Below are 508,286 nucleotides of genomic sequence, written 5' to 3'. Positions count from 1 at the left end.
GATAACTCTAAACTGAAGAATAATGTTAAACGAGAGGGGCTATTGTCTGCTAGTGACCAGAGAATCTTTTTTTTATATTCCTGCCTGATATCTCTGATCACGTACTTGAAATCTGACCATCATGCATGGTTTTGGAGTAAGCAGCCTTTCAGATCAAGTTAGCAGAAAGCAGTGGGCCTGGTTTTCCTACTGGGATCACCTGAAGACAATTCAGATACAGGCTATGTGATCCATATTGTGCCACTGAAGAAGCTTGGGACAGCTTGGTGTGACTTATTCGAGAGACCGTAATGCTTAATTTGATTTAAATTTGCCAGGGTGACTGTTGCAGCAAGTGATGTGATGATCCCTTCTGAAATGTAATGAAAATTGAAGCAAATTTTTAAAATGTCATTTTGAGAAAGGTGATGGAGAGAAAAGCAAACAATGTGGGTGGGTGAATGTGCATGGGAGTGGCTTGTCATTTTTTAATCTGCTCGATTGTTTTAGAGCTACATGTTTGGTACATTGTAAGGGTATGCAGTAATCCACAAGAAGATAAATATCATTGGGGTTTTTGTAGGAGGAAAACAAACAGGGCAGAAAAAGAATGTAACAGTGAGAAAGGAGCAAGTTTGTAAGGCAAAGGCAAAGAAGAAAAAACAGAAGGAATAAAAACAGAAGTTACATAATAAAGGCAAGAGGTATGAGACAGAGCTCGCGGCAGTCTGTTGGAGTCTTCCCACTTGGGTCAGGCTTATTTAAAACAGAAAATAAAATATCCTCCCTCTTGGCAAGAATCACATTTGCCCCCACTCCAAACTGTCCTAATTGACTGCTTGTTGAGACTACAGCTAAACTAAATTTAAATTATACTGCATATCATAAATCATTGAATTAGAAGAATGCCACTGATTAATGAGCCCTGCTCAGAAAATAAATGCATATTTTTACTGTGCATTTTGTTTCCATAAATACCTTTGCATTAATGCAGTCACAGCTGTTTCACTGGCCTGATTCATTCAATAGCACAGTGACTCTGCTATTTGACAGAAAGAAACATGTCCAAGGTGATGAGCAGAAGCAGCAATGAAACAATTACACAAGAAGAGGATTCAGTCTCTAGTCTTCTAATTTCTAAAAGAACTGTAAATATATGACCTGTCTGTAGCAGGGAGAAGAGGTGCTGAGTAAAAGAGGTATTATTAATATGAAAGAATGAGTAACACTTACTTAAAGCAACCATTCATATAGCCCTATATTTTTCACTTCCTATATCATAGCTGAATAAGCCATTTTAAATCCCCCTTCACCTGTGCCAAATTCAGTGCTATGGTTTTCTGAGTTTAAACTCTGCGTTCTATTGACAAATTTATTTCCATTCACAGTTTTTATCTGAATTTGTCATAAAGTCATCTGTTACACTGCTAATAGGCCACGACATTTCTTGTGTGACAAAAGTATACAGAATAATTGAAGGCTCGGAGGGCTTAACCTTATTCTGTTGGTGTTCCTGAGCTACATTATTCATATGTTGATCATTCTAACTGAATTACAGCTGTCCATTAGATTATGTACATTTCTCATAAATAAGTGAGTTTCAATTGATCATTAAGGGAAAGCCCATTCTCCAACTAGAGGGGAAAAGTATTTTTATGATGTAATACATTGCAATGAAAAGAGGTAGGAAATTCTCAGGATGTCTTAAAAAATAATATGTTAAAAACTCTCTGAGATAGTCTAAGATTTTCAGTAGAAAACCTTTGCATTTAGAATTTTAAAGTTTTTGATTGTCCAGATGATATTTTTTTCAGGCATGATGAGTGAACTAAGCGCCTTGTTAGCCAGTTCGAAAAGATGTTTTCATCAGCAGGCTCTGTGTTCAAAAATGTGCCTTGGGTGAACTTAGGACAAATAGGGTGATGAACAGGTTTTGCTGTTTGTCTTCTGGAATATCAAGTTGACACTTGAACTGCTGATCAGCTTTCTGGTTTCTAATGGGATTACAGACAGTACAGAGAATCAACATCCAGCCGTTTGCATTTGTCAACCAAAATTCACTAACCACTTACGGAAAACCAGATCAGATGTTTTGGGAAGAGGGGGAGAAAAGAGAAGGTAAAGAGCGCCTCAGTTATCCAAACCTAAACAACTGCATTGACTGTGGTGGTGGTCCACTTACAGCTAGTTGAATCTGCAGCAAGGAAAGGTGTATTTGAGTTGGTTATTCTTAAGGAGGAATTCTCTCATTTATTTATTTATTTTAACAATACTTTTATGGCAGTAGTCACCTGTTACTAGATTTGTGCATTCTTATATAAACTTAGAACATTTTCTAAATAGTAGGTGATAGTGACAAATGGAAAGCAGCCATTTGTTGGAGAGGCATTCAGAAGGATGTAATTATCCGGAACATAAGGGAGACAAAGAACTTGAGTCAGGTGAAGCACGTCTAGTTCAGGCAAAGCTAAAGTTGAAGTGAAGTTTGGTTTAAAATTGCTAAGGTAAAATGTAGGCTATCTGTTATAAAGTCTAGGTCAAAAGCTTGTTCTCCTTGCTCCCAGCTGATTTGTATTGACCTCCCCAGTGAGTAACTCAAATAGCATTTGGCCTTTGGATCAGTACTATAGCCCGGTAGTCTGGGATTTGTTACAGCATTGCTTGGATTCTGCAGGTCTTACTGCAGATTTTGCCAGGTCTGATTCAGCTAAATTGATCCCTGTGAGTGTAATTACAGCTGAGAATGTAGCGAACTTCTCAGAGCAAGATTTTGCATCTGGTGATTAGATTTTGCATAAACTGTGAAGATTATTTGGAATTTAAGTGAGGCCTTTTGTCATGTCAGTATGCACCAGCACAGGAACGTGTGGATTTGTCTCCTACAGCATGAGAGGCTCGGAAGAAAAGAGCAAACATTTCTTTGTACACCTTTAACAGTTACTTGTAATGTATATTCTTGGAAGGACAATCGGAAACTAGCCTTGAAAGATCTTTAAAGTGGAAGTCATACCCTCCAGATGGGTTGAGAGCAACTGATGGAGCTCGAATAGTGCAAAACACAGGTTGGCTACAGATAAAGACTACAACAAACCAGGATCAGTATTATTTCAATTATCTTGGATAAAAATAAAATCCTCATTAGAGTGGCAGCAAGAGAATGAGGCTGTCAGCCGTTGCCAGCACTTGCCATCATATCTGCTACTGAAATCAGCAAGAAAAATAAGGAGGAGAAGGTACTTTCCTGCCAGTGTACTGCCTGCTCTTTTCCAAAGACTTAAATGTTTCAGCAAAAAGGGGAAAGGATCAAAATGGTCTCTAGCCTACAATTGCATTTGGTAAAACTGCTGTACAGGCTGCAGCAAAAGTAGTGATATGAAATGAGCTATCTGAATTGAAAAAATTGCTGATCAGAAGTTCTAAAGTTTCGTTTGTTTAAAAAAGAAAAACCTGTATTGGTCATAAATTAGGATGTTTTTAAGCTTGGAGAATGTGCAGATATGAACAGAAATAGCAGTGCAATGAATAGGTTGTCCTGGTGGATCATACTTTACTGTGAGTGACTTAGCAGCTTTCCAGAATCAGCCTGGAATATTCATACCAAATCGGCCACCATCCATAGCTGTTTACCCCAAATGCCATGTCTGAACTAGCCTTGCTTTACCTTCACACTTTATAATATAATAATTTTGTGAATTTTCCACGTTAGAAAAGAAAACAAATTATCCAAGGAGCAGCAGAATACACAATGGCTAATCTCCTGGAGATTTGTTTCCTTTGTCTCCCAAACCTCTCTCCCACATCAGCTTCAATAGCCTCCCACCGTCCACTGAGTATTGTGATCATCCCCATGGGATGTTCAGATAACGTGTACTGTCTGGTTAGTGCAGGCTGGCATGTTCTGGCATGGCTGGCCAGCACATACTTGCTGATTAGTCATCCTGTTGGCAAATTAAAGAACTGAGTCCTCTCTAATGAACTTTGTATCTTCAGTTATAAATAAATACCGCTCAAGTTTATTTAACATATGAAATGTACTACAGCCTTCAGAGACTTTTACATACTCGGTCATTCCAGAAATAAAATAGAGAAGCTTCACTTAGCTGTATTTAAAATAATTTAAAAACTGAAAGTACCTGCAGGAAATAGGTAAACAATAGCTAGTATTGTTAAAAAAAACTATTAAGTGCTAGAGCTTTCCCTGTAGGAGGCCTTTTCAGTACAGAGCACTTGCTTAGGGATCCCTTGCAGCTAGTTTCAGTCTGGCTGTAGTATAGGGGCAAGGCAGCAAATAAGATGAATAGTATTCCTTCAAAATTACAAATTTCGGTAAACCAGACCTGATCACGTGCCAGAACTCTCTCATGCTCGTGTCTTTGCAAGTCATTCTGGGAGCATATCCTGCAACATGAGCTCACGCACCTCCTGAGACTTTTTCCCAGCCTCTGGAGACTGCTTCTGCCAATGATAAACGCACACGCACACGCGCGCGCAAGATGTGACTTCTTAGTATAGAGACAAATTCTTGGATATATCAGCTAATGCTAGCATTTCCAGGACCCTCACCTGCTCCTTCATTTTACAAGGTTGAAAGAATGTAACTTGAGGTTGCTGTTTTTTCATGAAGTAAACTTTATTTCTATTTCTCTCTAAGCCTCTTTCACTTTTCAGTGGTACATGTAGCAGTTGAAGAAATGTAACTTAATCATAGGAACTTAGAATCATAGAATCATTAAGGTTGGAAAAGACCTCTAAGATCATCGAGTCCAGCCATCAACCCAACACCACCATGCCCACTAAACCAGGTCCCTAAGCGCTGCATCTACACGTCATTTAAATACTTCCAGGGATGGTGACTCAACCACTTCCCTGGGCAGCCTCTTCCAATGTCTAACCACTCTTTCAGTAAAGAAATTTTTCCTCACGTCCAATCTAAACCTCCCCTGGCGCAACTTGAGGCCATTTCCTCTCGTCCTATCGCTTGTTACTTGGGAGAAGAGACTGACACCCACCTCGCTACAACCTCCTTTCAGGGAGTTGTAGAGAGCGATAAGGTCTCCCCTCAGCCTCCTTTTCTCCAGGCTAAACAGTCCCAGTTCCCTCAGCCGCTCCTCATAAGACTTGTTCTCCAGACCCTTCACCAGCTTCGTTGCCCTTCTCTGGACACGCTCCAGCACCTCAATGTCTTTCTTGTAGTGAGGGGCCCAAAACTGAACACAGTATTGGAGGTGCGGCCTCACCAGTGCTGAGTACAGGGGCATGATCGCTTCCCTACTCCTGCTGGCCACACTATTTCTGATACAGGCCAGGATGCCATTGGCCTTCTTGGCTGCCTGGGCACACTGCCGGCTCATGTTCAGCCGGCTGTCGACCAGCACCCCCAGGTCCTTTTCTGCCGGGCAGCTTTCCAGCCACTCTTCCCCAAGCCTGTAGCGCTGCATGGGGTTGTTGTGGCCAAAGTGCAGGACCCGGTACTTGGCCTTGTTGAACCTCATACAGTTGGCCTCGGCCCATCGATCCAGCCTGTCCAGGTCCCTCTGCAGAGCCTTCCTACCCTCCAGCAGATCAACACTCCCGCCCAACTTGGTGTCGTCTGCAAACTTACTGAGGGTGCACTCAATCCCCTCGTCCAGATCATTGATAAAGATATTGAACAAGACCGGCCCCAGTACTGAGCCCTGGGGAACACCGCTCGTGACCGGCCGCCAACTGGATTGAACTCCATTCACCACAACTCTCTGGGCCCGGCTGCTCAGCCAGTTTTTGACCCAGCGCAGAGTCCACCTGTCTAAGCCGTGAGCTGCCAGCTTCTCTAGGAGAATGCTGTGGGAGACGGTGTCAAAGGCCTTACTGAAGTCCAGGTAGACCACATCCACAGCCTTTCCCTCATCCACTAGGCGGGTCACCTGGTCATAGAAGGAGATCAGGTTGGTCAAGCAGGACCTGCCTCTCATGAACCCGTGCTGACTGGGCCTGATGCCCTGGTTGTCCCGCTCATGCCTTGCGAGCACCCTCAAGGTGAACCACTCCATAATCTTCCCCGGCACCGAGGTCAGGCTGACAGGCCTGTAGTTCCCCGGATCCTCCTTCTGGCCCTTCTTGTAGATGGGCGTCACATTGACAAGCCTCCAGTCGTCCGGGACCTCCCCCATTAACCAGGACTGCTGATAAATGATGGGGAGTGGCTTGGCGAGCTCCTCCGCCAGCTCCCTCAGCATTCTCAGGTGGATCCCATCCGGCCCCATAGACTTGTGAGCATCCAGGTGGCGTAGCAGGTCGTTGACTGCTTCCTCTTGGATTGTGGGGGGTCCATCCTGCTCGCTGTCCCTGTCTTCCAGCTTAGGGGGCTGAATAACCTGAGAACTTGGCACACTCTCTACCCAATATTCATTAGGCAAGTGAATTTCAGAGTTAACATGTTCTGTGTTTTATTCGTTAATCTTTGGAGCTGATGATATGAGTAGGACATGGACAGATCTTAGTGGAGTTGGCCTAAAACTCACTGTATTTCATGACTCCTTTGAGATAGATAATGAGCATTCTCCTGCATGTTTTCTGTCTGGTTAGATTTTTGTGCATGACTGTAAATAGTGTATTTGAATACTTCTTTTTTAAGTTGTGGATTTTTAAAGTGTTCTGCAATAAGCATTTTCTGCCAGCTGTATGCTTCCATTAGCTCTGCTTCAATTTCCTACAGGTATGTGTTTCCCTCCTACTGGAGCAGAACACTTTCAAGAGTGGTTCATTTTACCATTTGTTTGAATAACCCTTAGTTTCTTGTTGTTTGTTTGTTTGTTTAATTCTTCTGTGTATTTCACTGTAATAGTTGCAGAAATTTCTATTAAAAAATTATACTGGACTGATAAGATTTGTACCTGGTTGCACTTACTGACAAGTAAAACCTAATTTCTTACCAAACTTTTCAAATTGAAAGAGAAATTTCTTCATTTATTTGAAGTAGTTAAGCATGCTAACTCTTGTTTAGGTGCAGCCTAACTTAAGAACTTAACACTTGGCTGTACTGAACATTCAGTGCAGCAATATATACACTTACTGTATTAATCTTGTCCCGCCCGCAGTGAGGGGATGGGGATACATATTTGGTAATCAGAAGAATAAAGTCTGTCACATAGAAATGTGTGATTTCTTTTGCTTGATGTGACACAGCAAAAGCAGGTGGAGCAGGCACCTCTCTCCCAGAGAAAAGGTGCTCTATTTATCTGTTATTCTCTGTAATAGTATTTCCAGAGATGACATTTATTGCCCCTGTTGAAATCTGCAAACAAACTGGATGCAATGTCTTTGACTAAATGCATGTAATTAATATTTGCTGTGCTGAAATATGTAAATATAAAAAATATTATGGGCGTGTGTATTAAGCAGTCGGAACCGGGCAGGAACAAAGGCTAAGTCCAAAAGCCAACCGAGGTGGGGAGCGGGAGCCAGAGTTGTTTGATATGAATGGAATGGGAACAGGAAGCCAGAGCATGCGTGTTTGTTAAGAGCCTATTTGCAGAAGGTCTTTGTGGGGCATTGAGTTGCCAGCTATAAGTTCCATCTGGAAGGTATAAGCAAGCGCCTTCCTCTGGGGAGCGGGTAGTAATAATTCACCTTACAATCTGAATATCTGGTAGGTGTGGTAGTCATGATAGCGTATCCTGTAGATTATGAGGAGAGGCTTTCTTTGCAGTGAAAGTGCACCATCATGATGATGGAGTTTTCTGTTTTGTGGATATAGAAAATCAGTTGTATTGAAGGGTAGTCATTCACTAGTAATAATTCATATGACTGTGAACTTCAAGACTGCTCCTTTTTTCATCTGATTAGTCAAACTGGTCAAGTTTAAGACTAAATCCAGGAAGACTGACATTTAAAATAGCAAGTTAAAAAAAAAAAATTAAAAAGGACTTCAGGCAGAATCTACCAGCATTACACATGCTAAAGTTACTTCATTTTTGAGGGCCTTCAGCTTCCCTTCCCTCGCTTTGTGTGGAATGGAGGCAGGGTGCCAAGTTCTGTGTATTACACAGTCAAGAATAGAAGACTGGCATTCAGAGCATGAGCGGGTCCCATCTTCACAAGCTGACAGATGCCTGTCATTTGTCTCACATCTGACTTCCCATATCAGGATTAAAGTTATTGTTTCTCATCAGTTAAGATGCTGACTTCGTTTGCCCATATGTTAAATTTTATAATAAGCACTGGTGTACTTTCTTCCATGGTCTCCTTTCTTCTTCACATTCCACCTTAAAACTCTTTTGCCCACAAAAAAACCTAACCCATGGTGAGGACTGGTGCACTGTAATTAATAGGATGGTACTGTTCCCTAGTACTCCTTGACCGTCTGTATGTGGTCCTCTAGGCTGCCTTACAGTATAAGTTCCTTTTGGGGGGGGAGCCCATCTTTTATTGTGATTGTGTAGTTCCTGTTGTTCTTAGCTGCTACAGCAATACGAGTGAGAAATAACTGAATATGTAGTAATGCCAGCGACAGACTCTGGCCTGTGTTGTTGCTTCTCTGTTTCCTATATGAAATTCATAAGCATGGTCCCTGTAATGGCTCCAAGATAGTATCAAGTGGCACATAGAGCTGGATCATACCAACTGTAACTTTCTTGGTTTCAGTAAAACCTTACTGATTTACCTCTGTAAAGTCTCTGGCCATAGGTTTGTAGCCTTCAAATTATGTTAGCTGTTTTGGAATGTACTCTCCTGTGGAGTCTAAGAGAAAACTACCATTAAATCTTCCCTTAGGGTAAAGACTTACAATTCTGATGCTTTTTCCTCAAAGTTCTTACTGTGTGTTTCTCTAATGCAAACTCAGACTAACTCATTTGTTAGTGGTAAAATTGCCACTGACTTCCATTTGCGAAGTCATTCTTTATATTTCTGATTTTATCAGGCCATTACTTTCTTTGTAATAAGCTGTTTTACAAATTGCACCATTATCTGTTGCCAGTAGGTGGAAAGTGATGTTGGGAAGGTCCAATTACACTGCACTGTGAGACTTAAATGCAGATGTACAGGAAGATGGTAATATGAACCTACAACGCCTATCACAACACATTAACTGAACTAGTCAAGTGTTAAGCCTAACGTTGAAAAGAAGATATCTTATTTCAAGAACCTGTTTGCTTTACTCATGACTGGGTACTAAAATGGCATGAATGTTAATTTAGAAAAACAGCTTGTGAACCTTTTGCATGCTGGTACATTTGGAACAAAATATTTTATTAATGGAAAGGTATTTGGACTTCGGGATGGAGCGGAGAAGGATGGGGATGCAGGGAACGAATAGGCAAGGAAAGGCGGTAAGAGTAGAGTTACGGACTTGTATGTGCTTAGGCAGGTGAACATGAGCCAAACAAAATTTTATTGGCTCAAACCTATATTAAACCCAAATAATGTACATTACTGAATGGATTTAATTGTTCTTAATTACATTTTTACAAAATCTAAGGGTAAGTTGGATTGTGTGCATGATGTGGAAGTTACCAGAAGAACAGAAGGTAGCAGAGAGTTCCTAACTCCCAAGAACTGTTTCTGCATGGGGAGGACAGGTGGTAAGGACTAAGAAAAGAAGTAGAATATACCCACGCCCAAGATTAATGTGATCCTAGCAAACACGGTGTGTCCAACAGGAACTTGAGGGAGAGCTGGTTATCGTTTGAAAGGGGAAAATACTGAGACATTAAAGGAGTGTGGGAGCCAAAGAAGTAGCATCTGACAAGTTCACATGCAGTGAAGCTGAGGAGAAACTTTGATGGCACTGTGCTTAGTTAATCGAAACAAAAGTATTAATGAGCATTTAATGTTCCATTAGACAAATAGACCCATGAGGCCCACCAGTGACCTGGCTGGAGGGTATAGCTATGACAAAAAGGTAAGACAGGTATTTGCCTACTCCAAAAGTCCATGGTGTTTCTCATCATAATTTCATCCCACAAATTAGAGCAGCCTAGAGGTGGTGGGTTAGCCTCACAAGCAGAGCTGAGCCCATGTTCTGAATCCCTATTTATCTAGGTCCTCCACTTGCAGTAGCCAAGTACAGACCAGCTAAGGCTGTTTCTCTTCTTCATAGTAGGCTGCCATTTCCACTTGGATTAATGAAGAACAGAAGAAGAGGATAGAGCAGCATGACAGTAATGCAGTGACAGAAATGGGCTGAGGGATCCCGTCAGGGAAGGTGTAGGATCTCAGTCTCTGTGAAAGCAGGCAAGGCTCTAAAGTTTTATTTCTGCGAGAGGGGAAATGGTGTTTGCATCTCCACCTGGAAGACCATTCCATTCTTGCCCCATGGGGAAAAACTGCACAGAGGTCAAGTCAAAACAAAAAACTCCTTTGCATGCTTGGAGTGTCTTTTTTCAGATGGGTCTGCCCACTTTTAGCTTCGCTTCATCCCAGGATCCTGTGGTGAAGGAGGGGTATCTTAAAACATAGCAAACTTTGCCTTCAGTGATCAAATGCTTGATGATTCCAAGCATTTTGAAAGCAAGTCTCTCAGCTGCCACTTTCACATCTTCTTTCAATGCAGCCCACTCCAGGCTCTCACTTCAGTTCTCCCCTGCCCTCTTGCCTGAGTTTTAGCAATATTTTCTGTTATTACAGAATGCAGTTACTTTTCTGCTAAATAAGCAGGTGAAAGCTGGCTGATACAGTTTAAGTGAATCAGCCTATTTGACAGTTAACCTGCCTAGCTGACACAAGTTAATTGTCAAAAAAGCTGACAAACTGTATCAACCACCTTCTATTTGCCTGTTCAGTGGATGAGAGCTTCCCTTTGTAGAACTACTGTTACTGATAAGGAATGCTGCATTTCCAGTAGTTTTTAGTCCTGTTATATGAGCAGCGCTATACCTGTTGGGAGGAATCTGGGAGTGTGCCTCTTCAATTCTGCTCCTTCCTATTTTGTTTCCTTGGTTGTAAGAATCATCTTCTTTCACTACCAAAATTGATTCACCTGTTAGTTGTGGTCACTTTCTCTTTCCAAAACAGGGCTTGTTTTTGTTTATTTCAGGTCCTCTTTGTAATTTGATTTAAATGCCCTGTTGAGGAAAAAGGAAAAGGAGGAAAAACTTGTCACTGATATGTCCGCTTTGTTGTCAGTAGAGCACAACATTGTTCAGAGCATAGTCATAAAAATTATTCTCCTTCCTTTCTCTAGCTATCCGTAGCTATTTTGTTCACATCATTTGAAAGGCAGTGTATAAATACTATCTTTGAGTTTGTACAGTATATAATAGCTCAGGCTCAAACATAGTTTGTATGTAATCCTAATGTATGAGATTATATGTGGTGGTTTTGTGTGTATGTATGTGTGTATACATATATTTGTATATTAAAGTCTTTCTATAAACAGACTATTGAGAAACATTTTCTCATAGATCTTCACAAATTTTTAAACTGATGGTAAAGTATTCATTTTGACCTACAGATAAATACATATCCCAAGGTGTGTCTGGGAATGTTTCCCATCCCATGCTAGCATACGCTGCCAAGGGAGGAACTTTACTTAAGGCATTATTGGGACAAGAAGAGAAAGTGGCAGCTGAAGTATTTTCCATCTTTTTTTCCATACCAAGACCTGCAAAATATCGGAGCATCCTGGACTGATTGTAAAGCTGCCCTTCTGCTCAGCCCTGTGACTGTGAGAAGCTGGATTTTTAGTGGGGGTTGCCAGTGGCAATATGGAAGCTACGGGGAGTAGGAGGATCTGTTTACTTTATGTAGTTACTGAATTATCTGATTTGGTCTGAGGAGGACTTACTATCTTGTTTGTATATTATGGGTAGCTTTTAAAAGATTATCAATGCCTACAGCATTGAAGGGTGGCTTTTAAATCATCTTATTTATTAAGTAAGTTCCAATTAAATTATGTAAGAAATATATACACACAAGTTAGAGTCAAGAAAGCCTTTCATCTTTTCTATATATTTGAATAACTTTATGATGCTAAGCTTATTTGCCTGAGTGTAAAGCTATGCATTTTTATTTTGTATAACATGCTCATTTACAGTGTCTGGTGGACCGTGAAAATAAATTGGAAGCAAAACATTTAATGTAAATGAAATGACCTTGGAAGGCGTCTGCATATTGAAGTATATAATAGGACTGTTTTCTCTTTCACCAAAGAAGCATATAATAGTAAAAAGATAAGAGAATAGGATTTGGTATCCAGAGTCATTTCTGTTGTGTACCTAATCTAGAAATGCTGATAAACTTCTACTCAAGGAAAAGGTTAAAAAACAAGCATCAAGATCTGTGATACACAGAGCCGGCTGCTCAGGACTGCACAGGTGAGGAACATTCCTTTCTAATCTTTGTAGGTGATCAGGTTATGCCCTGACATGGGACCCTGGAGAGCTCATGTTACGTTAAGCTGGCTCAGCAGTGACTGTTCTTGAGTTGCCAACTGATCATCCAGCCCCTTAAAAAATCTTGCAATCCATATGTGCTATATTCATGTTGTAGGGAATGTAATGTTACTCTTATAAATCCCTCTTGTGTGAAATCAGATGTCCTTTATTTTGAAAGGTGATTCATTACTTCCAATTCCACAAAACAGAAGTCTGTTTTCATTAGGAACTTCATAATTTTCCGGAAACGTAACTTTTTTTTCCCCAGAGAGATTCTACTGTTCGTTATTTTTTGCTATCAGAAAATCGTGGGATTCCACTGGCTTTATTTTTGGTCTTTGCTCCTGTCAAGCATTTACTTATTTTAAACTGAAGTAACCAAAAGAACTCCAAATGTTTTCAGTAGGCTTGTATATCAATATGTTTAATCCTTCTGGACAGAAACATCAGAGCTGGGAGGGAAGATTAGCTGCTTGGCACCAAAGGCAAAGGGGAACAACCTAGTGTGTCTAACATAATTTACATAAATTATTGTGTTATTTATTCCTAGTTCCACACAGTACTGTTTTCTTGCTGCTTTAGATGTTCTGGCTACGTTAGTATTTTGTACTAATGAGAGGACAGATACAAATTTTGTGCTTTGTTTCAGGGTTAGAGTCATCCTGACTTAACAGGCAGGGAATTGTGAATTGAGAATGGTATTTAAGTTTGACAGGGTGACCTCCAAAGTTCCCTTCCAGCCAAAATTTTGCTGTCATTTTGAGGGAAGGGTATGGAGTTCTGTCCAAGAAACCACGAAAGCCTTTCTGAATAAGCAAGAACAACCCAATGGTAGCAGTCTAGCAGTCCTCTTGTTCCGAATCCTTCATCTGGAGGACACAAGTTGTGGTTCGTGGGTCTGGAGGATCTGGTTTGGTCCAAGGGATCCTGCGGGCTTGGACTGGCGTGGGGCCAGGGTGAACTAGCGGCAGTTACTGCAGCAAAAAAGGGACTTTTATTGTCAGGCTCAGGAAGACGAGTTGTAGTTGTCTGATGGTAATACTGAGCTGATTTGCAGGAAGGGTAGTCTGAAGTGTGGTTGTGCTGCAGTGCAGAGTGTTAATGCTTTCCCTTACCCAAAGAGGCAGCACAAACCTGAACACCACAAACCAGGCAGCAATGGCAGAGTCCATGTCACAGAAATGAGTCATGTCAGAGCACACTGGAGCAGAACTGTGTGATACATATGTTGCTGGACTGAAACAGGTGTGGAAAAAAAGAGCCAACTTGAGATAACGACTCAGTGGACCCATGGGCGCTATTCTTTTGTGGCTGAATTGTAGCTCAGTAAACCAGATAGCATTAGGAATGCTGTTATGACCATAGTTCTGTTACACAGTAGCTTTTGCTGCTTTTATTGAGTGTATGGCTCATAAATGTGCACATTTAATAGAAATATGATTGTGTGCCTTCTTTCCTCGCTCCTCTTTTCCTTAAGTACTACCAGCTCTCAATTTTCCAGGGGCTGGATAAGGCAGGAATGTGGTAAATGTAATTAATAGACAAGCTAAGCTAGTGAACTGTAACGCAAGTTATGACTGGGAAAAGGAGAAAACTTCATTGGCCATGGAGTACAGAGATCCTCCAGCTGAGCCAAACTGGTAGGTGTGGATAGTGAAGGTGTGGCTGTACTGCTTTTAGACCAAAGCTGGCCTGCTCAAGACACTTCGGATGACTCTGCATCCAACAATGTGGTTGACCCACAACCTAGATAAAGTCACCAGAGACATTCTGAACAGCTGGCTGTCAAGCAAATGTGTGAGTCCATGCTCCCAAGGATTCTCAGGATTTGTGAGTAAAGAAAAAGTGAACAGGGAGATGGTTTAGCTTCTCAAATCCAGAAGCACAATTCTGAGCGGGGACTCCAGTCTTTTTTCTTTTAGAGGAGAACCTCTAGTAGATTGCACCTCATCTATATTGTTCTAGCACTTGTATGAATATTTATATGCTGTATCTTTTGTTCACCCAAGTATCTTGTTTGTGTTTTTAATTGCTGTTGCGTGACTGGGATAGATGAAGAAATTGCTGGGAAAAGGTTTTATAATCTGTCCTGCGTAGGGATTAGAGTACCATCATGATCACAGTTGTGATCATGGTGGGCACAGACTTTCACTGAGCTTCTGGTATATCCTGTGTTTCATCCCCTTGAAGGTACAAAGCAGATCATTGTGTAAGATGTGACACAGAAGTGTTATAGAGAACATGCAATCCTGATAGGATAGACTTTCTTAAGTGTTCTGGGACCATAGCACCTGTATAAACAAAGAATAGCTCCGGGAAGACAGTTATTGCAGCAACATGGACATTTGGGCCTGCTCAGATCTGTAAAAGCAGCCTGTAGGCAGTACGCAGAAGGCTGTCGTAAATGAGAACAGTTCCTAGCTGACTGTCAGTGTAACTAAGCACCAAAGAGTAATCTCTGGTTTTGTGCCAAAATAAAGCAGATACGGATTCAGATCACGCAAGGGAATGTGAAAAACCTATAAAGGCACTCATCACAGAAGATTTGTACAGTAATACCTGCACATATCCTTGCACACTCAGCCATTGTATTTAAAATGTCTCATCTTTTTTGAGAGACTGTACTTTAGTCTGATAGTCTTTTTTGAGAGACTACTTCAAGTACCTATACTGTCCAAAAAAAGACCAAAAAAAAGACTACTTGTTGTAGTCACATGTTTTGTATTAGTAGAAAGGTTTTAAATGGGGCTGTTGTATGCATAGGGATAAAAGCTCAGGCTCTTTTTCTGAGGTATAACTACGTATGTGATGCTTAGGTTAGAGAGTCATTTTGCACTTCCTCAGACCTGGACTGAGATCAGAGGGGACATTGCTTACTGAGAAGTGGTGTAAAGTGCAGAGATGCAGCCTGACCTAGTAGGTTCACAAATACAGCTCAGCATTTCACAGACTTAGCAGCTCAGTTTTGAAGACAGCGCGTGTATAAATGAGCTTAGCACAGTTCCTGAGCTAATGAGCTCTGACTTGCTACTGCACAAGTAACTGGGGCACAGAGCTGCACTAATGCAGCTTTGCTGCTCCGTGGCCTGGAGCTGGCTCATTGTTCTTCGATTTCTATGCGGTGTGCTGGCCCCACACCGTGTTCAGCAAAGTCAGAGCCCGTTGAGGTCTGTCTGCACCCATCAGTGCAGTGTGATTTGGGAGGTTGTTTTCAGGGTCCGTTGAATGAGTCCCAGATGAGTCCGGTTGTTCTGCTCTTTAGAGCTCCTCTAGTAACTTTTTGGACAATAAGTGGGGTGTTCTTCAGGCTTGTGATTTACCAGCGTTTGGTAAAGAATAAAATTGCTTTGTTCTAGAGAAAGTTGAGTTGAAGACACCTTACTGGGTTCTGAAACAGTGACAAAAGCTGGTTTAAACTACTGGGGTTAGTTTGGGGGTTGGTTTGGATTTTGGTTTTTTGGTGGGGTTTTTTGGGTTTTTTTTTTTGGTCTTTCAACTCTATTATCAGATGTGTGAATGTGCCATTTTGGCAAGGTGTCATTTTCCAGTTCATTGCTTTGGAATGCCATGTGAGAAATGTGCGTTCGCATTGCAAACCGCTTTAATGGCTAATTGGATAAGTGCAATTTAATGAGAGAAATGAAATTTTTAAAATCAATGTTTATGTAATTCATCTGTCAAGAAATTACCCTTTTGCTATAACGTAACGTTAAGGGAGACAAAATAAAATAATGAGATGAATAAATTATCATGTACCGAACATTTGTGTTAGATACGCTCTTTCTTCTTTCCAGTTGTGGCTGTTGTAACGCTTTTGCAAGAAGAGGAAATCGTGGTGGGGCAAATGAAGGTTTAATAGAGACTTCCATTTTACTTCAGTCCAGATTTTGTCAATGGCTTCTTTGCTAGGAGTGGCCAAGTTGTCTCCTGTCTGGGACTCAGAACCCCAATGCTCAGATGCCCAAGTCCTGGTGTACACAACTTGACCCAGAGCAGAGAGTCCTGAGGACTTCTGTTATTGCTAAAGGTGTTACGCTAATATGTTCAGGTTTCTGCTTAAGAATGATCTCTATGGTTCTCTTAAGAAACATGGAAAATATTCTTGGACTTCCTGGGGATTAGAAAAAGGAGGAGACTTGGATTAATTTTGCCTGACTGGTGATCTGGGCTGCTTACGGTCAAAGATCAGAAAAAGACTCTTGTCAGAAGGCAGAAGGTTTTATCTGAGACGATGATGAGTGGAGCTGCCTGCCCCCATGGACTGGCAATGGGGAGGCCCTGGTAGAGGAAGGTATTCAGTCTGCGTGATCGCTTTTGGCTCTCAAAGTTAGAGGATGTCTTACGTTCCCGTTTGATCCTAAGAATGTTCTGTCACTGCTGTTAATTAAACATTAACTCACCTCTTTTCCTGAAGCAATGTTTCCAGATTTATTTCTGTTTTGTATAATGGCGGTTCTTTTGGCCAGTGTTTTGGGATTTGTACTAGGGACTACTAAATGGAAAAGTGGTAGAAAGCCAGCTTTCCTACCTTAGAAATGGAAACAGCCTTGTATCTGGGGCACAGGCTGAGAGCAGAGCGGGTTTTGCAACAGCCTCTCCGGGGACTGATGTACTACCTCGCTGTGTAGGAGACTGTTGACAGTGCCCGAGTTGCACCTGTAACTCTGTCCTGGGGTGAAACTCTCCTTTATGTGATTACGGGTTGCAGTTCCCAGAACTAAAAACATGAGTAAGTTTGATCTTAGATCTGACATATGTAACTAAAGCTTTAACAGACCGCATGTATTCTTCACGGTGCAGGCACTGAAATCCCTAACTTGCGTTTGCATTCACAGGTGCATTCTCTGTCATTCTGCAATAAAAATCTGTATGTAATATAAAACAGTGTTTAATCTATCGCCTTTTTTTTTCCCCTCCAAGGAATTTTAATATCTCATTTACTCTCAAGCATCTCACTAAGACCTGAGTCACTACCCAGTGAATTAGTCTATCTTTTGACTCTATGGCACCTATTTATTCTAGCTAGGCATGTGTTTACGTTTTAGGACACCTACATAGCACTGCTTACTTTTTTAATAAGAGTAGGGTTGAAATGTTACTTATTTTGGAAAAAGAAAAGTATCTTGCTCAAGACTATTGATCAAGAGCTTTTTTGATATATTAATATGAATGCCTTTAGGATTGCTTAACATAAATATTCACCTTTACTGCTGCCAAAATGTGAAGCTTTGGAAAAATACATAAAAACATTATTTCGCTATTAAACAGTCTCTAAAAACAAAAGGGGAATTAACTGTTTTGTTTTTCACGGTCTATTTAGAAAAATGTCAAAACACTGTAATGCAAGTTATATCTTTCTCCATATGGAGCTGTTATTTGTAGTAAGGGCAGAATTATTTTTTGTTATTTTCAAAAAATACGTTAGACGTTATTATCCTCTTTGTATCCTAAATATTAGATATGTTGCACATATCCAGCACTTCTTTTGTGTTAATTTATCAGTTTATACTAGTTATTTGACTTTGAAGTTTCTGAAAGTAATTATAACCATGCTGGTTTTCTGCTGTGAATATGTTTTTTTGTCTCTAAGGAAGAGAAACAAAGAATTGAAATCTGAAAAGTTGCACATCTGCAATTATAATTCCATAAACCCACTCATTTGTTTTCTATCCAAACTATTCCAGAGTAGGGGTTAGAAAACTTCCTGAAGTTTCTCTGAAGAGATTTCTACCCAACCGTAATACTCAGTTTGAGGTTGAGGAAAGGTGCGATTCCCTTTTTGCCAGTTTTAGCTCCTGCTGAGTGCAGCAAGGTTGCAGATACGGTAGCTCCCGAAGTTGGCTCCAGAAGCATAACCGTGACTCAGTCCCTGTCCAGGTTTAGTGGATGGGTAAGAGCCTCCCACCACCTGGGAGAGGAAGCAAACACTGAATGAAGTGTTGGTGGTGCGTTGCTGTTGAAGCACAGAGACCATAACGCCGTGACCGTAACAGTAGCGTACTGCTGCAGTCGTGTAGTGCAACACTGCAGCATTAATTGGAAAGCATTAATTTCAGTGATAGTTCTGACAAAAATCTCTGTTCAGGTCTTTCTGTCTCTCCTAAACAGGCAGCACCAAGGGAAAAGAGTGCTCCCGGCTCCTGCTGAGTGATTCAGCTTTTTTCAGTGTCTGTCCTCAGTGCTATGTGGGCAGAGAGCTCATTAATATGTGTCTTTTTGCAGTGTTGTTTGTCCTTTTCCCAGTGGTATAAGTAACATGCTGCTGCTTCCATGACTTTTGCCGATCCTCAATCTACGTGTAAGTTTAAAACTGCCTATGGCCTCCTCAGTAGGGGGATATTATTATGCAGTGACAGAGTGAAATTAAAACTCAATAGCACTTCTGGAATAATACCCTGTTAAGACTGCTTACTCCAGAATACAAATACATTCTCCGGTTCAGTGTTTGGTTACTTCAGAAAAGGGCACGCGGAGCTGTTCTGCTCTAGCTGTTGCAAAATGGCTTTTAATGCGACATCTGGTTTTGGTCTGTGGCCGCAGCCCGCTGGGAGGAAGTGCAGCTTTACCCTCATTTCACAGTATTTTCTTTGGAAGTTCATAGCACCCAACTGACCCTGTCATTCGCTTGTGCTGGTATTCCCCGTCCCTTCTTAAAAACAGCTTCTTCTACTAATTATTTACCGGTCTATTTTAGGAAATGTTATGTCCTCCTTTGATTTTTTGATGGCAGTTGAAACTGTTAACACTTTCTCTATTCTTTCTTTTTTTTTTTAGTCCTGTGAATGTCATTATTGTCACAGATGAAGATAGCAATGTAGGAAATACCTTGTAGCAATTTTCAGGTATGCTGTATTCTTCCTGGGGATTGAATTGCCGAATCACTAGAAATAGAAAATTTGTATTAGACTGACTACAAAGGACTAGAGCTGGTGAAATTGTCCTGGCTCCTGGCACCCTGGTTGAAAGGATGTGGGAGTCCTGGAGAAATGCCCACAATTAGACCACATTGTCAGTCACTGGATTTTTGAAGTTGTTTGGGACATGGAAACATTTCTGCTTTATTCTTACCCTTGAATGGAGGTTCTTTCAATATCATGTAAAGATAGTTGCATAGTGCAAAAATATGATAACCTTAATAGACTGTTTGAAGATGGAAGGACTGTAATTGTAAGAGCTGTTAAGCTAGACATTTTTACAAGACTGTCAAATTATACAATAACAACTATGTTATGAACTAGGATGAGGGGTAAACAGTGAAAACATTGATGCAATTGGCATGCATTTAAAATAAATACTAAAACTGAAAATACATTAACCATCTGAAGTCTGTGTAATACTTTGAAAATGTAATCTGGTTTTCAATGTCATGTGCTTGACACAGTATACAGTATTTCTCAGGAGCAAAATTCCTGACCAGTCAAGCACATACCAAGGGAGAGATGTGTGAGACTATTTCAACGGTGTGCTATTTTTGCAATATACTACAAAGCTGCTTCTCACAAACACTCAGGTTTCACTGTATTCACATGAGGTTTGCAAACCTGATTCTAGGAGTGCTCCGGACTTTGAGTGTCATGTCCTATGTTTGCAGATTTGGCTTTAATCTGCTAGTATCTTTGAAATTTTACTAGTTCACAGTCATTAAAAAATACCATCTCCCAGTTGTATTATACGTTCCTCTGGAAAGCAGCTTCTTAGGAAGGATAACACAGGAATCTAACCCAGCAACTCTTGCAAGCATCCCCACTTACTCAGAAAGAATAATAATACTTTCTCTGAAAGAATAAGAAACCTGTATGAGGAAGAACTTGTGTTAATGTCACATTTCTTCTCTGTAAAGGCGTAAGGAATTCAGGCGATATGCTTACTGCTCATTAGAGGTCAGTAGTGAAGCACGACGGAAAGGAAGAGTTGAACAGTCATTTAAAGAACTCAGTTCTGATTGAAAGTTGTTTTACTGTATTTGAGACAGGAAAAAAAAAAATCTGGTTTCCAGATGCAGAATTTAAATATATTCTATTAAAAGAGATTTCAGGTTAAAATGCATGAGGATATAGTTTCTGAACATTGGATTCAATAGAAAAGTCATTAATTCCTTGGTAATATTTCTTTTATGTTATAGTAGATTATTCATCACTTGAATGCAAGCTAGACAGTTTTGCAGGCAAAACCAACAGATTTAAATTACAAATTAAAGGTGTGATTATCTCAGTACGCCTCCAAACAGAGATACACTACATGAGAGAAAGTCACATTATTGCCTTAAGGACCAGGTGCGTGACTGTCGTCTTCAGTTCTGATAAATCGGTGCTACAGAGATATGGTGAGTACAATCTAAAAGTTTTAGATTTTATGACCTCCGTTGCATTTTAATGTGGATGCCAAATGCGCAAACGCATGCAATATAATGCTCACTTGGCCATCAGTGTCCTGAATGCACATCTGATCTTCCAGTTGCAACATGCGTCATTAAGACCTGTCTCCTTTAGCCCCATTATGGCCCCAATCCAAATCTTACCGTCGTTAGGACTCCACTGCCTCCTACCGACTTTTTGTTAGGACCCTAAAATAGTAGTCCCCAAGAGACTAAGAGTTCGTATCAGGGGAAATGGTGAAATGGTTTAACAGTTTAAAAACAGTGCTTTTTAACATTCTTGAATAATTTACATAATCTGAAAAAATGAATTCCTCTGCAGACATCTAATTCCAGAGTGAAGAATCGCTGCAGTTTTCATTTCTGTCTTAGGGACAGAATTATTAACGCACTAAATCAAGTAAATTAGATATCATGCAAAGCTGAGTTATTTTTCAGAATTTAATAATGCAAAATCAATAGAAGCATTTACTACATTCTGGTGCTTTCTGGGCATGGTCTGAGGCAGTTTTTCAAAAAACAGTTTTTCAGCACTCGGGCTACTGTGAACTGCTGCCGCGGCGGTTCCTCGTAAGCATGAAGTGCTCCCAGAGGCCTCTGCAGTTTAACATTCTCCCCTCCCCAGGTTTTGCCCAAGGCTCCAACTGAATATTTCAGCCTTTATATATAAGAATAAAAATCACAGTCAGTCAGCACAAACATGTGCCTCTCTCTCTTAAGAAAGTTCAGGACCTCGTTTTATTTTTTGAGAAGTTTCTATGAGCTTTGAGGTAAAGAAAGCGTGCCCTTAAGAATCCAAAAATCCAGTCCTTGTCTTCTCCACCCCGTTCTCTCAGTTGGCAAGGGGCTGGGCTCCTTCCTATTGAAATCAAACAAATCCTTCTTGATGGCTTTTTCTGGAAGTTAGAATTACCTCTAAAAAGGGAATACTCCTTCAATCAGTATCAGGGGTGTATACCCATCTCCATCCACTGTCCTTTTCAAGCTATCTGTCTGCCATCACATTAATCTCAAGAGTAAAATGAATGGAATACCTTATTGTCATTTTTGTTTTTGAGAAAAGTATGGCTTGTGTTAAACATGGTACATAAAATACCTAAAGAGATTAGGCACTCAGAACTGAATCTTGCTCTGATGGGCAGGACAGAGTTAACTGTTTATATTGAAGTACCAGGAAATCCATTAGCATATTCTGTTTACCATTCTCATAGGAGATAGTTTTGTTTACCAGTCCCAGGGACATCAACATCGAGGTGGGAATCTCAGGGATGCTGGAGTTGGTCCTGTTCAGTGGAAGACAGCTCAAGATGGAGGTTTAATTGTGGAAGCATCCCAGCAGGGAGCTAGTTACGTAAAACAGAAAAGTGTTTGAGACTTGGCCCAATACATGGGCCTCAAAGGTGGGAAGTAACTGTATATGTTTCTAGGGAAGTAGAAACTCCCCCTCCCCAGGAAAAATAGCTAGAATAAAAGTCTTTACTTTTCTACTGTATGTAATGCAATCATAACATGTATTCTGAGGCAGCGAGAAGAGAAAGCCTTTCAGTTATCATGCCAGTCTGTCTTTCCTCCTCTCCTTCTCTCTTCCTTTCAGGTGGGTAATGGCGTAGTTGTGAGGCTTTGGTAGACTTTGCCTAGCTGGTCACTCCTGAACTGCATGACTATGTGAAGGGCACTTAGATACTGGAAGAGCTTAATCTGTGCTCTTCTAATCAGCCTCTCGGTACATTTGGGCATAGTGTTGTATAGGTATCTAAATACTTGATTGTCCCCAGCATGTCTTCAATTTTGTGGGCAGAACCTCTATGCAGTGCATGGGGGGAATGATGGGGCATCATGTTCTGATTCCAGGCTGCTTTGGCTGTGCAGTCTAACTGTTTCTAGGTTAATTCAGCAAATACAAGGCCAGGTTTTCTGCTCCACTAGATGTGACCTGCATAGCCAGCTAGATTTAAATTGGTTTGAATTGGGATTTGGATTCCCCCTGTCCAGGGCTGCTGTGAGGAAGAGAAAGGAGACCAGCAGGTATAGCAGGGGAGGTGTTTCATTCTGCTCATCAGTCTTCTTGAATGAGTCTTTTTTTTCTTTCTTTTTTTTTTCTTCTTATTAGTACTTAGAAAAAGGAGCAGAAAGGCACAAAGATAGTTAATGTCATTGTCCAGTCATGCTTCTATTGCACATGCAAGAGAAGTGACTACAGTGTAGTGTAGAGATTTCTGATAATTGCTTTAATCTAGCTAACAAGGGCAGTCGTAGCACTTGGCTGTGGCAGCATGGAGCTACATTCATTTAAATTGTGGAGGATGTATATTCTGCATCTACCCTTATTTCCTAGTTTGAAGCATGGGGAAAAAATTCTTCTACACTAGATTTCAACTTTCAGCACTTCCAATATAGTTTGATCTTTTATCCTTATTTCTCTTTCAGTGAAGCAGCAGGGGAAACATGCCGATCTGCCAGAGAATTTTAACTCAGGTACTGCTGCAGGTCACAGTAAAAACCAGTCTGGCTTCCCAAGCAGTCTGTGTTTGGCTCAGTGCAATTGTGTTGCTGTTCTTGCCGGGAAATGTTCCAGAGCAATGATCTAACATAGCAAGTGTGTTGTGGACCTAACTCGTCCTTGCCTTGTATTTTACTGGCACTTTCATCTATGTAAAATGATGTAAAATGCGCCAATGTCTTGAAAATCCTGATCTGAAAACCCTCTGCACCAATGACAGGTTAGTTTTTCTGAAGTGATTTCACAATGTATGACCCGACCCAGAGGCAAAACAAACCTCCTGCAGAACAGGAACAGAAGGAAACCAGAAAGTCTGTTTTCGTATGTTCCTATTTGCATTATCATAGAATCATAGAATCATTAAGGTTGGAAGAGACCTCTAAGATCATCGAGTCCAACCATCAACCCAACACCACCATGCCCACTAAACCATGTCCCTAAGCGCCTCATCTACACGTCTTTTAAATACCTCCAGGGATGGGGACTCCACCACTTCCCTGGGCAGCCTGTTCCATCATGTCACTATCTATGGCAAGATAAGATGTCTGAATAAAAGACCATTGCACGTTTCTTTCCATTCTACATTCTTACATGAATATTTTTGTATTTTCAGCACCACACCCTGCCTAACTATGGGAAAACTGGAAACCTAACACTTTAGGTTGTGTAAGACACTATAGGTTTATCAAATATTGTTTCTGTCTCTAGTTGTATTTCTAAAAACCTGTCCAGATCTGTCCTAATTCCATTGCCACTTTTTCATCTGTTTTCAGGAAGGAAGGTACTTGGGATATAATACAAATGAATACTTCTGGATAGATGATAAAATGGTCATTACATGAACTCTTTCCTTTCAAAACCACTCTACTGAACATGAAGGTAGCGTTTCCCTTGTGCATGTAATCAGACTATACTCAGGCTTATTCTCAGTAAGAGCACATTGGGGAATAAGATGCTTTTGCCAAACTATTGTGGAATTTGTTCCACTAATTATTTCAGTAATTTTTTAAAAAATCAGTATTTTTATTTCAAAAGATACTGACTTCACACCATTACTTGTCAGTCATATATACTGTGGCCCTGAAAAGTTTTGTTTAGACATCTGTTATGTTATCTGTGAAGCAGAGTATTTATCTTGCAGTATAGTGATTACTGAATGATTATACCTTAGACTTAGAGCAAATTTCATTGTTCCCTAAATCTCTGAAAAGAAGTTCTGTTCCTGGAGTCTTTCCTCGGGGATTTGGGGACAAAGGCTTTTTGAAAATGAAACTTCGGGATGTTGAGAACCCACACACTGGCCAGAAATATGGGGCAGTTTTGGTTCAAAATCCTGTGTTAGAAAATGATAAGGAGCGTACTAGAAATATATAACGGCACTGTCATTTAATAGTCTTGCAGGTTTTATTTGTAACATTTACATTGCCAATAACTGCGAAGGGGTTTGGGGCATAGTTATTTTTAGTTGGCGTGTTCATGATACAACTTGTATGTTACAGCGGCCGTTTGCTGAATGAGGATTGCCGTATCAGGCCTTTGTTTCAAGTGAATGCAATGTTAAGCATAAGTCTTGAGAAGTTGGTGATTATTTGAATTCTAAACAGCCAAGGTGATTGTAAGTGTACTTTCATGCCTAACACAGACATAGTAATACCCCCCACCTTGTTTCAGAACTGCTCATAATTTTCATTTGTTATTTCATTCAACAGAGATTAATTGTAGAAAGACCAGAAAAGCGATTCTCAGCCATCTGACTGGTTGCTGCAAAGCCAAAGCAGCTGGAGCGCTATTACCACATAACTCATCCAGAGGGCCCATTACCATTAGTCACACTAATGTCCGATCGCACCATTAGCTTAAGCGAATTCTCGATCAACATCCATTTAATTTTTCTTTCATGAATAATTGTTTCTGTGAAGGACAGGTGGCTGGCTCTAGCCTTGACACAAGTCTGAGGGGGATGCTCCTTCCCCATTTAAGTTTCTGGTGTAGGATTAAAGACGTTTTGCATATTCTGGCCTGTGGTAGAGACGGGTTGTACAAAAGTGGGGCAAAATTAGCTTGAAAACCCCAAGTAATCAATAGTAAGTTATTGTGGGCTAAACTGTGGCTAGTCCTTTCAGAGATCCATAACATGTAGAGAGTCTCTCTTCTATGGCTGTTGCATGACCTTCTCTGAAAGCTCCAAAATTACTTGTTCATCCTTGCCTCAAAGAAAGAAGCTGTAGAAAAGATGGAATGGACAAAGTGTGGCGAAGCATTCATTGACAAGCCACGCAGCAAAGGTTGGATGGCATTTTGGTGAGCAGAGCAAAGACTACTGCCTATAGAATGATGCAGATGCATCAGGCACGCTACCCTGGGACTAATACTGGAGCAGGACAGTTCTGACTGAATCCTTGCCCAGATCAAAAATTGGCATCTACATCTAAGTGGATTTTTTAAAGTAGCTTGTTCCCGCATGTACAACCACAGTGTTAACCAGCAAGGCAGATGGGCAGTTTCTGATCTGTCCTGGGGGAATGTAATTGTTGGGTGATTTCATAGTTTCAACAGTGCAAAAAGAAACAGCATTCGACTCATCAAGCAGGGAAAGACTAAAATCATATTACTACCAAACTATGATGATGTCAACTCAGATGTACTGGAACATCCAACAACAAGGACCCATATATGAAATGCAACAGTTGGAAGTCCTTTGAAGTTTTCCTCTTGAGCTATTGCTCAGTTATGTGTGGGATAGTGGTAGACAATATAACTCCATGTGTTTTGAGAAAGCAAGAAATTAAGGAATGCTAATATTCTTTCCCATTTCAATTTAAGCTGTTCCTTCTAGTCTTGGGGCTTCACAGAGTTTCTAGAAAAGGATTTTTCTGGGACTGAGGAAGAAGGAAGTGGTGCTAACAGAGGAACATTTCACAAATGCAAAATTCCACCCTTCAGAGGGAAAGTATGTTGGATTGTGGATGATGACAGTGTCCCAGGATCATAAGTAGGAAGTATGAACGCATCATAGCAGTACTAAAGTAACTTAATACTATCAAATCAACAAGATCTTTTTATTAAGAAACATATACGTGAGCTTGTGAGGTTCAGTCACCCTTATGCCAAGTTTCCTGCAGTGATCCGGACAAAGTTTTAGTTCTTAGCTCTTCTTTATAGGTTTCTGCTCCTGACAGTTGTGCTTTAAACTTTTTTGAAAGCAACCTCTTTATTTTGAAAAGTCAAGCTGGTGCCAGTTTAGAACACCAGTAGAACTGGATAACTGTTTTCATCTAAAAATAAATTAACTGAAAAATGCAGTTTGGGAAGGGACAAAATCGTTCATGATGAGCGTCAGGTTTGGGGAAGAGGAATATCTGGAAAGAATGATGAAAATATTTGAAAAAGTTGAAAAGTTTTATTTTGAAAAGTGCAGAAGTTTAAGACTGTCATTTCTCAAAACGGTGTTTTTGCATAAACATTTCTCTTAAATTCCTATATGAAAAAGTAAAATATATATTCCATTCTTCCTGACAATATTTATGTCAGGAAGAAGGTCAGGAATATTTATTTATATTTCAGTCACTGAGCTGAACTCTCTACCCACACTGTGGGTTCTAAAGAACACTTAATGAGATTTAAACATACTCTTACAGCTAAGCATATGTTTTAGGGACCTGACACAGCATCTTTATTCAGTTAAAGTTTTGACATTGATTTTAATGAGTGAGTCTAAAAAATTAAGAAAGTATTTCAGCCTGTGTTAGACTGAGTTCATGAATAAAGGCTTCGATGTGTGTCATCATATATACTACACGGTGTAAGTGGTTACTCACTACCAGTGCTTGTATGCTTTCTAAATAACTTCTTCCTTCACATCGCTGACACACGGTATTTCTGTGACTGAACCCTTTCTTTTGGGAATCTCCTTATTTTCCCCAAGAAGAAGCCATCTTAAAAGAAATATTCTGTGTTAAAATACTATCTATCTATTGTGAAGTAGATTTTGAAGTGAAATTTGAGCTGTTTCTTTGTTTGAGCTCTAGGTTTGCATCCAAGCATTCACAAGCTGCATCGTCTGTGCTTTCTGTTTGAAGACACCTATGGGAATAGTTAAGAGAGAGAAAACTTTCAAGTCAGAATTCATTTACCTTTCACAATCTTCATAACAAACTTATAAAGAAAATACAAACCCTTTTGCGATCTTATTTTTCTGCTCTGTGATTTCATTATTAGCCATAGAAATCTTTCAAATTCATGAAGGTAACAGATGACTGATTACTCAATGATGCAGCAGAATAAATCTGTTGTAACCATAATTAAAGAGCAAATGTGTTCCACACTGCCCATGCAGTGGGCATTAAATGTGTTACACAGAGGAAGCAGACACCTTATTGATTACCAGCAGTTCCCTAATAAATTGAGATAATTAATTTCTGCTGAGCATCTCGCATACAGATGTAAGTTTAAACCTAGTAAAAATATTTTTAGACTTCCTCAGAAATTGCTAGCTTCTGTTGTTAATATTTTCAAAGTACTTTTTGGCTATGGTCTTATTCTGTCTTTTTCAGAGTCACTTCCAATTAAAATAGCCTTGAAAAAATCCATTTCCACAACTGAATACGTGTTTCTCTCTTAGAGCTAAATAAAAGGTTTTACTGGAATCACAGCCTCCTGAAGTAAGACCTATTGGGAGCAACCAGTAAAAAATAAATCTCTTTATGCCCCCGCTTTACAGGTTTCCTGACCTGTTTAACACTGAAGTGATGAGGACACTGAAGGAGGCAAAAGTTCTCACACCCACGCATTGACATAGTGATGGAAAGCTCTGTCAATATTGGGGGATCAGCATTATTTGTGATAATAATGTGTGATCAGCACGCCTCCCAGCAGTTGGTGTTCTCTCCAGCCCTTGGAAATAAGACTCCTGGGACATGCTACCAGCACAGCTTGCCTAACCCATGCGGTTCCTGCAGAGGGATAGCACAATTTCATGCTGTGGTATGCTGAAAAGCCATAGATTCTGGGGCTGTTTTATTATTTTGGTGGACTCCTCACAGGCTGGCAGCAGTAGATGGTGTGGATGTTTTTCGTCCTGATTTTGGTTTGCTCTTCTTAGCTGTAGGAAACCCGATCCATGAGGAGGATGCGTGTGTTGTGCGGTAAAGGACCCTGGCGAGAAGAGCACCATGACCACATGTGGTATCTGTTTACCTTAGTGCCAGAGAGATGAGCTCCATGCAATTCCAGGGCATGACATTTTCTTTTGCTCTCACCATTTTTAATATTGTCACCATCAAATATTGGGCAGATAGTTTTTATGTCCACAGGCTCCTTTGCACTGGGACATTTTAATAACAGCCTTGACTTTCATGTCTAGAACAGCTTCCTTGAACTTATTCCTCCAGGCCTTTTTAAATCATGATCCCTACAAGAACTTAGCCAGCTAATCAGGAAGTAATGACCTGACAATGAGGCAGCTAAAAATAAAATATCCACTTTCATATATATATGTATGTAACTTACAAATTTGACAGTATATTTTGCTTCTTTCCATTTATATAATGCTTGTAGCAATATTGTAGGGGGTTGCTGCTTTTGCTGCATTTTAACTACATTTGTTCATAAAATGAAATAGATCAATATAATCACAGCAATGTGCTTGTGTACAGGTACCTTTGTCAATAGAACTTTTATTAATGGGATTAAGTTTGCTGCCATAAGAGCTTTCTATACAGTTGTTCAGCAATTAAGCTGATACGTGTAAGTAGACAGGGACTTTTCATTGCAGTCGTCTTTTTGGGGAAAGTTTATTCTATAAAAATGAAAACTTTGTTTGGGAAAATTCCTATTTTGGAAGGAAGTTTTGGTTCTGTTAAGAGAACTGGCATCAGATCACTGGTTCCCCTGTGGTTTTAACTCTCTGCCAAGTCATTGACAGTGCTCTGAGTACCTCCAGTGTGAGTGCCTCAGAGGCGTTTCCAGGAGATGGCAGTGAATGTCACTGTGCCTGCTCAAAACATAATGCCTCTCAGCAGAAACAGCTAGAAGTTTGCTCCTTAGAATAAAAGTTTGCAGTTTGCTAAGTCAAGAAATCCGGCCATCAGTCAGCTTCCAGAAGCCTGACTTCCAGAGTAGCCTTCGGTTTGCAAAAATTTGGCACACAACTTATACTTCCCTTTGTATTTAACCTGCACTTGCCAAAAATTGGTCATAAGACACCAGCAGTGATGAAGTTCACCTTCAGTGTTATCCTCTGAATTTGAACATCAGTAAAGCTGTGGAACTTAAAGACAAAGCAGAGAGAATAAGATAAAACTGTAACCTGTCAGCATAATTATGGTAACAAATCATATTTATAGTATATCTAGGTCTAAAGGTGCCAGACCTTGATTAGTAATCAGTTGTAATTACTGTTTAGAATTAATGGTTTTCCTGAATTGCTGACTTGAAAAATGATCCAGAGACGTTTTCCCACACCTTTCTTGAGGTGCTACTAACTTGATTTTGAAGAGAATTTAACATTTTGAACATCATCTCATAATCCTTGTATTAGCTTTACTTCCTTTTTGAATTTGTTCATGAGGACCTAAAAATATACGAACGCAGCAATAGCTCAAGTCAGTGTGTTGACCTCTAAAGTCTGCTTCACTGTAGCTTCTTTTGTGCCCTTTCAAGCCAGCAGGAAGGGGTTTGCATCCCACAATGGCACCTGAAATACTCCATAAAACTGGACTGTCTTGTGGTACGTGCTGTATAAGCGGAGTCGAGAAAACTAGATACATTGAGGTGACCAGAGAAATAATCAGGTCAGAGTTGGGTTTGAGTAGAGAGGATGACCAGTATGTATTTTAATGGATTTATTTATAGAAACAAACTCCCTCCCCCCCCCCCCCCCCCCGAATTTTCTGTATTTTAGATATTAGTTCATATTTAAAATGTTTTGTTGTAATTTTTGTCACTTGAGTTTTCAGTACAGTTGACTTAGTTGTTTCCTTGGTCTGTTGTGTTTGATGGGTCTGTAAGGTATTTGTTGCTGACACTAGGTGTCACACTAAGAATGTTTCTTTTTCTGGAAAGAAACAAAAACCTTTGCCAGTAAACGGGAATACGCTCTTCCCAGAATGTCCTTCTCTTAGTCCCGAATGCTCGAAGTCAGTAGGAGCTTTTGCACTGATTTTGGTGCAGCTGAGTTTGTGCCCTTGATGCCTACCTTGATTCACTCCTTGTAGAATTGCAAGACATGGACACAAACTGCCAATTTGGCAGCCGCTTGGATTTGGTGTCCCCATTCAGTGTCCGAGGAGCTAACTAAGGAAAATGACATTTGCCTCCAAATGTTGCCCAGACTTTTCCAAGATTTGGATATGGAGTTGATTAGGTTTTCCAATACAGTAGTCTAGCTCCATAAGTAAAAGTACAAATGAGCATTTCTCAAAACAGCATTCAGCGGGACAGATTCTGTCCAGATTTGCATGCTCTAAAACCCAAAGTCGATGAACTGGTTCCTGAACTTTGGCTGGAGAATATGCATTATTCCATGCTTCATGCCGAGCCCTCAACCCCCCTGTGAACCTACAGTCACTGCCTCTTTCCTTTGCGATGAGTTTCATGGGGACACTTTTATGGCACATACATGCATAGGAGGGCAGTGAGAGAGGTGGAAGGACTAGCCCAGTGGTAGCAGAAAGGATTACCGTGCAATAATTGTGCAAAGTTCAGAGTCAAAGCTTCCAAATATTTTGCTGGGAGCTTCTCTGTATTTAGTCCTATTTATATAAGGTCTAACCTACAGCTTGTTGAAGTACAGAAGCCTGTGCATTGATGGCGGTGTACTTTGGGTTAGGCACTTAGTGTGGACGTGAAAAGACAGGTCTGTGCCTGAAGTGTTTGCGGTTATGAACAGAGGATGTAGATGGAAAGATGGACGCAACAGAGAACTTTAAAACTCTGTATTTATTTTTCATTTGAGCTTTTCTCATTTGAGTGAGCAATTTGTTCACCAGGTGTCTTATGCCAGCTCATACTGATAAATGCAAGAACTTTGTTTTAGAAGTTTCTGAAAGCTTTTAGAGATAAAGCCTTTATTCGTTCTTCCAGCCTGATGTTCTGAGAAAAGGGTTTAAATCCTAAATGCTTGCAATTCTCCAGCAACATGCAATAGACTCAAGTTGAAAGCACTATAAAACTTGTTTACAAGGACTCGGAGAGTGAAAAATTGTTTCATTTAAAATGCTGCAGAGGAAGTAGGATCTGACAGCTCCAGGGTCTGATTTTTTTTCCTGTCTCACAGCAGAGATAATGCACCAGCGTGGACATTCCTGTCACCGCAGAAAGCCCTTACACCAGCTGTGCACCTGTAGGCCAGATAACAAGGCAATGGTCAATACTATTTCCATTCCATTCACCTGCTTCTTCCTGAGTTTTGTCGTTTTAAACATCACAAAGGAAGGTCTGCTCTAGTTTTTCTCCCATTACTGTCTATCTATCTCGATGGTAAGAACAATGGTGGGACAGACAGAGCTATATCCCATATTCCTCCTCCTAAGGTAAGACAGGTAGCAAAGAGAGGGAGATGGATCTCATAGGTCTATTAATATTGTGGGGCTCTGATACCTATTTGCTTTGTCCTGTACCGCTCTGATACATGGAAAAACTGAAAGAGCTGTTGATGGTGAAAAATGTTGAATGTCAGGTTAAAGACATCTGAAATTCTTGATGCTTGTTTCGCCCTACTGTCGGTTGGCGTGAATTTGGTCTGTGAATTGTGTTTGCACTAGCACAGATTAGATAAACAGACAGGTTCTATGGAGCGAAGCCTTCCCGGTAACAAGTACAACATGGTGGCAGGTCTCACGTTCTGGGATCAAGGCTCGCTGTTATGCCCATTAGACCAAACTTTGGTTGTATGTATAATAAAAAGATAATGTTGTGCAGAAATGGTCAGGTTAGTGTTCTGGACCCTGGCTCTGCCCGCATCTGTTAGTTATTCTGCCACTTGCTTACACCGAATCAGACCTAGACAGAACATTGGTTTGCAGTGCTCTGCATCCCAAACATCGAAAGATAATGCTTAAGAGTGAGAGTCAGTGTCTCATAAATATTAAAGCAAAAAGAAAATTTTCACTGTCCAGTGTTGTCCTTCTCCATGCAAGACACACAATAAATGTATACAACAGGCTTATTTGCATGCTTGCAGGCAATGCGGATATCGTAAACTGTAGCATGTTCAACATATGCTGCTTCAGATCGTGTAGGAGAAATGCAGGAAGCTGCATAAAGCCTAACTGCAGCCTGAAATGAGGGAGGAGAAGATGATCCTAGGAGAGCACGAGGGCAGCATTAGTACTGACGCTGCTGCTTTTACTGGTTGTTGGTGTCACCATACAGACTTCTCAGTGCCTTTGGGTTGGGGATGGGGGTTGCTTTTTTTTTTCCCCCAGTGCAGACCCATCAGCCATGAGATGGGAAACAGGAGAAATCATGTTTTTTCTCCTCAGCAGATCACACTACCCCTGGTAGGTGAGGACGGCAATTCTGCAGGCCCTCTTGTATGTTTGAGACCATGGTTCACCTGGAGGAAATTGTGACAGAGTCACCAGGGCAGGATATGAGGTGGGATATCTGACACCTGCTAGTTCTCGTGCCTTATGCTATTTTCTCGTCTGAATGAAGAACAAAAAAATAAATGCACACAATAGTATTGTGCATCTGAGACCGTATCAGTTTTAGCTCTGCAGTTTCAGTAACTGTACAATTACTCATACCATCCCAAATTTTGAATCCATTGAAGCCCTACTGTGACGGAGTGGAGGATCATTATTATACACCTACTTATATGCCTTTGGGAAAAGAAGAGCCTCATTAAAGGAAACAATGTTTTGTGTACGTCCAAGATCTTGCTTCCTTGTTCAGTCTGTTTCTTTCACATGTATGAGCATTGTTTACCCCCAGCCAGCTGCACAAAATTCATCAGAGACCCATTTCTTCTTGATGATTTGGTTTCCTTCTAGTAGCCATCTAGGGGCAAATGCTTCTCAAACCACTGAGTCTGATCAAAAACCCTACAACATTTGGAGCAATTTGGATTCAAAATGTTTGGCTTGGATCCATTTCTGTATTTCACTCTAGAGCCCTTCTTCTTCATTAGTAGTGCATTAGCTGTAATATTTCCCTTGTGCTGCTTCTGGTACCTACTCTCGCCTGTACAAAAGCTCTAAGAAATTGCTTGATGCTCTGAGCATCTTTACTGCAACCAGGGCAGAGCTGAAACCCAAGCAGGGCTGGTCAGCTTCTTTCTGCTGATCCATTCTGACCGCTTTTAGACTCTTTTCTGAGGTGTTAAATTCTCCTTATTTTAGAAAGGAGGCAACAAAATTAAATGTTATCTAAGGAGCAGTGCCTGGGAGCAGCTCTGAGTTCTGAAAACAATGTTTGCCAACAGTTTAAGTCAGCAGTGCAGCAGGTAATGAAAGCTAAGCATGGTATGCTCTGATGTGGCTCTCGGCAGAGCTGACTCTCAACTCAGTTTCTCTGTGTGTTGCTTAATCTACTAGCACAGTTCCAGTGTCAGTTACGGTTTTGGTGGCTGACGCTGCAGGTCCTTACTACTTGTTTCACTTTGCTCATTTTGGAAGTCAACATTTGCATTATAAAACCATTCAAACTTGTGAATTAAAGCGTCTCCGCAGAACGCTCAGGAGCAATGCAAATCTGCTACAAGAGATTGAGTCAATCAGGCTTCTGCCTTCTATCACACTTCCAGGCTATTTCCATCATATGAAGAAAAGAGAGTAATCTGATAATAAATACAATTCTACAATGTCTGTTTCCTTGGGTAGCTGCACAGGACAGACCAATAAATATTATCTCACATATTGCTGTATTATTTCACTACAGGCTGATCTGCGCTGCCGAGTGCGGGACTGTTAGGCAAAGTTAGCACATCCGCATTGTTCCACCTGTTTCATATTCTCTAATGTGTCTGCAAAGTCCTGAAGAGTGTGTGGTGGCTTTGCATGCTGATGCCGAGATTCCAGGAAGGGGAGGACTCCGAAAGGACATCTGTATGTACAGGGCACTGGATATTGCTATGGGACCATAACTTACAGCTTTGTAATGGAAATGAAAGCTAGAGAAAGGACAGGTAAGGGAACCTTCTCAGAACATGTTAAATTTTAATTCACTGCTAACTATGAAACCGACTCTTGTCTCCCTAAGAAAAGATTTGGGTGAGATTCCCCTCAGTGCAGAGCATAGTAAGCAGTATGTGAAAGACAGACCAGGCACAGTATTCCAAATACCTGAAAATTTGACAGTTAGCAGGTTTACAACCCTGGATTAAAATTAAACATTCAAATTAATTTGGGGCTCAATTTTCTAATTAGAATGCAGGGGCAAAAGGCAGAGCAAATCATTCTTACATAAACATATTTTCCCAAAGATCATTTCATTCCATCTGCAGATACCTTGCAATGCCTTGAGTTTAAAACAACAACAAAAATTATCTCTTGCAGTTTGCTACTTAATCCTCCCTAACTCTTTCTTCCCCCCCCCCTTTTTTTTAGCTGCATAGCTCTATTTCTTACTATGATTCTTCTCTTTTAGCAGGATTCCCTTTCTGCTGCTTGTAGTACCAGAATTTCCCTACCTAATATTTCCTTCTGCTCTCTGCCCCCCGGAGAACCCTTTTTGCTTCTCATTTAGCTGCAAGGTCAATGCTTCAGTTTCATCAACCAGTTTTGTAGTCCCTGACCTACTGCCTGTTATATTGTAAGCAGCATCTTAGAAATGCATTTCTGTTTTGATCACCTGAGAAATGTTCAGAACTACGTATGCTCAGTCTTCAGAAACACTTTGATGTGTGGGTACATGAATACTTTCCCTTCTGGCTTGAAATGTTTCCAGGCTGCCAACTTTTAAAGTACTCAACAAACCAGTTGGAAGAAACAGATGATCTTTTTTGCCATTAACTTTCTCCTGTGATTTGGCAGAGTTGCCATCAATGAAAAGGAAATGTAGAAACAAGAGGACAGATTGCATCCATTTTAGAGTCCCAGGACTGTGGCTTAAGAAGACATCAACTGCAATCCCCTTTTCTTTTTTTATTATTTCTCCTTCCCTACTTAAATGTGCCTAGAAGAGTGTTCCCATTTTGGTGTCTTTCACAATCTATTTTCATAAGGCACGTAAGTGCCCGTAAAAAGCCTGTAGAAAACCCAAAGCACAGAGCAGCACTTTCATGTAACCCTACTGCCAGATGACAAGCTGCCACCTCCTGCCCCCACTCATCTCCTCTGACTGATCATTTTGGCACTGCCTTACTTTGACATGAGACTTATTTACTTAAAAGACAACAATTCGCTTTTTGGAGTTAATTTTTCTCTGCTTACAATTTTTCCACAGATGCTTCCGTTAACTTTGCTTAGGATGCTTAGGATGTATGCTGATCATGTCTGTACCTGTTACTTATTGGTTGGCTTAATGTTATTTCTTTGCTGGCACTGTATATTGTGTGTAGTTCTGTTGCTTTGACCTTGAAGTCTGGCATTTCAGAGGCTTCCAGATGCCACTTCTCCACATACTCAGTAGGAATCTGTGGATGCCTCACTACATTTTTGTGTCCAGTTCTGCTGTGGCAAGACTTACGCAAACCCATCCTATTGCACAGGTGACAGGAACACCGGCATTTCAAAGAAAGACACGGCTTGGAATTACGTGTTATTGTAATCTTATACTAATGATATTTCTGAAAGAAAAGAGGAGAAAGGTTTTGAAGGTGGCAGCACTCTAGAATATTTCTTTCAGACATAAGATCATGAATAGCTACACCTGCACTGCCCTGTAAGCACACCTACTTTGCTGTCTTGAGGCCACCTTTTCTGACCTTTCTACATATTGATGTATCTGGAACGCCAGAAGAAAAACAGAGGACAACGTGGTCTTCACAGAAGCCTCTGCTGTGCCCTTTCAGGCCCTCTGGATGACCATTCTTTGGGAGTACCCAGAACCTCCCCGGAAGGAAGCATGGCTAAGCCAGCACCAGTGCACCTCTTCTTCCATGATACGAGTTAGAGTGCATAGCTTCCTTCAGCGTTAGGCTGACTGCACAGCCACACACAAACAGCGTGCCGGGAAGGAGAATTCTTCTCTGTCCCACGCAACAATCCTACCTGAAACTCTTGCTAAAAAGCCCGTTTCATCCCCTTCATAGGCCAGCACTGAACCAATGCTTCTCCAGACTCTTGGCTTTCTAAAACAATATAAGCCCTTTTCTCTGCCCGTTCCTGTATCTACATCTTTGTTCTCATCTACACTTTAAAAGTCATTCAGAGATACTCCACTTCTGAGCTGGAGCATACGCTTGTATGAGTTTAGTTATTGGCAGACATGAAGATTGAAATTCCGTGTCTATTCGGCTAATGGGTGGGACGTAAACATGTATTCTTACAGTGGTTGAAATGTTCTACAGCTGGAAGGACCATCTCTAGACTTGATAGGGTAGTTTACTCACAGGGTCCTTGCAATTGCCTGCTAACGGATTGGCACAATGCAGTTTTCTTTTTTCAGGTGCTTGATTAGGTATAGTTCTGTGTCTAGTACAGGAGCAATGGATGGTGTCACAGGTGAAGCAAAACTGAATGCACATCCAGCTCTTAGGCAGTTGTCTGAGTACGTACGTTTATGTGCAATACACCAACGTCAGCCTTATTTGTTTTTACTTTGAATGGTCCTGGATGCTTAAGTTTCCAATGAAAGCAGTTCTTCCCCCTTACATTGAAATTGTGGACCTGTTTTTTCTAATCCAGTTAGAGAATGACTGTGACTCTAATTCCAGTTTTCATACTTTTGAATACCTACATATTCTCCAGTGACTTTGGCTTCCATTAGTTGTATTGATTCAAGTTTATAATTTTGCACTAACAGAGAACTGTGTTAGAAGCAACTTCAAAACTAAGATAGCCTTATTGAAATTACATTAGTTTCAATGTGGATTTCAACAAGTAGATTCCTATGCTATCAGTTTATATGCATGGGTGAATACAGTAAATTTATATATGGCTTGAGCTAATAGTAAATGAATTTTGTATTTTTTTTTTTAATCTTCCAGCTTATGAATCTGATGAACGTTGTATTGATTGGTTTTACATCGGTAACTGGTAATGCATTTGTTGCGGATGTGATCTCCCAGCCTCCAAAATGGATCATGGGGATTTTCTCACTCAGAGGTGTATCTTTGTGTTTCATGTACTTGTCTTCCACAAACTAGTCTAATCTTTTTGAGACCATGGAAACTTTTGGTATCCACGATGTCCTACGACAAGAATTTCCGCTACACATAATGTCCAAAAGCCTCTCCCCTGGGGTCAGGGTTTGCACCTTCGCTATACCTCTTACGATTTTATAGAACCCTGTCATAGTCCCCTCGGTTACCTTCTTTCCAGTTTGCGGAATCCAGGCTGGCTTAATTGTTCCTTGCCTGACAGCCATTGCCTAATTTTCATCATCACTGTTGCCAGTGATGCCGCTTTTCCAGTTCCATTATGCTCTCTTTGGGTCTGGGATTACTGCCTACCATATTAGCGCATCATACATCTTTTTGTTTTCTTTCCAATTTATTTCCAGAATATTGGTCATTTTTGCTTGTTTTTGTTTTTACCACTGTGAGGCACTGAGTTGACATTTTTATAGAACTATTTACTATAACTCTGAGATTCCATTCCTGAGTGGTAATAGCTAGCTGAGAGCTTCTCATTCACTTTATAAAGTTAGAATTGTTCAGGTTTTTCCTGGCATTACTTCACATTTGTCTTTATTGAATTTCATTTGGCATTTTATTGTACAGTATTGTGAAGCCCTTCTGCCGCTCCTCTTAGTCAGCCTTCAGTTTTACTTCTGTGAATGATTTAAACTTTGTCACTTTGATATTCATGATCATTTATGAATATGCCAAATCATGTAGGCTTGTGTATATGTCTCCTATGGGGACTCCATCGGTGACCCCTCTCTTTTGTGAAAATTAACCATTTGCTCTTCCTTTTAGTCAGTCAGTTAGCTATATGAAGACCTTTCCTCTTATCCCAAGGCAGCTTTTTTCTTTAGGAGCTCTTCAAAGGGGTCTTTATGAATGTCTTCTGGACATCTATAGTCCATCTCTATCCACAAGATTCACATACCTCTCCTTGACTCCATCGCAGATCTGGCAGAGATATGTGAAACATTACTTCCCTTCATGAAAGTCATATCAGCTCTTCTCAAATATGTTGTAGTATTGACTCCCAACCATATGCAGTGGACCAGGTCCTGAGTACCAAAGCACTCCAATGAAAATGTGCTGAAAATAATGTAATGATAATATCATGATACTATATAAATGATTTAATGTTTTTAAACTTAGCAGAAGGGAAGAAATCGTAATATTAAATTTTTAACGTTTTAAAATTTTAAGAAACGCTAACATGTGGTGAGTGCTAAATATTATTCAAGAATCAGAGGTAAGTTGCAAAGAAATGTGGCTGTCACATCTATGGATAGGCACCTCAGCATGAGTCAGGGCCAGAGGAACACTGCCTGCGGCATCTCATCACCAGCGTAAGACTACTTCAACACAAATAAGGCAAGCAGATGCAATGTCTCGTAGTTAGCACCTTTTCTTGCCAATGTGTGTCTCCTTTGATTCTTCTTCCCCTGGCATTTCTGGTTTTGCCTGTGTATGTTAATTAACTTATAAGCCATAATACAAGCATTCAGAAATCCAACTGAAAGGTCTACAGAAGTCTATCTGTCTGTCTTACTGAATTTCCTTTAGCAGTCTTTGTGTACTTTGCCTGCTTGTTGTTTGGGCTAGAAGCAGCCTGCTCTGTGCTTTTGCAGTACTTGGCATAATGGGGTCATGGTCTTCGAGCAGAGTTCCTAGGTACAACTGAAATTTTTTCAGAGTTTATCCAGATGCCCACTAATTCTATTCACTGTTACAGCATTTTGCGCAGTACAGTATTATTCCTCTCATGTTCCCTGGATACCTCCTGGAAGCTCATCATGTTTGCTGACGCTGAGGCAATTTCAAGTGAGAGGTTACACCCTGCAACGCTTATTTCAGCTGTTTCATAATTGAGTTCCTTTAGCGTTGGTCCTGGAGTTTTGTTACTATCCATTATGTCACTCTGACCAAAAACTTCTTGTACTCACGCTTCAATTTAAGACAATACCATAGTGCATCTGCTATTGTGTTTCAGTGTGGGACTCTGCCTGAGCTCCTGCATATTGAAGAGTCCTGCATGCCAAAGATGGATGCGAAATCTTCATCTAACTTTTCTGCTGTGGCCTTATCTTGTGTGCTCCGTTATGCCTTCATCACCTATTAGCCTTACAGACTATCTGGTGAGCCTCCTCTTCCTTCTGTATTTGAACAAGATTTATTATTAGTTTTAAAGCTTTTTGAGAATTGTTCCTCAGACTTTTATTGTCCTGCCTTATAGAATTTTTACATACTTCATACTTACTGCTTTAAGAATGCAGAATTGGTTTTGTGGCTTCATTAAGCAACGTTTTGAATACAGATTCTTATCAAAAAGGAAAAAAATAATACTGGACTTTCTGAGCATGTATTATGGTTTTAGTCCTCATCCCCATGAGTGAATATTATGTAAATAGTGCCATTTAAAGTTTTCCGTTTAGGATCCAATGGACTAGAAGACAACAGCCTAGAAAATCCCCAGGACTTCTTCTGGATATGAAAGGAAAAGACAAACAGACCCTTTCAGACAGCCAGTGCAATGTCTTGTTTTCACTGTAGTAGCTCTGTCCTCTAGTGTTGTGACAATCTGCCAAGCAGCACCAGGTGTCTGAGCTGCTTCTTCAGTTTCCCAGTGAAGACAGAATCCATGATGCAAATGTGCAGTTGTTTATGTGCCTACTTTACACCTGAAAGCTGGCCAAATGAGATGAAAGCCAATTCCTCTTTCTAGATGCCGCTCAAAATTTGTATCTGGTTTGCAGGAAACAACTTGGCAACAAGCATTTGCTATTTTACCTCAGGTGCGAACACACTGGGAGAGGGATTTACTTTTACTGTGTGTGTGTGTACAGCAACTAGCATAGTAGGGTCCTGATTTATGGCTGATATTGTTAGGTACTGTTGTAGGCTAAATAATGATATAAATAATTTATTGTAGCAGGAACTATGGCAGGGGGCATTCGCAACTGCTTGTATAATTTCCCCCACTTGTAACCACATATAACTAAAAAGAACAGTAAGACTGAAGTCTCATTTACAAGTTAAGGATAGTAAGTGAGAGTACTCTATACTCTCTCATCACAGCTGTTTTGCCACTGACTGTAACGTTTCTCTCCCTCTTCTCTTCACTCATCTTCCAATTCACCTTGAAAGGCACCAAGGATTATGTATGGCAAATTCTACTAGCTCTCTAAATTGGCAGTGGTGATACTGATAAACTAGCACTGTTACAGCTCAGTGCTGCTACCAGCAGCAAAAATCCATGTTCTGGTCTCCTGATCTCTTCTACGTTCCCACAGCACTACTGCACACCAAAGTATAGCCTGATTTGATTTTTCTTCTCTGCACCTGCTTATTTTCCTGATAGGTAGCAGGGGATAGGAGTGAGAAATGATCCTCCTTACTATTTGAGAACAGAGTCCCCCGTCAACAGAATTTTTTGCTAGTTAAATACTGGTACGTTTACCTAAATGGGAAGACTTTTCCCATCAGTTGCCAGTTTCAGAGCCCATGCATACTGAAATTCTACCATCAAACGTGGAACAATAACGATCATACAGTTACTGCAGCTTGTCATGATTTTCATTGCTCCCATAATCTATAGAAGGATTTTGTTACCTGCCCAAGAGAAAACGGTGAGTCATTACTCAAGATGCTGCATGTGCAAAAGGGAAAGGAAATTGAATAAGTAAATAACTGGCTTTTAGGGAAGCTGTTGAAAACAGGAAAATAAAGAATCGAGAATGTGGTATGGAAAAATCATTTTCCTGAAGCTAAAACTGGTTCGCAGTGGGGAGAAGATAAGAAACTAATTATGCAAAGATTAAACTTGTTAATCTGCTAATAAACTATATAAACATGATTTTTCAAGGATCATGCAAAAGTTTTTTGAATTTTTAAATTCATGTGACTTAGATCACTGCATTAACTTAATAGATATAGACTTGTTTTCCTATTTCATGTTGAGGAACCACTTATTTTTATCAGGAAATATTTTTTGGTTCTCAGTTGCTCCCTCATACTGACTCAGTTTCTATCGGAATGTGGCTTGGCAAATTTGAACAGCTGTGAGTGTAAGAATTCCCCCTTGTTTGTCCATACAAGTCTTGACACATTTTAATTAAATGTGTTTGTGTATCAGCTCTGGTAACGGACCTCTGATACATGATTGGGGCCCCTTGGTACTACCTTAGTAAACTCAGGAATATTTGACAGCGTTTTAATGATTTCAGGAGATACAATGTAACAATTGCTAGAGCACACCATGGCCTGTCCCCTGCCAAAGATGAAGGTATGTAAAAACAGATAAGGTGAATTCATGTAATCATTAAAAACACAAACATATTATTAGAAATTATAGTCTAGGTGCAATTTACAGCCCTTCTTTGCTGCTGCTTGTCTGTTTTGCGTTACCATTCACTATATTATTATGCAACTACATCGTGTTTCTGGTTATGACTTTTTTTGTCTTAAGGAGAGAAGCAGAGAGATGGAGTAGCTATAGAGCTAATGTATTGCCCTTTGAAATCAGATTGTGTATGTGGGGTTTTCTGGAATATCCCCCTTTCTCAGATGATATTTTACTGCATTGAGAAGTAGTTTTAAGAGACATAAACCACCTATTAGGTTTGGGGTTGTTTTTTTTTTTTCATTTCAGAATGCACTCCCAGAAAATGCTTGTACCTATGCTACAACAGTAAGGTAGCCATTGTCTCTTTTTAGCTAGACAATGTTCAGGTCTAAAGCTTGGTGTAATTTATCATCCTCACACTGAAACAAATTAATAACCCAGTAGAGTCGCTACAATTCCTTCCCCAGACCCTTCACTCTTCCCTGTGTGCCTTCTGTTGTATATTGCTTTGTTTTAAAATCAGTCTCCTATTTCTTGTTGCAGCATTATCTTTTGCCTCTTTCACATATACTTCTTCCTTCCGTCAAACCTATTTCTTCTATGAATTATTCCTGCCTTGCTCTTCTCGACCATCACCTTTTTTCATCCGTCTGCACCAGATCCAGTCTGTGTCTTGCGCAGGGACTTACGCATCTTAGATTTTGAGCCATTTAGGGATAGAAAGATCTCACTTAGTTTAAAGTTAGTTAAGCTTCCTCAGTTAAGGTCCCTCTCACAAAAGCAATTCTATATAAACGAGTCGTAATACATCATTATTAACCATATAGTAAACCCACAAACACAGTACAGAGATAAACTTGATGACCAATAGATATTTTCTATCTCTAACTTTTATTAATGAGCCCTAAAAAATGCACTGCTCATTAGGTCTTAATGCTTAATCATGCTAGTGTCACTAAACAGAAAATGTATATGCTCCATCTGGATTATTACAGAATGCGAGAGAAAGGCTAAACAAATTCTACATTTAATTCACTCTTTTCTTTAGCACAATAAAGTAAATTAAAATCAATGATTGATTGTTTTTGGGAACATTACCATCAGGGCTGAATACATAAACAATGCACCAAATGAAAAGCTATTTAATCACATTCTTTCCTCTGCGTGTCTCAGTCAGTATATCACGAGCCAATAAATGCCATTTATTTATTCAAAAGAGGAAAAGAAATGCATTTATTCAGCTTGACTGTTTCTCCCACTTCAGAAACGCTTGATTTTCTTTGAAGTTTCTTTATTTAAGAAAATGGATAAAAATATTTTAAAATGTTTAAAAACATCTGGCATTGTATACAACTTTCAGCAGTATCTTAACTAGGCTTAGTGCAGTGCAGGGCATCTGTCTTCATACAATGAAACATACAGAGTCCCAGGGAGTTTGAAACGCTCTTCCTCAATGCCCAAGAGTGTACAACTAGTTAGTCCTTCCACCAGATGCTTGGGCCTGTTTTGTGGGTTTTTTTGGTTGGAATAGGAGTTTCTTTTGACTGTTATTTTAAAATGGTATTTGTCTTTTTTTAACGCTGTATGTTAGTGCCTTTACAGTAGCTACGTTGAGGCCCTCTGGTCATGTGTCTCATGCTATTCTTCAATAGACTGTCCTCGGCTTGCATAGTTTTACATGCCTGTACAAGGCTGCTGGTAATGCAGAACTGAAATGTGGGGAGGAATTACTGGTGTGAAATGCTATTCCATGGGTGGTTTTTAGGAAATTTGATATATTGATTTTTGCATGTGCATTTCATACAGTGATTCAAATAAAAATGATATCTGCATTACAAAAATGCACAGAAGGGACATGATTTATTGTCCTGAAATAAATTTCACAGAGGTAAACTTGGTTGTGTGGATTTTAACTTGTTGATTTAGGAAGAGCACTTACTTAACCAAGCAGGCGTTTACGGGTATGCAGGTCAGAGGTTTGAGCTTTTCTCCTCAGCTAACTAGTACTGAATCTGTTACAAAGTTTGATAGTAGGATGCATCCATCAAGGTTCAATTTATTTCTTTTCATATCTAGGAATAGAAAGGTAATTGTATGTCAACCCTGAATAGTATGGGAAGGAGACTCCAAGAGCTTAAATGGGCTTCACAAAGCTGGTAACATCTGATCATTCATCTTTATTGTCCCTCCCAACACAAACAAAGAGGATGTGGAGTCTCTGAAATTTATATTTTGTCCTTTTTGTGCATTTGGAATTTCAGTGGTTATTAACTAACCAAATACCTTTTTCCCCCTTTAATTGCATTGCCTCTTGTCTGTGTGAGGAAGCAGCGGGAGTCTTCTCTGGTTAAAACTCATTAGGCCGTTTTGTTATTCTCTGTTAGAGATACCTTAAGAGTAATTTTTTTTATGATGCCTCCAGAAAGCTGCCGTCCGGTAACAGGTAAGCTAGCTAAGTTTACGGACATCAGCGTGTTTGTGAAATAGAAAATTTTTTGAGGCAAGAAGCTTTTTTAGACATACGTGCGATCGCTACTTAGCACGCTGGGTCTCGAAACTGTCTGGGAGCTTTGTAATATACGACTGTAATGCAAATAAAAAATAAAAACTTTTTTCCCCGACATCTCTTAAACGGGGCACAGCCTGCATGGTCAGGTCAGGTTGTACATCCAGCTGAGGGTTTGCCCCACTGTGGCTGCAGCTGCAGGAAGTCTGGTTTTCAGAAAGAACCTTTTCCCGCCTCCCCCCCCGCCAGGTTTTACCATCAACCACTTTATGTGGTATCCAATTTACTACTTGTGGTTCTTTTCTCCCCATGCTTCTTAGCTGACTATAGTCTCCTACAGAGACCACAAATCCAGCATACTGTCTGTTACAAAAGAGTTCTCTAAGAGTTATTAGTTTGAATAGTAGCCCATCGTGCCATCAGATCAGTAAGGTGAAAAGCTTTGGCAGTTAGAAGGCATGGAGACCAAACTCCTGACATCTCCTGAAGTGCGTATGGCTGAGAATTTCCCCCCTCCCGCCTTGTATAAATATGGACCGTGTGAGAAGACCACTGACTGACGGGTGTCCTGGCACACAGTGACTTGAAAGGACTAGAAACTAAATGTCTTTCAGTACAAAGTGATCCCAGGGAAAAAAAAAAAGTCAGAAAGATCATGGGGAAGAGGGAATACAGATGTTCTAAAATCAAAGCTAAATAGAGTTTACATCTGATGGCATGTTTGGGCCTGTATGTAGTGAACTCTTTTTACTTTTTTTAGTTGCTTGATGCCTTTTTGGCGGTATAAAGGACATGCTCGGATGTGATTTCCGAGGCTGATCTGGACCTGCAGCTGTCATTAGTGAAGCTGGAGGGCCTGTCTGATTCTTTACAGTTGGAATATATTGTGGCAAACGAATATATTGTGAAATAGGTCATAAGTAAGGAAAGAAAGGGTGGAAAAGGGGATGGAGTCAGCCATTTGGACTAGTCGAAGTTTAGCTAATAGCTAATGTTTTAGCTAGGTTTTGACTAACTGTCGTATCTTTGAGATGTGCTGGTTTTGTAGGAATCCAGTATCCTATATCGCAGCTTCTGCTTCAGAATCTCAAAACATTTTCCGCTGTGAAGTTACACGCACACTGTTATCCTCAATAGTCTGGTCATGTAGCGCGCTTCATTTCTTTGCGCTTCCTGGACACTAATGCAGTTGATTTTCCAGCCTCACACAAGCGAGCTCTAAGAAGGGTGAGGACTTAGAAGCCACAGCTCAACTAGGGTTCCCTTGTGCCGCCGCAGTCATTAAAATTCAATGCAAGTGAGAGCAGTCTAAAATGTTCTCATCTGCTCTGCAGTCAAATCTGACTTCGGCTTTCGTAGGCTAGCGGTGGGAAGACAGCAGAGAAGCAGTTGAGAATTGCTCCTCCTTTCCTCTTAACTGTTCATCACGCAGCTGACAATACATTTCCGAGCACGCTGCCTCCTAGTCCTGTGCATATAAAGTTGGGTTCCTGGAATTTCAAACATCCGTAATTATGCACTTAAAATGTATTGTTTCCAGATGGTAATGCAACCAGTTATTTCAAACAATGAAAAAGCCAGTGATTTAATTGTTTGTGACAGATGAGTAGGAAAGCTGAAGGAATAGAAACATGTAAAAAAGAATGCTATATAAGGCCACTGGTAAATTTTAAATATAAAGAATTTTGCCAGAAATGTGGATCCATAGCCTTAAAAAAGCCTTTCCTGCAAATACGGATTTGAGGAAATCCAGAGGTAAAAGTTTGGAATAATTTCAAACACTTCTCACGTGCACAGATATGATTAAAAGTTGTACAAACAAAGGAAACCGCACGTTTTTCTTCTTGAGTGCAGAATTTGGTTCTAAGGCTGGAACAGAGGATGAGCAGGTTTTTTTTCAGTTTCATTGTTCCCTGCAGCATGTTGATTACAGCAGGAGCACCCTGAACTTTCTATGTATTTCATGAACCCAGAATCACCATCGGTGTGAGCAAACACATACAGAACACATCTCTTCATCAGCTCTTGTCAGTAAATTCTTTTGGCCAAATGTGGCGGTTCAATAACGTGATTTTACAAGTGTAAAGAATGCTGCTCAGCTCTATGGATCGGTAACACGCTGCATCCTTATGATCTACAGGTCACAGCGTTTAGCTGCCTCCAAGAAATACCCTCTTAACGTCATGCAATGGTAATTAAGACAATAAGGTCATCCTGCATTATGAATTCTCACTTTTGCCTGGTGCTGGTCGGTCACCCGCAGAAGCAGTGAGAACAGTTCACCAGTCTCGGGCCTTCTCCCCGTTTTCCCCTTTCCTGAAAACACAGCGGTGTGAGCGGGCTACAGGTCAGTGCACAGTCCGGGGAGTCCCACGGTGAACCCTCTTGCAGCCCTGTGACCCTTCCCTCATGTCCCCACAGCAGCGTTACTCTCATCGATGCGGTGGGCTTCCTGCCAGGGCACTGGCTCAGGTGAACACATATCTCATCCCATCGCTGACCAAACAAGGAACCGTCAATCATACGATTCCTGTACTCTTGACTGAAAAGGCATCTGTCACATAATGGGGGTGACTTTTTGACCATGTGAAAGATACTTTATCTTCATGGAAAAAGATGGGGTAATTATGTGCTTTAAATGCCTCCATAACAAGCTATGTGACTTCTCCTGCCCAGAGAGCCCCGGGAAGTGAACTTTCTATGCACTGTAACATTATCAGATAGCTATCAAGTGCTTTGTATATCCCAAATCACAAGTGACTTCTCATTTCCATCAAATACATGTTTTAAGCTATCACTTAGCAAGTGTTCCAGTATACATAAACAATAAAGAGAATAATTTTCTTTTACTGAAAACAATTTACTTTTCTTAGCTTTCTTTGTTAGTGGACATATTTGTGAAACAAGAAGAGTCATGCAGCCAAACAGCGCACAGCTCACTCTGAGCAGAAGCAGCCTGGAGGTGTATGCATTCACTCCTATTCTGTTCTTACGGCAATTTTAAATGAGATATACAGGCTCAGGATTGTACCAACAAATAAGGGCCCCCGGGACAGTTAAGAGAGTCACAGATCAGGGATGATCTGACTACACTCCCTTTCCAGGCAGAGAAATACCATCTGCCAGGAGAGCAATGGCATAAGACACGCTGTGCCAGTTCTCTGCATTAATTGGCTACCCCGGCTTTAGAGCTGCTTTGTGTCAGCAGCACAGCGCTAACCAGCTGCAGCACAAATCTGGATTCGGTCTCCACGTCTCTTCACAAAAGCTGCGCTACTGATGGCACCGCTATTGGCTTTTAAACTGTCTATTTACTACTCGAGACCTCATTACCAGTGAACACTCCAGCCACTGTAACAGGGCGGTTTTTGATTGCCTTGTCCAAGCCTCCCACTCAGTGTAGCTTGATCTGCTTTGGTTCTGTTAGCATAAGTAGAAATAACCTAACACAGTCGGGATGGGATGCTTTAACATTGCAATTCTGCAGGCAGTATAGCATTGCTGCCAAAAAGAACAGCCCTGCCCTTTCCCTGTTCCCAACTGCTTGTTCTTGTCCCTGTGTTGCTCCCTGCCTGCTGCCAGTGTAAGTATCTGCATTGCCAAGCAATGAACTAAATGGGAGAATGGGTCCACTTCAAAGTTAACTTGAAAGAAAAAATAGCGATGATTAATTTTAATCCAGATTAATTCAAACTCTTTTGCTGTTCAGCAATGAGAATGCCTTTGTCAGCCTAAAGAAGAGGACAACTGGGAGGGCAGCAGTTTGTATTTAGAGGCAGATGAAGGGCCAGGCTGCTATTCTTGGCTTACACTTTTCAGAGAGATGTGGTAGAAACGTGATCCTGTTCTCAAATGCCCTTAAAATGACACTATTATGCTGTTCTTATTGCTCCTCATCTCTCAATCCTCACTTGAGGTCTTTTTAAAAGCATTCATTAAGGTGTTTTTCTTGGCCCTTGTCATCTGAAGTTTAACCTGGAGTACCAAGCTCTATTCTTCCTGGTTTGATCGTATCATGTTCAACAGCTGAAACATGTTTGTTGACAATACATAACACAGAAAACATACTTTGCATGGGACTGTCTTTTCAGAGGAGTAAACATAGTGTAAGCTCCTTTTACATATGAACAGAACATCTTTTGCATGTGCAGTGATACTGGTTTCCTGGTAAGTGCCTACTTAACCAAAAAGCAAGGACCGCTCCTTTTTTTTGGCTCCCAGAGGTGCACCTACTCAAAAAGAACATGGTATTGCTGAAATCAGGAAGAATGTGGATGTGCAGACATGAAAAAAAAGCTGGACAATTCTACCACCCACATTTTAGGTACTTGGCTTCAAATCCTATTCCAAAAGAAAGACTGATGAGCGTAGTCCCTCACCCAGAGGAGCAGATACCATCTTTTACACAGCTGCTTCTCTCTTACTACTTCCTTAATAATTCTTCTTTTTCTGCCAGAAAAGAGCTGATCAAACCTGGTAACATGTTTACATAACAGCAAACTTTTCATCTTAAATTACGGATTTATTTCAGATTTCAATATTTACTGTAACATTTGAACCACAGGAGTTCCCTCACAGCCAAAAAACAGTGGAGCTGCATGTGGTGGGTCCCGGCGTGTCCCTGGCCTGGCTTGTATTACCTTTCTGTTCCTTGGGGCTAACAGAACCTTTCACAGGCATGAAGAATGAACCACAGGTAGGTCAAATTCATATCCAGAAGTTCACTGCAGTTTCATTACGATATTGTTAAGTTCCATGTTCCTGCTGAAAAGATGACATTTTCTATTGAATAGTGACATTTGAAAATATAAAACTAACATATTACATTTCTTCTGAAATACTTGATTCAGCAAACAGGTGACGGACGCAGATATTTCTGCGTTCATTGGCTTTTGCAGAAACGTTATACAAATTATTATTTGCTCCCGAGTTATAACCCCTTTTTTTTCCTTTACATAGGCAAGTGGATGAAAAAGCAGAAGTATGAGCTGTTTAAGACAACAGCACAAAAACTTTTCTGAAGTTTAGTTTTTTATGTTTACTACGGAAACATTCTTTGCGACATTATTTAAGAGCCAAACGGGGATTAGTTAGTGGAACACAGTCTCTGCCTTGAAGTTTTATATGAATATATCAAGACATATCAGAAAACTTGCTTGCGGATAAATAGCAGACTGATACTAGACATGCAAATGCAAACGTGGCCCTCATTTCAGATTACCAGTTTTAAAACACGACATGAAAATCCACTGCAGAAGGCAATCTTGGACAAAAGCACTTAAACATTTTAACTTCTATAGCAATCACCGCATCTGTATACAGCTTTGTTAACCATTGCATTAAAAATGAACTGGGACTCCAGTTAACAGTCGCGGCACTGTAAATTTGTTGTGGTGCACTAGAGAATCTGGCCCAGCGCGTGTCACAGTTGTTTAATTCATCTAAGGTTGGCAGGCTTTCTTTTTTACTTAAATGTATTCACACCCATGCAAGCTGTCAAATTGGAATGACACTTTAAGGGCTTAGACCGAGTTGCAGCTGCAGCAGCCATGGGGGCAGGGAGAGGGGGGGCTTGCACCACTCCCTCTCCTGCTGCCCAGGACTGACAAGGATGTCCCCTTAGCAGTTGGCCTGGTCCTGGCTTTTGTCTGGACTTTACATATCATGTAATCTTAAATGACTTAGGGATACCATTTTCATTTAGCAGTGGGTAAAAATCAGGTAGTGAAGAGAATATCCTTGCAGCTTTCAGTGACCAAGATACCATCTATCATCACAGCCTTAGTCTGTCTGCTGCTAGAGAAAACTCTCTTCATTAGAGCTGGGAAAAGTATTTGCGGTAAAGCATTTATTCAGAGAATTTACCCTTCTATTTTTTTGCTTTTTTCCTATTGAAATTTACCTGCAAACAGTCTGATTTTTATGTGCCGGCCTATTATTCAGAGTTATTTAGTGACTTCTTTATGCAGCTGTATTAGAGTTTATGCGCTGCTCCTGAACTGCTCACTCTGGCCATTTTTCTCAAGTATGAGCCAGTCATAATTTGCTATTTGTTCAGGGGAACATTCAAGTAAGTTTCCTAATGTTGCTTTCATTTTCTTCCGAGCATCCTGGAGGACTGCCTAACTTAGGGCAGGATCTGTTGCTTAGAGGCATCCGTGCTGCCCAGAGTCTTTGTAAAAGTATCCCTGGTGACACAATGGCTTTCTGTCTCTGACGCATCTTGTTCCGTTTGCTCCTCATACTGTCTTTGTGTTAGAATTTTTGATGGCTTTCTATAATTCAAAGGGACTTCCTGGTATCCTATAGGGATCTGCTATTGCAAGTGTCTATGTGTCATCCACTTCCCTTCATCAATTTGTCAACTCCATCTCAAAATTAATTGGCTTAATTTGTTTCTCCTAATAGCCTTGGGAAAGGTGTTCTAGAATCTCATTCCTTTTTTTGGCTGGAGTCCTCCTAATGCCCAGCATAAAGTCATCATCAAAATACTGCCTGCTACACTCATCTTTGAATCCTGGGACTGAGGGTTTTTCTTCTTTAAGAGCCCTTTTAAAGCAAGTACAGAGCTTGATGCGGTAGTGAAAATTTCCACAACATATTTAACTTTAACATCGCACTATAACTTTCAGGAATGTCAAATGAATGCAAAACTGTATGGCTACGTTATCTGTATTAAAATAATTAACTAATACCCAACTTCTCAGACAGTATTGGTCATCCAAGCTGAAAACTCATCAGTACTACCTTCTTGATCAGTATATAGTATGCACGATTATGTTTAACAGTCGGAGTGTGTGCTATCAGATTCTGGAACTGATTCAGTGTTACTGTTATCCTTACACACTTAACAGCTCTACTTTGTCATGGAGAAGACTCGATTTATTTTTCTTTACGCAAACTAAGTTTCCTGTGTTATCAGTTGACTCCTGGAGTTGGTCTTATACAACTAACAAATATTTGCAAACATAGTAAAATCATCACGCTTGGTAACATGTATTGCCAGTATGTATGGACGTTGAACAGCGTGCTTACCTACTGGCAATTCAAGGTCTACAACAGAATTAGTAGGTTACAGAATGATATCTACCATGTGTAGGAAGTGGATAGAGAAAACAAAGAAGGAGTGTATTTACCTCACTATGCCGTGGATCGTTATCATGCAAACTCATAAACTCTGAACTGTCTGTGAAGAATTGTTAAAATCGCTAAAAATAATGTCATAGGCTGGTCTCAAACAGCGAGTCTGAAGAAGAGGTTCACTTTGAAGGATAGGGGGATACTTATGTTGTAGACTTTAGGTTATTACAAGCATCAAATTTCAATACAATTTAGAGAATCAAGGTTAGGAGCCTAAGCTCCTCACATGGGAAGCGGTAGAAATCTTGATAGGAAAAAGTCTTTTTAGTTGTTTAATAGACTAGAGCAGAGAGTGCCTCTCACCTTCCGCCTTTCCCCCAGCTCCTAGAGAAAGATCGTTTCAATGTTACCGAGGTTTACTCGCCCCACAGGTAATCCAGTAAGTATAACAAAGGAGACCCTGTCTGTAAATTCCATGTAAGTACATATATAACAGTGGAATACTGTTATTTTATTATTAATTCAGATATTCAGAGGCTAAATTACGTTCCAATGAACTCAGCTATGGAAATTGAAAACTGAAAATGTATTTATTTCAGAGCAACACATAATTATATACTTCTAGTCTGCCCTGTCTATTTTAAATTACTTTATGCAAATCTCATTTTCAAGGATTATGTATAGGGGAAAATTAGATGAGCCCTTAAATAGCTAATATAATATAATTGTGGAATTATTGTGTGTGTGCATAGCGTGCACATAAGATCCAGATGTTAATTAGTAAATCAGGTTGATTTAGCAAACAGAAATTTGTTCTGATGAAAAACTGAAAGGAGAGACAATTACTTCCTGGAAAGTTATTGTTTGTACTATGAGCTCACTGAAAGGAAAAAATCAACATGGCAAAAAATACTTTTATAAAAAAAGAAAACACCAATTAAGTCATATAAGTAGGAATTCATTGCTCCCAGCATCTAGTCTGATGGTTTTGTACAAAAAGACATGAGATGCTTACCGTGCGTATGGATTGTGTAATGGTAAGGCAGCTTTATGTAGTCAAATCTTCCACTTGCGTATATCACTGCATTTCACCTGACAGTAATGGAGTTAGGGTGGTTTGCATCAGATGCAGATCTATAAGGATCCTTAACCCTTCTCTTGAGGGATACAGCTGGCTACAGAGGGTTAAAAATTCAGTCAGCGTACAGTTTGCCTGAACCAAAATTCCCCTAGCGCATCTCCTTGGGCAGCTGCTGTTCATAGGCTTTATCCAAATGGCAACCTTGCACTCGCTGGAAAAAGAAAACTTGAGTTAAAACATTTCAGCTTCGTAGACATAACAAAAGAAGGGGTTTTAAACTACAAATATAATAGCCGTAATTTAGGTAAATTTTGTTATTTGGCATCAAGCGGACAAGTCAGTTTTGCCTATCTTATGAAAAGCTGACATTTAATGCCTGAAAACAGCTGGAAAATGAGTGTGAATTACTCAGAGAAAAATATTGCCTCTGCTAAAGCTGACAACAGAAACTTTAAAACAATTGCGTGGAACAACCTGTCATCTCAGCCTACACGCCCTATTCAGGCCTTAGCAATGTGTTTGTTGCTTCCCAAACTCCCATTGATGTCAGTGGGAGTTCTGAACGTACCCAGAGCAGGAGGTACTGCCCACATTTCCTACTGTGGCAAAACCTGTGCCGTGACCTGTGACGGTTTATCACCGATCCCCAGATCCAAAATCTCATTCACCAGGTCACAAAGGCTGGGCAGAGCATGAGCGCAGCAAGCGTCACAAGAGTATTTCAGACCATCCTAGCATCTAAAACCCTTTGGTTGTGAATAACACAGCTGGTATTGGTGCCGCCTTTTAAAAACCTGACACAAGAGCTTCAGCAAGCAAAGGAAAACAATCCATTCTATACTCCATTTCAGATTATATAAATTCAGCTTTGCATTTTGAAGGACTTTTCTATAAAAACATGTACACGGTGAGAGAGCTGAAACGTTTTTAAACAATGATGAATGAATCATTGAAAATGTTTGTCGTCATACATCTGCAGCTGGACACCTGATAAGCTGTTCATGGTTTCAGTAGAAAAAAAATGCATGTTCTCCTTTGCGTTTATTCTCATCAGGGAAATGTCAGTAAAAATACTCTCAGTGTATCTGCATCCATCTAAAGAAATGCTTCACCAAAAAGTATCTTTTATTACCAAGAAATACTCTGAGAATAGAAAAAACTTGGTTTATTGTGTAAACACCTTTTATCCATCTTTCAATGGTTGTCTAAAACAAGCTTTGTCATAAACTCCTGTCATGGTTTAACCCCAGCCGGCAACTAAGCACCACACAGCCGCTCGCTCACTCCCCCACCCCCGGTGGGATGGGGGAGAGAATCGGAAGACTGAAAGTGAGAAAACCCGTGGGTTGAGATAAAGACAGTTTAATAGGGAAAGCAAAAGCTGCGCACGCAAGCAAAGCAAAACAAGGAATTCATTCACTGCTTCCCACCGGCAGGCAGGTGTTCAGCCATCTCCAGGAAAGCAGGGCTCCATCACGTGTAACCATTACTTGGGAAGACAAACGCCATCACTCCGAACGTCCCCCCCTTCCTTCTTCTTCCCCCAGCTTTACATGCTGAGCGTGACATCATATGGCATGGGATATCCCTTTGGTCAGTTGGGGTCAGCTGTCCCGGCTGTGTCCCCTCCCAGCTTCTTGTGCACCCCCAGCCTCCTCGCTGGTGGGGTGGGGTGAGAAGCAGAAAAGGCCTTGACTCTGTGTAAGCACTGCTCAGCAGTAATGAAAACATCCCTGTATTATCAACACTGTTTTTATCACAAATCCAAAACATAGCCTCACACTAGCTACTGTGAAGAAAATTAACTCTATCCCAGCCAAAATCAGCACAATTCCATTCTTGTAAACTCCACTGTACCTCCACTCAAGTTTTTCCATATTAAAATAGAGGATTGTAGCAATGTTTGTTTACACTGAATGGTTCAAAATGAATCACTTACTGACCTGCAAACAAGAAGAAAGCTTTATTATTTGTCAGCTTTTTGTTCCTGTTGTTAATATGACAGACAGTTGCAAAGATCTTGTGCTTTGTTCTCGTCTGGCTGTTCCTGGCTATAGGGACATGGTAGCATGCAGTATACAAAAAAAAAAAAAAAAAGAAAAAGAGGTAAAGACAGAAAAACCAAACCCAAAGCCGAGCTGGAGTCTACTGCTGACAAACCAGAATGAGTTATAGGGAGTCAGTCTGTGCGCTTAAGGCACTCATGTTTTCAAAACCGCTTCCATATTGTTAGGGCCCCGAGGGCACCACCAGCCCTGCCTGTCCCTGCCCAGCCCCCCAGGGCTCCCCCTACCCTGGCCACAGCCCAGGACCCCACTTCAGCCCCCCAGGGGCCGTCAGTCCCTGTCCCAGCGACGCCGCAGCAGGGCCGGTCTCAAGGTCCCCATGGCCCTGCCCTGCCCGGCTATGAGCCCGAGCCATGGTCTGACGTCCTGTCCTGGCATTGACCCGTTCCTGTCCCCATGGGCCTGCCCGGCCATCGAGGGGCTGTGCCTGACCCTGGTTCCCCACATTGGGCCTGATAATTTACACCACTATTTTTAAAATTAAAAAAATCATTCACAATGAACATATATTTCCATTCCATAAAGTACTTGCATTTTAATGAAGAATAGTTTCCTAGCAGCAGATGTTAACATCGAAATGAAAAATTAGATCATTATATTGTGTATCTGCCTTCAGAAGGATAAATTGAAAATATGATTTACTAAAAACACTGATAATATCTTGAAACCCTCATTTGTCTTTAAAGGTATATTAAATTTCATGGGGTTTCCAGCTTGCTTAAGGTATTTCAAGACTGCTTGGGGAATACGCAGTGGAATGTTTATCTGAGCTATTACAACTATACGTCTGGCTAAAGTGTGACCTGTTGATAGCTATATGGAGGTGTATTTTGATCCCTGCATCCTCTCTCATTCTGGGAAAGCTTAAAAAATAATTACAAAGCTTCTGATTCCCAGTCTTTCTGCATTAAATGCCAAAATTAAAGGTGAAATCTGAGGCCACGGGAATCTGTTCTTAAACTCTGATTCTGCACGCCCTGAGTGTACTTACCTAATCTCTGCACGATGTCCAGGGCTACTCTCAGTGTTTAAAATTAAGTAAATACAAAAACCTTTCCAGGATTAGGGTTATCCTCTGACACTCTTACTCATTTTTATCAGTAATTTCCTCTGAATAATATAATATAATAATATAATATTATTATATATAATATATAATATATAAAATATATAATTAGATATATTATATATAATATATAACATATAATTATAGTATATAATTATATAATTATATAATATTATTATAATATAATATATTATATTTATATAATAAATATAAAATATATAATATAATAGCAAAGTCAGGCTATGAAGGAAGCGTTTCTTCTATCGTCTGATTATTACTGTTATCCAATGGGCATAGTTAACAAAACGCATCTCCTTAAGCCCAGATAAGTTTGATGGAGGTTGAGGAAAACTCCAGCACAGGCAGACAAGTAAATGGCTTATTAGATGAATGGTATACACAGTTAAAGCACTACGAGGACAGTCAAATATTATGAATTTCATTTTGTCCTCTTGATATGAGTTCTTTTACTGATGGTTTTAGTTCTTAAAAACTAAAATTTTCATATCTTTGATTCTGAAGAATATAATCTACTGAGGAATAGACCTATAGGAAATAGAAGTCTCTACTACATAGTTGTAATATCTCATATATTTGTGATGCTATTTTTCTATAAATGTGAACAACCTTGGTTTTCTGCTTTGAATGCAGTGAGATTAAAAGCACAGGCTCTGAAGGCCCACAATTACAGCTTTAGCGTAAGGAATCATACAATTATGTCAGGGTATGGCCATGTCTACATGAACATATCATAAAGCTTTTGAGTACATGCTTTCTTTTCAAGCGCACTAAATTTGCATCCATACAGCACATCGCGTTAGGCATTAAGCGAGTCCACAGGGCTTTTTAGTGCTTACACCATTTTTTTACCTGCTTGGCATGCACAGTGCTGTATTAGGGATGTCTTCATTATGAAGCTGGAAATGAGTTTCTATGGCTATTTGACTATCGGCTTCTCTACCCAATTCATGGGTAGAGAAAATTATAAAATACAGTTCTTCCTCTTTGCTTTGTACATTATATTATTCTTATATTTTATTCTCTGATATGTTCCAGGAATCCTATGCCTTCTCATAACCATACTTCATTTTTAACCTCCTCCTGACCCAGGTTCTCTCTCCTGTATCTTTCCTATGCCCAGCGCTTTCAGCTGTAGGGCAATTACACCCTAATAGCTTACTTCCTTGTGCTCCTGTGGAAGTCATGTTCTACATGACTTCTACATGGAAGCACTCTCTTCCCAATTAACATTTTCTTTTACTGCTTCCCTGACCGGGTAACAGTTCTTTTGTTTGTGGAACCTTATAGTCAGGAATAAATCTGCTTTACACAGCTGTCATTTTCATTTTGGGATCAGTTTTGGCTAGACAGAGGATAGAAATTGCAAAATACTTCAAGAACATGAGAAAGCAAACAGCAAAATGGTAGAGATTTGTAGAGCTCTATGAAACTTCCCTCAGTGAAGATGGGAATTTCCATAATTTATAAGGATAGGCAAGGATGCAAGAGGTTTGGAAAAGGGTTGGGTTTTTTTTGCTTTTTAGATATCACTTCTGAGACTTGCTTTTACATGCTCTGAAAGTTATCGGCTCTGGAATTCAAGTTCAGTAACACAAAAATTAGAAATTGTGAAGATGGGTGGGTTAAACTGTCTATACCGAAATAACCACTATTGGCTTTCTCTTTTTTCTGGTTTTGTTTGTTTGTTTGTTCTGTTTTTTTGTTTGTTTTTTTAAAAGGAATTTTCTGCCTCTTATAGTCTGGAAGACAGCTTTGAACACTGCTTGTCTCTGAAACAGCAATACCCACTTGGTTCTGCAGGTTGCTGAAACAATAGCTTGGACAGGTGAAAAGAGCCTTGTGTGTCTTATCCAGGTCCTCAGACAGTTCTGCCTTGACAAAGAGCATGGGTTAATGTCAGCTACTATCCTAGTACTGGAAGGTATTTGCTTTCTTGCGAGAATGAAAGGTAAGGATTCAGCTACTTCTCAGAAGAGCACTACCCCTGGGGAGAAATAGAGGGGAAAGAGTTACGGACCTCATCCCACTGATGTACAAGCAGGGGCTGAATCTGGTAAGTGCAAATAAAATCTCTTCAGCACTAGCTCTTGTCATTTCGTTTATCTGGTTCCTTACCCACCCTGCAATTCTTATTATTAATCTCTGTATCATTCGGTTTAACTAAAAAGCATCTGGCGGTGTATTAAATACTTCAGTGAAGTCCAGAGAGATGATGCCTGCTCTAAGTCCTCTGTATAGAAAACCAATTATCCATAAAATTTACCACATCAGGCTGGCACAATGTATTTTTGGCAACTATCACCTTTCAATTTACTTCCGTATCTTCATCATTCAAAATATGTGTGTTCTCGGAACATGTAACTTTACTAAAGTTTAGCCCCAGGTAGAATTTTATCTTAAAAGCCATACATAGAAATATGAATTTCAGGCTGTTTTATTGAAGTTTTGTGTATTGTGCAACGTGGGTTATATTTTGCACTCCTCACATACATACCTAGTCAAATACGTGACGTGGATGAGCAGAATCTGGTTCTTACTTGTCTTTCTGTTGTTCCTTCGGTTTGGTATATAAAACTATCTTAATGCTTTCCTACTTAAAAGGGAAGTGGTAGCAAAAAGCAGCTTTCCAAATCTAATCTGACACAATACTATTTTGCAGTAGTTTTGTAATTAGACTTGTCACTACCATTTAATGCATAAATTAAAAGTTGCATATAGTTTGGGGATACAATGCCGTGTATTTCATAGAGACATTAATCAGATATCTTGCTAAAATGCCTTGCAGAAGGCAGTTTTTTTTTCTCAGAGCGAGCTTCAGTGTTCTTTGGCAGAAGTCTGTGTACCATGGAACAGCAGCTGGTAACAGGCTGTAGGAAAGCACTGTCTGGCGAGTGGAACATGCCTTAGTGCCTGTAAAATATAATCTGGTTTATCCATAGTTTGTTGGATAGAGAAAAAAAAAAGGTAGTTGACACTTCACCCATGTGTAAAAATATTTTTAAGAGACAGTGTGCATATTTGTATCTGTTGTTCCTCGCCAAAACGTTACTTGTCTATGACCAAAGTGCATATATAGAGGTAGGAACCGCAGTATCTCCACTGATGCTGTTTCTCTCAGCTGCCCATGGAGAGGCTCCTGGAGAGCAGTAGTTATTCATCCGTCTCCTTGCACGCAGGAATTCTTTGCAACTCTCGGAGTCCATTTACCTTTGCCAAGAGAGATTATTGCCGGGGCCGAGTCCCTCTCCCCGGAGGCCCTACCCAGTTCACGCCCGCGGGGAACAGCAGGAGCCGCCGGGCTCTCCTGGCACAATGGCGTTGCCGGGAGGGAAACCCCCTCCCCCCAGCACCGCCTGTCAGCGGCCGAGGAGGGGATTAAACAACCCGAGCGCCAGCCTCGGACACCCAGGCCCCTCGCCGCGGGCGGTGAAGCCTGCTTGCCCTGCCCGCGCTCCGGCGTCGCGTAGGGGGGAGAGGGAGGGAAACGGGCTCCCCGAGGTACCTCCCGTCACCCGCTTGCACACCCTGCGGGAGCGGGCACCCAGCCTCTGCCTGAGGGACTCCCTGAGGAACAGGGGCCCGGCTGCCTCCCCCGCCGCCTCCCGCCCACCCTGGGACCCCCCTCGGCCCCCGGCACAGCGCAGGCCGCGAACAATGGCCCGCCGCCCGCCCCCGGGCTTCCCCGGCCGCCGCACGGGCGGGCTGCTCCGGCGCCGGCCCCGCCCCGCCACTCGGCGGCCGTCGCTCCCCCGCCCCTCCCCGCCCTCAGCCGCCGAAGTCCCTTGAACTTTCCCCGGGCGCTCGCAACAAGCGGCCCGCGCCGGGCTGCCTCGGCCGCCGCCGCCCGCACAGCCCCCTGCCCCTCCCGCCGAGTCCGCGTCAAGCACCGCCTGCCCTCGGAGCCTCCAAAATCCCTGCAAACCGCCCACCCAGGGACCCTCCGCGCCCCTTCCCCCGGCACGGCGCCCTGAGGAGAGCCCGACGCCGCCCCCGCTCCTCTCCCCTTCACACCTACGACAGCCCCCCCCCCCCCCCGCCCGCCCTCAGCCGCCCCCCGCCCTCCCTAGCACGCCCACCCGCGGTACCCCTCCACCCCACCCGCCAGCCCCCCGCCTCCCCGCACGCGTTCCCTCTGCCCACCCCCGCCCCGGTCCGCACACGCCCACCCCCGTCCCCTGCCCCTTCCCCAGAGCCAGACCCGCGCCGCGCTGGGCAGAGCCCCCCGCTGCCGCCGCCGGCTCTTCTCCCCGGGGCCGCGCTGACCTCCGCGCTCTCCTTCCCGCCGCCGAGGAGAAACCCCCTCAACAAAGGAGGGGGAGCAACGAAAGGCGGGGGACACACACACGCCCGGCCGCTCCGTCCGGATGCGTTGAGCCCCCCGCTTCGCCTCCGGGGCCGCGTCAGCGCGGGAAGGAAGCAGAGGAGAAGCGGCGGCTCTCCGGCGGCGCGTCCAGCTGCCACCATGGGCTGCTGCACGGGGCGCTGCACGCTGATCTTCCTCTGCTCGCTGCAGCTGGTGAGTGGCCGGCCGCCCGCGCCGGGGCACGCTTCGGCTTCGCGGGGGGCGGGAAGGGACGGGCGCTCTCCCCCTCCCCGGGCACGGCCGCCGGGGACACGGAGCGGCGCTGACCCGGCCGCGGAGCTGTCCGCGCCGCGTGCGAGTGCAGGCGGCCGGCCCCGCTCCCGCCGCCCCGACGGCCCGCCCGCGCCCGCTCCTCGCCCCCGACCCCGGGGCCCGTAAGTTTTGCAGTGCGACGCGAGGGGGACGCGGCGTGGGGCGAGAGCGGCCCCGTGGCCGGGGAGGGGGGAGGCGGCGGGCGGGGGCGGGTGCCGCGGTGCCTCAGCCCGGGAGGCTGTCAGCGCTCCCTGCCTGAGGGAGGGAGAATCCCCCGCCCCGGCAGTCTCGCTCCCCGCTGGTGCAGGCAGGGGCTTCCCCCGTCTGCTGAAAGTAGAGGCTGAGGAGAAGAAAGAGGAGGACGGTGCCCCCGCTCGGCCGGCAGCCGGTGCCCGAGGGGCGGCGGCGGGGCCCGCGGGGCGGGCGGCGGCTCGGGGCTGCCGCGGCGGTGCCCGGGCCGGGCGCTGCTGGGCGCTGCCGCCGCGGGCCGCCCACCTCCCGTGTCAGCGCGGCGGGGAGGGGTGCGGGAAAAACACCGTCGTCGCCGCCTCTTTCTTTTTTCTATTTTTCTTAACCTTTGTAAAAGCGGAATCTGCCGGCCCTCTCCTGTGACTTCTCTTGGGATTCCTTTCCTCTGGTTAAATATTCCTCAGTGTGCAATTGAAACAACAGAACGGTGCATCTTCTTCTCTTTGTTTACTGAAGTTGGCATATTTGTTTCAGGGAAAAGAGTTGTCGAGACAAAACACCGCCAAACAATAATAATCCTTCCTCTGGCTCATTAGCCGGATGATAAAATAATGCTCTTCCTTTAACAGTAGTCCCTGGTCCCAAGAGTATTTTAAGAGATTTTTCTCTTTTCCAGTGACTCAGAGTCATCATTTTCCCACGTGATCTTTCTTAAGATGAGTGCTGTTCCTTGTGTGTGTGTCTGTAAAGAAGAAAAGTGGGATGCCTTTACTGTTGGGTTTTTTTTTGCCTAATCTTTTGCTAATCTTTCTGGTTTTCTGTTACAGCACCTTGAAATCGCTTCTGTTTCAGGGGTAATGCACTTAAATGCAATACGTACAATTACTTCATTTGAAGATCCTCATTCATTTTCAAGGCTTTATGCCAGATTCTCAGCCTGTGTAAACTGCTGTACCCCCATTGTTTCCAGTGGGAGTCTGGACCTTATTCAGATGTGCTTTAGTGCGATGGAGCTAAGTGGGGTATAAGTACTTCAATAGCACAACCTTGCCAAAAAGCAGAGAAGACATGCGATTTGTACTTTTAGTGTGAGGAAAGCTTTGTTTATACATTTCTGGCCTTTTTTTTCTTGTTTTGCATCAGTTTTGCGGATACTGTCCTATCGACTGCAGCAGAATCACTTCTGATTTACTTCAGTGCATGTGGGAGGGGGAACAAACCGTTTTTCTTCAAATATATCTCTCCGACAGTTATGAGGGTTATAATAACTGTATTTACTATTCTGTAGAATTACTTGGAGGCTCTAAAAATTGAAGTAAAGTCTGAATAGCCACCATAATCTGCAGAGAAATGCATATAAAGTCTTTCAGAAAAAGATTCATATTTTATAAAAGACCTATCAGATGATATAACAACTTTCCAAAATGACTTTAATGCGTAGTTTTTTCTACTGTACTTACCTGTTTTATAATAATGTTCCACTGTCATATCCACATCTTTCAGGCACTGATAAATGTCTGTATGGCAAAATGCTTTCATTTTAATTTATTTTCATTTAAAAATAAGAGTCGTGTTTTAGATCCAAGAGGTAGTCTGTAGCAGACATGAACTTAAAGCTCGGGTACTTTCCATGATCTCAGTGGTGGTAGTGTTCACTTTATGTCTGTAGAAGTTGTCGCCACAGGCGGTTTTAGATCTTTTTCTAACATCTCAGAGGTCATGAGTATAAAGCATGCACAACAAAACTGCATCCCCGGACATTACTGTCATTAAGCGAGATTTATTTTACCTTTTCATCCGTTCATGGAGGGGTGAAAGAGGTGTTACTGACTGTGGACAACATTTAGATTAAATGTTACAAAGCCCAAAGCACTTGTAGTGCTAATTTGTAGCATTTCAGAAGTACAGATGATTTATACGACCGGAGGAAAAACTTTAGAAACGGAGGCAGATGGGCACGTATTTTATAAAAAGGAAGGTGTTCACCTTAGTCATATTCTGGTCATGTCAGAAAAGGTCCTGGGAACAGTTCAGACTTAACCTTAAGATTAACCTTGAGATATCACCTGAGAAAGAGATGTCTTATAAAACACAGTTGGCAACACCTTTTATAGCATGCATGTAATATGTAGATTCTCTTTGGTATAAGATGATGTGAAGTAAAAAAGCCAAATTCCTGGAAACATGTTCATACCAAAGATTTGGTTCTTGTTCTAAAGAAAGATGCAGTGTTTAGTGGCCTCAAAGCACAGTTTCTTGCTTCCTTAAAACTGTCATCTTCCCTTAACTTTTGCCTAGGCTGCATGTTTGTATGTTGCCGGGAGGAAGAATTACAAGGTGAAGAGAACAACAGTTACTGCATGACAGTCGATAAAATACCCTTTCTCTAATGATAATACATTAAGTGTATTAACTTCAAGGAGATTTGTTTGTAGTTTTCAGTGCTGTTTGTCAGTTGGAGGATTTTGACATAAAAATGACAGTAATACCAGTTTTCAGTTATGTTTTGATCCATGAAAATGTTTATTTATGACCGACAGCTTTTACATTTTATAATAAACACATTTTAATGTTGAAGTCAGTAATCCCAAGGACAGTCTGTAGTTAGTCTTCTATCGTTTAATGATAACCTCATTCTTAAACGTGAACCCATATCATTATGTGTAATACAGGATTCTGGAAATATTCATCCAAACGGGGGGCTAGGTGGCACCAGGTCAGGAAAAACTGGTAGTCACATGGTTTCCACATGAACCTCTGCAGGTGGATTCTGCTTCTGAAAGCCAAGGGAATTTTGCGTAAGGAGAGCAATATCGTGCTCCCTCTCCAACACCCCCCTGCGCCGTGATCTTTCACTGTTTTGCTCTTCCTGACTGAAGCATTGTCACATGCCATTTCCAGAGTTGTCAAGCTAAGAACTCAGAAGTGTACGTGTATCTTTTTGTGCATAAATCTGTCATTAAGACTATTGGGAGCTACGTATACATCAGGAAAATATATCATAAGGATATATGAATCCTTTGGATTACAGCCATAATTCTTACTGGTGCCACTACAAGTCTCAGATGTTGGCCTTGTCTGTACTAGAAAATTAAAGCAGCTGCCAGAGATGGTGCCTGTGCTAGTGTAGCCACCATGGCATAAAATACTGCAACATGAAAATGTTTGGGAAATAAAACAAATGCAAAAAATATTAAATTCTGGAAGGGGTAAATTGACAACGAATTGCAGAGAGATTTCGCTGTGTGAATCCAATTGATGTTAATATGTGTCACACAGTGAAAACCTTCATGCTGCTTTGAAAATGTGTTTCTGAGAAACAGCCATTGCAGGATAATTTTGTTTCAACATTTACAGTAAGTGGAAGTTTTTGGTACCTAGAAGTATACAGATACACAAACAGAAAGAAGTCTAAACAACGGAGATCGTGAATGAGATTTTCAAAGCGGTGAAGGGAAGATTAATGGAAAGCGTGTGGCTAAGTCCCCTTCATTGCTTTGGCAATCTCATTTCATGTGTTTATCCTCGGACTTTCCTGCACTGTGTTCATTGTATAGGTCTTGATTTAGAAGTGTATGTTTTATCCAGTGTAGTTCGTGTCAAATAGGCTGTTCCCTATTTAACCTGTTACTTTCCAAATAACTTAAGTGTCAGCAGACCACACTGGAAAATGATTCCAGTGGAAACACAGCTTCTGCGTATTAATGTTTTGACTAGCGATTGTTTGGGGAGTGTAGTTGGTCATTTCAACAGACTAATTCCTCTCAATATTCAGAAGATTTATGTTTGTGATTGCCATTAACATTAATTATACTGATATATGTAAATTCTTACGCTTGGAGATGAGACTATATCCATTAGACTGAACGATAACGTTTCATCATTTGTTACTGTACATAGTGGAATTTCAGCAGTTATGTGGGGAAGTGATATATGCCATGCATAGATTTTCATCTCATTTTAAAATGCTTTATAAAGCTGGAAACTCTAACTTATGATTTTGGCTCTCGGTGCTTGTATGTTAGAACTGACAGATAACAGTTAACAGCTCAGGGATTCAAGGGATTTGATAAATTTGAGAAAGTAAAATCTTTGAACCGGTAAATTGCTGCATCTTTTTATGTTGGTAAAAGAATCACTGGCCCATTGATCTGGAGATGAAGCATCTGTCTACTGATAAAGGAGGAGGAAGTATGAGAGGGTGCCTATTGTACTAGCAGGGGTGGAGGAGGCTTGGGATTTTAGCCCCGAACAATGTGCTGGTTGCAGGATGTTGCCCCTTTCTGTTAAGGCACCTGGCGCGGGAATGGTGTTTTGCTCCCACAACCCAAACGACATCCCCAAAACATGTAACCGTTGCTGGTGGCTGTGCCTAAGAGGCTGATATGCTTGTTGTACGGGTGTATAATTGCATTTAACATTAAGATTGGGAGTAATACACTGCATCCAGTAGAACTACTTGAGTTAAATCTTTGCAATCCAAAAAATGTATGAGACTATATCATTTTTAGGATCTCTCTCGTCAGGGACAAAAGAGTAACAACTAGCAGTAAGTGTTTTTCACTTTGTGTTTTTCGTTTATTTTACAAAATTGTTGGGAGATACCTCTTAGTAAAACACACATTCCCAGTGCATCAGCACTGTAGTGTTTAACCACTCCATGCACCAGAAATTCAGCCCCAGTAGTGAAATCCCTTCCTGCCAAAGCTGCACGTAGTACTTCTTGCAGTTCAGTGATCCAAAGTTGGGAATTCAAAACTTGAGGAACCCTGAACTTTCAGAGCTCTCTGAAATTTCTGAACTGGGTGAATTTCTTAAAGAAGCCATGCAGCTCTTGCTCAGTTTTAGGCTCCGTTCACCACAGCGGGCTATTTTTCTACAATTCCTTGCTGCTCTATGACTGACGGTCAACTGTCATATAAACATTTAATGAATATTTTTACAGTGATGAACTGAAAGAATTAAGATTTCAATGATAATAATGGCAATTAATTCACTGAAAATTGGCAATTATATAGCTATCCTTCCTGTCTGTAAGATCAGTAAGTTTTGGAAATAATTATTTTAAGAGCATTGGGATATGCTGCTGATCTGCTTCTGTTTCAAGATCTGCTACGTTCTGCCAAGACACAATTCTTGGTACTAGGAAACAAAGATTGCATTTTTGGAAATCATTGACATTCAGAAGGATAGTATTGTTGGATCCAAATGGAATTTGGGTAGGACTTGCAGAACTTGAACACACAATAGGTTTATGTTTAGAGATCACATGGGATCAACTGCACTTTCAGTTGATTAGGTGGTGTTTAAATCTTGCTGATTTTGTGAGGTTTGGATCTGAAATAAAAACTTGTAAGACTAGGTAATCTTAGGTCATGTTTTCAATCTGTATGTATCTTACACGCATCTTATAGGTATAAAGTGGATCCTTTTAGTTTTGGGGCCAATCTGGTAAGTTGACAAATAAGTAATAAAATCACAATGCTTTAATTTTTCAGGTAAAAGTGTTGCATTTTGGCTCCGCTATGATATCCAAATTACTTTTCCGCATAAATAAATGCATTTAATTCATTAGGTGAGCAAAGAGGGAGTCAAAGCAGTCGCACAGATCATTGGTCCCAATATTCCACAAGGAAAGTGAGTGGACGTTTTGTACTTCACTTGAATAGGACTGGAATCCATTCACACATTCAGTACAGATACTGGTAAGATGGTCTGTTCCTGGATGTGCTCAGTGAAAAGAGGAGAGGCAGTGGACCCAGGATGCAACAAGGGGGAAATTCTGATTAAATATTAGGAAAAAAAAATTCATGGTGAGGGCAGTCATGCATTGGATCATGTTTTCCAGTGAAGCTGTGGAAACTCCATCCTTGAATAAATACAAAACCCAGCTGAACACACCTATGAAAAACCTGACCTAACTGAAGTGTATCTGATGTTGAATTTGGCCCTGCTATGAGTAAAGGTTTTACGAGATGACCTCCAGAGATTCCTTTAAACTTAGGTTATCCTGTGATTATACGACCTTGCCAGAGCATAAGGAATAAGGCCCTTCTATTCTTTATTAGGAGGGTATTTAAAATACACAGTAATTTGGGTTGTTTTGAAATAATTAGTTTCTTAATTTGTTGTGGGCATAAGACTGTGGAAATAGGCTTGATACGGCAATAACAATCCTAGTATGCAGTTGTATTGCTTGGTATCAAACTTCGGTGTTAAATTAAATGAGAAGTACCTGTGATGGCCTTGTCATTTATTATTTCACAAATAATAATTCTGTGATACAATGTAGTATGTCAGATCTTTTGAACTCATTAGTATTGAAGCAAAATATATTTTATTCATTCAGTCCTGTCATTAATTGCTAAGCAGTCATTTTGGGGCAAAGAGCCTGTTATTTCTATCTGTACGTGGAAATAAACTGCACATTTTTGGTTCTAGATGAGTAATATAAAGGAGCAGTAATAACTGACTGTGTGGTTCAAGAGACTGATAATATGATACAGAGTTTTTCACCTCTAGGTCACGTTTTGAAATTCACTGCAAGTTAGATGAGGGCAAATGTCATTATGGTTTATATGAAATGTTAGCGGTCTTGATATAGCGTCAATATAAAAATATCATCTCCATATTAGCCCTGATTTCCACCCTTTATGTTATACTGCGAGGGTCAAGGTTGGTGGCCATGGTGCTGTGAAGACCAAAGCGATCTTTTTGCCAATGTTTTCTTTAGGTCATCTTTTCAGGGGTGCTAGCAGGACAGCGTAATGAAGTTTGCACTGCCTTTGCTCATACTGGACATGGTATCTTTTCTAGGGATGACAGCATAGGGAGGCATTTGTAAGCTTTATGAGTCACATTAAATTAAAATGAAAAATATTGTTAATTGCATTGATTTTGTGTAAACGTCATCTTTTTCATTGGTCAGAAAGAAGAATATTTCTTACTTCTTTTTATTTAGTACATTTTGCCTGGAAAATAGAATTGGGGCAATAGCAAATGGAAGATGTCTCACTTTGTATCTTGAAGCAGCTCAGATTTGTCTAAGCTGAAACAGTTTTCTCCTCATCTGTCAAGAGCAGTTAATGCATACCTTCCTAAAGGGTATGCCAGCAGGTTTCAGATCATACACTGCTACACTTAGTGAGACCTGCAATTCCTTGACAGAGCAGTGCCAGCAGCACTATGACAGGTTTTAGTATGTCATGGGCTTTTTTTTTTTTGCCATGTGTGACCAGTGAACTCTTTGTAATCTCGCTACGGGTCTGTGCCTTTGGTAGGTCTGTAAAAGACAGTAGTAAGCTGGATTTAATCACTGTTCTCTGATCTCAGGAACACACAGGGTGCTTAAGACCCTGGTAATGAAAAGGTAGTAAAAGATTTTATTTTAGTCTTTTTACTTTTTGCTATACTTCCTTATCATCTCGTCTTTCTTCAGACACAGCCATACCTTGCATGTAATCTCAGCTCAGATGGGTTTTTTAATGCTGTGGTGATTTGGGACTTGTTCTTACGAGTTGCTGAATGCCCTCCAGCTCTCATTAAAGTTGCTGAAAGTCATTCTTTTACATATAGGCTCTTCATAATGATAGGTTCAAGCAAAAGCGGCAGTGAACCCCTTCCACCTAGTGAATGCCAGCATTACAGTAAAAGGAAAGGAAAAAGTTTTCTACTTAATACAACAACCAGTTTCTGCCAGACAAATATCTGTTACAGAAATTAATATCACGAAGTAGTAAAATTGCAAATTATATGAAATGCAAAAGGAAGATAATTGTAATACAGTTATTTATGTTGAGAGTGACTCTCTTGGATAATCACAGTTGGTTCTTCCACAGATCTCTCCAAAGGGGGTTGAGAGAATGTTTTTTTTATTTCATCAGTACAGAAGTTTTGGCTGAGAGTAAGTATAAATATATATAAAGAGCATATGTTTGACAATGAGCCAAATGGAACTTCCCTAAGGAGGGTTTTGACACACACCAAAGAAGCTACAGATAAAGCAAAGCAAGAATAATAATTAGGAGATGAACCATGAGCAGAAAGATCCTGAAATGCTTTTATAGTGAGGGAGATTATGTTGGAGCATGGAATGAAAAGTGTAGAAAGGCGCATTTAGATGAGTGTAAAGGAAGTGGGACATGGAAGCCCTCTTCAGCAGACAGATGAAAGTTGGCTCTGTGTGTGGGAGGAATTCCTGTCCAAGGTTTCACTGAAAACAAGATCTTAAGAAAAAAATTTTTATCTATCTTTTCTAACATGCCGCTCCTGAGAAGCCTGTTTCTCACTATTCTATTGTAAAGTCACTGTGTTAGTGTCAGACCTTTTGAATAAAAAGGGCCAAGGAAGAAAACCCATATTATGATGATATTTTCTAGGGAGATTGGAATGAATGGCAGTCTTTCTCATCCAACTTGAGTTTTTGCCTTTGGTTGAGCCTTGAATACTCTGTGCTGTTCTGGGAATGCTGCAGCTTCACTGCCCTGTCGGCAGCTCCTGGAACCTCATGTGAGCAAAGTGCTTCTGGAGCTTATGAGTGTGCAGCTGAAGCTCAGCACAAGCCACAGTGGAAATGAGTAGACATGTAAATCCTTATCAGCTTTGTGCATCCCTACAGAAGTGTCGTGGTTTAACCCCAGCCAGCAACTAAGCACCACACAGCCGCTCGCTCACTCCCCCACCCCCGGTTGGATGGGGGAGAGAATTGGAAGGGTTAAAGTGAGAAAACTCGTGGGTTGAGATAAAGACAGTTTAATAGGGAAAGCAAAAGCTGCGCACACAAGCAAAGCAAAACAAGGAATTCATTCACTGCTTCCCATCGGCAGGCAGGTGTTCAGCCATCTCCAGGAAAGCAGGGCTCCATCACGCGTAACGGTTACTTGGGAAGACAAACACCATCACTCTGAACATCCCCCCCTTCCTTCTTCTTCCCCCAGCTTTACATGCCGAGCGTGACATCATATGGCATGGAATATCCCTTTGGTCGGTTGGGGTCAGCTGTCCCGGCTGTGTCCCCTCCCAACTTCTTGTGCACCCCCAGCCTGCTCGCTGGTGGGGTGGGGTGAGGAGCAGAAAAGGCCTTGACTCTGTGTAAGCACTGCTCAGCAATAACGAAAACACCCCTGTGTTATCAATGCTGTTTCCAGCACAAATCCAAAACACAGCCCCGTACTAGCTGCTATGAAGAAAATTAACTCTATCCCAGCCAAAACCAGCACAAAAAGAAAAAACCCAAACAATTAAATGCAGATTTTTAGATGGATTGAAAAGAGCTCATAATATGTCTAAATGCATTTTGGAAACAGGATTCTGTTAAAATGGAGTGCATAAAGAAAAATCCTTTCAGAAGTTCAGTCTCCACAATCAAAGAATAAAAAGCTGAAGAATTCTAAAGCTGGAAACTGTAGTGCGTTATAATGCAGGAATAACATCACAAAATTATATAGTTCTACCTCTGCTTGTGAGCTATTTATTTTTTCCTGCTAAAAGCTTGCTGTATCTTTCTACTGCAGAGTGAGCAGAGTGTTTCATTTCTCTAATATGTATTTTTTTCATGAATTAAGTAGACATCATCAAGGTAAGTGTGTTTAGATTTTAACTGGAACAGAAACCTTGCTGCTTCTGCAGATTGAATAATTTACATCATAGAAACCTCAAAAGCCTCTCTGCCCTCTAATGCAGATGGAGCTACTCAGAAAACTGAAGAGAGATGGTCTCCTCATGGAGATCCCCTGAGCTGCTGCAGATACTTTAATCAGTCTATAGTCAGCCAGCTGTACATTTGTAAGATGCCTGTTTTAGTGTACCCGCTAACATGCATTCAGGAAGCCTTAAAAATGCCCAGATTTGGAAGATATTTTTGCCAGTTCCCACTGTTTCCAGTTAATTCTTACGTTGATGAAAGTCACAGATTGGTGCTCAGCCTCATCCTTCTCCTGATAAACTGTTTCTGCTCTCATCAACAGGAAACTCTTGGCTCCAATGCTTAGCTGTGAAATTATATGCTATTTCCATTCTCCCGTTCCTCTTTTTTCTTGAGCCAGATGATTTGTTCTCAACTCTCCTCCCAACTATCTCAGAACAAGTTCCAAGTTCTGATCTTCATCTGTTTTATCAAAGTAGGATTCAGATCCTGTTGCCCCCAGCCTCAAACCAGTCAAGACTTAAAATTTACTTGTGGCTGTAAATGGGCTCGGTGAACACCGGATTTAAGATTCTCCCCATCCTGAAAATATCTGTCACTTCTGTGGTTGAGTTCTCCCATAACTTGCGGCTAAAAATGCTGCATCATTCTAGAGAACTGGAAGAAATGGCAAATGTGTTTGCAGTTATAAATGACAGATAGAATTCCTCGGTTAAAACAGAGTGAGTAATGCTGTTTAGCAGAGCACTTTCAAAAACAAGGATGAATCTCCAGTCTTAAGGATCTACATGTGTATTTCTCTAACTTCTCTTCCAGCATTATTAAGAAAAAGCAAAGGCATGCAGAAATTTATTTATGGTACTGTGGTCCATTTCTCTTCACTTGTAGGAAAATCAAGTACGTGGTTGTTATCTGATTGCTTTGCATCTATACAGCGTGAGTAAGATTTCTTTTAGTCTAAGCCACAGTTACTTGTGGTTCTTCACATCATGTTGGTTGCACAGCATTATAAAAAGGTCTGGTTAGTTCAGGAAAGAAGGCACTGTGAATGAGTGATACCTGATAAATGAACTAGTAGTGTGACTTCCTGTAATGCTGTTGTCAGAGGACATGCAACAGGAGTGTTGGAATGGAATGGAAAAAGTGCTTCCAAGTCTGAATTTCCAATGACAAATTAGACGAATGAATGACAGTAGCCTAAATCCAAACTTCATTCAAATGTCACAAATGAGTTTAAGTATATTGAAGTATATTAGATGCCGTGAATGGCTTTAAGTTGTATTACTAATGTATATTTAATAATAGTGGTTTGATGAAAGCCAAAGCTGACTGAGTTGTGCCAGAAGTAACCACAAAGTGCCAAAGTTTATTTAAATTGGATTGTGATGAAGCCCTTCATTTCTCTAATATGTATTTTTTCATGAGTTAAGTAGACATCATGAAGTGTGTTTAGATTTTAATTGTAGCCAGTTACATCTGTTAATCTGTACAACTGTAATCAGTTGAATGTACTGATGACTCAAAATGTAGCCTGTGCAGTTGAGATGCGGTGTGCTGCCTTGCACAGCAGTAATGCGGGGTGCCTGAAGCCTTGTCCTTAACTGCAGTGTGGAGCAGCCACACCAGGATGTTGCTAAGTCCCATCACGTAGGTACATGCACCTTGTTGCTTGTTCTGTTGTGGGACAGGTACTAAACCTGTATCTGCCCTGATCTGCTGAAATTTTCTACACACCCTGCATTTTTAAAAGAAGTGTATTGCATGATGGCTGGAGAACAATACTACCTGTAACCTCTTTCAGTCACATTTAACAAGCCTGGATCAATTAGAAAGAGTATGGGAGAAACTGATGTCGAATAGTTTCATTGCGTTTTTGTATCCATGAAAGGTTCCAGGTTTCAGCGTTCAGCCAGTATGTGATAACTTATTTGCACTGAAAGCTGAAGAACTGTTTCTGCAGAGCCTTGTGGTCAAAAGAGTGTCAAGGTTAATCCGAGATCTCACTGAGCAACAGAGATTCTGGCCTTTTCCTTGTACAGGTAATAGTTTAATTATTTGTTATTTAGCATTCTTAGGTTCCCTTGGCCTATCTGACCTATGAAATTCTTGGCCATGTGAATCTCTTAGGTTTCTGTGAGATTTCTAGGCTGTAGTTGGATTTCTAGGCTGAACTGTAGTTAGTGCACATGCCAGACAGGCCGGAGTGCTCCAATACTGCTGGGGTTTCACTGTGCTTATTCATCTGTTGAGAAGCCGAAGTAATTAATGCCCCAAATCTGGTGCTGGGTTTGCACTTTTAAAGATCATTTGAAGCACATTGCAGATGAGGTTGGCTCTGGACTAGGCTGTGTATCTGAGAGACACCTTGCCTCAAGTGCTTACAAACCAAAACAGATAATGGAGTCAAAAAAGGAAGCATGCAAATGTTTTGCTTTAGGCCCTACAGAAAGTCTCTGGAGTCCTAGTTCAGGCTGTTTTTCTACTTGGTGCTTCTTCATGTTTCTGCATACAGTTACCATAATTCCTTTTATATTGGCCACAAGTGACTATGAGCATATTAACATTTTGATAGGCAAGTTCTCTGTATTTGGGTGGGCTCATAATTTGGAGAACACATTTCCTTTTAATTGTGTACTGTTTGCAAAGTGGTTTAGAGGTGCTAAAATTCATTGCAAAGACAAAAATCTCTTACTGTTTGAGAAGGAATGTGGTAACTATGGATTCTCTTTTGGAAAGATTATTTTTCAGGTGTTGACAGATTTGAGTTGATCCTGACACGATTAGCCCTCCTGCAGAATGAGACTTGCAAATATCTACACCTGCACTGACTGCATGCTTAGTTGGGGATTTCCTCTCGTGTTGTGACCTCTGGACACAGGCTCTTGGAGAAGACAGGAGTCAGTCTCTTAAGGGTGTTCTGGACAGCAGTAAAATAAATGTGTCCCCCAAAATGCTGGAACTGACCATCTGCATACAGGGAAGGGACAATTTTGAGTCAGGGAAGAGTTTTGTTTTCTTTCTGCTGATAGATAGAAGCACTGTTTAATTTGCACTAAAAGAACCGTGAGTTCGTGGTTTTCTTGGTATGTTACCTTTGTCAACCCATTTGTTCAATTTTTGGTAACTGGAATTGGCTAAGAAATTACAGCATATTCACTGCAATAGCAAGAAGAAATCCTAATCTCTTGGGAGGCAAACCTTCATTTTTGCACATACCTTTTCCTCTGAATGACAGAAGCACATCTGACAGTGAATCCCAACTATCTAGGCAGAAGAGTAATTTCCACGGCAGCCCATTCACGTTCAGTTCTCTTCCTCTAAAAACAAAGCAATAAATTACGCTGGTGTTTAAGGGGTAATCTCTGTGGCTTTAAAGAGCATAAACTATCAGAGGCATACCAGTCTGACTGTGCTAAGTGTTGAGCACCTCCTCTACGGGAGTGAGTAACCTCATCTCCCACCGAGAACAGCAGGAGTTACGGGTACTCGTGTCCTTCCACTCAGGCATCACTACCCGGAGGGATCGAGCTGTAACCAAGGCAGCTGTGCCACTGACTGGGCTCGGTAGGTGCAGGCACTGTTAGAGGGTGCCATTAGATGAAGTCATTGAACCATTAGGAAGCCTGCAAAAATTAGTACCCTCTTCTAATCTGAAAAGCGTTGTGGTTGAGAATATACTCGTCGGACATCCTCAAGGGAAGATTTCTTTCACACATACTGACTCTGTCAGTGTTACCAGCCAGCATTTCACTAGCACGAGACTTAGCTTTGTAACATTTCACGGATCCCTACATCATGCTGAGTAGTGCTGGTCATCTTTTATTAATATGCTCACATTTTTTGCTAGACTAGAAGTATCTTATTATCCATTTTCTTCTTAAATCTTCCATTACTTTAAGATGCTTTCAAGGTCTTTTCTGCTGTCATTTTATTAGTTGGGAACAAAGGCTTTTCAAATGTCAGAAGTTAATAAATGCTGATTTTTGGATAAGCAAGAAAATGCCTCAGATTTTGAGGCCATTTTATTATATAACAATGTCTTTAAGCCTCATACACAGTTTTCATAAAATACTTCCTTTGTGCTATTTGAATGCATATCTGTACGCAATTACAGTTTTGCATTAGAAATACTGGCTGTTTGGCAAGGAGAGACTTTCTCCTGTTATCATAACCAGTTATTCTTTGGCACGTATGCAGAATTCAAAGAACTCTTAAGTTAGAGAAGTAACGTTGTGTTTGCTTACACAAGTCGATGGAGACAGTTGCATGTTCATTCTGCTTTGAGTGGCCAGAGGCAAGCCAGTTTGCATCCAGGAGCTGTGGAGTTAGCGTGGTGTGGTGTCTTGGTTAATGAGCCTGCGGAGAATATTGTAGCTCAGGCAGTACAGTGTTCACTCATCCACAAGGCTTTTGGACAGATGCTGGACAGTATCTGGACAGGCTTGAGTATAGGCAAAGCAGTCAGACCCACTGGTCTGGAAAAGATACACACCTCAGTAAGATTAATAGTGTTAGATAGATACTTATTCTCTAAAGAGATGTTGTTTTCTGAGTTTCTCAGCTACTGACAATGAGGTATTTCACGTTAATTGTGATCGAGGAATTGCTACCAGAGGTAGCAACACTCAAAGGTGTTGAGATGATGTTGTCACTGAACAACCTTAAACAAAGTTTGGACTCCAGTGATTTCTGTCTGCTAGATCACCTATCAGGATGATTAAACCAACCAAATCAGAGACTGGATACTTATTGATTAGCATACAGATAGAGGGAAGACAAAAAAGAATAAGAGGAAAAAAAAAGAATAAGAAAGAAATTCTAAGCATGTTGAAACTGAATGGTTACATCAGATATATTTCTTTGAACCCGTTGTAAACTTCCTGTGAGCAAAGAAACCTGACTGAGTTTTCTCAGACTAAGTCAAAACTAAAGGCAGATTCTGTAGTGTAGGCTGGGGTCACAGCCACCCATTGACCAGCTCAGAGGTGTAGCTGGTGTACATGCACCCTAGGTTCCTTTTTGGACTGCATGTTTCATTCCTTTCTCATGGGGGAAGGTAACAGGGCCTTTGTGTGTGGATCTGGGGTATAATCAGGATATTCACCTGAACATGGGAGCTGGGTCAGTGACCTGTCAACCAGCCTCATTTAGATTTTTGCATTGATCAAAGTAATAGTTACTTACCCGGTTTGAGGCCAACTGGCTTAAAAAGAGGAGAGTTAGCAAAACGTGAGGACGCACGTTCTTTGACATGCTCAGGATGTGAAGCAGCTATTGCAAAGAGATACATTGGGAGAGCAGACTGAGTCCACCAGTTACTGCTTTGTTGGATTCCAGCTTATTGCTTTGATGAGAACCTGATTTGTTCATCCCAGTCAGGTTTCTCTCTTGTCTTGGTTATTCTTGGGCAGCAGAATGGAATGGGCCATCTTAATCCATAATGCTGTTGTAATGTGGTTTTAGGATTAGGTGAAAGGTAAGAATGGAGAGGAGTATCATGACAGAGAAGTACACCAGCACAATCTCAGGAGTGCTGCATTAATATCCTGCTGCTGATGGTCAGGTTTATCTTGAGTGGTTTTGCCTTTGCCCCCCTGTGGCTGAAGCTCAGCAGAGAGGGGCAGATTCTCGGAACCGGGTCGGAAATTGCATCATGTTTTCCAGAGTTCCCCTGCAAATCTCTTGCTATTTTGATTTCTGGAGTTCTGTTTTCTAAAACTCTACTGAGGAGCTGTTGGTGGAATAAACCTTCCCCTTATTATTTAACTGATGTAGGCCTAATTTTAAGTGCACCACTTTTGCTCTGTTAATGTCTAGTTTCATTCTTACCTTACCAGTCATAAGCCTAACACAGACATTGAATTTTACCAATAACCCTTCCTGCTTAGCTGATCTATTTTTTCTGTCCTCTTTGCAGGTTATTTTTAATCTTTTGAGAACTCTGAACTGTTTCCCACAGCTATGCTCAAAAGTGGATTTGTAGCCTTTTACTGCCATTGCCGCTAGTAGACCTTGCTTGAGACCGCAGGGAAGTTGGGACAAAGACAGGGAAAAAACCCAGACTCGTGACTCCCAGGCTCATGTCTTAAGCCATTTGTCTTTTATAAGCCTTTCTTGTCTGGTGCTTTCAAATTCTCCAAAAAGTTGGCCTTGAGATTGAAGCATTCATGCTTTTTCATAGCACAAAGGTAGATTTTTCCTTGGGAAAGTTTGGTCATGTCACGCTTGTCTGTTTATGAGCAACAAGGTGTGTGGTGATGATACAACTGAGAACATTATCACTTGCTTTTTCTATTATTAGATCATTCAAAACTCACTTTCTCTGGCTCTCTAGCCTCTGTAAATGCATTAACATCAATGGAGTTATGGTCATTTACACTTGCTGAATACCAATTTTAAGAGATATCAGCTGAATACTTGATGGTAAGTGTCCTTCGCATATTTGCAAAAATTGCTTTGACAATGAATGTATATTTTTAAATATCTCTTACCTCTGGATTTTAATAAAATGCTTAATAGGGTTTGAGATTATAATGGTGTCACTGGTTTGAAATACGTATATTTTAGTAGTTTCTCATACCACTATCTTCATTAGGAGGTTTGTCTCTACCCACTCTGCCTCCTTCATCCTTGTCCTATTTTGGAAAGTGTAAAGATCCTAAATGCAGCAGAACCCTCACAGTTTTTAGCAGAAGGCTGTTGTTACTGGGAAGAGTCAGAATAGTTCTATAACTTCTGACCTTTCCGGAACGTGTTTTTATGTCCCTTTGAAGGAGCACGGAGGGATGATGGTAAGGGAGTTGAAGGTGCGGCCAGCAGAAACAGATATGTTCACCATCATTTCCCTTTGTGTGTGTGTGAGAAGCAGCTGTGGTTAATGATTCTGCCTGTGGACAGGTGCATCTGTTGTTGTTCAGACGACCATTGCACACCTTTCAAGGCAAGACCCATTCATGGTGCTTGGTCATTACATAGGATCATAGAGGCATGGGATGGACTTGATACCAGAGTAACTCAGTTACCCAGTATTTTTTAATAGATTTCTCTTTATATACCATTTAGGATTTATGTACCATTGGGAATGAGATGTGTTTGAATATGATTAGCGAAGATTAGGGACAAGCTGCAACACTGATTTTATCAAGAGTAGAAGTCTGTAATTATGGATGCCCCCACTTCGGCCTTTCTATTGTAATTTTTGTCTTTATTACATGGTTTTTATTATGGGAGAAAAGAAGAAAATATCCAGGATGTGACAGTTACAACTTTATAAACATCTAACCTATTGCTGGCATCCACAGAGACATGATTTAGCTATTTATCAGTTCTTTCTGTCATTTCTACCTATTCTCTCTGCACCGTGCAATCCCTCCAGGACATGTCGAAGAGGTCTCAGAGGCCTCAGAGTTTGTAACAGTCCCCCTTGATTCATTTGCAGAGTTTGCACTCTGTGAGTCAGGATTCTGTAGCAAAACCATGGATTCATAATGGGAACCTATGGGGGGGGTGGGAGGGAGAAACTGCCATTTCCTCATATTTCAATGTTTTGCTTTGAGTATTAGTATTGAAGAAAAAAAAAAAAACTGCTTCAAAAAACTAAGGGTGTGACCTAAAACCTATTGGAAATCAGTGGAACGGATCTCACTGATTTCAGGTTTTGGAGTCAGCCCTGCACGTAGTTTTCTGAAGTGCTTTTTGTGTTTTCTTTTTTTAGACACTTAAATGCACTTTATTAGAAATGCTGTGAGAGGCAAAATTTAGGCTACCCTGACTGTGGTTTATTGAAAATCTCAACCATAACATTGCATTAACAGAATTCTTTGCATTTAGCACTCTTACTTGACGGGGTAGAAACTTACTTGTGTCTGGAATTGTCGTCTAAAGACCTTTCCAGAGGTGTCAGGAGAGGCACATTCTTTATGTGTTCTTCACCTTTCAGGAGAAAGGAAGAGCTGTGAGCCAAGCCTGCCGCTCAGGGCTGGAGCCAATGCATTCCACAGCATCATGCTAAAATATTGGTAGAGCATGAGAAACCATAATAAATGGGCACTTTTCTAAAAATGTAAGACAAGATTTTTGAAATATACGTAATTTCAGTTCTTATCACAAGGAGTGGTATGAACTGGGGCAATGGGAATATCAAGAAGAAAGACAAAACCTGAACAGCTTTAACGGTATTTTCAGATACAGGTGCACTTTTCCACTTAGGCAGGTGAAGAAAGCTTTGGCTTGGTTGTCCTCCTTTTTAAAAATAGGAGAATATTCCCACTGAATTTCCTGGAAAAAGGGTTATGATTCTGGTTTGGACAGTGCACGTTTTCCCCTGTTCTGCCTCATTTAGGAATTATTTTTGCTTGCAAAGTATATATATTATATGGGTTAAACACCTCTCCATCTTTACTTTTTCACAAAACCAGTAAATTTCTCAGGGATTAGGGGTTCTGTTACAGGGATGTTTGATCAAGAACAAATCATTTGTGCAGTTGATTCTGTCTTGAGGCAGATGATCTCTTGTGGCTGCTTCTGACCCTGATTTCAGAAATGGCCAAAAAGAAATGTGCACAAGCTGAAGAAAAGCTCATAAGGACTTGCAACATTATATTGGATAGAAAGATCATATAATAAAGACCCTGGAACATGCAGGTATTGTAGTGATATATATTGCTTAGGTTTTGTCTGAATTGTAGACTGCGGTCTTAGCCATACTGACATAGCTTCATTACAAGAGCCTTTTGGTGTAGATGTGACATATGCCAACAGGATTTTCTTTTTTTCTGCAGGCTGTTATACCACCTCTTTAAATGTATAAGCTTAGCTAAGACAGCTCTTATCTACTGATGCAACCATGTCCGTATCAAGGGCTTTGCTGTCCTAGAGCAGTTAGCTGTGGTGCAAACTGGATAGTACCTGCCTATGTAAAAGTGAGCAACGTATTCAGCTGCTATCAATTCTAACATATGAATGTGAAAGCTGTCTGTGCTACTCCTAGTCCATGCAAAGTTATGAGGCAACCCTTTTTCCTTTTAAAATAGTGAATTAATGTAGGTATGTTTTGAAGAGTGAGAATCTCATCGGTGGCAGGCAGAAAACTGTGCACGCCATTTGAACACTGATAATCAGAAAGGCCTTTTGTTAATTATGAATTAGGTCAAATATGTTTTTTTAATGCATGTATTATGTTACTTTAAAAACTAATTATCAAGGGTTCCAATAATGGCAGAAAATAAACAGCCGAAAGGATGGGAGGGAGGGCAATGGGAAGAGAAGAGAATACGGGTCTGCTTTTGCATGTGAGGGGCTTGTTTCTGTTGCCGTATCATTCCAGCCCTACTCTTTTAAAGTATCATCTGCCCTCTGATACACATATTGCTTCCAGGGTCACTCCTTGTTGCTCAGATTCTAAATAAAACAAATTAGTCTGCTGGGGTCAGCTTCTCTGCTTCTATGTCTTTAGTCTGGAGAGCTCACAGTTTCTCACAAACCTGATAAAAGGCCCATTTCTGCTGAATGTCTGGCGGTGACTTAGAAACCTGTTTTCTGTCTTGGATTTTATGGTAGTTTTCTTCCGTATACATGTTGTTCTGTTGCTATTTACTGAATGTACAAGGATGACCATGTCTTAGACTACCCAAAGCCATTCACTGAGTGGATACTTTTTATATTGAATCATATTGAATCATACTTCATATTGAATCATTCCAGTCAGCATGGGTTTATGAAAGGCAAGTCCTGCTTGACTAACCTGATCTTCTTCTATGACAAGGTGACCTGCTTAGTGGATGAGGGAAAGGCTGTGGATGTGGTCTACCTAGACTTTAGTAAAGCCTTTGACACCGTTTCCTACAGCATTCTCCTGGAGAAACTGGCTGCTCATGGCTGGGATGGGCGTACTCTTTGTTGGGTAAAACACTGGCTGGATGGCTGAGCCCAAAGAGTTGTGGTGAATTGAGTTAAATCCAGTTGGTGGCTGGTCACAAGTGGTGTTCCCCAGGGCTCAGTGTTGGGGCCAATTCTGTTTAATATCTTTATCAATGATCTGGACAAGGGGATTGAGTGCACGCTCAGTAAGTTTGCAGACGACACCAAGTTGGGTGGGAGTGTTGATCTGCTCGAGGGTAGGAAGGCTCTGCAGAGGGACCTGGACAGGCTGGATCAATGGGCCGAGGTCAACTGTATGAGATCCAACAAGGCCAAGTGCCGGGTCCTGCACTTGGGTCACAACAACCCCATGCAACGCTACAGGCTTGGGGAAGAGTGGCTGGAAAGCTGCCCAGCAGAAAAGGACCTGGGGGTGTTGGTCAATAGCTGGCTGAACATGAGTCGGCAGTGTGCCCAGGCGGCCAAGAAGGCCAATGGCATCCTGGCCTGTATCAGAACTAGTGTGGCCAGCAGGAGGAGGGAAGTGATCGTGCCCCTGTACTCGGCACTGGTGAGGCCGCATCTTGAATACTGTGTTCAGTTTTGGGCCCCTCACTACAAGAAAGACATTGAGGTGCTGGAGCGTGTCCAGAGAAGGGCAACGAGGCTGGTGAAGGGTCTGGAGAACAAGTGTTATGAGGAGCGGCTGAGGGAACTGGGGTTGTTTAGCCTGGAGAAGAGGAGGCTGAGGGGAGATCTCATCGCTCTCTACAACTCCCTGAAAGGAGGTTGTAGCGAGGTGGGTGTCGGTCTCTTCTCCCAAGTAACCAGCGATAGGACGAGAGGAAATGGCCTCAAGTTGTGCCAGGGGAGGTTTAGATTGGATATTAGGAAAAATTTCTTCACCAAAAGGGTTATCAAGCATTGGAAGAGGCTGCCCAGGGAAGTGGTTGAGTCCCCATCCCTGGAAGTATTTAAAAGACGTGTAGATGTGGCACTTAGGGACATGGTTTAGTGGTGGACTTGGCAGTGCTAGGTTAACGGTTGGACTCGATGATCTTAAAGGTCTTTTCCAATCTAAATGATTCTATGATTCTATAAAAACTCAAGTTAGAGGAACTATCAAGACTCAAGTAAGCCATTACTGAGGCCTCAGGGCAGTATCAGCCTATCTTTGTCTAACCTATTCATAAAAAGTATCTAGTTATGGAAGTCTTGTCATTCTACTGCTTAAGTTTCCTTACAACCGGAAAATGTGTCCCAGTGCCTTGCCCAGACACAGATTTACTTGCAAATGGTAGGGCAAGTATCCCCTTCTCTCATTAGAAGCCTCTGGACACATGGCATGGGTATGCTGCTCATTCACACTGCTGTTAGATCCAGTCCTGGTGTATGTTAAATCTCTTTGCTGCAATTTAAGACAATTATTTCCACTTCTTTTCCCTATTGATGTGCAGCTTTCTTCTCTACAATAGCCCTTGATGGTTTTGGTTATTATAAATATCTCTTTCCACAGTTTTCTTCAGACTGAACAGTTCAAATTCCTCTTTGGTTTATGCTTCGTTGTTCCTGATTGTTCTTGTTGCCCGCCTCTGGATTTTACCAATTGGTCCACATTGTTCTTGAAATATGGTTCCCAGATCTGAAGTGAGGCCTTCAGCTGAGTATAGAGAAAGAGTTACTGTATATATTTCACAATTCTTGTTGGTACATGTCTCTTTTTTTGGGTTTGTTTGAAGTAGTGTGACACTGATGACTCATTTGGTTTATCTACTGTAAACTGCAGTCCTTTTTTCAGAGCAGCTATCTAGCCTGCTGTTCCAATCTGGTATTTATGTGCATAGTGTTTTACACTGTATTCATACCTACTTACCATACTGAATTTCATTCTTCATCTTAGACCGTTTCCTCATTTCATCAAAATAATTTTAAATACTATCTTCCCTTTTAACATGACTGTAATGGTTCCTGCCTTCACGTCATCCATAAACTTAGTAAGTATATGTTTTATTCTAGCAGCCAAGTCATTAATGAATCTGTAAGATAATTTGCTCTGTGGAACCAAGACAAACCTTCAAGCCCAGTTAATCCATCTGTCAGTGACCGTTGGTCAAAACTCTGCTGTTACTAGAGAAATGGCTTTGGCTTTTACAACTTCTTTGAGGAACCGTTCTGCTGATGGATCCTGAGACATGATCTATCTGAGAAAGTGTAGCAAGAACATCTTTGCTAACCTAGCAAGGGAGGCTTCAGATTATGCTCTGAACATGAACCGTCAATGTGTGCTCGCAGCCCAGAAGGCCAACTGTACCCTGGGCTGCATCACAAAAAGCGTGGCCAGCAGGTCGAGGGAGGGGATTCTGCCCCTCTACTCTGCTCTGGTGAGACCCCACCTGGAGTACTGTGCCCAGCTCTGGAGCCCTCAGCATAAGAAAGACACGGACCTGTTGGAGTGGGTCCAGAAGAGGGCCACGAAAATGATCAGGGGGATGGAACACCTCTCCTGTGAAGAAAGGCTGAGAGGGTTGGGGTTGTTCAGCCTAGAGAAGAGAAGGCTTTGGGAAGACCTTATAGCAGCCTATCAGTACTTCAAGGGGGCTTATAAAAAAGATGGGGGCAAACTTTTTAGCAGGGCCTGTTGCGACAGGACAAGGGGTAATGGCTTTAAACTAAAGGGGGGTAGATTTAGACTAGCTATAAGGAAGAAATTTTTCAGGCTGAGGGTGGTGAAACACTGGCACAGGTTTCCCAGAGAGGTGGTGGATGCCCCATCCCTGGAAACATTCCAGGTCAGGTTGGAGGGGGCTCTGAGCAACCTGATCTAGTTGAGGATGTCCCTGCCCATGGCAGGGGGGTTGGACTAGATGACCTTTAAAGGTCCCTTCCAACCCAAACTATTCTATGATTCTATGCTGCCTGGGGCTTGTGATCAAAGTCTGGAGCAAAGTTTAGATGTGGGGGGCAGTAAGGAAGTGCCTGGTGGACAGCAACACTTCCCAGGTGAAAGCAGCAGGACTGGGGGCCCGTTTCAGGTGCCAGTTATGGCACATTATGGCAGCCTTTGAACCAGTGACCATGAGACTGTAGAGTTTAAAATCCTGAGAAGAGTGAACAAGACTTGCAGAATTATAATCCTAGCCTTCACTACAGCGGATTTTGACTTGCTTATGGATCTGCTTGGGAGGATGCCATGGAGATGCGCTGAAGACCAAATGGGGGCTAGGAGAGCTGGTTTATCTTCAAGCACAATGAGAGAGGGGAACAGGCTGTTTAGAGGGACAGTGGTATCTCCATCCTTGCAGATATTCAGAACTGGATATTACAAATAGGTTTTACAGGAAAGAAGTTCTTTAGCAGCTCTGCCTCAGCAGTCCACCAGTAATTTGATATGTAAGGAAGCTGGAAGAGGTTTTAGAAGAACAATGAAGTGGTTAATGCGGATATTGTTAGCGGAAAAGTCCACATATTAAGAAAAAAAAACTACTTGAGTGGCAATTTAGAATTTAATTAATCTTCAGTGTCATGCATTTATTTTCTTTGTCCTCACCTTAGGCTGCTAAATAAATATTTTTGAAACCTCACAATTAATAATGAATGTCCTCTCTTGGTGGCTTTGCAAATATCTGCGAAGTAAATCCTCACAGAGGTATGTTCTAAAGTAATTGTCAGGAGAGGTCTTCCCGTTGGTTGGAATTTAGCCAGGAACATTGCTGTTAAGATACCATTGTAATATGGGGGGCAAACATGATAAGACTTACAGATCTGCTGCAAGTTCCTAGGGGAAAATCTTGGCAGTATTGGACTTAACATTTTCAGAGGTGTGTTTTTCCCTAGTTCCTCATCCTAATTTTTGAGAAGTTGAGTCACACAGTTTATTCAGTTTGAAAACTGTATTGTATCTATCTGCAGCATGGCAATCTTCAGGGGGCTCTAGGATTTTTTTCTGCATATTGAGCATAGCATTTTGATATTGCCTCCTACTGGTTGGGGTTCTTTGAAGGCTCAAGGTCACTGGAGTTTCAAAATATGTTTCTTGTAAGGGCTTATTTTTAATTATCATCATTATTTCTTTATTTTCAGGATGTGCTCTGTTCTTTACAAACAAAAAATGACCATCATCATGTTAATGACTTTAAGGTCAGCATGTCACCCAGCATCCACTGCCTGTGGACCTACAAAACAAACGATGGTGCCATTTCAAGGACCGTCACAAGCACCAGGTTAAATACACTTGGAACTACGGGTTCTTTGGGATCAAAGGTTCATACATGATCCTGTTGCTTTCCTGGCTGGTGAAAAAACAACCATAAAGAGAAGTGGTCAAAGGAATAAATGAGTACATGTGCTCTTTTTTATTGTCCCAGTAATTTTGATCATTCTGTTCCATCAGTGGAGTACAAAGAGCCCAGTTTCAGATAACTGACAATTTACTACTTAAACCTTAATCTCTTAGTTTGTACAACATCTGGCACCATGGGGAGACCACTGAGACACATCCATAATAAAATTCATAATATTTTCTACCTTGTGTAGATTAGAGTTTATGAACTGTATAAACGTATAAGGTATGCAATATAACGGTATGTTCTGTATCAGCAAAGGTAAGGTGTAAAGATCAAAGTTTATACATTAACTTGTGGAGTGTCTCCATTAATACATTGGTTTAAGAAGAAACTACACGAGTGGTCACCTATTTCTAACGGTCAATAAAATGTATTCCCTGTGGGAGAGGTTCCATATTAATGATAGCTCATTGTTCAGCCAGATGTTTCAACAGCTAGAAAAGCAGCAGGATTTTTGGTAACTACTGATAACAGATTTGACAATATTTTTCTTTTTAATCTTCTTTTTAATGCAAACTATAAACCTCTTGATGCTGTTGCCATACAGAGTGAAATATTACATATTCCTCTACTATGTGATGGTATTGTTTTACTTGAAAAAACTAGAACTAGCAAAGAAACAAAAGAAAAGAAAAGCTTTTTAAATAGGCACAAATACCTTCAGTAAGAAATTTTTGGCAGAGAACACTACCTTTATTCAGAAATTCTATTGTGGTGCCTCTCTAAGAGTTGACACTTCTTGATGTACCTTCAGTCATCTCTGTGGATGTCTAGATGACTTCTGTTTTGTGTAAAGTGACATACTTTCCTCTGTTGTCATATGATATGAATCTCTAGTCTTAATGCACCACAAGAGATACAGTACAGGTGAAAAGCACCTAGAAGAAAGAAGACAAAGCTGCACAAAAATTGCCAAGAAGCATTAAAAAGCACTGTCAAATTCAGTTTGTTTGAATTTTATGCAGAATATTTTAAACTGAAAGTCAAACTTTCACCTAATGCGAAAATTGTAATTTAGTCAAAAGTGTGTCTGTGGTCTAACAGTTATTACAGAGAAACTTCAGCCACCTCTGTAAAAAATACGAGCGCATACATATGTGGAACAGGAAAATAGAAGTATTTTAGAAGAATGTCACTAAGGCTAAATAAGTTACTCTGTGTGTGTGTGTGTGTGTGTGTTTGTGTGTCAACACATTTTTTGGTTGCTTTGTGCTGCCTGCTTCCCCATGTGGTTCACTCTTGGGAAGGAATTGCTCCTTGAGGAATTCTTCAGTCAATCCAGAAAAGCAACGGCACAAGGAATTGGGGGGTCTGGGCTTGTAGAAAGCCCACCTGTTTTGTTTCTGATAGGATTTTAAAAATTAGTGGATTTTCATGGAATAGTTTTATTACTGTTGAATAAATATTTTTGGATAAAAAATCTTCCACTGTAAGATTTTTTGATCAGTTTATTATTCATGTGCAACATTTAGACTGCATTACTGCAACTCTCTCCAATAATTCCTTAACAATCAGCATATACTTAAGCACAAGCCTGTGAGCAGCATCTTTGATAATAATGAATGCAAAGTTCAAACGTGAATTTCAGCTGTCAATGGATAGTCTGCTATTAATTCTGGGTAGGTTCAGCAACTGAAATAAATGTAAAGGGAAAAGATTCCCGTACTGAAAAACAAACTAGTATTTATTATTTTGTGTAGACTGACAGGCACAAAATTCAATAGATTCATGTAGCTGAAGTTAAATGGATGCATGAGTGTATCTAAGACTGGGCTTTAAGCTATGAATAATTGTGCCTTACCAATTTTATCGGGGCTTTTTTTTGGTATAAAACTGTATTTTCCCTGAAAGGGATTGATAAGCAAATTGTGGATGTGACGTAAGGGCTAAATAGTGAAACCACTTCATACTTAATGTATCAATCTTATCATAAATTGTCTGGAGACTCTAATGTCTGCAGGAAAATTACCGTAGGCACCAAAAAAGCTGGCAACTGCATTTTCAAATTTATAGATGAAAATAAAAAATAAGTAATTGTTGGAATTCTATGTTGTGTGATAAATGCTTGCCTAGTCTTCCTTTTCTTTCTGCAAAGGGATTAATTTATAAGTATACAACAAAAGACATTTTTTGTGCATTTGAGCTCATAAACAATTTTTCATACACCTCTTATTTCTTAATGTTTTGTTTAGGACTTGCAAATATTTATTTTTAAGAGATTTCATAGATTATTCTCTGCTATATGTGGCTCTCATTCTTTCTGTCTCCTATTAAATGTAATGTAGAAGGTCAGACTCTCGGGTTGCAGCAATAGCAAGGGGATGTATTTCAGTCAGTGGTGGATGTAGTTTCTTTTTGATGCGAATGTGATTTACTAGGGTTCATATATCCCATAAAATAACTCATGACAGCTACGTGCTAAAACAGATAGCTTTTCTTTCTTCCATAGACCTTTGACTTGGCTGTTCTCTTCACTGCCTTTCACTAAATATAAAACTTGTGCTAACTCTTGCCCAATAGATGTTCAGAAAGTATGTTTTAAATGTGGGAGAAAGCTGTGAAATTTTTTTCAGGGATCAGTTGGCTCCAGGTGGTGTTCATGCTGACAGAGATGATTTATCTGAAGTTTTGTTCCTTCTAGGGGCAGAACCAGTAGTTATTTCAGCATGGGTGAAATGTCTGTACTTACTAGTAAGGTGCTAGTTTGAGATATGTGATGACAGTGGCTTCCCCCTTCTCCCCTTAAAATCCACCCTGACCAAACCTTCCCTAGCCTTTTTTCCCATCAACTTGACAGGCAGTCCAATGTTTCCTCACTTTTTTCAAATGAAAGGACTGTATATCCTTTCTGAAGAGGCTGGAAGGTGTAGAGTGTTACCACAGTTCTCATGATTCAAAACCATGCTGAATACCTTTTTCAAAAAAAAAACCAACCAAAAACTTTTCCCTCGTTTTGCTTGTTTGTGTGCTTACGTGTAGAGGATCATGCATATATTATTAAAAAATACATATATTCCTAATTATTTTGTAGGCAATTTTTTGATGCCTTTTGAGCCACCAGCTCTGCAACAACTCTCTGGACTGCTAACATGGTTCTAACAGAGCAAAAATGTTCACACTGGAAATAATGGTGAACTCTATTAACAATAGCAGCGTTATAACAGAGTTTATTTTAGCAATACACTACATTTTAGTGAAGCTTCCAGAGTGGCCAGGTGTGAGAGAAATGCAATATTAGAAGATTATGAACTAGGAACTATGAATAAGGTCAAAACAAAGGCTGGAAACAGTATGCTGAGTACATTTATGAAGCTGAAACTATTCAGAAAATTGCAGGCAAATTGGGTTCCCTTGCTCTATGTGGAGTGGATTCCCAGCATGAATTTTCATTTGTGGAAACCGTGGAAGCCTAAGGAGTACAAATGCACCATATACCCTCTTTAGTGAGAGAAAATTTGAATGAACCGTCCGTGACTTGGTCAAACATAAGGACAAAGTGGAGACAAAAGGTATGGGTTTGCACTACAGACCTGACTTCTTTGTAACTAGTTAGTACTAAAGCAGCCTCCAAAATCCGTTGGTTTATACATTGCTTTCTTCTGGTTTAGTTAAGCATATGCAAACTATTTTTCAGAACTGTTTTTCAGGAACTAATTTTCAGGCAGCATTTATGATAGGTGTAAAACTGCAGATATTTCCAGTAATGATTTTTTTTTGCAGTGAAGCAGGTTTATCCCTGACTACTCTGATAGTTTGGATATTGTTTGTTTAGTACCTTCTTGAAGACAAGCAGACAAGTTACTTGGGCAGTAGTACAAGGAAAGCAGGTGTCACGCGTTGTGCTTCGATAATCAGCTTCACTGTAGTAAAGCCAGAAGGATTCAGAAATATAATAATTAGATCTAACAGGAATAGAGTCACCGTATTGGTTAAACATTGGAACATATGAGAAGAGCTGGAGGCTGTAATCGGGTCTTGTAATGTTTTTCAGTGTGTAAATTCAGACTTCACTAGTGTTACATCCGATCTACAGCTCTGTCAAGGGACCGGCGCTGCATCTGGGTACATGAAGATCCAACCATGGCCAAATTCTCCTCACTTGCAAAAGAATTTAAATAAGTAGTCTTTATGGTGACAAGTGTTATCTTTTCCTACTAATTTCATTAATATGAACCTGCCATTTTGCATATTATTTATTACATTATGTTCCACTGTTGCAGTCAAGTTGTTTAAGACTATTTCTTGGTAATTTGAAGTTACGGTACGGTCCAGGTAGTGCTAAGAAGGAACTCACGTTCTTGCTTTTGCTGTAAGTTTTCTTTGAAAATATTTTAAAAATTGAAAGTCAAAAGCTGATTTTCCATGTTTTCTAATTGTTTGAACTGAAAACAACAGATTTAGCAGTTGGCTATAATTTTAATATTGTACTGGAGTTCTCTTTGGGCAGAAGTACTGTATCTTAATGAAAATGGCATGATGTAATATGAATTACTTCATAAACACATTTTTCATGAGTAATAGCAATTTCAGTTGTATTTCTTACCAAAGTTGATTTTAGTCAAGTGAATAAGATAAATACATTTTTTTCTCTTTAGTTTCTTATTGTTTTCTGCCAAATATATACATACAAATACCCATACACATATATGTGTTTGTATTTATTTACTTTCTGGCTCATACCATTACTTGCTGTCATGTAGGTATTAGCTAGCATGTTCATAATTTCCTGTTCATTTCTTCTTGTTAGTTTGTAGTAGTGCCGAACTGTTTGGGAAGATGTGGACAATATAGAAAGTTAATGTACCCCCTGTAAATGTCACCTTTTTTGACAGGCAGGTATATTTTGAAAGGCTGTTAATATTTGTGTCTGGATCAAGCTCATAGGGCCAGATCCAGAAACAGCTTACAGTAATGCTTATTGTCTTTAAGAACACTAATAATGCTAGTTGGAGAGCTCAGGGGAGTCAGTGTCACACTTGAGAGTAAGTGTTTCAATTAACAGGTGAATGCTGGAGCTTTTGGTTGGGTTTTGGGTTGGATTTTTTGGGGGGTTTGTTTTGTTTTGGATACTGTATGCGTCCCCTGAAACTCTGGCACTGAGATTCTGTGTAATGACTATCAAGCTCAAAGATCCAGGGGCTAAGTGGCAACTCCTTTTAAAAAAAAAAAAAAAAGAAAAAGAAAAAGGAAAAAAAGTGCAAGTGGGTGGTTTGGTGTGGGTTTGGGGTTTTTTTGTTTGTTTTTTTTTGTTTGTTTGTTTTTTATTTACATGATAAATTCCACATTCCCTTGCTTTCTGTCCTGAGACATACCTACATTTTTCTGTGAAATGGTGATGCATCTGCAACATTTAAAATCTTTGGAAAGTAAGACAAGCATTCTGAACTAGTAATAATCGCAACACGATTACTCTCTTGTATGACATGCTTTACTGACTCACTATAGTTTTCACATGCCAAGTATTGGTGGAATATACTTCCTTAAGGGGGTTAACTTTTAACCTCCTTATCATGGAGTGGTGGGTATTTGAAGATTCAAGTGCACCGGGCAGAGATACTCATTAAACCACCATGAATATCACCCCCTGTTATTCTGCACAGATTCCTGTGTGGAAGAATCTCTTCACAGTTGGTCTCATCCTGTTGTACTAATGGAGAACTGGCCACTTCTCTTGAGCTGATCTCTTCCCTAAAACCTGGTAGGATAGATGGGTTTGGATACGGGGATGCAAAGTGAGCATAGGGCATATGCATCCTTCACATTGGTCTGCTGGAAAACTTTTGGAAATTCAATATATTAATGGATTGTAGACTAGCAGGCCAAGCTTTAGGCTCTGGAACAGGTATAAGCATTGCTGGACTCACCGGTTGCTGAAGTTAGAAATGTTTTGTGGTGGATGTTCACCACGTTGACCACATGTTCACCACTCAACCACATTGTTCAATCATTGACTAAAACCACAGAAATACGGATTCTCAGTCAAGAGGATGTCCAAAATATGGAAAAGAAGATGGATAAGAGGAATGTCTCTATGGATGAGAACTGTTATTTTTTAGGCTGGTATATGTTTACATGCCCTGAATCTTCTGTAGTTCTCCAATTACAGCTTTTTATTGCTTCTTAGCAGCTTAGTATGACTTAGGCAGAAAGTAGTTGATGATGCATGAGAGAAAATGGTATCCAGTAGGGTTTTTTTTTTTCCTTTTCATTTTAACACACTGCATATGGGTATCTTTAGTGTCCCATTTTATGTATTTTTATTATCAGTGCAGAGAAGTGGAACAAATATGAGCAAGAACGGATTTCATTTGCTATTCCACTGCCATTATCCTGTTAGTACTTTATTACTTACTGAAAACCTATCTTGAAGTAATGGTATGGTGCTGCTTAAGAGCAAAGTTGTGATTAATGGCAAGGTTTTGATCTTTTTTTCTGTTGTAATGGGGGAATGCTAACTTAAAGCAGAAGTTATGTCATTTACCTTACTCACTGGGAGTTTAACATAAGCAGCGTGGAAGATGCCTGCTGTTTGCAGTAGAGCTGATGACATTACTCATTAGACATACTTTCTTCCAGTGGGTGGAGGCAAATTCTGCACATAGAGATCTCAGTTTTTACGTATCTATGCATTATTCAAGATAAGTGATTAAACAATTTATGTGGATGTATTTCAGGCTCTTGGCTGTTTGGAAACCACTGACAGTGATTGTTCTAGGTATCAGAGCTACATGATCCGTTGCCTAAATCACACGGGATTCCCAATTTCCCAACTGGATGATCAAACCTTACTGGGCATGCAACAGTGACAAAGCAACGTGATAAGGACAACACTGTCCTTTCCTTTTTCTGTCAATCACTGTTTGACCTTTTCAATTTCCTGAGACAGTGGATGGCCACGGCTAGGGCAGCATTGCCAGAAGCTGTTTGGGGAGGTTCTTCTTGCACCTGCTGAAGTGGTCACTTTGCACTGAGCCATTCACTGTGCTGGAGAGATACCAAGAATTGCATGAAAGCACATTATCCTGTCACTTGTGAATGAGGCTGTTAACACTGGAAAGGATTCTGGATGTGTTTTCAGGGCTGCTTATACATTTCAGTAATTGCCCAAAATATAACAATCAGCCTGGAGAAGAGCCTGAACTGCAGGTGGTCTGAAAAGCTCTGAAATATGGATTTATGTTCTTCTCTGTCGCCAGCAAACTGAATGAAACAGATATCCCTGCTTCCCTATCCTCTTCTAATCCTTCTTTTCTTCTCCATTCATAGAAACACTCACTGTCAGAGTCAGACTAGATGACAACCTAGTGTTTAGAGTCATGGGTTTGCTTTTTTGAATGCTGAAGAAGGAATTGAGCTTGTCTCCCATAACCTAGGCAAGTGCGCTCACTGTTCTGGAGAGGAAGCAGGGAACTCCCCAGGATGCTTTTTAAAAAGCTAGTGATGGATGCTGAAAAAGTGACTCTGAAAAGTGTGAAAGCTCCAGTGTGAACATCCAGCTCTGAAGTGCCTAAATTAGGATATTTCAGATCCCCTTAGTTTCTGGCTTCCGATTGATTTAGGCATGAACTAGATGTCAAATAGTTCCTCCTTCTTTAAGAAAACTTGGCCTAAAGCAGAAAATTATATTTTAAAGTGCCAAGGGACATCTAAGGAAACAGCTGACACTGAGATTGGGAATAGTTAATGGCTATGCGGAGTTTATCAGGTTCAGAGTTAGGCATCAAAATCCCCACAGCGCTTTTAGTCTGTAATCTTAGAATTGCTGATCCAGCTGGTTTCGTATTCTCAAGATGTCTCCTTTGAAGGCAGTGGATCTTTAGGAGATCATAGGATCACAAGTCCTATATCATGATTAACACTCAGTTCATGAAATTAGTTTATTGATATCAGTTTTGGCATTAAATATTTCCACAGTGCTCATGGGGAAAAAACTTTATCAACAGCAATGTTGCAGAAGCAATGAAAAGGCAGTGCAAGCCTGACTGAAAGGAAATGTGGTTCAGAATCTGGTGGAAGAACTGCGGGTGGTTTTGCTTCTGTCTGTCCAAACTGATCTTGGGACGCTCCCCAGTACTTTGAACTTCTGCCTCTGATATCTTTGTGCTTTTTCCCCATGCTTCTCCTGTCATTTCTGGAATGCTCTTTCGTAACATCTGACATCCCTGCATCGTCCTGTCAAAAACTCACCTTGGAGTTAAAAAAACCCAATATGAGCCATAACTTATTTCCTACCCACCAGGATGTATATATGCCTGGTGTAAGGAGCTGAGGAATTGTCTTTCCCTTCCTTTCTTAGTCATACTTGTACAACACATCCACTGCTTAGTTCTCGATCTTTAAAATACCATGTAAACTGCTTTACTGAAGTCCATGGTATACTTATTTATGCAATTACTTATATGCTTTATATACAAAAGCAAATTCCATGTCAAGTTGCTTGCATACCAGAATGGTTGCAGAGAGCAAGGCCAACATTTCTTTGCTCATTTCCAGCTGTGTTTCTTGTCATAAGCCTAAAACAATTATGGGTTGGATAAAATAAGACCTAAAAATCAAAGCAGATTTACATCAAAGTGGAATTAAATAGTCCAAGAGCTGCAGCACAAAACTGGGCTATCTTCTTCTTCACTCGTGGCACCTCTGTGGTCCATACATGCCATCAGGTAGGAATGTACATCTGGGCTAGGCATAAGACATTTTCTTCTTCTTTGCTACATGGTTTAGCATGTTTACATGTGGATATCCATATATTTTAGATGATTTAGGAAAGACTGAAAGGAATTAAATATTTTTTCATGCTTTTGAAATAACTAGTGCCTGGACTTGAGCTATCCCAGTGTGTATTATTGTCTGGCTTAATTCCTGTGGCTTATCTGAAGTATACTACTGATGTTTTTCAAGACAAAGGTTTATTGATTATTATGGTGCTCTCAGGGAATCATTACTGTCTTTCTAGCACAGGTGCCTGTAACCTTTTGAGAACTGACTTCTATTTAGATGAATTGTCATCTGTTTGATCTCCGAAGAGCCATGAGAGGATTAGAGGTGACATGGACATCGCACTTCTTTGATAAACAGCTTTTCATTGAGCTGAAATGCATGTTGCCGTGCTTTTAATTATTCAAGATACACTTAAAAAATGCAAAAGCAAAAAGAGAAGAAGGAAATCTGAAGAAGCTATTAATGATCCCAAAGCAAAAACAAAACCAGAGCATATAAAGGAGAAGAAACAGTCTCCTGTTAAATAGTTCTAACAAAGACAGTACAGTTGAACAAGCCCTGTAAATTGTAACTATTATTTTTTTTCTCAGAGAGATACAGGAAGTTACCAAGACAAGAATCTAAAAACTTGATACTGGCTGCTGAAACCTAGTCTGATAGAGTATACTCAAACAATTTAGAAGACAATTTATTTGCCCAAGGACATGGATTACAAAAGTGATGCTATTTAGATTTTAGATTGCATTTTAAATCTTCGCAGCAGTTTATAAACATTAATGAATTAATTCTTGCAGCCTGAGTCAGGTATATGTATTTTTAAGCATAACCTATGCATAGGCTATGCATAGATTTGGTCAAATTCATTTTAATCTGAAATAAAAATAAATATAAAAATTCAAAAATTGAAACATGGCATGTAACACTTCATAAATAAAACACGATAAGATTTCAGTGACTTAAAAACTGTACATCAATGTTAGTGGCCATGAAGACTGCAACATAATGATAAATGATATAGAAGGGACCCTTTTGAAAAGACTGTTTGCGTATGAAAGCTCCATCTCTGGCCAAGTGAACTTCTCTAGGCAAGTTTTCTGCAGCCTCATTTAGTGTCCTAATTATTAAGCTGTAGTACATGAGACGTTATTAATTGATGTCCTCTGTGAATGGTGTCTAAAGCCACTTAATCCAGCCCTGTGTTTCCAAATTGTCTTTGCTTTTATTAACAAAGTTAAAAATGACAGAGGAAACTGTTTTTTTTTCATTCACTAAAAAAACAGAGCAAATTTGTTTTTATATTGATCTGCAATAATAATGCATGTATGTATTTATTGGAACTGTCAGCAAGGCAAAGAAAGATTTTTGCCCATTTGTCATCACAACTCCTTTCTGAAGTATAAATAGAATAATTTCTGCTTTAGAAATAGAGAAAGGGGTGTGGGGAGAAGTAAATTTATTAAGGATGAAGTTTGTATTATAAATTTGAATTTATAAAGTTTGATTAAGAGTCGTTTCTTGTTAATTTTGGTGAGAGCATACATTACTCAAAGCTTTAGTATTATTTACCTCTACATTATGTAGAAGTAACAAACTCAAATAATAGCAGTTGCTTTTTGGTTTTCTGAGGATAAAACACTTCAGAATTATTTGTAAGCATAGTGGATATAAAGACTTCCATTTTAACCCAGGAAATATCTAACAAGTTCTTCTGCAATAAAGGCAATACTGTCTCTTGTTTCAAAGTCCACCACAGTCAGAGGTTAAGTTCCTTCTTGAAGTCTACAGTAAAGAGCTCTTTACTGTAATTACCTTGAAAACATGAAAGATGAGAATATTAACACATTTGCAGCTTTGGGGCACAGCTTAAGAGCTTTGTTTTCCATCTCTGTCTTTTGATGTCTGGATTTGAAATGCATAGAGAGTAAATCTAAGTAGTATTGTAAGAACAATCCCCATCACAAAATGTGTTTATACCCTTGGGAGACAACAATTAGGTTAGAAAGGGTCCAACTGATTTTCTTAGTTTGCCAAAAGTTTACTTCTTCCTGTTACAAGCATAAATTGATTGTTTGGAATATGTAAGAAGCCTGGAAAGAAAAGAGTTTGACTTTTCCCATTTTCATTTTTGCAGTTTTGAAACTATTAAATAAGCTCTTTGCATTTTTTCTAGTTTTGTAGAAAGCCAATAGGCATTTTATGTCCTGAACATTATTTATAAATAGAATTTTTTTCTTAAATTTACAGTAAATAACGTGGCGGGTTTTGAAATACATGAAGAGAATTAGTGCTTCGTGTTGGAAGACTGTATTCTATACATAGTATGTCCATGTAACCTTTAGAAACGACAGTTTTTCAGTTTTCTGAAGTATAAAGAAACTATACTTTTATTCCATTTTGCAAACGCTGGTTGAAATAAATCAGAATTTGAAGGTAAAAGATATACAGAGCAATTATATGTTGTTTTAAGCGCTATGACCAAAAGCATCCCACTTCGGAGGATCATTACAGGTGAAGGCACGTAAGTGTGAGCAAGATCTGATCTCAGTTTGAGTCAGCTGTTGGGTGCTCAACAGTTCTGAAAAAACAGACAGTTTACAGGTAGCTAAGGATCTAGAAACCTGGATCCAGTCACATGTTTGTGAAGACTATCACTGTAATACAGCATCTAAATAATAATGAAGCTATGAATCAATCAAAAAAAGTCAACGAGGCTGAAGCATAATGCCTAAATGCAATTGGATCAAATTAAGATTGCTTATGTGTCCACAAAACTCAGGTTTCCTAATGTTTCAGGGCAGTATTCAACAGCTAAAATTGAATGTACTTGAGCATTACTTTACATTAAATTTTAAACTCTTTTAAGTAGATTAAATTTATTTCTCATTTTATTTCCATTTGGCTTTTAAGAAAAATGTAAAAGCAAGTTCAATATTATCTTTTTTATTATTATTATTGTAAATACTTAATTCAACAAGTAAGTTGGAGAATATTCTACTTAATACGTAACTGAATGGGGAGACTACACATTTGTACTATTAATATGTCGTCAGGTTAATTTAAAATATTGTTTCTACAGACACAGTGGAAATTCTCATTTCAGATGACCACTCAGGGTAATAAAACCTGATCTCACAAATATTTGTAGAAAATGTACACAAGAAGGTTGGAGCATCATTTAAAGAATTGATGTATAAAACTGAGGAAACATTTTCAGGATATTTCTTATTCTTATTACTTCCCTTGCTGTGTATTTTCTTAAATTCAAAGTTACCCTCCCTTAATTTATATGAAACCGAATTAAGCATATCCCTGGTTAATATTTCAAAATATATTATGGAATTTCAGTGGGTCTAGCAATAAATAATTAATCTTTAACATTTACATACATTATATTTTCAAAATATGCTCAAAGTATATTTTGTATTTAATACTTCATAAAATACCATTGCGTATGAATCTTCATGTAACCCCAGGTTGTTTCTTTGCAGTATACAAGAAAAGGCATTTAATGTCTAAGTATAATTAAGCACAAACTGTTTGGAGTTTTGAAGCTGAGAGCCAGGCTTGTTTCTTAAATGATCTAGAAGGGCAATTATCTTTTACAAACAAAAACGTTGGCAGTCGCTGTGGTAAGTGGCAGTTGGGAAGCCCTGTACAAGCACTGTCGCCTTCTCTGGAACATTTTACATTTCTTTATTTGGACCCAGTAGAGAATTGTTAGAAGAAAAAAACACATTTCTGTTCTTAGCAGCCACCTCCCTTAATTGACTGGGTATTTCTGTCAAGCAAGAGGTTTTTAGTGCGATGGGGCGACGAGGCTGAGGAGCTGTCAAACACCGTTTCACAGCAAATGGGCTTGTGACGGATTAGCCGTGAGCCTTGCATCGGAGCGCGACAGGCCCAGATGACAGGAACTGAGGTCCTCTGCCACCATGCAAACAGATCAGCGTCCCAGGGAGACCAATTGGGATGCCATCGACGTACAGTGCTCTTTAAGGCATGAATTCGGATCTGGAAACCTAATCCCCTGGATAATTGTCCTTTCCAATATACTTCAACACAGATGAACTTTATTTTATCATTAGTCTTCACAAATAAGGTTGCCTTGACCTCAAAACTTTGTTTCATCTCTAGACAGATACCAGTATTTCTCTGAACTTGCTTACTGATGGAGAATTTTAATATCCCAGTCATATTGCTGTCTGTCTTCTGATATGTCTGCATCTTTTATTCAGGAGAACTGTTTGATACTGCTAATTTGTGGTACATTAACTGTGGGCTCTTTTATTGTAACGATACTCAGAAGAACAATAACCTCGCAGCATTTTACAGGAACCCAATATCATGCGTTGAAGTGGTTTAATTGCAAAGCTCATGTTTTTTCATATGATTTTGTCTTTGTTTGTATTTGAATATGTATAAAAGGTACAATAGTTTATAAGTGATATATGTTGCCAATCAAGTAACAAAACCACATCATCTTGTGTATGGGATGCTATTCTGTAAAGATGAACACGTTATGACTACTCTGGGCTTGATGTTAGCATATAATATACCTAGAGACTCTTGTTTTCCGTTGTGGTTTTTTTTTGTTGTTGTCTTCTGTGTGGCATCCTCAGTAACGTGTCTCACAGTGAGGTCTTTCAGCCTCTTAACTCAGCCTTTTGAGCTTCATCCTCCCCTATCACCTGTCTCCTTTCTGCATGGAAGGGGAAGCAGCTTTGTTTCTAAGCAGACCCTTCATCAACTTTTCTATTCTCGGGAAAAAAGTATTGGTATTGCTTTCAAAGCTAGACTGTCTACGTACAATTCTCCATAAGTTTCCACTGCTGAAATAGAGGGGAGTCTCCTTTCAGGGCAGCAGTTATTTTATTATTCATGGCTCTGTGCTGACCCCTTCCAAGAACATGCCTACTCCCAGTTGCCAGGTTTCTTGGCATGATGTGAAGGGCTTGCTTTATGTGAATCCACAATGGTCAAACATTTGATTTGTTTTGTTTCTTTCACAAGTTATACATAGAAAAATATCTCCACAGGTTTTGAAACGTGACAGTTAAACTTATCTAACCAAGGTCCAAAGGAAAAGCATCCATGAACACTTGCATGCCAGAGCTAACTGCCCTGCAAGGGGATCTAAGTGAACTGGTTACTTTCTTGGAAGGAAAAACTCACATCAGCAGTGTAAAATCCTGCATTTTAGCTCAGTGGGAAGAAAAGCTTTCCAATGCTACCTGTAAGACCTTGTCTTCTGCTGTACAAAGGAATGAGTTAGACTTATGCCATGGTCCAGATTTTGTGTCCCTTAAAGAAAACCATTTCCTTGCAGGATGCTAGGAGATTCTGACTGCATCTTTATCATGGACATTTTTTCCTTTGCCATGTTTATATTGATATAATATAAATTGATAAGGTCTTTTAAAGTTTTTTTTTTATTTTTTGCCTTCATCTGGGATTATTACAATATGTTATGCTTTAAGTGCCCTTTTTTTTTGTGCAATAGCATTAAAATCAGGAGGAAATAGTTACTAATACCGTTTGGCTAACCTACAAGATTTAGGATGTAAAGAATTGCTGTGTGGCATCTGAAGGACATTTGATACAGCCAAATGGTAACAGGGGGTTCCTTCTTTGGATGAGGTGCTGCTAAAACTTTTGCCGGTAGGTTGGTAGAAGGGAGAGACTAGCAGTCATCAGCACATTTGCAGACAGCAAATGATTTAGGCATCTTAATTCAGGCTTGGGGAAGAATGAATGGAACTCGGTGTCGTGAAAGCCTGAGAGATTCATTATAAATACATGCAAAGCAATGCACGCTGGAAGGAATAATTTGAGATGCCTTGGATCCAAATTCTTTGTGTCCACACAATGAGAAAGTTCTAACAACCTGGCTTGTTCTTTTTTTTTTTTTAAATCTCAAGGAGACTTTGCGTCACTTTACTTTCTAGAACTAGTACTCACGGTACTTAGTAATACTAAGGGTACTAGTACCTTTGCGGTTTCTTACTAATGAGTTAGCTTCTCTAACGCCTTCTCAAAGGAGACACTTAATTGGCAGGATTGTTTGGTAGGTCGAATTGGAGGCATGGCCCTTCAGGAAACATTTTGGAGCCTGCGGTTCTTGCACAGTACACCAAGTGTGCAGTTGGCAGCAGCGGCCAAAGGCAAAGGCACGCTGAGCCAGCTACCAGAAACTTAGGAGCTATCATCAACAGGAGTCATTATCTTAACATTAGTAGCTCAGTTATATATGTAAGTTACTGCTTTACTGAAACAGATGGGACGGCTGCAGTTCAGCACTGTTCAGCTGAATTAGCAGGCAAAATTTAATAGTGAGCTAGTACACAAAAGAAGCAGAGGGTGACAGGGAAAGCATCAGTGGACAAAGGCTGGAAGCAATGTTTATCCAGGGAGATCTAATCGGTACTCAGGTGGTCAGGAACAGGGATGGCCAGTTTTAATTAGTCCTAAGAGACATGAGAAACATGTGGCAAGCTACTTACGGTTCGTTTTGGATAAACAGACAATGCAAAATGCCCAGCACTACACTTGAGGCTGTAATTAAGGGTTACCATTTTTCATGCTGCTGTTTACTCAGTCACTAATTGGCACAGCCATGTGTTTTGATCTAAGCGAGGTTAATTTACCTAGCTGTTATTAAAGTTCTGGTTTTCAGTTTAGACAACAATAAATCAAAACCATTGAAAAAATCGGTCAGTTTACCTTAATCAGTCAGTTTTGTACTACTGGAAAGTAGTTCAGGGCTGATGACTTGAAGCATTCCATTAGGATTAGTTAAAATTCTGTTTACAAAATGGACTTTTACAGCCCCACATTGAGTTGCTTCCTTCCTCCTCTTCACTCCCCTCCATCAAGGGAATCCCAGGAATTCCTTAAAACAAAAAAGCTAAGATTGTGGTGATGGCTTTCTATTTGATATGCCTGTCCAGAACAAACCAGATTTATTCTAACTTCATAACCAGCTCCTATCCAAAATAAAGTTTTGCTATGTAGGGCTTTTTTTTCTGAAAGACCCAGAGACAGTGTACTTGGAACTGAAATCTCATATACTATCTGACACAGCCACCAATTCAGTATCATGCCAGCTAAAAGTAGTTTTTCTCACTGTAGGTTGCCTCTTGTTACCTCAGCATGCTCTAGGCAAGGAGAAAGTTCATCATTCCTGTATGAGTTTATTCATGGGAAAATGATAATTAGAGAAATGGGGAATAATCTATTACAGATTTACTGTAGATTTTATTTTAGAAATCTCTGTATTCCTTCCTCATGAGGCCATATTTAAACTTCAATGCTACTATTGTATCTTTAATACTGTATCATTATAATGTATGTAATAACTAAAGCACAGGCTTGTATGGACTAAATGATATTAATGTTAACAGAAGCACAGCTAGACAAACCACAGGTGTGCTCGGGTATGCTGTCTGAAATAAATGAAGTGGAAATTTACCACTGTGAGCTGTGCAATGTGAGCTACAGTACCGTCTCATTTGATTGCAGCTGATCTTCAGGCATGTCCACTGGGTGCGAAGAAATCTAGACATCTCTTGTTTGTACGTTGCAAAAAAGGGATGTGACTCTTTTTAGTGTATCCTGAGGGAACCGGTACCCTGTTGGTACAGAAAGGAAAGAAGCACGATGTATCCTCTGTGTCAAAGCTGGTGTGGGTTGGTTTTCCCATCTTACACATGGAGTAGGTAAGCCAAGGAGGAATGGCAGCCCTCTGAGGCACAGTTCCTAGTAAGGCACTCTCCCTGTTTGCTATTTCTTTATGAGACTGTACTCAAATTTAGTATGGTACTAAAGTTGGGGATGATGAGGCATTTTCTGGGAAAATATTTCTGCTGAAAAATAAGTTTGCCAGTCCCACCCCCCCAAGCACACTTTTTTGCAGAAAGAGTCTGTTTTAGACAGAATTCCTATACTGGAGAAAAAAAATGAGTTGTGAAAATGTCTTCTTTTAATACTTTGAAAAAATTTCAAATGAACAAGTAGCAGAATAGTGTTTGTGAGCCTCAGGCTGAGAAGTCAGCTCGTCTTGTGCTGTCTGCTGCTGATAAGCCATAGTTTCTCTCTGCTGTGTAGTCCTGAATGAACACAAACACACAGATCACATGTACAGCATTGCATAAAATATCCCTCCTGGGCTTTTATGTAGTAATGAGAGTACATAACAAAGGTGTATATTGTAATTCTCAGTAACTTTTACACTTTCCTACTCAAAGTCTCCAACTTAAGGCTTTTTCTTAATGACTTAGTCTGCCAATGGTGTCTTAAAGCCTTTGTTTCCGTTTTTTCCTTGGGAGAAAGTCCTAAATGGTTCCTTTCCATCCATCCATCCATCCATCCATCCATCCATCCATCCAGTCTGTTGGATCTTCACTCTCCACTGGGGAGTGTTGCTTTCATCAGCTAGTCAACCTTGTAGTCACTTGTTCTTACTCTTAGTTCTCCGCTTCCCAAGCATTGAAGAACATTAGACACAGTTCTGTCTCTCTTGTGTGCCTAGATGGCCCCTAAGTCACTCACAGGAGGAATAACTACTGCAAATGCGGTCTTGATTCCAATATTGGCAAAGATTGTGTGGAAAACCAGAGGCAGATGGTAGTTTCTGAAGTAAAACCAGTCGTTCTAAAAAGCAGAAAAATAAATTACATGATTTTGCAATAGCTCCACAATTAGGGTATTGCTGTATTTACCTTTATATTCCTATTAGATGAAATCTGCGTAAGAAGGTGTGGCAGAGCCTGTGAGGGCAGGAAAGAGGTACGTTTTTGCTAGGTTGGAGGCTCAGAGGAAACATTGTTTAGGAGAAGTTTAACAAGCATGCTGGATGTACAGAGCTTTTGTTCTTTCTGCTGTTTGCTACTTACACTGTGACTGTGTTTACTAGTTACGCTATCACCGTGGCATATTTTTTTCAAAATTAACAGTAATAACAAATTTGTACTCCAGCATTGGTATTTCCCTAAAATGTATGTGCCATTGTAGGTTAAATAAGAAAGTTGATTCTTTTCCTTCGAGATTATGTCAAATCTGCTGGAATTTCTTCACTGTTCGTTGAAGTTCTTTTTCTGTCCCTACAAATGTACCTATTACCAAATGCAATAGTTAAGAAAACGGACAAATTTTCTGATAGAAACTTTGTCTGCTTCTAAAAGTGAGGAAAAATACTGTGGAGTAACTGGGACACTATTTTTTTAGCAAGTTTATTTCAAATTTTCACTTGAATTCTTTTCACAAGGACTAGGAGCTTTTAGAAACTAGGAAAAATAATAAAAAATAATTTTAATGTGGACACGGGGGTCAATTGACAAACTTGAACGGGAGCATCATCCATTTACAGTTTATGCTCACCTCATTATATATTTATTCCCTTTGCTTGCCTAAGTCTGATGTTTTGGAACTCAGCATTGTCCATACAGATACCTGTGTTACTGAGGAGGTTTTGATTGTGCATCTGATTTCTGTATCACAGTTTCAGTTCCAGCTACGTGTCCCACAGTGTGTGCCAGGAGAATGATACAGGAGCACTCATGGCATGACCATAGCATTTCACTGCCACCTTCTGTGCCTGCCCTGTTGCACGAAAGACACCTACCTGCTGGGGTTTGAAAGCTTCCAGTGTTTATGTATGTGTACAAGCACAAATTGAGGAAACGGATTTAGTAATTTGCTCTTTGATAGGAGTTTCCTATGATTTGCTGGTCCTGGGGTGGTGCCATTCAACAAGGAAGCATAGATGAGTTGACTTTACTCTTCGGAGTTTTTTCAAGTTAATGGAGCTTTTCATGTGTACATGAACAAGGTCAGAGATTATGGCAGTATTTATGGACTTGATTCAGAGGGACAGCATACTCAGTGTCTGTCAGGACAGGAACCTGTAAAGTAAAAGGGTGATGGATATGCCAAGCTGCTTTTGTTCTTCCTGTGTGTTTGTTCTGCGTTGTAGTCTTACTTGTAATTGTAGTTTCCACTCTGGTGCCGTGTAGTGCTTCACTCTTTAAGAGTACATTGCAATCTGTCAATCTTACACTGTATTTTATTTTCTCAGAGAACTGTGAGGATATATGAAAAAATTGAAATCAGGTTATTTACAGACGAGCATTATAAAATCTTTTTTAGTCATGTCCCTGCTTGTTCTCTGCTTGTGAGTGCTCACCAGGCTGTTGTATTGGGCCCATGTCTTTTAAGATGATTGAATCTGAGGACTATTCAGAAACTGTCTTATGTCTGGACTATGGGATACTGAGCTTCCCTGTGGTGTGGAGCTCTGAGACTGGCTGCTGTACGACTGAAGATCAATGGTGAGAAGTCAGTTCCTCCATACAGAGGATACGAATACCCCTCCAGAGCTCTGTGCTCATGGACATGCTGCATAACTATTTCACCTTGGAAGGGTCTTATGACAGTGTAAGCCATATACACTCTACCATGCACACGGCACAAGAGACACTGAAAAATGATAGGTGACTACTCACAAAATCTTCCCCATTTGGCTTCCTGACAGCCTGTTTGGGGCTGCTCAGTGCCTTCCACAGGCCCCTCCCCAGCTCTTCGTTGTGGTCAGAGCCTGTTTTTCCATAGCAGTCTCACCCTTTCTTCTTGAACTTTTCCCTCCTCCAATCTTCAGTGAGTTAGAGTCACTAGAAAAGCAATAGCCCTGGGCTGGTGCTCTTGGTTGTGCTACTAGGACAACGTTGTGCTACGAGGACAGGATCAATGAATTGTTGATGGGTCTTTCAGGGACAGATGAAGGGAAAGACATAGCAAGTAACATACAGGAAAACCTTCCAGCAAGGTTGTAAACTGGAAATCAGGACTTCAAGTAGGTTAATTTCTACGTAGTCATAGTTGTGATGCATTTTAAGGATGCCACAGGCTAAAGCTTCATAATAAAAGTGAATTAGTATTTGTTGGGAAAATGTATTCAAATACATTTTTTCTGGTTGTTGATTTAACATTTCCTTACACTTTTCCTTTCCGCTACAGCTGTAGTCTTTGGTGACTAATTCTATGACAATTAAAATGAAATGTGTGAAAGTGTTGAATTATCTCTGTCTCAGCACAATAAAACTGGACATACTTGCTAGTGTGAGTAGATCTTTCCCCTTCTAATTTGCTAATACCACAAGAGTCCTGAAATATAGCCTATTTGTGCAGGTCTAATTTCCAGCCAACTCAACCCCTACTTCATGTTTTTTTAATATGTTTTGTACAAAAAATAGATTAGGTATTTGGAAGGAACTCACTATATTTCAAAATACCCAAGTGAGCCTTTTGCTACAGGGATCACGCTATTTAGTTGCAGATAATATTGCTGCAAAACTGTGGCTCTTTTTCAGGATTTGTTCGACGGGGATGGGTCCATAACTGAGTAAAACCAAATGGATGGCTGCAGGTGACTGACCTTTCGCTCTTATGTGTTACTAATTCTCTCTACTTTGGATGAGAACTAAACAAATGCAATGCTATTTTGCTGTTCCACATATTCCGTATACATGGTAAAGGCAGGTGATTTAAAATCTATGATGTTTTCACTGACTTGTGGCTGTGCTGAACACTTCATTATTTCTTTTCACATCTTCCCTTTTGCACCTGTTTCTTATATATACACATGTTGTACATTGTCTTAGTAAACTTCTTGGAGTAGGTACTATGTCATTGCTGATTGTTTCAGTAACGCCTTCAGCGAGGGAACTTTACGCCTCATAATGATAATAACCTCTATTTACAAGAAAGATGAAAAATAGTGTCTGAAAAGAATGTTGATAGTGCAATTTTAATTGGGTTCTGATTGGAATATTTATTAGTTTGAAAAAAATCATAAAGTATAAACTTTATGTCCAGTTTTCAAGCCTGAATTCTACTTCAGATTATGTGGATATAATCTGCGTACATACATTATGCTGCTTCAGGCTTGGATATTCACAAGATAGATAGAATAAACAAAAATTAATACAAAAGCATATAATGTAGGCTGTGGGTTTGGGTGGGTTTTTTTTGGTGTTACCAGAGGGCTACTCTTTTAAAGAATAAGGAAATCATCCTACAAATAAAAACCCAAAGATTCTGCATAGGAAATGGTTTTTTTTAAAATGTAGATCATTGCGATTAGCCTAAGTACTGTGAGTTTAGTAGGAACTAACGGAAGAGGCGGTGGCAACTTTTTTTGAGTGTGGAATTGTTGATCTAGAGCAAGGATACCAGTCCAGTGCCTTGAAAAGTGGTTTTGGAGCCAGTTTTAGCATTTGCAGTGATGACCTTGCACAAGAAGTAGTGCTTGTGAAATTCGGTGATGGATGAAGCCAGGAGGCATTGTCAAATCAAAGGCAGGGTGACTGAATGGGGAGAAATGGGTTGAAATTCAACAGTGCAAAATGCAAGACCTTGTATTTAGGGACTGGTATTGGGATTTACCGCTCTTAACATAGAGCTACTTTGTTGCAAATAGCTGAGGAAGAGAAAGACATTATTTAACCATTTGCTAAAAAATGTCTATAAGCAGTTAGGAAAAAAGTGCGCTAGCAACAGGCTGGATACGACAACCCATAAAGTCCCTTACAATGTTCCTGTATCAATTGCTGATTTAACAAATGTGCATACTGTTTGAAAGCAGAAGTGAATACAGAAACATTTGTTGAATACCTGATGTCTTTAATATAATGTATATACTTTTACAAGCAGTATTTTTACAAGCAGTATTTTGAATAAACTAGCGTGTAGTGCGTGATGGAATATTGGCACTTACAATTCGTTCTTTATTTCTTCTCGCTTAATTCAGTGTTTCTAAATAGAGAATTATCTGGTGATAACATTCAAATGATTAATTTTTTTTCCCTTCATATACTTGCATGCTAGAAAATGCACATACAACTTTATGGCTGCTTTGGAGAAGACTCCGCATCTTGTAATTGAGACACATCAAGCTTCAGGGAAAGTTACATAAAAAAGAAAAGTATCCAACTTCGGAATAATAGATGGAATGTGATAGGCTACCCTATTGCCTGGAGCTTAGTGTCTATGTTTCTGTATTGATTGAAATACTTCAATTTTGCATTCTGTCTCAGTTACAATTGTGTATCCAATACTGCAATTCTAAGGAAGATAATATTCTAATTAAATGATTTTTTTTTTAAAGGGAAATGTTTAATGATACACATTTGTGTGATTACTTGGAACTCGTAACTTATTTTGGAGCTCCAGCAAATGAAACACAAGATAATTTATATCATACAGTGGTGTTCATACAGAGTATCACAAAATGATTAAGAAGGAAGTGACTTCTAAACAACAGAAACAAAACAAGCCTTTAAGGTGTGATTCAAGGAGATAAATTGCCTTTGTGGCTGAGAAGGGAGGAGGGGATTGAATTACAGACAAAGGAGGTAGAGCTTTCTCTACCATTGCAAAAGCAATGACCTTCCCAACTGGGGAGAGATGCAGGGACACCAAAACGGGTGAGTGGAGCACCATGAGAAGAGGGGGTGGGTAAGCGTGAGATCAGAGCAGTCAGAGGACAAGGTCAGCAAGAAGTTTTACATTACAGGAATATGTTTTTGAAAACAATATAACTTTTCTCCCTTTAGGTTCAGAGATGGACAGACTAAAAATGGGAGATAGATCTTCTTGTCTCACAGAGTAAGATATGTATTTGGCTAAGGTGTTTGTGGTGTTTTTAAAGCTGAGGGTAGAGAGGGGGGAGGAAAATTAAAAAAAAATGCTGGTAAGCTGGGATGTGTTGAAGAAGGCAGTCCTACAAGCCACCGCTTCCTCCCATGTTTAGTCCCTGAAGAAAGATATATCTCATCTTTGACTATTGTATGTAGTTTTCCTTTTTAAATTTCAGGGAGAGAAAGATATAACGCACCTCTGCTGTTTAGCCATTTATCACAATACCTCCCATCCTATTCTTGGCTAAGAGTAAATGGAGTATGAGAAATATTCAAGCACAATTTATTTATCTGTTTTTTCTGGTAAAATATCCTGTGATAATTCACTATAGAATAATCCTTGAAATAATTTTTCTGCCATCACTCGGAGCTGTTGAGGGAAGCTCAATCTGGTAGACTTTGGGAGTTGTTGGATTTTTCCAGTTCAATTCACTAGATCCAGGTTGCTGCGATCCCATGCTCCTTGGTCCCAGCAGTAGAAAGGCTGAGCCTGTATTCCCAATGCATACACACAGCTAGCCACCAGCAAAGTAACATGCACAGGAGGACAATGCCAGGTCTGGCACCTCATGTGTAGACCTCTGCTCATACAACATGAACAATACAAATGTGCTGATCCTGTTCTTCGCATCTGGCTAATCAGACTCCAAGCGTGCTAGTACATCTCACACTCACACATCCATACATAAAGACGCACACACACAGCTGTCTCCAGACCTGTGGTTCCTGAAAATAGCCCACCTTCAGGCTCTCCAGACCATGCTTTTTCTGGTAGCTGGCTCCCAGACCTTTTACCCTACTCGTTGGCTAGTGCAGCATGAAGTTTGCTAACATCTCACACACGCACTCATACACAGAACAGAAAGCACATTTAAGCATAGTTACAGAGAAAACAGTTAGGTGTAGAGTTTAATAAGACAGGGTAGACTGGTGATCAGGTGCTGGGCTTGGCCAGACAACTGTACTGACCAGCAGCTTGCTAATACCTGGCTGGGCCATTTTATCTTGCCTTCTCTCCATTTTCCATGCTTGTTCTCCCCTCCTCCCGCCCCCTTTTATCTCTCTCGGTCTCTGCCCTTGCCTCCTTCCCTAATAAACCACCTGTCCCTAATTATTTTTCCCCTGCTAATCCCAGTTTCACTACATCCACACCCAAATTTGATATCACTGACAGCATTACCTAGGTCTTCTCAGCCATATATGGTATCACTAATATGGCCACCTAGGTACTCTTGGCCTTGCAAGACTCTTCTCCTCAGAGGTGCGCAGTACTCCTCTCCACTTCCGAGGGAAGTTTGGCCATTTCTCACATAGCTTCCCCTTAACTAACCATGCAATCCAACCATCCTTCATGGCACTATCCGTAGCTTCTGTCAGTTTCTCACTCCGGATTTTGTTACTGTCCAGCAATTTCTTGTGTCATCTCCAGAGTTCCTCATGTTCTGGTGGCTGGTATAATTTTGTCTTTAATGTATACCGTATAACCCTTTTTTCTTAATCAGCTATAAAACATTATTTTTCAATGTGGTATAAAAAAAGCAATTATACTTCTGACGAGTTTACCATTCAGTATGTTGCGATATGCTTTGGAAATGAGGTATTTTTATCATTATGAAAGGGTTATTTTGGCATTATACACTTTAAAGGATGCAGTTGTACATCTGTTCACTTTAAATAGTCAGCAGCACATTCTGTAGTATCTGTGAAATTATCTACGCAATGGTCATCTTTGTGTTGTCAGCTTTAAGCAATTTGCAGCTCTTTTGAAGCTGTTGGTATTTAGTAAAGTAGAATCCTCTACTTCTATCTTCGTAACAGTTTTTCTTCACACGTTCTTGTCATGAAAAATCTGGCACATAAGAATATCCTTTCTGCTCTTGTGTAGTAGAACTTGTAATTTGCCTAGGAAATGTACACTGTTTTGCTTTTAATGTACTTTAAATAGCAATCAAGCATATGTAGAAGATAAAATATACATCAAGAAATTCTGCCCTTGGTCCAGCCCACTGAATGGCAATTCAAGTTCTGTTTCACTACTCAGAGAAGCTTATACAACTTTTACTGTTTTAAGAAGATCCCTTGAATTAGATTCACTACATTCTTTGAGAGTGTGGGCTATTCCATCAGAAAATATTGAGGAACCTTTTGCATGACCAAGTGCTAGAACTAATGGTAAAATATCTACTACATGTATTTATTTTGAAATCTAGAGTACCTCAACCCTTCAGTAGAAGCATAAACAAGTATCCTGAGGTCTACCAATGTCTGTATAGGATGTGGATGAGAGATTTTCTTTGTAAAATAAGTCATTAGTCAACTTTTGCTTTCTGAACACAAAGTTTTAGATTGTGTGAGTGATATAGCGACTCTGGATAAGTCACTGTATTGAAGTCACATTGGAGATTTATAAATACAGAATAAATTTTATTTAATACTGAGCTTTACATGCCTCGTGGAGAGTTCAGAAAAAAATTTGTTGTTCATCTATATTGCTATTGAAACACAAATGACACTTCAGTAGTATTGTGGTGGGTTTATTCATAACTGTGTTGTAAGACAAGAGTTTCTTTCTACTTAGGAAAGTAAGTGCCCAAGAGCATGTATATCAGAAATTTCATGAGAATTCTTATTAATTATTAACAGCTCAAGGGTGAAAAATTAGATCTCACCAGTGGGAATCTCATAGATAGGAAAAGCTGTATTCACTATAAAAGGAGATGCTTTCTGCTTATATTCCTTCAAATAAAAAACCAGCAGCTGCTAACAGACTTTCTACAGGGGTACGTGAAATACAGTCTTTTTGTCCAGTCATCTTTGTCAAAAGCTTTGGCCACTGTGAATGTATTTGACTATGTTTTGAGAAAATACAAAATCATTCAGCATCTTCCGACCTGTTAAAAACCTAGGTTTCTAGGTCTTAGCTTTTTAAGATATTGTAGAAAAGCGCACCATGATGGAACCTGAATTTTATATGCTGTTTCTGAATGAAGAATTAAGGCAAGTCTGCTTCGTGTGATTTATGTAAAAAGGCTTCTGATGCATTGTTGGCACTCAGTAATGCAAAAGTGTGCATATCCTAAGATAAATGTAAATGCCTGGCAGAATTCAGCAACAAAGATGAACTTCTGTTTTACAGAGCATGCCCAATGCCTAGTGTTAAACTATGAAACTTTGTAAACATTCCCATTATGCTGAATTAGGCTCGCTCTTACATAATTCCACCTTATTTTATTGTCATTCATTGTTGTCTCTTTGCTCATGCTCTCAGATGCATTTCTAGCGTGACTTTCATGTGGGTTGAGTAGCATCCTGTGCTTTAGCTGGTATTTACAAGCAGGAGACTTGCTTTATCGGTTGTCGATTGATTTTTCCATTGTTCATTTTCATCCTTCTGTTAGAAGAATGGAAAGATGGAGCAACCTGTTAAAGTGCAGGGATGATGCTTCAAGAGAGGGGTAATGGATCACTGTGGGTCATTAAATGGAGAGTATATTCTAGTCAGATAGAGAGGAAATTGCAATCACAATGCTGAATTAATTTACATGAATACTGGTAGCTGCTGCTTTGCCGCTTTCAGTATTTTTTCTTAAGACAGAAGAGACTTTTCAGAAAGGCTCATGGAAGAAGTGGAGCGGAAGCAGGGTTCAAACCTGGTGTCACAGAAGTAGCCAAACCATACCTGGAAGAAATGGGAATCAAGTTTAGCTCTAAGACTAGGCCACTCAGAGCATCTGGTTACATTTTGAAAATCATTAGGAGTTTCATATGCTAACTTTTATGCGAAGGGCTACACAGGCAGTGTAGAAATGAGAAGCTGCACCTGCTGACGTGCTTACATTGGATAATAGGAGTGAAGCCATCCATATGTGCCTGCCATTTCCATGCTGTTTCCATGTTCAACTTTCTCTTCCTGTGTTGGAAAGTATAAAGAGAAACACTCAGAAAAAAGTCTCAATGCAAGTAGTGACTGTGTGGATGTCAGAGAGGGGGCACTTCATTTCCCTCTGCCTCAACTAAAGAAAAAAACAGGGAAGCACTTCTCAGTTGCATGTCATTCTTTTCTTTTGTGCCAAATTTGCACATGTTCCATATCTTTTGTTTAAAAACCTGTGGAAGGTCGTCTATGCTGCACAATTTTGGTAACTCTGAATAGTAAATTCAGATCACAAATCCTCAAAACAGTTAGTAAAATCACTGCAACAGACCTCCCACTGAATCCTGCTGGGGCTCCTGAGAAAAATAATTAATCTCAAACCTACTTATTTCAACAGTGTTCACTCACTGAACAAATGTGTGGAAAAAAGACCTTCCTGAAATAATTACCTAGTTCAGAGATTATGGTTCTGACTGAGAAAAGTACTTAGCCATAATGGAGATGCCAGGCCACTTTTCTTATCGATTTCCAAGCGTAGATTCCCCAAAGGGAAGACTTAAGCACAAAAGCTGATGTCACTGAGAAGATGTATTATTACTATTGGTATTATTTTTATTTTTGTAGTGATATTTAGGAGCTTGTATAAATCAGGTTCTCACTTTGCTAAGCATTTTGTATGCACATATTGAAGAGATTGGCTCTTCCTTTACAGGGTTTACATCATAAATAATAACACGAGGCACCCAGCAAATTAATGAGCAGCTGAGTTCTCTTTGAAAAAAATAAAAAAGGATTAAAATTGTTGTGGTGCTTTGTCTAGATTGTTTTCCCTAATTTTGAAATATGCAAATTTTCCGTTGTTTTTGCAAATTTTTTGGGAAGCAAAGTTCAATTCTCTCTTGCAAATTTACAGCAGAATACAAAAAGTGTGGCTTGTGAGGGGCTAAAGGTATGTGGAAAGGATTTTTCATGGCCTTAATGATTCCTTCACTGACAACGAAGACAGCATGATCAGAAAAAGTAACATGAGCATAGCCCTGTAGCTGGGCAAGTTGTGGGCCAGTTCATGGCCAAGCCTGTCCATCTGCGGGGAAGGAAGCAGAGCAGCCTCTGCAGCGTGGTTGCATTCCCAGTCTGCACAGGTGAACGAGAGCTGCAAAAAAGGTGGGAAACAGGCAGAGCCTTGGCTTTATGGTTGTCACTGTAGGACATAAGAAACCCCTTGTGCAATGATTTTCAGAATACATAACTTGTCCCATTGTGGGAGACGTAACACCAACACCTTGCATGAGCCGTAGAAAGAAGGCACTGCTGCCCAATCAGGCGTTCCTCTCCAATCGAAGCCAAAGGACTTGGTACTTGGGTACTGTTGTTCACTTCAAGTTCCTTATCATTCTCATCTCTCTTCTTGATGTACCATCTTTTGGAAATAAAGTAGAAATAAATGGACTGGGTTCTCAGCATGTCCGTGTGCCCGTTTGATATCTACCTTTAGTGGGGTGCGTGGTTTGATTTTTGAGTAAGAGCATCTTTCTCAAGAGCAGTGTCTCTGCGGTCAAGAGCTCTGTGCCCTGTTCTGATGGAGCCAGCTGTATGTTTTATTTGACTTTCATTAACTTCTCTAAGGTTTGATTTTGCCCTCATCTAGAGAATGGCGGGTAATTCTTACTGTGCCAGGGAAGTCTGTAAGGAGGCTTAAAATCCCAGACTAGGCGACAGCGTAGCAGAGCAGGTTTAAAACCATCGTGCAGTGCCTGTTCACTCAGTGGCAGAAGCTTTGAAGATGAACAGTGTGATATGTGACGGTACCCCGTTGGCGAAGGTGTCGTGCCACACGCTGTTGCTGGCTGTACCGACCGGCAAAGGAGCTCCGGCGGCTGCGGCCGTAGGTGCGTTGGCCGGTGTTTGTGTTCTGAGTTTGCCTACAGGCCCCGTAATGGAAGGTAGTTCTTCTTTTAACAGGCTTAGCTCTTCTGAAAACAAATTGGACTACACCACGGTAAACATTTAATTTGGAAATATTTATTTGTAGGCAAGTGAGCTGTGAAAATATAAATCTCTTGATAAACTCTCCCTGCTGTATCAACATTGATGGTACACAAGGCAATTTCTTGCTGTGCTCTGTTCTTTCATGGGAACTAGAAAACCCCAGGAAACATTCAGTTTGTCTTTAAAGCACAGCACTAATGATCAAACACAAACACAGGAGCTACTTCATCTGTGTTTGCAAATGTTTTCTTCCTCTTGCTAAATAAGTTCTAGCAGTAACTCATTTGAAATTTAACAGGAGACTTGTAGCAGCATACAATAAATTAACTATTAATTCAGAGGATCATTTTTTGAATGTTTGAATTTCAAAACAATTAGCTTAATAATGATTTTTCATATTGGTTCCATCCTCAACACATTAACTGCTCGTTACATCTTTGTATTGTCTATTGATCCATCTATTATACCAGTTTATTCCGTTCTCCTGCTTACCAGTTACACCCATGAGCCTGAATTTGTTGGAACAGTTAAATGACGTTTAATGCACTGTAGCTGGGAAACAGAGCCAGTAGACAAACCTATTATTATACTAATGGAGTTTTTTGGATTACATCTCACTAAGCTCAATGTTATCTTCCACGGTGTTCTCAAACCCAGTGACAGGTGGGATAGTTTAATATCTTCTGAGCTGTGTACAGTTCTGGTCTGTTTGCTTAATGAACCTGCAGTTTCAGACATTGTTTTCCTTTATTTCTGAAGAAGCTTAAATGTTTAAAACAGTCATAAACAAAACAAGCAAGCAGCAAAATTGTTCTGGAATCGAGGTAGTTTTCCTTTCAGAAATCTGAGGAAGCAGCAATGCAGTGCTCCTATTTCTCAATCAGAATAAAATTAGTTGGAAAAATCCCTCTAGAAACATAAAACAATACTGGTATAAATCACCTAATTTCTGTGGAATTATGCGGTTAAAAAATTGAATTCTGTCTGCGGATTGAAATTTAGTTATTTTGGAGAGGTAGGAAAAATGCCACCCTGGAGGGGTCTTCTCATGTCTTTGCTGCAAAGCAAAACCAAGTGCTTTAATGTCGAAGTAGAATAAATAGAAATATTTGATGTCAGATATTCCTGACTTAAATTGCTGATGATTACCTTTGGCTAGGACTTTGTGTAAGTTTGAAGAAGGTTAAACAAACCCCAGTCCACAAAATCTTTTCCAATTCAGATCATTCCTCTTTTCTTAGGAAATTCAGCTGGCAGTCACATTTGAGAACTCTTTGCCTCCTGGAGGGTGCAAGGCAATATTCAAGCCTTGGCACTTCTTCTCCTGTAGATAAACAAATGCAGAACGACCAAGCTTGTTTTGTCCAGTGAATAAGCAAGCAAAAGCTGCCAGTCGGCAGGAGATGAGGAATACTAGTTCCTCTGCAGTTGAGTAACTCTTCATGTTCGCTGGGCACGTGAGCAATGAAACAGTTAGTTATGTTTTGGTTTTTAGCTATAGGAAGAGATGATGGCTCACCTTATTCTTGGTACCATCAACAAGAAAACAAATCTCTTTGGGGATATTAGGAATTTTACTTGTAAATATAGTAAATACAATATTAGCTTAGTTCTTGCTGGTCTGACAGAGGCAGCCACACAGTCAGGCTCTGCTGCTGAGTGCCGACATACTATGCAGTTAGTGAAATCCATTTCAGAGGTGACAAAACCTCTCCTGGGTGCAAGCTATCCATGCAATCCTGACGCTTTTCGTTTGTAACGGAGCTTTTTATTCTCTCGCACTCCGCATTCATGGAATCCCTTCTCTCTCGCACAGGAGCAGGCTCACAGCTCCTCGCTGGTGTTGGAGCAGGGAGGCTGTTGGACAAAGGAACTCCCAGAGCTGTTCGTAGCACTGGCACTGCCTGTCTACATCCTTTGTCACAGAGCCTGAAAATAATGTATTACCAGAGTCAACAGTTCTCTGGGGCTGTCAGTCAGTCCTACGGCAGCCTGTTTGAAGAGAGTTGAGGCTGGAGAGTCACCTTCCCCCCTCCCCCCAGCGTTATTCACGAGGAGTGTTCTGTAGAGGTGTCAGGAGAAGCCACAAGTGATGTTAGAAAACGGACGTGAGACCTCGCTTACGATTCAGCAATGAGCTGAGTGAGGCGAGAGAGCTTGATCTGAGCCTTTCTGAAAATCAAATAAACGTACCCCATGGATGATGTGTCCTTGTGAAATAGGATACACCTGTCCAAGAGTATTTCATCTTTTCAAAAATCTCTGTTATTTTTAGTTCTGCAATTGTTTCCTTTCCTGTCACACACTTTTTACTGAAATATCACATCTACTCTCCCAGTAATAATTCCCATGAAGGCATTCAACAAGCCCTTTAATATCTGAGGTCTTAGCATGAACTCTCCTGGGCCTTTTAAGGAATTTACTCCTATGGGACTTAGAAATGACCAAAGGAGATTTACAATAGTTCTTTACAAGTATAGAGAAAGACAGTCTTTGAGTAACCTACCTCAAATTAGCATTATTGGCAGCTTGGTAATTACCTTTCCCACAATCACCTATGCTAATTTGATGTATAAAGCTATTTTTTCCCCCCTAAAAGAGACCTAAATGTCATCTATGTGGATACGTTTTGGGTTTGCACTCCAGATTCATTTGCTGTTACTTTTAGTTGAAATATCAACAAATGAGGTTGTAAGAGCACATATCTTTTCTGTGGTCTGTCAAGAGCAGTGTCGCTTAATGTTAGGAGTATTTAGATGTGGTTGTCTCGGAATCATTCTGATTTTTATGTAAGAAAATCCCTCTGGAATTTGTACAGAATTTCAGTGCAGTCCGGTACTGGAGGACATCCAAGATCAGTGAAGACATTAAATAGCTATCTCAGCCTAGTAAAATGACGGAACAGATTTTAAAAGGATGAGGATCCTCTTAGTGGCTTTTTGTTTTCCACTTTGAATTCTTGCAACTCTTGGTCTCCGGTATTTTTTCCAACTTTAATTTCTGTACTGTTAATGCCACTGGGAACTATTGGTGAGTCAAGAAAATCAGAATGGCTTATCTGTGACATTTAAAAAAGGGTGACAAAATGTCTAGCAATCACTGTAAATCTATGTTAACTGAATTAGAAAATAGTTTTCAATACCAGGAACTTGGCAGGAGTTTGACCCAAATTATTTCAGTGCAACCTTGGTGATAGGAATCAAAAATATATTAACCTAGGAGAGGGCTGAATTATTTGTTATGGGCAGTTTTATGTAAAGTTTTTCTTTATAATGAACAGTTCACCAGCAGATCAAGCACAGCTTATAGAATCATAGAATCATAGAATCATTAAGGTTGGAAAAGACCTCTAAGATCATCGAGTCCAACCGTCAAACCAACACCACCATGCCCACTAAACCATGTCCCTAAGCACCTCATCTACATGTCTTTTAAATACTTCCAGGGATGGGGACTCAACCACTTCCCTGGGCAGCCTCTTCCAATGTTTCACCACTCTTTCAGTAAAGACATTTTTCCTCATGTCCAATCGAAACCTCCCCTGGCACAACTTGAGGCCATTTCCTCTCGTCCTATCGCTGGTTACTTGGGAGAAGAGACCGACACCCACCTCGCTACAACCTCCTTTCAGGGAGTTGTAGAGAGCGATGAGGTCTCCCCTCAGCCTCCTTTTCTCCAGGCTAAACAGTCCCAGTTCCCTCAGCCTCTCCTCATAAGACTTGTGCTCTAGACCCTTCACCAGCTTCGTTGCTCTTATTTGGACACGCTCCAGCACCTTGATGTCCTTCTTGTAGTGAGGGGCCCAAAGCTGAACACAGTATTGGAGGTGCGGCCTCACCAGTGCCGAGTACAGGGGCACGATCACTTCCCTACTCCTGCTGGCCACACTATTTCTGATACAGGCCAGGATGCCATTGGCCTCCTTGGCCGCCTGGGCACACTGCCGGCTCATGTTCAGCCGGCTGTCGACCAGCACCCCCAGGTCCTTTTCTGCCGGGCAGCTTTCCAGCCACTCTTCCCCAAGCCTGTAGCGCTGCATGGGGTTGTTGTGGCCGAAGTGCAGGACCCGGCACTTGTCCTTGTTGAACCTCATGCAGTTGGCCTCGGCCCATCGATCCAGCCTGTCCAGGTCCCTCTGCAGAGCCTTCCTACCCTCCAGCAGATCAACACTCCCGCCCAACTTGGTGTCGTCTGCAAACTTACTGAGGGGAAGTTTTTTTTTCCAAAAAAAGTAAATATAATATAAATATAAACTATACACTTCTTATATAAACATAAAAGTATAGACTTCTGCCTTTGATGACAGTACATTTCTTCCATTTGCTGTAGAGCACCTGGTGTGGTTTCCCTGCCCAGTTTTTAAGAAAAATAAGAAGAAATCATCAGTCCTCCATTTCCTTAGAGTAATAACTGAAGAACAGACCTGGGGTGTTGATGATCTTTTTTGCAGAAGATAGCATTTATCCTACAGTTTGTGGGTGTCATCTCAGGTGTGCTGAGGAGGCTCAATTTTTACTGACTTCATTATCAACAGTCATTGGTTTTTGGTGAAATCAGCTAATGTTCAAGAAGCTCAGCACAAGGAGATGCTTGATACCTTTCAGGACTGAGCTATTCCTATAACCCTAGATTTAAAATGCCTCCTTGGCCATGAGGGAGAATGAGATATACGACACTTACTGGCTGTTGGGTAGGTGCTATAGTCAGCATTCTTCTCTCACACGAGCACAAAGTATTTGTGTTTGTATTTGCATATATAGTGCCATTTGTGAATGGTGAGTATGGTAATTTCTCTTTGTCTCTGTTGTTTGGTTAATTGCCTGAGCACCAGGGCTTTTCCCAGGACTTTTCAGGTAACTCTTGTGTATTCCCTGATTGACACATCTGATAAATTCAGTAATTAAACTGTATAGTGCTGTCCATGCAATCACTTATTTTTATCTGTCCCATTTGCTTATCTGTGTCTCCCCCAAAGCTCTGAGTGTGGACGAGAGAACAGCTGAGTGTTCAGTAAGGTGATATTTATGTGTCTACCTATGAAGTTTACTAATTTTCCATCCTTTCACTGCCACCCTTACTCACTCACCCCAATCACGAACCAGTCCATCGCATTTGGGAAGCAGCAAGTGTAATTCACACTCCCAAATGAGACTCTTTCTGCTATAAATATATCCCTTTCTGCAGTTTACCTTGTTTTCCTTTCTGCCCTCATGTTGAAATGGTATTTAGATGTTTTATTTGAGAAAGCTAGTGATTTTGTCAACTCTTCCTAGCTTTTTATCACCATTACTTCCAAACACAGATGGGTCAGTCAGTTTAGGATAGACACAGTTTACCTGAATTGCAAATATAAGAAAAGCTGTGTGATTAATTTTTCATCTTTATTCTGCAGTGCTACCCTCCCAAAGCCAAGGACAGCCTTAGAGGTTATCCTAAAATAATAGGAGATATCTTCGTGTAAGCTGCATTAGTTGATTTGTTAGAGAGGGATATTCCGTTCCAGCCTTATGGCCAGTACAAAATTCACATAATTTGTCAGAAAAAGGTACCGTTTTATTTTTTATCGCTCATTCACAACTGAAAGTGGTCATAGGAATATTTTTTATAAGGACTTGCCTGAGAAATAACTACTTAAAAGCAAGGCAGGTTAAGTTGCCAAGTAACTAGGGAAGAGAACTGAAAGGTGCAGGGCAGTTGAACATGAATCTTTTATTTACATTTTCTTCTTTTATTTACAGTTTTGTTTTACATTTTTGGAAACAAATGCTTGAATTTGGAAGAAATTGTTCTGTAAGGTAGATGTAGGTACATCCCCATTTCAAAACTGCTGTCTTGCTTTTGGTGATATTAGCATTTCTTTTATTGACTGCTGTTCTTCAGGTCTGGGCTCATCTGGTTTCACATCTTCTGTATGGTACCCTTTTTGTGATTCTAGCTTGTGCAAAATCCATGTGCATGATATCATCGCATACCAGTTGCAAAATAGCCATTGTTTTAGCTTTTCTTACGCTGAAGTCTAGGACTTTCTTGCTGTCTTCTGTTCCAGCTGTAGAGAGTCAATGGGATGCCAAAATAGGTGAACAGTTATCACATCAAATGAGGTTACCTCTTTCATACTTTTTGCATGGCCCTAGTCTACAAGAAAGTGAAGGAATTTGAGGAGAGTTGTTGTGGTGGGTTGACCCTGGCTGCCCACCAAAGCTGCTCTATCACTCACCCTCCTCAACTGGACAGGGGAGAGAAAATATAACGAAAGGCTCATGGGTCGAGATAAGGTGTCCTGGTTGCCAACTGAGGTTAAACCACGACAGTGTCCAGAGAAGGGCAACGAGGCTGGTGAGGGGTCTGGAGAACAAGTCTTATGAGGAGCGGCTGAGGGAACTGGGACTGTTCAGCCTGGAGAAAAGGAGGCTGAGGGGAGACCTCATCGCTCTCTACAACTACCTGAAAGGAGGTTGTAGCGAGGTGGGTGTTGGTCTTTTCTCCGAAGTAACAAGCGATAGGACGAGAGGAAATGGCCTCAAGTTGCGGCAGGGGAGGTTTAGATTGGATGTAAGGAAAAATTTCTTTACTGAAAGAGTGGTGAAACATTGGAACAGGCTGCCCAGGGAAGTGGTGGAGTCCCCATCCCTGGAGGTTTTTAAAAGACGTGTAGATGAGGCGCTTAGGGACATGGTTTAGTGGGCATGGTGGTGTTGGGTTGACGGTTGGACTCGATGATCTTAGAGGTCTTTTCCAACCTCAATGATTCTATGATTCTATGATTCTATAAGGGCAGGGAGAGATCACTCACCAATTACTGTCACGGGCAAAACAAGACTTGACTTGGGGAAATTAGTTTAATTTATTGCCAGTTAAATCAGAGTAGGGTAATGAGAAATAAAAACTGAATCTTAAAACACCTTCCCCCCCACCCCTCCCTTCTTCCCGGGCTTAACTTTACTTCTGAATTCTCTACCTCCTCCCCCCCCCCCAGCAGCACAGGGGGACGGGGAACGGGGGTTGTGGTCAGTTCATCACACGTTGTCTCTGCCGCTCCTTCCTCCTCAGGGGGAGGACTCCTCACACTCTTCCCCTGCTCCAGCGTGGGGTCCCTCCCACAGGAGACAGTTCTCCACGAACTTCTCCAACGTGAGTCCTTCCACAGGCTGCAGTTCTTCACGAACTGCTCCAGCATGAGTCCCTTCCACGGGGTGCAGTCCTTCAGGAACAGACTGCTCCAGCGTGGGTCCCTCACAGGGTCACAAGTCCTGCCAGCAAACCTGCTCCAGCGTGGGCTCCTCTCTCCACGGGGCCACAGGTCCTGCCAGGAGCCTGCTCCAACACGGGCTTCCCACGGGGTCACAGCCTCCTTCGGGCATCCACCTGCTCCGGCGTGGGGTCCTCCACGGGCTGCAGGTGGATATCTGCTCCACCATTAACCTCCACGGGCTGCAGGGGAACGGCCTGCCTCACCATGGTCTTCACCACGGGCTGCAGGGGAATCTCTGCTCTGGCGCCTGGAGCACCTCCTCCCCCTCCTTCTTCACTGCCCTTGGTGGCTGCAGGGTTGTTTCTCTCACATATTCTCACTCCTCTCTTCTGACTGCTGCTGGTGTTGTGCAGGGTTTTTTTCCCCCTTCTTAAATATTTTATCACAGAGGCGCTACCACCGTTGCTGATTGGCTCGGCCTTGGCCAGTGGCGGGTCCATCTCAGAGCCGGCTGGCATTGGCTCTAGGGGAAGCTTCTAGCAGCTTCTCACAGAAGCCACCCCTGTAGTCCTCCGCTACCAAAACCTTGCCACGCAAACCCAATACAATTGTGAAAATGCTGGGGACAGCAGTGGAATCGCCGTCACAGGCTGCAGCGTTCCCCCTGTGGTCCCTACATGGCACTGCTAGTGCTGCCTTGCAAAGCACCGAAAGCCACCAGGCTCTGTCACTGCTGAGTTGTGTTACTTGCATTAAAGTCCATCAGGAATAGGGCATTCTGTGCTTAGACCATACTGCTCAACAGCAGTTTACAAATGATGGTGATGCTCAGTTCTTATGTGTAAAGGCATAACAGGAGAGCGGTTATGGGAATCTGATCCAAATTCCAAAGGCTGAGGGAAGATACACCAAAAACTGCCACAATAATAATAGAAACTCCATAATCTGCAGTTGTTGTGCTGAGGTTTGCTGTTAGCCTCTCTGCTAAAACAGATTATATTTACTTTGGAAAATTAGAAATTTGTGTGGGTGCAACAGAAGAGAAATGCATGAAGCAGCTACAGCAGAACCGTGTGGATGCATGATTTGTAGAATAGCCATTCCTGATTAGTCTAAATGGAAGATTGTAGTGCAAAATAACTTTCAAGCTTAGACAAACCATAACACATACTCTAATGTTAATATCATGCTGAACTTATAAAGCATATTGTTGGAACTAATTAATATGCTGCTTTTTTTAAGACTCCAAAGACCTGAAGTTAGTAGTTTGATAATTACACTGTTTCGTATTTAGACACAAATTGGAGATGATTAGAAATGCTGAGGCACCATGCAGGTCAAGTGTGCACCATTATTTGAGCTATTTAATGCATTTTAATGGTAGCTGATAAGGTGCAAAGTGCTTTGTAAGCTGGACGGAGAGGTTCTTTTCCCTTTTACATTAAATCTGTAGGCATAAATAGATACACATTTTTCTACTTCAGTTAAAAGAAACTGAAACCCTTCATATGATGCTACAATAAGTAATCGACTACTGCTGACAGCGACATCTCCTCATGACTATGTACGTTAGGCTTTTCAGGAATGAATTGTCATTTTATACTTTGTGCTAGGGTGAAAAAGGTGATTTTTAACAATGCTACACCATGTCAAATAGCTTGCAGAAAGCCCAGTTTCTTAATTTTCATGGGCTTAAGTTGACCTGCCTTTATCTTCTGCTGCCTACTTTCTGTTCCATCTTCATCTGCTGCCAAAAGGTGTTCAGCTCTGCCTGAGGTGCATGTCAAGAAGAGCTTTGATACAATCTTCTGGTAATTCTAAGCTATAGGGTGGACATTCTCTGCAGTAATAATGGCAACAAAATTACAGAAATTTTAAAATATAGCAACAAAATTTCAGAACAATTTGTGGGCCGTCTGTTCCAGACTTGAGTTTTTGAAGTTTTGGACACTCATCGCCTGCCAATCAAACCTTTTCAGTATCTGAAGTAAGGAAAACTTCAGAAATGAAAGCGGTAAGTATAACCTGGCATTTTGGAAAATGTCGAGAAAAGATTTTTCTGCCAGCACCTCCAACTACTCCACCTGCCAACTCTTTCTAGTGAATTTTCCTTGGTATTAGCATGTCTCCAGTGCTTAGAACGTACGTATTTTTCTGAAGGGCTATGTTGCAAGTCACTAGGGGAAGGGGAAAGGATAAGAAACTCTCATTTGTTGCAGTGTTGTTTTTGCCATTTTCGAGGAGGAGTGAAAACTGATGCTGACCTGTTCTGAAAACAGCAGCTTGCTGAGGAGAGAGACACCTCCAGCCCTAGGGATATCATGATACAGAGGAAAAGAAGAATTGTTTCCCATGTCAAATTGTTCAGTGTTTAGAAGCAGGTCCCCTTTGGGTAGGTTTTTAATTTAAATATTGCTACATGGGAACCTCCGCTCGCTAGGGAAATAGGTCATGCATAGACCGTCATTGAGCAGAATACATTCCTCCTGGGGCCTTTTTGGTGCATGTAACGAGGAGAAGCTCTCACAGGCTAGTGACAAGTATGAGACAAAGGCAATGAAAAAATTCTGGTCCTGGTTTGAGTACCTTTTACCCTTGTAGAGGGTACTTAACAGAAAAGTTAAGTGTTATTTGGACCTACAGTATAAGACTTGTGTGATTTGTATATTCAGGGTCAAGTTTCTAGACTGTGCTTTTATCCTCCTACAGGTGTGTATTGGTTGGCATCATGCTTTAAGGATGCTGAGAAGATTAACAGTTAAATTCCTTAACCAGGTTTATTTAACTGTGAGTGCAGTAAAAAAAATCTCACTTGTATCATTGAGAGCTTCATGCAAGAAACAAGTTGTTCCCCTCTTTCTCTGCATAGGGCAAATGAGAACGTATGGTCCCAGAATGACTATGAAAATAGAAACAAGTGGAGTTTAAATAGTGTTTTCTACTCCTTTACATGATGGCATTCTTTGCACTAGTACATTGTGATTAGGGCTACATATGCATTGTGGTTGAATAAAGAAAAGATTTGTAATGGGGAAACAGTTGACAGATATGTCTTGGGGGGAAGTCAGTGAATTGCAGCTAATACCAAGCCTTCTTTCACCAAGCCCGATTGGTTTTTGATACTAACCTTTTTGATGTTATGCAGCTGAGATCAAGCTATCAGTGGAAATGTGGTGGTCAGTAACTATTGAGGTAGTGGGGGAAAATGACTGGAGGTATCCAAAAATGTTGATGGTGGAACAGAGTGTGGGATCCGTGTGGTTATCCATATCTGGGGGAAAGAGGAAAACTCTATGCTCTGGAAAAATGGGAGCAGAAAGGGCTCATCTTCAGGAGCTGCAAGTTAGTATGGTTTGAGAGGTTGGTGTCTTATGTAAAACCAACAAGGAGTGCCAGGTCAATGCCATACAAGCACAGATTCCAAATTTCAGTTCTGCTGTCTTACACCTATCACAACACCTTCTATTAAAGACAAGAAAAATTTGGAAGGGCATTTACAAGTAAATTGTTTTCTCTTGAAATGGAAGACTTCTGTTGGCTTTTTTTTTTTTAATTAAAAAATGCTTAAAAGCTTTTGTCTTTATCCCCATTTGTAGCTGCAGTGAAAGGGAAGACCACAGAGCTGTTCTGGATGTTGTAACTTTTTTCCTTCTTTTCTTTTTCCCCCTTCATGTTTTCCTGAGGTTTCTTAGCTTTTTAAATTTCATTCATTTATATATTTATTTATTTACCATTTTTTGGTGAAGCAAAATTTTTTGGTTGACTTACTGGTCATCCTAGACCATCATGCTTATGTATGTATTGAGTAATTTACAATCCATGGGAAGAAAAAAAATCCTTATCTGTGATTTTTAAAAAATATTTTCATTAAGGTATTTGATGTTGTAATTATTTGCTAAATAACATTTAGGAGCAGCTGAAGGTCACTGGCTAGTGTAGAAATAGCTTGTGTAAACATTGCAGAAACTTGGCAGTGCTTATAAATTTATATCTATACATAGTCACATATCTATGTCTATATCTGTCAATGAGTATTTCCATTTTGACTGCAAAATTTAAAATCAAAAGTACCAGTTCTATTTGTTATAGGTCAATAAGGGATGATACAGTATTTGGCATCTCCAGTTATGCTGGTAATAAGTCTTGTGTACAGAGAGCCCAACAGAAGTTGGCAGTACCCACAAGTCTTTTGAATTTTGGCCAGTCTATTCAATGTATCTGTTTTAAAATAACTATGGGAACTTTGTGTTAGTTGTCTGATTTAAAGGTTTTAATATCATAGTCATGCAATGATCTTTGCATAAAGATCACCAGGGAGATCACTGTATTGTAATCCTAATGTTGGATTAATGGAAAAAAAATGATAGGAATATTCTAGTACTGTTGGTACTATTGTTTGCAAAGCTTGTAATTGTCATAAGATATCTACACATGTTTAAATCTGCAGCTTTAGAAAAAAAATAATAAATCTCATTCAGTTTTTTTATCTCTATAGCTTATCTCAGTCCTTCCACAGTATTTTTGTGTCCTCAGTGATGTACACAATTCTCTCAAAATCTAGTATCACGAAGTGTGTAACTGTTGGTACAGCAATAAGAGTCAGATCAGGTCATGAAAAGATGTTAGCTCTTTTTTCTAAGACAGAGATGGAAAGTTGACCTATGCAGTTCATTAGACCTTCTGCAGGAGAGCAGCGAGTGACAGAAAAGTAACAGTTTCCCAATGGTAGCTCTGGGAATATGAGAGCCACCACCAAGAATGCAAACAGCTGTGAGTTCCATTTATGCTGTTCAATTTCCAGTCATTAATATGCTTTAGTGTACACGAATAGGACATATAAGGACAAATATTCTTGTTATTATGGTGTTTATAGGGGAATATTACATATAAAGGTCCGAGCCGATGTTTTTTGAAAATGCATACAAAAAAGTTCCAAGTCTCTGAGTTTTTGCAGGGAACTTTGAATATTCATGATGTGGCTGCTTTAGTGCTTTTTTATTCTTAACTTATGGTTTAATGAACTATAATGGAGCCAAGCATGGTGTCAGATCCCTACAAAAGCAGAAGAAATGTGTCGGGGAGAGAATACCCCCTGCTTTGGTGCCGTGTGGATTTTGCGGATGACTTGGGGCCACAGAGGGAGTCACTGTGCAGCACGGGGATGCCGCTCTGATGGTTTCTTTTCCACTACTCCTGATTCTTTACTACTCGTACACACAAACTAAAGATGATTCCCCTGTCTAAATAGAAAGAAACACATTCATTGAATCTGTCATCCCTGGTATATTCAGTCATGTGTTTAATCAGGTTCTTACTTCTATCTTGCTGTTTTTCAGCCCGACTGAAGCAGCAGAAAGCATTCAGCGATGTACGTAACAATGTGGAATTGATGCCTGCTGGATTGGTGTCTCGTCTTCATTCTTCTCAGTTTGACAGTTTATTGTGTTGCTTTTCTCATTCTCTCCTGCACATTTATTCCTTCTATATTTCTCTCTCATGTATACACACCCTTCTTACCTAAAACCAGATGACAAGCATGTATACTGAATATGTAAATGAGTTAATAATTTCTATATATGCTGCATTTTGTTCCCATTAAGTGAGGGCATTAAAACAAATTAGAACATTACTTAATGTGGTGTAAAATGATTACCATATGAGCAGTCAATTAGCAAGATAAAATTTGCAATAATGCCTTAAAGGTGAAATGTGAGAGCTTTTAATAAAAAAGAAAATGAAAAAAAAAAGAAAGTCCTTCCTGGTCCTCAAATCGTTATCAGAGCATACAGACAAACAACCATGACAAGTACATTTTACTACAGATGCCTTAAAGATCTCTTCCTTCATTACTGCTTTATCAAAGCCTAATTGGGTGCCCATCCTCATTAGGGCTGATAAAGCTTATGCAGGGCAGATGGCTCTAGGAGGGTAGACTCAGAGGAGTGCATTGTCACTGGGTGCAAAACTTACCTCTCATCTTTGGGTGCTAGAAATGACCTCCTTTTCCTTATCTTGTGCTAAGGACGAAGACATTTCTGACTGTAGAATGAGACTGAGGGCTCCAAATCCAGAGATGCAGGCAGCGCGGGCGATAAGTTCTCCCAGGAACCGTGACAGTCAGCCTCTTGCCTTCAGTGTCTGTGACAGGGAGGGAAATGCAGGCGGTCGCCATCACTCACTGCTGAGTGTCTGTAAGGTGCCGAAGGCCTGGCAATCCACCTAGCAAGCCTGAAGTCATGCCATCAGCAGTGCCTTCCTTATTTATGTGTTGGCGGTTTTATTTTAAATACAACTCATACCATAGTTCCATAGAAAAATGGTATGGGAGCTGCCTGGGAGCTTGAATTAAATCTAATCTGAACAATCTGGCGGTTTATGTCTAAACAACGTATACAACATGTCAAGCATGCACACAGAATACACTGATATGATTTTAACTGTCTTTTGGATGGGTATAAAGTCTGTTTTCTGAAATACCAAGGTGGCTTAATACCTTCTAAAATGTGACCTTAAAATTTACTATCTTACATTCTTAACTCTGTGTGTGAGCACTGTTGCCTTTCAAAGAGGGAGGCGACCCGTTGCTTGGGTGTATTTACAAAGATGGTCCAAGGTGCAGGCTCAGGTCCTGCGCATGGTGTGTGGTCATCCCTCGCCACAGCTGGACATCTGTGACTCAGCCTGACTTATCAGAGTATTTACCTAGGAAAAAGACTAGGTAGAGAATTCATTATTTTCATTTTATCTTGACTCCTGTGGTATTTAATATGATCTCAGTAGAGATCTGTTCCTGAGAGTCACTGTTCCTGAGTCAGTAGCGTGTTTTTCAACAGAGTTGACTATTTGTTTTCCCAAAGACTCAGAGTTTTTAATGCTGTTGTGATGTCCGAGCCACAAAATGTCCTGCATACAGAAGCCACGGGATTTCCGTGATTCAATTCCTTTTTCTAAGTCCAGTAGGTTTTTCTAAATCACAGCATGTTTCTTAAAATGCATTTGAGGGTCTGTAAAGAAAAGGGTTTTGTTCTGTGGTGCTTTGTTCTTGTACACGTATAAAGTCCTTTGTTCCTATAGATGTTCTTTATACCAGTGTGCATGCAAGTTTTTATTCAAACTTCTGCGTTGTTGCTGTTCTAATGCAGGCTTCTGGTGTTCAGTGAAGATTTTGTTCTTTACAAATAAATTCAAGTCCTAAAGACAGCCTGCCTGATTAAGAGTGCACTTAACTTAAAAACAGTAACTTATTTCCTTTGTACAGAATAATTTTAGCAAATATTTACTGTGTAATGGATGCACAGAGAAATGAATCAGCCAAAACATTTGCTAATATCTTGTCTGTTCAGCATTACTGTTTATTACAAGCACAACTCCAAAATGTGCTGGAAGTTGTACAGAAAGATAAAGAAACAGTCTCTGCTTGAAGAAGCTTAAAACCTAAATAGATCATGTACAAATGATGAGACATAGAGCCCAACAAGTCGAAAGTAAATCAACAGTAAACCTTAATTTGTGTCTTATTGGACTTAAAAATGAGAGGCACTTACTGACACTGCTTCTGTCCAAGCTTCAGTGAACGGAGAAAGCTAAGGTATAGTGGTAGCAAATGTGTGTGCGTGGTTAAAGGGATAACTGCAAAGTCTGTTACAAAACTGGTAGATTTCTTATGATACTGATAATAATTTTTATAATATCTGGCATGTTGCCTTTCTTTTGTAAATGAGGTTGCAAATTAAAAATGTATTACCTAGATTGACAAGCAAAGTGCTTCCTGATCATAAGACTTGCAGCCAGTAACGTATGGTTGCTATACCTCTTCGACCTGTACAGGAAATCAACAGAATCTGCCTGAATAGGAGAAAGATTTGGACTGCAAGGCACTAGCTGTGCATATTTATTTATTTAATATCTGGCATTTTTTAACATCTCCCCCACTGTGGCAGCATCAGGCTGTAGAGGTGCACACTTGTAAACCTATTTGCAGATGTTATTGTACGTGGTTTGTGGAATGCACAATTTGATGTAGTATGCTTCTCTTCGCAGATGTCTTTGTCTGAAGGATTTGATTGAATGAGTTGTCATATCAGGAAACCCAGTAAGTCAATTTGTTATACTGATATTCCTGTAAAATACATGAGGACCGAGCCAAGAGCTGCTGTCTTCCAAGAGATGTTTCAACAGTCCTGTCTGATAAATCAGACTGAATTGCATTCAGTAAGTGCTGTAGCTTGAATTTCCTTCCACTCTGACTTTAGCTAAACTATGAAGGCAGGGTTATACAAAATCCCATCACAAACTTCATGGCCTGAAGTACGAGAAAATGGAAAGGAGAGAGCCAGAGGAAGAGGAAGATTTGTTTGATAGTTATCAGCTATGCAGCCTTTGGTCCTGTATATCTGTGCAGAGTGTATATGGCTGAAGTCTTAAGAAAACTGCTCCGTGAACAGTAGGAGTAATTAAAATGTCACCTGTACAAAATTATGAATGGGAACAGCAGTGCCTGTTGAAATACGCTTAATTATTGCCAGGCACCTGGCAATTTCATTCATTTCCGCTGTAAAAACCACAATATCTGAACTGACTACGAGTAGAAGCAGCAGGTAGCTGTACCAGGTTAGCTCATATGAAAAAGGTCAAACTGTATCTGGTAAGGATATCGCTAATGGACTTTGTATGTTATTGCATTATCAGTACGTACTGTGAGGGACTGGAGCGCAGAACAGTACCAAAAGTTGTGTAATTCCTTTATTGCCTCTGAATCAGAATCTGATGGATAAAATATGCCCATTTGCAAAGTCCTGAGCAATGGGTCATTTTAAGGCTTGCTGACCCTAGAGGAAGCCTGTGTGTCTTGGCCTAGAAGTGGGAAGAGAAACAATTCACAAACCATCTGAGGAGCATTAAACTGCTTTCTGTGTCTGCAGTTGACCTTCCTGATCCTTACTTGCTCTTTGACATTGGCATCTGAAATACAATTTTGCAAAGCAGATCTAGGCCTGGGTAACCCAGAATTAACTTTTTGCATTCCACAGTGCATGGACTTGCTTTAGAACTGAAGTGTAGCACAGGAGTGCTTCAGCTTATTCAGTGTTTTATGTACTATAGGTAATTTTGATGATGGGTTTTTAAGATCAACAAGTACTTGAATAGAAGAACATATTTCTGGCTTCTGCTATTAATCACTTTATGGCCTTAGATCTAAAATTATTATTTATCATTAGGAGGAATTCTACTCATAATGCATGAAATCTTTGCTGCCTTAGTCGTTGTTTAGGCCAGGGTCACTCTCTGCCTGGAAGAATCCACGCTCATTTGGGCCTAATCCAAAAGACCTTATGTCATGGTTTAACACGGCAGGCAGCTAAACACCACACAGACGGTCGCTCACTCCCCCTCAGTGGGATGAGGGAGAGAATCAGAAAAAAAAGGTAAAACTCGTGGGTTGAGATAAAGACAATTTGATAGGACAGAAAAGGAAGGGAAAATAATGATAAAAGAATATACAAAACAAGTGATGCACAATGCAATTGCTCACCACCCGCTGACCGATGCCCAGCCAGTTTCCGAGCAGCGGCCCCACCCCCCAGCCAACCTCCCCAGTATTTTGTTCAGTATGATGTCATATGGTATGGAATATCCCTTTGGCCAGTTTTGGGTCAGCTGTCCTGGCTGTGCCCCCTCCCAGCTTCTTGTGCACCTCCAGCCTCCTCACTGGCAGGGCAGTATGAGAAGCTGGAAAGTCCTTGACTAGTGTAAGCACTGCTCAGCAGTAACCAAAACTTCAGTGTGTTATCAACATTATTCTCATCCTAAATCCAAAACACAGCACTGTACCAGCTACTATGAAGAAAATTAACTCTATCCCAGCCAAAACCAGGGCACCTTAATACAGTTTTTATGCAGCTTTTCTTTAATTTTTGTTACTTTGGGTAAATAATTAGAGCTGGTTAGGAATTTCACAATATGGATATTTTGGAATGAGAAGATTGCATTGCTGAAACTATGGTTTTTCAGCAAACACAAGCTGCAGTTTCTCTTGTAAGTGAAAGGCTCATTTGACTGTACACGCAGAATTAATCAGGCAATAAGATGCTCACTTGGGATGTGGGAGATCTGTCAAAGCCCTGACTGGAATTAATCAGAATGGAAGGTTGTACTTTGGTCTTCTCCATCTTGGGCAAGTGCCCTGAACACAGAACTATTTATTGTCCTCACGGAAGGATGAAAAAGTGGTAGCTGGAATAAATCTTCCTCCCCCCCCCCCCCTTCCCCCCAGTTTCATGGATATTTTTGAAAAGTCTTTTTCTTCGCCTTAAATAGATGCAATTTTTGGTCAGATTTTAATGGGGTAAGACTTTGCATTTAACTCCATCTTTTCACCAGTTTCCCACACATATGTATCATACCCTACTGCTCTCTAGAGCTGTTATTTATGTTCTTCCAGTCTCCTCCCATTGTGGTCTTAATCCTGTTTATAACCATATGCTACTGAAGAAGCTGTACATGTAATCAGCAATAATGATGTGGGCAGGCTTTAGCCCATCAGGCAGACCTTCCTTTTGTTTTTATTTCTGAATGGCTTTCAGAAGAATGCTGTTTTCTTAAGTAAGAAAGATAAAGTTGAATGTATCTTAAGTGTATTGAAAGTATCTTATCTGAATGAGAAAAAAACAAAGATGTTCTCAGAGGGTGTTGATAAAATGTAGACAGCTAGCTAATGGAAGCGGGCAAAAGCCTTTTCCTTGAAGGGCAACAAGGCTGGTGAAGGGTCTGGAGAACAAGTCTTATGAGGAGCGGCTGAGGGAACTGGGGTTGTTTAGCCTGGAGAAGAGGAGGCTCAGGGGAGACCTCATCGCTCTCTACAACTCCCTGAAAGGAGGTTGTAGCGAGGTGGGTGTTGGTCTCTTTTCCCAAGTAACCAGCGATAGGACGAGAGGAAATGGCCTCAAGTTGTGCCAGGGGAGGTTTCGATTGGACGTGAGGAAAAATTTCTTTACTGAAAGAGTGGTGAAACATTGGAAGAGGCTGCCCAGGGAAGTGGTTGAGTCACCATCCCTGGAAGTATTTAAAAGACGTGTAGATGAGGCTCTTAGGGACGTGGTTTAGTGGGCATGGTGGTGTTGGGTTGACGGTTGGACTTGATGATCTTAGAGGTCTTTTCCAACCTCAATGATTCTATGATTCTATGATTCTATGAGTCGAGCTAAGCCAGTTTATGCCAGCTGAACTTCTGGTGTAAACATATTTTTTTCCGTTTATACAGTTTTCCTGATCGTAAAAGGAATCGGAATAATGAAGCCTGAATTTTTGATGCTACATAAGAGGATCTGCACAGTTTTTCTCAGTGCTTTCCCTGCACTCCTTACTTCCCAGTGCTAATTGCAGAAAGATCATCTTTACAAGGGAAAATACAGTGTTGACCTTCTACATCCATTTAATTTCTGCCCTCTCCAGTGGGATTTCCAGCAGGGCTGCCAGGTGTAAGTTAGATTTTTTTTCATTATCAAGAATAAAGCAAACACCGTTACAACAGTATCAAATCATCAAACAGCTACCATGTTAGAAGGTACACTGGGCTTTTACTGTCTTGTGTCACTGCGCTCTAGTGACCTGAAAGCTAAATGGTTTGTTTTGCTATAAAGTCACTCAGCGTCTCCTCTTTGCTTTTCAGCTCCGGTGAATGAAATCATGGGCCACGTTTAGAGCTCATCTCTATTGACCAGGTCATTGCCCCCAGGCAGCCGTTGTTTGTAAAACTGCAGTGCGATAAATGGGACCTGAGCTTTAAAGCTGCAGCCCAGGCGTGCTGTGTGAGAGGGGAGGTCTGTTGGTAGCCTGTGCTGCTGCCTGGGTAGGGAGGCTGGCAGGAGCGTGCAGGGTAATTGCCCTGGTCCCTTGGCCTGGCTACCAAGGCGCCCGAAATGAAGGAGTCTTCCTTAAGGGTTCTCCCCTAGAAGGGAAGGTCTTCAGAAAACGTTTGCATGGCAGAATGGTTGTTAGAGAGGCAGGAATGCAGCAAGGCGTGGGAGTGGGCCCAGAACAGCAAAGTCACAGATGTCTCTCCAGTGGTTCATGTGAATCTTGTCTAAGTCGTGGGAGCAGTGGAGCTTTTGATTAAGCCTTCCCTGTGGAATTGCTTTTGATTGAAGCTTAAGGCAGGTGCCTGAGCACAGCTAATACCTCATTTTCAATTTCTTCTGGTAACATAGCATCTGGAGGAGATCAAAGTGTAGCTTCTTATACCATTGGTTATCATTGGCATCCCTCTCCTACAGAGACACAATATATTGCACTCCTCCAGCCTCTGACCCTAGTGCAAACCTTTACTGTTTCTCTTCTCTTTTCTACTGATTTTCTTTCTGATTTCTGCTGGGGTTACATAGATGGTGCTTCTAAGGACTGTCAGGTACCCACTAAAGTACTATGAATGACGAGGCTTTGTTGGTGATCATTGCATTACTTGCAATGGGCTTTGGAAAGATATGTGCTATTTCTCTCACACTAATTTGTCCTTTCTTCACTCTTTTAGCTGGACCTCCTTATGAATTTTCTTATCTATCCTTTCTTCACTCTTCCCTGTTTCTTTAGTACTTTGCAGAATTTTTTCCTCCTTCTCCTCCCCGCCCTCATCCACAGCCTCCTCCAACAGAGCCCTATGACCAAGAAAGAGTTTTAGAAAGAATAAAGGGAGTTATTTGCCCTTTTTACATTTAGTTTTCTCCTTTTAAACTTTTTTCCTCATTTGTTGGATTAGAATTAATTATTTTTCACTATCATTTTACTTTCTCTTTACTCACTGGAATGATTTATTAGAAAACAGAGAGAATTTAGAAAAGCAGATATTGGTAATTGTTGCAAGAGTCAGATAGTTCCCTGTGTCTTACTCTGCCACATGATAGGTTTGGCTTGGGAAATCCTGAGTTGGGGCTGGAGATGTCCGGTCATCAAGAGCAGATGGTAGCAGGATTGGATGCTTCTATTACTCCTGCATCTCCTCTAGAAGTTTGCAATGCTACAAACATAGGGGAAAGAGAAACCTTTGTAGCAGAAACATTTGTTTACTCCTGGCTGTTAGGGTTTGAAGAACGAATATATTCTACTTTCTTTTAGCCTTTTTGAACTGGAGCATCCTCTCTCTTCCTTAGTCCGCCCAGCCACTTGGCTTGTCCTAAAGAGACCTTTAAGCTATCTACATATTGAAGATTGTTTCCCTTGTTCTTGACACTGCCTCTAAAATTTTGTTTTCTTTATAAGATGGCCTCTTATTTTCTGTCCTGTTGATCTCTGCTCCAAAATACTAGGAGGGTGTTGAGTTTGTCCTCTCTGCTCCTCGAAGACATTGAGAGGAGATTTTTCTTCCCTTATTGATCTTCTGAATAACACTTTCTCTGCAGTCCATGCAGCTTAGCTGATCAATGATGTGGCACAACAGCTATAATGTGTGAGTTTGTAAGAAAACCACATGCTAGAAATGGTTTGTCTGGCCTACTTGCCAGACTATTATGTATAACCTCTCCTTAAATAATCCACAAAACACCAACATAGTATTCATGGGAGAAAATCCAATTGACTCCATTTCTTCTGCATCATTAACAGACTAAGCATGCACAGGTATTTATTTAGATCACGTAGCATGTTTTGTAACAAAGTGAAACAGTGATGTCCTCTAAGTAACAATGACAACAGTGTTGCAGAACATACAGATTCCCCCATACTCAAATCAGTCACCGTGCTCTCCTCCTCGGTATCATGAAGGGTTTGCCTACAAAGTATATTTTCAGTGCAGTGCTAAGGTATGCATTGTCAATATAGCCCTGAAGGCTGAATCCCTTCTTTAAATTTTGGAAATATAGCCTTTGTTTAACCGTGTATTGGTTAACAGCTTTTGAAGAAGTTATCCTGTAAGATGAACCCTTTTAAGGCAAATATCATCCCTGAAAATCGCCTCTAATAGTTTTATATACAAGGTGAGCGCCTTCCAAAAGACTGAAGCAAATTAATTAGCTCTAGCTATGTAGCACTGCTCCCATCTCACTGAACTGACAGCTGAAGTGAAAGGCACACTCAGACTCCACAGCGCTGTTACATTATTCTGCACCTCTGGAGGAGTCTCAAGGGTCAAAACCAATCTGCTGTCAAAGGAAAAAATGGGCAGAACTTGCTGCTTTCTGAAAGTTCCTAATGTCATTTTGCACTTTGACCCATAAAATGAGAGTTATTGGCAAGTTGTAAAGGGATACAGGCTTAGATATATTCTGCTGCAGATTTAACATTATTGCTGCCCTTATGCAGCTAATAGGCAAAGTTGTGGTAATTAGGACACAGTTGCAGCCAGAATCTTGCTAAGTGGCTTCTAAAAGGTGCTTCTATCAGCTTAAATAAATAGCTCCTGCCTACCCACTGTAGTTTAATTGGTGTGTGCTGCCTTCAGAGCTGGCCTAGTGCTGACTATATGGGAAGAAATTTCACCTGCAAATACTAAGTATGCAGTTGGTGCACCTGCTAATACCAAGTTGCAGGTTAAAATGCTTTCTCAGCCAGGGCTCTGAATATGGGTTGGAACAGGCAAGAACTGATGCAGAAATTATTGGAAGTTCCTAGAAGAATGAGGGGACAGCCTGTGTGATGTTGTGGTGTTGTGGGTTTTAGAAGAGGATGTCATTAGAGTGACAGGAAGGTCTTTAAACATTTTAAAACATATGGGAAAGAAAATTCCCTTCAGATTGAAGGGAAATAGTTAAGAGTGAAGGATTCCGACCTTCAGTAGTTAATGTTTTGTAGAATCAGGGCATCAATTTCAAATAAATTTGCCTGTTTTAATGCTCCAAATAAATATATTTAGATACATAGAGATATTACAGGTGTATTGCTCTGTATGTATATGCATAGAGATTATAAAAGTTATAATTTCAAAATTGCTTCATTTCAGGCAGGCTGTGATTTTTTCAGGTTCTTTTTTAAAGAAAAACACCTCAAACCCTAAGCCCAACCTAGATTAGAAAAGCCTTTTCAGGATCCTGCATTGTGTTCCTCTTGATGATGGTGGCACCTGTTAACCCCTGGCAGTATCTGCACAACACATGACAATATTCACTATCGCTGATTGTGTTTATAGTCCACATAGTAGAATTGTGTCTTTTTTCAAAGGCTCTTGATTCTTAGCTCAAAGATTAGTGACCTCTTAAAAGTACTGTGAAAAGAAAAAGTGAGGTGTAAGTCACTTAAGGTGCAAACAGCCCTGCAATGCCAGCAAGAAGGAACGAGAGAATGATGCAAAATTACAAGCTGAAGAATGACTTACAGTGAACTTTTGAAAGATATGCACACATTCTTCACTGTGTTGTGCATGTGTATATATATGCATACCTGAATACCAATGCATTCAGAGTTCCTGTGGTATGATTGATCTTAGCCATCACACAAGCCCTAAAGGACAAATAAAGTTTTTCTTTGACAGTCACTTTTGTACTCAGATCTGGCAGAGAATTCATTTTTAAAAACATTTTTCATTTTCTGCACTTCTTGAGTGGTTACAACCCAGAAAAGAAAAAAGGCAGAAGAAAAAATGAACTAGAAAATGTCTAGAGTCATGTAACAATCTCATTTGGGAAGGTGCTATGTAGTTCTGAGGGAACCTATTTTGGAGGTCGTTATGTGGTTGAAGGCTTTTCAATAGTGAAAAAAATACCTGAGATTTTTGTCACCTTTTTTTATAAATGAGAATAGAATAGCTCTAGAAGAATCTAATGCCCTAAATATTTAAAGTAGCTTCATAAAGTACAAAAGCCAAACAATAAACAGACCTGCACTGTAAGTACAGTAGAGGATGGATCATGAGCAGAGGAGTAAAAACACAGAGATGATACAGGGCCATTTCCTTTGGCCGGAACAGTTTCTGTAGTGCAGGCGGAGAGAGACTTTTTACCAAGGCCTGTAGTGACAGGACAAGGGGCAATGGTTTTAAACTGAAAGAGGCTGGGTTTAGATTGGACGTAAGGAAGAAATTTTGTACTATGAGGGTGGTGAGACACTGGAACAGGTTGCCCAGAGGAGTTGTGGATGCCCCATCATTGGAAGTGTTCAAGGTCAGGTTGGATGGGGCTCTGAGCAACCTGATCTAGTTGAGGATGTCCCTGCCCATGGCAGTGTGGTCAGACTAGGTGACCTTCAAAGGTCCCTTCTGACCCAAACCAGTCTGTGATTCTATGATTCTGTGAATACCAGTCCTTGATTTCATCAGGGGGGCTAAAGGAATAGGGGGAGAGACCTAGAGGAAAGGACATGGTGCTGGGGCAATATATTGAAAAACTCTCTCACAGCACCTCAATATTGAGGGATATTCTTAATCAAAATATTAAGCTATGAATCTCAGCTATACAGCAGAACTCTTAATAAGATTTTCCTCCCTCTTTGCATGAACAAAACTGTGGAATTATTGGACTACTTGGATAGGAACTGAGCATTTAAGTGATTAATTTTTTAAGTTAAAAGGAAGGGATAGTTAATGGCAGACTAAAGTTGATAGTGCTTCTTAAAATTTATTCCAGTGGGAATTGTTTTTGAATAGAACTTAGGAACTAGTTATGATTTTTTTTTTTTTTCTCAAATATTGCATCAGAATAAGGCCAGGCTAAAAAACCAAGAAATTATGCCATGTTCACATTCACTGGGCCTTCACAGATCGTTCTGGAGTAGGGAGTAGCAGCCCTCTAGTAGATTGCTAATTGCGATCTTGCTTTTGGAGTCAGTTAAATCATAGAATCATAGAATCATAGAATAGTTTGGGTTGGAAGGGACCTCTAAAGGTCACCTAGTCCAACCCCCCTGCCGTGGGCAGGAACATCCTCAACTAGATCAGGTTGCTCAGAGCCCCCTCCAACCTGACCTTGAATGTTTCCAGGGATGGGGCATCCACCACCTCTCTGGGAAACCTGTGCCAGTGTTTCACCACCCTCAGCGTAAAAAGTTTCTTCCTTCTATCTAGTCTAAATCTACCCCCCTTTAGTTTAAAGCCATTCCCCCTTGTCCTGTCGCAACAGGCCCTGCTAAAAAGTTTTTCCCCATCTTTCTTATAAGCCCCCTTTAATTATTGAAAGGCTGCAGTAAGATCTCCCTGGAGCCTTCTCTTCTCTTGGCTGAACAACCCCAACTCTCTCAACCTCATACAGGAGGTGCTCCAGCCCCCTGACCATCTTCGTGGCCCTCCTCTCGACAACACTCAAGCAGGTCCGTGTCTTTCCTGTGCTGAGGACTCCAGAGCTGGGCACAGTACTCCAGGTGGGGTCTCACCAGAGCGGAGTAGAGGGGCAGAATCCCCTCCCTCGACCTGCTGGCCACGCTTCTTTTGATGCAGCCCATCCCTTACTGGCAGACATCTTAAGCCCAATTTGCCAGGAAACCTGTAAAATACCTTCAAAAGAGAAGTCTAAAATTCATGGACTTAGAAATGTTGGTTTTGGCACATGCGATTTTCCCCATGTCCTCCCAGCTGAAGCAGTCCTGTGTTGCAGTCGGTAATTGCCTCTCACTTTTCTCCCTATCCCACAGGGACAAACAAGCTTTTCATCTGTCTCCTTGCTAGATTTGCTCTGCTTCACAGATGCCAGCCATACTCTTCTCGCAATCAGTTATCAAAATGATTAACATAATTAAGTTAATCTCAGTGCAATTGTTCCCAAATTGTATTTAGTCTGAAGGTTGTTTTGGCTTGGAAGTAGAGCTGGTATTTTCACACACACACACACACCCTTTTTTTTTTCAGTTTAGGTACAATTATATCAGTTGCTTTCCTTTTATTTCTTTTTTTCTTTATAGATGAGAACTCTAGATCACTATAACTCATTTCATGGACCTGTAAAAACTCAAGATCAGAGGTAGTCACTTGCCTAAAAGCACAAAGTCCTTTTCCTCTGAGCACTGCATGGACTTATTGATGAGATTGTTAAGAGTTTATAATAACTAATCAGCAGTAGAGCAACTCAGCCAGTGCAAACAATTGCTGCTGTGGTCTTTAGAGCTAGCAAACGTATTTTGTGAGTGAGGTTTTGTATTTCTTTATGGGCAGAGAACAGGGAGAACAGTTTTTAAATGTCTATGTTTGAATAAAATTGTGGCTTCTCCTAGCTGCACTACCTGCTTAGATCAAGAACAGCAAACAACATGAGTTTCAGAACAGTCACATCAGTAATTACCCCCCCTTTTTATCTCTTCTATTGACACAGATTAAGATTAGTCTACTTGTCCCTATTTTTCATAATTACTTGTCTTTCAAATATGTTTCTGTTCCAGAAGTACCACAGCGCTTCAGTAAGTCATAGTCCTGTTGTATTAAAAGCTGAACAGAGCTGTACTGAGACAATCCATGATCTGATGTTCTGGTGATTGAATGGAAACTCCATCAAACTCTGGTGATTGTACTAGTGTAACATAAACTGACATGTAAGCAATTTGTGCAAAGCCCTATATAGAACGTTATTTGTTAGTGTAGCCATTTCAATTAGAGGCAGATGTAGTGAACTCCATCTACTCCATAGCTTCGTTTATGTATGCTTAAGCTGTGTATGTAGATGACTCTTTGCACTGATGGAGCAAAGTATCTTAAATTGCAAAATTAATTAGAAAACCAGAGTGTTGCATTTAATCTCATCCTGTAACATTTCTGAGAACGAGCAACCGCAAGGGAGAATGTGGAAGAGGAGGGAAAAAGAGGCACTGGAGAAAAAAATGTAGTGGCTATTTGAACTTGCTTTCTACTAGTTAGTCACTACTTCCAAATCAGGTTTTTTGTTTTTTTTTTTTTTTTAACATGTGAGTGATGCTGCTAATTATGCTGTCTGCCTGCTCAGTCAGGCTGGCCTTGTCTCACCAAGTGCTTCTTTTTGGTGTTACTGTGTAGAGCTTGCATTCAATTATTTGCAGTAATTTGGGGCACAACTCATCTTCTAGATGATTCTTCATGCCACAGGGGTTGAAGTGGTTCCTTTTGTTTAGCAAAACAAAACTGAATTCTAATGAGAAAGTTAATGTATTGGAAAATGACTCCAAATGGAATAAAATTGCATTTTGCTAACTAATTAAATTTATTTTTCATCCTTTAACATAAAAAATATAATCATTTCTAGAGCCTGGTATTTCTTTGTTTTCAAGGCCTTTGGGGGACGTATTAGCACTCACGCTCTATCTTACTTGCTCTCCATTCAAAAGATTGTTTCAAATGCAGACCTATTTTCTCTGTCTCAAAGATTCCTATACTTCTCTTTCTATTGCCTGGTTTCTTTGTATTAAGGACTCCTGGTTTCCTTTGCAATCTGTAGTACTTCTATGCTATAAATCTTCTTTTTTTCATTACACCATTAGAACATATAATCTAAGCTAAATCAGTCAGCTGTTAAACATTTAATTTGAGTTTTCTCTGATTTTAAGTTCTTGTGTTGGTGGGAATCCTGAAGAGTTCATTTTTGTTACATTTATTATAAGTTACCATTAGTTTTGATTTCATCTTGCAGCTATTTACTTGGAGAAATAAGAACATTGGATAAGAGGTCCACCGAGGGAGTCAAAATTGCCTTTAAGATATGAGTGCTTCTGTGTCACCTTCTGGTCTACAAATGAGTGGCTTTTGGCAATGTTCTTGCTGGGCCAGAAAGGCAGCCGGTAGAACTCAGAAATGTACCTAACTTTTCCTTGTAACATTGTAGAGCATCATGACAAAGGGTCTGGAAAAAAAATAGTGCTTTCATTCAGCCAACGTGCTGAAATTTGAATGTTTGTTCAATTATTGGCCTGAAAACTTATCTGGGAGTCCTGTAAACATAGGCTTTCTATAAAATGCTCCTTGTCACAGCTTTGTGACAAGTATCACAATAAATAAAATCTTTCATTATACTTCATTTTCTGATGGCCTTCAAATTTATTCAAAAGTTGGAAGATCATTGACAGGTGGTGTTTTTTTTTTAAATACTGAACAATTTTTTAAAAAACAAAAAGATACATAGTGCAGTGGTGTTTGAACACAGGCTGCTGCCTGAATACATGACCTAATTTCTTGCTGATGACTGATGTTCCAGAGATGTCTGAGTTGAAGAGATCTTTGAATCTTTTATCCAGTCTTCCAGTCTTTTCTTGCCTTTTCCCATTTTATGCCCTGGCATCGTGAAGTTAGAGAATGCAAACTACTGTGAGTCAAATGCGATGGCAGTCCTGGGCCTCCAGGCTGGTCCCACTGATTTCATGGGCTTCCTGACACGTGAGAAGGGGTAGGTTCCCAAAGTCTGGGACGTGTCAGAGCTGAAGGCCTTTGGTTCCCATCATGAACAACATCACGGAAGGACTTGCCTCCAGGTGCACTTCCAAGACCTCAGCATGGTCTCGCCTTGCACAGACTCGCTGCAGGGAGACCTCTCAGAATCTGCTATTCAGCTCTTGGTCTTCAACCTCCTGGCTCTGTGCAGGAAGGCCTAGAAGTCACGAGAGCCTCCAGGACGACCAGGGTTACCAGTGAAAGCTTAACGATAAGGTAATTCCATGAAGCACTTAGATTGTGGTTAAAGACAATTTTTAATGAAACGCATTTTTCTAATTGGCTCTTGTCTTACACAGGTACAATTTCAGTTTTTGATTTACTAAACAAGGAACAAGTCCAAGGCTTTAATCTACTTTTCAGAGTAAATAGTATACAACGGAAGGTTTAAATGAAAATACCATTGGATATATATGCAGTATATTTGGATATACTGCAAGATCCCGACATTTTCCTCTTGTATCATTTGTGTACACTGGCATTTAAAGATTGAGAATGCTGTTCCCTGGGGATATATTTTGTAATCTCAGCTCCATTCAGGAGTATCCAAAATTTAGATTTTCCAAAAGAATAAGGAGGATGAAGAGAGATGTGTATTATCTTTGACTCTATTCACTTGATTCAACTGTTTTTAAGAAAAACTAATGCTAGAATTCACCATGGGTATATTCAGACATCATTCACCATGTAAAGTAGAAACTCTATTGTATTATATGTTAAAACAACACAGCATCTATAAAGTGCTAACTGAGAACCGATTTTCATATTAAGAAGTATTCCATCCCAAACAGGGTTTTATAATTGACTTTGTAAAAAACCCATCGAGACTTGCTTTGGCTTTGGCTTTGAGTAGCACAAATTTATGAATATTTCTTGGAAATGTAGCTTTTTGTGAGTTACTTGCCATGACGTTTTAAGGGTTTCAATTCAAATGAAGCATTGTGCTCTACAAAACGTCAGTGATTGAATTCTTTCAGAACTTTCTTGCCCTTTCAATGCTTACAGACTATTTCTGCAATGTTTCTCTGCTTGCTTTTCTAATGTTGGCGGCTATATGTATTTGTAATATGGAATGGAAGTTGCTTGAATATTCATGTAACATTGCTGATTTACCCTTCTCTCCTCTCTAGCCTCTATTGCCCTACCAGGGGCCATTCCTGGGGGGAGATAGAGATGCTTCACTCCCTGGCTTCTCACTTTGGCACGCAAACGGGCCAGAGAAGGTTTACTCAGAGGAATGAGTACAAGGCCTTCCCTTACCTTCTTCTGAACTGTAAATCACCTGCACATCCCCAGCCTTTCATCAGGTTCAGCCAGAGCAGTTTTGGTGTGAAAAGCTACTACAAGCTTTCAGGTAGCTCTGCTGTTAAAATTATTGCTACCGTTGCTATTTCCAATTAGATTATCAAAATGTCTAACACTTATCTGACCTTTATTCCATTCAATTCTTGGGGTATTCAAGTTTAGAGAGCCTGACAGGGGGAAAAGAAGAAAAGGCTATGTAGGAATTTCACCCCTCTTTCATGAATGTGACAGTGTAATAAATGTAGCTATGCATGACTTGCTGTTTTAATTAGTGGCCTGTTAGATACCTGTAAAGAGCCTAGATGGAAAGAGTCCTAACCTAGCTATTATCGTGTACTGAACATTTCTCTGAAATCAGCTTAAGATTTGGGCCTTTTTAATTTTTAAAAATTAATAATTAGTTGGAGCAGTGGTTAGTTAAAGTGAAACGGTTGTGTTAAGTTAATTGGCAAATCCTTTTTCTAATACTCTAACAGGTGGCGTATGCTTTGGTTACATTCCCTGGTATTTGGAAGAGAACTTCCAAACTTTCTTCATTAGCTGTTGTTTTTATTATGTGCAGTTTTCTACAAGAAAACAAACCAGGGAAAGAAGATGTTAGCAGACGCAAATTGCCTCTGTTCCTTTCCATATCTGTAGGTACCACAGACTCAGAGTTGTCTGAAACTTCAAGCGAACTCTTTTTAACAGGATGAAGCACCATCTTTATTGCCATTTAGGGCTTTTTCGAACACCAGTGGGAATCTGTTAAAGAGGACCGTCTGATGAACAGTACTGTATCAGGGATGATTGCCAACTTATTAGCACCAGCCTGACCACGGCTTCACTGCTAGCATGTGTGAGTAGTAATTTGTGTTCAGAAAGTAAAAACAGGGAAGCTGTCATGAGAATAGCAGGGTTTAGTTTTGTTGTTCAGTGGAATCACAGGAGTTATTTTGTTGATGCCTAATAGCCAGTTCTTCTTTTGAGAATAGGGTGACCAAGGGAAGGGTATTTATCATTTTTAAATTGATTTTAGCTGTGCTACCTTATTAAAAGTCCCAGTAAAATTTAGACTATGTTCTTCTTAAGCATCCAAATTGTGCTAGACCCTGGATAGGGAATCCCAACAGGCTTTGAATCCTAGTCACTAATTTTTAGTGAACTTTGTGCAGGTGCATTTTTACATCTGACCAGAGACATCAGAGTTAGTTTCTACCTGTGTGTTTTGAACAGAATTAAGGTAAAAACCTGAAAAAAAAAATTAGCAGAGGGTACAGAGCAGAAAAAATTGGGCAGAAATGACTCAAAAAATGTCTGGTAGATGGATTTCAGTAGCAGCAGTTGTGACTGTAGGACCTCTTCGGGGAAGACAGTAGCTGTATGTAGATACGATGCCAAAGATCTCTTGTATTGAAAGAATAAGTCATGAGAGTAATCAAGTCACTCATAATACATGAGCACTAAGTAGCAGTTAGTATCTGTGCAGTAGTCCTGTTCTTTTTTGTGGCTTTGGCATTTGCTTCCGATACTTTGCCATTCTCCAAGAACTGCTGGATAGCTTTCTAGTCACACTGGCTTGCTCAACATTTGAGAGCCCTTGCAGCTTGTTGGGAAAAAACAGAGATTAAATACAAATACTGTAAGACTGTACTCTTTCCTTAACTCCACTTGAAACCAGTTGGACCTTTAAAGGTCTCTTCCAACCCAAACCATTCTATAAGGTATAAGTGAAAATATCTATATTTAGACCAGCTATAGTGTTTGGCACTCTCTCTGAGCAATGTGTTGAACATTTAAAGAATAATCATACACACTTAAATACTGGGAAACAAGGGTAGAAGTGACATGCCCAGGCAGATCACGTGAGTCAGTGGAAGAGCCGCAGCTAGAATTGCTGCCCCTGCTCTCCGTTCTGTCTTAGAACACCACCCATGGTTTTCAGGAAAAAAAGAAAAGCCACCAAAGAAAAGCTGAACAGGGCTGTCAGTCCTGGTAAAAGTCTGCGGAGGGAGTAGAAAAAGGAGAAAGGACCATCTCTTACTTAAGCTCCAGGGTTGATAATGTGAAATAATATTTATAGGCTGAGATCTGTAGGTTGTTTTAGTTATAGTGACATGGGACAGGTATCAATTAGAGAAAATTTCCATAACATAATTAAGAGATAACACTTTGCTGCTCTCATTTTTTTTTTTCTTTCACTTGAAAATTCTCCATTGGTTTTAATTAAGCTTGTCTTGGACTCATGACCATAATCGATGTGATTTTTTTTCTCCATTTAACAGCTAGCTTTGCTCATCAAGGAACTTTTCGCAGGTGTAACGTGCTCTAGTTATGAAGCTTCATTCTGTGCTGTTCAACTACTAGTTCCTAGAATTACTTAAAAATGCCTTCAGAATGTAAAGCTAGAGCAAAAATAAGTATCATTTTCCCAAATTAGTTAGTACATATTCTCAAGTCACTGTGAACGCTTTATCATTCCACAAAAAGCAGATACTTTAAATATTAGGTGCCCATTGGAAAACACCTGAAAATATCTTTTTTTCCTATGTCATCGTATTAAGAGAAAGGGAAAAAGGGGCACTTGCTAAACTCTTACTTGTGAATTTGAATAGTCATTGCAATTTTTGTCATAACGATTTGAGCAATTGACTTACTGTTTCTGGAATCAACATAAGTGCTTTTAATCTACCATAGCATATATAATAATCTTGCCAAAGGAACCATTCTGGATTGTTAGTTAAACCAAATTACGTATGCTTGAATGCTGAGAAAAAATGCTTCCTTTGTAAGGGATTTTTGAGTTCCCTGTGAATGTTTTTGCTAAAGCTCCGAACGTGATGCCCATTTCTGTAGTGTCTCGTCGTTCCTATAGCAGGAAGTAACATCGACTGCCACTGACTTTCAATAGTTTTCTTCACTTTGTTGCTTGGGGAATTTCAGGCAGTGACCCGTAGTATGGGCTCATGTCCTTCATGTCTGATTAAATTTAGCTAAGAGACAAAGGATCCGCTAGATGTGCAGATAGTCAACAACTTTGTAACGGAGGGCAGCATGCTAATAAAGCCCTTATGCAAGTAGTACTCAGTTCTTTTGAATACATGATTATTAATTTCCTCACAGAAATACTCAAGAGCACTTATCTGCATAATCAGCGCCTCACAAATATTAACTAATTTCTTCTCACAAAACTTTAGTAGGAGTTATTTTTCAAGTAACTCAATTTTCTATTTCTTTTTTTCCCTGGGGTAGATACTTCCTTCCATTGGAAATTTCTTGTTGTTTAAAAAAAATAGATCCTGGGAGTCTCTCACCTGAGTACCAGACACGGGAAGTGTAAGAATAAATGGTTACCTTGAAAAATTTAGATGAAGTTACTTCCAAGAATATCCTTTATTCAGGTATTTTTAAACTTCTGAATATTTGCTGTAACATTCTTTCATAACACATAGTGATTTGAAGTTCCTTATGTTCACGGACTGAGTATTTGAATAATTTTTTATATGTAGAGTTTAATAGCACTGTGAAATAAGGAAGTACAGTTACTCCCATTCCACAGGCTGTGAAGTATCAGACTCTCAGCTAATGGATTTGTATTGCTCTGGGATCTGAGCTCCCAGCTCTGCTTGATACTCCACTGAGCCATATTCTAAATTTCATCCAGTCTAACTTTAAGCACCTAGCTGAAGTGCTTCAGCAAGAAAAGCCTAATCTTACCCTTCGTTCAATGGATAATTGGAGACCTCTATATAGTACAATTTATTACATTTAAGGTGTGAGGTGCCTAAATGCAAATTAAATGTAATGTTATGTACTTATTGCCATTGATTGCAGAGGGACACTATCATCTTCCCTTAGATTTAAGTAAACTTAGTACCTGAATTGCCTCAGCAAGTAATCCAAAACCAGCAAGGAAGATTGTGAGGAGCAGAGACTGACAGCCAGCCATGGGCTAGAGCTATTAGTATGAGACCTTTGCCCTTGTCTTCTAATACAGCTTTTGTATAAGTGTAAATATAAGGAGTCTCTATACCAGCATTGCAAAACAGATCTGTCTAAACAAACAAGGAAGAAAATAAATCCCTGTGACCCTGGCGTACTTCTACAAGCCCCAGAGGCTCTTTGATTAAGTAAAACTGTCACCTACCAGTGTTATCTTTTCACTTTCATTTTGCTCATTAATCTTCGGTACTGCTAACAATAGGACATATTTAATGGGTACGTTAAGTCACTTGTAGCCCTTTATCTGTAGATTGCTGGCTCCTCTCCAGCTGCTGTAAAAGTGATTCAAACATGTTATCATCTCATGGCTGCTTGGTAGCCAAGACAGTCGAAGTCCTCTGCCAGTGTATGAACACCCACATCAGGTAGCCTCAAAGGAGTCTTCATCCAGTTTCTACTGAATTCGGAGTCTGGCTCTGACATATGTGGAAATAAGTTAGTGATGCTGCATGCATCAACTCCCATCCCCATTTCTGTCCTATATCCACCCTGTGATTGAGAGGAGCTCTTTGCTCTTCAAGGCTACCAGTCAAGGAACTTCTATGGGCGGAAGGATACCTAATAATAAATCTTACAAATCGGAAATGTTTATTACCTTGTAATAATTACGGATGATATCTCAGAATGTTAAATTTCACTTCGGTGCTGCAGGTCTGGAGGTTTTGTTCACTGTCCAGGATCCTAAGGGCTGCCTCCTGGAGCTGCCGCCAGGACGTGTTCAGTGTGCTACTGTGAGATCAGAGATTTGAGGCTTCCAAGGCAAGGCTGGGTATTCATGTGTCAGATAGATCTTGGCTCCTGGCTCTTAGCAAAATTCCGGTTGAATCAAAGCTTCGCAACAGGGAGGCTGGAGGCACAAAGAAGCTCTACTTAAATTGACGTTTTTAGCATTTCCAGATTGCCTACCGTGAATTCAAAAGCATGGAAACCGAGGGAGCTTTCAAAGAGGCTTGGCCACCTTAACAAAGAGGAAGGGCTTGATCAACTAGATGAGTTAAAATTTCTGGATTTGTAGTTTTCATGATGAGAACCTGAGGATCTGGATCCTTATTCTGGTAGAGGAAAAACTGAGATTTCCTCTTTGAGCTTAACAAGAATGAAATATTCTTTGAAATGTCAGAATTCCCTGTGAGAAGGGAATTTTAACTTTTGAGCAGCTCTACTGTAATTTCCTATTCATCAGCTTCTGAACTAGTTGTAAAATGGCCAAGAAATGGCCTTTTTTATCATGGTTTTGACATTAAAGTTCAGTTCACTTCATTTTACTCTACCTTGGCTCTTTTAAGTGCAGTAATAGTTTAGTTTCTGCTTCGAGTGTTTAAATTTCTCTCTCACTTTCAGCTAAAGGAGGATGTGCAGAGGAATCATAGTAGTTCAGGTGGAAGAAAAATGTGTATGAGCTGTCTGAACACAGAAAGTATTAATTAAGAATATGCATTATAAATACACCTTTTTTCTAGAAGGCCACAAAATTGGCTGGCTGAAGCAAATGATTTTTTTCTTTGCAGTGGAGTTATGAAGCAATGTAGATTTTAGTGTTCAAAGTACTGTAGGATTAATTATAATCCTAAAACCATCAGGCTTTCAGGAAACAGAACCTGATCCTTGAAAAGGATGAATGGCTCCTGAAAAGAGGGAGTGTAGTTTGAGTATGCTGGTAAGAGGCTGAAAAAGAATGGCTTCATCTTCTCTTAAAAAAAGACTCAGTATCTCACAGGATTAGGCTCCTTATTCTTATTAAGGATATGCCTCATGAAGAGTGACTGTGAATTCAGGTATGGCATGGTTGGGAGCAGGTAATATATTCATAGGTCTGTTCAAAGGCATAAAGCTTAGTCTAAAAATCATTTAGATAAGGGTTTTTTAATGAAGAAAATGTTGAAATGTTTATAACGTTTACAGAAACCTTTTGGTATATTAAGTTAAAAAAGTTATTTTGCTTACCGAACCTCTTGATTATGCAAAGAAAAGCACCAGTGTATTGTATTCATTGAACCATTAAATGGGGGTCCAGCAAGTGATTAAAATTAATAGGTCAGCATGAAACTTGGGTGGATGCAGAGGAAAAAGCCCAGGGTGACTAGCTGTCAAAATGTTGCATCTGTTTGTCAAGGTGAATGGCATAGCCCAATTTTTTTATAATAGTCTTCCTATTTTGGCTTTCTTATAATTCATGTGTGCTCGTCATCTTTAAAGTGTTAGATTGGAATTAAATGGGAAATGTATAACCATCCCTTGTAACAATATACCATGGAATATATTGCTCGTTAACTTCCAAGAAATTGATTTCCTATTCAGTGGTGTTAGTTTCTTGAACTAATAGGTAAGGCACAATAGGTAAGTTACGTTTGCATTAAAGACCTATGCAGATGTTTGCTGTAGGTTTGCTAGCTTGAAAGCTGTAGAAGAGACTGTAGAGCCAAAGGAAACATACAGAAGAAGAAAAGGAAACAGCTGAATGTGTGCTGCACTTGGTAGAAATGAACAAAATTAAATGGTGTGATTGCAGTTCCCAATGCAATCACAATGCAATCTATCTGAATAGACTGATGCTTTGGCAAAGGAGAAATACGTAACGTCAGGCAGGAAGATGTGGTGGGTTGCTGCTTACTTAATTTTTTTTTTTTTTTTTTCTGAAAAGAATGGTGGAGCTTCTGGGTATGAAGAATTTTTAACCCATTTGCTGCTGAATAAATGACAGATTTATCTGTCATTTATCTATCATAAATCTATTAGATTGCACCACACTGTGCTACCGAATCCTAGTGGCCACCGCTTTTGGTGAAACGCTAATGGAACATCTGCAGCACAGCAGGGAGCAGGCTGGGCCCGCAGTGAAACAATTATACTTTGCTGCAGGTCCTAATCCTTATTAGTAAGCATTTTGGAGTCCTAGCTCATTTACCTTTCTCATTTACAACAGTAGACAGCTTTCCTATTTCTATTATACCTTGTTGTGGCTAAGTCTTACATACGTGATGTCAGTAACTCTCTATATCTCTTCTGCATTCCAGGGACTTCAATTAAACTTTTGGTATGAATAATGCATGTATTTTGAATTAAAATGAAAGAGCACTGGATAGACACTGAATATTTTTATATCATGTTCTAAGTCGGCAATCTGAAACAGGCACTAAATTGTAAAAAGCCTGACATAGTTTAATCGTTTAGTAACAAAAAAAGGCGCACAGCTCCATGTCTAATTTTGACTGAATTCAAATGACAAGGCTGGATTCTCATCACAGTTAAGCAAGTATGAGTCTGAAATAACTTTCCTGACAGTGTTATTGTGGATTTACACTAGTGTAATGGAGAATTGAATATGGATTTTGAACTTAAATCCTTTCACCTCTCACTTAAATTCAAAAGTAATTTACCTGAGCCTTTTGCTATACCAGTTCTTAAGTCTGGACAGCTCACGCCAAGTGCATGATCTGTTTGAGTGACAGCAGGAATACTACCTGGAAACTACGCAAGGATGCCAGGCAAGTTTACAGATGTGGTTAGTACTAACTTAACTCACGTTGAAGCCTTCTCTGAGCACACATGCAGTAGACCTTGACTCCTTTTGAGTCACCACAATATTCCTTCCTAGGGCGGTGAACTGCCTTCATTTTAAATCATGTATATTGCCTTCCATAACAAACCACAGACTGTTGGTGTTAACAGAGTAGATGGTGATGCATTGATTTTTGGTTTGACCTAATTAACTCCATGATGTTAAACAACAGTCAGTGGTAGAAATAGCTCACAGGTCTGTCTTTATTAAAGAAAGCCATTGGATTCAGATCCTGTAAAATGGTCTTTTGCTCCTGCTGTGCATTTTCTACTATAATTCTATAGGAATTCATCCGAATTCATCTCTGAAGCTGAGACGCCACATAGCACTGCTGGTAGGAGGTAGATAGGCATCTCTTGAGGCACAAGTCCTAAAGTCTTCCCTTTGCCCTGGAAGGATTTTGTAACTGCAGAAATGGTCTTCTAGCATACAAGAGGAAAGGCTGTGGGATGCTTTGAGGCGCAGAGCTGTACCTGGCCTTACCTTGATGTGGACCCTGCAGCCATTCAGGAGAAAGAAGACCAAATTTGTTTCAGGAAATTCACCCCTTTCATTGGTCAGAGTGTTTCACTTCTGAGGAAAGGGGAAGGTTTCAATGTGGCTGTGGAGCTACCTTAGCTCAGGTAGTCTCGACAGGATGATTTTGTAGGGAAAGCAATAAACCTACTTTTGTTAAAGCACTTGGCATGCACATTGGTAGTGAAGAATGTGGCCCTTTGCCAATATTTAAGCTTCGTGTGATATTATCCAGATGCTTCATACATGCATATATGTGTATATGTTTATATACATACACATGCACACACACAAATATTAAGGAACTCGTAAAAGGTCAGCTTGCACACAACCTGTCTGAATTACTGTGCTGTTTATTTTCAGACATGTTTTCACTTATCTACAATTCCTGCTTTCTTGCCATCATCTAGGAAGATACAATACTATCACTTTATCAATTTAGCTCAGCTGAAATCCAGTATACTATACATGGGGGTAAAAATGTATCAGAGCTGGTCCTTTCAGGTATGCATTAGCCCCAGAATAGACTTAATGAAGTAAGGGTTCATTAGCAACAGGTAAAGTAATTAGGAAGAGAATTATCTATGACTTGCAAAGGAAGTTTCCAAGCTTTCTCATTTTCTTTTTGCAGATTCAGAATTGCTAAAGTAAATGTGGCCTTTGAAATAAAATAATTTTCTGACTGGGAACATTCTGCTTTTCTGAAAAATAATAAACGTGGATTATATTGCTATACAATCTGTGCTTTATTAAGGGTAAAAATAATACTCTGTAATTGTGTAGTTCATTTTGACTAGAAACCACATAATTATTTGCAAAAGTGACTGTGTTTTGCAAAATGGAAAATTAAGGACAGAGAGCTTAAAGACCTGAATTTTAGAAGTGTGGAGCATTTAGTATTCCACTTAAAGTCTTGGTGAGCTGTAAGTGCTCAGCACCTCTGAAAATCAAACTTGTCCAAGTAGTCAGCCAACCCAAGATTAGGATTCAGATCCCTCACCCTCTTGTCTGTGCTCAATACCTTAGGCCATGTGTATGTTCCAATATATATTTAATTACTAAAATAATAATTACAAATCCATATGGTAATTGGTCTTAGTTCTCTTTGATGTAGATTGTGCAGAATCATGGGTAGGTGCCAAGTGTCTTGGGAGGTCATGGATGGTCTTGTGGGGGTGTCACCATGGCAACACTGATAGATGCAGAATTTCCAAGCAGTGGGTTTACAAAGGAGAGCGAAAAAGAAGACTCTTACACATTACACAGGCTGTCAATATCTGTTCAAACACAGGGAATACAGATGGAATACTTTCTAATAAAGTTGTTATTGTCTTGTCTCAGCATAATAATGTTGCACTAAAAACTATGGATTAGCAGCTGAAAGGTAGAAGTAAAGTCAAAGCAGTGGGTATGTAACTTTCTGCCATATCCTAATTTTCTTTGTAGTTGCTATTCTGTCTGTCCAGTGACTGCTGCAGTGTGGCTGCGCAGCTAAAGAAACTAATATTGGAAAACTGTTATATTTTTGGTTTCATTTGTATTTTGATTACTGAGCAAGTGGCCAAGTCTTCAAGTGGCCACTTAGTTCCTGCTGTGAAGGCTAACCATGTTTAGAGATGGGCAGGAACTTTTTGACAAAGTCTTGGTCTTCAAAGGCACCAGTTTATTGAAACCCAAATACGTGCTTTTACAAACTTTCAGCAAAATGTAAGCATGAGAACCTTCTGAGTTTTCTAATTTCCAGGAAGCTGTACTAGACGCATTGCCTCCGAGTCAGTGATTTCAAGACTTCCAGCCTGCTTCCTGCGAGCTGGGAGGTTGGGATCTGGGAGAGCCTGAGGTCCAGGGAGGGCTCTTGTAGATTCAGCTCTGGCTTTGGAGCAGGAAGCTCCAAATTCCGTCGCTGACAGGGGTCTCAGGACTCCCAGGTTATTGATGGTGAAGCTCTGGAACTGGCGGACTTGAGAAGCGTCAGTAATCCTGCCTGGGGTCATAGTTCCCAGACCTGCTGGGCTCCTGCTCATTGGACCAGGGTGCTGCAAAATCCGGCGGTCTTCCCTGTTATTTAGATACTGCGATTTGATTAGAATAAATGGTATTTTTTCTCCACCCCTGAGGAGTTTCAAAAAGTCTAGTTTCTGTTTTGTGTCAGAATAGATTGTGTCATGGTTCTCCATGCAGATCTCCCATTTTTCTCTAAGCAAAGTTTCTTTGTTCTGCCTTCTGCACTATCTGCTCTGAGGGAAAGGCGGGGGGAGGGAAACAAGGAGAGCAACAGCTTCGTATTTTTAACTGGGGAACTCCATATCACAGTGAAATGCAGCTCTAAAAATAAATAAAACAAGGAAATGGACAAGTAGGGTAGAAGCTCCCATTTGCTAGTTTCGAATTTGGAGTTTCCCCGTGCTGAAGAACAAGTGCAAGCCCCCCATAAAGTGTAAGGGAAAACTGTCACTCCAGAACACGTGCTGACCTTTTTATTTCCTTATTATATTTATTCATTCAAGGCTACGCTTGTCAATCTGCAATGCATAACTTTTGTTACTGTAAATCTATATGGTGGCCATAATGTTTTCTTTGTTGTTTTGCTTCTGCTGCCTTAGATTTCACTCTTTTATAGTGATCTCTCTATATCTCTAGACCAGCCAAGAACTGTTTATCTGAAATCTCCTATTATAAAGATAATGTGCAGTTTTAAAATGCACTGTATTTAGAGATATTTGGACCAGTGATTACCTACACATTAAAGTCATAAAAGAGGAAAATTAAGAGACAAACACTGCAGGAGGTATACAAATGGATACTTAAAGGCTTTGAAATGGTCCTTCTTGCTTTCATGTTCATATTTCTTAGCACTTTATAACTTACAGCTGGCAAAATGGATGTCACAGAATGTTTTGCCAAGAGTTAAATCCATCTAACCCTCTGACCAAGCCTCCTAAACTAGTAAACATTAAGTCCTTAGAAAGCATATTTGGCAGGGCAAAGACTTTATTGTTTCTTTTTACTTCTGTGCACAAAGCTGTCACCTCCCTATTTGCCTTTCTGTCTGTCGTACGTTCTCCAAAATTTAACTGATATAAAGCTAATGGTACAGGATTTTTTTTTCCAGTAAAACCTTGGAGTATCACATATAATCGAATGCCTGGATATAACACGTGTCCTCCTGTGAACTGGGATGTGCGTTTGTTGGAGATGATAGTGTCACTGTTGGTCTCATCTACTTTGTGGGAAAGCAAACTGTTGGTCTTTGAAATAGCTGCTGTAGATACTTAAGATTTTGAAAAGAACCCCACATGAGTTTATGGAATCATAAAAAATAGGACAAGAAGGGATTGCAAGGCTTCATCCACTCTGTCTCTTGGGTATGAAACAGGACCAAATAGGCTTACTCTGTTCTTGATAGGTATTTGCCTAGCGTGCTCTGGAAACATCCAGGGGTGGTAATTCTACAATGCTTTCATGCAGTCTGCCTCATCGCCTGACTGTCCTTGCCACTAGAAAGTTGTATTTTCCCCTCAAATGTTTTCTGCTTGTCCCCTGCTGCTTTTTAAGCCATTACTTCTCTTTCCATTGTCAGAGTGGATACGGAGATAAAAACCTTGCATTCCTTTTACAACTGCCCTTTATATATTTGAAGACTGTTATCCTGCCTCCCCTCAGTCTTCTCTAAGCTAAACAGTCCTGGTTTTTCTCAATCTTTTGATGAAGTTTTCTAGACCTGATCATTCTTGTTATTTGCTTCTTAACTGCTTTTGGTAGGTCCACATCTTTTCTGAAGTACAACGCTTAAAACTGTGTAACGCTGCAGAGTGGGTTTTACCCATGCGCAGGTGAGCAAGACATTGATTAACTTTGTATCTCACAGATGCTATTCCTCTTTTATACATTCCAGGGAGTGTGAAACCACTGGCAGCAGGAGAAGGGAAAGAGGAGTTTTTAAAGGCCAAATGTCTTTCACCTTTCTTAAACGAAGGGTCCCTCAGACAGCATTGGGCTAATCACATGAGTAAGACACGGAGGATTCTGACTTCAATAAATGCTATCATTTTATGTCATCTCAACATTTTAAAATACATTGAGGGAGTTTTAATGCATTTTTCTATCTGATTTTAATTTAATATAGTTCCATATCTGGCTAAGTAGAGATAAGTATGCTGGTTATTTCAAAGTTTACAAAGTTGCTAGGTCAGTATTTTGCAGCCAGGGCTTCATAATAGTCATTGTAAGACCAGAGCTCTAACAAAGTGGAGTATGCAACTGTAATCCATGGAGAATCATATTAGCATTTCTGCATTGCTAATTCTGACAATGGTAACATACTTCAATTTGATAAGAATTTAATTAATGCAGCATGGGCCTGTGTCCTAGTTTCACATTGCTTTAATATTAATGGCAACATGCCTGAGACTAGATCACATTTAAATGTCAGTAGAATTGGTGGGTGGACCACAATGAGAATAAATTATTCACATACAAACAAGTGCATTAATGATTATCTGTAAGACTTTTAACTTTTGGGAATGGCACTTGTATACCTGACAAGAAGCACTAAATATGTCTGGCAGGAGAAAACTGCAATACGCTAATTTTTTTGCCAATCTACAGGAGTAACAGATGTCTATTTAGCTTTCTTATGTAAAGGAATAATTTAAATCTAACCCCAGAGTGTAAATATCAAAGATATTTTAAACAAAACAGGCTTTTTTTATCAATTCAGGGAAAGGTCACCTATAAATATTTCATTAGCCAAATTCATTAATTTCAATTACACATAGATTGAATCTAATCCAGTCACTCTTCATCTCAACTACAATTAAAATGTAACATGGGCTGAATCCGCTCTGGGATATTTGAAGCCAACAATTAATAAAGTAATATTTCAAATGAATTTTACTGTACAGTGTTGCTGTTTATATGAAATACATTGAAATTAATAAGGACAGGTCAATTTAATTCCTATTCAACCTTGCTAGTCTTGTGAAGATATGTTTGGTCTGAATATGAAATTTGGCCCAGTTTTTTCCTGGCTCCCTTTGATGTAATAATATACAATATGCAAAGAGAAAAGCAAAAGAGTGATAAAAAGATTTTCTGTGCTAGAAAATCTAACAGAGAAGATGAAATACTGAATACCTGTGAATGAAAGACATGACAGGCTTCTTTCTTGTACTCCTCCCAGCCCCCTCTAACTGTTTTTTGTCTGAATGAGTTATTAGTTTCTCCCCGAGTTCCCTTGATCTGAGTGACACACTGCATGTATAAGATATCAAGAACGTGAAGCAAAATGTAGAATTAGCCTCTTGAAATTATGCAGCTGTGTTCAGTTTTTTTTTTTTCCATGTTCAGATTTCATGTTTAGATTTTCTCAGCCTGACTGTCATGTGTAGCTGTCACTGAACTGTCACTTACCATTGCCTGAATAAGTGTTTTAATTAACTCTCTGTGCCCAAGGAAGTAGAAACTCCAAATATGAAAGGTTTGAGAGGGCCAGCTCTGGACTGCAGATACATCCCCAAAGTGCTCACCTGAGAGCTGGGGGAAGACTGTGCTAGAAGCCATCTGAACTATTTTAAAAAAGAAAGAGGTTATTTGTTTTCAAAGATATTAAATGTAATACATGTTTTCTTCATGTATTGCTCAAAACTGTATCACACGGTGGGATTATGAAAAGCATGATGGAAAATGTGCTGAAGTTGATGGGAGTCTCTCCGTTGGTTTCAGATCAGACCTTTAATAAGAACGCTCTGTTCTGTCGTGGAGGAAACCTTGTCCTCACTCTCCTAAATGCCAGTTATGGTGGGACTGTCACTCTGGGATCCAGTCCTCAAATGAATGGAGCTGATGTGCTTGCTGTATCATAAACCCAGATTTTACAAATCTCCTTGCTCCATGAGTATGTCATGGCTCTGATTCCTGAGAGGAATAAGACATATATAATTACTTATGCACTGTGTGTGAATAGCGTCAGCCTTCCACTTCCAAGGTGACATTAGTGCTGAATTTTGTTTAACGTGCAGATGTACTCCTGAGAGAAGACGCACCTCAGTTTTCTGTGCCGGCATTGTAACTGATGAAGCGGGCACCGGCAGTGAGGAAAGGGTTCCTGGTCTCTGTGGGAACCATCACAGTACTCCAGACAGCGCTAACGGTGGCTGGAAATGAAGTGGGTGAAAGATGGTTGGGATGGGCTCTGCACTCAGCCAGTTGGATTTGCCTGTTTCAGACAGGAACCAGCCGGACTTGTCATGCAGTTGTTAGGGAGACCCTCTGTTACTCTCATTCCCACCTTTATTCTGACGTTTCTCTGTTGTTTTTTAAAATGAAGCCTTCATTGTCTTTTCAGTGATCAGCTTTGATAGAAGCATTTAAGTTTGCCAGCAACATGGTCTGTAAAGACCTGTTGGGTAGGACTTCTTTTATTCCTGAGCTCTGAGTTGCAAATGTCTTCCTGTACTCAATGACTTGTCTTGCTACGTTCATAAACATCTGTAGAGAATGAAACCAGTTCCAGGGGTCTCTTCTAGCTTAATGTATTGATTAGTTATGCACGCATAACACTAGCAAGATAGTCGCAAATGTGTGTGTTGATTGTGACAATAATTTCTCATTAGAATGTTGATTTTTCAGTCTTTCCGAATTAGAAAAAGGGCCAGGAGTGATGCAAAGGAGAAAAAAAAATCGTAACAGTCAGTTCAGCCACACAAATACCTTAACAACTCTATACTAGTATTGCACAAATCTTGATTCAGCCAGCAAAGTGTAAAAAGTAAACATGTAATACGCTATAAGAAGTAAATTAGATTAAAAAAAAATCAGGTTTAATATTTCAGAATGAGATTAGCGCAGGGAAGAAGACTTTTAAATATGATTATAAGCTAGCTGCTATGGGTTATTTACTAGATTTGGGATGTTGAGAAGAGGAGAATGTGATATTAATCTTTAATATAATTTAAATGTTGGGGAGGGAGTTCAAATAGTTAGGGCACTATTGATTGTGATGAAGATTGTAGAAAACAGGGCTTTATCCAATATGTAAGTCTAAAAACATACTTGGCATAGGTTACAACCTCTGCAATTATTTTTATGAAATACTTGCATAAAAGGAAGCTGAGTAGAAAGACTCTCAGTCATTAGCCTAATGCTGCAGTAGCTGATATCCTCATAACAGTTATTTTACCATGTCTAAAGATTTTCAATGTGTATTCTGTTCAGTTTATAAAAATCTCTTTTTATTTAAATGCTTACTGATATAGTGAAAAGTGTGATAAGGTCTCAGTTACATGTCTTAGGTCTAGGAGACTGATACCTACACAGTGTGTTTGTCCACAAACATAAACCATCGTCACGTTTGCCCTTAGTCTAGAGACATCAACACTTGAGATAATTGGAACTATTAACTGTTTCAGTTAGAAGCATAGATTTAAGACTAATTACTCTAGGCTGAAAGATTATTCCATTGATGACCATGATAAGAAAATTTTGTTTCCTTCACTGTGCTGATGATTTTGTTTCTTGTGTAGCTGAAGACTCCAGCTCCAGAAAATGAAAAGCTCAACCCTACCAAAACATAGGTGAATACTTGTTGATAACCTGCCTATGATTCATGAACTGACTGAATCTTACTTCAAAGGCCTGGACTTATGATCAGGCCTGGGCTGTCTCAAATTACAGATCTAAGATGTATGTAGTTCATCCGCAGTTGTACATATAGAATTTCTTCACTTCTGAGTGCAGCTTTTGTCTGCATAGTTTACTTATATATAATCGACAATTATTCTTTTGAAATCACTTACAGATAAAAAAAATAGAGACTAACTGACAGAAATATCCTTTGAGCTGAGTTTTTTATTGGGAGAGATACCACATCCAGCTCAGTAGATTTCCAAATCTAAGTCATTATCAAAATCCAACATACTTAGTTTTTAATCTAGGGTACATCTTCAACTGACCATATAAAGTTCTGAGTTTATCGATGCTTTGCTAAATATCGGCATAATAAATAGATATGCCTCCTTCTTCCCCAGCTAAAAGGCCCGATGAAAAGCATCAAGGTGAGAATGGTGAATCCAAGAATAAACACTGACTGTGAGAAGTTGCTGACACTATCCATCTGAGAGATCCACACATTTTTAAGGTGCTAGTCTTTGTTTTAGAGTGCTTAAGCTTATGTAGTGGAAATACTGGTTAGCAGAATAAGTTAGTGAATTCAAAACTGCAGTTTAACTACAGTTGCCAAATTAATGTGTAAGAGACAGTATCTAGAGTAAAACCAATGAATTTATCTAGTCAGGAATGCTCATTTAATTATGTATTGACTTGAGCTGGGATGTTCAGCTTGTTCTCAATACTGAATATCACTTTTACATATAAGGGGCTACTACTGTTTCACTGTGGCACAGTTTCTAGCCTGCTGATTAGAGTACCCTTGGGGAAACAGACTGTTTGAAGCCCTGAAGCCCTGAAGTTGACCGTGCTGCTTGTAAATTAAACAGCTTTTCCTGTTCTGGATACTGTTTAGAGTCAAATCATGTCCACCAGTATGTTTCTGAGAGCAGGACCCAATGATGGGTCTCTAGAAGGTGTGGTAAAGCACTATGTGCATTAAGGAACCGCATCATTTTGAGCGGGACTGCGGTGGGGTTATATGTAAGGAAGAACCCTTATGTACAGGTCACGCCAAACTGTTCAACACTGACAAAATACTGGGGCACATTTATCCCAGAACAGAGCTTTAACCACCTGAGGAATTTTACTAACGAAAACTTAGATGATAAGTAGGTGTTCAGGTTATCTTACACCTGGATTTCAACACCCAAGTTTTGTAAAAGAACAGAAAAATTCTGTTTATGTTATTCATTCATCAGGTTTCTGTTTCTGTTTTTGATCAAGGTGTGCTGGGTGAAGTGTCCGAGGTAGAAATATGTGTGAGATACAGATCCTAGCAGGCTGAGGAGATTTCAATCACATTTCAGGTGAGTAGCCAGTACAGGATCTGGGTGTTATTTAGACAGATGATTGATAGCCCTTCTGGTAATGGTCTTTTGAAGGGATACATGAGGAAGACTGAGGAATGCCCTTCTGTTTAAGCTGCATAACTGTGCAGCAAGTAATGTGTTGTTGGATCTGAAATGAATCAGTGATGCTTGCTCGGGAGGAGTGAGATTTGGAGTTGTAGACCCAAAGTGTGTACTGAGGCTGAAAGCAGAGGTAGCCTGGAGAGAGGGATGATGTTTTCGTGGACTTGATCAGCGCAATTTCTTTTGGTCTGCACTACAAAATTTTGCTGGCCTAAGAAGCTTCAGGGTTAGATCATTATTTGTCCAGTCTAATGGCTGATATTCTGGGCTGTTGTTCATGAAAAAGTTTTTACATTTTAGAGGTACAAAAAGGCAGTTCCTTATTCAAAGTCCTGGTTAAGCAAGAATATACTTTGTTTCCACTGTTCCACTGTGTTAGTTAAAATGTTTTGTTCTGTGCTTTCTCAGTGGGGAAACTAAGCATTTTTTGTTAAGTTCAGCTGAGTGGTCACCACTTTGTGCAACTTTTGCTCACCACCAACACCTGCGCTCTCTTCAGTAGCCAATATAGCTAATGTTTGTCATATATTTCCTCAGCGGTTTCTTTATCTTCACCCAATGAAGCAAGGAGTCAGCAGTATCTTTCAGTCATTTCACTGTCCGTGGTGATTGAAACTTGCTAAATTTTTTATTTTTAATTAGGTTCCTTAAAAGGTACACATTGTGTATCTGCCAGACAAGGTGATGTCAAAGCAGTATCCTCTGTTCTAGGAAGAGAAAGTAGTAAGATCTGTGACTTTTCATAACTATTCAGAAAGTTCATGCTCAAATTCCCAGTCACATTCCAAGTCTAGATGAGTTTTGTCTCCTCAACCTTCTGTTGTGCCACAGCAGATGCTGTCATTAAACAGAATTGTCATATTGCAGTGTTACAAGTTCTTAAACTTGAAGGGACAAGATCTTGTACCTGATTTGAAATTTCATGGAAATCAGTAACAGTCAACAAGAAAAGGGCTTGATTAGCTCATAGTAACATATTCTGCAGAGGAGGTGTGTTGTAGCGATCTTTACTAGTTGGCAATTCCTAAGCATTGAGGGCTGCATGTCCATCTGTGTCCCATTACCATGGTCCAGCCAAAATACGATGAAAGTGTGAGCAACATGAACTGTGTCGAGAGTCATCCATGTTACAGTGGCAAATCCTGCGTTTCTAGGAAAGATGAAAAACATTATTTGCTGCTATAGGGGAAGTTAGTTTCAGGCAAGAAACCAGGAGTGAATAAATGAAGGCTGGGTATCCAAAGGGGTAACCAAAAGAGGCTGTACTGTGTCTTCTCTTTCTCATGACCATAGCAGTCTCATTTGGTGCAGTCTGAGCAAGGAAATTTTAGAACTTTTCTTTCTCTGCTTTCAATCCTTTACACTCTCATTATCACTTCAGAGACGTTCTGTACTTTTATTCCTCTTGCGAAGAAGCCAATACTAAAACGAAGAGCAATGCTCCCCAAGTTATTTTACGTTTCTGAATGTAGTATCTAAAATACTCCACAGAATTTGAATAAAGCCACTGTTGTCTACATTGAGGTTGTTACAAAAGAAAAGCAGAAACTCTCACGGTGCTGGTGCTGGAAGCCTACTTCTGAAATTATGTTAGTGATTTATAAATAACTATGTAAATAATGCTTAAATTTTTATATATGATTCAATACCTGAAAATAAATAGATATTTCTGATTTTTAAATATATCTGTAAATCCATTGGACAGTGTTTGTTGGAGAACATCACATATTATACTTAGTATCATTCTCCACTCTTATCAGGAAGAAACTGAATGCAGGTTCAATGAGATTTAGTGTCTGGTCAGTATTACTTTGGGGAAGGTATTCAGACATTGTGTTCTCAGCTGACTGCACTAAGTCATTGTAATTTTTTCTATCCCATTTAATAAGTGAAAGATAAGAATAAAAACAGGTGGGACCACCTGCAGTGAGAGCAGCAGTGCCTTAATTATACTTGTATCAGCCCTGGAATTTGTGTTGGACTGAGAATAAGGAAAGTAAATTCATACGAATTTATATATGATACAAAATAAGCAGCAGTATAAAAATAGAAAAACCAAAACCAAATGCATTTCTTTTACTAGACTGACATTCATTCAGAATAAATATAAACTTCTCTACTGGTTACTCAGGTTGCTATTAGGTGATGGTACAAACATGCTGACCAGTTAGAGAAAATCAGCAGCAGCAGCAACAGCAGTGGTAGTCTCCATGGTGACAGAAGAGCTAACAACAGACCAGCTATTTAAAAGGGAGAATAATGCTTTTTGTTGCTTTTAAAAGAAAGGAATGTCTCTATGACAGTTTGAACAGTTTTGAATCTCTGTTTATTCACCTATGGAGAACTAAGCATGCGGGACAGCAGTACTCTTACTTCTTTTTTTCTTTTCTTTGCTACATCCCCTCTTCCGCCACATTTTTTCTCAAGACCCTGTCTGGCAGCCTGCTTGGTGCGCTTGTAGAACACAGTTCACTACTAGGTTTCAGATCATCAACTAAAAGACTTGAAATAGTTTCTAATTTGGGGAGAAAGTTCTCTAGAAAAAATATTTAGGCTGTCATCATGTGTTCGTGGAAAAAGTGAGAGATCTTAGCCAGAGCTGTCAAACCTGGGAACCTAAAAATAACTACTTAAATCCATCCTGAAGCAAGTTAACTATTTGAAAGTACTTATGTCATGACCTAATACAGCATACTTTCTGCCTTTCCAAAGGTGTTTTGCTAGCAACAAGGTATTGAAGTGAAAAACCTGTGTGCACAGCTGTTTATCATGCTACCAGTAGTTTCACCTACTGGTGTTCTTACTTCCCACTTTCTCTTCTCACTCCAGTTCTAGCGAGGATTAGAGATGTTTTTAGTGGAGGTTTCCTAACCTCGCCTAGAAAAACCTCCTGGAAACCATTTCCAAACACCTCAAGGACAAGAAGGTGATTGGCAGTAGTCAGCATGGATTTACAAAGGGGAACTCACGCTTAACCAACCTGATAGCCTTCTACAATGAGGTGACTGGCTTGGTGGACCAGGGGAGAGCAGTTGATGTTGTTTACCTCGGCTTGAGTAAGGATTTTGACACTTTCTCCCATAATATTCTCATAGACAAGCTGATGAAATACAGGTTGGAAAAATAAACAGTGATCTGCGTTGATAACTGGTTAAATGGCCAGGCCAAGAGAGCTGTGATCAGTGGCACAAAGTCCAGTTGGAGGCAAGTCACTAGTGGTGACTGGACTACTGACAGGGGTCAATACTAAGGCCAATGCTGTTTAACATCTTCATTAGTGACCTGGATGCTGGGACATAGTGTACCCTCAGGAAGTTCACAGACGATGCAAAACTGGGAGGAGTGGCAGATGCAGGAGAGGGAATGTCCTGCCATTCAGAGGGACCTGGACAGGCTGGAGAAATGGGCAGAGAGGAATCTGATGAAGTTGAACAAGGGGAAATACCAAGTCCTGCATCTGGGGAGGAATAACCCTCGTCACTAATAAATGCTGGGAGCTGACTGGCTGGAAAGCAGCTTTGTAAAGAAGGACATTGGGAACCTGGTAGACAACAAGCTGACCACGACCCTGTAATGCACCCTTGCGGCAAAAAAAGGCCAACAGTATTCTGGGCTGCATGAGGAAGATAATTGCCAGAAGGTTGAGAGAAATGATCTTTCCCCTCTACACAGAACTGGTGAGGCCACATCTTGAGTGCTGAGTCCAGCTTTGGGCTCCCCAGTAAAAGAGAGATGTGGATTTACTGGAACAGGTCCAGCACAGGACCACTAGGATAATGAAGCCACTGGAGCATCTGCCATATGAGGAAAGGCTGACAGACTTGGGCCTGTTCAGCGTGGAGAAGAGAAGGCTTAGGGAGGATCTCATCAATGTGAATAAATGCGTGATGGGAGGGAAAGAAGATGAGAGAGCAAAGCTTTTCTCAGTAGAGCCCACTGACAGGACAATATGTAATGTGCACAAATTCAAAAAACAGGAAATTCCATTTGAACTCAAGAAAACACTTTTTTATTGTGAGGGTGGTCAAGTGCTGGCACAGATTGGCCAGAGAATTTGTGGAGTCTCCATCTGTGGAGACAGGGGTTTTCTATTACTTTTCTTTCGCCCTTTCCTTGCTCTGCATGTCCCTGGATACATAAAATACATTTTGATGAAGCATTTAAATCTGTATGAAGTACTTCGGGCTCTTCTCAGTAGTGAACTGCCCCCGACATATCCAGTAGCATTTCCAATGCTCAAGGCAATACTGGGGTTATTATTTCATTGCAAAGTGCATGGCATGACTGGATGGTGCCACGTGGTGCCGATAGGACTGCTTAATGACACAGCTTCATCCTGTTCCCACGTTTTTGCACAAATTACATTTGAGGAGAGCATAATTTCTGGCTGGTAGATTCATAGCCGCTGCAATATGACAAGGGTGCAATCCTGGAAATCAGATGTTAAAGGACAGGCCTGGCTCTAAATAGAGGCAAATTAGGCACAATGATTGTGATGGAAAAAGCAGACAGACCACTTTATCTAATTGGCATCCCTGAAAAGTCAGATTGTCAGCTAGTGCTACCATTACTTTCAAGTAATGGATGAATAAGGTGGTATCTTCTGCTGAAGTAGGGAGAGAGATCCTCACAGAGGTTGCTTCAGTTACCCTTTATATTCCTGTGCTGTCTGCTTCTTCTCCCTCTTCTCCTTTCCCTATGACCATTTACCTAAAAGGATTGGCCCAGTCCTTGCACAGGTCGTGAGGCGTCTTCTTTCATGGCAAAGCTCATGTTATATATCTCAGGAGCCTTGAGCTGGCTCTTGGTAAAAAGAAAGTAGCACTCTTTTGTATCTCAATCTTACTGTCTGTGACAATGTCACTATTTGTCATATTTATAGCAAAGACAAATCATTCTAGCTTCAAAATAATTTTATCTTTATTGCTATAACTTTGTTGGAAATATCAGTTGGATTATGAAGACCAGATTTAGAGATGCTGGCCTCAAATACTTCAAACAAAAATCATTATGAATGCAGTTTTCACAAGTTTAGTTACTATCCCTGCTCCTAGGTATAAAAGATGATCAAGGAAGGAATTTATGTGGATGCCGAGACATACTGCAGCATAACTAACTAGCACAACCAATTTCTAACACAAGTTCACACTCACATATTTTCATTCATGATTTTACAGAAGCTTGATTAATTTCCTAAGTTTTTCCCTACAGATTTCTGCTCCTTCAGATCCACTATTGTGGCAGCAGTCTTTTGTCAGTGCACCAGTTACCGTAGGATTATTATTACCTCAAACTTTGGGTATTACTGTAGCTAAGATTGTCTCTCCACAGCTAGTAATGAACGACGTCGATGTTTCTCCCTGTTAGCTCGTATGCTGGTATGGGATCATTCTCAGTATATGAGAATTACGTGCTGAGGTCTGAACACTGCCTTGCCAGTCAGTCAGGTAAATGCTTTGTTTATTAGTTGAGTTCAGCACTGGTGAAAGCATTAGCATGTTCTGTTTATGGTCCAGCTAGGAGGTGGCTTTGTCTAGCCATGCCCAGGGAATCTTTTTGTTTCTAGAGTGAGGTAGGGGTCAACTGATAGTCTTAGGAGAGGAATATGAAAACTTGATTTTGTAGTTAATTATGAGATTCATGAAGCATGGGTAGTCTTCAGGAAAATGTGAGTACAAAAAGAAATTCCTAGGGGAAAATGGGTATATGCTTATAAATCCATTTGGAGATGGTCCTCACTCAGTGAAAATGATTCATGGGATAAAGATCATGGATGAGAATTGGGTTCAATTGCCCACGCATCCCAACAGCTTTTTAACTGGATGGAACGAAAGGAAAGCTCTGGGAAATAAACTGAAAAATAGATGGCTTTAAACAGTACTTTTTTACATGTCTGTAAAAAGAAAACTTCTTTACATTTCTTTTTCAAATCTGACTCTAGTAATTTCTTAATAAATTGTTTATAAGATAATTTTATTCTTTTCATTTTTCTGGTTTTAAAAAGGTGATTTAAGGTGACAGGTTATGCAGTAGCATTGCATGGAGACTGCAATATCCTGCAATAGTATCCTGCAGTAAGCAGGAGACTATTCCACTGTCTAGTAACCTGTCCTGTCGTACAAGCTCAGAAATACTGAGAAGTAGTAGTGTTGCCTCTGAAGGTGTGTGGGCTGCTTCAGCATCTGGTGAAACAGATTTCTTGTTTGGGAGGCAGAAGGACAAGCATTAGCCAGAGAAGAGCTGTGAAGAATGTAGGAAAATGCCTGAGCCCTTGGGATCTCCTGCATATCACTGTTTTAAGTGATGTGTTACAAATACGCTATGGATATCCTGCAGTTTATCATCAGCAAAATTCATGAGTTCATGAGACTTCTAGGTGAGTGCTAAACTGTCCTCTCTACTTAGCTGCATAGGCATCAGCTATGGGAAAATCAAGGAAACTAGTCAAACAAAAGCACCACAAGTGTCTGCAGCTTAATCATAAGAATAATGTAATTAATTTTTGTCAAAGGGCAAACAAGGACTTTGAGAAGTACTTAGTTGGAGTGCTCACATAAGGGAAGTGCGTGTGCAAACATTCATGCTATCAGGATTCTTTTTAGGAACAGAGCTGTCAAAGAGAGCAGCAACAGAAACAGGTGCAAGAAGAATGGACAATGTCTCTCTTGCCATGTGTCTCTGAGTTTGAAGGTATTGGCAAGACAACTTACACCAACTTAATGCCTTTTTGTGGAATAGCTGTGTCCTTCAGATGCAGCATCAACCTCTCTCAAAGTATGGATAAGGAAGGCAATTCAATTTTCTTATTTTGAGTATCCAGTTCTAATTTCTGATGTGCCTACAGTCTTTTTCACTTTTTAAAGATATCCAAATTTAAAATTCCATGAATGCATCTATAGGCTAGTATATTTATTTGGTCAGTTTTCCATTTTAAGGACACTGACATAAAAGGAACAAGCAAAGAATGTAGAGAAGTAAAACAGAATGGCAAAACCGCCATGACTTTGGTATAAACTGACTCATGTTCTCAGAATAGCATCATAGTTAAATAAACATTTTAATAACATTGCTTTTTTTCTGTCATCACTTTATTCTTTTTGATGTGTCAGGCACATTCAGAGCAAATTTCTGTACAAACTCTGGTTAACCCAAGAGTTCTTACCATGACACGCACACTGTACTGGAGTCCATGAGTTTGCATTCGCTACCGTGTAAGGGGCAAGAATCCAACAGCTGAATGCACAAGTACACATTCTTCTTTCAGATACATTAAAGATTTTGGAGGGTGTCTGATGTCTGTCTGTGTTCATCCTCTCCGTAGTCTTGTATTTGAAATCATTATTTGCTTGTGTTATATTGATTGGTTTTTCCCTATTTTTTATCAGCCATAATATTTTATGTATTCAGGTAACTTCACACTAGAATCTCCTTTATTTTCTGCTAACTGTTGTTGTTGATTACTGTGAAGACTGACAGTAACAGTGGCTTAGAGCTCTAATTATCTTGTTTTTAGAGATTAAAAAAAAATTTGAAACAACTTTAATAAAAAAGAGTGAATTAACTTTTTCTGCAAACCTTTCCAATTATAGTTGACAAGTAATTTGCTTAGATAATACAAGAAACTCCAATACTTTTGGGTAGCTGTAGTAACAAATAGAAGCAGATGAATTCAATACTCAAGAAAGTACAAATGGTTTTCTTAATGACAAACACCATGTGATGATAGATTTATTTCAACTCTTTTGACTGTATCTTGGCTTGACAGGCTATTCATCAAAATTGACACTTGGAATAGAGTGCTGTTTGGAGGGAAAATTTAATCATTCTTGAAAGACCACAGACATTGTTCTCATCATAAATCAGAGGTACAGTAGGTTCAGAAACCCATCAAAAAATGAGCATTTATTGTCTGTACATGATATGTCAGGAATTTATGCATTCACAAAGAGTGTACTTCGCCTCTCTGAGAACAAGGTCCAGCTGAGAACTTTCATCTAGTTTAATTTTCAAGTTTGACTTTTCTTCCCAGAAGACCTTGTCTCTGTACGAGTCTCTACTCAAGCCAGCAGAACTTCTTCATTTGTCTGACCAAGATTACTTTCCTATACCTCTACAAATATTTTTAATGAACTGCTTCTGTGTCAAAAGAAGATGATGCCATGCCTTTTAATTTGGTGACCCAGAAAACTCTGTGATGTTGATGTGACCCAAGGGCTTGTGCATTAAAATTAATCTGTGACAGACACTACATATTAACATGATACTTCATGCCTCGTCATACTAGTTTTAGACATTTTTTTCATGCTGTCTCTGATCCTTTCTGGAGGGCAGAGTTTGTGGCTGGGAATAGCACCTTTAAAGGATATGCAAGTGTGCAGCATGCATGTTGCAAACCTAGACAAAATAGCTTTTATTTCTGCAAAAGTGCATACTTCCTGCTGCTGGAATTATAGAATGGCTAATTCTAAAGGTGGATGAGTGTCAGCTCCAGGTGATTGACCTGGGAATTACAGAATGGCTAATTCTAAAGGTGGATGAGTGTCAGCTCCAGGTGATTGACCTGTTCCTGAAGTTTAAAATGTTTAATGAGACACAGCTAAGCAGGATGCCGATTGCTTGCAAGTTTTCCTTTTAAAAGCATTTATCACATTGTTCCAAAGTGAGACTTTCAAGTATCGTTCACCTAAACTGGCCTCCAACTCAATTTGCAATTGCTGTCTTTAGTTTCCTACCCCTGCCCACCGCAACATCTGCATTTAGGAATAGGTGCCTTTCTTTCCACTTATGTACTGTAGACCTACAAAATAGATGAGGTGAACAAAGGTGAACAGAACCTACCCATTTCTAGTAGGAGCAACACAGAATGTTACTTCTCATCTGGCAGCCTGTGCTAACTTAATGTGCATGAGCCAGTCCTTTCCGCCCCCCCCCCCCCCCCCCCTTATGCTGGCAGTTCTCTCATCCAGCAGTAAACCGGTTCAGCTCACTGATAAGACATAAAATTAACTCCACATAATGAAAAAAGCCTTAGTTTGATGCCAGCTCACTGGACTGAATGGGCTCACAGTGTGTCGGAGCAGCATCAGCTAGTACACAAGAAAAGGACTTAGTGTGGCTTAGATACCTGCGCGCCCACAGCCGAAAGCTAATCCTGCCTGATAAGCCCGTATTCATAGTCGTGACAATTGTGGCATTAGTTGTGAGTCAGCAGCTCTCAGCAGTTGTGTAAGTAGTGGTTTGGTTATTCAAGCGGCAGGAAGAGTCATGGTGGTATCTTTACATGAAGAAGGTTGAAATGGTAGTGGAGAACATCTTGATACTGACCCTTTGGGATTCCAAATGTTGTAAAACTATGTGCTGGCCTTCTTTTTGTATTGATTTTGCCTGCACGGAGAAGCAGTAGACTGGCATGCTATGTGCACATAGACCACAGATGATTAGTTGTTGCAACAAGTCCCACATGCAGTGGTCAAGCTCCCTTACCCTGTGAAGACAACATGGATATTGGTCTCTAATCTTTACTAATGCCTTAGGCTTTGGGAACTCATGATCTAGTAGGATTTGTGGTGGCCATTTAAAAAGGCAAAGTTAGGTGGCATACTGTCAGGCTATTGTGTGGTGTGTTATTCCATATGAAATTAGAGTTAGAGTTTAGCTATTACATAAAATGGCATTGTGAAAGTCAGTCCCAACATTGCTTGTTATTTCTGCTGTTTGTTATTAAAAGACACATAACAAAACCATTATGCTAACAGATAACAGATTAGAGATTTTATTTTGGGAGAGTGAGTTTTATTTATTTTATCAGCAATTCCCTTTTATACTTAAAAAAAAATCTTCTTATGAAAGAATTTAAGGATTTTTGTTTATTTTTACCATTGCAGAGGATGTCTGAAGGAGTGGTTTCAAGATGAAAATTTACAGTGGCCCCAGTTTTAAAAGTTAAAGTCAAAATACAGCTGAGTTGTTACCATATTTTTACTTAGTTGTCACATATAAAGTCCTCCTGAGAAATGCTGGTTTGGGATATGTAGAATACTTAAAAAAACCCAGTGGTGTCTTAACTGTATGTTATTTGTGTGTGGAAAGGACTGGTCACTCAAAATGGTAGAAACAGCATTCTAATTACTTAGATTATGTAGGTCTTCTAATTTGAAGTGTAAACTATATTATAGCATTGTCAACCTGCAGAACAAGAGTTTCTTGGTGAACGCAGTTACAGTATGGATTAGTACTGAGAAACCAGAGTATGAAGTGCAAACTTGCAACATGATTTAGTAATAGGAAAAAAAATGGTGAGAGAACATCTGGGGCATGTTAACAGTTATACAGTTTTATGGAGACCTGATAGACCCAACCTCAAGGAAGGTATACAAAGTGTGTAATGTACCAGAAGCTCTTCTCATTGTGTGTCCTGGATAAAGGTAGAGGGATGGTCTAGAGCCAAGTGCTTGTTAAAAGAAAAGGATTTGGGCTGCTTTCCTCCATCCTGGACTATCCTGAAGAAAAAGATAAGGCATTTCTTATAGATAGACACATTTTTTTTTACATTGACCTGTGGTGTCAGCTGGACACAAGGAGGGTCCCAGCCTAGGCACTGGGGTGAAAGGTGGAGTGGTTGCAGCTCCTATTGTGCCCATGGCCCAGGATCCATATGCACAGCTGAAGTGGGTGAGATACAGTCTGCGTCACTCCCACCCTGGAGGTAAATTCAGTGTGCAGCTGGATGGATGCATACTGGGGGAGTGGCATGTGGCCAGCGGACTCTACCTCATAATCCACACGTTCAGATTTTGTTTCTTAGCATTCTGTGAACTTGTGAGGGTTGTGGCTCAGGTGCTTTATAGGTGCATTTCGATTATGATCTTTGTGCAGTAATGATCCATATTCACTTATATGGTACTATCACTTGTTCCCTTTTTATGCAAGTGAAATACATTTTCATAATTTAACCTTTCATGTCATTTTTTCCATGATCCATTAACATTGTGAACTGTAAATCCATAGTACACAAAGATTATTTTGGTTTTTAAATGAGAAAGCCAGCTTATTTTTGGAATGGAGAGCCTAATAACTTAGAGAATTAAGTGAACAAATCAGGCACTGGAAAGCTGAGATGGCAACATCAAACAATATAATGAACAGAGCAATCATTCTAGGAACAACAGAAGAACAGATAAGAGTGAAGTTTATCTTTGCCCTTAGGGAAGCACTATGAAACAAAATACAGGATTGCCTGTTTTCATTAGTGAGTTAAAAAAAAAAGAAAACACCTTATCAGTTATGGGAAAGAAAATTTGTTTTGCTCTTTAGATTAAATTTCCTGAGGCCAGAAAAATACATAATGTATATTAAAGTTAGTACTTAGTGGATTTTTTCTGTGCACAGTCTTTATTTACTTTTGTTAAAATGATGAGATTGTAACACTGAACTTTGATCAGTAGATTCTGCATCGGTTTGCTGTATCTCGAGAGTTGTATGTCAGAAGAAACTTTGGGGATGAAAGGTTCTAGTACTTGACGAGTTAGTTAGATGGACTGATGGGTTTTATGTCCAAATCATTGAGAATCTGCAGAATCATGTACAGTTGCGTTTTAATGCAGAATAACTGCGTAAAGATGAGTTTTGACAAAATTTCTCTAAAATCTACATTTCAGACTTAAATCACAGGTTTGAATTTTCTTGGATCCAAACTAAAGGAACAGTTTACACAAGCATCTACAAAATAAGCCATATTCATTCACGTAATGGTACATTGCACTTTTGTCTTTCCGACTATTAACACATAAGCTCATTTACCTGAGGTCTAGTGTAGCTAGCAAGCTACAGCAGGTATCTCAGTAGTAGACCCATGTCTAAGCATCATAATTAAATCAGCATTAAACAGCTGAGCAGGCTCCTGAAAGTGCTCCTCTGGCTATGTTTCAACAATCATAATTCAGGAGAGTGGTTTTCTCTAAGTTATATTTGATCTAATTTACTTTTATTAATTATTATACAATTAGTACACGAAGAAATGCTAAGTTCTTGCCTCAAGCATCTCCCAGTCAAAAGGCCTGACCGTTCCTTAAATTAATGGAAAGGCTACCACTGGTTTTGGTTAAATTTATTTAGAATTTTAAGACACTATTTCTGGGATTATTGGAATGAAGAGATGGTAGAATGGAGAGCTGGAGTGCTTCTCAGGCTTCTTAAGAGGCAAGAGGATGGGAGTGCCAAGAGCAAACAGATGGCGTTGGTGAGACATGGTTCTTCAGTGCCAAGTTCGGTAAGGCCTGTCATTTTTATCAGTAAGTTTCCTGATACTGATCCCACTGCTAATATTGTTTTCTTCCTTGAGTTTTGAAACATGCCCAGACTGATATTAGATAACTTCATCTTCTGTCTTCATCTTCTATCTTCATACAAGATAACAACGATCTTCATTATATGCCTGCACATAATTAGTTACAAGAAAAGCACATTTAACTCCCTAGAATCATTCTTGTGATTCTCCTGTGTTTATGTTTCCCCTTCCTTTGGTCTGTAGCTATTACCTAGGGCTGTAAGCCCTTTCGTGCCGAGATCCTCTTTCGTTTTAAGCCTGTAAGTGCTGCCGTTCCAGTAGACTGAAATGGAGCCTAACATTCATCTGCGCCTGCAAATGTTGCAATAAGAGCATGCTTTTTCAAATCCTACCTTTACCCAGTGAGAGCTGAAGATGGTAACTGTATCCAGGATATTATCGATGAATATTTTTATAAATAGAAACAGAAAAATCCATTTGATGAGTTTCCAAATCTTGCACTCAGTCAATGTTCATAAATTTTTGAATGGATGAAGAGTCATTTGAATTTATTAAAATATTAATGAACATTGACTAAGTTAACATGAAAGTATGGGGAACCTTTCATAAATGAAGAGGCACTCATTTATATGTGAATACTAATTTTCCTGTCCAGTAATACGTCCCTGCTGGAACATGTAAGAAGTATAATTAGTCATCATGTCAGGAGACACAATACTACTATTCTAATGAGTAATACAAAAGCACAAATAGCAAATGTGAAGAACATTGTGAGGAATAAGGTGTAAATGTAATAATATGATATAAGCATCTGTAATATTTTCACATAAAGGGTACACTGAACTATTTTGTTTTAGGAAAAAATTTGTAAAATTATATATATCCTTTAGAAACAGTAAAAAAAGCAGCTGAATTTAGTCAGTAAATTTTATTTTTTAATAATCTTCTTTACTGTTCCCAAATTTGAAAAAGATTGTAAAAAAAAATATGGAGCATTACCAGGACTATGGGGTTAAATGGATCCAATGAGGAAAAAGTTTAGGGAGATATTAGTGTTAAAAACCCCCACACTTCTAGAAGTTACTGTCTTCATACCAAAAATTTGGACTAGTAACAAACTGCTACACAGAGAAAGTGTTGCTCAATACCATCTGACATGTTTAGGTTAGTCCTGATTCTCCAATTGTTATTCTCCTGTTGCAGTGAAAGGTTCAACTGATATTGTTGCTTCCAGATTTTATACTTGCTTATGAATACTGTAAACAAAAATTTTCTTTTTGACTGACACTTATGTTCCTCTGTTCATATAAACTCAGAGACCTTTTGCCAACTTTATATGTCCTGTAGTGGAAACTTTTTTTTTTTTTTTTTTGCCTTGCCCCTGTTGTACCTTCCTGATTGAATGTTGAGTGAGATCTTTAGAGTGTAGAAAAACAGGGAGCAGGGTGGGAAACTCCTTTTCTGAAAGGTGTGTAAGATCTTAAGCATTTACAAAAGCTTGTCTTCGTTTGGGAAAACTTAATTATCCTTTTATTGATTCACTGGAGCATTTTTGTGTACCTCCTTTACTGGTCACCAACAGGGCTCAGAAGATTAAAAAATTAAAATTTTACATTTCTATGACTTTTTTTACCTGATTAAAAGTACTTAATATTCTTCAGATCATTAGTAAAAAACCAACAAAACCAAACACAACCTCCTGCCTCCCCCCCAAGCCAAGCAGCCAGGCAAAGCAAAGCTAAGTGTTATACTTTTCTGCATTTGGAAGAAAACCTAAAGCCTAGTGACCTCATCTTCATTTCAAGTTCACTTCTTAATGATATGGATGGGAGATGACACTGCTGAATACTTCTGAAAATTAGGCCATGTGTTAGCACCAAAATTGGAGTTGGATGAAGAGACACTTTTAATGTGTTAAGTATTCTCTAAGAAATCATCAAACTTTTTTTTTTTTTTGAGTGTTTCTTCTACCTTGCATATTTCATCACAGGTCTTAGGGAAAGGAGCATGTCCTTCCCCCTTACAATTAGCAGTGTTGCTGCAAAAACACATAGTGGAGATACGGGACTCAAATAATACCTACCCACTGAATAGGAGCAAGTTTGAAGCATCTCCTTCAGTTTCTACCACACAGAGTTCTCTATCTTTGTATCAATAATTAAAGATTGACGAAGCAAGAATCCAGGACAGGGATCCATAGACAGTAGGACCTCACTTTCTCACTGTCTTTAGCTGGAACATTTTCATTTTACTCTTAAAGATTGTGAGACAGGCATCATGGTCCAGGGGGTATCACTTAACAGGCATGTGGGTACATCAGGCTCACATTCCTACCCTAGTGAATAGTTCATTAGTTATACAAGGTGGAACAGGTCATCCCATCCACAGCGACCAATAACCTGATTGTAAACGCATGCCCTTGGGCCTTGAAAATTAGTTGAACAATTTGTAGCCTGTGTTAGGCAAAGTTTCATGTTAAGGGGGAGTAATTTTAATGTTGATCATAATGCCTGTATGGGGTAATTTATCTCTAACCCTGCTGTGGACATGGCTGGGAAAAAACCCTTAACAAAACTGAATTCATGTTTTTGCAGAGAGAGGTGCATTTTCATCAGATTGGCTTTTTTTCTGGAAAAATGTCTTCCTGAAAATCTTTCTGAAAGCAAGCACTGGATACTTACTGCAGGAATTGAAATGGTCCTGTGAAGTAGGCTGGATTTTATGCCAGTCTCCCCAGGCAAAGGAGAGAGAGTTATATCTTCTGTGGAGTTTGTGGATAACTTAGTAATAATAGATGGATTTTTGACTGAGGAGGACTCTGCAAAGGTTTAGCGGGTTGTGAGATGTGACCCCAGCCAGTGACACTAACTATAATTGCTTCACGTTCACCTTGTGCTGCCCCGCAGGTTTTTGGAGGCCTCCATCTGTTACTCCCCACATTGCAGGTGGATTGTCATCTCCTTGGGGCAGTGATTACCTTTTCACGGTACATATGCTTTGTTTTATACTGAAGGGCTAAGCAAGCCCCGATGGTGGCTTTTTCGTGCATCTGCAAAATAAATAATTCAGCCCCAACAGTAAAAAGTATTTTCTGCTGGGACTATTTGCTGGTGATACAAGAAACCTCGTTACAGAAATGCTGCGGGAGCTACTCTCTTTTGCCTCTGGCTGTGCTTCTTTCCTCTCTCCAGTTCATTACGAGCTCGGCTGTTGTCTCAGGTGTGCAGAGTGATTCAGGGACTTGCTGATATTTGTACAATGGGTCAGGGAGAAAACTTGAGAAGTAAAAAGTAGGTTTCTCTGTTCCCAAGGCATTGCCTTTACAATACATATCTCTCCTGATCACTTCTCTCCTTTTTCCTCCATTAGGTACTCTTTCCCTCATGCGGCTTAGCTCAGCTGACCTTTTTTCTCTCCTGTTTCATGAGGATATGGCATCCATTAAAACTGAAAAGGAGGCACAGAAATACCTGAACTCCTTCTGTTTTGACAACATGTTTCTGGTCATGGGATTTTTAGAAGTGAGTAGACTGTTCTTTTTCTGTACAAAAGGTACAGTAATTTCCTCCTTTCAAGTATGACTCACATTGTAGAGTCAGGATGGCTTACTATTTGGAGTGGTTTCTGATTCTGTTTACAATTTTTTTTATTTCCCTGCCTCCTTCTTCATGTTTTGCTTTAGATTTTTCTTAAAGCCCTAACTTTATTTTGTTGTTTCCCCAGGTTTCACTGTCACATAAAAATAATAAGAATATTCATCCCTCTGTACCTTAGTTGCTGTTGGGGCTTTCAGGTGGGTTTGGTGAAGAAATCAACAGTCTGTAATTGCTTAACGTATCCGTAACTGAACAAAATGGTCAAAAAACCAAGCCTACACTTTACAGATATGCTCTTCAGTAGACATGCTCATGACTAAAACCCAACTCTGCTCTAAAACTGTCTTCAATCAGGGCAGAGGCCAAATTCTCTTGGATTTGTTATGGCCTCTTTCCCCCAAAACTCCATCTCAGAACACGCACAGGATTTCACACTGCTCAGGTGCTAAGAGGGAGAGCTTGTAAGGCTGTGTGCAACGGTATCGTGGGAAATTTCACCTAAATTTTAACTTCAGAATTTTAATTAAAAACATTTGTAAGTTCTCTTAGTTTGCTCCTTCTTTTCCAGACTAGCTAAACATGACTTTGCTGGCTTCAGGATGCTTTGTTCATAGCAAATTGTTATGATAAGTCAAATACATTATTGAATATTTGACCTGAAATCTTCTATGTTGTCAGTCTTTGCCATGCATTGCTTGCAATATTTGTATCACAGGAGGATTTTTCAGTATTTAGTCAGCACAATAGACAAGGTTAAAAAATAATATAGTACAGCGCTGTATCAAATTAAAATCTATTTCTGCAGGATTTGGTATTTTATTTTACTAACCATGTGCAAAGTCAGATACTGTGGTGATAGTACAGTCAAGTTGTCCAACCCTGTACTATTCTGGGACAAGGTTCTTCTTGGCAAGAATGTACAACTTCCCTTTAAATAGGAGGAATTTCCAAATAGTGACAAAGTAGACTTAGAGAAAAACTTAGAGACGTGGGAGAGTGTGTTTTAGAGTTTTTTATGCAAGAGATGATACTGTGTTTATAATCAAAACTGTGAAGCAATGCTCATTAGTTATGTGAAGACAGGTTTATTTTTGTTCTATCGTTATGAATGATAGATGTAAATTGGATGCAGCCTGATATCTTGATTTTTCTTTTTACATGAAAAGGAAAATTAAATTTTTAATGTAATTTGCACAATGAGTAATAAAGTGACACGGGAAGCAGAGACCAAAGAACTGTCATATGAAAGGAAATGTTATTTAGTCAGGTTATGATCTAATTTTGCATCCAATCAATAATGGCAAAATCCCTGAGGACAGGCAAAAAGCTAGAGTAAAAAAGAAATTTCTTATACACAAAAGTCTCTTTTAACCAGGAGACGGTTGGAATAATGCCCAATCGTATATCCATATGATCAAAAACTATCAGGTCTGCCTTTGTTCAAGGTATAATGTCTGTGTTCAAAATCAAAACAGATTTATTTTAACATTGTAAACATTTGGGCATAAATGGATAAACATGAACAAGGCCGTTGGTGCTAGAGACCGTACCACACAGGGAGTGACTGGAGGTCATGGCTACCTTGTCTGGGCATATTCTGCCCGCAGGTGACATATAGCAGAAAGGGTATCCATGGGAGTAATAAGGAGATGCACATACAGAGCATAACAGCTACTTAAACTGTGGAAAATACTTTTCCTGACTTCACAATCCATTCGGTATATTGAGTGGGTGGGGAAGCCAGAAGGGAGAACGATGAATTTCATGTTTCTGTCCCCTTGGACGTCCAAGCCTCCCGTAGCAAGAGGTACTCTCTCCCCCTGGCCCCAGTCTTTCCTACTTTTTTCCCTTCACCTTCATGAGAATGATTTTTGCAAGCGTCTGGCCAAAAGCGGAGGAGAGGAAGGTTACCTGTGTGGTAACCTCGGCTGCGTTCAAGGCGCAGGGCCGGCCTTCTGCCTGCCCTGGCTGTGCCCGAGGTGCCCTGCGCCTACTTTGCCACAGTGGAGACTCGGTTTCTGCTCTGTGCAGCTGAGCGCCTGCCTTTGCTCTTTACTCTGTAAACTCTTTGAGACTGGCCTTGTCTTCTAATGAGTTTATATGTGAATTCTCTGTATGAGCTTATGGATATCGCGCAATATACTGTGACCTCAGCAATAGCCTCTGGATGCTAACTTAAGGAGTTAGGATGATTGAGTCTTTCTTAAATGTCAGTGTATGTGTTTGCTCTGTACAAGCAGACAAATGAAATCCTTAACCTGAGCTATTCAAATTCTAAATGAAGACACAAAGAGGCAGGATGTACTGTGAAGACTGGGGAAGGATTTGTCTCGGAATTTAATATGTGCTATTTGTTTGCTTCTTCGGGGCATCGTGGAAAAATTGCTCTTCAGGAGAGATGGGATATGAAAAGACCAGTAAATCAGGATGACGTCTAAGGTACAGTGAACAAGAGGAACTGACAAAGCAGGAGAAAAACTTGTTGAGGCTTATTTCATTGGCAGGGTTTATTAGTGAAGGGGAGGTAGAGGATGAAATATGACGGGCTCTGATATTCATCCTGTAATTTAATGTGTGCATGCGCACTACTGTGTTTTCTTCTTCCCCGCATTATGCATAATTCAGATATTCCATTCCAGGCTGATAAGGATTCAGATTTATAACAGTTTTAATTTCTAATCTACTCCTGGTGCCTATTATGTCCATATATTATGTCCATATATTATGCCTATTATGAAAAGCCCTTTCTCTCAAAGCCTGCCTATATGCTGTTCATGGTGTGTATGCCGAACATCTCTTGATATGATTAGGAAATAGGGTTTCCAGCTCCTGACTAAAAACATCTGGAACATTCTGACACTTAATGCACTCAGACTGATTGCAGTGTATGACCCTGAAAGCTTTAAATGACCTAGTAAGTATTTACTGCAAAACCATCAGGTAATGGGTGGAAATTGGCTGAATGGCCTGTTTCACTACTTGCTAGTATAACTAGCTGTTGTGGACTGTCGTGGTTTAACCTCAGTCGGCAACTGAGCACCACACAGCCGCTCACTCCCCCCCCACCCCGGTGGGATGAGGGAGAGAATTGGAAGAGCAACAAGTGAGAAAAACTTGTGGGTTGAGATAAAAACAGTTTAATAATTGAAATAAAATGATAACAGTAATAATAATAATAACAACAACAATACACAAAGCAAGTGATGCACAGTACAATTGCTCACCACCCGCCGACCGATGCCCAGCCAGTCCCCGAGCAGCGGCCCCCCGGCCAGCTTTCCCCAGTTTATGTACTGAGCATGACGTCACATGGTATGGAATGTCCCTTTGGCCAGTTTGGCTGTGCCCCCTCTCAGCTTCTTCTGCACCTGCAGCCTTCTCAGTCAGTAGAGCATGGAAAACTAAAAACCTTGGCTAGTGTAAGCATTACCTAGCAACAACTAAAACATGGGTGCGTTATCAACTTTGTTCTCATCCTAAATCCAAAACACAGCATTGTACCAGCTGCTAGGAAGGAAATTAACTCTATCCCTGCCGAAACCAGGACAATATCCACCCTTTATTCTATACCATCTACGTCATGCTCAAGTCTCATATTTTCCAGTACATTTTCATTAATTACCACCCCCCCTTTTTTTATATATATATATATACACACACACACACACACACAGATATCATTCCCTTAGTCTGTGGGCCATCCCTCTAAAATGTTCGGTGAGTTCATTTAGTCCATGACTTTGGGCTCCATCTGTCATAATCATCTTCCAGGGCAGGAAAAATGGAGATGGTATGTGGTGTTGGATTGTTTCATGTTGAAGTCAGTTCTGGTACCATCATCACTGTGCTTTGCTTGATGTCATTGAGGTTATTCTTCATTAGTCTGGGTGATTCTTATTGTAATATCATTAGTATGACATATAATATGTAGTACTTAACATCACATAATTCAGATCATTGGCTATTTTTGCCCAAAATCAAATCCCCTTGAGGTACACATCGGACTTCCCCATCCTTCCGCATTATCCACCAAGTGCACCCAGGACCTTGAGCAAAAGCAATCCCACAGATGGGTTTGCCTTTGCCCGAGGCAGGAATAACCCAGACTGTCTTCCCCAGCATATTTTTTATGTGCACTACAGGGACTTTATTCCCATCTACAGTACGTAAAAGTTTTGACTGGGCAGGGCCAGCTCGATTGGCAGATCCCCTCGTGTTGACTAACCAGGTGGCCTTTGCTAAATGCGTATCCCAATGTTTGAACGTCCCAGCACCCATCGTTCTCAGTGTAGTCTTTAACAGTCCATTGTATCGTTCAATTTTCCCAGAGGCTGGTGCATGATAGGGGATGTGATGTACCCACTCAGTGCCGTGCTCTTTGGCCCAGGTGTCTATGAGGTTGTTTCGGAAATGAGTCCCTGACTCAATTCTTTCTGGGGTGCCATGTCGCCATAGGACTTGCTTTTCAAGGCCCAGGATAGTGTTCCGGGCGGTGGCATGGGGCACGGGATATGTTTCCAGCCATCCAGTGGTCGCCCCCACCATTGTAAGCATATGGTGCTTGCCTTGGCGGGTTTGTGGGAGTGTGATATAATCAATCTATCTGTCAGGCCTCCCCATGTTTATATTTCAGCCATCGTCCTCCATACCAAAGAGGCTTTAACCGCTTGGCTTGCTTGATTGCAGCGCATGTTTTGCATTCATGGATAACCTGCGCAATAGTGTCCATGGTCAAGTCCACCCCTCGATCACAAGCCCATCTGTATGTTGCATCTCTTCCTTGGGGGCCTGAGGTGTCATGGGCCCACCGAGCTAGAAATAATTCACCCTTATGTTGCCAGTCCAGATCTACTTGAGCCACTTCAATCTTAGCAGCCTGATCCACCTGCTGGTTGTTTTGATGTTCTTCAGTAGCCCGACTCTTAGGTATGTGAGCATCTATGTGATGGACTTTTACAACCAGGTTCTCCACCCAGGCAGCAATATCTTGCCACAGTGCGGCAGCCCAGATGGGTTTGCCTCTGCGCTGCCAGTTGCTCTGCTTCCATTGCTGCAACCACCCGCACAGGGCATTTGCCACCATCCATGAGTCAGTATAGAGATAGAGCACTGGCCACTTTTCTCGGTCAGCAATGTCTAAAGCCAGCTGGATGGCCTTTACTTCTGCAAATTGGCTCGATTCACCTTCTCCTTCAGCAGATTCTACAACTTGTCGCATAGGACTCCATACAGCAGCTTTCCACCTCTGATGCTTTCCCACAATATGTCAGGACCCATCAGTGAATAGAGCATATCGCTTCTCATTTTCTAGCAGTTTATTATACATTGGGGCCTCCTCAGCACGCATCACCTCCTCCTCTGGCGATATTCCAAAATCTTTGCCCTCTGGCCAATCCATGATCACTTCCAGGATTCCTAGGTGATTGGGGTTTCCTATTCAAGCCCGTTGTGTGATCAGTGCGACCCACTTACCCCACGTAGCATCGGTTGCATGATGTGTACAGGGGACCCTCCCTCTGAACATCCAGCCTAGCACCGGCAGTCGGGGTGCCAGGAGGAGCTGTGCTTCAGTGCCGATCACTTCTGAAGCAGCTCGAACCCCTTCATATGCTGCTAATATCTCTTTTTCAGTTGGAGTATAGTGGGCTTCGGATCCTCTGTATCCCCGACTCCAAAACCCTAGGGGTCAACCTCGAGTCTCCCCTGGTGCTTTCTGCCAGAGGCTCCAGGTAGGGCCGTTCTCCCCAGCTGCGGTGTAGAGCACATTTTTTACCTCTTGCCCTGCCCGGACTGGCCCCAGGGCTACTGCATGAACTATCTCCCGTTTAATTTGTTCAAAAGCTTGTCGTTGCTCAGGGCCCCATTTGAAATCATTCTTCTTCCGGGTCACTTGATAGAGAGGGTTTACAATCAGACTGTAATTTGGAATATGCATTCTCCAAAAACCCACGACGCCTAAGAAAGCTTGTGTTTCCTTTTTGCTAGTTGGTGGAGACATGGCTGTTATTTTGTTGATCACATCCATTGGGATCTGACAACGTCCATCTTGCCATTTTATTCCTAAAAACTGGATCTCCTGTGCAGGTCCCTTGACCTTACTTTGTTTTATGGCAAAACCGGCCTTCAGCAGGATTTGGACAATTTTCTTCCCTTTTTCAGAAACTTCTCCTGCTGTGTTGCCCCACACGATGATGTCATCAATGTATTGCAGGTGTTCTGGAGCCTCACCCTGTTCCAGTGCAGTCTGGATCAGTCCATGGCAAATGGTGGGGCTGTGTTTCCACCCCTGGGGCAGTCGGTTCCAGGTGTACTGAACGCCCCTCCAAGTGAAAGCAAATTGTGGCCTGCACTCTGCTGCCAAAGGGATTGAGAAAAACACATTAGCAATATCAATTGTGGCATACCACTTGGCTGCCTTTGACTCCAATTCGTATTGAAGTTCTAGCATGTCTGTCACAGCAGCACTCAGCGGTGGCGTGACTTCATTTAGGCCACGATAGTCTACTGTCAGTCTCCACTCTCCATTAGACTTCCGCACTGGCCATATGGGACTGTTAAAGGGTGAGCGGGTCTTGCTGATCACTCCTTGGCTCTCCAGTCGACGAATCAGCTCATGAATGGGAATCAGGGAGTCTCGGTTGGTGCGATATTGCCGCCGGTGCACCGTGGTGGTAGCGATTGGCACCTGTTGGTCTTCGACCTTCAGCAGCCCCACAACAGAGGGGTCCTCTGAGAGACCAGGCAAGGTGGACAGCTGTTTAATTTCCTCCATCTCCAAGGCAGCTATACCAAAAGCCCACCGGTACCCTTTTGGGTCCTTGAAATACCCTCTCCTGAGGTAGTCTATGCCAAGGATGCACGGAGCCTCTGGGCCAGTCACAATGGGGTGCTTCTGCCACCCATTCCCAGTTAGACTCACTTCGGCTTCCAATACAGTTAGCTGTTGGGATCCCCCCGTCACCCCAGAAATACAGATGGGTTCTGCCCCTATATAGCTTGATGGCATTAGGGTACACTGTGCACCGGTGCCTACCAGAGCCTTATACTTCTGTGGGTCTGACGTGCCAGGCCACCGAATCCACACAGTCCAGTAAACCCGGTTGTCCCTTTCCTCCCCCTGGCTGGAGGCAGGGCCCCTCTAATCCTCATCACAGTACTCGTTTCTCATTTCTTGTACATACGAGTCAGAAGTTTCTTCATTAAGATCAGGAGTAAAACCAGCCCTTCTACTCTGTCTGGGGAACTGCCCGCTGGAAACTGGAGCAGCAATTTTCCTGGAAGAACCCCTTTCTGTGATTGTTTTCCCTTGCAATTCACGTACCCGTGCCCCTAGGGCTGCGGTAGGTTTCCCATCCCACTTCCTCATGTCCTCTCCGTGGTCACGCAGGTAAAACCATAGGGTGCCCCATGGTGTGTACCCTTTATATTCTCTCTCTTGAGCAAAAGAACGCTGACTCCTAATAGCTGAGATACTGGTCCGTACAGGTGAGGAGTAGGACCTATCCTCTCTGAGTTGCTGGATCTCCCGGGCAAGTTTCTCCACAGCTGAGACAAGGGAGGAAGAAAGACTTTCCTCGTATTGCCAGAGTTGACCAGCCAATTCATCTGCCGTTTGTTCCTCTCCATCTTTCCAGGTCATCACTGCCAATGAATTGGCGTATGACGATGGTGAGCTCCTTATAAACTTCCACCACATGGGTCGTGTGCACTTGACTTCATCTGGGTCTTTGGATAGTTGTTCATTGCTCAGGTCACCATAAATCACCTCCAGCACAGCTAATTCTCTCAGAAACTGGATACCCTTCTCCATGGTGGTCCACTTGCTTGGGCGACATGTGACATCTTCCTTGAAGGGATACCTTTCCTTCGCGCTTGACAAGAGTCACCTCCAAAGGCTGGGGACTCGTGTCCCTTTCCCAATCGCTTTGTCAATGCCCCCTTCCCTAGAAAGGGATCCCAGCTGCTTGGCTTCTTTACCCTCTAATTCTAGGCTACTGGCCCCATTATCCCAGCATCGGAGCAGCCAGGTGACAATATGCTCACCTGGACGGTGGCTGAAATCTTTTTGTATATCTCGCAGCTCACTCAGGGATAGAGATCGGGTGGTCACTGCCTCGTTTATGAGTTCTTCCTCTTCTTCCTCCCCGATCAGTGGCCGGCTCTCCTGCTGTTCTCGTGATGGCCCTTCTCCAGGGTAGTCTGTCTTGTACACTTCTTCCTCCGGCTCCCTTCTAGAAGAAGCTTCTTCCTCCCTTACTAAACGAGCCGACTTCCGCTTCCAAAATTTCTTCTTGTGTACAGGGGCAACTGATACTGGCACAGGTTGGCTCTTTGGTTCAGCCACAGAGCCTGTCGCCGGGGTCGGAAGTGGCCGCAGTGCATGTCACTGGAGTCTGAGTGGCCGCAGTACCTGTCGCTGGGGTCTGTGTGGCCGCAGGGCCTGTCGCCGGGGTCTGAGTGACTGCAGGGCCTGTCGCCAGGGTCTGAGTGGCCGCAGTGCCTGTCGCCGGTGTCTGAGTGGCCGCAGGGCCTGTCGCCGGTGACTGAGTGGCCACAGGGCCTGTTGCCGGAGTCTGAGTAGCCGCAGTGCCTGTCACCGGGGTCTGAGTGGCCACGGGGCCTGTCGCTGGGGTTGGAGTGGCCGCAGGGCCTGTTGCCAGAGTCTGAGTAGCCGCAGAACATGTCACCGGTGTCTGAGTAGCCGCAGAGCATGTCGCTGGGGTCTGAGTGGCCACAGGGCCTGTCATTTTACTGTCAGAGCCAGAGACCTTCCCTTCCCTTTGAGGGTACTGAATGGTGTTGAACAGGGCTCGGTAGGCATGGGCCAGGCCCCAGCATGTTGCAATGATGATCTGCATCTCTCTGGAGTTGCCAGGGTGACAGCATACTTTGTCCAAATGTTCTACTAACTTTTCAGGATTCTGTACTTGCTCAGGGGTGAAGTTCCAAAACACCGGGGGTGCCCATTGGCCTAGGTACTTGCCCATCTTGTCCCACACACCCTGCCACTCATAACTATCCAGCCTTGGGACAGATCTCTGGATGATATTCTTAAATTGCTTACCAACTTTAGACAAAACCGAAACAATACTCCAAAGAAGTACCAATAGAAGTATCTTAACTACCCAAGGATGTTCAAAATACTGAAAAGTTACTGTAATGAAGGAGGAAACATCATAGAAGAAGGTAGTGACACTGCCATTCTCTATTTCCTCCGTAAAAAAGCTCTCAGAAAAGTTACTGTAATTGCTAGTTGTCTCCATGAAATGGTATCCATGGTACAGTAATGGCTTCATTGCGAAACTTACATACCACACTAACGTCAAGGTCAATGTTCTAAAAACAAACCTCACGAGCGAAACATCACTAATCACTGCAGACCACAGCAAACTGCAAAAACCAACACCAGTCTTTAACATGTACAGCAAAAAAAGGAGCACGATGCAGATTACACAAATCGATATCGAGAACAGAGAAAACAACATTGTGACCCACAACTATTAACAGATATAAGTTCCTTAATACGCTCCGGTTAATCTGTTATTATCTCAAACCCTTCGTGCCCCACGTTGGGCGCCAAAAAAGGACTGTCGTGGTTTAACCTCAGTCGGCAACTGAGCACCACACAGCCGCTCGCTCACTCCCCTCCTCCCCGGTGGGATGGGGGAGAGAATTGGAAGAGCAACAAGTGAGAAAAACTCGTGGGTTGAGATAAAAACAGTTTAATAATTGAAATAAAATAATAATAATAATAATAATAATAACAACAACAATACACAAAGCAAGTGATGCACAGTACAATTGCTCACCACCCGCCGACCGATGCCCAACCAGTCCCTGAGCAGCGGCCCCCCCTGGCCAGCTTTCCCCAGTTTATGTACTGAGCATGACGTCACATGGTATGGAATGTCCCTTTGGCCAGTTTGGCTGTGCCCCCTCCCAGCTTCTTGTGCACCTCCAGCCTCCTCGCTGGTGGGGCAAAATGAGAAGCAGAAAAGGCCTTGACTCTGTGTAAGCACTGCTCAGCAGTAACTAAAACTTCAGTGTGTTATCAACATTATTCTCATCCTAAATCCCAAACACAGCACTGTACCAGCTACTAGAAAGAAAATTAACTCTATCCCAGCCGAAACCAGGACACTAGCTGTATTTTACATTGGGAGCAAGAGGAAAACAATATTCTTCTATTGATGATACTGAGATTATCAGACATTACTGTATAAATTCGATTCCTCCTCTCTCTGCAGTCCTATCCTTTGGAGCCATAGGGTCCCATTTTTCTTATTTCTTTGGGCATTAGGGAGTCTCTCATATGGCTATATTGAAGGGACCATCTGAATGGCATCTATGTTCATAAAGTTAAGAGGGAATCCTGGGTGTGTAATGGGAACTAGGGAGGTTATTGGATGCACATTTTTTTAAGTACATATGTTGCAGCTCTCTCTGAAAGACTAGCTTCAAATACTGATAGAAAGATAATAATTTTTCATGATCTCATGGGATAATGATTAGAATTTGTTCTATACCTCATTTAAAAGGATAAGAAAATAGGCTTTTTAAAATAACCATTGTAAATGAAATGAAGTATATATGAAGTTCAGAAACTCAAATATATCATTGCTCTGACAGACTTAGGAATCCTAATGGAATTCAATACAACTATATGCAATTTCAGGCATTTAAAATATTGAATGTAAAACTATAAAGACATAAAGGAATAATTTGTATAAGCTGTCAGTCAGAGTAGAAATACATGTACAAATTTTTCCATTTGTCATAACTGAAGGAAAAGAGAAGAGACGTCAAGGCATGCTTTTGGAAATGTGGTTTATTTTAAGGGCAGGATAAATGAGTTATGACTCACACGGTTGGTAATGAAAAAGAGAACCTTTCACCTCAATGTCCTTCGTTTAAATCCCAGTCCAGGTTGCTGTAGTCGCTATCACCTGAAGACTGCTGGGGATCTTTTTATCCTGATGATAAAAACCAGCGTGAGGTACTTAAAACAGGAAGATAAGCAAGTGGATAGATAGATAGTGGATAGACTTTGTTGCTTTCTGATGTCCTGCAGTAAGCTAAAACTCATTGAGTATAACAGTGCTACCTCTTCTGTTTGTCCAGCCTTTTTATGTCTAGATTTCCACATCATAATCTTTATCACGGTCACTGTGAGACCAGAGGTCATCCACAAATGTGAATTATTAGTACCATGAGAGAGAGTATATATCCAGTACTTATTGCAGGTCATTTAGAGCCAAATGCTTTGTTATACAGACTTGCTTCTTTTCCTTTCTCAGGCATGGTATAAAGAAGATTCTCACGAGCAAAAATCATGTTTCTTTTCTGCCATCTAAGGTTTGAATTCATGGGTTTGAAGCTTCCAAAAAGTCCAGCTGAATGAAGGAAAGCCAAAGCTCTGTTCATTTAATCCACAACTAAAACTTGCAGTTTGCTAAGAATGTTTCTGTCCTCATGATCTGCTGCTTTAGTCAACATGCTGTATTCCGATTTCTTTCCGTGTTAGACTGGAAACATTAACAAATGGGGAAGGCATAAAATATTTAAAGCCTATAAGGCACTGCAAACATCAAAATAATCTATTCCACATGTGTGGCATTATACTGAGTCTTTCAGGGCAGCGTTTGCAGCTTGATAGCTATAGCCAGAACTGCTGTTTTGTTATACTTCACTGAAGTCCATCACGGAAGTAAAAATAAACTTTGGAATATACTTTACAATCCCAGTCTTCCTTTCTCACTTGCTTTTGGGTAATGCATGTTGGATTCCAGAAGAGAGAGTAAGAGATTTACTGCATTGCCTATTAAGTGACTGAAAATGATTGAACTGGAAGTAAACCTTGGAAAAGCTCTAAATCCCTCCACTCATTTGGCTCTTGCTGTTTCTGTATCTTGCTGAGCTGTTTGTATGAGCTGAAATATTTTTATTTAACTGAAGAGGAGAGTAAGTCAACCTAAGGTTATAAAACTTCCATTTGGGCCTGAAGGAAAGTCATTAATGTCCACAGCATGTGGTCCTCTCACGCTAAGACTGCCACCTGTCATCGACTTAGCCTGAAAGCTTTGACTAAAAGAAACATGTGGGAGGGTACGTATATAAATTGCAGAATAAAAAGAGTATTGCTGTCCCTAGGGAAGAAGTGGAGAATATTTGAATCAAAATGTCTTTTAAGCTTCCCCCGCCCACTGTCCAGTTAAAGCATATTTAGAGTTTTGTAGCTTTTTATTTTCCTTATCTGCAGTTTCTTCCTGTGCTGTATCTTTGGGCTAAGTTGCCTGGAGTTCAGAAAGCAGAAAAAAGTAGTGGCTTAAAGTGTGTAAGAGCCTAATAATCAAAAATGAAGAAGAACTAAACAGGATTGTAATAAGCCCCACCAACCTGGGGAAGTCCCCTATTAATAAATCAGAAGAGCAAGGGATTCAATAAATTAATCAAAATATGTGTCCTGTGTCATTACTAATAACACTCTGCTTGAAGGAATGGTTTTTGTAATAGAAAGTATTGTTAATAAAGAAGGCTCTTTGTGGCCATTGGGTTTTTTTTTCTTAATAACGGTGGTGCCAGTTGGCACTGGATTTCCTAGGTAATTTTCTACATTTCTAATGAAGTAATATATTGAAGCTACTGTAGGGACATGCACACTCAGGTTTTCATTGCTGTTGTTTTCTCAATTAACCTCTTTAGTGTAAAAGGACAAAGGATAAATATTTGACTCAACCGAATCTCCCATGGGTCCACAGTGGAAGTTCCAGCTTGTTTCTTACCAGAAATGGGTCCAGGGAGGCTCTTAGCACAGCTGTAGCTGCCAGATTGCACACATGGAGGTGCAGCACACGAAGAGGATATTGTGGCTCTCTTGGCATAGGAGTTTGCATGGGTGAGGTTTCTTCCACCCATTTCACAGAGGTTTAAGCTGCTAGGTCAGGCTCTCAACTGGTGTAAATCCATATTGCTCCAGTCATATTGTGGAGGCAGAATGACAGGTGCCAGCTGAGGTTTTTGCATCTTTAGCATCCATATGTATGTCAGCAGAGGGCTGATAGACCTACAGGCTCCAGCTGGCATGTCTGGCCTGTTATGGCCGAGGGCTTGATGGCACTGCAGCAGTTCTCATAGATGTCTCAGGGCTTCAACCTTAGCATTTCTCCACTGTACTGCAAGGTATTTTGCCTCCTTTCAGTCCCATGAAGCAACTTGCTTTGTCACTGTTATGGGTGTAACCTGATGTGTTTCTCATGTTCCTTTAGCATAGGTCCTAACTAGGGGTATCGGAAACTTCCACAGAAGCTTTGGTGTAATGGTAGGTTGCTGACCTGCCAAAATTGAGGTTGGACTATATGTCCTGGCTGCACTGAGTTATACCACTGTCAGCAGACTTTTCTAACAACTGTAGTAGAATTCAGTGTGAAACTAAATTAAGATTGAAAATCTTTTATTTCTTGTTAAAATTAGTATTTAGTCCTATATGGTGGTGGACAGGGATGGCTATTCCTAGCATCTTGACCCTCTCTACTGTTAAAGAGTATACTGTCTTCTGATTTCGTCACTACCTGACGAGATATGAACTGATCAAACATGAGAACTGAAAGGAAGGCAGGCACTGTCAGTCCTTTTGTTTCTTAAAAAGCCTGTTCTCGGAATTTCTGGTTCACTGGAAAACTTTTTTGGAGAAAAAAAGGTTCAATTTGGATTGAAAACAAATTCTGAACAAACACAAATGTTTTGTGAAAAAGCAATCCTGCATTTTAGCCAGCTTTGTTCTGAGTAGATACCCCTCGTTCATGATATAATAACTTGAATCTCATATATTTTGTACATTGCAGGTAAAAGCCAAACCCTCAGTTGAGTTAATTGACTTCAGTGATATTCCACAAGGTACAAATCAAAGCATATTGTGTCTACTTGAGAACTTCTTTTTAAATCATTCATTCACTCTACTGAATACTGCAGTTAAAGCAGAAAAGGAGGAGAAAGCTGCTGTTTTCTTCTGCATTCCTTTTTCTGAGAGTATGAACTGGATGTTAATCTCTGGCACAGAAACATCTGAATATTTAAACAGAAGAAAAGGTTGCTTAGACACTTTTCTGATGAAGCTTTTTTGCTTTTATTTTTCTGTCCTGTTTAATTGCATTTCTTCTTGCAAGGAAGTTTTCCTTTGAGCTTCTTTCATATGGCATAGGAGAAGAGTGAGCATGACAGTTTATTAACTTTACAACATTTCTTGGCCTGGTTTTCAAATATGAAGAGGAGACATTTTTTGATCGTCTAATTTAACTGCCATTATCTTTAGGCTTATCTGAGTATGAGGTACAATATGCCTAGTTATGTGCCTTCATATTTCAACATCATATAATCAACAGCCCCCCTATGTGATAATTATTTAGGAACAGATTCTTCCATGTTAGTCAGATTGAGTTGTATGTTACTGAAAAGTAGCCCCATTCAGGGGAATATCTTACCCTACTGAAATGAATAAGATATTATTTAGTATGAGAAAAGGAACTTAACTTGACCCAAAATAATTGTAGAGTGAGTCATTAGCACAGAATCACAGTGTTGTTATGCCAATAGCTTGTGTTGTGGTTTAACCCCATGACAACTGAGCAACTGAGCACCACACAGCCACTCACTCACTCCCTCCCTGGTGGGATGGGGGAGAGAATCGGAAGGGTTAAAGTGAGAAAACTCGTGGGTTGAGATAAAGACAATTTAATAGCTAAAGCAAAAGTCGCGCATGCAAGCAAAGCAAAACAAGGAATTCATTCACTGCTTCCCATTGGCAGGCAGGTGTTCAGCCATCTCCAGGAAAGCAGGGCTCCATCACACGTAACGGTTACTTGGGAAGACAAACACCATCACTCCAAACATCCCCCCCTTCCTTCTTCTTCCCCCATCTTTATATGCTGAGCATGATGTCATATGGTATGGAATATCCCTTTGGTCAGTTGGGGTCAGCTGTCCCGGCTGTGTCCCCTCCCAACTTCTTGTGCACCTCCAGCCTCCTCGCTGGTGGGGTGGGGTGAGGAGCAGAAAAGGCCTTGACTCTGTGTAAGCACTGCTCAGCAATAACTAAAACATCCCTGTGTTATCAATGTTGTTTCCAGCACAAATCCAAAACATAGCCCCATATTAGCTACTCTAAAAAAAATTAACTCTATCCCAGTCAAAACCAGCACAGCTTGTTAGGAAGATTTATTTGCCAGCACATCATGACTTACAGTTATTTCTCCTGAAAAATAACTAAAGAAAATTTACTATTCATTGAAATAGTTTGGATCCTGCAAACATTTGGGACAATTCAGTTATGTAACTAAACTTAAGACATTTATTGAACCTCATTCAGATTCATACTCTATAGATCCATTTTTGGCTAAAGATGAAACCTATATATATCCAAAGGTGGAGTGCAAGACTTCTTTCATCTGGCTAAGTAAAGTACTTACATAGGTGTGTTCTTTTTCATAAAAATCACATTCTCTTTCTCACTAACAAGTCTTTGCTCCTCATTCTAGCTGTAATTAATACAGGGGTTGCAGGAAGAATTTATCGCTAACTCTGCTTTTCACCAAGGAATCACAGTTTACTTACTTAAGGCAAAGAAATATTTAAAACCTAGCAGATGATTACCTTATATTTCAAATTGCTTTGTCTCAGTATTAGCATCAAAATTTGCCCTTTGCTCATCTACATAGCATGTACTAGTATCTTGTTTTTTCTGTATGTTAGACAAAGGTCCAGAAACCACCTGAGTAACTGCAGTATTTTCACTATTGATCATATAGTGATTTTCTGTCCTCTTTGTTAGGGTTATATCTCTATGAGAACTTCAGAAATAAACAACATCTATTTAAATCCATTTATGGCCAGTGCAGTTGTAAAAAGGTTTAGAAAATTGTATGTGTGTCTGTCTGTGCACTTGAATTTTTCTGTTACAATTAATCTTTGCTTTTCTGTCCATTAAATGTTGCCAGTAAAACTTCACATTTTCATCTTTTCTGTTCATTGGTGCCATTTTTATATGTCATTCCCTGAATTTAGATTTCAGGCAGGAAAAAGGAAAAACAGAAAATTAAGGGAACTAATGTCAAGGGGTTGGTGGATATAGTGTTCGTAAGGTGTGCCAGTGTGCAGAGATGTAGATATCCTGCTGTATACATGGATGTCTCTGTCCTCAAGTTTCTGATAATGTCTCCTTGTATGATTTTTCATCAGCCATGATCACCTTGTAGAAGTGGACAAAAGCGCCTTTCACACAGCACCTTGATCTGAGAAAACTGCTGACATCATAGAAATATTACTGATCTAGTTTTCCTTTCTGTATTTTTGTCTTGTCTAAATGTTCTTTAAAAGTTTGATGCAGATTGAAACTTACCCTGTGAATCACTTTTCCTCTGTGCAATCCATAGTGGACAATGAGTTTCTTGGAGAGTTACATCAATCACCAATATAAGGTTGACAACATGAGGGTCAGCATCTCTTGATAGAAGGAAGGCAAGTGTGATGCAAGAGCTTTATCACATTTTATATCTTATTATTATGACTTGTTTAAAGGGAATCTGAACATATTAATAGTGACACGTTACATTTTTAGTACTTTAAAAAGTTTCTTGAAAAAGGCTTGAAAATACTCCAAAAATGTATATTAGGAGTATAATTATAATGTATGAGTATAATGTATATTGTGTGCGCATGTGTGAACAAGTATGTTTACAATTTCCCACTCTCATAATTACCTGCTGAAAAGGAACGCTCTGATACGACAGGTCAAAACTTCCCTTCTTCACATTACTTAATTGCAAAATAAGAAAAGGTCCTCTAAATATCTTATTTTCAGGTTTTTGGGTGTTTTTTCCTTCTTTCCTTGTTAATAATTTTTTTATTTCACCAAATGTTCACCAAGTCTGTTAGCCCAATCACGTTGAAGAGTTCTTTACTCTGTAAGTAGCAATTTGTACTGCTCCCATAGTAAGAAAGTATACTTACTGTGAAGGATGATGAGAGAAGAGGGTGCTACAAAACCACAAAAGTTTCAACAGGATTTAAAGTGGGATGAGGGTGTCTCTGAAGGTTGTAGGCTGAATCTACATCTTGGAAATGTCAGAAAAACCCTTCCTAGTAGTTGTGTGATGAGTGATCAGAATGAGAAATAAGTTAACGGTCCACCTGTAGTAAGAAGTCTGTTGGTGTTGCTCTTTACTGAAAAAACAAGAACTACATGACTGCTTGAAAGCACACTAGAATGACTGAACAAGAAGAGGCAGTATAGCCAAAGTCCTGCATATCTATTGCTGCATCTTGTCATCGATGGTTTAAAGTGATTAAACTACTTTGTTGACTATTTTTACTTTTTAAAAGAAGTTCATATTTTTTAAAATTCCAAAATAGAAAACTCTGTGATGCTTTCTGGATATAATAATTTCTTGTTGTGCAGTGCTCTGCTGCTGAAGGAAACCTACTCCATTTTTGTGGGAATATTCATGAAAGAACTTGTTACTCATTGTGAGCAAGGGTGGTAGATAAGCTTATAATAGCAGAGAGAGAAATGCGGATGAAAACTTTGCTCCCAAGTATTTTTGCCAATGCTTTAATATAAATCAGACATATATTAAAGACCGAAGATACTCTCTGGAGCTGGAATGTAGTTATCAGTATGTAGGGAGAAGGCATGAAAATGGGGGTGGAATATTATGGGGAGTTGATGAAGAGAAGGGTAAGCAGCAGAGAAGAGTCATAAGGAAAGCTGATGCAATGAACAGAGATAGTTCTTAAAGCCAGGGACTAGAACTTTTAAGCATGGTGTAGATGAGAGAAGAAGCTAAAGGATATTCAGAAAGTGGAATGGCTTGTTAGTTATGAATATAAACAAGTAATTCAGAAAAAAACTAAATTACCTATAAATCATAGAATCATACAATAATTTAGGTTGGAAGGAACCTCTGCAGATCGTATAGTCCACCTCCCTCCACCCTGTGCTCAAAGCAGGATCAACTAGAGCAGATTGCTTGGGACACTGTCCAGTCAGTTTTTAATATCTCCAAAGATGGAGACTCCACAACTTCTCTGGGCAGCCTGTTCCAGTGTTTGACCACCCTCGCAATAAGAAAATGTTCTGAGTTCATAGAATCATAGAATCATTAAGGTTGGAAAAGACCTCTAAGATCGAGTCCAACCATCGACCCAACACCACCATGCCCACTAAACCATGTCCCTAAGCGCCTCATCTACACGTCTTTTAAATACCTCCAGGGATGGTGACTCAACCACTTCCCTGGGCAGCCTGTTCCAATGTATCACCACTCTTTCAGTAAAGAAATTTTTTTTCAGTTCAGATAGAATTTCTTATTTTTCAATTTGTTCCCATTGCATATTGTCCTCTCACTGGGCACCACTGAGAAGAGTTTGGCTCCATCTTCTTTACTCCCCTCTTTACTTGCTGTCAACGCCCTGCCTAATGCAGCCCAGGGGGCTGTTGGCCTTCTTTTCTGCAAGGACACATCACTGTCTCATGTTCAACTTGGTGTCCACAAGGAACTCCAGGCCTTTTTCATTAAACTGCTTTCCAGCTCCAAGCAGTTGTCCTCCAGCCTACATTGGTGCATGGGGTTATTCCTCCCCAACTAAGTTGAGGTGGCATTGAGTACTTTAGCCTTTTCTGTGTCCTTTGTCACCAGCTCACCTGCTCCATTCAGCAGCAGACCCATATTTCCCCTAGTCTTCCTTTTGCTGTTGATGGACCTTTAAAAGCCCTCCTTCTTACTCTTCATGTCCCTTACCACATTCAACTGCAGATGGGCTTTGGTTTCCCTAACCCCATAACTGCATGCTCTGACAGAGTCTCTATATTTCTCTTGGGTCAGTTGACTCCTCTTCCACTTTTGTATGCTTCCTTTTTATGTCTGAGTTTAGTCAGGACCCACTTGTTCATCCGTGCAGGCCCCCTACTGCCTTTGCTTGACTTCTTGCACATGGGGATGGACCAATCGTGGTCTGGCAATCCTTGAAAATAAACCAGCTGTCCCAGACCCCTCTTCCCTCCAGGATCATCACCTGTGGGATTCTTCCAAGCCCATCCCTGAACAGGCCAAAATCTGTTCTCCTGAAGCTGAGGGTTGTGATCCTACTATTTGCTTTGTTCTCACCACTCACAATCCTGAACTTCACCATCCTATGGTCACTGCAGCAAAGACTGCCCCCAGCCTTCACATCTCTGACCTGTTCTTCCTTGTTTGCAAGTGTAAGGTCCAGCAGAGTATCTCTCCTCTTCTGCTTCTTGATCATCCGTGTCAGGAAGTTGCCATCAATGCACTCCAGAAACCTCCTCGATTGCTTGTGCCCTGCTGCGTTGTCCCCCCAGCAGATACAGAGGTAGCTCAAGCATCATTACTTTTATTGTTAAATATTGTGGCAGCTCCTCCGATGTGGCTGCTGTGTTGGATATTGGATAAGCATGTAGCAATGGGGTGATTTGTGTCTCAAAGGATAAGGGGAAAGTTTGTGGATGCGGAGAGAAAACTTAGAAGGATAGCTCTTGAGTTGAACACTTAATGAAACAATGCTGAAGCCATCAGCAAAGTATTGCCTACTGAATTCAGAGAAAAAGGTCTTTGTATAGTCTTTGTGGGTAAGCAGGATCACATTAAACACACCAGACTCCCCATTAATGTCTCCTCAAAATGCACACATTTTACAGAGCTCTGGAATTCAGCTAGCATCCAAAGGTAAAAAAATAAGTTATGAATACCTTGTGCTATATTCTTTGTTGTTTCTCTTCAAAACAGCTAATTGATACTTTGATTTTCTTCTGCTAAACAATACACTGGATAAATAATACATTGGATAAAATTAATCTCTCATGTAATTCCATTAAAATAGCTTGACTATAGTGAAGTAATATAAGGGGTGCATTTGGCTGGTAAAATTTACATACTCTCACAAGGACTTGATGTTTTTCAAGCTGTGTAATTGGGAACCAAACAATTACTACAATAGGTCAACAACTGTCTATTCCATGAAGTGTACGTCATATTGTTGGAGAAATTATAGGTGGTTTTCCATGCCGCGGCACAGTGCTTTTGGAGATTAAGCAAGGTCACAGAATATGAAAATCTGGAAAAGCTTGTGATGCCTTCCTTATCTCTACAGATGTATTTTCATCATGAATTTTAGCACTGTAAATTTAAATGTTTTTTTTTTTTTCTTGCTAGTTATATTTTCAAAGTGTTTGAGAGAATCTCTTCTTGCAAGGTTGATTGCCATTGAAGCAAAATATATGGCGGTCTTAGTGAAAGAAGAATTTTACAAGATAATGCTTTTCAATCTCTTAACTGTACATTTTCAGTCCCTCATAGATTAGTAATCTTATCCTACTCCAGACTGTATGAAAAGACTAAATAGGAGAGACTTCTCCTGGGCCTAAAAGATTTTTCTTCTTTCAATCTGTTCCCTCAAAAACTGGATAAGTTCACTCATGACAAAACTCAGTATGTATTAGTAGACTGCCACCAGGGATGAATTATATGCATATATTTTCATTCTGAGGGCATTTCCTCAGGATATGCAAATCTTTCTTTTACACTTTTGTAGACATACTCTTGAAAAATCAAGAAGGAAGTAATGATAAACTCAAATAGGAAAAATCAGGAAATAAGCGGCAAGAAAAAAGGCATATGTTAGAATGGCTCATAATATTTATCATATTTCTACAGAAAAAATGAACAGGCATCTAAGAAACAAAAGGAAGGATAATGACCTAATTGAATTTTATGTGCCATTATTCAATTGTCATTTCAGGCCTCTTGTTTCTGACTGGGGAATGCAAAGCAGCAAATTGAACTCAAGGTTTGAAACTAAAGCAAGAAGATCTGTCTAGAGTGCTGTCCAGATTATGAGAAAGGCAGCTGTCCAAAAAAATTACCAAATCAGCTCTTACTTTCTTTAAAAAATATTAAAAAACTCCTTTATTTCTAATGTCTTGACTTCCCAGCAAAGTCTGAATTTTGTTCTGAAGAAACAAGCATAGCATTATTTTTAATGAGCAGGATGAACTATACTTGGGAAGGTCTTAAGTTGAAATGGAGCTAACGATGATGCACAAAGATCTCAAGTTGTGTATTTTGGTCATGCAGGAAGTAAACAGCATTTTTTTCACTTGTAAAAAGCTGTAGTCTAGAGATCAAAGGATGGCTAACAAGTAAATAGCTATAAGGAACACGCTATCAGCCTGAAAGGAAAAGAGAAGTGTTTAGTAACAAAACCAGTTAGTATGTAACAGCATGTGATGATTTTATTAATAAGTTGTATGTGCTGTTTTGTAATAGTCCAAACAAACTAGAAAAATATTTTTCAAAAACCCCACATAGATACATAAATATATTCCTATCAGTCACACGATTCCTAGTCCAACCTGCAGAATATTTCCAAGTTTATTCTTGCTGAATCACTTCTTCGCTTGAGAAACTAAATCTAACTGGTACAAAGCTGATGCTCTTATTTCCTAGAGACACATACCAGCCAGACCGGTGAGCAGGAGATTTATGGTAAATGAGTATCTCCCAAAAAGATAAGGAACTACTTTCTATATTGATCATGTTGCAAGGAGTCCTGATCAAGGATGGTTGAGCTAAAATTCATCTGACTCTAATAATTTATATGGATTTTGTATCACAATGAAAAGTAAAGATTGTTGGTTTAGCACTGCTATAACATACTGTGTTTAAACACTCAACATGGAATTTAAATAATGTTTGATACATTACATAGGAACTGGAGTGCAAAGTATTTGCCCAACTAGAGCATACTGTGATCAAGCCCATCTGTTTCTGGCAAGAGCTAGTACATAAGAATCCTTCTCATCTAATTTAATATACAGATGAATTTGCACTTTCTTTTCCTAACCTGTAACCATTTTTAAATGAGCAGCTAGGAAAAAAAATTGCTACTCTTTCATTTAGAAGAAATTGCAATGGTCCCAGATACTTATCTGATGCAAATTTTTACATGTATAAAAATATGTAAGTCCTGTTTCCCTGAACCACAGAACACATCAGTTTCTACTTTAGGCTAGAGTTAGGCTGATCCCCTAGATCTAACATCCCCAATACCTGTTGCCTGAGGCTCTTCAAATGAAAACTGATCTTTGCTTTCTGGTCTGTGAGTTCCTCAGTGGGCCACTCTACCAAATGCTGAGTGAGCAGGTAACGTGGACAAAGACTTTCTTAGGACTTTTTGCGCTGTAACTGTTTTCATTTGTCACTTGCATTGTTTTGATCACAGATGTGAGGAGGAGAGGACAGGCCCAACAGTCACGAGGTTATGCAGAGCCTACTACTACTATCTTCCCAAGACTACTTGACATCTAGAGAGGGTCTGGGGTTGCACAACAGTCTGGGGTTGGTGGAGATGACGGTCCCCAGATCTGGCTGGTCCTCTTTTCCTTCTCCCATTGGTTCTTCCTACATCTGCCTGGCTACTAGTTGCCACTCAAGAGCATGGTGTGCTCCTGCCATATCTCCAGAGCCTCCTGCTCCCTTGCTCTGCAATCTGAAACCTCTTTGTCAAGAACTGTTGTCAGGTCTGTTAAGGACTCTGGATGATCCTGTCCCTGAACATCTCCTGAGTCGACCTTCTCTCCCTCCTCTCTTCTTAACACTGCCTCAGATTGATGCTACAGCATGTTTTCTAGGATGGCATCCTAGACATACACTGCCTCCTGCCGGAGGCAATGCACAGCTGAGGTACCAGAGGCTGGGGGTGAAAACTGGAAGAGAGAAAGACTTTTGTGGCTCACCTCTGTGGAGGAAAGAAAATCAAGTCTGTGAGTCCAGGACTGTCTGCAAGGTTACAATGCAAGTCTACTGCCTACAGCCATCCACCCTACAGCCCCCCGGTTTTCTAGGGCACAATTTTCTGTGTAGTACTGAGATTTACGCATTCCTTCTTTAATTTCTGAGAGGGACTGGTGAAGGTAAGCTCTGAGAAGGATGAACTGCCTCAAAACTGATAAGTTACCTTTATGCCATGGCCAGCAATGTGCCATGGGATTCTTCCTTCTGTTATCTGCTAGCCTTGGCAGATGGAAAAGGCAGGACAGCTAGAGGTGCTCTCAGGTGCTCAAATGGGAGGAAGGCCTGAGGTAGTGAGAGTGAAGAAAAGTAGGAAAGAGTTTCCATGATTATGTCATGCTTTGTTTTATGAGAACATGTTACTGCTTCAAATGTCCCCAAAGATGGTGGATGAGGCTTTTAAGCTCAGTGAGGGCATTCTACCACTGTTTAATATGAACTTGTTCCACACCAAGACACTCCCCATCCAGCTTAGAGAATGGGCTGATGTGTTGCCAAGACTAAAAAACACTATGGCTTCTTTGGTAGTCAGCTACTTGAAACTCTGCCTGATTCACAGTCTTGCCTACATCTTCATCTTGCCTTGGGTTATGGTGTGGCATGCCAGGGACTTCACAGTGACATGTTAGCAAACAAGACAGAGCTTCCTTTTCCGTTTCTCTCCCTTCCTGGGGGCCTGAAAGTTTCTGGAGTAGAAATACATCTCTTCTGCACATCAGACTGAGGCCAGGTGGCTTTCATGTTTGCCAAAATATAAAGGAGGGGTATGAGAAGAGCATTACTGGTCCCAAGCTCTACCTCAGCTGCCAGCCACCTTCTATGCCAAATAGATAGATCTGCCTCCCAACCTGTACGTGTCCTTAATTTTGGTTGGGGGGATTGTTCAGATGTATTCTTGCCAAGTGCAAAGTCCTGCACCTGGGTCGGGGCAACCCCCAGTATCAATACAGGCTGGGGGATGAAGGGATTGAGAGCGGCCCTGCCAAGAAGGACTTGGGGGTACTGGTGGATGAAAAGCTGGACATGAGCCAGCAATGTGCACTCGCAGCCCAGAAGGCCAACTGTACCCTGGGCTGCATCACAAGAAGCGTGGCCAGCAGGTCGAGGGAGGTGATTCTGCCCCTCTACTCTGCTCTGGTGAGACCCCACCTGGAATACTGTGCCCAGCTCTGGAGCCCTCAGCACAGGAAAGACACGGACCTGTTGGAGCGGGTCCAGAAGAGGGCCACGAAAATGATCAGAGGGATGGAACACCTCTCTTATGAGGAAAGGCTGAGAGAGTTGGGGTTGTTCAGCCTAGAGAAGAGAAGGCTCCAGGGAGACCTTATTGCAGCCTATCAGTACTTCAAGGGGGCTAATAAAAAAGATGGTGGCAAACTTTTTAGCAGGGCCTGTTGCGACAGGACAAGGGGGAATGGCTTTAAACTAAAGGGGGGTAGATTCAGACTAGATAGAAGGAAGAAATGTTTTATGCTGAGGGTGGTGAAACACTGGCACAGGTTTCCCAGAGAGGTGGTGGATGCCCCATCCCTGGAAACATTCCAGGTCAGGTTGGAGGGGGCTCTGAGCAACCTGATCTAGTTGAGGATGTCCCTGCTTATTGCAGGGGGGTTGGACTAGATGACCTTTAGAGGTCCCTTCCAACCCAAACTATTCTATGACTATGATTCTGCAGCCCCCAGTCCTGGGGAAACTGCAGTCCTTTTGATATTTGTGGGCCTCTCTGCACATGCCACACATAGGAAGGCACAAGAAGCACATCAGGGAGTTGCAGATTGACAGTTTCAGAGCCTTTCACCAGTACATTGGTGTCACTATTCCCTAGAAGACTTTGTCACAGTGGAGCCTGCTTCTTGGTTTGGATTCTTGTGATTCTCTACGGTGCATCTGCCAGCCAGTTTCATCCTAAAAGAATCCAGTCCACACACACCAGAACCCTTCCAAGCACTGAATAAACGCATAATAGGTGGGAATGATCAGGGAATGATCAGGTGGGAATGATCACTTAATTTCGCTACTGCTCTGAAATAAGGAATGTTAATATAGATGTACCCACAGATGATGCACCTTTTCTCCACAGGAATGCGATTGTACTTAGGATTTTCATTAAGATTTAACCATGTAAGTCTTCTTTAATCACGTCTACCCACGCTTATATGTCCCTTCTCCGGATCAGTGGTAGAGAACTATACTTTCTTTCGAGTCCATCAGACATTTGATCCAACTGGTTTTGCTGCTACAAGATATTTGACTCAAGGGAAGGGCAATACTGGGAGCACACAAACTAGGAGCAAGAATGGTGGACTGCCCTGGATAAGGAGTAATTGAGTCCATAATGTGAGAGTGGCGGCCGAGGTAGAATGTCAAGCAAAATCCAATTCCCATGGGGCCTGTATTTCTGGGCAATGTGGTTTTTAGCTCATAACTGTATTCTGCTTTGCAAACGTCTTGGGAAATTTACTCGTTTTATTGTTCTAAGAAGAGAAAGGGAGAATATTTTCCCATTAGCCAATTGGATCTCTTCTTTTTGGTATTTTAAAAGACATAGTGAAAGCTTACTTAAACTAAACAAGAAAAAAATGTGGATGTAGGATATCACTGATGGTTACCAAATAGAAGTCTACATAATTCAGTTATTACTTTTATCAAATTTACTTCCAACAGCAAGAGCAGGATTCACTTTTGAGCTGTGCCAACAGTTGCTCAAATTCTGATAAGTTCATTGCCATGAGCACTATATCTCAAACACTGGGATTCACAACACTGAAAAGGTCTTTCCTACCCATATTCCACTGTGCCAGATGAATCTTGCATTAAGCATTCCACATTTTGCATACAAAGACCCTTATATTTTACTTAATCGGGGAATCAATTCAAAACTTGTTCTTTACACATGGCTGATTACCTCAATAGATTGTAAGGTATTAAATGTGTGAAATAGTCTATAAAACAGCTCCAGCCAATTAATCCTAATTTCACAACTCCAAAGCGGAGTTTTGAAAGTACTTGCAAATACTTTGTTAGCGACCTTTCTGATATGTGTACCTACCTGTCAATACCATTTATTACTACTGCTATTTAATTCCTCTTTTATTCAAATTAAATACCTTCCAGCCATTCAAAAACTGAATTATGTTGCTGCTTCTTGCAATTGTCACACTAGTTAATTAGCTCTTGCCATGCCTGAGTGTCTGAAGAAATTGGGAAAATGATTTGTAATTGTTCACTGAAGTACAAAAAGGCACTTAAATAAATAAAGCCACATAAATGCAGAAGAATAGATGCGTATTTCAACCTAATTTAGGGGAAAGTTTTTATTTTATCAGCAAAAATTAGAAAAGCTCATTTATTTTATATGCAAGCTACGTGTTCACCACCTCTGCCTGTACCTGAGCTTAGCAAGGCTATAAAACATAATGAAAACAGTGAAAAAGAAAAAATGGGATTTTATAGAAGCAAACTGCCAAATAAAATTTTAAAGAGTTCCCCTTGTCCAACCTCTGACATTAAATTGATTCTTATTTCTAGTTTATATTGTAAGTGTGATAAACTGGAGATATTTGAATATGATAGCAGGTGGTACCTTGAGATCTGTGAAACCCTAAGCTCCCAGCTCTGGGTCATAGGACCTCTTAAGGTAACTTTAGGAGTCTTCATTGGCACAAAGCAGCATTAAAGCCAACCCAAGTAACCAGAACAGAATTTCCCCACAGCTTTCCTTCTGGTAGCCGTGGGACTTGAGAAATACAAAGGTAGCAGGCAACGCTTTTTCCTTCCTCAGTCTTGTTCCTCACACTTGTGAGTGCAAAGGGGAGGCCCCAGAAGCTTTCAAGTGAGTCCCCCTGAGTGATTTTGTCCTATCTGTTGCACAGGGGATGACAAGGCTTTCATTACTACTTTAAATAGTGTCATGTTTGCAATGGCCGTTTCTTATTTTAAATCAACACACAACCAAAGTTAATTTAGCCAAAAAAGAGGATTATACTGATCCAGACACGGGTCAGTTCAGTGTGATCATTCTCCTTTACAGGAAATCCCAAAGCACCTTGGTTTGGAAAGGTGGTTTACTCCAGCTGCTTGTTAGACAGCTCGTTTTTCCTTCCACGTGCAGGATGCACGGTGTGCACGGGGGGAAACCAAGCATATGTACACCAAGAGAGAAATGGAGCCTGGGAAGTAGGAACTTCAGAAGTCCTGTTGCCTGGTAGCTTGTTGTTTAGCAAATGTTCAGTCTCCCAAGGAGTCACATATCTACAAATGAGGATGCCAAGTGCCTTGTTAATGCAGAATTTAATGTACTGCAACACTGGTGCCAGATAATTAGCTTGACAGACCAATAGATTTTCCCATAAAACTGATCATATAAACCTTTTTTTAATTATCATTATTTAGGTCAGGCATTGTAGCCTTTTGATGAAATTAAAATCAATCTGGAAATAAAGACTCAGAGTCTGTAGGCATTCTTGTAATTTTGGTCACCTTGTCTAAGAATTATCTCTGGCTCACTTCTCACTGCTTCCCTGCTCACTGTAATTCAGACTTCTTTGAGAAAAATAAGCTGCTAGTGGTACATTATTGCTCATAATTTGATAAAGAAAGGCAATGCAGTGTGGAAAATGAATTCTCACAAACAGTAGCCATTTCAAATAACTGCAGTATTTACAGTTTAAATTTTTCAAGTAACAAACTGTCATCTTTTCTGACACTAATTTTAGTCACTCCTACTCAATTTATGACTCTTTTCTGAACAAAATTGCTGTATAAAATATAGCAAACATACTTTTTATTCACACTGTCTATGCTTCAAAGTGTAAGGCAGTTTAATTAAAATGTTTGTTGTAGTTGTTGAGGATCCATGGTACTGTAGCTGGACTTGAGTGCCACAGCTGAGATAATAGCTGGGAAGCCGTGGCCTCCGGAGAGGTGGGCTGGTGTCTGCTGCTTCCCCTTCTGGGGTACATAGAATCATAGAATCATAGGAGAGTTTGGGTTGGAAGGGACCTCTAAAGGTCATCCTGTCCAGCCCCCCTGCCGTGGGCAGGGACAGCCTCAACTAGATCAGGTTGCTCAGAGCCCCGTCCACCCTGAACTTGAATGTTTCCAGGGATGGGGCATCCGCCACCTCTCTGGGCAAGCTTATCCTGGTCACATCGCAGATGAAAGCCAGTTATAATAAAAAAACCCCATAAACCGAGTATTCAGCCTGTAATGGTGTAGAGAGACAATAAATGACCAGTGACGTTTATTCCCTGTTATCTCGTTAGCAGTTTGGCTTCATCTACATGGCATAGGAAGAATGTTTTACAATAGGAGAAGAGCGAGTTGCTTTCCTACAGGCATGTTTGTATTGCTTGCGTCAAGACACTCTTGCTGAGCTGGAGGTGCAGGGTAGGTGTGGGTGCAGGTCAGCTGTAGGTATGGTGCCTTAGCAAGCGGTTGTGTGACAGTGAGCTGGGGAGCTCATACCAGTTCAGGTTGTTAGTTCTGCATAAAATAATTGTCAATTACCTAGAGTTTTAACTGGGTACTTAGATAAAATACATTCTGTGGAACTTTTCAGCCAGGTAGATTTAAGATGCAAATGGAGTGTAGCAAGGAACTGTAGAAAGAAATGTGGGCAAATCACTACGTGGCTAGTGAAAATGCAGAGGTTTCTTCAGAGCCCCCCTTGGAGCTGCTGGGAAGAGTGGGGGCAGCATGGTAAAACGTCCCTTTAGTAGATCTGGCTTAAAGAAAAATAACTAGCAGATGCTTTTATTTGAATTACATCTCCCAGGACAGCTATACTTCTGTTTTTCTTCCCAGTATTACTTCTGGTGTGAAGCAGGTTTTGAAAGCATGCCTGTATCTTTGTGGTGACCTGCAGAGCAGCACGGGAAGGTGGGCGACTGCCCTGGGGGGAGCGCGAGCCTCCTTCCATGGGCAGACTTTCTCTGCAGGTGGTCGGGACTTTGCCTTGCTAGATAAAGCAGAAAGTCTCTCTCAAACTCAGCCCTCTCCTTGCTTTGTCTCTTCATCTTTCTTTTTCCTATCTTTCTCCGAGATTGCACGTTATGTACTTTTTTTTCCCCTGTTGCAGTCTAGCAGGGTCGCAGACACTTTAAAATGGATTGCAGCATGGGTATAGAGAAATATGAGAGACAAAGGAGAACACTCTGATGGAAGGATGAAATGACATGTGGTTTCGCTACCAGTGCAGAGACAGCTTTGATTGAAGTGAAGCGCAGGAAAAAAAAGAGCAATCACAGGGAACTATCACAGAACTCTGAGGGCAGAATGAAAAGGCAGACTAGGAAATGTTTATGCAGATGGAGGCAGCAGCTTTGTGGAAAGGCTAGGACACTAAGCATGGGGGATATGTTCAGAACTCCTTTGAGTCAAAATTGTAGTATTCCCTGTAGGATTTTAGTGGGAACAATTTCAGAATGTATTTTTGTGGACTGCATGAAAGCTTTAAGATGTTACTGATTCGAATTAGTTAGATGATGTGTTATTGCTCCATTAATAGACTAAGAAATTTGTTAGCAAGGGTGGTAAGCAAAGCAAGAATCAATGCAAACAGCTTTTCTGCTGGGTACAAGTGGAGCAGTGTCAGGGTATAACCATGGCAGCTGCTTTTGCTAGATACAGCTGCTCCATTAGTCTGCCCTGTATGCAAATCCTTAGGCATTTGCAGCGCCTTGGCAGGCGGGGGGAACCTGGAGTCCAAAGCCAAAACCTCCTCCTTTAGGTGAGCCCGCAACTCCCCTAGAGAGGCTGGTCACTCACGTAACTCCATCTGTACAATTTACTTCTGCTCAGAGTCTGCCCCATTTACTACAAAATATCTGGTGAGCAATTTCTGAAGCGGTTAATATTGCAAGGGACAGTAGTTAGTGACCGCAGCAAGTCCATTAAGAAAAGAAAAGAAATAAATGTTAAAAGGTCTGGGGCATCGGTGTGTTCAAAAAGAACGTTTGTGAAAGAAATAAAGACGGATGGGAAATCAGGCTTGCTGAAGCTTCTGCATATGTTTTCAATAATACAGAATGAACTGTTGTATTTGGCAGAGCGCCATGGAAATCAGAGGGTATAATCTTATAACTAGGAAATTAGGAACTATAAAATGTTTTAAGTACACAAGAGGGAATAAACATATGTAATAAATTACTGTTCAAATGAGGAGAACTAGCAAGACAGCTCCTAGGCAAAGGGTGAGAATGAGAAGAAAAATGGAAACTAACTGAATCTTTGTATTTCCTGCAGAATTTTCCAAACCACGCTTTCCTGGGTATTTAAAAAAAATTTTGAAAACAAGAAAATATTTGTCAATGGCTTGGTTAGCTTAAAAAAAAAATAGCTCTCATGATCTCTGCAGTTCCTATTGGGCCAATGCAAAGGATTTTGAGTTTACAGAGGTGTATAGATAGAATGTATATTTATCATCTCACCATATTTAACTGAGGTGAGATACAACATCACTTCAGTGCAGATGGTAGGGTTACATGACTATCTTTTATGGCAGAGGATGCCGTGACCAAGGAAAGTCATTTCTTGTACAAGGGTGGATAGTAAGTAGATACTTCCAGAAAATGAGTTTGAAATGCATACTTTAGTCTGATGGATAATAAAAGGGAATTTTATGTGATGCCAGTATTTTTGGGTTTCATGTTTCAGGTACTTCCTTGATCAACTCCTTTTGTAAGGGCTTATGGCAGAACGCAGAAGAAGAGGCTGACTTGCCAGAACTCAGCTTAAGTGTGTCATGTGGTTAATTCCACTGAAATCTCTGCTTCTTTGCAGAGAACAAGATAAAAGCAATATGTGAAATGGGAAATTGAGATATTTTGAGGATGTCTGTTAATGCAAACCCTGGATGAAGTAGGCTGGAGTACAGCCTCTATGTCTCTGCCTTCCCTCTTTCATCCAGACTCTTCAGTTAGCTGTTTCTATCTGTGTGACAGAGGTCAAACAGGTAAAAATCTGTCATTTTTTGGGAGAAACCCATCAGAATAGTATTAGGGACCACAATTTGACTAAGGCAGTATGAAATTCTCAAAACAAAACAGAACATTATTTTAGAATGAAAATTGGCAGAACGACCTAAGACAATTACAATATTGTCATTGTCTTTATCTCTTTCTAATGGGAGGGATTCCTAAAAATGGTGTTAGCTTTTATATTAAGCCTCAAGTTAGATTTGGAATGAGATGGTAAAGATACTGGATGCAGATTTCTCTGAAACAAGGCTATTTCCATCTCATCTTGCTAATTAAAGGCAGGAAAAAAAAATCCTCATCACCTTTTTGAGAGAGAGGGAGGGAGGGAGGGAGGTTTGCACTATTTCCAGCTTTTTCATTTTACAGTTTCTGGTCTAGTGGCTTCTCTTAGTTCCCCAGTTCAAGCAGCAGTTCCCCTTTCTGTGGTGCATGTGAGAGTTGAAGCAATGTTTTAGAATAAAAATACTTGTAAGTGCATTGCACTGATTTCAGTGTATATCTTGGTGAACAATGTTCTTTGTGAGATGCGGCCTGTGTGATCAAGTTTTATATCTAAATAAAGACAAAGAAGAAAATTTGAGTTCATTTGTACTCTTTACGTGCTGTTAAGCATCTGATTAAATGCTTGCCTAAATCAGGGCTAGAGCATCCAAATATGTTAGACATCCTTCTATCTAATATATGTTTATAGCTTAAATAGATATATTTACTTGATACAATTATTTTTTAAGTAGAGGCTAAATTCTGTAAAAGGGTATGATAACCATTGTCACAAATATAAATACGCATTTCAGTGATAAACAAGATGCAATTCTTAAATATTGTCCAATATTGGGAATTCCAAAAGTGTCTTATAATTATGAAATTAATAATGATGCTGCTGTTAAGCTGTCTTAATGTTGCACCTTGGAAACCTGTCCTCTGGTTTTGATGCCAGGCTCTGTGTTACACCCAGCAGCTTCAACTAAACATTTTGTAGTGTTTAATTACCTACTTCAAATTATATATGGAGTAGGAAGGAGGAATGAAGACAATACATCAGTCAGCGATGATTGGTGTCCTACAGAAGAGAACTTTACTGGGGGGGCTTTAGCAGAGTGGAGTAAGCTGTTAAAGAATGACTTACTGGCTATAAAAGCAGACTCCATTTTTTTTGTTGAATGGCCCATGGTCCGCCTTCATAATTTCTCACCAGCTTGAGCGTAGTCATGTGAATTGAGAAGTTTGTGAATGGTGGTGTTCATACAGACTGCAAACTCAAAGAACTATTTACTCTGGTGTCATGAGCTGGGACCACAGTCTGGTCTTTTCTATTTCATGTTAGTAATTCAGGCTACAAGCTCAAGAACTGATTTTATTTAAATTGAAAATGAAATTGAATGTGCGCTAAAGACCTGAGTTTGGAGCAGAAGATGTTTGTAGAACTTTACCGAAGTGTTTACTTTTATAATAGTAATATAGCATGGAATCATATCTATTCCTGGTTTTATCTAAATGTATGCATCACTAGGGTCAAAAACTGCCTAAACACAAATAGTCCATACTATTTTAACAGTATAACATTTCTTTAAAGCTGTGAAAATATACCTGAACAAAATTTATCCCAATGCTTGATTTTTTCTGCATTTTTAATAACATTTTATATAACAATTTATATTATTTATAACATTTTTATATTTTTTACTAGACTAAAAAGAAAATCTATCAAAGTTTAGCAGAACATATTTTGCATTTGCACATGCATCTTTTTGCTTTAAAAGGTTATTCTATGCAACTTCTATCCAGACTTCAAAATGTGTGCTATGTGACCTCTCTGATCAATTACAATATAGCTCAATCAGTGAATAATAACTAGGAAGTATTAGCACATACCTGTTTCGATCCATTTAGACATTAAAAAATGGCATAAACACTGAATACTGTACACATTGAAAAGAATGGAAATCTCCTGGCATATGTGCCTTAGACAAAAGACAGGTTAAGCTTCTCTAATAATGTAATCACTATGAATTATTTGCTCCATCCCGCTCATTGTACAATGTTTCTGATGGAATTTTCTGTTGCATAAAACATGCTCCCTCTTTCTTTATATATTATGGCAGTTAGCTTAGATCTCTTGGGAGAACTAAAAATTGCTATTTATTTATATTCTGACTTCTAAACAGGCATCAAGAATCTGCCTAAACCAGATATGTTCTCTTTGATGGATTGAAATGTAAGTGGAAGTACAGAAAATGCTGGTTTAGCTTAGCTCAATTCAGTGGCTCGTACTGCTGTACTCCAGCAGCAATGACAGGGGAATGAGGTGTCAGAATCCTGCTTGGAAGTTTATATATAAAAAATTATGATTTCAAAAAATTGAGATGTCCCCAAAGAGACAAGGAATATTCTACAGATGCCCCCCTTTCAATTGTTGTAAGACAGGAACTTGAAAAAACTGCAGAAAATGAAGGATGAAACAGTGAACTTCTGCTATAAAAGAGAGGAGGCAGAACATGCTTGCTGGGTTATAATATTCCAGCCAAAGCTCAGACCTCCCCATATGGTCAGAAATATAATCGCTACCGTATGTCAGAAGAGTTTTAGCAGAAGATGGTCAAAGAAGTGCGAATGCATAGTAGAGGCATCACATAGCACCAAGAGAGGAAATCAAAATAGATGTTCATAGTCCAAAGGCATGAACACTGTCTTGAAACTTTTGATTAATTGCATTCTGTGGTGTTCATCACAGCTCAGCTTCAGAAGCAGCCAGACAAACATGTCTATTCTGAGTGAATTCATGAATTACATTTGAGCTGAGAAAGAGAAGGAAAAAGACCTTATAGGGCGGTCGGCAGAACAAAATCTAATATCCTTCACTGCAGTTTTAAACCAGTGCCTAGCCCAAGAAATAATTCTTAGCTACTGTACAGTGATAAAATTAAGCAGTAGTTCAAGCAGAAAATACCAGCTCACCTTGATTGCAGGAAGCAGTCACAGAGGCATGGATCAGCCTAATCAGCACCTACAGCCCCTGAAATATTTTTTTCCCCAGACATTTATTTAACCCCTTACTCCTAGGCAAAAATGGCTCAGCACACAAGGCTGCAGCAGTGGTATATGCTATTCTGTTTACAGCATCTGCCTCCTATAGTAACCTGGCAGCTGCTCCCCTAGTTCTCCACACCACCCTCCCTATGGCTTCCCTCTTTATTCCTCCCCATCTCTGGCAGCCACCACAGCACACTCACGCTGTGCACATCTGGCGTGGAGCAGCATCCCCTCCCCTCATCAGGCTGGCACAGCTGCTGCTCCTAAATGGGAGCTGGCCAGGCAACTGCTCCTAATGATTCCCCTGACAGCTCTTTTCCACTTACTGATCCAGCTTTCCTATTCACCACCTGCTTGATTTCCCTTCCCCAAACACCCTGGCTGCTCAAACCCACACTCCGAATCCTCTGCTCCCAGCAGCCTGCACACTAAAGCCATGCTGATGCTGTTCTCCCTAGGCCGGTTCCCTACACCGTCCAGCTCAACAGCTACTGCAGTTACCATCCTTGGATTTAAAATAGCAAACCAATGAATGGAAGATTAGTTCTCTTGCTCCCTGTTTTGCTATGTTCTAATTCAGATCATATGTCTGCAGGTTAATACTAGAAACAGGACAAAGCAATGCTGAGGTTCTGAGTCACGAAATAAAGGCTGGAAATTGGGGTCTTGAGCTGACTATTGGGAAACCACTGTCTCTTATCCTGTGAAAAAGATCATTCTAACAGTTGTGCTCTTGTGTTGCAGTGGGGGCTTTCCCATAGGTACAGTCAGTCTTCTTACAGTTCACTTGTGTAGTAACAACCTTGGGCAGCAAAACTATGAAACACTGAATCAACCACCTTACCACTTTCTGAGACTTAAATCTGGTGCAGACTTCGTTTTGGAAATTCATCTTCATTTACTGTTTTGCCACAGAGCATGGCTAGTCAGGAATTTTATGATAATTGCTTTCCCTTTTGGTAGGAACTGCTTTCCTTTCTGTTTTCCATTTTGAGAGGAAGCATATTGTATTCCATAATTGAGCTTTTTTTCTCAAAACCAGAGAAACCCAAGACCCCAGAAATACCTGGAGCCTGGAAAATTCATCCAAGATTTGGGGACACCCATGTTCAGTGCTAAGTTCTGAGTCAGACTAGGGAAGCAAACATCAGTATCTCATATTCTGTATGAAGTCCATCACTCCAGACTAAAAAATTAGGCCTACCCTTTGTATCTTGTCTTTTGCACTTTGCAGTATTAAAGAAAATAATTACTGTGCCAGACCATGAATGTGATTGATTTCATCCATGTTAGGACAATTCCCTTGGATGCAGGACAGCAAGATCTAATTCTTGAATCTGAATCAGGTCAAATCCAAATATGTCTTCAGCTCCCATATCCCAGGCTAACTCCCTGGTTGCTAGATGACCACTAGCACAGCATTTGCCATCCCTGGGTTTTTCCAAAATGCTGGGATGAGCACAGGTCCTTCCAGCAGAGATGAGGAACATTTTTGAAATCTCAAAAAAAAAAAATTTTTTTTGGAAAAGTATTTCCCTCCTAACACTAGTGCATATGTTCCTCCTGCCTGTGCTTTTTGGGTGTGTATTCAAAGCCTTGAATGGTCAGTAACCTTTCATAAACATTGGTGGGCTGAAATTATTACAATTCATTTATATATCCAGAATATAACAGACTGTAACTTCATAACCTTTTAAAGCCATCTGAGGCAGTGAAGTAGGAACTCCAGCAATGCTGAAGGGGTCAGTCCCTGGTTCAGAAACCACTACAGAAGATAAAGTAGGGGCAGGGGCATTCTGTCAGAAGAGAGTAGAAAGAATAGGGAGTACTTTGTGGAAAAATACAGAGAGCAGGAGAACCAGGATGATTTTCTTCAAAGCAGCCTTTGTTGATGCCATCAAATGTGACTCAAATGCGTAGACCTAATTCTAACATCTCCTGCATTTCAGTTCCACTGACTTCACGTCATTTTTGTGAAATTAGTTTCTTAGCAGGGAACGTTTCAATTTTCTTTCCCTCATTCCCACCAGTCTAATGATTCTTTACCATCTTAATAAGTACAATGAATGTGCTCCATTAACAGACAGAGGCATTAGAGAATAATGTCATTTCTGAAAACTCTTAATACATTTCACAATGAAGAAGGCATTGATTCAAGCTCTTTTTCAAATAGGAAAAACCCAAATCATTCCCCTAGTGACATTTACTGCCCTATGAGAAGTGGGTATTCCAGTAAGAAAGTTTCTTTGATTTTTTCACGTTGGTTCATTTGGATGAATCAGCTTTGCAGGATCCCAGAACCTGGCTGACACACTCTTCTGCAAATAGCAAAGGGCTATTTGTATCAGGGTTTTATGCCAACTTTTGAATTCCAACCCAACACAAATAGAGAAAAAACATAAATGCAAGTGATTGTGGTTTTACATAAGTGAAATTTAAATCTAGTACTATCAAGTTTTTGAAACAGTAATTATTCTGTGTCAAAAATTTGTGATGTACTCTTTGTTCCATAGTTCTTCCTCCATTTTATTCTAATAGACGGATGCTTTGCTTGCAGTGCTCATCTCTGCTTAAGGTGTGAATCTAAAAACATCCATTCAACCAACCATTGGCCCTTTGACAGCAAAGGGCATGTTTATCCAGTCAAGTGCAGACAGTCATGGCATAGTGAACTTGGTGAAACATAAACTATATGTAGTGTTAAATTCATGTAGACACACCAGCATGTGATTTTGCATTGCTTTGTAAGACCTGCCTTTCAGGTCTTTCAGCAATTCAAGCTCAGGTAACTCAACTCAAAGCATGAATGGAGGTGTCTGCACATAACTGTGAAGACACAGTCGAATTGCTTTGCTGAAATGGCAACAAGTAATAGTCCCTCTGAAGCCAGTCTGCCTGGACTTGTGTGCAAGAAAATAAGGATTTTCATATGTGTGGTATTGGAGCCTAATGTTTCAGATTCTTTTTTTAGGATCTAAAACATCGGTGTGTTATCAACATTATTCTCATACTAAATCCAAAACACAGCACTGTATCAGCTACTAGGAAGGAAATTAACTCTATCCCTGCCAAAACCAGGACATTCATTCTTACTGGAACGCAGAACTTCTGATTAAGTATGTATTATGCTTCTTTCTTCTTCACTGAAAGCAAACTTTGTGGGTAGATCTACATTAGCATTATAATTAGTGCTTCTGAAGGGAATATCCTGATTGTCTCCTCTTGACTGCACTTTGCTTTCTGTCATGGAGCACTCTCCTAGTACATGAACTAGGTTTCCTTCAAATGAAAATAAGCCAGGAACATTCATTCCAAGAGACCAGTGTAGTTCAAAGTAAGCCCCACCATATGCTATAGACTGGGTGATTTGCTCAGTAGTCCTGCTTCTACTACACAGCATTGTTTGCCGTATTGCTTCTACTGCACACACAAGCTTATGTGTGCTAGTAGAGTTTGAATGGAGATGATAATTTTTTTTTTTAAGTATTCCTCTTTACAAGGAACAGAAATAATTTATTTCCAATCTCAGCCAATGTTGCTGCATGTGGGTTTTAGACCATTTGATATATCCAAATAGCTTTGCTTTGTGGTTTTACTTGTGTCCCTGCCAGCTGCAGCATGTGTTTGTTCTTGGAAAATATTGCATGGGCTGGAAACTTATCAGATGCCTACAGGGGTGCCTTTAACTTATCTAAAATTGTCATGATTTGTACCATTTAATATGGTGGCTCATTGTATGCATGAGCTATAATCACAGCAGGCTAAATCCTCTTTTATAAAATTATATAAAATATAATTCTTGCAAATTCTATACATTCTGTAGAGTCATGAGCTAATTTAGATCACTTGTTCTCTAAGTTGTGGTGTAGTGACAGCATTCTCCATGAAGGACCATCTTTCCCTCTCTCTTACTATAGCTAGTACTACAGAAAAGGTTAACAGTTTAATTAATCTCTCATTATTTCTTGTCATGGTTGAGGCATCTTGAGAGGACTGATAGCATCAGGAAGATAGATAACTGATGATTTATGTGATGAGAAAGACCAACATTTACTAATGTGGGGCATCACTCACAGCAACAGATCATTTCACTTTGTGAACAGTTAAGATAAAACCCAGCCATCTGGAGTACTCTTGGCCAATCTCCTTTAAACCCATTAGCAAGACAAGGCCAGTGCTGGTAGTTTTCCTCACTCCCTTTCCACATGTTTTAGGTTGACAATATTCAATGGGTTAGAATACATTGTATATGTCTGCACTTCATTTGTTTTGTGATCGTGTAAAATGAGAAGGTAACAAGACGTTATTCCATACAGTCCTGTTTTTCTTTTTCATGGTTAGTAGGGATTAAATTCGCTATTTACTAAGACTTCTAGACATTTAAATTCATGACTCATTACACATGAAAAACCGGAGCTTTCTTGCCAAAAGCTAACAAGAATAACTGCTTCATCTGAGTATGGGTGACTCTCAGAAGATTTTTAAGTTCTGAAGAATGGTCTTATGAAAGAAGTAAAAAATATATTTTCTGAATAGGAAAGCGTTGTTTTTAGGTGGCTAATAAATATGGTTTAGGAAAAAATTGACAGTTCTCGAATATTTTTGCAAAGAAATTGATTGATTTAATAAAGCAAGTTTTATTTTCATATATCAGAAATTGTTGTGGCTTCTGCTTAGATCTCTACTAGGGTTTTTTTTTTTGTTAGTGCCACTCTCAGGTTTTAGTAATCTGCCCATGGCTGTGTCTTTGGGAACAAGGTCCTTCTGAGTGTCTAGACATACCTAGACATTATTGCCATTACCCTGGCAGTATTACTGTTGGGTGGTTAGGAAAGAGTTGTGGTCCCCATGTAATGTGTCTGGAGCTGAGATACGGTGCGGTCAAATGATATGCTCAAGGTTACGGGAGGCCACAGTACCAAGAACTCAGAAAACAACCAGAGGGGTTTTTGAGGTCAGATCTAACATGTCATCAGCAGGACCAGTACTTTTGCCCTCTTGGGTGATATCTCTGGTTTCTCTCTCTATCTCCTTTTATGTCATTTCTGGTCTATAATGCCCTCCTTTTAAAATCCCATCATCTTTTTCCCCTAATATTAATTACTTTGTCCTGCTGATTTCATCTACTGAGAGGGAGTGAAAAAAAGAAAAGTATATCTTGACTCTTTTGACTTGCTATACCCTATCCCAGCCATGCTTGTTTCTAAGGTTTTGGATCTTTTTGCATAGGTACAATTTAAAAAAAAAAAATTGGCATATGAAATATGAATTCATATGAACATGTGCAAAGTCCTTTAACAGATGTGAAAACTTCTTCCAGCTGAGCGGTTTACTCTGCAGTACACCATGTGGCACTGCATACTGTTAAAACAGATGTGCTATCAACATAGTTTAGTGCTCCAGTGATTTATTATCTGGGGCTCTCCCACAGAAAGTCACTTTCTATCAAAATGTTATATAAAAGCAGAAGTGTTCAAAATCCTCGTCTAAAATGCCTATTACATTCAATGACAAAACTACTTAAAGGAGGTAGCAGATACCTTGTAAAGATATCATTGATAAGCTTAATTGTTATCGATTGTATGTAAATGATTGTATGTACATTGTAAGTATGTAAATGAACATACTCCCAGAAAGTTCCAAGAAGTGCTCAACCCCTGTTAGAGAACTGTCAAAGCACAGCTTTTTTATGATTTGAGCACTTGTCGTGTGACAGTGAGAACTCTTCTGTCCCACTAAAATGTGAGCTGAATAAATTTGCCTCTTAGGTTATTCAAGGGTCCTGTAAAATAGCTCAGACTTTCTAGCTAAGTGGTTTTATCCCCTTTACACCTCATATTCAAACCTTCCTCTGCCTATATATGAAAAGATGTTGATTCTCTGGATGCTGTAAATAAACATTCTGTTCCATAAAATTTAACATTAATGTATTCCCCTCTCTTTACCTAGCTAGGCTTTTGCTCTTGGAGTGCGATATGCTGATACTTTTGTGATCTGGTTGCCTGCTGACCATACAGAAGAGAAGGAACATTTTGATTTTGAGTCTGTCCTTCCTGGCTGTCACAGCAAAATAGCAGATTTGCAGTGATATTCTTGGATTCACTCTTTTCTGAGTGAATCCAACCTCTGTTTCAAAGGCCAATACAGTAAATCCCATTGTGCTCTTCTGGGACTGAAAAAGGAAAAGCTTCCTTTATCAGAAATCATTGATTTGTAATGTGTTTCTAAGTGCCTCCTGTAAGGTGTAGACCTTTGATTGGAGTGTCTTGGTTTTTACAATAAGCAATAATGTCAGAGATGTGGTCTTGAAAATTTGTTTGATTTGTGTGTCTTCCAACTGATAACATGTGGTGTAAATGTGGTTCATTTGCTACTTATGTGTGTGGGAAGCAGTTTTATATGGTAACTTTTTTGCTCTTGTTATTAATGAAGTTCATCATTTTCTGTAATGTAGTGAAGACCACTGGGATAAATCACCATGAAACCTCATCTTTGGGATGAGTCTCTGTTGAATTCCCATACATGAGAAATATGCTGTGAAATCCAATAATTCGTTCCTCCTTCACTGCTTATTCTCCCATTGAGTGAGCCTAAGGCCAGTACATGGGTTTGATGGGCAATGCGAAATGTTGTGTCTGCCCTCCCAGTGCTTTAGGCTTCCCATGTTTTGTTTCTTCTGTTCACTCCTTTCTTGGGTTCCTGTAGGCTTTTCTGGGGAAGTCACCCAGATTGTGTTACTACTTCTTCCACTGTCCTTTTCAGTGCTTTTTTCTCTTTCTGTATTCGCTTAACTAGACACAAACACATAACTATTTATTTATTTTGCCTGTTTTTCTGAACTCTTGGGCAACTCTGAATGTGTGGAAAATCCATGTAGTATCTGTGTTTTAGAATATATAACTTGCCTGCCACCTAAGACTTGTAGGCTGAGCCTGTATAGGTAAACTCGGGCATACTGAGGAATGCTCAGTGCCAAAAACCCCGGTGAGCTCTGCTAGCATTTGATAGTAACTTTTTGCAGAGAGATGTATGCAGGGAGATGAAAGCTCCGTCTCCACTCGGCTCCAAAATTTGAGGTGCCCTCGCTATGTTGCTCAAAGAAAATGAACAAAAGAAATGCATTACACTTCATTGCCTTCCCTGAAACATCCCTGAAATTCCTGGGGTAAGAGAACCAGATGGTGTGAGACCTCAGGTTAATGCTTATCTCTAATTTAGAGATGTATGCATGAGATATCAAATCCCAAATGAATTTCAAGAGCTTGGATGTAAGTTTCACTGAGGAGTTTGCACTCACTTATGCAAAGATGGCACATCACATTGCTACACTGACAAGTAAATCCGGACCAACTGGAGTCAATTGGGGCTCCCTGGTTTCCAAGTTTTATGTTCACAGTATACAAGCTTACACAATTAACCTGTGGACAAGGACATGCCCTTTGGCTATGTTGATAAATATTTATTTGGTCTCACTAGGCCTAATTGGTCCCCGGTAGAGTTAGTCAAAGTGCTTTCCCTTCTACTAGACAGGTATATAGCAATCCATTTCCTTTTCCTCTTTCCTCATGCTGATACAGGCTTTATTTTTCGGGGGAGATGCACTGAATCCCGTGCCTCTTTTTATGTGTATTAATATATTCATCTTTAGCTCAGTTTTCTATAGACATCTTTCTATGTTCACTGTTTCTATGAAGTTACATGAATTCACTGGTTCCACTGGAGTTACATTCTCCCTCAATGGCAACAACAAAGCTGAATTGCTTTTATTGTGATTTTTATGAGCAAGGACTTCTGGAAGACATCATGGGGACAGGACTGTGACTTCTTTATCTTTTGTGGTGTTAAAGTGCTGCTGCTTTTCCCCACAGACGGTCCAAATATGTTAGCAGATAAAAAGTCTTTTCTTGGTGAGATCTGTGAGACAGAAGATATCTGACTTGAGGCAGCCCTTTGCAAATGCCAGCAAGGGAGCAACAAGCCTGTAGAAAAGACACACACACAAAAAGGAAAAGGTGAGAGAGAGAGAGAAAGATAAAGCACATTAAGTGACATTTGGAGAGATATTGGCTGGTAACTATTGGTGACTGTTACTGCCAGGTTTATTTTTTGGTTTTTGTTAAATGGTGTAAACATTGCAAGAAATATTCTTTAATATCTAAATCAATTTTTCATAGATGACAGGTCTGATATTCATGATTTTGGGGGATTGGTCTTATTAACAGTATGAGCATGGATTGGCACTACAGAGAAGTAGCTGCTTGTTTGTCTTCTGTGGGTGATTTTTTGTAGATACAGATTATGAACAAAGTTGGACTGTTTGTATTAAAATTTTAGAAAACTCACAGCAGGATCAGGGATGCTTTGACCCCTGTTCTCTCTATAAAACTATGAAACACCTTTACTTTTTTCATTCAGTTTCTTAGAAAGAGCCTGCTCTGCTTTCACCTTCCTGCCCTTGCCATCATTAAAAACTTCACAGAGGGTGCTCCCATGATGAACAGTGATTTTTCCTTCTTTCTCCAAGTGGAACTGCTCGTTATGAAACAAACTCTGTTTGGAGTCTTCCATTGGTCTTGAAATAAAGACCTGTCCTCCTTTAAACCTCCCCTTACACGTCTCCATTCTGGCGGGTAAGAAAGATTCTGCTCCTTTGCCAGATTTACTAAGAATATGTGTAATATCGACTTCCACACAATGTCTTGACCCAACACCTATGAATCTCTTAGGTAGGAAGCAGCCACCTGCTCCCTTTTCTGGCACTAACTGTCTAAAGAGCAGAGAAAGCGTGGAAGAAATGCTGGTTCATTCTCTCTGCTAATTTGAGCTGCACTAAGTAGGACCGCTCCCACCTGATTTTTGCTTTAAATATCAGGCTCAAGGAAAGGTAAGGGCAAAGGGCTGAAGAGGAGGGGGGAGTAATAAGAGGAAGAAAGGGAGGAGAAGACACAGGAAGATGTATTCAAGGAAAGGGGGTCATTTTAAGGGTCACATTTTCAGAAGGGAGGACAGTGATTTCTGAGCAAAAATGTATTCTCCGAGTCAAACACATTTGGCAGCCTCACACATAGGGCCATCTTCACACCTCTTGCAGCCTACTGTTACATCTGCCCTCAAGAGGCTTGAACATTTTAAACTGTTGTTTAAGGATGCCAGACCTTGGCTCCCTGCTGTGGTCAATGGAGGGAGGTAGTCACAACACCTTAGACTAGGCAACCCCCAAAAGAATTTGTATGTATATGTCTTTCGGTCAGCTAATTATATACCTCAGTCGTTGATTGTGTTTGTAATTGCACTTTTCCTATACCATATACTGCTACGGTAACCAATGACACTTTTACCATGAAAGTGGTACTCTTAAAAATATTACTCCAGTATTCACAATCATTATGTTTCTCACTGCTGGTAATCTTAGCAGATACTTGGGGACTGTTGTAGGAGTTTTAGTGAAGTACCGTTAGACCATTTCTTCCTCCAAACATGTGTGTCCTACACCACCACCACATGTCACAAAGCTAGTGCTTTACTGGGTTGATATGTACACCCCAATATATCAAGGACATCGCTCTTCAGAAGGTGTAAGTCCTTAACAACAGCATATTTCCCCCTTGCATTCCAACTTTGGAATCATACAACCTGGGGCAGATGAATTGCTATGTGCATTTTACCCCAGAACAGACTGTTTAACTAGCATATATACATTACAGCTCCTTCTTGAACTGCCTGACTCAGTATTTCTGTTCCAGTAAGAGCAGAGCTCCTTGGGGCCTACTTATGCTAGGTGCTGCCTGGGTATAGTTTACTATCCTAAAAGGATGGACGAAGATGTGAGTAAAAGAAATGTTACTACCTGTATTTTACCTATAGGCAACTGAGAGACAAGAGAAGTTGATGGCCAGGTGTTTGGAAGTAGTTGGGCCCCTTAATAAATGATTGCCTAAAGCCATTTAGGAAGTCTGTGACAAAGCTAGAAATGTGCCACAGTTTAGTCTAAGCTTTGTAATAGAACTTTATCCTAGCCTAGTTTTTTTAAAAACCACACCCAGTCCTTTGTTTATCCATCTGTTTTCATGCCTGTTGATGTCTTTTGGATCTACTGGCCCTGTTTAAAAGAAAGGGGAGAGAGACCCAGCCAAGGCTGTCGGGCAGGGGGCTTCCTATCAGACCTATCACTTCACCAGGCATTACAGAGTCCACACACAAGCTACACCCACGTCCCCTTCATCCCTTTGCTCAGAGAACTGCTATCTATAGCATTTTGCTTTATTGACTCCATAGGTATTCCAGACATCAAGAGCCTTCGTGCTTATGGGTTTAGTGCATATACATTCAACATTTTTCATCAGTTTGCAGACAGAATGGTTTAAGTCTCCCCAGAAATACATTTGCAGGGTAAAAAGCCTCAAATGTAGTTCCAATTCATCTCATGTAATGTTGGCTGCTCTACTGAGGTCTCAGACCACTGTTTGTCCGACTGGGGCTTTTGGCAGGCATGTGCTCCGAGTGTCACCTGGCCCCAGGAGAATGGGCATGCTCGAGAAGGCAGGGAGGGAGAAGAGGGAAGGCAGGGTATGCTGGCACACGCCTGGCTTTCAGTCCAGTGTGGTCAGACGTCTGCCAGGGTACTGAGCCTGGGAGCTAAGAAATGCTCTCATGTTTAGAGGTAACTGGTTTAAACATAACTGGTACAAGCTGATGAAAATTTCCATTCCTTTTGATTTCTTCTCTGCAAAACAGCAGCTCGCGTATTTTGCGATCGTTCCTTATTTAGCATTTTAAAAGCTCTCGGCATGGTCATCAACTTTTGCCATGTTTTAAATACTAAAGATCTGTAATACAAGGATACTGTCTGATATAAGCAAACATTTATCAGCAAGTCTGATACGTGTATGTAATGTATTCTGATGATTTATATAGAATTGTCTTAGACTATTTTCTGTGCTGTTGTGTAACTTTTCGTGGAATATGCATATGAGGGAATTTTGTCTTTTGAGGGTTTTATGGAAAACGTCAAACAGACTAAACATTACAATTTTGTGGTAAAGTCCTGACTGTGGCTCTTAATAACACTTCTGTCAGCCATAAAGAGAGCGCCTTCCATTTACTAGTAAATATGCATTTAATAAACAAACAAAAAAATGCAAACAGTGTTTAGAATATGCTAAATGACTTTAAACAAAAGCTATTAGTAAGTCAAACGTTGTGCCTTCTATTCCGATTTGTTGCTGTTGCCACATTCAGTTTCATTTTAATATGCATATCTCAGTATGCTAGTATTCACATAAACACATTATCCTCTAATCATCTTTCAGAGATAATTATTCAGTACCTATTTTGATTATAATATACAGTATGCATCACTTAGTGTTTTTAGAGCTGAATATAATACAGGCATCTTAGTCTCTTTTCAGATTCACCAACTTCCTTTCAGAAAAACTCTGAGCATGTTGAAAGTGGAATTTTAGTCCATTCATTGACCTGTGCTGTTGACTTTCTTCCAGGAAAATAGAAGCCAAGAGAGATATTGAAGTGAGCAAATAAAATATCTGTATCTTCTCTATGCTTTGCACGTGATAAGAGTCACTTTTCCCTATTACCAAAGTTAAATACGGATCTTGAAATCCCCTTATTAGTGCACCATGATGAACTTTCACCTTATTATACCCAATCACTGCTTGATGGATACTAGTTTAAAAGGTTAACTGTTAGTTAAATGTTTTTTTCTCAGCAACTTTTAGCTTATGGGAGGGAGTAAGGTTCCACTGCCATAGGGATACCATAATGTCATCTATACATTAGATCAACTGAGGCATTCCCTAATGCATAAAACCTGAAAAAACACCCATCTCAATTCAAAGAGGTCCAGAGAGTGGAACCCATCTCTCAAAGGGCCCGAGCCTGTCGGTGCTTTAGCTCACAAACCTAGCTGTGATCTTGTTACTGGCATCCTTCCCTCTGCACCCGTGTTCGGTGCTGGTTGTCTCAGTTCAGGGACAGCAGTTATCTTGTGTACGATCAAGAAACAAACTGAACTTCATGACCACAACCTCCTGCGAGGTCAGCCAGCTGAGCTGCCTTGCCTTTCTCCGCACAGCTGCTGAGACACACGAGTTGGATCTTTCCCTTTCTCCAGCTTTGCAAGGAGGTTTATGAGCTCTGGAAGGAAGAGCTGGGTTTTCTGCAGGTTTGTCTTCCAGTTAATTGACTTTGGTGTAAGCTTTGATGTAATCTCTTCCTGGTGTTTTACCAAATGGGACTCCTTGTTGTAGCCTTTTCCTGCCTAAGAAGATGTCTCTTTTACCTTGTTTTCTTGAAATACTATCTTTGAGACCTCTGCTCCTGTCTCATATTTCAACGTGCAGTTGAAATAGGCCACACAAGGAAAGGGGGAGCAGGGATATGGGACAGACACAGAAACATGCTTGTGCATAAGGTGATTACACACATTTCCTTAGTAAATCATGTTAAAAATTAGATGCTGAAGTATAAAGTGTAGGGTTTATTTATGCAAAGTGTTACAGATGTGCTCTTCTTATAACAGTGTCTGTTTGTGGTATCTTCTAGTGTAGATGCCTAGTTAAGTTTTTAAGATGTAAAAATACTTTTAATTTTATTTGGAATAGCTTTTTTAGCTCTGATTGACCAATGTGCATATATATATATATATATATATATTGTTTTTATCTGTGTTCTTGAAATAGACTTGAACATAGCATATAGCGTTGTTTGCATGCAAGAGGGACATACTTGGCAAGCGAAAGCAGGTCGTGTGAATAGCAAGAATGGCTGCTGGTCTGCTCCCTCAGAATGATTCCTAATAATTTTCTGCCTATGTGTGTGCACTGGATGTTTATGCCACTAGAATAGTAATAACAATTCTTAACTCAGAGTACCTTATTCAAGTGTTTAAGCTGGTTTCAGAAATAATTTTCTTGTCGGACGCATCACTGTAAACCTCTCTGATATGTCTATACTGCCATATGTTGATTTATATAAAGCATGTCCCATTCATGGTGAAAATAACCCAAATGGAGATGCCTTAGCAATAAGCCTCACTTAAGATGTAAAGCAGAACTTAAGTGCTACGCAGGTGCTCCCACAATTTGTCTGCATGGAAATGCATTTCAGCTACAATTGAGATAGTAATAAGGATCTCTGCTGCAGCTTCTTAGGCAAGTAGCTGGGCTATATGCCGACTTTGTATCTGGTCCCATCTGATTACACTGACATTTTGACATCTGCAATTTTTCAGCATGTATCTTTGAAAAGCAAAACCATTTTTTTTTAAGACTGTGCTATCATGGCTGTGAAAAATGCTTGTTTCACAGGACACATACAATATATGGTGATGACTCTTTCATCAGGTTAGCATTTCTTTCTAATCGTGCCATAAAAAAATGTGTCAATGCCAGAAAAATGAAAGGAGCAGAGGAAGAAAAAGCAAGCACACTTTCACAGTCAGCCAGAATTATGGATTTTACAGTATTCTTTGATTTTTTTTTCTTGTGATGTTAATGATTCATTCTCTATTTTTCAATTGCTATTAAAAAGTTGAAAATTGATCCAGGTAAAGAATCTGCCTCCTTCAGCCTGAAAAAAAAAAAGGTCTATTAGTTTTGTATTTTGAATGGAATCATTTAACACGTTTTCTTGTAGCTTGTCAGTAAAATTAGTCAAATTACGGTGTTGCAGCAGACTTTAGCTAAAATGTTAGTTGTTAAGTGCTTTTATACTAATGCTTTGTTGCATATATATGGAAGGTGCACTTTGTATTAAACTGTTAATATAACAGGAAAAGATAGTTCATTACAAAGAGGGTTTGTTTTTTTTTTCTTAAAACAGCATAAAAGCAATGACCTCTTGTATCAAATCATTATTAAAAAGAAGAAAAAGATGTTTAACAGCACTGCCTAGAAAACTGTGCTAAGAATGATGTTTCCATTGGTCAATGAGTTATAGTTATACAGATACGCAGTAAAAGATAATCACAGTAGAATGAAATTCATTCCTCTGAAGAAGATTAACACAAAGCTTATATGTCTCTTCAGTACTTACTCAAGCCTCATTTTGAAGGGTTAAATTGGAATTTAATGATGCAGAAACTGCTCCCTCTGGCTCTTTGCAGAGGAATGGATTTCAGCTCCCTCAAGAATATCTCAGAACCACCACGGCTGATTATTTCATCTGGGGAAGGACACAGACCACAAATGAAGCACGATCAGATAGTCCATAAATATGATACATAAGTGATATATTGAATGAGACTCCAACAAGTGAATCCACAAAAACTGTACAATTTGAAAATAGCTGAAATGAAACATTGTGTATTGATTAAGCACAGTTTAGAACACAAAGGTAGAAACTTCTGATGATTTTCTAAACTCTAGTCCAAGGCAGAATGAAAGATTTAAGTTGCTTATTTAGTGGGACTAGTTCCTTGGCTTCACTCATTGACATCATTGAGCCCTCATGGTGTCATTAGTGAGAGAAACAGCCTCAGGTCCTAATCTTATTATTATAAATGAGAAATCTCATCTAAATCAAGGGAATCCCTTCACTTTCTGTCTATAGTATGTTGTCTAGTGAGCAAGAACTCAAGTTTCAGAGTTGCCTGTAGAAATTTATAGTTATTACGCTAAGGCACTTGAGGGATGCTTGGATGCATCCCCAGGCATTAAATCATTATGGACCACCTCTGAAACACCAACCCTGTATTTTTATGATCATCTTCAGGCTCTTCTGCTATCCAGCTGTGGGGAGCAGGGTCATGACAAGTGTTTTGAACTTTCGTATACGTGGGTATATGCTCACGCCTTGCTTCTATTCAACAGTATGAAGAACAGAGTTTACAAGAAGATTTTAACTTTGTTATCTAGCCAAGGTTCATCATCTAGCACACAGCAAATGTAAAATGTTTTAAGATTATAGAGTAGTACTGCTCTTCAGATTCTTTCAGTAAATAACTACTTCTCAATGGCTTTCATGGGAGACAACACAAGCAATCGTATACTTGTATAATAGGCAGTGCTCTCATATATGAATGATTTGCTTTGCAGAGATTTTGTTGATCTTAGATTGAAACAAACATTTTGAGCATCCCCCTGGCTTGAAACAGTTATTTATTATTTACAATGTAGATGTTTTAGGACATTATTCAGATAGAATTTCCTTGACTTGGGGCTTAACATTCAAGACAGCCTACAAGATAACAACCCTGAGAAACTGGAAGAAGACTGAATTCGGTTTGAATCCTAATGAGCCGCAATGGTGAGTCTCTTGGCAGAGCCTGTGCTGAGGAGCTGCATTGTCAAAACAATTTCTACGTAATGCCCATGGAATTTAAAGCAAATCAGACATGCTGATAATAAAATAAACACAGAATGAACGAAAATAGGGGGTTTTAACTCAGGCGTGGTTCATGCAAGATTCATTGTGAGCCTCAGAAGAGGGAAAAGATGATTTTCTGGCAGACTGGGAACTGTGTAGGCGGTCTAATTTCACTGGGTAGGTTAAACTTAAGGAAGCAGCCTTAGTAATGAAGTTTTATATGTTTCAAAGAATGAGACAATGAGGTCTTTTCTCAGATTGTCTCCTAACAGGAGGAAATAATTACAAAAATACACTTGATCTCTAAACAGATGACGAATATAGTTTGAGCTATGAGGAACAAGAGAAAGAATGCTGAAGAGAGACAATTTCTGAGTCTTCCTTCCCCTCTAACCCTTTTGCCCTCCACATACTTTTCTTTAGAGCTTCTAATGTCCTAAATCAAACTTAATTAAAAGAGCAGACTATTTTAGAACTTTTTTAGTGGTGATTGCTCTCAAAACCCAAAATATATAAGATGATACAATTTATTTATATTTTTTGTGGAAAAAACCAACATATAAGCAAATCCTCACTCATAGTGTATTATCATAACACAGTTGATTTAACAGAGCTGTGATATTTACACCAGGCAAGGATCTGTCTCCTGGGATTTAATTCTTCTCTCATTTACATTGTTTTAAGCATGCCTAACTATGTAGCATTTCAAGAGGTTACTACCGATTTGCCACAGTGCTAGACTAAAATCAGGGTGACCTTTTCCTTGCTACAGTAGAAAGGTGTTTGTTTCCTAATACTGCTTCTGAATAACCGTAGGATGGAGAAGACTTACTCTTCAGCTTCTCCAAGGTTAGAAATATGGGCTGTCTTTAAAGTAAGACATGAGCAGTATGTGACATTTTGGTGAGAGACAAATGAGCCTGATGATACCTCTGGCTTCACTTTGAATGCCTTGTAAGGCTGGCCCTATATACATCCCAGACCACCAGTTCTCATTTATTTTAGCTTGTTTCCTTGATTCCAATTTTGTTTACAACCCTTTCTATGTAAAATTATGCAGTTTGCTAAACTGTACACTTATCTCACAGTATGAATTCTTCAATAATTTATATGAAATGCATTCTTGTCTGTTCTAGGTCTAAGTTAATTTACATGCCATTGTGTTTATGCAAAGCCTGGACATTTCATGTCTTGTATTATTGGGCTACAGAAACAGACGTGCTTTTTAAACAGAGAAAATAGTCCATTTATGGTTATATTTTGTGCTCTTTTATGAAAATTTGAAAAGAAAAAATTGAGAATTTAAAGGACAATGCCACAGGACAGATTAAAAAAAATCTTCTCATCTAAATTATTTCCAAAGGAAAATGTGCATTAGGTATATAAATGAAGTCTTCATGTTAGCTTCATATGCCATCTTTGCTACAATCTTCAGCTATTGATCTATTTATATATAGACAGGTATCTCTATACATACAAACCCTCCTACCCTCAGTTTTTCACGTATCACACACATTTCAAAGAGCAATATTAACACATTCCAACTACAGATTTTGGTTGAGCCACCTATTATTAAGGAGATGCCATTAACATTTGGATTTTTGCAGGCTGGTTGGAAATTTTCTGATGTTGCTAAAACAAAAATAAAAAAGAATCATAGAGTCTGTCCATTTGGAGAGATTCCCACTGAACTTTAGGAGGTTTCCACTGGAAACATGAGATAACTGCTGCCTACTTACATCTGTGCCTGCCTGCTCATCCAGACCCATTTCTGTGTGTTAGCTGGGGAGGAATCTGGGACCCAGAAGAGCTTCTGTCCTGGCAGGAACAGGGGAATATTATGGTGTTTCAAAATGAAAAAAAAACCCACAAAAACTAGAAGTTGTTCTTCAGAAATGCAATTTGACTTTCTGTTTTGCTCCATCTCCATCCCCATGTATGGAAAACAAAGACTTGGTCCGTTCCTTCCCTTCCTAATTTCCCATTTCCCACTCCAGAAACAACACTGCTCGTTCAGCTAATGTTTTAGTTTGAAGGAGAGGACCCTCCATTTTCACCAACAAAGCCATAGAATGTCTCTGAAAGCAGCTAAGGAGATGATGAGACAGGAAAGCTTGTTCGGTTTCAGACCTGACCACTCATGCACATCAGTATTACCTTGGATAAACTGTGTTTTTTAAGCACAGGCTTGAGCAAACAATGGTATGTAAATTGCATCAACCTACAAATAGCTCTGGGAGGCATTGTGCCTCATACCACAATTCAGAATAATTGCCTACCAGCTTCCTCTTGCTCTTGGGGGATAATAATCATCTGCTTACCTCTGTCTGTAGTAAAACTACTAAACATCAGCACAGAAAACCTAACATAAATGTACACTTGTTCATCTGCTTCATTTAGCTGTTAAAGCTTTCATATCACTCACTCCTTATTTGATGCACAGCATGCAAGTCCTTACTTGCTTTCTATGTATTTGGACTCTTTATCTCCCACAACCATACAAAGACTTAATTTTAATCTCCTTGCACGCATGTGAAGTTCGAGCAAAACTGCAGCCTATAATTGTCTGATTTCCCCCCCCCCCCCCGTTTGTGGAATGGAGATAGTAAAGCCTATTCACACTTCTAAAACACTTAAGATGCACTGATTCTAAATTATGTGGAGTATATAAAATGTATTTACACTGTGTTTGTTTTATAATGCCATAATGGTATAAAGCATCCTCTCCCATATATGAGAATCAATCTCAATATGAATAAAGCTCAGTGATTTTTCCATGTGAAAGGGGTAGAACTCCATAGTGGGCTATGGGAAGATAAGATGCTAAGAACTTGATGTAGTCAATAGCTTATGTCACTCCGTGCCATAAAATTGTATATATTATCCCTGAATCATCACAGGCAGATCTAAACCCCGTTGTAATTTCATACGGAAATATACTTACTGGATTAGTAGCTTGTTTTGAAATTTCCAGTGCCAGTTAAGAGGCATTTCCTTTTTGGAGATCTATACCCCCATTTGCCCCAATTTTGAGTTAATTATTGATTGACTGAAAGAGTAATTCAGTGACAATACTGGCAAAATAGGGATTACTAATTTCTTGAAAGTACATGACCCAATAGGAGTCATTTAAGAACTGTATCGAAAGAGAAAACACAATTAGCCTTCTACTTGAGTGGTTCTTTCGGTTTTACCTCTAAAATTTCTGGTTAACCCCTGCAGCCTGAGGTAATTGCACCAGTGTAAAATCCCCTTGTAAGACATGGCATTTCCATGGCTTGCCAAAATAGGCCTTGAGGATTTTCAAGCTGTTTTGCTTTCCTTTAAAAGGTTTTCAACATAACAACTGTGATATTTATACTCTTTTATTCTAAAGAGCATTTCCCCCATTCTATAGGAAGCTGAGACTGCTCCACACTTGCTCCCAAGCACATCTTGACATTTTGAAAATGAACACAGGTCCCCAGAGGACACACAATGTGCTCAGATTGAACAGCTGTTCCAGTTAGCAGTATATACAGTCAAATTAAAACGTATTAATTTCACATCAGGATTAACATAGACTTAAAGTTCTCTGAAATCAGAGCCCACAAAATACCAATCCTTTACCCTGTCATCTCCACCTTCACTGGTGCCGTTATAGGAAACAGATAAATAAGCCCATACTCATTTCTTCAACCAGCACCAGCTTTGTAATTCTACAAGTTTAAAAGCCAGAGTTAGCTGTAATGGGGAGTGGTATGCTGAGCACTATGCCACCAATCCTCATAATGAATGTTAATAATATTAAAAGTTATTGCTCAAAGTGTTCTTATGTAGGAATTGGAGACATACCAAAGCTAGCAAGAGCAACTATGAAGGGGACAAAAGGGTTTTCAACAACCCGCAACACTTTGGTAGAGATGACTGCTACATAATGTGTATTTCAGTCTCCAAAGGGATCCTGGACAGTGACTAGTTTCCCTTTTCTTCATCTTCTTCATCATCTCATCATCACTTCATATACTTATTTCAACACATGAGAAATACTGCCAAGAGTACTATTGACTTACTTTTGTGGGGTCGGGAGTGGACTTAACTCATTTTACTTGATATTGCCGTCTCAGCATGGTTTTGTTCTGAGGTCTCACCATGTCTGGGCAATTCTTCCAAGCTGACAAAACTTTCTTATTTGCATCATAGGACATTATGAAAGAGAGGTTTCATCTGTTTATCTTTAACCATAATTATCCAATTTGAAATCCAGTGGACTCAGATCTGAATTTAGTGGCTGTACAGCTAGTTACTAGTGGTGCCTGCTGGAATATAATTCTTTATTGCTGATGGAGTTTATATCTTTCAACAAAAGCAAGTATTCCACTAACTTAAATACACTCTGTCTTAACCTTTGAATAAATGGGGTTTTGCTGTTTCCTGATGGAAAATGAGCTGGGACTGGATGCAGATCTTTCAATAGGCTTGGTCTCTGGATTAGATGTTTTACCTTGGTTTCATCACTAGCTTTGATTTCTCTTATAACATAGTGACAGGACCAACTTATTTACAATGGTATTTTTACAGATACTAGACCAAATGCATGGTCCTATAACTTTTTCATAATTCATTTCAGGTGAAAAATAATACCTCCGAAATGCAGGCCTTCATCTGTAATGTGTTTCTTTCAACTCATTTGTTGTCCTCTTTCTAAACTGTGAGCCTCTGGATTCAGATACTTGCTTAGTAAATATTGTCTGGCATTTTACTGCATTTCCATGGAAATAGCAGCAAAAAAGTGGAGCAGTAAAATTTAAAAATATGGCTCTGAAATCTATAGTTATGCATCGCACAGTGTTAAATATGATTTTTATAACAGTAGCTATTTATTACTCACCCTGTCTGCCCTTTTCTGCACACACATATTCATACTCAGCAGAGATTTTGTAGTAGTTGTAGTTCCCGTAGGGCTATGTCATGAGGGCCGCGATAAAATATAGGACCAGAATTATTGCTAGCATAAAGCAGTTTGTAGCAACCGAAAGCCTAGTTCACAACTGATTATTGATTGGTATCCTGATGTAGCCGTTCCATTAGTACGGAAATAAATGAAATATTGCTTGAAAAGGAAAGAGGAAGCAATAGCTGTGATAAGGGGGAGCTTTTCCCCCAGCACATCTTCTTATTTCGTTTAGCTCAAGAGATGCAGCAGAATGATAATGAGGAAAGATCAAAGCACGGTAGCTTTGTAATGTTCTACTAGATTACATTTGAGGCTATTTTATGAAATCGTAGAGCAGAATAGTTTTTAAGAAGTCTACAAGTATTTGTCATTTCTGTAAAAAGGTCTAGAGAACTAAATTTATGATATGCTACAATGAACAAGATCCTGTACCTAGGAATGACTGAAAGTTTTCAGTTTCACATCCTTTTTTTAGTAAGTGTACAGCATATAAAAAAGAATAGCTCTACAGCGGTCACATTACACAACTTACTGGGGTTTTGGCTAAACCGCAGAATGTACATCTTGGGCCTTGGGAAAGAATTTGTCTTCCCTTTACTTTCTCTTAAAACTCAAGAAATGAAGATCAGTTACAAGAAACAACCCACTTTAGGTTAACACAGAAAATATTAAATCTAATGTAACCAATGTTAGCATTTAAACGTACATACTAGAAAGGAAAATGAAAGCACATGAGGAAAAGATCAATATTTATTCCAGTATGTAGCGATATATGTCTGAAGCTTGAGCTGTCAGAAAATTGCTAAAATCATCAAAAGACTGCAAGGAAGAAAATTGTGTCAATGGAAATAGGGTATGGAAATAAGTATTAACGTGTTTGGAGTAAAAAGGATGTTAACAATGATGTGGGTCTCTTGAGCAGTGATAGAATAGTCAAATTGCTTAAAAATGTAGAAATTACAGAAGTGATCACTCAGTATTTCTTCTCCATCTTTGGGAAAATAATCCAAAGAAGTAAATGGTAGAGGTGTTTGAAAAGATAATGATAAAACTTTTTTTGATCCTGTGATAATTTGAGAGGATGTCTGGCACTAAATATTACAATGATAGTCATTTTGAAAAGAGCATGTCCCTGTATCTTGCATTCAGAGGTTTTGAAAGAATTAGGTGAGGAATTCTCTGAGGATTTGATCTTGGTTTCACCATATTTTGGAACACCAAAGAAGTTCCAGAAGAGAGCTAACATTATGTAATAATTTAGAAGGAGTCATAAGTAAATTATTTACTACTGTACTCAGTGCTTAGTAATGTGCTTAATTGGACACCTTATGAAATTTCGATCAAGAAATTAAAGTATTATGAAAATTATATGGCATACCTTAAGTACACTAAAAATACATTAACTCTAGTTCTTAAAATAAAACCATTTCCTCAGGGATTTCTGTTTAAGACTATTATGTCTAAAGGCTATATTCCTAATGGTTGTATAGGTGCTTTGGGTACTATGCTGCCAAACATTTCAATAATGACCAACGGAAAACCTAAAATCATAACTTATAAGATTTGCAGGGATGCAAAAGTAGGGAAGTGGTAAATAATGAAGATAAATATTGAAATTCTAGCGTTCTTGTTTCCGAAAAGCCCTGAACCCCCCAAATTATTTAGAATCCCATAAATATTATATCAGGATTGTTCTGTTATTTTGGGGTCTTTTTTTAAAACAGCCTGAATCTGAGCTGATACCTTTTCATGTCTACTAAGAAAACAAAAGCTTTATTGCAGTAGCTTTTAAAATGGGTTAATCATGTATCTTGGGAAAAGAATTCTAACTTATTATGTCTGGCATGCTTTTGGCCAGGATGGACTTTATCTTGTAACATGAGCCTAATTGCAGTGCTTTTGGTCATTCAAAGAAAACATCTTTGGGGAAAAGTTTATGTGGTAGTTTTGAGTAATTGCCTTGTGTCGAGATACTGTTGTGTCTGAAGAATCAGACCTTTCGATTTAAGTAAATATTTCCTCACATCAAAGTAGATAGGTAAGTTCTTTGAAAATACTACGTTAACAGTTAAATATTGTGTTCCCCAAGTAGTCAGCATTGCACTGTAGTTTAATCACTGAAAGATAAACTTTTCCTTTAGAAAAGAGTATATCAACCGTGTTGATTTCAAAATACTCTTTTATTTCAAATACAAGAGTTTAATTCTTAGTCAGGCAATATTGGACTTTACCAAATATGAGTCAATAACCAATTTTACAATGTTTCTGAAAGCAGGTAGATGTGAAATGTAAACAAACACACAAGAAGAAAATACACTGAAGAAATAAAATTAGCAGATACCTAGTTCTATTATAGATAGAGTTGTATTTGATGTAAGAATTCAGTCTTTGCAATAACCATGTCACACAGGGCCAAAAAACCCTGCTGGCAGCGCTGTCTTCAGGTGTAGAAAATTACTTGGAGTTGCAAGTAGCTGTGGTCAGAAAGGACTGCCTGAACAGCTGGTCTCCACCTCCTGCCTGCACCTTTTCCTTATCTTGGTGCTGCGGCTGTCTCCAAGGATTTGGAGTCTGTGGGACACCGGCTGCGCTAGGTTAGTTTGTCCTGCTGCTTGGTTTGGAGACAAGAAGCCACAAGCCAGTTCTCCCCCAGGAATAAGGACCTCACAACCAATGACTCGATTTGGTGCTGGCGTGGGGACAGTGTGGGTTAGTCTGGGTGATCCTGTAGGTGCTGGTGCTGCTGGGAGGACATCAGATGTAACCCTGCCCTCCTCACGTGGGCACATGCTCTGCTGAACCTAGTAGTTTTCCTGAGGGAAGAACTTTTGGGTTAAATTGCTTCCCTATTATTACAGTATTACGATTTTCTTACTCATACCATTTGCAGGGTTTCCATTGTTCAGAAAAGGGAACAATTTTGAATCTAGATAGACTGTATGTGTGATTGGGCCAGATTTTCAGAATGAGTTCTATACAATTGCTTATGTCTCCTTTGTTTTAACCACAGGACTATTCCTTAATCATAAAAAAAAGGTTTGGATACTTTGGGATATATCATGGAACGCTTAGAAATAGAAATCAAAGAAAGAACTGTATTCTGCTTCCAGCTCTTCCAAAGACTTGATTGGATGACTTCAGTGAAACATTTTCTGATAAATGATATATTCCTATTTGACTAGCTTCTATTCTCTGTAAGACCTCTTACAAACTTTGGATGGGGAATGCAAAATGATAGCTTCTAATACCATGGGAAAATGGAAATGAACACTGAAGGTGGCTAAAAGTGTACTGCAACAACATAATCTAGTTACATAAACTTTGCAAACAGTAAAAAATCACACTCATGATTTAGTGTTCCCAGTAGACAGACTCAGCATTTTTCATTGACTTTTGATTGAAATCTTGGCCTTGTGGTGTAATCCTGTGTTTGTGTAATGGGAATAAGTCCTCACTAAAAACAAACTGGAAGATTTTTATTGCCGGAGAAATGCTTAAAATAAGACAGAAGCATGGGATGTGAAGAGAAAAAGAAGATAGAAAGGTGATGGTTCCTTGTGTGTTCCCAAAGCCATGTAGCATCTCCAGGCTTTCAATACAAAGTGACAGCTTTAATTTACAGTTGAGCTTGGAGAAATTTTTATAACTCTGAATTGAATTCTTTCATGTGGGTAATACAAAGAGCTTATCAGAACAAGCACATTTTTTTAAACCACAAGGCACTTCAGTGTATATACTGTGAATTCAGAAGTAGGATCTTGAATATACGTTTAGAGAAAATATACCATAAATTGGATCATTTGAGAGTCAAAATGGAGATAAAAGGTATACCTGAGGACATACATATCTTGTACATTATCCCTGTCCTATTATTGCTACCCATTGTTCACTTTCAGAAATGAATTTGCCTTGGCTGTGGAGAGAAGTGGAAAGAAGATGGGTATCGTACCCGGTTAAACAGGTGTTCATTGCAGAATAGGCAATATAGCTAATAGTTATCTTAATCTGTATTATGTATATTATGTTAGAAACTTAGAATTTAAAAACAGGAAACCTAGTAAAAGGCCCTGCAAGTGCCAGTTGAACTAAAACACAGGGTACATCCATACTACCAAACAGAGAAGGGAAAGAAGCCCAGCAGGCTCCTCTGGGCTCTCTGTGGTGTGCCTGTGGTGCAAAGGCATAACTGCTTTTGTTGTGTGTGGTTTTGTTCTCTTCCAAGAGTCTGAGGTAAGCTTGAAATAAAAGGTGAAAGCTGTGCTGCAGCTCCTCAGGGCTGTGTTTTTACAGCATGAAAAAGAGGTTATATGTATTTATTGTCTACCAGTGGTAGCGGAAAGATGGAGGTTGGGTACGAGAGGATGTGGAAGTGCTTGGAAATGAAAAGCCTCCTGGGGCCACTCATGTGCACGGTATTTTTAAGGGTGGGTCTGGAAGTCAGCTACCATGAGCAAGTAATCCATGCGAAAGTTGAATTACATTTGAGAAAGTGAATTTGGATTTTGTACCTACCTACCTTTTAGTGTAGGGGAAGTTACCCATTTTCTGGATAAATATTTTGCGTGCTTCCAGGTCTTCATCTGAATATAAAAGGTATTTCAATTGGAGCAGCAGTTTTCTGACTTGTGTAGAAGAATACATTATAATGAAGGAAATATGATGAGTTTACAGTAGAGAATGAAGGTAGCGATGACAGCCTCTCACTGTATTTTGTAAGTAGTCATAAGACAGAGATAAAGGTCAATACTTTATTCATCTCACTGAGTTGCAATAGCCTTGGAAGTAGTAATAGATTGCAATAAATTACTCCCAGGAACTCAAGAACATTGAAGAACATAAGAATGGCCATACTGGATCAGAGCAAATACTTAGGTAATCCACTTTTCTATCTGTAACAGTGCTCAGATTTTTAGGGAAAGAGTGTGAGAAACATACAGGGACTTTTGGGGGATTTTGACAGTCAGAGACATTATGAAAAGGCAGTGTTAATACATTGCCCATTTACAATCAAAAAGGATTATTGTGTAATTAATTTTACCAAAGAATTACAGTAAGAAATATTTTATCCCTTCCTAGCACACTATGCAGCAGACTCTTGAGCGTGAAACTGCTTCTTGTTCCCCACATTTCTTTTGTAGGGAGTAAGGGATGGAGAGGTAGAAAAGGGCACAAAAAACAATATAAGCTGCATCTGTTCCAGGTCCTGTGGTTTACTTTCTTCAGTGAAAGTAGAGGCAAGTCATTAAAATTCATCATTGCTATTTGTCTCCAAAGTAGCCCTAGAGCAGAACAGATAGACATCAACCCTTAATTAAGGCCAGGAATAAAAGGTCTGTAAGGTATAAATTTAATGGTGAAAGTGTCCATGTTGTGGCATATTTCTGAATAAATAATCTGACACCTTGTTGAGCATTAAATAGCAAAACATAACTTATATGAGATATTTGCTGTACATTTTTGGAATCCAAACTTGTGGACAAACATAAAGCCCCCAACAGCTTGAGGTGTACATGGTTTACCTCAAACTCTAGGAATCCATTAGAAATACCGAGTACACCAGATGGTGGGATATACCCCAGGTGACACAAAAATGCAACAATCGTTGTCATTAAGAGTTTACAGAAGAGTGTGTTGGAGGCACACAGGAGATACATTGGTCCTAAAGAAGTAAAAGGAAGACCTGCAGATTTAGTGGGCAGCGTGTCCCAGAGGAGACGTGTGCGTGTGCAAAGAGGGCGTTACGGCAAGATGAAACGAGACGTGACAGCTCAGATGGAAGCAGGAATAAACATGTTTGCAGCCTCTCCAACTCTGAAGTTACAAAGGGCATGAGACAACAGATATATGGGGGCACGCCTCACACGGAGAAATACAGTAGGTTTTCATTGTATTAGCTTCCTCCATATTACTCCCATCTGCTGAATCACTGGATTAAAGAGGCTTCTCTTCTGACAGTGGATATTCGGGAGCTCCTGCAAGATAATGAAGGTTTATCATTCTTGCCACGGCATCAGATAAGGCAGACTCGTCTTGTCTTTATGCCTATTCCAGCGGTGATAAGAACAGAGATTACAGCACGCCTTCCCTGGGGTCTGAAAACTCCCTATCACAAACGGATTGCTTAGGCCTGCTGAAAACAAGCGTCTCTCTCCAGGGAAATGAAGCTGGAATAAATAAGCCTACAGTGACTGAAACCCGCTGGATGTATAAGCATGTGACCACCTAGTGTGGTTACTGGTATTCACAATGATACCTGGCATTATATTTTCTCTCCACGGTCTTCCCTTTCTGAACTTGCACAGTAAAATTAAATGAGGCAGAAGGTCTGCAGCAGGGTTTTTTCCTGGGTTTAAAGGCTTCCCTTCACATTTTGTACTAATCCAGCTATTTTTGGTAGATAACGGGGGTAAGAAAGGAAGGCAAGTAACATACTTATCCACTCAGTCTTTTCAAAGATTCTTTTCACTAACTTTTAAGAATGACTTTCATAGCAGTAAGTCATTCAGACAAATATTACACTAAAGATGAGACATACCTATTTGATAGTCATATTTTTGCTCATCACATTTTCTCACTGTTGATAGTATTTATGCTCAAATAAGAGTTTGGAATCTTCTGATTAATTTTCTTTTTTTGCTGAATCATGAAATCAAGTCATAATACCGAAATTTCAAGACCACAACCCTACTTCTACTGGGAAACAGATTATTGTGCCACAGTGACAAAAATCTGCCATCATATAAACAGTACAACTTCTTGAAACATAGAGACATATATGTTCTTGAAGAACATAGAATTTAGTAAAGTCCAATTTGGTAGAGATATTCTTTCCAGCCTTACACTTGTTGGGCAGGTGAGAATATTTTCTAGCACTGCAAACTATGTGCAGGCAATTTGTGTCTTTTGCAGAAAACTAGGCAAAGTAAATGTTCTAAGGCATGCTTAATGCTCTGTTCACAGAGAAGACAAGCGACATTGCAGTGTTTCAGCTGCATGTGCTGTCATTAATATGAACTTCAATAGTTGCATAATAAGTATCTCTATATGATATCATCCAAAAGTCTCATCGGGGCCTGTAGTCCCAATAGTTCTGGTATAGCAAATGCTAGAGATTTCTTGTAGCAACTGCTTTTCCCAAGTGTAGTTTTTTTTCAACCATGGAGCCAGCAATACTGTCTTCCTCTACAGATGCTTGAGGTACATTTACTTCTCAATCCTTATCTTATGTTTAATTCATTGGTCAATTGATGGGTTGGTCTTACATTTTTCTTCGCTGCAAGTATGTCTAATCAGATTCTGATTCATCTGACGTTCATTTCGCTTAAGTTAACATCATGTTTTTATAGAGGAAATTGCATAGTCCTGTGATGCTCCAGTCACATTGTACAGATCTTCCTTTATCTCATAGAGCTGAGGGTGAATTTTGCCAGTTCTACCCTTTAGCACATTTACCATTCATTTATGTCATCCTGTAGCTCATACGTTCCTGAAAAAACCCATCAACTTCATTGGGATTACTGCTGAGTTTCAGGTTCTGGTGCTAGTATGTCTGCCCTCAGTTTTGCCAGGGCCTTTGCTCTAAACTTGTCTTAGCTTCTTACTTGTTACTGTCTCCTTTTGTCCTCCTTATGAAATGCTAACTTGCTCAAGTTTATAAATTTGATCCTGATTTAGTCCTACCAGGTCTGCCACAGGAATAAAAATAGTGTGTTTTGAAGACAGAAACATACAATTTGTACAATTTCAGATGATAGCCGGGAGGCATTTGCACAGCATCTGTTACAGTAAGGATTATGTCTGAAATGGATTGTGGGGTCTCTCTTACACAGCACAGTAGATCTGGTATTTTTGTGATCCATAAACGGCCTATGCAATGCAAATAGCCTGGAGAAAAATAGTCTGCAGAAAAGCGCAGCACAAAAGTGAGATATTTTGCAACTAATTAAGGCTGTTGCGTTCTTACCACAGTTGTATAGGAACAATACATATATAACGTTAACACAAACACTTCCTTCTGATGATGCATTGACAAATGTTTGGGGAATTTTGCAAACCTTTGGGATCAGTACCCTGAAATCCAAAGGAGAAACCTTGTACCATGGGAACCTATTATATTGCTTGACTTCAGACCAGTCTCTCTCTTCCCATTTGCCTCTGTAGTCTTGCTGAGCATATCTAGATAATTAGGAATAATTACCTCTAGCCTTTGAACAGCGTTGGTGTATTTCATGACATTCTGGTAGCCCCCCTGCTTTCCTCAACTTGTTTGTTCTGTTCCAAGCCTTTTGAGAGACAATTGGCATGTTTGGGTATGTCTGTTTGCTGGCTGAGCTTAGGAATGGACAAAAGAGGTATTGGTGAAGGTTTGACTAATGGGATAAACAGAGAACACTGCTGAGATAAAATAAGAGCTCCACTGAATATCACTAGCTATCTTCTTTTTGTAGTGTATACTGACATACCAGCAGTGGGGCTAGTGGAGAGCAGCAGGAATTGTGAAGGTAGAGATAATTGCTGCATCTGTGGTTTGCAGGGACAAGGCTAGATAAACTTTTTCGAAACACTGCAGGCCAACTGGTAAATCAGTGCTGTTTGTCAATGAGAGGTCATTCAAGGGAGAAAAAGAAGAAGCTGGAGGATTACATGGAAATAACAAGACAAATGAAAGTAAGTCACTGAGAAGTGAATGAAGGTTTGTTAATCTCAGACTAGAAATATTAAGATTAAACAATTTGAACACTTATTTTATGAGACAGTTCCAAATATATCACATATGAAGAACTTTTGCACTTCTTTATGTATACCTTTGAGTTTCAAAATGGCCCTGAAAGGTATCATCCCTACTTTTAAATGCTTGGTTTTCATTCAGATCATAATTCATCCCTCTCTCTTTTATGAACTAGGGATTACCAGTTAGTGCCAAGCAAAAATTGAGATGTTTTTATTTGATACCAAATGAAAATAGGTATTTCCACTGGAAAAGGAACAAATGAGGGTTCGACTGCACATCTAGGAGAATTCTGGCCACACATGTTCAGGAAAGATGAATTCAAGGTGAAGCAGGTGAGGTGTATTGCTGTTTGAAAGACAACGTTTTGGAATCGCATTCCAGAAAGGGTAGTGCGATCAAGCCAGTTTAGATACAACCTAAACAATTCTGAAAAGGAGTAATAGGATGGAGTTGCTTTTGGTATCAGGGAACTGGCTTAGATGACCCAAAAGACATCTTTTATATCTTTATATATCTTTTATGCCCTGTAGCTCTATCACAATCAATCTTGTAGCGTTTTCCAGAGAGAGTCACCAACCAGTGGCTTTGCAAAGAGTCCTGCACTCAGCACAAGATACCATCCTTATGGCAGGGCACTTTCACATTTAGGACTTCGTTCTGCGTAGTGTACATAGTGTTCCATGCTTCTGTTGACAACTTTCTAGTAAACCACACATGTAGTTATATATATACTTTGAGAATTTCATTCTCCATTCAATGTGAGGATGCTACAAGTCACAGAAATCAATTGTAACTTGGGGTTTTATTTCTACAAGAGAACGGCCAGATCTTACAATACATGTAAAAAAGCAGGATTTAAAGCAGGATATTGCTATTTTGTCACCCACCTCTAACTATAGTTATGTTCTTCCATGTTTGAGAATAACCTCAGACCTCCCATTATTTTTAATCAGAATGTTCTTATATGTCTAAATGAGCCATAAATGCCCTTCTAGCTGTATGCTATATATGTGTCACTCCCTATTTAGGGGAATCGGTGTCTGTTCATACGTAATTAAGCTTACTTCCCTGCCCTATGAATGTGTTGAAATGGCACACTGAGTACACTTTTACAGCCAGATTGCATTGAACCCTACTTTTTACATTCACCTTAAGTGCTCTTTAGCATTCTTTTTTCTAAAGTAGCAAAGTAACAGGATTAACATGTCAGCCACTAACACTGATTTGGGCATTAACACAGTACCTTGCTCTTCCCAGTTGTCCAATAAAGCTATAATTCATATTTCAATGAATTTAGTACTCACTCTTCTCTTTCTTGTTCTTTTCTTCACAGAAGCAGGAAAAGCTTTGAAAGACAACACAGAAAGCTTTGTAAAATATAGCCCCCTATTGGAAGTTATTCATACAATAAACTTTGTTGATAAATTACTTTAGATAACACGAGGTCAAAATAATTTGTCATGCTGCTATTCAGTTCTATCCTTTTCTTTCCCTTAGTGGGAGAGGTTAGAAAAAGAAAACAGTTGCCCTACTTTTTGTTGATAGTAGCTGGCAAGAGGATGCTCGTGGGATGCTGTATATGTGTCCAGGCTGCATTATCAGCTATTTGATATTAAAGTGTGGTACTTGAAAGAGAGAAAAAAAGATATTGTGCAAAGGGCATTCCACATAGAACCATTGGTGGCTCACATCTAGCCAGTTACCTGGATCCAGAGGAATTAGGAGATGCAAGATGGTATATGCCAGTCCAGATCCTGCATTATGTTTTGAGAGTTTGCAGGATTTCGGCATACAGCAGGCAGAACTGCTGGAAGCATTAGATATTCTTGATTATACAGAGGAATGAACAAAGATCAGCTTTATATTTATTATTTTTCAGTAATGGGCTTGGACATCTGCTCTAAATGTTGCTGCCTTAGGTTCAGTTGGTTCAGTTACTTCAGTTTACCTTCCTAACAACAGTGTAAATTGACTTGCTCAGTTATAATGTCATGAACAGTCTCACTTGACCTGCCTCAAAGGGGTGGGCTGGGCTGCTTGTGGGGATGAGGCAGAGCTCTGAAGGGAGGAAAAAAAGACAACAGTAAAGAAGACTATGGAAGAGACTCAGGTCAATTTGATACTCACTAAATATCTTTTCCTCTCATCAATGGAAAAAAAGCAACAGCCTTTTCAGCATGTGGAATTAGCGAGTACATCCTCTGTCCTCACCACAACCCTTCTTCTTGGCCAAATAACTCATGAGGTGGAGGGACATTGTTGGATGCTGTAAACAGGGAAGGATTTTTCTCTATTTTATGTGGCAACATGAAATGATCCAGTATCAGAGAGTTTTCTCGTCAAACCCATATGCAAAGAAGAAGTCAAAGGACCCATGATTGTTTCTAGTATGCTTGAACTTGGCATTTGATAGCAAATGAATGAACTGCAATACAGGGATTGATTTAGATATGTTGTCAGACTCCTGAGCTGGTGCTAAACGGGTTGTTTTTCCCTTGTGCGTCTGGCAAATCTAAGCAGATATAGTCTCTCATTCTTCTATTTTTCAATAGCTGGGACTCAAGAGAGGCACTAGAGAGAAGTTTTCTGGGGAAAGAAAGGAAAAGTTATTCAGGCAGACATCTGAACTCCTCCCTGCTGCGGAAATAGGCTCTATGCTGTGGCTCAAATTAGGGGTAACAGGCAGCACATGATTTCTATTACTTTGCTGCCTTGGCTTAATACTTTGTTTTGCCTGAAGAGAGTTGGTGATTTAAGATATACTGCCTCTTTGGAACCACAAACTAAACCCTAACAGAAGATGCCCCATCCTGTGGGAAACCTTATGTTTCACAAGATCTGGCATGAGTCAATTTGTGCCATTTGATGTTTTATGCCAAAGCTTGTATCAAACAATTTGACTCGGTTAAACTCGGACCTTGAATGAACTGTCCGATTTGTCCAGCTCCTTGTGAACTCTGAACATGTTTCCTCCTTAGTCATGGAAGGAGAGTTCCATCTGGTTTAATTTCTGTCTTCTTTTGGAGCCTACATTAAAACCCAGGGGTTTACAGGGCATTAAAGAGCCCTTGATGTATTTCATAAGCGTTGTTCTTTGGCCAGAAGGAGCATGCCATTCATCTACTAGAGGCTCTAAATACTGTTTTATCTGTTTACCTTACAGGGATTTCAATTCATCTCATGCCATGCAGTCTGGGTGCCCATCTCAGCCTCTCTCCCTTCACACGCTCACAGTCTGTCTGTTCATGCTGGGGATGGGTTGGGTACACATCCTGCAGCAAGTGTTCCCAGCTTTTTCTTTTTCTCTCTTTTTTCTCTTTTTTTTGGCTGGATACCATAATCACCAGAATCTAGGGGGTATCTAGGGCTGTCGGCATCACTGTTATCAAGTGCTGGCATCACCTTGCCTTACCTACTATACCCTGGTAATTCAAAGTAGCAGTAAACATGTTCATTTCTCACTATTGTTAATTAGTCAGTAAGTGCTTTACTCCACCATTTCTTAAGTAGCAATTGAGGAAGCCTGTACAGGTACATAGATTTACTGGATGTGTTCAAATGTGCAAATAAATGAAAAAAACAACCTTACAATTATGAGAATTTAGGATTTGAAGATAGGAAGGGATGTATTGGTGTGGCAAATAAAAGCTTTCTTTTGGATTAAAGCCACTGCATATGTAGCTTGATAGAAGTCCAAAGAATACAAATTTTAATTTGCTTTTCCCTTTTCTCTAGTATCCTTTGACATGGACTTTATCATTCATAATAAGATAGAAATTATGAATTATTATAATTTATTATTATAAAAATAATAAAGATCTTTAACCTATAAGATCTTTAACCTATAACCATCTCTTACACTGTCTTTTGCTGTATGTGTGCTGGCATTTAAATGAAACAACCAGGGAGTCTTAAATACCATTATAAGCATGTTCATTCCAGCTGTTTGCAGGATTGTATAGGTCAACCAGCCAAGGGGCTTGACTTTACTGTTTTGGGATCAGTTACAGCTTCATCGGAAGGTTGAAATTCAATCTTAAATCACTGTGCTGTAACGAGTTGGCGCTACGGGATTTTATTACAATAGTTGGCTTCTTCCCTATCATGGCTACCCATAGACTGTAGCTGCATTTTTATAGTGTCTGTTTGGTACAGATGTAGCAGTCAGCTTCAGGTATATCACACTGGCACCCGTAGTATTCTGGAAAGTGGGACTATTTGATGCCACCTTTTCTATCACTGCAGTCAGGTGACCCTGCAGAATAAATATTAACAGACTCTTCCATCCATGCTGATGAAATTCTTAAATAATTTACTGTTGCCTTTCTAAGCCAGGTCCTGCAGCCTTGATGCAGTCACAGCTCCTTTTGACTTCACTCAGTTTGGTGAAAGTATGCAACACCCTCACATAGTGGTCAACAGCTCAATGTCCAGATGGAGATTGGTGATGAGTGGCATCCCGCAGGGGTCCGTATTGGGACCGGTACTGTTTAATATCTTCATCAACGACATAGACAGTGGGATCGAGTGCACCCTCAGCAAGTTTGCAGATGACACCAAGCTCAGTGGTGTGGTCGACACGCCAGAGGGACGGGATGCCATCCAGAGGGACCTGGACAAGCTGGAGAAGTGGGCCAGTGTGAACCTCATGAGGTTTAACAAGGCCAAGTGCAAGGTCCTGCACATGGGTCGGGGCAACCCCCGGTATCACTACAGGCTGGGGGATGAAGGGATTGAGAGCAGCCCTGCCAAGAAGGACTTGGGGGTACTGGTGGATGAAAAGCTGGACATGAGCCAGCAATGTGCGCTTGCAGCCCAGAAGGCCAACCGTATCCTGGGCTGCATCACAAGAAGCGTGGCCAGCAGGTCGAGGGAGGTGATTCTGCCCCTCTACTCTGCTCTGGTGAGACCCCACCTGGAGTACTGTGCCCAGCTCTGGAGCCCTCAGCACAGGAAAGACACGGACCTGTTGGAGCGGGTCCAGAGGAGGGCCACGAAAATGATCAGGGGGATGGAACACCTCTCTTATGAGGAAAGGCTGAGAGAGTTGGGGTTGTTCAGCCTAGAGAAGAGAAGGCTTCGGGGAGACCTTATTGCAGCCTATCAGTACTTCAAGGGGGCTTATAAGAAAGATGGCAGCAGACTTTTAGCAGGGCCTGTTGCGACAGGACAAGGGGGAATGGCTTTAAACTAAAGGGGGGTAGACTGAGACTAGATGTAAGGAAGAAATGTTTTATGCTGAGGGTGGTGAAACACTGGCACAGGTTTCCCAGAGAGGTGGTGGATGCCCCATCCCTGGAAACATTCCAGGTCAGGTTGGAGGGGGCTCTGAGCAACCTGATCTAGTTGAAGATGTCCCTGCTTATTGCAGGGGGGTTGGCCTAGATGACCTTTAGAGGTCCCTTCCAACCAAAACTATTCTATGACTCTATGATTCTATGATATCAAATCCATCACTCAAAAGCTTCCTGCACATCACTGGTGTAGCTGCAAGGCTTTTGTAGTACACATAATTAGGAAAACATTTTTCCTTTAAGAATTACCTTTGTTTTGTGCCAGTCTGAAAATGTTAAATAGCAATATTAAAAAACTATATATTTTTGTTAAGATGTGGAGAAAATGAGCTAAGGAAGAGAACCCTTTCAGCATCTTACAATTACATTTATAGATTTCTGAGATCTGGCTTTTACTAGCTCTCCTTATTATCCTATGGAACAAATTCTCAGATGAGATCAACTTCTTTGCCAGTCATTTAGTGGTGGCTGGTTCTGAGACATTAGTACAGTGTATTGGCTTTCAAAAATAATTGAACATATACTGCTCACTACTTACCTGTCTTTTTCCTTAAGCAGTTATTGAAGAACTGCTCATAAAGTATTGATGAGTGACACAATTTTTTCTCAGAAAAAATACTTCAAATTATTTTGCTAAAATATGATGTCTTCTGCCATATTATGTGCTATCACTACCATCATCCTTGAATGAACTCATTCACTAAAGCGCTTACAAGAATGGTGGAAAGACTATTACTTAGTTCTGAATATTTTCTATGTGAGTTGAATAGTTGAATAAGGGTAACATTCACTGTTGAAAGGCGACACAGACTGTCTTAAAAAGAAGGAAGGGTTTTTTCATGCCTGCCTTTCTTTTCTTTGTTTCTACGCTTTGGCTTTCACTAACCTTGGCTTTAACTAACTCCTTTACTGAGCTCTTTCAGCATATATACTTCTTTTGCATTATATTTTTCCAGTCTTACAGCTACCCAAGTGACAGCCAATTACCTATCTATCTGACCAACATTGCAGAGGCACTTTTAATATTAGATCATTGGGGTTTTTTTTCTTCTTTGACAATTACTTGTCAGAAAGCTAGCAGTTTCTCTTTTGCTCCATGAAACTGAACTTACTATAAACATTAGTGATTTACTGAGAACCTTCCTTGAAATTCAATAACCTTCATGCCACATAATCTTATAAATGTATTTAGTGAGCTGTTATAAAGGATTACCATCTTAAAATCACCCAAAAGCTAGTATTTCACCTAGACAAGTGAATTCAGATCATTAAAAATCTAATGGGAGTCTCCTTTGTGGTCAGATGATTGCTTTAACTGTCACCGAAGGTATAAAGAAGTGATTTAAGTCAAATTTTAACATTTCATTGTGACACAGACTACACTCATCTTTGGTTATGAAGCCATTATTGAAAGGTGGTAAGTCACAGGCAAGGAGGCTGTAACCTTTAGCTGAGGGACAGTAACTTGCTAAATAGCGTTCTTCAGCCAAGAGCGATCATCTGACACCACCCTTCCACTTCAGATTTAAATGTTCTCCCCTCCATTACAAACCTGGCATTTCTCTCATGTTAAATCTTACGTTCCTTCTTACTGAAGTCAGGTCTGTCAGTAAAATTCTGAAATTACAGCAAGAGTATAAAATTTGTATAAAAAGTGTTTTATGCTTTACCAGTCTTTGACGCAACAAATTTTTTTTTTTTTTTTAACCTTCTTCTTGCGTCACCTGTTAGTTTTCTGTTAGAAATTCTGGATTTTAGCATTTGGTAAGTCAATCTATTACTCTCCAATGCTGGGGTTTTATCCAGATTAGTTTGGTAGCTTTTTGATGTCTTTTTCCCTTAAATTAAAACGTGTGTGTTCTCTAAAATAATGTAAAAGTATGATGTGAACATTGTGCATTTGCCCCAAGGTTTTACAAAAATGTTTTCTCAGTGGAACATCTGTCAAGAAAAAGGAAATACATGCCTAAGAGCGCTGGAATGTGAAGACAAGGTATAAGTCAAATGTGGCTAGTGCTAAAAATGACCTTGGTCCAAGGTCTCCTCTATTCCAGCCGAGTACCCGGGCTACAAGGTGGTGTAAGCGGCTCCCACTGCTCCTCTCCTGCCTTGGCATTGCCCTCTTCCTTGTGCTGGTGTGTAGCTTTTTGGGGGTGCGCAGCAATCTGGGCAAAAAAGAAGGAAGGAAGGAGGGAAGGGAAGAAGGAAGGAAGGAGGGAAGGAAAGAAGGAAGAAGGGAGAGAGGATGGGATGGGATGGGATGGGATGGGATGGGATGGGATGGGATGGGATGGGATGGGATGGGATGGGATGGAAGGATGGCGTGGGATGGAAGGATGGGTTGGGAGGGAAAGGTGAGTGCACTGCTGAGCTCAGCAAAGGTGTCCTGGGGCTTCAGAACAGAGGGCACTTAAGCTTCAGGTAGAGTTTCCTGGAGGAGGCTTGGGAACCAGTTCCTTTTTTAACGGTTGCATCTACAAAACTGGACCGAACTGTCTGTAATTCAGTGGGGCATGTTGGATGTGGAAACTAGTGGTAACGGTAAAAGGAGCAACAGTCCTCAGAGATTCCTCGTGTCCAGGAAGCTCTTTCTGAAGCCACAGGTTAAATTTATGGCCATAAGATGAAGCAGAGAGTTTTGGAGAAAACGTCTTTATCCTTAGGAGCATTAGTTAGTATGGATGATGAGCTGTGCCCTGGCACTTCTCCTGTGATAATTATTAGCAGCATCAGCCAACTCTCGAGTCTTACATGCATAATTCAAATGTTTCAGATAATTCCTGACTTGAACTTAGAATATGAATGCTCTGGACTGTAACTTTTGGATTCACCATTTTTTGTATACTACTTTCATTTTTGAAAGCTGGGGAAAAAGTGTCCGTTTGGGAAGTCATAATAACTTGCATCTTTTTTTCCTAGTTTTTAAATTGTGTTTATTTCAAAAAAGATTTCAAAACTATATAGTTTTACAGCTCTGCAGTTATTAAGTACTTAATTTTATGATTGCTGTTAGATTTCTTGAATACAAGTTTGTTAGATATAGAATGGATACTTTTCTGGTTATTATAATTTCTATGGATTGTCTTACATGACAAATTGAAGCAGCTTTTTAACATCAAATGCAGAGTAGATTATACTTTCCCGATTTTGTAAACTCAGTAATTTATAGGGTATCAAATTTGCAGATATTTCTATATATCATTGACCTTTATTTTTATATTAAGCAATTTTATGTTTTTATATTTATATCAAGCCACTTTTAGGTCTTTTCTTGTCTAAAATGATGTGTTACATATCAAACCTCTTTTTCTTGATCCAGTGACTCCTTCTGTTATGGATGTAGATCTATTTATTCATCTCAAATTAGCATGTCATTTATAAAGCTTTTCCATTAAAATATAAAACTGACTGTTATCCATGAGGTTTCTGACAGAAGAGAAAATTGAGTTTTTACACTCATTTTGAAAAGTTGACTTTGTAACTCTGCTGCGGTGTCTCATCACTCAGGCAGCTTCTGATATGTATTTTGAAGTATAATAGGACCTGAGCATTTAGAGGAGGGGTTTACTTCGTAGGGAGCATTTGTTGAAATCTGCTCTCAGAAATGTTTTTTGATCTCTCTATTGGCTAGGACCATCTCGGTGATTTCTTTCTGTAGATCCTACGCAGCATTGCTGATTGCTGCCTCACCTTTTATTTTGTTACTCCTTCACCATCAGCAGCATATAGGGCATTAAAGCTACAGCTGCCCTATTTCTTCTGTTCAGGATGTTCCAAATGTGCTGCACATCTGGTTGATCCATCTAGGTGGAGAAGCTCAAAATTCAAACAGATTAGCTCACCTCAACTTTTTGCTCCTCTTAACACAAAAGGGCTTGGGCATGACCAGAAGAGAAAGTTGAGCCTGTGTGACTTTAATGCACCCCAGTCTTGCAGCTTAGTACCTTCTCCTTGCACTCTGCAGAAAGAGGCACATGGGGAATGTTTGATAGACTTAGTGAAAGAAAGAGGTAAAAGAACAAGACAAATGCGGCACATCTTCATTAAGTGATCTGATACAGTCCCACTAGAGCATTTTACTGCTAGTCCTAGTCTCCTGAGTTGTGCACTTGACATTACAAAATCGTCGGTGCTGATGATGTCTAAATAACAAAGCGCTCCCTTGGCAGCAGTAATAAGAAATATTATGTCTCCTTTTCCAAGTGTTGTTATGGTAAGAAAATGTTATTTACTATCAACTTTGATAGATTTTTATAAGTTCTTATGAAAATTTTTCACACAACTGGGCATAGGTTTCACAAAAACAGACCCCCAGTATTTAATTTGCCAAAACCGAAAGCCTTCTCTTTTAGTTGCAAGAAAGGTTTGGGTTTTCATTCCACTTTTAAGTTAATCATTAAAAAACAGTATCAAACAACAATTTATGATGGACACTCCCAAACTTTGTTGTCTTAGCTATCATGAGTGGTGGAGGTGCCAGCCTCTCCCAACATGTGCTTGTTAGGAAAGTGATATGACAGTAAATCCTCAGAGGACCTCAGTCACATCGAGCATACCCCATTTCTCCAGCCTCGAGCTCGTCTGCCCTACTACATTGATATCTGTCTTCTAGCAATGGAAGAAGTCGAGCCAGCTAATTTTGGGAACCTCTGCCTTGCCTTCAGGGTTCAGCTTTTTTGGCTGTTTTCAGAAGAATCTGAAAATGGTGATGAAAGCAGAAATTCTCTTAGGAAAATTTCTCATTGAGAAAAACAGCCTCTTTATCATCAAAAAGTTTTTGGTGAAACATTTCAAAGTACTCACATGCACATAACTCCAAGTGAAACTATCTGTCACTATCTGCTCCTTTCTGACTGCACCACGTGGCATAGGTTAGTCTGGTGGCCAGCTGTGGTGACAGAGATTTTGGATCTGGGCAAACACAGATAGTACTGGCTCTTCGTATCTGTGTAAAAACAGCCTGTAATTGTGCACAGCTACCTGTTTCCCTCCCTTTATTCTGATGATTTCTGTGCAGTGAATTACCTGAATCACAGACTCGGTTAGAGATTGCTTTTATTCATTTGCACAGAGCTAAAAAGTCTGTGGCCTTCACCTCTGCTTGGGGACTCTGTTGAGTGAAATACTAGACATAAGAACAGCAGCACTTATATGCTTTCTTTATTCAGTGCATATTGCTCACGGTACAAAGAAAACAGGACTTAATATGTTTCCTCTGCCATTATCATGAATTATTAGTTTTTTAACTTCTATCTGCGCTGTCTGCAAGAAGGTTATAATTTAGAAGAGACTAGCAATTTGAGCAGGATAGACATGCCTCCTACCTCTTTCTTTTCTTTAGATTTTTTTCCCCCACTAATGTATTCTGTGGGCTTTAGGGATGAGACAAATTACTCTGTGTTGGCGACAAGAGCAAAATAAATGAGACTTAGCTGCACAGGAAAGTCTCACTGCATAGCCCGATGGTTAAAGCACTTGTTAGTGGGGAAGGAATGGTGCTGTATGTTTGGCGTCCTGCTCCCAGGGCTCCTTTGGTGGTTTACATGCTGTCACTGTGTATAAAAATAAAGAGCGAGCCCTGCAGGCAAGAAATACAAGCAATTCTCCCAATCCTGGATAAGTGCCATAAGCAGTAGGCTGTAGAGTCATGTTTCTGCTTGTGCTCTCTTTTTGACTCACTAAATACAAATTTTTATTTTTTGGCCGGTGACATAACTTCAAGGAGAAGCTCTCCTCCTTGGTATCCTAATGGATAGGAGGTGGGAGGAGAGGAATGAATACCTCAGTAGACAGCAGGAGAGGAAATGAAACCTTATTGCTCTGTGTTTGTGGTGGGTGGCTTTACCACAGTAATCCATAAAAAGACTAATTATTTTTTATATGTGTATGTCTATCTATGGTGCATATACACATTTGTACAATCATCTTTGGGAAGATACTTGTGGCCACTGTGCTGTTTTGTGGGAGCCCAGTCCTGCTAGATGTGCTCAGAGCTTGCCTGGCGGATATCAAGGAGGTACACATGAAGGCAAACTTTGCATCTGATCCAGTTTAGGCATGAGCTGAGCATGCTGAGCATACCGAACAGGGCTCGGTAGGCATGTTGACAAGCCTGTCAACATGAGTCTGTTGGCAAAGTGCAGTGGCTGTGTTCATTGACGTTGTGGTACTATGTCTTTCAGGCATTTAAGGTGCTGATCTACATGGCTTTGAAAATTGCTCCTAAGGACCAGTTTAAGAAGGGACACCTACTGAACAGCTTCATTCATATCTGTGCTGCAGGCTCTTGTCTTTCAGACAGCTCTAGCTGTTTCAACACTACATAAAATGTCTAAGGGCAGCCATCTCTTGCAGCGAACCATCTGTGTGAGATGAATTTCCTCAATACCCACTCTGGCTAAGCCCTATGCTCTCTAGACCAGCAAATTCACATGTGCCTGGGGAAGAAGCCAGGCAGTGGCATACCATTGTGGGTGCTAGTGAGCTGTTAGAGTCCTCCATCATGTTAACCAGGCTTATTGTGACCAGCGGTCTACCCAGACAGTTCACCCACGCCCAGGGACCATTTTGAATAGTGGTTTGCACACAGCTGCCCTGTTTCAGAGCCAAGGACACTTTACTGGAGGCAATCCTAAGCCAGCTGCCTTCAGTGCTGGGAGCGTTATAGGACACACTCAATTTATTGGTGCAGGTGAAGACCTAGGCTACATGAGAGTTTCAATGAATGTCAGGGCAGAGGTGGATAAGGTGGATAAGCAGATTCTAGTCTGATTCGGCAGCTCCGTCCTCTGCTCACTTGGTAATGTTGGGGCTCCAGGAAGAAGACCCGTTGTCTCTGAAAAATGATGGTCTGTGAATTATTTAGGTGCCCTGCTGACCCTGGAAGACCTCCATTTGTAGTGGTGGGAATGAAACAGGCTCTGGCTCTGGTCATGGATCTCATAAATGTCTTCCTATGTGATACAGGACAGGACTCTTGGTACGTTGTTGCTAATACCATAAACTGTGAGTTCTGCCTGGGCCAAAGAGTTTTTGAAACTCCCTACCATCTCACACATGGGATTTGGGGCACCCTTGTACTGTACTGTGTAATGTATCCTGTGGTTTAGGGGAGCTACAGGCAGGGGTATTCCCAAATGTGAGGTCACCTGAATTGCCTGAGGGAGTGCATTAGAGAGTGGTAGAAAAAGCAAGTGATTCTGAGGTGTCCCTAGTGAAGTCCCAGCTAGGCCATTATTGTGGTTCTCATGAGTCTACTACAAGGTGAAGACATTATGAAAATGACATCAGGGTCACTGTTGTTGTGTACCAGTTAGGATGCCCACATACTTCCAGGAAGGTGACAACCACACCGTTAGACACTGAAATTCCATCTGAGGTCCATTTAAGTATGTCATTTTCTGGATTTGGTCATTAACTTCTGTAGTTCTTTTCCTTATCTAGGGAAGAAAATAAATTATTGTTCCAGATGGATGATGAGTTAAAAGAAGAGAGGGCAGAGTGTGACAAAAGCAAGGTAGATAGCTAATGCTACATGAGCCAACAGCTTCACTCACATGGGAGTGGTGTTCCCTCTGAGATTCTCCCTTACCTACAGCATGAAAAGGATAAGATAATTTCTGTTAAGATAGGAATATCTTACATGTCCAAAAGGATAATATTTTAACATTGTATGCTGTGTGATAATTTTTCATTTATATATACTGGGCCAGATGTTTAGCTGGTAAAAGTCAATGTAACTTCACTAATTGCAGAGGAGCTGCACCAAGTTGATGATTCAACCTTTGTTCATTTAATTGTTTAGATTTATCATATTTATTAACCTCAACATAGAGAATGCGGTTTTCATGACTGGTGTAAGGCATGATTTTTTTACAGAAAAGACGGATTCTGCTCTCAGTGACACCTAGCCCTGTCTTGTAGGTGAGGATTGAACCTGGCCATTATGTGTAAAATGAAATGTTTTATGTGAAATGCTCACATATGATAATACTTTGGTTGGTATTCATAGGGCCATGCTTACTCCATCTGTCTCAGTCATAAATATTTTAAGTGCATATTTCAGTAAATTTTAGGGTTTGTAACAATGTAGTAAAATCAAGTAGACGTGTAATAAATTCTAGCAAGCACAGAGACTTAGTTGTTTCTCAGTAAGATTCTGTTTGGCTGCTCAATAATATCTTGCTACGGCTGGAAAAATATTGAACCAAGTTTAAACTTCAACAGGTGTGCTGCTGAGAAAGTTGATTTTAGTATCTTTAGAACAATAGACTGGATTGTCAAAAAAGAGCAGCAAATGTGTTTGCAGAAGAATTTTAATCTGGCCTTTTTTTTTTTTCCTTTTTTGCTTAACATTCAGAAATACAGAATTACCTAAGAACAACATGCTGATGCAGGGATGAATGTTGATGCTTCTTAGCTTCCTCCATTTCCACATCCAACTAAATCCACCCCCGAAATGCCATGAGGACATTGAAAAGAGAGCCATTAGGCTGCCACCGTGTCTTTCTGATTTGCACTTGCCCAAAGTAACCTAGCAGCTTTTGGCAGAGCGCAGATAGCTTATTTGGCTGTTGGTTTTGAAGCAGCTTACTCCAAGGTATTCCAACATCTTCTACAGCCTTTCACTCCCTGAATCTACCTCCATGCCTCAGGCAGCGAGGAGGTCCCAGCAGTCTTCCTTAATTTCTGCATTAGGGAACTCCCGGGAACGTACCCAATAGCCACACCTGGGACTCCTCTGAGCCTGCTCTGTGCTTTTTGGCCAAAATCTCTCTCCTTTAGGAATAGATTGAGGAACTTGCAGTCAAGTCTAGTTGAGACTAAATCTAAGAAAACAAAGACCTGGGGAAGGGAGGGAACATGATGATACTTCAGTAAAAACAGCAAGGTTCGCATGGCTTTGCTCAATCTAGGTGAGCCTCTGTTTAAGACAAATTTTGTATTTAAATAAATATTGTGAAGCCTTAGAGTTTCCAGCATTCAAGAATAGAATAAAACTTGTCTGTGTTTAGTTTGTAGAGGTAGTTTTATATTATATGAGGGGTTTACAAGTATTTTCTTAAAGTTTTTCCAAGTGTTTTTTCGTTAGAACTGTATGCTGACTAGTAGCTATTTTCAGATACCGTTGTACTGAAACACTGACAAAGGCTACACCCAGGAACCACAGTTTCAGAATTTTGCCGTACTTCTGCCTGGTGAAGCCTGGTGCAAGTAACAAAATGTCAAGTCTTCTGTCTCACCCATAATTAAAAAGTGGATGTTCTGTTTATGTGTTTTCTTACAGCTGGCAGCATTAGAGAGACAGATCTTTGACTTCCTTGGTTTCCAATGGGCTCCTATCCTTGGCAATTTCCTACAAATAATAGTTGTCATTTTGGGTTTGTTTGGAACCATCCAGTTTAGGCCTCGATATATAGTTGTGGTAAGTCTCATTTATCTATTATTTTTTGCAATTCGTTTTAAAACCTGTCACATTACAAAGCAGAATTTTCTTGGTCTGAAAACACCAGATGGTATTTCTGTAGACATTTTAGAGGTCTCCATGTCTTTTTGCAAATGTAGGACTACTGAGTGGCATTTCTGAGATTTTGGAAGCTATCGAGAATGGGTAACCTAGATAAAGTGCTACCGAAAGTATGACTGTCATACAAGTTCTTAGTAAGATTCTTTAAAGAATGAAATACCTCGATGGGTCATGGGAACATCTACAATTAGACTATGCATAAATGAAGAAATGAAATGCAAATTGTTATTCTCTTTGCAATAGATAAGCAGAATCAATGTCCATTTAAAAAAAAATATTTGTAATGGTTAGGTTATACTTAGCTACATCTTCCTCTTAAATAGGGAGAAGCAAAGACTGTAGAAATTCCTTTGGTCCTGTGACCCATGGGTTCCAAAGAAATCTCCTTCTCACTTACATCTAACTTTGCCAAGACCTGTATTTATGGCCTTGACCCTAAATTGTTGTAAATTGTCTCTGATGCTTGTAACTTGAAGCTTCAGAGATTTTTTTTCCCCATGTTCTCAACATAGCCAGGAATAAAAAAACTTTCAAAGCTGTGAAGGAAACTGCCAACAAAAAATATCCCTTTTCCTCCCCCACAGTCCCTCCTGAATGGATGAATATTATGTCTTTACATGGCAGTGTCTGTATCTGGAACATTTCAGTTGTGTTGTCAGTAATGGCTAAAGTTTTTTTTTTTCCCTCACAAAAGAGTGAAATAAATGTCTGCTGGGGGAAAACTCATTAAGCAAATACTTTAAAAGCTTCATCTTTTCTAGTCAAGCCTGGAATCCTGTAATTCTTTGTCATGTCTTAAAAGAAAAAGTGAACAAAAAGTGCGCCCAGGGCTCTTTATACTCACGTTAGCTAAGCTTCACAAGCAGACCATAAGTAATTGAAAATGGATTGATGTAAATAATAGCACTTCTCTCTATTACCTGTGGTTGGAGAACTGGGCAGCAGTGTATATACGTCCATATATTGATGACACCTTTCTGTTTCATGTTTTCCATTTTATACATAAGACATTGGAAGCAAGTGAGGGTAAGCATCTGTAAAATTACATAGGAAATTTGTGTCTGAAGTGCAACACCACAAAATCTCTCGCCCCTCAGGTTCAGCACTGCTGTTCAGTGGTGGAAGCTCTGCTTTTGTTTTCAAATGAAACACAACAGATGTTCCCTGTTTCTATATCTTTTCCAATGTAAATGAACATTTTAGACTATATTAAATTTGTTTTAAAGTAGAGATAGAAAACTCGTAATTAAAGAAAGAAACACCCCAACAAGATACTTTCTCCTCAGATTTAACTGAACTCACATTCTGATTTAACTTTAAGCATATATTTAAGAGCTCAAGCTATAGTAGGTGCAAATACTCACTACTTGGGAAGATCAAGACTTTAGAGTAGCTTCTATCCCTACTAACATAAGGTTCCCAGTGAAGTAGGAGTAGTTTGAGCCAAATCCTGAAGTCTGAAGAGTGAAAGTACACAAGTTGTCTGGAACCATCCTCTCAGCTCAACACCAGCAGACGGGGGTGGCTTGCATGCCTCCCTATTCCCACTGTTCTTCTCCCTGGCTGAATACTTCTCCAAACCCTCTCCACCAATTCTGGCAGCAGTTAAAAAGACCCTTCAGTAAGCCAGTTCCACTCCTAAACTGTCAGAAAACCAGCCTAGCAAAAAGTGGGGAGTTTTTTGCTAGATTGGTGAGCTGAATCCAGTCTGTGAGGTTCCCAAAGGGTGCCAGGGCCAGCATAAGGCAAGGATTGGGACTGCAGTCGTGAACAGCAGTGTGGAGGCGGAGGGGAAAGGAGGAGATGCAAGACTTCCCTTGTTGTGAGCTACAAACTTGTCAGTTCAGCCTCTTGTCTAGCTTCACCCTCAGGCTGAATTCAGTGAATACCTCAAGCCAGCATAAGCAATAATCCTCCCTTTGCTCAGCTGCTACCTTCAGTCCCTGTGCTGTTCCTTCATTTGCACCAGCACAAGCATCAGTTCAGCCACTTGATAAACTATCAAAGCAGAACAGATCCAGCTGAAAAGCAACCATTTTCTTTTCCAGTGTTAATTTAAGTGGCAGTCAGCTTTCTGACCTGTTTCACTATGAGGCTTGTTCCAGCAGAAGGGAGGAGGTGCGAGAGGGGAAACAGGAGCAAGTAGCCAGAGGAAGGGGAAAAGTGCATGGAGTCTTTCTGCAGCAGTGCGGGGTTACACCAGCTTAAAGTCCTCGTTGGGCTATAGTCTGAGATTCTTCCAATAACACAGGCTCCCCAGAAGCTGTGCTTCCTAGGGCTCTCCCAGCCGCAGCTGGGCTTTGCCAGCTGTCCTCAGAAGCCCTAGAGGAGTCAGTGGTACAGACAGCAAAGACCCCTACCAGTGCCAGCTCCAGGCTTTCTTCACTAAGGCAAAAGGGAATCCGAAAGCATCTCTCCCAAGGAAGGACATAGACTGCCTCCCTGCTTCTGAAACCCTATAAAATCACGTTCCACCTGTTATAGTGGTAAACTTTTACTGCTGGCTTCAAATATAAAGTCTGTTTAATACAAATCTTCAATAGGGTCTGAATTTCAGTGTTACTTAAACGCAATATGCAGAGAGATTCCTACCCGAGCTCTGAGTAGTGAATTGGGCTCCAAATTCATTGAGAAGCTTTGTGGGCTTCCAAGTCCATATCTGCACCCTCAGCCACATCTAAGCCCCTGGGTATGTTAGTGGTTGGTGTCGCACATAGAGTGAGAATTTGGTTCTGTGGCTTTGGCATAAAAAAATGTGTTGAGTCATGCTTTTATGTACTCTGATTGCTGAAGCTTCTGGTTTAGATTAAGCTAAATCCAGTTTAACTGGAAAAGTAACCAAATACTTCAGGAAAAGTATGCTTAGTATCCATTGTCTTTTCCTTAAGACTTCCATGGAAATCAGCTTTGCTGGTGCATATGATCCCGTCGGGATACAAAAAATTGAAGTAAAGAGAGAATCAGGTCAGATACAACAGTTTACTTCTGTAAACTGTTTACACAAAATTGATCTGGCACATGTGCACACAAATTGTCCCCATGACAATCTCGTAGGGATCTTGACTTAAGCTGACCAGCTCTAGGGTCCTTGGTTTGACCTCAAGAGAAGGTTTTTAATGTGTCTTCTGTGCGATCAAGGCTGTGCCTGGAGGTTTCCCTGAGAAGAGAAGTTATACAAAAGCTTTCACTTTGCCATCCTATGCTGCATATGTCATGTCTCTCCCCTCAACATCCAACATTCAGCAGGAATGGGAAAGCAAGTCAATAAATGTGTTACATGTAGGGCCATAACTGGAAGCACATCTATACTGCAGTCAAATATGAGACTGTAGTTCTGCAGACACAACTGAGCAGGCTTTTGGTGCAGGTACCTAGACCCATGTAGCTCAGTGAGGGCTGCGATAGAAGCTGGATAAACACAGAAGCAGCTGGCTACCCTTCAGAGATAGGACTATAAGGATGATGATTCTGAAATAAATCTGGAATTTCACTTGCTCATAGGTAAAATTCTGAGTCCTCAGAGCTTAGGAAACACAGACAGAGAGAGGGAGCAACTGCATTAACTCCAAGTGTCCTAATTAGTTTAAATCCAATAATTATTTCTAATAGTTTTTGTATTAATTTCTAATTTAGATCAATTTTTGTGAACAATTTGTCCTGTCACTAAGTGGATGTGCTATTTTCAGTACTTGAATACTTTGTGGCTGAATTAAATCAGTGCAAAGTTCCCAGGGGACATAAAAGTGCAGAGCTGATTCCTAATTTTCCCATATTAGCTCATTTGAAACTTACTCAAACATTTGCAAAGAAGAAAAAACAGCTAAATTTCAGTTCTAACTACACTGTAACACACCTGTCACGCAGCTCCAGAGCTCTGCTGTGATCCATTTCCCTGTGCATGCTTTTCGTTTCTTGATAGAACTTGCTATCACCAGCAAGATTTTCAGGCTGTTAAAATTGATTAAAAATTATGACAGGGTACTTGTTAAAGTTGTTTTTTTTTCCCCTCTCCTACTTCTGATATGGGACTACAAAAGCCTTCTGAACGATGAGTCATATAGCTAAGATTGCACAAACCTGGCCCAAAGCTGAACATAAATGTATTAATGAACAGTGAGAGATGAAAATAATACACTTAAATAGGCGGAATATAAGGTGACAATCTCTGCTTTGCTTGCCTTAATTTATTCCATTAAATAATATGATATATAGGCAATGTGTACACCTGAATAGCTAGGAGGCAGTTTCTCAAAAAAAAAAAAAAAAGGCAGAAGAAAGGCTATACAGGATACTTTACACGGTATTCAAGCAAATGTTATACAGACACTCAAAACACGTGTGAAATATTTAGGCATCCAAAATTACTCCTTGAATATCCTTCCTGGTAAGTCCTGAGTTGTTACTGTTCCATCATGTTGATTTATGCCATTTTCCTTGTCATCTTTCACAAATATGACTAAGTAGGGCTCTGTAAGTACTGATGCTTCTGAGGCACAGCCAGATATTACAGGGGACGATCTGATGACTCAGTAGTTGCTGCCTTTCTCTTGAAGTATGCCTGAGCCAACATTCATTTCCCCTAATGCCATAACACTGTCAGAGGAGGTGCTGCACTTCAGATTAAATATGCACTTGAGATAGTTTATTAATTAAAGCTAAACTTATCCCACAATCCGTGTAATATCCAAACTTAGAAATTTCCCTTTTCTCTCTCACCTTTGAGTTCAAGAAGCCATCCTTCATACTTTTCCTTAACCCTTTCTTTTTGTGACATTGTGCCCATCTAATACCAATGATTTAACTCTAGAAGTGGTTGTATTTCACTGGTATATGAAAGGTATCTCTGCATCAGTTTCAATATGACCTGTAGACTCAAAAGGGGCATAAAAATATCACTATTCTAGAGAGGCTGGCATTAAGAAAGGGGATCTGAAAGGAACCTACTGGGTTGAACAATAATTTAATAGACATTTAACCTGTAAGGTTTAGGGAGTACTCTCTCCACGTAACATATAAGACTCCAAATGCTTCTTCACACCACATAATATACAATCCTTAGTGCAAAAGACGAAAAGCAAGAAAGCATACATGGGGAGAAATCTGCAAAGATTATCACCAGTGTCCTCGGTCCTTCCAGCAGAAGGAATCTGTCAGGTGAAAATGATTTTTAAGTAGTGCATCATATGGGCTGTAAAATAAAAAACCCCAACTCTTCTTATTGATTCAACCTATGTGGAAAATTCCTTCTTCATGCCAGATATGGTGAGGGTTGTGATGCTGAGCATGAGACCAGCTGATCCGGGAGGGCGGTGGGCACTGAATGTGGGTGGCCAAAGAACTGGGGCAGGAATCGCTGGGTGTGGTGGGGTAAGAGTGAGCAGACACAGCAGGACATTAAGGGTAGCATTCGGGACATGGGGCAGGAGAGGTTGAATGGCAGGTCAGGTCATGAAACAGGTTAGGTGAGGTTCCTTGGGAGGGAAATTAACCTTGAGGTTCAGTGTGAACCTGATGCTTCAAACCCTAACCACTCCTCCGTTGACAGCAAATGTGTGCCAGCGTGCATGACACCTTCCCCTGCCTGTTGTCCCTTCACGCAAAGGACAACAGCCCGGGGCTGCAGGCCGTTTCTCTGCTAGCTCAGAGGAGAGGTCTTCCTAATGGACCTAAAAGTTAAGCCTCACGTAGCAGCCTAAGCAGGTGTTAGTGTGATGCCACATAATGGAATATTGTTACTTTTTTTTTTTTTTTAACCTTGAAGGCACATACGTATAAATTTACACACATAATGTTCAGAAAGTATTACAAATTTTTCAGAAAGAAACACTCAAAAACTAAGAAAAGCTGCTATTAAAGCCCTCCTGTGCAATCTTAATGTGATCCTTTTATATATTTGTGGTTTGGACTCAGTGGATGCATACCAATTTTTTTTTCTAGGGGCACCTCAGTTGCAATAGAAAGGACAGACATTTGCGGGTTTTCTGGTGATAGTAGCTATAGAATAGAAACTTGATTTGCAGAAAACAGAAGACATGGGAAGAATGAGGCATGTGACAGCAAGAAAAAAAGGATTGCTTTTGTCGAAGGCTGCTCTGAGTGCTATCTCTGCTCTCAACTACTGAAACCTTTTTTGACACAAAGCGAGTAACTTAAACCAAACTTCTCACGTGCTATGTTTTCCCCTTGTGTTCTGGGTTCTTGTCTTGAGACTTTCTGGTCTGATTTGCACAACTGCTGAATGCTCAGCCACAGGGAGCTGAACACTGAGCTTGCAGAGTGCTGTACAACCCCAAGTGTTCTGAAAAATGAAGTTTTAAGCATCTCAAGTCGGATGCCTATAACGTATGAATACTTCTGAATGTAATCTCTGCATGTATCAGAACATCATTTGCATTCTGAGAGCTGTATCAACATAAAATAAATTAGTTAATGTTTGTGCAGCTCTCACACATTACAGTGATGAGCATCTTAGAAAACCTCATGAGGAAATTAATATTCTGTCTTCAGAGCAGGGTCTGAGCGACAAAGAGAAATGAAGTATTGAGTTAGCTGTTCATAAAATCTATTGAGTAAGGTAGGGTCTTTTAAAAAAAAAATATACCTACGATGATTTAATTAATGTTTGCATTGTATTGCACATCCACAAAAGAGAAAAGATCGCAAATATAACCAGAATCCTGACATCTCCTAATTTTGCTTTCTTGCTTTTGCTGTCTCAAAACTTTTCTTGTAATGTACTCTTCCTTAAGTACCAGTGACACTATACAAGGAAAAAATCTGCTACTTGCATAGCCAAAAAAATGTATTTTCAAATGCGGAGAAAAACTTTCTTACTTTTAAAAATTAGGTAGTACCAATTACTGAATATGTAATTATTATGTTCTTAAAGAAAACATAGCCTAAGTTTATATTCCTGCAGTTCAGTGAGAGTGAGGAAGAGCTCTCCCTTACACGGCAGCTGGGTTTCAAGGTGCACCCCTGCTTTGCACCTGCACTTCCCTTTCAGTAATCATCACAGCAGATAAGGGACTGCACAGGTCCTGACTGTGTAAAACAGCCTAGCTTGGCCTGGGAGAGCATGTTCAGGCAGTTTTTGCCTGCATGGTTCAGAGTTGTCGTTGGTGCCCATGGGACAGAATGAGGCCATTAGCACATTTGGCTTGGCCTGGCAGATCAAGTAGGTTTCCCGTTGTTGTGATGACAGATTTCATTCACGGACAGATAAAAACTTCTTTCTTAAGAAGAGGAATTCTCCTGAATATTCTGAAATCTGCTTTTTATGAGCAGCTGGGCTTGTATTAAGTGTTCATTAATTTTGAACACTCTGCACCTAATGTTCTGAGGACATACGCTGGAAAATCAGGAGCTTATGATGAGTTACTACAGAGTCAGCAAATGTGGTAAAATCTGATATCCTCTTTTAAGTTAATCTTATTAGTAGTACAGACCTTATACTGCTTACAGACCACAGCAGCTTTGACTGTTTCATAATAACCCAGCCTTCAGTTGCCACACTGCCCTTCTCTGTAAGCCAGAGGAAACGGCCCAGGTGTGTAACTATCATTTTGTATATCAATGACCTACTTCTTATGCCGTAGCCATCTCCAAACTGCCTAAATACCTCGTAAGAAATTAAATTAAAGCAGTTAACCTGTTTGGTGTACAGAAATGACTGTATGCATGTGGGGGTAATCAAAGTGGGGAAAAATTCAACCCCCTTCACCGGAACCTTTCGTTACACATCACAGGGAGGGGAAGTAACCCCAGACTGCCCAAGAAAGCCAAGCTGGTGGCACCCGTGCAATGGAAATGGGATCCAGCGTATTGTAGACTAGGGTGTTGAGCTTTACTGAGTATATTGAAGCAAAACAATAGCATGTTAGCCTCACCTGGTCACAGCTAATTAGACTTGCAAAGGCACTTAGCAGCAGTTCTCCACTGTGAAGGTTATAAGCACACAAATGGAAAGTGGCAGTCGCCCGTCAGACAGAAACGCTTCTGAGGTGCTGCCGCTCATTGCATTTTTCAGATGGGTGTAGCTCCAGCGTGGCTGAGTGTGCACGTAGCCCGTCAGACAGAAATGCTTCTGAGGTGTACTGCTTGGAGAGTTAATTGGGCGTAGTTTGCAGTTATATATAGGTAAACACTGCATCTGTAAGGAAATAGTGCCAGTCAATTATGCTGACAATTAAAATGCAAAAGATGATTTAAGGTAGACAAATTAATCTCCCATTCATGCTGTGGGTGGAGTATGAGTTCAGTCTTGCACTAGGGTAGGACACTGGAGAACCCAGAAGAGATATGGATATGTTCACCTATTAAGGGTGCATTGTAGGATCGGGTTCATGGCCACAAGGGCTGGAGAAGTAGTGAGCTATTTTTAATGTAATCAAAATACCTTTTACTGAAAGACTCTTAAGAGATCAGATTTAGCCTTTACCTGTTTGTTTTTGAAAAATATCCAAATTTTCCAATAGATCCAATAGATCTTCTGTTTTATTTGATGGTGGGTTTTTTTGTGTCTTTCTTCATAATATTTAAATATTATTTTAATAATATTTACTTATTTAAATTACTGCGATTCTGGAATCTCCATTAACAGAGCTAAATCATGATTTATGAATGACTCACAGTTGCCCCAAAAACAGTGTTTAAGTCAGCATTTTGGACTTAATTGGTATCAGTAGGATAGTGTAAAACTGTAAAGAATAAATCTGTTTTATTGGTATGTATTTAGAGCAGCAATGAATATTGGATTTGTAATTTCCTATGGTTCTTAGAGGACTTCTACAGGGAGAACTCCTTTTCTGAACTCTCTGCGCTTGTCTGTTCCCAGAAGAACAATGCTTGTTGATATCAGGTTTTTTATTATTGATCTGCTCAGTATAAAGACCTCTTTCATCTTCACATTTCATTTTTCTGTCTTTTTGCTTTCATCCGGCTTTGTGTTTAGTACACGGTGTGGACTGCCCTGTGGGTCACCTGGAATGTTTTCATTATCTGCTTCTATTTGGAAGTAGGCGGACTTTCTAAGGTAGGTCACTTATCCTTCTTCAGGTTTATGGGAGGGTGTTTTAACAGCAGAACTCTCAGATTTTAGAAGACTGGAACCACAGAGGAAAAATGTAGTTGTTTGAACATACAGTTTGACCTTTGGAGTTCCCCTCCGATGAGAACTCCAGTGTTTGAACTTGTCTCTGATAGTAAATAGTCATAGGTTTGAAGTACATAAATGCTGTGAATCTGAATTACAGTTGCCTTCCGAAGTACAATTGGGGGTGGGGAGCAGGGGATAAAAATGTTATTCAGTGGAAAATTTGAGGCTCTTTTTGATTGTTGGAAAACAGACAACGTCATTTTGGTTGAATTTTCAAGTGTGTTTGAAAAATGTATCTGAATTTCCAAGACTACTTTGAAAGCAGCTAAAGAAAACTACTAAGAAGGTTAGTGTAATAACTTGTTGAGCAAATTGGTCTCACGGTGAGAATGTTAATTCTTTATAAAAAAGAACAAATGGCAAAGGATGACTTTTCCACATCTGAATAAAACTTTCCTTTACATGACACTCAATGCTCTAGGTCACTGATTCCTTATTCAAACCTCCTATTAGAGCAGAAATGTTTGCTGGAAGCATCGAGATACATGTTGCGTTTGTACAAAGTAGCACTTACATTAGCGTAGGTTGTATTTAGCATTGTATCTACAGTGAGTTCCATACAGCTTCTGCAGGTTTTTGTCCTCCTGTTAGACATAGATGATATTGATCTTTGTTTACCACATTCATACTTAAATGATTCCAGGCACGGTATGCCCATAGCGCAAGCAGATTCTGGTATTATTAATAGAATAAATGTCCCCGTTACTAGTTGTAGATTTAGTGATAAGAACTTCATCACTGTTAATTCATGCAATGCTTTTAGAGAACTGTGAACTCCACTCAGTTCAGATGGGAACATTTGTGAGCTACATACTTTTTTGGGTTCAGCATTAAAGCTCCTAGCTTTTGGCTGACAACAAACGGAAAACTGGTGAAACCGATTTAATAAGAAATAAAATGTAATTTACTCAGTTAAAATTCCATTAAAATTAAAGGTTTCAGTGGTAGATTCCTTTGGTGATAAAATTCCGTAATGAAAAGCTACAACAGTTTATTTTTTCTCCAAATATGATGTAGTTCACCAGAAGTCATAGGCTTGATGAGGAAATTAATGCATTTCATAGACGATCAAAATAAATGATTGTATTGGTATATTCTGACTTAAAAATCTATTAGATGAAGGAAGAGCAACACATGGAAGTGATGAATGCCCAAAGTAATTGTTCATTTTCATTATACGTAGAGTTTGTGTTTTTTCAATCAGTTGGGTGATGACTTTTTATAGTGACTATTATATTTTTATAGATAACTAGTGTTTTTATCTTAGTGCCTAGGAAGTGAAGCGAAACTTTTAGTCTGACCCGAGTCTGAAAATTTGAGTTGTCTTTCCATTGATTGCAAAGCATTCTGATTATATCCTTAGTGTAAGGGGATTATAAACCAGCAAGTATGAGCTGAAATCTTGTATCTTCCAGTTTCACCAATGTGTTTCACTTTTAGGTCTTCTTACTTAACATATATGACAAATCACAATGCAGAGAAATAGTAGCACAAATACTACTCAGCAATAATTATATTATTTATAATATAATAATGATAATACTTTTATTGGTATGTATTTCAGTTGAGCTCAGAATTTTGGTGGCGTTTTTATCTTGTGGTTTATAATTACAACATTTGAAAAGTAGTTTCTCAACGAGGCGATAGACACAAAATTATTTCCGTAGAAATTAACTGCTCTTGTATAGATTACCTCAAAGGCACTAGGATCGGGACCAAGCTAGTAATGATAAAATCAAGACTTTTGTTCAGTAAACCGTGGAATTTGGGGACCATTTAATGCTGTTTCTGAAAACTATGCTAGAGATGATGCGGTCGTCAAGAGACTGAGGTCTTTTTGCACCATATGCAGAAAATCCTGGGTATTTACAAACTGATGCGTATTTGACACTGACTTAATTGGGACCCACATTTCACCCAACATGCTAGCTTAAAAATTTCATCATTGCTTTCCATGAATATGTTCCTGTGTTGTCAGGCATGATAGAAAGGTGCTGTTATCAAGGTACGTTAGTGTGGTTGGGAAATCAAACGCCATCAGAAGCTTTTCAAGGATGGCTATTTTCTCAGCGTTGAAATCTTGGCAGGGAGTATTCACCTTGTTTCTTGCTATTGTTCTATTTTTCCATTTTAAAAAAGGTTTTGTTACTGAAATGAATGTAGATTGATTATAATTTTTAACTTCTGTTGACATACTATCAGGGAAAATTATGATGCTGTCTGGCAGCTGACTGATTTCTCTTGGTTTGTTTGTTTTTAAGCACTATCATGTTTATATTTTCTCTGACCAGAAGCAGAGTTAGCTGTTGCTTGGAGTCCTGTGAATTTATTAGGTCTCTGATTATGAATACTATCAGAAAATATAACTTGGTGCATGATTAAATGGTAATTTTAATTCAATGTCTTCACATGGAGTACGCATACAACGTGGACAGACTTTTCAAATGTCCTAATAGAAACCCCCCACCGCTGAAATCTTGCTCAGATCTTATTCTTGTGGTGGAAAGGAAAATCTCCTTTGAATATTCTCTGTTTGAATTCTGCCAAGAATTTCCACTACTGTTAATGGAAAATTTAAATAAGAAGGATATAGGTAATTTAGGCCTGTTCTTTGCTGTGAGAGTTTGAAGGAAACATTTTTCCTTCAATTATAATGCATAATGTTCAGATTTTCCTGGTAAACAGATTTTTTTTTTTTTAAAGGAACAGCTTGATATTTAGTTTAAAGTTTATGGATCTAGTACACCAAGATCTTTAAACTTTTCCTGGTAAAGAACTACAAAAACTTCTGCCACCTACCCTCCCAGTGTCAAACACAATGTATGTGACTTAATCCTTTCCATTATTTCAGAAAAGTATGATGTTTCTTCACAAGAGTGACATGGAAAGCCTGTATAGTTTTAGTTGAAAACACATTTCATTTTTTAAAATAATTTGGGGGGAAAAAAAAAGAAGGCAATTTCATACATACACAAATTCCCACCAAAGTTTGTTTTTAATAATCTGGAGGGCCAAACTGGTAAACCTGAGGGGAGGAAGCTGACGGGGAGGGCTAAGCTGGGAACTGGAAGACTGTATGTATGGCTGTAGGCTTGTCATTGAGGAATTCACTTGGGTTTTCATCCCTGCTGCAATTAATATCACATTATTTTATATAAAGAGGGAAAGCTTCACAGAAGAGCTTTCTCTGAAAGCACCCCCAATAACTACAGTATGGTAGTTAGGGCAATCTCCTGGGAAAAGGATGATATGGATTGAAGTTGTCTCGGGTGTGAAAGGGGAATAAACCTGGCTCTCCCACAGCCGGGTGTTGTAAGTAGAAAGCTAATGAGTAAAGGTTTCCTTTCTAACTACCTTGTAAACAAGGTATAAGTGACGCTCTTTTTTCACTTGTTACAGATGTGCGAATAAAATTTTAATGCTTTTTCAGGGCTGAGGAAATTGTATTTGATCAGAAATAAAATAAATATAACCCTATGACTCTTTTTTTGTTTGTGTTAACTTAGGGTTCTTTAATGCTTTTTTTCATTTCTGATTTTAGCAGTGAAAAAGCTGCCAGTATGAAAAATGAAATTTGCCTGTATTTTTTGTTTACTACTTTTATGAAATTGAAAGCATAATTTTTAGTGTTAACCACTCTGTATGAGAGAAACAAAGCTGCTATTATAACATGACCTTTTAATCCTCTGCTGCAGGACGACAGATTGCTACATCCACACATGAGCTCATTAGTTGTTTGGATCTTATTCTATGTCTTGAAATGAAAATGTGTTCTAATTGCCACGTTCGAGAGCGTAGACAATTTCAAATGTATAGACATAAACACAAATCTCAAGGCAATAAGAGGCAAAAAAAAATTCTCCAAAGCACATTTGAAAATAAAGTTTGATTGTATCTTACCTGATACAATACCAGAAGCTGTTATTTTGAAGTTTTGTATGTTATTCTTAAATATGGACAAGAGAACTTCTAACTTGTATAAGCCAGCCCTCCATCCCCAGCAATACATTTTTATGTACTTCTTACGTTACAAAGGAGACCTCATTTATTTAGTTTGCACTGTTAATATTTCTATCATTTGTATCCCTCCAGTATTTCAGATCCAGTATGAGAATAGCTGTGTTTACTTGTATTTATCATTCACTCTGCCAGCTGATACTTTTTGATAGACCATTTTTCTACTACTTGTTTTATGGTGGGTTACAGTGACATTTGTTTGCATGTGTTACTGCCTTTACCCAGTAAATGTATAGCAGCCCCCCAGTACTGTGTACTCCTTTCTTGTTGTTTGATATACCTTACCTAAGCAGCTGGGCAAGGTCAATGAGCTCTTTTCTTTTTCTATGATGTATCTGCTTGTTCTGCCCAGTTTTTCTGTGGCATGCTTCTTGAGCATGAACTTTGCTTCATTCTGGATTATTTTAAGTTTAGCTCTCAAGGTTGAGCTCTCTGTCAACTATATCTGTTGTATTGCTTTTGGCCAAGGATTTGCATGACAAACACTCATATTCAGTAGGAAACCGCTTCTAAAACAGCTTACGTTTATTATCTGGTCCTTAGTTTTAGGTCTTGAATTTAGATGAATGTGAACTGAAAAAAATGCCCGTATGAAAAATGAAATTTGCCTGTGTTTTTCAATTACTAGTTCTTACGTCTGTAACTTGAGAGCTTGGTGCTGGGTTGGGGCAATCCCAAACATGGATACAGGCTGGGCAATGAGTGGATTGAGACCAGCCCTGCAGAGAAGGACTTGGGGATACTGGTGGATGAAAAACTGAATATGAGCTGGCAGTGTGCACTCGCAGCCCAGAAAGCCAACTGTATCCTGGGCTGCATCACAAGAAGCGTGGCCAGCAGGTCGAGGGAGGTGATTCTGTCCCTCTACTCTGCTCTGGTGAGACCCCACCTGGAGTACTGTGTTCAGCTCTGGGGCCCTGAGTATAAGAAAGACATGGACCTGCTCGAGTGTGTCAAGAGGAGGGCCACGAAGATGATCAGGGGGCTGAAGCACCTCCTATATGAGGACATGCTGAGGGAGTTGGGGTTGTTTAGCCTAGAGAAGAGAAGGCTCCAGGGAGACCTTATAGTGGCCTTTCAGCACTTAAAGGGGGTCTACAGGAAAGATGGGAAGGGACTCTTTATCAGGGAGTGTAGTAATAGGACAAGGGGTAATGGCTTTAAACTAAAAGAGGGTAGATTTAGACTAGCTATAAGGAAGAAATGTTTTACGCTGAGGGTGGTGAAACACTGGAACAGGTTGCCTGGAGAAGTTGTGGATGCCCCCTCCCTGGAAGCGATCAAGGCCAAGTTGGATGACGCTTTGAGCAACCTGATCTAGTGGAAGGTATCTCTGCCCATGGCAGGGGATTTGGAACTAGATGATCTGTAAGGTCCCTTCCGACCCAAACATTCTATGGTTCTATGGTGATTTTATGATTCTATGATGGCACTAGCTTCATTACTCTTTCCCCTGAAGCCAAAGGAAATTTTGCATGTGTTAATTAATAAAACAATCTTTTTTCACATGGTTTTTTTCTAGTATTATTTACTTTTATCAATGGAAGCTCAAAGTCTCTAGGGCTCCCAGCCAAATTTATTAAACTGGAGTCAGAACTATAGACTAAACTTTTATAAGGATCTGTAGTCGGAGGATAGAATTATAACTCTGTTAAAAATAATGTTTTATTCCATCTGAGGACAAAATGGACTAATAAATTACTTTGTAAAACGCTGTGGGAATGGTAACTTAATACTCTTTCCTAAACAAAATATTGTACATCAGAATGGGGGCTAATCATGTGGACTTTATCCTGTCTACTTTTGGAATCCAATTTATTCCATCTGGTGCATGTCAGTCAGTCCTTAATTGTTGTACAATTATATCTAATAATCTCAAATGGAGTAAGTTAAGCTCAAAACCAATGCTAATTTGTAATTAAAAGAGATGCTTGTCTCTCTCTTTTTTTGAATGAAATAAGAGCATAAGCATAGCTTGAATTTAGGATAACAATATGAAAGAAAAAGTGATTCTCATTCTAACTTGTGCTGATGTAAGTGAGAAAATGGAGACAATTATTTTGGCATAATTAGCATTATAATTAGCTCTATGGCGTAGTCCATTCCAAAAAACTTGTGGACAAAGTTGACAGCATCCATAGGAAAGAAGGAAAAAGTGACAAACTTAAAAAAAATAAAACCTATATGAAAAATCAGTGGGGGACAGTTGGGGGGGGGGGGCAAGGAGGATTTCCTTAGTCTAAGCAGAAGGCTGAAGGTAGAGCATAATACATCTACTCACATGTAAGTGATTTTTATGTGGAGGAAAGTGATCAGATTTTTTCATATCCACTGGGGAAAAAGGGCAAGAAATAATTTGCTGAGCATGTGGCAAAGAAGATTTGGTTGGAGGTCAGGAGAAGCTTTTTAATAAGAAGGGCATTGAATAGGATCTAAAGCTGTTACAAAGCCTCATCACTGGATATTTTGAAGAATGAAGTAAAGGAATATCGATGTGGGGTGATCTAGGTAACTCTTCTGCCCCGACATTTTTAATCTATAGAAATAAGCCTCTGTCAAGATAAAAACCCAAGTTAGTGTCCGTGGATGACTTAGGGTAGGAGGGTTAAAAAATGAAAAAGTGAGTACAAGTTGAAGACTCAAAACTTCATCTTTAATCAACTCAGAGTCTTATTAACTTCGTCAGGAGTGACATTCCAGCTGGGGAGCTTGGGGTGTCTCTGGCTTTTTTTCCCAGCAACCGTGTAGGGACACAGAAAATGGGGGACCCCAGTGGAGGCTCCAAGGTGGCTGACAACAGTTCTTGAGCGTGCGCAGGTGGGGTTTTGGTATTCAGCTCTGTGACACCAAGTGGGAGGTGATGCTGTCATTGCTGTTCACTCCTGATAGAGATTAGGCATCTGTTACAGATAGACTCGTGCTTTCTGTTCTGTTGATGGATTTTTAACTGAACACAAATCATTGCCTTTCACAGCAACATATCCTTCACTGAGCACAATGTGAGAGTGATAATAGTATATTTCTCTGCTGCTGGACATGGTGCATGCATTCATGTCCAACTCAGCTGAGAATTTCTTCCACACATCTCTGATTCATATCAGCTGCTTTTGGTCAGCATCTCTCTTGGGCCTTAGGAGACTACATACCCACGACCTTCTTATTCTCCCTGCTGCTATATGTCCATTTACTTCAGCTGATGCCATCATCTGCTACTAGCTGTGATATGGACAATAACGGATCATGCTAAAGCGCTGGATGTAGCTGTAGGCATTCTGCAGTTTCTAGACATTACAAATGACTGGTTTTATAGCAGTAGTTAAATATAATCTCTTCCTAGTGTGTGCGCTAATAAAATTCAGCTTGCAGAAATTAAACCTCATGAAAAGATTATTTTTGTTTCTTTGAGGTTTGGACCCTCTTGCCGCCTCCTCCTTCCCCAACTTTACTATTCCAAAAGGGTTTAAAGAATTGTTGTTTTAAAGTAACATTCCAGAATCTTCTTTGACATGGAAAAAGGAGGAATGCTAATTAAGCACCATTTAAGTAAATAGACTTAAACTGCTATAGTGGCAAAGAAAAACAGACTCAATATAACTTTTAATGCTTGCATCATATAATCCATTTAATTCCCTTGGCCTTCACTTTTTCTTTCAACCAGCTCTCAGAAGTAACAGGTGTTTTAAAAAAAAAAAACAACAAGTTTTTAGAACCAGCTGCCTCCTTTTTGTTATTCTTGTGCCCTTTCCTACAATAGATGTTCCATTGAAATGCGTTTGCTAAAATATGAACTTCTAATATGACCTTTGTTATGCAAGTTGCTCCTCCCATCCTGCTGCTCTCTCACCATAAAGAGAAATAATCTCCAGGTTCAACTGTATTTAATACTTTTCATAATGTTCTGTTCAAACAGCAACCTTTTGAATTTTTAATTACTTTGGCAATAAACCTGGAATCCAATTTACTGCAAAGTTATGCAGTGTAATATTGAACAGAAACAACATTTCAGCGCTTCAAAATAATAGCTCTGGCCTTGGCTGGTATTAGGTACCGTTAATCATGGATTCAATGTGTTGGTGGTGTGCCTTTCGATGGTATTTGCAAACAGTATTTTCTGATGTTGTATTAGGCTGACATCAGTACGTGCAGGAGCAGAAACAGCGTGTGGTAGTTTTTGTTTAGAATACAATGACTGTTTCCATGAAAAGTTAGAAAATGTTTAGCCATGAACTGTGAATTCATAATGGTGAAGCTATGGAAAAATGAATTCTCTATTCGTTTGCAATTTACATTTCTCAGCCAAAAAAGGGAATAACTACACATTTGTGCTTGCCATTTGAAAATAAAACTCAAGTAATGCTACCTGCAGAGCGCTTAAGATGACGACTTAATACATGCTTTCTTAAAAAAAAAAAAAGAAAAAAAAAACAAATTCAAGAGCAGAAAAGTATTGATTTGTTAGTGCTCTAATATTGAAATCAGTGCACATTCCTCCAATTCAAAATTTTCAACAATGAACTGGCCTCAAAGACTTCTATTTTCTGAAGAGATTTTGTAGTTGTTTTTTGATGTTCCAGATTTCATGTAACCGAAGTAATTTGTTATTCAGTCTGTTTCACTCTACTGTGTAAAGCTGTAGCACCATTTAAGTTTTAATGAAATATATGCTTACTCTTGGAAGGAAAATTAGTATGCAGCTAGCTTGGTGGCACAATTTGAGCATAAGGTCATTCTGGAAAAAAAATTATGTGGAACAAATGGGACACAGATAAATGCCACCGAAACTGCAGAATGTGTCATTCTGATGTTAATTAGTTTGTTTAGGTGATACAATCACATTGCTGAACAACTTAATCAGGAGTACATTCCAGATGGTGCAAAAATTGTATTTCATATCCTTTCAGGTGACATTTACAGTAGTTCGTAATATTATACACAATCAGCACCATTAAAATATGTTTTTCAAACAGAGTTGATGTCCTTTCATAACCCCTTGATGCTAAATTCTAAGGTTGACATTTGGAGTGTAGGCCACCATCATCTTCATTGGTTTAAATAACTGAGATGATATCTCTGTGGCTTTTTTTTTTTTTTTTAAATCATTGAATATCCATGGTTGATTGGCTTTGGGAATGATGGGTGTGATATATATGGTTAGCTAACTGCTGCACAGACAAATTTATTGATACAAACATCACACTCATATTGAGTTCATTAGCTTAATCTTTCAGATATTTCTAGGATCTTGAAGTTTTTCTTTAAAAAAATCAGATCCTAAAATAAATAAATAAATGCTAAAATGTATACAGCCTCACAGGGAGGAATTAAGTAGCTCAAGTAGCTTGCAAAATCTCTCCAAAGGTGCCTCTGGATATGAAAAAGAAATAAGGATGCAGTCCCAGTCTGAAATGGGTCCTGTGATGCAGGAGTGCATGCTGCAATGGCTAGTGATGCAGAGAGGGTAAATCCCTGAGTACCTATAGTATATCTGTGCCTGAAGCCCATAACAAAATTTGAGAAAGGATTGAGTATTTAGGTGTAGAACAAGAACATACAGAATAAGGAGTCCGAACATATAAGGTCAGGAAGGACTGTCCATTCATCTGCTCTAACCTCACCTGTCCAGAAGATTGTTGAATTTTTTTTTTTTTTTTTCATTTTCCCTGTGTTCAGTTTAATTTTAGTCTCTTAATCTAAAGCATATTTTTCAGATTCATAGACTCCATCACATTATGTGATAGTTCAGTTGTGATTAATCAGCTTCTTAAATACATTCATTTATTATTTGTATATGTGTTTTCCTGCTCTGATATATTCAATGCTTACTTCTTGTGAAGGGATTTAAACACTGCAGTGAAATCATGTTTCAGTCTATAATTACGCATTAGATCAGGAGTTTGGATTTTGGTATCCCAAATCTCCAGCACATGCTGTGACTTTTGTACTATTATGAGTCTGTTTGCCACTTAGTTTTTCACTGTCCCCCCCCGCAGTTCACCCATAAGGAGGCTGGTGAATAGGTGTTGCTGTGTACCTGCCACAGAAGAGGGTCAATGCACAAGGATGGAGAAGTTGAAATGATTAGCTTGTTCGTGGAGTGAGGAAGGGAAACTTCTCTGAGTCATGGTTTGGTTGTAAGCAAGTATGGCAAATCCGTCTGCAGATAAGGGTAAACCTAGGTTCGATTGCTCAGGGTATTATTTTATCTATTTATTGACAATTTGATCTATTTTGTATTGATTGCTATGCTTTTATTGAAGAAAAAGAGAAGACTGTTGGTGAGATTTTGATTTTCTTCTTTCTAAATGTGATGTTCTGCTGGCAAAAATGCAATGAAAGATATTTTGATTATTTCTTTAATCTTATTGTTTATACATTGGATCAACCATATCTGCTGTCTGTCCAGCAACTTCTAACTACTGACATGACTGACTGCTGTGTACAGATTTTGACCCTTACGTGAGGCAGTATACTTACTTTGATGCTAGCACAGGCTCTATTTATTGCCTGCTGTCAAATTTATGTTTTTTGCTAATAATTTCTATGTGCTGTTTTCCTCTTTTTGTGTATGCTTTGGAATTTTAGTTCCTACACTGGTCAAGTAAAGAGTTCTTCCTATTTATGGGAAAGCCTGTCATTTCACCTGTCTTCTAGTAAATATTTGCATTCAATTGATGTCCAATTTTAAAACAGTTTTACTGTTTTGAAGGGAATTATGTACTGATTCATAATTTTTTGTGGGTTTTGTGGTTTTGTTTTGGTTTGGTGGGTTTTTTCCCTCCATTTGAAGACAATGCTTGCTTGGAAGAAAATGTAATTTTATATATGTTTTTTTGTAGTAATTTACATGCAAGACAGTCCTAGACCTTGATGAAAGTACAGAGGATTTATTGTTGGTGATAGAATCTGAAAAAGTCCTTCCCGGAAATGATACTGAATTGCGTCAGAGTCTTAAGTATGCCAAATGCTTCTTATGGGACTTGATGATAGTGTGACTGCAGGCTATTAGGTAGATACGCATGTTCACATGGGCCTATCTTTGACCTGGAAAAGAAATACAAGAAGCAGGCGATTACTCGTCATCTCTAGATGTCATCCAGGTGACTGCACTTGCATCCTTTGGGACTTACGAACTCTGCCTAATTTAGGGGAAAGGCAAGGGAGGATTCAAGTTTGGTTTACTTTTCATAGATCTGCATTTGACAACCAAGGTGATTTTACTAACTACATAGAGCCTGTGTATCCAGTCAGAGATATCCTGTTCTTTAGGATTTTCTAGTACCTCAGCGTTAGATGTCCACAGCCTTAAACTTTCTGAATTAACATCTGCCTTAAATGACTTTGCTCCGGGGGTCTGGTGTAGGCATTTTGCCCTTTTAAGTCAGATGGGCCTACCTGAACCTTACTTTCACCAGATTTTTCAGAAGAGCATCTAGAAGAAAATGTTGCCATTCAGCTCCTTTTAAGTGGTTCTTTCTTGGTGCACAATAAGGAGGACTATAGTAAGGCAGTGTCCCTGCCTTACACCCACTATTCATTTCTTTTGAAGGCTTCAGCAAACAAAAAACCTCTAGTTAGTTCAATAGGATACCTTGGGTAAGCCTTAAATATATTTTCAACATGTCTGTTTTGACAATTTTTTCTTTTGTAGAATGCCTAATATTTATGTTGTGTTAATCTGTCTTAATTAGAAGAAGGCTTTTGATTCTGTAGGTCATAGGAAGTAGTCTCTTAAACTTGCTCCAAGATTCGAACCGCAAAGATTATCTCCTGCATTTGGTTTCCATGTAATAATTTATTTAACCACCATAAGAGGAATGGGTTTTGAGAACTCCTTTTCAATGCACAAGGGAATTGGAGGGATTGTTCCTTGTCTAGATTATTATACTCTCTTTCTTTTCCCTTTTCAGCTGTCCTTCAGGGAAATTCCTCGCTCATGTTGATGATGTGACTGAGTTTATTATTCATGACTATCCGCACTCCTTTGAGCAGACTTCTTCAGTTCGGATTAATGGGGAAAGAGTGAGAGACTCTTAGTGGGGATTTGGCTGCCCTCCTGCCCTTTGCTTTGCTAGGAGGTGTGTCAGAGTGGCTTCACTATACCAGGAATCATGCTGGGTCTTTTTGACCTATTCAGTCAAATGGGGAAGGCAGAAATGTTGGAAGACAAGTCACAGTGGTGGCAACAGTGCTTGCCTGAGACTGTCTTCCAAGGGCAAATGCTGTTTATGAAAAATTTGATTGTCTCTGTGTTATAGTAGCATTGCATTCTGTATATGTAGATTCCCCCTCCACTTATATCTTTAGAGAGCATGTAGCAGTTCTTTAAGATGTTGTTTTGGAAGAGCTTTTCCATTGCAGGGGGAGAATATATGATACCCGTCTGCTGAGAACGGCTGCTCTGTGTTACCACTATGGATCTTACTTCTGTGTGCTTGGAAGAAGCTTTTTTTTTTTATTTTATTTTTTACCTCCTTTGGTAGATCGAGAGATTCATGTTTGATTTGGGAGTTTTGGCTGAAGATTTTCCTTGTTTTCCTTCAACTATGTTGGAAGGCATGGGCATTTTTTTATGCTGAGACAGTTTGAACTCTCTGAGCTGCCTGCTGAACCCTCTGTCTAGTTCTGCTGCGAGGGGCACAGATGTTTTTCCTAAAACCCAGATTACTTCTTTGCAACAGATATAACACAGTTGATTCATTTTACCTTTATTTTCTGTGAATTATGGAAGATATTTTTACTTTTCAGCTTTATTTTCCTTCAGTTCAGTAGTTTTCCTCAGTTGATCAGAAATGACCAAACTACTGGCCAACTTTCTCATGGCCAGTATTGCCAGGGAAGATGATTTTCCTTTTGAGCCATCTCATCTTGACTAAATTAATGTTTCTTTCTCTTTACCTGTTACCGAGGCATTCACAAGTACTTCTTATTTTTTCCACTTCAAAGGTGAGCTGTTGGATAAAAGACTACATTCAGTGAGGAAAAAACTATGTACATGTCCAGCTGTGAAGAAACTGATTTTCACTAGATCTTCATCTCAAACGTACTTGTACGTGGTTTAACTTCAGAGTTGTTCATGCTGTTTTGGGACTATTTTCATATGCTTCACGTCTACCCTGAGTGACAACTATGGTTTGCTTCAGGGTACCTTCCATCCTTACGTCTCGTTTTTCACATGAGCTAGCTATTTTTATTGTTAAATGTTGTAGGCATATAGACATTGTGTATACCCTGCAAACATTAGCACAGTCAGTGTAAATAGTTATTTTGGAAAAGCCAGTGATATAAATTTCTTAATCACTTTTTAATTTTTACTTCTTGATATTTTTTATCTATTTTAGGTTTAGTTCATATATATTTTACTCTTATGAATCAATTGACTACCTGATGATTAGTTAAAATATACTCTATATTCTGGGTTTAAAGCTGCAATTTCCTATAAAAAATTTAAATCATCTTGTGATATCATTTTCTTTGAAAACTTCTCTCTTCACTCTGATACAATATGCTAATATTTGTGGAAATGTCTCCATCTTAAAATGTGCTTGGGACACAAATTTACCTAGTTTTAATACATAAAATAACCAAATGGTTTTAAAAGGTTGTTAGAGAGTTTTAAAATGTTCCTAGATCTTAGCAATGCCATCAGTATCCTAGGATTTCTTAATTTCTAAATGTCTAAGTAAGATCACTTTTTACATCTGTAACTAGGCAGCTTGCTTAGACATTCCAGGATCATGCTAACTTTTACCCAAACATTTTACTGTCTAGGATGCAGTTTCCAATTCTGTTGCATGACTTGTATTTCCTGCTTCCAGGCTGTATCACTTTGCTTGTGCCTACAATTTAACGGATTTTGTTTTGCTGATCCCAGCTTACCAAGGAGTCCAGATGGCCCTGTACAGCTGCCTGCCTTTTCATTATTTACAATCCTCCCTCTCCTTGTGTCATCTGCAAATATACCCACTACAAGCAGTGATTTTATGTTTGCTTCTAGATCACTGATGAAAACGTTGAATAACATCAGACCTTACATCAATCCCAAGGGAGTCCTGCAAGAAACACTCTTATTCAGCTATGATTTTCCATTGATAACTATGTTAATTAGCTAGTTTTCAACCTATTTCATTTTCAGTCCATTAAAAATGTACTATCATTCTATTTTTTTCAGTAAGAATGTTTTGTGAATGCCTTATAGAGGTCTAAGTATATGATCTTGCAGCTGCTTCTATCAACTCAACTTTTAACCTCTTGAAGTAATGAAATCAAGTTTGTTTAACAGGTCCTGATGTCTTATGAAATCTTATTGACTGGCGTCAATTATACTGCTTTTGCTGGTTCTCAAGCATCTGGTTTTAAGTCATCTTTCCCTCGATTACTTTGGCACTGGTGCTAGACTAACTGTCCTTGAACCATTGCGTATGCAGGTTTTGAACCTTACATAAGCTTTAAAATTCTTCAGTCTCATGAAGTTCCCGAGATTTATTAAAAATTAATTTCTTTATATTCACGGATCTCAACATCCAATGCTTTTGTGTGGTTGCAAGTTGTCCAGGCCTAAAGACTGAATACTATTTATAAGTTGGTAGATCATTTACTAATGGTTTAGAAAGCACTTCTTCCTCCTCTTCTCATTCTGTTCTTTACTAAATAAAGAACAGAAACATTTATTAAAGATGTCTGCCTTTTCTGCCTCTTCAAAAAATTCACAGTCTTCATCTAGTAGTAGGTCTAGTTCATCTCTAATTTCTTTTGTTCCTAATAAGGTTAATGAACAATTTCTTGCTGCCTTTAACCTTGCTAGCATGGATTCTACCTGACATATTTTTCTTCCCCATTAAATTTTCTCCACTATATATCGTCTAATTTATATTGACTGAAATCTTTTCTCCATTTTTATTCTGGTTTCTTGAGGAACAGGCTGACACAATCTGTGTGTGTGTGTGTGTTTGCCTGGCGCTGAAAACTTTTTTACCCATTGACTGCAGAAATTTTCACAAAGGATGAATCTTTCATAATTAAATTCTTGTATATGTGTGCCATTGCAAATGAAAAAAGGTTGCTGGAAGAGGGGACAGAAGAAACTGTCTAGTGCCTCCACAGAGAGAAAAGTTGCTGCAGCGTCTCATTAGAAACTTTATAATTGCTCTCTTTAGTTTAAACTAAACCAGAAGAAAGACCACAATGGAGGAGAAGGGAAAGAGACCCTTTTGTATTCCTTCCCAGTTTCTCTCCTTCACCCAAAGCACCCTAGCTCCAGACCTGGAATATTTCTTAACTTATTAACCCCTGAAACTCCATGAATCAGTCACCTAAAACCTCCGCAGCCCTTCTCCCCCACTTGCTCAGTACCGTGGACTCTTACTTTCTCTGACTCTCTCAGGACAGTATGGTAAAAATGTATTTTCCCTCACTGAGAGGTCTTTCCTGTGTTCTTAATATGCACAACCTCTACATCTGCTTCAGAAAGGCAATGAGCAGCACACACCCAAAGGGCTGCTATAACCTAAAACACAGGAGTAGTGTGTGCAAATTACAGTGATTATTGTCCTATAATATTGTGTATTCCCACTACTTAGATTTCTGTATGGTTTTCTTCTGCAGCTTCAGTACAGCAAGACACATGATTAGCTTAAAATGCATGAGTAGTCTCATTAAATTCAATAAAATTACTCACATGCTTACTATGTGTTTAAGTAGTTTGCAGAATCAGCATTAAAATAAGAGGCAATCCATAGACCTCTCCACTTCTCATATATTAAAGTTTGGGAAGGAGAGGAGGCTCTAATATAGAAGCTGGAAAACCCCTAAGTATTCATCAGGTACAAAAATCTTGGTTTATGCAATAAAGTTGAAATGCAAAGATTTGATATATAACATTAAATAAATGCTGATGTATGGGTGGGTCTATATTATTCTATGTTTTTATATTATGCACATTACAATATTGCCTAATAATATCTATTAGCAGCATTTTCGAGTCATCTAGGCTGCATTTACTTGTATTGATCTTGTATATATTACTGTGGCACCTCTTCTGTTATGCTTGTGCTTTGTAAATTCTTCCAATACATAATATCAGGTGAGATAAATTCAATGAATTGGAGTCAGAAAAAGTCAGGGAAAGATACGTAGGTGTATGAAATTTGTGTTAAAGTTTCTTTTTTTTAAATAAACATCTGCCTTAGCTTACTATTTCGGTGCATCTCTGAAATATTCAGTGTTATAAGGACTATATCTTTAAGTTTTTTATAAAGAAGAATAAAAAAACCACTGAGAATTAAAGCCATTCTTAGAACCCAAAAAAGATTCAGGGCCAAAGAAAGCATTAGGTTTGTGTGAAAAAGACTGTACAATATGTTGCTTTTTATGATCTGCGACCCACCCAGCAAAGACTAATTCATTACAGTTTGTCCTGCTACATCACATAGTTTGTCTTTTAATTTAGTACTTGCATTTTGAGTCCCTTTATTAGCATGGAAATATAAATGTGTTCGTATATTTAAGTGTTTTGCCAACAGTAAAGAGTTGGTGCGTCAAGTAAGTACGATTTAATAGTTCGCAGGATTGTGTTCTGCCTTTCTAATAGAATTATCACTCCCTTTTACTTGTAATTCCACTTGCCTTAACAGATTATTTTGTCAGTCCATTGAGTGGCTGTTTAATTCAGGTTTTACTGTAGATGAAAAGAAATACAGGAGCTTATGAGTTACACTATCATAAATAGAAGGTAATACATATAACTATACATTGTACTGAAAACAAAATATAGCATTTCAATACCTGCAGATTTTTCTGCTGCTCATGTATGGGCTGCTGGTAAATACCATTTTTAGGAGAAAAAAAAATAGGATTTAATTTTGTGAAATGTTGTTGATATGTCAAAGTTCTTGGCTTTCTGCTGAGATGATATAAATGGACATAGCTACATGAAGACGCATTGAGACCCTGATCATACAGATTAGATAAAAATTTGACCTTGTTGGCTCAGTTATTTCTTTAAAGAAAAGGAAGACACTTGTGTGCAAAGTATCCTTAAAGGAGAGACGGGGTTTTGTTTCCTTTCGTGAGGAGGAAGAAACTCTGGAGGGCAGTGATGTAAAGCTAACTTGACACTGGCAGTGCGTTTTTAGGGATGGAGTCACAGGTTTCACATAGGCCCTTCGTGGGCTAGGATGGAGCTTCTCCTTTGAAGACTGCCTCTGTGGCAATGCTGGGAAGGAAATTGTCTCTCTGTGAGTCTTGCTGCCTCTCCAGAGGGACGAGAGGGCGTCATCTGTGTACTCAGGACTTCTCCTACTATGGCTTTCCATAAATAGACCATACCTCTTCCCAGCCCTGAAGGAAGGATGCTGCAGTCCCACCTCATCCATCTGCCAGTGTAGAAGAAATTTTGCTGTGATGTCCTTTTTCCATAAAGCACTGTCCACCAACTCTTGCCATTGCTTTTCATCCTGAGCTGTGCAGCTTTCCTCTATCTACTTCTTTTATCCCTTACTTTCCAGACAGCCATTGCTTAGATATTTGACTCATGGAAGACAACCTTGGTTCACTGTGTTTTTAAAAGCGACATGGGTGCTGTAGTGTTCTGGATCACCAGAATGAGATCTCTTCTATTGTAGATACCTGTAGCCCTGAGGTACCTGAAGTACTATACAAAGATGGTCTAAAACATTGTTTGTATTTGTTGGGCGTTTGAAAAAAATTGGCCACTTATGCTTGATGAGTGAGTCCTAAAATGTATTATAGATCTTTGGTACCAGGATAGGCTTTCAGTCTTACATTTGAGAAGTAAAAGTCAAGTTAAGATTTATATTTATCTAGTAAAAAGGCAGACTACAGGTTCCTGAAACCAATGACTCTCAAAATTGCCCAAACATTGAATGATATGCATGAATAATTTAAGACTGTTTTGTTAAATGTGCAAAAGTCAAGTTATCCTTGCAGTGAGACTCATTGTAAATCACCAGCAATTTACTGTGTTTCTGAAAACCACAGGCAGCAATTTACAGACAAGATTAGACCTGTTACTATACACATGTGACATTTTCTTGATTTAAACTGTCATTCTGAAAAGCTGTTAACTGACAGCCGGAGTTTGGAATGAGGTTATAAAGTTTACTGAAGGACTTCTTACCACTGAGGTTGAGCTATATTTCTGCTCGGGTAGAGAAGAGCACATAGACCTCCTACCGGAACTGAAGTATGTATGCATGCAAATTAGCACTTTCAAGGGAAATTATACATGATCTTTTTAGACATTCATGTGCTGCAGTGGTGTATGGTGCTGTGCTGACATTTTACATCTCATAAACACAGTAATATATTTCCGAAATACCTTCTTTCTTCCAAGGTATGTCAGAAATTCTGACTGTAAGTGCTACAGATGGCTGGCAGTATAGCAATACGCATCAGCTTCATCATTTTGTCTGCTCCCTGTGACTGATGTTTATCGGAGTAATTGCTGAAGATTATCTGTTGGGTTCCAGAACATCATGTTGGGCCAGAGGGGGGAATATTCATCTTTATTTACTTCTTTTTTTAAATTACCAAATAAACTGGAAGTCTTCCTACCAACTCAGTTCCCATTATATTTCCATGGTATGTAGACATGCAGTACGTGACCTAAGGAATATATTTCATCACTGTCTTAACTACCTTCTCTTTGACATAGAAACATAGAATCATAGAATAGAATAGTTTGGGTTGGAAGGGACCTCTAAAGGTCATCTAGTCCAACCCCCTTGCAATAAGCAGGGACATCCTCAACTAGATCAGGTTGCTCAAAGCCCCATCCAACCTGACCTGGAATATTTCCAGGGATGGGGCATCCACCACCTCTCTGGGAAACCTGTGCCAGTGTTTCACCACCCTCAGTGAAAAAAATTTCTTCCTTATAGCTAGTCTAAATCTACCCCCCTTTAGTTTAAAGCCATTCTCCCTTGTCCTGTCGCAACAGGCCCTGCTAAAAAGTCTGCCCCCATCTTTCTTATAAGCCCCCTTGAAGTACTGATAGGCTGCAATAAGGTCTCCCCGAAGCCTTCTCTTCTCCAGGCTGAACAACCCCAACTCTCTCAGCCTTTCCTCATAGGAGAGGTGTTCCATCCCCCTGATCATTTTTGTGGCCCTCTTCTGGACCCGCTCCAACAGGTCCATGTCTTTCCTGTGCTGAGGGCTCCAGAGCTGGACGCAGTACTCCAGGTGGGGTCTCACCAGAGCAGAGTAGAGGGGCAGAATCACCTCCCTCGACCTGCTGGCCATGCTTCTTTTGATGCAGCCCAGGATACGGTTGGCCTTCTGGGCTGCGAGTGCACATTGCTGGCTCATGTCCAGCTTTTCATCCACCAGTACCCCCAAGTCCTTCTTGGCTGGGCTACTCTCAATCCCTTCATCCCCCAGCCTGTGTTGATCCCGGGGGTTGCCCCGACCCATGTGCAGGACCTTGCACTTGGCCTTCTTAAACCTCATGATGTTCACACTGGCCCACTTCTTGAGCTTGTCCTGGTCCCTCTGGATGGCATCCCATCCCTCTGGTGTGTCGACCGCACCACTCAGCTTGGTGTCATCCGCAAACTTGCTGAGGGTGCACTCGATCCCACTATGTCATTGATGAAGATATTAAACAGTACTGGTCCCAATACGGACCCCTGCGGGACGCCACTTGTCACCAGTCTCCATCTGGACATTGAGCCGTTGACCACTACCCTCTGGATGCGACCATCCAACCAATTCCTCACCCACCGGACAGTCCACCCATCAAATTCATACCTCTCCAGTTTAGAGAGAAGGATGAAGGACATCATGGGAGCCTTTTCAGTATAAGTGATACCTTCTTTGTCTTTCTCTAGTGACCTTCAGAAATGAGCATGCACTCAGACGTGAACTAACTTAGATACCCTGATGTTCTCCGGAACTTATTTTTGACATGAAATAACTCTTGCTCATGTTCTCTGTCTTTTAAATAGTTGCAAAGTACTTTCTGGTAGTCACTCATTCAAAACGTGTCCAGTTTTGCAGGCTATTGGTCTGAATAGGTCCTTGGTATAAAGAAGTCATCACGGTTAGTGAATCATCCAGGAACTGCCAAAATAGAAGGGAACTTCAATTTCTTTTGCTAAAAGCCCATCTTGTAAGGTATGCTCTACAGGTATGATAAATCTTCCCCAAAATTTTTACTGAAAGTTTCAATCCAAAACTTCCTTATTTGTTATGAGGAAATCAAATTCTTCTTATCAGGGATATGACATCCCTAGATTTTTCATAGAAGATTTTGCAAAAAAACTTTTTTGCATAAAAACTTAAGATGACTCTGCTTTCAATAACTCTCTGAGGAGGGAGAAAGCCAGTCACCCTAAAACTGCATTGCCTGGAATATTGTGGACATGGTGTCCAAGTGACTAAAACCAGAAATTAACAGTATTGACAGGAGACTCTTCCCTTCACCATTACCCTGTCAATACACCAGACTCTTCTTCCTTAGCAGATGGGCATGAAGAAGAATGTCTCATAGTGCTGCTCACCTGGAAAATTGTTTGACCAGTATGATTCAAAGACAGGAAACCATTAAAGTAGAAAGTGATTATAAACACTGGAGAACATTTTAAAAGGTGACCGTGAGGAGGTGTACTGTAACTTGAAAGATCAACATTTTCAGAAGAATCCCTTGGGAAAAGAGTCTGAGATAGTATCATATATAAAAAGAGACAAAGGAAAAGATGCAGACCATTGAGATCTGAATTACATGTAAGAATGCATTGGAGGAGAAGATCCAGAGACAGTCCTGTTCAGCTGTATGAGCCAGGGATACCTGAGAGCTGATGAGCACTTGTGTTACAGGCAGGTGGTAACAAGAGGCGATGGAAACGTGTGGCAAACCAAACAGAGATTGGAGTAAAAAAAGAATGGACCTTTTTGTAAACCAGACAAGCTACAGTTGTCGCAGGCAGGTGACAGTTTGGTCTTCTGGGAGCTAGGTGATCCCTCAGGCATTGTCACTCCTATTACTCCAGCCAAACCGGTGAAAGGTTTCAGCCAGGATATTTTGTTACAAATAGGTTCTTAAGAACATTCAGTAAAAAATAGAGGGAAAAAAATTAGCATGAGCTGAATTATCCTTCAGTAAATAAAAGTCTGGCTTCAGAGGGGGCCTGGATTATACCTCGTACTGGACTAGACAGGGTGTTGAAAAAATGTCAGTTAACATCTGGGGACCTAATTCTCCCCAGCTGATATTTTAGTCACTTTCCCACTAGCAAAAAGTCCCTAATCTTTGATTTATTGAAAAGACAAAACCTTATAGCAATATGTCTTTCTGTGACATTTTACTTATGCATCTGATTTATAATTCAGTCCCTGTGCCCTAAATGTATACATGCATACGCACAGAAAGGCTCCTTTTCCAACCTGCTTTTTTAAAAACTCCCTTTTTAGTTTCTGTGAGGTGGGTGTACTGTCCACGTAGTTCTCTTTCCTTTGGTGGAACATTAGTCAAGTCAGCCTGCAGAAGACCTTGTGGCAACGCGAAGTGGTAGAGGCCGCGATGCTAATGGTAATGCACGGCGCTGCTGTTGTGAGATCTCCTGCCTCGCACGTAAGTACATGAATTCACCTCACTGAGTGCTAGTACGAGTTATGCAGTCTCCCAGGGAATTCAGCGATGCTGCTTTGTGGATAAGCAAGGCAAGAGTAAACTCTGCCTAAAGCTGTCCCAGAATATTTTTTTATTCCTTGCGTTTCAAATCACCCTACTCCAAATTAGTATCTCCTTTCATCTTTGGTTTATCTGAATGCCAACCCTCACCCAGTTCTTCTCAAAAATGAAAGCTATGACAGTTCTTTAATAAATTACTGGTTTTCTTTCCCCTTTTAACTTCCATGGACAAGAACAGAAAATGTTAGAACTTCATCACAGGAATTAAAAAGTGAAGTGGTCAGTGAATACAGATTTGTATTAGCCCATTAGTCTGGTATTACGTGAGTTATTTCATAAGTCAGATCAATGTTACACAAGATAGTTCCAAGTGGCCTGCGAAATCTTTCATCAGCTTTTGATTTTTCAGAAGTATGAAAGGCAGCTTTAAATTGGGTCTGCAATAGTAATTATTTTACCAGCCAGACCTCAAGCATGAAAGATATGGGCTGCAAGTTATTCACAAGGTCATAAGATCTGACCTGATAACAGAAGCCTTACTTTGAATTATGTGGAAGAAACACAGTTCCTTCGCTCATATTCTCTTCTTTAAGAAAAAAAAACAACCACCACCTTCTCGTAGGAGAAGTGACTGAATGCAAATTTCTAGCTCTTTTGAATTGTTACAAACAAGTTCTATTTCCAGTGTTGAATCTAAACAAAGTAGGATGCCAAATTCATTTTTGTAAACACATTTTAGAATTAAATACTTTGTTCACATGTGCGAGCTCATTTACTTTGTCTCTCTTTGGTGCTCTACAAATGCTAGTTCCCCCAAATAACCACCCCTGGGCTGTTTGCTGTTGGTCTCCCTCTGATCTTGTTCAATGCCTTATGTTGTTCTTGGCCACCTGACATCTAACAAACAAAAGGTCTTTAAATAGATACTTGTAGGTACCAAATAGCACCACAAAAGAACAATAAGCAAGAAACAATCTTAAATTGCTACCATACCTATTGCCCTGTCTCAAGTATAAATACTTGGTTTAGAAACCAGTCTGATTAAAAACTGTTTATTTAGAAGACTTGGTTTAAAAAAGTTGATTGTAGCATTGTGGCTAAACATATCCTAACAATACGGTTGATGATTCTTTTATGTTACTCAATTTATACATGCACTGCATCTGGTTTTGATCTGAGGAAGGTGCTGTCAACTTTTAGCATGAATTTAGTACATTTTTAAAATAACTTGAAACTCCCAGCTCCAAAATGTTCTGTAATAAAAAGTAGTCCTGCAAAGAAACTTTGTTTCTGTTAGTTTCATTATCATTTTAAATGAAAACATGTCAAAACAATGTAATCAAAACAATAATAAATCATGAGAGTGAAAGTTTAAAATTAGTGACTTGTTTGAAGATCCCTGGATTATTGGATGTAATTAAGAAACCGAGTAACATCAATGGAATATCTAAGTCATGGTTTAAAATGTTCTGGAACACACAATTTATGACTTGTTGATACTGTCAGTTTCTGACTCTTTGGCTGGTTTTATCTTTGTTTTTTAGTAAATGTAAAGAGGATCTTATTTTATCTGCTTCCACCAAAAGAGCAGTAACGGAACAAGTGACTTTATGGAAAACCCAGCTTTGTAAAAACCACTTTCTGCTATCTGTGGATTTCTGTTTGAGTATGTCAGGCAACATCTTCCCTTAAAATCTGTGAGTGCTCTCAGCCCTGTCATTTTATCACCACTTTTTATATTGGAAAACGTAAGCTGCTTTGACATCTACCTATCAAAAATTTTTGCGAGGCATGAGTCATCTGGGGTCAATTCACTAGGAAAAATGCTTTTTGATGAACAAAGAAGGTAAAAAATTGCTGAATAAGGTGAAAGCATATTCTTAATCTCAGTAGTTTGGAATTGCAAGATCTTTAAGAAAATAACCAAGGTAGTTTGCAGTGAATTTATAGAATATATTGTAATGAACTGGTTAGGTAATTTTGTCATGTGTTACCTTTGAGCATATTGTGTGAACTTATGGGTTCTGCTATGAAAGTGGGATAGAATATTGCAGTTGTGAGTGAATACCAGGATGTGGTGGTGGTTGTAGACTCCACATGAGGGTGGACAGAGGTTGTTGTGGTTTGAATTTAGTGTGTTATTCTCTTGAGCAAAAGTTTCATTGCTCATTCTATCCCATCAGCAGTCCTTGTACACAATATAGGAGCATGTGTCCGCAGAGAGGGAGAACACTATAAATTCAGTAGATTAATTTCCTTTTTTTTTTTTTTTTTTTTTGCAAGTGTCTGGGCCCCTCACTACAAGAAAGACATTGAGGTGCTGGAGCGTGTCCAAAGAAGAGCAACGAAGCTGGTGAAGGGTCTAGAGCACAAGTCTTAGGAGGAGCAGCTGAGGGAACTGGAGTTGTTTAGCCTGGAGAAAAGGAGGCTGAGGGGACCTCATTGCTCTCTACAACTACCTGAAAGGAGGTTGTAGCGAGGTGGGTGTCGGTCTCTTCTCCCAAGTAACGAGCAATAGGACAAGAGGAAATGGCCTCAAGTTGCGCCAGGGGAGGTTTGTGTTGGATATTAGAAGAAATTTCTTCACTGAAAGGATTGTCAAGCATTGGAACAGGCTGCCCAGGGAAGTGGTTGAGTCCCCATCCCTGGAGGTATTCAAAAGACGTGTAGATGAGGTGCTTAGGGACATGGTTTAGTGGTGGACTTGGCAGTGTTAAGTTTACAGTTAGACTCGATGATCTTAAGGGTCTTTTCTAATCTAAATGATTCTGTAATTCTATATAGTACTTCTATGTGAATCCTATTCAATAGCATATTTAAACAAATAATATTGGCATTTTCTACATAAATATCCATCTTCATATTTGTCGTGGTTTAACCTCAGTCGGCAACTGAGCACCATGCAGCCGCTCGCTCACTCCCCCCCACCTGGTGGGATGGGGGAGAGAATTAGAAAAGCACAAGTGAGAAAAACTCGTGGGTTGAGATAAAAACAGTTTAATAATTGAAATAAAATGATAATAGTAATAATAATAATATAATAATAATAATAATACACAAAGCAAGTGATGCACAGTACAATTGCTCACCACCTGCCGACCGATGCCCAGCCAGTCCCCGAGCAGCGGCCCCCCCGGCCAGCTTTCCCCAGTTTATGTACTGAGCATGACGTCACATGGTATGGAATGTCCCTTTGGCCAGTTTGGCTGTGCCCCCTCCCAGCTTCTTGTGCACCCCCAGCCTTCTCAGTCGGTAGAGCATGGGAAGCTGAAAAGTCCTTGACTAGTGTAAGCACTGCTTAGCAACAACTAAAACATGGGTGTGTTATCAACTTTGTTCTCACCCTAAATCCAAAACACAGCACTGTACCAGCTACCAGAAAGGAAATTAACTCTATCCCTGCCGAAACCAGGACAATATTACATTCTGGAGAGGAGAGAAAGATCAAGATAATGTATGAGACACATAAGCAGAATGCCTGATTAAAGTATGTTTCAGCTGGGACAGGCTTGTGAAGGGTTAAGGGACCATGACCTCAAGCTTGCAAAATACTGTTCTCTAGAGACCATCCTAAGTCATAATGTGATTCCTAATCATTAGGTATCCCAAATCATGTCTTCACGTTTTTTTCCTCCAGATCCAGTGTTTATTTGGGAGTAATTCATTAATTGTGTATTGTACAGTAATGATAAACCAGTGTTTGGAGAGGTTAGTGTTTATTTTTATATAAAAACTTTTAATGCTTACTGTTGTGGTTTAACCCCAGCCGGCAACTGAGCACCACACAGCCGCTCGCTCATTCCCCCACCCCGGTGGGATGGGGGAGAGAATCGGAAGAGTAAAAGTGAGAAAACCTGTGGGTTGAGATAAAGACAGTTTAATAGGGAAAGCAAAAGCCGCGCACACAAGCAAAGCAAAACAAGGAATTCCTTCACTGCTTCCCATCGGCAGGCAGGTGTTCAGCCATCTCCAGGAAAGCAGGGCTCCATCACGTGTAATGGTTACTTGGGAAGACAAACGCCATCACTCCAAACATCCCCCCCTTCCTTCTTCTTCCCCCAGCTTTATATGCTGAGCATGACGTCATATGGTGTGGAATATCCCTTTGGTCAGTTGGGGTCAGCTGTCCCGGCTGTGCCCCCTCCCAACTTCTTGTGCACCCCCAGCCTCCTCGCTGGTGGGGTGGTGTGGGAAGCAGAAGAGGCCTTGACTCTGTGCAAGCACTGCTCAGCAATAACAAAAACATCCCTGTGTTATCCACACTGTTTTCAGCACAAATCCAAAACATAGCCCCATACCAGCTACTATGAAGAAAATTAACTCTATCCCAGCCAAAACCAGCACACTTACTTTTAGTAAAAAGAAAACAAAAAAATGAAAGAACGAAAAAAAACCCAGAACACCCAAACAAACAAAAACCCAGAGCCCTGACAATTTGTTCCCGTTGATACATGTGGATCTGATTATGGAAGATGTGCCCTTACTTCACAGGCACATCTACATATGTGAAACATAGAGGGAAAGTTTATTTGAAATATGAACTTCATGTTTATGATATCAAAACAAGCCTCTGTGGATATGACTGAGAGTAAGAAGCTGCCAGTTCACTCATAATCTTAATGCAAAAACATCTATTGGTTCTAGAAATTTTTTTGCAAGTCTCATTAAAGCAAATGGTTCTGTTGCTTTTGTGGAAATTTTTGTTCTTGTTTCTGGTAATTCAAAGTTCAAGAAAATTCATTTAGTTTTAGAAGGCGGCTTGAGTTTTTCATATTTTATTGAAACCAGTTTGCTCATCCAGACTGCCTTCTAGGTTATTGGAAGAACCTTATTTTCTTGGTTTAGGCTGCTTTTGCTTTAAACTTCTTATGATAAGCTCCATGTGGTAAATCTCCATGTCCATGGGCAGTTGAGTATACAGGCAGGCCCTGTAGAGATGCCTGGTTTGGACAGTTGTTCCTGTTGTGCCATTCAAAGAGGGATAAACAAAATGGCTGTTTCTTGTTTTTACATCTTTGATTGTCTGAAAGTATTTGAACTCCCTCATCTTGATGGAGGGAAATATCTGCAGTTTCAATATTCCAGGTGCTGGTATCTACTAAGTTGTTCTTTTCTTTAACAGAAGCTTAAAGAACTTTTACTTTCCTGATCTACACATCTCCATTTGAATTATGGCTTTTACATTAATTGCCGTTCAAACCAGCCGTATGTGTCTTTTATATCGGGAAGTCATATATATAACATGTAAAGTCTTTTCTGGGGCATACTGAGCAGCAGCCCTACTATTCCTACAGCTGAAAGAGGGTGAAAAATATAATTTTAATTTTCCCCATTCCCCTCAGAAATCATAAAGCTTGTCCATTTCCCAGCCGTCAAGCTACCGACACACATTTCCACACTGAAAGTATGGATATATCAAACCGTGGTCTTTAAAAAGGCTGACATTTACATACTTTTTTAGGTCAATGATTAAAGTAATGAAAGGTGCCAGTTAGTCATTTGAGAACCATAAGACACATTTACCTGAAAGGTCAGGGACATGCAGGAGCTGGTGCGGAAAGCTGTGAGGTTGGGCATTAATTCCAGCGGGTTTCTTGGTATCGATTACACAGATTGCGAGTCCTCATTTGTAGGCCAGAAGGCAGATACGTCTCTTTGCAGGCCATTTGTCTCCTTTTGTTTCTTAATTAATATCACAGATTTGAAAACTTGTGGTAATGAAATTGGCCTGCTAATTAGGCTAGTCTTTAGCATTAAGGTTTTGATATCTTAGGTTTTTTCCAGCGCAGTTAACAGCAGTCTTGTTAAAATTTATGCTTGTTTTCCTTTTGCAAAGTTGCCTATAACTGAAATAGTTGTACTGATGTGAGAAATAAACACATTTTCTGCTTGGTAACCATTTTAGTGTTAGATTTCAGAGAAAAATACTGATTTTAAAGTCTTGTTTTTTCTCTGGATGTCTTTAACCTGCTGCTTTTTACAATTAATATCTTACATGGGAAAAAACTGGGTGATTTTTTTTTTCTTTATTTCGAACATCTGGCAATATTTTGCATGATGTAAAATACTGTATCACAACATTTTGATACAACTTTCCTTGGCAAAGTCATTTTTCTCTGATGATTGTGCAGATTTTTTCCAGAACAACAGAAGAGATGTTTTATTTTTTTTTAAGAGTAAAAAAAAAACAACTAAGGCATAGCCAAAAAGTGAGAAGAGGGACAAGAACACTAATGAAATGTATACTTAGATGTCTTAGTGAGTGTTTTGTGAGGAAGATGTTCTGTTTGGTGTACCTTCAATTAGAAGACAACACTGTCTTTTTTTTTTTTTTTTTTAGTTTCTAGTAGGTTCCGACTTCATGTTAAAACGTAAATAATATTCTTTTGCTCAGTGTTGTTCTAGGTTGAATTCTGAAGAAGTTATCACTAGAAATCGATGATGAAATCCCATCCATGTTGACATCTCATTCTGTGTCCTGTATGCAGCCCTTGTGGTTCACAGGTTCAGTCACATAACCTTTCATTACCTCCTCATATTTACATCATTTAGGTCACTAAAATGAGTATAGCTTTATTTTAGTACGTCTTTAGTGGAGTGAATTATATTTACATCAAATAGATGAGAAGTGTAAGTCAGAAAACAGGAGTGGATTTATTAGAAGGGTAAGTGGTTCCTCTGTAGAGTTAAGGTCAGAAAATGTTTTCACATCATGAAATATTACTGCACGTTTTGGATCTCCCCTAGGAGATGGATATAGGCAGGTGCAGTAGGCATAAGTGTTCACATACACAGACAAAAAAAAAGCATCTTTAAAATGAATGCTTACATTGTCCCATTTTTTTCCTTTGTGTGCTATTGTGATCTTCCTTTAGGAAATGTCCAGGGTACTATTATTTTAAAGTAACTGGAAGGGGTAGAAAATACTGTTGGAACCTGAACATCTTCTAAATAAACCAACAGATTCCTGTTGGACCCTGTTGGAGCGGGTCCAGAAGAGGGCCACAAAAACGATCAGGGGGTGGAACACCTCTCCTATGAAGAAAGGCTGAGAGAGTTGGGGTTGTTCAGCCTAGAGAAGAGAAGGCTTCAGGGAGACCTTATAGCAGCCTATCAGTACTTCAAGGGGGCTTATAAGAAAGATGGGGGCAGACTTTTTAGCAGGGCCTGTTGCGACAGGACAAGAGGGAATGGCTTTAAACTAAAGGGGGGTAGATTTAGACTAGATAGAAGGAAGAAATGTTTTACGCTGAGGGTGGTGAAACACTGGCACAGGTTTCCCAGAGAGGTGGTGGATGCCCCATCCCTGGAAACATTCCAGGTCAGGTTGGAGGGGGCTCTGAGCAACCTGATCTAGTTGAGGATGTCCTTGCTTATTGCAGGGGGCTTGGACTAGATGACCTTTAGAGGTCCCTTCCAACCCAAACTATTCTATGATTCTATGATTCTTTATTCTGACTAGAAAATGCTTTTGTGAAATCTCTGAATAATCTTTCACAACCTGTGACCTTATGTATACTCAAAGATAAATATGACATATATCAACTCAAGTGATGAAATAAGCTACTTATTCTTTCCTTGAACAACTAAAGAATAGGTTGCCATACTTTGCTCACATTTTCTGAAAAACATTGTGATTAGGAAGAAGGACTGAATATATCAGCTCCCTCAAACCTGAGATTTAAATTGTTTTAAAACTGCTATAACAGAAATTGCACACTAGTTTTAACTATAATGATTTCTACCTCTCTGTTGTACATTTTACATTACTTTTTACGTACATTTAAAGCAAACAGTAGAACTCGGAAAGCTTTAAAAACATCTCATACCCGGCTGCCGAAGTAACTTTGCTAATTGAAAATTTAATCTCAGTGGCATTGCTCTTGCCATTTCTAATAAACCTTGACAGATTCCACAGTTCCTGTCTTTGCTTCATTATTTTTTCCTCAGGGTTTTCTGAGGAAAACCCTTTTTTCCCCTTTTTCAAACACACTATAATATAACAAGGCTGTTGGATAAATCTGGCAAATCAATTAGTTGTGGCCCACGCAATGAGAGACACATTCAGGTGGTATTTCCTAGGCCAGCCAAGCAAAGCAAATATCTCAAAGCAGGAAAAAAAAAAATCCAGGAGCAAATACTGTCCAATGGTGTATCCTGTTAAGGATAGTTCCATTTTCTGAGCTAACAGGTAAAAGGGGTCTGGATTAAGAAAAGTGGACATAAAAGACACTTACTCAGTCACCACGTGCAGTCTTTTGAATAACCAACAGTCCTGTCATATAATCTCTTTCATAAACTAATACATTTATTACACATGATGTGATTATATGATCCAGTGTTATTTTATTTTGCCGTATCACAAAGTACATGGTTTTTATGATCCACATACCACATAATCATTTGCAGTTGCAAATTCTGGATTTGTTGGATAACATGATGGACTTCTCTTGACACTAAGTATTTTTTATGGTCTTAAGAAAACCCCTTACCTATCTTGTCTCTTATTTTCCTCTTTCTCTACACTTCAGCATTGTGACTGCCTTTCTTGTACAGAGACTCTTACCCAAGACTGCTGCTTTATAAATTCAAGACACCATCCCATCTAGCACAGGAGAAGAGCGAGGGTGGTTTTAAACTACTTCTCTCAGACTGAGATTTTTATTTCCAGAGAAGAACCAACAGAGCATCTTAGAGAAAAGAGCTGAATCCTTTTTCAGATAAGCAATTGGTCACAACCATGTGAAAAATGCCTGTAATAGTTGCGTGTCATTTTGTTCTTAAATTTAACTGGACCGAGGGTCTGTAGATAGAGCTGATAAAGTTACAGCTGAGCCAGAATGTTTATATTGTTTTATAGGACTGTTACAGTGTTACGTTGTTGTAAAGGAAAACACTTTTTCTGTATTCAGAGACAACTGTAAAAACCCAAGAAAAATGGACTTTCTTCAGTACTTTCAATATTGAGTTTGAACTGTTAATTACAAGCCATATCTTTGCATGAAGTGCACCAAGTACATAACTTTTCTTTTTTCCCCTGATTCTTAGCCTTCACTCACAACAGAAATATGGAAAGTTATAGCTCATCATTTTTGGGATGAGAAATGAAAAACAAGAGGAATTGGCAAGTTAAGACATGGCATAAGTCATCTTTTGATGTGTGTTGAGGAAATATTAAAAATACTATTCTCTGTCCTTGGGTCACAGACATTGTGCTGCCTACAAGACTTTCCAGCTTTGCTTGTGGGCATAGGAAATTAAAAACATAAAAATAAAACCTAGACTTCCAGAGGAAGCAAAGGATGATGGTCCCTACTGCTCATTCTGTGTCAGTACTATTGCCTGTGGTCAAATATGATTGGGACCACTGTTTTGAGATACAGCTCAAAGTGATATTGTTTCATCTAGTACATTCTAGGTTACAGCTCTATCTTTGACCTCTTTGAGGAGAGGGTAAATGTGGAATATAAGAATAGTTTTTCCTACTGTATCATCACTTTTTTTCAGCACTTATGCTACAAAAGGACTGTTTTGCATTGAATCGAGATAATATTTATAGCAATTCAGTGCTCCAGTAAGGGTAGCTCATATAATATTATAAAAAATGCAGTATTTGTTATGATGGGTGCAGCTCTGTATGCCCATGAGGAGAAGTTCTGCAGATACTAAGAATACTTTTCAGAGATCATTTAAAATTTTCAAGACAAGTAAATGGAAAACTAAACTTCCCAATGAAAGAGCACCTTTACTTGTAATCTGACAGTTTTGACCCAGAAGTGCTGCTGCAGCATCTCATGGAGTAATAGTCCGGCCTCATGTCCCTAATTCTCTTTTCTGATCTAGAGAGCTGAGCTGACCACACTTCCCGTGTTGAACCATGTTCTCCATTCTTGCCGAACCACTGTGATGCTATGATCTGTAGTCAGCTGAAGGGAATAGGAGGAAGAAACAAACTACAGTTGCCGTTAACATTGAGATGCTATTTCAGAATCCTTTTTTTTCCCCTCCACTTTATTGGCACAAAGCTGATGGCTGGGGGAGAGAGGGGTGTCATTTTATTTCTGCATATTAAGCCTAAGTTGTTACTAAATAACAGGTATTTTTCACTCTCCAAGACTGAACAGAGCACCCCTAGAAAAATAATTTTTGCAGCGCAGTTTGAACAACATGTTTGAACAATTCTGTAGTTTGATCCCAGTTTTAAGGTTTCTCACCTTCAACGTCTTCTTTTTATCCAAACTGCTAGATAAAGTTGAAGTAGTAAACAATCTATTTATTTCAGTTCTGTTGACAGCATCCCTATCCATATGGGACAGCTTATAGAGGTAGGACTGGGTACAGAGAATCATTATTTGCTGGAACAGAGCCCAGCCATTAGGAAGTCATTTTTAACACTGGCTGAGAACTCATGAACTGCATTTTAAAACGTCCTTCTTCAAATGCAGTAACTGGCACCTTTCCCAATGCTGACATTAAAAAAAAAATTGTTGAAAATTTATGCACAATATATCGTCCATATAGACACACATACTTTCACTACACTAACATAGCATCAATGTGTTAAAACTCTTCATTAAGTGGGGTGAGGGGTTTGATGCAAGAATAAGATGTGGTAAAGATTTTAGGAGCATTTTCTGCTACGTAGTGCTGCTTTACATGAAGCAGAAGCAGTTCTTGTGCACTGCTCCCATCAGATGAGGTCTGAGGTGCATTAACTAGGTGTGAGGTGTGCATTGTACACTCTTATGCCAGCTGGATAAGCTTGGTTTAGCATCAAGAAAAGAAGAGTTTGTGCTCTGGATGGACACAGAACAGACAGGTACTGTAGCAAAGTCTAAGTCTTCATTTTTATTTTTTTTTCCAACAAATGATTCATCTGCTGAAAAGCATCAAGCAGCAAGAGTGACCCCAACTCCCCCAAAGTTTCAGCAGTTTGGGTTTTTGTTGTTTTTTTTTTCTTTTTTTCCCATTCTAGATTCACAAACTGAGTGAAAATGGTGATGCTACTGTCTGCTTTTTTTCAGTTGCCCATGGTCAGAGCACATAGCTGTGGTGTGGGAGAGAGGGGTTCACGGTCTAAACTGCTAGTGCACAAGTGGCACTGCCTAAGTCACAAGGGCTGTCTGCAGCAAGGCAAAACATAAGAAGAGCTATTTGAAAATTAGTAGACTTTATTAGTCACAGCTGGTAGTGAAGGGGCTCTGAGCAAAAAAATCATAGGGTTCAGCATGAGAGACAGGCGGTTCTGGGCAAAGTAGTTGGGGAATTGATGGCACAGGGACTTTTCTTTCTTAATTTTACTGCTGAGCAGACACTTCTGTGCTGTCTTTTTATGGTTTAGGTCTGGTCTGGACAGGATCTGTTTGATTAAGTTCTAATATTTTTCCCTCCCAGAGTGGACCCACAGGTCCCACGAGGACTCTTTTTCCCTTGGCGCAAACTAAAAATCTTCTGTGCGGGGGAATGATTTCAAAAGGAAAATGTCCCCCAGAAGAGTATGCAGCTTATCGTCAAAGGTATTTTCTTAAAAGATAGATGATCATGGTTTAAATCCCTCCTTTTGATCCAAAAAAAGGATAACAACCTGGATTTTACATAGCCTGGCTGAATGCCCTAGAAAAATGGTTCCTCTAAATGGGAAAAGATTCTTTTTTCTAGTCATCTTTGTTTCTGATGTTTTGGGTTTTGGTAAAGATCTGCCTGAACTAAAATATTCTGTGTTGAAGTGAAATATTTATTTGATCCAGAACTACTGTTTCTTTTTTCACTTTGGGAGGCCAGATAAGCAAACAATTGAATTTATCTAGAAGAAATTTAAGAAAATGCTTCAAAGTAAACCCAAATAGTAATAATGGTCCTTTTTTTTTTTTTAAGGTACTTAAAACCATAGGGTTTTCTAACAGTGAACAGCATTTTCATCTCTATCATACTCTGTGAGGGACCACTGCTCAGGCATGTGGTCCTGCATATGGTTGTTGCAACAGCACCCTGGTCTGTAGCTTTAACCACTAACTTCCCCAGAAAGGTAATATTTTTATTATTTATTTGTATTAATGTAGCACTTCAGAATGTCTGCTATGGAGCCCAGACTCCCTCTCCCTCTTGTACAAGGCAGAATGAAAGTGGAGTTTCTTTCTCTAAAGCGCTTGCAATCTAATTTCTAACCTGTTATATCAGTTTTCATTCCAAAAGTTATTTTCTCCAACCATTCCCATTTTAAGATAAGTCTATTCAAATTCTAAGATTAATTTTACGTCTCAAAATTAAAAAATATATTTTTTCCATATTTTATTCATTTTCTCTAGGTGAAAATTGCTGATGTAGAGCTCCTTTAAATAGCTGACTCTTCATTTTTAGGAATTATTGTTAATAAAACTTATCAAAGTTTCCATGTTTTAGTTATTGATACAGGTTTTTAATGTAGGTTGCTATTAATCAGCTGTTATTAATGGAAAATAACTGGTATCTTTAAATCTACCCTAAAATTGCTCTGAAGAGTTTCCCAATACAATTTCGACACAAGCATAGCCTTAAACTTGTATATGATTTTTCTGGTAGAGGGATGCTATCTACAGAACTGGGACACAAGAGCACTGTTTAGGATGGGAAGGTATTTGTACTTGCTTGTTTCTAAATTAGATATGGTTTGCAGCAGTAATCAAACCGGCCTCTTGTTGTGGTCTGCACAACAGACACACGTAAATAGAAAGCAGATTGTCTGGGAAAACAGTTAAATTACTCTTTTTCCCATAAATCTGGCCCGAACCAGCTAGTGTTTGGCATGGTGCCAAGAGGCACAGCGCTGCTGAAGTTGCCATCATTTAAAAATCTAGTTTTGCCCATTTGTAATCATTGAAGATGCTCCGGCACAGTTAGCTGGCGTTGAAGTTGAGCACTCTGATTCCTGTATCTGCAGCCCCCATAGTGTTTTGACGTTATGAGGTATTTCTTATCGGTATTAAAAAGAAATGCTGTGTTCCCACCCAAGAGATTGCTGAAATAATCCTTCTATAGATGTTCTGGTTATTTTCTGGGCTATATTTTAGCATCAACTAACATCAATAAAGAAGCTGAAACCACTATTTAAAAAGACAACATATAAATACAAAGTGTTGTTGCTTTCTTACTTCTGAGAATTTATACCCATTCGTACGAAATATTCCATGCTTTTACACAACGCAAATGCTATACAAAAACCGTCAAAGGGAGCTGGCCTCCTCCTGGGGCAGATACATACCCAGATTTTTGAAGAAAAGAGTTGCTGCTGCAGTGGACTGCTTGCTTTAGTGTGCTTTGAAAAGGATATATTGGATGTCAAGTGCCCTAGACATTGAGCAGCCATTTAGTGGGCTGGCAACAGTGGATTATGCTGTGGCATACCTGCACTATATGTCAGAGGAAGACGCTCTTGTGTATTACTCAGTCAGTAAGATCTGTCTCCAAGGGAGCCGAGGATGAGGGCACTATCTTTCAACTCTCATGAATGGGAGAGAGAGGAGAAGATTGCAGGAGATCACATCTTTCATTCGTGTTATAGATTAAGTGCCACCAGTCAAATGCCTTGCAGGCTCCTTTCTCAAGCTTGGTTCAACAACCGCTTCCTTCTTTGCTGGCTCTTATGTATTGTTTCAGCACTAAATAAATAGATAACGATGCTAATTGCATTTAGTACCTCATTTGTAAGAGGGGAGCAAGCCAAAAGGGAAGGCAGAAAGATTTTCCACGTTACTCCTGGATGGATGCTATGGGTAATGAATTAAAAGCACAGAAAGTAGGCACTGCATAAGAAGACAGAAAGAAAACTGTTGTAGTTGGGGAAACATGGTTTTGCCTTTTGAATGAACAGATATGACTAGACCTCTTCTGCCTCCTTAGGAAAGCAAAATAATCTTTCATACTTTGACAGCTCCTGGGAAAAGTCTCTTTCCCTTCCAGTTAATATGAATTCTATGAAATATTCAGATCATTATGTTATGTTTTTAAAAGAAGGATGCTGCAGTAACACTGTCCTAACTGTGTGGGTCATTTGTCTTACATAGCTAGGAGTCAGAAGCTATATTTTCCTTGGGTTCTAGGTGGGAAGAACTGAAAAATGCCTATACTTGTAAGGTGAAATCTATAGCAAATCTTGTGCTAGATGGAGATGTCAATAGCATTTAATTAGAGATCTAACTGGCTTGGAGGAAATGTTTATTCTACCTCAATTTGAAAGACAGCAAGAAGTATTCATGGTAGGGTGCTCACCACTTCTAAACAAGCATGTTGGCAAGGGGAAGCTAATGCCAGGTGTTCGTCTACCAGAAGCGTGGAAGGAGGGAAGCCAGTTAGCATTTCCTCATTAATCGTGAACTAATAACCCCCTCTCAAACTCCCCTCACTCTGTGGTCGAGCTCAACACAGTGGGTATGGCTGGTGTACAACCTATATCTACACAAGCGAGCACATATGGAGTGTTTCTGACCCCATGGGAGTGTTTCACACAGCAGTGCGGCTGAGCACACCTTGGCCTTTCCCAGCTCCCCTGGTGCTGAGACCCTCTGGCTGAATGTTGTCCATTCACCCTTGCTAAGGGCCTGCCCTCTTTCCTCATGAGGGCTATGTCATGTTTTTTGCCTCAAAACTGGATTAATAGCATTGCATACTGCCTGCCTTCTTGAATAGTGGGCCTGACTTTGATCATGCCATACCAAGTCTGAAGAGTGTTCAAGAAATGAATGACAAAGAAGTATGGCTAAGGTGTAGGGAGGGGATGGAAGGGGACAATAGGCAGTTCAGAGGGAGAACAGCAGCAGCCGTAATTCTTACGGTCACTATTGGTTTCATTTCATGGACTCTTGTGCTTGGAGCGCAAAACCTGGTTATCGTGAGACTGGACGGAAGGGTCAGATGTCCAAGTCTCCTGCCACACTTGGTAGTGAAATAGATGTACCACATGGCTGTTTTCTTTCAAACAACCTTCAAACTAGGCAATAAACCCTGTGTCGTAAATGAGTCAAAATTAATAATAAATACTATCAGAGGGAGAGGGAATTAAGGGAGAGAAAACAGATGAATTTTCAACTTAGTCTAGAAAACCTCTTAATCTCGCAGTAAAACATTTTTCGAATATACCTTTTTTTTGACTTTGCTACAAGCAAGGGGGAATGACCCAGGAAATTACCTGCAAGGTTGAGTCCACCCTGGAAAAGACTTTATAGTGGCATAGGATTCATATTTTAGTGCCAGTAGCTAGTATTTTGTATCAGCTTCCAGAACAAAAGAAGGAAGGTATTTTGGCAAAGGAACCTTTTATTTCTAGCTGAGTATCTGAGGATTTTTGACAGTATTAAGAACGGCATTAAAAAGTTGCATCATTAAGCATTATTACGCTAGCACAGGTTTTAAATCTAGGTTTGTTTTATGGACTTACCTACCCTGGAAGATCTGTGAAGGACACTAAGATTTTAGTTTATACTAGCTACTGTATCTTAACACACACTGTAGAAATCCTGGGTGCACAAAATCTGTGAATTAATTCAGTTCACTTAATACATGCTGGTATCCACACCAAGAGTTAAACAAAAGTAGGTAGCGTGCAGTAGGCTAGCTTATTTTGGAGCAAATTCTCAGAAAAGGCATGTATTCCAAGAAGTCCTTCAGCTTCTGCTAAATAGGTGCATTGGCTCTCTCAAGAAACATATCTGTGTGTTTAACAATTTCGTCTTGTGATTGAGTTGTTAAGTAGCACACAGTCTCAGCTCAGTTTTCCTGAACATCAGTTTCTCATCGAGCTACTTACTGCAAACCAGCACGGAAGTAAATGTGCTCTTAGGCATTAGTGGATTACTGATGAATTTTTGTTATTGTGATTAGCCATTTTCCACTTAATCTCACAGCTGCAAAGATGTATTAATGGCAAAGAGTGCAGCCTGTATTCTATAACACTAAGCTTACTCAGCAGCTCTTCTTAAAGAAACCTGACTTCCTGGGGATGGAATTTAGCTTTATGTTATAGAAATTGGAGCCATTATGAGCATTAAAAATTTAGTTCCTACAGAACGATTTCTGCAAATGTCGTCTTGGTTTCTGGAACCTTTTCTCCTGCAAGTCACCAAATCAAACACTGTGGCAGCTTAAGGCTGTGTAAAGACTTTTTGCCTTTATTCTGAGAAAGTGAGGGTTAAAGAAGAGGAACCGGCGTAGCTGAAAGTGCTCTGAATATTGTTCTTCCTATTCTCCCTCCCATCCCTCCATCTCTTTTAGGTCTTGGACATGGAAGGCATCTGTCAAACATAATATTCACTCCTATGTTGGAGGTTAAGATTTTCTGTCAAATGACACTGGGTCCCACTTCAAAGTTGTTGAGGTAGAAGACTATGAGAATTTTTTAAAGTTTTGACAGACTTTTTCAAAACCTAACAGTATAAAGCCCTGAGCAACTTGGTCTGATCTCATAGCTGACCCTGCTAGGAGCAGGAGATTGCGCTAGAGAACCCCTAAGGTACCTTCCAACGTAAAGTATCCTATGATCCTATAACTAATTTGATATCATAGTTTGTCTTTCTTGCAGTCTGGTTAATAAACTTTGTAAGTTGTACTGCTATGGCTCTTCATGTTGTCCTTGCCTCTTCAGTAATTTGGAGTAAGGGAACAGTATTAATTACCACGTTTAGGAGGATGCCTTCTATAAATGCATTTGGTACCAGCTGTACTTCCTGGAGACTCTGTTGTGCAAATTTTTCTTTATCATGGAGGAATGGGTCCACCTGTGATTTTAAGCTTTCTCTTGCTAGGCTTCAAATGCTCCCAGGAGAAAGAGAAAGAAAAAAAGCTAGCTGAGGCCTGCAAGATTTCTCTTACAGCAATCTGAAATTATAGGAGAATCATCTCCCAGTGGTATAGACACATCCATGTGAAGCCTTTTCTCATTTCTTTTGATTAAAGCTTCAAATCAATTTCTTGGTTTGTGGGTTGGTTTGTCTCTCAGCAATTGAGTGAAATGTGTTCTTCACTTTCTTATTAGGCCAATTCTCACAAAATTGTAAGAGCCCAGCTGCTACAGTATCAGCTGTGACTGAAATGATACAGGATGATGTGCAGTAGTGTCTACTGCCTGAAGCCACAAACTGTTATCCAGAAGCTCTTCTTGGGCCCAACTACTGCAGTGGTTCTACTAAAAAAAAGATTGGTATAAGGGTGGTATCAGACCTTCTTCTCACAACCCAGCATGCCAATTTAGTAAGGCCACCTTCACAGCTGGATGCCAAGGGCTGTTTGTCAGACCATGGCAGGCTGCTTGTGTCTTCCCCTCAAAATAGCATGAAGCAACTGGTCATAACACTCGATCCTAGCAACTACAATTTGTCGTTAGGAAAAAAAAAAGCCTCAGTAAGGACATTCACCCCCCAACCGCATCTTATTATTGGGTTCGTCTATGGCCATCAAGGGACCCAGTGGTGACTGAGGCAGTGCTGCCCAGCTCCTCCGAGCTGCTGGTGCTGCTGTCCTGCTTCCTTCTGGTGTCACCATACAGTGACCTACCTGCACCTCCTTTGCCACTGGCCAGCGCGGGAGAAGTTTGTATGCCTGTGCTTGTGCCATCAGTCAAAGAATTACTGCTTTGCTGTGGTTTTCACCTGGCTTTATAAACTTTGTCGTCCACACTGCAGCTCTAGGGATGTTCTGGGGGTGGGGGAACACAGTGCCATACCTACCCTTCATTTTACTCCTTGCAGGAGGTGTGACTGCTCTTTCGCATCTCTCTCAGTCCATACCGGACAGGCTCCTGCTGGGAAACATCTGTCTGTGTGGCAACCCCATCTTCCCACCTCACCTGTAACCCCTTTCCTGTTGCTGGATAATCCATTACCAACATCCAGGTAGATGAACAGTCCCTCTTAACCCTTTAGTTGCTGGCATAGCACGAGACAGTTCCTAATACAAACATCGTAATAGTCATTAGTTGCGTGTTCCTCATTTTCTGATTTACTGATTAGAAGCAGAGTGGTAGAAACGCTAAGTGCTCGCAGAGGAGGTTAGTTCAAGATCTGTTCTTCACAAACAGAGTATATATTTTTGCTGATGTTTTCAAAAGCAAGAAATATGCCAGATACCCCAAACCATCTTGGTCTTAATCTTTTGGAGCTGCTCTTGCTTCTGTGAAACAGGGATGGTAATACCTCTTTATATCCGAAGGAAGTTGTGGGGGCAAATTTAAAGTGTGACACCCCAAGCAACATCCAGTACAAGTAAGTAGATTGTTTGCGGTAAAGATTTAGGATTATGCACTAAATAACAGATATGAAAGGAATGAGTGAATAATTAAGCAACTATTTATTATAAAGAACTTTTCCCTTTCTTAAGGGGGAAAAAAAAAGCATGTGTTCACAGAACTAAAGATTGTATCAACCTGCAAATGCACAAAGGGGTCACATAAAGACTGCATAAGGAGTTTTATTTCTTGCACTTAATAATTTTTTATGCTTGATTTTGCAAAATTCACATGCTTTGGACTTCCATGGAGGAGTTTGCTAAAATGACTAACTTTGTAAATTAGGTTGCTCACTGGTGAAAATCAGAAAGAACTAGTGTCCTTAAAAATAGCACTAGTAAATAATACACTTTGATATTTTGGGGCTTATGAAGCATTAATGAGATTTGTAGGAGTGATTGTTATTTTAAAAAATCACAGCAATTTATTCTCGCTAATTACTCTCTTGGCACCGCATGTATTTAAGATTAATTGGAATGTCTGTACTCAGTAATGAGGTCCCATGTAGTTTACACTGACTGACAACATCTTCCTTTATCTGGAAAATTACCACGCTGGAAAATTTGTAAACAGGGCAGTAGCTCTTGGCAATCAAATTTTGAAAGTTTTACTTGGTACAGTAGCTACCGAGTTACGATAAAAAGATCAGACAGCTCCAGCAGATAATAATAACAAAAAAAATCCACAGGAATTCTGTCATGAAGGTATAACTTACACACACAGAAATGGATGTTTGATGCCTACGTAATCAGACCTAGCATTCAGACAGAGACTGATTTCTCAGTATGATACAACATCATGAATTAAAACTGCAGCATTTCTCAAAGATTTATTTTTTATCACTATTTTGCTACTGTAAATTTAGTCACCTAAGGATGGATGCTTCTGAATAAATAATAGTGGGTGGTGATGACAGAGGATTATGTGTAGTGTGCTACAAGAATTTTTCTGAGATGCTTTGTATGTGTATACATGTATGTGCATGTTTGTGCATTTAGATATTTCTTTGGCAGCTGGCCTATTTCTGTAGTTCCCTGAAAAATGGGAACTTTGTGTCATTCTTTCTTGGACGCATTTATCAGGTGGGGCTGATAAAGAATCACGTATTACAGACTGCTTTGTCAAAGAGTAGGAAGTGACTGCTGGTGGTAGAATTCATTATTATTTGAACTGGAGACCTCGTCTTCCCAGTCACAGGCACATTTCTGGTGCTGGAGACAAAAAAAAACAACTACCCCCAAAAATACCCACCCAAAACCCATAACCTTGGTCACTCCTGCATCGCAAAATTGCAGCCACACTTAGTAACCCTATCAAAAAAAAATTGTTTTCTGTAAGCTCCTGATCTTCTTATAGAATTCCTCAGGTAATGAGGAGGTCTTTTTGCAGAAGCTATAGGGGTGCAAATTTTCAGGTAGGTAGGTAGTCTGTAAAATTTCAATTAGAATTGTCCAATCAATCAGAATTGTCATGAGCATTTCTTAGATGAGCCCTTGAATAAAAAAAAAGTTGTAACATTAGTGACCAGCAGATAAAGTGGTTTGTTACATGCATCTTTTTATTTTTTCAGTGTTAATTTTATAGTTTCTCATAGGCTCACCTCTGCTCAGCTGGTGAATAGACGAACTGTTAGTATGGAAGTTACAGCAAACTTAGCAGATATGCTATGAGTTGTACTTGCTTGGAGCACTGTGTGTCCGGGTATTATTGTTGATGCTTGAATTAATTTGGAATTGCATTTTAAATGGAAAAAGCATGGATATTTACACTGGTGTTTAATGAGACTAATTCAGTCTCAGAGCACAATTCTATTTTATTGATTTTTTCTTTTCAAGGGAATGGGGAAGAGACGAGGTCCTGACTGTTCTGGTGATTAGTTACACATCTTCAAAGCATTTCAAAACTAAACCGTACATAAGGCAATGTGTATTGGTACGCATTAATTCTGAGTGGTTCTGCCCAAAAGAGATAACAGCATACATGCTCCTTTTCAGCCGGCCAACACCCCAGCGCGAGTCTGGACTGTGGCTGAAATCAAGGTTCTCATTTCTGGGGTGCCTCTGGGGGATTTTGCACTTCAGGCGTTGATAGAAGAAGCAGTCATTGCTTTCCCCAAAGCCTGCCTTTGCCCAGAGGGTGCAAAAAAAGAGCAAAACTCCTCATATGCTTGTTTATAGCCCTGCGCATCTGGGCAAGGGCCAGGGAAAGTCTGTCTCTTGATTAGCAGTGCTGTTTATTATACACCAAATGTTTCTTTTCTCCTTGGTAGCAGCACTCTGACCTTGTTAAAGTGGCTGAGAAAGAGTGAAACCAGAGGGGCTGTGTGACTCTGTGCACAGTGGCTAAGCATGGTCAGGTGCTTTTCCTTGCTGGCAGCTCCTGTTGCGGGCAGCCAGAGGAACCAGGGAGAGGGATGTCGTCCAACTAGGTCAGTCTTGTCACCCGTTTTGTCACTGTGTAATCTTAAAGGCTGGATGCAGCCACCAGAGCTGTAGAAGATCAGGACCTATCTGCATCCATGCTTCAGTCTTGCATCTGGGTTTTTAAAGCATTTTTTTTAATTGCAGTGGCACAAAAGGAGATAATAACCAGATGAAAATGCTACAATCCCTCTGCATTTCCACTAATGAACTAAATCAAAGCTGACACCACATCCCACCTTAACTATATATATTTTCTACAGGTTTTTGTGGTGGCTGTTGAATGCTCCTCAGGGTTGGTGCAAAACCTGACAAGTGGTGTTGAAAATGTGCTATTAAAACTCGGAGACCACAACAGAAATGAGAAACTCCAAAAATTCTCAGCAAAAAGACATTCTGAAAGAAAAATATATTTGAGAAGAGTGACCAGGTTTATGTTTTGTTATGTTGTTGTTTTTTTTTTTTAAATCCTAATCCAGAACAACTTGGTAGGACAAGTCTTGCAGATTCCCCAGTTGTCCTGGCCCAAAAAGGTGCTATTCCCAGGAAGTTGGGCACCTCCTGGGAAGTACAGAGGAGTCATAGCAATCCTCTGATAACAGGCAACACGGAGGCCCTGATAATCTTGGCTCCTGATGGGACCCTCAGGACTCCAGCCCTCCCAGGATCCTGGGAGTCTGGTTTACCTAACTCTAAGGCATTTTAAAGCCATTCTAAAATTTGAAATGCTTGGGTTCCCTAGTCCAGGGGTCTTTCAGCATCGTGTAGCGGTGCTGCCTAGTAGGCAGAAATTTTGAGAGCTTGGACAACACAGTGACTTGTGATACAGAAGGTCAGAAAACCCAAAAAGTTATTAGCAGAAACCTGTGTGTTACCCAAACCAGTACGTTTCTGTAGATAATAACTTTTGTCTGAATCATTTTGTCAGATAATTCCTGAGTAGTTCCACTCTGTGGCTGTGCAATGTGAAACCACTGTACATGCATCCTTCAAGTGGAGTCTGACAATGCTGCTGTCATTTTGTATTGCAAAGGACCCAAGGATTTTTAAAGACCAATAATTTATTTAGAGGTTTTTTTTCCATATCTTTCAAAAGAATTGAGTCCAGCACTATCTCAGAATTATTGGTAAGGTCTAGTACTGTTAACACAGACAATCAAAAGTAATGAATCAAGGCCAGGAAAGTAATGAGATTTCAAAATAAAAAATTATTATTATTAATTTGCCTTCAGATGTCTCAGATCTCTAAGGCATTTTCATAATGTCCTCTATAATAACAAAGGCTAAACCCTTGTATTTTGAGCAAGGTACAGTTCTTAAATAAACATTCTTCTGCTGCAGTGGTAGCCTAGCATATTAATAGAATAAATTTAATATATTAATATATACATCATATATATATATAAGTAATAAATGTCACAACTACTGATAAAGTCATGGTAAATGGTTACAGAGGGGGTTAAAATAAGCAGACCTATGGAAGAGAAAACCAAGAGGAGATTCAAGTTCTCTAGAAGAGGGTACGTTATGACCACTGGATGCCGTGATGCATGGGAAGCAAGTCTCATTTTGCCTTGGCGGTAGAGTTCTGTCCACATGAAGCACTGACAGAGGAAATCAAGGAAATTATATAGATCAGCCATCATACACTTTTACCCCACAGGTAGCTCAAAAGCTCCAATGATCTGTAACGCAGCACTGAAATTAAAGATATACAAACATTATTCTTGTCCCTGATGTCCAGATGAAGCCATCCAGGTCCAGAAGCCTTCGCTGTAAGTGCCAGAGTCTATTAGGAGAGCTGCCTGCCGAGCTGCTCCAGTACAGGTGTTCTCAGATGAGCAGATGAGCAATGCCAACAGGTCTATTGAAGCCACAGTACGGGAAGTTTCTGGTTCGTAGTAATGAAATAAAGGGATCATTCTTAGGTGTGCATGCTTCTGGTGAGAGACATTAGGAAGACATTGGCAGGCTGCACATTTTAATCCTTAAATTTAGAATTGCTTGTCAATGCTTTGGTTTGAGTATCACCTCAAAGGAATGGCCAGTTTTTAACTCAGATGAAAATCGAAGCAAAAGTAGCAAAATCTTTAAGGGGAGCTAATAATGTAGCACACCTTTTGTCCTTCATCCTCTGAGATGTATAAAGATTACCTCCTAGTGACTTTCTAGTAATTGGATTTGAAAAAAATGTGCTTTTTTCACACTAGAAATGTCTGGTTTTCAGGTCCAAACCGGTACCAATGATTCATGGTTTATTAATCCTTAATTCTTACTGCTTCTTTCCCAGTCTCCAATCTCTTGATTAGAATTTTGTCTATGTCTTTATTTGCAGATGAATTGGTACACTGTGGTTTTGTGTGTTCAAAATTATCAAAGCTAGAGAATTGAGTTTTTGCAAAGTAGTGAAACCTATGACTGGTTTAGGCTCTTGAATGAGCATGATCTTAATCTCAATCTCTTATTAGCTTCTTCAAGAGTTTTCATGTGAAAATTTTCCCTCTGTAGGTTGACAGCTTCATTAGTGCTCATCACCCAAACAAATCAAGCTGAGCCAGGTCACTCCAAAATAATGAGATTGTCTTTTTATTTTTCTGAAGTACTCCTTCTCTATCCTGGTTATTACTAGTCTTTCCTACAATTAGCACCTCTTTTTATGCATGGTGATTTTGAAAGCTGAAAAGCAATGTTATTTAATGTTATTTAAAGAAGATGCAGATTTGGGCATTTTATGTAAAATGATGATGCTTCACCCATTGTTGCCTCCTCAGGGGTTCCCAGTGTATGGAAGATAATTTGAACCATGTGGAACTCGATAGCAGAAGGCATTAGAAAAGAAAGCAATGTCACCCTTTCAGGAATTTCTTTTGAGAACTCCTTAAAAGTGAGGAAATGAGTGAAAGATGTGTTCATTACCATTATGATCTTAAAGGGAAAAAAAATACTGGTTTTATAGGCCATAAGGGTACATAAAGCAATGTTTGTGTAATATGTAGTGCTTTGTAGTGATATGTAGTTGTTCAGGTACTTGTTTTCTCTATGTTACTTTATATATCTTTAGCCTTGCAGGCATATTCTCTAGTAAATCCTAATAAGAATGAGAATAACTGGCTATCTGCTGTAAATAGGCTACTCTTACAACTGTATTTCTTTTTTGACCAACACAGGATCGCAGATCCCATAGCTGCTCACTACCAAGCTGCAGTTACGAGAAACAGTGGATGCCTTAATAACGTAGGGGCTTTTTAGTCCAAGAAATGGATGCTTTATTGCTGTTCCATGAACATCTTGTGGAAATCAAGAGGATTCTTCTTGCTGTGTTTTGACTTAAAACTAAAAAAGAAACAAAGCAAGCATCCGCAAATGACCATTTGCTTCTTAAAGCAATCATCCAAGAAAAGACTCATTGTCTGCTTTGCCTCTTCCAACATTCGAAATAAAATAGGTAACCTGGCAGCAATTCTGCCTTGTTATGCTTCTAAAACAGATTTCATGCCATCTGCAGGTCTTGTGCTTATATTAATACCACTTTATTCCTTACGTATTTTCTGACCACTTTTAGTGGTACTGATAGCTGTAAAATGCATCAATTCATCTGATGTAGGTTGGGTGCTCTCTTGGTGAGGCAGCTGGTTGCATAAATGAAAGCTGCAGCTTGTGCATATCTCCGTGGCTGTGTTCAGCCACCCCCTCCCTCATAACTCACTTGGGGATGTGGATTCCACTGTTATGCTTTTCTTTTCTCAATTTGTTACGGTGTTTGCACCTCCATTCTCTGGAACCAAATAAGGGGCCTCTGAAGTGAGACATTGCTACTGCTTTGGGGATGTCTTGTTTCAGGAAACATTTATCTTTTACTTCTTTTTTTTGTTTTGTTTTGTTTTGTTTAACACAAGTTGCAAATGAAGCTGGAAAGGCTTTTGTAAAAATGGCTTGAAGATCATGTATCTGTATATTTGCTATGAGGATGAACAGCAGTCTTTGTGAACTGAGGTAACAGTGCACAAACATCTATATTTAAGCTCCAGGACTAAGAGGGAATTTCATCCCTTGGGACCTGTCAAACAATGAGGCGAGTATATTTGTGGATCTTTTCTTTTTTAAAATAGCAAATGCGGACCACTTTTGGAGACAGGATACTGGGACTGGCCAGTAAGTAACCAGATCTCGTAAATCAGATCTTTTGTACCTAACAGTGTCGAAGGTGGCAACGGCTCAGACAAGTGATCCATCTGCCAGAGTTTAATAAATTACCCTACCTCCTCTAAACTGCAGTAATGAACCGCATGGCTTTTCTTATCTCACAGATTAGGTAAATTGTATCAGTTCAAGTCAACTTCATTCCTAGTCTCAGTGGACAACTAATAAGGGAAAAACAGCTGGGCTGCTTAGAATGACAAGACTCAAAGTCCTTGTTGGAAAGTTGCCAGACTTGCTTGTGGTTGTCATTGGGTTTGGTTTCTATAATGGTGAATGTTACCAAAGAGTGTACTACACACCTCCAGCAGATGCTGACAGCTGGATTACACATGTACCGTAATTTATTCTTTCTAGCTGAAATAAAGTATCAACATGTCCATTATTCTATTTTTATACATTAATGTGAATATCTTTAAGAAAATCTGTTTTTAATTCTTCTGTTTGCTAAAGAGTTCATTCAGTGAATGTTAGTGTCCATTTAAAGAAACAAAAAAAGAGATTCAATGCAAAACATAAATTCCTATGCTGTTTTCACCCCCTCTGAAGCAGGTTTTATAGTGGGTTTTATATGGCTCACTAGCATGTCTGTGTAAATTTCTACTGTATACATCCATTTTGAGACTCTGATGAGAAATTAAGAAGAGAGGAAAAAAAAAATCCAGGTATTTAAGGTCTTGGGTCATCTCAGCTGATACTCATTGCCTAGTACCTGGTTGACTCTGACTGCTGTGTTAATGGCAATATAAGCATCAATTTTGATATGCTGTAAGCTAGAAAATAAGTATACAAGCAGGCATTTTACTCTCTCTCACAATATAGACCATCTTTCAGCCAAACACTTAAATGCATGCCTGACTTCTGAGTTGCTCACTGTTAAATCCAGCATATTCTTTAATGCCTTGAGCAAAGAAATGCTTACCTCAGCAATGAAATGTGCTGAATACACAGCAAGCAAGATGACAAAGTATTTTGCCTGAGGAGCATATGTGCTAAAGTAGTGGTCACTAGCTTTTGCTGGCCAATAACCGGTAAGACCAGTAGTGTACTGCAGCAAGCATCACCTGTTGCTCTCCCTGTGGGACTCGGTTGTCTCTGTTTTAATCTCCTCGCTCATGAAGTACACCAGAGGGTTTCCTGGGCAACATGCTTGTGCAGTCCTTAAGCTGAGGACCTACCACCAAATGTGTACTGTGAAGATTAGACTTGCCACTGATTCCATGAGTAAATATTTCCACTCTAGAAAGATCAGGACAAACAGCATTCACTTACAATAATTTCTCTGAGGGTGCCTAACACTGCTTTTCCCTGTCTACCTTTGCAAGTGCCTTCTGAGCTTTGCCGGTTGAGCCATACCTATTGCTGAGGCATGTTGTTGGCAGCAGTCATTTTCTTTTTCCAGATGAGCTCTTATTCCTCCTGGCATTTACAGTTTTATATATGAGAGCACAGACAGTGTAGCCTCCAGGTCATTGAATTTTATCAAGTATATTGTTTCACTCCTTCTGCTCTGGCAGAAGTGGTAATTATCACATGCTATTGTTCCACCATAGTAAGAGGCCTCAGAGTCATGAAGTACAGCTGAGCACAGCCAGTTTACATTAAAACTAGGTTTGAGCAATTAAAAATTACCCAATCTTTCCTCCCTAGTTGAAAACACGCTGTAGGAGTGCTGCTGAAGTGTATTAAACCAATGTATTAAAGTAACTCTAAGTAGCTCCGTTCTAGAATAGCTTTACTGTTCACAGACACCAAGTAATTTTTATGTAAACTGCATATTAAAACACAAGCTATTCATCACCATAGAGATGGGTGCACTAGCTACATTCCCTAATAAGATCATAATACTTTTTTTTTATTTTGAAGCCCAAAAGCAAGGTATAAAGCCTATGGTTTTTGTTTGTTGCTAATTGATGGTGTTGTCTAAGAAGCATCTAGGATTCTAGGACTCTTTTTTATCTAGAATAAGTAAATGTAGCATTAAAATGTAATGGTTAAAGTAAAAGTAGTGGTAAGTGATAGGAGTTCAGATGTAAATTAGAGCATTCTACAGGAATGCCAGAAGTCCATAAATGATATAACAAATAAGAAAACAATGATAACTGATAAAACCTTTAAAGACAGAAAAGAGACAGACAGTTTAATTCCGTGTTCACCTTCTCAACCCTGGCTTCGTCTTTCAGATATACACTATAGACCTCTATGCAAAATGTTTTACATGTAACAGCCACTAAAGTATTTTCTTTTTCAGCAAATACTCCTGTTTTCTGCAATGCTCCAGCATTGTTTTACATGATTACCATAGCATCTGTGTTATATGCATAATAACACTGTATTTTGGCTCATGTATGCATATGTGTATGCATGTATATATTGATAGATATCCATGTGCATCTATCTATATATAAAAACATATATACATTTAACTGTATAGAGGTGTAGAAGAATACATCATAAAATCTGTGAACAGAAGAAGAAGGAAAAAAAGGAAACTATCTACCCTAACTCAGGTACCTCACATTGTACAGAGAAGCTATTTTGCAGGTCCTGTTGACAGAAGCCGCAGTGATGACAGCTACAGAACAACAGGTCAGGCAGGAACTACAGATGACCACTCAAAACCCAGCATTTAAGACATGTGGCAGTCATATTTCTGTTCAGGTTTTTCTAGGTTGCATAGAGTATAGCTTTATACATACAACCTCTATGAAGTGTTTTTGCTACACTTAGGGATGATAATCAATGGACTTTGTGGAAGAAAGCGTAGCAGTCCTGCCAGTGGTAACGGCAATGATATGAACAAATGTTTAAAATTGTTTATCCAAGTAACTTTTTTTTTTTCAATGTTCCTCCAGTTTTTCTTAATTTAAATCTGCTGCAGAACTGAGGATCAAAGAATCTAAATCAGTTGAAAAATATCATAGTCAGATGTTATTCAGTAGAAAATAAACCTGCAGTGTAACAACTGTGCCTGAATGGAGAGCAATGACATTTCTCCTCAATTAATCTATCCTAGTGCCCAGGCAAATAGCACATCGAGCAAATCTCATAACTGCGTAAACAAACAGTGACACTAATAGAAAAACAACTTGCTGCAGGAAAAACGTCATAAAAACAAATGTTTTAAGAACAATAACAAACAAAACACATCAGAGTAATAAATGTTGATGAAAACAGAATTGAAATTCTAAATACATCATTCTCATAATTCCTTTTTCAGAGTAAATCAGTTTAAGCAGCTTCTAATGTAAGAGCTAATAATATAAATATAATTAAAAGAAATAAATTCAATATATTTAGTACTGGAGATAAAGCATACAGTCTCTGAAGACCTGACTTTTGATTACATTAGCTTGTTTTACGGTTTTCGTCAGCAAGAGGGAGACTCAGGAAGTGAATGGATATTTTAATAAAGTTGTGTTGCCGTAGCGAGACAGTGAAAGGACACTCAGGGCTGCGTTAGCTCCGGCACAGAGCAGGAGATCACTAAGCAGTGGCTCCAGCTGGAAGAGCTTTGCTGTAAAGGCAGCGTACCCTCTGCTATAGGGTGCAGGGCAGTGTGCTGGTGACCACCGCCCCTCAGGGTTCCTGCACCATCCAGCTCTGCTCCACTACAGCAAATGAAGAGAGTTCAAATGTCCGCTCCCAGGGCGTTTTCCTCGTGCTCGAAGTTGAGACTTCTGGAAAGGAAAGTCAGGGGCCTGACGACCGGCTGACATGGTAGGTTCCAGGGGCTTCTGGTTTGGGTGGATTTCTTAGATGGAGATGGTTGCTGAAAGGCACTGGAGAAAGGACGAGCAGTTGCTGTTGAATGGGCAGAGTTGCTCACATTCCTTGTTTTAACAGAAAATGTCTTTATCTTTGGGGATTTTTACATTGGAAATCATGTGGCTTTCAATATCCTGACTGGTCCCAATGGCAGTACTTTGAGCAAATCCACTGCCTAGTAAATGCATTAACCCAAATTCTGATAGGATGCTGAGGGCGCCAGTGTAGGTGCTGTACTCGGTGGCTCACCAGAATAGATACTGGAAGACTTAGGATGCTTTGGGATAGAGGGCTTCCAGATGTGGGCATCACATGGGCCAGGTACACCCAATTTGTCTGAGGGTTGCTCTTCCAGCTGAGGCTCTGCCAGTGCTCCAGCAAAGTGCTGCTGCGTTCGGGTGCTGTGGAAAAAACTAAAGAATTTGCACACACAGCTGACAGTCCCAATGCAGACTCCAGCAAGACAGGGGAGGTGCAGGCAGTGGCCACAGCAAAAGTGTATGAAAAGGGAAAATCTGCCTTTTCTGTATTGTTTCATGTGTTCTCACTTGCTTCAGGTTTTTTTTAAATGGACTAATTGGTATCCTGCTTCCTCCTCTCTCTTGTTCTCCAAGTACCAGATATTCTCAATGAAGAAAACAAGTAATTCTTTTGGATAGTCACCAATGTTTGTAATCACTCGGTGCAGAATTTTAATGAGTGGCAGGTTTGCAGAATATATAGATTTAAATATTGGATGTTGAATGTGTGTCTGCAGCATGTTGGTGATTATTTCTCTGTGTGTTTGTTTATTCATCACTTATGGAAGAGTGCTTGAAAATAAAGGTTTCTGTGGTTCAGCTACACAGATGGAATTGGCTGTACAAGACCTTTCTTTTAAATTAACAATCTTTGCTCTCCATGGAAAGAAAAGGCCTCTATTAGAGGAGCCTCATCCTAGTCTCTTCTCATTGTCTTAATTGAGCCTTTGAACTGCAGTCAGTAAAAGCTCACAGCAAATACAGTATCCAATCAGATGTATATTTTTAAATTAATCTACATTTGAATACCTTCCCTGATTTCCCACCAGCACCTGCAAAAGAAAAAAAAGGCGGGTGGGGGGAAAAAAAAAGGAAAATGTTTGAAAAGAAAGGGAATACATTTGCAAGTTTAATTTCCCTAGGGAGAAGCGGGCTTTTCAGAGCAACTTTGATATGTTTCTTTCTTCTTTGTGTAACCTGTAGTTTAATTTTTTTTTCACATTTTTGCATTCAGATTTGCATGATAAAAGAGGTTCCACTTTTCTTTTAAAGATTGTTCCAGAAAGTCAAAATCATTCACAGGAGAAAACCAGTAATAAAATGAAAATTTAAAAATTGTCTCCCTTTTCAGTAATTTGTATATGCAAACTACAATGATTTTCAATGCTTTTATTAATATGAGCAGACAGCTATGTTTTTTCAGAAGATTGCATGAAATATTGTTGCATTGCTATTTTCATGGTGATTCTGTAAGTTGAGTCTGCATTTTTAATGGAATGAATCATCCCAAAGATGGAATTTTTGATCTTCAAAGTTGAAGATATTGTCAACAAATTTTCTCCAACCCAAGCAGATGTTTGGGCTGCTCAGCATCCCTTCTAAAAGCTTCTTTCATGCCACCCATCCTGCAGCTGAGGTGCTTGTGAAGCTGTGAGTGAAAAAACATAGAAAGTCTTTGGAGCAGAGCAGAAAATTTCTCTGATCTGTATTTTTTAGAGCTGGAGGCCTATGGTTTATTTCCTGCTCAGGCATGTTTTATACAGGGATTTCCTAATTTGCTCTTGACCATTGAGAAAGCAGAAGCAGCGCTACCTAGTAACATATATACATATATGAGATGAGATGTTTGCTTATCACACAGGATCCGCGTTTTGCTTTCCTGTGGTATACCTGCCATGCAGAGATATGTGGAACTTAGTCTGGGGACCTCAGTTTTAACATGTCGTCTTTTCCTGTGATGGCTGCCCCTCCTGCTGGGTTCCTCAGCCTCATCAGGTGCAGCAGGAGGATCGTCAGGCAATACAGCAAGCTGCAGAGCAAAAAAACAGTCTATATTATACCTCAGGAAGCAGGAGCACAAAGACATTTATAGCTGTCCAGAGCTAGAAATCCAACATTTACTAGTCAAAGCTTCCCTCTACATTGCATATTCCAGGGCATTACATCCTAACTTCAAAACATAGTTATAGACTTCAGGTGCACAGATATATACATACATCTACACGTCTTCTGCCACTGAATATCACCTGCATGCCTTTGCTGTGTTTGGAGTAGCTCCAGCTTGCAAGTGACCTTTTGAAGGAGGTGGCATATATATGGCTATTCACAAGCCCAGCTTCATGTGAGCTGCAGGCCCCGCATGTCCTTTGCCTGCCAGCATTAAGTATTAGTCAGCATTAGTCAGCATTACTCAGCCCCATACCAGGTCCTAGCTGCCAGCTTCTATCCTAATTATCAACTAAAATGTTATAATTACTAAACCTATATCATATTCTGATTAGCATCCTCACCTACAGTAATATGAATTATACAGAACATAATTCTCTGTGTGTTACATGTTATGGCAATGCAAATAGTTTGAATCCTATCCGTTCAGATTCTTATGTGGTACAAAAAACACATAGTACCTAGGCAGCTGATGGTATTTCATGAGTAATGGGCGGAGAGACCCGTCGCTCTTTTTTTTCCCAGTCTGGCTGAAAGACGAACAACTTGGATAATATAGACACTTTGCTTGCTTATAGCTTTTAGTGAGTAGAAGTAGAAAGATGGGTGAGTGTGTGAGAGAGAGAGAGAGTGGAAGAGGAGAATATATTTAGGGAAAACAGTGAAAGTTAAAGTACTGCAGATGTTCTTTTTGTGGAGCCATCTGATTTCCTGCTTGGTCAAGCTCATATTCAAGTTTAGGTCTTTCACTTTAGAGAGTTTTCTTTTTTCTCCTGAGTTTAAACTTTTAAGCTGTTCTTCAGTTTAACAATTTTGAAGTGTACATCGCATCTAGCTATGGAGGGCTTCAAATATCATCAGAGGAAGACGATAGTCCAAGCCCAAATGGGGTGGAGGCCTAACACAAGCAAACTAAAAGTAGCAAGTACCATAGTGACATCTTCAATATTAAATACTTCTGCTTGGGGATATTAATTAATTTATTTGTTTGTTTGTTTGTTTTACAAAGAAACACATTCCACTTCCCATGAAAACAGACAAAAGCATTCAAAGGAAGTACAATTTTTCTGTTACAGTTAATTTTGAGAAAGAACTTGTATTTGGCTGTAATAAATGTGCTGAAACATTAGAAGCAAAAGTACGTTACTTGGCTGTAAAAGAACTGAAAGTTAACTAATGAGATTAAGGAACTGTTGGCGTGATGCAGCCATTCCCTGCCGATTGCGTGCAAGGGAACTTGCTGAGAATGAGGTTTTCCTTCATTTTGTTCGCTTAACAGGTGGATGATTGGGTTAATTTGACTTAATGATGCATTACAGCACAAATTTCTTTCCTTGCAGTCCTGAACAGCTTTACTATATGAAGGGGATATTGTGGTATGGTCTGCTGGACAAAATGAGAAACAGTGCCCTGCCAAAGCCATCACACACAATTTACTCCATGCTTAGTACTTTCTGATCACGATTTAACAGTACGTTTAATCACGTAGAGGTAGAATCTTTCTGGTTGAATAAGTGAAAGTTTTCATGCTTAGATGCATTTGAGCGAACGCCTACGTGCTTTTACTGAGTGATTACACTGTGTGCAAAAACTCCCGTCTGTCCGTAGGGTGTGACTGGGACATGTCAGGTCAAGGCAGCAAGGGCCTAACGCGTAAGGTAGCATTTGGCTAAGGCTTTTTTAAATGACTGAAAATATCAGTTATGTAACAGCATGGAAATGTGCTAATGGTAATTGGTTCCAAGGTGTTGATCATTCTCATCCGGCCTGGGAAAGCGACAGATTAGTCCCACTAAAACAGAATTTATTACATTTGAGCCCTTTGTCTGCTGTTCACAGTTATTGTAAATAAAAGTGGTAATTTTTTATTGTTTTTAAAGCTATTCGTGATAATCATTTCCAGACCTGATGTTTGAATTATCTTATTTCTGGAAAATTCCAGTTAAATGGTTCAGACACAAATACTGATAAGTAAATAAGTTGTAAAATAATTTATTCCAAGAAAATGTTAAGTTCTCTTAGGTAAAAAGCCATTAGGGAAAGTCATGGCTGTTCTGCTAATCTTCCAGGGGGGGTTTTTTGGAAAAAAGATCGTGACATTTTAAGCAGTATGGAAAACATTCAAGTACTTGCCAGGAAGAAAATTGTTTTCAGGATGTGTTATTTTATACAGAAATTATTTTTCTCAAGTGCATTTCCAATGTCAAGGGTTGACTGAACCATACTGGTAATGTTGGGACATGGGGTGGGGAATGAGAGGGGGAAGAGGGAGGAGAAGACACAACTGCATGATGTCTCCTGCAGAAGGTGCAACCAATGGGCCTCTAATGTCTCTGGTCCTTCTCATACCTGTATCAGTTCTGTCTTTGCTGTGACTACTGCCTCTCAGCTTTGGAAGCAAAACTTTCCTCATAAAGCCTGCTTTGCATATCTCTGAAAGAATATCTGAGCTGGCCTTGTGAAAACAAGACCATTTTGTCATGTGACTTCTCTCCATGATTATTCCAGACCAGCGTGGCAAAGTGTTTCTGCATATGCTTAACTTTTCAGGGTAAATAGTCCTGGAATGGACTCGTGGTCTTTCGGTATTGTACATGAACGAGCCTAAGGATTGTCCGCTATAAAAGGAACAATTCAGCATTGCCTTTCCAAAACTCTCAAGCTGATCTAACTGAGCTTTAAACTGTAAAAAATATTCACTGAACAGAGCAAATAGGTAAGCAGGTAGTTCTCATTCTGCATGTGCCTGTGTCAAGATCCAAAGTTATAAGCCCTCTGAACAGGCTGTCCGGAAGAAAAAGAGGTGAAAACTGTGAATAATTGATGGGATTAAGCTAAGCAATCTTCAGCCTTAAGAAAGGCTTCAAGCCTGTCCCACCTTTTTGGAGAAAATAGTACCAATGAATCAGGTTGTTCAAGACAGAAAAGGCAAGAAAAAGTGCAAACTATTTATTTTTACCTATATTTTAGTGAAATGATACTTTACTATCATTTATTATTTGTTTGTGTATACATATGCTTGCACACCAAATCCATCCATCATTGAATTAATCAGTAGAATCTTTTGTGAAAAAAAACAGCCAGTGATTTCTGATAGCAGTGAAATACAAGGAGATTGTGCTGGGTAGCTTTATATACTTAAATGGGACCAAGATATGATGTTGACTTTCTGGGTATTTTCATAGATCTTGAACTCTTTGTTGTTCCCAGCAGTGATTAGCTAGTCAGCTTTGAACTAGCTAGCTCGAGAGCAGAAAATACTGCTATAATGGCAGCATAATGCTGAAACTGAGTGAATCCTGCTGCAATTATCCTCCCCCGAGTACCATCCACCATGGGTCAAAGTGCTGTAGTTGCTACCTTTAATCTTAGCACAAGGTAGATCCTGCAGATGTTAGCCTTCCACTTTGTTCACTTGTTCTACTCATTTGTGAGCTGCATTAATGTATTAACGAAACCGGATGATGCATTGACATAGTCTGAGCCCCACCTTCAGATTGGTCATGATGTTGCTTCTTTTTAATGAACAGTTATATTACAGTAAATGTGCTTATTATATACATGTTAACGTATATTTGCTTCCTTAGACTTTTGAATAAAATCACTTTAAAGCATGCAGAGCTAGTTTATTCAATTACCTTTTAGTATAACGTATGAACTCAAAGGCCATAGGTGACCTCAGATCATAACTTTACAAGTTGCTTTCCTACGCTTCTAAATAAATCTCCAGGTCCTTCACAGGGGCTGTGCAACCCGTTTGTATGAAACTTCTGAATGTTTTCTGTAAAATGGATCTTTAACAGGACGAAGTCAGAATGTTCCACGCTGCTGTTTCTGAGACTTAATGGACTTAATAAAAGAGTGTGTTCTCTAGTTCTCTCTGGCATTAATTTAAGTAACATTTTTAACTTTCCTTTAAGTGAGGAAACTGTAGAAAAATGATTTGGGGTTGGCTTGACTTGTTGTTCGTTTTTTTTTTTCTTTTTCATCTTCTGAACAACAAAAAAAATATTATGCATTATGCATGCAACACTCTGCATCCAGCTGTATTCATTTAGTTTGCTGTCAGTCCTGCTTAACCCTGTCTTCTTTACTGTAATCTCAGTTCAGATGAGAAAGTCTTAGTATGCCCTGCAATGCAATGTTCACCCTAATGTCTCTACTATAGAAGTAAATATTGCGAGAATAGCAAATAAATTAACTTGAAGCAGACTGAGAAAGAGAAAGATTTCCAAGAAGTGCTAGAGTGTCCAGAGATTTTATATTATGCTTTCACTGTCATCTTTCATTTGACTGCTTAGAGCAACCATTATTTTGCATCCATTTGGTTGGTACAGTTGTATGGAAGGAGCTGTACTATGATGGATGGCTCTGTCCTAAATCCTGCTGAGCTGGGTATTCAACTATTGGGCCAGTGCATTATGTTTAGTAACAGCTGTACCGTGGGAAGTCAGAGCTGCCTTCCCCTCCCCTTTTCAAGCTAATAAAGTAGAGTATAGGGGAAAAACCTATATAGATTTGGCAGTAATTTAAGAGGTACTTTTCATTCCTGTACAGGCTAAGTGTATCAGACAGATGATTTCACAAAGGTTCCATCCTCAGAGATTTTCACTCAGAAATGAATAGTGCCCTTCTAACCTAAACACAGATCGAAGATGAATCCATGACAGTATCACATATTTATTGGATGGAACTTAGAGACCAACTCTTAAGATTCTGAGTACTTTTATGGAATGAGAAAAGTAGTGTCATGAAAGGACAAAACAATAATACTTTCTGTTTTATGGATCCTCTCCTAGTTCTTCCTTCTAAATCACATCACACTGACATTTCAAATTAAAATACTAGGTGCTTTACCCTTAGATAACTTGTCTCAGTCTATCCTTGTTTCTGCATTCAGGGGAAGCTGCAGTTGCATATTCCGTAAGTCTTTTGAGTGATATATTTTAACTTTATTTGAAATGTCAGGAGTCTTTCTTCCATCATGAAAAGCATGGAGATTTCTGTCTATTTGCTTCTGGAACCCATTGCCTGCAGTAGATTCATATATCCAGAATGACTTTAAATTTTTCGTATTAAAAATATGTAAATCATTAAAATAATTATGTTTTAATGTAAAATTAAATAATTAGAAATAAAAAATAATAACCTGCTTCCTTTCACTGATTTGATAATCTTTGGAACCTGGGATGTGTACAATTTACAGATCTTCAAAGCTGTGTTAGGTAGCAATAGCCTCATTTTATTCACGGTGAGAGTTAAGGTTAATTTTGTATAATTAGGCTGTTTGAGGAAGGCAGCAAGGAAGTGATCTGATTTTCAGAGGCACTGAGCACCCTCAGCTTGAACGTATTCCAGGGAGCTTCCTGCGCATCTCCTCTAGATCCTAGATTTTGGCTTCTGATCCTAATTCTGATCCTAACTAATGCTAATGAAAGGGTCACACAAAACTGGCTGTTGTCAGTGATGGGGATGGGTTCCTGCTGATACCTCCCCTCCCACTGCCCCTGACACCAGCATTTTCCTCTCCTCCCTCCCCCTTTTCCCCTGATCAGTGCATAAACCTTTTATCCTTCGTTTTCGTTGGCCCAAACCTGCCAGTCTTCTGGTCTCCTCTCACTCCGTACTTCCAGACTGCCCTGAGCAGCCCCGTAAATCTTCTTTGCGTCTGCTCCAGCTTCTGAGCACGGGTGGTCTGAACTGAACGTAGGTGACCTGACCCGGCGGGGGTCCCATCAGTGCTTTGTGTCACAGCCTCCCTATTTCTTCAGGAATTACCTCTGGTGGATCACAGATGCCTCTTCCTTTTTGCACTGGCATTTCTGAGTAATTCCAAAATATACCAGCACGTCCAGTCCTACTTAAACTCAGTTATTTCCAAATGATTGTTTTATAGCATGTATATTTTCTCATTCCCTAAGTGAAAGACTTTTGGACTATTGGATTTCATCTGTTACTAAAAATTCAGTTGGTTCACACCGTTTATTATTGTGATTCTCTTTTTTTACTGATACCTTCTACTTCTGGTGTGTCCCAGGGAGTAAATTTTTACTAGGCCATACCTACTTTTTGTGCCAGAACCTATGTAAACATCTGCCATTTGCTGAGTTATCCATATGATCATACAAATGTGTTCTGCCTGGGAAAAATTGCCTAGAGATGAATGCATGTGCATCTGTAGTTGATGACAACCTAAAAGCAGAGCTTTAAACCACCTCTGAATTAAATAACATGCAGCCAACACAACCGAGACTGGAACAAACATTATAAGAACTAGTCCTCAAAATACACAATAAAGATATTATTTTGTCTGAAATTGTAGTTTATTACTTTTGAAACTCTTAGTTTAAGAGAGAATCTTACTTCCCTTGGATCCAATTCATCTCTGTTCTCTGAATAACAAACAAGAATTCAGTCTCTGAAATAATTGCTGTTGTGGCAGCCACAAATTATACTGTGGTGCTGTTAATTCCTTGCGGAGCACGATGCATTTGCAGCCTCCTTTTTTTAGTTGATTCTTTCTGTTAATCTGCACTGAGCCCTACAACAGAGCTACAGAATTTCCAATATAATTTCTACCAGAATTATATTATTATTATTGTTATTATTATTATATTTATTTTCTCCTGTGACCTCTGAAGATGCAATATTGCCAGAAGAAACTGAAATGATTGTGGTTTTCGTCTACTGATAATGATCTGTTTTCTTCAATTATTCTTCTGTGAGGTTTAAAGCAGCAATCTGTGGCCAAGCAAATCCCAGTGTTCTCTCTGCCTTTATTCTGAGTGCCTTTGGTTTCCATATGCTCTAAACTATTCTCTGATGTGGTCTTCTGCCATCTTTGGTTCTCTGGAAGCAATGTGGTTCTTGGCCACGGAGTTATGGAAAAAACACAATGAAATTTCAAAGATTACAATGAAATTTCAAAGATTACAATGAAAAAGTCCAAGTCATTTAATTTGTAAATTATCATCAACTTAGCCTCCACATTTAAGCCCTCAGGTCTTCATGAATTAGTATTTGCACCTCAAAGCCCCCATCTACATGTAGATAAGTGCATGCAGATGAAATATGTTCCTTCCTACCCAATTGCAAATGGTATTTCTACATGAAAATGCTTTGCTTTTTTTCTTTTTCTTAACATAGGCTGTGCACCCAAAATTGCAGGAGTATGGAATCATGAAAGTTACACAGGGAGTGAAGTCCATTACCAGAAGCTAGTTATGTCCTCGGTCCCTCTTAGTCTTTGACAATGTATTCTCTACACAGCGCTTTGTCCTCTTTTTTTTTTTTCATTAGTTATCTTAAGCAGCACAGGTTTCTCAGTTTTAATTAAGAATCTTTAAAGCTTTCTACAAAAATCATTTCACTGCTTTACTTCTATTTCACTCCTGTTTTTCACCCAATTAGTGTGTAAACCCTTTCAAGGTGTGGAAACTACTACAATCTCCCCGCCTGCACAAACCGGGTAAATGCATGGAGGGAGGGAAACACTTTTTGCAGAACAGAGATTTTACTTAGAATTTACATTAAACAATACATTTTATTATACATATCTAGCCTTTGTTTTCTACTCTTTTATACCACCTCCTCGCTTTCCATTCCTCATATCACAGTTCCCTTTAAATAATTTTTTTCCACTTTTTTCTATCTATGGTATATTATTCCCTATTTTTTAAAGAACAGACTGGTATTTTACTTCAGTCTCCTTCCTCTTCAAGGAGGACTTTCTTATTCTCAAGTTTTTTACTTAGCATCCTTTTCCTCCCCCTGCTTTTGAACCTCCCCTGGGAGGTTCTCTGTTTCTTTTTGGCTGAGATACTTAGCCCTCTACCATTGAGTCTGTACTTTTTTCCTTCCTATCTGTTTTTTACTGCTCTAGCAGACAGAGGATGTAAAGGAAACTGTTAGAAATTGTCACCAAGCTCCAGAAGATGACAGTGGAACAACGTCTCCTTGCTTTCCTTGGTTTTGACATGGCTCCTCGTGTTTTGGAGAGCCTCTGCCCTGTGCGTAGGTGAGGAGGTGAGGGAGAAGGGCTGCCCTCCACCTCCAGCAGGCGAGAGATGTGCTCTGTCAGCCTGAACCAGGCATGCCACTAATTGGAGACGAGCTCTCAGGCACAAACCTAGTAGGAAGGAAGGGGACCAAATTAGTTGGGTTTTGGTTTTGGTTTTTTACAATTGTGGATAGTGTGGAGTAGGATGCAGGGCAATGATTTAATACTGAATGTATTTAGGTTTATTTTATTACATGGTGGGTCATACTGTGAAAGGTCTCCAGTGAGAACCACCTGCAGCTACAAGAGAGACTGGGGGAGCAGAGTGGTCATTTCATTGCCACGACATCAGGACTGGGAGGAGACTGCAGTCTCTTTGGTTACTCCCAAACGGTAAATCCTCCTCTGACTTTGTCAGCATGAAATTGCACTTTCTGCACTAGTCATGTACAGCAAAAAAATCCAACAAAATTAAATGGTCTCTGCTGCATGCAGCCTGCTCTGGAACTGCAAAGGGCTTCTCTGTGGGAACTGCCACCGTTGCCCCAGTTCCTCCTTGATCTGGGTCTGGACACACAAGGAGCAGCCTGGCATTGCATCTCAGCTCTGCAGCTGACTAGCAGCTGGACAGGAATTTCTGAAAAAAAGATTCTCTAGCAGAAAATGTTCCAGCCACAGAATGACATTTCAGGAGTGTATGGATTTCAATTGACATCTTAGTAAGATTTTTCTCAAAACTTTCCATTTTGATTAGGTCAGGAAGTCTCACTTTCATTTTACTGTTTCAGGTTTTGTGTCACTCTTATATGACACTGTTTTACATGAACTAAGAAAGGGAAAGAAATTATTAAAGCTAATCCAGGTTGTTTTCAGGTTTCTAAATACATAATATTTAGAATGCTATTCTATTTTTTGAAATTTAGTTGTTGTTTTTTCTACTTGGACAAGAGGAAATTTTGCGTTACCAATTTTTCACCAAAACAAAGTAGAAATTTCATTTTTGATTGAAGGGCTTTGTTATGCTTCTTTAGCACAGCTATGTGTGTTTAATAATATCGACATATGGACCCTTATTTAGATTTGAGCTTTCTGATCCATGGCATAGACCTCTGCCACTGTAACTAGTAGAACAGCAGCTACAAAAACTGGTTTGACATCTTGGTGGACCAGAACTGAAGTGGGAAAAGAGATTTTGCCCGTGGGTTTAACAGGGCAATGGGAGTTTTTGGACTCACTCGCAAAGAGGTGACTGTGCTTCAGGAAGCACAGAGCTCTGGGGAGGTGAAGTGTTTGCCACTTTCTGCTCTGTCCTCCCCAGCCTGTCTCTTCTCCCTCCTTCTTTTTGTCCTCTCCTCCTCACTTGTCAGTCCCACTCCACCATGCAGGAACCTTATCCTCTACCTGATTTGTATTCCCCTAACATCTCTGTCTTTTCCTGCTTCCTTCGATGTCTATCAAGACTAACAGTCCCAATCTCCCTCTTAGGACCTTTTGTTACCTTCTCACCCTGTCTCCCTTATATAGTATCCTTCTAAGCTACTCCCAGCTCTCCAGCTGCACATAAATCCATTTCCTATGCTGCTATTTGAAACATCTTCTAGTTCAGCATCTTACCTGAACTTTACTGCTGATAACAAACTCTCTCTTCCAGTTCATCAGTGAACACTTGAAATATTACAGAGACATTACGTTACATATGCTTGGCAAGAAAGGTACTTTGTGAGGGTTTTACATTTTATTACATGCTTCTCAGCTGTTGAAGATCTGGAAAAAAGAAAATTAAATACAATTTTACAATGTCACAGTCAAAGAAGGGAGCATTAAAAGCTTAAATTTGGATCAATCTGGCTAACAATTGCACTTCTATCTTGTTTCCAAAACTACGAAGAAGTGTCCAATATTTAAAAATTTTTTGAACATGGGCAAATAAAGATTTGCACAGAAGACCATAAAAGAGTCTGCAGCACAGTGAGGTAATGAAGAGACAGAACAGAGGAGAAAGAAATTAATGTGCTCACAAATGAATTTTAAGTACCGTTTTGCTAATGGCCCATCTCAGTAATGTAATTTTGTGAAGAGGTGAGCAGGTATCGGAGAACACAGAAAAGTGATTCTGTGTTTGGCAGGACACATGGTTGTGAAGGTCAGTGTAGCTTCAAGGGGGACGTTTTTCATCAGTGTGATCATGGGAAGTAAGGGAGCTTTTTTTATAATTGGGCCTGCTTTCCTAGATCTATTTTTATCCATAGTGTTCTCTCTCCTCTGCTCACCTTTCTCTGTCTTTGTATCCCTTTTATCTTTTTCTTTTTCTTTGGCTTTTTTGTGTTCTTCTCTGCTACTGCTACCTTCTCATATTTGCTAGCGCCCTTTCCTTCAGCTCTAGCCCTCTTTCTGTCCTATCCCATAAGTCTTCCACTAGCTTGATCCATCTTCTTCTGCCCCAGTATTTTTCCTCATTTAATTCTCTCCAGTTCTAATTTGATTCTGTTACTATGCAAAGCCAGGACACAAGTGAGGAGAATAGAAGTAGACGTTGCTGTTCTTCCTCTTCACCATTAATTTTTCCCCTTCCTCCTCCCTTTCCCACTTAGCTGTACTTTAAAAATAGCTTTAGCTTTCCCAATTGGAGCTATTAAAAATATGTTTTTGCATACTCAGTGTCAAACGTTAGTGATATCTGTCTGTTATTCCATCTTTTATAGTGCACACAGAGAAGACCGTAGGATTTGCAGGAAGGCCAGGGAGATAAGCCTTTGTAATATTCCCAAATTAGTTGACTCAGTTCCTAGGAAAGGGAGCTAGAATGGCTTCATGCTGTTCCCAATAGAAAACAGTGCCGAAATCCACAGTTGTCTGAGTGAGGTAAAGAAACAATTTCAGATCTGGGCTACTTCATTAGCAAACCTGAGTGGCTACAAGAGGGAAGTGAAAATAATCTCCTCCTCTGTTGCAGCAAGCAAAGGGTGGTGTTTCAGGAGGGGTGAAAGGCATCGGGATGAGTATGTGGCCATGACATTTGGCAAGTATAAATATACGTAAATGTGATAAGGCTCAGATGCCCCAAATCTTTCCCAGCTGAGGTTTACTCTGTCAGCCTGCCAAGAGCCCAGCTGGAAGATTGTAATATATACAATAAAATAAAATAGATTGCTTTTGGCCTTATAATTCTTCATCCCCAAATGGAGTTCTACACACTGGGGCTGAGACCTCAGCTCTGTTTCCGAGATGGGAGGCATGGCAGGGACATAGCTTTGATCCTTCCTTTGGTGGTACAAACCCAGAGTTAAACAGTTTTCCCCAAAGAATTATAAGAAAAGAAAAATGAACAAACTGCATTGGAAAAAATGTTGGCTGTGTCAGCTATTACACCATAACAGATGCTCTGATAACACAGTTAAAAAAAACCCCAAACAACCCCACACAGAAAAAAAAACCCTGTTGTAGAGGAACAGAGCATTACATGGCATTGTAGAACTCCTAATTTTGATTTGAGAAATCCTTCATGAGAGCACAAGATGAAGGGATCTGGATACAAGGCAATTTCTTGAAGTAGATCTATACATTCAATCACGTCAGCTCCATGATGAACTCAGAGTAACTAAGTTATATTTTTGCAGGTTTTGGTCTTTTGTACTGCAGGTCTTACATTTTCTACAAAACTCTGGGGAGGGTTTTATGGATAGATATGGGAATAGGTGGAGAGATAATCATGTGGACCTTTCTGAACTAAAAATCTATTGCGTAGTTGCCCGTGGTCATAGAAAACCAATCTTGATAGCTCTTGTGACCCCTCCAAAAGTACTTTCTGGGTTCTGTTGAAGGTGGGGTGCAGGATAAAACAGCTAAGGTCATTCTCCCTTCTGATCTTTCTCATCTGGAAGGTGTGCATTATCATCACAGCTGTGGTAGGAGTTTCTGTAACTAAAATTGCTAAAGTAAATTCACTCACTAAGAGGGATTTTCACTGAATATTTTTTGGGGGGAACTTGTAGCATCTCTTTGTAATTCAGAAAGTTAGTTTGGAAGATTTTTTTTTTTAGAGCATTGGTTATGGCTCCTTTTTTAGTTTGGATAGAGCATCAGAGATGCCGAGAGGGGATTTGAATGACTTAAAACCATGCCTTCTTCAGCTGTCAGCCAAACTTTTCAATGTTTCAGAATGTTTTCAGTGTTTCAGAATAACTCCTAGTAACGAGGAGTTAGTTAGTCATGAAAATAATCATGATTAAGATTTGGGTTCCTAGAAACTAAGAACTAGCTTGAGATGCTCAAAAAGAGCTTTGCGTTCCCTGCCCATGTATGGTTCTGTCTGTGAAGCACTTGGCGTATTTCTCCCTGACAATGTTCTTAGGTGCTCGCAATGGTATTAAAAGTCGTAGCCCTGGCAATAACACCTGAATCTGGTTTCCCTCATTGTGCATAAATCCTATTTCATATCAGTAACAGCACTGTGGGAGTGGACTCCCTACTTGGTCTTTCTGGGAGAGGAAATGATCCGCTTTTTGGCCTTACATCTGACATCACCACTGAGGTGGGGTCCTAATTATGCAGCCTCACTGCCTGTCAGGTCTTATTTTTCTATACAATAAGGTAACATCTTCCTAATTATACTGTAAAAACTGATGACACAGTATCCTTAATAGTACATAACTATCCCTTTTTTTTTCTGTATTCTAAAAGTCACCATTTTTATGAGATCTAAAAACTGCAGGGTTGCATGATAATTAGTCACTAAACAACTGGATTATTTCAAACATGGCTGACAAATGTTCTGCAGAAATAGTTAATTGCTCAGGATGTATAAAGCATTTCTCATAGAATTATTAAAGATTTTTTCATGTTTATACATGCATTGAAAAATAAAACGGATAAGGAAAATTCCCCAAAGTGCTTTAAATTAAAGCCATAATTTCTCTGAAATTTAGTTCAGCGGTTACTTATTGCAATAGCCCTTTAGAAAGTTAATTTACATAGGTGTCATCTTTGCCAGTGTTGATTATACAAAGATGCTGCTGGTAACTTCAAAGTATACCTGATTACTTGAAGATGAGATTCTCCATCATTTTGTAGTTATGGATCTGAGAACATAAGTCTGCTGGTAGAGCTTTACAGGTAGTGTACGCATGCAGTCCTTTGTCATCCAAAAGGAGACATACCCTTATTTATATGGAGATAAAGGCCATATCAGTTGGTGTTTGATGTCAGAGTTGCTTTTCCTTTATTTGAAAATTCCTGCTGGTACAACAAAAGTTATTTGTTAAAACCAGTTATTTTATTTTTCAGTTAGCCAACAATCATCCTTCTGTTTGCATCCACAAGGCAAGAGACAGTGCTGTCTATGGATTTTGTACAAAGTTAAATGTGATGCCAGGCAACAGAGGGCAAGTTTTCCAGAATTTTTTAAAAATGTAGCTAGAAGGTCAAATTCTCACCCTGAGTATAATCACAGAAAAGCTCCAGTCCATCTTCCTCAGGGAGGAATTCCTGGGGTTTTTTTGCTTCACTACAGTCAGTCAAGAAACAGGTAATATATAAGAGCACCATGTATTATTTTCCTATTTTGTCCATGAACTTATTGAAGGATTTAGTTTTCATAGGGGTGCTAAGTTGATTCATGCCTCTTTATCAAGCACAACACGGTGAACACAGACACTGCTGCCGGGAAAAGCCAGGAAATTAGAGGATACAGTACATATCAGACTGGAGTGTATGATACGTCTACTATTATGAACCGCAAATTCTTTTTTTTTTTTTTTTTAATTTTGAAAAATTAATTTGGAAAAATTGTTAGAATTTGGATCTTTTGAAATAAATCCTAGGAGGAAGCCACCACATTTATTTCTGCTTTTGTCCTGAGCCTGGACTCCAATGTGGTAGAGAAATCAAATACACTTTTGCTCTGTCCATATGTCACTTAATCTCAGCAATTTCATAGCTATTGCATTTCAATTTCATACCCATGAGCTGGATTCAATAGACTAAACATAACCCTACATCATATCTTTCACTTCAAGTATGCATGAGAACTTTTTTTCTGAACTGTTCTTGAAACTTGTATCTTTGAAAGAATAATTCAGTTATCTTAGTATAATTAATTTCTCAACATTTACTCTCCCTTGGCAACCATTTCTATGAGGACGAATATTGGTGGTAGCCTTTTTGTCTTAGGAAAACATGACTTCATACCACAAGAGAGCAGCCATTCTGCCAGATTCATGTCTATATCTTTCCCTATGCAGACAAGGCTGGCTGCTGTTCAGAGAAACAGTGAATTTTGTTTCATTTGGTTTCACAGATATTTCTGACTATTTCTAAATACACTAGAGCTGATGTTTGACTATTGGACAACTTAACTTTGCTAACCCAATTTGCTTTCATCGGATGAAAAGAATTACATCTCATTAGAAAAATTAATATTATTTTCCTTACTCATTCTGCAGGTTTGACTTTAGAAATTTTTATCTATAAGTGATGAAAAGTTAGTGAAGAAATGTAGTGAATTATTGCATAAATTATTTTCATGCTATTTTTAAAGAAATATTTGAGATTTTTTCTATCACGTGTTCATCTTCTGTGGCAAATATTTTGAAGTCAAATTTCTCTTTGGACTTGAAGTGAACTGTCATTGACATTCCTTAGCATTATCCACTGCCCTCTGTTCACTGAGAAAATTGCTGACTCTTAGACGTAGAGTATTATCTGGGTTTGGACTTTCATATTTAACACAATCCTGTAACTGGCACTAAGTGCAGAATTCAGCCAGTCTACTTGCAAGAATAACTGCAGCTACTAAAATAAACACACTCACAAAATAATTGACTGGTGGAGATTTCCCTTTTTTTCACTCTTACGGAGATTAATAGTGTGATTTCTGTGCCTGGAAGCAGAACAAGAAGGAAATGTAGGAAGTGACTTCCTTAAAGCATTAAGGCTGCTTTTCTGGAGAAAATGGGAAAGCAGTATCTTTGCAGACTTGGTTTAAAACCTACATGCAGTAGGTCTGCAAAATTTTATACAGAAGAGTAGGTTAGGGATAAATCTAGTTCATTATAATGCAAGGAGCAGAAAGGATTATGCACCCCTGAGGAAAGGATCTTTTCAGTTTGATAAATACAGCGTAAGTTATTCACTACAAAATGCCAAGTCATTGTAGAAGTACACTGATTTTTGTGCTCCTGTCTACTTTAGGAGCGTGAATCACTTTCACGTTTTGTAGTTTGGAAGGAATCAAATAATTATGAAATGGTTATTTCATAGATACTGATAAATTGTGAGTACACAAAAAATGATTTTTTTTCCTAAATGTGGTGCAAATATAAATGTATATAAGTTATGAAGAAAGTAGTCAGCCCTTCTGGAAAGTCTTTCTGGGGAGAGCAAAGATTGCGGGTTATAAAATGTCTGATACACCAGAAGAAGTAAAGTCTATACGGAAGGCAACAGAGGTCAGGTTAGACAGAAGAGGAGCAGTCTGAAAACAACTGGAGTTTTAGTGTTGGACCAGCTCTAAACTGTAAAGTGGAGATTTTTGGACCATCCACACAGAAGGACGGCAATGCCACAATACCACATATTTTATGACCTGTTAGCCTTACATGCCCCTTCTGTGTGAAGGCAGATTATAAAGCTTCTCTTAAAGAGGAAGCTCGAAGAACATGACATTTCCATGGTTTTTTCAGCATTTTACTCTCCTGGGAACAAATTAACACCGTCTTCAGTAGTTACTGTTCAGAGCAATGTGGCTGGAGGGCTTGCAGCCTCGTGGGGCTGCCCAGCGAGCTACCCTTTCCTGTGCTCCCAAACATCCATTGGCTTTCCTCTTAAGACCCCATTACGCTCATGTAAAGTGTCCAAATCCAGTTTATGCACTTGAACACATTGTCCTGCTTTGGAGTACCTGGTACCCAAAACACTTAAGCCTGTCCAGCTACTCTACTGGGCCCTTAGAACAGCCTTTTCAGTTCCTTAATAATTTTATTTATCTTCTACTTTATCCCCTATTTGTCAACACCTTTCAAAATCCGAACACCTCAGAACAGCGTTATTTATAGCTGGAAATTGGATTAGGTTTTCACCACTAAACTAAAAAGATAGAAGTGTCAATCTGGAATGAACTGTTTGAAATCTTATTATTAATAATTACTATTATAATTTATTAGTATGATTATTATATTTAAAGAAAACCACGCTGTTGCCTGCTTCTTAAATTACTATATTTTAACTTTTCAGTGTGCTATTTAGAAATATGAAGTATTCACCTTATTATACACCATCTTCCAGGATTTGAAAGTAACTTATACATATAAATGGATTTAGCCTCGTCAGTACCTCTAAATGATGAAAAAAAAATGCCATTTATTAAGTAAATGCATCTAGTGCAGATCCTGTCTGCTGGATTTAAAGTCTTGATTTACATTTCAAAACACTTTGGAGGATTAATCATCTCAAACTAGTCTAGGTTGATTATATGGGCTCCTTCCATCCTCAGCGGAAGGATGGAAGAGGGAGAGACATCCTCCCTCTCTCAGAGGGAGAGACATCCTCCAGCGGCCTCTCACACTATTTTTAAATAGCCATTTGTAGGAACAACTGCCCTTAGAGGTACACCTCTCTTTCCAGGGGGGATAGACAATTGGGTGAAATGAGGTATTTAACTTTTAGACACTTTAGACCTACTGAAGATAGGTGAGGTTGATCTCTTCTCCTGAGGGTCTAATCATTAGTTTCCTTTTGATACCCTGTAAAAGAAGACCTAGTGTGTGCCATTGAAATACTTTAGATAAATGGTGAATGGACTGCATGGCTCTACAAATTACCTCCATCTAATGAGTAGTAAGAATTGGTAAAATTAAATGTAAGTTTTAACTAATTAACTGATAAAGAGAGACAAAATTCTCTTTTTTATCTCTCTTGCCTCTAAGATGCCTAGGATTCTTTCTTTGTCAGTCTGCTTGCTATTAATTGACTCAGAAATAGTTATCCTCCATAAAAATCTTTCTCTATTTTCTTTATTTAAAGAAAAAGATTATTATCAAGGGAAAATAATGGAAGCCTGTATCAGTTCGTCCTTCTATTTAAATATTAATTCGGATCTTTTAAAATGGCCATTTGTTTGATATATAGTAATTGGAAAGTCAAAGTTTCAGTCATGGTGGGACTCTTAAAAAGTAATGCTAGATATTATTTGCCTGTTGTCACTAAATTTGGTACCCTGGGGAGACCTTCTAATTGGAGAAGGCTGAGTTTATTATACCAGCTGATAATTTTTGTGACAAGTCATATTAGGAACAGGGCACATGTCATTCCCAGGTCACTGACTCGAATATCTCTTTCTGCTCCACTCTGTTTCATTATCTGTGCAGTCCTCTGAAGTAAGCGAAACAGATTTAACAAACAGTAACTCTTTTCCTCGGGTCCACTATCATAATCTAATCTTCAGCAGTTAACAAATAACAATCTTTTAGTCCCTCAGTCTGTATCATCAGCAGTTAGTTTTCCTTCCGCTGAGTTAAAGGATGTTGATTTTTTTCCTTTCTTAGCCTTTGAACTAATGGTAGCTTTTCTTTTCCTTGGTTTTTGTCTTTGGTTTTGCTTTTTCTCTTTTGCCTGTCAAGAATGGGGTTTATTTGCATTTATGGTCACATAGATATTCAAGTGTCTTCTGTGAGATTTTAAGGAAATTATAGTGAAAGCTATGAAAAACATGGTGTAACAGCTGACTTATGAGCCAGAGAGAGCACAGAACCAGCATACGAGAAAGATCTCAAGCTTATTAAAAAATATGTCCAATACTGGGTTGTGCATGCTGGCGCCTTGCTAGGGACAAAAGGTACATGAATGAAGAGACTGTGATTGCCCTTGGGCTCTCTTGAATAACCTTTTCAGCACACCTGAGCCCATGATTGTCTCGAGACGTACCCTGGTCCTTGGGGAACATGTACACAGGTGCCTTAACGGGACTGCAGAACAAATGAAATTTCATTGCCGATACAGAATTTATTTTCTTCATAGGATGAATGAAAAAGCCATGAAATGAAAATGGGGGCTTACAGGGCCCATTACAGGGGGGTTTTTTAGAAAATCTTTCAAGGTTTTGAACTGGGGCCTTCATGCAAAGGATTATTTTGGTGAGGGTCAAAGGAGGAGAAAGGACTGGAAGGGCTGTCCTCTGGGGATAGTGCCCCCTTTAGCCATACAAAGAAAAGAGAGGACGCTCACACATTGTGTGTTATGGTTGCTCACTTACCGTTCCTTACACAAAAATAAATAGTCCTCTGCAAAACACAAAAATTCCTTATGAAATAAACAGGCACTTTCTTTCTTAAATCTACTCCAGGTTGTAAAAAAAAATTGCAAGTTTCTCTTTTGTCATTTTTTTCTTTCTTACTAGGATTTTCTTTCTCTCCTCTCCTCACAAGGAGAAGACAGAGAGTTGTTTTTAGAGGGAAGAATGGACTGCAAGAGTGTTGGAAACTCTGGCTGAGTTTTGCAGTGTTTTCAAAACCATGTAGTTTAATTTAAGAATATGGCAAAATAATAGCCAATTAGTCTGTATAGCATGCATCATTTTACTGTTGGACGTCTTGGAAAAAAACACTAGAATATTTGCCATCTTTTTGTTTTATCAGAAATGAGGAGACTCCTTCATATACCCTATGATGTCCTCTTCACTGACTGGCAACACTGTGGATAAACACAATGACTTTCATGAAGTCATGCAATGATTTCTTTTAGCATTTTTTTTTAACATTACATGGCTATAGATCCTGAGCAATAGGAATGGTGATAGTAAAAAATTAAATTCTATCGGAGAGAAAAGATTACATATGGGAAATTGAATCTGATATTTGTACTATAGAAAAACTCTCCAAAGCATTAATGCCTGGGACTGTACCTTTTGTGTCATGACCATCCCTAGCACTTCCATATTGCAACTAAGGACAGAAACACAGGAGACAAGCTAAAAATATCACAATGAGACAACAAAAGAAAGCATCTTAACTGTGTTGAAGATCTATCTGCCATATAGATTGGTTTCTCCACCTTTTCTGCTCTTGGTGTTGCAACTGGCATATTGGGAACTGGAAGGTGACCTACCTGTGGCTTTTATAAAGTATATTGTTCATGTTCTTAAAAACTAGCTGGACTTGTTGAAAGGATAAATAGCAGGCACAGTATTTGAAATGAAAAGAGGGAAAGCAGCCTACCTGCTGTGAGTAAATGTAGCTGCTCTCACTGCACCTCCAGTGAGACTTGCTTTCTGAAGTGCAGGCTGTTGTGCCAGGGCAGATGTGGAATCTGGGAAATTTTCCAGAGAAGTCATTAAAAAACGAGGTTCTCAACATTAGCTGCTGTGTTTACCTTCTTTTCTTTCTTGGACTGTCACTAGCAACACTGAAGACTACACTGGATGATGGACTGAGAGCATAAACAACTCACAGAGGAGCACTGTGGCAAACACTGTCTTTTCCAGTACACTTAAACCCTTCCTTAGCAATCTGTAGCCATTTTCAGAGAGTCAAAGAGCTCTTTCACTGTTATTGCACCATTTGACCATGGGCAAACTAGCCACATTCTGGAAAACTGAAAGTTTAGGCTTTTCCTGTGACATCTGAGAAATGATGCAGTGGGAGTAATTACGTGATTGCTGCTGGTACTGATGATATCTCCCTGCCTGGGTGGTACTGCTAATCTATTTTACATTACCTTCTGCTTCAGGAAAAAAAGCATGCCTAAACTGAGGAGGAAGATGTTAATGATGACATTGCCTCCAGCATTTCGTTTGTGATAAAGTCCTACTGATGATCCTGTCGGTACAGATGATGTCAGTCATTCATATCTGAATATACTTTCAGATATTTCTGAAGAACTGGAGGGACGAACAGACAGACGGTGGGACAGATGCCACTATTCATTGTACTTCTTTGGAAAGATCTTTAAAGAAAGTCCAAATAATCCTGCTTTAAATAAGTGGTTGAGGATTTCCTTCAAGGTTAGGGACTCGTGTCATAAACCTACCTCACCTGTTTGCAACACCAAGAGTTTTTAAAAAAATACTTGAGAAGTGCATTACGTATAGGAGATTCCATTAAGAAGGATTATTTTAGCTGGTGGAATAGGGAGTTACAAAAAGATTGCTCTGAATTAGCCTGACACCAAGATTTGGCAAAAGTGTAAGGTTGATTTGGAGCTACTTTTCCGCTTTCTTAGACAGTCAGCATGCACGTAAAAACTGAACCTAAGCAATTCATACTAAGCAGGGCTGCAATGACCTTGGACTAACTAATCAACATTCTGAATGAAGCATGATTGCAGCTTTGGTATTTTATACAGTTTACAAAATCAAATACTGAAATAGGAGAAATATTTGTGATATTTACAATTTTATAATATCAACTACTTTTACCTGTAAAAATTAGTGAAAATACTTCTCTAAATCCACCCTAATATCCTGAAAGCAAAAAAAACCAGGAAAACAGATGTCTCTGAACATGACAGGGATTAAATATTAACAAAATAATATTAGCATCACTCTGTATCTTTCCAGTCAGACACCTGGAATTATTCACGACAATAGACAATGCTGTAAAATATGATGGCAGTAGTTATTTGACTGTGAATCTAATGTGCAACAGTAAACCTCATTCACAGGAGATTTTAAGACTTTTAATAATTACTCTATGGCTATAAATGGCAATGGCATTAATGCCTAGAATGTTGCTGCTGGAGAAACTAATTACCCAAGTGATGCTGTCAGTATTTGTAACTGTTGGTATTTCTTATTCTCTTACTATTGGCTTTTCCAAGCTAAAATCCAATGCCTAATTTCTGTTCTTCCCTGACTACCATATTCCCAAGGCCAAATTCTTTAGCAAGCTAAACATTCTTATCTGCATTTGCTTCAGTGCATGTGCATCAATGCATTTCATTGCCCATTTTCTCTAGCAGAGAATCTAAGCTAGGGGGGAAGGGAAGGAAGTATTCCAGAGAGACAAGCTTTTTTTCCCCCCTGTAGCATAGCATTAGTTTTGAATTATGTTTTCTCTTCCTTTGTTGTTTATGTAATATGGAAGGTCTTGTAACTATTCATAACTTTTAAAAAGAGCCAAGTGTTGCAGATGAGTATGCATATATTATAAAAGGAGGTACTGTTCCATACTGCCGCAGCCTCATGTCACGTTCCGGAGCAGTAATTCCCATGACTATATATTTTGTTTGCATATTGTACCATGGTAGAAAATAAATTCTCTGATTTGTTTACAGAAGAACATTTTTAAAATACTGTGAGTTGCAGTAGATAATAGTTGTTTTCCTTTATTCTTGTTTACCTCTTCAGGCATTAAAAATGCACAGAAAAAGCATTCTAGTCTTTGGCAAAATTTAAAGGATCAAAGATAACTGTGATAGGAATAACAATAGAGCATGGTGGCTGAGTTGGGGATGAGTAGGGTCTGGAAGACAAGTTTCAACATAGGATGTGGAAATTTAAACAGAGACAAAAGCAAAAGCAATGCAGGTGGAGTGAAACTTTAGCTGCAGTGGAATCAACAGAGAAACATAGGTTTGTTTCAGTAGACCAGCATTTCACTAGATGTGATTCATGTAATTTTTGCAGTTGTTTTCTGTACAGATCACAGTACGCAAAATGGACTATGTTATGAAAATAGAGCATTAAAAAATAAATGTTTCATATCTGCTGAAGTAACAGCTAGAACAAGACATAAATCTAAAAATATATGACACAAAAGACCCAGATGGTTTCTTTAGGATAATACATATGGCTTTAAGTAGAAGTAATGGTGAGGAATTGGAAGAAATGATCCTGAAAGTGAGTATTACAAAATACTTATAAAAGTTAAACCGGGAACTGTCTTCTGATGACTTCCCTGCATCATACTGGGGAGGGGAAGGTGTTCGCCGTTATGTAGAGCTCAACAAGATCAGTCCTAAGCACTTTCATTTTCTTGCATGCTTTCTCTCTTTTCTCACTCATCCGTTCCACCTGGTCATGACAGACCAGAAATCTGGTGGAGTATTTTTCAGACTTTTTTAAGACTTTGTCTTATACATCCCCAGCCTGCAACTTCTTTTTTTTCTCCTACTATGAAATTTTTTTACTTTCTCATCTTAAATTTAAGTCATATACTCTTTAGGATAGTAACCATTGTATACAGGTTTTAGAGTGAGTTTCCTAGTTTCTCATTCTCTCTTCCTTAGATCACCAGTTTGTATCTGGTGGTTTATTTACAGTCTTTCCTCTGTTTTTAACCATGTTTCCTCCCAATCCCTAGGTTGGACTTTTCTTGCTTTCCCCACATGTCTTTAGGTATCAAAAAGGGAAATAAGAACTACCAGTCACCTTTGGTTGGGAACACGTACAAAAGAGCTGAGACCCATTTTCTTGAGAAGCTCCCTTGTTTCTTCTCCAGACACCTTCTCTCACTCTTTTTGGGAGGCTTCCTCAGCCCAGTCTTCAAACATCCATCTCTGCCCATGAAACTCAATGACAACGTGCTCTTTTGCTGCTTGTTCTTATTGCAACAACTCAGGCTGGCCAGCGGGGTGGACTTCCTCTCATGGTCTTTGATCAACCAATAGCAGTTTCTAGGATTTTAAACCTCTTGCCTCACGCAAACTGTCTGTTTTGTTTCAACTTGAGTGCTGAGGGAGCTGGCAGAGGTGCTCGCCAAGCCGCTCTCCATCATTTATCAGCAGTCCTGGTTAACGGGGGAGGTCCCGGATGACTGGAGGCTTGCCAATGTGACGCCCATCCACAAGAAGGGCCGGAAGGAGGATCCGGGGAACTACAGGCCTGTCAGCCTGACCTCGGTGCCGGGGAAGATTATGGAGCGGTTCATCTTGAGGGCGCTCACAAGGCATGAGCGGGACAACCAGGGGATCCGGCCTAGCCAGCACGGGTTCATGAGAGGCAGGTCCTGCTTGACCAACCTGATCTCCTTCTATGACCAGGTGACCCGCCTAGTGGATGAGGGAAAGGCTGTGGATGTGGTCTACCTGGACTTCAGCAAGGCCTTTGACACCGTCTCCCACAGCATTCTCCTCGAGAAGCTGGCGGCTCACGGCTTAGACAGGTGGACTCTGCGCTGGGTCAAAAACTGGCTGGACGTCCGGGCCCAGAGAGTTGTAGTGAATGGAGTTACATCCAGTTGGCGGCCGGTCACGAGCGGTGTTCCCCAGGGCTCAGTTTTGGGGCCGGTCTTGTTTAATATCTTTATTGATGATCTGGATGAGGGGATTGAGTGCACCTTCAGTAAGTTTGCAGATGACACCAAGTTGGGCGGGAGTGTTGATCTGCTGGAGGGTAGGAAGGCTCTGCAGAGGGACCTGGACAGGCTGGATCGATGGGCCCAGGCCAACTGTATGAAGTTCAACAAGGACAAGTGCCGGGTCCTGCACTTTGGCCACAACAACCCCATGCAGCGCTACAGGCTTGGGGAAGAGCAGCTGGAAAGCTGCCCAGCAGAGAAGGACCTGGGGGTGTTGGTCGACAGCTGACTGAACATGAGCCAGCAGTGTGCCCAGGCGGCCAAGAAGGCCAATGGCATCCTGGCCTGTATCAGAAATAGTGTGGCCAGCAGGAGTAGGGAAGTGATCGTGCCCCTGTACTCGGCACTGGTGAGGCCGCACCTCGACTACTGTGTTCAGTTTTGGGCCCCTCACTACAAGAAGGACGTTGAGGTGCTGGAGCGTGTCCAGAGAAGGGCAACGAGGCTGGTGAAGGGTCTGGAGAACAAGTCTTATGAGGAGCGGCTGAGGGAACTGGGACTGTTTAGCCTGGAGAAAAGGAGGCTGAGGGGAGACCTCATCGCTCTCTACAACTCCCTGAAAGGAGGTTGTAGCGAGGTGGGTGTTGGTCTTTTCTCCGAAGTAACAAGTGATAGGACGAGAGGAAATGGCCTCAAGTTGCGGCAGGGGAGGTTTAGATTGGATGTAAGGAAAAATTTCTTTACTGAAAGAGTGGTGAAACATTGGAAGAGGCTGCCCAGGGAAGTGGTTGAGTCCCCATCCCTGGAGGTATTTAAAAGACGTGTAGATGAGGTGCTTAGGGACATGGTTTAGTGGGCATGGTGGTGTTGGGTTGACGGTTGGACTCGATGATCTTAGAGGTCTTTTCCAACCTCAATGATTCTATGATTCTATGATTCTAACTTAGGTTCCTCTTACAGGATCTTCTTGTAAGTCCAGCACCCCTTGTTGTCCTGCCTGAATGCAGCAGGCAGGCAAAGGTCAGTCTGTGCCTCTCGGTTCCAGTGGGGCAAGCTTTTTTTTTCCCTTTCTTTTTCTTTTTAATGGATACATAATATATTTTGATACTTTGAAAACAGTTCACAATTTCTGATGGCCATTCTCCCAAAAATGTAATTTCATTGCTTGGGAACATTCAATCATAGCATTTTTGAAACCCTAATAAATGCGCAGTATAAGTAGTTGTATGAGCAGTAGAAGTAATGATGCTTTTTATATTCGTGCTTTGACATCGATTTCCCTTATGGTTTCTCTGATATCAGAAAAAGGCAAACTTTCCCTAGGGTCCTTCTCCTCTTCCTGGTTTCTTATTTTAATGAAATCTTAAGGAAAGTTAATATACTTGAGACCTTTCCTCATTTGCAAATGTGTTAAAATGCCTCGGGGGATTTAGAGACAGACACGTGTACATACTGAGGTGCTATGAGCTTGCTTTCTTTAGGAAACCAAACTAAAACCAGATAGGATCAGACTAAAAAGCATACTTGATTTATTATGCATCTGTGAGCATTGGCCATTCAAGACTGATAGGTCCAACATTTCTCACTAGGAATGTACTGCAAATGCTCAGTTGACCTGAGACACGCAGCGCGTTGGACGGTCTGCACGACGTATGTTTGATGTCAAGTTGCTCTGTACGTGAGCTGCGGCCATTTGTTTAGGTTTTCCAGAAACTTGGTACAGCACTATCAGAATTTAGTAGATTACCACCTAAAGCAGTACTTCATCCATGCATATTGGTGAAACTGTTAGGTACAGATTGAACAGGCTTTCTCATTTCCTTAAAAGTGTCTGTAAGGACGAAATGCAAAAAAATTCTTTAGTGGGCTTTGAGTCACATCAGCGGTGTGGGCCAGTTGTAATTTTGTTAGGGCCTTTATAAGACATTTGCAGGGTAATTTACTCCTTGATAGACCATTTTACAGTTTACAGGAAATAAAGGCTTAGGCTAAACAGCAATACTACCACAAGAGTTGGGGGTGAAATTTTAGTTTTAATTAAATTATTGAAATGGTATAGTCACCACCATGGTCATTATTATGCTTTATATTACAAAGCTTCCTTATACCATTATGGTTTATTCTCCATACGGTACGCAATAAGAAAGACTGTTAAAATGCCTTTATAACATTATAATTGTTTCTATGGCGGTGGAAGTCATGCCAATTTAATTATATCAATTTAGCTGAAATAGTACCACTTTGTGACAAGGCTTTGGCTGTGGCAATCTGTGTGATTTACTTCTGTATGATTTACTCATGCTGTGTTAATAGAGATTTTTTGTTTTGTCTGGATTTATTTTTTTGCTTTTCATTCATGAGTTAGCACAATCTACATGAGTAAAGTTCTTAGAGATTAAAGGTTTTCCAAAGAATCATCTGTGCCAGTATTTAATGTGAGCAGGAACAAAACTCCTTTGTTTAGAGCTATTTTCTCTATTTTTCTTTAGTAAGAGGACTCCAAAGAATTTATTCTACAGACATGATCCATGTATAAAGTTTATCAAGTTTTTATGATTTTTGTTTCAGGAAAAACAAATTGTTTGCTTTCTTAGGAATTAGGTGTTTTGTAGAAGGGTGTCTTCTTTTTTTTTTCTTTTCTCACTCTTTCTTGGCCTTTCTGAGATACATACCTTGAAATTAAAAAAGGTGTGGGAGGGATTGTTCTTGAATTGAGTCTAAATCATATAGTGGAGGTGGTCTCCCCACTTCTAAGAAAGTGCACCTTCCACAGAAGTAATCAATTAAGCTAACCGTAGCTATTGAAACATCCTTTTGCTGACAAGTCCATTTGTATAACCTTGGTAAGGTAATCACGATAACTTTTTTATTCTATCACAGCTTTATTGACTTTGCCTGACAAATAAGGCTAACAGAATTTTTGAAGAACAAAGATATTTTCCCCAGATCATAGTAAAGTGAATTTTAAAGCAGCAATGTACTAATATAGGAAGAAAAAGAGAGTTATGCCTCCATGAATCATAATGCCAGCATTAGGAGTTGCCCTCATTTGTACCGATAGTTCATTCCTCTCATTTTATAATATCACCTGAATGTGCTCCATTCTGGAAGTACATTCCAATAAAGCTCTTTTTGGGATATAAGGAGGTATCATTCCATGACAGAGCCTTGCAGTTCAATTGTTTCCTTTCTGCCAGCCACTACTTAAAATTACTTAACATGTGTAAACATGTTAACACCATAATCTGTTTATGACATTTAGACATTGTTTCCTACTTTCGTCAATCTCTCATCACATATTTTTTAAAGTTGAATTAAGAATAGTCATCTACATTTTTAAAGCAGTTAATTTGAATGACAATGAAGTCTCACTTTTGACTTAGGAATTTAATGGTGGCCTTAGAAGATATTACTGACTCACAGTGACTTCAGCGGTTGCTCATTCTGCTATCAAACAGGAGAGGTAGCCCTGCCATATACACTTACATAAACTGTGTTTATTGGAACCTCAATCAGTGGAATTATTTCATAGAAGTGTAGAATCACAGGATGGTTTGCATTGGAAGAGACCTTTAAAGATCATCTAGTCCAACCCCCAGGCCATGGGCACGGACATCTATCCCTAGATGAGGTTGCTCAAAGCCCCGTCCAACCTGACCTTGAACACTTCCAATGATGGGGCATCCACAACTTCTGGGCGACCTGTTCCAGTGTCAAATTTCAAGCTACGCCAACAGAGCATCCAATCCACTGTGCTGTTTCTGAAAAGAAAGCGGAGCAGTACAGTTGATTATAGGATTAGGATTTCTTTTCCACAAATATCGTGTTTCATGGCTTCCAGCACTCAGCAGCCCACAACACCTCCAACAGGGAGAATTTGCTGGAAAGTGAATGGCAACAGTGGACTCAGATCTGAACTGCAGCCCACAGATTTTACCTCTAAAATACAGTGCAGTAAAGTTAGCACGATTTTACAAGACTCGCGCTTTCTGAACTGTACTGGTAAAAATAATTAAAACTTCTAATTTTTTTTTCTCCCAAGTAGAAGCTGAATTTAATAAAGTGTAACAAGTTAATTGTAAGGTTTTTGGAATCTTTTGAAAACCAGGTAGCTTTTATCAGTAAGGTTTTTTAAAAGAAACTGTAACTAGACCACTAACTTCAGGTTAGAGAGTTCAGTAAAATCATGTGAAAGGGCATTTTAAAGGTGACATCGCAAACATTTAATTTTTTGTTTCAAATTTTGGACCCATTTGAGATAATGACTTTATAAAATCATGTGAAATAATTGTAATATTTCTGTATTTCCTTAAGAAACAGGGCAGTAGCAGAATTATACAGTAACATATTCTAGATGATATTTAAAGCTGTGAAATTAGATCAGATCTCTCCTTAGAAATGCTTCTTTTCCTGAGTTTCTAACTAGGCCATATTCTTTGTTCAGAGATAAACCTTGAGACATACGGTCTTTTTATTACTGGTTTTTAGTACTCTCACTGTGGAAGTGCATTTTCAGTTGAAAAATGGCTTCCTTCCCAATGCATTTAAAATGAAACAGAATGTGAACATTCAGGGGTTTTTGTTTGGGTTGTTTTTTTTTTTCCATTAGGATAGTTAAATTTTCCATGTTCGGGTCATAAGTCTTTACTATGTAATATTCACTCTTCCTGTTGGCAAGAGAAAAATTCAGAAATAACAACTTCATTTTTTAAAAGGATTGTCAAGTTCAGATGTCTGCAGATGTTCACCTTGTTTTCTAACTTGCAAAACTAAGTGCTCCCTCCCCACAATATTCTGCATGCTGTGCAAAGACATACCTGATTACAGTATATGAATGACTTAATGCCCTCCTTGTGTTTGCATGAGTAATTGTATTTTTTAAAAAAGAAAATATCAAGTTGGCAAATTCTACTTTGATTCCAAGCAGGAAAGCAAAGTTCAGTGGAGGGCAGTGAAGGTGTATCTATTTTCTAGGTGTGTGTGTCAATGTGCCTTTATAGCTACCCAGCTATAGCTATCCTGTCATCTCAGATCCTTCTCTTTTAGACTGGTGTGGGCTTCCCTGTCCCAGAGTTAGGTTGAAAGGGATCTAATTCAAAGCTGTCTGAAGTTCCTGAGGGTCTGTACTACCAATGGCTGCTGGGCCATATCACTACTATGCAACTTAGATTTAAAACCAAATCCATGAACGTGTAGATGTTAAGACTTGCAATGCTATAGATGTGAAGACATGTGAAGCAATTCAAGCTGGCCTGTCCCCTCTCATCCAGCCAGCCCTCAGCAGTGCTTTAAGCAGCAAAATTGTTGTTCAGTCTCTGGCTCTGAGAAGAGGCAATTACTGAAAGAGCAGCAGTGGGGAAGTCTGTGGGGGCCGGGGAGCAATAAGAGGCAGGAAACTTTCTCCCATCCTACTTAATATCTCCACATATCAAAATTTTCCTGCTTTATTCTATCTATGGTCTCCCCCCCAGATATGCTTAGCGCTGAATTTGTCTATATCTTTCCTATTTAGCACACAGACATTAGCTGGCTACAAGCGAGGAATAAGCTAAATGTAAACAACATCTACTCTCTTCATGCTCCTTTTCCTCTCCCAGAGGCTGAAAGGGAAATTCACCTTTAAAAACATATTCTTAAAACAGCAGCAGTTGCACCTGAGAGTAACATTAGCATCCACTACAGTTACCTGTGGACTTTTTTCGCAGACTTAACTGCAGTTTACAGCAAAATATGCCACGTGTTTGTTCAGGGAAACCTTCCTCTATGCATCAGTGCGCTACACAACTCTGTATGGGACATACTATACTGAAAAGGAATTCTGTATGATCGCCAAGGTGTATACCATTAGGCTAGTAAGAATTTACTCATATGTTCTTATCTTTCTCATTCTTTTCCTCTCATATCTTTCATATTGACTTTCTTGCTGGCCCTAATCCAGCAAATATATGTAGATCCCTCACGTCAATGGAGTGCTTGTTGAGATTAAGTCATGTGCATGCATGCTTGTCGAACCAACTCTGTAGCTTTGTAGACTTCTCAGACTTTCAGCTGCCTTCTGGAGTCACACTGACATCCTCATATCACTGCTTTTAAAAATAGAAAGACTTACAAAGTGAAAATGCTAGTTATAGTAGTAATTATTATTATTTATTTTAAAGTTTAATCATCTCCGAAGTATATTGGATTTTGTAGATACTCAGCAGCTTGCAGAAAAAGGCCTCATATTGGCAATGTTTTGATTTTTTTTTTTCCTCAGGCAAACTGAAAATTCTTTTTCTATTATATTTGAGGAAGCTTTTTACGTAGTATTTTTGTTTGTACATTCAGTAAGTATGTAAACTGATATTAATATTACTTGTCCTTTCACAGTTGTGTCCTGCTGTGATTCACAACTCTATCAGCCTGTCTAAAAGTTGATTATTGTTCTTCCCTTTGTTAATATTATTTCAAATTTGACAGTGAAATGAAACTATCATTTCAAATATCAATATGCTCTTTGCATATGGTCCATCTTTGCAGTGGTCTCATTTTGTTCTTATTTATTAGAGCAGGATATCTTAAAAATTGCATAATGAAGGATTACAGACAAGTCTGTGATGTTAAAGAGTAAATGGATCATTAGGCTTCTCTGTGGCTTTATTCATCTCTTAAAGTGACCAGATTTATATAACATCTGTTAACAGGACCATTAAGTAATCCACCTAGACTTGAAGTTCTTGACAGAGCCTTTTATAGTTCCCTCTTGAATTAAAAATACATTTCTGGGGAACATATTCAACCACGTTGATTAAAGGAACTTTTGTGAGAAATTTCTTCAGAATGAAAAAATTTAAGTAGACTTAGCACCTCACTGATTTCCTCTGGCATGACAAACATGAAATTATCCAAAAGTTACTGGACACAATCAGATCCTTCTGATTAATCTCATCAAAAGAACTTCAGAAGTTTGATTACGATGAGTGTAGACCTGCTATAGAGAGCATATGTCACAGAAAAAGGGGTCCTTGTTCCTGAAATAGTCTTCTGAAAATCTGAAAATTACTGGAGATGACAAATGAAAACTCTCTTTTGTGTGAATGTCTGTGAGAGTTGTTGAGGTTTGGAGGTGGATTAGGCTGCAAATTAAATTAATCTGATTCAGGCCAGAGTACAATGCATTTCTGAAGGAGATTAATGCCGCTGCCTTTGACCACAGTTGACAGTTGTTCTCAGGAAAGCACTGCTGAGTCATTAATTTGTACAGGTAAATATAAATATATGTATACTTATTTTATATATTTATGTAAATATATAAATATATGCATACTGTGTGTACATAAATAAAATACAAAGTGTGCATATATTTATATATTTACATAAATACATAAAATGTTTTAAGGAACCTAAAATGTGGACTAATGCCTGTAGTCAATCTGAAATGAATAATTGAATAAATCATATTAACTGAGCTCTGCTACAGCAGATTCTCTTTTCCGTAGTCGTCGGTGTTTCACTTCCTTTGCTAGGAAAAGGAGGATTTCAAATTTCATCATCTGAACTTAAAGTTTCTTTAGCGACCGTCTTTGCCTTTTTTAAAATGCATATCAAATTCATTTTGGAGAATTAATTCTCTTCTGTCGTCGCTCTAGCAGAATGCAGGCAAGGCCTGCGATTAAAGGCTTGCTCTGCTAAAGCCAAGGTCACTGGCAAACAGCACCACGAAACTTGAGGGACCGGCAAAAATATGACGACCTGATATCACAGACAAGAAATATAAAACAAAAGTGTCATGAGGAAGTATATGTTTCTAGGAGCATCTTGTGCTTCATTGAAATGAAAATAATAAGAAAACAGACCCCTAGCCGTTCAATACACTTCTGCTGCTTATTGTTTTGTGTCTCATTTTGTATTCTGAGTCTTCAGGAGGGCTTCAGCAGTGCAGATGCTCACTTCTTGGCAATCCGTTAGTGGCAGACAGTTTTATTCAATGAGCTGTATAGGAGTTCACTCACAAGAGGCAGTGAATCAGCACAGCTTTCTGGTTGCCCTTTGCACACACTCTAAAATAAAAAATAGGATCTCCGGACAGAAGTTCCAAGAAATCATGCGGTTTGATTTATATATCAATAAAATTGAGTATTGCTTATGACCTCTGACTTTTAAGCTTTTAGGGTGCACTTAAGTCATTCCCTTTGATCACAGTTAAAAAACAGTTCGTCCTTTCCTATACCCTGAAGGATCCATGATCGTCTGAGATGGGGGACTATGGCACACGGTGCCCTGGATAGCCGTGATCTGAACTGGTGATGCAGATGCTTTCCATCTAGATTCCAGGAGCCCAGCTTTGAGAAAAGCAGCAAATAATGCCAGTTACAGCACAGACTGGAAATGCCTAGCGGTAGGGCTCATGATTTTTGAAGCTTTTACTCTTCAGCTCACTTTCTTGTAACAAGCCAAACTTCTTATTGTAATCTCATGTCCCTGGGAATGGAGGCTTTAACAAAAATGCTGAACATAACCAGACTTGCCATAAAACCACAAGAGTTGGCAATATCATGAGCAATTGCATTGCTTTGAGCAAGCAAAGCAGAGAACAAAACAGCAGTTGCTTAAACTGCCCTATTAATCTTTAAAAGTGTTCCTGGATGCAGGTAGGAACATTCTGGTTAGTCTCAAAAGAGGGAGTTATTTTTCTTGTCAGAAATTTTAACATTCAAGTGAGTTTTCAAAAGTCTTTTTATGGTGCTTATTAATGTCATTGGAGTCTGGTACAGATCCTTAAATTTAGGACCCGCTCTCTCGTGCATTTATCTCCAGCGTAGCATTTATCTCCTTATATAGCAAGGGATGTTATGGTATTCTTATAGTTGGAACAGAGAGACAGAGCACAGAAACCACCAGAAGTGAAGGAAATTATTAAAATTAACTGTACTATTATTGCGACATTGTATTCTTAATCATGCCTTTATCCCCATGCTTTGTCTTTGTTCACAACCACTGTGCACAAAATACAGTTATTTGGATAATAGCAAAGTTGAATCCTGTTTTGGCTAGGGGCTACATTGCATCTGTTCCTCATACTGGATTATGTGGGCTTTTGGCACAAACTGTCTCCTATTTGCATACATTTCCTAGTAACGTTACAACTACCACCCCAAGAAAGGGTCAGTTTTGCAGGGTTTGTTACATTAGGGTGTCCATGGTAAAAAAGACAGAGAACTATAGAAGAACGAATGGTTTTAGCATGATCAAGCCAGGCCAGACCTGTGCATTTTATGTGTAGAAAACCAGTGCCCATCAACATTGCAAGAGTCTTCTCAATAGGTACATACTTTCTTAACCAATGTGTTCATCGAACGGTTAGAGGCTGTATACAGTGGTGAGGTACTCAGGCATGTGAGTCTGATCCCTTCAGCTTTGGGTATCAATAAATAAAATATTGCAAAATAGTGTGGGAAGAGCTTTCTACAGCTGTTTGAGGCAGTTTATCTTTGAGGGAAGGTATGTTGGTGACAAATTTAAATTTTGTGATATTTCAAATCTATGCGTAACTCCATAGGGATCTCAGCAATGTTGTTTAAAAACAACAGCAAAAAAATAAAATAAAAATGATAGATTAAAATGTTCTTGCTGAGACTCAAAATTGCTTTACATTATAAACTCCTTTTTCAAATGTTCATAGTTTTATGAATGTTTTGGACAGAATTTTTTTATGGCCTGTAATTGGAAATTTTTTACTTTTTTTTTTTTTAATACCAAGACTTTTTTAAGCCTTCTTTTACCCTTCCTGGCTCTCTGCCCTGAGAAGTTTTCCTACAGCATTTGTGCTGGTGGCTATATATGGCCTGCCAATGATGTTTCCAGTTCTTCACTATTACAGTTACATTTCGGTCTTGTCTTGATTCTTCGTTTCAGTCAAAATCAGATATGGCTTGAGTGAGGGACACACCAACCTGCACACACCCTTGACTTCACACAAACCCTTATCCTATTCCCAGTCTTCAAAACTGAAAGCGGTGCTCACAGTTTGCCATCACTCCAGACCTGTGTTGTCTCATACCTCTGGATCACCAGAGGGAATAGGTGAGAGCAATTTTCAGACTAGGTGCTCGGCTTAATCACATGTCAAGGACTCCATCGGAGCACAACAGCTTTTCTGGGTAGTCATGACTTCTTTGAGCTCACGTTGAACTTCTGTGCTCATGTTGAACAAGTGATGAGTAAGGCTCATATTGATACAATCACCTGTCTCATGCCATTTTTTCCTTTGGGCTTGGAGCTTATTTCTGCCATACTGTGTTACCCCTCTGGGCTGTTTCTTAGACAGACTGCCACAAAAGGGAGGTAGACCAAGGAAAAGGCATAAGCCATGGAGCAGAGATTTGAGCATGGATCTGAATATTGCCAGAGATCAGAGTTCATCTTTACAGGAAACAAGTTTCGGAAAACAGCCCCTTGCTGTTTCTTGTGACTTGTTCTTGTGACTAATACTAACACTGCATGAAAAAGACAGCAGTATGCTTCTCTTGTTGACTTCTTGCCTTCTGGCTTTCTAAAGACATATCACTTTGCTAGTAAGTTCAGTAAATCGAATTTTAAAATGGCCTGTTTTGCAAGGCAGGAAACAGATCCCTGAGCATGTGGCAAATTAAACAATGCAGAGGAACTATTTTTATCATTTAGGTAGATCATCTGCCTGTTTTTCAAATAAATTTCCAAAAGTTCTTTTGTTCACTTTTAAAAAATAAAATAAAATCTGTCAACAGTCTCTGTAGCCCAAGGAGTAAAAGAAGTGAAAGAAGGAGAAGACAGTACTAACTCATACATCTTTTTTTGGGGGGTGGGTGAGGGTAGGGGGTGGCATGCAGTCAAATGGTTAACAAGTGTTGTAGTGTGGATTGACTAGTAAAAAACAGATTAAATAAGTGTAACTTTCTAATAGTAGTTGTGCTTGATATGGAAATCCTTTCCTGTAGTCATGGTCCAATGTCACGGTTACAGAATTTGCTCAGTCTGTGAACCTCTGATCTCAGTGAATGAGAACCATGAACCTCTAACCTTACCCCCCAAAATGACTTTGCCTTTTTACCTCTCTTAACCGCTCTCAGCCCATGATGCTGGGGTTACCTCATGGTCTATGTCTGAAGATCTTGATATTGTAAATTTTTTCTTTTAGTAGTAATTAATTTATGTGTATCACATGGTGCCTCTGGTCTAGTGTGCATTGGGTTTGCTACCACAAAGAGATGAATTTCCTAGGTCCTGTCTATCGGCCAGTTCAGACAGCTGAATAGTCATAGAATCATAGAATCCTAGAAAAGTTTGGGTTGGAAGGGACCTCTAAAGGTCATCTAGTCCAACCCCCCTGCAAGGACATCCTCAACTAGATCAGGTTGCTCAGAGCTCCATCCAACCTGACCTGGAATGTTTCCAGGGATGGGGCATCCACCATCTCTCTGGGAAACCTGTGCCAGTGTTTCACCACCCTCAGCGTAAAACATTTCTTCCTTATAGCTAGTCTGAATCTACCCCCCTTTAGTTTAAAGCCATTCTCCCTTGTCCTGTCGCAACAGGCCCTGCTAAAAAGTCTGCCCCCATCTTTTTTATTAGCCCCCTTGAAGTACTGATAGGCTGCAATAAGGTCTCCCCGAAGCCTTCTCTTCTCTAGGCTGAACAACCCCAACTCTCTCAGCCTTTCTTCATAGGAGAGGTGTTCCACCCCCCGATCATTTTCGTGGCCCTCTTCTGGACCTGCTCCAACAGGTCCATGTCTTTCCTGTGCTGAGGGCTCCAGAGCTGGACGCAGTACTCCAGGTGGGGTCTCACCAGAGCAGAGTAGAGGGGCAGAATCCCCTCCCTCGACCTGCTGGCCATGCTTCTTTTGATGCAGCCCAGGGTACAATTGGCCTTCTGGGCTGCGAGCGCACATTGCTGGCTCATGTCCAGCTTTTCATCCACCAGTACCCCCAAGTCCTTCTTGGCAGGGCTGCTCTCAACCCCTTCATCCCCCAGCCTGTACTGATACTGGGGGTTGCCCCGACCCAGGTGCAGGACCTTGCACTTGGCCTTGTTAAACCTCATGAGGTTCACACGGCCCCACTTCTCGAGCTTGTCCTGGTCCCTCTGGATGGCATCCCATCCCTCAGGCGTGTCAACCACACCACTGAGCTTGGTGTCATCTGCAAACTTGCTGAGGGTGCACTCGATCCCGCTGTCTATGTCATTGATGAAGATATTAAACAGTACCGGTCCCAATACGGACCCCTGCGGGACACCACTCATCACCAATCTCCATCTGGACATTGAGCTGTTGACCACTACCCTCTGGATGCGACCGTCTAACCAATTCCTCACCCACCAGACAGTCCACCCATCAAATCCATACCTTTCCAGTTTAGAGAGAAGGATGTTGTGGGGGACCGAGTCAAAGGCCTTACAGAGGTCTAGGTAGATGACATCTGTAGCCCTTCCCTTGTCCACTGATGTAGTCACTCCATCATAGAAGGCCACTAGGTTGGTCAGGCAGGACTTGCCCTTGGTGAAGCCATGCTGGCTGTCTCGAATCACCTCCCTGTCCTCCGTGTGCCTTAGCATAGCTTCCAGGAGGATCTGTTCCATGATCTTCCCAGGCACAGAGGTGACACTGACTGGCCTGTAGTTCCCCAGGTCTTCCTTTTTTCCCTTTTTAAAAACAGGGGTTACGTTTCCCTTTTTCCAGTCAATGGGAACTTCTCCGGACCGCCACGACTTCTCAAATACAATGGATAGTGGCTTAGCAACTTCATATGCCAGTTCCCTCAGGACCCACGGATGGATCTCATCAGGTCCCATGGACTTGTGCACCTTCAGGTGCCTTAGATGGTCTCAAACCTGATGTTCTCCCACAGTGGGCGGCTCCTCATTCTCCCCGTCCCTGCCTTTGCCTTCTGTGGCTTAGGCGGTGAGGCTCCAGCACTTGCCAGTGAAGACTGAGGCAAAAAAGTCATTGAGTACCTCTGCCTTCTCCGTGTCCCGGGTAACCAGGTCTCCCATTTCATTCCAGAGAAGGCACACATTTCCCCTTGTCTTCTTTTTATCCCCGACATAGCTATAGAAGCTTTTCTTGTTGCCCTTGATGTCCCTGGCCAGATTTAATTCTATCAGGGCTTTAGCTTTCCTAACCTGATCCCTGGCTGCTCAGACAATTTCTCTGCATTCCCCCCAGGCTACCTGTCCTTGTGTCCACCCTCTGTAGGCTTCCTTTTTGTGTTTGAGTTTGTCCAGGAGCTCCTTGTTCATCCATGCAGGCCTGACTTCCTCTTTGTTGGGATGTATCGCTCCTGAGCTTGGAGGAGGTGATCCTTGAATATTACCCAGCTTTCTTGGGCCCCTCTTCCCTCCAGGGCTTTGTCCCATGGCACTCTACCAAGCAGATCCCTGAAGAGGCCAAAGTCTGCTCTCCTGAAGTCCAGGGTAGTGAGCTTTCTGTGTGCCCTCCTTGGTGCCCTAAGGATCTTGAACTCCACCATTTCGTCGTCACTGCAGCCCAGGCTGCCCTTGAGCTTCACATTCCCCACCAGCCCCTCCTTGCTGGTGAGAACGAGGTCCAGCATAGTGTCTCTATGTCCCAACGGAGTCAACCCATAAGCTTCAATTTAAGAATTCTCTTCATGCAATCTCTTCATCAGAGTGCTCAGGATGAGGACGAGGTATTGACTGTATTACATTTTCAGCAGCCACTTCTACCTAGAGAGCTTGCCTGGAAGCAGCATGGTTCATTGTTCCATCGCATTAGCAGGAATGTCACAATTATTGAGTGGGCTACCTTCGATCTCTAGCTCATGGGGCAGGTAAAAGCCATCTGTGTAACACTGAAGCAAGAGTTCAAATTAAAAACAAACAGAAAAAAAATTAAGTCAATAGTCATTATTCAAAAATGATCATCCCAATCAAGACAGTGTGGGAGCTAGTGGCACAAGGTAATTTTGCCAGTGGACTTCTTCAGTATTATCTGCCCAGGCCTTCAAAACCAATTTGTTCAACAGTACTGAGAGGAGATGGAGCGTAACTGGTCATACGCAGAGCAAGCTGGGATGAGAACCTGTGGTTTCAGGAAATAACAGGGTGGAAAACTAAGGTTATGCTGCCAGTGGGGGTCTTTGGCTAATAGCTGATGCTCATGCTTCAAGTACATCTACAGTTAGAGCAGGTTTCATTAACACTGGAACACATCATTTGTATCTAATGAGGATTAATGTCTCCTTGAAATTAGATACTAAGGAATATGTGTGTGTCCCTTGTCCATGCCAACACCACTGAATCTTAACTACAAGCTTAATTGGGTGTAGGGAATTACAAGGAAATGTACTATTTTTTTCCTCGCATTATGCATATTATCTTTTATTACCTATTGACCAGGTGTTTATTTGAAATTTTTTTCTCCTCACTGTAAAAGACAGAAACTGGGTAGCTAGTCAGAACTAGAGCATCCTTATTACTCTTCGGAAATGGGATGGGAATGCTTATTGCCCCAGCCTAATTAATGTTCATTTATAATAAGCATTATAGTATGTATCAATATCATAAAAAGTGTTAGGAAGGGCTAGGTACCACACAAGCAACAATAAAGTCAAGATCTCTAACATTATGCTTTGCCAGGCCTTTGTGCTCTTGCACATTTCTGTGAAATTTCAAGTGTTAACTGCTGTCTCGTGGAGGAAAAAGCGCTTCTCCTCCATCCCACTCAACACGCTGTCTTACTAGACACTCTCTTTCTCACAGACACTAACAAGGAATGAAAGAAATATAAAATAGCACGTCATAAAGCAGAAACATACAGTGAAAAAAAATATTTCTGCAATGCATAATCATCATGTCACAGCATTGTATTTTTTTGTTATACAAGGCAATCTTGTGTGTTGTTTTTTTTTTCCTGGAGTTTTAGTGTCTTTTTTTTTTCTTCACATCTGGTGATTTTAGTCTTAATTTCTCATTAATTTTTTGTGTTGTTGTTATAGGCACTGTACATAAAGTATGGACAAATAAATGAAAGGAATGTCATCCTTATTATTGCTCTTTAGTTTTAAAAATAAGCTGTCTTATGCTATTATTTGTTAAACTTTATGTAGATTCACCACCTAAAAATCAAATCATAAAATCACAGAATGGTTTGGGTCAGAAGGGACCTTTAAAGATCATCTAGACCAACCTTCCTGCCATGGGCAGGGACATCTTTCACTAGATCAGGTTGCTCAAAGCTCTGCCCAATAGAAAATGTCCACTTGAAACCAAATGTAGAATTTAAGCAGATATAATGAAATTAAACATTATCTCCAAGCACTTAGAAAACAGTATTACTGAGACTTAAAGGGATTACATCTCACCTAAAAGAAAGTACCTGCCATAGCAATGATTTCCAATAATGATCAAAATTAATCCTTGGGCTGACAGCCAACACAAATCCTATACATACTTTAAAAGCTTAAAAAGCCATAGATAGTTAAGTGGGACTCTGTATCAGTAGAAGTGTGATTATTGGGCTGATCCTATGCTCAGGAGCAAACTTCTTACCACTGACTGGAGTATTGCTTCAGTGCTGACTGAAAAAGGGAGGAGCAGGACATAGGATTACCCTTCCCTGTGTCACTTCCATAAGTCCCACATGATTTTCATGGAAGTCCTATTATCTGTGTTCTGCCCACTCTTCATTTATGGCATCTGTCTGAGAGGTTAACAGCTGAGGAAGTATAGTTCACCTGCTGATGTATGGAATTAAGATCAAGATATACGTTATGAGTTTGAAGCTCAGAAGACAGCAATTTTTCATCCACGATTGAAATTTCAGTTGTTAAATGAATTGCAAAGAGACTACTTGATGTCTCTTGTACAGAGCCTGAAACTGAGTCACTTGCTATGAAGCAGCAGCATTCTTCTATAAGAAATAAACAGTTTACATTACAACACCTGCTGAAGACTAAGCATTTTATATGCATTTGCTTAATTATTGCTTATGACATTCGAAAACAGTACATGATCTATTGAAAAACTTCAAGTACCTGCTTGTACTTTCTGAAAGAATTTTTAACTTTCATTAAACATACAACTAAGAATAAGCCACTTGGGCAGCAGCTTTTCCACCGTACACAGGGTTTCCAAGCACTGAGTTCACAAATACTGAAACACTCTCAGAAGTTCACTGATATTTAAAACCTGTACACCCAGGCAAAGAGTTTTGAATTTTCTAAACTTCTGTAAATGGCAATAATGATACAGGTTAATTTTTTAATGCCTGGGATATTTGACTGACTTTATGGATTAAGAATCTCCAAGAAGTTAGAGAGGAGTGTGCTTCAGCCGCTAAAAAAAAAAGAATTGATTTTTGTCAGGCTTTCTTTTATTGATTGTCAGCTTAACATTTATCAGCTCAAACAGCTTACAGCTGCCATTTTGTGAAGTGATATTTTAGAGGTCAAGCTACTGCACCAGGTGGTTTTGTTTGCATTTCTAAAACTAATCTTTGCTGGGCCATCATTATCCGCTTTTACCTGCTTTGAGGGCTCAGGATGTAATATACATAGTGAAAAGTAATTATGAAAAGCTCTTCTCCCAGCCTTTATCCATAATTTCTGAATAATATTTTTTTGGTAAAAAAGCAGCAAGTGCTGTGGTGACATCTGTTTTGTTTTTAGTCAAAGAATTTTAACTGTAATATTGCTGTTTCCTTCTCTCACTGCATCACCAGCAGCCTTGAAATATGGACATGACCATCTAGTTAAGCATCTCTAAACATGACCATCAAGTCAAGCAATTTTTTTTTAATCACCCCAAGAACCAAACATAACAGTATTCCAGAAATGAAAGATTTTATTTATAAGAGGTGTTTGTACTGACCACATGCCAAATTCTTACATTTTAAATGTGTCGGCAACATTTATCAAGCTGTTTCCGTATGCAAATTTACTATTTTAATTTGCCATTGGCTGTGACCTAGCCAAGCACAAACACTGAAACAGGGCGTAATAAACAAAACTTAAAGACAAAAAAAAAAAAAGGAGAAAAAAAAACCCTCAAGAGTGAAGAAAGCTGTGGCACCAATGCCACGGACGTCACAATTTATTCCCACAGTTGTGATAAGAAAGCGTTACCTTGCAATATTTGATACACACTAACCCACATGGCAAATCCGTATTCATACTCAACAAAGAGTTACTGAAATAGATAAGAGTGAATATGTGTGTGCTGCTTGACAAATGGCATTTCTTACAGTTGACAATTATTAAAAGCACTTGATAACACTGTGCAATCTCTGGCATTGTTCTACAGAGAAAGCCTCGGCTGTTTCCTATGACTATATATTTATAATTATATTTTCATTAAACTGAATTATCTGTCAGCTTATGATTTCACAACTCATTTTCATACCGCAGCTGAAAATTTTCTAAACCAGTATCAAGGAATGACATGCAAAGTCAAAAGACAAATGCCTCATCAACTGTAAATAATGCTCCAGCAAGTCTGCATTTTGAGGGGAAAGAAGTTACGGAGAACAAAGCAGCAAATCACAAAGGCATTTCTACTGCTAACTAGCAGTAACAGAGACTGGCAGGATGTAATTCACCCATTAATTTTCAGGTGTGGCTGGAATAAAGGCGGTTAACAAAGGAAAACAACAAGAGGACTCCTTCTGCAACTGGAATCTGCACTGAATGCCCCTTTATCTGAAAATCTGTCCTGTCAGTCTGTCTGTGGCCGTTTACTTTCACCCTCACTAAATCATAGAATCATAGAATCATAGAATCATTGAGGTTGGAAAAGACCTCTAAGATCATCGAGTCCAACCGTCAACCCAACACCACCATGCCCACTAAACCATGTCCCTAAGCGCCTCATCTACACGTCTTTTAAATACCTCCAGGGATGGGGACTCAACCATTTCCCTGGGCAGCCTCTTCCAATGTTTAACCACTCTTTCAGTAAAGACATTTTTCCTCACATCCAATCTAAACCTCCCCTGCCGCAACTTGAGGCCATTTCCTCTCGTCCTATCGCTTGTTAGTTGGGAGAAGCGACCGACACCCACCTCGCTACAACCTCCTTTCAGGGAGTTGTAGAGAGCGATGAGGTCTCCCCTCAGCCTCCTTTTCTCCAGGCTAAACAGTCCCAGTTCCCTCAGCTGCTCCTCATAAGACTTGTTCTCCAGACCCCTCACCAGCCTCGTTGCCCTTCTCTGGACACGCTCCAGCACCTCAACGTCCTTCTTGTAGTGAGGGGCCCAAAACTGAACACAGTAGTCGAGGTGCGGCCTCACCAGTGCCGAGTACAGGGGCACGATCACTTCCCTACTCCTGCTGGCCACACTATTTCTGATACAGGCCAGGATGCCATTGGCCTTCTTGGCTGCCTGGGCACACTGCTGGCTCATGTTCAGCCGGCTGTCGACCAACACCCCCAGGTCCTTCTCTGCCGGGCAGCTTTCCAGCCACTCTTCCCCAAGCCTGTAGCGCTGCATGGGGTTGTTGTGGCCGAAGTGCAGGACCCGGCACTTGGCCTTGTTGAACCTCATACAGTTGGCCTGGGCCCATCGATCCAGCCTGTCCAGGTCCCTCTGCAGAGCCTTCCTACCCTCGAGCAGATCAACGCTCCCACCCAGCTTGGTGTCGTCTGCAAACTTACTGAGGGTGCACTCAATCCCCTCATCCAGATCATCAATAAAGATATTAAACAAGACCGGCCCCAGTACTGAGCCCTGGGGAACACCGCTCGTGACCGGCCGCCAACTGGATTGAACTCCATTCACCACAACTCTCTGGGCCCGGCCATCCAGCCAGTTTTTGACCCAGCGCAGAGTCCACCTGTCTAAGCCGTGAGCCGCCAGCTTCTCTAGGAGAATGCTGTGGGAGACGGTGTCAAAGGCCTTGCTGAAGTCCAGGTAGACCACATCCACAGCCTTTCCCTCATCCACTAGGCGGGTCACCTGGTCATAGAAGGAGATCAGGTTGGTCAAGCAGGACCTGCCTCTCATGAATCCATGCTGGCTAGGCCGGATCCCCTGGTTGTCCCGCTCATGCCTTGTGAGCGCCCTCAAGATGAGCCGCTCCATAATCTTCCCCGGCACCAAGGTCAGGCTGACAGGCCTGTAGTTCCCCGGATCCTCCTTCCGGCCCTTCTTATGGATGGGCGTCACATTGGCAAGCCTCCAGTCTTCCGGGACCTCCCCCGTTAACCAGGACTGCTGATAAATGATGGAGAGCGGCTTGGCGAGCTCCTCCGCCAGCTCCCTCAGCACTCTAGGGTGGATCCCATCCGGCCCCATAGACTTGTGAGTGTCCAGGTGGCATAGCAGGTCATTGACTGCTTCCTCCTGGATTACGGGGGGTTCGTCCTGCTCGCCGTCCCCGTCTTCCAGCTCGGGGGGCCGAGTACCCTGAGGATAACTGGTCTGCCTGTTAAAGACTGAGGCAAAGAAGGCATTGAGTACCTCAGCCTTTTCCTCATCCTCAGTGACAATGTTCCCCCTTGCATCCAATAAAGGATGGAGATTCTCCTTGGCTCTCTTCTTGTCATTAATATATTTGTAAAAACTTTTTTTGTTGTCTCTAACGACAGCGGCCAGATTGCGTTCTAGCTGGGCTTTTGCCTTTCTCATTTCCTCTCTGCACGACCTAACGAGATCCCTGTACTCTTCTTGAGTCGCCTGCCCCTTCTTCCACAAGCGGTAAACTCTCCTTTTTTTCCTGAGTCCCAGCAAGAGCTCCCCGTTCAGCCAGGCCGGTCGTCTTCCCCGACCATTCTTCTTACGGCGTACAGGGACAGCCTGCTCCTGCGCCTTTAAGACTTCCTTCTTGAAGATCGTCCAGCCTTCCTGGACCGCTTTGCCCTTCAGGACCGTCTCCCACGGGACTCTCTCAACCAGCGTCCTGAACAGGCCAAAGTCCGCCCTCCGGAAGTCCATGGTTGTGGTTTTGCTGCCCCCCCTCCTTACTTCACCAAGAAGCGAGAATTCTATCATTTCATGGTCGCTAAGCCCAAGACGGCCTCCGACCACCACGTCTCCCACCAGTCCTTCTCTGTTTGTAAACAGCAGGTCGAGCGAGGCACCTCCCCTGGTAGGCTCACTTACCAGCTGTGTCAGGAAGTCTGTCCACACACTCCAGGAACCTCCTAGACTGCTTCCTCTCTGACGTGTTGTATTTCCAGCAGATGTCTGGGAAGTTGAAGTCCCCCACGAGAACAAGGGCTAGCGATTGAGAAACTTCTGCCAGCCGCTTATAGAACGCTTCATCCGCCCCTTCATCCTGGTTGCGTGGTCTATAACAGACTCCCAGCAGGATATCTGCCTCGTTGGCCTTCCCCCTCATCCTTACCCATAGACACTCAACTGTACCATCATCACAATCGTTGAGCTCTATACAATCAAAACACTCCCTAACATACAGGGCCACCCCACCGCCTCTCCTTCCTCGCCTGTCCCTTCTGAAGAGTCTGTAGCCATTCATTGCAGCATTCCAGTCATGAGAGTCACCCCACCATGTTTCTGTGATGGCGACTAAGTCATATCTCTCCCGCTGCACAATGGCTTCCAGCTCCTCCTGCTTGCCGCCCATGCTGCGTGCATTGGTGTATATGCACTTGAGCTGGGCTATCGATTTCGCCCCTGGCATCGACACGCCACCCCTCGGCTCATCTCTAGCGAGCCTGGTTTTATCCCCTTCCCCCTTCGAACCTAGTTTAAAGCCCTCTCAATGAGCCCTGCCATTGAGTGAAGTGATTACTTCATAGATAAGCTGTTAGAAAATCTTCAGTGCGTTAGTATGTTTGCCACTTTCACTGCTCCAAGTAGAAGTGGGATAACGGTAACTAAAATGCACAGACATTATACGTACCGTGTGGGCTACAATGCAGCCAGTGCGTGTTATGGTAGGTTTAAGGCCTGATTGGACAAGCTGTGGTTGAGGCTGAATATAATTTGAGTGAAGAGAAGTTATTGCGTGTATTTTAAACCTAGATTTAGTTCACAGAAGCAGGTTTCTTAGCTAAACTGAGATGATGGTAATCTGGATGGGGGGCAGAGGGGAGAGAAGAGAGCAGGGTGCTTGGCTGGAGACAAACTTTCATCTGAATCTTTGGCAGCTGAAACAGTCTGCCCAGCTGTGGTCCTACTTAAAATAATAGTTATAATTTATAGTTATTACTTGAAATAAATATGGTGGAAGTTTGTTTTAGATTGTCTCTAGTACCACGGGGTAAAACTGTCTCTGTTGCCTGTTAAAAAAATTAATTCTTAAGTGACATTCTAATCAAGTAACAATGAAATTGCTTTTCAGGCTCTAAGTCCGTGGACATGTAAGATATGCACTGTGTTTTGTACAGTACCTGGTACGACGGTTCTTCTGCCAGACAGAAGCTTCTATGCACAATTACAAAATAAACGATAAATGTTTGCAATTTCCTCTCTCCCCTTTAATGGCCTACTTTTAGTTAAAATTACTGGGGTGAGCGGGAAGGCAAGTTACTTATCTCATTTTCCTTATAATAATTGAAAGCATCTTTTATTTCCCTTGCTTTACCTTAAATAACACAAAGTTAGAGGTTTTCACACTTTTTCCCTCCCTGTCTCCTAGGAAACCGATCTCATGACCTTTAACATCTCAATGCACCGCTCTTGGTGGCGGGAACACGGGCCCGGCTGCATACGAAGGGTGGTGCGTCCTTCTGCCCCTGGCATCCTAGACGATTACTCCTACGTCTCTGTGACAGGCTGCATAATTGATTTCCAGTACCTAGAGGTCATTCACAGCGCTATCCAAATACTCCTCTCCGTAAGTTCCCGTTTCCTTTTGTACTCGGATCCCAGCAGTCCTTTCACATGCAGCCTGCTGCTGTTGGGTGTCTCTGCCCTGAAAGGGGGATGTAGTAGTTGATGCATAGCAGCACAGATTTTTAATTGTATTTTGAATTAGAGAATGATATTCACGTTATTAAAATGTGCACTGCTCTTCTCTTTCCTTATATCTCGTAAGGCTCTGTACAGGTGTAGCCCCCGTTCTGGCCTTTGCTGGGACAGGTGAAAATTAACCTGAGTCCTTGGCTCTCACTCACTGAGACATGTACAGCAAAGAAGAGCAGACTTGTCCAAATTAGTTTGCCTAAACCTTTCCAAAGTTCACAATCAGTGACGGTATTTATTCAGCCCTGAATGTAAATAGATTTTACATGTTACATGGCTAAGTTTCTTCCCAAAGTGAGATATGGATGTAACACTTGAAAAAGGTCAGAGAAGTACTAGGAATTAAAGTGCTCATTTATATTTAACCATATTATTTGTTCTTTCCTGGGACTCTGCATTATCAGAACACTCTACCTCTGTGATCCACATTTTGTAGTTGCAATACCAGTCAAAAACTGCAAGTACAAGAAGTCGTTATAACAAGTCTGCAGTGCAGGGAAGCGCTGAGGCTGGATGAGTTTCTCTGGGAGCAGCAGCCCAGTCTTGGCCACAGTCTTTCCTCAATCTGATGGCTGCTTCTGCTTGTGATTAAAAGGTTGTTTGGCATGAGCTGCATGTCATCTGCTAGAACTGGTAGCTCTTGCTCTGCATAGCTGTGTATAGTACGTAGCAACTGGCCCACCCCAAGTGGGTGCACATAGGTCTGATGTCTAGACCTGTTCTAAGAACATAAACGCTCATGGCTTGTGGTCCTAACCATGGCCACCAGTGCTTGTCAGACAGTGGGAGAGGAGATGCAGTCTGCAGTCCACACCTGCTAGTCAGGTGAGCTGCCTGGTACTCCTGGTATCCAACCAGAAAGGCTGGATATTCCTGGTCTATTCAGTACTTCAAGCTGTTTTACTAACTGACTGGTAAATACTGCTACTAGCAAAGTAAAAGGGATCTATAGGATAAATCTCACTCATTAGTTTAAAATTATTTTCAAATTTTAATTTTTACATCTTTTCAAGATAAGGACATTTCTCTTTTGAAAGAAAAAAATCAGTATATGTGATTACATCTATCATCCCGTCCAACTGCCTAGAATGAAGTAGTCTAAAAGTTCAAGATAATTTATCTGCATTACTAAATGCCTTTTGTAAGATGTCGAGTGCTTTTTCCTTACCACTGCTTTTATTAAAAATTTAATAAACTTGTATCTTACAGCAGTGATTAATGAACTTCCGCTTGACAATCCAGGTCTGAATTAGTGCGCTTGGTTAGTGCACCAGTGACATCACATGCACCTACACAAGCCATATGTCTGCTCCTGGCCTATCAGCTTCTCGGGCACCAGTGACATCCCAAGCACCTGCACATCCCATGTACCTGCTCCGGGCCTGCCGGCTTCTCAGGCACCACTGACATCACAAGCACCTACACAAGCCTTCTCCTGACTGTTGTTCAGTCAGGCAGCAAAGACTTTGAGTCAGGATCTTTTCCAGTGAAGACAAAATCACTTCCTTGAGGCCCAGCCCTGTGTATGATGTCAACATACATTATAACGTTACTGTGAAAGCAGGCCTTGCAGAAGAATTTTGCACGCTACATCTGCAAAGCTTAACTGAATACACCTTCCTTACTCTTGTGGGGGCCTGATACTCAAAGCAGGTTGCTTCTCCCATGAGCTCTTCATTTGCAGCAAATTCCCCTCGCAATGCAGTGTTGTTCACTCTGCTTCAGTGAGCCTGTACAAGGGAAACTGAAGTGTGGTTGGTTTAAAAGGAGAAAACCATAAATATTTCCAATACTTCCTCACTTCTATAAGAAAAAATGTATTGTGTTAGAAATTTTTCTAGAATTTTTGTGATTAGAAACAAATTTAGAGTTCAGTGGAAATACAGCTGGTTGTTGAAATCGGGAACTTTCTTCTGCACTTATCAGTGCAGTACAGTTCTGGTCAAAATTTACCAAATGACAGGAACACAAATGTTGCTATTAGAATAATAGAATAAAAACATTTAATATATAAAAAATAAAAGAAATATGAACATGGAAAAGTATAAAAATTATGTAATAACTATAAAGCATAAAATGTAACAGGCCTTCCCTTTCTTGTGGAGTGACTGATTGCCTGGAACAATCAAAAATAAATTCTGGATACAATTCATTGCAAGTTCAAAATGTGCCAGGAACTTATAAGGCTTGACTGTGAATTAAATAGTTACCAGTTTCAGATACTGCTTTTGACTGATATACACAATGTTAAAATTAAAATCCCATATGCAAAGTAGAGGTTTTCCTCCAGTCCTATTATCCTGCTATCCCATCTGTGACGCGTTATGATTAGCATACCACGAGTCTGTACTTCAGTTTCCATTCTGAATTGTAATTTAGGCTTGTTTAATTTACTGTCACACAGACAGAAGTCACCACCTAGATTATCAGACTTGTTGCAGTTTCCTCCCATTTTCTGAGTACTGTTGACCTGAGGAAGTTCCCATTCATGTCGGATGCATAACTGCTTTTTAATCGGGGTACCAATTGCAGTTGTTAATTAAAAGGTCATTTAGGTTGTCTTTTTACAGTACTGAAGAATTGTAAATCAGAAGATCCTTCTTTTTTTCTTTTCCTAGTGGCTAGTCCTAAAAGTAGCCTATTCCTTTTTGGACCTTAGAACCTACTTAATTTTCATAACATTTTTATGTAGCAGTAGTAGCATAACAAACCATTTTACAGTGTAACAATAACTTTATTGGCATAACAGATCATTTTATCATGCTAACCCTTGTCCAAATGACTGGCAAGGTGAGCACTTCCATTTGCTAGGGAGTTAGAGCCTCTGTAAGAAGAAATCCCTCCAGGGGTAAATATTGGATACCTGTCGAGATATATAACTCACTAGCAGCAGTTCTCCATTTTTGAAAGGTGACTTTTTATTGAAATCTTTTTTTTTTTTAACTGATATAAAAAAATTTATATGCACAGAATTCTGCAGCTGTGACTACATTAGACCCTGCTCCAGGGAATAGGTTCGACAGTCATTTATTTAATTCTAACACAGTAAGGCTCTTTTTGTATTTGCTTTACAGTTGTTTCTTAAAAAAAGTATCTTTTATTGGTGAAACAGTAACTTTGTATCTCATCCTGATTCTGGGTGATGGTTGAAATGATTGGGAGTTGAAGGTGTTAAGCATTGCTTTAAAACAGGGGAAAATCAAGAGAAATATGAGAGAATGGGATGCAATTAATAGTAAAGAAGAAATATATTTAAATTTTGTGTTTAAAATCTACATTTATTTGATGTGTAGGGCACAGTACATATTATTTTGATGAATAAATCCTTCCACACAACACCTTTAATTTTAAAATGCAGGGCAGATCATCTTTAGTGAAACCTGAATTTTTGGAGAACAAATGGATATTACAGTCAAAATGGTGACAGCTTAGCAACTTTGAGAAAGGTCCTCCATACAGTCTTTTTTGTTATTTGAAAATAGATAATGCACACTGAGAATGTTAAATGCCAGGTAGACACCGGTTTTAATAGCCTGAAATTTAAAAAGTTCTCCAAGTGATTGCAGACAGTTTTGTATTAGACCCTGAGCCTAATATCATAGTAAGCTTGTCCACAGCTACACTGTGAAGCAGAGACCCCCCCAAGCTAGAGTTCACCAGGGTAGCTCTGGAATTAGCAGCCGTATAACTTCATCAGTGCTGAAAAAGCAAAATGGATTAATTTTGGCAGAGCGACAAGCTGACACAATTAGCCTGCTTCTGGGGACGGGAGCTACTACCTTCTCACAACACTGAGTTGCACAAGGTGAGGTTAACTTTCCGTCTGGGTCTCATTACATTACTCTTCCCTGTATAGAAGAGCCATACCTGAAATCTAGAATTCTGAAGGAGGGGGGGGAGAAAGAAAGAAAGAAAGAAAGAAAGGAAGGAAGGAAGGAAGGAAGGAAGGAAGGAAGGAAGGAAGGAAGGAAGGAAGGAAGGAAGGAAGGAAGGAAGGAAGGAAGGAAGGAAGGAAGAAAAAGAAAGGAAGGAAGGAAGAAAGGAAGAAAGGAAGAAAGGAAGAAAGAAAGAAAGAAAGAAAGAAACCTAAACCTAAAAACACGCAAAACTGTCTGGCATGTTGATGCTGACTGAATGCAGGATATTTTGAAGAATAGCACTGGTTTACTTAGCAGGAGTCCATCTGTTGCCTCTTATAAGTGTCAATTAGTATAACCTCTGGGGAACTGCTTAACCTACAGATGAGGAACACTCACAGAAAAAACACTCCTGGAGAGTCACCTGGTTTTCACTACAGTGTAAAGCCAGGCAAAAATGTGATACAGAGAGATTAAGAGTATTGAATTTTCCATAGTGGAGTTAAAAGCAGTGAACATACCTGCCTAAGGTAAAGTCAGGCACTAATCAATGGGGAATTACTTATCAGTAACACTACCAAGCACAAAACGTAGCCAGAAAAATATATGACTTTCTACAGAATATAATGAAGTTGTAATATCACAAGTATAAGAAAAAGCACTCCTGGCAGCCAAACTGGGAGTTGGGTACTGTGGTCACTGTGAATCTGAACGATTCTCCTGCAGGATGGACAGACTACATCTATACACATAAATTCAGCCTGCCAAGGGAACTGGGTACTGAGGCCAGCTGGCTCAGAACAGCTCACATCTCTGCTGATGGTCTCAGCCTCCAAACAGGCTAGTGTGTTCGAGCCATCCAGCAGGAAAAATCCCTGGACTGTTCTCACCAAAACTGTGCCTGGGAACTGTTTGGGGAGAGTGGTGGCTGGAGCAGGCCAACCTCACGGCCGTGTAGCGGTGTGGGTGATGGCGTGCCAGTGCCAGGAACGCTCCCAGGCATGCGGGAATTCCCTCCTATTGATGCAGCCGTAGCAGGCAAACGTCCAGCCGCAATTCGTTCCTCCGAGTGGACCGAGGCAGGAGCTCACAGGAAGTAGTTAGGTGGTCTGTTTACCTAGAGGGGTGTAGAAGAACATTTTGTCTTTTAAAACTCTGCCAGAGAAACTTATCCCCTACCTTTTTGACATGGTAGAGAAAGGTATGTTTTCACGTGACATCTAGTGGTTATAGTAACATTTATGACATTTATAGAGATGATGTTGGGTTTCCATTCAGGGGCATTCTGTCCTATTAAGCTCTTCTACCATCCTAATGAGTGATTGTGTGAGCACCTCCAGCCCTGCATTAAGCAACTTATATCTGTCTTGTGTCCATTGTTCTGCCACCTTCTCCCCAGATGAAGAATGGGGTGTGGAGCTGAGACTTTGTCTGGATAAGGATTGAGTTTCTGTGCTGTTTCTGAATGTTCTTTCATTCTTGGATGTGTGCCCTCTTGATGTGCAGACAGAAAACAAAGCTGAAAACACCTTGAACTTGGGGTACAAATCTGCAAGGATTGAGATGTTCTTTACTTATTGTGGGAATTCATTTCATTTATATTCGGCCTCATTCTGGCCCTCAGGAAAGGTCTGCCTTTTGCATAAATGGTGGAGTGAAGATGCTATCAAAAGTAGTGGAGCTGCTGACCATGGTTTTAGTCTGAAACTCTTTCTCTGGTGCTGTAGAGACCATTGGGGCCAAAACCATGAAAGAGTTTGAAGATAAAGAAGTTGGTCTTCATTCAGTATCAGTTGCCTTGGTCTGGAGCATGTGTTCGCTCTGGTACAGGAACGCATCTGGTATGGATAAAGCAGTGTGACAGTGCAGAGGCAGCTTGCGTTGTTGTATAGTAGTTGGAGGAGGACAACTTCATATCTGGGTATATCTAACTATGATTTATAACTATGATTTATAACTTTTTCCTCACAATCCTCTGATGTCCTAAATGTGTGTTCTTCTCCCCAGAACATACAGCATCACTTCCATAAGGAAATGATAAACAATGTGATCTGATTACGTTTCTGAATATCTGTCACCAGTCAGTGCCTCATACTGACCCCATGCAATTGCCTCACTTTGTGAATTATTTCTGCCCTGCTGTCTTCAAAGAATCTGCCAAATGTTGATTATTTAATATGAAAATGAATTATGACATTTGGTAGACTTAAATGCTTTTTTTCATCAGAGAAAAATAGAATTTAATTAAAAACCATATTTAGCACAACAGACATTAAAATGGAGGTTATGAGTCTCATGTAAATAATTAATCAAGGGAAACATTGTGACTACTGAGCTATAGAGAGACTAAAATCAGGGGCAGTGCTGGCGTGGCTTAATGAAGTTGAGATCATTGACCAAGCTTTTACTACTGAGCCATAAGTTTGAATCCTTTTTGGGTTAATTTGGATGGCTATTCCTCTATCCCCGATGTTAAGATTGCCTTCTCTATGCCATTTGAAAAGCCCCAGGAGCTGCTCCAAAAGAGGTTGCAAAGCAACTTTTGCCCCTCCCTTCAGGCAGCCAGAGCTGCAGTTTGGTTCATATTCATTTAAAGGTAACAAAAGGGCTAATGATATCAATATATAATGTGGTTCCTCCAGGGCATTGCAGCAGCCCCTTTTTTCCTATTAGTTATGGCCCTGTTACTTTTATAATTGGACAGAAAAGGATGCTAGGAAGCACATCATATATGTTGCTCTCCAGAGAAAATCCCTGTCAGGGCTGACACCAGTGCTCAGCCAGGTTCCTTGCTCTCTTTCAATTTCCTCGAGTGACGTGTGGTTGATTAAGAAAGCCAGTCAACATCAGCGTGTGATAGAAAAGATGAGGTGATTCAGTGTTAAGGGCTACAGGAATGGTACATGAGTAAAATACAGTTGTCCTGAAGGTATTACATCTTTTCTTGAATTTTTGCTTGCTTTTTTTTCACCTTTTTTGTTTAGGAAACAGTTAATGTCTTCTTTTCCATAATAAACAATTGCACAAGCGGCATGGAAAATTAACTTTGCATTGTCTGCAGAGCTGAACTTCAACATTACTCCAAAAGAGGGTATGAAAGATATGCCTATTCTTCATCATCATCATTATCATCTTCATCAAACAACAATAATAGCCAGGAACACTTGTCTCTTTGCCATGTGAATAGTCAGTTAAGGTGGGCTGTTGGCTTCTCACAGTTTCATTAGTAAGTTTAGAGTGATCACCAGATCATTGAAAATCAGAAGAACTTTTTCAGCCTGAGCAACGTTATAGAGGAGTTGTAGGTCTCTGGAGCAGACTGCAGAGAGGCTACAGAAGCTTGTGCAAACCTATGGCTTTTGATGTTACTCCCAATGCTCTGTAGTAGTGGTCTCATATTTTTATCATAATCTGTGCCTTGTGCAATTCCTCCAGTGTTTATAGTATTGGATCAGGGATGCATACAGCCCATTTCACCTTTGCCAATATCAAGCCTTCAGTTTTAAAAAAATACAACCAAGAGAAACAAAATTAGTGAGAGACTGTATCTGCACCTACATTCTAGAAATGGCCTTGCCCTTTCTCATTAGATTTAGTTAGACCTCATTATTCATGGTAGTACATAGCTAGTAAAATACACGAGTCTATTTGTCTAATTACCAGTCTGAGTCAATAAAGCAACTACATGAGACAAAATCAAGAAAAATCTGTGTTTTTTCCATCTCAGTTGTCCTTTCCGGGGACATCTGGTTTTTCAGGCAGCTCATTTAAAAGGAACTGAAACCACTGATATTATAGTCATTTATTCATTAACTGTTATGATACGGATTTGTGAAAAAGAATTAGGCAACTTCTGCAGCAGAGCTGGCTAAAGGTAAGGGGATAGGGGACAGCAATTTAAGCACTAGCTATACAGTAGTGCCTTCACCTTATCAACTAATTGATGTGAGAACTAAATTGCTCTAGACATTTTGCAGTACTTGATATAGATTTATTTTCCATTTTACATGAAAATTACTATGGCATTTTTTCAATATTGTACAAAAAATTCAATGAAATTGTGTGCAAGTATGAAATATTTTTATTAACACAAAAATATTTAGAGTAAAAATAAAAGTCAATTGCTTATTTTAATTTTTTTGGAGTTCATTAATATTTCAATAAAAATGATGCAGAAACACTGGAGATAAATGGAATATTTGGAAAATATATATTTTTTCCCCCTTCAACTTTTGCCCAAAATTACCTCCCCCATGGCAGAAGCAGTGAAATAGACTATATGTCTGCAACTTAGTTACTGTAATTCTCAGTTAGATACTTTCACTGAGATCCATTTCCAGTATTGTCAAGTTAACCTGAACTGACACTGAACAGGGAACTGCAGCGGCCCCGTGCACAGTAAAATTGGTGGTCGCTGATTCCAGTACAAGGCAGCATCTCTGCAAATAAGCAGGAGAGGCAGTGGAAGAGGTAAAGACATATTAAAGTGCCTCGGCAAACTTGTAATCCTGTATGCTAGCTTTAGAGCTGAGCAGAATGCTGAATTTGTGTTACACTAGGAATTTGGAAATTATAAAAGGAAGTGCTGTTCTGCACTGGAACAAAAATTAGCAATTTAAACGTTTTTTGAGAGAATGAGGAAATCCAACATTTTTCATTTAGAAAAAATGAAGCAGTATTTCCTTTGTACTTTAGGGATATTTTAATGACTATGTTGTCTGAACCCGTGAACTGTTTGATGGGCTACTGGGACACCAAAGATCCTGGAAATTCCTGTTTAAGCCTGAGCACAGTACTCCCAAGGATATTTGTCTTCATGCCTCTCGGGACACTCCCAAGCTTTCAGCAACCTCTGTGGCAATCAGTGCATGAAAGTTTCCTCGGAAGGAATCAAATTCATACCTTTCTGCCAAGCTGCAATTCAATACAAACAGCTCTGCTCCATCTCCAGCAGTGTGCTGCATCAGGTCTGCTCCGGTTGCAAAGTTGATAAACCAACCAAGGAAATGAACTCTGGCTCTAAGCTGTGTTCACATGGTGATTGACAGCTCTGGCTGAATAGGCTTGACTTTGTTGTTTTTTTTTTATTTCCAGCAAATGCAATTCTAATTGATTTTCACATGCAGACATGCTTTTAAATAATGAAAAGGTATTTTACTAAGAGGGTCTGATTCCTTAGCCTGTGCCTGCACCTTTAGTGTAAAGGATGCCGGCAAAGCAGAGGCAAGCCTCATGCTACAGTCTCGCTCATCCTAACAGCAATAGATCTGTGCTCACTCATACTCATCGGGTTGATTTCTTCTGCATATCGTAGTTGGTAGCCATGTAACCAGCCTTTCTTATATGGAGGAAAATATTCACTGATTGAAACCCATCTCTATGTGAGTTTCCACTGACAGGACATTTTTCTTTTCATCATGTACTGAATTCCTCTTCCGTTAAAATTTGTTGCCTGAACGTGACCTGACTGCAGAAAGAATTATTCTTTTCTCTCAACTACGGTCCCCGATGATTTGCAACACTCTCTGTTTTGTCCTAGGGAAATATGAGAAGACAGAGCAGGGATTTCACTAAACAAGCAGTGAAATGGCTCATACTCCTCAGGCTTTGAGGGAATGATTTGGTTTTCACCGAGGAAGAAAGTCAATGTGCATATGTGCTCCTCTCAGAACAATTCACAGAAAGACAGTCAAGGTTTTCTGGGAAAATATATTTTGATTTAGGAAGATTGCAATGCAGAGTAAGTTTTAAAAGGCATGTGTTCTCTAAATGCTGCCTTCATAAGCTTTTATGGTTAACGCTTCTGGCCCAAATGCTGTAATATATCTGCATATGTTTTGACTGTTCTTTGTTCACTATCTAGTATTGCGGAAACTGTTGAAAAACTTCTTTTAACTGTTTCCTTTATATTTCTGCAAAGCAGAGCAGAGACTCCCACCAGCAGGTGTGAGGTCCAGCACAGGGTGTCCTTCCCTGGCACCCGCGTAGGTGACAGGTTTGGAAACGGGGCACGGCGGCCTCGTTACGGGGCCATTCCATCCCGTTACACATATCTGCTTAGCTCCTATTGACTCTCCTGTGGAAGGTGCTGGGCATGGAAACACCCCAGTTCATGCAAAATCCTCTGACACGGCATGTGGGGAAAGGCACCGAGCTGCAGTAGTAATGCCAGAGTGGTTCTTCTGCTACTTCAGTACCTGCCAGAGGAGATGGTTGCCACAACACTCTTCATTCACAGATTAAGCTTGTGAGAGGAGGGATTATAGCCGACGAGACTCATTCACGCAGGTAGCGGAGAGCAGAGTTTGGGTGACACTGCTATGTAACAAGAGAGACTAATAAAAAGTTTATATGTGAGTACAGTCAAGATGCATGTTGATAAGTACCTAAGAAGTGATGCTTTACAATATCACAGTAGTAATTTACGTAGAGTTGCCTGAAGAATTTGCCTTTTTTTTAGTTTGAATTTGGTTTTCCAGTGGTTGTCAGGCTTGCCTAAGGGAGTAAGCACTTTAATACGCTTTTATAGAACAAAAGAAATGAGTCTCATGTCATGGAAAGAAAACCGACAAGCACAGGTGAGAAGGGCAGTGGTTGAGGTTGTGGCTAGAAGTATATATAAGGATTTTTGTGTTCTCTGAAGGTTCAGAATAGACAGAGATTGAGTGAAATGGATGCTTGAGGCATTTCTTTGCTGTGGTTTGATTATTATTTGAACAGGGAAGATTGCTAGTGGTCTTGAAAGGGAGACTGATGTGAATTACTTTCAGCTTGTAAGTTTTAGTCTGGTAACTATTCTGAGAGAACAGAATATCACCTTAAAGTAGAAGCCTGAAAAGCAAATTTCATTTCTTCTCACCCTTGTATATTATGTAGAAGGCTTCAGTTGAAACAATTGCCCACACGGAAGGACAAAAATGTTGAATAATGGTGTTGCTCCTTAATTCTGATGTTAATCTGAATCAAAATGATAATCAAATAAATCAGGTGTTGTGAAAGACATCTGCTAGATCTCTGTCTGCATCTGTGATATAAGTAAATATCTTTCAAGAAATCATTCCTAGTGATGTGGAACCTTTCTAGCTTAACTTTCCATTACCTCCTATGTAAATTCCTGCTATGTAGATTAATTGATAATCATTGTAAATGACAGTAAGAAATGGTAGATAATTAAACAGCCTCTTAAAAGAACATGGTCATTTCCATTTTTATTTGTGAGTAGTTTAATTTATTTTTATCTTGTTTATTAACTTGTAATGCACCTGATATATTCACACAGGTACATGTATAGAGATGCAAATAAATAGTTAAAATATAAAGATCAACACAGAAAACTAAAGCTACATTCTGATCACTTATAACAGGTAGCTTGAGTGTTTATTCAAGTAAAACACTGATTTCCAGAAAAAGTTTTCAAGAGTGAAATCCTGCATAGTGAGTATTTGAAATACCCTTTCCATCACCTGTAGGCTTTTCTTACAAATTTGATCTTCCTGGTAGCTCTCATCACTAACGGCCAGGGATTGCAAAGTTCACCCTCCCTGGGTACTAATTTTTTAATCAGGCAAGCGGGAGTGAACTGGAAAGACCCAAGTGTTTCATTATTGTTTCTACTCCCTTTCGTCTTCCTGGGACCATGGTTTCACCAGTAACACCACCTGAAGGTGCTGTCCCTGAACCAGCCCCCAGAGGAGCTGCGCCTAGAACACAACTGGACTGCAAGCTTTGCATTTCTTTTACTTCTCCACTTTATTTCCTTATTTTCTCTACCATGTGTGCAGTGAGATCTGGCTTAACTATAAAGAAGGGCATCTGTTCCTTCACTGCCATGACTCTGTCATTGCTTTAAGCAGCTGAAATCAATTTTCTAAATGTTTTGTTATGGGTACAATTGAGCAGGAGTGGGAGTGAGTTATGGGAAGCCATGCTGTACTGGGGTTTCCCACCACTGACCTCACACATAAGAGGCTGTGCTAGAAAGAAGAGCTATATTTTCTGGCTCTGCTCTTCCTTTCTACCTTCTTTTGCGTGTGTTTATCTTGTTTTGTCTGAAAAGAATCTAGCTTAGATTTTATTAGCAATAACAGCTACCCCAGACCTTTTCACCTACCTTGCTTTAGAAAGCAACTTTAATGCTATTCCTTAAACTTTCAAAAAAAGGAAAAAGAAAAAGAAAACACACGGGTTTACTAAAGTAATTTACTTCAGCTCCCCCTTAAACACCCTCTAAAGATCCCTTTCCCACCCAAAATGCAGACCAACATCTGGGACTATGGATGTGTCATGTCCCGTAGTCATTCGCCCGCCTCTCCACAGGGCCTCTCTAGCCTAGACAGACAGTGGGGCAGGGAGCTGGCACTGTCGTGGGACTTGCCACGGGCACATCGCGTGCCACGCGTTCGTGCGTTCAATGAGGGCAGCTTGGCCCACTGCATTAAGGCTCACCTCATCACTCTCTCCCCGTCAAACCTGAGGGAAAGATATAAAGGATTTTTCTTTTTTTAATTCAAATTCTTCCTTGATATCTTACATTACAAATGTTTTGACAGTTTGTATTGCTAACTCAGTACTAAAAAAGATATACAAAGAGATACAGTGAAAAATAAGCCAATTTTAATATGACGCAAAACCCCAGTTCACGCTTAAATATTACAATAATGAGCAAAGATTTTATTAACATCTTACCCCTTCCTAAGTTCAAAAATACCTTTTCTATCCAGATGGCAACATTTACAGGCACTGTTTAATGCTCAGTTCCTTACATCCACAAGACCTAAGAACGATTTTGAAACCAGCCCCCTAACCTTGTTTCTATCAGCCCAAGACACAGCAACAGTTCTTATGTAGACTAGCAACCCAGGATCAATATTAATTGTCCGGGGACAACTTTATGAATGTTTGTTGGTACTATTTGCACTTTTTTTTTGTGGGAAGGGGAGAGTTTAAATAATATTTGAAGGTTTTAAGTTTTTGGCTTTCTCCACATTTTTGTGGTTTTAATTTTTTTTTTTTTTCTGAAACTAGCACAGAATTTTTTTCTTTAGTATGGTATTTACTTGAAAGCTTGTAAGAACAACAGTTCTTACAGTATGATAGATTGATATTGATTGATAGATGAACAACAGTTCTTACAGTATGATAGATTAAATTGTTCTATTGCTTTTATCCAAATCTACTACAACTGAAAGTAAGAGATTTATCTGCATAAACTACATAGGCATGGGCACGAGCCAAATTCAGCAGACATTTGAAGCTTTCCCTATATTCTGGAAGGCAGTGACTTTAGTGTCCATGTGAGCAGAAAATGAACCATCAAAGTGATTCTTGATCAAAACCAAACTACAAAAGAAAAAGAAAAATCTCAGTGCTCCATTTGTTATTTTTAGAGAGTGCTGGAAGCCACGTCTAATTCATTTGTGGACCCAAACCATAGCCTCATTTAAACACATTTCAGTCTTCAGTAATGAAAATCTCGTTATCTGTGCCATCGTGTTGTTCACTGGTAACGTGGATCATATCTGCCTCATGCCACCAAGCTTTAACAAGTGATACAATACAATCATTTATCAATATACAATCTGGGACAGGCCCTTCCAACTGGAAAGCTTAGTAGATGTAAAAATATTATCAAATTTAGTGACTGTCTTGAGAAATTTTCCTATTACAAGATTCTTTTTGGCCTTAACTTTTTGAATTTCTTGTGCAAACCCTACATAAATGATGTAAAGATGGGACCTTAATCAGGGCTGTTGTACCAGAGAGTTTGTTTGCTTTTTCTAACCACGGAAATTTTTCTAATACGAGCTAGAATACTAATATAAAATCATATTGATACAGTATAATGTGTAATTATCTTAATATTATCATATGATATATACGTAATAATAGTAATAATATAACTTTCCCTAGCAATCTTACCTAACTACAGTATGATCCAAGTAATTAGACTCCAAGGAAAAAGCACAAAAGACTTCGGGATATTTTAATGTGCTCATTTTTCCACAGTCAGCTAAAGTGGGGTATGAAAGGCATAAAAAGAGCAGTTCACCATTCCCCTCCAATGCTCTGCTTTCTGTATTGCTCATACTAATAGGCAGGACATCCTCACGTTTCCAACACACTCGGTGTGCATTGCAGAATTTCAATAGCCCTGTCTAGACCAATGAACCCAACAGGGCCAGAAAACGAGTTTGAGCATCATCCTCCATTACCCATCGTGTGTGAATGTTAGTATCATGGTTTTGGTGGCCATGTTGGCCACTTATGCTGGGTACAGCGCGGGTCAGGGACTGTGCCCAGGAGCCAGGGCGGACAAACCCACCCTGTTTGGATCGTACAGGGGGAGAGATGGGGAGGACATAGGTGCCGAGGTGTGAGCCGTGCCAGCCACACCACTTACCCTGGGGCGGCCGGGATTGTGCCTTGGCCCATTTTAGGTACTCCTGTTGTGTAGCTCATGGAAACAAGAGCGCTGTGGAATTTCATTGCTCAGGTTTTCCATGATTCACCACTGTGAATGGGACATTTCCATGGTGTTTGTGCCTGACGCAGTTACAAAAATTGTTCAGGGTTTGGTACTATTTTGGTCTTTTTTTTTCCCCGTTCTCCTGTTTTCCACACTGCCTGTCCAGTTTTCGCTGGTGCAGGGAAGCTGCGTTGGCCAGTTACGCGATACACACAGCCCCACATTAATGAGAATTCATACTTCACTGTCAGGAATTCCTGAGGAAATATACTCAATTTCACAGGAACATGACTGCTTGGTACCATGTCAGTTTATTATTTCATACAAATGCACTCTTCAGCTCCTATACCAAACGTGGGGGGGTGTCCAATTGACTCTCATAATAGAGTGGCTGAAAGAGTCGGGTGTTTGCTTTCGGTTTTAAGCCTTTCGGAAATTCTTCTTACTTTACTGATTTGTGGATCTTGTCCCCAGACGATGGAGATGGGACTCCATGGGAGGTCTGTAGACAAAAAGCATAAATAACATTGAAATCTCCCAGGAGCTTGTTTTTTCATGATGCTACATTGGCAGATTCTCATACCTCCAGGCTAAGAATATTTTATAGCTACTGGTGTTTTCTCCTTTGGTCTATTAGTTTGACTCTAGAGGTGCAGCTTGAAAATAGCTGATTAGGGATCTTTCTTTTTCATAGGGGAGTCATTCATTTTTATTAAAATATTGTAAACTAACACCACTAAAATACACCACCATTTTCACCAGAAATAATTCTGGTGAAATAAATGGAAATATACAGTTGTAAAGCTGATGCAAGTGAAAAATAAGCCCCTAGGTGCTCATTGATAAAGTACTTATATAGGAAACAATGAATAAGGAGAAGATTGCCTAGACCTTGCAGTTTCCAGGACTTTCACATATTTCCTAGCAGCATTATTGAACCTAGGGCACTCATTACAATAAATAGCATGTTTCTAGACACTCATTTCTTTGTAGGGTTTTACAGAGGGGGTGGAAGGTGTATTCCCTCTGGTGAGAAGGTGAATGCATCCACACATTTGCTATATAGGATGCCTGATTTCATGAAAGACCAAAGGAGTATCACCATGATATATTTATGTCCAACTACCAGCTACTGCATATCAAGCCATCTGAGGGAATAATGTCATCTTGAAAAAGGCTTTATTCACTTAAAGCTCTCCTAACTTGCATTTATTTTTGTGTTTGAAATGCTTTGAACAGAAATGACATTGAAAAACACTTGATCTATAAACCCTTCCAAACCAACTGTTTTGCTTTCATATTAATATTCTCAACCTCTTTTTTTTTTTTGGGGGGGGGGAGTTTTTCAGCAGTAGATGTCAATGGGGGGACTGTATCTTTTGGGGTCTCCTTTAGAGCCTGAACAGAGATTCAAAGAGTTCAAGGAGGGAATGGAGAGAGCTGGCAGATGTAGAGGCACCAGACTTCTCTGCTCCCTGTCACCTGGGAACATTTTACCAATGAATGAAGGAAATTTACAATTGCAGCCATTTCTCTCCTCCTTTGGGCAAGCCACCCCAGGCACCATACTGGCCCACGGAGCCTGCCATCGGGTGATAAGGAAACTGGGGACAGACTGCCTGCTCTCAGGCCCATTTTTCAGGCTTAGGGACCAGAACAGGCGAAGATGTCCTGTGACTGGGAATCTGACCTTGCTTTTGTCGGCACCTGCATTGCAGGCTGAGTGACAATGACTGCCACGTGTATCAGAAACAATTACATTCCTTTTGCTGCCCCTGCTTCAACACCAACACCTGCTCCACAGATTAGGGGCCCCTTGTCTACAGAGGAAGAATTTTTGAGCATGGTGGAGATTGATGACTTCCGTCCAGTGAGAAATTGAAGCACTTTATCATGTAAAATAAGGCAAACACACACAGTAAATAGAAATATCCTCAAATGAGTTAGGAAGTTTGTAACTTACCCTGGTGCAGACAAGCTGGACTTTTGAGGAAGGTTGTACAGAAGTTTTTCAGAGAATAAAGTATAAGCTTTGATTCTGCTTTTACTCGAGCAAAATTAAAAACGCAAACAAAGCAAGTGGGATGTGGGATTATCTGTGCAGCTTTGAAGTGGCAGTTGGAGTGCATCCATTCTTATGATCCAACATATTCAAAACAAGAAAGATAAAAGTAATGCTTTTACATTTTGCATGGAACATCATCTGTGCCTTTAGCATATGCAAAGACTTTGTCTTGAGAAGTTTTGCACATTTCCATGGTGAATTAAACCCTTTTTTTGTCGGAATTCCTTTCATTTGAGGAAACAGAGGCTCTTGAGAATGAAAGCGCATCTGCACAGTACAGACTTACTTACCCACTCCTTTCATCTCTTATTTTTCACTTTCTAATTTGTCGCTGAAATCAGCATTTCAGTCTCTGGCTCAGATTATGATTTTCTGATAAAAGAAAACTTTCAACAGCAAATAAACTGAATAGTGGGGAACAGTCAGAATAAATACAAAAAGACAAGACACGTTTAGGGCTGAGCCTGAATGTTTACACCTGTCAGAAATAGCAGACCTTGCCAACTGCCCCAGTCATGAATATGTTAAATTGAAATTCACATCCTACACCTGAGCCATGTTCATTTTGAACATAAAATAGAGTAATAAAAAACAAATGCAGTATTCCTTTCTTGAATCTGTAGTTAAGCTGGTTTTGTGGACTTGCTCTTCTTGGTGATAGAATTCCCTAGCAGAGCAAAAATATAGGATGTATGTATATAATATATTGATTTGTCCTTACAGAATACATTTTTGTGAATACAAACGACGCAGTATATAGTTTTGTCCTTGAAGAAAACATGCACTTCTAATCTGTAAGATGCCAAGTCCCTGGACAATTACAGTTCTATATGGCCAAGCTCAAATTCTAGGTGCTTCAAGGAACTCAAGTAGAAATTTAAAAAGGAAAAATATGTTTTGTAATTGTGTGCTGTCAGATAGACTATATAAACACAGGAGCTGGGCTGTAGTGGTTATTCACTACACAGTGGACTGAATAATCCTATAAATATTTATGAGTAAACCACAGGGGATTTACTCTTTCTTCCAGCATGTGGAGATTTTATAATGTGCACCATGTTAGTTCAAAGTAAAACCTAATGTTTTGGTTACTGCTTAATACATCTAACAACATGGCTCTGCATCACATATGTGTATTCTCTAGACAGTTACTCACAGACAATGTTTTGGGGCGTAATTCAGGAGGAACTAGTCTATGACCACCTAATTCTCAAAGCCAATACAGGCAGCATATGTTGGGGTTGGAGAGGGTGTAAGGTAGGAGCTGCTTTGCACTTTGACCTGTGGCAGCATCAGCTGGGCTCTGTGGATTAGTAGTTTTTAAATGAATAGTTCAGACTGAACAGTAATCCTAGTGGAAAGGAATGGAGACAAATAAAAAAACCCAGGAGAATCAAATTAGACTTTATTGGTTGGATTTTTACAGGTACAATGGCTTTAAGAATGCCAACTCGGTAAGCCTTATGGTCTGCAAAGCTGCCCTATTCCTGAAACGGGTAACTCATTTGGTTTCTGATACTGTCACATGAAGAAGTCTACGCTCAGTTCAAATTTAATATTAATATCTTTCAGCTGAGAGTAATTTCCATGCTTCCCTCATCTACCTCTTCCATGATTCACCTTTAGTCATAAAATAGACTGCAATCTACCCTCTGTAGAGCAAGAAATTTGCTCCCTTCCCACTTTTCTCTTACCTGTCAACTTTAGGACTTTTTTTTTTTCATTTGTCAGTTGTTCTAAACTGAGGGCTAAGTCATTTATGTTCCTGTTTTGACATTTCTCTCTGCTGCTGATCAATCATGTCACATATGTTCCACTCTGAAGAGCGGACATAGGCAAATGTCATTAACTCAGGTTTTTGCTGAACCCCAAATCAGGTTCTGTTGAAATCAGAACCCCTAATTCTGAGCACAAGAGATGCCAGGTGAGCCCTTGTGCAAGCAAATGGAAGATTAAGGTGTCCAAAACCCATGGGAACAGGATAACATTTGAAGGATAACCTTGTTACAGTTCTTGCAATATTATCCTTAGTACTGATAGCGTGCATTTATATTAGTGTTTCATTTCTGATGAGAGTTGGCTTTTACAGCACATCTCTCAGCTTGCTGTGCTGTGGTTCATCAGCATCAGGGAGAGATCTCCAAGTACATGAGCTGGATTCCCTCTGCATGAAACTGAACTGGAAGATGAGCTCCTGGAGGACACATCAGGCGTGAGAGCCCCAAACGGCCATTCAGCTGATGGGATCAGACCAGAGCCAGCCCAAAAGTTAAAGCCAAATCGAAACAGAAGAACCTGATATGTGTGTAGTGTGGGTATGAGGTTCTTGGGTCCAACTGTTTGACTGTACAATTCTGTGCCTGTTGGTCTGCACTGCTTTCTAGTGTAGACACAGCCCTGGTTATCATTGTTGTTAAGGTTGCCTAGCTTTATAAAATATTTTCAAGCATATAATTCTACCAAATTTGAAACATTCTGCCTAAAATTTTCCCGAGTACACTAAGGCCTGAAGCTAACTTAGCTCAACTATCAAAACTTTTCTGAGAATGAGACCGAGATAAAATGCTCCACCCTGACAATTAGAAAAAAACAAGGAGATCCTTGTTGTAGAGCAGGAGTTTGAAGTCTGCGGGGAGGAAGAGATGAAAGGGAATCCTCTAATGTTCAATATTTTTGCTCTCTGACTACACAGAAATCTGATGGAGTCGTTTCAATACCTTCTCTTAAATATGTCATATTCCTTCTCTGATGATTCTGTTAATGCAGAGCAGGCTCCAGCCCTCAGAGCTGCCTTGCACTGTCCCCATAGATGAGCTGCAAAGGCCCAGCAAACCTTTCACCTAGAGCAGCTCCTCCAGGAGTGACTGAAAGGCATTGCCTTTTGAGCTCATGTTTTTGCTGATGACAGGTGAGGAGGCAAGGCAAACAAGGACCGATAGAGAAGGCAGAAAAGTGAAAAATGTATGAAAAGACTAAGTGATAAAAGAAGAGGGGAAATTACCCCCTTCTAACATTAGGTATGCTCTTCAGAGAAGACGTCTAAGCTGACTCTAAGCAGTACATTCACATCCTATATGAAAGGACAGATGCTCTATTTCTTGTACACATTTTGTTCCATCCTTCACAGTTAGTGTTAAGCACCTTTCCATATCCGTACCTGAACTATCGTGCATGCCTAATCTAGCCTGACATTTCTGGGTTAAGTGTTAGCTACAGTTAGTGTGTCTGAACTCCAGTGAAAGAGCATTACTAATTAAGTACCAATTTTGAAATACCCCAATTCTCTTAACTTTATTCTTCTATGCATTTACATAGACAGTAATTGAAACTGGGCTCATACCTTCTCATATTAGGACTAATATGGGCTAATTAGGACGAATTAGGAGTGCTGTTTACTCTTTTTCAAGAAAAAAAGGATGCAAAGGCTCAGAAGAGTTGCTAACTGCTGCTCAGGTAACGTGTTCTGTGAAATCTAGGGCAAATTACACTATCTTTATCATTCTTTTTTTCCGTTGTAGTGTCTTTGGTAACTTTTCTTTCATCTGTTTGGTCCTGAATAAAATGCTGAAGATTTTCAGAAGGTGCTGAGCATGTCCCAGATCAAACTTTGATGTAAATATGTTGGCTGAGTGATTCTGTTTGTACTTGTCCACACAGGTGAGCACAGTGCCAGTGCTTAGCAAACAGAAACACCATCATCTGCCAATGAGTAAAATAAGGCAACTCTGAAAGAAGGGTGCTCCATACAGCAGTGGCCAGACTCCTAGTGTGCACCACGCCACGCAATACCGTAAGGTGGTTTTTCCCTCCCACTGTTTCCTCTCTCCTTTTCTGTGGTGAGCAATTGCTTGAAAGCTGTGCTTAGGCTTTATCCAGTGATATGTATCTGAAAATAAGTAGTCTGTTTAAGAGAGAGCGGGTCACCGCTTTCACCAGTTTGTTTGCCTGACATTGGGCTACTGTCATACAGGCACAGGACACGGTCAGTGGTAATCGGAGACTTTCCAGAGCTTCTTCAGGATAATTTAGCGGCAAAAAGGCTGGTTTAGCTACTGAGACCAATTTACTTTAGAAGTTACAATCCTGAATAAGCAGGAACACGTTGCATCTGACTGTCATTTACTAATTGGCATTTTGAGTTTCTCAGAACATTTGTTCACTCAAGTTTTAGTAGCGTCTTGTCTGTGAATTATGATTTACAACGAGCCAAAGCAAGACATGTGGGACAAAGCAGACAGAACACCGATGCCTGTCACACAGGCGTGTACTACTGCTTTTTAACTACCAGGCAAAGATTTAAATGAGCAAGGAGCCTTCAGAGAAAGCATCAGTCTCAGTAAGCAGTAAAAAAACTACTGTCATTAACACAGTTTCCTCTGAGCAGACATGCTCAAAGCAGCGCTGAAGATTTTGAGACCGGACAAGTTCAAAGCATCAAAGGAATGCATAGACACTGTAGAAATTCCTCACAGCTTTTTCTTAGGAAGCATATCACAAAGAGAGAGGACAACAGTACTCAGCTAGAGAAGAGAATTGTCTGGTTCTTTCCCACTGTTAATATCTGTGATTGTGCAACCACAGCCTGGCTCTGTTAAATTGGAGAGAATATTTAGAGGGGCCAACTACTAACAACAAATAACTACAAATAAATTTTGCCCACATTAATTCATGAATCTTATGTGAATAGGCTGTGATTTTTGTGATTTTCTTACAGAAAGTTATTCAGGAAATCTTCCACACATAAATTTTAGGCAGTCAGTTGCCTGCACAGTTTTTTGATTGTACTAATTGTAAATAACTATCAGCTGCAAATGGGTCATTCAGCCATGTGTCTTAAGCCCTGTTCTCTAGTTATACGAACGTGACTGTAATTGAAAAGAGGACTATTAAGATCAAGTGCTGGAACCCTTGATTCTCTCAGGGAGTAAAAAGGGATATTTCTTGTGGGGATGAGGATGTGTCTGAACTTCAGATTTCTTGTGGATGAACTAGGGTTGATTTTCATTGACATCTTTTTCTTTCATAATTCATTTCTGCGCCTGGGTACAGTATGTCATCTTCATGAGTGTTATCACACTTCCTTTGGAAACTGCGGGTTTGCACTTCTTGTTAGCACGCCTAGATGCTTCCTCCCCCAGAAGAAGTGTCGTGCAATGACCATGCCTTCTCACGCGTGTCCCACAGTACCTGGCTTGCCAGCCTGCCTGTGTGTGCCACTGGTGCTCTGAGACCACCCCAGCCCAGTGTCACCTCCCTGATGAAACGTGGCTGTGCAGCTGGATGTCGCCCCTTGCTGCTCTAGCTTGTTGGGTGTGCGGATATTTCTGGGTAGTCTCACGTTATGATTGCTGGTACCAGTCCTCTCTGGAGAGAGGGTAAGTACAGGTCCCTCTGAGTGATTACCACTCACTTAGTAGGATCGACTAGCAGGTCTGCAAGCAGAATAAAAAAGCTGGGATGGAAAGCAGCAACGTAGTAAAGCAGAGGAGCTTGTGGCAGCTTGGAGGAGTGCTAGCAAAATGATAGGGCCTCTGGGAGACTTCATACTGTCTAAAACTTGTGTGAGGAGCTATTACACATTTGTTGGACGCCCAAAGATGAGAGGAGACTATATCCAATCAGCACAGTGTGGTATTAATATGATTGTAAGAAAGGTTTAAAGTGTTGATTCGTGAGCACGATGGCATTACCACCATTCTAATTGTCTTTCTGTCCTCCTGAGCATTCAGTCTCTTTTCTCTCACCCTCCTACTACCCACTGCTCAAAATGGGACAGGTATTAAAGAATATACAAATACCTAGATGTCCCTCCTCCCTAAGCATGCAACACAGCCAGCGCTTAGTGCTTTTCTTCTCAACCCCTACATAGGATTTATTTTTTTGGTCTTTCCTTTTCTCCATGCCCAGGGTGAGGGCACTTCATGGGCTGACAAGAATAATGTTTAAGGAGAAAAGAGCATTTATGGCAATAGACAGAAAAGAAAAAGTAGCAAAGGAGGGGTTTGTCATGTGGTTGCATTTAAGGACTCTACTTTGAGCTGACATGAAGTGTTAAAAGAGAAGTTATCCACTGCTTGTTGGTTTTCAGGTATGAAAATGAACACTGCCAGTGCCCTGTATGGTCTCTGCAACCAGTGCAGAGCCCACACTGCCAGGCACTGCCATACAACTCTCCTTCCTGCTGCCAACATTTCTTTCTGCCTTCCTCTTCTGCACTAGCTCTGGAGTAAATAGCAGTAACCACCTTTGCCTAGTTTTCGTGTTGCCTTTCTGCCTTTCTTCAGCGCCTTTTTTGAAAGACATCTCCAAAGAAACAACTTTGAGACATGCACAAGGAACTACTTGCTTTGCTTTGAACCTTTCCACAACTGATATCAACCCACCCATTGGTAGTTCATGGAGACATATAGGCAATTACTAGCACCTGCCTTATCTAACCTACAGCCTGTAAGGAATTCCCTAGTTCTTTCCTCCCATTATCATACACCACACACACACACACTTTGCTTTTAGCTTGCTAACACACATTATGCATTTCACAGACATATCTGTGAAACCATTGCTCAAGCTACCAGGACTCTGGAAAGCCTTTGGAATATGTATTTATGCAATATCTAAGAAAAAGCAATGATTGGACATTGACTTATTATCCTCTTGTATCTTTTTCCTATGAGAAAGTAGTCTACATAGTTAATTTACTGCAGACATAGCTGCTGGGGAAAACAGGTAAGCAAACAACTGGCCTGGACATATGGCCATGGAAACAAAAACCTGCTCTCAGTTTACCCTTTTTCTAGTCTGAAATGCTTATTAATATGGCTCAGCACTACATACGTTTGCTAAAAAAAATCTTCTGCTTGCAATGCTTACTTAGTGAATGTAATTTTTGCTTATTAAGACATCACTGAATATCTGAAAAAAGTTCCATGGTATTTCAAGAGATCATCAGATCTCACTTTCTGCACTGAGGCAAGATGAAGTAGTCTTTACCATCTTTTATAAATGTTTGTACAATCTGTTCTGCAAAGTCTGACCATGCCGGCATTTCCAGTCTTCCTCGTTAACAATTCTCATAACTAGAAATTTTTCCAACTTGAATTTTCTTTGCTAAAAATGAAGAGCATTTTCCCCCATGTTTTTCATTCAGTGAACAAGGAAAAAAATTGATTACATTTCTCTCAAGAATTTTTTTTAACATATTTGAAAACTATTATCATACATCCTGCTGATTACCATAGTCTTTTCTTCTCCAGATTAGCTGTGCTAATTCTTCCAGTTGTGACTTTAGGTCACTCTTCCTAAGCCCATGATCATTGTCATCGTGTTCTTGATTCTCTCCACTATTTCCTGAAGTGTGGTGCCCAGCAGAGAACACGGTACCTAAGGTAGACTTTAACCACTGGTGTCGTCCTACCTTATACTTGCGCTAAATTCCCAAAATGCATCATTTAAAAATTTCACCCACTATATGATAAAAAAGAGTTGAGCAGTGAGCCTCATTTATATCTTAGATAAAATGACCTTCTTTCTTCACGGGTTGCTTCTGCTTTCACAGTGTGACCACAGAGCCTCCCTAAGTCTGGCCTTCTTCTGTCTTGCCAGTCTAAACTTTGATCGTGTCTCTCTGCTGGCATCTGTAGGGCTCTTCCCCAGGTACCTACAAAGGTTGTACAAAACTCGGGAAACAGAAATCAGACCAATGGTTGTAGCTGGTAAGAACAAACAAGGTTCCAGGTACATGATTCGTTCTTCATGGCTGGAAGCTGATCTGATAACAGATATTCTCTTGCCTCATGTATATTATTTTGCTACTGAGGGAATCGCTAAAAGTCACTTTCTCCATTCAGAGACTCCTTAATATGAGGGGAGCATTGTGTAGCAATCCTAGAAAATGTCATTTTCCCACATTCTACATAGCAGCCAGAGGCAAAATGATTTTTCAATTACCTTTGCTGTAAATGAAATATACAGAAGGTATAGATTCTCTCTTAAGGAGGTCAGCATGGGAATAGAAACAGTTGCGAGCCAGTAAGAGATATGTCAGTACTACTACCTGAGTCATCCCTTAGTAAATATTTGTGTGAAGTATGTTATGCGCCAGTCTAATGTAGCCTGAAATTACACTGCCATTTAGAAGCAGGAACGTTCCTCCTGCACGCTGGCCACGGTTTGCCTGCTACCTCAACGCGATTGCTCCGTGAGGCCACATTTTGCCGGTTGAGCAGCACCTGACTGCGGAGGGGAGCTCATCAAAATCAGTGAAGTAACTGTACGATGAACACATCACCAAATGTGCGGAGAGGTGACACGGCCTCACCCGCGGGTGTCTCTTGGGGCATTTTCTTCCTTGGCGAGGCGCTGGCGGTGTCATCACTTCTCCAGCGCTGGGTTGTGCAGCCATTACTGTGTTATTAACTGGTTTAGTCCTACGACCTCTCTATTCGGTGTTGACATACACTTGTCACACGATGTGTCACCGTGCTCACACTATTAGTCATGGATCAGTCTCTTCTCTGGCTCACTGCTGAGTTACAGGTAGTTGCAAGACAGGTAGAAATTAAAAGAAAAGCCAAGTAACAGTAGGGTTAATAGCGAACAAAGGTGGGATGTGAGTCAGAGGCATCAGACTCGCAGGTTTGCTTCATACGAGCTATCAGTCTCTGATTTGGAGCAATTGATGTTCCCTTTGAACACAAGTGCTTGAGAGAAACATCGAGTGAAATGAAAAGCTCAGAGCAGCTTCCAGGCTGCTGGAAACTTGCAGCAGGCTCCGGCCGCCTTGCAAAGCAGCAACAGGGAGAGTTGTGAGCAAGTTAAGGAAATCAAGTCAAGCTGGCTATTTCTGATATGAGAGTCAAATATCCTGTCAGAGATGCAGCACCATTGATCAGTCGAGCACAAAGCTGTGCTGATCTTATTGTCTGGATGAGCAGTTGTCTTCCTACAGGGGCTCTTTAAGCCAAGGAGCACTTGCCTTTCCTCGGCTAACCACAGTTCTATGTCCTAAGTCCTCTTGACGAAGCTGTTACTGAAAGGAAGATGAAAGCGCGGGCACTGCTGGTAGAGCCTTTGATACTGTTTGTTAGGATGAGGCACTGCAACAGCACAGAGTAGAAGGTGGCAGGCAATTAAAATCGGTTTCATTCAGAAAACACGAACCAGCTACTCAGCCTCTGCTTTTGCAATCAAGCTTGCTCACCATTATAACACCGCACTAATGAGTGCTTCACAGGTTTGAGCATAGACCACCTTGTATAATTTAATAGGCATCATAAAAAACTCTAATTGAGCACCCACATGCTTCAAATGAACCTGTGGGACCAGTGTCTGAGGAAGATCTGCAGGTTGAAATAAGGCTGGGAAATGATCCCAGTTTGAACTGATCTCATTATATTGGTGCTATCTGAAAGTGTGAGTCACATGCATGCAGGCACTTTTCTTACATTTATGGCTTTTTCTGCCTTATTACCTCATTGTAAAATGGTTTTACAAGCAGAAATAAATGAGAGGGATATTGCACCTTGCTGACCTGTATCTTAGCTTTGTTATGTTCAAAATACCTATAGGACTATACGATCTGCATGTGAATTGCAAGTTGATATATATCTTCAGGAAAGAAGAAGCAATGTAAATAAATGAAGATTTTCATAAGACACTAATGTCATTGGAACATTACGTTCATTAATATCGCCCTCCTTGGAAAAGCAAACTTTTGCAGGAATGTTTTTGCAGCTATTATAAACTGCCACCCTTCCTCAGTCTTTGTTTCACTGCTTAATCCAATTGGCTCCATTGGCCAACTGCTGTCAGCTCCCAAAATATTCAAAGAAAAAACCTGAACGGTTAATATGAATGAGAACATATGTTCTCAATAATTCTAGTATTTCCTTCTGTCTGTGCTTTGTTTTTGTGGTTGAATTATACAGATATGAGCTCTTAGAAGGACAATATATATGACATATTATTATAATTATAAAATAATAAATAAAAACATATTATATATATTGTAAATGTATACTTATAAATATATATATGTATATAATTACTTAGGAATTCTAGGGTTGTGGAAAGGTATTTAAAAGTGGGAAAATAATTTTCCTAAAATCAGTTCAAATTGTGCTTTGCTACAACAGCAAGTAATGACACTTAAATTATTTGTTTTGCTAGAGGGCATAATCTGGTTTTGTTGGCAAACTCTTGCTCCCTTTTTTGGCTAAACTGCCAAGTTTTAAACTGATTATGACCTGTAGTTTGCAAGTAGAGTTGGCTGTAAAATGTTGAAAAATCTTAAATTTATAAAAATGTTTGCATAATTTTATTTTCAAAGTTGTCTTTACTCATTTTAATTGATTAATATCTGTTATTTAAATGAGGAATAGTTTAAAGGTTATTGGAGTTTTGTTAGCATAATTTTGGATGAGACCTTTTTCAAAGATCAATTTGGAAAATTGCTTTCTGGGAAAAAAAGATATATGCTGAAAATGCATTTCCCTATTTAAAATAAATTAGCAGAATTTTTTAGTGTGCATAATTCTGTTTGAATAATCACCAGATGTATTTGAAAAGACTTATTTTGTTCAGATTAAATCAAGATACACTGTATAGCAGCAACAAGCAGCACCTGCTGCTAAATTTGCAAATGTCTGAAACTTGTGATACACGTGCTTAAAGAGTAAAACTGTTCTTTGTTTTGGTCAGTTTAGAAAAAGACCGTTAATTTCATCTAACAAAAAAAAAGCAAAGGAAATTCTGAGGCCCAGACTCTGGCCTTAATCTTGGGAGATGTTCGACAGTGCATTCAAAACGGGCTTGAATCGCATCCCAGTTCAGCTGTGCACCCTCCCCACTACCCCGCTGCTTGCACAAGGCTTCGCCTGCCTGCTTGGCATCTCCTACCGGTCTTCCCCATCCTTTGACTTGCTGTCATGTATATTACTACACTCACTTTCCATTCTAGCCATCCTTTCTAAAGGGTGGCCACCATTCCCTGCTCGGTTCAACTCCCTTCAGAAGTTGAAGGACTGTAAGCATGAGGTTGTAAAGGGAGAAAACAGGCAAGCACCAAAGGTTTCTCATTACAGAAATCTCTAAGAGCAACTCAGTGGGTTGGCAGGTGAGTCCTGGCAATGCCTTGTGGAGAAATTTAAGGGGTTACTGCCTAAAACGTACTGCCAAAGGAATTGTCTGCGGGAACATTTTGTGAAGAGTCCCACTAAAACACCATTGAGACATAGGGAGAAAGGCACCCCTAAGTGTTGATCAGTGTCTTCATGCACCTCCACATTCTCAAAAACACTGCTCTCGTTTCCATAAAACATCTTTTTCTGTAAGATATTTCACGTATTTCTCACAAGACTTCTTTTTCCCAGTTGAACATCTTTGTTGGAATCAAAGCAATCAAAAGTATCAAATTCAAAATGTGATGGCCTTGAAAATCTACCAGAATTGGATTTAGCAAAACCTTTGACGTGGCCCTTGCTTCAGGCTTTTTTAAGGGTAGGCCTCTAATCAGCTAATTGGTTTGCCTCAAAAGTCATTATCACTAGCAAAATCTCCAGAAGAGGTCTAGGATGAAATGAAATACCTGCTCTTTTCGTCACTAATCCACTCTTATTTCTTCAAGATATTGAGCAGTATGTTTTCTTATATTTATCCAAGACACAGATATTTATATATGATACCTGCATTTCAGAGCACACAGTTTCTTGCCATTAAAATTAAATTCTGTATACACTAGATCTTAATCAGGCATTTTTTTGCTAGCATTTCTAACCGGCCAACTTTGCCTGGTTGACATTGTCTTTAATATGAAAAAGAAACAACAATAAAGAACTAGGGCACTGTCTACAAGTACCTCCTGCGTTGCCCTAATGAACCCAAGGCACTGGTCTTCAGTCAAACCACTGGTTACAACCACCTGACATTTTGTTCTGGGGACGACAATAAATTGCAACAAATCTCTCAGCTTCAGCAAAGAAAGATGCTTGGGGAAACGAGAGAACTTGCTGGCTCACTGTCCTTGGGAACGAGTGATCAGACGAAACTGGAACTATCAGGAAATACTAGGCAACCCTCATTTCTCTGCGTGACCTCACTGATTTTCAGATGGAAAATGGTGAATCCGAGCAATTTGTCGCCCTGCATCTTGCCCTGAATGGTGACGTAGAGCCTAGGTTGGCTCTGCTCTCCCACCCTCTTTCTGTCATTGCTCCATTTTCTTACAAGCGACGGTAAAAATTAACAAGCCATTTAAATCACAGATGCAAAAATAATAGTTCTTCTGTTCAACATCCATACAGGGTCAGAGAAGTCTGCTTCAAAAGGTATAATCCAGTTCTAAATGATGGTTATAATATTTCCCATTGTTTAAATTATGGGAAAAAATCTGATTCTTTTTCTAGCTCAATGTCACAAATATTTTCTGATTCTTTCATCTTTTTTAATCTTTAAAGTTTATTTACCTACATATATAATATATGAATATATAAAATATTCTGATATACCTCTCTAAATTAACACTCCAGAGCCAGGAAAGGTTGCTACAGCTGTAAGAAGAGCAAAACATGACTGCTTGCTCAGAGGACACTGAAGTGCAGAAAGTCTAAAGAAATACTATTTACTCACTATTGTTATATTTTTGAGCAAAATCTTATTTTTCCCTCTTCAGTTTTGTACCTCCTGAAATATATATTCTTTTATTTCAACACTTCACCTAAACAATGCATAATGGCCAACAACTGAAAATGAAAATTAAAGAAAAGGAACCTAAAGTGGATTAATCTGCCAAATTTAAATCTGTGTTAATATGTTTGGTTTTCCTTATTAGGTAGCTTTACTTTAAAGGTGTCAAGCAGAATTTCTTGCTGTTATGAAAAACAAGTACATTTTAGGTCACATAAAGGTATAGAACTGTAAATTCAGGGGTCCAATGTTGTATTCCCATTTCTAGAGTCTTGGGGTGGGTTTTTTTTCATTCTTTTCATCTTTCCGTATGTGAAAACTCCATTTCGCACATGCATATATTTATTTCTTTTTCTCAAAATTTCTCTCTGTTTGCTGGCATCTTCTCATACCGAGGTGGAAGATTCTAGATGTGGCTTTATCGGTGCTGTGTAGAAAGGGGCTATCGGTGTCCTAGCATGCACTGTTTATGCATATCCGGCTCAAAATCATACTGGCTTCCTTCGTTTCCCAGCACAGATTCACATCCAATTTACTACCCTGTATCCCCCCTTGGTGTCTCCCAGCATTATCGCTTTCCAAGTACTTCCGTCAGAAAAGTTATGGTTTAGATTATTATTTTCAGAATGTGCTGACCTGCTTTTTTCACCACTTGAATCTCAAGCTCCTGTTCCTGCCCATATTGCCACCTTCTTCCTCGCTATCCTATTTCCTCTGTTCGTAGCTTTTCCTCCTTCAGCATAATGTGCACATTTGGGAAGCTATGTATCTGTTTTTCTCCACCACCAGCAAAGCCACGTGAATTAACCTGACCTTTCTTCTGAATAAAACGCTAACTACTGCACTGACTGGACCGGGTGGTTGCTGCTCCGGGGAGCACTCTGAGCCTTACTCCAACTTACTGCCTGTATTTGGACCAACAGGGTAAAACTAAAATTATGAGTTCACTTAAGATTAGTACTTTTTTTTATAAATAGGTCTAGGGTTTGGAGCTTAAGTAATTGAATTTCTGAGCATGCAAAAATATTCTTTTTTTTAACCTTCTAAGGCTGTTTAGAAGGATGAAGCAAGGTAATTTACTTACGGTGCAACTAATTTATGGAATTGTGTCACACAGATGGATTCATTCTGCTGCTAGTTGGGAAATATGAATAAAATAATTAGCTAATGCACATATACGTTTATTTTAATAATATGTTTATTACATGCATTCACCTTGTAGCATGTATTTTAATTCACAGTATCAAACATATTTTGAATCGAAGTACTTCATTTGGACAATATATATTAATGATAGTGACGCACAAAGAGCTATAAATAAACTTATAGGCAGTTGTAACATGCTGTTAAAATATTAATGAAATCGTATTAATTTAATTCCTAACCTTGCTATATTAATCTTAAACGGCATAATGCTAAGTCTCACAAGGATAAAGCCTGCACAGATACTGCCAACAGAATAAATGAAGAGAAGAGGAGCACATTCCATTTGTTTAACTGCATAACTGAAAGCTCCCTCTGGACCGGAGAGAATAAGGGTCTAATTTTCTGCCACTAAAAGACGTTTTCTACTCACAGAGAGCTCAAGGATCTTCCAGTCTCTATTCATCACTGCTGCAAGACTTCGTTAATATCTATTTTCTGAGAAGTCCCAGCTAACAGTAAAAGGCTTAGGCTGTGTTAGAAAAGCTATGAGAAACATTGCTTAAGGAATTAACATGCATTTTTAATGAGCATGGCCTTGCTCCTTTCTCTTGTCCATCCCGTGACAGATTACTCATTTCAGTCTTATCGGAACATGCTTTGCCCTTGCAGTTTTGTTGCTATAAATTGTTGTAAGTTCATTTTTGAAAGCAAAGTCCAAGAAGGCTAAAAAGGAGGATGATTTGTTGTTCTGATAAAACACAAAGAAAAAAAATAAAACCATAGCCTTATCATGGTTTTAGATAACAGTGGAGGAGAACAGAAGAATTTAGAACAGTTATAGGGGGAGAAGTAAGAAGATTAGTTTGTGTGCAAGAATACTGATATGAACATAAAAGGAAGGAAAGGGAAACTAATCAAAACCAACTTTAATATTTTATATCAAAGTAACAAATAATATGGCAGTTGAAAAAAAGGAATATGAAAGAAGCTTGTGCAGAAGAGGTGCAGCAGTTTTGCTTTTGGAAGTATCAACATTCCTGAAAACAGAGAGAGAGAGAGAGAGAGAGAGACATAAAATAACATGAGCAGGGAGTCACACCATGGATGAAGAGACGTGTTTGAGAGCCATGACTGTGGACAGCATACAAGAGACTATAGAAGCTGATGGGGATGAGTAATGAAATGAAAACGTATGGAGATGAGGAGAGACCGTGAGAATACCAAGAGGAGGAGCAAGGAGGCAGCAGAATGGGTAACACCGAGACACTGAAGCTGGCACAAAGAAGCAGCCAATGTCACGATCGCAGGGTCTGAGACACAAGGAATGATGGAGAGTGGAGCAGAGAACATGGAGAGAACACTTTTTTAGAGGAAATAAAATAGATGGCCTTATGAGAGATAAAGGGACTAATATGGGACAAATAAAAGAACATGTGTCCTATCTCTGTCTTTGAAACTCGCCAGAAGGATTCATCATATCACCAAACTATAGAGAAAAGTAGTAGGATTGCAGCAGCAGGATATGCAAGGTCTGCTTGACAAGGATAGGGCTAAACCGTGGTGTGAAGCAGTAGCCTGTGATGTTTAGAGTTCCCACTAAGGAGGGGAAATACAATATTCATTTTACTGTAGCCAGCAGTGTCTATGCTGTGTCTCTTGACAGCTTCTCTTTATTTGTCTTGAATTTTAGTTGAGTAACAAGCCATATGCTTCTTGGTTCCCCACAATGTACATGGGAAGAGTCACCACTGCTTTTATCTTCTACTTCTTTGCCCTGAGAAATCTGGGTTCAGGAACGCATTTGCATTTAAAGGCTATTTTCAGAGAAAGGAGGTTTCTTGGCTCTGAAGAATAATGTTTTATCTTCTCTTGCTTTAGCAATACAGAACTCTGGCAACTGCCTTTTAGACATTTAGACAGAAAGTGTATCCCAGAGCTCCTTCAAGAGGTAAGTAATCCAGGACTGCGGAGAAAGAAATGAAGAAGATGCTTTTTTGGCATCACTTGGAATACTTGTTAGGCACGCGCAAACTCAGGCTTTATTGAAATAAGTCTGATGAGACCGACTCTGAAAACAATGGAAGGTATGAGATGGGACTGAGGAGCTGGAGGCTCAGTCCTAGAAATCTTGGCTCATGTAAATAATCCTCAGATATCTTCATAGACTTATCAGCTTGAATTATGTGGCTCTAGTTACCAGTGAAATGCTCATGGGAGGAAAAAACAAAATGAGGGTTAGAAACACAAAGATTAAAACTGTATCTGGGCAACTAAATTTACCGGTATGTATAGGGAGATTAGAGCAGCTTGTAGTCCTGAAACTGATTCATGATGAGTGCTGTTATTTTTTATACTTTTTAACATGCTTTCATTTTTCCTGTGGATTTTTAAATGGAAAGCCCACAATGAATGAGTTCCTTAGGACTATCAAAAGACATACTGAATGCAAAACTACTGAATACAGAGTTATAATATTCTCATTAGAAATGGTCAGTTAGATTCAGGAATATTTTGTTTAACCAGGCTCAATGGTAATGGCAATCTTTATTCACTGATGTAAATTATTAGCATCTTCTAAAAGCCCCTGATAAAAATTGACAAGCTAGACTCTTGCTAAAGGAATAAGATATGGATTCCAGGGGTAGGCACGGGACAGCTGCAAAATGAGTTAAAATAACATAAATACAGAGTGAGGATGCAGAAAAATGGAAATAATTTTGTCTTTTTCAGTAGGTACTTTTGAATCCCTTTCCCTTCCTCTCATTACTTGATAGTGGCTGTGAAAAATCTGGTCCATTTTTATTACATACATATTTAAAGGACATGATTTTGAAAAATCAGTCTGTATTTCTGTGTGTGTGGTATCATGCAGATGTTTAATTGGGCATATATTTTTCTCCTATGTACAAAGTGGTATGTTCAGAATTAAAGCAGGGTTTTCTTACTTAATTCAAATGTGGTCCATCAGTATAAATGTATTTTAGCACAACGAAAGGAAAAAGCAGGGGCATGGAGAACCACATAAATGCACACATTAGGAGGGTTAGGAGCTGACAGAAAAATCCTCTAAACTTAGTTGTTTATGAGTGTTATTTTTAGTCCACTCTAGGTAAATTATTCTGTTCATGCCAGGTAGTAACTCTAGAAGAAAGACGTTCATAAAGGAAACTTGAAGGAAAACAAATCTGGAACAGGTGCCTGAAAATTGCAAAGCCATTATCATATTGAAAGCCATGACTATGAGGAATGGTCCAATGGTCAGAGCTGAAGAAGTAAGAAGACAGGAGCTGTTTAAACAAGAATTAAATGACACTGTGAGGGAGTGAAGGATGAAGTCCACTGCTAGCAGACAAAACAAGTGTTGCAATTATTAATTGTTTCTGCTCAGCCCTCCTCCTTTCATGTATCAAGATAATTACACTCTAAGTTGTCTGATTAAAAAAAGAGAGAACGGTTAAAGTTCAGTTTGAATGAACGCTTGAAAATACTCAATGGGCTGTCTAGCAGCCCATACTTTGTGCTTACCATAATAATAAATGTAACATGCCTCTTACTCATTTCAGGAAACTTTGTATCAGCTTTCCAGCCTAAGAGGGTACTACAGCCTCAGTGTTATATGTGTTAGACATCTGCAAAGTAATCACAGGAAATTACAGGGTAAGGTGGCGATGGCTCGTAACACTTCAGTAATGCGCGCTGAAAATACAGCTCTTTTCACGCTCCTGCACACTCGGTCAGAACATCGCTGTCTGGAGGTCCCCCAGAACGAAAAGGATGAATTGCAGTATGTTCCTACTTGCGCCATTGTTAAGGGTTTCATTTCAAAGCAAGCTATAATTTAATTATTAATAAGAACTAAAAGTCAGGAAGGCCAATTTTGTGTGGCGCAGTTCACTCATACGAACCGAGTGCGCATCAGCAGCGACCATATTAGAGTGTAAACAGCAAGACTTAACTAAATCCCAGGCAAACATTTTTCCTGTAAATCAATGATTAAAAATACCGGGCTGGATTTATCAAAAGGAGAATGGGTATTGTGCAAGGTTTTCATTTTTTGGAAACTATATGGCAGAAATGAATCTTTTTGTATGATATTCAGGCACAATGGCTAATGGCCAAATTTTGATCTTTCCAGAAAACAGATGTGTGAGAGGATACAGAACAGTCCAAATCAATGTGTATTTAAGTATTAAAAATGGCATTTTTACAACAAAATCCTTATATATGCTCTTTGTCCTATTTTTCTTGTATACTGCTGTCACTATCTCCTTTTTCAGGTAACTATGAGGAGAAAATGGTCTCCTTGTTATAAAATGTCAGCCTCTCATTAAATTCTAGTGTCCATCTTTTCTCTCATGAAAAATACATAGCGCTATGACTCTTTATGCACTCATTTATTTATGGTGTAGGGAAGCTCATACTCCCCAGGCCATAACAGCTCACTCTTTGATTCTCCACTGGGCATGTTTCTGGAGCACCAGATTCAGGTTTTTCTGATGTTGTTTTGTTTTGTTTTATTTTTTTAAAACAATGAACCTCAAGGAGAGAGGTTAAAGGGAAGCAAAGAGGCAGTCTGCTTGCCTTCTCTTTCATCTCTTTCCATTTTTCTTTGGCCAGCTTTCACTGCTAAATGTCTATCCAGTGACTCCTCACCTTTTCTCCGTGAACATCGGATACTCAAAAATAGAATACGCTGTGCTTTTATGCTCTACTCTGTCTTTTATTGCACTCAGGCTTCTGACACATATTTCTAAATGTTCTTAAGATGCATTGCTGCTAATGGTCACTGACCTGCATTTCTCATATGGATTATGGAGAATAAAACTGAATGAAGCCTTAGTGGAATGTGAACTAGAATAGTCTGTTACCTTTTTCTTTTTCTTTTTCTTTTTCTTTTTCTTTTTCTTTTTCTTTTTAAAAGAAAGAATTTGAAGTGAGAAGTACAGATTCATGTGGCATTTTCACAGCCATAAATATCTTGTCCCACTGACTGCAGTGGAGTATTTCAATCTCAAAACATTTTCCTGGCCAGTTTTCATTTCTATTCTGTATACTTCCAAGATTTTTGCTTGGCTGTATAAAGAAGTGCTAGCATTCAATTAAAAGATACTGCATGCCTATCAGAAGTGACTGAATATTGCCTCTGGCTATCAGGGTATCAAACAGACAGCTATCTGTGGGTTTTTTTGGGATCGGTCCAGGTTGCCGGCTTTCTAAACCACTGCAAGTAACTCTGTAAGTGAGATAGTTAATGAAAATAGCAATTATCCTTTACTATGTCTTTCAGGAGTATATGGCAAACCAATCCCTACTCTAAAGTGTCATTCTGCATTAATATGAGTTCTTTTATTGTGTGCCAGGCAATACATTTTATGCCCTTGGCAAAGATAGTGTCTTCGGTGCTGAGAGAACAGCACATAATACTACATCTCGGAAGAAAAAAGCTATGCCAAAAGGAGAGTATGGGCTTAATTCTCATTTCACACTTATTTTATGTTGCTGTATTTCTACTGCTGTTAGCTGAGCAGCCTTTGATTTATGCTAGTTTAAGCAAGATTAAAACCAAGTCCTCTATATCAAATGTTGGCTTTATGTATCTTTTTATTATTTGTACAGAAATGAAAACCCATACAATTGCATTGCTTAGATATAAAGTTTGTTGTTTTGGCCAAATTAGAGGTGTATATAATTATCACCCCAATATAATTTGTTTTCTTTGTAGGCAGATATTAATTTCCTTTCTTAAAACCGTGTCTGCCTCATTTTCTCTAAAATTGAAATATAGATAACATATTTTAGTATGTATACATGAAAGTGATATTACATCAATCAAAAAATGAAAGATTCAAATGACTTATTTCATGGTCTAGCTGATTAACACAATCATCTGGTATATGTTAGTGAGTTCTGATTTTATAGATAACTCCTATGTCCATCCATACATTGTGTATTTTATTATATTTGTTTGGGGAAAAAGTGTAATAGGTATATTTTCTAGTTCTAAGACTATTCATACATTTGCAACCTTGTGAAGAATAAATCTGATTTTTTATGGAACTTGGGCAATTTTGAGCTTTCTTACATTTGCTGTTAACAACAGAAAAATATGTAAATGAGTGAAGGAATAAAGTAGGGTCGATTTGCAAAGATGAGACATAAAGAAGCTGATATAAAAGGTCTTTTATCTAGTGTAATGCAGCGCTTGTGAAACAAATTGAGCCTTTTAGTCACCATATGGCACTTTTAGAGCTCTATTATTGTCCTTATATCCTAGACCTCTGCTCTAACCAACCAAATTTCCCCTCGCACCCTGCCTTATTTACTTCGTTATGTGTCATTCACATTTTCCATTTGACCACTGATTCCGATTGGAAGGAAGAAAATGATTCATCTCATAAGAACAAATGAGGATGTTAGCAGAGACAAGAGCAGTGAAACCAAGCAGCTGCCTCCTGCTTTTTTTTTATTGACAAAAAACCCTCAAACTGCTTTTATCCGGTAGATAAAACTAGAAGCAAAGTCTGCTACCTTGCAGAGAGGTACAATATCCATTCTAAGCATACACCACCTGAGATGCTAAAGCATAGGTCTAAACGTAAATGTACTGGATTAAAAGTAGTCATAATAGGTATCATGATATAAGTACATTATAAAACATATAATTAGAGAGTTGAAGAAGATGGAGGACAAATAATGCCTGAGCTGGGGAACTCTGGAATAAATGTGACTGTTTCCTTCTACTTGAAAAGAGACTCTCAATCAAATCTATAAAGATGACTTATGAAGGCATTTTCATTATCTGAATATCTGTTGGGAAATGAACAGAGTCATTTATTTCCAGGGAAAACTTCACACTCATTCAAAGACATGATGAAAGAGCATCAGAGGAAAATGTGATTTTGATCCATATTTTAATAAATAAAAAGAGAGAGAGAAAGGGGGGGGGGGGGGAACCGGAAGGCTGAAGACTATTTGAGATCATAGGTCATTTATTTGAAAGGAAAGCTCTGTTAAGTTAAAGAGAGATAAAGAGATAAGGTACCCTTTACATAAGGACTTGCAGAGGTTCTGTGTCTCTCCTGCAAGTTATCGATTCAAAGTAAAGGTACTTAGGTTTCTATAACCTGTAGGTTAACTTGTCAACAGAGTAATAATGAATATAAAAAGAAGTGGGAGAGAAAATGGTTCTATTCCATCAGTAAATATGTTTTGGATTTGACAAAAAAATGAGAAAAAGACTCAAGCATCGAAACCCATCTGAAGCTTCAATTCAGTGAATGTTTCCTTGCAGAAACAGCGTGATAGGATCATGAATAATAACATACAAGAAGTTAAAGTGCTCTGCGTGGCTAATCACTGCTTGCATGGTGCAGAGTGGGAGCCTCACCCTTCAGAGGCCAGGACTTTCCACAGGGGAGGAGCCCCTTCGGGCACCGCGACACCCACCTGCTTTGAGAGCAGGAAAGCCAATTTCGGAAGACGATGTTCTGACCCAGCATGCGGCAGCTCCCTCTCTCTTCACTGATGCAAATACTTGTGCTGGCATGCTTTACATTTTTTTCTTTGCTGTTTATTATTTTAAAGCTTTTTTTCCTTCACCTTTTTCAAAAGCTTGGATGTTTCTACCACCAGTCTTACAGCCTGCATGCAGAAACAGTGCCAGCAACATAGCTGAGAGAAGAGCAGCAGATCGTGCCACAGGCAAACAGGAGACACCAAGGGGGATTCAGGGTGAGGAATCCACCTCGCTGGTGGTGGAAGTGCCTGAGTAACTTCAGCCTCTGTTGCCAAAGACTCTGGGTGCTAAGAAGCAAAATGTTTTGCTTTTTTTCCATATAAATGAAAACAACCAAAGTCTTTAAGTCACCCCGCTAGCTCCTTTGTCAGATAAGAGATACAGAAGCAGTTAGCAAGGAAAGGGGAGGAAGCTAGTTCCTAAGATGGGAAATTATTTTTAGATGTCACCGTTGTTAGCAAAATGAGAAGCAGGAATCTGAGAGAGGTCAAGAGTGTGGATGAAATCCTACCCCCGGTGCAAAGAATCACAAAATTCCCACTGGTTTAAATAAGAAGGGAATTTTTTTTCTTTTGTGTACAGATTCTACCACATATACAAAATACATTCTCCAATGCCATTTAAAAATCAAAAATGCTGAGAGTTTAAGTGATAACTGTAGTTTAGATTAAGTAACAACAGCAACTAACAAAAAGGAAATAGCACATAGGTCTCCGATGAATTTTCAGGTACCATTCCCTTACAACAGCAATAATAACCATAATAATAATGAAAGGGAGAGAAGCTCTTCACTCAGCACATCTGTCTGCTGCCGGGAGCGTGGCAATCATTACAGAATACCGTATTCTACTTGCTTTCAAGCTGATTCTACCATCTCACAGAGTTTCTTATGTTATTCCCATACCCCGAAGTGCTTTCTTTCCCTTTTGTGCATGTTCCTTGGCTGTCAGTCCTCCTATCGCGGCCAACTTCACTGAGGCCACACAAAGTCTGAAAGCAAGTTTTGGCACCATATCGACTACAGAAGCTTCTCAGCAGAACAGGCAATGTCTATTGCAAGGATTTTAGACTCTACGAAATACACATAAATCCTCTTAAATGTGTAAATAACTATTTATTCAATTTGCCCTCCATGTCTAAGTATTTGAAGGCATCTGCCAAAAACTCTGGACGAAGATGAGTTTCCAGTCTAAATCAATTATGAAATACAACAATGCAAAATAATTTGGGAAAGTGCCCTGAGACCCCCTCAGGCTGTTTGACCTGCTGTATACCCAAACATGAAGCTTGAAGACTTTGTTCTGGATTTCCATGGCTAAGTTTGCCTGTGAAATACCATATTGTTTAGTTCTGTTGTGGTGAAGCTGTGAGGACTGAAAAATATGAAAACAGGCTTTATTAAGGGAAAATAGCTCCAGTCTTTAAAGACTGAGACTAATTCCTCCACACAAACACAGTATTTAGTGGTATTCTGAAAAGCCAATCGCTAATTCTGTAAACACTGTATGAGATAATCCTTAGAAAAAAATATAATGAACAGGAAGAGAGAGTGTTAAAAACCAAAGTGACTGGGCTAAAAAAAAAAGAGAAGGTTCATTGGAAGCCTGGAAATTTTGAAGGAGAGCCTAGATGTGCCTAGTATTGAGTTTTGAAGCTTCAGCAACATTCAACCATTTGCAAGTGCTGTGTAAAAACTGTTATTTTTACATTCTTCTCTACTATATTGTGAATCATCCTCAGATCATCTTTCATTGAGTAAGGAGGGTGGAAACCAGGGAAATAATAGAAGGACATAGGGCATGAAAGGCGGGAGAATTGCTGCTTCATGGCTGGCTAAGCAGTCAACGAAAAAGCAGCTTGGGGAGGCTTTTTGCGTTACTCTGAATTATGATTGGGAGTTTCTAAATGCAGTCAACAGCACATCTGCACATTAGCATTTGTGCAGTAATTTGCTCTACAAATGCAGTATAGATTTCTTAGAATAACATAGCATACACCTTCAGAAATTGTCCCTAAGTGAAGAGATCTTTGGCTTTTTGCTTTTCAGTCCCTTGCAAAGGGTTCCACAGCTTGAAATGGGCACCCTGGCTACAGAATTTATTACAGTATAGTTCTGCTCTTCTCTTGCCCTTCAATTTGACCTTTCTAGATGTAGTCTAATAATTTTCTGTCCTATAATGTTAATTAAGAATTGAACGTTTCCACCTGTTAACGCAGTAAAGTGTGGTTGTTCTTTTGCTAGAGCATATTAATAATGTCACTAATTGAGACAATAATTGTCGTGACACGGGACCCCTCATTTTGCTCTGAATGAGTTTTACCTATGGGAGAAATAGTCTATGACCTGACATGGAAGATGTAAACTCTAGTAATGAGAGAACAGGTTATTAATCACCATGTAAGGCCTGGGAGACCCACAGCAGAAACAATTAGCTGTGGACTAAGGAGAGGTTCTGTGGGGCTGTAGCACCCGTATGTTGTTATTAGGGTCTTTGATACAATCATCCAGTTAATCTGGCCAATATTACCTGTGTGGCACATCCTTTTACCCCCACTTTTCCTATGGAGGAGTACAGTGTTGCAGTGGCTCAGACCCCTGCACTGCGTGGATTTTCCTCTGGGGAGCCAGGGGTAGGTGGGTGGTGTGGAGCAGCCTCAGATCCGTCTCTGGAAAGCAACAGAAATGCTGTTAAAAGACTTTGGGTGCGATTGGATTTTAGACTAGCTTTTCAGGACAGCATAAGCCTCAGCAGAACTGCATTTCTAGGGAGTAGCTGGGAGAGACAGATGCTTTCAAAGCCTCGGGTGATGGGATGCCACATCCCTAAGAAAGAGGTGCACCTTTTCACTTGGTTTTACTGATGCAATAGGTGAAACATAGAGGGCACAGTGGACTCAGTGGGATGATTTAGCAGATCTGGAAGAAGCAGCCAAATTTCTTTCATGTCAGATCAGCTTCTTATTCACTATATCACAGTACCTCTCAGAAATACCACTTGAAGTGTGTTTATTGGTCATGAGATTAGATTGTCTACTGCTTTGCCTTGGAAAAATTCAGTGTGAAGTGCTATCAGAAGTATTTTGTAGGCAAGAAACAGAGATAAGGATGGGTTAGAGACCTGATCTGCGCCTGGGGGTTTTGCCTGTCCAGCTTATGTTAGCACGAGATTTTGGGTGTTGATTAGCACATGACATGGGATCAGGATTTAAGCTTCTCTTATTCCACCAGGATGTAGTTAAACTCCAGTATCTAACTTTTTTTTTGTGTAATTTTAAGACCTCATGTCTCTTTGGACCTCAACCACAAAAGCTGTAAAATATGTCTAAAAGTTATCATTATTTGACTTGATATCTTTTAACACACTGTGTACCTTTAAAAACAGTGGTTCGCTGATGGAAACCTGTAAGCTGATAGGTCTTGGTCCTTATTCTTCTGTGTGACACTGAGGGGAAAAAAATAGTTTAATAGTTATGCTTCCATAACTATTATGCTTATATAATAGCTATGCTTCCATAACTATTAAATGAAGTTATCGGTATGTAGCTATGTACCTCATATGAGGGCTAATTAGCAACGTTTGTACTTATAGAAGTAAGCACAATTTTTGCATTTCTGTGAAAGGAAGGGAGTGGAAAGTATCTACTCTGGACTCATTCTAGGTTGAATAGCTTCTATCCATAGCAAAACTGGGACAGTCTTTTGTCATATTCTGTCAGTAGTGAAATGTTAGAGATAATGATTAGTGTGATCTTTTTCTACAGGTAAGTCTTCCACAAAGTGTTAAAATAAATATTTGCTAATCCTTTATATATGTGCCTTTCTTTTCAAGATTTGAAGTCTCAGCCAAGTTTCTTCAGCAAGGTAGGGAAAATCAAAAGCACAGCTTCCTATGTTAGAAGTGCATTATTCTTAGCTACAGTTTCTTTGCTTTAACATGCTGTTACCTTCTGCCTGAATTCAGTGCACTCAAGCATTCTCTTGATGTTCATAACTGCTGCTGCCTACTATTCAGATATCTTCATCAATCTCTTCATGATTGTTCCTGAGGACTTTTTTTTTCAGAGGATCCAGGCTGTTCAAAGCCCATCGGTGTGTTAAAAGTCTGATTAAACTTTCAGTATATCTGACAGGCCTAGCTGTGGGGATTCCAGATTAACCATCTGGAATCATTTGATCTTAGAGAGCATTAAAATAATGTTTCAATAAACACATGTTTGAATGCTACCATGTTTATAATCCAATAAATGCTATCTCAGTATCAGCTTTTATTCACTGAAGAAATGAATTCTCTCTCAGCTGCCTCAGCTGCAGTACCTAGTCAGGTTTTTTTAGAGCTTTTGCAAATTTATCTTAGCAGGATTAGATAGCCGCTCTATACAATAGCGTGCCATATTTTTATCGAGCGCTTGCTTAAAATATGCTGTAAAAGTAACAGTTCAAACAGGTTGTTGTAGGGCCTTGTAAACCCTCTGCAGAGTTTTTTAGGAATAGAAAAGCTTTTCCTGTACCACGTCAAAATAGTTTCTATGGTCACCCATTCTGTTAATGAATCAAGCACTAGGGCAGTCCAGTTGGATTCAGCTGAAATCAGTTGTCCTCCCCTAAGGACCCCAGCAGTTTCAGGTGTGCCTTTCTTAAGGGTTGTCGACCTGATCTGCTGCTAGAGTGAGATGCCTTTTTAAAGTAGAGAAATTGCTTTCCATAAGTGTTTTTCTTTGAATTTAGCTGAGCTTTGACTGCAGGATGCTTTAGATATAGAAATCCTAAAACCCGAGTTCCCTCTTTTCTTGATCTTGACTTGCTGCTCTGACTACAAGTTAGCTTCATGAGAGCTGAGGACAGAAAACAGCTAACCACCATGACAGAGGGTGTCCTTGAGCTTTGCAGCTGGAGACACTAACCATGACATCCAAAACGTGCTATCTATATGTAATATAAACAACTAACTTCCCAGTAGATCCTCCTTTGAAGGGGAAAACAGGCAAAGCAATAGCATTAGAAAGCACAGTTAGTCTGAAATCCTTGCTAAGCTGCAGATTATACATAGCTATTTCCATAGCCCTTTGTGGAATCAGCTGGCCTCCTGCAAGCAAGCAATGAGAAAAGATAAGGAAGGATTTTGCTCTGGTTTAGCCAGTCTTCTTTCCCACACAACCTCTAGTTCACTTTTAGTATCTCTTCTTCTTTCCCCTTACCTCTCCTTTCTGTCAATTTTCATCATGCACATAAAAAAACCTTAGGAAGCAAGATAAGATAAGCTAACTGTTAATGCCTATTGCATATTAGTCATGTTAAACACTACATTTTAGTCAGGTAAATCTTAATAAATATATATAAACCTTATTGATAAAAGTTTTCACAGTAAGAACCACCATTCAGTAGTATTTGGCAGAATTATGCAGCTGAGAAAGGGATGTTTTAGCAAGAAACTATCCAACCTACATTTTAATTGTCACTTTCCCACTTGCTGTAGCTCTCATTGCTACTATTCAACATCTCTCTCTGCCCTCTAAAACACAGTTGGACTATATCTTAACATATTCTAAGGTAAGATTTTACCTTTTTTATACTCTTCAGCCAAGCTTGGAAAGCACAGACTTTTGATATTGTGTATGCTTTCAAAAAGGCAGCCAAGTATGCACTGATGCAAGAGTAGGACAAGTAGTCAAATCCTGATCCTTAACTGGCCTTTTGATGTACAGCTCCTCTTCTCCAATTCCCCAAAGCCCTAAGACTCAAACTGTTCTTGAAAACAAAGTTATGGGATATACACACAGCCAGGCACTTCTGCTTTCCTTTCAGCTGCCTTCACCTCCTTCTTTGGAAAGCTGACAACCCTCACTCTGCCCTCCTGCTATTTTTTGCAGATGATCCTGAGAAAGTTGATGCAGGAAAAGATGTAAAAATGGTCTCATGTCACTCCTTTGAGGGTCCAGACATGCTGCCTGAACTCTGTTGTCATTTTTAAAAAATGAAGGCAGAAACAAAATATAATAACTATCCTATTCCTTATCAATACCATCTTGTAATCAAATCATTCCTGATTCTTAGCCTAGATTAAGATTGTCCACCTTCTTAATTAGTTAAATGTCTCTGGAGGCACATGCATGACAGAGGAAACTGTCATTTCAGACTTTGGCTGAACGTGTTATTTTCCCAGAGTTCGGAAGGTGATCTCCATAGCTTGCACAATATTTTTAGTACAACACATATATTTCAGCCATTCCACTTAGTTTTCATCTGAAACTTGTGTTTCTTGTTGTCTTTTTGACCACAGCACAAAATCACACCTTTTGGAAGAAAATTCTCTTGCACCCTATGGACCGGTTCTAGGTTCCTGCACTCCTCTGCCTCCTCTGGGAAGAAGACTTTAATCTGGGTACAACCACCCCCAACACACATCTAATTCAACTTCTCTTGATAGTGTCAAGCTGTATTATGTAGATGGGAAGAACATCAAGCATTTTGTACAGTACAACTGTACAAAACCTAATCACATTTCAGTTGATATAGGTGTGGTAAAGTGTAGAAAATGAAGAAAAACTTTCTAGAATACCTTCTTTTTTATTCTCCCCAGTTTGGAATATATCTTGTGCCTTCTAAATGAAAGTATTTCATTCTAAATGAAAGTATTTCATTTAGTGCGTCATTGTAGGCACATTATGCTATCCCACCAAGTTTTCAGCTGGCTATTTTAAATGCCTAAGATATCTGCATATGGTAAGTGGGTGCAAAGTGGCACCTACAAGGTATCGACCTCCTGGAGTGGCAGCTGCAAGCTTGGCAGAGTACTCTATGATTCCTAAAATTATATTAGATGCATACGTTTAGGCATCTACCCACCTTCTGGATAGGTGTGGGCATCTGGACATCTGGCTGGCAATGTCTCAAAGGTGCTTCCTAGAAAGAATTACAGAGTTATTCTCATGTACAGCCCAGGGTCCAGCAGTCACTTACGTTTTGTTTAATGTTGAAGATGTTTACTAGTTCATGGCGATGATAAGTTTAGCCTATTGGGAAGGTAGTATCCCATCTTGAATAGTATCTCTTCACCATCAGAGAATAATACCCCCCACACCCCTTGTTTCTCTTTCCAGCTTTGGATAGATTTCCTGTGTGTCATGTTTCTTTCATAATAATTGAATCTTGCCCACATAGTAGCCAGCACAAAACCTGAAGTGATCAGATTCTTCCTTGCAGCTCATCTGCTCTTATTATAGCTGTCAGACGAAGTTATGCCCTGTCTGGATTCATAACAACTTTAATGATGTTTTTCATATATCGGCCTGAAAAAAGACAGTTCAACTGTCTTAAGATTTTCCCATACAATGGGGACTCAAGAAGTATGAATCATTACTGACACACTCAAAATAATCTGTCATGCTCCTTTAAAATACTAATGAGAAAACCCTCGAGTCTTTTGATATTAGTAGTTGTTTCATATTGTAATTGAATTTGAAAAGCTCTGTTAAGATTTTTATCCTCTCACAGTAACTTATTATTTCTAGAATAAAATTGTTTGGTAAGTGGTTTAGATGGCAGCATTCTGAAGAAACCCTTTGCACTTAATCTTTCTATGAACAATGTGAGCTAACAATACACCGTAAATGCAGTCTCCCAGATCCAGAAGTTTTACAGGAGTGTGTAATTTAGTATCATAAACTTTCCACAGGGGTCATGTTTTCTAGATGTTTGATCATCCTTATAATTCTCATCTGGACTTCTTCTAATTGGTTCTTGTCTTTGCTGAAATCTCCAAAATATACAGAGTCTGTCAACCCATGTCTTATTGGTAGTGCGTACTAGAGCACTCGTGATCCACCTTGAAATTCAGTTTTATATCCCAGTATGCTGTCTGTTTTTTTTCTCAACACTATGATATTATCAAGTCATAGTCAGGGTGTGATTCATTATTCTGTGGAACTGCTATGTAATCTGTTGTTCACCCTATTCTGACTTTGAGTGCTTCATTATTCCTACTTAAGTATAGTAATTTGCACTTGGCCTTACTGAATCACATCCTATTTTTTTTCCAGACCCTTTTTCAGTTTGTCAAGATTACTTTAATTCTAATCTTGTCCTCCATGGAGCTTGCAACTGCTGCCAGCTTGCTTCCATCTGGAAGTGTAAAAGGTGTAAAATCTCTTCAGATAACCAAGTGACTAACGAAACTACTGGAGAGTACTGGACCCAGGTGGAATTCTATGGAACCTCATGGGCTACCATCTCTTAATTTGACAGAGAACAATGGGTAGCTATTTCTGAGTGCAATTTTTAAGCCAGTTGTTCAATCTACATGACAGTACTTTGGTCTAAGCAATATTTTCATAGTTTGCTTATAAGAATGTCAAGCAGTGTCAAAATGCTTACTAAAATCAAGATATATGAAACCTGTTGCTCCTTCCCTAACCACAAAGCCCATTATCTCTCCTAAAAAGGAACAGACTTGATTTAACATGATTCAATTTCTGATAAATTCATATTGGCTATTACTTATCACCTTGTCTTCTTACTAGTATGTTTATTTACTCACTAATAATTCGATTCCTTGTTTCAATAAGTTTATAGTAAATGAAGTTAGGGATATAATTCTGTGGGTCCTCCTTCCCTTCTCTTTTCCTGTCTTTGTGTAAAGAGACAGGACAATCTTTGGCTTTCTGTTCTTCAGCCTCTCCTGTTTTAATCAAATTCTCACAAGTATGTTCTAACGTGCTTGAGATTGCTTTAGCCAGACTGCTACATGCTTTGAGGTGAATTTACCAGGGCTAGTACATCTGAATTTCCTCAGATTTCTAATTTATGCAAATGATCAATAACATATTCTTCCTTATTCTCACCTGAGTCCTTCATTAGTGTCAGTGGCGTTACTTCACTGACCACAGTTAATCTTTCTACTGAAGAAGGGAATAAAGAGAAAAGGCATTGGATTTTTCAGCCATCTCAAGGCCATGGTTCTGTCTTCACTCCCTTGAAGGCAGTGCCATTTAACATAGCCAAACCTTATCCCCAGCTGCTCAAACCCATGCCTCCAGTCAGCTGGAGGAGATGTTTGCATAGCTGCAGTGGGCTGCCCAGCTGATAGGTGACCTGCCCATGCTGGAAAATAATTACTGCCACCACATGCACCTACAGCCTCAGGGTCACATCACCGAGGACTGTGACAGCTCATTGCTTGAGCTTGCTCTTTATTAGTAATATGCCATTGAATATTTTTTATTATGCTTTATTCTCTTTTTAGTTGTATGTTGTGTCTTAACCTTTCTGAGTTCGTCCTATACACTTCTGTCTTTATTTTATGTTTGTCTCTGGTAATCTGTATGCAGGTCATCCAAGAGACGATTATTGAGCCAAATCCATGACTTTCTATGCTTCTGCTCTGAAAAGTTCGTACTCTTTCAGCATGTGCTCTTTCAGTCAGTCTGATGGCTTTCTTGAACTTCTCTTTCTGATGGACCTGTTTGCTCCTAGAAGCTACCTTCCATCTCGGGTCACTGCAATCTGGTTCCTGGGTGTTTACTCTCCTCGTTCCACTGTTTTCCTCCTAGAACCATTATCTCTAGTAGTTCACGGTTTCTGTAGTGCAAGCTGTCTTCCCATTCAATGTTATTTCTTATAAACGTTATCAGTTTTATTCATTATAACATAAAAAGGAAATCTAATCCCTTTCACAGGACTTTCTGCATGAAAGTGAGTAAGATCATACAGATTTTAAAGTTTTCTTAGTATCAGTTCTTACCTCTAAAGGAATATAAGGAATACTTAATTTTTTTTCTTTACGGTGATGCAAATTTTTAGAGAAACCATATAGAAGACAAAATGACTGTTTTCTTAAAACAAATAACATTATTTATCTAAGAATATTAGAAGTTTACAAAAAATGTTAACAATTATTAGGTTTTCACTGGGTTCCCCAAATTACTAAATTTAATAATTTTAAAAAGTTATATAAGAATTTCACAAGCTGAAATTGTATGTTCATTTTCCATGTAGAACATTAATTGTCTGCTCCCTGACAATCAGAAATATTTCCAATTATAAAAGAGATTACTGACATTTTAGCATTTCATTATACAATAATTTATAATTTATCAAAAGCTATTATAAGAAGTTTCTTCTTACATTTTCATACATTAAACATTTTCAAATAAAGTTATTGAACACCTGTATCTTAATTTTTTCACCAGTAAAGACGCACAAGCTATTTTTTTGTCTTAAAGGAACTATCTGAAAATTATTTCTTTGTTTAGATTAATTTGGGGAATTGTATTATACTATTTTCTTTAATTTGCTGTTTATCCATTCTGAAATATCCCTGTCACTTTGGACACAGAGTCAAGTGCCTTGTAAATATCTTCTTTAACTGTGCTTGTGTTCGTGATCCATGTTGCAATCTGAGAGGACAACTTATTCTATAAACTTTTTATGGATTTTGTTAGAACATTTAGCAAACAAATAGAAGCCTAAGCAAAAACATTATTAAAATAATTTACTTCAATTCAGCTAGTGGAAAGGATAGAATATATAATCAAATCAAGACTACAATTAAGATTGAGTCAATGAACCAGTGAGTTCAGTTTCTCTCATCATCCAGCTAATATGCTACCAGATAATCAGATTGAATGGCACTGGAAATAATTATTTGTTATTTCTTTAGAGTCCATTTTCCTTCCTGCTTAAGACCCTATCAGTGATCAATACAATTTTAGCATTAAGCACGCAAAAGATGTAAGGAGCCACAGGTCACAGTTTAGGTACAACATACATATTGGCGCGTTGACTATTGCACTTTGGCTATTGGGTATTTCCCAGAACAAACAGAGACGTCCCTTGGCTCTGTCACAATGAAGCTATTTTACCATTTCTCTCTTAAACCTCGTTCTTACCAAGTATTATCAGTTTATTACTCTGTTTCTCTTTTCATGTAGTAACATAGAATCTTTCCCCTAACTTAAAAAAAAATAATGGTCAAGTTTAGCATAATGCAAGTTTTTGTTTAATAATTATTTTTAAATATTTAATGTATATGTAATGTAGAGATTAAAAATCTTTGTTGTTTAATGCTGGGGACTTTTGGAAGTGTCATTCTGCAAGCACACACATTTTCCCATCTACACATCTGAAGAATGAGCCATATCCCTAAGAAAATACAGAGAAAAATTAAGGAAGAACGAGTTCTAGTGAAGCTTGAGTCACACAGTTGTGAACATGTTTAAACAGGCAGTAGGAGTTTACCTGATGAATATGAGATCTTTCAGGTTTTAGCAAACTTACCAAACTTCCTTAACTAAATCCTCAGGTCACCTTTTTTCTGGATTATGAATACAGCTCAGTCCTCTCACACAGGACAGACTTTTAGGCTTTGGTCACAAAGGAAAACTGCTTCTGTGTACAGCTTTTCATTTCAACATATCTGCTAAGTTGACCATGGATAAACTAATTTTGCAAAAATCTGAAAATACAAAGGGCTCATAGGTATGGTTGGTACTTGGAAGACTGATGTCAGTTTTTGGGATAAGGTTGTGAATATGAGTCTCACAGTCAGCTAAATAGTATTTTAGACATGTAACGATTAACGTAACACATCCTTCCATTCATTTAAGAGGGCATTTTTTTCCATGCAGTTGTTTCAGTTCTTAAGTATTAATGATTTTGTACCAACAAAGATTGGCTGACTAGTGTGACTTTTTGACTTTTTAAAGACTTCAGAACCAAATCCGTAAAGTGTTTCGACATTTTGTTATAGCTAATTTACTCATAATTAAACAATAAAAGTTTTCTTGGCCCAGGTCCAATCATAACCCATATTTCTCACAATGAATACATTTACAAGGAAATCTTGGATTATGAACTGCTGAGAGTAATCCTAGATATCTAGCATGATAGCTGAGCATGACTCATATCTATTCTCAATATTTTATGTGGAAGTATCTAACATTATGTCTTCCCTTTCATCTGGAATAGGTAGCATACCTAACTGAATTCATGTCATATGAATTCCAAAACCTGAATGCAACCAAACTTCAATTAATGTGTTTCAATTTAACAAATAGTGGGTTGAAATTATAATACATACATTTAATCTCTTTCCCATTGTGTAAGTTAGACTTCCATACTTCTAATTTTCCAGCTGTGTGATTTACAGCTGAACTTAGCAAATGTAAATAATAATAAATTGACATGTTTAGTGCAGCAAACATGAGTGCTTAATATCTCCTGGCAATATTGTCTGGGACTTCCTGAGACAAATCTGTTGTAGCTGAAATGTTTTTCATAGCCTTCGATGAACATTTTTTCCCTGAATGTGCCTAATCAGCTTTTGACCCATGTATAGGTTCCACCTCTCCAGCATGCTCTAGGCATTGAGTTCCCCGGTTTAATTCTGATTTGTGTGGAAAATGTCCTTCCTTCAGTTTGTGATGAAAGGCAACCCCTTAGTCTGTGATCTGATAATTTGGTTTGATTTTCCATTGTTCTTATATAATGAAAAGTAGGATTAATTATTTTGTATTCATCTTTTCCAGCCATTCTTTTTTTTTTTTTTATAATTGTCAGGTGTCTCCTTTCCAAGGGTGAATTTGTTTAATCTCTCCTTATTCTAAAGCCACCCATATCTTTGATTATCTTTGACACCTTTCTCTGTACTTGTTCTGATTCAACTACTTCCTTTCTGAGATGAGGAGAAAGAACTGTGTGTAGCACTGAGGATGCAGGACACAAGGGATTTGTACAGTGGCATAATGATGTATTCTACTTTCTTTTCTATTGCTCTTCTGCTATTTGATTCTCCTTTCTGACTGCCACTGAGCACTGAGCTGGTGTTTATAATGAACTATTCACAAGTTTTCCAAGAGGTAAAAACAAATTTAGAGCCTATTACTGTATATGTGTAGTTACAGTTGGTTTTCCTTATGTGCATTACTTTGCATTTATTGACATTGAATTTCAGCTCTAATTTTAGCACCCAGTCACTCAATGTCATCAGGTCCATCTGGAACGTTTTGCAGTTGACTTTCATTTTGTGTTGTCACCAATCTTGATCGAGTTCCTCACCCTATTTCCCACTCATTCATGAATACTTGAAATGCACAGGGCTGAGCATGATTCTGTACAGGGCACTACAGATGACTTCCCTCACTGTGAACACTGATCTACTCATACACCATTTATATATCCTTATCCTTTCGCCTTTTACTAATCTATGAGATTAAGAGATGAATCATTTTTATTCCACGACAACGTATAATTCTTGAGAAGCTGTGCTTAGGGAACTGGTCAACAAATTTTTGGAGGTGCAAGTGCTCTATATCAATTGGATCACTTATCACAAAGGGCTTTAACATGGGACATGGTTTTCCCCTTCCATCATCTTTCATTCTTCACCATTCTGTCATGTTTGTCCCCTTGTCCTCGTATTCAATAATTACAGTTTGTGCCAATTTTCTTATTACAGGAGTCAGACTGCCTCTCCTTTATTTTCTTTTTGATGAAAATTGGCTTTTGTAAAAGTTAACATTTAAAGAACTGTGAGAGTTGTCTATAAAATAGACCTACCTGAGTTTCCTTTAAATAAGCTAGCTCTACTTCTGCTCACAATATAAGGGATTTGTAACAGCAGGGGAAAGAGTATGTCCTGGTTTCAGCTGGGATAGAGTTAATTTTCTTCGTAGTAGCTGGTACAGTGCTGTGCTTTGGATTTAGGATGAGAATAATGTTGATGACACACTGATGTTTTAGTTGTTGCTAAGTAGTGCTTACACTAGTCAAGGACTTTTCAGCTTCTCATGCCCTGCCAGCGAGAAGCTGGGAGGGGGCACAGCCAGGACAGCTGACCCAAACTGGCCAAAGGGACATTCCATACCATGTGACGTCATGCTCAGTACATAAACTGGGGGAAGGCTGGCTGGGGGGGCCGCTGCTCAGGGACTGGCTGGGCATCGGTCAGTGGGTGGTGAGCAATTGCATTGTGCATCGCTTGCTTTGTTTATTATTATTATTATTATTATTATTATTATTATTATTATTATTACTATTTTACTTTATTTTCTTTCAATTATTAAACTGTTCTTGTCTCAGCCCACGAGTTTTCTCACTTTTACTCTTCCGATTCTCTCCCCCATCCCACCGGGAGTGGGGGAAGAGTGAGCGAGCAGCTGTGTGGTGTGAGGTTAAACCACGACAGACTGCCATAAAGTTTAACCTCCCAGATATTTATTCATCTAGTCAGGGGAGCACCACATGGTTTAGTAGGCTTAAACTTATTTGTACCTGCAAGGAAACAAAGGAAGAGGGTTCAAGCAAACAACCAGGTCCAACGGAAGCAGAGGAACTCTAGAAATGTATTCCAGATGTCCAAAGCTGCCTGTTTTGGTGATGCCTTCAGCCTCCCCCATGTATATTAAGGTTTCTTCCAAGTACTAAAGGACATACTTCTGAGGTCCTGGTGTCCCCCATGTACAGGGGGGAGATTTCTCGGCAAAGATCTGTCCCAGCTCTAGATGCAAGGAGGAGGAGGAGAAGTGGGCTAGCATTTTCTCTGCCTGACTTCCTCTCGTTCAGGCTGTGTAATTCAGAGTCTGTCTTCATGTCAGAACAAGACCCAAATAAGCACCATCACCTATGTCCTAGATTTCTTTAAATCTGAGCTTGTTTTCTGAAAAGTAACTCTATGTGCTGTAGCCAAAAGCTCAGTCTAGGTGAGCCAGAGTCAAGGACTCCAAAGACACGCTTCCAGTTAATACCTGTCTCTGGCCAAGACATGTTCTCAGGGCAGCAAATTCTGCTTTGGCTCCTTTTGCAATTGCTTTTACCAGCTGCAGACTCTCTTGCTGCATTTGCATTTCTTTGTAGCAGTAGCCTCAAGGTAGGAGTTAGGGCCAAATCTGCCTCCCGTTTGCTAAAACACCCTGACAGTTGACTCTGGGGCAGTAGATTTGCTGCCACCTATATGCCCAGCACATGGGGGCTTGCTCACCAGCCATGTAGGGATGCTTATGGTGGTTTTGTACTGACAGTGGGAGACAAAGTCCTTTCTAGAATGGCTTCAGTGTTGCTTGTGTGTTTGCACGCTGCCTGATTACAGGCTGAGCTTAGGCTCCTTGGAAAAGAAATATTGATTTTGGGTGCACTCTGGGCTTCGGGCTGCAGAGTCAGACCCAGATGAAGGTAAAGGGAGCAGTGGGATGCACTGTCAAGTGAAAGCTGTTGGTAAGAAGCTGGAATGAATAGGACACGAAGACACAATGTACATACGGGGACCATATGCTGCAAGAAAATAAACTGTGCCTGAGAGAGGAGGTATAAGAGATCACACTAGGTCAGATATGACTGGAGGACCCCCTTCTGAAATTCATTAGACACTGATAGAAAGCAAAGCTTCATTGCAATTCTTGATAGCTTTTCTGCCCGGTGGGAATCCAGCACAAAAGCCTTTTAGCACACAGTTTAACTGGGAATACCTGAGCAAACTGATAACATTGCTGCTTTTATGGTAGTCTTGTTTCTCACATATCACAGCAGGCCACTCCACAAAGCATTAGAAGGATTTGTGTGTATGTGTGTGTTTATGTACCTCCATCTGCACATTCAGGTAGCAGTTTGAAAGAATTAAACAATATTATCCACAAGAAGAAGAACTACAGTGGGAAGGATAGCCATAAAAGAAAACCAACTATCATGCAAGGGTTTGTCAAAATGACCTCCATTGCTATTGTAGAGTTCTTTGTGTTGCACGTTTTTAGACATTACAGCTGAGCGAAGAGGCTGTTATGTTACCTGCCAAACACATAAATCCAGCCACATTTCTGATTATAGTATTGTTTCTTCCAAAGAGCAAAACCAGCTCAACTGTGGCTCAAAATCAAGGCATTTGTTCTGTGGTTTGAGTACAGCAGATTCATACAGAAGTGAACGCACACGTGTGGCAGATCATCTGCTAAATATCCTGTTAGATGGAAATTGATTAGGAAGAACCAAGTTATGATCAGGAAGGAAGGAGTTTCTTATCTTCACCTATTCTATCTGTGATATACTATTGTTCAACACTGCAGTATTTCAATGAACACACAAAAAAGGCAAAACAATATCAAAGTCTCTGGTGGACGTAGAAGTGATTTTTTTCATTTTTCATTTTTGAGAATCAAAATCCATCATATGTTTGCCTGTTTTGTCTTTTCTTCTTAAAGATGCAGGTAAACTTTCTTTGCCAAGAATAGACAGCTGTCATCTGTGGCCCTCTAGGGAAGATAAGATTTTAAGAATTTCCAGTATATATTTACACATCCAAGAAAAAATATCAAAACTATTATTTGTTTGTGATTTTTCTTGTTTGTATTGAACAAAATATTAATAGAAAAAGAAAATTGAACTATGCAATGTCCAAAAATAATTTGGAATTGAGATCCACAGAGAGAAATACTGTATGCTCCTTTTCCAGCTCCCCCTGCAGACTAGATTATAAGAAAAGTTTTCAGACAATCTGGGCTCATCCATGCTGCCTTATATGAATTTCTACACTCTTGTGAATTTTAACCAGCTCTTGGTTATTATTCAAGACTTTTTTTTCCTTGTGGTTTAATTAATGCTGGGTCTAAGCTGGTGCACGTCTTTCAGGCTTTGGAGCTTACTTCTGTGGTGCATTTCTGTGTCTACCACTCCTGAAAATCCTCTCTGAGGGTTCCACTAGGGGGACTAATATGAGCAGCTTGGTATGGGTAGAGATTAAATCTTACTTTGCAGTTCATTAGATCATATAACATTTCTTAACATGAGTTAATATGATGGCTTAGGTTTTATCTGCAGGTTGTTTTTTGTAGTTCTATTTTTCCCTGAGGTATGTTCTGGCATAATTGTTGTTAGTGAAAGCTTTGCATTTTTTTCCATACAATTTTCAAGCCATGTTTATGGATTAACAGGAGCTAGAATAATAATGTGTTCAGTCTTAGCTGTTATTACCTAGGTATTTAAGAAGTATCTATAAAAGAGGTTAGAGAATAGTGGGGATCAGGCTGTAGTAATTCTATTCTTGCACTCACTGTCACCCCACTGAAATCTTAAACTAGTTATTTTTATTTCCATGCTACAGTTTGTCTGTCTTTAAATGAGTACTGCCTCATGGTGATATAATAGTTTCATGCATGTGTTATTTGCATGGTGCATGAAGAGAAAGAAATTATTCAGTAGAAAATAGGTAATTCTTACAGATTGCAATTCATTGTTGGAATTAAAATGCATTCGCTGTACCTATTGCCACAAGTAAGTGGAAATAATAGTCTCATTATGTGCCTTCTGATCTAATAAGGAGGGAAAAAAATATCTTTTGGCATTCTATCAACAAAGGACATCTTTCATAATTGCAGTATAAGCAGTGGCAGAATTTTAAAAGGAGTATTAGCATAAGGAATGGCCAAGATTTGCAATATGCTGCTGTTCTGAAAGGAGTTTACTTTGGTACCTCCTACATGCATAATTGGTTTCCCTAGGACTCAGAAACCTTCCCAAGTACCTTGTCAGATGCCAAAGAGATTTACATTGGCTCTAGTCACTGGCAGACATTTCTTTCGTTCTTACTTCTGATTTCATTACCAGCTTCCAAAGTGGTACATGCAACTTAGTGGAGGTGAAGTCATTACCTGATGGATACCTTGAAGAAACACTTTGGGTTACAAGACACAATCAAACCTGAATTTCTTTGCTTTATCAAAAGATGTGAAATATCGTGTCATCTGCAAGTAGCTCTGACGTTATCCTTAACACCAACAAGTTAAGGTAAAAGCAAATAGAAGTAGTTATTTAGAAAATATAAAAACAAATAACCCAAAGGTTTACAGAAATAAAGGAAGCCCATCTTTCTGTCTGCTTATTGTAAAATTAGATGTAAAGGGTTTTCTCATTCCCTGTTATTCAGCTGACAAGCTAATTAGTCATCAACCTAAATATGAGAACTTTGACCCCATTCTTAGGAGAACTTCTATTTTCTTTGCACACTGGAGGAAAACTAGATCTAGAGAAAGTCTCGCTTGTTTATCCAGCTCTTTTCTGGTGATTTTGTTAGAGTCTCTTCAGATGTAGATCTCCCTTCTCTCCCTCTTCTGTCTTACCACCCTCATCCCCTTCCCTTTCTGTCATTTTATTCTTTAACTTTCAAGGTTTGAGGTTGGCTCTACTTTACACTATTGACTTTCACCGTATTAATTTAGATCATTAACAAGCAATTAATATGTTGCAAGATAAAACACTGTATTCTATTTAAACACATTCTATATGTTTAAATACTGTGTTCAGTGTTTTTACACATTGAGAATTTAATTTTATTCAAAATATAAAACTTTGATGTCTATCACATGATAGACAACCAAATAAATAGGATTAATGCTTGGGGCTTATTTCTTTCTCTTGTATGAGTGAAGGACAAATGTTCCCAGATCCCTTCTGTGGACATAACTCATCTGGAGCATGAGTACCCCAACCTAGTCTGTGAGGGATGCTCTGACAATGTTATCATTGGGTTACCAGAGTATCCAGATTAAATTCTGTGACCTGCAGAATTATACAGGAGCCTGGATTAAACAGTTTGCTCCAAATCCTCCAACTTTCTGTTCTGAGAACATATGATATTTTTTCTAAAGGTCCTGCAACAAAAACAAAGCAGGGAGAATAAGCCGTAACTAAGCTAAACACTTGTGAGAGGGAGAGAGGGAAAGAGAACACGCAATGTTCTCACTTGTTTTTCTCAAGCCTAACCAAGCTGGGACACACCTTGGCAGCGTAACACAGCATTCCTCCCTCTTAACTGCTAAAGTCCTTTTGGGCAAGTGGGCAATAGGGGTAGTTATATGTTTATGCTGTCGGAGAAATAAATTCCCAGACCAAGTGCAGGTAGCAATGGTTCTGATCTTGGCCCGGGAAAATTAGGTTGTCAAATGTAATTTTTAATTTAAAGATGAAGGGACACTGTGAAGACCAGGATTTGAGAAGAGCGGATGCAGGGTAGGACTTCAAAAAGCACACTACCTAACAGGTATAGTCTTTTCCAGCATGCTGCTCTCCTCTCCCAGTGCTAGGTAGATGGCATTCAGGAGGAATTATCTCCTGCAGTATTAGCCAACAGCAACCTCTATGTATTTTAAGAATAGACATTTATTTTAGTATCTCTGCTCCCTTGTTTCTCCCTGATAAAGCAAAAGTACCCGTAAGCTCCTCTCACCCACTTCTAGAGTCGTTAACACATTTTAAGGCCTATCAGAGTTGTAGCCTCTGGGAGCTCTTCACTACAGCTGTAAACGGCACAGCAGGACCAGGCCAGCTCTGGGTTGTGCTACTGAAATTGGTAGACAATGCCCCTAAAGCCTGAATTTTATTCAAGTCAAATCCAGTAGATTTTAGGAAAATGTAGGAAAGAAAAAAAAAATAATGGTTAGACAGCATCATGTACTTCAGAAGTTGCTGCTACCATATCCTGCACTGTTTTCTGGACATTTTTCCAGTTGTTTGTCTTCTTTTATGATTTTAGATTTCTAAGTACTTTAAGTTTGGGACTTGTACTGCTACCACTGTAAAATGTTGTGCATTTCATCATTTAGTTCTAGAAAATGAGAACATACCCTCGAGACTGTCTCTTCTGTAATTCAAAAATTGCATTCCGTTTTGAAATTGTGTGTAATTATATAGTTTTACAATATATTACTAATATAATATATATAATCAAGCAGTTATAGTGCATAATTATATAGAGTTGTATAATTGGATAACTATATACAATAGTATATAGTATATAATCATGCAGTTATAGTGAATGGTTATTGTTATACTACAGCTATATACTACTGTTACTCTTGATCCTGCTTCCTTTTCTCCAGATTGCATATTTGGCTGTCTGTTGTCATTGTCTTGAAATACATGGAGTTATAATTTCTTTGTGCATGATAATCCTAGTCATATTTCTATTTTGCTGACTCACGTATACAGACAGATCCTGGGATAATATCCTATTTCTTTTATGTATCTCCCATTCTGATTTACTTTAATGCTTTACAGGAAAAAAAGGACTTCACATTCCTCTTTGCAGAGTGTTAAAAATGTTAGTGGCAAGTAGGTTGCTAAGAAGATGAACTACCCATGTTCTGCTCTTTCCTCAGATTTTGTTAGCTCTCCTGAAAATAGTCAAGAGATAGTAATAGTATGTTTTGTAATTTAATACATTTTTACCTTACTACAGTAAATTCACTCTTGCGACCCAGTTTCCATTTTATAAGTTAAATTTAAAGACATCTTGTCAAGCTTTGTATCCTATACCCTTTTTATACATAAACATTCAATTTAAAATGTTTCTTCTGCTTTCGTACTCCCACTCATTGTGGGAAATTGAGCAATAGTGAAATATCTTGCAGAAAGCAGGAGTTGTGTTTCCCAAGTTACACATCTCAAGTACCGCAGAGATAGATGGAAAATACCGTTCTTCAGCTGCCATCAGCAAAAAAGAAGTCAAGAAAAAGTCATATTCGGTGAGATGACAATCCGGGTGGACTGGGTGTGTACAAGGAAGGACGTGCAGTGCAGTTCTCTTATCTTTTTCACTGGAGGAATCTTCCAAATCTAGTTTAACCTATAATGTGGCATACATCCTCTGGGAGCCCGGACTACTGAACGTTTATTTAGTTTATTTGGATGGTCCTATGTTGTTGTAATGAGATCTCTACAAAACTCTGGGCAGTAGCCAGAGTTACCACTTAAGAGTGATAAGTGTCCTATTGTACACCTGATCTTGAAGATTAGCCTGATAGCCTAGGGCACTGCTTCATGTAATCTTAAATACCTGGTATACACTCACATATCTCCTTTGAACCAGTGGAACTGCAATATGTGAAGCAGGTAGAGAGGAAAGTAATCGTACTGTGAGAGTGGATTTAAAGGCCACAGCTGATGATGGCAAAGCCAAGCAGAAATATTTAAACAAAAATTATCTAAATCATCAGTTTTAATAAAAAATATTTCAGTCTGCAGACAATAGCCTTGATTTAAATAATCACTTCTAATTTTATTTTGCATTTGTCCTTGTTTTCCTAAGGAAAGGTTAATCCACATGTCATGGTTTAACCTCAGTCGGCAACTGAGCACCACGCAGCCGCTCGCTCACTCCCCCACTCCCCGGTGGGATGGGGGAGAGAATTGGAAGACTAGAAGTGAAAAAACTCGTGGGTTGAGATAAAAACAGTTCAATAATTGAAATAAAATAATAATAATAATTAATAATAATAATAAATATCCAAAACAAGTGATGCACAGTGCAATTGCTCACCACCTGCCGACTGATGCCCAGCCAGTCCCCGAGCAGCGGCCCCCCCTGGCCAGCTTTCCCCAGTTTATGTACTCAGCATGACGTCACATGGTATGGAATGTTTCTTTGGCCAGTTTGGGTCAGCTGTCCCCCCCTGTGCCCCCTCCCAGCTCCTTGTGCACCCCCAGCCTTCTCAGTCGGTAGAGCATGGGACGCTGAAAAGTCCTTGACTTAGTGCAAGCTCTGCTTAGCAACAACTAAAACATCAGTGTGTTATCAACATTATTCTCATCCTAAATCCAAAACACAGCACTGTACCAGCTACTAGGAAGGAAATTAACTCTATCCCAGCCGAAACCAGGACACCACATTAACTGGTAACTATTAAAATACATTAATTTGCAAGTAAATATACATTTTACACTCAGTTTGATTCTTCTTTTTAATAGGATATGTTCTAGCAATATTCATTTATTAAAGCAATTATATGGCACAGCATATATTTGCTCAGATTATTAGGGTTTTTTAATTTCTTACAAGTTTTCATAGTTTCTTACTGTTTAATGATGGACAATTATATAATCTAATTTCAATTCTATTAAACTAGGCATTTATATTTCATGTAGATGTCCATAGCTTAAGCCTAGAGATTCTAGTTAGACTGAGGCATTTAGGTTCTCTAGAGACTACACTGCCTGCACAAGAGAAAAATAACAGAGACTACTACTTCATTTCTACCTAAGGCTATCAGCAGAAAATAAATTATTCATCAAAAGCCTTGATAATAGCATCATATAAATGTACCCATGTTCCACTAATAAGAAATCCCTTTGTGCACTCCACACTGAAGTCTCTGCCAACTTAGCCTAGGTGACAATTGTTTCCCACACCCTGAGCCTGCTCATCACTATGATTTGGAGAATGTGAGCAACATTTACCAGCTAGTCATTGAAGAAATAAGGATTTTGGTATGAAAATACTGGTGGTTCCGAAAGTACTGGATGTCTGTGTCCGAAGAGGTAAAGTCAATGGCTCCATGTCCAAATGGAAACCAGTAACAAGTGGTGTCCCACAGGGGTCCGTACTGGGACCAGTGCTATTTCATATCTTCATTAATGACATAGCGGGACTGAGTGCACCCTCAGCAAGTTTGCTGACAACGCCAAGCTGAGTGATGCAGTTGGTATACTAGAGGGAAGGGATGCCATCCAGAGGGACCTTAACAGGCTTGAGGAGTGGGCCTGTGCGAACCTCATGAAGTTCAACAAGGTCCTGCACCTGGGTCAGGGCAATTCTTATTATCAGTACAGACTGGGGGATGAACGGATAGAGAGCAGCCCTGCTGAGAAGGACTTGGGGATACTAGTGGATGAAAAACTGACATGAGCCAGCAATGTGCACTTGCAGCCCTGAAAGCCAACTGTAACCTGGGCTGCATCACAAGAAGTGTGGCCAGCAGGTTGAGGGAAGTGATTCTCCCCCTCTACTCTGCTCTCATGAGACCCCACCTGCAGCACTGCATCCAGTTTTGGGATCCCCAGCACAAGAAATACATGGACCTGTTTGAGCAGGTGCAGAGGGGGGCCACGAAAATGATCAGAGGGTTGGAACACCTCTCCTATGAAGAAAGGCTGAGAGAGTTGGAGTTATTTAGCTCCAGGGAGACCTTATTGTGGCCGTTCGATATATAAAGGGGGCTTATAAGAAAGACGGAGAGAGGCTTTTTACCATGGTCTGTAGTGACAGGACAAGGGGCAACGGTTTTAAACTGAAAGAGATTTAGATTGCACTTAAGGAAGAAATTTTTTATGATGAGGGTAGTGAGGTGCTGGAACAGCTTGACCAGAGAAGCTGTGGATGTCCCATCATTGGAAGTGTTCAAAGTCTGGTTGGATGGGGCTTTGAGCAACCTGATGTAGTGGAAGACGCCCCTGCCCACAGCAGGGGATTTGGACTAGATGATCTTTAAAGGTCCCTTCCAACCCAAACCATTCTGTGATTCTGTGATTCCAGGAAATATGTGAGTATTTTATGTATTGCTTATTTTCTCTAGACCAGGATGTGTACCCTAACCATGGTGTAGCTGGATGAAAGGAGGGGACAACAGCCTCTTCCCACAGTTTCCCACTTAATTTTCTGCAAAATAGCACTGACAAGTGTCTTCTGAGACAGTGTACTAGACTGAGTTGTTCAGGCAAGACAGGCAGATCCCTGTAGAGTTGTGCTGGTTTTGGCTGGGATAGAGTTAATTTTCTTCACAGTAGCTAGTATGGAGCTATGTTTTGGATTTGTGCTGGAAACAGTGTCGATAATTCAGGGATGTTTTCGTTACTGCTTAGCAGTGTTTACAGAGTCAAGGTCTTTTCTGCCCTCACACCACCCCACCAGCGAGTAGGCTGGGGGTGCACAAAAAGTTGGGAGGAGACACAGCCAAGACAGCTGACCCCAACTGATCAAAGGGATATTCCACACCATATGGCATCACACTCAGCAGTAAACTAGGGGGAAGGTTGGCTGGGGGGGCCACTGCTCGGGGATTGGCTGGGCATTGGTTGGTTGGTGGTGAGCAATTGTTTTCATTTGTATCACTTATCTTTCTTGGGTTTTATTTCCCTATCTTTGTTATTTTCCTTTTCATTACTATTATTATTATTATTATTATTATTATTATTATATTTCAATTATTAAACTGTTCTTATCTCAACCCACGAGTTTTCTCACTTTTACCCTTCCAACTCTCTTCCCCCCATCCTGCTGGGACGGGGGGTGAGCAAGCAGCTATGTGGTCCTTAGTTGCCAGTTGAGGTTAAACCATGACAACAGTGCAGGGATTTCAGAAGGTTTCCATGGCTTGAAGCTCAACATTGTCAAGAGAAGCCCACCTTGGCATCTAAATTGCTCTCTGGATCAAGCCAGAGGTTCCCATTTATACTTTCAGGTGCTAGTGGCCTTTGATGCTTTGGACATCCTGTTCTGACCACTTCATTAGTCCCTTTGAATGACTGCTGAAATCCAAGATGAGCAAATTAAGTATCTTCCAGCTCATTTGCATCACATTTTCTTTAGTTATCAGGGAACACACATTTAAGTTTATCACTTGGTGCCAGGCCAATAGCCAACATTTCCAATACCAAGAAACCGGGCAGTACACATCAGTCAGCTCACTGCAAATTGGCAATTAACATGATGGCTAGATAGGTTCATATGAGCATAACATTATTAATTAAACAGCAGCTGGGTTAATCAAGATAGCAAAAGTAATTTGTTGGAATAAATATTTTATTAGTGTGTCCATCAATGAAGCAAAAGAAGAGGTTTTAATTAATTCATTTATAAAAATGTTCACACTATGGTGGCTGTAACTCTGTTTAAGGATCTGGAAACAGGTCTCGTCTGTAGAAGGGTATATTCCCACTTTATCACTTCATGTTAATTGTACTGTAGATATCAGTTACCCAACTATAATTACTAGTATGTTAGATACAAGCCAAACATTGCTGTCTGCCTCTGAACAGCAATACTTCACAATTGATGTTAAAGGGCTCTTTTTCCTCTTTGTTGCTTTATTCTTTCAGAAATGCGCATTCTGCCATTTAATTACAGAAGGATATTCTTGGAATATGGGGTATTTATGATTCCTCCCGGCATGATTAGAGACCTGATCTTTCTTTTTCCCCAAAAAAGACCATGAAGTTGAGAGAGGGTGAATATTTTTTTTAATTTCTCCTGGTATTAATAACTAAACAGATGGGGGGAAATGGCATATTTTAAATGAGTATATGCCATAAACACAACAGGTAGTAGTGATTTCTATCTGACTGAGGTATATTTATCTACTAATGCTGAGAAATATAAAGAAATACTGAGAAGCAGAGAGAGGCTGCTGATTTTGCAAGAAGGTCATAGATTAGACAAAGTGTGTTTCAAACACTGAAGAGAGTGGGAAAAGATTTACTTTAAGGAGAAGAACTACTGAAAGAGCAAGATGTAAGCTGTTAGGACTGTTGAAACAAGCAGGCTTGCCAAGTCCCATACTTTTTTGGAGGGAAGACCTCTGTAGTGGGTTGACCTTGGCTGGATGCCAGGTGCCCACCAAGCCACTCTGTCACTCCCCTCCTCAGCAGGACAGGGGAGGAAGAAATTGAAATGGAAAAAAACTCTTGAGTCAAGATAAAGGCAGTTTAATAAAGCAAAAGCAAAGGCCGCGCACGGAAGCAAAGGAAAAGAATAGGTTTATTCTCTACTTCCCATCAGCAGGCGATGTCCAGCCACTTCCCGGGAAGTAGGGCTTCTGTATGCATAGCGGTTCTCTGGAAGACAAACGTTGTAAAAACAAATGCCCCCCACTCCTTTCTCTTAGCTTTTACTGCTGAGCAGACATCATATGGTATGGAATATCCCTTTGGTCAGTTTGGGTCAGCTGTCCTGGCTGTGTCCCCTCCCAAGATCTTGCCCACCCCCAGCCTCCTGGTGAGGGGGGAATGTTGGAGAGGCAGCCTTGACGCTGCATAGGGCTGCTATGGGGAAAATTAACTCCATCTCAGCCAGACCCAATACAACCTCTTAGAGTATTTTTCTCTGTTGCTTTCTTCTTTGTGTCAGGTGGTTTATTACACATTGGAGTGGAAGTCTCTTTCCATGTTTTAGCCACCTGTCCAAAATCTTAGACATGTGTGAGAAATTTGCTGGAAGCCCTCGCGGATAGATGTTTTATATAATGTGCATGGATATGGAGTACACATGTCCATATAAAGAAGGAATTGCATTTATAAAAGTAAAATTAATTTAATACAGAATACTAATAAGAAGAAAAAAGAAGGAAATACACGGTTGGAAAATGGTAAATAAATCTAAATATTTGATCTTCCTTCACAAACATTTAACCCACAAGCTGTACTACAATTGATTTTTATCATGTTCATTATTCACTCAACAGTTCTACTCTTCAAAATATTTCCGTCATGTTTAGGGAAAAGAAACAAACCCAAGTGACTTACACAGTCAAATTGCACAACATGAATGGTGAACAGGAAATATTGTAAATAAACAGGTGACATTCCCTCATGCAAAACCACCTGTTTTCTGGTATTTGTGTGGTACTAATGCAATTATTATTTAATCTATATGTAACATTCAGGTGGCACAAGCAATATACCTCAAGTACGATTGGTTTTTTTGATCCCTTGGAAGCCTTTATATCATATTGCTTCAGTTGTCATGCCTGAAAGGTGCTCTAAACTGTGAAGTTTAGGGAAAAAATGTGCTTAATCTGTCAAGGAGTCTGTAAGCCAGTGCTGGTCCTGGAGGTGCAGGGCAGCAGAACCACAAGATCCCGTTTTCATTAATAATGGGAGGCTGGACTCCTCTTACCCACCCGCACAGTCTTCAGCAAGCAAACGTGGGCTCACACTGAGCCAGCCAGTCCTGCCATGGCTCTAGGTCCCCTCCAGCTGCAGGCACCATGACACCGGGCACAGTGGGGCTTGGTAGCTCAGGCACGGCTTGGTCCTAGCCATCTCCAGCGAGCACCTCCTCCAGAGCTGGTTTGCATTTAGCTGGCTCAGAGCATCAGTGCAACAAAGTGGTGTCCACCTGATAGAGGCTGTGGAAATACCACCCCAGTAAATTGGACCCAAAAAAAAGCCAAGGAAGCTGCCAACACTGCAGTCTGCTCAGAGCAAGAGGAAAGTTGGATTAAACTCACTTTCCTGAAACACCAGTGAGGTGAATGCCCTGGAGAGGAAGCTCCAACAGGACTGTGCCACAGTGCTGTGACAGCTTTCATTCACAAGGAACTCAGCTTTAGCGTACTGTAGCTTAATTCTCCATGGGGAAGATTAATCCCTTGGAGGAGGATTAAGCTATAGTGAACTAAGGCCACTTTATTTCTGAATGGGAAAGGCCACACAGGGATTTAATGTACTTTATCTTATGTGCATTGATTTCACAGCTTTAGTTAATTCATCTTAACTTCCCTGAATTCCCTTGTGTGGACAAGCTTTTTGTCTGCAGAGAGGCTCTTGGAGCTGCTTGTAAAGCTCCTCGTGCAGCCCAACCAGAAAGCAGGTTGGAATGATTTTTGTGCCTCTGAAGGAGCTTATACCTATCTAGATACTATTAAATTACCTCTTTCTCAGATGGTTGATCCATGACACGCTTAGAAGAACTATTTTAATTAGATTTTTTTGAATGGACCAGAGAAAAAGGAGTTTTCTTAAAACTAATCTCTGGGTTATTTTAGAAATCTCTCATGAACAGTCTTTTCAAGGCTTTCAGATAGCACGAATTGTGTACAGCTGCACAAACAATATTTTCTCAAGCATGGACATGTCTGGGCAGTGCAGTTTAATAGGTTTCCTTGCCCAGTGGGATTTTCTTCTCCTTTGGTGGTGCTCATCAGAAAACATTTTGTCTATATGGAAAGCAAATGAGCAGAGTTTCTATTCCCTGATCCTAAAGATCTTACTCCCTTCCTCTCGGTGGCACAAGTGACACAGATCTGGGTTGAGGAGGATGTTTTTGTGGGAGCTGCTGTTAAAATAATGGCATGATTTTGCTGATGTTGTCCTTTGGGGAAATGAGTGTGCTTATTTCTTGTGCAGTTAATGTGATTTACTGATAGGCCCTTCTGATAAGGTCTTTCCTGACGCTGATGAATGATGACCCAGCTTTACTGTTCAGCTACATCATGACACCACATATCAAATTAAACTTTTGCCAAACAGTTCTTCACTGGGACACTTCATGCAGCACAAAAAGACATCTCTTGTGGATTCCATACAAGTTTTACTATGACTTAATTCTGTAGCAGTCAATAAATATTTTATCTTTTTAATACGTAAATTAGGTGCTTAGGGGGCCCATATTCATGTGGACAAAATCATGTGAGAACAGAGGTACTGAACAAAGGAACGTAAGTAATAGCTGAACATCAAGGTCCAAGTGTTTTCCACCAGTATTACTCAATAGTAGTATTCATCAATGCTGATGTCAGTGGGACTGGGAAAATATTTTAAAATATAATGCAACATGAGCAGAAGAGAGACAGTCTCTTTAATTTAGCTGTTTGTGACCATTTGCACTGAAATGTACATATAAATACAGGAAACTGAAGCAAATCTTTTTCAAATTTAGCTATGATACCTGTATTTATATACCGTTGTACTAAAAGCTTAGTAAGTGTTCAATGTCTTCTAATGATTGCTTTTCCTCTTCTTTCATACAGCTGATTGGATTTGTGTATGCCTGTTACGTGATCAGTATTTTCATGGAGGAGGAGGACAGCTGTAAGTACTGATACACACCTCTCCATCTCTGGAGCCACAGTACCTGGGGTGAGACGTAGACTTGCATTAACTACCAAGGCAAAGAACAAAGTTTGAAAAATGGCAGAATCTGGCATTCATGTACACAACCAATTGTGCTCAAAGACATACTTATTTAGGTACTACCACCTTATCTAGGTGTCAGGATTGTACTTACTAAACTTCTTCATAGAGGTCTGTGAACCGCTTGCATGAGCCAGTCACACTGCTGAAAATCATGTGATCCACGTTGCATATATATATTTACATAAGTCTTTTTGTATGTACATTTAAATTTGAATCAAAGCTCCTGAAGCTATTTAGTCTGTTTTTCCAAATGACAGTCTTATCAGCAGTAAAGTTAATGGAGATGACAGATCAAGCCATTTACAGTGTGCAGTATCACTCCGATCAATAATTGGATAGACCTGTTCAACACTTACAAGTAACTAGACCATGCATCTAAAATGCTGACCCCCATGTTCTTAACCTGCCTTTATCAATAAAACCCTTACATACATACCCATATTGTTCAAAAAGTTTGAAAATGTGCACACCTTTAAAAAGGTATTTATCAAAAGTCATTAAAGGGGCATTGGAAAAATCTGAATATGCCGAACATTTTGGTAGGATGCTGTGTGAAAAGAGATTGTGAGAATTGCCTGACAAGGTCACCATACCCACATGACTAGCATAGCGATGGGTAAAAGCAGTAGTGCGAATGGAATAACATTGCGTGAGCAAAGAGGAGCGAATACAAGAACAAGTCTATTTAAAAAGGGACAACGCGTGATCATGTCAGTTACTTCCTCTCATATATGAGGAGTTAAGCAGTAAAATATCTACCTCTAGGGGGAAAAAAAAGGAACAAATGCCAATATCATTTTATGGCTATAGGATAAACAATACACAAGCAAATATTTATTCATAAACTTTTATTCATAAATCTTAACATAGTTGTTTTGTTTCTTCACAGAATAGCACTAGTGGGTGAAATGAATATAGTAGAAAAAAATAATTCAGTTTGTAGGAAAGCATTTGATAATATCTGGAAAATCTTATTGAAAACATAATTTAAGTAATTCATGGCTGTGATGGAAAAAGCAGACTTTTTGACTGAAAACAGTGTGAAGGGCCATAAACAAAATACTTTTCCATTGCTACAAACTGTACAACGTTTGGTTCTCCATCATAATGCAATAGACATTAGTGTCAAATCTATTTTAACACTTTCATTTAGAATTCTAATAGGAAGAAAATATATCAAAGAGATTCTCAGATAAAACTGAGTGGGAAGGAGTCATAAGCATGTTGTGCACATAGTGTACTGTGAAAAGGCACGAGGAGCCTGGACGAAGACTGGTGTTGTAAAGGAGAAATATGGACACTTGGAGAAGCAACATGAAGTGTAGGTCTTGAGGAGGAGGAAAAGCCCAGACAGTGCTCCCTTGGAAAGCTAGGAATTGCCAGTTAGTCAGGAATCGGTAACACAGCGTAACAGCAGAGGATAGCACGGCAGCAAGGCAGCTGAATAATTTGGGATCTATCAACAGTCTTTGGTCAGTGAAATCCAGAGACAACTCCTTTCCGTATGGCTGTGGTGAGTCATGACAGTAGCTAGGGCTTCATACAGATGTCTGGAAACCTCGTTTGTGAGACAATTACTAACTAAATTCCTGGAACAGGGAGGCTTCATTAAATGATTGGGAAGGCCGGCAGACTGATAAGGAAAACAGTAATAGTGTGTGTACATGCACACCCACATGCAAACACAGATATATCTGTACCTGGGAAGACAGACTCTTCACTTTTTACACAAGCATGTTATATTATTGTTGGTTTTGTTTAGTCCTTTATAGTGTGCTTCACACATCCGTGTTTTATGCATGTGTGAAAGACAGACAAAACTCCCACCAAAGAATACAACATGTTCATGGAAAATGCAGTCACCTGCTGAAGAGTGTATGTGGTTTATATTCAGGGCCTCAGAAGAGGGTTATTGTCAAGTTAAGGGCCTTGTTCCCTTAGAAAACGTGTCTACTTCAGAAGAGTTGGGGCAAGGTTTGTCTTTGACATCCAAGGCCCGCTCCACTTTGTGGCTCACTGACTGTGAGCCCACCCTACTGTCTTCTGAGAGTTTTGTGCTGTATGATACCAATGGAAATTTAAATCACTGAGAAGGGAGAACAGCTGACATATTTATTAACCAGTAAAACACATCAAGTGCTAAGGCGATCCAGTATGTAAAACTAACCTAGTGCCCATTCTCCACAAAGGAATCGGGGATCCACATTTAATTTCTGCTTGTCTTCCAGAGCTGCCAATGGCAATTTGGTGTTTTGTTACAAGTGAAAATCATGTCACTCCTCTCGGAAAGTATGGTGTAACTTAGCTCAATGTCCACCGCTAGGAACGGGCAAGTTTCCCATTTTCACGTGCACCTTTACATATAATCTTCTAGACTCTTGTGTGAATAGATTTTTTTAGTTAGCGGAGGATGACCTGGGGCAGGGGCGAGAGCGGTGTGGTGGAAGTGGAGCAAAGAAGCAGAATAGGTACATCTAGGAGATTTTACAACCAGTGCAAGGAAATAATTTCTGATTTGTTACTTTTTTTATTCCCTTCTAAGATCCCGAATCCAATTATAAGCAACTAAATAGCCCCTTAGTATCTCACTTTCTGCTAATTTGTGTCTTAATGCCCATTTGTGTTTTAGAGTCCTCTCTGCTTATAGATAAATACATTAAAGACAAATGTTAACTCATTCATAGCAATCCCACAGATATGTTTTAAATGAAGAAACATCTGTGTAAGGCAGAGTGGGAAAATGGTTTGGTAATTAGCTGAGAAGACCAGGACTTATTCTGGAAAAAGTCACATTGTTAACTTGCAGCATAATGAACAAAAATGTATTTCAGAGAGAAGTACAGTGGTGCGTCAAAACAGTCAGTTTAAAAGTAGATGGTGATTACATTAGGATAAAAGTCCAAGAAACTGCAACAAAAGAGCAATTTTATGCATTTTAATATGATACAGCAGATTCTTTCCTTAGGTAGATGCAGTTATTCTATCATATTTTTGCAGTAGTTTGCACAGAATAAATCCTCAGCCATCTGAGAGTCAAAGCCTCCCTAATTAAATATACTCTGCAATATTCAGTGCCTCAAGTTAACCCCAGTTCTTGGTCTGAAATCCATCAGGCAGACTTAAAAATTAATAATAGCTGTCTGTTTAGCCTCTGTGCAGCGCTTAAATGGATTTTGAGCCTGACATTTCGGCTGATGGACACTTTTCTGAACAGTAATAATGCTTGAGGAAACATTTATTTCCAGCTATTGCTCACCTTACCCACATTTCAGACTGTAGTTAACTTTTACTTAGAAGGAAGATGATAGCAGGTCAAAAGGAATGAAAAAGAAGACATGTAAAAGGCACACTGCTGTAGTGGGGTTAATACCTTCCATCATTCATCCTAATGAAAAAGTCTATTTATATCTCTTCCCTTCATTTTTTCATTTCTTTCTTTGTAGATCTATCAATCTATATAAGCCCTTTTGAAGGAACAGAATATGTGAAATCTGTAATCATAAAACCCTGTCACTATCCTGTTTGTGAATCATTTTCTCCTAAAAATGAACTCAGAGGCTTGTTGCCACCTTGTCAGAGTTACTGAATGGTTTTAATAAAGCGGAGTCTGGAGACTAGGCAAAATACATTGCTAAAATCATTATTAAATTTCTAAATAGTTTCTGGGCTTTTCTGAGAAACAGTTAATAGCATTATTGCTGCTAAATGCTAGTTTATAAATATGACATTGACACATGTTAGAAGTGATAGTTCTGTACTGTGTGTGAATTTGTGGAGTGGAAGCTGAGTTGCGTACTAATTGCATAAAGAAAAAAAGGTGAAATCAGAGGGAAAGATTTGCCACAAAACTACAATTGCGATTTCAGCATTTATTATAAAACTGAGACCGAAACACCGAAAGGTCAATGCAAGGAAGCCCAAACCTCTTTTGTGCATGAGCAAAAATAAAGGAAAGGGCTTCCATTCACTAAGAAGGAAAGCTTTATACCGTAAATGAAATGACAAGAACAAAATTAATAAACAAAAAATGATTTTTTTTTTGCCTCTCCCCTGTGCTAGTTGTATTCAGAGCTCAGCTGTACTTTCAGAACAGAAAGGAAGATGAATCTGTTTTTAAAAAGGAAGAGTTTCCCCATACTGTGGTATCAATAGGAACCTCCATATGCTATCATTACACAAATATTAAGTAAAGCAAGATGCATTATTACCACCGCTGAAAAACTACTGCATTGCCTTTTCTGACATATGGCATTACATTTATACACACCATTGAGCATCTGTTGGCAGTAATCAAACAAAAGAGAAAGAATTTTTTCCTCACATTTAATTTAATATTTGTGGTTACACAGTTGGTCCAGCAGTGATAAATTTCTTATAAATATGCTTTTTTTTGCAAATGAATGAAGAACTAGCAATAGCTAATATTAGCCACAGACCCATATATGTTTGTATGTGTAATTACCTTTATATATAAATATACAAGTTTCCTTAACGAAGGAGTTTTTGGGAACCCACTACTAATACCTTTACATCAATTGCAATTGCCCATGTGGTTGAGTCCATTTACCTTCTAGAAAAGAGAATTTTTATCATAAAATGGTTAATATCAAGGATGACGAAGAAGGAGGATACTGCCCTACACTTCTGTTGAGCAATACAAGAATTAAACATCCCCAGACAATGACTATCCTAAATTACCTCACTGAAAATGAGGACTTAGGAAACTTTCCAAACAGCAGCCAGCAGCACAGATCATCACTGGGCTTTAGTACTCACCACTCTCACCTTTAGGCCATAATGACTTGAGATATTGAAACAAAATATGTTGTTACTGACCAATGGATGAATATGCTTCACAGACTTTTAAAATTATAATGTTTTACCGCCTGGCACTGAAACAGCACTATAGCTGCCAGGTTGACAGCATTCTCCTGGCTTTGGCATTTCTGTATAACGGCAGCAACTATCAGTGTTTTTGGAAGGCTTGAGAAGAAATTTGCAGCTTTCTGTTCACCTGGACAAGCAACCCAAAACCCCAGAATTTTGATACACCAGTTTTGGTAAAACAACAGAATCAGTTCTTTTCGCCAGGCATAGACTATACATATCGCTAGGCACGGAATTATAATGGATCCATAACCAAAATGTATTCTGTAAGTGTTCATTCAACTGAACGGTTTTCTGAAAATAAACAAATGTGGACTCCTGCAGAGATGAAGAATCTAACATAGCTGTCCTCAAACATGGTCCCTGGAAAGCCAGGGAGCCCAGCCAATGCCATAAAACATCTGGCTGATGACAGGCGGTTCCTGCTGCTCCTTGCACTGAGGTGCTGCCCACATTTCAGGATAGCTGGTGCCAGGGAGTGACTCGTTCCCTCCTAGCAGCTGCTCTCGTCGCCTTGCAGATGCCCACCATGAACCAAAGGAGAGGATGAAGTGTGACCAGAAATAGCACCAGGAGTATCCAGGAGGCTCCCTCAGTTCAGCTGTGACCCAGGCCAATCCCACCAAACATTTAATAGAGACAAATGTCAAGATCCAGTTTCTGTAGACTTTAGAGGTCTATCCAGCTGGAGTTTGTCGATGAGATGCAGACTCACTTATTTAGTATCCTACTTATACCTGACTCCACTTTCTTCCACACTGGAAATATAAAGGATAAACCTGTTACTCTAACAACATTGTATGATCTTACAGTCCCATTGGTATCCTCCTATTTATCATTAGCCTTAATGTGTGAATTAACTGAAAATGCATGTTTGCTCCTACGCTAAACTAACACAATGAATTCTGAATTATTTAATGAAGGAAGAAATGCAGCAGGGGTGTTATATGATTTAAATTACGACTACATACTATTTCAATTTTTCTATTTTTTTGTTTTATTTTGCATTAAGTTATCATACATTGCCTGAACAAGCAATTGTTCTCGTTCCTGTGGAAACGTGCATAGGTATAATGCACACAACCAAGGGTAAAAACCTCTGAGGTGGTGTAAAATAAAAGCAGTTAAACAATATAAATACTAGAAGAAATCTTGATCCTAGTTAAGTCAGTGGCAAAAAAATTGCAGCGGAGGAATGATTCCCCCTTCTTTTTTTCTGCTTAAAAACTATAGATGAATAATCCATCACAGGGAAACAACGCAAAAAAAAAATATACCCATGCCACCCTCTGCTTTTGCATTCCCCTAGCAAAATGTACAAAATAGTCTTCATTTGCAGTTGTAATCTCCATGGACTGCTGTAGAACACCTTGCTCTAGCTGAGGGATTGTCTTTAAATAATAGATAGTGCACAGTATACAAAAAGGGAACTCTTGGCTGTGGAATATTTCCAGCAGCAGCAGAAGTTATCTGCCTGAAAGTATCATACATTTAATGTGTAATGCAACATGTAAGGTTGATCCAGATAGGGTGCAGACAAAGCGTGAGAAAATGGCATCGTCTAAATGACATGTGTAAACTAATTCTAATTTTTCATTGATAGAGCATAGCTTGCTATAAGGTGTGAATCAAACAACTTGAAGAAATCCCCCTTGAGTTTCTATACCACTTGAGTAAAATATTTTAGTCTATCTTTGGTAAAGAATTAATTTCTTACTGGAGGGTTGCCTCTAATTTCCTCTTCCTGTACCAAGTTTAATTATGACTTAAACTTGGACTAACTTGCCTGGCGATATATATGAAGATAATAGTCAGGATGCCATTTCCACGCAAGCCAGCAGGTCATTTATTTTTCATTAAGAAAAAGGGTAAATCACTCAAATTATAAGAGACCTCCAGTGCCTTCCCACAGTTAGTCCCATAGGCACAAGACAGAAAATTTTTCCTGAAATTTAGTAGGAAAGAATCACCTCAATCAGTTTAGCATGAAGAATTATTATCAGATATTCCCCAGAATATTAGTAGATGAGAGCAGTAGTGGTGAACACACGGTACGGCTTTGAAATGTTCCTGTGTGGGTGAGAAAAACCCGAGTACCCAGAGCCAGCTGCCTGGCACTACAGATAGCTCAGGAGATGATGCATACTCTCTTCTGCTTCATACATCGAAATGATACTTGGTCATTTTGATCAAGTCGGAGTTATCCACTCATTCTTTTTTGTACAAAGTTGAGGGAGAGTTTAGGAGTGTAGAACCTAATACTTTTTTAAGATCTCTTTTATACCAATGAATTGTGTGAGCTTTCAGATACCAAATGGTACAGAGCTACAATCACTTGCTTCCATCCACGATTTGGGATTCTGACTGTAGAAATACCCACATGCATATAATGGTTTGAATGGGACTTCAGGAGTACAGGTGAGGCATCTAGAAATATCTGTATGGAAAGCAAATATTTTTGATGTATTATTTGCAGAAAGTGCTAACATATTCTTCTGAACAGAGAAATGTGTCAGAACAGTATTAGGGCATATATTGGCCAATTTTGACCTGTTTGGATAAACACATTTTAAATAGCTGATTTGATTCAAGCTTCTACTTAGCTAATTTAATATTGATTTTGTTTTAGTCTCCACCTTCCACTTCCTTGGCCTTTCTGTTTAAATTAAATCTGCTTTTAAATGGATGCTATCCCAACCCCCAGTTACCAGCACCTTAACCTTTTCACTTAAATTGCATCTATTGTTAAATCAGTCTTACTCCAGCATCCAGCGTCCCTCTCCTGAGCTTTCCACTTGACATCACACACAGGCCTAAGTGGTGCCTGTTCCTGTCCCTACCTTTGACCCAGCTTCTCCATTAAAATGAAATCTCTTTACAAATCCATTTTCCACTTCCAGTACCAATCTTCTTACTTCATTTCTAAATGGGAACAGCTTTGTGTCTATTTTAATTTGTGGAGCTTGGAAAGAAACTTTCAGACTCCCACTTTTCTGTGTAAATGCCATCTCCCCCAAGTCTTAACTTTCATGCAGATGGGTTATCCTGATTTCTGGGCCTCAGCTTAAGTAATATCCATTTCCTTGTTATTGTTGCTTGAGTGATAATTTCCCAGTTAGCACATCACGCCTAAGAGCTCTGTCTTGTAATAACTGCTGCCTTTGGTGTGGGAAGCGTAAGCCTGGAGCAAGCGGTGCACCTGTGTGATGAGGTGGTGTACTGAGTCAAGGAGGCTCAGTAGAAGAGCAACGAGGCTGGTGAGGGGTCTGGAGAACAAGTCTTATGAGGAGCAGCTGAGGGAACTGGGGTTGTTTAGCCTGGAGAAAAGGAGGCTGAGGGGAGACCTCATCACTCTCTACAACTCCCTGAAAGGAGGTTGTAGCGAGGTGGGTGTTGGTCTCTTCTCCCAAGTGACTAGCGATAGGACGAGAGGAAATGGCCTCAAGTTGCACCAGGGGAGGTTTAGATTGGATGTAAGGAAAAATGTCTTTACTGAAAGAGTGGTTAAACATTGGAAGAGGCTGCCCAGGGAAGTGGTTGAGTCCCCATCCCTGGAGGTATTTAAAAGACGTGTAGATGAGGCACTTAGGGACATGGTTTAGTGGGTGGTGGTGTTGGGTCAATGGTTGGACTCGATGATCTTAGAGGTCTTTTCCAACCTCAATGATTCTATGATTCTATGATTCTAAGGAGGGTACAGGATTAATCAGGCTCTACACCGGGCCATAAATTATCTTGGTTATATGCTCATAAGGAATCTGGGGATTCAGTGAGATGAACAGTTACAATTGAGGCAAATATTCCCACCGCTTCCCATTATACATATCTCAACGTGTTTGACACACTCAACAGACTTGTGGATGAATTAGCAGTTTAGGTGACCAGAGTTCTCAATGCCTTTTACCTTGTGCCTGTGTCTGGTCTGAGAGAGTGATGGTGAGGTTTCATTTTAGAAGAAAGAAGTGTCCTCCCGTTTTCCTTACAGACAATAACCTCAAAAATGAAAACAGATCCATACAGACCAGCTGATTGAATTTTCCTGAAGCTGAGGTTTATTCACAATTCCTTTCTAACAATACTGAGCTTTGAAATACAGCACTAAAAAAGCCAAATCTTTTTTTTTTTTTCCTTGTTTTTGAGGGAGCATCCATGATAAGAATTGTACAATATGGGTCCCATTGTATGTAATGGATCCCAGCGTATATAATCATACATTACAGCCTTAGAGGTTACTCAAACAACTACTTTGCAAAACAGCTACTGTATAAATTCAAAAAGAGATGGCTAACCAGCACAAGTCAGTGAAGTACATTGAACCAAGCCAAAATTCCAGGTCACAGTCAGGTAATTTTAGACGATTATTTTATTTGGTAATGTATACTTTCTCAAAATGTGGCAAAATCAAACAATTCACATAAGAATTAACTATCCATAGTTTTGCCCATCTTTGAAAATGTCACCTCTAAATCCCATAAATCTAAAGGCAACCAGCATGTTCCACCAAGAAAAGTTGTCAATTTTGTTTGGAAAAGGAAGGGATAACAATATTGATTATTGGTAAAATCAAAGCAAGAGAAAGACCCATGCAAATAAAGTATCACAAGGATTTCTTAGAATAACCACAGTTAAAGAACAAGAGAAAGGAGAATATATTCAAATATTAAAACTAATTTAAGGGGTTTTTGCTAAACCCTTTTTTTATCCTGTTGAATTTTTACTGTAACCTATTCTTTAGTTCTCTTTACTGTGTCTCTGATGTCATCACACCTTCAACCCTTCATAAAAATAACCTTTCCAAATTCCTCCTATTTGTAAACCTGGACTTGTTGTCTATATGTTGTACTTTTCAGATTTTCTAGTTGTACTATTTCAATAGCCCTAATGATTTCAGGATATAAGAGAAGCAAGATTTATAGCAAGAGGTGTTATCTTACTAAATCGGGTGATACAGCTGATATGGTTTTCCAGCTGGGACAGCTGGTCAAATAAAACATATTACCTCTTCCTAAAAAACCCTGTTTTTCAAAAAGTCTGCATTATATTTATTGTATTTAGTCTGTGTTGCTGATATGCTTTATTAGCTTTATATCATAACAAGTCTTTCTCTTACCAGTGCTCTGTGATCTGGGTCATAGCTGGACTCACTTTAAACTTCATTTGACATTCTTTTGCCTTGAATCTGTAAATATACAGTTGGTTTTGTTAACAGAAATTTAATCTCAGTACATCTGTGTTTTTCTCAATATTACAGGTTAGGTGCAGCAAAATCAAGTAACGCAATGTGACTCTCACCATTTATATGATGACTCTTATTCCTTGGCATTGATTTCTACTCATTTTCTTTTCCTCCTTAATCATGACAATGTATTATTTTGGAGTACTGAAATTCGAGAGTTACAAGGTTTTCATAAAAGTGTATTTTTTACTTCATCTTTCTTCAGGGAGAGGATTTTTTATTGATGAGGTCAGTATTGCATTATCTTTCTTTATCATTAGCAGATGATTCACTGGTGGCTTCAAAATGAGTATTAATCCTGTTACAGACTCTATTCCTCTTTTGCACATTCATCTTTCTCTTAATATGAAATGATACCAACTTTCTAACAATGAGAAAACCATTTTCCTAGCCATCATGTTTGCTGACACACGTGATATTTCTTTTTCCACTCCATCGTATATGAGAAGACCACTGGCCATTGTAAGCTCCAATTTTGTAATGCTCTACGTTCTTAGATCTATTTTCAAAGCTGAGGATGTAGTCATATTATATTTTGGGGTTTTGAGGAGCTAATTTGAGTTAGTGATAGAGATGGTAATGTCAAAAAAAACCATTAAGAGATCAGCAAGATGACTTGAAGGTGAAGACAGAGCAGAACAAAAGCAATAACAGTATGAGATGCAATAAGTTTCCCAATTTGCAGAGAAGCACTCACAGATAAATGAGTACTCATTGCTGCACTTGGATGTGATTAAGTAGTAAGCTTACCAGATACAACCACAATGGCTTTGAAATAGTGGATGATCAGATATTCTGGGGCAAACTGGGGGTACCATAGAAGTAGTGCATTTACAGGGGCTAGAGAAGGCTGGCATGACACTGATCAACAGATGGGTTATTTTACTGGCTTTCCGGTCTTGAAAAACTAAAGGCAAGAACAGAAGATTAGAGCTTGCTGGTTTGTGCTCATCCACAGAGATAAAAGATTGACAGGAGAAGATTGAGAATCTGGAGATCACAGAAGGAGTTTATCCACTTCTGTTTCTGATCTGTAGACTCGAATTCAGAGAAGGCACAGTAGGACTACTGGTTACTGTGGTTACTCAAAGAGGGAGAATGTGGGATTTTCTGCTGGGATGTAGAGAGAAAGGCTCCAGCAGCGCTGGAGGCAGCATTGTCTGCTTAGCAGAGGAAAAAAGGTAGTTTGGAGTTTAAAGAGGCTGAAATCCAGGAAGATGTGTGGTAGAAAGCCTTGGGGTCTGCCTCCTCAAGGATTGAAGCAGACCACTGCTAAGCACGGTGTAGCTGTGAGCACAGTGTAGTTGCAGAGGAGGGAATGCATACAATGCCCCACACTAAGGAGCAGATGTCATGTGGAGAAGCAGGATTTCTACACAGGATATCACTGATGGTCATGGGGGCAAAGGCAGGATAATAAATGAGAAGGAGGATGTGGGAATGAGAATTGCCTCATGTGAAATGGCAAACAACGTTGCACAGTATTAAGGTGCTTGATATCATAGAGTGGAAAATATCACCAGATCAGTGTTCTTCTGGAAAAGCTGATACCTGACATCTCAGGCTACTGGAAGTATACGTTTCAGCATGTGTGTCAAGTTCAAGATGTCAAGTCTGTCAAGTTAAAGAAGGCAGTTCTGTACCTGGACCCCAGCAAAGCCAGCTACTAATAAAGGAAGGAAGGGTCAGGGAAGAAGGAGACTCTCCTGACTGGCAGCAAAAGACATTAACGGGCAGAGATGTCAAGCAGATTTTAAACTAAAGATTTGAAAATAGGGCTATAAAGGAAAGACAAGAAAAATTGCAGCAAGGGCTGAATGTGACAGAGTTTTAGTCAGCCAGAGCTTTGAAGCAAATGTGCACATGTACTTTTATAGAGAATCTCCAAAGAAAACCACAACACTAAACTCAAAAAAGGCAAAATGGAAAACTCAGAGTTATTACATCATACAGAGTAGAAATGAGAGGTTTATAACGTTTCCTCCCTTGTTGTCTGTGTCCATGCAGTTGGAGAACCATGCTTCCCATCTGAGTCTCAGCCAAGTCTCTGGCTTCTTGAATTGCAGCAGACTGTTTGGCCTCCCAAGTCCGAAGTAGTGCCTTCTCTCCGTCGCCTCTAAGGCCTGCCTGGTTTGCTGCTCCCCTCTGCAGCCTCAGTTTTGAGGAGCAGGCTAGCAGCTCCTTGCCTCTCTGGCTTGTGTCATCCGCTGTGCCATGCACACAGACATGCTCTCCTGAACATTCTCAGCTCACTCCTGTTCACTCTTCGTAAGACAAGTAAAGATACAAACACATGAAGCAAATATCATGTCACAGAGGATGATAGCAGCAAAGTTCAGGAACAGTCTTCCATCCCTGGGAAGGTGGGAACAAAAATCCAGAATCACTCAATGATAAAAAGAGTCCCTCCAGTCCTATAACTTGCTTTTTAAAATAAAGTTAATATTCTTCTGTTGTGAATGGATGACGTGAACTTTCTTCTATGTATAGAAATCCTTTCCTCAAACACCACAAGTGTTCCAAAAGGCATGGCTTTACGTCGTGTATTTGATCTTGTAAATACTTTGCTCTAGGAAGTTTATCATTAATTATTCAATAGAGTTGAACAGGGTCTGCATTATATAAGGGGACACTAATTTCACATACTAAAGCATCTGTGACTTGTAGTTAAGATTGGAAAGAGCAGTTGTGATATTCTTGGATACATAATAACCAGGCAGCTACAGATACTTAAATTTTGTCTCAAAAATAAATAATTGGATCATACTGACAGATAACTGAAGCAAAAAGAAATTGGTATGGATACAAAGAACAACAGGCCAGAAATAGAGACCCGTGGGACTCAATTGATAGGAAAAAGAACAACTTGAAGGAACAAAACACCTAACTTGCAACTTAGCAATGAACTGTAAGTGGAGCAGATCAATTCCAGTCAGTCCTAGCATCTGCACTAAACATTTTTAAAAGAACTCTGTAGTTGATGGCATCAAACTCAGCAGAAATATAAAGGCACACTAATACATAACATATAGCCCTGAATCAGACTACCAAAAAAGATCAAAGCATAACTTCAAAAAGCAGATTCAGAGTTCTGTCTCTTCTGAAGCCAACTTGGGCACATTTATTGTGAAGATCATGTGTTTGGAGGTGTGACTGAAGCTGTAGCAGCCTTCTGTACAACAGTCTTTACTCTTGACTACTTGAGCTGCCATTTTAGTGGATTGACTGGGTATGTGTTGTGAAAGCTCAACGGCATTGTTTCTCTCTTGGTATTGTGTGAACGTAATTTTTTGCTTTGCCAAAAAGATTAGGCTCTGGTAAGTATTTAGCAAGAGTAAGAAATAACATTTTAAACCAAAATGGAAAACTATTCCTCATCAACTTAAGTTTTGCATAAGGGTTTGCAGATAGCACAACGTCACGAAAAATGGATGTTTGCTGAAGCCTAAAGGAAAGAATTCCTACATATTTGCAGCTTAAAGTATATTATTTTCTGATACTAAATTAGTGACAATAAACTTGTGGTAAGTATTTTTCCTATAGACCTTATGTGTGATGACTGTACTCTTCTAGGGTTTTTTACCATGTAGTGGCCAAGAGTCCTTGATGACCTGAAAGCGATTAAGAAGTACTTACTTGAAGAAAAAACCCATAATCAGGCAGCCTGTCATTTAACTTCAGTAATGGGATGGTATGGCCGTAAAGCTTTCAAAGACATGGCACAGAGAACATTTTGGAAAGGTATTTTCATATTTGGAATGACTCAGGGATCTGGGATAAGAAGATCTTATAATAAAAAATATTAATAATTAAAAATCTTAATAATTACTGTGGAACCCTGAAATATTCCCCTTCTAGCTTCCAGTAATAAAAGTTTATGTAAAAGGTTGTCTCTTAGTAACGTTCTACTACTTTATCCTGTTTTAACCTGATTACCATCTGCTAGTACTTTATAGAGACAGAGCAGCAATCACAGTGCCGCATATGATTGCTGACGTCTCTTCTTCTCCCTTTCTTAATTGTCTTGCACACATTTCCCCGCCTTTAGTCCTCTACATAAATGAGAAGCTATTCCTGGGATCCTGCAAAGCAATGTGTGATTCTTCTGCTACACGACTTGGGGCTTCGGTGCTCAGACTTAGTATGAAGAGGGAAAAATGGATAGTATTGGCTCCAGACAGATAGCTGGGTCTGTCTGACTGGTTCAGTGAAGGGTGTAAGAACAGTGTGCCTCCTGAGAATGGAAGGTAACTGAAGAAATAGAGATCCTAGAAAAAAAAGTGCTTATCTGGAAAGTTTATATAAGCTACAAGTGCAAACATTGGAAAGGCCAAATTTTGGACTTTATGCATCTAGCACTGACTTATCATGAATCCTCCATTTTTGCTTCCTCCTTCTTGTTGACTTTGCCTCTTTTTCTTACTACCTGTCACTTATGTGACCTGGTTACACTCTCCACAGTTACATACCTTTTCTTAATGATGCAATTGCATTAATATATTGCCATTCAAAAAATCGCAGCACAAGGAAAATAATCGAATGCAAAATAGTATTTGGAACCCCATAGTTTAAGAAAATCTTCTGTACATAAAAACATGTGTTCAAGCAGTTGCTAGCCTGCCCCTCTCTTGGAAAGGGACAGCTGGAGGTGCGAGCCGTTCAAGCCATCAGTTTGGGGGCTTACCCTCATTTATAAAAAGGGGAGGCAAGCATCAATAGGATCTAAGGTATTCCAGGCCAAGAGGCTGCAGGATTTACTAAGAATTGTGCTATCTGCATATCACTGCTCTGTTCATACCTTGCACCTCCAGACACGCATAGAATTTGCCAACTTTGAAAGGAGAAATTAGTAATATACCAATGGGCTGACAAGCCCTGGCAGCTGTTTGCACAGGGCCTGCCAGCAGGTCGGTGGGACATTGCCAGAGAAGCTGAATTCCAGATGAGAGGGTGGGAAAGGAGAAAGGACTTTTTTTCTGAGCTCTGATTCTTCTGCACTAACTTCAAAGGAAAGCAAATTTTAACTGGCATATGGGCGAATGCGCTGGATTAATAGTAGTAAGGCAATTCTAAATTTCATACATCTAGAAAAGAATAACCCTCAAAATTACTGATGACAGTGGATACACTTTCTTCAGCCAGTAGCGTGTTGCACTTTTCTCACTCAGGCAGATTATGACAGCTGTTCCTCTGATATGGCCCGTGAGTGAATGAACATCATTTTAATGGACTACCCACGGTGGACAGCCAGCACAGATTTGCACTTCCAAGCCCAGCAGGTAGTGAACTCTAAAGGAACATTTCACACTGGTCATTAAGCATCCAGCATGACCACAAAACTGAGGTGACACAAGGAGAGAGCAGTTCCCTGGGAATATGGATCATGTTTTGCAGCCAGCTGCAGATAAAATAACTAGCTTCTGCTGTAACCTGCTATTATCTGTGGGGTGCTAAAAAATCCTCTCCCTAGGATTTTAAGTTTCTCCCTGCGTGACTGTAGTTAATGACTGGACTCCATGGGGTGTTCCTTGTTTAGTGACTGAATATCCCTACTGCTAACAAGTTGTGTTTTGGTTTTTTTTTTTTAAATTTAATGCATAGAATTATAGAACTGTATACAATTCTTTTTTTTGTTGAACTTTCTTCCAGGCATATGCAACTTTCTGAAGTTAATTATTGTAGTCCTATGAATCTATGGCAGAAATTTTCTATAATCCATTAACTAGGCCAGAAATAAACAAAATCAATTATTTAGTATCATCCTTAAACTAATGTTTTCCCCTTGGGAAACCTATACAAATATTGCTGCTATTTACTTTTGGCCAATTAAACAGAGGGATGTATGCATCTGAAAAGTTCAGTCAATGTAAAGTTTTAAAGTATTTAATCAAAGTTGGATGTCTAAGATGTCTGTTTGAACTGAAACGTACACAGTAATGTTTTTGTATCAAATGAAAATGAAAGTTCAAATTTCTATATTTAATGGCCATTTGTGGTCTTAGTCCTGGAAGTATACTAGATACAAGTGGTGAAAATATCAGGTAAAATCAGACTGAATTTTTAAAACTAAAAGTAGCTTATCATTCAAATAACTGATGATAAATCTTCTTATTAAAGAGCTATCAGCCATAAAATAGAGCACATAATGAAAAATGGCACATTCCATTGTCTTGTGTGATAGAGCAGCTTCTTACCTTGAGAATTAGCTTCACATGAATTTTAAGTCGAACTTCAACTTTAATAATATATAACACATCTTGGATTGCAAAAGAGAAAGCCTCAGCTAAACAGGTTCGAGCAGCTCATCTCAAAACTTGTTGGATGGTGCTATTAAATGTATTTTCTTTGTCAGACAAAGACATGTCCATGTTGTCAATCATTAATACATATTGACTTCGTTTCTTCAAACGATTTGTTGGTAGAAGGACTAGTTACTTGAAATTCTCTCCCTGCTTAGAGTTGCCGACGATGCTTGTGATTGCTGAGAGGAACGATGTGTGGTTCTGAAGTGGCGAATTATCTCAAAAACATACTTTCTAACTCCTTCTATCACATGTCCTCAGTAGAAAAAATAAACCCCTTCAGAGAGCAGGGAAAACTAAAGTATATAACCACAAAAAAAAAAATTATATCACTATGGACACGATTTATTCTAAAACCGAATAAGTAACTATGTCTTACATTAGACATCTAGATATTTTAAAAGTCAACTTTTACAAAAATATATCTGCAAATATGTCTCCTTGTAAGGGTTCGGTCCCATTAGTGCTTAAGGCAATTTTGATGTATGTTATTTTATTTAGTGACAGCATTCTGAAGGAGAACTGCAACATGAAAGAAATCCATTATAAAGAGGAGGTGCAGATAGATAGGCTAGGGCTGGCACTCGGGCTGGGCTAGCTCTTCAGCATTATGTCCTGCTCAGACAGCTTTAAGAAAACAGTCTTGTGGCTAAGGTGGTGCTGTATGATTGAAGTACACCTAGTTCAGTTTTCAGGCAAGCTACCCCTTTCCTGGACTGGAAAGAGAAGAGGCAACTAAAATCAGCAGGAGCATTTCCACAGATTTCAGTGGGTATTTCATCAGCCCTTCAATCTCTAAGCCTTATTTCCCCATCCCCTTATCCTGGATGAACACTCCTTCTTTGTTTGTTTACCTAGTGTATACATTGCCTGGGAAGGGGCTGTTTCTTATTAGGTGCTCATACGGCTATTAACACAATGAGGATCTAAATTCTGCTTAGGACTTTTGTATATATGCCTATATATAAACAAATGAAGGCAGTTACTTTCCATGTGACCAAAGAATCCTAACGTGCTGTGAATTTGTCAGCTCTGCACAGGTCTGCAAAAAAGCCTTTCTAAATCAACAGAAAAATAACTTTCCCCATGAACATGCTTTTAAGATTTCTAGGATAGCTTGGACGTGTGGCTTCTTGAAGCTGCTTAAAATCTTACCAAAAATAACAAGATACAAGACTCAGGCTAAAATGTCTTATTTTAAAACCGTTATGACCACAGAAGGAACTAAGAACTTCTCAAGAGCAGATATCCCCACATTATTTCTTACATAGAAATCTTGAGAGAAAGTGGAAGGATTCTGAAAAGGCTTCCTGTCCCCACAAGTTCACCCGGAGAAGATGCTGCTGCTTTTTCACATTCAGTTCTCACCTGTTTATTCTTAACTCAGTGGACACACCTTTGGGTTTTTTCGGTGAGTTACATTCCTGCGAGTCCACTGAGTCATAAAAGTTTAGGTGAAATTAGGCTCACGAGCTAACCTGTTTCCACTGCCTACATTTCTAAACACTTCAGAAGGAGTTGAAAGTGAATTATGAAATACATGCTGAGATTGCCCTAAAGAGAAGCAGCTACATTAGCCCACAGTGGCTTCTGTTTACGTACTCTGCAGATCCGTGGATGCTCCTTTTGCACGCCCGCTGGCAGGAGTGTGCATGTCTGGTCAGCCAACGGCGAGCCTGTCTTGCCAGGCACAGGGCTAGATGGACCCCAGGGAAGACAGAGCACAGAGCCTTCTGTAAGCAGCTTCCACAGCACCTTTACCTACTTGGTTTATTTCTTGTATGCAAACCTGTGCATGCGCTTACTATTTTTTTTAACATAATTTGTCCATATTTCTTTTTCAGTTGACATATTTTCATTTCCATTTGTTCATTTCTGGAACTGTTGTATTTTCAGTTGATTTCATAGGCGGACTTGACACATACTCCTACCGACAGCCCCCCCAGGAACATGTTGAGTTAAAGCCTGTAAAGCCTGTAGGTAAGGTTCTGGTCCTATGGACCACATTAATCCTTCTAACTGGACTGAAAGCTAACCTTCTCCTGAAATAATTTTGGCATCAGGTTACTAATAATTTAATTATATTTTAATTAGAACTTAATTAAAAATTAATCCACATAAAACATGCAAGTAAGGACACTTTGTCATTGATGACATATCTGCTAAAGCAGGGATTAGTAGATATCACCATGTCTGCCATGTCGTGCCTTGGCTTAACGCAAGGAGAGGCTCACAGTGAAGGATGGAATTGCTTCCCTGATGACTTTTTAGCAAGAAAAGAGCTGGTTTATGGCTGCTGCTGCTGCATAAACCTTAATGAGATTAATCCATTTACGGAAAAGCAGAAGCTTTTACATTTGTCTAGCTACTGAAAGAAAAAGGTTTGCTGAAAAACTGCTAGTCAGCTTAAAATCTATCTATCTGTAGAGTTTCACTGGAAGTTCATTATCTCTTTGTCATCACTTATGTGCTCCAACCATGAAAACCACATGTTTTCATAGGCTCTTCCTACTCTGCTACCTAATGAATAATTTTGGATGCGTATCTATTCATTTTATTTGGAATAAATTAAGATATGGGGAGGCATTACTAGTACATATATTTTGGCAGAAGCTCAGATAACTTCAAATAGATGATATTTCAAAGTATTAGTGGTAAAACAGAAGATGTTCATTTGGAAATTCTTCTTAGATACTTGTAAATCGTTGCCCTGATGCTTTCTGTCTTTAAATTTACCTTCGGGCCGTTCATGCATCTTAAATGTAACATGAAACCCACATGCAGCTAATTGATTGAAACTGATTTAATGACTTACTGTATTTTACTTACCAGCTAAGAGAATTAAAATGGGTTTGAAGGTTTTTCCTGGTGTACACATGTGTGCATGTGCTGGGAGTTTTAAAGTGGACAACTGCTAATCAAATGTTTTGAGTGGGCACTTGACACCTGAACTTTGCTTGTGACTTCATTAATTTTTGCATGGTTTTTAAATATATTTTATTCATGCTTCAGCTTTCAGTTTGTAGAAACAAACACAGCAAACTTTCAGTCGAATTTAGTGAGTAAATATTGTAGGATTATGAAGGCTTGAAAAGGAGAAAAGCCCTATCTCAGTATGACGGTGTATGTTAGAACAGGAAGAAATATCACATTAAGACAACAAAATGAAACAATGAACAGTTTGACATGGCATTAAGTACACCCTCTACATTGGAATCTGCATTTCCAGTAGCGTTTCATTAAATGCCAATTTTGCTGCATTTTCTGTGGGAAAGATGACAGCAAAAGGGGTTTTTGACCGTTCTGAATAAGCTGCAAGAGACTGAAAAAGTGAAATTGGTATCCAGGAGGAAGAAAGCCACAGCTACAATATCTACACCTCTCCATAAAAGATTTTAATCTCTAAACCTGCATTGAGGTTAATTTTAAAGTATTAGGTGAATAAATGTTTAGTACTTTCTTAATAAACTTAACTATAACTAAAGGAGAGAAAAAACCCACATTTTCACAAAAGACATATATACGTTCCTGCAAAATCTGTTAATTTGTTTTGCAGTAGGAAAGTCACAGAATCTGAGCATTTGCTCTTTGATAACAGGTTTTGGTTAAGTAGCTCAAAGGATTTGGGGGTTGTCGGTGAGCTTGCAATACTGGAAAATAGATGGCATCTTCCCATTTCCCATGTATGGGTGTTCTTGTACAGCTGGGAGGACCCTCTTTGGCCTCTTTATGGCTGCTAGGAGTGTAAAACTGGAAGAAAAATTATATTGTGTTTTCTTCTTTATTGATGTTTTGCTTTTATGCACTGAAAGATACAGAGAGGATCTTTACCTAAGCAGGGAGGAAAAATACTATCAGTGATCAAAGACTGAATTAAAAGCCAAATTGCTGGAAACAATTTGAGTAGTCAGTGGATTGTGCCAGAAACTTGGAGATGCTTATCTCTCTGCAGCACATCAGCCTTCTTGACTTCTTTTGATAAGTTAATTGCTATCTGTATCAGTTATATATAGTCTGAGAATCCATAGTATCCCTAAGACATGTGTCTTCTGGTATCCAGGCTGTGAAAAACTCCATTTCTGTTCTCTTAGAATTGAACATGAATGATGCTTGTTAAATACATACAAAGCCTTAATAAATGTTACAGATATTTTGCCATCCTTACCACTTTACTCATGGCAAAAATTAACGTGATGCTTTTTATAGATGAAAGCTTGCCTTTATTTCCCTTTTTCTCACCCCTTTTATTTCCCTTATTTCATTCATAAATTAACTAAACATAGCCCATTGAAAATACAGGGTTCTGTGGCCTCATCCAAACTATGTAGTCTGTTTTTGCTTAGTACTCATATTCAGTATAATGTCTGCTTAGTGCTGCCATAATTATTAATGATTAGCAAGTCTAAGATTAGTTTTCCTTTTCACCCCTGAGAAGAGGTTAAATTAGAACTTATTCTCTCGGGGAACATTTTTTAATGCAAATATGAATGATCATAGTTTGTCTGTGCTCTTCATTCTGCCTATAACCCCACTAGGCTACTGGACAAGGAGAAGCAGGATCTTTGCCCTGAACAGTGCAGTTTCAATTAAGATGTGTGTAAGGCAGGAGACAACAGAGGGAGTGGAAAAAAATTGTCATGTTCTCTTTGGGACTAAAGCACATGGACTATAAAGAAGACTGTTGTGTTTTCACCTGTTTCAAGCGCAATATCAAAAGCCAGGTCACTCGGTAGTGATTAGAATTACTTCATGTACTGCTACATGGAAAAGAGAGAAGCATGGGGATTAGAAGAAATTAGGACAAGAGAAAACGGCCTCAAGTTGCGCCAGGGGAGGTTTAGATTGGATATTAGGAAATATTTCTTCACCGAAAGGGTTGTCAAGCATTGGAACAGGCTGCCCAGGGAAGTATGGAACATCCCTGGAGGTATTTAAAAGACATGTAGACGTGGCGCTTAGGGACATGGTTTAGTAGGTTTAGTAGTGGACTTGGCAGTGTTAGGTTTGCGGTTGGACTCGATGATCTTAAAGGTCTTTTCCAACCTAAATGATCCTATGATTCTGTGATTCTATAAGGAAAAAATAAAAAGTTGCATTTTGGCTTGCATTATGTTTTTTTATCATCATTATCATTATTATTATTAATGGTTTGCAGAAGTTAAAGTTTACATGTGCCCCATTCCTGTTTGGATGAGTAGGTCTGATCCAGTGCTACTAGTGTCCCCAGCATTTCTAAGGGCATTGCTAGCTTCTGCTCATGGGACTAACGCGGTGTCTGAGAAACTCTGCCAGTGGAGAGGTCACTGCTCTGTGACGGGTCTGTGTGATCCCATCCTGTTTGCATCTTCTCCTGAGGCTCTACCCACTGTAAAATCTCTATGAAAGACCATCATAGATTTTCCAAGATTACACAAGTGAACATGATTTACAGTAAGTCATGGGAGAATACATAGATTCAGCAGGAGTGTGATTGCGATGAGGACTATAAATAGTGTGAGTCCAGCTCAAATGTGCATGTTTGTACTCAGGTCATGTCAGAATTTTATCACCTGGTGAACATATATCTTATACTGTTAAAATATATTATGCTGAAAAGGATCAATTATTATGTGAGCTTCAGACATGTTTCACTATCTGTGGTATTTTTCCCCAAATGTTTTTTGCCTTTGTGGTATGCATGAGACAAAGCTACCCCTTTGTACCCAGCCATTCATTCTTGACCTTATATGTGGGTCTTACAGCTGAGGAAATTAGTCACCAGAGGTGTTTTATCCACTTGTTCATTAGTTACTAACCTGTCAGCTGGTGTGAATTTACATCTCACAAATGAGAAGATAAACAGAATAGGTCTTCCTTTTTAAGTAATTCATATATTCTGCTTTTTAGGTCGAAGTAAGTAATGAACATGGACTCAAGACTTGTGCTGCTGTAGCTGAAGAACCAGATTTTAGAAGAAAAGACCAACCTTGTGACTCATCATTCTGGAAGAAACCCACCATCCGTTTCTCACGGCACGTGGATTGTTCTTCCCACAGGCTCAGTGTCGTTATCAGCATTGTTATTTCGTAGACCCTTGTAGATGATCTTGAATTTTTGAATAATTTACTTATATGGACACTTGTAAATTGTAAATTTTTTCTTTTTTTAATTTCAATATTTTTACAACATTTAGTGTTAAGGCATGAAAACAAAACAACCTGTGAAAACTAGGAGAAAGGTGCGTCTTTCTCAAAAAAGTCAGTATTTTTTGACTGATAGAATCATACTGTGCCTGGTCAAGATTGTGTCAGTGAACAGTAATTCTGACTCCAAAATATGCAGCAGGAGTCAAACTCTAACAGTGTACAAGAGATCATTTCAATGCTGTGTTTAGAATTCATGATGTCCACTCCTTGCATTGTTTGAACTGCTGTATGCAGTAGGAATTGATCTATGACTCTTCTTACCCAGATGTTCCAGCACTAATGTACTCATCTAATTAGTGCAACTAATATATGGCTCCTTCTCCCTCCCTAATCTCTTTTGCCCTGAGCCCACCACCAGTAGCTGTCTCTGATTTGAAGAGAAGTAGGACGACTGCTCTATGGCTGTCGGTCTCTAGGAACCCTTACATCCAGGGCTCTCTAGATGTCTGTGTTTTGCACATTTTTGAACTCTTTTCCTCCCTTCTCCCAGGAAGAAGCCAAGCATGAATGTACAGTACAAGGCACCAACTGAAGCCTTAGAAGCCTCTGGGGACTAATTTTGCTCTTAATTTAAAAGTAAACAAACAAACCTGAAAATGTGTGTAAAAATTTGTAAAGTTATTTGTAAATACTTCTAGAGAAAGAACATGTATGTAACTGTGGTATTTTGTTTTCTATTCTGTTTCCACTAGCATAAAGTGATACACAAAGTTATTTTCTCTGGGGAACTGGCAGTCTTTTTAACAGAATGCTTTGTTTCTTTCTTTTTAATTACTATATAAAGTGCTGTGCACAGTTGTATGCCCCAGAGAGTTAACGTCTCTCCACAGAGCCTATGTGCCTCAGCATTCAGTGGAAACTTCATCAGGGTTTTGGGACTGTTTCTGGTTTGGGGTTTTCTCATTTTACGGTTTCTTTGGTGGGACTGTCAGGAAGGATGTTCCTTCTGATATGTGTACCTCTACCTCTCCACCAGAAGCTGAACAGAGGTCCACTAGGTTCCTTCATAAATATCCTAAACAGTCTTCAGCTGGTAAGTTCTGGTCCAACAACATTTAGATCCTAAATTTGCAGTCTTCTCTTGAATCACGTATTTTCAAGTCTGAGCAGATGAGAGCTAGAAGAAGGCTTGTCTTGATTCTCTCCCTTCTAAAGTCTATTTGTGGTGTTTATCGATATGAACCTAATGGGGATGCTAATAAATACAATGGAGGTAGAGTCTGTCATTTTTAGGTGACAAGGCTTTTGTGGTGCATCCACCTGTTTCCCAGCTAGTTAAATCAAAGACCTCACCATCTTTGGAGAAAACACAACCTGAACATAGGTTAACCTTCCCTGAAACCGAGTATGAAGTACGTGTTAAGACAAAGTCAATAGAAACGACAACTGAATAAAACCCCCTCTTAGTATTCCTAGGACTGGATATACCTCAAATGGTATGTCTTTGTGTGTGAAGTCAGACTGTGCCAAAAAGAGGGATGCTTTGTATGAAGATAATGCCATCTGTCCTTGTGTATTTGTGTGTTCCCTTATACACTCTTTTCCCCTATATTCTGGAATACTGCAAAGTACCAGGTTTGTCCCATCTTGAAGATCTCATCTTAGCACTAAAAAACAGGTAGTTTGTCACAAAACTAATATGAATAATATCATTTCTGAGGCATCATGAAGAAGATACAGTGTGAACTGCTTTATAGCTGTAATATTTTAATAAGGTGAAAATATTTATATATACTTCTGTAATATTTTACTTCTGCTTAGCACGAAAGATTATTTTGTTCTTTACATGATGCCTTAAACAATGATGATGTCTACCTAGCCAGTGCCCGCAGCCTTCTGTGTTTGTGATGGCTCCAGAACTTTGGAGGCGGGGATATCTGAGCATCTAGCACAATGATTCCTATGATCAACACAGTTCCTATTTTGGCTTTACATTTCAGCATTAATTTCCTGGCATTAATTATTATGGCCTGGCAGATTAAAGGCCTCCAATTGAACCTAGTGTTGCCCTCATGACCAGGTGGGAGGAAAGGGAAGGAGCGCTACATCCCCGCTGGTTGCACAGATTCACACTCTGTTCTGGCAGAGCTTTGGAAGCGTCTATTTAATTTTCTACCAAGACAGACACATCTGCTGGACCATGTTTTACAAATTTGTCTGAATGTGTCTAAACCCTGCCTTTCTGTGGGTCCTTCAGGTTTTCAGCTTGCTAACAAAAAACTGTATACATGCCACAAAAGTTCTGCACAGACAGAACCTGATTTCTCTTCCATCTGAAATATCGATCACTTTTTAGATGAGGAACACAAACCAGTATCTCCCAAATACGCTTAAAATCTCGGAATCGTTACCAATACAGCGAGTCTGCTATCTGTCTCACTTAATGAACAGAACGACCCTGATTGAGCGGAATTTGTCTTCATTAGAACAAGCCAAAACGCACGCTGCAATGCTGAGGGAAACTGTTGTTCTTTTCTAAATTGAGACACAAAGAATAGTACCAATCAATCTGTACATGTTGGGGAAAAAAATCTTGAGAATAATAAATGGATTTGAATGTTAATTGCTGTGTCCTCCAACGCAGTAGAACATATTGGCTAACATTTTTGTAGGAAGCCTTGAGCAGTATTTCCTTTATTTTTGCAACACATACTTTCAGTAAGGTTTTAGGTGAGTCCCAGATCAGCCATCTACATAGGAAATAAGTGTTGGCTTTCTAAATAAACTTGGATAGCTTTCTTAAGCTTAACTGTAACATTCAATTTTAGGAAATGACTAGGTTTGTACTGCAAAACAGAACTTGCTGACAATCTTAAAACCTCAGAGCAGATTATCAGTTGGTATAAACTGTTCTGGTGGCATTAATAAGTCATACTGTAACAACTTAGAACAGCTGAAGATCTGTCCTTCAAACTTTTAGACTTTTTTTCCTTTCCCCAAGCTTCTGCTTAATTCAAGCTTTACGTAGAATCAGATTTGCAACGGTACTTTAACTGATAGCAAAACTGGAGATGTGACTGCAGAAATACGGCACTACATGTTCACTGAGGACTGAGCCAGGTACCACGAGTTTTGTAAATGAGCAGCTGATGTCTTCAGGACCTGGAAACAGGAACTATATCGAGAAATGAACAGAATTTTTCCCTGGTACAGTGACATAGAGTGATTATATATTACAATTTCTGGTGTTGCTGGAGGAATTATTGGTTGGGTTGATGTCCCCAGCTCTTTCCTATCCATAGAGATTTTTTACAAAAAATTTGAAACAAATAAATTTTTTGAAGTTCAGTTATGATTTGAAGGAACTCTCTAAAACAGAACAGTTCATAGCCTGGATTTGCTGAAGGTTTTTATTAGTGCTAGGATATGACATGAGCTACTAAAAATAATTTTCAATAGAACTCTACCAGTTAAAACCCTGGGTGTTATGCCTGGTTTTATTTAATACCTGCTTTCTTTCAGTAGTGCAGAAGATGGTATTAAGAAGATGGTATTTACCATATATTAATAAGGATATTAGAGTTTGAAGCTAGGGGTATGGTTGCTGGTCAGCATGTGACAAGACTACCTTTTCTTGTTTAAAGCCTGAGAACACATAACTGGACCACTCAAAAGCCTGTAGTCCTGCCCCAAAATGGCAGATTTTAGCCCGAACAGCTGGTGGCTTGTGTCTTTCAAACACTTTTGAGTGTAGGCTTTCTTTGTTTGCAGCTGCTGTGCAGGGATCTGCTCCACGTTTGGATCTTGAGTTTCACCTCTCCATCCAGTTGTCCACAGCTCAGGTGTTGCAACACCATTGTCACCTCCAAGTGCCACATTGGCAGGTGCAGCCTTTTTTCAATGCCAGCTGCAATGTGCTTCTCTGCACCCGGCTTCCTGCCCATGTTTCATGTGGGGATTAGCTGGTTGAAAAAGCCAACCCAGCAATCCATCAAGCTCCTTTAACAGACTTTGACAGTGGCAAACAAAAATTGACGTCCCAAACTAATTGGCTTTCCTCCTTCCAGTATCAGCCTCATCTAGTTTAATTATAACAAATTACAACCTGGGAGCTCTTTTTATACACTGAAGAAGTTTCTTTTCAAGTTGGGAAAATGTTCCTTCCATGTACAGCTCCCACATCCGCAGGACGTTTTTTGCAAACAAATTCAGCTCTTACCCACCACGGTAAGCGTTTTGACAGAAACCTGTTCTATAGTGCCCAACATAGCGATGGGGCTGTGTCGTTGCCTGCCAGAACAGCGCGTTTACAGCAGGGTGGCTGGGTTGGACGCTGAAGTCATGTCAGAGGCTTGACGGGTTAGGGCTGCATAGGGTGGAGGGTGCCCTCGTCAATACAGCCTCAAAGAAGTGGTCTCTCTCTCCTCTCTGTCCAGGGAGCTGACTATCCCTGCAAGCAGAACTGGGGATCAGCCTGAAAGATTCATTAGTTTGCAGAGGGTTCATGAGCGAACTAATATATGTGTTATGGACAATCAGGGAATTCAGATCTGTGAAAATGGGCACATAAAGAAGATATTTCATATCAAGATTACTGCTGCAGGGTTTGCCCCTTGGAGCTATGTCTGCATTGCATGCTGACGATGTGCTTACAGCATACCAGAGCAGCCTTGATCACCCAGGAGTGCCAGGAGCACTCTGCTTCACTGTAAGGGGGCACTAGGCTGTCCAGGACCCTAAACAATTATTTAGCAGCTAAGGACACAAATCTAGCCTGTACTGCTTGCTCTTTGACAATTACATATAAGATGCGCTGTTTTCACCAAGTTGATAGGCAACTGCTGATAAATGATGGTTTCTTGCTGTAATTTCCATTTCCTTCACACAAGTTGTAGTTTGAATGTTTATCTTTGATTTTAAACAAATTAAACATCCGGATTTAATTCCTGCCTCCACATGCATCCCTGCTGGTCAGCCACACAACACAGTCCTGGACGTGACAGCTTTGTGGAATAGCTGCCCTTGCATGGTCTATTGCCTCTCAAAACCAGCAACAGACTCTGAAGATAAACAGCAGCCATGCATAAATAATACCAGGAAGGCAAAAAAGATTCTCCTTGTTTTGCTTATCCCCCTAGGACCCAATATCACTTCTTTAAGCTTTCTGTCCCAGTTTCCTATTTATTTCACACCAGCCATATGCAACCATGCTTTCAAAACACTCCTGTAAGTCAGTGCCAAGCAGACTCGCTGAAGCTGAATTATAAGTTGGCTGAATGTGATTCCAAGAGTAATCTAATTTCTCTTTTTCCACAACATTGTGTACCTGCCCAACCAGTAGACCATCATATACAAGGAAGGGTTACAGCATTTCCTAGCACGTGACATATTTGGAAGGAGAACTGTGTTACAAATGAGCAAACAAATCAGCTCCCCATGTTGGCCCATACTATTCAATAAAACGTCACTAGGGTGTACTTACCCTGCTTCATCTGTGTAGCCAGAACCAGAGTGGCAAGCAGGTAGAGAGTCCCAAGTGCTGGGGCAAATGAAAGCCAACAACTTGTTTAAATAACCTTGGTTTGATATTAATAATCCGCACTGTAACATGTTGTTTTTCTTAGCAAATAAAGCTGTCTGGCTTATAGGTTGCAGCCAGATCCTCAGGTGTGTGATAACCAGTAACCTTCTATGCCACTCTTACACATATATATTCACACTCTTGTTCTGGTTTCTAAAGGCCCTGTAATTCAAATAAGTCTGTTTGCCCTGAAGGTTAGATGAGGGGCTGTATCTAGACTGCAGTAGGGAATGTCCCTCAGAGTGTTTGGAGACCAAAACAACGTCTGTGGAGACCACTGCCTGCCCATGGGAGCCCCCCCAGGACCTGTCCTGGTGCCAGCACTGGTTGGCGGCTCTGGAGGAAACCCAGAGGAGCCCAGAGCTCCAAGAGGAACACGAGGGTCTGGCTGCCACAACCAGCTCCCACCCCTGGGCTCTGTGACCTGCAGCAGCCTGCTAGGAAACAGCCTTGAGAGACCTCATCGTGGACCTCCCCTGATTTGCTCAGGAGCTGCATTTAAGTGCGTTTAAACCCAGGCCTTGGGCTGTGGTCCTCACCTGAGCTGTGCTGTGGCCATGTCTGTGCCTGGCCAGGGACCTCTCTTACCCCAGCTCACCGACGTCACTTCCCGGCTCCACCTTGGACCTGCCTTGTCACCGCCACCTTTGCTGGTGATCTCTGGATGGTGGCTGCTCTTCTCGTTGGGCACAGGGTGACAGGGTCCCCATCAGTACAGGCAGGGTCCTGCCAGTCTGGCCATCACCTGTGGCTCTCGGCTGGCCTCCCCTGGACAAGCATCCCGCTCCCGTTGCCCCCAACAAAGGCTCACACAACACCTTTGTCCTGGCCCCGCCTCTTCCATCTTTCCACTCTTCTCTCTGTGGGCTGTGAAGGGGAGGATCGGGATTTTTCCTATGTAAAGTATCCTCCACTGACAGCTTAAAATAACCTCCCTTTTGCATCCCTTTATCGTAAGGTGCTCCAGTGATCAAAATGAGACAGCTGTAATAGAGACTGTGTTTACTAGGGAAGCAAGACCCATGGCATATAGTCCAATTGCTGATTTATGGCTTGCCAGGGGGTTTTCCAAATCTGCAAGAAGTTTGTCTGTATTGGATTTTATTTAGGATTACAGAGCCTTTGGCCTTTTTTCCTCAAGCAAGCAAATACAAAAAGCTGTGCTCAACAAATGCGTTTCTGATGTGCTTTTGATGATGAAATATTAAATTCATGAGCTCTGATAAAGATGTTTTTATCCAAATTAAGAGTCCACCTTGTTAAGGTAAGCTGTGTGTTTGGGGAAGTATTAGACTCAAACATGTAGTTAATGGGTGTGTAATATGTATCTGATTTGAAAGACACTCCTATTAATCTGCCCAGTTAGTAAGAAATTAAACTTGCGGCTATTCTTAACCCATCAAATCTATTTCACATTACAATAATCTGAAAGGAAAATCAAGCCTGTAGAAGCTAGCCTTGTGAAGGAAGAGAGATTTGGGAAAAAGAATAAATCAGACTTACAAAAAGCAGAACGCTAAAAGCAAAACTAGATAGTGGAAAGCAAACAAAAAAAAAAAAGGAAAAGAATTGTGATTTTATTTTTAACATCATCATGTAGTAGTATGCTCATTATTATTATTTGTTAGAATGAAAAGCACCACAACATACATGCACACAAATATGTATATTTGTCATTGCTTTTCTAATAGTGTAGAGTTTCTAAAAGCTCAAGGAGCTTTACCCCCTGTCTTTCACCATTAAAATGTAATATGCTGAGGAATATGATATACAAAGGAATATTAAAAGGAAGGTTTGACTGTTGTTCTGCTGTGCATGTTATGCCACCTCATGGTTAGTGGCAGAAATACCACACTTTTAAGAGTGCTGTTTTAAAAATACAGCAAAGGAAAAAAGAGTAGCACATCTCATTTATTGGTATATATTGCTGAAATGTCACAAGTCCCACTGGGATCAGTCATTGCAGAGTGCTAAGATCAAATCTGTGGATTATATATAACATATAAGGACAAAGCACTGCAAAACAGATCTACTTTTAACAGTTGACTTTGCTGTTTTACTGCAAATATATTGCTAACATAACATATAATCCAAATCTGACCTGGTACTGTCCCATAAACAGCTTCCCCTGTGCAGCTACATTCCCATGTTTAACTTGTTTCAGTAGGTTGCCATTAACTGGAAGCACACAGTGTTATCCACTCCGGGAAGTATCATCTCTTTGCTCCTCTCACTTCAGCAACAAGAAATATTATTTACTTACAGTTGGATAAATAACATGGAATTTCAGTCCCAGATGTGTATAATATACACCTAATTATCGGACTTGGATTTTACCGTGACGTAAAAGTCTTAAGGTAAAAAAAAAAATCATAGAATCATAGAATCATTAAGGTTGGAAAAGACCTCTAAGATCACCGAGCCCAACTATCGACCCAACACCACCACCCACTAAACCATGTCCCTAAACGCCTCATCTACACGTCTTTTAAATACTTCCAGGGATGGTGACTCCACCACTTCCCTGGGCAGCCTCTTCCAATGTTTAACCACTCTTTCAGTAAGTTACTTGGGAGAAGAGACCGACACCCACCTCGCTACAACCTCCTTTCAGGGAGTTGTAGAGAGCGATGAGGTCTCCCCTCAGCCTCCTTTTCTCCAGGCTAAACAGCCCCAGTTCCCTCAGCCGCTCCTCATAAGACTTGTTCTCCAGACCCTTCACCAGCCTCATTGCCCTTCTCTGGACACGCTCCAGCACCTCAACGTCCTTCTTGTAGTGAGGGGCCCAAAACTGAACACAGTATTCGAGGTGCGGCCTCACCAGTGCCGAGTACAGGGGCACGATCACTTCCCTACTCCTGCTGGCCACACTAGTTCTGATACAGGCCAGGATGCTATTGGCCTTCTTGGCCGCCTGGGCACACTGCTGGCTCGTATTCAGCCGGCTGTCAACCAGCACCCCCAGGTCCTTTTCTGCCAGGCAGCTTTGCAGCCACTCTTGCCCAAGCCTGTAGCGCTGCATGGGGTTGTTGTGGCCGAAGTGCAGGACCCGGCACTTGGCCTTGTTGAACCTCATACAGTTGGCCTGGGCCCATCGATCCAGCCTGTCCAGGTCCCTCTGCAGAGCCTTCCTACCCTCGAGCAGATCAACACTCCCGCCCAGCTTGGTGTTGTCTGCAAACTGACTGAGGGTGCACTCGATCCCCTCATCCAGATCATCGATAAAGATATTGAACAAGACCGGCCCCAAAACTGAGCCCTAGGGAACACCGCTCGTGACCGGCCACCAACTGGATTTCACTCCATTCACCACAACTCTCTGGGCCCGGTTGTGCAGCCAGTTTTTGACCCAGCGCAGAGTCCACCTGTCTAAGCCGTGAGCCGCCAGCTTCTCTAGGAGAATGCTGTGGGAGACGGTGTCAAAGGCCTTGCTGAAGTCCAGGTAGACCACATCCACAGCCTTTCCCTCATCCACTAGGCGGGTCATAGAAGGAGATCAGGTTGGTCAAGCAGGACCTGCCTTTCACGAACCTGTGCTGGCTGGGCCGGATCCCCTGGTTGTCCCGCTCATGCCTTGCGAGCACCCTCAAGATGAATCGCTCCATAATCTTCCCCGGCACCGAGGTCAGGCTGACAGTCCTGTAGTTCCCCGGATCCTCCTTCCGGCCCTTCTTGTAGATGGGCGTCACATTGGCAAGCCTCCAGTCGCCCGGGACCTCCCCCGTTAACCAGGACTGCTGATAAATGATGGAGAGCGGCTTGGCGAGCACCTCCGCCAGCTCCCTCAGCACTCTCAGGTGGATCCCATCCGGCCCCATAGACTTGTGAGCGTCCAGGTGGCGTAGCAGGTCATTGACTGCTTCCTCTTGGATTATGGGGGGTTCATCCTGCTCGCCGTACCTGTCTTCCAGCTCGGGGGGCCAAGTACCCTGAGGATAACTGGTCTGACTGTTAAAGACTGAGGCAAAGAAGGCATTGAGTACCTCAGCCTTTTCCTCATCCTCGGTGACAATGTTCCCCCCCGCATCCAATAAAGGATGGAGATTCTCCTTGGCTCTCTTCTTGTCATTAATATATTGGTAAAAACATTTTTTGTTGTCTCTAATGACAGCAGCCAGATTGCGTTCTAGCTGGGCTTTTGCCTTTCTCATTTCCTCTCTGCATGACCTAACAAGATCCCTGTACTCTTCTTGAGTCGCCTGCCCCTTCTTCCACAAGCGGTAAACTCTCCTTTTTTTCCTGAGTCCCAGCAAGAGCTCCCCGTTCAGCCAGGCCGGTCGTCTTCCCCGCCCGTTCTTCTTACGGCGTACGGGGACAGCCTGCTCCTGCGCCTTTAAGACTTCCTTCTTGAAGATTGTCCAGCCTTCCTGGACCCCTTCGCCCTTCATGACTGTCTCCCAAGGGACTCTCTCAACCAGCGTCCTGAACAGGCCAAAGTCCACCCTTTGGAAGTCCATGGTTGCGGTTTTGCTGCTCCCCCTCCTTACTTCACCAAGAGTCGAGAATTCTACCATTTCATGGTTGCTAAGCCCAAGACGGCCTCCGACCACCACATCTCCCACCAGTCCTTCTCTGTTAGTAAACAGCAGGTCGAGCGAGGCACCTCCCCTGGTAGGCTCACTTACCAGCTGTGTCAGGAAGTCTGTCCACACACTCCAGGAACCTCCTAGACTGCTTCCTCTCTGCCGTGTTGTATTTCCAGCAGACGTCCAGGAAGTTGAAGTCCCCCATGAGAACAAGGGTTAGCGATTGAGAGACTTCTGCCAGCCGCTTGTAGAACGCTTCATCCGCCCCTTCATCCTGGCTGGGTGGTCTATAACAGACTCCCAGCAGGATATCTGCCTCGTTGGCCTTCCCCCTCATCCTTACCCATAAACACTCGACCGTATCATCATCACAATCGTTGAGCTCTAGACAATCGAAACACTCCCTAACATACAGGGCCACCCCACCGCCTCTCCTTCCTCGCCTGTCCCTTCTGAAGAGTCTATAGCCATCCATTGCAGCACTCCAGTCGTGAGAGTCACCCCACCATGTTTCTGTGATGGCGACTAAGTCGTATCTCTCCCGCTGCACAATGGCTTCCAGCTCCTCCTGTTTGCCGCCCATGCTGCGTGCATTGGTGTAGATGCACTTGAGCTGGGCTATCGATTTCGCCCCCAGCATCGGCATGCCACCCCTAGGCTCATCTCTAGTGAGCCTGGTTTTACCCCCTTCCCCCTTCAAACCTAGTTTAAAGCCCTCTCGATGTGCCCCGCCAATTCATGAGCAATGATCCTTTTCCCCCTGTGAGACAGCTGGACTCCATCTGTCGCCAGCAGGCCCGGTGCCGTGTAAACCTCCCCGTGATCAAAAAAGCCAAAATTCCGCCGATGGCACCAGCCCCTGAGCCACATGTTGATCAGGTGTGTTTTCCTGTTCCTTTCAGTATCCTATCCAAAACCTCAGGAGAATATGATTTTCACTTGAGTCAGGAGTTCATAAGATACACTAGAAAAGACTGGATTACATTTTTACATTAGAATAAATTATACAATGAAATAGAAATGGAAGCTGGGAAAATCGATGAGACCTGGAGCGTACAGCCAGTCAGGTGAGTCTCAGCTACGCTAAAGTCACTTTGGAGGAAAAGTTTCTTAAAACCAACGGGTTGGACTCAGGTGGCTCATGTATGAGTAGAAATAGATTAATCTCACTTAAGTTTAGGCATTTTAATATGAAATATCTAAATTTAGGAGTCCAGTCACCTGACATTATCAAAGGAGTGGGAGGAAGGGAACTGTGTCTCTCTTGCTCCAATATGGGGTTTGTGATAATCAAGCTCTTAATCTGGGCATCTCAGTCCCACCCAGAGTTAGGCCAGAGGAATGTAAAACAAATGTACTGCCAAATCCTGTGTTTTTACTTTCCTGATCTTTCAATGAAGCATACTCAGCTTCAGACAGTTCAGAGTATGGTCAGCTCCTGAGTTTCTGAAGAAATTAGATAAAACAAAAACATATTTAAAGCAAAACATTTATTTAGGCACACACATGCCATCTTGAGAAGTGAAAATGAGGTATCAAAAAGTTAGGTCTTTTGGGGCTTTTTCTATGACCTAGTTAACTCACAAACCAGATATCCCATCCAGGACACATGAGAAATGACTACGCGTAGTTTAAGACTCCTCTTCTAAAGGGTACTACAGTCTTTCCATCATGACAGAGGATAGAGTAACTTTACTTGGTTTATCTCTCAGCAAGAGACTTGTAGGTTAACTTTGTAAAAGTGAATGTGAAAGCCAGGCACCATTTGCATTTTGAATATTCAGATTCTCTTATTATGTAGCTGTTTGAAAAAAAGGGTTGTGCCCTGTTTTTGATGCAATCTAATTCAGAGATATTTCAGAATAAAATACTTTTGTTTTGTACGTTGTCTGGTTTAACCCCAGCTGGTAACTGAGCACCACACAGCCGCTCGCTCACTCCCCCCTGCCCTCCCGGTGGGATGGGGGAGAGAATCGGAAGAGTAAAAGTGAGAAAACTCGTGGGTTGAGATAAAAACAGTTTAATAATTGAAATAAAATAAAATAAAATATAAAATAAAATAAAATAAAATAAAATAAAATAAAATAAAATAAAATAAAATAAAATAAAAGTAGTAGTAGTAGTAGTAGTAGTAATAATAATAATAAAAGAATATACAAAGCAAGTGATGCACAATGCAATTGCTCACCACCCGCCGACCGATGCCCAGCCAGTCCCCCAGCAGCAGCCCCCCAGCCAGCTTCCCCCCAGTTTATATACCAAGCATGACGTCACATGGTATGGAATGTCCCTTTGGCCAGTTTGGGTCAGCTGTCCTGGCTGCGCCCCCTCCCAGCTTCTTGTGCACCTCCAGCCTTCTCAGTCGGTAGAGCATGGGATGCTGAAAAGTCCCTGACTCTGTGTAAGCACTACTTAGCAACAACTAAAACATCGGTGTGTTATCAACACTATTCTCATCCTAAATCCAAAGCACAGCACTGTACCAGCTACTAGGAAGGAAATTAACTCTATCCCTGCCGAAACCAGGACATATGTCTAGAAAGGCTACAGATGGGTTCTCTCCCCCTTATCCAGGGAATGCACTTTTTGGAGCAGTAATCTGCAGTACAAAATTGCTGATGCATTTAGGGATCGTCCTCATTTCTCGGACTTGCCAGAAAGTTCATATTCCCAAAGGATGACTTACCATGCAAATAAATTAAAATGCCAGTCTCATCAGAAAAAATACTAGTTATTTCCTGTTCAGAAGCAATTGTTTATTACAGCAAAACAAAATACATTTATTGGTAACTATGCCAGTTTTTAAACCTACAGTGCAGAAATATCTAATCACCCTGAAACCTATTTCTGGAAATTGCTTAAACAAGGAAATCATGTGTGGAGCAAAGGTGACATTGGAGTCAGAGTCTTTGGGGAGTAAAAAAAGCTGTAAATTGTGCATTCTTCCCATACTTCCAGTTTCTAGGGTTAATTTGGCCAGCCATGAATAATGCATTACAAGACCAGCTTCCTACCTTTTGAGATTCATTCTGTTCATCCAGTGTAACTATTATGACTCTCAGTCTGCTCTGTGTGACATATAATTTTGCATAACATTAGTCAGTATGTTGGAAGTGGGGGCTCCTTAATAAATAGAATTTCTGCTTCCAAATTACATATAGATGGCTTCCTGGAGCTGGCTGGAATATACGCTCCAAAAGCTATCTTCTGAAAACACTCACGTCCTCTATAACGATATTTAAAATGGCTGATGAAAACCTGCTTGGGCCAACACATTAGTAATTAATGGTATGTAGCTATGTCTTTGTCCTCCTGGAGAAGAATGAAGACTCGGCTTCCTCAGTAGTTGTGGCTACTTACTTTACTTTAACACAGCTATTACTCTGAGGTCCAAGCCTTAACGGAAAACAGGGAAGAAAACGCAGCCCTTTTCCTTTTGTTCTAGGAAATTGCAAGGCATTCTGCTAGCTGTATCTGCCACAGAAACATTGAGGAAACAGACCACGCTCTGGGATTTCTCTGAAGAAGCAACACTGCCTGCTAGCGAGACCTCAACCTAATGGCCCAAATTGTATTGTGGCTGTGACATGGAGTCCCACCGTGGGGCTTGGACTGTAATATTTAACCTCTTGGTACCACACTCCTCTGTGAAATGAGAATAGTAATAGATATGTAGCACTTGCTCACAGAAACAGGATTTTACTCAGATTTGACTTATTTTATTTAGTGGAGCCGCTGACTACGAAGTAGGATGTTTGTGTGGCAGCCATACTAGTAGTTCCCAGGTCACCTTCTAAGATTCAATTCCATTGACTCCAGATGGGAATTATCAGGTAGTCGCAAAGATAAAGGACCACGGCTGTACCTCCTTCAGAAAGCAAACCTGTGCTGGTGCTACAGTCCTTCTCCCTTCCCCTCCATCCGCCCAAGTCTAGTCTGACAAGGGGGGGCCCAGGGTCTGCCCACAGCTGCAGTTGGTAAAGATTAGGGCATAGCAGCTGCTCAGGCTCTGTATCGCCTAGTACACTGATGTAGGACGGGGCCTCAAGCACCAACCCTCGACCACCATTGCTGTGGCATTGTCACTAACCCCTTGGCATGGTTTTGAGAAAGGCCAGCTCAAAGTCCCAGCAAGGCTGGCCCAGACTGGGAGAAAGCACGGGCTGGGGACTGTCCCCAGTAGTCAGTATGGGTGGGTACGCCCTGCTTTGGGTTTTAGCAGCATGTGAATGAGCTGCACTGGGCCCCTTGAGCAAAAAGTTAGAGCACAGACCCGGGCTCACTTTATTTTCTGTACTGACATAACCACAGTGATGGCTCTCCCCAACTTGTTGAATATACTGTATGTCACGTATGTACACGTAGGGGTGGGCATGGCTGCGGTACCACCACCACTTTGCAAAGCTTCAGTGCCTGGAGCGCACACCATCCTCAACACCAAATCCCAGGGCAGGGGCAGGAGGCTCACAACATCCCCAGGGCTCCTCTTACTTCAGCCTGGATGGACAGGACATGGGGAGAAGATCTCTGTACGGGGTGGGGACTGAATTTTGGCTACACTTGAGCTCAGAGTGGGTGGAAAGCTCAGGCTGTAAGGTTTCCCTTGCCTTCTTTTGAGCACTGTATTTTCTTCACTTTATGAACACAGACATTGGGGGGATAAAATGAGGTGTGAGGTGAGGCATGAAGAAAGCTCTGAGCATGGGTACATTTGCAAAGAAAAGGAATAGGGAAGGCAATGCTAAAACCGTCCTCTGAATCATGCCATGTAACTGAAGAGTTACAAAAGCTCTACCTCTGTTAAGGAAAACCAAGGTAAGGACAAAAAGGAGGGAATGATATGGCATGTGACACAAATCATGGAAAATAGTGCACAGACGAGGATTTTGAAACCTGCATCAAAGAAGAAAACATAAGAAAGGGAATATTCCATATTCAGAGAGAAGAAATAATTTAGAAAAATATGCCAGTCAGAGAGATTAACTCCATGGGCTGCGCGAGGAGCAAACACAAGAGAAGAGAAAGAGCTATGCAGGAAACCAACAGAGAGGGTGGGATTCTTGCATTACATTTAGGTTTCTGATGGCTTTTTCCAAGGCATGCCATGGGGGTGTGCAGTTTGACGGTGAAGTTTCCCACTTTTATAAAAAAGAGGAAAGTATTTGTCCTTTTTTAAGTATGAGGATTATATATAAAGGATTGTACCACTTCACACACAACTTTAATGGGTGTTCTTTACAGACAAACTAAAGGACCTAAGTTATTAGGAGCTATACATGAACGCATATTGTTGTAGGGCATGGGGTTTTCTTTTTCAGTTTCAGCTGGATAAACTAATTAAGCATAGCTAAGTTCAGGTACTAAAAATAACATGTTGTCATTTACAGGATTGGGTTTTATCCATGTCTCTTTTTCCCTCAGGCAAAAAGTGAGAGAAGTTTTAAAAAAAAACCCCACAAACCACAAAACCCTCCATGTAGTAGGTTAAGAGACTCAAGTAGAAATGTATTATTCTTCATTGTAGTTAAAAGTGCTACTGAACACTTAAAGCAGTTTAAAAACATAGTCAGGAAATCTGACACAGTCCCGAGACTTTGCTTCCACTTCAGCGCTCAGTCAAAAAGTAACTGGGCAATAGTACTCGGTGTACCTGCTGCTGTTAACACCACATGAAATCCCGTTGCCCTCACCAAAACTCAGTGCTGTGTTGGTTTGCTGTTGTTATTTTTGCAAAATCAAACAAAACCCAGAAGAGTTTATTAAATGGTTCGCTAAAGCAGACAAAAAAACATTGCCGAAAACCACACTGCAATAAAAAGGTGTACTATAAAAATATAATACAAAGGCTGATATAGTGCAACAGAATTTAAATGGTGGGGATCCTTTGTGTAGGGCTACTGCATGGCCACTGCTCCTGGATGTGTCCTTTCTCCCATCCAGAAATTACACCTGTTTTTCATTATTCGGGATCATCATCTGAGGACTCGGGATATTTCCCAGATTTCTAGTAATCTCATAATCTTTTGGGGGGATTGGCTTGTAGTGAGCGTTAGCTTTGATCTGGCTGTAAACAAACCACCCTTGATTTGTTCAGTATGAATACACAGACTGTTAGTGCAGTAAATCTCAAGTCTCGTGCCCCTAGGGCACGTGCACCTTGGACCGCCATGTTTAATGCCATATAGCATGCATTTATTTGGGTGACCCTGCAGACAGCTATAGGAAGTTCTCTATTTTTGCATCTGGCACCAGTGACAGTAATAAAGATCATTACCAATGATCGTAGCCACAGCAAGAGCGTTAGTGCCCACAGGCAGCCTATCCCTTCAGTATAGTCGGTGAGTTCCAGTCACTGCTTGCACTGGATTAAATCTCTGTCCAGTCTGGGAAGAGACCATCATAAACTGGAGTGCTTCTTTGCCAAGCACTCTGCATTTGCAGTCCTCCTTGGTTTAATACCTGCATTCTGTACGTTAAGTGGATAAAGTGTGACCATAACGATTTGTCGTTTTATCCACTTCTTGCTTTCATGCTCTGCTGCATAGGAGACTAACGGGTCATTAGGAGCAGAGACACATAAAATAAATAAAATAAAATAAAATAAAATAAAATAAAATAAAATAAAAAAAAATAAAAAAAAATAAAATACACCGAGCTTACTTCCTCATGCTGACTTCTCTTAGTTTGCGGTGGGGCTGTGATACTGTGTGCAGTGCACGTACTGCACTGTGCAGCCAACCACTGGAATTCAAAGTGGAGAGGCTGCTGTGTGACCAATAACATACACACCTTGCTGACTTCACTGCGCTCTTCTGCTGCATCTCTGCAAGGAATGAGGAGGAGGGAAGGTTATACAAACACATACGGCAAAAGGGAAAAGCATGAGGAAAATAGGAGCGCATAAAATATACCTGGACCTAGCAAGACACTTGGATAGTCTCCACAGCCGTTCTTTCACATCCATCAGCTTCTGTAATTGCACATCCACCTCTTCAGATGTGTCTAGCTCACTCCACTCCACATTTCTGCATCAAGTCCTAGCTACTCCTGCAATGCAAACGGGAAGTGCTGGTGCAGCTGTAGGTAAAGAGAAGCCCAAATCATATAGGGATTGACCTGAAAATTGGTTGCATGCTTCACAAATGAGAAGTTGCACACTGCAATCTCACCTTTTTCCTGAGAGAGATTAAATCTTTGCTGTGTGGCACCAATGACTTCCCCTCCATGCAGCTAAGTGGGTTGACTGATGGAGGGCGGGAAAGCCAAGCAGTGCCATGTGCACAGGTAGAGGGTCAGCTACCACCTTTCCTCAGAGAAAGACACTTCTATGGTGTGATGGGGCCTGGTACAGTGAAATAGTGCCTCACTCATCAGAGTGGTACCTCCCCACCACCACTTTTTCCCTCAGGGGGCTTGAAGAGGCCCACGGAATTGGTGCTAGGTACCGGGCTCCCTGCAGCAGAGGGTTAGGGACTATTGCTCTCATGTGTGGCCTTCTCCTGGCATTTTGCTGGTGGAAGCAGATTATCAGCACTGAAGGTCAAATGGTAGCTACCTGCTGAACACTGCCATTTCATCCCTGTCCTGATCAATAAGACCGAGACGAAATCATCTCTAAAGATTTACATCTTCCAGACGCTGCAGCTGGCAGGCAGGCAGATGACTGAAAGCCACAGGTACTTGTTCAAATCAAGAAAAACAAGAGTCAACCGGGAAGTCCAACGCCTGAAGTAACTCAGTGTTAACCAACCGCAACTGCCATGTCTTGCTTCAGCTTGCATCCAGGACCTAAGGGCTAGTTTCTTTTATGGCACTGATGTATTCCTTCTCATTTCCATATGTTTGCTGTATTACAGCAGCTGTCCCAGCAAATCCCAGCACGCTTGTTACTGTAACATATAACAGCTTCCAGCAGACAGAAGGCACAGTAGGTAGGAAGGCAAACAGAGGCAGAGAAAGGAGAGGCAGCCCACCACCAGCCGTGTGGCAGGTCTGGATGAAGCCAACCCAGACTGGGCTTCCTCCCACGTCACCTTGCAAGCCTGCTTCTGCCCAGGAAGGGCAGCGGGCTCTCCTTGCCCTTGCAGGAGGGAAAAGGGCAGCGTTAAGGCATGGTTCAGCTTGTGATGGAGAGTGTGAAGCAGGGCATCAAGGTGGCCAGCTGGGATGCTCGCCCAGGAGAGTCCCTCCTTAGGCTGCCTGATGTCCATGTCAGCCAACACGGCTTCCTCCTCCACCTGAAACTCCCCACACACTGTCACGCTCTGTTGCTTACCCTGGCACTGTTAGACCATGACGTTCACCACACCGCGATTTAGGCTCCAGGCTACTCTATAGTCCACCAGCTGAGCAAGGGCCCCATCTCCAGGTGGAGATTTCTGCAGCACCCTGAGGAAATAACGACATTAAGTGGCCCAGATTTGTTGAGAAGGACCCAGCCTGGCTGCTGTCACTCGGCTGGTGTTATTTGTCACACCAAAGCAGTCTGCAGCTTAGCTGTAATGATCAAAATAGAGCGGTTGCGGACAAAAGAGGAAAGAAGATTCAGCCATAATCAGAAATGCCTAGAAAGCATCACTTTTTCCACTGGAAATTTTCATGAGCAAATTTTCATAGTTAATGGCATCAAATGAATATGCTTTGCAGATGCATAATACAGCAAGGCTCAGTGAATCTGAGAACAGCAGATGGCTTATATACATCTGAGAAGTTTTTTAATATTAAACAAATAAATGAAGATTGGAGAGGAGTGTCAGTCACGCATCTTGTTGGATGTTTAATCAGGCAGATGAGACATCCCAAATTTTAATTGTCTCTATTTTTTAGTGCTCCAATCTAATTTCAAATTGCATAAATGAAGCTCTTTAATTTTTCTTGTCTGGTTTGAAGTCTTGGTATCTAGATTATAATTTATCGGTAAGTTCTACAGGACTTAGAGAAGAAGACAACTACCAAAAATCCTGCTACTCATGAAAGTATGAGATCATGTTTCTTTTTAATTACTTCTTATATAATTAATCATCCATCTGTCTGGATTACATTCTTCAATATTATAGTCACGAGTTAAAAAACATGCAATGAATTCATGGCAAGCTTAGCAGGAGATAAGCTGTGCTAAAGGAATAAAAATGATGTGTGGTAGTGATTTAGAAGCTGCAGCAAAGTCCATAAGAAAAATGTCAGTTTACCCCTTCATTTACCATACGGGGTCATCTGTCTTGTACCTAAGCACTGAGCAGGACAACCAAGCTCTGTTCTAAAGACAGCTTTTTTTTTTTTTTTTTTTTTTACAGAATTTTTTTTCTTCCACAGTAAACCCTAGCCTTAATGGCACTGTATAAACATGATCCCACTCCTCAACCTGGGGACAGCTGATCCCATGAGAGATCTGCTTCGTGTCACCCACAACACCAAATAGGCTAATGTCTGGGAATTCAAAATATACACCAGCTTTGTTAGCAATGCCACTGCATGGATGAGCCTTCAACTCCAGTGAGTGCACGGGAGGTTTATCATGGTCACCACCATCCTTCTTGGACCACGCAGCCGCAGGGCAGCAGTAAGGCAGCACGGCCACTCCTGGGCGAGATATCCAGGGAGCGGAGGATGGGGCTGACATCACGTCTGCAAGCCTGGCTCTTCGCTTCTTTATAGATCATGGGGATATGGACAGCAAACTGAAAAGGTGAGCAGGAGAGGAAGCGCTGCTACCCTATCAAGGTCCCAAGCAACAGAAAAGAAAAAAAAGTCCCATTTATTGGGACAACAAGATTTAATTTCTAAATAGAAATCATTTCATCATGCTATATAGGTATTAATTTTATCTCTTGTAAAGAATGAAGGAAGACAGAATGTTATTTGGCACCTTATGACCTTTCTGAATATCACTTTAAGTCCTTTGTGAACAGCACAAATACATAGCACGTTTTGTGCACGCATCTGCGCTCACTGGTGTGGTGGTGTAGTATGAGCTTCAGGCTTGCTCTGCTTTTAGGAAAGTGAAACTCTCCTAAGTTGTGAGTGAGACATGACAGATTAGGTGTGATTCGTGAAACCCTGACTTGTGAAACCTCATCTGCCACGTGGCTTGTATTCTTCCCCCACACAGTTCTGTGGCCTGACCGCCACAGACAGCCAAGCCACAGAAGGAAGCATCGCTGGATTTAGCACCAAAGCCCTGGTGTGACCGTCACCATCTACGCTGAGCCTTTGCAGGAACGGTTGCCAAAAGGGTGGCTTTATAAAATAGCCTGGACTCCGCTATTAAAATGCTCAAGTGAGGAATTTGGGGAAACAAAAGATGCCCAGCAAGCCCTGCTGTTCAAACAGGTGTTATTGTCTGGATTGGTATTCCCCATGCTGATACGATGTGATTCAGTTTCTCTTAAAATAACATTTATGTATGAAGATACATTTTCATCTCTACTGTAACTTTTCCCTACTTGCTGCACTAAGGTGCAGCTAAAAGCCACAGCACAAGTTTCACTTCTCTTTCAGTTAAAACAGCTGGAAATTAGTCCAGATTAATTCATTTCATGTGTCTCAGACCCCCTGGGTGTGGAAAATAAAGAGGAAACCACTGACTGATTCTGAAAACTTTCTTAGGGAAGCTTTGTAAATGCAACTAACAGAGGGCAAGAGCATTGATAGTTAAGAATAAAAGGACGTGAAAGACATTTATGTTGAAGTACTGGCTGCCTAATCATAGCTCAGGCTAGGACGGCTTGAGCTGCCGCTTCAGATGGCACAGGCTGCTGCTTCTGCTGCTTCCTTTCCAGCATCTCCCCCCACTGCGGTGCAGCAGGCTGGGCTCCAGCTAGCATGGCCACTGGTGCTTCACGGCCAGGGAGATACCGGGCTTCTCTAAGTGGGAATAATTTGGGAAGACTATGGCAGCTGTTGCTGGAAGAAGTAGTGACTGCTAGCTGGAAGTTATGGTACAGTAACTAAGCTCACTGAGGAGCTGCAAAGTAGCATGGGCAGCAAGAACCAAAGTGGGAAAACTACAGGGATGCGTTCAAACTCATTCTTGGGAGGGATGAGAAACCTGAAGTAAAGCTTAAGAGCCTAGGGATGAAGGGTGAACCAGTAAGAGGAAAATGTTGTTGTTTTCAGTTTAGTAGCATAAAGAACAAACAAAACTGTTGCAGGTATAACTCCAGAGACAAAAGGTTTACTGGTACTCTTGGTTGAAAGGGTGGACTGAAATGCTTCTTGCAAATATTAATGAGAAATAATCAGCACAAATTCCTCAAATTAAGGCAAAGCAGGTAATAAGGTTCTTCAGGTTTCTCTCTTTTCCTCTGGAAGTACAAGACATGGTTAGATCTGCTTTGAGAGGCTCCAAGTGGCCTCCATCAAACTCCATCAGTGGTACATCAGTATAAATGCTAGCGATTAATTTGGAAGCCTAGAAGGATTGCAAGGACTAACTCCATCCAGGGTGAGAATGGGCCTGGCCAAAATCTTTGGAGTACTTCCATTCTGCCAGGGACTCTTTGGAAAAACCTCAGAAATTGTCTGTAAACTATTCACTGTACTTTGTGTCTCCTCTGTAACACTAACATTATTATTAATAAAACGTAATGATAGTATTAACAATTCGTAATTAATAGAATAATACTACTAATAATTAGTCACAATAATATGTCTCATTGTCTTTTGAAAAACCAGGCCCTTAGGAGTTAGCCTAGTGTGAGAGCTGCTGAGTAAATCCCAGTGAAGTACAGGTATGTGAGGTTTAGACTTCCTGCTCTGAAGCTGAATTCAGAAGGTGATTACAACCTGTTTGTATTGGTGCCTCAAGAAGGTCACAGGGAGAAACTAATTTCCTAATGGGCTCCTAGCTAGAAAATTGCTATTTTAGGCTTTCTGGTTTTGCTGATCTACTCTGCAGGAAAATAGTAAGAAACTACACACATATAAAATCAGCTCTCAGACTTGCGTAACTGGAAAACCACAGTGAAATACTTTCCAGTCTAGACCATCAAAGGAAGCTTGGGAGGTACATAGTCCCAGGCTAACAGTACTCAACCCAATTGCTTTGATGACTGGAAGCAACAATTACTAGAATTTACTCCCTTCAGCCTTTTGTTTTGTTTGCTTTTTGCTTTTCATTTACAGAAAGCTTGGTTGAGGGATGTTCACCACATTTCTGAGAATCACAAAGAAGAGAATTTGACGTTTTTTCCTTAAGTTTGGAGCAAATGCCTTGTTCAAGTGCTCTTTAAAATAAATATCGACAGTTATTTTTAGATGGTCTGGACTTTTTTTGGTTATACAAGAACTCACAGAGAAAGTTGGCTCTTAAAACATACTGCTTACATTATGGAACAGATATAAACATTATGAGAAGTGATGAAGGCTGGAATAGTATCCTGATCAACAGGTGGCCCTGGGCAGGATATTCCTCACTATTTGCCCTATAAATAAGCACTGGATTAGGAAAAAGGCCTGCCCTGGGGAAAGGCACAAGGCTAACAAGGGAAGGTAATCAATCATCTCACAGTATCTGTCAATCTGTCTTCCATGTAAGTACTCAAACCAAAATAATTTGAGCAGGCATTGAGACCTTAATGGGACTTGAACGCTAGCCAACTCCCATAGCTTTTCTGACAGTACCACCACCAGATACATACAAGTGAACTCCACAGAAGAAAAAAAAAACAACAGATAAAATAAAATAAAAACTGAAGTTAATTACTGTGATAAAAGTGACTGTGAAATCTTCTCGTGTACACCCACCCTCCCACCTCAAACCGAAACATACTTGAGTTGCATTGGCATGCAGTCTTCAGCTGCCTGACCACACACACAGCTACTTCTCTCCCCTCAGGACTCCTGCCTCAAAAGGGCAATGCAGCGATAACACACAACTGCCAAACTATTCATTATTGTTCTTCCTGGTTGTTCAAACTGTCCCCATACTTCCCTCACTGTTCCAAGAAAAGAACCACCACGTCCCTAATAGGCCACTAATTTCTATGGAAATCTGCCCAGAAATACAGTACAGTCTAGCTTTCAGTATCTTTTTGCTGAGTGCATCCATAGCAATGAACAAGGTGGCACTGATGATGAAAAAGTGAAAAAGGTTGAAAACTAGCCTAATAAAAAAAAAACTAGCCTAAAACTAAACTAACTAGCCTAACTGGCTTATTTTAAGCCAGTCAGCATTGAAGTGGGAATAGGGTCATGGTCTGCTCGGACACTAATCTCTGCTTTGGATTCACTACCTTGCTAGAGAATTTTGCATAGCTGGTCAGCCCCAAAGTGGTAGGGTTTTGGGTGGGTTGTTTTGGGTTTTCCCCACACACGCAAAGCAGCTTGTGGGTTAGGCTCTTGCTCCTACTCTTTAAGTCTGTATTTAGACCACTTACTCAGGATGTTTCTTCCTTGTAATTTCTTCCTTACCTGAAGGAATTCAAACTGGTCTTTCCTACCTCCCAGGCAAAGGTTTTCTAAGCTCAGGTTCTCAGTTCTTCCCATCAAAGCTGTCCTGCTTTGCATGAGCTAGTTTCATTTTTATAGGAAAAGGAACCAACACAGATTCTGTAGCTATAGGGAAGGAACAACCACCTGAAAATAGGGATGTCGTTCCAGTCACCTGCAGCTAATGCTCAAATGTTTTAAATATTCACCGGAATCAAGATTTAATCCCAGCTGAATTAATTCTATACTCAGGTACTCTTTCCTGCAATCCTGCCAATCTGGCCAGTTATGCCAATAAGATTCCAGTCTTATTCTGTCTCCTCCCTTCTTCTTCCCCCACGTCCCAAATACCCTGGTACATAAGTAAATACCACAGTACAGCAAATATCCTATTCAACATGTCACTTTAAACTTTTGAGACACCACCACACCCGATTACAAAATTGCACAAAATACTGGTTCTTGTAGGCCATCTAGTGGTAAAAGCAGAATGGTACAAAGAGAAAGCCATTTCAAACTTTTCCTTCTGAAAGACAATTTAATATAATCTGCAAGACACACAGGGTTACCTTGCTGATCAATGGATGTTTTTCCCACACAGCAGCCAGTAAGATGATTAGGCTTACAAGCCATCCTCTGAATAAGCTGAGAATATGGCCACAGGCTCCTTTTCTTCTCTCTCCAGAATTAATCCTAAAAACTGTTAGAAGTTCTGTCTGAGCAATGAAAAACCATATTGTAAATCACTTAGAGAAGAGAGGAGGTCTACTGAAACTTCTTTAAATCAAATTTTTAAACCCTCTATTGGGTGAGTGCTAGCCAGTTCTGGGTTCCTATAGTTTGCTTCTGACTGGAGGAGAACTTGATGGAAGATGTCAGGTATTATAAGGAACAGACAGAAGTTCTCATTTCATTGAACACTGCAGACAGCAGTTGCTTTGCTTACAGCTCTTAGAGCCCTGAGAGCACCCACCGGTTCTGCAGCCCCTTCCCACCTTCGTAGGGGTTTGGCTGCCCGTGCGCAAGCGAGCTCTGACACTGCACCTGGGATGAGCCTGCTGTGAAAAGGCTGCATGAGAAAGAGCTGTGGACAGCCTTGTTGGAAGCTTCTGCCCCTTGGCTCAGCAGCCACATTTAAGTGCATTTAAGCTCAGGCCCTGCGCACGGGCCCCTGCCTGAGCTGTGCTGTAGGTGTGTCTGTGCCGGCCCATGGATCTCACTTATCCTGACCCTGACTTGCTGACATGACCATACCAAGTGGACACAGGTTACAGTAGCCTCCTGATTTGTGACTGTCAAAGATGGAAATAAGACGACAATGACTGTTAAAGCTTTATCCATGGTATCTAAAAGAGAACAAAAATACACATCTGCTTGAATAAGTTTATTTCATGTATCATAGAAAAATCATGGATACCATCAAATAAGGCTTTACAAGATAAAGGATATAAAGAAAAGACACATACAAATTCATAATAAATACTCTGCTTTCTCATCACATTACACACAATATTCCTCATAGTTAGACACTTAGGAACTAATTACTACCATTGCAGTTAGCAGACATTTCACTTGCAAGATTGATCCCTGTTTTAAGACTAAATCCTGCCGTCCTTACTTAGGCAAATTCTTAGAGCTATTCCAAAGAACTCAGCCTGATTAAGAAGTAGAAGACTGGACTTGGTATGTAAGTATCTTAGCTGCTACGTTTATATGCCACTGTAGAGTGTAATCCTCTTTTTACACTTGGTTCTACTCAGAAGTCAGCTAATATAGTTAATATAATAAAGACACCTATATTAAAAATGAGTTCCATTTACTGAATTTGGCTGATCTGACAAATGTAGAAATAATCTGCAATATCACGTGTTTAAGCTTGTAATTACCTGGTAGTATCTTTCTGGTAGTCACAGTTAATGTTTCCTTATGGTTTTTTTAACTAATGCATTTCACATTCTCTTACGCAGTTGTTTCATGATAAAGAACAAGTTAGAGAGTCTTTTCCTCAAAAAACCTGAGAAACGTACCAGCTTTATTCAGATATGGTACTTGAGAGTATAAGGTACTACAAAACAGAGCTGAGGTATAAACCTGAATTCTTCATAAGCTCCAAATCCCTATTGATGTTAACAGAGTTTGGAAGCTGTGCAATAGAGGAGAGTTATATTTGATTGTCTCATCTTAGCTCCTTTTTGGACACCACACAAAACCACTGAACAAAATTTTCACTACGTGTGCAGCAAAGCAAAGAAAAAAAAAGAAAAAAGGTATCACAGTGTATTGAATGCAACTGCTATTATCACATTATGTCAACATTAATAGGTTTCTCATATACATTCATCTGCTGTTTGGATTCTAGCTGCATTAGACTATCCAACAAGACAGAAAGAAACTACTGTCTTTATTAAGTTAATGGCAACCGCTTGACTAAAAGTGAGAGTTCTATCCAGTAGCTACAGGAAAAGTCAGACTACGTAAAGAAAAAATTAGGTTTACACTTTTTTAAATACAAAGAAAGGGACGTCTGCATCTCGTATCTGACTGCTGACTCCAGTAACTCTCAGACAAATTCTTGGAGGATATATAAAACTGAACTTGAAAAGAACAGAAAGTGGAATCAGCACTTAACTATGCCCTCCAAACTTACTTATTTTACCTGACATTTGCACTGCCTAGTTTACACTGCATCCTCGTATTTATGTAGACCTCACAAGGTATAAGCACTCCAAACAATGCTGAATGTACAAGAGAAACAGTTTCACAAACGGGATATATCACATGCTTTTTAGGCCAAAATGTCCCTTTGCTATCATACCTCCTTACTATTTTGGTCAAATTTTCAAATGATAAAATAGTCCCTGTCAAGAACTTGGTTACATACACATAGTTACGACAAACCCAAGAGTCTCATTTGTTAAATCATTTGAAAAGGATAGGATTTTACTAAGCAATGTATCTAAGCCTCTAGTGCTATCATAGTCCACAACATTTTACACAGATAACTCTCATATTTTAAAATACATGACTACAGTTTTTTTCCTTGTACTAAAGTGATTACTTCCAAGTTTATAAGCATAATCAAGACCTCTTCCCTGGAAGAAAAATGCATTTTTCTGTAGCTTGCCTTAAAGTGTGATCCAAGATAATTATTATGTTATTGAATGTAAATTTTTATATTAACAGTCCAACAGTGCAGAAGAAACATAGGATAAATCATTGTAAAGGAAGAGAACTGTTCTGGCTTTCTGTCACGTGCAATGCACTGTATCAGTTTAATTACACAATGCTGGCAAATAATTCCATTTATAAATAGCAACACTGCACCTTTGACATGATACTCAATCAAAAAAATAGATTTGCTGAAATGAAGAAAATGTTCCTGTATAAATTGGAGTATAATTATAAATCAATTCTTTTCTTTCCTCATCTTCACTGGGGAAATGGTGCAGGCTCTTCCGGGCTGTAAAACATTGTAAAAGTACAGATCACTTTACTGTTATCCTCCTGTATTGGGTTTGCGTGGCAAGGTTTTGGTAGCGGGGGGCTACAAGGGTGGCTTCTGTGAGAAGCTGCTAGAAGCTTCCTCTATGTCCAACAGAGCCAATGCCACAGTGCCTCTGTGATAACATATTTAAGAAGGGGCAAAAAAACCCCTGCGCAACACCAGCAGCAGTCAGAAGAGAGGAGTGAGAATATGTGAGAGAAACAACTCTGCAGACACCAAGGTCAGTGAAGGAGGGGGAGGAGGTGCTTCAGGCTCCAGAGCAGAGATTCCCCTGCAGCCTGTGGTGAAGACCATGGCGAGGCAGGCTGTTCCCCTGCAGCCCATGGAGGTTAATGATGGAGCAGATATCCACCTGCAGCCCATGGAGGATCCCATGGTGTGAGGGTGGATCCACGGAGCAGGTGGATGCCCGAAGGAGGCTGTGACCCCGTGGGAAGCCCGTGCTGGAGCAGGCTTCTGGCAGGACCTGTGGCCCCGTGGAGAGAGGAGCCCACACTGGAGCAGGTTTGCTGGCAGGACTTGTGACCCTGCGGGGGACCCACGCTGGAGCAGTCTGTTCCTGAAGGACTGCACCCCATGGAAGGGACTCACACTGGAGCAGTTCGTGAAGAACTGCAGCCTGTGGAAGGACTCACATTGGAGAAGTTCATGGAGAACTGTCTCCTGTGGGAGGGACCTCATGCTGGAGCAGGGGAAGAGTGTGAGGAGTCCTCCCCCCGAGGAGGAAGGAGCGGCAGAGACAACGTGTGATGAACTGACCACAACCCCCGTTCCCCTGTGCTGCTGGGGGGGGAGGAGGTAGAGAATTCAGAATTAAAGTTAAGCCCGGGAAGAAGGGAGGGGTGGGGGGGAAGGTGTTTTAAGATTCAGTTTTTATTTCTCATTATCCTACTCTGATTTGATTGGCAATAAATTAAATTAATTTCCCCAAGTCAAGTCTTGTTTTGCCCGTGACAGTAATTGGTGAGTGATCTCTCCCTGCCCCTATCTTGACCCATGAGCCTTTCATTATATTTTCCCTCCCCTGTCCAGCTGAGGAGGGGGAGTGATAGAGAAGCTTTGGTGGGCACCTGGCATCCAGCCAGGGTCAACCCACCACACCTCCTTGACAGTATCTTTCTTGGCAAAGTAAGTTATTCTATGTAGCATAACAGCAAATGGAATTACAGTAACTTGTATGTGAAGAGCTGTGAAGATACATCTTCAGAAAGCTGGTTACAGCATATTTTATTACTGGGAAGGGAGAAATTTAATTATTAATTTAAAGCCAAGATTGTACAAAAATATTTATCCATGAGATACTGGCAGTATCTACCAGAGATACCAGTACTTGTAATACTGAAAGAAATGCACGAGAGTATCAGCCTACTGAAAGTTGCAGTGTTAGCATGAACTGTGCTTGTGAGGACAATAAAAACTGAATCCTTGCCTGGTTTATCATGTTGGCAACTCTACAGAAGTTAAAATTAACAACGGATGGATATGAAAATGATATTTCAGTAGAATGGTTTAGTTATTAAGAGATCACAGATGAGTATATTTTTGCCAGCTGAAAACAGCTTACATTTTTCACCCTGTGGTTTATTTTCAAAGTTAAGGAAGGCATTCTGCCTTACATTAGCTAAAAACATCAATTACTCATTGCAACATTATGATATGAAGTACTCGGTAGGAGCAGCTGTACATAGATTGGGGAGGTAATGAAGAGTAACTCATAATTTGGTATATGAGATGGGGGTAGACACATAGAGCTGGCTGACACAAGTTTGCTCTACTAGAATTGAAGGTAAACAGATCCAAAAGCTCGTGACACACCTGTGTGGTACTACGCACAAGCTCATTATATGTGTATACATATATAAAAGAACTCACATGCACTGTGTCTCAACAGGACTTACAAGCAGAGTTGGCACTTATTTTGCCACATTTACTTGGATAATGGCCTCAGCAAGCTTACTTCTGCCTGTAATACAGTGTGCAGACAGATACTAGAGAATGTAGCAAACAAAACTAGAAAACATGCTGCATTCTAGTATTAGACTACAAAAGAAAAAACGGACTCATACTATACTTTCTCCTATTTTCCCCTTTATTTTTGTCTTAGTCTCCCATAAGTACCCTATCAAAATTCTTAAAATACAGGAATCTTATGGATACTGACAAGGAATTTTACGTGATGGAGTAGGACTACATTATGCAAAAAAGAGCCCTGAACTTGTACGAAGCACAACTTTTATTTCTACACTCTCACTGACCAGGTCAGCACAAGTTGCATTTCTTTAAAGCACTGTCTGCTTTCTCCAATTAGGTGACTCTTTTGATTAGACATCAAATCTAGAGATCAAACTCAATTAGGTTATTGATTATGTTCTGCATAGTCCAAATCGATCACATAAGACAATTTCATAAATAGTCAAGTTAAAATACAAAAATGGTATTTCAGCAGAATGGTTTAATAAGTATAAATAAAGGAATAAAGTAAGTTTGATCCCTTCAAATACTCCTATATTTATATCCTCCTTATTTATAGCAAATAGACCAGAAGTGTCATAAATTATCAAAATTTTACACATTAGTTACTTCCAGCTTCTTCGGGTATAAATAAACAAATCAGAAGCTCTGTAAAATTCAAAACCTTCTTGTGCTGTCTATAGTATATAACTGTTGGGCACCATATTGCACCCCTTTGATACATCCGTATACTGCCCAAGCAGTATTTATAATCTTGGTGCATATATTTTGCAAGCAAAACTGAGAATACATTGAATGACTGTAACTCGGTTTGGAACTGAAGAAACCTCTGGAATTATGAATGGAGTATTTTTTTTTTTTCATTTCATTGTCTTTGTGCAAGGGAGGCTAAAATGTTACAGTGACCATTCGAAATGGTAAAAAGTCACAGCACAAACAATGCTTTTGAGCCAGTCTACTGAAAAGAGTTCGTGGAATGCCTGGCCTTTTGATGTGACTTTGACTAAGCCATTCTATTTCTAGTAACCCTTGTTTTTTTATAAGCCTATAAAGCTTGCAGAGTAATCTTCTCAGAAAGCAGTAAGAGGTACTGAACTTTGACAGCTGAAAAAGAGGTCTGTCGTCTTCAAAGATTTTCACTAATGCTTCACTCTAAAAAATGACATTTATAGATAACAAACTTTTTACCTTCATTAACGAAGAAGTCAGCTATATAATATGCTGCTCTTACAGCTGATGGGGAATGTGGAATGCCTGGTGAATTCTTCCACTCATAAGGACTTTTCTCTGGATGCCACTGAACGCCATAAATTGGATATTTGTATGCTGCAACAAACACAAAGCACGTAAGCAAGGACTACGCCTTAAGAATTATGTGCTTAGTCTTACTGCAAAAGAAACTCAAAGGATAAGCTACAAAAATACCTCATCGTCCTGGTTTTGGCAGGGATAGAGTTAATTTCCTTCCTAGTAGCTGGTACAGTGCTGTGTTTTGAATTTAGGATGAGAACAATGTTGATAACACACCGATGTTTTAGTTGTTGCTAAGCAGAGCTTGCACTAAGTCAAGGACTTTTCAGCATCCCGTGCTCTACCGACTGAGAAGGCTGGAGGTGCACAAGAAGCTGGGAGGGGGCACAGCCAGGACAGCTGACCCAAACTGGCCAAAGGGACATTCCATACCATGTAACATCATGCTCAGTACATAAACTGGGGGAAAGCTGGTCGGGGGGGCCGCTGCTGGGGGACTGGCTGGGCATCAGTCGGCGGGTAGTCAGCAATTGCACTGTGCATCACTTGCTTTGTGTATTATTATTACTACTACTACTACATTATTATTATTATTATTATTTTATTCCAATTATTGAACTGTTTTTATCTCAACCCATGAGTTTTTCTCACTTCTACTCTTCCAATTCTCTCCCCCATCCCACCAGGGTCGGGGTGGGGGGGGAAGTGAGCGAGCAGCTGTGTGGTGCTCAGTTGCTGACTGACTGAGGTTAAACCACGACGCTCACTTATCAACAGTTTCACAAAAGTTTCAACAGCAAGTTGAAACTCTGTTAAAGTCGCAGTAGAACTGAAGGAAAAGAAATGGATATTGTAAAAGAAGGGTCTCATTCCATGCAAAAAGATTTTTGTACATCACTTTTTTGATTATTCATTTCAGAATTAATATATATATACACTAAAAAATAATGTTACAAGTGTATCAGCCTCAAAACTTCCTATCTACTGCCAGCATCACTCAATGTACAATATTCACAGCCACACAGGATATCCCTGGCAGTTCCATGGGACAGATCCAAGTCTTACAATCTCCTTGAAGGCCCAGTCAATCCAGGGGCAGCTCCCATCTGCTCTGTGCCAGGCCTGATACACGCAGGGGGAAGTCAGTCCTCAACTCTCTTACAGAGAATAGCAGCACAGCAGCTGATGACTGCTCTGTGATAAACCACTTGCAGGCATGGGAGATGTCTGTCATTAGCCTAATCAGGTTTTCTGATCAAACTGCTATTCTTCTCTTCTGAAGGACAGACAGTATGCCATACAGAAGAATCCCATGGGCTGACAGCTGGGCCTTACTGTAGAGCTGCTAGTAGTGCACTGATCAAGATAAACCATTCCCTAAAAGAGCTAACTTGTTTCTTGAGCTGAGCAAGCCTGGTGCAAAACATACGCAACACAAGATAAGTAATGCAAAAGGCTTTTGGGAGGGGGCAATTACCAGTATTGCTGCTAAAGTAATGAGGGATATTGCTGTTACCTCAGTACCCTGAATTGTATACGATTCAATGTCACCACACAGCAAACAGATACAGAGCATCACAGGAATGCAAGCATAAGCAGACAGACGGAAAGCAAGGTGCAACAGAGGCATGTTGCACTGCGGAGGGATTAAACTACTACAGGATGAGTGCATCACTGCACTCAAATATTCCAGTACTAAAATGTAACAGCGTATCTGGAAGGGGAACAGCAGGTGAGAGAAGTAAGTAATTAGGCTCACAGATACGTACTCAAAATATCCCTGCAAACAGAGCGTGTTCCTCACAGCCAGAGCACCAACAGCGCTGATGCTCACCCTGCTATTTTAACAGCAAGCTTGCAGTACAAATTAACAGCAATGCCACAACACCTCTAAAGAACTAGTTTGTTACAGTCACAGTTTACAAAAGAAATTCATTTCCCTACCTTCCATGGTAGATATAAACTCCACTTCATTATCGGTGTTAGTAGTCAGAACTTTATAGAAATTACGAAGCTTTTCATTCTTTGTGAAATTCTGTGATAAGGAGGGGGAAAAAAAGATATGTTATTTGCTCATTTATTTCTAGTTTTAACAGAGCAAATGCGTTTGTGTTCAGGAAATAAAATAATCAAATACCTCCATGGAGAGGCTCCACATATGAAAGTTTGATGTCAACGGCTCAGTAGCAAACGCATGTAAAACATCATCAGGGAAATTCTTGAATAATCTACTGTCTTTTGCAGCTATTACAAAGAAAAATGAAAAAAGGATATTGTCCATTACCCAAGCTGCTAGCAGATGGACTAATACTGAACAGGAGACAAATTTAATAAAATACTGCATTAAACTTTTTTCTGTAGTATAACTTTATGATTTTAGAACACACTGCAAGGAAAATCAGTGAAATAACTACAACAGGTTTCCAATATGCTGTTACTACTGTTCTCCAGTCTTGACACAGAGAGGACCCAACTTTGCTACCTCACTAAAATAAGCATCATTCTTTGCCACTCATTTCAGTGACCTTTCCATTCACAGTGAGCATAAAGGACAGAATTTGTGAATGCTACATGGTCCGCAGATGGATTACTCACAAATTAAAGGATAAAGCATAAACAGAGGCCACATTTTACCAGTGTTACTAAGTGGCACAGCTCTGTCTTAAGGGATCTCTCTGATTTCAATACTGTACAAATGGGACAGCAATGCTAATATTCATCATTAGGAAAGATGCAGTTTGAAAAATTTAAAAATCACCCGCTGTCTGACTTTGATAGGCTTTGGACCCGTGAATTTTGTTCAACTTGGTTAACAAAAAGGGACCTAAACCCACATTATTTTTGTAGGTCCAAATTATCAAATGACTCGAAGAGCCACAACTGTGTTTTTTGCTGACTGCTGATTGCTTCAAATGGCTTGTGCTCACATCTCTGCTTTAGAAGTGATAGACTTGCACTGACTTTATGAAAACAGTCATGGCAACTTAATAAGAAAGAATTTAAGAAGATAATCATCAGAAACCTCCCAAACATTCACCCCTGCCTATTTGTCAAGAACAAAACACACCACCTCTCAGCAAAACTCAGACATGAGATGTAATGGATTTTTCACCTGAGGTAAAGTTCAGAGGGAGTGCAAAACCATCTGTCTTGGTATTAACAAGTAAAACTTTGCCACTTGTGAGATACGTAAGCTCTTCGTGTCCAAGACATGTTCCCCATACTGGGAAATAATCTCCTTTATCGTTAGCCTTCAAAATAAAAAGCAACAACATAAGGAAAAAGTATTGAAGATTTACAGAAAGACTGAAGAGAGCATCCTACTCTTTTTGCTTTCTCTTGTGTAGGTGAGAAATAAAACTACTACAGTAGTACAAATTGCTACCAGAGGAATTGTAACAGTTCAATTACAATTGAAACAAATACAGCCTCCTTTAGGTTTTCTCCTAAAATATGAAGGCTAGGGGATGCCCATTGAAGCAGTAAACTGAGCCTAATGTTGATATTCATTTGACTGTTCTGTTCTACGAGTAAGTAATGTTGAGAGCAGCCTAAACAGAAACCACAAAATGACAACCTTTCTATAAAAAAGGCAATCATAAGAAGGGACACAAACCAAACTGTCACCATTTTGAGGGAAAGCCTATTCATTACAATTCCTACTTTTATATGAAGCGTGTTATGATCACATAGCAAGGGCCCTTTGCAATGTCCGTACGCCTGTGCCCACCCATCTGTATTAAGAAAACATAAATCCTATTACCAGCATGGCTATTGTCTTAAGTGACATACTTATATGCTTGTTTAACTAGCAGGTTTGGACCTGTGTTCCAGAAAGATAAATTTTGAGTTTAAGCAACATAAAAAAAGTGACAATCATTTTCAAAAGAATAAAAATTGGCAGGTAAGCACAAAAACAAGAGAAGAAAGCAAAAAGAGAATACAACTAGCTTCCTGTCACTTAACTGAGCACAGCGCATACACACAGTGGAAATTTGTATTTTTGTATGGTTTATTCCTGATAGCAAGTGCATGTTAAAGACTGGGATGTTTCAGAACTCCTGTTTTTGTGAAATCTGAGTAGTCTTTCTTAACTTGTTTCTAAACACTTTTAAGTTATGCATACCACATCACACATCCTCCCCCAAGGAGCTGCTGCTCAAAAGCCATTTTTGAGAAAGCTGAAATTACAGGCTTAGAATAAAAATGTTACCCTACTGCATTACTGATAGTATGGTCATAAAAGCCCATATAACTACTTCTCAGAGGAAAACATGGAAGATTTACAGAAAGGCGGCTAATAGTACTGCAGAGTCTTCATGACCACCCGTCATGCATGGCTAGACACAGGACTTGCAGCTCCACCGTCTGTCTTTCATGTAAGTGAGGAATAAAACCACTAAAGGCAAAACAGTTTCAGAACTATTACAACTGAACCATAAACATTTTGTGCTCCCCCCCCCCCCTTTTTTTTTTTAAACAAACATTAGCCTGGAGGCTAAGCATATATTAAACAACACCCAAGACATCACATTTTAAAAACTAACTTAAAAGCTGGAAAACAGTATCTCATTTAGGTTTTTGCCTAGCTAGTAAGATTCTATTGTCTTGGATAGGGATTAGCATTTCTCATCCTCTATTCATATTAAAGCAGAGTCAGACCAAGTCATTTCTCATTGTGAACATTTGAAAGTGAAGAGAAAAGGAGCCCTCATATGTGTTAAAAAAACTTAAAATTCAGTCAATTCTGTACCTGCTAATACACTCTTGATTTTGTAGCTTACCGTACTTTAGTAAAACTACCAATATTTTATAGCACTAATTAAGTCTCAAAAGATGAAAATCAAAACACAAAATCATCACAAATAGCACAGAGAAACCCCCCAACTTATTAGTAAGGGTTACCTATGATGAACTGAAAATTATTTTCTGCCTTTCACTCACCTGAAGTACACATACCATCTAATAAACCTGTCTCTCTGATCATAAAATTATGACATATGCAATTCAGTTAATCATTGTGAAATGTCAATGGAATTTCGTAATAGTACCGCAAACCACAAGAAACCCTTGCCCCAGTACTGAATACCAAGACACAGGCTGCACTTCACACAGTTTCAAAGAGACAAATGAGATTAATTGTCTCACATAAAAGTGAGATAGTCTTTGTAAGATTCAGGTTTAAGGCGACAGACTAATGATCACCACGAATAAAGACGGACAAAAGAATAACAACATTGGTGCCACGGGGACTGAAGAGTAGGAAACTTAATTACTGAATTGGAGCAGCTGACTGGTCCTGTGAATGCCACCGCCTGCGCTTTCCTTGCCTGCTACTGGTAAGTCAGCAGCAAGGGTAGAAGAGGAATTCCTCACTGCCAATGAACACTTCTACCATGGTAACAGTTTAAGCACTACTCATAACTGCCTCTAGAATCGGGCAAAGTTTTCCAAAGTATGACTTCTGTGACAATTTTAATCCACCTTAGCTGGAAATAAAATAAAACCAGTAAAGAGGAAAAAAGGAAGAAAATTTACAATTTTATTCGATTTGAATACAGAAGATCCCTAATAAATCATAAGGATTGTACATAAAGCTCAGTGAATCTCCGTGCCTTTTCACAATGCAAATTTTACTTCAAAATGTGTTGATTACTGTCTGAAAAAAACCCACCTCTTATGCTCTAAGAGAATTAAATCTTCAATAAGGATTCAGAGCCTTCCTGATGTTCTTTGAAAGAAACAGCTTTCCCAGAAATTCAATCTTTTCTTAAGAAAGCTAATGATCATATAAATATTAAAAAATTAATTAATATAACCTTTCAAGTGTTCTACCCACCTTTTTTCGTGTTATAAATTAAGCTAGTGTTTACTTTAAAAATCTGCTATATTTACAGTTACCAATGCAAAGAAATAGGTGAAATGGTATAACATGCTAATGTAGATCCTTCATCCGCACCTCCAAAGATACATTTAAATCTACTTACCTATAAGTGTGTGTATATATATATATGCAAAGGGAGGCCTTCATGTTATATTACTGTAAATTGGTTTATTTGAGAGTCTCTCTATAATTCCTTCCGAGTCTAAACTTTAGTTATAAGACTTCTACAAATGATTACATTTATGTATATCTTTGTTCAACATTTAACGTCAATGGATACTCTGTGCTTTTGGAAGGCGTTATTGTTACTTTATTGCAAGTTCCACACAGCCATAAAACCCCAGGTACAATGAATAAATGATACTGTTCTCACCTTAAGAACTTGGGAGTTTAAGATCATGACACAACATATAGCAGGAGAGGGTGTCAGAAGTCTGAATCCTAAGCTATTAAATGATTTTTTATGCAGAAGCCAGCAATGAGCTACTTATTATCAGGCTTACAGTTAACACACTGGATGCCAATGGAAAACTATGAAAATATGAGCCTCCCTGTCATTTTGATCTCTGAACAGTGACAATAACAAGAACAGTCTGTTCCTTAGTAATTACCTCTAATGCCTTGTGGTAAAATATCTTAGCAACCCTGGAATATTCTGAAGTCTTAAGATCCACACCACCTCCTGGAAAAAGTACCCTGAAAGGCAACATCCAAGAATCTGATTAGCAACGGTGATCAAACTAAAACCTGGACAACGTACACAGAGAAAGGTATGATAGTGGTTTTAAGGAGAGGATTCAGGTCTAGGTTAAAGACACCTACATTTCAGAAATCTACAGATAGGCATCTAAGCTTCCATTACGGACAGCAGGGATCTAGTCAGAAAAGTCAATGGAGGGTCAAATAGGTTTTTTTAGAGCCGACACCTAACTGGTCGGTAGGTTGAACAACCCTGTAGGCTCCACGGGCTGTACTGACTAGCACTCAACTAGCACTAGATTAGACAGCTAGTGCACATGCAGACAGCTAAGTTTAGGTGTCTAAGTCTTTAACTAAATCATATCCTAAATCTTAGTGTTCTTCTACTGAAGAATGGTTATTATCACAAAGTAATGACCGAGCCTCATGCAATGTAAGGAAGAGAAGAATAAACAGAAACTACACAAAACTTACAAATTCCAGCTGGTACGCAAAAGGGTTGTGTGCCATGACTGTCAAATCCTGTCCTGACTCTTAGCTGGCTCTCCCTACCACTTTAAAAACCTGGCCCCAATCTTAATTCATCCTGTTCAATTTCAGTGAAGAAGAATTGTGGCCCTGGCAGAGTGACCTTCTTTATGCAGACAACACAGATCAAAAAGTTCCCATTAAAAGGGAAAAAAAAGTACGTTTGGCCATAACTTTTGGTCACACAGGATCTAATATAGATGAAGACGACAAAGCAATCTCAGAGACAATTTCAAAGAAATAGTGCACAATCTTTTTCCACCACAAAAAATAATCAGCAATGGCAATTCTTTGTGTGGCTCCCCAAACCCAAACACCACAAAAGAAAGAGACACAGTGCTAGTATAGTCTAGCAGGGATTTCACGTCTACACGTGATGACATGGAAAGTAATCAAGTACCATCAGAGACAGTAACATGAAATAAAGGAAGTCTCTTCTGGCTGTAACTGGAACAGTACCCGCAGAACTGACAGAACTGAATGTGTCAGCGCTCCCTAACCTGCTGCAGCAGAACCTCAATTCGGTTTACTCAAGCCACATCCATCAGTTGCTGATTTTTTACCAAAATGGCTGAAGGATTTCCTCTACATTTCTGTGCTCTGGAAATGGCAACCTGTATCAGTGAGATACTAACAAACAGCTGGAAATAACTAACATCTCAAATGATCCCACGCATTTGCAGAGCGAGTGTGTGTTTAAACCCTTGTGACTAGGTTTATTTTAAGGTGAATGATGCACAGGGTCATACAAAAGCCACCAAGTATTTGGCGGAAAAGTGGAGCGGTGTTCACAAAAATATAAATCAGATTACTCTCCAGTGCCAATATAGAAAATGAATACAGCTGAAGGTATTTTTCAAAACAGGCCAGGTTATAGATTTCTACAGAGATCTAGTTAGACAAATAAGGCAATCCTTACCTGGAAGTGGTAGAAAATTCACTTCACCTTTTCCTTTTGTTCAAACCAAAAACTGGCCAATACTAATTAGGAAAAACAACTGTCATTTCTGCTAATGCAAAAGGAAGTAACCCATTAAGTAGCAGTGATAATGGCTTGACATTGTCATAAGCAGATTGAGATGTAACTACCTGTATTCCAGTATCTCTAACTGGTTAGAGCTTATAATGTTCACTGTGAATTTCAAAGGCTATCTCAGGAGTATGTTGCTATATTCATAAAATTCTGTCTCTACTATAGTAAATATCATGATTTTAAGAAGGTGACATTTAATAATAAATAATTTCCAACTGCAAAGAACCTGGAGCTAAGGTCTTACAACATGAAAGATCAATGTGCCTCTTTCTTATTCTAAGTTTCCACAGAATGGAAAGTCCTTCCCTCCAGAGATCTTATTTGTTATTTATACACAGCTATACTGTGGAAGCCATTAGCTGACAGTGGAGGGCAACAAGAGGAAATATAGACCATCCTTACCCACCTACATAGCACAAACCCAACTGCCAGTCACTGCAAAGACAGAAGGATAAGGGAACCGGATCTACTTGCCTAACACCCTCTTCTGCATTGAGGTAGGTGGCGAGGTAGAAAGAGTGGGAGACCCCACTGGTGAAAGTCCTTCTGGCAACCAAAGAGAGGCTGGCAGCCATGCGAAAGGGATGAAATTATTCATTTTGTCTCCAACATGAGGAGCCACAGGGGAGAAAGTGTCACTGTCTTATACTTGCTTATACTGCAAGACTGTAAAGACCCACGTCTTAGAGTACAGGGCATACTGTGGAGCAGAAGAGGAAAATGCTCTTCCCAGACAGCCACAGGTCTAAATCTGCAAGTTCTACACATGTTGATTAACATTCTAGTACATGCATAAGCTTAACAAAAATATTCATGGTTTAAGATTGCTCATCTCATGACTACGAGTAGCCCAATCACATGCTGTGGGCTCACATACAATCAAGCCTGTGAAGTGTAGCATCAGCTGATTTAACTCTTCTAAAGTGTACTTTTAGCACAAGGCAAACATAAAAGGTTTTGACTTTGCTTAGTCCACAGCTAAAATTTGTTAAATTAGATCACATTATCCCACATTTAAAATGTAGGAAGAACACATGGGTGGACAGCTGCCATAGGTCACTGAAAAGTTAGAACATTTGTCTAACAAAGACGTAAGCCACAGAATCGTGACAGGCAAGACGGGCCATTCAAGTAGCAAGAGAGAAAGCACCCATAGAGAAAAGGGTAGAAGAGACTGGAAATTAGAAACTTTTATGATACAGGAGATACGGAGAGGACTGGAAGAGGGAAGAAAGGGTAGGAACAGGGATGAAACACCCAGCAAGTGCTATTAAATATCAAAATTAAGGTGATCACTCAAACGAGGAAGAGGGAAAAAACTAACAAAGAGGAACTGGGCTATTTCACTTGTAAAATTGTTAACCGCTATAATGCCACTTCTGTCTGCCTGAAGACAAACACAGGAGAATGCCAAGATGAGCCTTGGCACTGGTACAGATTATCTGACACGTGCTCCTCAAGGAAGAAAAGGAAGCAGACCGACATCGGATGAAACAGTGCGCTCTCTGTCTTAGAACATATTCACATGTCTGCAGCGAGCGCTCAGCACAACCTCTCAAGAGAATAGAAAGATAGTGTTCTTGGGAATACAGCAGAGATCAAAACCAGAACTACCACATCTTTCAACAGAAAATCCGTGCTCAAAACTTACCCATTAATAGAGTGGAATATTTTATCATATTCTTCATCTGAAAGATTTAATCTAAAACACCAAGAAAATAGTTACAGAATACATATGGAATATACATATTTAACCACAAAAATATCATCGTTATTGAACAGAAACATGAGACACAGGAAATATGTAGAAAACATGCTTTAAATAGAATAAAATAGACCCAAATAAAATGAAACATTTCACTTGAAACAGCTCAATCCACAAGATTGAAAATAGGGCCCTGTCAGGTACAGTTCAGGATTAGGTACTCTGAGACCCCTTTGTAGACACTCGTTAAATTTAACATTTACTTGAATGGCATGGTTATTATTTCCTGCGGACCGGCAACTCCGGTTTCCAGTTCACTCCAAGAAGGGCAGAGCTGCAAACAGTGGGTCACACCCATTCTTCAGCAAAGATATCGTTGAGAGGTGGAAAGATGAGAAAGACCTCAGCATCAGCAAAACACCAGCAAATCAGTATGACAGCTACACTCATGTAGAACTGATACACTGGGTATATTGAAAGCATTCAGCTTTGCTGCATCTAACTTAGTTGCCAGAACTAGAAGCCTCCATTCATCGATGAAGCTTCTGATAAGCAAACATTCTGAAAGCTCTACCAGCTACGTGAGGAACACTGGCTTCTAATTCAGGCACTTAACTGGTGCTCTTATTGGACTGTGTAGATACATCCTATTGTGATTTTCTGCAGCTGCATTAGTATCGTTCTTAAGTTCTGACCATTATCATTTTAACATCTGATTTCAGTGCATTTACTATTTTATAATTAACTGTTGGCTATGAAGTATTGTCAGTTCTGTTACTTACTCTGCGACTTTTTACCCAACAACCAAAATACAACACATGGAGTTAGTGACCCATAGTTTGAGCAGAACTGGACTTTGGTTTCTTCAAGGAGTACCGATAGCCTTCCTCCACTACTTGAATTCTAGGACCACAGAATGTGACAAAAGATAGTATGTATATATGTATCTAGATACCTATGTGCATTTGTGGGGCGCTACACATTAGACTGAATATAACTAAATTCAAAAACCACAGATGTGAACTATGGAGGGTGATTTTACAGGTAAAAAAAAAAAAGTATTTTTCAAATAAAGGTTACTATCATAAGAAGTAATATTAAAAATTACATGTTCCAGTCTGCTTTTGTTCTGATTTCTAAAACTCCATGCAAATTGTGGCATCTTCAAATAGTCTTTGAGGAGCTCTAAACACTCAGAAAAGCAGCACAACTGCTTTCTGTGCCTTTAAGATGATACCCTTACGTTAAACAATTATTACCCACTTGTAAGGATATAAAAATCTACCTTATTGGCACAACTCGGGCACCGGCAGATTCCAAAAACTTCACATATGAAGCTGCAATGTAAGAATTTCCAAATTTGTGGAACTTCTCAAAGTGACATTCCTGTGACAATATCCCTGAAGGGGCCAAGAAAGAAAGTTAGCCCTATACGAACAGCCAATGCTACGCACCGAAAGAAAAATTAAACTCCGATTTCCTGTATGCCATGTTACAGGGTTACATCTATTGACTGAAAGAATTACAAACACTGAGACAATGGGGCATCAATTACGATGCCTTGTCACAAGGTACCAAACAAACACATATTATCTAAGACTCAGCTTCCCTGCTTTAACTATTTAGCACTACAACTTCTCTTAAGTAAGTTATTGTTATTTTAAGATTTTTAAACAAAGTATGTATAGCGTAACACTATTTATAAGCTTTAACCACACCTACGCTTCAGGAGACCTGCCACTCCACACAGAAACCGGCAGGGTTTCATGTCGGCTGTGGGAGCCGTTCCCTCCCCCGGGACGGCGAAGGCAGGGTGCGAGGCAGCCCTCGGCCGCCCTGTTACCCTGGGCCGGCCGGTAACCCCCGGGGAGCGGCCGCCGGGAGCTGAGGGACCGCCGGCCCCTCCCCACGGCTGCCACCGTGCCGCCGCTGCCCCCCCGCCCGCCAGCCAGCCCCTTACCAACGATGGGTCTCTCGTTGCCCTCCGCCAGGCGGCCGCGCACCACGAGGGAGGCTGCGGCGGCGCAACGGAGCAGGAAGAGGAGGAGGAAGGTGGCGGCCGGGAGAGGAGGAAGCCCCGCGAAGCGCCCCATGACCACGTCGCCCGCTGCCTGTCAGAACCAACCCCTCCGCTCAGCGCCCGGCCCGCCGCCGCACCGCGCCCGCCTCGCCCCGCCCCGCCCGCCGCCGCGCCGCGGGGCACGCTGGGAAATGTAGTTCCGGCGGCGGGGCGCTGGGGGCCGCCGCGCTGGGGGCCCGCCGCCTGCCGCCTGTGCCCGGAGGGAGGAGGCGGCCTCGGTCCTGCGGAGGCCCCTTCTCAATCCTCAGGAAAAGTAAGGCTTGTATCACCAAAAGTGACAGGCGAGGCTGGTTCAACGAGAAAAGCTTTATTAATATAATGATGTTAATAGGTAAAAAATTAAAAAACGTTGTGCATTACATTGTACTTATAGTCAGTAGTAAATTATATTTGCATCATTTAACAGCAACTGACTTTTTTTAGAGGCACTCCTGATATTCTTAAAGAATAACGCACTTAGCGATTTTTACTTTTTTGTTTTGTTGACTCTGCAGCTCAAGGCTGCCATACCCCCACCCATCGTACCACCACCTCTTCCATTCATTATGCAAACGTCCTAATTATCTTCTGTCATTATTAGCAGCAACTGCAATTGTCCCTTACATAGAGTTCCTACCTTCTATACGACATGTAAACATTGAAAAATAATTAACAGTTCATGAAAAAATAACTGCACTCGGTGTTCTAACTGTTGTGTTATGCAAACACGTTACCATTTAATAATAGATTCAGGATGTTTTTGAAGACATTTAGGACTTTATATTCATAGAGCTGGTGTAGTCCAAACGAAGATCAAAAAACCAGCTAAATTCTGTCCATGTGCATATAAATATGCAATCAAATGAAGTCTCTGCTACATAAACCAGCAATGATTAGAGAGTGGTTTCATAGGAAAAGTTTGAATTTTCCTGTTCACTGAAACACCGTTCATTCCTTTATGCGGTTTACATTCAAGGATTAAAATTGAAGGAGCGTCAAATTAAGACAATAGCTTCCGTTCTCCAGCTCGTAAATGATTTGCAACTTGAGTTACACACTTGAAGAATTGCCAGATGCCTGACTACTTAGTTTATTTTCTTATAAAGAAGAATTAGCACTTCACTGAACTCCTCTATTTAAGGAGCTTTTATATCACAAAATAGTTGAATCTGAGAAAAAGAAAGATATATGAAATATATGAATAGATGAAAATGTATCTGAAAAATGTTTCTTTAAATTTAGGCTCCATATCAAAGATACCCTGAAAGAGGAGAATGAAAAATGCACTTGAGAAAATGAGGGAACTGGAAGAAAAAAAAATTAAAAAGTCCTTGTCAGTTTTGAAAGAATTTTGAATCTGGCATTGACCTTACCACAGCAGAAGAAACCACAACCAACAAGTACTCTATGGGCCTTTCATAGATGTTCCTCCTGCTAATAAAAGAATAGCTTCCAATGGCTTTTGCAATAACTCAGCATTAATGATAATCTAAAATAAGACATTTCTGATTTAATAGCATAGTCTCATTTCTCTCCCCTAAGCATACACTAATATAACATCCCAAGGTCCTAATGATTCCAAAGTAACTGAATTTAGCATTTCTAGCTACCTGAGAAACGAAGTATTTGTTACGGATTAATTTATACGAAGATTCATAGGGAATGCTTAAATGTACAATGCTTACGCAAAGACCCCGTGGCTTATCACAAAACAGAGTTAAAAATGGGATAAATGAACTTTAGCATTTGGTGTACTAACAGAGCTTTTAACAAAAAGCTGAGTGAAAAGTAAAATAATGGTTTAGATTATTAAATACGGGGAATTGCAGGATGATACTGCTACATAATGTGAGTGATAGCTTTTACACATGCAGTGTTCATAACTGAATCATGTCCCTTAAAAAAAAAAAATCTGTTTTCAGTAAGTATAGACAGATTTTTTTTTCATTACCCCTACAGAAATAAAGAAGAGGCCTCAACGGAAATTGAAAATCATTTCTTCCAGTGCCCAACAAAAGATATAGACTGGCGAGCTGCCGATTACTTTTCTGACAGTAAAATGAAGATACCCAGCATCTCCTACGCTGAGGTCCAAAGTGACCTACAAGCACCCTTAAACCACACAACAAATACTTCTAAAGTTCAGATCCACAAAGGATAACCTACTTCACCCTCCAAACCAAATAGATACTGCAAACAGCTGAGCCGTTGACCTCTGTAGTGCTCTACAGTAGGAATTAAAGGTGATCATAATCTGAGTGACTTATAGCTTCTTTCTTTGAAGAAAGAAAATCAGAATTTTCAAGGTTGTTTTGACTCTCTTACCAGTTCCTCCTCCTCATTCATACTGTCCTTTGAAGAATAGGTACATAGTGTTTTCCCTATCTTCCTCTATAAAATTGGACGATTACTGTGTTAATTAGCACAAAAAGGGAAGCTGCACAAGCAGCACAAAGATTAACACAAATGCCTTACTATTGCTGACTAATTTTCAATTTGACACAAACTAACAAAACAGCCATTTTCCCTGAGAATCAACCCAAAAAGCAGCCTCTTTTCACTCCTTGTAAATTAGCCCTGTAGTCATACTTCCGCAACAAACTAGTCTACCCCATTCACGTTCTGTTCTTTTTTGGATCCTATCATCTTGACAAGCCAAGATACAAGAGCTAAGCGTAAGGTTCTGGACTGCATTATTACGGATGAGCTGTCTCCAAAGACTTAACAGGAACAGTATTGATCTCTGATATCCAGTGCACTATTCAGCTTTTTGGCATAGAAGTTAATCAGTTACAAACAGTATTGCAAACATGTAGAATTGATTAATCTCTTCAGACGTACATACTGATAGACTCCAGTCAGTATAAAAGTGCAGTCAATATACTACTCAGTGCCCTGCGAAGACATACTGGTTTCATTTACAGTAATTTCAAGTTTACATGGAAGATTTCATATTAAACTTATTTCCACTTCCAGTGTTCAACAATTGATATTATACTGTAGTAAGGTTATTCCTGGGCAACCACAGAAATGCTCTGAAGATAATCTGCAGATGCCATTATAAAGTCAGTCCATTCCTTGGCCAGCTCTTCAATGGAGACTTCCTCCCCCCCATATTCCTGTGGGAGAATGCTGATCGGGAAGTGTTCGGTCAGACTCCGCATGTAGTTATTTCCATGCATATGCACCTAAAACAAAATATGAAAAGCATTTACTTGCATATGAATGCTAGACTACAGAGGGAAAACAGGCAGCAAAGAAACTCAGTGCAAGAGCTGAAACCACCAGCTTGGTTCAACTAAACAAGTGTACTCGTTCATAATGAGCTCCTTAAATGAAGAAGAAAGTACTACCATGTAAGTGAGTTTCCCATGGGTGCTCAAACTCTGTCCTGCTCAGTATCTGCCGCTTGATGAAGCATGGACTACAACCAGAGAACTGCATTTTATGCAGCTGCAAGCACAAGAGCCGAAACTAACTACACACTTGTTCCAGACTGGTTTAGCGACACTGATGAGAGCACACACTACATCCGTACAGCTAAAGTGAGCTAAACCATGGGAAGACTGGGGTTTGGTCTTGTCACGATAGATATCATGTACTTGCTTTTCAGTCATTTCCAATGAAAGAACAGTGGTTGGTTCCTGGCCATTACTAGCTGGTGCTGCCATATGTATTTAAAAACAACATTATGTAGTATGTATGTAGGTTCAGGCAGGTGCCAAGAAGGATATTCAGAAGAATCTGTATCTCAGTCCTTACGTTTCAGTTCCAACTGAAATTAGATCCTGGACTACTCCTCCACTTTAACCCTTGTAATACTGTAGTTCGAGTTCTTCTTCTCTTGCTTTATTGTAGCTATTTTGAAGCCTTGTTCATTACTTCCAGTCAGAAACTTTTATAGGCCTCTTACTAACACTTGACAAGAATTTTCTGCAACTATTATTACACAAAGACTACAAGATACGCACTCAAAAGGTAGTTGCCTGCCTTTTATCTAACACTTCCTCATCAGGAAGTAAGACAATGAGTGAATAGTAATGATTCTTATGAAGGTATGGGGAACCGGCCCTTAGAGGGTTTTTTTCAGATCATACCTGAAACTCTAAGCCAGGAGACAAGCCAATCTGCTTCTGTTCCATTCCATGAACTGGGATATCTGGTTTATTTTCTTTTAGGCCTTTACTGTCCATCTGCTCTCTCTTCTGCTTTTTGAGTTCTAGCCTGAGATATTCTGAGCTGGATCAGGTGACGGGGGCTTGTTTCACAGGTATTAATGTAAGAGAAGAAGGGCCACGGCATCAGGCTGCTGGAACATACTCACTTTTTTAATCATCTTTTCAGAGTGAGGGACTGACTGCACAAGGCTGGCAGAAACAATCCTACCTCTCTCCCATAACAGAACACACATGCTAGGAAAGGCGGACTGGCATATAACAGCTAACAGTGACCAGAAAAATCTGGATCTACTGTCCTGGAGTGCAGTGGCTACTGCAAATGCCCAAGATCCATGTGCTGAGACAAGGACGCTTCAGAGGGGGAATAACAATGGTCAGTGCTGCTTATTTTGTACCTTAGTCCTGCTGTTAACACTTCACAGTATCTCCTTTTCTGCCAGCTGAAACCTCCAATATTCTTCCTATGCTACAAAAACCAGAATTCTTCGAGAATTCTTGGCATGCTTTTGCATCCAAACACAAACAGCGTTTTCAGATTTAAAACTGCAAAACAATTTAAAACAACTAAGAAGCTATTTGGAAAGAAATTCTGAACTTAAGCCTGACCTAGTTTTGATGCATAAATGCCTCTGCAGGTCTTTCAGAAATAAAAAGTTGTCTTCTACTAATTCTGCACAACTTGGAGCATAACATCACCGTTCAGTGACAACTTCTCACTGTCTTTTATAGGCAGAGTGTTGGGAGATCCAGGACCTATTTCTTCCTAGTCCTGCAGAAGAATTGCTGTGTGACCTCAAGCAAATCATTTAACCTCTCTGTGTCACGGTGGTTTTTATCTTTGAGTGGTGATAACAGCAACTACTTGCAACTCTCACATTATTGATAACTGCAAATGCTTTACAATTAGATTCCGGAGGCCTGTATGGCACTAACACACAAAAATGATTTATGCTCTTCAGTGCTCAGGAGTACCAGACCCTAAGGGAAGTGCTACAGATCGTCATATAGGGGTTTTGTGACAGAAAGAAATATTTGTGTGCACTCACCCGTTCTTTTATTTTTTCAGTGAGAAAAGGGTTAATTAGAGTGAAGACTGGGTGGAAGAATAAAGGCTCATTAATCAAGTGGATACCTCGAACTTTTAGTGGAAAGGAATCCTGTCAACATATATGAAAAACAACATAAGAAAAAAGAAAATATTATTGAAAAGATTCTATTGTTAAGGACAAATCTGTGAAAACTATCTAGTCCATAGGTTAGAGTATTCCTCCTGACCTTGCTAATACCTGCACTTTGGAGTGTTCTTAGTTTACACTGCCCCAACAATGCTTAGAAAATCACATCATCTCCCATTAGGAAAAAAAACAGAAAAACAAAAAACACCAGTATGAGGAGAGGCTATTAAAAAAACCCAAACCAAACAACAAACAAACAAGAAAACCCTCACCAAATGACACATAAGTAATGTACACAAAGCTTGTGCTCAGCCTTTCCTCAGAGGTACAATTCTTCACAGCAGAGAATCTGCTGCTAACTTACCAGAAAGCTATCTAGCCGTGTGCTTTCATTGGCAATTCACAACCTGAAGGATAATATGTAAATGTATATAAATATAAACCATTGCGGGTACTAACTTTAAGTTAAATAAATTATAAATATAATTAAGAGACCTTATAAATATAATTTAGAGCCTTGAAATTATTGGGAATTTGCCCAAGCCAGAAGTTCAGCTTTACAACAAGACTACTGTCATAATGAAAATAAAAATTATATGTGCTATACAGCCTTTATAATATGAAATACTTCTACTTGCATTCAAGATTCATTTAGAAGTCCCAGACCTTTGCAAGTTAAAAGAAAATATGGCAGTGCTTAAAGACAGCATTATGCAATGGGGAAAGTATAGCTTCCATTCATATCCCAGCTGATACTACCTCTTCAACCAGAGCTTTTCTGCTTATAAAAATGGTATTTCTCACAATCAGTTCTCCCCGCTAGTACAGTAGCTCTTCTCACATTATTTCATGCACTCTTCTATGGATAAAAAAACCCGAAACCCCACACATTTCGTAAGTTCAACTCCTTTTAGATTTTAATGTATGATAAAGACCTTAAAACCATCAGATTATAGGTTTACTGCATGTTATTATCTGTTATCATACACTTAAAGTCTACTATCATGTTTTTCACAAAACAATTTGGTTTTGCCTGGGGTAACAGATTTTTCAAGATGATGTCACTTACTAATGTTACTATACTTTCCATTTCTTAGTACATATTTCCTTTCTATTAACTTCTGTTTCTTCATACAGGATAGTAATTTGCAAGACACATTTCTTAAGAAAAATACAGGGTTGAAACTAAGGTTCCTTAATTTTTACTTATAAGCATATTGAACAACACTAAGACAATCTCTGGGTGAAATAAATGAACTCAGTTAAAGTGATGAAAGGAAGCTGAAAAAAAAGGAGTTAAACTTATTTCTCTTCTTAGAAAAGAACACTGGAAACACAAATTTTTTCTACCTTTTTTCAATAGCTATAACAAACATTTAGAAGCTTGAAAAACATGCAACAAATCTGAAATAGGTCAAGATGGAAACATCACATTCAAAGAATTTCCTGGTTCGAGGTAATGGATTGAAACCTTTAGATGTAATTGAAAATCCTGTTCTACCTCCTTTCTGCTCCATTTCAAGGTTAAAAAATTACTAGCAACTTGTTTACTACCTCAGAAATCAACTGAAACACTCTCACATGTCCTGTTCTCATGAGATCTGGCCCAGGATCATAGGAAAATCGAGAGTTCTTATTCTAGATGTGAAAGGTTGGGAATACCTGATGGTTTCACTGAAGTTTTACAGTAGATACCAAAAAAGAAGAAAAGCTGAAGTTCTGATGATTAAGCTTTGACTGAACATCAGATATGACCCTTACCAAATCAGAGCAAGAGATTATCTCCCTGGCTCATTTCCACATCACAGGCTAACAGTTTTATTATTACTGATTTTCAACCTAACTACTGAAGGAAAATGGGATTATAGGACTACCCTGTAGTTTGCCTGTCAATTCTCTGTCCCCTTCTTTTTTTCTTTTGTTCCCTTTTTTTCCTCTTAAATCCATTGGCAAATTTCAACTGAATTTGACAGAAAGGAACAAATCTTAAAGACAGTAAAGTCCCTAGAAGTTTTGTGAAAAATAGGAGGTGCTGTAGCAGTGAGTTGCACAAAATAATGCTCATGTTGGGGGGCAAAAATCAAGCAGAACATAAACATTGTACATTCTGTTGGTAACAGCTGGATAGTTATGCAGCATCATCCATACTGGTAACAAGTTAGTACTGTCTTGCTTTTAACTACTCTTAGCACATGCTACTTCTTGTCCTCTCTGAGTCTCCGGGAAAAAAAGCTTTGAATGTTAGTTAATGCACAAAAGAATGGAAGAGAGGAGATGAAATGGGGTAACGAACACAGATCCTTACAAAACTAGGCTTCATCTGCTCTTATACTCATGAAATTCTTGTGTTGTAACAGGTCGGTGGAGTTCTTATAAAACATCAGAGGTTAAAGGACATTTACTGCTTTACAAGAACATACGTTAAGTCAAATCAAGCACAACCTATGCCTGAGCTATCTGACTTTTAATGGATTTAAGATTTTGTTCTTTCAAGCTGCATAGACTCTAAGAAGGTCTAAGGAATGAAAATTTACTATAGCTTAAAACAGATGAAAAATTGGGAGTTATAGCAATGAAGAAGCATACTTACTGTAAGCACAGCAGCAATTTTCTTGGCCACTGCTGGACTGATTTGAAATGCATGAGCAAATCGCCACCCTTGAAGATCAAAGATAGCCTTTACTCCATTCCGCTGAGTCTCAATCTCCTTTACAATGAGTTCAGATGTGATAAGACTTACACGAAACACATCGTATGCCGTAAATAACTTGGGATCCCATTGTCCTGAAGAGTAAATAGATTGTACTGCATTACCATGAGGATACCACATACACCTGTACTTTTGCTTGTTACTGCTTCTAATGTGCTTCTAAGGAACAAGAAGTAACCAGCAATATCAAAGGTCCTGAAATAAACAGATTTGCCTTTACAGAAGTTATTTTGTGTGCCTCCTCTGTCACTCATCTTTTGAACTCTTTTTGCAGATGGTACCACCTAATGGTAGATAGTTGTACACGCCACCTACTGTAGTATGTTCCACCTATGGCCGTAGCCTCCAGTACAAGGTTTTGACAGGAACAGCTTAATTCAGTAACAGTCGTGTTAGCAGAAACTACAGATCATCAATCCAATCAATTCATGTAATTTTTCTTCAGTGCAGTAATTATGTCAAGATTCAGTGAATCCCACTTGTTTTTCTGAGGCCTGAGCAAAGAATTACATGGGATGAGCCTTAACCCTAGATGAAAGCTTCACAGAACACAACTTTGCAGAGAGACACATTTTCTACTAGACTAGCTGATATTAAAACGATTCTTTAAAAGTTGGCAAAAATAATTTCTCTGTCCAAAACAAGCACAAAGAAAAATGGTAACACATGATCATTTAACTACATCTTTTTTTAAAAGACTTTTGGGAGTGTATGAAACAAACCAAGGATCTTTAGAGTGTTGTTAGATAGGGCTCTTTGGCTACATCTAAACAGTGAAAACCCAGTGATCTTCTCATCTGCGTCTAAACTGAATGTTGGTACATGACTAGGTGTACACCTTTTTTTCTGTTCTCTCTCTCCCCTCTGTGCTGCATATGCACCAGTACCACAGTCTTAGCACATGGCTTTGAAAATTTGCATGGAAACAATTGTTTGGACACTCAGACCCAAATAACCACATATTCTTGCAAGTTTTAGGGTTTTAACCTGAAGACTTTTTTGATGCAGATAAGAATTCCGCTAAAAAGAAAATAAGTTCTTCATAAAGGATTGTACAGCTTTAGCCATACCAGTATGTAAGTCAAATGATATAACCGTTACAGCTCAATAAACTCACCTTTATAGTAATGTAAAGGTATTTCTAACAGGGAACATAAATATGTTACCTTTCTAGTTAAGACATTCTGATATTATCTAATTTTATCAACCCCTGGTATTGTACCTACAAAATTCTTTTATTTTGCTGCTCAAATTGTGATAATTAAAAAAAAACCCCAGCCCCAAAACCACAAGAAATCAAAACAAAAAACCCCACAAAACAAAACAAAAATGTCAGTGCCAGAGTCAGGTGTGAAACAGGTCCACACAATTTTGTCACTCACCAATTCTGTATATTAGAACTCTGCTTCCCTGTGGGTCCCTTGATCTCAGGACTCCATGATAGCCAGCATGCAAAAGACCAAGAACAGAAGATGGTTGTAAATCTGCACTTATTTCTGGGCATTCAATTCTCCACTTCTGGTAATTCTTCAATAACTGGAAAAAGTAAATGTGGATGACAGATAGCCATCAGGCATTACATGAAGAGCACAGTTAAAAATGTGTTTTCAACATGTGGTCATAGTCAGAGGTTTAATTCATTAAACTAGCTATCAGTTCATTGTGTATTTTAATCAAATCCCTCCTAGTAGTAGAAGGTTGCTACGCTGGATCAAATAAGTGAGTAAGTTATGATGAATTTAGAATCCTGTCAACTTGTTAATGGACTGCAGCTGTCATTTTGTGTCAGAAAAGAAAATTGGAATATGGAGAAAAAGCTGGTAGTTTCTACGTAAAATACATCTAAAAACCAGTTTTCTTATTCAGGTTACATTTAGGATTATTCCGTTTGATACTGCATCAGATTCATTCAGGGTTTGTTGAACTTAGATGTGCAAAATCTTAAAGGAACATTCCCCCTTCACCATCCCATCCCACACCCCACCCCTGCAAAGTATGGGCCCATTTTGTACATGCAGTGATTAATAACATGTTTACTACTTGAAACAGGTTTGATCATCAGCATATCTAAAGCACATTTTCCAAGTCCCTCCTACCCCTCTGAAATGGCAGAATATAACAATGTAGTGGGTCCATTACCCATTAGACAATTTCCCTCCCCCAGAGTGGAAATAATGAGAACCTGTTTTGCTAAAATAGAGATCCTGTCCATCATCGGGCACATGATCACCCTGGTTCCTAAGGCTGGAAGTATGTCTACTATGAAACTAGTATGTCTAAGGCACAGGAAGGGCTGTGTGTTGAAAGGCGATGGCCTAACTCTAAGGAAGAGTCAATTAAAGGCGTTCCTTTCTGAGGTAACATCCATGTAGAGGAATTACAGGTGATACTGTGAAAGGTCATCTTAGAGACGGATTATGAAAAATTAAGTTCGTGATGCAGTAGTTCTAATTTCCAAGTCTAATTACTGTTTCTCCTTTAATATTGATTAAGTGGTGGCGGAGAAAATGAACTTCTATGCCCTGCAACTAAAAATTATTTAAGCCATTTTGCATAGGTAAGGGGGAAGCTATGCAAGACTATCTTCTAAAAAGCGTCCTCTCAGTTCATTAACTAACTTCTGCCTCTGCTGTATCACCCATGCTAAGTTCTCTAGCACTGAGTTTGGAGGGCAGAGGGATAGCTATGGCAAGTAATTTAGATTTTGTATTAAAATATCCTAAATAGCTATAATTTAGACTTCTAACCTGAGACCTTCAAAGGAGCTAAAAGAATCAGAATTTTTCAGTACCTCGTTTCACAACAAACTGAAATGTAGGTTTAAATCTTAAAGTTAGCATGCACAGACTAGCCTTTCAAATTGTTACTATATTTCATCAAACAGCAAAACGCAATCTGAGCCTCAGCAGTTTCACAAATAAAATGTGTTCACCACAATGAAAGCATCAACCAAGTCTTTTATTTCTGTTAATTTGTATTAACAGAATTTAATTTTTATTCATTTCTCCATTACTCCATGTTTCACAACAGAAACATTAGAGTTAAAAGAACTGTCAGCTCCAACTAATAAAACATAACCTTAAATAAATTACAAATTTCTTGTATCTATGCAAGTATCATTTTCTTCACCATTTTCATAGAAAGAATGGTCAGAAAGAACCTCAGTGGATACTGAAGTCAACCCTCGGAACATCACAGCATCAGCTATGCTGATGCTTACCTACAGACTCTTAGAGGGAGACCTGAGACTCACCATCCTGTACCTCTTAGCATGCTTATGTTAGATAATTAGTCTTATTTCTTACCCTTCCCTCTATTTTCCAGTTTCTTGTATTGTTTTACATAAAACAGATATTTTTTCTTCAGCTTAAGACTTTTCTGCTCAGATGCAGGTCTTGAATTATTTTGAAGGTCTCTCAAACGAATTGTCATGAGGAAACTATTTATAATGCATTACTGTTTGTCAGCAGAATTTACTTGCAAATAGATGATACACTGATCAGAAATTATCTATATCCATTACGGAAATAGCATCTATAAATATGTATTTATAGGGACAAAAATGAAAAAGTTCACCTGCCACTCTAGAATCCCATTTGATTTGGCAATGAGAAAGTTGATAAAAGCCTCATCCTAAACTATACACCGAGGAAAGAAATATTTAGCCATTAGGAGAATTTTACTAGAAGCCTTTTGACTGCATTAAATCTGTTCTAGTCTAGGCTAACTTAAAAACAAACAAACAAAAAAGGTTGGGGGGAGGGAGTAGGGAAAGTAAGTTAATTTGTGTAATAGAAATTCGCTATGATTGCAAAGATAGGCCTGAAGAGGTACTCTGATTATCTCACTCCGTTACTGCTTGACTCTCTACAAAGGGCACTGTTTGAGCAATCCCAACCACTTTGTGCCAACCAGACAGCACTGTCAACATATTATGTTCTTTGCCTTGGTCTTTCCAATACAGACACTTAAACAGCAGCAAAATACAAGAACACCCTCAAAACAAATATGCAAACATCTGTAGCTTTGTCATTTCTCCCTTTTCTTCCAAAATCTGTTGTACCACAACTTAATGAATGTAATTAACAATTACATAAATATTTTAAACATCTCTTTGAAGAGCTGCCTGCCAAAACCAAGACGAGAATAAAAATGATACATTCATTCAATACCCTAAATAATCCTATCTTGTCAGTACAGTCAGTTTCTTGTTTTCATGAAAATTTACATTTTCCAAGTTGGAAACAAGAAGGATTTAAGTTCCGGACCCTGGGGGAAAGGGAATGATGTTCGCAGCTTGTGACACACTCAAGATCCTCACGGAAGACATAATTTACCTACTGGCGAGTCCATTAAGGAGTAAATATATGGTTGGAATACTTCTGACACCTTCCATGACATGGGCAAATGGTACATCTTTTAGACACATAACATGGCTAAGATCCAAACATACTTCCCTTGGCCAGAAAGCCATGAAGTGCTGAAGAGTTCTCAGATTTTGAAAACCTAATCTAATTACCTGAAATGATTTACAGCTGAAGTAAAGTTTAGCATTAGATAATCTTTCACAGCGTCTACAGCTAGTTTTGGGACATATTCTGTAAATTTTTACTTATGTAAACAATCCCTTTCTTAGCAGCTGGACATACTCAAGTCACACACAGCTACTTACATGAGTAATCCTTAAACATTTAACGGAATTAAAAAACTAGCAGTGGGTACTTACAGTTTTACTTTATTTTGAAATTTTCTAGTTTAACATTGTTTAAACATAGAAATTCATGTGAAGTATTTAAAAAATGTTGGGGTTTTTTTTGTAAAGACAGCAAGGAAAAACATAAATATTATATATAACAATCAGTCTGGATATAGAAGATGAAGCAACCCAATACCAGGAAAAACAGGAGCATTCATTACCTAGTATAAAAAATGGCTCATGTACTTATAACACAAGGAAAACATCTCAATGTATAATTATCTGTGTTTACAAACTGAATAACCTACTTAGCATCCGCTCAGCATCTGAAAATAGATGCAAGATAACTTGATAAATGGGGAAAGCTGGATGAAAAACTCCAATGTCTGGAGTTAAGCATTAATTAAGAGTTTTTTTCCTGAGGTCTGTTGGGGATAGTTCCAGATTTCTGAACATCAGAGATGATAAAGTTACTGATTAATCCAAGATTCATGTGCTACAAAACAAAGTGAACTTACTACTTTACTTAGAATTAAAAGAACTAGAAAACAATGTGCTTGTTACAGAAACCAATGTATTTGTATATGTAAATTATTTTTTTTTCTTGATTAATAACTATTTATTCATATTAACAAGGATGCTAGACAGAATTAGGCCTCTACTGTGTCAGCAGTTGTACCAACATACACGATGTTTAGGAAAAAAAAGTTTTGGCAATCTTTGGAGGAGAAACCAACAGCTCAAACTTTAGAACATAAACACATATATATACACACACATAAACACACATCTTTGTCCATATATATTTTAGATATTTTTTTATATATATGTGTATATAGCTACACACAGAATTTAAAAATATGGTATACACAGACAAAGAATTTAAAATATTTTTATAGAGACATAGAACTTTCCCAATTCCACATGCATTACCTCTCTGCCAGTTGGGAGAAGACTGGCACATGCATAAGTTGAGAGATTTGGCTTAGCACAAAGGGAAGACTGGCTGACTGATTTGTGTTTCCTCAACAGTCAGGCCAGAGAGCCTAACAGGGGCTCTTCCATCCTTTTTGAGGAATCCCGCTGTATAGACGGAAGAAAAGCAGCCAAGTAACTGATTTAAACCTGGTATTTATATTTGAATGATGTGGAGATCTTCAGAGATAACGCCTGAGACTCAGCAGTATGTTTGACACTATGGAAAACAACCCTTCTTGTACATCATAGTTATTCTAAGCAACTTATTTGCAGTACAACACACCAGGAAGTCTTGATTCCTCCATAAGTCAAATGCAGGGCAAAGACAAAGTCTGGCTATATACCTTCATATCGACCAGAACTCCTAAAAGTTTTGAGTGCCATAAAAATGATGCTTACAAAAGTCTAAGTGGTATGTTATGAAAACATCTCTTGCCATAGGGTTTCAATGTTGCATTTTTACTGAATTTAAAGATTTTCATTCTTTTCCCCGGAGTATAATCTATTTCAAGTACAAAAAGACAGTATCCCCAAGTCACTGAGAATTAGCCTTATACAAGAGTTGTGGGATGTAATGCAAGGACATAATAAAATGTACTGGGCAAAAAGATTTAGGGAGGAAAGGAGATGCTCGTTCTCCAGATTTCACCTGTCACCACTGAATCCAAGTGATGGTGGTTTTGATCACAACAATGAAGTCAAACATACACACATAGCTGGTATTTTTAAAAAGGGGTATATAAACCCACTGCTTTAGCACAATTAATGGAGGCCTGTGGCCCTGCTTCTCAGTTTACAGCATATATAGTAAGTAGGTGTAGCTGTACAAATTAATGAGCAAACAACATGCTCAGCTCAGGTACGAATTTATATCCAGACTAAAATCTTTTGCAGCATTAACATCTCATCCCTACCTGTATCTCCCACAGGGATTACAAAGGCACAGAATATGCTGTAATGAACACTGTTCTTTCTGAGTGTTAATTTTTGGTAGGTAAGCATTGCCTAGAAGTCTCACAAGACAAGAAAAATTCTTATTTGCCTATTGAAGGTTTGTTGTGTTGTTTGACAGTTATTGTTAGCCTGTGCCAAAGGACTTTCTCTTCATTCCTAGAGACAAATGTCTGCCAGTATTTCATGTAGACTGACTTAATGCTTTCTTACCAATAACATTCATGCATTTGAAATCTTTTTGTCGAAGCTATCTGCTTAACTTCACCTCTTCTTCTGGAGCCTGTACTTAAGTGGTTCGGGTTCATGCACACATCTCCAGCCACTTTCTAAGATAAGGCATTGGGCCAAGTTTAATCCTTCCTGTGATTCAAAATGCAGAAAAGGAATTCTCTTCTAACTTGAGAACAGTCTGTTACTGAGCTTAATTGAATAATGATTGGCTTTAAAAAATACAGACAGTTCTAGCTCTTCTTTGAGATCTTCAGTTCCAGCTACCTGTTTCAGTGGTGGATTTTCTTCTAGCATGACATAGATCAATAGATCAGTACTTGAAAGCAAGTCTGGAATTGCCAGTGGAAAAACATAAAAGATTGCTGTTGGAATGAGTCATCATAAAAGATTCAGAAATGGAATGTCTTGCCACAATCTACCTGATTATTCTTTTCTGAAGCATTTCCAAATGTTGATAAACTGAAATCAGATAAATCTGTGTCAAATATTAACCAGGGATGCATCAATAAACAGTCTGGTCAGTTGCCAGACTCTTGATTCATATTTAAGGCTAAGTATGAGCCCACACTAAGAAAGATGCTTGACGAGAGCTTGAAGACCTTTGGTTATAAGCATTGCCAGAGCCACAAACTTTGATTATCCCTTAGCTGCTCTACAAGTACTATGCAGTAGTACGCAGGAGCCCAGTGGGCAAAAAGGGACTGTATCAGCCTGAACTCCAAACTGAGAGGCAACATCAAACCAGACGGGAGGGAGCAGCCACTGTCTGGACTGATGGCAGGAGGGCTCTGTCTAGGATGAAGTACAAACATAACCTCTGCATGAAGTCAGATTTGGGTTAGATTGAATATACATCTTATGACGACCACAGATTTTTGCACAATATTTCTCTTGGGCTTTAATACACCAACTGCAGAAAAAACACATTCCTTAAAAAAAAAAAGTGCTTTGCTTCTTCCCATGCTGTCAGAGAAGTAACCTAGAAATCAGTGTCAGATGGTATGTGGAAGATTAAGTACAAGTAGCTACAGCATTTGGAGACCTGAAATTCTAGATGGAAAGATTAAACACAGGTGGTTTTTGAACATCAGAATCTCTTAGTTCAAAGAAGGGTCCAAAGAAGAAATTTAGAAACTTAGCAGCCTGTGGAGACTCAGAAATTCTGAAAAGATTCTAAAAAGACTTATTTTTTCCAAAACAGGTCCCCAGCCCTAGAGGGATGATTCTCAAGAAGAGTATCGGAAATTTGCTACTTTGTAGACTCCATCACTAAACCTAGCTTAGATTCCGCACTCTTGGAGATTAGTTCTACCTACAAGACATCTCACAATTAATCACAAGAAAGTGCAGAAACGTATGGACCAAATTCTGAAATGCCACTATTCTGCCTACAGGGTTATCAATAACAACCAATTGCAATGCAATTAGGAGTGCTTATTTAGAAGCGCATATCATCTTCATTAAGCCCCACTTTTTGGAGCCAAGGAATATAGGAAAACAAAATGTCTTTTGTTGTAAAAGAAAAAAGAAGGCACAGTCCTACAATTGTTAGTGCACATGTGTGATACAAACAATCTCATGAACTTCAAGCAAAAGTAAGATCCATAAATATCCAAAGGAATCTGACTTGACTTGCTAGTTCTTCTGCTGAGGAGGAAATGTTTAAAGCTGTGACACAAGTCTTATGAGCCAAATGAAAAGAACGCACAATATAATTTTTAAAGCTATTTGTGATTAAGGGCTTAATTTAATTTCTCACACTCTTGTTTAGCTACCCTGATCCTGCAATATCTCCATATGCAAACAATCTTCTGTTATGGTAACTAAACTTGGAAAATCTACACTGCAGAGAAGTCAGAAACTACAAGGTGAGGTCTGTTGGGCAATGCTGTGTCATTAACATCAAATTCCAGTAAAACACAGTTTCCAGTTGGCACAAGTGAAGAAATGCTTTTGCCCTGGGAAGATTTGGAAATACTTTCTGTTCAGAAGGGTTAGTGGTTGTCAATCTTTCTGCAAAAAAAGAAAGAATTAATAACAGTTTGTACCTTTGGATATTAAAAATATGCACACACTGTCTGTATGGCAAAGAGCCATACAGCCAGGAAAGTAACAAAACTTACCAAAGCTGGAACGGAGTGTTGTAAATTGCTAAACTCCAAAAGAAAAGAAGTTTTTACCCATAGCTTTATGTTAGAGCAATTATAAATCTGTGGTGAAACTAGTAACATTACTAGTAACTAGTAATCTGAGCCTGATAAGCATGATAAGGATGTCCTTTAAAGGATACTGTTTCAGGATCGGAGTCGTGACCTTAACACACTTACCGTAACCTCTACATTATGTGACCGTACCACACTTACCATAACCTTACATTACCTCATCGAGACAGCACAAAGCTAGCCACGATACCACACGTATATGCGGCGCCACGCTGAAGACACGCGTGGCAAGCAATTAGTTACACCCTGAAACTCCCTGCTTGGCCTTGGCCGGCCGAAGCAGCGCAGCTCACCCACCCAACATGCGCGCCCTCCAGCTCCGTCCGCCCCCAGCAATAACCCCCCGCCTGCTTCTCGATCCCCCAACCTACCCGCCACCCTCGCGCCTCGGCATCCCCTGGGCCTGAGGCGAGGTCCCCCTGAGGCGGCGGGGCCGCGGGGTGCGGGGCCCCGCGGGGAGCCTGCGGGACCCCGCCAGCGGGCGGTTGGGACGCCCCCGGGCCGGGCCCGGCTGGCTGACAGCCGCCGCGGGGGCTCTCCACGCAGAGGGAGAGGCTGTCGCCCTCTCCTCGCTCTCAGCGATGGCGGGAGCACCCCAGCCCCGCAGGGGGCCACCGGCGGCGCCCGCTCCCCCCGGCCCTCCTTACCCTCCAGGCCAGGTCCAGGTGGAAGTCTCGGGCGCGCAGGAACCTCAGCAGGAAGGAATCGGTGAGGGGCTGCGGCCAGCGCCGGCCGGGCTCTGCCTCCGCCCGCCGCCGCAGCTCGGCGACGGCGCTGCGCACCCGCGGCGAGTTGTCGGGCAGGTCGTTGAGGCGCCCCGCGCCCGGCGGCCCCTGCAACATCCCGCCGCCGCCGGCCGGCTCTGAGGCGACGGCCGCGCTCAGCCCCGCCGCCTCGCTGGTCCCATTGGAAACCGAGCCGCCAGGGAGCCCTGCCGGGCTGCCTCCGCCCCCGGCGGAGCTTAACCCCTGAGCACCCTCCCGGGCCGGAGGGGGAAAGGGGCGGAGGCAGGTGTGCCGGGTTCCCAGCCGGCCCCGCTGCGACGGTTAATCTTTCGGGGTTGTTTTTTCACTTCTGTGGACTTCACCAGTTTTTAGAATTTTACGCTTTAAGCCCATCTCTTGTTTTTCGCTTGCAGCTCCGAAAAGGAGCTGTGCCTGCTCCTCCCCGGAGGCAGAGGTGCGGCCCCGCCGCAGGGAGACCCCGCGGCTCGGCCCCGCGGCGCTGGTGCCCGGGCGGGGGCAGGAGG

At 40.0% G+C, this 508,286-nt stretch overlaps 3 protein-coding genes across 5 annotated transcripts; 1 reads left to right on the top strand and 2 right to left on the bottom strand.

Moving 5' to 3' along the window:
- The first annotated feature begins 59,814 nt into the window (after positions 1-59,814).
- NKAIN3 (sodium/potassium transporting ATPase interacting 3) lies at positions 59,815-448,497 on the top strand. 2 transcript variants are annotated; one of them, XM_076332204.1, is made up of 7 exons: positions 59,815-60,111; positions 251,769-251,906; positions 260,962-261,042; positions 358,455-358,652; positions 425,008-425,068; positions 443,495-443,578; positions 447,485-448,497. In XM_076332204.1, the coding sequence occupies exons 1-7, from the start codon at positions 60,058-60,060 to the stop codon at positions 447,496-447,498; spliced, it is 630 nt and encodes a 209-aa protein (XP_076188319.1). In that variant the 5' UTR covers positions 59,815-60,057; the 3' UTR covers positions 447,499-448,497. The 2 variants fall into 2 exon arrangements, with proteins under 2 accessions (XP_076188319.1, XP_076188320.1); XM_076332205.1 differs by lacking the exon at positions 443,495-443,578.
- A 24,130-nt stretch (positions 448,498-472,627) lies between these two features.
- GGH (gamma-glutamyl hydrolase) lies at positions 472,628-489,966 on the bottom strand. Its single transcript, XM_076329642.1, has 9 exons — positions 489,795-489,966; positions 489,120-489,234; positions 487,781-487,831; positions 484,481-484,565; positions 481,098-481,236; positions 480,123-480,229; positions 479,930-480,020; positions 477,923-478,060; positions 472,628-474,718 (listed from the first exon to the last, which is right to left on the bottom strand). Exons 1-9 carry the CDS (start codon positions 489,925-489,927, stop codon positions 474,597-474,599), a joined length of 981 nt encoding a protein of 326 aa, XP_076185757.1. The 5' UTR covers positions 489,928-489,966; the 3' UTR covers positions 472,628-474,596.
- Positions 489,967-490,205: 239 nt separating this feature from the next.
- On the bottom strand, positions 490,206-507,974 carry TTPA (alpha tocopherol transfer protein). Of its 2 annotated transcripts, none has more exons than XM_076329643.1 (5): positions 507,685-507,974; positions 499,339-499,492; positions 497,837-498,030; positions 495,118-495,228; positions 490,206-493,081 (listed from the first exon to the last, which is right to left on the bottom strand). In XM_076329643.1, exons 1-5 carry the CDS (start codon positions 507,877-507,879, stop codon positions 492,902-492,904), a joined length of 834 nt encoding a protein of 277 aa, XP_076185758.1. In that variant the 5' UTR covers positions 507,880-507,974; the 3' UTR covers positions 490,206-492,901. The 2 variants fall into 2 exon arrangements, with proteins under 2 accessions (XP_076185758.1, XP_076185759.1); XM_076329644.1 differs by lacking the exon at positions 490,206-493,081 and adding an exon at positions 494,054-494,151.
- Positions 507,975-508,286: the final 312 nt, after the last annotated feature.

This window comes from Aptenodytes patagonicus, chromosome 2 (genome assembly GCF_965638725.1).
Source record: "Aptenodytes patagonicus chromosome 2, bAptPat1.pri.cur, whole genome shotgun sequence".
Classification (NCBI taxonomy): Eukaryota; Metazoa; Chordata; class Aves; order Sphenisciformes; family Spheniscidae; genus Aptenodytes; species Aptenodytes patagonicus.
The sequence above is the reverse complement of the archived record's forward strand: the minus strand, read 5'-3'. Positions and strand labels throughout refer to the sequence as shown.

What these genes read in the sequence shown, in the direction of transcription:
- TTPA (XM_076329643.1), bottom strand. Translation starts at nt 507,879, where the DNA reads ATGTTGCAGGGGCCGCCGGGCGCGGGGCGCCTCAACGACCTGCCCGAC. An exon ending in ACCTGGACCTGGCCTGGAGG is followed by an intron (nt 499,493 to 507,684) that starts GTAAGGAGGGCC and finishes TACTTTTTCCAG; the next exon opens with TTATTGAAGAATTACCAGAA. An exon ending in AGTTCTAATATACAGAATTG is followed by an intron (nt 498,031 to 499,338) that starts GTGAGTGACAAA and finishes TTTACTCTTCAG; the next exon opens with GACAATGGGATCCCAAGTTA.
- GGH (XM_076329642.1), bottom strand. Translation starts at nt 489,927, where the DNA reads ATGGGGCGCTTCGCGGGGCTTCCTCCTCTCCCGGCCGCCACCTTCCTC. An exon ending in GCCCGAGTTGTGCCAATAAG is followed by an intron (nt 487,832 to 489,119) that starts GTAGATTTTTAT and finishes TTGGTGTTTTAG; the next exon opens with ATTAAATCTTTCAGATGAAG. An exon ending in TTTACCACAAGGCATTAGAG is followed by an intron (nt 481,237 to 484,480) that starts GTAATTACTAAG and finishes TTTATTTTGAAG; the next exon opens with GCTAACGATAAAGGAGATTA.
- NKAIN3 (XM_076332204.1), top strand. Translation starts at nt 60,058, where the DNA reads ATGGGCTGCTGCACGGGGCGCTGCACGCTGATCTTCCTCTGCTCGCTG. An exon ending in TCCTCTGCTCGCTGCAGCTG is followed by an intron (nt 60,112 to 251,768) that starts GTGAGTGGCCGG and finishes GTTTTCTTACAG; the next exon opens with CTGGCAGCATTAGAGAGACA. An exon ending in AAGTAGGCGGACTTTCTAAG is followed by an intron (nt 261,043 to 358,454) that starts GTAGGTCACTTA and finishes CCTGTCTCCTAG; the next exon opens with GAAACCGATCTCATGACCTT.